The 573,495-nt window shown below is 48.4% G+C and overlaps 6 protein-coding genes and 2 pseudogenes across 18 annotated transcripts; 4 read left to right on the top strand and 4 right to left on the bottom strand.

Moving 5' to 3' along the window:
* Positions 1-3,858: 3,858 nt before the first annotated feature.
* On the bottom strand, positions 3,859-109,452 carry LOC133762149 (protein FAM186A-like; annotated as a pseudogene).
* A 26,056-nt stretch (positions 109,453-135,508) lies between these two features.
* Positions 135,509-136,248, top strand: LOC133762148 (uridine diphosphate glucose pyrophosphatase NUDT14). Its single transcript, XM_062195195.1, has one exon. The coding sequence runs from the start codon at positions 135,550-135,552 to the stop codon at positions 136,246-136,248; it is 699 nt and encodes a 232-aa protein (XP_062051179.1). The 5' UTR covers positions 135,509-135,549.
* A 75,474-nt stretch (positions 136,249-211,722) lies between these two features.
* Positions 211,723-321,206, top strand: IQSEC3 (IQ motif and Sec7 domain ArfGEF 3). Of its 3 annotated transcripts, XM_062195422.1 has the most exons (14): positions 211,723-212,264; positions 240,681-240,764; positions 260,312-260,591; positions 273,382-274,487; positions 276,246-276,407; positions 297,777-297,899; positions 298,163-298,329; positions 304,787-304,926; positions 306,877-307,002; positions 308,934-309,033; positions 309,216-309,377; positions 314,086-314,178; positions 315,872-315,921; positions 319,020-321,206. In XM_062195422.1, the coding sequence occupies exons 1-14, from the start codon at positions 211,723-211,725 to the stop codon at positions 319,476-319,478; spliced, it is 3,594 nt and encodes a 1,197-aa protein (XP_062051406.1). In that variant the 3' UTR covers positions 319,479-321,206. The 3 variants fall into 3 exon arrangements, with proteins under 3 accessions (XP_062051406.1, XP_062051408.1, XP_062051407.1); XM_062195424.1 differs by lacking the exons at positions 211,723-212,264; positions 240,681-240,764; positions 260,312-260,591 and adding an exon at positions 269,116-269,234; XM_062195423.1 differs by lacking the exons at positions 211,723-212,264; positions 240,681-240,764; positions 260,312-260,591; positions 319,020-321,206 and adding exons at positions 269,167-269,234; positions 316,007-316,131.
* Positions 321,207-330,035: 8,829 nt separating this feature from the next.
* On the bottom strand, positions 330,036-354,692 carry LOC133761798 (sodium- and chloride-dependent betaine transporter). 3 transcript variants are annotated; one of them, XM_062194643.1, is made up of 16 exons: positions 354,505-354,692; positions 352,447-352,523; positions 350,125-350,381; positions 343,096-343,230; positions 341,193-341,333; positions 340,426-340,513; positions 339,220-339,352; positions 337,950-338,084; positions 336,339-336,442; positions 335,586-335,710; positions 335,223-335,335; positions 334,697-334,834; positions 334,038-334,140; positions 333,090-333,190; positions 332,619-332,789; positions 330,036-330,541 (listed from the first exon to the last, which is right to left on the bottom strand). In XM_062194643.1, the coding sequence occupies exons 3-16, from the start codon at positions 350,336-350,338 to the stop codon at positions 330,398-330,400; spliced, it is 1,845 nt and encodes a 614-aa protein (XP_062050627.1). In that variant the 5' UTR covers positions 350,339-350,381; positions 352,447-352,523; positions 354,505-354,692; the 3' UTR covers positions 330,036-330,397. The 3 variants fall into 3 exon arrangements, with proteins under 3 accessions (XP_062050627.1, XP_062050626.1, XP_062050628.1); XM_062194642.1 differs by lacking the exon at positions 354,505-354,692 and adding an exon at positions 354,040-354,254; XM_062194644.1 differs by lacking the exons at positions 352,447-352,523; positions 354,505-354,692 and adding an exon at positions 354,040-354,254.
* Positions 354,693-358,531: 3,839 nt separating this feature from the next.
* SLC6A13 (solute carrier family 6 member 13) lies at positions 358,532-420,993 on the bottom strand. 4 transcript variants are annotated; one of them, XM_062194638.1, is made up of 15 exons: positions 420,932-420,993; positions 391,832-392,038; positions 381,501-381,635; positions 379,203-379,343; positions 375,339-375,423; positions 374,614-374,746; positions 373,419-373,553; positions 367,021-367,124; positions 365,501-365,625; positions 362,584-362,696; positions 362,184-362,321; positions 361,581-361,683; positions 360,900-361,000; positions 359,170-359,340; positions 358,532-358,958 (listed from the first exon to the last, which is right to left on the bottom strand). In XM_062194638.1, exons 2-15 carry the CDS (start codon positions 392,031-392,033, stop codon positions 358,836-358,838), a joined length of 1,809 nt encoding a protein of 602 aa, XP_062050622.1. In that variant the 5' UTR covers positions 392,034-392,038; positions 420,932-420,993; the 3' UTR covers positions 358,532-358,835. The 4 variants fall into 4 exon arrangements, with proteins under 4 accessions (XP_062050622.1, XP_062050623.1, XP_062050624.1 ...); XM_062194639.1 differs by lacking the exon at positions 420,932-420,993 and adding an exon at positions 394,699-394,762; XM_062194640.1 differs by lacking the exon at positions 420,932-420,993 and adding an exon at positions 394,699-394,756 and having other exon boundaries at positions 391,906-392,038.
* Positions 414,323-415,334, top strand: LOC133762147 (twinfilin-1-like; annotated as a pseudogene).
* Positions 420,994-424,843: 3,850 nt separating the features above from the next.
* On the bottom strand, positions 424,844-523,845 carry KDM5A (lysine demethylase 5A). Of its 2 annotated transcripts, none has more exons than XM_062194635.1 (28): positions 523,253-523,845; positions 517,831-517,908; positions 516,293-516,415; positions 509,186-509,356; positions 505,547-505,681; positions 498,806-498,911; positions 497,460-497,551; positions 496,403-496,561; positions 492,839-492,958; positions 491,419-491,577; positions 484,201-484,382; positions 482,142-482,304; positions 478,914-479,033; positions 475,523-475,717; positions 471,828-472,009; positions 471,350-471,474; positions 470,571-470,721; positions 466,470-466,584; positions 457,137-457,492; positions 452,531-452,669; positions 448,341-448,520; positions 447,583-447,756; positions 443,800-444,351; positions 443,291-443,434; positions 436,741-436,900; positions 435,451-435,671; positions 432,596-433,006; positions 424,844-425,669 (listed from the first exon to the last, which is right to left on the bottom strand). In XM_062194635.1, the coding sequence occupies exons 1-28, from the start codon at positions 523,415-523,417 to the stop codon at positions 425,463-425,465; spliced, it is 5,085 nt and encodes a 1,694-aa protein (XP_062050619.1). In that variant the 5' UTR covers positions 523,418-523,845; the 3' UTR covers positions 424,844-425,462. The 2 variants fall into 2 exon arrangements, with proteins under 2 accessions (XP_062050619.1, XP_062050620.1); XM_062194636.1 differs by having other exon boundaries at positions 447,595-447,756; positions 523,253-523,844.
* A 7,405-nt stretch (positions 523,846-531,250) lies between these two features.
* CCDC77 (coiled-coil domain containing 77) lies at positions 531,251-572,158 on the top strand. Of its 5 annotated transcripts, none has more exons than XM_062194632.1 (13): positions 531,320-531,354; positions 534,814-534,867; positions 537,916-537,968; positions 540,656-540,842; positions 546,422-546,564; positions 557,205-557,301; positions 559,859-559,931; positions 561,177-561,268; positions 562,824-562,972; positions 567,266-567,485; positions 570,233-570,358; positions 570,449-570,601; positions 571,306-572,158. In XM_062194632.1, the coding sequence occupies exons 3-13, from the start codon at positions 537,931-537,933 to the stop codon at positions 571,450-571,452; spliced, it is 1,425 nt and encodes a 474-aa protein (XP_062050616.1). In that variant the 5' UTR covers positions 531,320-531,354; positions 534,814-534,867; positions 537,916-537,930; the 3' UTR covers positions 571,453-572,158. The 5 variants fall into 5 exon arrangements, with proteins under 5 accessions (XP_062050618.1, XP_062050617.1, XP_062050616.1 ...); XM_062194630.1 differs by having other exon boundaries at positions 540,641-540,842; XM_062194631.1 differs by having other exon boundaries at positions 531,340-531,358; positions 540,641-540,842.
* The last annotated feature ends 1,337 nt before the right edge of the window (positions 572,159-573,495 follow it).

Raw genomic sequence — 573,495 nt, 5'->3', positions numbered from 1 at the left:
ATATGGAAGATAACAGGCATCATTTGAGAGAGCTCGAGGTGAGGCAGTGTTAGAAAGTGAGGGCCAGAGGTCAGTTACTGCTCTATATGTTGTGAGGTCATATTGTTATAAATGTCTGTATTAATGATCAGTACACATTTTTTATCTACAGTCCCCAATTGTCCCTCATGATATTTTGCCTTCAAATCTATTTTTGTCTGATGACAGTTGTCCTCCTGGCTTTTTTTAGTTCATATTTGCCTTGTTCCATTCCTTTGTTTTTATTTGTCCCACCCTTTTTTGAAACTTGTCTATTCCAGACTGTGTATTGCTAGATCATACGTTTTAATTCAGTATGAGAATTGTCTTTCTATGAATGAATCACTTTCATGTTAGAGCTTTGTATTACACTTTAGTTGGTGTTTTTTCTTTCTTTATTTCCTCAAACAGGTCATTTTTTTTTCTATGGTTTTGAAAGACATGCACCTTCTTCTGGGTCTCCCATGTGGGTGCAGGGGCTCAAGGACTTGGGCCATCTTCTACTCCTTTCCCAGGACATAGCAGAGAGCTGGATCGGAAGAGGAGCAGCTGGGTATAGAACTGGCTTCCATATGGGATGCCGGCACTTCAGGCCGGGCCTTTAACCAACTGTGCCATAGCGCCAGCCCCATCATTCTTATTCTCATATTTCATAGCATTTCTTAAGTGTTTCTGTTTAATAAATTAGTACTCCGAGAGTATTTTCTAAGAAGGTCTTTATGATCATCTACTCAGACTTGGAGGTCTGGGAATATAGTTATTGTGTCCTAACAGTTAAATGCTAGCTTCATTGCACATAGAATTTTAGAGTTAAAATTTCTTTTTTCGGTGTTTTGAAAATGCTGCAGAATTGTTTTCCTGCTTCTGATGGTTCTTTTGAAAACCCTGATAACATTCTGAATCTCATTCTTTATGGGTGAGCTGCTCTTTGAAAGCTTGTCAGTTTTTTATTCTTTGCTTAGTCAACATGATTAAGAATTCATCTTCAATTCCATTGAAGTATTTATGAGTATTCATATTTCCCTCTCAACCCTATTTATCAATCCATAGTCTTTTCAAGATTTACCTTTCTTTGGAAGATCTTACCTGTTTTTTCATATTTCAGTTTCTTTCCCTTCAATACTTTTTTTTTGACAGGCAGAGTTAGACAGTGAGAGAGAGAGAGAGAAAGCTCTTCCTTTTCCATTGGTTCACCCCCCAGATGGCCACTATAGCCAGTACTCTGTGCTGATCTGAAGCCAGTAGTCAGGTGCTTCCTCCTGGCCTCCCATGTGGGTGCAGGGCCCAAACACTTGGGCCATCCTCCACTGCCTTCCTGGGCCACAGCAGAGAGCTGGACTGGAAGAGGAGCAACTGGGACAGAATCCAGCACCCCAACCAGGACTAGAACCTGGGGTGCCGGCGCTGCAGGTAAAGGATTAGCCAAGTGAGCTCCGGTGCCAGCCCAATACTTTTTTTAAAGATTTTATTAATTGATTTGAGAAGTAGAGTTAGATATAGAGAGGGAGAGACAGAGAGAAAGGTCTTCCATCTGCTGGTTCACTCCCCAAATAGCTGCAATGGCCAGAGCTAGGCTCATCCAGAGCAAGGAGCCAGGAATTTCTTCCAGGTCTCATGCCTGGGTTTAGGAGCCCAAGCACTTGGGCCATCTTCTGCTGCTTTCCAAGGCCATACCCAGAGCTGGATTGGAAGAGGAGCAGCCCAGACATGAACCAGCGCTCATATGGCCTAAGCCACAGCAGGAGGCTTAGCCTACTACACCAAAGCACCAGCGCCTCTAATGCATTTTTTTAAAATAATTTTTATAAAGATGTGTTTATGTGAAAATCAGGGGGCAAGGGGAGAGAGAGAGAGAGAAAGAGCTGTTCCACCCATTGATTATTTCCCATAGAGGCCACAAGCTAGTTCTGGACCAGACTGAGGCCAGAAGCCAGGAACTGCATCCTGATCTCCTACAAAGGGTGCCAGGGAACCAAGTACTCAGGCCATCATAACCTGCCTTCCAGGGCACATGAGCAAGAAGCTGGATCCAAAGTAGAGTAACCAGAACTTGAACCGTGCTCTGATATGGGATGCCAGAGTCACAAGCAGTGGCTTAACCCACTGCACCACAATCAGGGCTCCAATTTTAAAAATTGAAAGGGAGGGACAAAGGGAGACAGAATGAATGAATGAATGAATGAATGAATAAAGGAAGGAAGGAAGGAAGGAAGGAAGGAAGGAAGGAAGGAAAGAAAGAAGGAAAGAAAGAAAAACGAATCAATCTCCCATTCACTGGTTCATTTTCCAGGTCAAATCCAGGCAGTGGATGTGCAATCCAGGTCTCCCTTTTGGATGTCGAGCTCCCAAGTGCTTTAATCATTACCTTCTGCCTCCCAAGGTGGGCATTAGCAGGAAGCTGTATTGGAATAAAAGTAGCTGGGACTTGAACAAGGGACCCTGATGTGGGATACAGGCATCCCAAGCAGCAGCTTGACAATGGCTGCTCCTCCTCTATTTTCTCTCTTGTTAGGATTCCTGTTATAAGAAGGTTGTCATTTCTATGTCTCCTGTATTTCTTTTGTATTTTTTATCTATTCTTCCTTCCAAATGCCTTTGAAAAGTACCTTGACCTAATATTGGTCTGTGTCCATTTTCCTGTCCTACACTTTGTTTTTTACAATTGTATGTGATTCATCACTTCATTCTATGGCTTGAGTTTTGCTAGTCTTTTCATCTAGAAAGATATCTTAATTTATTCTCTTCCTGGTTTTCTAGTTATTTTATCCATAAACTCTTTTCTCCCATCTTTACCAAGTCATAACCACTTTCTGATTCTCTAGGGGATTCTTCTGCTTTTTGTCTAAAGAATTATTTACTTATTTGAAAGCAGAGTTAGAAAGAGAGAGTCAGGGGGAGAGAGAGAGAGAGAGAGAGAGAGAGATCTTCCATCTGCTGCTTCACTCCACAGATGGCTCAGATGGATGGAGCTGGGCTGATCCGAAGTCAGGAGCCAGGAGCTTCTTCTTGGTCTCCCACGTGGGTGCAGTGGCCCAAGGATTTGGGCCATCCTCTGCTGCTTTAGCAGGAACATTAGCAGGGACCTGGATCAGAAGTGGAGCAGCTGGGACTAGAATCGGCCCCCATTTGGAATGCTGGCATTGGCGGTGGCACTTTATTGGCTATGTCACAGCAGGGGCACCTTGTTTTCCTTCTTACACCCACTCATCACTTCTGTTGTATGTTTGGGTTTGGATTTTTGGAAGTAAGACTTTGCCACTTTACTTTCATGTCAGGGGCCTGATGTGTCCCCCCACCTTTTTTTTTTTTAGATTTATTCATTCCTTTGAAAGAGTTACACACAGAGAGAAGGTGAGGCAGAGAGAGAGAGAGAGAGAGAGAGGGAGAGACTTCTATCTGCTGGTTCACTCCCCAATTGGCTGTAATGGCCTGAGTTGGGCTGATCCGAAGCCAGGAGCCAGGCGCTTCTTCCCAGTATCCCACGTGGGTGCAGGGACCCAAGGACTTGGGCCACCTTCTGCTGCTTTCCCAGGCCATAGCAGAGAGCAGGACTGGAAGTAGAGCAGCCGAGAATCACACCTGTGGCCATATGGAATGTTGGCACTGCAGGCAATGGATTTACCCACTACACCAAAGCTCCAGCCCCCGATATGTCCCTTTTATGACTCAGCCCTCACCAGGGTTTGCTTAAACTTTGTTTCCAGTGAACTACAGCAGGGGATATTCTCTTTAAGTAATCATAGTAGTTGTCTGGAAATTAAGATGTTCAATCTAAGTAAATGTAGCAGGACATCAGTGCAAAAGACAGATCAAGCCATGTACATTCATGAAAAACAAACTGGGCATTTTATTGAAACATAGTGAAATTTGTTTTGAACACGCTTGTATTGAGTTTTTATAGCCACTTAGGAGTCTTCTTAATCCTGCAGTGAAACAAGAAAATATTATTACAAATTGCTCAGAAACACATTTGTGGGATATAGGAGAGAAGGGGGAAGAGGAGGGGAGGGAGAGAGAGAGGGGAGGGAGAGGGTTCACTCCCCAAATTCCAGCAATAACTGGGGTTATGGGAGGTTGAGAGAGGAGAGAGGGAGAGGAGAGAGGAGAAGAGAGAGGAAGAGAGGGTTCACTCCCCAAATGCCAGCAATAACTGGGGTTATGCCAGAAGACTGGATCAATCTTCCAGCTGGGTGACAAGGATTCAAATGCTTGAGCCATCCACTGCTGTCTCCTAAGGTGTTTATTAGCAGGAAGCTGGATCAGAACTGGAGGTGGGACTCAAACCCAAACACATTAATATGAGATTTGGGTGTCTCAAGTGGCATCTTAATCACTGTTCATGCCTGACCCATTCCACAGTATTCTTATCTCTAAAGTTAAAATATGGCTTCAGAATTAACAATGGTTGTTATTTCTGGGGTTAGAATTCATTTCCAGTGTTCTACAGCAAGGATGCATTGCTTTTGTAATTAAAATATTTAATGGCATTTTCATAGGACAATAATCATATCAATATGGCAATCACTGCAAGGAAAAATGGAGCAACATTCTTAGGATGTTGACAGTTTCCCCAATTTCTATCAGAAACAGCAGAACAGTACTATAAGTTATCATGCGTTTGTATGATTGACTATCATGTAACCAATAGAATGACAATGTAGATCTACAGTAATATAGAAAAACTTCAAAGATGCAAAATCAACTAACAAAAATTAGTAACAGTTAATTTGCAAGTAACAAATTGTTTAAAATAGAAATTGAGAAAGAAATTTTATTTCTAATTCTAATAACAATGTCTAATAGGTTTGTTTCTAATAAAAATTTCTACCAGTATCTTTATAAACTTATGATAAATATAAGAAGGTGTAAGATCTGTACAGTAAAATTATGAAGTGTTGATTAAAGAAATATACAGATACCCTGTATTCATGGAATGAATTGATATTAAATGGTTCATACAACCCAGAGATCCACAGATTAAATGCAATCCCTATCAAAATTCTGAGGTCAAATACAAAAAAATTAATCTTAAAACTTCTGTGAAAACATAAAAAAACTTCAATAATCTATAGCAATTTGAGCAAGCACAACAAATCTGGAGGTATCACAACATGTCATTTCAAAATATCACAAAGCTGTAGAAATCAAAACTTGGCAGCCTCATAGAAATAGACACTTGATACAGATAAAGGGTTGATAACCAGAATCTACAAAGAAATCAAGAAAATCCACAACAACAGAACAAACAACCCACTTAAGAGATGGGCCAAGGACCTCAATAGACATTTTTCGAAAGAGGAAATCCAAATGGCCAACAGACACATCAAAAAATGTTCAAGATCACTAGCAATCAGAGAAATGCAAATCAAAACCACAATGAGGTTTCACCTCACCCCGGTGAAAATGGCTCACATTCAGAAATCTACCAACAACAGATGCTGGAGAGGATGTGGGGAAAAGGGGACACTAACCCACTGTTGGTGGGAATGCAAACTGGTTAAGCCACTATGGAAGTCAGTCTGGAGATTCCTCAGAAACCTGAACATAACCCTACCATACAACCCAGCCATCCCACTCCTTGGAATTTACCCAAAGGAAATTAATTTGGCAAATAAAAAAGCCATCTGCACATTAATGTTTATTGCAGCTCAATTCACAATAGCTAAGACCTGGAACCAACCCAAATGCCCATCAACAGTAGACTGGATAAAGAAATATGGGACACGTACTCCATAGAATACTATACAGCAGTAAAAAACAATGAAACCCAGTCATTTGCAACAAGATGGAGGAATCTGGAAAACATCATGCTGAGTGAATTAAGCCAGTCCCAAAGAGACAAATTTCATTTGTTTTCCCTGATCGGCGACAACTGAGCACCAAAGGGGAAACCTGTTGAAGTGAAATGGACACTATAAGAAACAATGACCTGATCAGCTCTTGTCCTGGCTCTAGATGTACAATGTAATACTTTATCCTTTTTAGTATTTGTTGTTGTTGTTGTTGTTTTTCTAGTACTAGTGGTTGAACTCTGTAATTAACACACAATTATTCTTAGGTGTTTAAATTTTAACTGAAAGGTGATCCCTGTTAAATTTAAGAGTGGAAAAAGAGAGGGAGGAGATGTACAATTTGGGACATGCTCAATCGGACTTGAACCAAATGGTGGAGTTAGAAATGTACCAGGGGATTCCAACACAATCCCATCAAGGTGGCATGTACCAATGCCATCGCACTAGTCCAAGTGATTAATTTCAGTTCACAACCGATGGCTCTGATAGGTCTAAAAGTCAAAGGGATCACACAAATAAGACAAGTGTCTGCTAATACTAACTGATAGAATCAAAAAGGGAGAGAAAGATCCAACATGGGAAATGGGATACACAGCAGACTCGTAGAATGGCAGATGTCCTAAACAACACTCTGGCCTCAGAATCAGCCCTTAAGGCATTCGGATCTGGCGGAAGAGCCCATGAGAGTATTGTAGGCATGGAAAGCCAAGACACCATGGAAAAGAAAAAAAAAAAGAAGACGACCTAAATGAAAGATCTCTGTGAGTGAGATCCCAGTGGAAAGAACGGGGCCATCAAAGAAGGAAGTACCTTTCTCTGAAGGGAGGAGAGAACTTCCACTTTGACTATGACCCTACCGGAATAAGTTCAAAGTCAGCGAACTCTAAAGGCTTCCATAGCCCTGGCAACTCATGACTAGAGCCTAGGGAGATTACTGATGCCATGAACAGGAGTGTCAAATTGTTAAGTCAGCAACAGAAGTCACTGTGTACTTACATCCCATGTGGGATCTGTCCTTAATGTGTTATCTAATGTGCAGTGATGCTATAAATAGTACTGAAACAGTAATTTTTACACTTTGTGTTTCTGCGTGTGTACAAACTGATGTGATCTTTACTAATTATATACTGAATCGATCTTCTGTATATAAAGATAATTGGAAATGAAAAAAAAAAAAAAACCCTGGTGTTAAATTGGAAATGGCATAGAAAATTAATTAATTTTTTTAAAAAATATATATTATGTAAGATCTCTGTCTTTAATGTACTGTACACTCTTATTTAATGCTATAACTAGTACTCCAACAGTATTTTTTTTCACTATGTGTTGCTGTATGGTGGCAAACTGTTGAAATCGTTACCTAATATATACTAAACTGATCTTCTGTATATAAAGAGAATTGAAAATGAATCATGATGTGATTGGAAGGGGAGAGGGAGCGGGAAAGGGGAGGGTTGTGGGTGGGAGGGAAGTTTTGGGAGGGGGAAGCCATTGTAACCCATAAGCTGTACTTTGGAAATTTATATTCATTAAATAAAAGTTTAATTAAAAAAAAGAAATAGACACTTGATCAATGGAATAGGAGTAAGAGCCAAGAAATAAAGACACCCGTCTATGGTCAATTGGTTTTCTTCAAGATACAGGTATACATCATGACTGTATATGGGTAAATGGTCATTTTTCTCATTTAATTTTTGCTTATAGCAGTTGTGTATATTCCCACTAAAGTAGGGTCTCTGCTTTTTTACTTGCTAAACTTATTTGGTGTAGTATTAAGCCCTTTTACTGTAATGCAAATTTAAAATGTTATCTCAGAAACAAGGGAAGAAGAAGGAGGGGGGATAGGGAGGAAGAGAATAATATTGTGTTCTTAGAATCGTGTCTGCATATCACATTGAATCTCTTAAAAACTAATTACAAATAAAAATTTTAAACAATTTTTAATAAAATACATGATTGGGAAAAGACAGTCCATTCAACAAATTGTGCTGAGAAAAATGCTATCAGTAAGCAGAAGAATGAAATTTGATCCATGTGGAACTTTATCTCTCCCTTATCTGAGAATTCACTAAAAATGGATGAAAGAATTACAAGACCTGATATTCTGATACCACTACAAGAACACATAGAAACTTCCATGGCATTGGATGAGGTGGTGATCTCTGAGATATGACTCCAGAAGTCTGGTCATTGAAAGTAAAAATATGTAAATGGATTTGCATCAAATTAAAATATTTCAGCATGCCAGGGCCAGCACTGTGGTACAACGGGTGAGAGCCATGGCCTGCAGCACCTTCAAGCCAGATGGTGCCTTAAAAACAGAATGGGTGAAGCAGAAGAGAGAATATCAGACTTAGAAGACAGAGAACAGGAAAGGAAACAGGCAAACCAAAGAAAAGAAGAGGAAATTAGAAATCTAAAAAATACTATCAGGAATCTACAGGATACTATTAAAAAACCTAACATTCGCGTTCTGGGAGTTCCTGAAGGCATGGAGAGGGAGAAAGGATTAGAAGGCATTTTCAGTGAGATGCTAGCAGAAAATTTCCCAGGTTTGGAGAAGGACAGAGACATCCTAGTACAGGAAGCTCATAGAACCCCTAATAAACATGACCAAAAGAGATCCTCACCACGACACATTGTAATTAAACTCACCACAGTGAAACATAAAGAAAAGATCCTAAAATGTGCAACAGAGAAACGTCAGAGCACTCTCAGAGGATCCCCAATTAGACTCACAGCTGACTTCTCATCAGAAACCCTACAAGCGAGGAGGGAATGGCGAGATATAGCCCAGGTACTAAGAGAGAAAAACTGCCAGCCCAGAATATTATATCCTGCAAAGCTCTCATTTGTGAATGAAGGTGAAATAAAGACCTTTCATAGCAAACAGAAATTGAAAGAATTTGTCGCCACTTGTCCAGCCCTGTAAAAGATGCTTAAAGATGTGTTACATACAGAAACACAGAAACATGGTCACCAATATGAAAGAAGGTAAAGGAAGGAAACCTCACAGCAAAAGATCACAGGAAATTCAAAGCATATATTAGAAAATATCTTTGGCAAATGGTAGGGCAAAGTTACTACTTATCGATAGTCGCATTAAACTTTAAAGGCCTGAACATTCCAGTTAAAAGACACCGATTGGCTGATTGGGTTAAGGAACAAAACCCATCTATTTGCTGCTTACAAGAAACACATTTTTCTAACAATGATGCACACAGACTGAGAGTGAAAGGCTGGAAAAAAATATACCATTCCAACAGAAATGAAAAAAGAACGGGCGTAGGCATCTTAATATCGGACAACAAATTTTACTACAAAAACTATTAGGAGACACAAAGAAGGGCACTATGTAATGATTAAGGGATCCATTCAAGAGGAAGATATAACGATTATCAATGTATATGCATCTAATTACAGAGCACCGATTTATTTAAAAGACTTGTTAAGGGAATTAAAGGGAGACTTAGACCCTAATACAATAGTACTGGGGGACTTCAATACTCCACTCTCAGAGATAGATCAACAGGACAGAAGATCAAGAAGGAGACAGTAGATTTAAACGACACTATAGCCCAAATGTACCTAACAGATATCTACAGAACATTTCATCCTACATCTAAGGACTTTACATTCTTCTCAGCAGTACATGGAACCTTCTCTAGGATTGACCACATACTAGGCCATAAAGCAAATCTCAGCAAATTCAAAAGAATTAGAATCATACCATGCAGCTTCTCAGACCATAAAGGAATGAAATTGGAAATTAGCAACTCAGGAATCCCTAGAGCACGTGCAAACACATGGAGACTGAACAACATGCTCCTGAATGAACAATGGGTCATAGAAGAAATTAAAAGAGAAATCAAAAATTTTCTGGAGGTAATGAGGATAACAGCACATCATACTGATACCTATGGGATGCAGCAAAAGCAGTATTAAGAGGAAAGTTTATATCAATAGGTGCCTACATCAAGAAATTCGAGGGGGCGGAGCCAAGATGGTGGATAGTGAGGACGTGCACCGATAGTCTGGCAAAATATAGTTTAATAAAAGTGGAATTACTGTAGCCTCAGGAAAAGTCTCAAGAAAAAAATTGCAGAGGAATCACTTCTGGATCTAGTGGATGTGACACAGAGAACCTACAGGGAGCCCACTGCATGGAAGCCCAGTCGCGGGAGTCAAGCCACAGAATCTTGCCAGCGTGGGAAAGGGAGGTAAGAAAAAAACCTCAGAAACCCGAGACATTGGCGGGGGAAAGGCAGAGGCCTGAGGCCCCACTGGGCAAACATCACCAGGCTGACTGGAGGAGAGAAAACAAAACAAAAAAAAAAAAACACGAATGAATCAGGGGAACCAGCATGGACACTAGCCTCTCTCTCCACTCACCTTACAAAGCTGAGCAAAACAAAGAGCAGGAGCCATTTTACATATGTAAAGCAGCAACCTCGAGTAGCCAGGCAGAAAAACTTGACTCTGGTCGGGAGAAGTAACAGGTTAGAATCTAGTGAAAACAGGTGAAGCTAACGATCTGAGACTGTGAAAATCCGAGGGAGGGCGAGCGAACTCACCGCTTACACAAACTCAGTAATCTTGGGACTGTGGCGAAACTTGAGAACACATTGAGGGCTGCATAAACTCTTTGTGTCGTCCCAGGGGTAGATCAAACGAATACTCACAGAGGCCAGATTTCAAATACCCTCAATTCCACTCATCTGTGCGGAATTACTTCCCAACTGAGTCAAAAAAAAAAAAAAAAAAAGAGAGAGAGAGAGAGAGAGATCGAGCAAGGAGCAGGGGAGAGAACAATCTGGGTGAGTCACTTTTTCCACAGCCTTAAACGTGAAGAATCAAGCAGAGCTCTCTGGCCACACCCATCACAGCCTCTAAGGATCCATCAAAGCAGACAGCCCACTTAGAGGCATAGTATAACGAGAAAAAAACACCACAGAAAAAAAATCCATAAATTATCTCCAACATGTCAAACAACAAACGTATATGCACCTAATTACAGAGCACCGATTTATTTAAAAGACTTGTTAAGGGACTTAAAGGGAGACTTAGACACCAATACAGTAGTTCTGGGGGACTTCAATACTCCACTCTCAGAGATAGACAGATCAACAGGACAGAAGATCAACAAGGAGACAGTAGATTTAAATGACACTATAGCCTAAATGGATCTAACAGATATCTACAGAACTTTTCATCCTACACAGAAAGAATTTACATTCTTCTCAGCAGTACATGGAACCTTCTCTAGGATTGACCACATACTAGGCCATAAAGCAATCTCAGCAAATTCAAAAGAATTAGAATCATACCATGCAGCTTCTCAGACCACAAAGGAATGAAATTGGAAATTAGCAACTCAGGAATCCCTAGAGCTCGTGCAAACACATGGAGACTGAATAACATGCTCCTAAATGAACAATGGGTCATAGAAGAAATTAAAAGAGAAATCAAAAATTTTCTGGAAGTAAATGAGGATAAAAGCACAACATACCAAAACCTATGGGATACAACAAAAGCAGTGTTAAGAGAAAAGTTTATATCTATAGGTGCCTACATCAAGAAATTGGAAAGGCACCAAATAGATGAGCTTTCAAGTCATCTCAAGGATCTAGAAAATTTGGAACAAACCATACCCAAACCCAGTAGAAGAAGAGAAATAATTAAAATCAAAGAAGAAATCAACAGGATTGAATCCAAAAAAACATTACAAAAAATCAGCCAAACAAGGAGCTGGTTTTTTGAAAAAATAAACAAAATTGACACCCCATTGGCCCAACTAACCAAAAAAAGAAAAGACCCAAATCAATAGGATCAGAGATGAAAATTGAAAAGTAACAACAGACACCACAGAAATAAAAAGAATCATCAGAAATTACTACAAGGACTTGTATGCCAGCAAACAGGGAAATCTATCAGAAATGGATAGATTGCTGGACACATACAACCTACCTAAATTGAACCAGGAAGACATAGAAAATCTAAACAGACCCATAACTGAGACAGAAATTGAAACAGTAATAAAGGCCTCCCAACAAAGAAAAGCCCAGGACCAGATGGATTCACAGCTGAATTCTACCAGACATTTAAAGAAGAATTAACTCCAATTCTCCTCAAACTATTCAGAGCAATCGAAAAAGAGGGATTCCTCCCAAATTCTTGCTATGAAGCCAGCATCACCTTAATTCCAAAACCAGAAAAAGATGCAGCATGGAAAGAGAATTACAGACCAATATCCCTGATGAACATAGATGCAAAAATACTCAATAAAATTCTGGCCAATAGAATGCAACAACACATCAGAAAGATCATCCACCCAGACCAAGTGGGATTTATCCCTGGTATGCAGGGATGGTTCAACGTTCACAAAACAATCAATGTGATACACCACATTAACAGACGGCAGAAGAAAAGCCATATGATTCTCTCAATAGACGCAGAGAAAGCATTTGATAAAATACAACACCCTTTTATGATGAAAAACCTAAGCAAACTGGGTATGGAAGGAACATTCCTCAATACAATCAAAGCAATATATGAAAAACCCACGGCCAGCATCCTATTGAATGGGGAAAAGTTGGAAGCATTTCCACTGAGATTTGGTACCAGACAGGGATACCCACTCTCACCACTGCTATTCAATATAGTTCTGGAAGTTTTAGCCAAGGCTATTAGGAAAGAAAAAGAAATTAAAGGGATACAAATTGGGAAGGAAGAACTCAAACTATCCCTCTTTGCAGACGATATGATTCTTTATTTAGGGGACCCAAAGAACTCTACTAAGAGACTATTGGAACTCATAGAAGAGTTTGGCAAAGTAGCAGGATATAAAATCAATGCACAAAAATCAACAGCCTTTCTATACACAAGCAATGCCACAGCTGAAGAAAAACTTCTAAGTTCAATCCCATTCACAATAGCTACGAAAACAATCAAATACCTTGGAATAAACTTAACCAAGGACATTAAAGATCTCTGCGATGAGAATTACAAAACTTAAAGAAAGAAATAGAAGAGGATACCAACAAATGGAAAAATCTTCCATGTTCATGGATTGGAAGAATCAATATCATCAAAATGTCCATTCTCCCAAAAGCAATTTACAGATTCAATGCAATACCAATCAAAATATCAAAGGCATTCTTCTCAGATCTGGAAAAAATGATGCTGAAATTCATATGGCGACACAGGAGACCTCGAATAGCTAAAGCAATCTTGTACATCAAAAACAAAGCCGGAGGCATCACAATACCAGATTTCAGGTCATACTACAGGGCAGTAGTTATCAAAACAGCATGATACTGGTACAGAAACAGATGGATAGACCAATGGAACAGAATAGAAACACCAGAAATCAATCCAAAAATCTACAGCCAACTCATATTTCATCAAGGATCCAAAACCAATCCCTGGAGTAAGGACAGTCTATTCAATAAATGGTGCTGGGAATTTACCCAAAGGAAATTAAATTAGCAAACAAAAAAGCCGTCTGCACATTAATGTTTATTGCAGCTCAATTCACAATAGCTAAGACATGGAACCAACCCAATTGCCCATCAACAGTAGACTGGATAAAGAAATTATGGGACATGTACTCCATAGAATACTATACAGCAGTCAAAAACAATGCAATCCGGTCATTTACAACACAATGGAGGAATCTGAAAAACATCATGCTGAGTGAATTAAGCCAGTCCCAAAGAGACAAATATCATGTGTTCTCCCTGATCGGTGACAACTAACTGAGCACCAAAGGGGATACCTGTTAAAGTGAAATAGACACTATGAGAAACAGTAACTTGATCAGCTCTTGTGCTGACTGTTGTTGTACAATGTAATATTTTTCCATTTTAGTATTTTTTTTTGTTCTAGTACTAGTGGTTGAACTCTGTAATTAACACACAGTTATTCTTAGGTGTTTAAATTTTAACTGAAAAGTGATCCCGGTTAAATAAAAGATTGAGAAAAAGAGAGAGAGATGTACAATTGGGGACATGCTCAATCGGACTTGCCCCAAATGATGGAGTTAGAAACGTGCCAGGGGATTCCAATACAACCAACAAGGTGGCATGTACCAATGCCATCTCACTAGTCCAAGTGATCAATTTCAGTTCACAATTGATGGCTCTGATAGGTCTAAGAGTCAAAGGGATCACACAAACAAGACTAGTGTCTGCTAATACTAACTGATAAATCTAAAAGGGAGAAAATGATCCAACATGGGAAGCAGGATACACAGCAGACTCATAGAATGGCAGATGTCCCAAATAGCACTCTGGCCTCAGAATCAGCCCTTAAGGCATTCGGATCTGACTGAAGAGCCTATGAGAGTAGTTTAGGCATGGAAAGCCAAGACACCATGGAAAAGAAAAAAAAAAGAAGACCTAAATGAAAGATCTCTGTGAGTGAGATCCCAGTGGAAAGAACGGGGCCGTCAAAGAAAGAGGTACCTTTCTCTGAAGGGAGGAGAGAACTTCCACTTTGACTATGACCCTGTCAGAATAAGATCGAAGTCGGTGAACCCTAAAGGCTTCCATAGCCACAGTAACTCATGACTAGAGCCTAGGGAGATTACTGATGCCATAAACAAGAGTGTTAAATTGTTAAACCAACATCAAGAGTCACTGTGTACTTATGTCCCATGTGGGATCTGTCCTTAATGTGTTTTCCAATGTGAAGTAATACTATAACTAATACTGAAACAGTATTTTTACACTTTGTGTTTCTCTGTGTGTGCAAACTGACGAAATCTTTACTTTGTATATACTGAATCGATCTTCTGTATAAAGATAATTGAAAATGAAAAAAAAAACTTGGTGTTAAATTGGAAATTACATAGAAAATTAATCAATTTTTTAAAAAAATATCATGTAGGATCTCTGTCCTTAATGTGCTGTACATTGTGATTTAAGGCTATAACTAGTACTCCAACAGTATTTTCACTGTGTGTTGCTATGTGAGGGCAAACTGTTGAAATCTTTACTTTATATATACTAAACTGATTTTCTGTATATAAAGAGAATTGAAAATGAATCTTGATGTGAATGGAAGGGAAGAGAGATAGGGAAAGGGGAGGGTTGTGGGAGGGAGGGAAGTTATGGGGGGGGGGGAAGCCATTGTAATCCATAAGCTGTACTTTGGAAATTTATATTCATTAAATAAAAGCTTAAAAAAAGGAAAGAAACTTAAACTACTCAATAACAAAAAAATAAATAATCCAAATAGACAAAAGTACCCAACTTGACATTTGTCAAGAGAAGACATGCAAATGGCCAACAGAGACATGAAATTAAAAACTCAACAGTTTTAATCAGAGAATGCAAATTGAAACCATAATGAGATTATTACCTCTCACCTGTTAGAATAACTCCTATGAAAAAGATGATAACAAGCACCAGTCATGGTTTGGACAAAAGGAAACCCTTGCACACTGTTGGCTGGAATGTAAGTTAGTCTAGTCATTTTGAAAACTAGTATGGTGGTTCCTCAAAAAATGAAAAGTAGAATTACCCTAGGATTCAGAAATCCCACTTCTGGGAGGATATCAACCAGCACTGAAATCAGTGCATTGAAGAGATGTCTGTACTTTCCAGCAACATTTTCACAGTATCCAAGATCTGAAAACAAGCTAATGGATACCAGCAGATGAATGGGTAAAGAATAGGTGGTATACATGCATAATGGCATTCTATTTAGCTTTTAAAAATAAAGAAGTTCTATCATTGGCAACAACATGAATGTATCTAGAAGACACTCTGCCAAGTCAAACTAGCCAAGAGCATAGAGACAGATAGTACATGATCTCACTTAAACATGGAACCCAGAGAGTTGAATTCATAACAGCAGAGCAGATTGATGATTACAAGAGACTGAAGCAAGGGAGTTCTCAGGAAGAGGGGACATGTTTGTCAAAGGATGCAAAGTTTTCTTTAGTCAGGAGGAGTAATTCCTAGGATTCTCTTATACAACATAGTTGTCAGAGTTACTGTAGAATATGTCACAAGATTGCCTGAGTTTTTTTGTCAGAGATTTATTCAATCATTTGAAAGGCAGAGTGATCTGGAGAGATAGATCTTCTACCCAATGATTCACTTCCCAAATGCTTGCAATAGCTGAAGCTGGGCCAGGACAAAGCCAGAAGCCCAGAACTCCATCTGGGCCTCCGAAGGGAGTGAACTGGGACTCATGCATGTGGTCCATCATGCACTACCTTCCCTGGCACATCATTGGGAAATTGGATCTGAAGTTGTATAGCCAGGACCCAAACCAGCCTTCTGATAGGATGTGGGCAATCCCAAGCTTAAGGTCCTGTGCCACATTGCCTACCCCAAAAGAGTAGATTTTCAGTTTCTATGCCACAAAAAAATGATGTGTCTGTGGACTCATGTGATACTTAGCCTGACTTGATCATTCCCCAATATATGCATATATTGAACAATCATATGTACTACATAAGTATATACAGCTACTGTTTTCAAGAAAAATGTGAAATAATTAAACGCATTATTAATGTTTTTCATTGTCAGCTAGATACTGTCAACTACATGGTAGACATAGTACTGGCTATAAAAATAAAGCTTTAAGAAGGAGAAGGAGAGAAAACAACAATATCACTATATTGTGATGTTTTAGAAACAAATCTGCTTTTAACATTTATTTATTTTCATATATTGGAAAGGTGGAGAGAGAGGCAGAGGGACAGAGAGAGAGACAGAGAATCAGAGAGACAGAGAGACAGATTGATTTAGTACTCCAGTGCCCCCAACAGCCTGAGACTGGGCTAGGCTTAAGTCAGGAGCTGGGAACTCAATGTTGTTCTCCCACATGGGTAGCAGGGACTCAGCTACTTGAGCCATCACCACCTGCTGGTTCCCAGGTTGTGCATTAGCAGGAGTCTGAATTGGAACTCCAGATGCAGCTCAAACCCAGTGACCACCATTTGGGATGGGGGAGTTTCAAACAGCTTCTTAATTACTGTGCCAAAGGCCTGTAATTTTTCTTCTTTTTCCGTGCTTATATTTTATGTATTTCCTGAAAATCTTTTGTTAAAACATACCTAGTGTATATTCTGAAAAAAGAAATTTCATTTTAGCAAAACAAAATAATTTCAGTTATTTAAGAGAAAAAAAAGGACATGGAGTGGCAGACAGGTCAGCATGAGAACAAGACATGGTCACGTAGTTGTCTCGGGTTGTCCACAACCTGCATGCAGGGCCAGGTTGCATGTCAGGTACGTCCTTGCAGCAGAGACAAATCGAAATCGTGATCTTAAGTCCTAGTCATATTGATATCCCATGATTAGTATCTGCCCTGATTCTGTATTCACCAGCCAATTTGTATCTAAAGTAGCTTTATAAAGTAGAAGCCAATGCAAACATCTGAAAATTAAGATTGTCATATACTTAGTTTCAATAATGCAAAGCCCCAGTTGAGACCAACATAGGGAAGTAAAGGATTTTGATGTAGCATACTATGTGTCAGCTGTGAGTTTTCAACAAAGGTTTTAATGATAAAATTCCAAAAGCCAAAGAGTCACAGAGACAAGGCTGAGTGAAAAGAGAAGTGGCAGACAGTCATTCTCAGTGGCCCTGATCTCACCCTATTTGGTAAGACTTTCCTAATTTGATTCAGTATTGAAACTGCAGTTGACAGTCTGCTTCATGTGTCTGTGATGTGGCACAGGAACATATCTGAAATTCTGCTTCCCCTTAACATATGCATCTAAAATGCCTGAACCTGGGAGTTGGCATTGCAGTACGGTGGGTTAAGCTGACTCTTGAGATGCCTGGTTGGTTGGTTGGTTGGTTGGTTTTATATTTTTCAAAAATGAAATCCTCATGTCTGTGACACACCAATCTCTTACTTTTGGCAACTGCCTTGTGCCACAGGAGAAAGGTTAGGGAAAGGAAAGCCAGATGAAGAAAGACCTCCTTACCAGGGTGCTCCCAGTCCTTACCTTGTTTTGATGGATGCAAGAGATTTCCTGAAGGTAGACTGGATATCTAACTCGAGCAGCCTAGGAATGTCTGGATATCCACCCAACTGATCCCAGGGTATATTTGTTGGTGTCTTCTCTGTTATTGGGTAGCTTGAATCGCATATATCAGTTTTCCAGATGGCATCCATCTGGTCATCTTGGTGTCTGCAGAGTCAGAGAAGCATTAAGTGAAAGTCATGGCTGGGCTGTGCCAATAGCCAATCAAAATGTCTGAGTCTTACTCTCCCCTCAGTGCTTTACCACTACCTTGTACCTATTATGCCCTCCCCTTGCACTGAGAAGCATCAGCTATGCCCACTAGGACAGACAGGTGGATGAAAACTTGAACTTTCTGATATAGTTAACAAGGCTGAATTTCCATGACTTCACCCAGAAATTCATGTTAAAATATCTTCTTAGCATTATAAAGTACAGTGGACATGGGTGTTTTCTGCTCCCTTCCCAGAGCTCCTCCAGGAGTTAATGCTTCTAAGCTTCTTTATTATACATTCTTAATGTAATTTATTTCTTAATGAGGAAGAATGCATTCCCCCTTTTTGTTTTTAGAAAGGAACTCAAAACTAATAAATCAGCCTCTTGGTAAATTGGTTCAGAGGATTAATACTCCCTTAGACTCTCCCCTGCACCGTATCATAGTGGTGGGGAAGAGGAGGATCTTGGATGGAAAAATTACTTTAGTCTTTACGCATCATCTGAACGTGTCAGTCTTTCCACCACATACCTAATATTCTTGACAGGTTGCATATCCTCTTCTGCTGGTGGCTGTTGGAATGTCTGTTGTTGGAATGTCTGTTGAACAACTTCTCTAGAGGAAGGTATCTCCTTTTTATGGATGATCAAAGGAATTGGTACACTAAGATTCAATTTATATGTCTCTTGGAGCTATGAAAAGTTAAATCAGAAAAAGGATGTCATAAGAAGAAAGGGGCAGGCTCTTTAGGGAGGTCTTCTGAACTGGCCCTAGACTGAACTCCAGCCCCTTCTTTACCCTGCATTTGCAAGTCTTCCTCCTCCTCCAACTTGCCTCCTACATGGGTAATTTCAGAGACGGAATCTATGGCAAATCAAAACCTGGGTCCTAGTTCCTATATTAGCGCATTTGGAATTGATAACCACCTTAGGGGTGGAGTTTTTATTTATGTCTTACATATTGAGGAGCTAAGGAAAACTTTAGTGTTGGGGCATGTCTTGTGGTGCAGCTTATAATTTTTAAAGATTTATTTATTTATTTATTTGAAAGTTGGAGTTACACAGAGAGAGAAGGCGAGGCAGAGTTAGAGAGTGAGAGGTCTTCCATCCGCTGGCTCACTCCCCAGTTGGCTGCAACAGCCAGAGCTGTGCTGTTCTGAAGCCAGGAACCAGGAGATTTTTCCAGGTTTCCCAAGTGGATACAAGGGACCAAGGACTTGGGCCATCTTCTGCTGCATTCCCAGGCTAATACAGAGAGCAGGATCAGAAGTGGAGCACCAGGACTTGAACCTGAACCCATATGGAATGTCAGCACTGCAGGTGGAAACTTTACTCGCTACACCACAGCACCCACCCCTGTGATGCAGCTTATTAACCTGCTCAGGAAACCTGCATCACATATCAGAGTGCTTGAGGTTGAGTCCATCTTTGCCTTCCAATCCAACTTCCTGAAAATGCTCCTGGAAGACAGCAGAAAATGGCTCATATTCTTAAGACCTTGCCACCCATATGGGAGACCACAGTCAATTTCTTGGCTCCTGGTTTTGGCCATGTTGAGTCCATGAAAACTTAAGATGTCCAGGTCTCTTAGCTGGCATGTGGTGAAAGTGATTTGAATCCAGATAATCTGGTCACAGAGCCAGTCCTCTTAATGATCACCCCAATTCAGTGTAAGGTATTCATTCCTATCTGCCCTCTTATCCATTTTGCTTTTTACTGTCTCTTCTTAATGCCTTCATACCAGTGTGTTCAGATTCTGACATTACTGGACTCAGACCCTTACTCCTCATCTGAAATGTACTAGACCTGTGATTCCTATTAGATGGCTTATGTCACATCTTGCTTTGCTCCATGCACAATTGGCTATATTTGCCAAATCTAAAAGCGAGGCATGGTCTTTTTTAACAGACATATAATATTGCATATAAAATGTTCCTAGAACTCCAGCTTGTGTTGTTTATTCTTAGAACTTCAATTAGTGCTAGGATAGTTCAAAATCATAATCAAAGAGGGGGGAAAATCCCATCTCAGCTTTTGGAATGCTACTGTCACTCCCAAAACAAAATGACAGTTGTCTTAGAAGGGGCTCTAGGCCATAGTGAGTGTATGCCTGCTTGAAGAGGGTTATTGGGCCTAGTACTATGAAGCAGGTTGTCTCCATTCTTGTAAACTCATGAGAGTAAACCCAGCCACCTGAGAGTATTGAGGAGAAAGGTAACCATCCAGGATTAGGGAGCATTGACTTCAAGAGGTTTCACCTCTGGAGTCAGGGAGAAGTGGGATGACCAGGAAGGAGCTGAACATTTCTGAAACTTTCACCTATTCTCCTCTAGAGATCTACCAAGTATTCCTGTGGTCCATCTAGCAGTGTCACTGGTCATGGTGTAATGGTGGGTTGGATCATCTCAAAAGCTGTATGCACTCAGAACCTCTGAAAATGTCCTTACTTGGAAGAAGGCTCTTTACATATGTAATTTAGTTGGAGATCTCAAGGTAAGATCATCATGGATTAACCAAGATGTCACTGGGTCCTAAGTCTGATGGCATGTGGCCTCCAAAGAGACCTAAGTGAATCCAGAACACACATGCTGATGTGGTCATTTGGAAGATGGAGGCAAAGATGGAGTTTAGTGGCTGCAAGCTTAGGAATACCAAGGATTTCCAGTAGCACTGCAATCTAGGACAGAAGCATGGGATGGAGTTCTCCCTCAGAGGACCCAGAAGAAGCCAGCCCTGCAGCACCCTGATTTCACACATTTCTGACCTCTGGAACCATGGCAGGTTTCCTTGGGGGACCTTGTATTCTTCCAGGGGACATTTGGATATTTATGCCATCATTCATGGCCATAGAAAATTGTGAACTTAAAAATTAGCCTGCTTCAAATTCCTTAAACTGCATGTCTTGCCTTGGCAGGACCAAACAAATGATTTCATGGACATTGTCTGGCCCATGGGTAGAACATTCCCCACCATGTAGCGTCAAGTTTCTGGTAATTTTTTAGGATCCCCCTGGAAAAGAGGCATTTGTGGTCTCTGCAGGTTGGTGTTAAACTTTCAAAACATAGTGCTGGGGCCGGCGCTGTGGCTGAGCAAGTTAAAGCCCTGGTCTGAAGTGCCAGCATCTCATATGGGCACCGGTGCTAATCTCAGCTGCTCCTCTATTGATCCAGCTCTCTACTAAGGCCTGGGATAGCAGTAGATGATAGCCCAGGTCCTTGGGCTCTGCACCCGCATAGAAGACCTGGAAGAAGCTCTTGGCTCCTGGCTTCAGATCAATGCATCTTTGGCCGTTGTGGCCATCTGGGGAGTGAAACAGTGGATGGAAGGCCTCTCTCTCTGTCTCTACCTCTCTCTGTAACTCTCTTTCAAATAAATAAAATAAATCTTTAAAAAAGTAGTGATTTCATATTTCTGTCATAACACACTGCAGACAGGGAACAGAAAACAGATTACCTGGCGAAATAAGGCTGTCATTTTCCCCAGGCACTGATTCCGTTTCTCTTCCAGAAGCTTCTGCTTCTCAGTCCAGACATGCAGCACCCTTTTCTGATAGTCATCAATTTTGTTCAGCATGACATAGAGTTTCTGCATCTCATAACCTTTCCCAGTGTTTCGGGTGGCTTTCACTCGATGAATTATATAGTTTCTTGAAAAAAATATGACAAGGATTAAATTGATTAGTTAGGGAGCTTAAGTTTTCTCATTCCTCAAATCATTCCTTGTTTCCCTCATTTCCCTTATTTCTCACATCATCTCTTGCATGCAGAGAGGGATGGGATGGGACGGGAACAAGGGTTTTTGTTTCTACTTTTTAACAAGACATTAATCTACGTCTCTATGTGAATAAACTTTCAATAATCTATATGGCCACTAAATTTTCAATAACTTCACCGTTTTTTAGCATTCAAAAGCATGGCTTGTCATTTCAATGTTAAAATGTTTGAATACATGTATTTTTTAAAAATTGCCTCAATGGGCACAATTCTCCATTTTAAAAAAACGGATATGTAAGATATGTAGCAAGTACTTAATACAATTATTAAAAGACAGTATCCATTCCTTATATTATATTTTAATAATATATTATATTTTAATAGAAAACTTTTATTTAATAAATATAAATAAAAGTCAAAAAATAAAAAAGTGAAAAAAATATTAAAGAACTTTCTAGTAAGATGAATTTATCTGGATGGAATTAAAGTTATTTGATATTCTGGAATGTTGATCTATATATTTCAATTTTTAAATTATTTTATTGAAGTAAGTGTTCCTATTGCTGAGGTATTCAACAACATCAATAAATCTTTCAAACAAGTTGTTATGTAAACACTGGAAAGATGTCAAGGAACTCCAAAATAGTACCAAGTCCCTATAATATCATAGGTTAAATCCACCAAATATTCAAAGATCAGCTAACTTTCATATTAAATTTTTCCAGAGCATAAAAATATGAACCTCCATACTTCTTTTAATCGTGCAAAATTAGAATCGTAACAAAATTTGATAAAGGTAAACCATAAAAGTAAAGTACCTGCTAAACTTACTCATGAATACCAGTAAAAAAGCCCCTAAATAGATATTTTAGATTCCACAACACATTCCAGGAAGTTTATACTGGGAGTGAATGTTCAACATAGAAGTTAAGACACCCAGGGCCTCATATCCCTGTGCCTGGGTTTAATTCCTTGATCTGACTTTTGTCTTCAGTTTCTCAGCAGTACAGACCCTAGGAGGCAGAAGTTTGATGGCTCAAGTAATTAGGTAATGCCGCCCACATGGGAGCCCTGGATTATGTTCCAGGCTCCTAACCCTCACTTCAGTTCAGGCAGGCCATTGTGGGCATTTGGGGAGTGAACCAGTGAATGGGAGCTTTTTGTCTATCTTTCTCTCTCTGTCTTCTGCCTTCTAAAGTAACTTGAAGATAGCAACAAAGTAAGAGTGCACTAAGGACAAATAGGATTCATGCCAGGAATGTGCTGATGTTTTTACTCATAGTAATGGAAACTACTAATTAATTACCAATGGTTATTAATAATAGTATTGCATCTAAGAAAAAATAATATTTCCTTAATTCATGTGAGAATCAAGTGCTGAAATCACATTCAACAAAATGTTATTTCACCAACTCAATAAAATTTGACATCATTCTGCACCTTAAAGTTAGTGGAACAGGAACAAATGGATACTCTTTGTTTTTGAATTTTTGTTTATTTGAAAGGCATAGAGATGCAGAGAGATGCAGAGAAAGGGAGGGAGGGAGGGAGGGAGGGAGAGAGAGAGAGAGAGAGAGAGAGAGAGAGAATATGAATATATTACAACCATTGCTTCAGTCCCTAAATTGCCAAAACATCTGGGGCTGGGCTAGGCTGAAGCCAGGAGACTGGAGTGCAATCTGGATCTCGCACATGGGTAGAAGGAACTCAAGTAATTGTGGCCATCAGCTGCTGCCTCCTAGGGTACACATTAGTGCTGAAAGCAGAAGCAGAGTGGGAACTCAAACCCCGGCATGTGATTATGGGATTCAGGAATACCTAAGCAGCATCTTAGCTGCTACACCAACACTCTGCCCTGTGACATTTTTCTATTATGATAAAAAGTACTTCAAATTGAAATTATCATTTTTCTTTTTTTTTCTTATTTGAAAGAGTTATACAGAGAGAGAAGGGGAGAAACAGAGAGAGAGAGAGAGAGAGAGAGAGAGAGAGAGAGAGGTCTTCCATCCACTGGTTTACTCCTCAATTGGCCTCATGGCCGGAGCTGTACCGATCCGAAGCCAGGAGCCAGGAGCTTCTTCCAGGTCTCCCACGTGGGTACAGGGGCCCAAGGACTTGGGTCATCTTCTACTGCTTTTCCAGGCCTTAGCAGAGAGCTGGATGGGAAGTGGAGCAGCCAGGACTCAAACCAGCACCCATATGGTTGTTGGCACTGCAGGCGGCGGCTTTACCCCCTATGCTACAGCACCAGCCTCAAAGTTATCATTTTTCTCAATGACAAATACTGGATAGAAATCCACTGTCACCACAGTTTCTAAAACCAACTTAAAATTATGTCATAATTATAATGAACTAACAGTTCATGTTTTGGCAATCTGAATTACATAGGAATCAAGCAAATAACAACAAAAAAAGAAACTGACCAAGTTTAAGGATGTTTTGTATTTTCTCTGCCATTGTGGTGAGTGTGCCTGACTCTCTGCCTTGCCAGGTCTTCTCATAAGACTTTCACGGAAAGAGATTCATGGACAGAAGGCAAAAATTTACCCCATTCTTCAGTGGATTCAGTTGAAACTAGTAATGAAATCAGGTGGTACTCCCAGAGGTGACAATGGAAAAGAACCAGGCTAGGTCTATAAGGAGCTGCAGCAGGGAAGGCGCACCTAGTAATACTGCATCAGGGGCACTGCCATGTTAATCATATCAAGGTGAAGAGGTCACCATTGTCTGGAAAGCAGGACATGCTTAGTTAGTGGTGTGACTTTCTCTTTTTTCCCAAGTCCTGTGTTACTGGGTTGGTTCAGTTATACATCTGTGCTACTTAAGAAAACAAAAAGTACTTTACAAGTTTTCAAAAAGGAGAATGTAAATGTAAAGGGTATTTTTAAACCCCTTGAATGTGCAATTTTCCTAGAAAAAAAAAAAACATGGGGAGCAAGTTTTGTGGCAGAGTGGGTTGAGTGGCCATGTGATGCTCACACCCCACATCAGAATGCAGGCTTAAATTTCAGCTACTGGCCTTCTGATTCAGGTCCCTGCTAATGAACCAGGTATAGCAGTAGAAAATGACTCAAGTACTTTGGCCCTTATCACCCATGTGGGAGACCTGGGTGGAGTTCCTGGCTCCTGGCTAGAGGCTGGCCCAGACCTGTCAGATATGGCCATATGGTAAGTGAATCATCAGACAGAAGATCTCTTTCTCCATCGCTGTGGCTTTCAAATGAATAAATAATTTTAAAATGCTAAGGGGCAATTGAGTAGCCATGTGAAAAACACCCCAGCAAAGTCCATCTACTACTGTAGAAAATTAAGGGTCAGACTTAACTATAAGACAAGCAGTCAAGCTAATAACCAATCTTAAAGGCACCCAAAGAAATCCAGGAAAACATGTAGTAATCTCAGAGTGCATAAAGCCTAACTTAATAAATCAAACCAGCAAATAAAAATAAGAATTTTCTACAAACCCAAAATTACCAAAAGTGGAGTTAAACACAAGTGGGTGGAATTAAGCTAGGGGCTACTTTTCCAAATATTTGAATAGGGCACATGAATCCATTTCATAAAAACTTGGTAACTATTAAAAAATGGGCAAAGTATTTGAATAGGATATTCACAGGAAATGAAATGCAGATGGCTCTGATGTCTATGAAAGATACTTAGCCACAGCCACAGCAAAGCAATACAAACTAAAACAATGAGATTCCACATTTCATCTGTTGTATTGGCAATGAACAAAAAGTGTAATACCCCATGCTAGTCTTTTTAAACATCTGTTTGTTCATTGGGGTGGACATTTGACACAGTGGTTCAGGTGACACTTGGGAAGCTCGCCATCATGTGCTGGAGTTCTTGGGTTCCATGCCTGCTTCCTCCATGCAGTGCATCTTCCTGCTGATGCACACCCTAGGAGGCAGAGGTGATGGCTCAAGTAGTTGGGTTCCTACCACCCACATGGGAAATGTGCATTAAGTTCCTGGCTCCTGGCTCCAGCTTGGCCCAGCCCAACTTTTGAAGGTATTTGGGGGAGTAAATCATTGGGTGGGTGGGAGATTCTCTCTGTCTCCCTGCTTTCAAGTAGGTAAAATGAACAATTTGTTAAAAAAAAATTAACTTCTCCTTTTAAAAATACTTATTTCGAAGCAGAAAAAGGAAGACAGAGCAGGAACTCCCATTTGCTGGTTACTTCCTCAGATATCTGCCACACTGAGGGGGTGGTGGTTGTGCTAAACTGGGAGCTGAGAACTCAACCAGGGCTCCCATGTGGTTGACAGGAACCCAGTCACTTGGCCATCACCTCTGCCTCCCAGGATCTGCATTAGTAGGAATCTGGAATCAGGATTTGGAGCCGGATCCAGAGATTAGACACAATTACTCTAATGTGGAACTTGAGTATGCTACCAGGTATCTTACCTGATAGGCCATACATCAGTGTCCATCTCCATTTTTAAAGATCATACATCAACTGGGGTAGTTGATTTGGTCTAGCCAGTAAGTCACCCATTAAGCTAGTGGCTAGGATGACCATTTCCATACCAAAGTGTCAGGGTTTGATACCTACTCTGCTTCCTGATTTCAGGTTCCTGTTAATGCAGATTGTAGGAGGCAGCAGCGATGATGCAAGTTGGGTCTCTGCCAATTTGAGGAGACTAGGATTTTATTCTTGGCTCTGAGCTTTGGTCCTGATCCACTTCTGCCCCATGAGGGCATGTGGGGAGTGAACCAGGAGATGGAAGTATTCTCTCTCTCCCTTCCCCCCCCTCTGTCTCACAAATGAATTTTAAAAGTGAATGTAATTAAACATTATTTTTAGAAGAGAAATAAAAATTCTACATCTTCTGGTGACTGAAGATGAAACTCAGAGTGACCAGCAGGCATCTCTGACCTTTAGAAGTTGATCTTTTGGAGATCAACATGATTCACAAAACATGCCTTAGCATCTCTGCTTGAGATATGAAAGAATGAAATGGATCTTGTTATTTGCCATTTCTTATTCACTTAAAAATGTCTCCTTTTGCTGTCTTAAACAGGCTTCCATCCTACATATCTTCAATAAAAGGTTCTTTCACAATATGTAATATGACAAACATGAATATACTTCTAGGGCAAGGAGGGAGGATATTTGATATCAGGACTGTTCAGGAAAAAGCTGGGCATAGATCAGCTAGATCATTGGAGAATTATCTACCTGGAGCACTGGATCAGCCTGTAGGCAATGTACTTGTGGAACAGGTATCCTAGCCGAACCTGGTCTGTGTGAAGGGTCTCGATGATGAGATTCCTAGCTGTTGTGTGGAGCTGGGAAGGGACTCCATTAATTTTTGAGGCCCGATTTAATAGCATCAGGTTCTTCCTCTGAGCTTCAACATCAACAAAATACATCCTCCCTTCAAGCTCTTCGGGAGACGAAGGGAGCACCAACATTTTGTCTTTGTTGATGTCTGAAACTGACATCAAGCTCCATGATTTATCTAGAGAGGCATACTGTGTTATCAAGTCCCATTGAGACAGAGGTTTCTGAGATGTTCTGTGCTTCTGCAGTGTGTGCAGATTCCCCTCAACAATGTAACTGATCTGTGATGCTGGTGTCAGTTGAGGAGCATGAGAAGGCAGTGATGCCTTAGGCTTCTGCAGAGGGTGCAGGGTCCCCTCATCGGTGTAAGTGATGCCTGATGTTGGTATGCTGTCGCTGGCGAGATGGGATTGAAGCTCCATGGGTGAAGAATCCTGAGGTGTTTGGGTTTCTGCAGAAGGCTTGCTGGCAATGAATGGAGTGAGATCTCTCTTCCTACCTGGAGGACTGGGTTGGACCAATTTCTGAGAAGCAATTCTTACCAGTCCTTTCTGCCTCCCAGAAGAGGGTATACTATTCTGGGGCTTTCCAGCAGCTGAGGGGGTCCGTGATGTGGAGGGATGCACAGAGCTGGGAGTGATCCGTGATTGAGAAGTTTCTCCAGGAAGGGTCGGTGGTACCAGATGTTGCGCAAGGGCAGAAGGGGCCTGGAGGGCGGGGGGCTGCCCAGTGGAGACAGGAGGCTGGTGTGCCGGAGGCTGTGCAGAGGAGGGTCCAGACTCCAAGAACTCTCCAGGGAAGGAAGATGGCCCAGGAGCCAAGGACTGGCCAGGAGAGAAAGGACCGTGGAGACCTGGGCTCTTTGTAGAGGTGGATGTTGTTCTAGATTTAATAGGCCACCTGGGAGTGAGCGGGGCCTTCATTGCTGGAGGTGGCCAGGCAATTTGAGGAAAGTCCTGCTTAGACCTCACAGCCTCCAGCTCTAGGGGCTGCCCTGGAATAGGAAGGGTCCCAGATACTGAGAACTGCCCAGGGGTGGGACAGACCTCTAACACCTGGGCCTGGATAAAAGCAAGTGGGAACTCCATTGCCTGAACCGACTCAGGAGTGGGGGTAGCCCCAATTGCCCAGGTGAGTTCAGCTGGTTCTTGAGTGCTGCGCCTCCCAAACATCTGATCCTGCTCCAGGCTTAGTGGGATTTGCATTGCCTGGATCTGTTCAGAGGTGCCAGCTGCCTTTACTGTCTGGGTGCTCTGAGGGGCAGCAGGGACTTTTGGGGTCACATCAGGTTCCAGAGTGAGAGGAAGCTGCTGGGGAGTCACAGTGGTCCCCAGATCCTGTTCCTGCTGGGGGCTCAGAGTGGTCCCCATGGCCTGGGCCTTATGATGGGTAAGAGTGGTCCCCAGGGCCAGGGCTTTCTGAGGGGTAAGAGTGGCCCCCAGGGCCTGGTCCTGCTGGGGGGTCAGAGTTTGTCCAATGGCCTGGGCCTGTTGGGTGATCAGAGTTTTCCCCAGGGCCTGTGCCTGCTGGGGGATCAGAGTAGTACCCAGTGCCTCTGTCTGCTGGGGGTTCAAAATGGTCCCCTGGGCCTGGGCCTGCTGAGGAGTCATAGTCCCCACAGCCTGGGCCAACTGAGGGGTTAGAATCCTTATAGCCTTGGCTTTTTGGGTGGTCAGAGTGGTCCCCAGGGCCTGGGCCTGCTGGGGGGTCAGAGTTTGTCCAAAGGCCTGGGCCTGTTGGGTGGTCAAAGTGGTCCCAAGGGCCAGTGCCTGCTTGGGGGTCAGAGTTTTCCCCAGCACCTCTGCCTGCTGGGTGGTCAGTGTGGTCCCCAGGGCTTGGGCCTGCTGGGGGGTTAGTGTTTTCCCCAGGGCCTGTGCCTGCTGTGGGGTCAGAGTGGTACCCAGGGCCTGTGCCTGCTGTGGGGTCAGAGTGGTACCCAGGGCCTGTGCCTGCTGAGGGGTCAGAGTGGTACCCAGGGCCTGTGCCTGCTGTGGGGTCAGAGTGGTACCCAGGGCCTGTGCCTGCTGTGGGGTCAGAGTGGTACCCAGGGCTTGTGCCTGCTGGGGGGTCAGAGTGGTCATCAAGGCCTGGGCCTGCTGAGGTGTCAGAGTGGTCATCAGGGCCTGGGTTTTCAGAGGAGTAAGACTTTTGTACTTAGGGTGGGGCTGTGGGTAAACGGGAGGGGCTCCAGGTTGTGAGGACTTGGTGAAGGGGGGAGCAGTGTTTGTGTTCAGCTCCAGCTGTCTCTCTGTCTTCAGGCCCTGGCTCAGCTTCTCCTCTTTCTTCTCCAGGACCACCTCTTGCTGTTTCATTGACCCCTGTATTTTCAACTCAGCAGTATCTTCCAAAGGCCCAGGACCCATTTGCTGATGGTCTTCAGGTAGACGGTATTGTTGTCTGGGTAAGTCTGGGGTCAGTACAGCTGGGACTTTAAGTAAAAGATCAGAGTCCCACTTTATCTCAGAAGATTTGGTCTTTTTTGTTTGAGACTTATATAAAGTATTTTCCAATTCCTTGGCTAAAATATTGTCCATACTGTCTGTTATGTCCCCAGCCTTGATATTGGTCCTGGATGTGGGCACTGATGTATATTCTTGCTGGCCTGCAAAACCTGTGGTTTGAATTAGCTGTTCATACTTTTCTTCTTTCTCTTGCAGTTTTCGTTGAAGCAACTCGTTTTGCTCACTGAGGTCACAGATCATCCTTCTGGAGAGCTCTTTTTCTGTTTCATGCTTTTCGAAAAACATGCTGTCACTTACAATGTTAGAAACATTGACTTGTTCACTTACAGCACTCAAAGCTTTGGAAAGATTTGATATAGTTGCTGAGATATATTTGATTGCAGTGTTTTCCATTTTGTTGAACATTGAAGAACCTATAAGTTCTTGTAACATACGTTGTATTTCCAAAACCTTGGTGTTGGTTGTAAATTGATCAGCAATCATTTGATCTGGTCTTAGTGCATGGGCTGTTGCAGGTCGCTTTATCAGTCTTTCTTTCCATGTTTTCCACAGAGCACCTCTAGATACTGGAAGGAAAAAAATGTAAAACAAAACAATGAGATCGCATTGCTTCTTTTGTGCTGTGCTCTATGTTTAAGCCTAATGAATTTAGACCAAATGGATAGGTAACTGTCCATTGAAGATTAGTCAGAAAACTTTAGCTACGACGCTGGCCTTGTGCCACACCAGATTAATCCACAACTTATGACCCTGTCATCCCATGTTGGAGCCCTCATTGGAGTCCCAGATGCCCTGCATCTCATCCATCTCCCTGCTAACATGCCTGGGAGGGTAGTGGGAGATGGCCTGAGTTCCTAGCCTCTGTCACCTACATGGGGGTAAACTACATGGAGTTCCATGCTTCTGACTTCACCCTGGCCCAGCCAGCTGGGAAGTGAACCAGTAGATGGAAGATCTCTTTTTCTCTGTGTCTCCTGTCTCTGTCACTCTGCCTTTAAATAAGTCAGCTTTGAAAAAAGAATAAGAGAAAACTGTATCTCCAGAAATTTTGGTTTTCGCATCATGTTTTCTAACAATCACCCAGAATTGCTTCCAGAGTTAAGGAGATTATCTCAGTTGTGACATCATTAACTCACTTTCACTTGCAACTTTGGAAATAGCTAGAATGAAAATCCAACTTTTCCCTGAGTTTGGGTATGCTTGATGCATTCAGTTTTCTCATTTGGGCTCCTGTCTGCCTTTTCAACCTTTTCTTACTGTGAGAAACTTTGCTTCTCTCAAAAGGGCCATAAATCAATAGACAAAAAATATACTGAATGGCTGAAGGAGAAACTCAGCAACTTTCCCCCCACAACCAATGACTGAAGTTTCTGGGTCCCTACTGCCCATGTGGAACACCTGGATTGTCAGTCATGTATGAAATACAAAAGTCCCACAAGATCCAACTACAGGTGACACACCTTGGATTCAAAGATGCAAAGAGATCAGAAGTAAAGTGATAGAAAAAAAGATACACTTTGAATATGTGGGAGCTGAAGATTATACACTACCTAACAAAACAGATATAAGCACAACAACACTGGTTCTAGAGACAGTGAGAGTCAATACATCAGCAAGCTGTAATGATTATAAACATACAGCACACAGCCAAGCCCCCAAATACACAAAGACTGATGGAATTAAAGGGAGAAGTAGATAACAGTCATAGTGTGGGGGAATTCAATTTCTCACTGTCAATAGTGGGTGGAACATGGGCCTGTGTTGGAGCCCTCTGATTGGATCTCAGAGCTCTTGAAAGGTACTGAGAATCATTTAACATGTTGAGTTTTATGGTCTATAAATGATACTTCCACCAAGCTGCATTTTGAGAAAAAAAAAAAAAAGAAAACTCCATTAGCAAAGTCACAAAACACAATTACCTGTTTTTTTCTTCTGTGTCTTCTTATCGTTAAGGAAAGTGGTGCTGATGCTACATAGTATATTGACATTATTCTCAATGGCTCTCAGTGTTTCTGGAAACATCTCCATTTGTACTATCCAATGGTAGTGTTCTTCAACATCAAATGCAGTTATGTCAGACAAAATAACATCTTGAAGAGAGGAAAAACATTATTTTGTGCTTACAAATAGATAGGCATAACCATATAGCTTTATAACATCAGGTAACTACTAAATAAATTGTATTCAGGAGTACAGTCATGAATATCATGCATTTACTGCTATTCTGAGGCTTTTCTCAATTAAACAGGTAAAGACTTGGAGGAAGAAGCTGAGTAGTAAGTCTTATGAATCAAGTTTTTGAAAGGTATCTGTTTGGTTTTGTTCTTCAACTTCAAGGAAATAGGTGTCTAAAATAGGAATAGATGATTTCATATTGGGTGTCTAAATGTAAATCGACCTGTTTGGGCAGTTTTCTACTGTTTTCTAATCCCCATTACATGTAATTTCATGTAAGAAGATAAAATTGTTTAAATAAATGGTGAAGAGCCTAGCATTGTGGCGTGATTGCAGGATTCTATTGTAATGCTATACTCCCATATCAGAGTGCCTGTTTGGGCCTCAGCTGATCTGCTTCCAGTCTCTCTTCTTGTGAATGTGCCTTGAAATGCAGCACGATATGGACAAAGCACTTGGGCCCATACCACCAGAAACTCACATACCACCGGTATGTGAGATGGGATGGGATTTCAGGCTCTTAGCCACGGCCTGGAATATCCTGGGCCATTGTGGCCATTTGGAGAATGAACTAGTGAATGAAACATCTATCTAGCCGTCTATCTGTCTATCTACCTATATATCTATATCTATCTATCTGTCTGTCCCTCCCCTCCTCTTTCAGTGAACAAGTCTATATTTTCTTCTTACTAGAAAATAGGACAGTCACTTTGAAAAACCTCCTTAGTGTTTTCTTCTTTAATCTGACTAATTCTTCACAGTTGATTTATAGGGTTGCTGACTTTGTGATTTTTCTCTGAAACACTTCTAGAAACTTACTCCATTCCTCTAACCAGGCCAGAATGTAGGCAAGTGTCTTTTCTATGTTATCAACGTTCTTAGCATAAGTATCCATTCTCTCAAGAAAGAGGGATCTCTGTTTTTTCATGTGTTTTGTAAGGGAGATGCGATGTCCAGAGGACAAGTCAAAGTCGAGATTGTAGCGAGCCATTATTCGGTGCACGTTGCTCATTATTTCACTCATCTGTGTTTTAATGTTCTGAAGAAAACAAAGAGATTAAAACATAAGTGAAATCATTCAAGGAGGAACTTATAGAACTGCATTGTAAGAAATTTAAGGGGATTGAGAATGGGATAATGGCTGGCACTGCAGCTCAACAGGCTAATCCTCCACCTGTGGCGCTGGCACACCGGGTTCTAGTCCTGGTCGGGGCCCGGATTCTGTCCCGGTTGCCCCTCTTCCAGGCCAGCTCTCTGCTGTGGCCCAGGAGTGCAGTGGAGGATGGCCCAAGTGCTTGGGCCCTGCACCCCAAGGGAGACCAGGAGAAGCACCCGGCTCCTGCCTTCGGATCAGTGCAGTGCGCCGGCCACAGTGCGCCGGCCGCGGCAACCATTGGAGGGTGAACCAACGGAAAAAGGAAGACCTTTCTCTCTCTCTCTCTCACTGTCCACTCTGCCTGTCAAAAAAATAAAATAAAATAAAAGAATGGGATAACAAAGATGAGGAAGTAGCAGCATTTTTCTTATTTGTGTTTTGCATAGTGCTGGCTTTTATCACCATATTCATGTTTCACTACTTTCCACATAGGCAATAAATTTTTCAAAGCCAGAATTTGGCATGACCCAAAATATTATGCAAATACTAACAACTGAACCTAACTGCATAGAGATGAATACCACAAGTGCACTGAGAAGAAGAAATTTTGGAAAACAGTATTTTGACTGGAGAATATAAGGTTGAATACAAAACAATTGGCATACAACACCTGTACTAATCAGTAAACGTGCTTCTCATAGGGCTATGGAATAGTAATTCTGAAGCTACTTTATGTGTATACTAGAATGAAAACTATATTGTGTAACACAAGATTTGTGTTTCCCATTGAGGTTTTGATTTGCATTTCCCTATGACTAGTGACATTGAGCATTTTTCACAAATTTGTTTGCCATTTGTATTTTTTCTTTTTGAGAACTGTATTGAACTCCTTTGCCCATTTTTTAACTGGACCTGTTGGTTTTTTGTTGTTGTTGTTTTTGAATTGCTGATATATTCCGGATACTAATCCTTTTTCTGATAAGTAGCTTATAAATATTTTTCCCACTCTGTTGGCTGTCTCTTCACTCTACTGTTTGATTCCTTTGCTGGGCAAAATCTCCTGAGTTTGATAAGATCCCCTTTGTCTAGATTTGTTTTTGTTGCCTGTGCTTTGGATGTCTTACCCGAGAAGTCATCACCTACACCAGTGTCTTGAAGTGTTTCCCCTGCATTTTCTTCCAAGTCTTAGGTCTTAAATTTAGGTCATTGATCTATCTTGAGTTGTTTAGGGTTTTTTGATATTTGATGAGAGGTAGGGATCTAATTTCATTCATCTCTATCTCTCTATCTCTATCTCTGTCTCTATCAGTGGAAGTATAAACAGCTTTATGAGCACCATTTTTTTATTGTAGCGGCTTCCCCCAAAAAAAAACTTCCCTTCCATCCCCAGCCCTCCCATCTCCCACTCCCTCTCCCATTCCATTCACATCAAGATTCATTTTCAATTAACTTTATATATAGAAGATCAATTTAGTATATGTTAAGTAAAGATTTCAACAGTTTGCACCCACACAGAAACACAAAGTATAAAGTACTGTTTGAGTATTAGTTATAGCATTAATTCACATTGTACAACACATTAAGGACAGAGATCCTACATGGAGAGTAAGTACACAGTGACTCCTGTTATTGACTTAACAATTGACACTCTTGTTTATGGCGTCAGTAATCCCCCTAGGCTCTTGTCATGAGTTGCCAAGGCTATGGAAGCCTTTTGAGTTCGCTGACTCTGATCTTATTTAGACAAGGTCACAGTCAAAGTGGAAGTTCTCTCCCTTCAGAGGAAGGTACCTCCTTCTTTGATGGCCCATTCTTTCCACTGGGAGCACCACTTATTTATTGAGGAGGTCATCATTTTTCCATTACATGGTCTGGACACCTTTGTCAAAAATCAGTTGACTATTTCTATGTGGATTAATTACTGGGCCCTTTACTCTATTCCATTGATCTATTTACCAGGTTACATCAGTGCTGTGCTGTTTAATTACTATAGTTTTGTAGGATGCTTTGAATTCAGGCCTTGTAAAGCCTCCAGGTTAATTTTTTTTTTTTTTGCTCAGAATTTCTTTGGCTATTCTGAGTCCTTTGTGATTCTATATGAATTTTATGATTTTTTCTTACTCTGTAAAGAATGCCAGTGGTATTTTGATCAGAATTGCATTGCTTTAGCTAGTGTAGACATTTTATTGATATTACTTCTTCGAAAACATGAGCACAGAATATCTTCATTTTTTGTGTCCTTGATAATTTATTTCATCAGTGTTTTATAATTTTCACTATAGAGATCTTTCATCTCTGGTTAAATTTATTTCTAGGCCAGCACCGCAGCTCACTTGGCTAATCCTCCACCTATGGTACTGGTGCCCCTGGTTCTAGTTCCGCTTGGGGCGCCAGATTCTGTCCCAGTTGCTCCTCTTCCAGTCCAGCTCTCTGCTGTGGCCCGGGAGGGCAGTGGAGGATGGACCAAGTCCTTGGGCCCTGCACCTGCATGGGAGACCAGGAGGAGGCACCTGGCTCCTGGCTTTGGATCGGCATAGCTCTGGCCGTAGCGGACATTTGGAGGGTGAACCAACGGAAGGAAGACCTTTCTCTCTCTCTCTCTCTCTCTCTCTCTCTCTCTCTCTGTCTCTGTCTAACTCTGCCTGTCAAAAAAAATTATTTCTACATATTTGTTTTTTCTGTTTCTGCTGTGAATAGATTTCTTTGTTAATTTCTCTTTTGGTGAATTCCTCATCAGTGTATAGACAAGCTACTACTTTTTGTATGTTTAATTTTGTACCCTGCAACCTAAATTGGTTTTTTGCATTCTAACAGATTTTTGCTGGAGTGTTTAGGTTTTGTTGTTGTTGTTGTTGTTGTTGTTGTACCACATCATGTATCTGCAAACATGGATGTTTTGACTTCCTCCTTTCCAATTGTGATGCCATTTATTTCTTTCTCTTCCCCAAATACTCTAATACTTCTGATCCTATGTTGAATAACAGTAGTGAAATTGGACCTCTTTGCTTTGTCCCAGATCTGAGGAGAAATAATTCGAGCATTTCCCCATTCATTATTATGTTGGCTTTGAATTTATCATATGTAGTTCACCTTTGTAATTTTATGGTTTGGCCCCCAATGAGATAATCCCCCCAACCCTGTGAAAATGGCTATTTTCCAAAATGCACAGAGTAACAAATGCTGGCCTGGATGTGGAGAAAGAGGAACACTTATACATTGTTCATGGGAATGTTAATTAATGCAGCCACTGTGGAAGATAGTATGGAGATTTCTTTAAAACTAGACTTAGACTTTTCATATGATCCTGCAATCCTGCTACTTGGTATATATCCAAAAGATGTGAACACATTGCAGCAAAGTGAAACCTATACCTCCATATTTATAGCAGCATTGTTCACAATAGCCAAAATACAGAATCAACCAAGATGTCCATCAGCATGTGGATACATGGATAAGAGAATGTGGTATCTATGTATATCTGTGTATGTGTGTGTGCATATACATATATAGACACATGTACATATCTGCACATACACAATAGGATAGTGTTAAGCTGTTAAAAGATTGAAATTCTGTCATTTGCGTGAAAATGGTTGCAACTGGAGTTTGATATGGGAACTAAACTTAAAAAAATGAAAAACAAGAGAAATAAATGCCTGGGTATAATAGTTTTGCTTTAAATAGTGTTACCAAATTTTGTTTTATATCTTTGTCAAATTGTTAAGAATGATATTCTACAATAGTTTTCATCATCTGTGATTATTTCAAATTTTACTGTGTCTGAATAAAATTGAGAGCTTTTAATTTGATTCCTAGTTTAGGTTTTGCTTATACTTGTGCTGAATTATAGTCCTTTTATTTTTCACTTGTAAAACTCTTTATTTTGTGTAGTATTATGCATAGTTATAATGGAAATTAAAAGTTCGTTAACACAAAAAATTAGAAGGAAAGAAGGAAAGCAGAAGGGAGGAAGGAAGGGAGGTATTATATTCTTTTTTTTTTTTTTGACAGGCAGAGTGTACAGTGAGAGAGAGAGACAGAGAGAAAGGTCTTCCTTTTCCATTGGTTCACCCCCCAATGGCTGCTGTGGCCTTCACGCTGCGACAGGCACACCGCGCTGATCCGAAGCCAGGAGCCAGGTACTTCTCCTGGTCTCCCATGTAGGTGCAGGGCCCAAGGACTTGTGCCATCCTCCAATGCACTCCCGGGCCACAGCAGAGAGCTGGCCTGGAAGAGGAGCGACCGGGACAGAATCCAGCACCCCAGCCGGGACTAGAACCCGGTGTGCTGGCGCCGCAGGTGGAGGATTAGCCTATTGAGCCACAGCGCCGGCCAGGAGGTATTATATTCTTAGAATTGTATCTATGAACTACGTTGAATGTGTTCTTTTTGTACGATTATCACATTATCAAGAGGATTGATTGTTGGAGAAATGTTTGAAATGAGGAAAATACCACTGAAAGAATACCACTGTAGATACAGGATTGGAATTTGAAGTATCGTATATAAATATAAAGTTACATTTTAAATATATATATATATATAACATATATATATACACACAGATAGGTAGACTATATATGTGTGTGTGTGTATGTGTGTATATGTATATATACAGATAGGTAGACATAAAAAAGATGTGTTATATTCCTAGGTAAATGCATATACATATTTTTGCTATCTCAGCTGAGATGACATGCAATGACCTGGCAGGAGTAATGAACACACCCAGCCCCAAGTCTTGGTATCTAAACCTCCTCCAACAAAAACAAGAAGGGTTCTTGGGGCTGGCACTGTTGTATAAGTGGTAAATCCGCCACCACCTGCAGTGCTGGCATCCCATATAGGCACTGGTTCAAGTCCTGCCTGATCTGCTTCCAATCCAGCACTCTGCTATGGCCTGGGAAAGCAGTAGATGACAACCCAAGTCCTTGGGCCCCTACACTCATGTGGGAGACCCAGAAGAAGCTCCTGGCTCCTGGCTTTGGATTGGCACAGCTCTGGCCATTGTGGCCAATTGTGAAGTGAACCAGTGGATGGAAGACCTCTGTCTCTCTGCCTCTCCTTCTCTCTGCAACTCTGACTTTCAAATAAATAAATAATCTTAAAAAAGGGATTCTTTAATCAAGGAGTTGTTGATATGGGGAAACAGAACATACACGATGAACCTGGAGAATCTTATGATTCAAAAAGTAAAGAGAGAGAGAGAGAGAGAGAGAGAGAGAGAGAGAGAAATGATTGGTTGACAGATATTTGTTGAATTCACAGAGGCATCAATTACAGGATTTCCTAATGGACAAATACGGAGCAATGAGACCACAAAATCAATCATCTCAGCATGGAGTTGTAACCTGCAAGATAATAGACATGAGTCCCTATTAGTGTGAGAAATAAGTATCCAGTACATAAATGAAGTGCTATTTTCTCCTCCCAACAAAATCCCAACTAATAAATATAGAATGAAAGAAGAAATAGAAAATGACCGTTAGGCAAGTGACACATTAGGACTGCAAACAATATCTCCAGTGGATGCTGAAATGAGTGGACAAAGGTTTGATGAGACACAAAATGAGCCTAGTCTCAAAGTAGCATCCCCAGGACAGTTATTACCTACAAAGGTAAAAATAGTAACGTTACAGTGAACAAACAGCTTTAAGCTATGTGACCAAGGCCAATATTAGTAATAATCTAAGGTCACTGATGAGGAAAGACTCAAGTAAACAAAATCAAGGGACATTCAACAACATTACTAATATTCGTTGAAGACTTAAGTCATGAAAAGCAAGGAATGATGAAAGAAATAGCATGGACTATAGAAACCAATGAAAATAAAGTAAATGCAATCTGAGATCCTGGACAGAGAAAGGACTTAAGTGAGAAAACTGGGGGCTAGTGTTGTGATACATCAGGTTAAAGAATACTTGTAACACAAGCAAACCATATTAGAGTCCCAACCACTCTACTTCTGATCAAGGTTCCTGCTAATGCTCCTGAGAAGGCAGAGGATGATAGCCCAAGTGCTCGCATTCCTGGCACAGACCCAGAGGAAGTTCCTGGTTCCTGGTTTTGTCCTGGCCCAGTCCCGGCTTTTGGAGCCATTTGGGGAGTAAACCAGTGAATGGAAGATTCTTTCTCTCTCATTCTCTCTCTCTCTCTCTCAATCTCTCAATCTCTGTAAACTCTGCCTTTCAAATATGTAAATGAATTCTTTAAAGGTCAAAAACATTTAAAAAATCTGTAGCAACATAATGAAGAAGAAAACTTAGGATATGCACATGTAGGATTGCTGGTGAGACTGGCATACCTGAGACCCCAGGAGTCAGCTAGAAACAGTAAGGTAGACGTTACCATTGTAAGTCACACTGTAGGAAACTCTGTGTTCCCTGTTGGCCTGCTCCAAAAGGACACTGTCATCTTTGGGCACTGAGGTAACCAATAGCCATTCCCACTAGAGAACCACAGAGAGTTGGAGATGACTCTTCCTCAAGAAACAGGTCTGTTTGATGCTCTGGGACCAGAGTTATCACCTCTCACCAACCCACTGGTGCCCTGTCCCTGGCCATGGCTGCTCCATGAGTGCCTACACACTTTGTGTCTCTGTGGCTTCAATACACTTGCTTGCACTTCAGACACTGGAGCCATCACCATAGTGAGCTAGGTCACAAGCCAGGCCCTAGAAGGAAGGTCTCTCTGTGCAAGCCCACGATCTGTTCACAGGGTCAACTACCACTGAGAGCCAGGCCCCACCCAGACCCCCAGAGACACTGAGGCTCTGTTCATGCCCATGGTCCCATCCCTGGTTCCTGAAGTACTTCGCAAGCACCTGTGCTTTCTATACAGTTGCCAGCATTGCAGAGGAAGTGCCTATACCCTGGGATCTGGTCTCATTATCACCCCAGGCTCCAGAACCATAGTCCCTCCTGTAGGCAGCCTATGGGCAAATCAAGGCCAGTCTTGGCTTGTGGAGTTCTTGGGATAAGAAAGTCACATACTCCCATCCTGAAGGAGGATGATAATCAAGAATGCTTTGTTAAAATTATCTGTGCCACCGGAGGAGGCTCCGATAAGTTGGTTAGGTATGTTGTTATCTTTTGTGCTTCTTTGTGCTTCTTTGTTCTGCAGCTGGTTATGTATAAATACCACTGGGACTTTAGAATAAATGAGCCTTGATCAGCCTTGTAGTCTTGGCTGAATTCTCTGCAATCTCTTGTCCCTCATTTCAGTCCCTCTCCCTCCCTTAGGTTCTGTTTGACTGATGCGGCTGGCCTGCACACCCTCCCCATGTGTATGTGCTTCAGGCCTCTGTTACAGAGCTGTGCATGTGTATCACACAGCAAACACCAGGCACTGACACAAATCATTCCACAAGCCAGGCCAATGCCAAGAAGGATTCTTTCAGTCATGACTACGCAGTAGGTGAAGAAGATATTGGGAAAACTGTAGCCTTCCAACAGCTCTTGCCTAGACTGTGGAAATCCACAATGTTGGAGCTGAGTGTCCCTGAAATCTCTAACACCTTCTTAGCACAGATGCACACAGACTACACATCTGCACCCTCACTGGTTCCAGACCACTGCAACCCATGCAGCCAGTGCCCTTTTACTCTTCTGTCCATAGGAGATATGTATCCAACAGAATTACAACAGATGTGAAGCCTCAAAGAAGTGACTGCTCCACCAATTGTATAGACATAATAAGGCAACAAGGATTTTTCAGAGAAAGAGAAATGACTTTCAAAATGACACAATAATTTCCTAGCAATTGACAGCAAATAATGGGAGATATATGAACTGCCTCTCAGAGAATTAAAATAATTGCTTTAAATAAACATAACCAAGGCCTTGTATTATGCCACAGTAGGTTAAGCCACTACTTGTGATGTTGACATCCTATATTTTGTTGGGAGGTTGGCTTGAGTCCCAGATGCTCTGCTGCTGATACAGTTTTCTCATAATGTGCCTGTGAAGGCAACAGAGGATGGCCCAAGTATGTGAACTCCTGGCACCCCTGTTGGAGACCCAGGTGGAATTCCTGGCTCCTGGCTTTGGCCTCACCCATCCCTGGCTGTTGCAGCCATTTGGGGAGTGAACCAGAAAATGGAAAATATATTTTCTCTCTCTGTCTCTCACACACACATGCACACACCCCTTCTTTCTCTACCACTCTTTCAAGTAAATAAATGAATTTTTAAGAAAAGAAGCATAGCCAACTTCAGTGTTTGGAGAAATCATTCTTTGAAATCAGGAAAACAATAAATGAAAAATTAGAACTTTAATAAATATACTTAAATGATCAAAAAATTGAGAAACCAAAGGATATATTAATGGAGTGGTAAATGTAAAAAAGAGCATCAACAGAATTGTTCAAGCACATGGGAAGAATCTGTGATCTTGAATATAGGTTATTTGAAAATACAGAGTAATAGAAAGAATAAAGAGACATGAGGAAGACATTTGGAATATATGGAACAGCATGAAAAGAGCCAACAAAAATGACCAAAATCTTATTTAAATAAATTATAAAAGCTAATCAGTTGTTTCAGAGCAGGGTAAGCTACAGTCTACAATAATATCCTATATCAAAGTGCCAGTTTGAGTCCGGGTATCTCTGCTTCCATTCCAGCTCTCTGCTAATTCACCTGGGCGAACAACCAGTGGAGAATGGCCCAAGTTCTTAGGCCCTTGCTATCCACGTGGGAGATCAGAATGATATTCCTAGCTCCTGGCCAAGCCCTGGCTGTTGAGACAATTTGTAGAATGAACTAGAAGAAGGAAGATCCTTTTCTCTCTGTATGTCTATATTCACCTTTGTCACTCTGCTTTTCAAATAAAGTACATCTTTTAAAAAAAGAAATGATAGGCCTCCACATGGTGACAGGGAACCAATGACTTGAGCTATCACTGCTACCTCTCAGGGTCTCCATTAGCAGGAAGCGAGGGTCAATAGTGGAGCTAGTTATCAAACATAGGTATCAATATGCAATGCAAATGTCTCAATTAATCTAAAGGTTGAGGTCAAATGCCTGCAGCCCAATAATTTTAAGGAGTTTTCTTAATTGAGTCTCCACTGGGTATGTGGGCTTGGGAATTTGGTCTCTAATCTGATTGGATTTTAAAATTCAGAAACAGACACACACACACACACACACACAAAGAGAGAGAGAGAGAGAGAGTACTATCAACAGCTGGTTCATTTCCCAAATGCCTGCAATGACTGCAGCTGTTCTGGGCTAGGGCCAGAAGTTGGGAATGAAGGCAACTCGCCCATGTGGGAAGTAGGAATCCAAATACTTGAGTTATCACTTCTGCCTCCCAGGTCTGCATTAGCAGGGAGCAGAAGTCAGGGGCTGAAACAATGAATTAATTCCAGGTACTCCAATTTGGAACATGGGCATCTTAACACATTGGCTAATTATCTGCTACTCTACTGTATTTTTGACAATTTGGTTATAATGTATCTTTGTATAGATTTGCTTGGAAAGAACTGACTGGAGACATTTGACTTCCCTGTACCTCAATATTTACACATTGTTTTTCTAAATGAGATGTTTATCATTTCTTTTTTTCTTTTTATTTTTTGACAGGCAGAGTTAGAGAGTGAGAGAGACAGAGAGAAAGTCTTCCTTCCGTTGGTTCATCCCCCAAATGGCCGCTATGGCCGGCGTGCTGCACCAATCCGAAGCCAAGAGCCAGGTGCTTCCTCCTGGTCTCCCATGCGGGTGCAGAGCCCAAGCACTTGGGCCATCCTCCACTGCCTTCGCAGGCCACAGCAGAGAGCTGGACTGGAAGAGGAGCAACCGGGACAGAATCCGGCACCCCAACCGGGACTAGAACCCGGAGTACCAGCACCGCAGGTGGAGGATTAGCCTAGTGGAAAGCATCTCAGCCTCATTTGTGACTGTGAAAGTGCAGATGGTTACAGTGATGTGACTTTTGAGTGGCTGATAGTTAAGATCAACCACAGGAAGTGTTGATGAAGATGCAGAGCAACTGAAACTCTCCTATATTGATCATGGGAATGTAAACCAAACTCAAAAAGAATTTGATAGGTTTTTACCAATGTGTTTGAAAGGCAGAATTTCAGAGGAGAGAGGGAGAGAGAAATATCTTTCATCCACTGATTCACTTCCTAAAGGGCGGTAACCATCAGGTCTGGGCCAGGCAGAAACCACGAGCCAGGTAATCCTTCCTGGTCTCCTGCATAGGTGGCAGGGCCCAAGCACTTGGACCATCTTCTGCTACTTCCCCAGGCACATGAGTAGGAAGTTGGATCAGAAGAAGTGAAGCCACCATATAGAATGTTGGCTGTGCAAGCAGCAGCTTAACCCACTGTGCCACAACATCAATACCACATGGTGTATTTATTAAGTGCCTGATTAATTCTGACAAGAAGAGAATGGTCTCAAATTGGAGCTTTATTAACCAAAGAATCAGAATCAAGTGACATCATTTGAAGCCTGTTAACCTCAAAGTTGAATATCATGAAAATACAGCAAGCTATAAAAATAATTTACCTGGTGCTGGAAAGATTTTTAAAAGTGCAAGGATGGGCATCTGGCCTAAACACTTAGGTGTTGGGATGCCTGCATCCCGTAGTAGTGGAGTGCCTGAGTTTGAGTCCTGGCTCCACCCCCATTACAGCTTCCTGCTCAAGTGTATCCTGGGAGGCAGCCAGTGATGGCTCAAGTAGTTGCGTCCCTGTCACCCACCTGGAATACCTGGACTGGTTTCCTGGCTCCTGGCTTCAGCCTGGCCAAGCTCCAGCTATTGTAGGCATTTGGGGAGTGGACCAGTGATCTCTCTCTCGCTCTCACTCTCTCTCACTCTCTCTGACTCTCAAAGAAATAGAAATAAATAAAAAATTTAAATGGTGCAGTCTATAAACTTCTGGTTCATTTCCTACCTCTTTGGCTCGAACAGCCTGTGCTTGCTCAACCCGAGAGATGATGTCCTGTACAGAGGCTGGGATTTCAAGCGTTGAGACCACTGGAACATGTGCAGCATTCTGGGGGTTTCTTCTCTTAGTGGGGGATTGCTTGGCATTTTTTACTAATTCAGATTCACCATCTTTCTCACTTGACATTTTGATAAAAATGTGGAGAAATTCGGTGATTTTGTTTTATTCTTTTTCACATGATGCAGGCAAATACTGACAATGCTATCTACTAGGAAGCTCAGAAAATGGGTTTCCTGCTCCCACAGGCAGTGGCTAACCATTCTAGCAACTGGTTGCTAACCTCGCCTGCCAGTCCTGGTGATGTCATAGAAGACCCACTGTGACATTCCCCACTGACTCCCAGATTCTCTAAAGGGCCCTTCCCATATAGGCCAGCTATTGTATATGCTGTGTGAGTAGCAAAGAATCGATACCAGGAACACTAAAGGAAGTAGGAGATGAGCCTTGCAGAAATGAGATTAAAATGCATGGCTAGAGTTCAGGATACAGTGTATTAAATGTAACTCTGTTCTCTCTTCCTGGATTTTTTTTTAAATGCAGAGTTACAGATGGAGGGAGTAGGGGAGGGAGAGAGAAAGACAGAATCTACATCTGTAGGTTTACTCCCCAAATGGCTGCAACACATAAGTTTGGGCTAAGCTGAAACCAGTATATTGGAGCATTCACAAGGTCCCCCACGTGGATGCAGAGGCTTAAGCACTTGGGCCATCTCCCACTGCTTTCCCAGGCACATTATCAGTGAACTGGATTGGAAACTGAGCCATTGGATCTAAGATTGGTGCCCATTGGGATGCTGGTTTCCTGGCAGCAGCTCAACACCCTACATCACATTGTCAGCCCCTCTTCTTGGGGTTTTTCTTAAATATTTTAGGTCTGTTGTGAAAAATGACCATGCTGTGTTTTCATAAAAGACTTAGTTTAGCCTTAGTGCAGCCATGATACTAGGCCTCAGTAGCATGTAGGATAGAGGGATGCAAAAGTCGGCCAACTTCTGAGTTTGCTTTGCAAACCATGAACCACTTTTTTTGTTGTTTTTTTTTTGTTTGTTTGTTTGTTTTGTTTTTGACAGGCAGAGTGGACAGTGAGAGAGAGAGAGACAGAGAGAAAGGTCTTCCTTTTGCCATTGGTTCACCCTCCAATGGCCGCTGCGGCTGGCGTGCTGCGGCCAGCGCACCGTGCTGATCCAAGGGCAGGAGCCAGGTGCTTCTCCTGGTCTCCCATGGGGTTCAGGGCCCAAGGACTTGGTCCATCCTCCACTGCCCTCCCGGGCCACAGCAGAGAGCTTGCCTGGAAGAGGGGCAACCGGGACAGAATCTGGCACCCCGACCGGGACTAGAACCCAGTGTGCCGGCATCCACTAGGCAGAGGATTAGCCTGTTGAGCCGCGGCGCCAGCCTGAACCACTTGTTATGTTTGTAACCTTCAGCAATTCTGTAATCTGTAACCACTGAATGCCTATTACATGGTGCTGTCCTGTCTGATGTCCTGGATGCTTTGCTGTTATCAGGATATAACTCTACCCTTTCCCTGTGCTAGATCAGCCAAGCAACACTCATGCCATTACCCTACCCCTTCCTTTAGGCTCCATGGGGAGTTTAGATTGTACTCCCAGCTGTTCAACCAGAGAGAAACTGGGGAGAAGAAAAGTAGATCTGTGTGACAGGGATAAAAGAAGCTGTGTCTCAAAGGCAGATGCCTTCTTCCACCTACCAGTCACAGCACTTGAGACCTGTTAGCAATAAATGCCTCACTGTCTGCTTCCTTCATGTTTCTCTGTCCGTCCTTTGGTGGGTAGGTGTTCTCAAGGGAGCTTATTTCCCATATCTGTAATGAATTAAGTGTGTCAACTTCCTCAGCTATCCCTGAAATTTTCTTAGATATAGTAACTTGGAAGAAATTATCTGGATGAAGATGAATATTACACTCTCTGCCCTTTTATCCACTGTTTCACTCTCTAGATGTCTGCAAGAGCTGGCACTGGACGTCTGAGCCAATAGCTGGAAATTCAATATGGGTCTGTCATGCAGCTGGTAGCAACCCAAGTACTTGGGCCAATCCATCACTTGCCTCCCGGAATGTACACTATCAGAAAGCTGGAATCAGAAGTAGAGCCAGGGGGCTGGTGCTGTGGCACAGTATGTTAATCCTCTGCCTGTGGCGCCAACATCCCATATGGACACTGGTTCTATTCCTGGCTGCTCCTCAGGCAATCCAGCTCTCTGCTGTGGCCTGGGAGGGCAGTACAAGATGACTCAAGTCCTTGGGCCCCTTACACCCACATGGGAGAACGAGAAGAAGCACCTGGCTCCTGGCTTCAGATCAACGCAGCTCTGGACATTGCAGCCAGTTGGGGAGTGAACTAGCAGACGGAAGACCTTTCTGTCTCTCTCTCACTGTAACACTACCTCTCAAATAAATAAATAAAATCTTTAAAAAAAAAAGAAGTAGAGCCAGTACTGCAACCCAGACACTCCCATGTGGGTTGGTGTCTTAACCATTGCACCAAATGCCAAGCTCAAGGGACTGTCATTTTTTTTTTTTTTTTTGAGAAGAGAAGCAAAGATTTTTTAGTAGTGGCTTAAAAAGTTCCCAGCAGCAAGAGGCACTGATGGGAAGAGACCAATCCCAGGGAGACCAGAAGTCTAGAGGTATGAATGAGGCTTTTATGGGTTGGTTTCCACAGGCCCAGGGGCTGAGGCTGATTGGTCCCTGCTGTGATGGCTGTTGTTGCTCAGCAGGGCATGTGTGATCTGGATTGAAAAAGGACATTGTTAGGAGAATGTTTTGTGATTAGGCTACCTGGAACTGGGCGCATCAGGGCCCTCATTGTTAAGTACCACATCCTGATTCAACAATCTGAATGTGCAGGAAAGATGGTGGAGTGGGATTCTGATCTGCTCTGTTGTTCCTGAGGGTGTTGGGTCCCTCTCAATACTGGGAGGGAAGTAGCAGGAATGGAAGGGAACAAGGGCAGGGGCTAGCAAAGGGGCAGGACCTGTCCTGCAGGACAGAATTCCTGCACCTAGGGATCTGCCAGCAGCACTTAGCAAGATGGCAGGGTCATCCAACCACCTGGACCTTCTGGGACGCTGCAATGCCTGGGCAATAGCACCGTGCTTGGGCCAGCTCCCAGGCCACCTGAAACAAATCTCAGAGCCTAGAGTGTTTGCTGACTTTGGCGACCTCAGATCCGGCCTGCAGGGTGCTTGGCAGACAGGGTGACTGTCAGCCCAGGGCACTTCCTGGCCCCAAGGCCTACCCACGCCACAAAGCCAGTGCTTGGCCCAGGCTTAACTGTGCCATGTACTTCAGTGTGGTTGGGGCTGAGGGGAGAAGGGTGTCCATGCACCCGGCTTTGCCCAGAAGCTGAAAGTCTCAGAGACCAACCTTAAGGCTCTGCCTCCAAGGCTGACAGGAAATGGCTAGAGACCATAGACCAGGCCAGAAACACAGACCTACTCAGGCCAAAGCTCCTGGACTGGGTTGATTGCAAAGAGAGCAATGTCTGAACACTGCTGGCCACACTGCCCATGGCACTGTGGAACAGGGAAGCTGCTGGACACAGGGATGCCAGAGCTAGTGAGGAAGCAGTACTGCTGCACCTTGCTGGTGCTGCACCCAGACTTGGCCATGGGGCAGCCACACACACTGCTCCCCAAGATGGCTCTCCCAGAGCTGAGCGATGCCTGCCATGGTGGGAATGGTCTTGTCTGGGGCCTGTCACCACTTACGCTCTAACCTGTCACTGCCGTCTGTGGCCCCTGAGGAGGTGTCATGCTGCAAGCTTTTTCTTACAGCTTCAAGAGGAGGTGGGCTGTGACTGCCTGATTGGCCAAGGGTGAGCAGACATGGCAGTGTGAGCACACCTGCCAGTCCCCCCAGAGGGGCACTTAAATGCAGGGCAGGTGTCCCCTGTCATCCCCAGGTCCTGTCAGGCAGTAGCTTCTCCTTGCTCCATGCAGTGTCCTGGTCTACAACTACAATGTTCTGGTCTACAACTACAGTGTCCTGGTCTACAACTTATACCTGGTGATGATATCTGCTCATTCTTGGTCTAAGTTTCCAGGGCCCACACCTCCTTGAAGAGTTTCCTGGCTTACCCTGTGGGTGTTGATCAGCAAGGAAAGATCCAAGAACAACAATACTGAGTTACGTTCAGAGTCTCACTGTAGCCACACCACCTCCTAGCACTTGTCTCTATGTGGAACTGGAAGAACACTCATTCTTATCTTTATGACTGATTTGCTCTTTGTGAGGTGCCACTGGAGAATGGCCTTTTAGGGTCAGCTGCCCAGCCAGGCCAGGCATAGATAATGATCACTCAGTACCTTTCTCTGTGATGTATTTTAAATAATGTATGTTAAATAATTGTGATGATCCAAGTCTGAAGTCAGAGTGAGGTCAGTTAGTTGCATTCTGTGATCATATCTGTCCTGGCATCAGCATTTCATCATAACAAAAGGTCACCTTGGAAGTAAGTGTGGACCCTCGTAGCACTCTAAATTTTCCATCTAGAACGCGTTCAGTGTGTCCTGATGGGACCATGTTCCATGCAGTGCTGTTCTCTGCAGAGTCACCTTGGGTAGCTCAATCTTGCATGCTTGAAATGAGGAGCCTTGGGGCCCCTGGGATTGACCAGTCCATGAGCCACACTTGAGGTTTCTCACCTTGTGAATTTATGAAGAAACACCCTCCTCTCACTTCTGCTGATCAGAACCCTAACTTATTTCAAAGTTCATATCAAGGACCCCACAGCTCCCTTTCCTGATCCTACAGAAATCTTTAAATCTCTGGAACCCTGTCATTTGTACAAGCAATGTCTTGCCTTTTCTTACAATCACAGGCACCTTCAGTTCTGTTTATCCTAACTCAATCAGTTTCAAACTCTCTGCACATATTCTTATCATGTTCTCTTTTTACAGTAAATTCATGACTATCACAAGATACCAACATGACATACATGGCGTCAGTGCCTTCACAGCCACCATGGGTTTTCTCCTCTCCATCCATTATGTTCTTACGAAATTCTACTTTGCTTCCTCAGGAACCTTAGTAGTCCCCCCAACCCGGGTTCCAAGGCAATCAAAGAAATTACTTCTATCAGGTCACAGCCACATTCTGCGATGCTTGGGAGATTAGTTGATGATTCTGTTTCTCTCCAGGCAAAGCACCCAAAAGTGTGTTTTGTTAAAGTCTCTCTTCCTTAGAGGGAAGATCACTTGCTGATACCTTGGCTGACTTCACAGCCTTCTGGTCATTTTGGATCAATGAAAGTTTATCATTTTAAATTCCGTGTATGTAACTGAAAGCTTTAACTGCTTCTCTTACTGGCCAGATAGATGTGTGTCTCTGGGGATGTGAAATGGAAAATGGTAGATTTGTTTATTTTTTCTACTTGTTGTTCCTATTCCTTGCCTTGGGGCATGCATGGCAGAAGGAGGTACACTCTCTTGGATATGTCTTGCCTGTTCTCTTTCAGGCTTCAGTGACTCTGCTGTATAGGGATGAGTAGGAGGACAAGGAACAGGTATGTCTCTTCATTGGTAGGTATTGCATCATTCTTTTTAATTTTATTTTAGGCACAGTTCCAGAGATAAAGAGGGAGATATAGAGAAAGACATCATCCATCTGCTGGTTCACACCCAAATGGCTGCAATGATAGCTGGAGCTGGGCCAAGCTGAATCCAGAAACCTGGAACTCCATCCAGGTAGGTATCCGACATGTGTGCAGGAACCATTGGTTCTTGGGCCATCTTCCACTGCTTTCCCAGGCACATTAGCAGGAAGCTAGATCATAAGTTAAAGCAGATAGGGCTCCCATATGGGATGCTGGCATTGCAGGTGGCAGTTTACCCGACTGTGCCACAATGCTGACTCTATGTTATATAATTATTGATGGCATTTACTGCTTGCCTGGTCAGCACTACCTGTGTGTGCATCTCACACTTGTGAGATCATTGGATGTTGGACTACCTCAGTGCATTGACTCTACTGGGAAAAATTTTTTAAATATTCTTTCAGTTTCTTTCAAGCCACCCCTCTCTGGTATCCCAGCTGTTCCTCTGTGCTCAGTGGGCAACCATCTTGGATAGAGAACTGGCAAGAAGTCTAAGGCCAAAGATCCCCACAGCAATATGTGACCCAGGGGACATACCTCCATACCAAACAGTGGAGTGACCACACTTGTCCTCTCCTTGTGTGGCCCAGGGGACGTACCTCCACACCACACAGTGGAGTGACCACACTTGCCTTCTCCTTGGCCCATTTCCCTTTTTTGTCAAGATTGCTGCTGCAGGCCGGCATCGTGGCTCACTTGGCTAATCCTCCACCTGCAGTGCCAGTATCCCATATGTGTGCTGGGTTCTAGTCCCGGGTGCTCCTCTTCCATTCCAGCTCTCTGTTGTGGCCCAGAAGGGCAGAGGAGGATGACCCAAGTGCTTGGGTCCCTGCACCCACATGGGAAGACTGGGAGAAAGTACCCAGCTCCTGGCTTCGGATTGGCACAGCGCCGGCCATGGTGGCCATTAGGGGAGTGGACCAACGGAAGGAAGACCTTTCTCTGTCTCTTTTTCTCTCTCACTGTCTTAACTCTGCCTGGCAAAAAATCTTTCCTGTTTTCTCCTGGTTTGAAAAGTGCTGTGATAATCATTAGAGCTAAGACTTTCCTCTTTTGGATGAATTTCTATAAATGACTTTTCCAACACGAATGGTATAGTTATTTGTAAGGCTTTTGATACTTGAAACAAAATTGACTGTCACAAAGGATAGAACTTTTCCTTCCTGGTCCTTTTCATGCTAAGTGTTAGAAAATTTTCATAAAAATGTGACATTTTGGTTGGTGAGAATAGGGCCTAAAGTCATCTAAAAGTGTCCTCCTGTGTCTGTGGCCAGGCTGCAGTGCACTTCCACGTCTTGTCTCTGTAGCTGGAAACTTAGTATTTCTGAAGCTCCACTGGAGTTGAGCCTGACTGGGTGAGAAGGAGGAGTGTGCAGGAGGGATGTGTGTGGGGATGAGGACCATGTCCTGTTTCCTTGCTCACCCTGTCTTTCCCCATAGGGCTGGAAGGGGCCAGGTTCTCTTTACATCCACTTCCTGTGTGGCCAGGGCTTCTATATCAGATCCTCCTTTGCAGCTCATGCTCATTGCAAGCAAGGAGATGGTGCTTGTGTGTATTGTATAAGGAGACATTGTCCCGTCAGAGAGGAGAGAAAGACTAGGAAGCATTTTGCACGTGACTCAGTGGTGGCAGGTGTAACTGTAAACTAGCTTCCTTTCACCACACCACATTTTCACAACTCCAGCAGCATCAGGCAGTTTGGCAAGGCTGTGCCAGGATGATGCCGGGCACTGTCAGGACTCTCAGTGCTGCTTCATCCTTGCTGCTGACTAAAGGAATAGATCCTGGGGCCTCATCTTTCTGTGAGTCTCCTGATCACAAGTCTTCTGATTGGTGGTTATTAACATGCATTGATTTTAATTTGTAAGCAATCCCTGCACCCCGTTGATGAATCCCACCAGATTATAGGAATCAGCTCTTAACTGGTCACTCTATGTCCTCCTTTGCCCATCCACGTATTTATTCTCTGGCCAGCAGGCAGAATGAACCTGTGGAAATTGAAGTTTAATGCTGGGCCTCTGCTCAGAACCTATCCCCATATGACTACTCACTTCATGCAGAATGAGGACTTGTGACCTCCAAGGCCCTATCCCTACTTTTTCTGTCTGTCTGCATCTGCTCCAGTCTCTTTACTATGTACTTAACACACTGATTAGTCTCTTGTGAAAGCCTTGACTGTTCTCTATGCTGCTCCTCTCATCCCCTTCTATGTCAACATAGTCATTTACTTCACTCAGAATCATTCCTGAGGCTGGCATTGTTACACAGTGGGTTAAGGCTCTACCTGTGATGCCAGCATTCTGTATGTGTGCCTGTTCAGGTCCCTCCTGCTCTACTTCTTTTTTTTTTTTTTGCTGTTTGTAAAATTTTATTAAAAACAAGGAGAACGACTTCATAAAATGCTGTTACAATGTTAAAATATGTTACAATTGTGAACTTGGTTATTAGCATCCTTTCTAAAATTAAAGACTTTCTAAAATTATAAGACTCCAGGAGTTCATTTTAATATATCAAAAAAGAAAATTAGTATAACAAACATATGAGATACTATATAGCATAATACAAAGTAAGAACATGAATAGTAATACATGAAGTAACAATTTATAATAGTTAACTTTCACAAATGTATATACAGTAAGATAAAAATAATACAATTAGTATACAAATTTTCAGGGTTTGTGTGTGTGTGTGTATCTGCACTGCAAGGGTTGCTAGGTAACAACTGCTCAGGGATATGATCATCTTGAATATTTTTCTCACCAGCAAACATAGTTGTTAGGGACAAATATGAAGCCCATCCATGTTGGCTCCCTACACTTTCCTGGTTAAAGTATGATTTCCTTGTGGAGCTCTCTCATCCTTCCCTCCTAAAAGTGATTCTCTTTCGTTACACTCACTCACAGCTATATACTTGGGAGAAAGATCATACCTATACAAGCGGAAGAAAACCTTGACCTGGTTGGAATTGCTAAGGTTAAAAAACCTGCCAGAGAAAATAGACTTTCCTCTTGTCAATATTCAAGTAACTCCCTCCCAAGTGTTCATTAAGTAGTATGTGTGAAGTTTATGGGTGTTTCTAAATTACGGACTTCTTTTTAAAAAGTCTGTATTTCCAGAGGATTTGGTACGAGGCATAAAGGCCGTATTAGAGTGCCTTCTTCACAGTCCCCAGACGTATTTTTAAAGATGCTTTATTACTATAACCTGAGAGTGACCACATGTTGTACACACCTCCTCCCACTCCAAGTCCTCTAACGTCCAAACCTGAAAGCATGCGACAGATAGTTAAGACACACAGCACACTCTTGGATATTAATACTTGGGAGAGGTAGTCTGCAGCTGAGTCACCCAGCTTCTCTCATTAGGAGGTTCCCTAATCACAGCCTGATGGAAGAGTTTGTGTCACTTGAAAGTGAACCTCGGAGGAAGGGTAGAAAATACCACTAACAGCTCCCGTGAATCATACAGCAAAGGATCTTGATATAAACACATGTGGTCCTCTCACCACACTTGTTAGGATCTACTTTCTGCTTTCATCTCACCTAAAAGTCAAAGGACATTGACCCCTTAGGATGCTCCCAGCTTCTGTTATTCTGTTGTTCCCAGTAAGGGAAGATGTTGCATTCCAAACAGCAACAGGTGCAACATTACCCTAGCAGGTTTGTGTTCCTTCTCTATTTTCAAGAACAGGTATGTTTAGAGTCATATAGAAATGTCTTTTTCCTAAGCTCTAAGAAGGTGAGAGCTGAAGTAGAAAAACAGAGAAGACTTGAAAGATTTTTCTTTTAACTGTCATCTTCAGTAGAGAGGTTTCATTGTGTGTGGCATTCCTGGAGGTTGCGATCAAAGTCCCAAAGTATGAAACGCATCTCGTAGGTCATCAACCTCATAAAGGGGTAGAAGGATGCGCCAGAGCTGTCTGGACAGGCGGACAGAATTTTCATGCAGGCCTTCCCAGGCCTTGAACGTTCTCTCACGGTTCTCCACGAAAGTATTCCAGCAGTAAAAATAATCTTTGAAGGTCATGATGCCGAGCTGGACGCCCGCGCGGAGCAGCCACCGCAGCCCCTCGGGCTCGGCCTTGCGGTCCTCGCAGAAGTAGAGGCGCGCGGTGAAGATCCTCAGAGTGAGGTTGGGGTTGCCTCTCAGGAAGTCAGCCACGTGCCAGGCACAGTCGTAGCACGGGCTCCAGGAGGTGAACCAGGTGACGCGGTAGCAGCGCCAGGGTCCAGGTCCCAGTTGGAGATGTAGCGGAGGAAGAGCAATTCCACGTGGCAGCCATTCTGGGGAGAGAGCAGAGGCCTGAGCTGCCTTGCGGGTAGCTTGATGGGCATTCTCTCCCGCAGTGGTCTTTCGGGATGCTTGCCGTTGACCTCTCCTGCTCCACTTCTGATCCACCTCCCTGCTAATGCACCTAGGAAGGCAACAGAGGGTAGTTCAAATGCTTGGGTGCCTATCACCCATATGGGAGACCCAGATAGAGTTCCAGGAGATGGAAGAGTCTCTCTTTCTCTTTTTCTCTCTCCTCCCTACTCTGTGTGTGTGTGTGGTGTCTGCTTCTCTCTCTCTCTCAAATTAATTCACTGGCCTTTAGAAAAATCCATTCTTCAGTAAATGTTCCCCAACATCCCATCTACAGCTGTACACTCTCTGAAGTTTCTCTTTCCTGACTGAATTTTTTTCTGTAGCATCTGTCATTGCTTAAGTAATTATTAATCAGCTTTACATTACTATAGTGAGATACTTGTTAAAATATAAGGAGAAAAGTTTTATTTATTCAGCATACAGTTTGGATGTTCAAGTCCAAGATGAAGTGGCCATCCTTATTTGGCTACTGTTAAAGGTGATGAGTGGCAATGGTAGAGCATAAAACATGGGTAGAGGAATCACATGGCAAAACATGATACAGAGAGAGCATCTGGGCCCAACTCATGCTTAACCAACCCTCTGTTGGTTTAGAACTATCCATCTTCATTGCCCCTTTTCAGCACTCTATAGAGGTGCTTAATTGTACATTGTCCTAAGAAATAGAAATGAACCATCATTATTTGTAGATAATATGATAGTCTATGTAGAAAACCCCAAACTATAAATAAATTATGATAATTAATAACTTTAGAAAATAGGCTGGATGTAAAAAGCAAGCATTAGAGTATTTATTACAGTTTATTGTGACAAAATATTAAACAATGTTTGATAACTGAATTTATTAAATCTAAATGTTTGTCCACAAGAAATTTCACAAGGAGGGAGAAAATCAAACCTCAAATAGGGAGAAATTACCTATACAGCATATGTTTAATAGATGAATACTACAGAGGATATACTAATATTTTTAACATATATACAAACTGTGACTGTATATTACTGAGAAAACTTTCCAGAACTCTACCCAAACTATAGGGAAATGGGTGGAAAGTGTTAGATGTGTATTTTAACATATGATTAAATAGGAATATCCAAAAATACCTAAAAAGATACTCATCTTCATTAAAGATAAGGAAACTGAAACTCAAATCACAGTGAAAAATTTCTCAAAATTAGCTCAAAATTGGGAAGATGAGCAATAGCAAGGATTGGGAACGTTTCAGAGAAATGAGAACTCTTGCACACTCCTGGTGGGAGCATATATTGGTGCTTTCGTATTACTTAGTAATTTTGTCCTTGCCCTGTGCCTTGGAGAATCTTGGCACAAATGGTTGAGCATATATGATTGTAAGAATGCTTATACTAGTGAAGTTTGCACTAGAAAATAATTATTGCTTCTCAAATATCCCTCAACACTAGAACGGGTAAATATATTTGAGATATTATACTCAGTTTGAAACATGTACAAAAAAATGAACTGTTACATGTATTCATGATGTATTAATCTCAAAAGCATAATGTTGAACAAAAGAAGGAAGTCATTTAGTACTTTATATAAATTTAGTACTATGACTAAATTTATATAAAATTTGAAAATATCCAAATAAGGCCGGTGCCGGCACACCGGGTTCTAGTCCCGGTCGGGGCACCGATCCTGTCCCGGTTGCCCCTCTTCCAGGCAAGCTCTCTGCTGTGGCCAGGGAGTGCAGTGGAGGATGGCCCAAGTCCTTGGGCCCTGCACCCCATGGGTGACCAGGAGAAGCACCTGGCTCCTGCCATCGGAACAGCGCAGTGCGCCGGCCGCAGCGCGCTACCGCGGCGGCCATTAGAGGGTGAACCAACGGCAAAAGGAAGACCTTTCTCTCTGTCTCTGTCTCTCTCTCACTGTCCACTCTGCCTGTCAAAAAAAAATTTAAAAAAAAAAGAAAATATCCAAATAATAGAATCTTGCATAAGATTATACATATTTTCCATACATGACAGCTGTGCCAGCTCTTGTGCATGCACCCAGGAGCCCAGGAATTGGCCTAGACAAGATGCCATATTATCACCACTGTGGCAGTTGCTCAGGTCCACACACCTGGCAACTGGCAGTGAGAAAGCACCACTGTGAAACAAGAAGGCGCTGTGACCATGGCTCTTATGTACCTGATCCAGAGATTTAAACAGAGGGAAAAATCCACATTCTCTATTGACATCAAGTCTGGTGAGAAGATTGACAGGAGATTGAGTACCCATATAGGCCTAGGAGGTGCTCCAAGCCTCTCAACATATCACATACTCTGGGGCTCAAACCACCTAGGTGGAGTACCCATAGGCAGCTGCCTCTGGGAACATTGTTGCTGCTCTCTGGATGGGACAGTCTAACAGGTTGGAGTGGAACCTATGTACCCTGTGACAGTGGAAGCCTTGTATACTGAGAGTGTGGGAATTCTGACTATATGAGAGGGTGCAGGATGTAGCTGGGTCTCTGAGCCATCACTGTGAGCAGCTCCACGTGCTCAGAGCTCTCTGATTATCTGGGTCATTGCAACAGAATCCATGCTGACACTAAGATTGCACTGATTCTTTGTGTGGTTCTTACAGCAGCTCAGACGAGTATTACACCACTGTGGGTTAATACTCAGTCATTGATCACATTGAATGAGAGGATGAGGGTGTGATTATGGCAACAGAAGTGATCAAACACTCCCTGCTAATAAAAAAGGATATATACCATGCCCAACTTGGGTGTCACCCTGGATACTTGCCCAACCCTATAGCACTGAACAAAGCTCTCTGGCCACACCCAGCACACACTTCTGGGTTTTCACTGAAAGAGCAGACACTCTACTAAGCCACAAAGGAATAGGCCAAAGATAAAAGCCATCAGAGAAACACACCAACACATGTCTCCACAGATGTTCTAAAAATAAATGCAGAAATTCAAGAAACAATAAGGAAGACAACGTGACCTGCCCCCTACAGGAACAGAACAACACTTCAGTATTAGAATTTGAAGATGAAGAGATTGATGAAATTCCTGAAATGGAATTTGAAAGATGAATCATAGAATTACTTTGAAGCAATGAGAAGCAACTTCTCGAATTAAAGCATATATGACATGAATGAAAAATTCTCACAGGAAATTGAGATTTTGAAGAGATATTAGAAATTAAGAATGCAGTATATCAAAGAACAATGACTAGATGAGGCAGAAGCAAGAATATTCGAGCTAGAAGGCAAATCTTTGGAAATATCCCAGTCACATACACACAAAACAAAACCAAAAAAAGAAAAGAAAGTTTAAAAAAAGTTTGAGATTTGTGGGACACTATCAAACAACTCAACATATGGATCTTGGGAGTTCCTGAAGGTGTGGAAAGAGAGAATGGATTAGAAGGCCTATTCAATGAAATCATTACAGAAAACATCCCTAATTTAGAAATAGGTATATCTGAATATATGAGGCTCATAGAAATCCTTATAGATATGACCAGAAACGATATTCACCGTGACACATTGTAGTCAAAGTTTCAAAAGTAAAACATAAAAGATTCTAAAATGTGTGCAAGAGAAACTCCAAATTAATTTCAGAGGATCTCCGATGAGACTCACAGCTGACTTCTCATCAGAAACCCTACAAGATAGGAGAGAATGGAGAGACATAGCCCAAGTGTGAAGAGAAAAAAAAAAACTCTTAATCCAGAATACTGTACCTTCCAAAGCTCTCATTTATGAATGAGCGTGAAACAAAGATCTTCCTTGATAAGTAGAAATTCAAAGAATTTGTTACCACTCATGCAGCCTTACAAAATATGCTTAAGGATGTGCTAAACACAGAAATACAGATAGTCATAACTATGAAAGAAAATGAAGGCAGAAAATCTCCCAGGAAAAGTACAAAGAAAATCCAAAGCAAACATTGGAATATTCACAGAAAAAATGGCCTGGCCAATTTGTTACTTAGCAAAAGTAATCTTGAATGTAAATGTTCTAAACTCTCCAAGTAAAAGATACAGGCTGGCTGAATGGATTAAAAAACAAAACCCATCTATTTGCTGTCTACAAGAAACACACCTCACCAACAAAGATAAATGGAGACTAAAAGTGAACGGATGGAAAAAGATATTCCATGCTAATGGAAAGCAAAAAAGAGCAGGTGTAGCAATCCTAATGTCAGACAAAAGAGACTTTAACACAAAAACTATTAAAAGAGGCAAAGAAGGGCACTCTGTAATGATTTAAGGGATCAAATCAACAGGAAGATGTACATGTGTATGTACCAAATGCCAGAGTGCCTGGCTGTTAAAAAAAAATGTTAATAGATCTAAAGGGAGACATAGGTTCCAATAAATTGTAATGGGAGACCTCAACACCCCACATTCATCAATGGATAGATCAACCAGAGAGTAAATCAAAAATAAACAAAAGAACTAATCTACATTTTGGACCAAATGGACCTGATATCTACAGAATCATTCATCCTACAGTTGCAGAATTCACATTCTTTTCATCAGTGCCTAGAATTTTCTCTTTGATTTGCCATATGCTAGGTAATAAAGAGAGTCCTAGCAAATTAAAAAAAAAATCAAAACAACATTTGCCTTTTCAGGCCACAATGGAATGAAGTTGGAAACTAACACTAAAGAGGATGTAGAACACATACAAACCCATAGAGACTGAACAACATTCTCTTGAATGAACAGTATGTCATGGGAGAAATAAAAAGATCAAAGGAGAAGTCAAAAAGTTTCTGGAAACTAATAAAGATAATACAATATATCAAAACTTATGGGAAATGACAAAAGCAGAGTTAAGAAGGAAGTTTATAACAATTGGTTCTTACATCAAGGAATTGGAAAGGCACCAAATAAACGAGCTATGAATGCATCTAAAGGATCTAGAAGAGCAACAACAAACAAAAACCCAAATTAGTAGGAGGAAAGAAATAATTAAAATCAGAGAAGAAATAAACAAAATTGAAACCAAAAATAAATACAAAAGATCATGAAATGAAGAATTGGATTTTTGAAAAAATAAACAAAATTGATACATAATTGGCCAAACTAACAACAACAACAACAACAACAAAAAACGGGGAGGGGAGGTTAAAATCAACAGAAACAGAGATAAAAAGGAAAATTTAGCAACAGACAACACAGAAATAAAAAATAATTAGCAATTACTACCAATTATCTACCAAACTTGAGTCATGAAGGCATAGGAAACGTCAAAAGACCAATAACCAAGAGAGAGACTGAATCAGTAACAAAGACCCTCCCAATAAAGCAAAGCCCAGGACCAGATGGTTTCACTTCTGAATTCTACCAAACATTTAAAGAACTAATTCCAATTATTATCAAGCTATTCAAAACAATTGAAAGGGAGCGAATCCTCCCAAACTCCCTTCTTTGAAACCAGCACCTCTTTAATTCCTAAACCAGAAAAAGATACAACATAGAATGAGAACTATAGGCCAATATTCCTGATTAGCATAGACCCAAAACTCCTCAGCAAAATACGAGTAAATTGAATCCAATAACATATCAGAAAGATGATTCAAGCAGACCTAGTGGGATTTATCTCTGGTATTCAGGGATGTTTGAACATTTGCAAATCAATAAGTGTGATACATCACATTAACAAGCTGGAGAATAAAAACCATATGATTATTTCCGTAGATGGAGAGAAAACATTTCATAGAGTGCGACATCCTTTCATGATGAAAATCTTAAGCAAATTGGGTATAGAAGGAACATTCCTCAACACGATCAAGGCTATCTATGACAAAGCCACAAATAGCATCCTAAAGAATGGGGAAAATTTGGAAACATTCCCACTAATATCCAGAACCAGACAAGGATTCCCACTCTTACCATTACTATTTAGTATTCTAATAACAATTATAGTAGAAAGTCTTAAAAATAGACTCAGTGAGGCAGAAGAAAGAATACCCAAGCCAGAAGACAGATTTTTTGAAATAACTCAAACAAAAAAAATAAGAAAAAGAAAAATTAAAAATAATGTTTGAGATTTGTGGAATACCAGAAAATGACCAAACATACGTGCTTATGAGTTTCTGAAGGAAGAAAAGAATGGATCAGAAGACATATTCAGTGAAATAGAAAATTTCCCTAATTTGGAGAAAGATAGGGACATCCATGTACATGAAGCACATAGAACTCCTAATATATATGATCAGAAAAAGTCTTCAAAGCGAAAATTTTAGTCAAAGATTCAAAAATAAAGATAAGATAGTAAAATGTGCCAAGAGAAATGCAAGATTGCCTTCAAAGCATCTTTAATCAGATTGGTAGCTGATTTCTTATCAGAAACCCTACAGGCTACAAGAGAATGGTGAAACAGTCCAAGTCCCAAAGGAAAATATAAAAGTATCCCAGAATACTGTACCCAATGATACTCTCGTTCATAAAAGAAATGAAATAAAGATCTTCCTAGACATCAATTGAGCAAATTTGTCACCACTTATCTAACTTTACAAATGACACTTAGAGATGTGCTACACCCAGGAAAAGAGAAAGATAGTTAACATCAAGAAAGAATGTGAAGCCAAAAAAATCTCCTAGTTAAATTAAAAAGGAAATCCAAACCAAACAATAGGAATACTAGTGGGAAAATGTGAGGACCAAGTCATTACTTACCATAATATTGAATTCAAATGGCCTAGTCTGTATGAATGGGTTAGAAAACAAGACCCATCTATTTGCTGCCTACAAGAAACACACATCACCAACAAAGATACACACAGACTGAAAGTGAAAGGGGGCCTGCCCTGTGGAGTAGCAGGTAAAGCCACCACCTGGGTGCTGGCATCCCATATGGGTGTCGGTTCGGATCCTGGATGCCTCACTCCTGATCAAGCTCTCTGCTATGGTCTGGGAAAGCAGTAGAAGATGGCCCAAGTCCTGAGTCCCTGCACCCATGTGGGAGAAGTGGAAGAGGCTCCTGGCTCCTGGCTTCAGATCAGAACAGCTCCAGCCATTGTGGCCAACTGGGGTGTGAACCAGCTAATGGAAGACCTCTCTCTCTCTTTTCTGCCTCTCCTTTCCTCTCTGTGTGACTCTGACTTTCAAATAAAATAATAAATATTTTAAAAAATAAAGTGGGAAAAAAATAAATAAAGTGGGGACAGTATGGTGGCTCACTTGGTTAATCCTCTGCCTGCGGTGCTGGCATTCCATATGGGTACAGGGTTCTAGTCCTGATTGCTCCTCTTCCAGTCCAGCTCTCTGCTGTGGCCTGGGAAGGCAGTAGAGGATGGCCCAAGTGAATGGGCCCCTGTACCTGCATGAGAGACCAGGAGGAGGCACCTGGCTCCTGGCTTCGGATCCGCATACCTCTGGCCATAGCAGCCATTTAGTGGGTGAACCAATGGAAGGAAGATCTTCCTCTCTCTATCTCTCTCTCACTGTCTAACTCTGTCAAATTTAAAAAAAAAAAGAATGGATTTTTCTAAAGGCCAGTGAATTAATTTGAAAAAAAATAATGAAAGTGAAAGGGTGGAAAAAGATATTTCAAGCTGATGGGAACAAAAATGTGAGTAGGAGTAGCCATCCTAATATCAGACAAAATATACTTTAACACAAAAACTGATTGAAGAGACAATGAAAGACATTATGTAATGATTAAGAGATCAATTCAAGAGAAAGCTATGACTATATTTATATGTGCCCATTTGTAGGGCAAGTGGTATATAAAACAAATGTGAATGGATATAAAAATACATATTCCAATACTATAAGAAAAGGGTGCTGGCGCCGTGGCTTAACAGGCTAATCCTCCGCCTTGTGGCACCAGCACACCGGATTCTAGTCCCGGTCGGGGTGCCGGATTCTATCCCAGTTGCCCCTCTTCCAGGCCAGCTCTCTGCTATGGCCCAGGAAAGCAGTGGATGATGGCCCAAGCCCTTGGGCCCTGCACCCGCATGGGAGACCAGGAGAAGCACCTGGCTCCTGGCTTCGGATCAGCGAGATGCGCCGGCCGCAGCAGCCATTGGAGGGTGAACCAACGGCAAAAAGGAAGACCTTTCTCTCTGTCTCTCTCTCTCACTATCCACTTGCCTGTAAAAAAAAAAAAAGGAAGAAAAACAGAAGGGAACTTCAAACCCCACTTTCTTTTTTTTTTTTTAACATTCTTTTTTTTTATTGTAGGTTTTTTTTTTTTTTACTTTTATTTAATGAATATAAATTTCCAGTATACAGCTTATGGATTACAATGGCTTCCCCGTCCCATAACTTCCCTCCCACCCGCAACCCTCCCCTCTCCCACTCCCTCTCCCCTTCCATTCACATCAAGATTCATTTTCAATTCTATTTATATACAGAAGGTCAATCTAGTATAAATACTTCAACAGTTTGCACCCACATAGAAACACAAAGTGAAACATACTGTTTGAGTACTAGTTATAGCATTAAATCAAAATGTACAGTACATCAAGGACAGAGATCCCACACAAACCCCACTTTCATCACCAGTCAGATCAACTAGAAAAAATATCAATAAAGAAACAAAAGATCTAATCTACACTATTGGAAAATGTACTTCATTTATATCTACTGAATATTTTTTCACACAGCTGCAGAATGCATTCTTTTTATCAGTGCATGGAACTTCCTTTAGGATAGGCCACGAGATATGCCATAAAACAAATCTCAAGAAATTTTTAAAAAGATTGAAAGCATATCATGCATATGTTTTGAACAAAATGGAATGAGGATGGAAATTAGCAACTCTAGAAAATATGCAAACACATGGAGACTGAAAAACATGCAACTGAATGAAAAGATAGTCATAAATAAAAAACAAGTTTAAAAATCCCTAGAAATGAGTAAAGATGAAAACACAACATACCAAAACTTATGGGACACAGTAAAAGCAGTGTTGGCCAGTGCCGCAGCTCAATAGGCTAATCCTCCACCTGTGACACCAGCACAGAGGTCCTAGTCCCGGTCAAGGCGCCAGATTCTGTCCCAGTCACTCCTCTTCCTGTCCAGCTCTGCGCTGTGGCCCAGGAAGGCAGTGGAGGATGGCCCAAGTCCTTGGGCCCTGCACCCACATGGGAGACCAGGAGAAGCACCTGGCTTCGGATCAGCTCGGTGTGCTGGCCGCAGCGGCCATTGGGGGGTGAACCAACGGAAAAAACCTTTCTCTCTGTCTCTCTTTCTCTCTCACTGTCCACTTTGCCTGTCAAAAAAAAAAAATAGTAAAACCAGTGTTAAGAGGAAAATTTATAGCTTTAGTGCATACATCAAAAACTGAAAAGTCATCAAATAAATGATCCTACAGAACATCTCAAGGATCTAGAAAAACAACAAACCACACCCTAAGTGAGAAGAGGAAACAAATATTAAAATAGGAAAAGAAATGAACAAAATTGAGACTCTCCCAAAAAGAAACTAGATATCAGTGAAATGAAGAGCTACATTTTTTACAAATAAGCAAAATCAATACACTGTGGCCACACAAACCAAGAAAGGGAAAAGACTCAAATAGTAAAATCAGAGATGAAAATGCAGGTGTTAAAGTAGATACCACAGAAATAAAAAGAATCATCAGGGATTACTACACACAACTGTATGTCTACAAACTGGGAAAATCTAGAACTGAATTTCTGGACATATGCTACCTACCAAAATTGAGTCATGAAGACAGAAAACCTAAACGGAACATTAACCAAGACCCAGGTGGAATCAATACCCACCCAACAATGAAAAGCCCAGGACTGGATGGCTTCACTGCTGAATTCTAAAAAACTTTTCATGAAGAACTAATCACAATTCTTCTCAAATTATTTTTAAAAATTGAAAGGAAGGGAATCCTCCCAAACTCCTTCTATGAAGCCAGCATCACCTCAATTCAAAATGAGAAAAAGGTACAACAGAGAAAGAATTATGGACCAATATCCTTGATGAACATGGATGCAAAAGTTCTCAACAAATTATTAGTTAATCTATTTCAACAACACTTGAAGAAATTCATTCACCTGGACGAAGTGGGATTTAAGCCTAGCATTCAGAGAAGCATCAATATATGCAAATAAATAAACATGATACATCACATTAGCAACTTAAGGATTAAAAACTACATGATTGGCCGGCGCCGCAGCTCAATAGGCTAATCCTCCACCTGCGGCACACCGGGTTCTAGTCCCGGTCGGGGCACCGGATTCTGTCCTGGTTGCCCCTCTTCCAGGCCAGCTCTCTGATGTGGCCTGGGAGTGCAGTGGAGGATGGCTCAAGTGCTTGGGCCCTGCACCCCATGGGAGACCAGGAGAAGCCCCTGGCTCCTGCCATCAGATCAGCGCAGTGCACTGGCTGCAGCGCGACGGCTGTGGCAGCCATTGGAGGGTGAACCAACAGCAAAGAAAGACCTTTCGCTCTGTCTCTCTCTCTCTCACTGTCCACTCTGCCTGTCAAAAAATTTAAAAAAAAAAACATGATTATCTCAATAGCTGCAGAAAAAAATTATTGATAAAATACAACATGAAATACATACACATTGGGGTCAGCACCGTGGCTTAACAGGCTAATCCTCCGCCTTTCAGCACCGCCACACCGGGTTCTAGTCCCGGTTGGGGCGCCGGATTCTATCCCGGTTGCCCCTCTTCCAGGCCAGCTCTCTGCTGTGGCCCAGGAAGGCAGTGGAGGATGGCCAAGTCCTTGGGCCCTGCACCCGAATGGGAGACCAGGAGAAGTACCTGGCTCCTGGCTTCGGATCAGCGAGATGTGCCGGCTGCAGCGGCCATTGGAGGGTGAACCAACAGCAAAAAGGAAGACCTTTCTCCCTGTCTCTCTCTCTCTCTCACTATCCACTCTGCCTGTCCAAAAAAAAAAAAAAAAAGAAGAAATACATACACTTTGATGGGAATGTAAACTAGTACAACCATTATGGAATACAGTATGGAGATTACTCAGAATTCTGAAATGCATCTACCATATGACCCAACCACCCCATTCCTCAGAATTTACTTAAGCAAAATGAAATCAGCATATGAAGAGTTATCTGTACCCCCATGTTTATAGCAACTCAACTCACAGTTGTTAAGACACTGAATCAACCCAGATGTCTATCAACTGATGAATAAATAAGTTCTCATGCTCCACTTCTAATCCAGCTCTCTGCTATAGCCTGGGAAAGCAGTAGAAGATGGCCCAAGTCTTTGGGCCCCTGCACCCACATGGGAGACCTGAAAGACGCTCCATACTCCTGACTTCGGATTGGCCCAGCTCCGGCCATTGCAGCCATTTGGGTTGTGAACCAGCAGATGGAAAACCTTTCTCTCTATCTCTCCTGCTGCCTCTCTATTTCTCTGCCTTTCAAATAAATAAATGAATCTTAAAAAATAGGCCTGTACCTAAAAGACAAATATGTTATCCCTAATTTTTGGTAACCAGTATACAGACTATAAAAATCTATACTGTATATGAGCAATATTAACATTTTGAGATTTGACGATTGTTTATAGCCCTTCTCTATACTCCTGAGGAATAGTGATTTCTTTGTAGATTCTGGTTATCAACCCTTTATCTGTAGTATAGTTTGCAAATATTTTTTCCCATTCTGTCGGTTGCCTCTTCACTTTCCTTACTGTTTCTTTTGAAGTACAGAAACTTCTCAATTTGATGCAATCCCAAATGTTAATTTTGGTTTTGACTGCCTGTGCTCCTGGAGTCTTTTCCAAGAAGTCTTTGGCAGTGCCTATATCTTGCAGGGTTTCTCCAATGCTCTCTAATAATTTGATGGTTTTGGGTCATAGATTTAAGTCTTTAATCCATGTTGAGTGAATTTTTGTATAAGGTGAAAGGCAGGGGTCTTGCTTCAAGCTTCTGCACGTGGAAATCCAATTTTCCCAGCACCATTTATTGAATAGACTCTCCTTACTCCAGGGATTGGTTTTGGATCTTTGATCAAATATAAGTTGGCTGTAGATGTTTGGGTTGATTTCTGGTGTTTCTATTCTGTTCCATTGGTCTATCCATCTGTTTCTGTACCAGTACCATGCTGTTTTGATAACAACTGCCCTGTAGTATGTCCTGGAATCTGGTATTGTGATGCCTCCAGCTTTGTTTTTGTTGTACAAGATTGCTTTGGCTATTCGAGGTCTCCTGTGTCTCCATATGAATTTCAGCATCATTTTTTCCAGATCTGAGAAGAATGTCTTTGGTATCTTGATTGGTATTGCATTGAATGTATAAATTGCTTTTGGGAGAGTGGACATTTTGATGATATTGATTCTTCCAATCCATGAGCATGGAAGATTTCTCCATTTTTTGGGATACCAAAAAATGGAATAGTGATTTTTCTACTTACTATTTGTTGAATTCTTTATTTAGGGTTGAGCTTGTGATTATAAAGTAGATTGAAAGTATGTCATTACAAAAATTAAAAATAAAAGAAGGAAGAGGGGGTGTGGGAGTGAGGATTGGATGGAAAGTATCACTATGTTCTTAAAACTGTATGAAATGTATTCCCTTAATATAAATTTTAAAAAACAAACAAAAAATACAGAGAATAACAAATGCTGATAAGGATGAAGGGCTAGAGAACTCTTATATACTGTTGTTTGGAATGTAAATTTGTTCAGCCACTCCGGGAAATAGTTTGGAGATTCCTTTAAAACTAGAAATGGAACTGCCATATGATCCAGCAGACTCACTATTGAATATATGCTCAATATACATGAGCTAATTAAAGAGATACCTGCTCAACCATGTTTATAGCAGAAATGGAACAGTGGCCAAAACATAGAACCTACAAATGTGTCCATCATCAGATGAATGGATAAAGAAGATGTGCATACACACAATAGAATAGTGTTCACCTGTAAAATGATGAAATCCTCAGCTAAATGGATGGAACTGGAGGACCTGAGCCAGATAATGAAAGAGAAATAACACATGTTTTCCCTTTTATGTGGGCGATTAAATTAAGAAAAAACCTCCTTCTGAGCACAATTTGATTACCGTAGGCTGGGATAATCAAAGGAATCAAAAGATGTTAGATCTGGACTGGTTTAAGATTTTGCAATTCTCATCATAGAGATCTTTAACGTCCTTGGTTAAGTTTATTCCAAGGTATTTTATTGTTTTTGTAGCTATCGTGAATGGGATTGATCTTAGCAGTTCTTCCTCAGCCGTGGCATTGCCTGTGTATACAAAGGCTGTTGATTTTTGTGGATTGATTTTATATCCTGCTACTTTGCCAAACTCGTCGATGAGTTCCAGTAGTCTCTTAGTAGAGTTCTTTGGGTCCCCTAAATAAAGAATCATATCATCTGCAAAGAGGGATAGTTTGAGTTCTTCCTTCCCGATTTGTATCCCTTTCATTTCTTTTTCTTGCCTAATAGCTCTGGCTAAGACTTCCAGAACTATATTGAAGAGCAGTGGTGAGAGTGGGCATCCCTGTCTGGTACCAGATCTCAGTGGAAATGCTTCCAACTTTTCCCCCATTCAATAGGATGCTGGCCGTGGGTTTTTCATAAATTGCTTTGATTATATTGAGGAATGTTCTTTCTGTACCTAATTTGCTTAGAGTTTTCATCATGAAAGGGTGTTGAATTTTATCAAATGCTTTCTCTGCATCTTTTGAGATAATCATATGGTTTTTCTTCTGCAGTCTGGTAATGTGGTGTATTTCGTTGATTGTTTTGCGAACATTGAACCATCCCTGCATACCAGGGATAAATCCTACCTGGTCTGGGTGGATAATCTTTCTGATGTGTTGTTGTATTCTATTGGCAAGAATTTTATTGAGGATTTTTGCCTCTATGATCATCAGGGATATTGGTCTGTAATTTTCTTTCAGTGCTGCATCTTTCTCTGGCTTAGGGATTAAAGTGATGCTGGCTTCATAGAAAAAAAATTGGGAGGATTCTGTCTTTTTCAATTGTTCTGAATAGTTTGAGAAGAAATGGAGTTAGTTCTTCCTTAAATGTCTGGTAGAATTCAGCAGTGAATCCATCTGGTCCTGGGCTTTTCTTTGTTGGGAGGGCCTTTATTACTGTTTCAATTTCTGTCTCAGTTATGGGTCTATTTAGATTTTCTATGTCTTCCTGGTTCAATTTAGGTAGGTTGCATGTATCCAGGAATCTATCCATTTCTGATAGATTTCCCTGTTTGCTGGCATACAACTCTTTGTAGTAATTTCTGATAAGAATGAGACGTTTTATGGTTAGAAATACTGTTAACTGATTTTAGTAATAAATTTTTTGTGTGAGAACTTAAGGAATTCCATTTTGAGGTGGCTTTCATAAATTATAGTTTACAATAGACAGTAACAAGCACATACTGAGCAATTAATATATGAAGCCATGTTCCTTTAGACCTTGTTGGAATTTCTGTCTCCTGATTTCAGCCTGGCCCAGACTTGGCTCTTTTGAACATTTGCAGAGTGAAATAGATGGAAGATTGATATCTCTATCTGGCCCTCTCTTCCTCTCTCTATGTGTCACTCTGCTTTTCAAACAAATAAATGTATCCTTAAGTTGAGAAACCTTGTGATTTATTTAATCTCAATACTCAGAATCAGATAAGTATATATTACATTGCAAATCCAAATTCATATATGTCATATGTAATATATTTTAGATAAAGATATCATTTCTCATCTCCTCTAAAAGTAATTTATAATTTAATCATTTGCCTTTTCTCCCAAAAATGTCAAAAAAGGAAATATTTCATAATGTTACAAATATTAGGGCTTTCACAAATTTTCTCATAATTGAAGAGGACCTTTTTTAAAATTTTTAAAAATTGCTTTACATGAAGATTCATCAATTTTTGTATACTTTCAGTGTATGCTTGTATATGTTTGAGAGATGTGTGTATAACTGTAACCACCATAATCATATACAACATTTTTCTATCCTTAAACTTTGCCTTGGGTCTTTTTGCAGAAAATCTCACCCAGTCCCATCCCTCACCTCTACCACAGGCACCCACTGATCTGCCTTCTTTTTGTTTTTTATTTAATTTATTTGAAAAGCAGAACAGAGATAAAGATGGGGACAAGAGATATACTCCATCCCTTGGTTCATTCCCCATATGACTTCAACATGTGATACTTGGCCATGTCAATGCCAGGGGCTGGAAAGTCAATCTGGGCCTCCCATACTTGAGCCATCACCTGCTGCTTCCCAGAATGCACATTCGCAGTAAGCCAGTGTGGAAGGATGAGCGGAGACTCAAATGGGGAAAGCTTCTTCAAGTCTTTCTCTGTCCCTCTTTGTCTATATCTCTTTGTAGTTTAATCAAGTCCTCTTTTTACTGAAGCTTTTGAATCAGATACACTTAGTGTCTGTCACCTTATATTACCAAACCCTGGTTTTCTTCACCTCTTCCCGCCTTCATCCTATAAAAGGGGCAGTGGTTCTGCCTAATTGAAGTTGCTTCTTGTTCCTCCTTTCATCTCCCCAACACAGTTCCCTTTCCGCAATCCAAACACCTGGCTATTTATTGCAAAGTTCTCAATATCCCTATTAGCAAACAAAAAATTATCATTTATATACACAGGTATCTTAATGCACTTTGAGGAACCTGCACAAAATTGTTAGAATGTCAGCCAAAACAAAATATTCTCAATTAGACTGGTCATACTAATGTACAGTTACATTTCCTAGTCCCTTTCTACTGTAAGAGAAAATCAATTGGACTTTTTCTATATTGTTTATATATTGCAACTACATATATATAAAGAGTACAAGATTTGGATCGTATACCTAAGTTGCAAGGAAGGCCAAGCTAGGGTAGCTAGGGTTAGAACTCAGAGTTCCTAATTCTGTTTTCTTGCATGGACAAAAATTCTGTCAGTTGATCTATCTTAAACATAAAAATACACTGATATATATATATATATATATATATATCAGATATGTATATCTGATTCTCCATATAAGATATATTAAATATGTGTATATTCAAAGTGGACTGTAACACCTATCAACAATATTCCTATCTGCTCCGATTTTTCATATGTGCACTTAAGACTGCTCAGATGTATAGCAGAAACTTTATTGTACTTCCTGTTACAGCATCACACAGGTACCTTCAAGATCAACAACACTGAGCAGTGAACACTCTGCAGAGACTTTGTGTGAGAAAGAATTCAGTGTCTTTATTGAATAAGCCAGTGTTGAATATTTTCTGCTTGTAGCTGGAAGTACCATTAAAGGAATGTAGTCTATCATTAAAGATTGTGGTGTAGATTGATGTTAGTTAGGTGTTCTTCCACATTTTTAGTGATCAGACCATTTAAATCTCATATAAACTTCTTGGAATGGAAAAAAGTAGAACGATTCTGTTTCCATAAGGATGCGATGATCTTGAAGACTAAAACCAGATGGATGAGGAAGAAAATGAAAGGCTGCTGTCATTATCATACACATAAAAGATCTCAATAGTAAGCTGAATTCTGCAATATATTGAAATGGTAATATCTGTGATCCTGTTTAAATATTTTCAGGCATGAAAGGGTAGTTTATAAATTAAAAAAGTTCACTGTAGGCTCCCTACTAACAGATTCAAGGCAGATGAAGATACCATCTCAGTAGATGCAGATAGATGTATAACAAACATTTGTGTTCACCACCCATTCATAAAGTAGCTCCTAGCAAGTGAAAAAGGAAGCTTTCCTAATTTGCTACAGAGAAGTTGCAAAGCACTTTAAGAGAACATCATTGTCAACATTACCACTTTTAGAAAATGATAAAACCATGTAGAAGATAAGGATGTCTATTACCACTATTCCCACCCCTCTTCGGCATTTTATAGGGAGTCCTAGAGAAGGTAATAAAGAAACAATGAGAGATTTATGGACTAGAAAGGAGGAAACATTAACAGTGTAACACACTGTCTTCATAGGAAACCCTACAATATATAATCATAAATTATCCATATTAGAAGTAATACTATCAGAGTGACTGTGTATAAGATCACTGTAAAAGATCAAACACATTTTTATATTCCAACCACAAATGCTGAGGAAACTTCACGTTATTTATTTTCTGCATACTTATTTATATGAGTGACAGCTCCCTTATGTTGGTTTTCTTCCCAAATGCCTGTAACAGCAGTCGGAGCTGAAGTCAGGAGCTGGGAATTCAGTTCAGGTCTCCCACGTGGCTGGCAGAAACTCTCTCAATTGAGCCTATACCACTGCCTCCCAGGGTCTGCATAAGCAGGAAGCTGGAGTGGGGAGCCAGAGGCAGAAATCAAATGCAGGCTTTCCATTGTAGGATGCAGGTGTCATAACCTCCAGGCTAAACACCTATCCCCAAAAAACTTACATTTTTAAATGATTTATTCATTTTTATTTATTTGAATGGCAGGCTGTCAGAGAAACATATAGTAGAGATAGATTGATTGATAGATAGATAGATAGATAGATAGATGATAGATATCTTACACAAGTCAGAACAGCATTTATTAGAAGTGAGAGAGTGAATATACATTAACACATGAGTATGGGCTACTCTACATGGAGAGATACCCAACATGAGTGTACCAGAGGGTTGCCCATAAAAGAGAGAAAGAGCAGTACCTCCAAGCATGGAACATGGCAGAAAGAGGCCTCTCCCTCATTCTCAGCCTCTTTTATGAGGTAGCAGATAAACTGGGTAGAGTCTTAGTATGTCTAAAGCCCTTGGGAATTTTACAACACCCATATGTGAAATTGAAATTCCATGTCATTGTGGTTGACTCCTTCTTGGTACTGGATGTGACACAGATAATCAAGCCAACAGTTAAAGAAACGAGTCTTATATTGCAGTGCTGTAAGGATTCCAGTTCACCTAGACTTTGTAAGCGCAAGCGGGACCAGGTCTAAATCCTTGAATCTTAACTGTTCTCTAGAGGTCTTTGCCTCCCAAACAAGTCAGATAATTCCAGAGTATTTGCATTAGTGAGCCATGCTGACCAAATGTGGATTTTATGTGCTTTTTGCCATAACTTCTTAAAGTCTTTTCTGTCTTCCTTTCTTACTTGTCTTGAGGATCTGCTGTGAAAGTAGGAATCATAAAGCTAAAAGCTCCCGTATGAGACTATTTTTGTGCCTTGGGAAACCTCTGTTGGGACATTTAAAGCAGCCTATACACTCAGTTTTTGTCGATACCAAAATATAAAGTTTTACTTTGGGTATACCATCTATATTCCAGATTCTTTGATAGTCCTCTCTAGAAAAGTGGGGTTGCCTCCTCCTGAGCATGGATGTTACAGTCTTGCTTCTAATGAATAGACTGTGGTGGAAATAACAGGGTGTCATTTCTGAGACTAATTCCTAAAAAGGCATGTGGTTTCATCCTTTTCCTCTCATTTGGGTCATTTATTCTAGGGAAGCCATCCACCAAGTCATAAGGAAATCCAGCAAGCTCTTTGCAGAGGTCCCCATGGGCTCCAGCCAACAGCTGTAGGAGTGAGCCCTTTTGGAAGCAGATCATCCACCTTCTTCCCCACCTTCAGATGACTGCAGTCCTGGCCAGGGTCTTGGCAGCATCCTTATGAGAAGCCTTCATCCAGAATCAGCCAGCTAAGCCACCACTGAACTCCTGACACAGCAATTGGGAGGTATTTGAATTGTTTTAAGCCACTGCATTTTGGGAATAATTTGTTATTTGGTAAAAGATAACTGATAGACTATTGCAAAACATTTCATACTTAAGAATATATAGGCCTTTTGTCCATCTTATAAATAAGCCCATTAGCATTATTTAGTTCTTTGAGATTCTTATATTTCTGTTGTTATTTCTTTGGATTTTCTTGGAAGCAGAGATATGTGTTAAAGATATTATTAGCGTGTTTTTGTTTCTTCACTCTTCTGGAGTTTCTGCCTTTGGGAAGTTGTTGCACAGATATCAGTGACCATCATATCTTCTTAGTAAATTTTTGTCTTTAGCAGTAGAAAAGTTTTGCTTGACTATTACCCTGAGATTAACATTATAACCCTCAATTTTTGAAATTTTTAATTACCCTTTATATCCTTCATTCTTTTATTTAAGGCTCTCATGTACAACATGAAGTGGAATTTTACTGTGTGAGCCAATCTGAAAATATTTTTCTTTCAATAGATGATTTACACACACTTTTAAAGATTGATACAACTATTGTATTTGCTCTCCATTATGTCATATTGAAAGAAATTTTTTTTAAAAAATAATTACTTAATTGAGAAGCAGCAGGAGGAAGACAGATAGGGAGAGAGTGAGCACACATGTGGGAGAGCACAGATGGTAGTGCTCCCATTGGCTAGTTTACTCACAAGACTTGCAATGGCCAGGGAAGCTCAATCAAGGTCTCACCGGTGAGGGGCTGGAAGCCAGTCACTTACTCCATCACTGCTGCCTCCCAGGGTCTGCATAGCAAGAAGCTGGAGTCATGAGCAGAGCTGAGTCCAGGTGCTGCACTGTGGGGAGTAGGTGTGTTAAACGGTGTCTTAACTGCTAAGCCAATATACACTGCTCATTTATGTCATATTTATACATTCTAAAATGCATGGTGTTTTATTACTTTACATGTGTTTATATATTTTTGTAATTGTCTCATAGTAGTCACCTCTTTAACAATATTCATATGTCCTTCAAGCCTCCCTTCTTCAAACATTGACTTTACCTGGAACAACAGTGAGAGGACCTGAAACCGCCTCCTTCTCCCTGTGGGGCCTTCCACCATCCAGTTTTAGTCAATAGTATTATGTTTCCTAATGTTTATTGTCCTGTCAAACATATTTTGGTCATAATACTCTGTTTGTTGTGTTCATTATTTTTAAATTCCTTAAAGAGGGAGTGAAATGCAGAGAGAGAGCTCTCATCTTCTGGCTCACTCCCAAAATGTCCACAATGGCTGAGGCCAGAGGCAGGAGTGGGTACTCCCTCTAAACCTCCCACATGGGAGGCATGACCCTTACCATTTGAGCCATCACCTGTTGCCTCCCAAATTCTGCATTGGTTCAGAAGGTGGAATCAGATGCTGGAGCTAGGAATAGAAATCAGGTACCTTCCTATGTGATGCAGGTGTCTTAGCAGAGGTCGTAACTAGCATCTCGACTACTATGCCATATGCCCACCTCCATCCTTTATCCCCACTTTTTGCCTATGAGACAGTTGGTGAGCTAATTCTGCTTCTGTATCTTTCCTTTCTATATTTTTTTGGTTTTGTTAGTGCTAATTTTTTAAAAATCAATTTACTATTCTAGGGAAGAAAAGGTGTATTTTCTCACCATAGCTAGGTTCTTGACTGAGACCCTTGAACCAAAAGGTCAATAAGAGAATAGAAGACACTTTGATTTCATGTAAGTGCTACATGATCTGGTAGCACTTCATAAATGAAGAGCAAAAGAAATGGGGAAATCTGTATATTTCTATGCTTAGTTTGATGAAGGTGTGGACAGTCATGGGGAAGTGTGATTGGAAAACAGAGGGGTTTGAACGAACAGGAATAAACTACAGGGAACTTAGCAAGTCCACTTGTCCATATTCTCCTGTCCTAAAGTCTTCAGAGATGATGACGTTTCTTTCCTCTGGGTATAGTGAAGGTGTCTTCAAAATGAAGATTTAATGACCAGTTTCAGGGAGTCGGGGAGGGGATAGTGAGAGTGACCTTGTTTATGCTTTGTTCTCATATCTGAAGGTGCTGTGTTTTGGGAAGAATTTTTTGAACCCCTCGTTATCTAACCTCCACTTTTGTTTTAGTCTTAGGCATACAGATAAATATAGTCAACACTCCTGACTTGTGTCTTAGAATTTGTCTCTTTCTTTTGTCCTTTAAAAATTATTTTATGTTTTTTAAACATGTCGCCACCTTCACTTCTAATTTAGATATTATAAACACATACATGTATGCTGTTTTATTTTTGGAAACAGGGGTATTAATATCACAGAGTAAGAAATTCATGACAGTAGTCATAACCTGGAGACCAAAGAGTATATTGTCATTTGCAAAGTATGATTTGGTGAAGAAATATTTGAAACCGTATGTCAAATTATATGTAATCCATACAAATTTTTATTTTCTCTCTATATTGATGTCTACAAATAAGAGAAAATATATTTGTCTTTCTGGGTCTGGCTTATTTCACTTAGTATAATCATCCCAGTTCTATCCATTTTACTGCAAATGGCAGGATTTCATGCTTTCTTATGGCAGAGTAATATTCCATAGTGTGGATATACCACGCTCTGTTTATCCAGCCCTCAGCTGGTAGACAACTACATTGATTCCATGTCTTTGCTAATGTAAATTGAGATGTGATAAACATGGGAGTGCAGTTGTCTCTTTCATATGCTGATTTGATATCCTTTAGACATATTCCTAGTAGTGGGATTGCTGGGTAGATATGTTTGTATTTATCTGAAGAATTTCCATTTGCATTCTCACCAACACAGTATTAGGGTAGCTTTTTCTCCATAACCTTAGCAGAATTTGTAAGTTGTCCATTTGTATTCATTCTTTGAAAAATTCCTGCTCATATCCTTTGCCTATTAATGAAATACATTGTTTGCTTTGTTGTTTTTTATTTTCTTGAGCTTGTTTTATATTCTGGATATTAATCTTTAATCGGTTGCATGGTTTGCAAATATTTTCTCTCATTCTGTCAGCTGCCTCATCAATTTGTCAGTTGTTGCCTTTACTATGAAGCTTCTTAGCTTGACATAATCCCACGTGTCTATTTTTGCTTCACTTGCCTGTGCTTCAGGGATCTTATTCAAAAAGTCTTCCTATAGGCCTATGTGTTACACTATGTTCTCCTGCAGTAATTTGATTGTTTTAGTTTTTAAGCTTAGGTCCTTGCTCCGTTGTGAGATGATTTTTTCCTGATAGTTCTCTTTCATAAATTTTCTATTTTACTTTTTAATTAGTTTTTAACAGATTCAGTGTGCTTTGTAAATACAATTTGAAGAATATAATGATACTCCCTTCCTCCCTCCATCTACCTCTCACCCTCCCACCCTCCTCTCTTCTTCCTTTTTTTTTGTTTTGCGATAACAAATTTTAAATTTACATTACAATAAAAAGGTTTCATACTTCACCAAACAAGAAGTTTAACAAGTAAAACGCAAAAAGTTCCTAGTTTAGTGGGGATATAGACAGTGTTTGTAAACAATTATTGAATGGAAAAAAATGACCATTTTACTCATTAACAGTAAATTTTAAAATAATCACAAATCATTAAACTATAGTAGTGTCACATTCTTAACTATTGGTTTCACAAAGGTATAACACAAAATTTTACAAAACTATATTTGCAGAGCTGCACAGCAGTGGATCAATAGAAAGAGGGCTCTTCAATTCAGTGTTTCACTCCCCAAATGGCCACAACAGCCAGTTTTCTGACAGGCTTATGCCAGGAGCCAAGAACTCCATCCTTGTCTCCCGTGTGGGTTACATGGTTCCAGAAACTGGATAAATAAGAGAGTAGCCAGGACTTGAACCAGTGCTCTGATATGGGATGCCAGAGTCACAAGCAATGGCTTAACCCACTGCACCACAATCATGGCTCTGATTTTAAAAATTGAAAGAAAGAGAGTGAGAGAGAAGGACAAAGATCTCCCATCCACTGGTTCACTTTTCAGGTGAAAGCTAGGAACTAGGTTCTTTATCCAGTTCTCCTATATGGATGGAAAGGACCCAACTACTTGAACTAATGCCTGCTACCTCCCAAAGTGTGTATTAGCAAGAAGCTGGATTAAAAGCACTCTGATTTGGGTGCTGGATTCACAAGCAGTGTTCTAACCCACTGCACAATAATCACGGCCCCAGTTAAAACATATTGACAGGAAAAAGAGAGAGATTTACTATCCACTGGTTCATTTTCCAACTTGAAGCCAGAAACTGGGTATTCAATCCAGGTCTCCCATGTGGATGTCAAGGACCCAAATACTTGAGTCTTTACCTGCTGCCTCCCAAGGTGCACATTAGTCAGATGCTATTTTGGAAGTAGAGTGGCCAGGACTTGAACCAGGCACTCTGGTGTGGATGCAGCGTCCCCTGGAGTAAATTAACTGCATAATTAATTAATGATTTGTGTAAATGGATGCACTCCTTCCTCCATTTACTTTTTTCTCTCTGGTTAGAATTCCTATTATCAAAATGTTGTCATTTCCATGTCTCCTAGAGTTTTTAACTTTTATATTTTTCGTATGTTCTTCCTTCCAAATGTCTTTTTAAACTAGTCAACAGTGGAAAAATAAATAACCATATTCAAAAAGAGCCCAGGACTCCAATAGACATTTGTCAAAGAAGGCACACAAATGGCCAACAGATATATTAAAAATGCTCAGTGGCATCAATTATCAGGGAAATAAATGAAAGCACAATGAGATTATTAGCTCTCACCTGTTTGAAGGTTCTTATCAATCAATAAGGTGAAAAGTGTTTAGGATCTGGAGAAAAGGACCCACTTGCACACTGCTGATAGGAATGTAAATTAGTATAGACATTTTGAAAACTAATATGGTAGTTCCTCAAAAAATGAATAGTATAATTACCAAAGAACTGAACAATCCCCACTGCTGGGTACATACCAATAGGAAATGAAATCAGTACATTAGAGAAATGTCAGCACGTTCGTGTTCACTGCAACAGTAATGAAGACATGGAAAAAAACCTAATGTCCATCAGCAGATGAGTGGGCAATGAAAATATACTGTCTGTATTCCACATACATAATGGAATACTGTTTGGCCTTTAAAAATAGAGAAGGTCCAGGTCCAGTGCTGTGGCCTAGCAGGTAAAGCTGCCTCCTGCAATGCCAGCATCACCTATGGGCACTGATTTGAGGCCCAGCTGTTCCACTTCCAATCCACCTCCCTGCTAATGGCCTAGGAAAGCAGGGAAGGATGGCCCAAGTGTTTGGGTCCCTGCACCCACAGGGGAGACCTGGGAGAAGCTTCTGGTCTTGGATTGGTCCAATTCTGGCTGTTGTGGCCATTTGGAGAGTGAACCAGTATATGGAAGATTTCACTCTCTCTGTCTGTCTCTCTCTCTAACTCTGCTTTCAAATAAGTAAATCATTTTAAAAAATTCTGTCATATGCAACAACATGAATGTATCTAGAAGACATTCTGTAAACACCCATAAACAGTTTATCACTACTTATTTTCAATTTTGCAAAGCCCAGCTACCCCCCTTAGAGAAGTAAAGAATTTTGATTTGGCATACTGTGTGCCACCTATATCTTTTTCAGCAAAGACTTTAATGGCAAAATTCAAAAAGCCAAAAGTCATAGAGAAATAGGATGAATGAAAGAGAGATGGTAGATTCAATCATTCTTTTTTGGACTTTTGTTTTGTTTTAAATCGAATTTTCAACTTTTATTTATATAAGGTAATCAAATTTCATGTATTTCCTATCTACAGATTTAGGGAAGAGTGATACTACTCATCCCTATCCTCCGTCCTGCCCATGCTCCAATCTTTCCTCCTCCCTTTCTTATTCTTTCTTTTAATTCTGACAATGACATGATTTCACTTTACTTTACAATCATAATATGAACCCTCTACTAAATAAAGAATTCAACAAAAAGTAAGAAAACAAAATACTTGAACTGGCACCCATATGAGAAGCCAGCACTATAGGTGGTGGCTTTACCTGCTACATCACAGTGCTGTCCACCTATAGCTCCCTCTTTTCCATAGATTTGCAAGTCTTCCTCCTCCTCCAGCTCACCTCCAACATACAAGTTTCAGAGATGGAAACTGGGACAAATCAAACCTTGGTCCTACTGAAGCTCTAGTCCTAGTCATAATTGTGAACCTGGGTTGCTCGTTTACACCTGTTTATCTTCATTTCTAAAATAGGAATAGCAGAATTGTGAATACTGTATAAGGTAGCCTGTGTGTAATATAGATTGTGACTCACTGAGCAAACATAATGATAGCTCACTTTTACTGAATACACACTGAGTGGCAGACATTGAGTCAGGCACTTTCCACATCAGCTCATCTTGAATTTTTAATAGCCTTATCGGGTCAGTGCTTTTATCTTTGTCTTACATATGGTGGAACTGAGGCTCATCAAACACAAGTGCATGGGCATGTGCTGTGGTCTACAGGCTACACTGCTACACAGGATACCCACATCCTATATCAGAGTGCCTAGGGTTGAGGCCCATCTCTTCCTTCCAATCCAGCTTCCTGCTAATGTACCTGGAAGACAGCAGAAAATGGCTCAAATGCTTGAGATGTTAGCCCCGATGTGGGAGACCATGATCAGCCTCCTGGCTCCTGGTTCTGGCTATGTATGAAAGCTTAAGGTGTCTAGTATGTTAGGTAGCATGTGGTGAAAGTGATGTGAAGCCAGACAATCCGGTAGCAGAGCCAGTCCTTTTAACCATCATCCTGATCCAGTGTAAGGGACTTACTCTTATCTTCCTATTATTAGTTTTGCTTTTTATTCTCCCATCTTAATGCCTCACACTTCCTTCTTTTTTTCTTTAATTTTTGCAAAAACATAACTTCAATCTACTCTGTTACCAAGAACTTCTAAGATTTTTTAACTTTAATTTTATTTTAAAGGCAGAGAACTTCCATCCAGTGGTTCGCTCCCCAGATGCCAGAAGCAATCAGAGCTGTCTCGGGCCTAAGTCATGATCCAGGAACACAGTCCAGCTCTCCTGCCTGTGTAGCATGGACCAAGCACTTGAACATATTAACCAGTGTTCAAAATGCTTGCCTGATGAAGAATTTTAGGAATGTACCAAATAAGAAATTTTCTTTTTTTTAAAAAAAAATTATTTATTTATTTGAAATTCAGAGTTACACAGAGAGAGAAGGAGAGGCAAAGAGAGAGATCTTTCATCTGCTGGTTCACTGCCCATGTGGTTGCAATGGCCAGAGCTGCACCAATCCAAATCCAGGAGCCAAGAGCTTCCTCCAGGTCTCCCTCATTGGTGCAGGGGCCCAAGGATTTGGGCCAACTTCTACTGCTTTCCCAGACCATAGCAGAGAGCTGGATCGAAATTGGAACAGCTGGGACTTGAACCAGTGCCCATATGGGATGTCAGCACTGCAGGCAGTGGCTTTACCCACTTCACCACATTGCCGGCCCACCAAATAAGATCTTGAAGAAATGTCATACACACCTCTTTCTCAAGTTTTGCCATCCCCATTTCTACAGGAGAGAAAAGAGGCATTTCAGCAAAATTAAATAATTTTTCTAAACAGCATAATTAATGAAGAGCAAATCTGGGACCCTGATCTCTCTTACCACAAACCAACATAAGTAGTTCCCCAAAGTGTGAACCCAGATCACCTGGCCTCCATCATGAGGCTACTTTTGGAAGTGCAGATTGCAGTGTGCTTCCCCAGACATTTGGAAACAATGTCTTAGTGATATTCTTCTGGAATCTGCCTTAAAAAAAAAAATCAGGTAACTCTTCTTTTACTGACGTTTGAAAACCATTATGCTAACTATCAGAAAGGGGATGAAGAGTTTCATGTTGAAAGAATACTAGCAAAAGGCAGAAAATTAATAGTTTTATTTTGAGTGTGGTGAGTAATCTGGGGGAACACAGAAGTATGAAAGAATGTGACGAGATGCAGTGAAAGATTGAGAAAAGAAGGGCTGTGTTATGGAAGATCTTCAAATGTATGTTAAAGAGTTCAGGATGTTTTTGTAGGTGATAGACAGCCATCAAACATATTTTCCTTCATATAAATGAATTTCAAATTCCATAATAAATAAATCATAATGCATTTTTCATTAATTTTGAGCACTCATAATATACATGATCTTCAAAAAATTTTTGGCATGCAAATAAGTTAACAATTCTATTTACTGTGAACTTTTTGAAGTAGCTCTGTGGCTGTGTTATGTGTGTGTGTGGTATTTATTTACTCAGGTGAATCCATAGCATTTACCTGTAATTTTGTTTGAAAAATTGTTGGTCTTTCTGTCTGTCTACCTGAAGAGAATAACTTTGCTATTAGGTCTTTTTTATGAGTGGTTATAGTTAATACTTTGGAAGTTACTGTATAGATTGATCACTTAATACTTAAATGTATTAATATTTAAAATTTTCCAAGAAGGCTCTTTTGCCCACCACCTGTTTCAATTTACAGTACTTATAGTACATATAGTACATAGACATTTGAGATCCACTCCCCGAATTTTTTCCATGGTGAAATAATATCTCACTACTTGTAAATATTTAATTTCACTTCAAAGTTAGGTATTTGATTATTAATAAATGTTTAGAGATAATTCATTTTAATAATATCAATTCTCAGTCCTGGGAGAACCAAAAGGTTTATCTCATTCTTTCAAAGTCCTGGAAGTTTTAGCCAGAGCCATTAATCAAGGAAAAGAAATCAAAGGGACACAAATTGGAAAGGGAGAAGTCAAAGTAACCCCCTGTTGGCAGATGACATGATTCTATATATAAAGGAACCAAATATCTCCATGAAGAACATATGGAAGCTCATAAGAGAGTCTGATAAAGTTGCAGGATATAAAATTAACATACAAAAGTCAATAGCTTTTTCATACACAGACATGTATGCTGTTTGGAATTCCGTGGCTAAGAAAGAACTTGGGAAATGAGCCCCATTTACAATACCTACAAAATAATTTAAATGCTATGGAACAAATTTAACCAAAGAGGTGAAAGATTTCTACAATGACAATTACAAACCATTAAAGAAAGAAATAGAAGAAGACACCAAAAAAAAAAAAGGAAAAAATCTTCCATGTTCAAGGAGTACAAGATTCAGTATCATCAAAATGTCCATACTACAGAAAGCAATTGATAGATTCAGTGTGACCCGAATCAAAGTACCAGTGTCATCAATGATGCTACAATTCATATTGAAACCATTAATAGCTAAAGCAATTACAAAGAACAAAAACAAAGCCAGAAGCATTTCAATACCTGATTACAGGACATTCTATAGGGTGGATATAATCAAAACAGCCTGGTAATGACACAAAAACATGTGTAGACCAATGGAAGAAAATAGAGACCCCAGGAATCAATCCACACATCTACAACCAAGTAAACTTTCACAAGGAAGCTAAATCAATCCCTGGTGAAAGGATAGCCTCTTCAAAAAAAGGTGTTGGGAAAATTAGTTCTCCACATGTTGAAGCATGTGGAATGAGGACTCTACCTTACACCTTAGACAAAAATCAACTCAAAATGGGCCAAAAACCTAAATCTACAACTGATACCTTCAAATTACTAGAGGAGAACACTGAGGAAACTCTATAGGACATTGACATACACAAAGACTTCTTGGAAAAGACCCCAAAAGCACAGGCAATCAAAGCAAAAATACTCAAATGGCATTATGTCAAGCCTAGAAGATTCTGTACTGCAAAGGAAACACTTAACAAAGTGAAGAGGCCACCAACAGAATGGGAGAAAATATTTACAAGCTATGCATCTGATAAATAATTACTATCCAGAATCTATAAATAACTCTAGAAGCTCAACAATAACAAATAAGCAAACACTCCAGTTAAGAACTATGGGCAAAAGACTTGAACAGGCATTTTTCAAAAGAGGAAAATCAGGGGCTAGTGCTGTGGTGCAGTGGGTTAACACCCAGCCTGAAGCGCTGGCATCCCATATGGGCGCCAGTTCTAGTCCGGGCTGCTCCTCTTCCAATCCAGCTCTCTGCTATGGCCTGGGAAAGCAGTAGAAGATGGCCCAAGTCCTTGGGCCCCCTGCACCCATGTGGGAGACCAGGAGGAAGCTCCTGGTTCCTGGCTTCAGATCAGCTCAGCTCCAGCCCTTGTGGCCATCTGGGGAGTGAACCAACGGATGGAAGACCTCTCTCTCTGTCTCTACCTCTCTCTGTAATTCTGTCTTTCAAATAAATAGAAAAAATCTTTAAAAAAAGAGGAAATCAAATGGCCAACAGACACATGGAAAAAAAATGCTCAGAATCACTAGACATAAGGAAATGAAAATCAAAACCACAATGAGGTTTCACCTTCACCCAAGTTGGAATGGCTCTCATAGAGAAATCAGCAAACAATAAATGCTAGTGAGAATGTTGGGGAAAAGGTGCCCTAATCTGCAGCTGGTGGTAATTCAAGCTAGTACAACTGTTGTGAAAGACAGTATGGAGATTCCTCAAAAAGCTGAAAATAGGTCTGCTATATGGGTATTTACCCAAGGGAAATCAGCATATGAAAGAGTTACCTGTACCATGATGTTTATAGCAGCTAAGAAATGAGATTAATCCAGTTAAAGATCTCTACGATGAAAACTACAAAACCTTAAAGAAAGAAATAGAAGAGGATACCAAAAAATGGAGAAATCTTCCATGCTCATGGATTTGAAGAATCAGTATCATCAAAATGTCCACTCTTCCAAAAGCAATTTATACATTCAATGCAATACCAATCAAGATACCGAAGACCTTCTTCTCAGATCTGGAAAAAATGATGCTGAAATTCATATGGAGACACAGAAGACCTCAAATAGCCAAAGCAATCTTGTACAACAAAAACAAAGTTGGAGGCATCACAATACCAGATTTCAGGACATACTACAGGGCAGTTGTTATCAAAACAGCATGGTACTGGTACAGAAACAGATGGATAGACCAGTGGAACAGAATAGAAACACCAGAAATCAACCCAAACATCTACAGCCAACTTATATTTGTTCAAAGATCCAAAACCAATCCCTGGAATAAGGACAGTCTATTCAATAAATGGTGCTGGGAAAATTGGATTTCCACGTGCAGAAGCCTGAAGCAAGACCCCTACCTTTCACCTTACACAAAAATTCACTCAACATGGATTAAAGACTTAAATCTATGACCTGAAACCATCAAATTATTAGAGAGCATTGGAGAAACCCTGCAAGATATAGGTACTGCCAAAGACTTCTTGGAAAAGACCCCAGGAGCACAGGCAGTCAAAACCAAAATTAACATTTGGGATTGCATCAAATTGAGAAGTTTCTGTACTTCAAAAGAAACAGTCAGGAAAGTGAAGAGGCAACCGACAGAATGGGAAAAAATATTTGCAAACTATACTACAGATAAAGGGTTGATAACCAGAATCTACAAAGAAATCAAGAAAATCCACAACAACAGAACAAACAACCCACTTAAGAGATGGGCCAAGGACCTCAATAGACATTTTTCGAAAGAGGAAATCCAAATGGCCAACAGACACATCAAAAAATGTTCAAGATCACTAGCAATCAGAGAAATGCAAATCAAAACCACAATGAGGTTTCACCTCACCCCGATTAGAATGGATCACATTCAGAAATCTACCAACAATAGATGCTGCAGAGGATTGGGGGAAAAGGGACACTAACCCACTGTTGGTGGGAATGCAAACTGGTTAAGCCACTATGGAAGTCAGTCTGGAGATTCCTCAGAAACCTGAACATAACCCTACCATGTAACCCAGCCATCCCACTCCTTGGAATTTACCTAAAGGAAATTAATTTGGCAAATAAAAAAGCCATCTGCACATTAATGTTTATTGCAGCTCAATTCACAATAGCTAAGACCTGGAACCAACCCAAATGCCCATCAACAGTAGACTGGATAAAGAAATATGGGACATGTACTCCATAGAATACTATAGAGCAGTAAGAAACAACGAAACCCGGTCATTCGCAACAAGATGGAGCAATCTGGAAAACATCATGCTGAGTGAATTAAGCCAGTCCCAAAGAGACAAATATCATTTGTTTTCCCTGATTGGCAACAACTGAGCACCAAAGGGGAAACCTGTTGAAGTGAAATGGACACTATAAGAAACAATGACCTGATCAGCTCTTGTCCTGACTCTAGATGTACAATGTAATACTTTATCCTTTTTAGTATTTGTTGTTGTTGTTGTTGTTGTTGTTGTTCTAGTACTAGTGGTTGAACTCTGTAATTAACACACAATTATTCTTAGGTGTTTAAATTTTAACTGAAAGGTGATCCCTGTTAAATTTAAGAGTGGAAAAAGAGAGGGAGGAGATGTACAATTTGGGACATGCACAATCAGACTTGCCCAAATGATGGAGTTAGAAATGTGACAGGGGATTCCAATACAATCCCATCAAGGTGGCATGTACCAATGTCATCTCACTAGTCCAAGTGATCAATTTCAGTTCACAATTGATGGCTCTGATAGGTCTAAGAATCAAAGGGATCACACAAACAAAACTAGTGTCTGCTAATACTAACTGATAGAATCAAAAAGGGAGAGAACGATCCAACATGGGAAGTGGGATACGCAGCAGACTCATAGAATGGCAGACGTCCTAAACAACACTCTGGCCTCAGAATCAGCCCTTAAGGCATTCGGATCTGGCTGAAGAGCCCATGAGAGTATTGTAGGCATGGAAAGCCAAGATACCATGGAAAAAAAAAGACCTAAATGAAAGATCTCTGTTAGTGAGATCCCAGTGGAAAGAACAGGGCCATCAAAGAAGGAGGTACCTTTCTCTGAAGGGAGGAGAGAACTTCCACTTTGACTATGACCCTATCGGAATAAGATCAAAGTCAGCGAACTCTAAAGGCTTCCATAGCCCTGGCAACTCATGACTAGAGCCTAGGGAGATTACTGACGCCATGAACAGGAGTGTCATATTGTTAAGTCAGCAACAGGAGTCACTGTGTACTTACATCCCATGTGAGATCTGTCCTTAATGTGTTGTATAAAGTGCAGTGATGCTATAACTAGTACTGAAACAGTATTTTTACACTTTGTGTTTCTGTGTGGGTATAAACAGATGAGATCTTTACTAATTATATACTGAATCGATCTTCTGTATATAAAGATAATTGGAAATGAAAAAAAAAAACCTGGTGTTAAATTGGAAATGGCATAGAAAATTAATTTTTTAAAAAAAATATTATGTAGGATCTCTGTCTTTAATGTGCTGTACACTGTTATTTAATGCTATAACTAGTACTCCAACAGTATTTTTTTTCACTTTGTGTTGCTATATGGGGGCAAACTGTTGAAATCTTTACCTAATATATACTAAACTGATCTTCTGTATATAAAGAGAATTGAAAATGAATCATGATGTGATTGGAAGGGGAGAGGGAGCGGGAAAGGGGAGGGTTGTGGGTGGGAGGGAAGTTTTGGGAGGGGAAAGCCATTGTAACCCAACCCATAAGCTGTACTTTGGAAATTTATATTCATTAAATAAAAGTTTAATTAAAAAAAAAGAGGAAATCCCAATGGCCAACAGACACATGAAAAAATGTTCAGGACTACTAGGCATCAGGGAAACAGAAATCAAAGCCACAATGTGGTTTCACCTCACCCCAGTTAGAATGGCTTACATACAGAAATCAACTGACAATAGATGCTGGCGAGGATGAGGGGGGAAAAGGGACACTAACCCACTGCTGATGGGAATGTATACTGGTAAAGCCACTATGGAATTCAGTTTGGAGATTCCTCAGAAACCTAAACATAACCCTACCATTCAACCCAGCCATCCCACTCCTTGGAATTTACCCAAAGGAAATTAAATTGGCAAATAAAAGAGCTGTCTGCATTTCAATGTTTATTGCAGCTCACTTCACAATAGCTAAGACCTGGAATCAACCTAAATGCCCATCAACAGAAGACTGGATAAAGAAATTATGAGATGTGTACTCTGTAGGATATTATACAGCAGTTTAAAAAAAAAACAATGAAATCTGGTCATTTGCAACTAAATGGAGGAATCTGGAAAACATTATGCTGAGTGAAATAAGCCAGTCCCAAAGGGACAAATATCTTGTGTTCTCCCTGATCAGTGACAACTAACTGTGCAACTAAAAGGAAACCTGTTAAAGTGAAGTAGACACTATGAGAAACAATGACTTGATCAGCCCTTGTCCTGACTGTCGAGGAACAACTTGCTACTTTATTCCTTTTAGTATTTTTTGTACTACTTAATACCATTGGTTGAACTCTTTAATTTACGCACAATTTTTCTTAGGTGTTTAAATTTAACTGAAAAGTGATCCCAGTTAAATATTAGAGTGGGAATAAGAGAGAGAGGAGATGTACAGTTCAGCACATACTCAATCGGACTTACTCCTAGTGGTAGTTAGAAACATGCCAGGGGATTTCAATTAAATCCGATCAAGATGGCATGTACCAATACCGTCTCACTAGTCCAAGTGATCAGTTTCAGTTTGTAATTGGTCATAATGATAGGATTAAGTGTCAAAGGGATCACATAAACAAGACTAGTGTCTGCTAATACTAACTGATAGAATTAAAATGAGAGAATGATCCAACATAGGGAAGCGGGATACACAGCAGACTCATAGAATGGCAGATGTCCTAAAGAGCACTCTGGCCTCATAATCAGCCCTTAAGTTATTCGAATCTGGCTAAAAAGCCTGTGAGAGTATTTCAGTCATGGAAAGCCAAGACATAGTGGCAAAAAAATGACCTAAGTGAAAGATCTCTGCAAGTAAGATCCCAGTAGAAAGAACAGGCCACCAAAGAAGGTCATTCTCACCTTTCTCTGAAGGGAGGAGAGAATCTCCACTATGACTAAGTGGAAGTTAGTCAAACTTAGCACCTGCCCTATCATCCTACCCTGAAAAACTGCCCATAGCCACATTCACTACTGTTTTATACCCCACTAGCTCCAGTCAGCCACTCAAATGGCCCACAGCCTGTATGCGGTCATGCCATTCCTGATTACAATTGTTCCTCATTCCTACCCACATCTGAGCAGGCACTCCTGTGGTCTCCCATTTTGAGCACTGGTTAGTCAATGACGAGTAAGGTTCCCTGGGGGACAACCTAAGACAGGCACAGCCGCATACAGAGACCACATGGAAACAGGCTGGGAAACCACCTGGCAACAGGGCCTGCCTGGCAACAGGCTGTGATGGATGGCTTTGGAAACCACATGGCAACAGAGTATGCATGGCAACAGGCTGTGATTGGTTAGGGCATAAACTGCCCCTTGACCGGATTGGCTGCCTTGGCTATTTAAGCTGCTGTACCAACTAAAATAAATGCGTCTGTGGGCTGCTCACCTCTGGCCTGCTTTCACCTAACTCCTGGGGTCAGTGTGGTGACTCTGTGCCTCTTGCCATCACCATGCTCCTCCTCTCAGAATGAATCTGCCACAACAATTGAAAAATGGGCAAAGTATTTGAATAGGATATTCACAGGAAATGAAATGCAGATGGCTCTGATGTCTATGAAGGATACTTAGCCTCACCCACAACAAGGCAATACAAACTAAAACAATGAGATTCCACATTTGATCTGTTGTATTGGCAATGAACAAAAAGTGTTATGCTCCATGCTAGTCTTTTTAAACATCTGTTCATTGGGATGGACATTTGACACAGTGGTTCAGGTGACACTTAGGAAGCTCGCTATCATGTGTTGGAGTTCTTGGGTTCCATGCCTGCTTCCTGCGCCCAGTGCAGCTTCCTGCTGATGCACACCCTAGGAGGCAGAGGTGATGGCTCAAGTGGTTGGGTTCCTACCACCCACATGGGAAATGTGAATTGAGTTCCTGGCTCCTGGCTCCAGCTTGGCCCAGCCCAACTGTTGAAGGTATTTGGGGGAGTAAATCACTGGGTGGGTGGGAGATTCTCTCTCTCTCTCTCTCTCTCTCTCTCTCACTCTGTCTCTCTGCCTTTCAAGTAGGTAAAATGAACAATTTGTTAAAAAGTTAACTTCTCTTTTTAAAAATACTTATTTCAAAGCAGAAAAAGGGAGACAGACAGGAACTCCCATTTGCTGGTTACTCCCTCAAATATCCACCACACTAAGGGGGTGGTCGGTGTGCTGAACTGTGAGCCAGGAACTCAACCAGGGCTCCCATGTGGTTGACAGGAACCCAGTCACTTGGCCGTCCCTCTGCCTCCCTGGATCTGCATTAGGAGGAATCTGGAATCAGGATGGGGAGCTGGATCCAGGGATTCAACACAATTACTCTGATATAGGACATAAGTATGCTAACAGGTTGTCTTACCTGATAGGCCATACATCAGTGTCCATCTCCGTTATTAAAGATCGTGCATCAACTGGGGTAGTTGATTTAGTGTAGCCAGTTAAAGTCACCCATTAAGCTAGTGGCTAGGATGCCCACTTCCATATCAAAGTGTCAGGGTTTGATACCTACTCTGCTTCCTGATTTCAGGTTCCTGTTAATGCAGACCCTGGAAGGCAGCAGTGATGATGCAAGTTGGGTCTCTGCCAATTTGAGGAGACTATTCTTAGCTCTGAGCTTTGGCCCTGATCTATTTCTGCCCCATGCGGGCATTTGGGGAGTAAACCAGGAGATGGAAGTATTCTCTCTCTCTCTCTCCCTCTCTCTCTCTCTCTCTCCCTCTCCCTCTCCCTCTCCCTCTCCTCTCTCCTCTCTCCTCTCTCTCTTTCTCACTGTCTCTCTTCCCCTCTCTGTCTCACAAATGAATTTTAAAAATGAATGTAATTAGACATTATTTTTAAAAGAGAAATAAAAATCCTACATCTTCTGGTGAATTGAAGATGAAAGAAACTCAGAGTGACCAGCAGGCATCCCTGACCTTTAGAAGTTGATCTTTTGGAACTCAACCATGATTCACAAAACATGCCTTAGCATCTTTGCTTGAGATATGAAAGAATGAAGTGGATCTTGTTATTTGCAATTTCTTATTCTCTTAAAAATGTCTCCTTTTGCTGTCTTAAACAGGCTTCCATCCTACATATCTTCAATAAAAGGTTCTTTCACAATATACAATCTGACAAACATGAATATACTTCTAGGGCAAGGAGGGAGGATATTTGATATCAGGACTGTTCAGGAAAAAGCTGGGCATAGATTAGCTAGATCATTGGAGAATTATCTACCTGGAGCGCTGGATCAGCCTGTAGGTAGTGTACTTGTGGAACAGATATCCTAGCCGAACCTGGTCTGTGTGAAGGGTCTCGATGATGAGATTCCTAGCTGTTGTGTGGAGCTGGGAAGGGAGTCCATTAGTTTTTGAGACCTGATTTAATAACATCAGGTTCTTCCTCTGAGCCTCCATGTCAACAAAATACATCCTCCCTTCAAGCTCTTCAGGAGAGGAAGGGGGCACCATCAATTTGTCTTTGTTGATGTCTGAAACTGGCTTCATGAAGCATGGTTTATCTAGAGAGGGGTATTGGGATTTCAAGGCCCACTGAGAAAGAGGTTTCGGTGATGTCCTAGAAGGCTGAGGAGTGGCAGAAGGCAGTGATGTTCTAGGCTTCTGCCAAGTGTGCAGCATTTCCTCATTAGTGAAAGGGACCTGTGTCGGTGGGGACAGTTGAGGAGTGGTGGGAGGCAGGGCCATTCTCGACCTCTGTCGAGAGTGCAGGACCCCCTCATTAGTGAAAGGGACCCTGATGCTGGTGACAGTTGAGGAGCATGAGAAGGCAGTGATATTTTAGGCTTCTGCAAAGGGTGCAGGGTCCCCTCATCGGTGTAAGTGATGCCTGATATTGGTATGCTGTCGCTGACGAGATGGGATTGAAGCTCCATGGGTGAAGAATCCTGAGGTGTTTGGGTTTCTGCAGAAGGCTTGCTGGCAATGAATGGAGTGAGATCTCTCTTCCTACCTGGAGGACTGGGTTGGACAAATTTCTGAGAAGCAATTCTTACCAGTCCTTTCTTCCTCCCAGAAGAGGGTATACTATTCTGGGGCATTCCAGCAGCTGAGGGGGTCCGTGATGTGGAGGGATGCACAGAGCTGGGAGCGATTCGTGATCGAGAAGTTTCTCCAGGAAGGGTCAGTGGTGCCAGATGTTGTGCAAGGGCAGAAGGTGCCTGGAGGGTGGGGGGCTGCCCAGTGGAGACAGGAGGCTGGTGTGCCGGAGGCTGTGCAGAGGAGGGTCCAGACTCCAAGAGCTCTCCAGGGAAGGAAGATGGCCCAGGAGCCAAGGACTGGCCAGGAGAGAGGACCATGGAGCACTGTGTAGCAGTAGATGTTCCAGATTTAATAGGCCACCTGGGAGTGAGCGGGGCCTTCATTGCTGGAGGTGGCTGGACAGTTTGAGGAAAGTCCTGCTTAGGCCTCAAAACCTCCAGCTCAAGGGGCTGCCCTGGAGTAGGAAGGGCCTTGTCAGGGGTAAGGGGGGCCCCCTGAGTCTGGGTGTTGTGAGGGGCCAGAGTGGTTCCCAGGGCCTGGGCCTGCTGGAGGGCCAGAGTGGTTCCCAGAGCCTGTGCCCGCTGGAGAGCCAAAGTGGTCTCCAGGGCCTGGACCTCCTGGGAGGTTAGTGTTTTCTCCAAGGCCTGGGCCTGCTGGGTGGTCAGAGTGGTACCCAGGGTCTGGGGCTCCTGGGAGGTTAGTGTTTTCTCCAGGGCCTGGGCCTGCTGGGTGGTCAGAGTGGTTCCCAGGGCCTGGGTCTCCTGGGAGGTTAGTGTTTTCCCCAGGGCCTCAGCCTGCTGGGTGGTCAGAGTGGTACCCAGGGCCTGGGTCTCCTGGGAGGTTAGTGTTTTCCCCAGGGCCTCAGCCTGCTGGGTGGTCAGAGTGGTACTCAGGGCCTGGGCCTCCTGGGAGGTTAGTGTTTTCCCCAGGGCCTCTGCCTGCTGGGTGGTCAGAATGGTACCCAGGGCCTGGGCCTGCTGGGGGATCAGAGTGGTCATCAGGGCCTCTGCCTGCTGGGTGGTCAGAGTGGTAACCAGGGCCTGGGCCTGCTGGGGGGTCAGAGTGGTCATCAGGGCCTGGGTTTTCAGGGGAGTGAGACTTTTGTATTTTGGGTGGGGCTGTGGGTAAACGGGAGGAGCTCCAGGTTGTGAGTACTCGGTGAAGGGAGGAGTGGCGTTTGTGTTCAGCTCCAGCTGTCTCTCTATCTTCAGGTCCTGGCTCAGCTTCTCCTCTTTCTTCTCCTCTTGCTGTTTCACTGGCCCCAGTATTTTCAATTCAGCAGTACCATCCAAAGTCCCAGGACCCATTTGCTGATGGTCTTCAGGTGGATGATATTGTTGTCCCGGCAAGTCTGGGGTCAGTACAGCTGGGGCTTTAAGTAAAAGTGAAGAGCCCCACTTTATGTCAGAGGATTTGATCTTTTTTGTTTTAGTATTTTCCAATTTCTTGGCTAAAATATTGTCCATACTGTCTGCTATGTCCCCAGCCTTGATATTGGTCCTGAATGTGGATATTGACGTATATTCTTCTTTCTCCTGCAATTTTTGTTGCAGCAGCTCGTTTTGCTCGCTAAGGTCACAAATCATCCTTCTGGAGAGCTCTTTTTCTGTTTCATACTTTTCAAAAAACATGCTGTCACTTACAATGTTAGAAACATTGATTTGTTCACACACGGCACTCAAGGCTTTAGAAAGATTTAATATAGTTGCTGAGATATATTTGATTGCAGTGTTTTCCATTTTGTTGAACATTTAAGAACCTATAAGTTCTTGTAACATACATTGAATTTCCAAAACCTTGGTGTTGGTTGTAAATTGATCAGAGATCATTTGATCTGGTCTTAGTGCAAGGGCTGTTGCAGGTCGCTTTATAAATCTGTCTTTCCATGTTTTCCATAGAGTACCTCTAGATATTAGAAGGAAAAAAATGTAAAACAAAACAATGAGATCACATTGCTTCTTTTGTGCTGTGCTCTATGTTTAAGCCTAATTAATTTAGACCAAATGGACAGGTAACTGTCCGTTGAAGATTAGTCAGAAAACTTTAGCTATGACCCTGGCCTTATGCCACACCAGATTAATCCACAACTTATGACCCTGTCATCCCATGTTGGAGTGCTCACTGGAGTCCCAGATGCCCTGCTTCTGATTCATCTCCCTGCTAATGTGCCTACGAGGATAGTGGGGGAGGGCCTGAGTTCCCAGCCTCTGTCACCCACATGGGGATAAACTAGATGGAGTTCCAAGCTTCAGACTTCACCCTGGCCCAGCCAACTGGGAAGTGAACCAGTAGATGGAAGATCTTTTTCTCTGTGTCTCCTTTTTTCTCTGTCACTCTACCTTTCAAATAAGTAAATCTTTGAAAAAAGAAAAACAGAGAGAAAACTGTAGCTCTACAAGTTTTGGTTTTAGAATCATCTTTTCTTACAATCACCCAGAATTGCTTCCAGAGGTAAGTAGATGATCTCAGTTGTGACATCATTAACTCACTTTTAATTGAACTTTGGAATTAGATAGAATGCAAATCCAACTTTCCCTGAGTTTGGCTATGCTTGAAGTTTTCAGTTTTCTCTTTTGGGTTCCTGTCTCCCTTTTCAACCTTTTTTTTTTTTTTTTTTTGGATAGGTAGAGTGGACAGTGAGAGAGACAGAGAGAAAGGTCTTCCTTTGCTGTTGGTTCACCCTCCAATGGCCACTGCAGCCAGCGCGCTGTGGCCAGCACACCGTGCTGATCCAAAGGCACGAGCCAGGAGCTTCTCCTGGTCTCCCATGGAGTGCAGGGCCCAAGCACTTTGGGCCATCTTCCACTGCACTCCTGGGCCACAGCAGAGAGCTGGCCTGGAAGAGGGGCAACCAGGACAGAATACAGCACCCCAACTGGGGTTAGAACCCAGTGTGCTGGCACCACAAGATCCAACTACAGGTGATACACCCTGGATTCAAAGACACAAAGAGAGCAGAAGTGATAGAAAAAAGAAACACTTTGAATATGTGGGAGCTGAAGATTATACACTATCCGACAAAACAGATACCAGCACAGCAACACTGGTTCTAGAGACAGCAAGGGTCAATACATCAGCAAGCTGTAATGATTATAAACATACAGCACACAGCCAAGCCCCCAAACACACAAAGACTGATGGAATTAAAGGGAGAAGTAGATAACAGTCATAGTGTGGGGGAATTCAATTTCTCACTGTCAATAGTGGGTGGAACATGGGCCTGTGTTGGAGCCCTCTGATTGGATCTCAGAGCTCTTGAAAGGTACTGAGAATCATTTAACATGTTGAGTTTTATGGTCTATAAATGATACTTCCACCAAGCTGCATTTTGAGAAAAAAAAGAAAAGAAAACTCCATTAGCAAAGTCACAAAACACAATTACCTGTTTTTTTCTTCTGTGTCTTCCTATCGTTAAATAAAGTGGTGCTGATGCTACATAGTATATTGACATTGTTCTCAATGGCTCTCAGTGTTTCTGGAAACATCTCCATTTGTACTATCCAATGGTAGTGTTCTTCAACATCAAATGCAGTTATGTCAGACAAAATAACATCTTGAAGAGAGGAAAAACATTATTTTGTGCTTACAAATAGATAAGCATAACCATATAGCTTTATAACATCTGGTAACTACTAAATAAATTGTATTCAGGAGTACAATCATGGCTATCATGCATTTACTGCTATTCTGGGGCTTTTCTCAATGAAAAGGGGAAAAAATTTGGAGGAAGAAGCTGAGTAGTAAGTCTTATGAATCAAGTTTTTGAAAGGTATATGTTTGGTTTTGTTCTTCAATTCTAAAAAGTCAATGTCTAAAATAAGAATAGATGCTTTCATATTGGGTGTCTAAATGTAAATCGACCTGTTTGGGCAGTTCTCTAGTGTTTCCTAACCCTCATTACATGGAATTTCTTGTAAGGAGATGAAATATTTTACATAAATGGTGAAGGGCCCAGCATTGTGGTGTGGATTGCAGGATTCTCCTTATTCTACATAATAGAGTGCCGGTTTGGGCCTCAGCTGATCTGCTTCCAATCTCTCTTCTTGTGAATGTGCCTCAAAATGCAGCAGAATATGGACAAAGTACTTGGGCCCATGCCACCAGTATGTGAGACAGGATGGGGTTCCAGGCTCTTAGCTATGGCCTGGAACATTCTGGGCCATTGTAACCAATTGGAGAATGAATCAGTGAATGAATCGTCTATCTGTCTGTCTATCCATCTATCTATCTATCTATCCCTGTTTAATTCTCTCCTTCTTTCTCTGATGCTGTGCTTATTATTGTATGCTTGTTCATTCTTTAATTCACCAGTGTCTATTCAGATGTGTACTGTTGCAGATTCTGTTGATACAGCATTGAATACAAGTTCTCTAACTTCCTACTGCTTACATTCTAGTGAAAGGAGACAGAGAGGAAATAAAAATTAAAAGTTGTGTGGTATGGCAGATACAAATTATGTAGACAAAGATAAAGGTGCTTGGTAATGCAGAATGTGAGGTAACAGGGTTATGTCAGAAAACACATTGTTTTTAAAGTTAAATTTAGGCAAGGAATGAGTGAAAAAAATGTTCCAGGCAAGCAAACAGGAAGCATAAAGACATTGGGCTGGGGCATTACTGGCATACTTGAAGAAAAACAAGGACGTTGGCATAATGTTCACTAAGTGAGCAAATCTGTATTTTCTTCTTACTGGAAAGTCAGACAAAATGAGACAGACACTTTCTGAAAAGCCTCCTTAGTGTTTTCTTCTTTAATCTGACTAATTCTCCACAGTAGATTTGCTGACTTTGTGATTTTTCTCTGAAACACTTCTAGAAACTTACTCCATTCCTCTAACCAGGCCACAATGTAGGCAAGTGTCTTTTCTCTGTTTTCAGCATTCTTAGAGTGAGTATCCATTCTCTCCAGAAAAAGGGATCTCTGTTTCCTCACGTGTTCTGTAAGAGAGATGCTGCGTCTGGAGGGCAAGTCAAAGTCGAGATTGTAGCAAGCCATTATTTGGTGCACGTTGCTCATTATTTCGCTCATCTGTGTTTTAATGTTCTGAAGAAAACAAAGAGATAAGATGTAAACAAAAGCTTTGAAGGAGGGGCTTATAGAACTGCATTGAAGGAAATTTAAGTCTCAGAAATGGAGAGCTGCACCATCTCACAGATTGAAAGACAGCATTGTAGAGATCACATGGCTCCCCAGATTAATCAAGACATCAGTAGAGATTCAGGAAAAATTCAAACATGTGTTTTACAATTGATTTTAAACTTCTCAGTCCAGTTCCAGAAATTGTACTTATAGAAGAGCAAATGGCTCTTCTAACATTTCCAAGACTCTCCCAGGTAGAAACATTTGATAGTGATGTTGGAGGTAGGAGGTACATTGGTCAACATTCTGATGATATGGGGGCATCAGAGTTTTATTGAGCCCTTTTTCTACACTTGTGGTAATCGGGCTGTGTAGTACTGCAAATCGACCAGTGAATCAGAGTGGAGACCACCAACAGGCCCACACACATACACAGAAAGCTGATTTATGATAGAACCAGTTTTACACATCAGTGGGAATAAAATGAACTTACCACCAAGTGGTGTTGGCACAAGCACTTATCCATCCAGAAAAAGCATAGTAAATTGAACTTCTGCCCCGTACTTTCACAAAAAGCAGTTTAGGGTAGCCTAAAGACAAATGTGGGAATGAAAATTATAAAATTTTTAAGATTCCAAAAAATGTGTTCATAAGTTTAGGTAGAAAATGGTCACTCCACAAGCCAACTTGTATCTAGCTCTTAAAAAGAACGAAAATAAATGGTTTAATGTGATGTAAAGTGATTGCCAAGCCATAAAGTTAAGTTTTTAAAAAGTAAATGCAAAAGACTATATCATTCATGTTTGAACAATGAAGACATGATTCATTATGTCTGAGTACTGTCTATTAAACTCCTTTGCCTATTTTTTAACTGAACCTGTTGGTTTTTTGTTGTTGTGTTTTTTGAATTGCTGATATATTCTGGATTCTAATCCTTTTTCAGATAAGTAGCTTATAAATATTTTTCCCACTCTGTTGGCTATCTCTTTGCTCTACTGTTTGATTCCTTTGCTGGGAAAAATCTCCTGAGTTTGATAGGATCCCCTTTGTCTAGATTTGCTTTTGTTGCCTGTGCTTTGGGTAAAGTCTTACCCAAGAAGTCATCACCTACACCAGTGTCTTGAAGTGTTTCCACTATGTTTTCTTCCACGTCTCAGGTCTTCAATTTAGGTCTTTGAACTATCATGAGTTGTTTGGGGTTTTTTGATATTTGATGAAAGGTAAGGATCTAATTTCATTGATCTCTATATTTATATCTATAAAGATATAACTATATCAATTTTTCCAGCAGCATTTATTTATAGAGGAGTTACCCTACCTTTCAAATAAATCTTTTTTAAACAGTAAGAAAACTGGTAGAATTCAATTCAAATGATACCTGATACCCTTAGTACAGAAATCTGCGCTTATTCATGGGAGATACATGCCAAGATCCCAGTGGATACCTAAAATGGTGGCTCTACCTAATTCTATGCTTAACTGATGACCAAGATTACTGCTAAGTGACTAATAGGTAGGTAGCATATCCAGCATGAATACACTGGATAAATGGATGATTCACATCTGGGAGAGATGTAACAGTAGTATATGAGTTCATTAACTTACCCAGAACAGCATGTGATTTCAAACATGCCAGCTACTTACTTCTGAAGTTTTCTGTTTAATATTTTCAGACTGCCATTAGTCATGAGTAAGCCAAACCATGGAGTTTGAAACTGCACAAAGCAGGTGGGGAGGGAGTTGTAATAATGCAGTGATTCCAGTCATAAATAAAGTTCGTGCACACATGCATCAAAAGATATGAACAAAATATTTGTAGCAATAATATTTATAGTGACCACAAGTAGTAGAGTGGATGAAATTATAAAATGGGATGATAGTAATGAAACTTAAGGCACTGACAGTGATGTCATCAAGATGAAGAAGTAGAATATAACCAGCTTTGATCCTCTACAAATAACAACTATAGACAACTATGTACATACCAGAATGGGCAAGGACATATCAGAGGTCCATTTAAAAATCTGTAGCAGGGCCTGGCATTGTGGTGTAGCAGGTAAAGCAGCCACCTGCAAGCCCAGCAGCCCTAGTGGGCAACGGTTTGAGTCCCAGTTGCTCCACTTCCAATCTAGTGCCCTGCTAATGTGCCTGGGAAATGGCCCAAGTTCTTGAGACCCTGCCACCCACATGGGAGACCTAGTAGAAGCTCCTGGCTCCTGGCTCCTGGCTTCAGACCAGCCCAGCTCTGGCCATTGGAGCCACTTCAGGAATGAATCACAGATGGAAGATAGTGTCTGTCTCTCTCTGTCTCTATCTCTCTTTATAAACATTGGAAGGAGTCAGCTAGAACAAGTAAAGGTAGATTTTACTGGTTTTTTAAGACAATTATTTATTTGATTGTCAGAGTTACATGCACACAGACACACACACACACACACACAGAGGGAGAGGGAGAGAGAGAGAGGTCTTCCATCCTCTTGTTCACTCCCCAATTGACCACAGCAGCCAGAGCTGCGCTGATCCAAAGCCAGGATCCAGGAGCTTCATCCTGGTCTCCCACACAGGTGCAGGGGCCCAAACACTTGGGCCTTCTGCTGCTTTACCAGGCATTGCAGAGAGCTGGATTGGGAGTGGAGCAGCTGGTACTCAAACTGGTGCCCATAAGGGATGCTGGCACTGCAAGTGGTGACTTTACCCACTATGCCACAATGCCAGCTCTAGGTAGATATAACTGTTATCAGTCACATTGTAGGAACCTCTATGTCCCTACTGGCTTGCTCCACAAAGAACACTGGCATCTTTGGGCACTGAGCTAACCAATAGCCATTCTCACTTTGAACCACAGAGAGCAGGAGATGCCTCTTCCTCAAGAAACAGGTCTGTTTGATGCTCTGGGACCAGAGTTATCACCCTTCATCAACCCACTGGTGCCCTGTCCCTGAGCCATGGCTGCTCCATGAGTACCTACACACTTTGTGTCTCTGTGGCTTCACTGCACTTGCTTGCACTTCAGACACTGGAGCTATCACCATAGTGAGCTAGGTCACAAGCCAGGTCCTAGAAGGAAGTTCTCTCTGTGAAAGCACACAATCTGTTCAGAGGGTCAACCACCATCGAGAGCCAGGCCCCACTCAGACCCCCAGGGACACTGTTCATGCCCACGCTCCCATCCCTGGTTCCTGAACTACTTCACAAGCACCTGTGCTTTCCACAGAGTTGCCAGCATTGCAGAGGAAGTGCCTGTACCCTGGGATCTGGTCCCATTATCACCCCAGGCTCCAGAACCATAGTCCCTCCCCATGTGTATGTGCTTTGGGCCTCTGTTACATAGCTGTGCACGTGTACCACACAGCAAACACCAGTGCACTGACACAAGTCATTCCACAAGCCAGGCCAATGTGTTGACATTTGGGTTCTAGGAGTTCTTGAAGGCATGGAGAGAGAGAAAGGATTAGAAGACCTTTTTAGTGAGATACTAGCAGAAAAATTCCCAGGTTTGGAGAAAGAGACATCCAAGTACAGGAAGCCCACAGAACTCCCAATGGACATGATCAGAAAAGATCCTCACCATGACACATTGTAATCAAACTCACCACAGTGAAACATAAAAGATTCTAAAATGTGCAAAAGAGAACGCCAGATTACTTTCAAAGGATCACAGCAGACATCTCATCAGAAACCCTACAGGCTAGGAGAGAATGGCGTGATACAGCTCAAGTACTAGGAGAAAAAAACACTGCCATTCAACAATATTATATCCTGCAAAGCTCTTATTTGTGATTGAAGGTGAAATAAAGACCTTTCATAACTTTCAGAAATTGAAAGTTTTTTCACCACTCGTCCAGCCTGCAAAAGATGCTTAAAGATGTGTTACACACAGAAACACAGTCATCAATCCAAAAGAAGCTCTCTGCTATGACCTGGGAAAGTAGTAGAAGATAGCACAAGTCCTTGGGCCCAGACACCCACAGGGAAGACCCAGAAGAAACTCCTGGCTCCTGGTGAAGGACCCTTACAGGGGGAGGGACAAGAAACTAGGCCTGGGCAAATATCAGGGGCTTCTTAAGAGGTTAGATGTTCCCCAGAGTCCAGCGGGCAGGACGTTCTCTGGGAAGGAAAAGTCAATCCCCTTCAGAGAACCTCTAGGCACGCCCAGAGCAGAACTGCCCCTCCCCTCTGGGAAACCTCTGGGCGCGCCCAGAGCAGAGCTGCCCCTCCCCTTCGGAGAGTCTCTAGGTGCGCACTTATGATGTCACTGCGACCGGCCAATCCTGTAACACCTCAGCACTCTCCCTCAGCACTCTCCCTCAGCATTCTCCGGTATGCTAATTGTCCCTCCGAACTAGCCAATCCCGTGCCACCTCTGCATTTTACACCAGCACTCTCCACCAGCATTCTTCGCCAGCATTCTCCCATATGCTAATGGTCCCTCTGAACTGACCAATCCTATGCATGCACATTAGGAATATGCTAATTCGTTGCCTATATAACCTGTGTGAAACTGCCGCTCAGGGCTCCTCACCGCCTGAGGTGGGGGCCCGTTTGCGCAAACGTTCAATAAAAACCTCATGCTTTTTGCATCAACTGGTCTGGAGTCTGGATCTTTGGGTGTCCTCCCGAGCAAGTGGGCATCTCTGCAACTGAGAGGTCTAACATTTTGGTGGCCCATACGGGGATTTTAGGTCGCCCTCAGACCCATTCCCTGCGAACCAGTTGGAGGTACGATTAAGTGTTTTCTGTTTGTTGTTCTTCGTCTTGAGTGTTCTGACTGGCCAGTACCTGACTCTGTGAGACCAGTGGGGGAGGCAGGCGTGCCCAGCAACCCCTGGTCCGTTCCCCGGAGGACGCTCCGGTTTGTGAGACCAGTAGGGGAAACCCTCAGTCCGTTCCCCCGGAAGACGCTCCCGGGGTGGTCTGGAGGTGGGTCGGAGACCAAGTCTCCCTCCTTCCCGGGGAGGGCTGGTCAGGCAGCCGCTCCCAAAAATAGCGCAATAGCGTTCGATTTGTCATAGGTCTGTTGCCACGCGGTTTTGTTGGCTGTTCTTTTTGCTTGGTTTGACGTGCCTGGAATGGTCCGGAGGAAGGCCGGGGACCAAGTCTCCCTCCTTCCTGGGAAAAGCCTGGCCATCTGAGGTAGCATTGTCGATTTGTCCTAGATCTGGTGCCGTGCGGTTTGTCTTGTTTACTGTATGTGTCTGTGTATTGGCTGTTCTTTTTGTTTGGGCTGAAATCTTTGCACCCATGGGTCAACAAATAACCACCCCTTTAAGTCTCACTCTAGATCACTGGAAGGATGTTCAAGAACGCGCGCACCACCTCTCGGTAGAGGTTAAAAGGAAACGATGGGCAAAATTCTGTTCCTCAGAGTGGCCGGCCTTCGAGGTCGGCTGGCCAAGGAACGGCACTTTTAACCTTGATATTATTTTACAGATTAAGGCGCGAATCTTCCAGCCAGGATCCAATGGACACCCTGATCAGGTGCCCTACATTACCACGTGGGAGGATCTTTCACGTAACCCCCCTCCCTGGATAAAACCCTTCTCCTTCCCGACGGAGCCCATACGGACCCCGTTACCCCTTCCTCAGCCATCCCTAACTCCTTTAATACCTTCCCCCTTGGGACCTTCCTCCCCGATACCCCCTCTTCCCGTCCCAGTTGTGCCAACCTCCTCGCTATACCCTCTGAAGGAGATTCGAGATCCAAAACCTGACAAGCCACCGGTTCTTCCGGCTGATCAGGACCTTCTGCTCTTTGACTCTCCCCCACCCTATCTTCCCGGCCAGCCTGCTCCCCCGCAGGAACCCCCACAACAACCAGAGCGGGATGTGCAACCTTCTGCACCATCCCCTGATTCCACGAGGGCAGGGGAAGAAGTCTCAGCGCCTTCCCCACCCTCCAGCCGCCTGCGCCTCCGTCGGGGGCAGGCAGGGGGCTCGGGAAGCGTCTGGACTTCATAGACCTTTCCTCTTCGTTTGGTGGCTGGCCAGATGCAGTACTGGCCATTTTCCGCTTCCAATCTTTACAATTGGAAAACCCATAACCCCTCTTTCTCTCAGGACCCCCAGGCTCTGACTGGGCTGATTGAGTCAATTTTATTGACTCATCAGCCCACCTGGGATGACTGTCAGCAGCTTCTGCAGACCCTCTTCACTACTGAGGAAAAGCAGCGTGTCTACCTTGAGGCACGGAAAAACGTCCCTGGAGCAGATGGCCGACCGACCCTACTGCCAAACGAAATCGAGGAGGCGTTTCCCTTAACCCGTCCTGATTGGGACTACACCACCGTTGCTGGTAGGGAGCGACTTCGTCTTTACCGCCAGATTCTCCTTGCGGGTCTCAGAGGGGCTGGAAAGCGCCCCACCAATTTGGCCAAGGTACGTGCAGTAGTGCAGGGGGCTGAGGAAACGCCGGCAGGCTTCCTAGAAAGATTAATGGAAGCCTACCGTATGTACACCCCGTTTGACCCCGTGGCAGAGGACCGGCAGGGAGATGTAATCATGTCCTTTATAGGACAGTCAGCGTCGGACATCCACAATAAATTGCAGCGGCTAGAGGGGCTTCAGGGGTATACTATACAAGATTTAATGAAGGAGGCAGAAAAGATTTACAACAAAAGGGAGACCCGAGAGGAGAAGGAGGAAAGGATCCGCAAGGAGCAGGAGGAAAGGGAAGACAAAAGAGACAAAAGACGTAATCGAGAGCTTAGTAGAATTTTGGCCACCGTAGTGCAGGATACAGAAAGGAGTAGACCAGGACAGAATAGGGACTTGGGAGACAAACGAAAGCCTCGGGTGGAAAGAGATCAATGTGCCTATTGTAAAGAAAAAGGACACTGGGTCAAAGACTGCCCGAAGAAACCACAGGGACCAAAGAAGAGACCAGTTCCAATCCTGTCCCTGGAAGAAGACGATTAGGTGAGTCAGGGCCAGGAGCCCCCCCCACCCCCCACCCCCGAGCCCAGGATAACCCTTGAAGTGGGCGGGGGCAGACCGGTAACCTTCCTGATTGACACGGGAGCCCAGCACTCGGTACTGACTTCAGAAAAAGGGCCTTTAAGCTCCAAGACTTCCTGGGTTCAGGGGGCAACTGGAGGGAAGTTATATCGCTGGACAACCAATCGAGAGGTCCAGTTGAGTACAGGACTTGTGACACGCTTGTTCTTACTAGTGCCAGACTGCCCCTACCCCTCCTGGGCAGGGACCTACTCTCGAAGGTAGGAGCCCAAATTCACTTCCATGAGAAAGGAGCTACCATCACAGACTCAGGGGGGCGGCCCCTCCAGGTATTAACACTACGCTTGGAGGACGAACACTGATTATTCGAGAGGCCCTCGTCCACCATGGCTCCCCTGGACCCCAAGTGGCTCGCAGATTTTCCTCAGGCCTGGGCAGAGACTGCGGGAATAGGGCTGGCCGTCAACCGGCCTCCCTTGATCATAGATCTGAAGCCCACGGCCATTCCCGTGTCCGTTCGTCAATATCCGATGGGCAAGGAAGCTAAGGAAGGTATCCAGCTACATATCCAGAGACTGTTACACCTAGGCATTTTAAAACCTTGTCGTTCACCTTGGAACGCCCCCCTACTACCAGTAAAGAAGCCCGGTACGGGTGATTACCGCCCGGTACAGGACTTGCGGGAGGTTAACAGGAGAACGGAGGATATGCATCCCACAGTGCCCAACCCCTACAATCTGCTAAGTACCTTGCCTCCGACCCACATATGGTACACTGTGTTAGATCTAAAAGATGCATTCTTTTGTTTAAGACTGAGCCCTCAGAGCCAATCCATCTTTGCTTTTGAGTGGAAAGACCCAGAGACTGGGTTTTCAGGACAACTCACCTGGACAAGGTTGCCCCAAGGATTTAAAAACTCGCCTACCTTGTTTGACGAAGCTCTGCACCTAGATTTGGCCGACTTCCGAGTCAACCATCCGGACCTGGTCCTCCTGCAGTATGTGGACGACCTCCTCCTTGCTGCCGAAACAGAGCAGGACTGCCTAAAAGTTTTTGTAGACACCTTCTCCGGATGGACTGAGGCATTCCCCACGAAACGGGAAACCGCCCGGGTGGTCGTCAAGAAGATCATAGAGGAGATCTTCCCCCGGTTCGGCTTGCCTAAGGTAATCGGGTCCGACAACGGCCCAGCGTTTGTCTCCCAGGTAAGTCAGTTGGTGGCCAAAGCATTAGGCATAAATTGGAAATTGCACTGTGCCTATAGACCCCAAAGTTCAGGACAGGTTGAAAGAATGAACAGAACAATTAAAGAGACCTTGACCAAATTAGCGTTGGAGACTGGCGTTAAAGACTGGGTCCAACTCCTCCCTATGGTGTTGTTCCGGGTCCGAAACACGCCCTCTCATTGCAGGCTGACGCCATACGAAATCCTTTATGGAGGGCCCCCACCAGTAGCAGGCTTGCTTGACCTTGCCAGTGACTCCGTTGCCGATGCCCCTAAATTACAGGCCCGGTTGAGAGCGCTCCAGATCATCCAGAACCAGGTCTGGAAACCTCTTGCAGCAGCCTACCAACCCAAGATGACAACCATCCCACATCCTTTCCAAATCGGTGACACTGTGTATGTCCGAAGGCACCAATCTAAGACTCTAGAGCCCCGGTGGAAAGGCCCCTTCACTGTGCTGTTGACAACTTCCACCGCTCTCAAGGTCGACGGAATCGCTGCTTGGGTCCACGCCTCACACGTGAAGCGAGCACCACCCCCCCAGGGCCCCGAGGATCCGGATAGACCAGCCAAATGGAAGCTCCAGCGCACTCAGAACCCACTCAAGCTAAGACTTTCAAAAACTGTTTAATATTTGTGATGTTCCTGGCCTTTCCCCATTGTTTTTCCAATCCCCATGCTCCACAATTGTTAACGTGGAAAGTAATTTCCTCCACAGGACGGGTGGCCTGGTCTGTTAGTGGGTTACATACCCCCGGGGCGTGGTGGCCCACCTCGATAACCCTGGCTGTCCTACTGGGATTGGGGGTAGTGGCTGGGGTAGGCACTGGTGCGACAGCTTTAGCACGGGGCTCCCAACTTTATTCTGAGCTCCGGGCTGTGGTAGATGAGGATATAAGAGCACTCCAGCAATCCATTACAAGGTTAGAGCAATCCCTAGATTCCCTTGCCGAAGTCGCACTACAAAACCGACGAGGTTTAGATCTACTTTTTCTTAAGGAGGGAGGATTGTGTGCTGCCCTGGGAGAGGAATGCTGCTTCTATGTAAATCAATCTGGGGTAATAAGGGACTCTATGTCAAAGCTCAGGGAGAGGCTTGACAAGAGACAAAGGGATAGAGAGGCCCATTGCAGCTGGTATAAAGGATGGTTTACTAAATCCCCATGGTTAACTACCCTAGTATCGACCATAATGGGCCCCCTACTCATCCTATTCCTTCTTTTAACTTTTGGCCCATGTATTCTTAACAGGTTGCTCCAGTTTATCCGCGAGAGGCTTTCCCTTGTCCAAACCCTGGTGCTGACCCAACAGTACCAGTGTCAAGCTTCAAAGACCTCCGAGGTCCAATAGATTTTAGGATTAAAATCTGTGCAAAAAGAAAAGGAGGGAATGAAGGACACTTACGGGGGGAGGGACAAGAAACTAGGCCTAGGCAAATATCAGGGGCTTCTTAAGAGGTTAGATGTTCCCCAGAGTCCAGCGGGCAGGACATTCTCTGGGAAGGAAAAGTCAATCCCCTTCAGAGAGTCTCTGGACACGCCCAGAGCAGAACTGCCCCTCCCCTCCAGGAGACCTCTGGGCGCACCCAGAGCAGAGCTGCCTCTCCCCTTCGGAGAGTCTCTAGGCGCGCACTTATGATGTCACTGCGACCGGCCAATCCTGTAACTCCTCAGCACTCTCCCTCAGCATTCTCCGGTATGCTAATTGTCCCTCCGAACCAGCCAATCCCATGCCACCTCTGCATTTTACACCAGCATTCTCCCATATGCTAATGGTCCCTCTGAACTGACCAATCCTATGCATGCGCATTAGGAATATGCTAATTCGTTGCCTATATAACCTGTGTGAAACTGCCGCTCAGGGCTCCTCACCGCCTGAGGTGGGGGCCCGTTTGCGCAAACATTCAATAAAAACCTCATGCTTTTTGCATCAGCTGGTCTGGAGTCTGGATCTTTGGGCGTCCTCCCGAGCAAGTGGGCATCTCTGCAACTGAGAGGTCTAACATTCTGGCTTCGGATCAACACAGCTCCAGCTGTTGCGGCCAAATGGGGAGTGAACTAGTGGATGGAAGTCTCTCTCTCTCTCTCTCTCTCTCTCTCTCTCTCTCTCCCCCTGCCTCTGTGTGTGTGTGTGTGTAACTCTGACTTTCAAATAAATAAATCTTTAAAAAATTGAAATAAAGTGGGAAAAATATTTAACCACCCAGAAAGACTTACCCAGTGCAGATAACCCCAAGGAAAGCATCTCAGCACCATTTGTTACATAAGTGCAAATGGATACAATTATGTCACATTTGAGTGGCTGATAGTTAAAAGATTGACCACAGCAAGTGTTGATGAAGGTGTAGAGCAACTGAAACTCTTATATATTGCTCATGGGAATGTAAAGCAGGATGACCACATTTCAGAGAGGTTGATAGGTGTTTTAAAGACATCAATTTGTTTGAAAGGCAGAATTTCAGATGGAGGGGGAGAGAGAAAGAAAGAAAGAGAGAGAGAGAGAGAGAGAGAGAGAGAGAGAGAGAGATTGACTCTGTAAATTCTGGGCCAGGCTGAAGCCAGGAGCCAGGAACTCCATGCTGGCTCCCTTCATGGGTGGCAGGGCCCAAGCACTTGGGCCATTCTCTGTTGCTTTCCCAGGCACATTAGTAGGAAGTTGGAACAGAAGAAGAGAAGCCACCATATAAGATGCTGGCCTCCCAAGCGCAGCTTCACCCCCTGTGCCTTATCTCGACCACACGTGCTGTATTTCTTAAGTGCTTGATTAATTGTGACAAGAAGAGATTGATATCAGCTTGGAGCTTTATTAATCAAAGAATCAGAGTCAAGTGACATCATTTGAAGTCTGTTACCTCAAAGTCAAATATTGTGAAATCCAGTGAGCTTTAAAAAGAACTTACCTGGTCCTGGAAAGATTTTTAAAAGTGCAAAGGTGGGCATCTGGCCTAAGCACTTAAGAGACGTGTTGAGATGCCTGCACCCCATGGAGTGTCTGAGTTTGAGTCCTGGTTCCACTCCCCATTACAGCTTCCTGCACAAGTGCACCCTGGGAGGCAGCAAGGGGTGGCTCATGTAGTTGGGTCCCTGTCACCCACCTGGAATACTTGGACTGGGTTCCCGGCTCCTGGCTTTAGCCTGGCCAAACTCCAGCTATTACAGGAACCTGAAGAATGAACCACTGATTCTCTCTCTGTCTCTCTCTCTCTCTCTCTCTACCTCCCTCCCTCCCTCCCCATCTCTGAAATAGAAATAAATAATTTTTTTAGTGATGTAGTCTGTATAATTCTGGTTCATTTCCTACCTCTGTGGCTCAAACAGCCTGTGCTCGCTCAATCTGAGAGATGATGTCCTATACGGAGGCTGGGATTTCAAGCGTGGAGACCGCTGGAACATCCTCAGCGCTCCTGGGGTTTCCTCTCATGGTGGGGGAATGATTGGCATTTTTTTCTAATTCAGATTCACCGTATTTCTCACTTGACATTTTGATAAAAATGTGGAGAAATTCAGTAATTTTAATCTTTTTCACAGAATGTAGGCAAATACTAACAACGGTATCCACTAGGAAGCTAAGAAAATGGGTTTCCTGCTCCCACAGGCAGTGGCTAATTGTTCTAGGAACTGGTTGCTAACCATCAACTCCCAGTCCTGGTGATATCATAATAGACCCACTGTGACATTCCCCACTGACTCACAGATTCTCTAAAGGGCCCTTCCCATATAGGCCAGCTATTGTATATGCTGTGTGGGTAGCAAAGAATCGACACTAGGAACACTAAAAGAAGTAGGAGACTTAGCCCTGCAGAAATGAGCTTAAAATGCATGATTAGAGTTCAGGATACAGTGTATTAAATGTAACTCTGTTCTCTCTTCCTGGGGTTTTGCTTAAATATCTTTTTAAAGATTTATTTCAATCCAAAGGAAGAATTACATGGGGAGGGTGGAAGACATAGATAGATCTCTTCCATCTGCTGGTTCACTCCCCAATGACTGCAACAGCTGGAACTAGGCAGATCAGAAGTCAGGAGCCAGGAGCTTCTTCTAGGACTGCCACATGGGTATAGGGACCCAAGCACTTGCGCCATCTTCCACTGCTTTCCTAGGCATACTAGCAGGGAGCTGGATTGGAAGTGGAGCATCTGGGACTTGAACCAGTGCCTATATGGGATGCCAACATTGCAGGCAATGGCTTTACTCGCTATGCCACAGCACCGGCCCCCTTGCTTAAATATTTTTAAACTGACAATTTGAGATCCAATGATTTTGAACAGCCAACTCCTTGACTGTAGGGGAACAATATTTTCCTTGTTTGTTTGCTTGCTTGCTTTTGTTCTTTACTTCTTTTTTTTTCCCTTCACATTAATCAGTGAACCCCCTACTTGGTGTAGGGCTAATTTTATGAGTATAAAAACTAACTGAAAATTGATCTCTGTTAAAAAAAAAAAAAAAGAATGGGAAGAGGGAGTATGAGTGATAGGGAGGTAGGGGGGAAGAAACATCATGTTCCCAAATCTGTATATATTAAATGCATGAAGTTGTACTCCTCAAACAAAATAAATTATTAAAAAAAAAAAAAAAAAAGGTGAAGGGGGGTTGGGGCTATTGAAGGGGAAACCTTAGCTTCAGTGACCTCTAGTGGACTAATCCATAATGGCATTGTTTAGAGTTGAATCAAGGGCAGATATGTGGCTGTCTGAACTGCAGCTCTATAGCGGATCTTATGTTACATTTATGCGAGAATAATTAGCATCTAAACCAAAAAATCTTTATGTAAGAAGTAAAATTATTTGTTTTAAATCACAATGGAAATTACAGAGAGTATAGAAATATATTTCAATGGAAAAGTACTGTGGTAAAAATTTTACAAAGTCGCTTATATAATAATGCTTTAGGGGCTGATGTTGTGGTTGTAGTGGGTTAATCTGCTTCCTGCAACACTGGTATCCCACCCATATGGGCAATGGTTTGAATCCAGCTTCCTGCTAATGTGCCTTATAAAGCAGAGAAGATGGCTAAGTACTTGGGCCCTTGTACCTAAGCGGAAGACTCCGATGAAACTTCTGGCTCCTGGCTTTGGCCTGGCCCAGTCCTGGGACTAAGGCCATCTTAAGAGTGAAAACAGTGGGTGGAAGGTATCTCTCTCCCTCTCTCTCCACAGCGCTGCCTTTTAAGTTAATAAATAAAAATAAATATTGAAAGATAATAATATTTTATTATTGAAATACCTTACAGTGCCTGTGCTGTGGTGCAGCGGGTTAAAGCCCCAGCCTGCAGAGCCAGCAACCCATATGGGTACCGGTTTGAGTCCCAGCTGCTCCTCTTCTGATTCAGCTCTCTGCTATGGCCTGGGAAAGCAGTAGAAGATGGCCCAAGTCCTTGGGCCCCTAAATGCACATTGGAGACCCAGAAGAAGTTCCTGGCTCCTGGCTTCGGATCAGCTCAGCTCTGGCTATTGAAGTCATTTGGGGAGTAAACCAGCGGAATGGAAGACCTCACTCTGGCTCTACCTCGCTCTGTAACTGTCTTTTAAGTAAATTAAAAAAAAAAAAAAACTTTAAAAAAAAAACCACAAAGCTTTTAAGTTATTCTTTTGTAAACAGATCACGGCTACCCTTCCTGTGCCCTCACCTTCTATTCCTCCAATGGTGCTTCTTAAACCCGGGGATCCTACCCTAGGAGTGTGTGGAGAAGGGAGAGGGAAGGAGTTTGAAGCAATAGGGTCAAACCTAGTTTATCCTCTGGCGGTGTCGATTTACCTGACCACAGCCACTTCAAGCCATTAGTGTGATGCTAAAACAAACTCAGATATCCAGGGAGGAACACACCAGTCACTCGAACTGTTAAGGTAAAACTGACCTTATAGGTCCTTTCAGGATTTCGGTGGGCCACAGTACAAGGCCCTGGAAAGTTGAGGGAGTCTTCAAAAAGTTCACAGAAAAGGTGTACCATGAACAAACATGTCTGCACCAAAACGAACATCTTTTATTTCCTCTTCCCCTGAACTTTTTCGAGTTTCTTGAGTCTCCCTTGCCCTCTCCACCCCACCCGGTGGCAGTTGAAAGCAGACACCTAACACTGACCTAGTCACCTTCTGTAATCTCCGCTGCCAGCTGTCACAGGGCTGGGGAACCGGCTCCTCTCCGCGAAGTCTCCTCGGGGTCCCGCGGCTCTCCCCGCGTCCCGGCCCTGGCAGGGCAGTCACGCTGGCCGCTCAGGCTGCTCCACGGGCGCCGCACGAACCGCTCTCCGCCGGCGCTTCCAGAAGCAGGCGCTCGGAAAGGCTGAGGGCGGCCGAGCTCGCGCCCCGCGGGTCTCGGGAGAACCCGCGCCCGCCGGGGTGCAGATGCTGGGTGGCGCTCTGGGGGTCTGCGAGCGCGCTCGCCCCGGGGCAGGGCTGCAGCTCCGCGGGTCCTGACGCCGCCGCAGACTCGGCCCCTCGGCAGCGCCTCCCCTCGCGACTGGGGGCTCCCGCACCACCCGGCCGCGGCGAGCAGCGCGGGCCCGAGGGCCTCACGCCCTGCCGCTCTAGAGGCCGGGGCCGAACTCAGGGTCCCCGAGGCTCGGCCTCCGCGCTGGGCGCTCCGGGGCGGATCCAGTCAGGGGACTGTCGCGCTCAGGGGCGGACGGTCGGTCGCGCATCTCTGCCCTGGCCGGAGGGGTGAAGGACGGCGCCAGGACCAGGGGCTCCAGTCACGGCGCAGCCCACAGCCTCCGAGCGTCAGACCTGGGGAGTCGGGGCTTCCCAAGCTCCACAGAGCCGGCCCCCGGCGCGCCGAAACCCGCGCCCCTGAGCATCCAGGCGCGCGCACGGGCGGCGGCGAGGGGCGTGGCCAGGCGCGCGCTCCGCGTTGGCGGCTCCTCGCGGCCGGACGGTTGGAAGCGGTGCTGCCTTGAAGAGGGTGAGCGCGGAGCTGCGTGAGGACGGGGGAGAAACTGAGGTGAGAACGGACGGTCTCCGGCAGGAGCGCTCGTGAGGACTCGGCGCCCGCGGCTCCCTGTGTGTGAAGGACGGGGCGCGCCATCGGCGGGAAGCGGTTTCGTCGTGATGGACAGGTAAGGACCCCACGCGAGGGGCGGGGCAGCCGCGAGGCCCACGGGGCGGGGCCTCCTGTTCTGTCGCTCGCGTTCCGGCGCGAGGGAAGAGTGTGGACGATGTCCGTTTGTTTAGCGCTGTGGAAGCGCGCGACCGTTGAAAAGTAAAGGAAGGCAGTCGGGGTGGGGCTGCAGGGAGGGCTTGGCCAGCGCACGCAGGGCGGCCGGCACTGCAGGTGGCGCGGGGCCAGACCGGCCGAGGTGAGCCGAGTCCTGGGCGCTGAGGCGTGCGTGGGATCGGCGGGGGCCGTGCCGGTGTGCGCGCTCACCGGTTTCCAGTCGGGAGAGCAGCGGCTGGCCACTCGCTCTCTTGGTATTCCCAGCTCAGAGACCTGAGGAGACTCTTGGCTTGGGACAGGAGCTGGAGCGGGAAGGCGGGGAGGACGGGGAAGCAGGCGCTGGGCGGGACGCGGCGCGGGAGTCCGCGGTGCTCTGCTTGCTGGGGACGTTCCTGGAGCTGTCTGCACAGCTCTGGGCTGCAGAAGGGGCCGCCTGCCAGGGGCGCCTGTGGGGCTTCCCCAGGTGGTCTGGAGTCTTCACCTCTCCGGGGGTGTCCTTTCAGGAAGCTTCCCCACGTGAACCAGGGGTTTGAGTGCCCTGGAGCAATTGATTACTTTGCATAAGCACGAGTTCCCGCCCACCAGCCACCACCACCCCCCACCTCTGGTCATTGGGAGTCCCCTAAAGGATGCCGGGAAAGCAGCGTGGCAGTGACCTTCCCTTATAACCAGACTGACGGACGCCCCACTCGTCTTTGAGGCCAGGGTAGTTACCATGGGTCTTGGGTTTATCACTGTTATTAAGTGGGTTTATATTTGTTGGTATGTGTGCCTAGGAGATAGGGACCTGCCAGACAGCTAGAAGTGACTTCTAAAGGAAGTGATCTTAGGGCGGGAAGGAGGGCCCGCGGCTGTCTGATGCCTATGAAATCCTGTGGCCTGGTGCTGCCCAGGCAGCCGCAGCTGGGGCCCAGAATTCCGTAAAGTTGACAATCTGTGTGGCTGCGGAGGATGCTATAAATGTCCGAATGGCCCTTTTCAGAAAGGGGGCTCCCGGCCCTGGGAGGGGAAGCAGGTGTGTGCTAGGAGCATGGTGATAAAGCCCAGTGTGGAGACCTTGACCCCGCGGAGAGGCAGGAGGCCCGAGGACTGGTGCAGGTTCCCGGGACCTGGTGCAGGTGTGTGTGCCTTCTCCACGGACTGTTTCAGAGCAGCGAGGAGCTGGCTCCTCTGGCTCAGAGTCCCGGGTCCCTCCAGGCTGGGACGTCCGTTCTTCCATTTTAGTAAAGGGTCGGCAGTCTCGAAGGACCTGGTGAAACACGGATTGCTGGACTCAGGTCAGCACGTCTGGTGGTGGCCAAGAAGAGGAAATCTAGCAAGTTCCTAAGTGATGCCTCTGCTGCTGCTGCTAGCGCTGGGCTAAAATTAAGAGAACTAGCCTTTCCCTTTGGGGGAGGAGAGGGAAGCGAAGAGGAGGGCCAGGACTTTATGCTCAGCGTTTTGCTCTGACCAGAGTTGTAGAGAGGGAAACATATCAGATTTCACTAGTGATTCTTTCAGTATTTAAAGAATTATTTGATATTAATTTGGTGTTTTGGTTAATAGTTTTAATTCTATGTCAATATGGAAGGTGTTGGAAGAATTAATCTTTTAAAGTATCAGAAAATATTTTACACATACTATGTTTCATGTATTTATGATTTTTGTATGTTTCAAGTTAATATTAAATGGAGAGACATTTCTAGAATTTTTTTAAAGTTTAATTAAGACCAAAGCTACTGCTACTATATTATTTAATTTTTTTTTTTTTTTTTTTTTGGACAGGCAGAGTGGATAGTGAAAGAGAGACAGAGAGAAAGGTCTTCCTTTTTGCCATGGGTTCACCCTCCAAGGGCCGCTGCAGCCGGTGCATCTCGCTGATCCGAAGCCAGGAGCCAGGTGCTTCTCCTGGTCTCCCATGCGGGTGCAGGGCCCAAGGACTTGGGCCATCCTCCACTGCCTTCCCGGGCCATAGCAGAGAGCTGGCCTGGAAGAGGGGCAACCGGGACAGAATCCAGCGCCCCAACTGGGACAAGAACCCGGTGTGCCGGCACCGCAAGGTGGAGGATTAGCCTGTTAAGCCATGGCACCGGCCTATTATTTAATATTTTATATGACTTTGGGGCTATCTGCTATATGATGTTTTAGAAATCATATAAAAACACATTTCAATGACAATTTGAAAGACACAGTAAATAACTTAGCAAGGACTTTGGTGGCTGACATTAGGAACACATGAACTCATAATATTTGGCAGAAGCCAGATCTGTCGTGTTCTATGAACATCGGACATAGAAAGAGTAACCCAAAAAGAAAGATAGTGTTAGTAAAAACATAGACTGGTAGAATCAGTGCCTTTTTAACTGAAGGAAGAAAGGCATTTTTATGAATGAGAGAATTTATCTTTGAGAAACATGCATGTTTTTTCCATATATAAATTCATTATAATGAAGGATTACTAATAGGAATATTTCTAGGATTGCTAAAAAAAAAAAAAAAAAAGATGGAATGGGTTTCCAAAATCCTTTATGCCAATACACTTGCCTTTTCATGCCACTTTCCACATGCTTGCAGAGTCCCCTCGTGCATGTTGGGGTGCTGGCCCCACACTGAGCTGGACCCCTACTCTCACTCTGGGTCTCCTGACATCCCGCAGAGGCCCCTGCTGTGGATGTGTTGAGGAATGAGTGAATGAACGCAATGTCTGTCTTCCCTCTAGCTCGCTGGAGAAGCCCATGGACTCTCCCGGGACAGCGATGGTGCAGCCGGGGTGCTCTGTCGTTGAGCTGAGTTGTTTCTTGTGCACAGAGGACGGGTCGCAGATACAGAGCAATGTGTGCTCTAAGATCCTACTTGGTTGGAGGTCCTGCCTCCCTTTAAACCTGTGCTGTGGCTCCTTCGCTAGCAGCCCACTAAGTGCTGTTTACAATGAGCAATGACCCCTGGTTAATTAACTGGGACAGCTCAAGTCCTTCCTTGACCACTGGCAACACTGGAAAGTGCTAGACAGCTGTGTCCCACGGCAATGACACAAGGGACAATGATGACGGCTTCCACAACAGCCACAGTGTCTGGGGCCCTTACTGTGGGCGGGGCACAGGTTCTGTGGCTGTGCCAGGGCAGAAGGCCCCTTGGGGGCAGGGGGCACAGTCATCTAGCCTACCCCACTGTTCTCTGCCTGGGGGCTGGGGATGGAATTGGGTACCCCCCTTCATGCCTGTTTCAGAGAGAAGAAATGTCAGAGGAGGGAGGGGGTTCAGACTTGTGTCATCCAGCACATTGGCTGCCAGCTCTCTGGGACAGTGCCCTGAGGAGGCAAGGGGATGGCAGGAGCAAGGGGCCTGCTCCCCTGCACCCCATCCTTAGGACGCACTCTTTATCTGGGCTAGGCTCTGGGGTGGCTGCCAAGCTCCCCCAGCCGGTAGTAAGACATGGAACTTGGGGGAGAAGAACTGAGCTGTTGGGGTCAGCAGCTCCTGTCTGTCTTCCTGGACACCACTGAGCAGGGGTCACTGGGCCTTATGGCTGCTTCTTAAGGGTGGGAGTCTTGGAGCATGCTCAGCCTTTACAGCTGTGGCTGTGTATGAGATTTTTTAATAGATAATACCCAAGGTTTTCATTGCACTTAGTGGTAAGAATAGGGAACAGTATATCTAGTCCATTTACCCTCTCCTTTTGGGTTGAGAATTGTGTATACAAAGGTGCTTGATAGGAGTAATATTAAGTATAGTACTTGCAGTTATCAAATGTCTTAATCTCTTTTCTGCAGAAAAAGAGCTTTCTGTTAGTGGGAAACCATCGGAAGATGGCCCAAGTGTTTGGACCCCTGCCACCCATGCAGGGGGCCTGGAACAAACTCCTGGCTCCTGGTTACATTTCTTTGGAGAAGAGCTTGAGCTGGAATTAAATTCATGATTTTTTTAAAAAAAAAATTACTTGTTTTGAGAAGGTCATAGGATTTAAGCATTTGCTTAAATTTTTCTCCTATAATAAGTTATTGTAAGCACAGTTGATCACGAGATAATAAAGTCATGTTCGTAGAGTACACCTGAATACTGCTACAAAAGTAGAAGTGTGAATAGTTTCATACCTTCTGTCTCTGTGTTTGAATGTGCTGTGTATATTTTATGAAGTAGGAGTGTGACTGTACCACCTTGTTCGCCTCAAATTTTGTCACCCACATGGTGACAGGGGCCCAAGTACTTGGCCATATTACAATTCTTTCTCAGGCATGTTATAAGGGAACTGCATCAGAAATATAGCAGCCTGGACTCAAGCCAGTGCCTATATGGAATGCTGGTGCTGTACACTATCGCTTAATGGGCTATACCACAATGCCAATCCTTGAGTGAGTCTTTCTTTTAAACATGGATATAAGTTGTAGACTGTGATGTACATATGTGATGTGTTGATACGTTTATATATTGTGGAATGTTCAAATCAGGGTGAGCATATCTGTATCCTTAAAAACTTATCAGTTATTTGGGCTGGAAAATATTTAGGGTTCAGAAATACATAGTGTGCTATCACTATCTACAGGCACACTACTGTGCAATAGAGTGTCAGAGCTTATCTCTCCTCTCCTCTTACTGCCTGTTGAACAATCTTTCCCCATCACTGCTTACCCTATACTATCTTCAGCCTCTGAGAGTAGCCAGCCTTCTTTCCTCAGATTATGAGCTGAAATGTTGTAGAGTCCACATTTGATTTACATCATGTATCAGGTATACTGATTTTCATCATGTTACATCATGTGTATAGGTATACTGACTGCATTTCCCTTGGGTGTGTACTGCATAGTAGGATTTCTACCTCACTATACAGTGGTTCTGTTTATACTCACTTAAGGAACTTCCATAATGTTTTACATCATGACTATACTAACTTGACTCCTCAGCAACAGTTTGTAAGTGTTCCTTTTTTGCCATATCCTCACCACAACTAGTTGCTGCTGTCTTATTGATAGTACCCATTACAAATGAACTGAAGTGGCAGGTACATGTCATTTGATCTGCTTTTCCTTCATGACTAATGGTACTGAATTCTTTTCATATGCCTGTTGATCTTTTGTAAGTCTTCTTTTGAGAAGTCTCTATTTCCTTTATGTTCTTGGTGTTGAGTTGTTTGCATCTTATATATGTTAGATATTAACCCTTTATCAGATGTGTAGTTTGAAAATACTTTCTTCCCTTGTGCAGTTTTTCTCTTCAGGCTGTTGATTGTTGCCTTTACTTTTTTGTTTGATGTGATCCCATTTTTCTGTTTTGTTTTTGTTTCATTTGATTTTGGGGTCTTATCCAACAAATCCTTGTGCATTGCAGTATCCCATGGCATGTCACTTTGGTGTTCTTCTAATAGTTTCTTATTTTCAGGACTTACACTTCAGTCTCCAGTACATTTTTAATCGATGTCTAACATGATGGGAGATAAGGGAGTCCAGGTTCCTTCTGCTTGTCGATATCCTGTTCTCCTAGTAGCTTTTTATTTGATAGATAGAGTTAGACAGTGAGAGAGAAAGAGAGAAAGGTCACAACCTCACCTTCTCTCTTCTACAGTGGTCAGTGCCCAAGTTCAGCCCACCTTGGGTACAACCCTCATCCATGCTGGTGCATGAACTACAGACAGGATCTGTGCAGTCTTCAGTGAAAGCATGATCCCTCTGCATTGACCTTCCATGGGCAGTTAGGGAGCTCTGAGCTTCTGGTGCCAGACTCAGTGATTTCCCAGAGACCCAGCGACCCTGCCCCACACCCTACTGTGAAGTCACAGATCTCCTACAGTCACAGTGAGCAATGCTCTCACAGTCATGGGCTTCAGAGAATCCCTTCTCAGTCCCATGATCCTGCCCAGTCCAAGGAGAGAGCACAGGCATTCCCAGAATCAGCTACCTGCCGGTGCTCTGCCTTAGCAGTTTGAACCCCAGAGCCTATGATAGGTAAGAGGATGTGAGCACCTCAAGGTTCTCTTTGGCTGCCCAGCCTCAACCCTCCTGGCCACACTCAAATTCACTGGGAAATGCAGATTTTCCCCTCTGGTAAATCACCTGGTCATGACCTCGCAAGCCTCCACAGGCTCTACTGGTGTCAGTATGGTGTCATCTTTCCTCTGGGTACGTGGCACCCTTGTGGGGTTGGGCAGAAGGAAATGTGCTTTTCCATGTGGATTAGGTGTGTACACTGCCCCCTGCGAGGGCTGCAGTCTGGACTCAAAGTCGGTGTAGTCTGCAGTATCACCAGTGGCACAGGCTGCTGCAGTCTGCAACTCACCTTGCTCTCAGCAGCTGGCATCTCCTCCAGGCCCCACTGCAGGAGTCAAGTGTAGCGTCCCTGCTTCCTGCTGCACGTCAGCTCTTTCCATGCTGCTCCACGATGTCCCTCTTTATGTGGAATTTCTTCTGCACACTTCTCTCCGACTCTCCCCTGGGAACACACTTCCTCTGCTTTTCTCCTCTATCTTCCCTTGGTCAAAATCAACATGTCTTCTCCCTATTCAGCCATTTTGGAATCTACCTGATTCCATATCTTTGCTATTGTGGATTGAGTTGCTATAAACAATGAGAGTGCAGGTATCTCTTTTGAATCTGATTTAATCTCCTCTGGATAGAGTCCCAGGAGTATAATAGCTGGGTCCTATACTAGATTTTTTTATTTAGTTGTCTGAGGAATTTTCATACTGTTTTCATCAATTTATATTCTAAGCAAGAGTGTTTTATGGTAAGTGTTTTTCTACAACCTTGCCAACATTTGTCATTTACTTCATTTTTGGATAATGGTGCTTCTACCTGGAATGAGGTAATACCTCAATGTGACTTTTATTTGCATTTTCCTGTTGGATAGTGATGGGGCATTTTTTTAATTAAACTTTTATTTAATGAATATAAATTTCCAAAGTACAGCTTATGGGTTACAATGGCTTTCCCCTCCCAAAACTTCCCTCCCACCCACAACCCTCCCCTTTCCCGCTCCCTCTCCCCTTCCAATCACATCATGATTCATTTTCAATTCTCTTTATATACAGAAGATCAGTTTAGTATAAATTAAGTAACGATTTCAACAGTTTGCCCCCATATAGCAAAACAAAGTGAAAAAAAATACTGTTGGAGTACTAGTTATAGCATTAAATAACAGTGTACAGCACATTAAAGACAGAGATCCTACATAATTTTTTAATTAATTAATTTTCTATGCCATTTCCAATTTAACACCAGGTTTTTTTTTTATTTCCAATTATCTTTATATACAGAAGATCGATTCAGTATATAATTAGTAAAGATCTCATCAGTTTGTACCCACGCAGAAACACAAAGTGTAAAAATACTGTTTCAGTACTAGTTATAGCGTCACTGCACTTTATACAACACATTGAGGACAGATCTCACATGAGATGTAAGTACACAGTGACTCCTGTTGCTGACTTAACAATTTGACACTCCTGTTCATGGCGTCAGTAATCTCCCTAGGCTCTGGTCATGAGTTGCCAGGGCTATGGAAGCCTTTAGAGTTCGCTGACTTTGATCTTATTCCGATAGGGTCATAGTCAAAGTGGAAGTTCTCTCCTCCCTTCAGAGAAAGGTACCTCCTTCTTTGATGGCCCTGTTCTTTCCACTGGGATCTCACTCACAGAGATCTTTCATTTAGATCTTCTTCTTTTTTTTTTTCCATGGTATCTTGGCTTTCCATGCCTACAATACTCTCATGGGCTATTCAGCCAGATCCGAATGCCTTAAGGGCTGATTCTGAGGCCAGAGTGTTGTTTAGGACGTCTGCCATTCTATGAGTCTGCTGTGTATCCCACTTCCCATGTTGGATCTTTCTCTCCCTTTTGTATTAGCAGACACTTGTCTTGTTTGTGTGATCCCTTTGATTCTTAGACCTATCGGAGCCATCGAATGTGAACTGAAATAGATCACTTGGACTAGTGAGATGGCATTGGTACATGCCACCTTGATGGGATTGTATTGGAATCCCCTGTCACATTTCTAACTCCATCATTTGGGCAAGTCTGATTGTGCATGTCCCAAATTGTACATCTCCTCCCTCTCTTTTTCCACTCTTAAATTTAACAGGGATCACCTTTCAGTTAAAATTTAAACACCTAAGAATAATTGTGTGTTAATTACAGAGTTCAACCACTAGTACTAGAACAACAACAACAACAACAAATACTAAAAAGGGTAAAGTATTACATTGTACATCTAGAGTCAGGACAAGAGCTGATCAGGTCATTGTTTCTTATAGTGTCCATTTCACTTCAACAGGTTTCCCCTTTGGTGCTCAGTTGTCGCTGATCAGGGAAAACATATGATATTTGTCTCTTTGGGACTGGCTAAATTCACTCAGCATGATGTTTTCCAGTTTCCTCCATCTTGTTGCAAATGACTGGGTTTCATTGCTCCTTACTGCTGTATAGTATTCTATGGAGTACATGTCCCATAATTTCTTTATCGAGTCTACTGTTGATGGGCATTTGGGTTGGTTCCAGGTCTTAGCTATTGTGAATTGAGCTGCAATAAACACTAATGTGCAGATGGCTTTTTTTATTTGCCAAATTAATTTCCTTTAGGTAAATTCCAAGGAGTGGGATGGCTGGGTTGTATGGTAGGGTTATGTTCAGGTTTCTGAGGAATCTCCAGACTGACTTCCATAGTGGCTTAACCAGTTTGCATTCCCACCAACAGTGGGTTAGTGTCCCTTTTCCCCCAATCCTCTGCAGCATCTATTGTTGGTAGATTTCTGAATGTGAGCCATTCTCACCGGGGTGAGATGGAACCTCATTGTGGTTTTGATTTGCATTTCTCTGATTGCTAGTGATCTTGAACATTTTTTGATGTGTCTGTTGGCCATTTGGATTTCTTCTTTTGAAAAATGTCTATTGAGGTCCTTGGCCCATCTCTTAAGTGGGTTGTTTGTTCTGTTGTTGTGGATTTTCTTGATTTCTTTGTAGATTCTGGTTATCAACCCTTTATCTGTAGTATAGTTTGCAAATATTTTTTCCCATTCTGTCGGTTGCCTCTTCACTTTCCTGACTGTTTCTTTTGAAGTACAGAAACTTCTCAATTTGATGCAATCCCAAATGTTAATTTTGGTTTTGACTGCCTGTGCTGTTGGAGTATTTTCCAAGAAGTCTTTGCCTGTGCCTATATCTTGCAGGGTTTCTCCAATGCTCTCTAATAATTTGATGGTTTTGGGTCGTAGATTTAAGTCTTTAATCCATGTTGAGTGAATTTTTGTGTAAGGTGAAAGGTAGGGGTCTTGCTTCAGGCTTCTGCACGTGGAAATCCAATTTTCCCAGCACCATTTATTGAATAGGCTGTCCTTATTCCAGGGATTAGTTTTGGATTTTTGATCAAATATAAGTTGGCTGTAGATGTTTGGATTGATTTCTGGTGTTTCTATTCTGTTCCATTGGTCTATCCATCTGTTTCTGTACCATTACCATGCTGTTTTGATAACAACTGGATGGGGCATTTTTTCATGTGTCCGTTGGCCATTTGTATTTCTTTTTGTTCTTTAAATTTTTATTTATCTACTTGAAAGGCAGAGTTACACTCTCCAAATGGGTGTAGAAGCCAAGGACTTAGACCATCTTCTATTGCTTTCCGAGGCCAAGGCAGAGAACTGAATCAGAAGTGGAGCAGCCTGTCTTGAACTGGCACCTATGTGGGTGCCAGCAGTGCAGGTGGCATTTTTACCTACTATGCCACAGCAGTGGCCCCATTTGTAATTCATCCTCTGAAAAATACCTGTTCTTATCCATTGCCCACTAGTGAGCTGGATTTTTTGTTTTGTTGTTACTGAGTTGCTGGAGCTTGGCTATATATCCTGAATATTAATCCTTTCTTGTATGCATGATTTGGGAATCTTTTCTCCCATTCTGTTGGTTTCCTCTTCACTTTGTCATTTGTTGCCTTTGCTGTGCAAAAGCTTCTTGGCTTGATATAATTCTATTCATCTATCTGCTTTTATTTGCTGTGCTTCTGTAGATTATCCAAGAAGTCTTTCTTTAGGCCAGTGTCTTACAGCATTTCTTCTATGTTTTCCTGTAGAAATTTGGTGGTTTCATGGGGCCAGCACTGTGGCGCAGTGCATAAAGCTGCCACCTGCAGTGCTGGCATCCCATATGGGCACCGGTTTGAGTCCTGGCTGCTGCACTTCCAGTCCAGCTCTCTGCTATGGCCTGGGATAGAAGTAGAAGATGGCCCAAGTCCTTGGGCCCCTGCACCCATGAGGAAGACCCAGAAGAAGCTCCTATCTCCTGGCTTCAGATCAGCACAGCTCCGGCTGTTGTGACCAATTGGGGAGTGAACTAGTGGATGGAAGACCTTTCTTTCTCTATGCCTCTCCTTCTTTCTCTTTGTAACTCCGAATTTCAAGTAAACAAATAAATAATTTTAAAAAAAAGAAAAGAAATTTTGTGGTTTCAGGTGTTAAGTTTAGATCCTTGATCCATGAGTTTATTTTTGTATAGGATATAAGGTAGGAGTCTTTTTTCATACCTTTGCATTGAGAAATCCATTTTCCCATCACCATTTTTTTAAAGATTTTATTTATTTGTTTGAAAGTCAGAGTTACACAGAGAGAGAAGGAGAGGTAGAGAGAGAGAGAGGTCTTCCATCCACTGGTTCACTCCCCAATTGACTGTAAATGCACTGATCCAAAGCCAGGAGCCAGGGTCTTCTTTTGGATATATTTGTGTCTTACATATGGAGGAGCTAAGGAAAACTTTAGTGTTGGGGCACTCAGATCCTGCTCAGATCCTGCATCAGATATCAGAGTGCTTGAGGTTGAGTCCATCTCTGCCTTCCAATCCAGCTTCTGAATACTTATGCTTCTGGAAGACAGCAGAAAATGACTGAAATTCTGAAGGCCCTGCCACCCATGTGGGAGACCAGAGTCAATTTCTTGGCTCCTGGTTTTGGCCATGTTGATTCTATGAAAACTTAAGGTGTCAAAGCATCTTAGCTAGCATATGGTAAAAGTTATTTGAATCCAGATAATCTGGTTACAGATCCAGTCCTCTTAATGATCACCCCGATTCAGTGTAAGGCATTCATTCCTATCTGCTCTCTTATCCATTTTGATTTTCACTGTCTCTTCTTAATGCCTTCATACCAGTATGTTCAGATTCCAACATTCCTGGACTCAGACCCTTATTCATCATCTGAAATGCCCTAGACCTGTGATTCCTGTTAGATGGCTGACACATCTAACACATCTTGCTGGGCTCCATGCACAATTTGCCATATTTGCCAAATCTAAAAGTGAGGCATGGTCTTTTTTAATAGAGGTATAATATTGCATATAAAATGTTCCTAGAACTCCAGCTTGTGTTGTTTATTATTTGAACTTCGGTTAGTGCTAGGAGCTCTCAAACATATAATCCCAGGGGGAAAACTCGCATCTCAGCTTTCAAAGTCTACTGTCACTCTCAAAACATATTGGTGGTTTTCTGAGAAGGGGCACTAGTGGATGCCAGCTTGAACAGGGTTGTCTGGCCTGGTGGTATGGAAGCAAGTTGTCTCCCTTCTTGTAAACTCATGAGAGTAAACCCAGCCACCTGAGAGTATTGAGGAGAAAGGTAACCACCCAGGATTAGGGAGCAGTGACTTCAAGACGTTTCACCTCTGGAGCCAGGGAGAAGTGGGATGACCAGGAAGGAGCTGAATATTTCTGAAACGCATACCTATTCTCCTCTAGAGATCTACCAAGTATTCCTGTGGTCCATCTAGCAGTGTCACTGGTCATGGTATAATGGTGGATTGGATCATCTCAAAAGCTGTATGCACTCAGAACCTCTGAAAATGTCTTTACTTGGAAGAGGGCTCTTTACATATGTAATTTAGTTGGGGATCTCAAGGTAAGATCATCATGGATTAACCAAGATGTCATTGGGTCCTAAATCTGATGGCATGTGACCTCCAAAGAGACCAAAGTGAAACCAGAACACACATGCTGAGGTGGTCATTTGGAAGATGGAGGCAAATATGGAGTTCAGTGGCTGCAAGCTTAGGAATACCAAGAATTTCCGGTGGCAATACAGTCTAGGACAGAAGCATGGGATGGAGTTCTCCCTCAGAGGACCCAGAAGAAACCAGCCCTGCAGCACTTTGATTTCACACATTTCTGACCTCTGGAACCATAGCAGGTTTCCTTGGGGAACCTTCTATTCTGCCAGTGGGCATTTGGATATTTATGCCATCATTCATGGCCACAGAAAATTGTGAACTTAAAAATTAGCCTGCTATAAAGTCCTTAAATTGCACATCTGGCCTGTTGTTGCCTTCCCAGGACCAAACCAAATGATTTCAAGGACCTTGCTGGTCCATGAGCAGAACATTCCCCACTCTGTAGCATCAAGTTTGTGGTAATTTGTTAGGACATTCCTGGAAAAGTGGCTTTTGTGGTCTCTCCTGGTTTGTGTTAAACTTTCAAAACGTAGTGCTTTCATTTTTCTGTCATAACTCACTGCAGACAGGGAACAGAAAACAGATTACCTGGCTAAAGAAGGCTATCATTTTCCTCAGGTACTGATTCCATTTCTCTTCTAGAAGCTTCTGCTTCTCAATCCAGACATACATCACCCTTTTCTGATAGTCATCAGTTTTGCTCAGCATGACATAGAGTTTCTGCATCTCATAACATTTCCCGGTGTTTTGGATAGCTTTCAGTCGACGGATTATGTAGTTTCTTGGAAAAAAAAATTGACAAAGATTAGTTAAGGAGCTTAAGTTTTCTCATTCATCACATCATCCCTTGTTTCCCTCATTTCCCTCATTCCTCACATCATCTCTTGCATGTGGGATAGGAACAAGGGTTTTTGTTTCTGTTATTAACAAGACATTAATCTATTTCCCTATGGGAATAAACTTTCAATAATCTAAATGGCCACTGAATTTTTATTAACTATTCACAGTTTCCTAACATTCAAAAGCATTGCTTGTCATTTCAATATGTAAAAAAATGTTTAAATACATGTATTTTTAAAAAATTGTCTCAATGGGCACAATACTCCATTTTAAAAAAACTGATATGTAACACATGTAGCAAGTATTTAATAAAATTATTAAAAGACAGTGTCCAATCCTACAAAGCACTCACATCTTTAATAGAAAACTTTTATTTAATAAATATAAATTTCAAAAGTACAACTTTTGGATTATAGCAGTTCTTCCCCGTAACCACCCTCCCACCTGCAAACCATCCCATCTGCTACTGCCTCTCCCATCCCATTCTTTATTAAGATTCATTTTTAATTTTCTTTATATACAGAAGATCAACTCTATACTCAGTAAAAATTTCAACAGTTTGCACCCACACAGATACACAAAGTATAAAGTACTGTGTGAAGACTAGTTTTACCCTTACTTCTCATAGTACAACACATCAGGACAGGGTTCCTACATGCGGAGCAAGTGCACAGTGACTCCTGTTGTTTTAACAATTGGCACCCTTATTTATGATACCAGTAATCACTCGGGGCACTTGTCATGAGCTGCCAAGGCTGTGGAAGCCTCTTCAGTTCACAAACTCTGACCTTATTTAGACAAGGCCATAATCAAAGTGGGAGTTCACTCCTCCCTTCAGAGAAAGGTACCCCCTAATTTGAGGGCCCCTTCGTTCCACAGGTATCTCACTCACAGAGATCTTTCATGTAGGTCACTTTTTGCTACAGTGTCTTGGCTTTCCATGCCTGAGATACTCTGATGGGCTTTTTAGCCAGATCTGAATTCCTTAAAGGCTGATTCTGAGGCCAGAGTGCCAAAGCACTTATAAATGAGAATAGTGATTGATCAATTAGCTGTGTCAAAGATACAATGAATAAATGCTAAACAAAAAGAAAACAATGCTCTGTGAGCAAAAAGAAAGCATAATTAATACAAGAGTAATAAAGAAAGCTTTAAAGTCTTTTAAATTTTATTTTACTTGAAAGGCAGAAAGCACTTCCATCCAGTGGTTGACTCCCCAAATGCCAGTAGCTACCAGAGCTGTTGCATGTCAAAACCATTGTCAGGAACTCTAAGTAGGTCTCCCATGTGTGTAGAATGGACCCAAGCCATTGAGCATCTTAACCAATGTGCCAAATGCTCATGTGATGAAGATTTTTAGGAATGTACTAAGTAAATCTTAAGTTAAAATCTCTCAAGTTCTGCCATTCTCATTTCTACAGGAGAGAAAAAGGAATCTGAGCCAAATTCAGTACTTTTTCTAAAGTTCTACTCTCTCTCTCTCTCCATAAAACAACATGGGTATTTCCCAAAGTATAGACACTGGGCACCTAGACTCCATCATTAAGGGTGCTTTTTGGAAGTGCGGATACCAGGGTGCTTCCCCAGACCTTTTGAGTCACTATCTTGCTGATAGTCTTTTGGAATCTGCAGTTTCAACAAAGCCTCAGGTAAATGTTCTTTTACTAAAATTTGAAAACCATTATGCTAACCACCAGCATGGGAAGAAGAGGATGAAGAGTTTCAGGTTGCCTGGGCAAGCAGTAGAAGATGGCCTAAGTGCTTGGGCCCCTGCACCCACATGGGAGACCAGGAAGAAGCACCGGGTTCCTGGCTTCGGATTGGGCAGCTCTGGCCATTGCGGCCATTTGGGGAGTGAATCTACAGAAGGAAGACCTTTCTCTCAGCTCTTCCTCTCACTATCTGTTACTCTACCTCTAAAATAAATAAATAAAATCTTTAAAAATAGAGAATACTACCAACAAGCAGAAAATGACAATTACATTGGGGGCGGTATGTAGTCTGGGAGAACAGAGAGATATGAGAAAATGTGTCAAGATGTAGTGAGAGAATGGAACAAGGATGGTTGGGTTATGGAAGATCTTCATAGATTTTTTTTAAAAGATTTATTTATTTATTTGAAAGTCAGAGTTACACAGGGAGAGGAGAAGCAGAGAGAGAGAGAGAGAGAGAGAGAGGTCTTCCATCCACTGGTTCACTCTCTAGTTGGCCGTAATGACCAGAGCTACACTGATCCAAAGCCAGGAGTCAGAAGCCTCCTCTGGGTCTCCCATGCGGGTCCAGGAGCCCAAGGACTTGGGCCATCTTCTACTGCTATCCCAGACCATAGCAGAGAGCTGGATCGGAAGAGGAACAGTCGGGACTAGAACCAGAGCCCATATGGGATGCAGGTGCTTCAGGCTAGGGCGTTAACCCACTGCACCACAGCACCAGTCCCATCTTCATAGGTATTTTAAAGAGTTTGTAATGTTTTTGTGGGTAATAGAGATTATTTTCCTCAGAATATATAAATTTAGAAATCCATGACTACTTTTTTTCATACTATGCATCGTTTTCTATGAACTTTTTAGGAGTCATATGAATGAACTTCAGAAATTTTTTCACACCGGAATAAGTTTATAACTATTTGCTGTGACTTTATGAAGTACCTACCTATCTGTGTGTGTGTGTGTGTGTTCATATATTCTCTCAGGTGAATCCATACAATTTACCCAAAATTCTGTTTGAAAACTTGCCTTTCTATGGAATGCTATTCAGCCATAAAAAAAGAATGAATCCTTTCTTTTGCAATAAAATGGATGCAACTGGAAACCATTATACTTAGTAAAATAAGCCAGTTCCAAAATGACAAATACCATATGCTTTCCCTGAACCATAGTAACTAATAGAGTACTAAAAATATAATGTATATGAGTGAAATTGACATTTTGAGATGCAGTGATTATTTATGACCCTTGTCTCTACTGTTGAGGTACAATGTTTGTTTCTTCCATTTGTTGAGTGTTGTACTTAGTGTAGGGTTAATCTTATAAGTATGAAATAGAGTGAGAGTAGATCATTATGAAAATTAAAGGAAGGAACGATAAAGAAGGAGGAGGCAGGGTAGAGTGGGAAGTATTGCTATGATCCAAAATCTGTGTATGTGAAATATTTTTAAAAGATTTTTTAAATACAAATTTTTTAATAAAAAATAATTTTTTTCTTCTTTCTTCCTCCCTTCCTTCCTTTGTTTCTTCCTTTTCTTCCTAGAGAGACTAACTTTGTTTTTAGGTCTCTTTTATGAGTGGATATAATTAATACTTTGAAACCTGCCATATATATTGATCATTTAATACTAATATGTATTAACTTTTATTTTTCCCATAAGCCTCTTTTTCACACCACATGTTTTCTATCATTTTCTATTTACTACATATGTGGTCTTTTGAGATCTCTCCCCCCATAATTTTTCCCTTTTGATGTAATATTTCACTACTTGGTTACATTTTTGTTCCATTTCATTTTAGGTATATTATGTTTCATGTATCTTTAGAGATAATTCATTCTGAAATACTCATACTCAGCCTAGGGAGAACCATGGGAATTATCTCCTTATTTAAGAGTCCCAGCAGAGAGAAGGAAGGCTATTCATCCTCCTAGCCTTTTTTTTCCACTCTCTTAGCCAATGCCATTTGTATTGATAACATATTGCCCCCATTTTAAGGAATGGTTTTTTATCTGCTTTACATTTACAATTATTTGCATTTACTGAATATCTACTAAGAGTCAGACCAAGTGCTAGAAATTCTACATCAATCCTCTCTTTGTTGAAGCAAATATCATTGCATTCATAGTAGAGACATCCCATTTGCATCTCAGAGAGGTTCAAAATTAGACATTTAAATCAAAATCTTCCAGATTTCCATAACCAAATCTGAGTAATATATTTTCATGTGGTTTAACCTTGTTCATGTAATGTTCTTCAGACAATTCTAGATTAGACAAGTTTGCGTCTCCCACAAAAGTTTCTTTTTGTAATTTTACTTATTTGGGAGACAGAGACAAGCAGAGAGAGCTCCCTTCTATAGTTGGGACTGGGCCAGGCCAAAACTGGGAGCCAAGAAGTCAAACCAGGTCTCCCACATGGTGAGCAGGAACCAAATTACTTGAGCCATCACCAGGGCCTCCCAGGGTTCACATTAGCAGGGAGATGGAGTCAAGATCCAGACTCAGAGCCAGCTATTGAACCCAGGGACACAGTGTGGTGGGATGTGAACATTTAAATGCTAGGCTGAATGCCCACCCAACCCCTGCAAAATTCATATTTCCTTTGGCCTATCGGTTTTTACTGTTTCTGAATATCAGTGAACCCACTTTCAATTACAAACCCCACAGCTTTGTCTTAGTTAACTGGAGTTATAGTGTGGAAATTCCATCAAGGCAGAGTGTCCTTTAGGACAACAGGAAACCCTGCATTAGTAATTTCACTGCCACCTTTATATTCCTTCAGGAGTTAGGTGGATGCCCTCTGTTCCTAGCTTATGGCTGTGCATGAAGATTTACTCCTCCTTAGATCCATCCTCCACATGAATGGCTTTCACTGCTCTAGAAAGGTTCTTCAGTTATCTTCTGTCATGTGCAGACTGAGTTACAAGATCTTTAGAGTACTATTTAGGATTATGTGTTACCTGGCCATTCTTTGGGGTTCTTCTGGCCCATAGCAGAGTATGTGGTTCACGTACTGGCTCCTCTGCTTCTAATTCAGCTTCCTGATAAGATATAGGCACAGGCAAAGACTTCTTGGAAAATACCCCAGAGGCACAGGCAGTCAAAGCCAAAATTAACAATTGGAATTACATCAAATTGAGAAGTTTCTGTACTGCAAAAGAAACAGAAAAGTGAAGAGGCAACCAACAGAATGGGAAAAAATATTTGCAAACTATGCAACTGATAAAGGATTAATAACCACAATCTACAAAGAGAAGAAACTCCACAACAACAAAACAAACAACCCACTTAAGAGATGGGCCAAGGACCTCAATAGACATTTTTCAAAAGAGGAAATCCAAATGGCTAACAGACACATGAAAAAATGTTCAGGACTACTAGCCATCAGGGAAATGCAAATCAAAGCCACAATGAGGTTTCACCTCACCCCAGTTAGAATGGCTCACATACAGAAATCTAGCACCAACAGATGCTGGTGAGGATGTGTGGAAAAATAGACACTAATCCACTGTTGGTGGGAATGTAAACTTGTAAAGCAACTATGGAAGTCAGTTTGGAGATTTCTCAGAAACCTGAATATAACCCTACCATACAACCCAGCCATCCCACTCCTTGGAATTTACCTAAAGGAAATTAAATTGGCAAATAAAAGAGCTGTCTGCACATCAACGTTATTTGCAGCTCAATTCACAATAGCTAAGACCTGGAATCAACCTAAATGTCCATCAACAGAAGACTGGATACAGAAATTATGGGATGTGTACTCTGTAGAATACTATACAAGAGTAAAAAAAATGAAATCTGGTCATTTGCAACAAAATGGAGGAATCTGGAGTGAAATAAGCCAGTCCCAAAGGGACAAATATCATATGTTCTCCCTGATCAGTGACAACTAACTGTGCAACTAAAATGAAAACCTGTTGAAGTGAAAAGGACACTATGAGAAACAATGACTTGATCAGCCCTTGTCCTGACTGTCGAGGAACAACTTGCTACTTTATTCCTTTTAGTATTTTTTTTTTGGACTACTTAATATCATTTGTTGAACTCTTTAATTAACACACAATTTTTCTTAGGTGATATATTTAACTGGGATCACTTTTCAGTTAAATATAAGAATGGGAATAAGAGAGAGAGATGTACAGTTCGGCACATACTCACTCGGACTCACCCCTAATGGTAGAGTTAGAAACGTGCCAGGGGATTCCAGTTCAATCCCATCAAGGTGGCATGTACCAATGCCATCTCACTAGTCAAAGTGATCAGTTTCAGTTCGCAATTGGTCATAATGATAGGATTAAGTGTGAAAGGGATCACATAAACAAGACTAGTGTCTGCTAATACTAACTGATAGAATTAAAATGAGAGAACGATCCAACATAAGAAGCGGGATATACAGCAGACTCATAGAATGGCAGATGTCCTAAAGAGCACTTTGGCCTCAGAATCAGCCCTTAAGGTATTCGGATCTGGCTAAAAAGCCTGTGAGAGTATTTCAGTCATGGAAAGCCAAGACACTGTGGCATAAAAATGACCTAAATGAAAGATCTCTGTGAGTGAGATCCCAGTGGAAAGGACAGGCCACCAAAGAAGGTGGTACCTTTCTCTGAAGGGAGGAGAGAACTTCTACTTTGACTAAGTAGAAGTTAGTCAAACTTGGCTCCTGCCCTATCATCCTACCCTGAGAAACTGCCCATAGCCACATTCACTACTGTTTTATACCCCACTAGCTCCAGTCAGCCACTCAAATGGCCCACAGCCTGTGTGCGATCATGCCATTCCTGATTACCATTGTTCCTCATTCCTACACACATCTGAGCAAGCACTCATGTGGTCTCCAGTTTTTAGTGCTGGTTAGTCAATGACAGGTAAGATCCCTTGGGGGAAAACTTAAGACAGGCACAGCCGCGTATGGAGACCATAATGGAAATGGGGTCAACAGTGGTATGGCTAAGAATCTTGCCTCCCATTGCTCAAAAATGAAAAGGGGGAAATGTGGTGGAATGAGAAGGCCATGCCAAGATGGCCACTGACAAGGGAGCGTCAGTTACTCAGGATTGGCTTTGGAAACCTTCTGGGAAACCAGCTGGCAACAGAGCCTGCCTGGCAACAAGCTGTGATGGATGGCTTTGGAAACCACATGGCAACAGAGTATGCATGGCAACAGGCTGTGATTGGTTAGGGCATAGACCACCCCTTCACCGGATTGGCTGCCTTGGCTCTTTAAGCTGCTGTACCAACTGAAATAAGTCCGCGGGCTGCTCGCCTCTGGCCTGCTTTCACCCGACTCCCAGGGTCAGTGTTTTGACTCCGAGCCTCTTGCCCTCACCACGCTCCTCCTCTCAGAACGAATCCACCGCAACAATTGAAAAATGGGCAAAGTATTTGAATAGGATATTCACAGGAAATGAAATGCAGATGGCTCTGATGTCTATGAAGGATACTTAGCCTCACCCACAACAAGGCAATACAAACTAAAACAATGAGATTCCACATTTGATCTGTTGTATTGGCAATGAACAAAAAGTGTTATGCTCCATGCTAGTCTTTTTAAACGTCTGTTTGTTCATTGGGATGGACATTTGACACAGTAGTTCAGGTGACACTTGGGAAGCTCGCCATCATGTGTTGGAGTTCTTGGGTTCCATGCCTGCTTCCTGCGCCCAGTGCAGCTTCCTGCTGATGCACACCCTAGGAGGCAGAGGTGATGGCTCAAGTGGTTGGGTTCCTACCACCCACATGGGAAATGTGAATTGAGTTCCTGGCTCCTGGCTCCAGCTTGGCCCAGCCCAACTGTTGAAGGTATTTGGGGGAGTAAATCACTGGGTGGGTGGGAGATTCTCTCTCTCTCTCTCTCTCTCTCTCTCTCTCTCTCTCTCTGTCTCTCTGCCTTTCAAGTAGGTAAAATGAACAATTTGTTAAAAAATTAACTTCTCTTTTTAAAAATGCTTATTTCAAAGCAGAAAAAGGGAGACAGAGCAGGAATTCCCATTTGCTGGTTACTCCCTCAAATACCTGCCACACTGAGGGAGTGGTCAGTGTGCTGAACTGTGAGCCAGGAACTCAACCAGGGCTCCCATGTGGTTGACAGGAACCCAGTCACTTGGCCGTCCCTCTGCCTCCCTGGATCTGCATTAGGAGGAATCTGGAATCAGGATGGGGAGCCGGATCCAGGGATTCAACACAATTACTCTGATATAGGACATAAGTATGCTAACAGGTTGTCTTACCTGATAGGCCATACATCAGTGTCCACCTCCATTTTTAAAGATCATACATCAACTGGAGTAGTTGATTTGATCTAGCCAGTAAGTCACCCATTAAGCTAGGGGCTAGGATGCCCACTTCCATATCAAAGTGTCAGGGTTTGATACCTACTCTGCTTCCTGATTTCAGGTTCCTGTTAATGCAGACCCTGGGAGGCAGCAGTGATGATGCAAGTTGGGTCTCTGCCAATTTGAAGAGACTAGGATTTTATTCTTAGCTCTAAGCTTTGGCCCCGACCCACTTCTGCCCCATGTGCGTATTTGGGGGAGTGAACCAGGAGATGGAAGTATTCTCTCTCTCTCTCTCTCTCTCTCTCTCTCTCTGTGTGTGTGTGTGTGTGTGTCTCTCATTCTCACTATCTCTATCGCCCTCTCTGTCTCACAAATGAATTTTAAAAGTGAATGTAATTAAACATTATTTTTAAAAGAGAAATAAAAATCCTACATCTTCTGGTGAATTGAAGATGAAAGAAACTCAGAGTAACCAGCAGGCATCTCTGACCTTTAGAAGTTGATCTTTTGGAACTCAACCATGATTCACAAAACATGCCTTAGCATCTCTGCTTGAGATATGAAAGAATGAAATGGATCCTGTTATTTGCCATTTCTTATTCACTTAAAAATGTCTCCTTTTGCTGTCTTAAACATACATACATACCTTCAATAAAAGGTTCTTTCACAATATACAATCTGACAAACATGAATATACTTCTAGGGTAAGGAGGGAGGATATTTGATATCAGGACTGTTCAGGAAAAAGCTGGGCATAGATTAGCTAGATCATTGGAGAATTATCTACCTGGAGCGCTGGATCAGCCTGTAGGTAGTGTACTTGTGGAACAGATATCCTAGCCGAACCTGGTCTGTGTGAAGGGTCAAGGGGTGGTCTATGCCCTAACCAATCACAGCCTGTTGCCAGGCAGGCTCCAAAGCCATCCAATCACAGCCTGTTGCCAGGCAGGCTCCGATTGCTATGTGGTTTCCAAAAACATCCAATCACAGCCTGTTGCCAAGCAGGCTCCATTGCCAGGTGGGATGCAAAGCCTTTACTGAGTAACATGCTCGCTTGCCAGTGGCCATCTTGGCATGGCCTTCTCATTCCACCACAGAAGGCAGGGCCATTCTCGGCCTCTGTCGAGTGTGCAGGACCCCCTCATTAGTGAAAGGGACCCATGATGCTGGGGTCAGTTGAGGAGCGAGAGAAGGCAGTGATGTTTTAGGCTTCTGCAGAGGGTGCAGGGTCCCCTCATCGGTGTAAGTGATGCATGAAGTTAGTATGCTGTCACTGGTGTGATGGGACTGAAGCTCCATGGGTGAAGAATCCTGGGGTGTTTGGGTTTCTGCAGAAGGCTTGCTGGCAATGAATGGAGTGAGATCTCTCTTCCAACCCAGAGGACTGGGTTGGACCAATGGTTGATATTTCTGAGAAGCAATCCTTACCAGTCCTTTCAACCTAAATGTTGGACCTCTCAGTTGCAGAGATGCCCACTTGCTCGGGTGGACGCCCAAAGATCCAGACTCCAGACCAGTTGATGCAAAAAGCACGAGGTTTTTATTGAACATTTGCGCAAACGGGCCCCCACCTCAGGCAGTGAGGAGCCCTGAGCAGCAGTTTCACACAGGTTATATAGGCAACGAATTAGCATATTCCTAATGCGCATGCATAGGATTGGTCAGTTCAGAGGGACCATTAGCATATGGGAGAATGCTGGCGAAGAATGCTGGTGGAGAGTGCTGGTGTAAAATGCAGAGGTGGCACGGGATTGGCTAGTTCGGAGGGACAATTAGCATACCGGAGAATGCTGAGGGAGAGTGCTGAGGTGTTACAGGATTGGCCGGTCGCAGTGACATCATAAGTGCGCACCTAGAGACTCTCCGAAGGGGAGGGGCAGCTCTGCTCTGGGCGCGCCCAGAGGTTTCCCAGAGGGGAGGGGCAGTTCTGCTCTGGGCGTGCCTAGAGGTTCTCTGAAGGGGATTGACTTTTCCTTCCCAGAGAATGTCCTGCCCGCTAGACTCTGGGGAACATCTGACCTCTTAAGAAGCCCCTGATATTTGCCCAGGCCTAGTTTCTTGTCCCTCCCCCCCATAATGGTCCTTCATTCCCCCCTTTTCTTTTTTCACAGATTTTAATCCTAAAATCTATTTGATCTCAGAGGTCCGTGAAGCTTGACACTGGTACTGTTGGGTCAGCACCAGGGTTTGGACAAGGGAAAGCCTCTCGCGGATAAACTGGAGCAACCTGTTAAGAATACGTGGGCCAAAAGTTAAAAGAAGGAATAGGATGAGTAGGGGGCCCATTATGGTCGATACTAGGGTAGTTAACCATGGGGATTTAGTAAACCATCCTTTATACCAGCTGTAATGGACCTCTCTATCCCTTTGTCTCTTGTCAAGCCTCTCCCTGAGCTTTGACATAGAGTCCCTGATTACCCCAGATTGGTTTACATAGAAGCAGCATTCCTCTCCCAAGGCAGCACACAATCCTCCCTCCTTAAGAAAAAGTAGATCTAAACCTCGTCGGTTTTGTAGTGCGACTTCGGCAAGGGAATCTAGGGATTGCTCTAACCTTGTAATGGATTGCTGGAGTGCTCTTATATCCTCATCTACCGCAGCCCGGAGCTCAGAATAAAGTTGGGAGCCCCGTGCTAAAGCTGTCGCACCAGTGCCTACCCCAGCTGCTACCCCCAATCCCAGTAGGACAGCCAGGGTTATCGAGGTGGGCTCTTGCCGGAAGCGAGTGAGCCGTCCATCATACCAATCAAGCAGAGTGTCAGCTGGATGGTAATACACTCTGGGCATTACTCTTACCAAAACGCAGAAGTCATTGGTATTATTTAGGACTTCTGCAGACACGCAGGAGGTGAGGCCTTTATTGCACGCCCACCAAGTGCCTGCCTCTGGAACCAGGTATGGGCCGCCTCGTATAGTAACATTGTGGGTGACATTGCACAAGTGTCGGTGGGACAAGGGAGGATTTCCTACACAAGTACCTTGTCCCGACACCTCTGTAAGAGTGAGACACGGCTGAAGGGGCAAGAGGCAATTATTTGCCTCTGTAGTGCCATTCCAGGTCCTGGGGACCGCGAGGCCCTCGTAATAGGGTGGACCTGGGGCTAGGCATAGCCAGCAGGACTCAGTCAGCTCTGGATTGGTCTGGTTGAGGGCCAGAAAGGCCCCTGTCAAAAGGTTAAACAGCCGCTGTCCGGTTGTACGGGGGCTTGAAGCATTTGGAGATAAACTTGCCAAGCTAGGCGAAAGGGTGGCTGGCGGGAGGGGTGGCCTGGGGAGAGCCTGCCTCACTGGAGGGAGGGAACTCTGTTCTTGCTGAACTGGGTTGGGTCCCACTGACTGGGGACTGGGAGCCATACACGCCCCAATAGTTAAGACTATTTCCAGGGATTTTTGTCAAATTATCCTGGTCAGGTACATCCCAGGTATCTAACCCAGTAACTAGTTGACTTCTTGTACAATTCCTGAATCCCTATACCTTTCACTCAGTCCTTGACTGAGCCTAGCTTTAGTCAAGGGGTCTGGGTGTCTGCCAGATTGTCAGGAGACTCATCCTATGTAGGCCAAGATCGCTGGGTTGTGCTGAAAGAGTTCTTCAAAGGACCCTCAATTGCCCACGCTCCAACCTGGCATAACCCTGCCTCAGATTTCTTACCAATTCATGGAACATTGCAAGGCACTGGTATCCCCAGAAATGTGGGAAGATTGTCAGCTGAGTGAGAGGAGGGACTCCTATGTGTCTCTGCTGCTGTATCTGTAGTTACCCTGCTATGCCATTGGCTGCAGAACAATACTACAGTATTGGCTGAGGAAAAACTGTTGGATGTGCTATTTACTTGGCAAATGTGGTCATCTAGCTTTGGACTGATGAGCTGTAAATATCCCACTGATAGATCTTCAGGGAGGCTGGATCATGTAAACACATGGGCAATCCTGAGTTAATTTCATGAAGGATTCAAACTTGCACGTGACTTTGCACACAGTTGCATGCATAGCCAGCAGCAAATCCTTGGGTGGCATCTTCGTTCTGAATTTGTCCACCACGCATCTTGCTTAAGCTACAAAATAAATGTATTTGATTGCAAAAAAAAAAAAAAAAAAAAAAAAAAGGCCCCGGGCGCACTGGGCATGCGCGGGGCGCGAGGACGCGCCGGCCCTTCCCAGCGGGCGAAGCCCCTTCCTGCGCCGGCCCCGGCCCGGGCCTGTCCCGCGCGCCGCCATGGAGCACATCGAGGGGGCAGCCGTGGGCCCCTGCACCGCGTCGCCCTACCTGCAGCCGCTCACGCTGCACTACCGCCAGAATGGTACCCAGACGTCCTGGGACTTCATGAAGACCCACGACAGTGTGACCCTGCTCCTGTTCAACTCTTCCCGAAGGAGCCTGGTGTTGGTCAGGCAGTTCCGGCCAGCTGTGTACGCAGGTGAGGTGGAGCGCCACTTCCCAGGGTCGCTGGCGGCTGTGGGCCGGGAAGGGCCCCGGGAGCTGCAGCCAGCGCTGCCCGGCGTGGCAGGGGTGATGGTGGAGCTGTGCGCCGGCCTCGTGGACCAGCCGGGGCTTTCGCTGGAGGAGGTGGCCTGCAAGGAGGCGTGGGAGGAGTGTGGCTACCGCCTGGCTCCCTCCAGCCTGCGCCGGGTGGCCACATACAGGTCTGGGGTGGGGCTGACTGGCTCCTGCCAGACCATGTTCTACGCGGAGGTGACCGACGCCCAGCGCAGCGGCCCAGGCGGGGGCCTGGCGGACGAGGGCGAGCTCATCGAAGTGGTGCACCTGCCCCTGGAAGGGGCCCAGGCCTTCGTGGACGACCCGGACATCCCCAAGACGCTGGGCGTCATCTTTGGCATCTCTTGGTTCCTCGGCCACGTGGCCCCGACCTGGGTGTCCAGTGAGGCCCACTGCCCCACCCCCCAGCCCCAATAAAAGCTTGATGGCTCTGGAAAAAAAAAAAAAAAAGGTTTGGGACAGATCAGAACCGCCTCCTGTGTGACCTCCACATGACCGTCGGGCAGCATGGCTTCTATGAACACCGTCAGGTGGGAACGCCCCTCCTTCTCCAGCACGTGGCAGCCTTTGTAATCAGCCGAGAAGACCGCGGGCGCCTGGGGCTCGGCGCTGACCCAGTGGGCCACCACGCCCCGGGGGTATGTAACCCACTAACAGACCAGACCACCCGTCCTGTGGAGGAAATTACTTCCCACGTTAACAATTGTGGAGCATGGGGATTGGAAAAACAATGGGGAAAGGCCAGGAACATCACAAATATTAAACAGTTTTTGAAAGTCTTAGCTTGAGTGGGTTCTGAGTGCGCTGGAGCTTCCATTTGGCTGGTCTATCCGGATCCTCGGGGCCCTGGGGGGGTGGTGCTCGCTTCACGTGTGAGGCGTGGACCCAAGCAGCGATTCCGTCGACCTTGAGAGCGGTGGAAGTTGTCAACAGCACAGTGAAGGGGCCTTTCCACCGGGGCTCTAGAGTCTTAGATTGGTGCCTTCGGACATACACAGCATCACCGATTTGGAAAGGATGTGGGATGGTTGTTGTCTCGGGTTGGTAGGCTGCTGCAAGAGGTTTCCAGACCTGGTTCTGGATGATCTGGAGCGCTCTCAACCGGGCCTGTAATTTAGGGGCATCGGCAACGGAGTCACTGGCAAGGTCAAGCAAGCCTGCTACTGGTGGGGGCCCTCCATAAAGGATTTCGTATGGCATCAGCCTGCAATGAGAGGGCGTGTTTCGGACCCGGAACAACACCATAGGGAGGAGTTGGACCCAGTCTTTAACGCCAGTCTCCAACGCTAATTTGGTCAAGGTCTCTTTAATTGTTCTGTTCATTCTTTCAACCTGTCCTGAACTTTGGGGTCTATAGGCACAGTGCAATTTCCAATTTATGCCTAATGCTTTGGCCACCAACTGACTTACCTGGGAGACAAACGCTGGGCCGTTGTCGGACCCGATTACCTTAGGCAAGCCGAACCGGGGGAAGATCTCCTCTATGATCTTCTTGACGACCACCCGGGCGGTTTCCCGTTTCGTGGGGAATGCCTCAGTCCATCCGGAGAAGGTGTCTACAAAAACTTTTAGGCAGTCCTGCTCTGTTTCGGCAGCAAGGAGGAGGTCGTCCACATACTGCAGGAGGACCAGGTCCGGATGGTTGACTCGGAAGTCGGCCAAATCTAGGTGCAGAGCTTCGTCAAACAAGGTAGGCGAGTTTTTAAATCCTTGGGGCAACCTTGTCCAGGTGAGTTGTCCTGAAAACCCAGTCTCTGGGTCTTTCCACTCAAAAGCAAAGATGGATTGGCTCTGAGGGCTCAGTCTTAAACAAAAGAATGCATCTTTTAGATCTAACACAGTGTACCATATGTGGGTCGGAGGCAAGGTACTTAGCAGATTGTAGGGGTTGGGCACTGTGGGATGCATATCCTCCGTTCTCCTGTTAACCTCCCGCAAGTCCTGTACCGGGCGGTAATCACCCGTACCGGGCTTCTTTACTGGTAGTAGGGGGGCGTTCCAAGGTGAACGACAAGGTTTTAAAATGCCTAGGTGTAACAGTCTCTGGATATGTAGCTGGATACCTTCCTTAGCTTCCTTGCCCATCGGATATTGACGAACGGACACGGGAATGGCCGTGGGCTTCAGATCTATGATCAAGGGAGGCCGGTTGACGGCCAGCCCTATTCCCGCAGTCTCTGCCCAGGCCTGAGGAAAATCTGCGAGCCACTTGGGGTCCAGGGGAGCCATGGTGGACGAGGGCCTCTCGAATAATCAGTGTTCGTCCTCCAAGCGTAGTGTTAATACCTGGAGGGGCCGCCCCCCTGAGTCTGTGATGGTAGCTCCTTTCTCATGGAAGTGAATTTGGGCTCCTACCTTCGAGAGTAGGTCCCTGCCCAGGAGGGGTAGGGGCAGTCTGGCACTAGTAAGAACAAGCGTGTCACAAGTCCTGTACTCAACTGGACCTCTCGATTGGTTGTCCAGCGATATAACTTCCCTCCAGTTGCCCCCTGAACCCAGGAAGTCTTGGAGCTTAAAGGCCCTTTTTCTGAAGTCAGTACCGAGTGCTGGGCTCCCGTGTCAATCAGGAAGGTTACCGGTCTGCCCCCGCCCACTTCAAGGGTTATCCTGGGCTCGGGGGTGGGGGGTGGGGGGGGCTCCTGGCCCTGACTCACCTAATCGTCTTCTTCCAGGGACAGGATTGGAACTGGTCTCTTCTTTGGTCCCTGTGGTTTCTTCGGGCAGTCTTTGACCCAGTGTCCTTTTTCTTTACAATAGGCACATTGATCTCTTTCCACCCGAGGCTTTCGTTTGTCTCCCAAGTCCCTATTCTGTCCTGGTCTACTCCTTTCTGTATCCTGCACTACGGTGGCCAAAATTCTACTAAGCTCTCGATTACGTCTTTTGTCTCTTTTGTCTTCCCTTTCCTCCTGCTCCTTGCGGATCCTTTCCTCCTTCTCCTCTCGGGTCTCCCTTTTGTTGTAAATCTTTTCTGCCTCCTTCATTAAATCTTGTATAGTATACCCCTGAAGCCCCTCTAGCCGCTGCAATTTATTGTGGATGTCCGACGCTGACTGTCCTATAAAGGACATGATTACATCTCCCTGCCGGTCCTCTGCCACGGGGTCAAACGGGGTGTACATACGGTAGGCTTCCATTAATCTTTCTAGGAAGCCTGCCGGCGTTTCCTCAGCCCCCTGCACTACTGCACGTACCTTGGCCAAATTGGTGGGGCGCTTTCCAGCCCCTCTGAGACCCGCAAGGAGAATCTGGCGGTAAAGACGAAGTCGCTCCCTACCAGCAACGGTGGTGTAGTCCCAATCAGGACGGGTTAAGGGAAACGCCTCCTCGATTTCGTTTGGCAGTAGGGTCGGTCGGCCATCTGCTCCAGGGACGTTTTTCCGTGCCTCAAGGTAGACACGCTGCTTTTCCTCAGTAGTGAAGAGGGTCTGCAGAAGCTGCTGACAGTCATCCCAGGTGGGCTGATGAGTCAATAAAATTGACTCAATCAGCCCAGTCAGAGCCTGGGGGTCCTGAGAGAAAGAGGGGTTATGGGTTTTCCAATTGTAAAGATTGGAAGCGGAAAATGGCCAGTACTGCATCTGGCCAGCCACCAAACGAAGAGGAAAGGTCTATGAAGTCCAGACGCTTCCCGAGCCCCCTGCCTGCCCCCGACGGAGGCGCAGGCGGCTGGAGGGTGGGGAAGGCGCTGAGACTTCTTCCCCTGCCCTCGTGGAATCAGGGGATGGTGCAGAAGGTTGCACATCCCGCTCTGGTTGTTGTGGGGGTTCCTGCGGGGGAGCAGGCTGGCCGGGAAGATAGGGTGGGGGAGAGTCAAAGAGCAGAAGGTCCTGATCAGCCGGAAGAACCGGTGGCTTGTCAGGTTTTGGATCTCGAATCTCCTTCAGAGGGTATAGCGAGGAGGTTGGCACAACTGGGACGGGAAGAGGGGGTATCGGGGAGGAAGGTCCCAAGGGGGAAGGTATTAAAGGAGTTAGGGATGGCTGAGGAAGGGGTAACGGGGTCCGTATGGGCTCCGTCGGGAAGGAGAAGGGTTTTATCCAGGGAGGGGGGTTACGTGAAAGATCCTCCCACGTGGTAATGTAGGGCACCTGATCAGGGTGTCCATTGGATCCTGGCTGGAAGATTCGCGCCTTAATCTGTAAAATAATATCAAGGTTAAAAGTGCCGTTCCTTGGCCAGCCGACCTCGAAGGCCGGCCACTCTGAGGAACAGAATTTTGCCCATCGTTTCCTTTTAACCTCTACCGAGAGGTGGTGCGCGCGTTCTCGAACATCCTTCCAGTGATCTAGAGTGAGACTTAAAGGGGTGGTTATTTGTTGACCCATGGGTGCAAAGATTTCAGCCCAAACAAAAAGAACAGCCAATACACAGACACATACAGTAAACAAGACAAACCGCACGGCACCAGATCTAGGACAAATCGACAATGCTACCTCAGATGGGAGCGGCCGCTTGGCCAGGCTTTTCCCGGGAAGGAGGGAGACTTGGTCCCTGGCCTTCCTCCAGACCATTCCAGGCACATCAAACCAAGCAAAAAGAATAGCCAACAAAACCGCACGGCAACAGACCTACAACAAATCGAACGCTATTGCGCTATTTTTGGGAGCGGCTGCCTGACCAGCCCTCCCCGGGAAGGAGGGAGACTTGGTCTCCGACCCACCTCCAGACCACCCCGGGAGCGTCTTCCGGGGGAACGGACCAAGGGTTTCCCCTACTGGTCTCACAAACCGGAACGTCCTCTGGGGAACGGACCAGGGGTTGCTGGGCACGCCTGCCTCCCCCACTGGTCTCACAGAGTCAGGTACTGGCCAGTCAGAACACTCAAGACGAAGAACAACAAACAGAAAACACTTAATCGTACCTCCAACTGGTTCGCAGGGAATGGGTCTGAGGGCGACCTAAAATCCCCGTACGGGCCACCAAAATGTTGGACCTCTCAGTTGCAGAGATGCCCACTTGCTCGGGTGGACGCCCAAAGATCCAGACTCCAGACCAGTTGATACAAAAAGCACAAGGTTTTTATTGAACGTTTGCGCAAACGGGCCCCCACCTCAGGCAGTGAGGAGCCCTGAGCAGCAGTTTCACACAGGTTATATAGGCAACGAATTAGCATATTCCTAATGCGCATGCATAGGATTGGTCAGTTCAGAGGGACCATTAGCATATGGGAGAATGCTGGCGAAGAATGCTGGTGGAGAGTGCTGGTGTAAAATGCAGAGGTGGCACGGGATTGGCTAGTTCGGAGGGACAATTAGCATACCGGAGAATGCTGAGGGAGAGTGCTGAGGTGTTACAGGATTGGCCGGTCGCAGTGACATCATAAGTGCGCACCTAGAGACTCTCCGAAGGGGAGGGGCAGCTCTGCTCTGGGCGCGCCCAGAGGTTTCCCAGAGGGGAGGGGCAGTTCTGCTCTGGGCGTGCCTAGAGGTTCTCTGAAGGGGATTGACTTTTCCTTCCCAGAGAATGTCCTGCCCGCTAGACTCTGGGGAACATCTGACCTCTTAAGAAGCCCCTGATATTTGCCCAGGCCTAGTTTCTTGTCCCTCCCCCCCATAAGGGTCCTTCAAGAAGACAGCCCGGGAGCCAAGGACTGGCCAGGAGAGAGAGGAGCATGGAGACCTGGGCTCTTTGTAGAGGTGGATGTTGTTCTAGATTTAATAGGCCACCTGGGAGTGAGTGGGGCCTTCATTGCTGGAGGTGGCTGGGCAGTTTGAGGAAAGTTCTGCTTAGACCTCACAGCCTCTAGCTCAAGGGGCTGCCCTGGAGTAGGAAGGGCCTGTCAGGAGTAAGGTGGGCCCCCTGAATCTGGGTATAGTGAGGGGCCAGAGTGGTCCCCAGGGCCTGGGCCTGCTGGGGAGTTAGTGTTTTCCCCAGGGCCTGTGCCTGCTGAGGGGTCAGAGTGGTCCCCAGGGCCTCTGCCTGCTGGGTGGTCAGAGTAGTCGCCAGGGTTTCTGCCTGCTGGGGGGGTCAGAGTGGTACCCAGGGCCTGGGCCTGCTGGGAGTCAGAGTGGTCATCAAGGTCTGGGCCTGCAGAGGAGTAAGAGTTTTGTACATTGGGTGGGGCTGTGGGTAAACGGGAGGCGCTCCAGGTTGTGAGGACTCGGTGAAGTGGGGAGCGGTGTCTGTGCTCAGCTCCAGCTGTCTGTCTTCAGGCCCTGGCTTAGCTTCTCCAGGACCACCTCTTGCTGTTTCATTGACCCCAGTATCTTCATGTCAGCAGTACCTTCCAAAGGCCCAGGACCCATTTGCTGATGGTCTTCAGGTGGACGGTATTGTTGTCCCAGCAAGTCTGGGGGCAGTACAGCTGGGGCTTTAAGTAAAAGTCAAGAGCTCCACTTTATCTCAGAGGATTTGATCTTTTTTTGTTTGAGACTTATATAAAGTATTTTCCAATTCCTTGGCTAAAATATTGTCCATACTGTCTGCTATGTCCCCAGCCTTGATATTGGTCCTAGATGTGGGCACTGATGTATATTCTTGCTGGCCTGCAAGACCTGTGGTTTGAATTAGCTGTTCATAGTTTTCTTCTTTCTCTTGCAGTTTTTGTTGAAGCAGCTCATTTTGCTCACTGAGGTCAGGGATCATCTTTCTGGAGAGCTCTTTTTCTGTTTGATACTTTTCAAAAAACATGCTGTCACTTACAATGTTAGAAACATTGACTTGTTCACATACGGCACCCAAGGCTTTGGAAAGATTTAATATAGTTGCTGAGATATATTTGATTGCAGTGTTTTCCATTTTGTTGAACATTGAAGAATCTATGAGTTCTTGTAACATACATTGTATTTCTAAAACGTTTGTGTTGGTTGTAAATTGATCAGCAATCATTTGATCTGGTCTTAGTGTAAGGCCTGTTGCAGGTCACTTTATAAATCTGTCTTTCCATGTTTTCAACAGAGTACCTCTAGATACTGGAAGGAAAAAAAATGTAAAACAAAACAATGAGATCACATTGCTTCTTTTGTGCTGTGCTCTATGTTTAAGCCTAATTAACTTAGACCAAATGGACAGGTAACTGTCCGTTGAAGATTAGTCAGAAAACTTTAGCTATGACGCTGGTCTTGTGCCACACCAGATTAATCCACAACTTATGACCCTGTCATCCCATGTTGGAGTGCTCACTGGAGTCCCAGATGCCCTGCTTCTGCTCCATCTCCCAGCTAATGTGCCTGGGAAGATAGTGGCAGGTGGCCTGAGTTCCTAGCCTCTGTCACCCACATGGGGATAAACTAGATGGAGTTCCAAGCTTCAGACTTCACCCTGGCCCAGCCAACTGGGAAGTGAACCAGTAGATGGAAGATCTCATTCTCTCTGTGTCTCCTTCTTTCTCTGTCACTCTGCCTTTCAAATAAGTAAATATTTGAAAAAAGAAAAACAGAGAGAAAACTGTAGCTCTACAAGTTTTGGTTTTAGAATCATGTTTTCTTATATCACCCAGAATTGCCTCCAGAGTTAAGGAGATGATCTCAGTTGTGACGTCATTAACTCACTTTTACTTGAACTTTGGGATTAGATAGAATGCAAATCCAACTTTCCCTGAGTTTGGCTATGCTTGAAGAGTTTGGTTTTTTCTTTTGGGTTCCTGTCTCCCTTTTTTAACCTTTTCTTATTGTTAGAAACTTGGATTCTTTCAAAAGGGCCATAAATCAATAGACAGAAGATATACTGAATGGCTGAAGGAGAAACTCAGCAACTTTCCTCCCACAACCAATGACTGATGTGTCTGGGTCCCTACTGCCCATGTGGAACACCTGGATTGTCAGACATGTAAAAAATTCAAAAGTCCCACAAGATCCAACTACAGGTGACACACCTTGGATTCAAAGATGCAAAGAGATCAGAAGTAAAGTGATAGAAAAAAGATACACTTTGAATATGTGGGAGCTGAAGATTATACACTATCTGACAAAACAGATATAAGCACAACAACACTGGTTCTAGAGACAGTGAGGGTCAATACATCAGCAAGCTGTAATGATTATAAACATACAGCACACAGCCAAGCCCCCAAACACACAAAGACTGATGGAATTAAAGGGAGAAGTAGATAACGTCATAGTGTGGAGGAATTCAATTTCTCACTGTCAATAGTGGGTGGAACATGGGCCTGTGTTGGAGCCCTCTGATTGGATCTCAGAGCTCTTGAAAGGTACTGAGAATCATTTAACATGTTGAGTTTTATGGTCTATAAATGACACTTCCACCAACCTGCATTTTGAGAAAAAAAAAAAGAAAACTCCATTAGCAAAGTCACAAAACACAATTACCTGTTTTTTTCTTCTGTGTCTTCCTATCGTTAAATAAAGTGGTGCTGATGCTACATAGTATATTGACATTGTTCTCAATGGCTCTCAGTGTTTCTGGAAACATCTCCATTTGTACTATCCAGTGGTAGTGTTCTTCAACATCAAATGCAGTTATGTCAGACAAAATAACATCTTGAAGAGAGGAAAAACATTATTTTGTGCTTACAAATAGATAAGCATAACTATATAGCTTTATAACATCTGGTAACTACTAAATAAATTGTATTCAGGAGTACAGTCATGAATATCATGCATTTACTGCTATTCTGAGGCTTTTCTCAATGAAAAGGGGAAAAAATTTGGAGGAAGAAGCTGAGTAGTAAGTCTTATGAATCAAGTTTTTGAAAGGTATATGTTTGGTTTTGTTCTTCAATTCTAAAAAGTCAATGTCTAAAATAAGAATAGATGCTTTCATATTGGGTGTCTAAATGTAAATCGACCTGTTTGGGCAGTTCTCTAGTGTTTCCTAACCCTCATTACATGGAATTTCTTGTAAGGAGATGAAATATTTTACATAAATGGTGAAGGGCCCAGCATTGTGGTGTGGATTGCAGGATTCTCCTTATTCTACATAATAGAGTGCCGGTTTGGGCCTCAGCTGATCTGCTTCCAATCTCTCTTCTTGTGAATGTGCCTCAAAATGCAGCAGAATATGGACAAAGTACTTGGGCCCATGCCACCAGTATGTGAGACAGGATGGGGTTCCAGGCTCTTAGCTATGGCCTGGAACATCCCGGGCCATTGTAACCATTTGGAGAATGAATCAGTGAATGAATTGTCTGTCTGTCTATCTATCTATCTATCCCTGTTTATCTCTCTCCTTCTTTCTCTGATGCTGTGCTTATTATTGTATGCTTGTTCATTCTTTACTTCAACCAGTGTCTATTTAGATGTGTACTGTTGCAGATTCTGTTGATACAGCATTGAATACAAGTTCTCTAACTTCCTACTGCTTACATTCTATTGAAAGGAGACAGAGAGGAAATAAAAATTAAAAGTTGTGTGGTATGGCAGATACAAATTATGTAGACAAAGGTAAAGGTGCTTGGTAATGCAGAATGTGAGGTAACGGGGAATGGGGATGTCAGAAAACACATTGTTTTTAAAGTTAAATTTAGGCAAGGAATGAGTGAAAAAATGTTCCAGGCAAGCAAATAGGAAGCATAAAGACATTGGGCTGGGGCATTACTGGCATACTTGAAGAAAAACAAGGACGTTGGCATAATGTTCACTAAGTGAGCAAATCTGTATTTTCTTCTTACTGGAAAGTCAGACAAAATGAGACAGACACTTTCTGAAAAGCCTCCTTAGTGTTTTCTTTAAGCTGACTAATCCTCCACAGTATATTTATAGAGTTGCTGACTTTGTGATTTTTCTCTGAAACACTTCTAGAAACTTACTCCATTCCTCTAACCAGGCCACAATGTAGGCAAGTGTCTTTTCTCTGTTTTCAGCATTCTTAGCGTAAGTATCCATTCTTTCCAGAAACAGGGATCTCTGTTTCCTCACATGTTCTGTAAGGGAGATGCTGTGTCCAGAGGGCAAGTAAAAGTCGAGATTGTAGCAAGCCATTATTCAGTGCACGTTGCTCATTATTTCACTCATCTGTGTTTTAATGTCCTGAAGAGAACAAAGAGATTAAAGCATAAACAAAATCATTCAAGGAGGGGCTTATAGAACTGCATTGAAGGAAATTTAAGTCTCAGGAATATTGAGCTTCACCATCTCACAGATTGAAAGACAGCATTGTAGAGATCATATGGCTCCCCAGATTAATCAAGACACTCAGTAGAGATTCAGGAAAAATTCAAACATGTGTTTTACAATTGATTTTAAACTTCTCAGTCCAGTTCCAGAAATTGTACAGATAGAAGAGCAAATGGCTATAAATTTCCAAGACTCTCCCAGGTAAAAACATTTAATAGTGATGTTGGAGGTCGAAGTAAGATTTGATTGGTCAACATTCTGATGATATGGGGGCATCAGAGTTTTATTGAGCCCTTTTTCTACACTTGTGGTAATCGGGCTGTGTAGTACTGCAAATCGACCAGTGAATCAGAGTGGAGACCACCAACAGGCCCACACACATACACAGAAAGCTGATTTATGATAGAACCAGTTTTACACATCAGTGGGAATAAAATGAACTTACCACCAAGTGGTGTTGGCACAAGCACTTATCCATCCAGAAAAAGCATAGTAAATTGAACTTCTGCCCCATACTTTCACAAAAAGCAGTTTAGGGTAGCCTAAAGACACATGTGGGAATGAAAATTATAAAATTTTTAACATTCCAAAAAGTATGTTCATAAGTTTAGGTAGAAAATGATCGCCCCACAAGCCAACTTGTATCTAGCTCTTAAAAAGAATGAAAATAAATGGTTTAATGTGATGTAAAGTGATTGCCAAGCCATAAAGTTAAGTTTAAAAAAAGTAAATGCAAAAGACTATATCCTTTATGTATGAACAATGAAGATATGATTCATTATGCCTGAGTACTGTCTGTTGAGCTCCTTTGCCTATTTTTTAACTGGACATGTTGGTTTTTGTTGTTGTGTTTTTTGGATTGCTGATATATTCTGGATTCTAATCCTTTTTCAGATAAGTAGCTTATAAATATTTTTCCTGCTCTGTTGGCTGTCTCTTTGCTCTACTGTTTGATTCCTTTGCTGGGAAAAATCTCCTGAGTTATGGCCGGCGCTGCGGCTCACTAGGCTAATCCTCCGCCTTGCGGCGCCGGCACACCGGGTTCTAGTCCCGGTCGGGGCACCGATCCTGTCCCGGTTGCCCCTCTTCCAGGCCAGCTCTCTGCTGTGGCCCGGGAGTGCAGTGGAGGATGGCCCAAGTGCTTGGGTCCTGCACCCCATGGGAGACCAGGAGAAGCACCTGGCTCCTGCCATCGGATCAGCGTGGTGCACTGGCCGCAGCGTGCCAACCGCGGCGGCCATTGGAGGGTGAACCAACGGCAAAAGGAAGACCTTTCTCTCTGTCTCTCTCTCTCACTGTCCACTCTGCCTGTCAAAATAAATAAATAAATAAATAAATACAATTTTAAAAAAAAATCTCCTGAGTTTGATAGGATCCCCTTTGTCTAGATTTGCTTTTGTTGCCTGTGCTTTGGGTAAAGTCTTACCCAAGAAGTCATCACCGGGCCGGCGCCACAGCTCAATAGGCTAATCCTCCGCCTTATGGCGCCGGCACACAGGGTTCTAGTCCCGGTCAGGGCACCAGATTCTGTCCCAGTTGCCCCTCTTCCAGGCCAGCTCTCTGCTGTGGCCCGGGAGTGCAGTGGAGGATGGCCCAAGTGCTTGGGCCCTGCACCCCATAGAAGACCAGGAGAAGTACCTGGCTCCTGCCTTCAGATCAGCGCGGTGCGCCGGCTGCAGTGCGCCGGCCGTGGCGGCCATTAGAGGGTGAACAAACGGCAAAAGAAGACCTTTCTCTCTGTCTCTCTCTCTCTCACTGTCCACTCTGCCTGTCAAAAAAAAAAAAAAAGAAGAAGAAGAAGTCATCACCTACACCAGTGTCTTGAAGTGTTTCCCCTATGTTTTCTTCCAACTCTCAGATCTTAAATTTAAGTCTTTGAACTATCATGAGTTGTTTGGGGCTTTTTGATATTTGATGAGAGGTAGGGATCTAATATCATTGATCTCTTTCTCTATTTATATCTATAAAGATATAGATATATCAGTTTTGCCAGCACCATTTATTTATAGAGGAGATACCCTGTCTTTCAAATTTTTTTAAACAGTAAGAAAACTGGTAGAATTCAAATGCTACCTGATCCCTTTAGTACAGAAATCTGCCCTCATTCATGGGAATTACATGCCAAGACCCCCAGTAGATTCCTGAAATGATGGCTCTACCTAACTCTATGCTTAGCTGATAACCAAGATTACTACTAAGTGACTAATAGGTAGGTAGCATATCCAGCATGAATACACTGGATAAATGGATGATTCACATCTGGGAGAGATGTAACAGTAGTATATGAGTTCATCAACTTACCCAGAACAGCATGTGATTTAAAACATACGAGCTACTTACTTCTGAAGTTTTCAATTTAATATTTTCAGACTGCCATTGGCCATGAGTAACCCAAACCATGGACTGTGAAACTGGACAAGGTAGGTAGATGGGGGCAGCTGCAATGATGCAGTATTACAGTCCTAAATAAAGTTCATGCATACCTGCATCTAAAGATATGAACAAAACATTTGTAGCAATAACATTTGTAGTGACCACAAATAGCAGAGTGGATGAAATTATAAAATGGAATGATAGTAATGAAACTTAAGGCACTGAGAGTGATGTCATCAAGTTAATGAAGTAGGATATAACCAGCCTTGATCCTCTACAAAAAACAACTATAGACAACTTTGTACATACCAGAATGGGCAAGGACGTATCAGAGGTGCATTTAAAAATCTGTAGCAGGGGCTGGCATTGTGGTGTAGCAGGTAAAGCAGCCACCTGCAAGGCCAGCTTCCCTAATGGGCAATGATTTGAGTCCCAGTTGCTCCACATCCAATCTCGCACCCTGCTAATGTGCCTGGGAAATGGCCCAAGTTCTTGGGACCCTACCACCCACATGGGAGACCTAGAAGAAGTTCCTGGCTCCTGGCTTCAGACCAGCCCAGCTCTGGCCATTGCAGCCACTTTGGGAATGAATCGCAGATGGAAGATAGTGTCTGTCTCTCTCTGTCTCTGTCTCTCACTTTGTAAACATTGGCAGGAGTCAGCTAGAAACAGTAAGGTAGATGTTACTGTTTTTTTAAAGACTTAATTATTCATTTGATTGTCGGAGTGACACACAAATACATACATGTTGGAGCTGAGTGTTCCTGAAATCTCTAACGCCTTCTTAGCAGATATGCACAGACTACACATCTGCACCCTCACTGGTTCCAGACCACTGCAACCCATGCAGGCAGTGCCCTTTTACTCTTCTGTCCATAGGAGATATGTATCAAACAGAATTACAACAGAAGTCTCAAAGAAGTGACTGCTCCACCAATTGTATAGACATAATTGCTTTACAGAAACATAACCAAGGCCTGGCATTATGCTACAGTAGCTTAAGCTACTACTTAAAGAGCAGATGTCACATATTGGGGTGGCAGGTTGGTTTGAGTCCCAGCTGGTCTGCTTCTGATCCAGTTTTCTCCTAATGTGCCTGAGGAGGCAATGGAGGATCTCCTGCAACCCCTGTTGGCAATCCAGATGGAATTCCAGGCCCCTGGCCTGCCCCATCCCTGGTTGTTGTGGCCATTTGGAGAGTGAAGCAGCAGATGGGAGATCTCTCTGTCTGTCTCTCTCTCTCTCTCCTCTCTCCTCTTATATCTATAAATCTTTCAAATAAATAAATAAATCTTTTTAAAAACAGAATATGAAAAATAAGATGATAAAGACAATTCTGAAAACAGCAAAAGACAAGGAGCATCTAACATGTAAGGACATTTGATAAGACTACCAATGGATTTCTGAACAGAAATAATACAGATCGAGGTACAATGGCATGATATGTTCCAAGTATTGAAGGACAGTCACTGCCAACAAAATATTTACTCGCAAAGCTGTCCTTGAAAATTAGAGTTAAAGACTCTCCTAGGAAAACAAAAGCTGTGACATGAACCATAACCCTTAGCCCCTAACCTCAACCACTTTCTTTACAAATTGTCAAAAATCCACAGTGTCAGGTTTAGCCTGGCAGTTAGTTCATGCTATAGCATGAACCTGCCTTACAATAAATGCTAAAAGTAGTTCTTCAGCAGAGAGTAAAGGATACTGATTAGTTACATGAAAGTATAAAACTCACTTATGAAACTACATACACAGTAAGATCAGAATGCTTTAATGCTGTAATGGTGGAGTGAAAATCATTTATGTCTTTAAAGATGAAAAGCAAAGTGGCCAGCACCGCGGCTCACTAGGCTAATCCTCCACCTTGCGGCGCCAGCACACCAGGTTCTAGTCCCGGTCGGGGCACCGGATTCTGTCCCAGTTGCCCCTCTTCCAGGCCGGCTCTCTGCTGTGGCCAGGGAGTGCAGTGGAGGATGGCCCAAGTACTTGGCCCTGCACCCCATGGGAGACCAGGAGAAGCACCTGGCTCCTGCCATCGGATCAGTGTGGTGCGCCGGCCACAGCATGCCAGCCACGGCGGCCATTGGAGGGTGAACCAATGGCAAAAGGAAGACCTTTCTCTCTCTCTCTCTCTCTCTCTCACTGTCCATTCTGCCTGTCAAAAAAAAAAAAAGATGAAAAGCAAAGCTATTCAAAATAATAATGTCTGTGACAATTTGTTAAGGGAAACACAATATCAAAAGATGTAAATTGACGTCAAAAAACAATGTAGAAGGGAAAGTAAAATGTAGAATTTTTTTCTAATGTGGTTAAAGTTCAGTTGTTATCACCTTAGTATAGCCAGTTTTACTGTAAGGTGTTCTATGTAAGTCTCACAATTGCAAAAACTATAGTAGGTAAGGTGTTTTAATTTGCCCAAGTAGTGAAACCAATGAGATACAGCTGCTTGCCACAGGGGATAGCTTACAAGTATCCATTATCATCCTCCTAAATCCATATATGTCTCCTCAAGTCAAATAGGCAAGTTGAATGAGGATATGATGAAAATCACCACTGATGTACCTTTGTGTTAGACTTACTTGTTTGTTTGAAAGGCAGGGCCATGGAGAGAGAGAGGAAGAGAGAGAGATCAATCCACTGATAGAGCTTCTGTCCACTGATTTCCAAAAGGCACAACAGCTAGGGAAAGACCAGGATGAAGCGAGGAAAAGGAACTTCATCAGGGTTTCCCACAAGGTTGACAGGATTGGCCCAAGTACTGGGGTCATCATCCACTGACTTGCCAGAAAGCTGGATCAGAAGTGGAGCAACTGGAAATCAAACCAGCCACACCATGCAGTTGAACCTAGTGCATCACAACACCAACCCTTAGAGTGAATAGCATTTTAAAATTCCATCAGCTTGGCCGGCGCCGTAGCTCAACAGGCTAATCCTCCACCTTGCGGCGCCGGCACACCAGGTTCTAGTCCCGGTCGGGGCACCGATCCTGTCCCGGTTGCCCCTCTTCCAGGCCAGCTCTCTGCTGTGGCCCGGGAGTGCAGTGGAGGATGGCCCAAGTCCTTGGGTCCTGCACCCCATGGGAGACCAGGAGAAGCACCTGGCTCCTGCCATCGGAATAGCGCGGTGCGCCGGCCGCAGCGCGCTACCGCAGCGGCCATTGGAGGGTGAACCAACGGCAAAAGGAAGACCTTTCTCTCTGTCTCTCTCTCTCACTGTCCACTCTGCCTGTCAAAAAAAAAAAAATTCCATCAGCTTAGAGAACAAATTCCAGAACCCTCATACCTAGTGAAGATATAATTAAGAAAACTCCTCAAAATTACTGGGGCTACAGGCAGGCACTGGCCTATATCTTGAGACTCTGATTGAGACACCTCATCCCATATTTGTGCGTGGGTTAGCTGACCCTCGCTTCCTGCTAATGCAGAACTCTGAGAAGCAGCAGTGATAGTTCAAGTCCTTGGTTCTCTGCCACCATGTTGGGGCCAGGGTTGATTTCCTGTCTCCTGACCATCCCAGCACAAGTCATTGTGTGCATTTGGAGAGTTACCTGGCAGACAGTGGTTCTCTATAAAATAATAAGTAAACTAAAAAAAAAAAAAATGTTTCCCTAGAACCACTCCTGGTACCTCATATCTGTATTACGGTTCTCTAAAGAAACAACAGCCTAAACATAAATCTGTATACAGTAAGTAAGTTTAAAAGCTCACTAAAAAGGAAATCAAAATAGATTTATTTTGGTGCAGAATACTTTGGAACCTGTGCATGTGATGCAGTTTCTTCAATAATTCATAGAAAATATATGAAAAAAACTATGCATGATGTTTAAAAAATACTCTTGCTTCAAAATGAACAACTTGGTAAAACTTTCTCTCTTAAAAATTATTTTATTTGAAAGACGTAGTAAGAGAGAGAGAGAAAGAGAGAGTCTTCCACACACTGATTCACTTCTCAGATGCCTGCAAAGCCCAGAGTTTTACCAGGATGAACCCAGTATCAAGGAACTCTATCTAGGTCTCCCATAAGGTTGACAGGAACCCATGTATTGGGCCAGCCTCCACTACCTCCCAGGTGCATTAAAAGGAAGCTGGATTGGAAGCATGGAGCATTCAGTACTTGAACCAGCGCACTGATATGGAGTATGGACATTCCAAGTGGCAGCTTAACTCATTCTGAAGTACTCTTGAATATAAGGAGACTTCAGATATTCATGGAAGAAAAGTTTAAACAATTTCCAACATAAGTTCCATCAAACTCAACATACTTTAAAGCAAAGATACCGGTAATTTAGGCCGTTCCTATGGAACCCTAAGGTTCTGGGAATTTAACCATGCCTGTGTGACTGTTTTTCCTTATTAATAAAACAGAAATAGGTTCCCTTTAAAGATTTTCTAAGTGAGGAAACAAGAAGAAGCCAGAAAAAGCCCAATGCCTAATGATTTCTCATTGAAGGTCTTTCCAAAGTGCCCTTATTTAACAAAAGGAATGAACGGGAGCATTATGGTGGTGAAGAATGAATACTGCTGAAGCTGTCCCAGGTGTTTTTCTACTGGAGTTGTGGTTGTGTTTAGCAAATCCCTCTGTAATAAGCAGGTGTTATTCTTTTGCTGTCCAGGAAGTAAACCAGCAATAAACTTTGAACATCCTAAAAAACAAACAAAGAAACCTGTTGCTCTGGCCCTTGCTCTTGACCAGACTGCTTTTGTTCTCAGTGGATCATTCCACCTCTTGAGAGTCATTGCCTTAAGGGTGATTGTCTTCAGGAGTGTGCAGGTAAAGCCATTTTTTTATCTCCTATTATAATCCTTCAACGATATGCCTTAGTAGAGATCTAGATCCACTTGTTTGAAATTTCCACTGAAAGCTCTGCTCCTGGGGCTGGCGTTGTGGCATTGTGGTACAGCAGGTGAAGCCACCACCTGTGACACAAGGATCCTTTATGGGAAAGCCAGTTCCAGAACAGTCCGGTCCTTTTCGGATGCAGCTCCTTGTTGTTGCATTTGGGTAAGCAGCTGAAGATGGCCTAGGTGCTTCATCTTCTACCTCCCACATGGGAGATCCAGATGGAGTTCTAGACTCCTGGCTGCAGCCTGGTCCAGCCCTGATCATTGTGGCCATTTGGGGAGTGAATCAGCAGATATTCAGTCTTTTTGATTAAACTTTTCAAATAAATCTTAAAGCTCTGCTCTTGTCTGTTGCTTATCTGGATGCAACACTGTTGAAACTCATTGAGCAGAAATTTTGCTAACCTATAATTTTCTTCTCAGAATTGTGCAAGCCACACCAGTTAAGATGTCTGTGGTATTGGTCATTGTTTCTGCTGTTAATCATCAGTTCTCTTCAATCAAGCGTGAAGAAGAGGAATGTTTTGTTTTGTTTTTAAAGATTTATTATTTATTTGAAAGGCAGAGAGGCAGAGATAGGGAGGGTGAGAAGCAGGGATGGAGCAAGTGAGAGAGAGAGAGAGGTCTTCCATCCGCTGGTTCAATCCCCAGTTGGCCACAACAGCTGGAGCTGGGCTGATCTGAAGCCAGGAGCCAGGAGCTTCTTCCGGGTCTCCCACACGGGTCCAGAGGCCCAAGGATTTGGGCCATCTTTTACTGCTTTCCCAGGCCATAGCAGAGAGCTGGATCAGAAGTGGATCAGGCAGGACTTGAACCAGCATCCACCCAAATGGGATGCCTCACTGCAGGTGGAGGCTTTCTCACTGTGCTCCAGAATCGGCCCCAGAATGTTTTCCTTACAAATCTATGTGGATGGTCTGCCACTGTGGGTTTCATCTGCAACACCACCTCATTCTTTAAAGCAGGTTATCCATTTATAAACTTCTGATATCTGTAGGAAATCGTCTCTGTACATTTTTTGTAAACTATCAGTGACTACCATATTTCAGCTCAAATTTCATCACAAATTTACCATTTGCTCTTGCTTCAGTGTTAGCAAGATTCCGGTTGCTCTGATGGGGCCTTTTCTAAACCATTGTCTTCTTATTTAATGCCTCAAAGTGATCTTGTTCAGCTATGCTACACAGAGTTAGTGTGAGTTGGTTTTGGTGCAAGAAACATTGATATTCATGCACAGTATTTTCATTACACACATTTTCCCCCAAGTTTGAAGCTTCTTATATGCAAAGGAAGTATAATAAAAGAAATGGTAGACCAATATACCTCACAGATAAAGACATAAAAACTGGTTCGAGACCCAGCTGCTCCACATCCCATCCAGCTCTCTGCAATGGCCTGGAAAAGCAGTAGAAGATGGCCCAAGTCTTTGGGCCCCTGAGCCCACATGGGAGACCCAGAAGAAGTTCCTGGCTCCAAGCTTTGGATTGGCTCAGCTCCAGCCATTGTGGCCAATTTGGAAGTGAGCCATCAGATGGAAGACCTGTCTCTCCCTCTCTCTGCCTCTCCTCTTTCTGTGTAACTCTGACTTTCAAATAAATAAATATTTAAAAAAAAAAAAAGATCTGAAAGGAAAAGCTTCTGAGGCTGTGGAATTGGGAAACGGTGTTCAGCCCCTGAGACTTGCGTCCTCCAGTGTTCTCCGAGCAGCAGCACCTTCTCCGCTTTCTCCCGGGAGCTGGACCTGCCTCCGACCACTGCCTTTCATTCACTTCCCCGAGGGGCTGTACATACACTCTTTGAGGCCACCTTGGACTTTGTTTTGGTCCCTCAGGGGCACAGCTGTGGTGACCGGCATGTAGTGGGCCTCTTCACAAACTGATGCTCTTGGGAGAAATGAAAGAATGTTTTAAAATGTAATTTAAAAGCAGAGCCCACAACTCTCCATCGTGAACTTTTGTACTCAAGAAAGTTTTGTCTGGGGCTGGTGCTGGGCACGGTGGGTTCAGCTACCGCCTGCAAAACCAATGTCCCACATGGGCACCAGTTCAAGTCTCAGCTTCTCCGCTTCCAATCCAGCTCCCTACTAATGCGCCTGGGAAAACAGCAGAAGATGGCCCAAATATGGGCCACTGCCACCCACATGCCAGACCTGGATGGAGTTCTAGGCTCCTGGCTTCAGCCAGGTCCAACCCCAGCTGTTGCAGACATTTGAGGATGAACGAATGAGTGGAAGATTCTCTCCCTCTCTCTCTCCACCTCACCTTCCCTCCCCACAACTGGCCCGCCATAACTGCATTTCTAATAAATTAATACATCTTTTTTTAAAAAATTGCGCTGCTGGCCGCTGGAACTGTGTGTTGGGAAGTTAGCCCTTGACTGTGAGTGACACAAACCATCCTTTACTTCTTCCCTCCAAAATGCTGAGCCAGCACATCCTTCACGGAAGCCAGGGTCAGTCCCACTGAATTCTCCTTCCCCTTCTCATCAACCAGCGGAGAAACGGACGGTCGAGCCCATTGGAAAGGAAGAGGAGTGAAAGCAGCAGAAGGAGCTGGCTTGAGAAGCAACAAACTGTGAAGAAGAAACTGGACATTAGCCTCCATTGCCTTTGAGGCTTAAGCTGGCTGAGGCCAGAGGCAGGGAATGGAGGCAGACTGCAGAGTCGCTTCCATTTGTTTGATGTACACACCTAACACTTGCACACAGTGAATTTCTCTGTCAGTTCCAGCACTAACGTCTTTTGCTTCTTTTTCTTACTGCACTGAGTTAGTGACTTTAAATGGAATACTTTTAATGTTTCGTTGTTAAGTTTGATTCTTTTTGTTAGATGCTCTTTATCAGGTTAAGGAAAGTGTTTTTTAATTAAAAATTTATTTATTTGAAGCAGAGAGAGAATTTCCCATCCACTGGTTCACTCCCCTGAATGTCTGCTTGCAAAATCTAGGACTGAGTCAGGCTGAAGCTGGGAGCCAGGAACCCAGTCCTGGACTCCCATGTTGGGGCAGGGACCCAGCTACCTGCACCATCACTTGCTGCCTCCCTGAGTGCACATTAGCAGAAAACTGGAATCAGAACTAAAGCCAGGACTCAAACCTAAGCATCAGATATTGGATATGGGTGTCCACAGTGGCATCTTTTAAAATATATGTATTTTTTTAATTTATTTGAAAGGCAAAGTTACAGAGCAAGACAGAGAGAGAGAGAGATCTTCTGTCCCCTGGTACACTCTCCACACGGCCACAACGTTCAGGTCAGGGCTGTGCCAGGCTGAAGCCGGCGGCTGGGAACTCAATCCACATCAACCATATGAGTACAGAGGCCCAAGTTCTTGGGCCATCTTCTACTGCTTTTACCAGAAACATTAGCAGGGAGCTGAGTCAGCTTTTGCCTGCTACACCACAGTGCCAGCCCATTATTTGCTTTTTCTTACTAATTTGATGAACTTGCACCATTTTCTTTTGGAAAAAAAGTGCCAGGAAACAAATGGACCCCTCTGCCTTGTTGTTAGCAGTGGCTTAGTCTGGGGAGGCCTGGCGCTTGGCCATGAGCAGAGAGCAGTCACTGGCATCTTTAGGACAGAGTTGCACAGCCCCAGGCAGGCATCAGAGGCACATGGCAACCTTGGTCCTTCCCAAAGTCATGTGGCCAGGTGTCCCAGCCAGGTGTGTCTTATCGAGACATGTAAGAAGGGGGATTGGTTTGGACAGCCAAGCAGGCATCTGGCATCTCTGCTCCCCAACCCCTCTCCAGGGCCTGCATCTGAAGGCTCCTGTATCTCAGGACCCCAAATGTGTCCCCAGTGCAGGAACCTCAGGCCCAAGCACACGTCCAGGAGCCACCCCTATCCGGAGTGTGACCTGCACTTGAGGATGTGGTCCTGACCGGCTGGGCTGGCCCTTCTCCCTGAAAGGGCCGGGAGCTCCTTAAGGCCTGAGGCTGAGCCTGGGGCCTTGGGCCTGGTTGAGTCCATGGCTTCGTGGCCTTGTGGAGGGAGGCGGGGGAGGGGTCAGAAGGATGTGGAGCTGAGATGGGTTTCTGGCCTGATCTCGGGCAGCTCCGTCAGCTGCTTTAAGCCCCAGTTCTGTCCACTGTAGATGGAGATGATGACAACTGAAGGGGTTAAACGAGGTGCCACGTTCCCTGCGTTTACAGCTGTGGATCCCAGGGTCTTGCCCCTGGTGTAGGAGGGGTGGGCTGGCTACTTCCCACAGTGGATGGAATGGCCAAGAGTGCTGTCTTCTCCCCTGGAGTTTCCCTGTCCCCTGTGAGCAAGCAGGACAATGCGGCAGTACCCCTGTTGTCCGGGTCACTGGGCAGTCACCCCTGAGGCTCTGGGCCTGGTGTTGTCTTCTGGAACTGGGGTCATGACATCTGGTGAGTCCCCGTGCTGAGCACCAAGTGAGGTGACAGATCTGAGTGGATGACGTGACTTTCCACCTGCTGCCCTGCCTGCCCTGCCTCACCTTGTGGCAGCTGCCAGTGCTCCTGGTGCTGCAGTGTGATTGCTCCAAGGTTCCTGCTGCTGCCCCGTGTCAGGGCAGAGGCTTTGGCCGCTGTCTCAGAGTCTCAGCCCCTGTCCAGAGCTTGCAGCCCTGTTGCATGGAGTCCTCGCAGAGGGAATCAGGAATGCATCGATGCTCTGGGATGGCACCCTTCTTGGCTCAGGCAGAATCCTAAAGGGTAGGTTCTGGGGGTGGGGCTGACCTAGAGCCCTGGAGCTGCTGGCTGGTGGCCCTGTGGAAGGCCAGAGCATCATTCCTGTGCCTGCTCAGCTGCGCCACCACCTACAGGCTCTCATGCTCAAGCTTGTCATAGAGCATGCGGAAACAAGTCCTCCAGGGTCTGGGCCAGGGCTGCTGCCCCCTGCAGATTGAGGCCTTGGAGTGAGACTTTGGGATGAGCAGCAGCCTGGAGTGGGGCCCCAGTACAAGTGGTTCAGCCCCTTCTTCCCTACCCAGAGGTTGGGGCTTTGCAGGAGGACTAGCAGGCAGGGAGAGGGAGGGAGGCCTGCCTGCAGGAAGAGGAGGAGCCCACTGGAGAGGGAAATTGGGATAGGCCAGATGAAGGCAAGAAGTGGCAGTGGCCCCAGGAGGAGCCTCCTCTGAGTAGGTGTGATTGACAGGGCCTTCCTGGCTCCAGAGCAAGGCATGGTGGTACCTCCCTTGCAGGTGGGTCTCCCTGTCCTCAACCATCTTCCTGAGGAGGCTGTTGGCTGGATCTGCCTGGGCCCTCCCTGAGGCTTTGCCTCTACCCTGCCTCCAGCTGTGTCCATCTCTCTGTCTCCAGCTCCCACAACCGCCTGCACTCCCCTGCTCTTGCCCTGTCTCTCCCTACTGTGCTGTGAGCCCATTTCCAGCTGGGCTCTTCCAGCACCCCAAGCCTACATGTACATTGTGCCAAGGGCCGTGTTTGGCAGGCACTCGCTTGGCTGAGGGGCTCCTAGCTTCAGGGGAGCAGGGATCAGGGGCCTCCATCCAGGCAGCCAGTGACCCTGCCTCTGCCCAAGTGCTCTCATGTTCTGCAGGCCCATCCCGTGATGTCCTCCTCCTGAGGAAGGACAGCTGTGTGTGTGTGGGGGGGGGGGGGGTTCTTTCCACTGCTCTACTCAAGGGATTGAGAAAAATGCAGTCTCCCAAGAATTCTGTATCCAGCAAAACTGCCCTTCAGCAGTGAGGGAGACATTAGGAAATTCCCAGCTGAGCGAAACCTGAGCGTTCATTACCACCTTCCCTGCAGGAAATGCTCACGGGAACCGTGAAAAGAAAGGACACCAGATAAGAACCCAAAATGCTAGGAAGAGTAAAGATCTAAGTGAAGGTGAATATGAGAGCAGCGATAAAAGCCAGCATTGTAGCAAAGGTTTGTAACTCCATATTCAATATTCTACACAATTTAGAAGACAAATACACTCTTAAAAATTATCCATCTGAAAGCTAAAAGTATTATGACTTTGGTCTGTTAATTCCACATTTTGTTTTCTATATAACTTGAGGTATTTAGAAGAATATTAGAGCACATAGTGTACAGAGATGGAATTCTGTGACATTACAATGACAAAGGTGTGGATGTGGCTGTGCGGGAGCAGGGTCCTGTGTGTTATTGAAGCTGAGCTGTTACAGAAACAGACCAGGGTGTGACAGCTTTCAGACGTTAAAGCTGATCCCCAGGGTAATCACAAAGAAAATAGCCATAAATATACACAAGTGAGAATGAGAAATTTAAACATTCACTAAGAAAAAAATAAATGGAAAAAAAGACAATAGTGCAGGAAAAAAAGAGCTATAAGGCAGTCTTATCCATATTGCTTTTTTATATTTATTTATTTGAAAGACAGAATGTGTGTGTGTATGAGAGAGAGAGAGAGAGAGAGAGAGAGAGAATCATTCATTTCACTGATTCACTCCCCAAATGGCCACAGTACTAAGGTCTGGGCAAAGCCAGGACCCAGGAACTCCATCTGCATCTCCCACATGGGTGGCAGGGAACTTTACACTCAGGCCATCTTCCACTGCCTTTCTAGGTGCATTAGCAGGAAGCTGGATCAGAAGCAGAAGGGCAGGATTCAAACCAGATATTCAGATATCAGTATTCCAACATCACAAACACTGGCTTAACCCTCTATGCAACAACACTGATTCCCAGTAATTACCAGGAGCCAGGAGTTTCTTCCAGGTCTCCCACATGGGTGCAGGGGCCCAAGCACTTGGGCCATTTTCTACTGCTTTCCCAGGCCACAGCAGAGAGCTGAATTGGAAGAGGAGCAGCCGGGACTAGACCGTCACCCATATAGGATGCTAGCACTGCAGGTGGAGGATTAACCTACTGCACCATGGCACCTGCCCTAGTCTGTATCTTTTAACTGGAGAGTTGAGGCCATTTACATTCAAGGTGACTTTTGATAAGTAATGACTTGGCCCTGCCATTTCCCCATAAATATTCCTATAATTTACTTTGGATTTCCTTTGTAACTGTTTAAAAAATATTTTATTTATTTATCTGAAAGGTAGAGTTACAGACAGTGAGAGGGAGAGACAGAGAGAAAAGTCTTCCTTCCGTTGGTTCACTCCCCAATTGACCGCAACAGTCCAATCCAAATTTATTTTTTTTATTTATTTGAAAGGCAGGGTTACAGAGAGAGGCAGAGACAGAGAGAGGGGTCTTCCATCTGCTGGTTCACTCCCCAGATGGCCACAATGGCCAGAGCTGTGCCAATCCAAAGCCAAGAGCCAGGAGCTTCTTCAGGGTTTCCCACATGAGTGCAGGGGCCCAAGGACTTGGGCCATATTCTACTGCTATCCCAGGCCATAGTAGAGAGCTGGATCGGAAGAGGATCAGCCAGGACTAGAACCAGCGGCCATATGGGATCACCACAGCTCTGGCTGTTGCAGCCATTTGGGGAATGAACCAGCGGATGGAAGACCTCTCTCTCTCTTCCTCTCACTGTCTGTAACTCTGCCTCTCAAATAAATAAATATTTTTTTAAAAAAATATACAGACTGGCTGAATGGATTAAAAAACAAGATCCATATATTTGTTGCCTATAAGGAACACATCTCACCAACAAAGATGCATGCAGACTGAAAGTGAAAGATTGGAAAAAGATATTACATGCTAATGGAAAGCAAAAAAGGGCTGGTGTAGCCATCCTACTATCAGACAAAATACACTTTAACACAAAAACTGTTAAAAGATATAGAGAAGAGCACTATGTATTGAATAAGGGGTCAATTCAACAGGAAGATTTGACCATAATAAATGTATATGCACCAAATTACAGGGCACCTGGCTATTTAAAAAAAGTCAAGGAATCTAAAGGGAGATATAGACTGCAATACAATAGTAATGGGGGACTTCAGCACCCCACTTTCAGCAATAGATAAATCAACCAGACAGAAAATCAACCAAGAAACAACCGGGCTAATCAACATTACAGACCAAATAGACCTAACAGATATCTACAGAACTTTTCTTTTTTTTTTTTTTAACTTTTATTTAATGAATATAAATTTCCAAAGTATAGCCCATGGGTTACAATGGCTTCCCCCCTCCCATAACTTCCCTCCCGCCCGCAATCCTCCCCCTTCCCGCTCCCTTTCCCCTTCCATTCATGTAAAGATTCATTTTCAATTCTCTTTGTATACAGAAGATCAGTTTAGTATATATTAGGTAAAGATTTCAACATTTTGCCCATATAGCAACACAAAGTGAAAAAACTACCATTGGATTACTAATTATAGCATTAAATAGCAATGTACAGCACATTAAAGACAGAGATCCTACATAATTTTTTTTTCAAATTAATTAATTTTCTATGCCATTTCCATTTTAACACCAGGTTGTTTTTTTTTTCATTTCCAATTCTCTTTATATACAGAAGATCAATTCAGTATATAATTAGTAAAGACCTCATCAGTTTGTGCCCACACAGAAACGCAAAGTATAAAAATACTGTTTCAGTACTAGTTATAGCATCACTTCGCTTTAGACGACACATTAGGGACAGATCGCACATGGGGTGTAAGTACACAGTGACTCCTGTTGCTGATTTAACAATTTGACACTCCTGTTCATGGCGTCAGTAATCTCCCTAGGCTCTAGTCATGAGTTGCCAGGGCTATGGAAGCCTTTAGAGTTCGCTGACTTCGATCTTATTCCGATAGGGTCATAGTCAAGGTGGAAGTTCTCTCCTCCCTTCGGAGAAGGGTACCTCCTTCTTTGATGGCCCCGTTCTTTCCACTGGGATCTCACTCACAGAGATCATTCATTTAGGTCTTTTTTTTTTTTCCATGATATCTTGGCTTTCCATGCCTGCTATACTCTCATGGGCTCTTCAGCCAGATCTGAATGCCTTGAGGGCTGATTCTGAGGCTGGAGTGTTGTTTAGGACATCTGCCATCCTATGAGTCTGCTGTGTATCCCACTTCCCATGTTGGATCTTTCTCTCCCTTTTTGATTCTATCAGTTAGTATTAGCAGATACTTGTCTTGTTTGTGTGATCTCTTTGACTCTTAGACCTATCAGAACTATCAATTGTGAGCTGAAATTGATCACTTGGACTAGTGCGATGGCATTGGTACATGCCATCTTGATGGGATTGTGTTGGAATCCCCTGGCACATTTCTAACTCCACCATTTGCGGCCAGTCCGATTGAGCATGTTGCAAATTGTTCGTCTCCTCCCTCTCTTTTTCCACTCTTAGATTTAACAGGGATCACTTTTCAGTTAAAATTTAAACACCTAAGAATAATTGTGTGTTAATTACTGAGTTCAATAGTACTAGAACAACAACAACAACAACAAATACTAAAAAGGATAAAGTATTACATTGTACATCTAAAGTCAGGACAGGAGCTGATCAGTTCATTGTTGCTTATAGTGTCCATTTCACTTAACAGGTTTCCCCTTTGGCGCTCAGTTGTCACCGATCAGGGAAAACAAATGATATTTTTCTCTTTGGGACTGGCTTAATTCACTCAGCATAATGTTTTCCAGATTGCTCCATCTTGTTGCAAATGACTGGGTTTCGTTGTTTCTTACTGCTGTATAGTATTCTATGGAGTACATGTCCCATAATTTCTTTATCCAGTCTACTGTTGATGGGCATTTGGGTTGGTTCCAGGTCTTAGCTATTGTGAATTGAGCTGCAATAAACATTAATGTGCAGATGGCTTTTTTATTTGCCAAATTAATTTCCTTTGGGTAAATTCCAAGGAGTGGAATGGCTGGGTTGTATGGTAGGGTTATGTTCAGGTTTCTGAGGAATCTCCAGACTGACTTCCATAGTGGCTTAACCAGTTTGCATTCCCACCAACAGTGGGTTAGTGTCCCTTTTTCCCCACATCCTCTCCAGCATCTGTTGTTGGTAGATTTCTGAATGTGAGCCATTCTCACCGGGGTGAGATGGAACCTCATTGTGGTTTTGATTTGCATTTCTCTGATTGCTAGTGATTTTGAACATTTTTTCATGTGTCTGTTGGCCATTTGGATTTCCTCTTTCGAAAAATGTCTGTTGAGGTCCTTGGCCCATCTCTTAAGTGGGTTGTTTGTTTTGTTGTTGTGGATTTTCTTGATTTCTTTGTAGATTCTGGTTATCAATCCTTTATCTGTAGTATAGTTTGCGAATATTTTTTCCCATTCTGTTGGTTGCCTCTTCACTTTCCTGACTGTTTCTTTTGAAGTACAGAAACTTCTCAATTTGATGCAATCCCAAATGTTAATTTTGGTTTTGACTGCCTGTGCTGTTGGAGTATTTTCCAGGAAGTCTTTGCCTGTGCCTATATCTTGCAGGGTTTCTCCAATGCTCTCTAATAATTTGAGGGTTTCGGGTCGTAGATTTAAGTCTTTAATCCATTTTGAGTGAATTTTTGTGTAAGGTGATAGGTATGGGTCTTGCTTCAAGCTTCTGCACGTGGAAATCCAATTTTCCCAGCACCATTTATTGAATAGACTGTCCTTATTCCAGGGATTAGATTTGGATCTTTGGTCAAATATAAGTTGGCTGTAGATGTTTGGATTGATTTCTGGTGTTTCTATTCTGTTCCATTGGTCTATCCATTTGTTTCTGTACCAGTACCATGCTGTTTTGATAACAACTGCCCTGTAGTATGTCCTAAAATCAGGTATTGTGATGCCTCCGGCTTTGTTTTTGTTGTACAGGATTGCTTTGGCTATTCGAGGTCTTCTGTGTCTCCATATGAATTTCAGCATCATTTTTTCCAGATCTGAGAAGAAGGTCTTCGGGATCTTGATGGGTATTGCATTGAATGTATAAATTGCTTTTGGGATAATAGACATTTTGATGATATTGATTCTTCCAATCCATGAGCATGGAAGATTTCTCCATTTTTTGGTATCCTCTTCTATTTCTTTCTTTAAGGTTTTGTAGTTTTCATCGTAGAGATCTTTAACGTCTTTGGTTAAGTTTATTCCAAGGTATTTGATTGTTTTTGTAGCTATTGTGAATGGGATTGATTTTAGAAGTTCTTCCTCAGCCGTGGCATTGCCTGTGTATACAAAGGCTGTTGATTTTTGTGCATTGATTTTATATCCTGCTACTTTGCCAAACTCTTCGATGAGTTCCAGCAGTCTCTTAGTAGAGTTCTTTGGGTCCCCTAAATAAAGAATCATATCATCTGCAAAGAGGGATAGTTTGAGTTCGTCCTTCCCGATTTGTATCCCTTTAATTTCTTTTTCTTGCCTAATAGCTCTAGCCAAAACTTCCAGAACTATATCGAATAGCAGTGGTGAGAGAGGGCATCCCTGTCTGGTACCAGATCTCAGTGGAAATGCTTCCAACTTTTCCCCATTCAATAGGATGTTGGCCGTGGGTTTTTCATATATTGCTTTGATTGTATTAAGGAATGTTCCTTCCATACCCAGTTTGCTTAGAGTTTTCATCATGAAAGGGTGTTGTATTTTATCAAATGCTTTCTCTGCGTCTATTGAGAGAATCATATGGTTTTTCTTCTGCAGTCTGTTAATGTAGTGTATTACGTTGATTGTTTTGCGAATGTTGAACCATCCCTGCATACCGGGGATGAATCCCACTTGGTCTGGGTGGATGATCTTTCTGATGTGTTGTTGCAATCTATTGGCCAGAATTTTATTGAGGATTTTTGCATCTATGTTCATCAGGGATATTGGTCTGTAATTCTCTTTCAATGTTGCATCTCTTTCTGGCTTAGGAATTAAGGTGATGCTGGCTTCATAGAAAGAATTTGGGAGGATTCCCTCTTTTTCGATTGCTCTGAATAGTTTGAGAAGAATTGGAGTTAGTTCTTCTCTAAATGTCTGGTAGAACTCAGCAGTGAATCCATCTGGCCCTGGGCTTTGATATCTACAGAACTTTTCACCTCATAGTTGCAGAATACACATTCTTCTCATCAGTGCATGGAACTTTGTCTAGGATAGACCATATGCTAGGCCATAAAGCAAGTCTCAGCAAATTCAAAAAATTGAAATCATACCATGCATCTTCTCTGACCACAATGGAATGAAGCTGGAAATCAGCACTCAAGAATCCCCAGTTACACACATGAACAAACACTGACAAGACACTTCCAGATGCCTTACAACAGCCATGGGTGACATCGTCACAGACACCACTCATTGATGGATGATCCACTGAGTAAGCTTCAGCTCCACATTCCACTCTATCTGGAAATAAGCAGTGCTTATAATTCAGGACTTGGGAGAAAAATGGACTCCTGCAGAAGAAGTTCGTTTGTAAGTTGAACTTGCATGAAGGCTGATGAAGGGAAGGGAGGCATTGGCTGCACAGGGAATTCTGGCTCCTTTTCAGATTAATTCTTTTCCTCATCCGAAGTATTCCTTATGGGAAAACAATGATTTGGGATCTAGAAATCAAGGGAGAAATAAAGCACATGATATTGACTACAACATATCTGTATATGTGTTTCCTTAAGACTTACGTAATAGTTGAGGCATGTCACTTTGTGTTTTAGATTTCTCACTAAAGTTCACAATGATTTTATTATTGACCCAAGTTTATGTAATTAGGCTTACAGATGCACAAAAATATAGAAACAGGGGCAGGCATTTGGTGCCACACCTAAGATGCTGCTTGGAATGCCCAGCCCACATCTCACCACTGGGTTTAAGTCCTGGGTTTTTTGTTTTTGTTTTTGTTTTTGTTTTTGTTTTTGTTTTTGTTTTTTTTGGACAGGCAGAAAGGATAGTGAGAGAGGGACAGACAGAGAGAAAGGCCTTCCTTTTGCCGTTGGTTCACCCTCCAATGGCTGCAGCGGCTGGCGCGCTGCGACCGGCGCACCGCGCTGATCCGATGGCAGGAGCCAGGTGCTTCTCCTGGTCTCCCATGGGGTGCAGGGCCAAAGCACTTGGGCCATCCTCCACTGCACTCCCTGGCCACAGCAGAGAGCTGGCCTGGAAGAGGGGCAACCGGGACAGAATCCGGCGCCCCAACCGGGACTAGAACCCGGTGTTCCGGCGCCGCAAGGCAGAGGATTAGCCTAGTGAGCCGCGGCGCCGGCCTAAGTCCTGGGTTTTAAGTCCTGGTCCCACTGCTAATTCTAGCTTCCTGTTAATGCACGCTCTGAAAGGCAGCAGGTGATGGATCAAGTACTTAGATGCTTGCTGCCCACAAGGGAGTCCCAGCTTGAGTTCCCGGCTCCTGGCTTTGGCCCGGCCCAGTGTGTGGTCTGTTGCAAGCATTTGAGGAGTGATACTGCAACTGGGAGATGTCTTGTTGTCTCTCTCTCTCTCTCTCTCTCTCTCTCTCTCTCTCTACTGTTAAGTAAATAAAAGCATATAGATGCAGAGTAAATATATCAACAGTGGGGGCACTAAAGGAGAAAAGGCACATTTTTTTACACAGAATTTCTCCAGCCTTTTTTTTCTTTTTGAGGGAGAGGGAGACAGGCCTCCCATCTGCTGGTTCACTCTATATATGGCTACTGGGCTGATCGAAAGCCAGGAGCTTCTTCCAGGTCTCCCACGTGGGTACAGGGACCCAAGCACTTGGGCCACCCTCCGCTGCTTTTCCAGGGGCATTAACAGGGAGGTGGATCGGAAGTGGAGCAGCTGGGACTCGAACCAGTACCCACATGAGATGCTGGCACTGCAGGTGGTGGTTTAACCTGTTATTCCACAGCACAAGCCCTCTCAGACTTTTTGAAGACCAATACCCAACATATTAAATTTTTTAGAAAACCTTACTATATGTATTGAGTAAGAACAATCTATTGAAAACCTTTCATTTTGCTGCATATTCTAAATTCTACTTTCAGTATTTTAATATTTCACCGATATACATCTGTGTCTTACATTTTTGGTAACAGGTTTGTGCAGAAGTTTCAGTGATGTGTTGGAATATGTTAAATGGGTCTCAGGGAGCAGAGTTTCCCCTGCACCCAGCGTGTACTGTTCTCTAGTTAAAGGCCTTGCCAAGTTCATGTCAGTGACTCACTTGTCCAGCAGGAATGATCTGACCTTACAGAAAACCTCACCTGCCTGGCAAAGATGCATGGCCTTCACTGTAGCGTGGGGATGGCTCACTCTTCATGTTACTGAGCACAGCAAGGCTGGAGCCCAGGCTTATTCCATGGGGGTTGCAGGGCTTGGTCTTCTGTCCAGGGTGAGTTGTCTGGTGGTTTAGAAGATAGTGAGAGGGACTGGTGCTGTGGCATAGCTGGTGAAGCCATTGGTTGCCATGCCAGCATCCCACATGGGCACCAGTTTGAAACCAGGCTGCTCCACTTCTGATCCAGCTCTCTGCTATGGCCTGGGAAAGCAGCAGAGGATGGTCCAAGTGCACCTGTGTTGGAGACCCAGAAGAAGCTCCTGGCTTCAGATCGGCCCAGTTGCAGCCATTTGGGGAATGAACCAGCAAATGGAAAATTCTCTCTCTCTCTCTCTCTCTCTCTCTCTCCCTCCCTCCCTCTCCACACCCCCCCCCCTGCCTCTCTAACTCTGCCTTTCAAATAAATAAATCTTAAATAAATAAATGAAAGCAGTGACAGCAGGGGCTAGTGTTGTGATGCACTGGGTTAAGCTGCAACCTCTGGGGGCCCTGTTTCAAGTCCCAGCTGTTCCATTTCCAATCCAGCTCCCTGCTATGGCCTGAGAAAGCAGCAGAAGATGGTCCCAGTGCTCGGGGCCCTGCACCCACATAGGAGATTCAGATGGAGTTCCTTGCCTACCCCTAGCCAGTGAGGTCATTTGAGGAGTGAACCAGTGATAGGAAGATATCTCTGCCTCTCCACTCTCCGTCTAGAATTCTGTGTTTTAAATAAATAAATAAATAAATAAATAAATATCTTCTAAAAAGCAGGGATGCACCAGGTCTAACCACATTGACTGCAGCCTGGATATCATGTGGAATGGCACTCTGGAAAGTTCATGGAAACAGAATTGGAAGATAAGTTTATTTTAGTACCAAAAAAAAATGCATGGTCTTTTCATAACATGCTTTTTCCATGAATTGTTTGAAGACCTGCAACTGTCCCCATCTTGTTTGCTGGCTCCAAGTTTTTATTTTTCTTTCTTTTTTTTTAAAGATTTATTTATTTATTTGAAAGGTAGAGTTACAGAGAGGCAGAGAGAGAGGGAGGTCTTCCATCCGCTGGTTCATTCTCCAGATGGCTGCAACGGCCAGAGCTATGCAGATCTGAAGCCAGAAGCCGGGAGCTTCCTCCAGGTCTCCCACGCGGGTGCAAGGGCCCAAGCACTTGGGCCATCTTCTACTGCTTACCCAGGCCACAGCAGAGAGCTGGATCAGAAGTGGGGTAGCCGGATGTACCAATGCCATCTCACTAGTCCAAGTGATCTATTTCAGTTCACAATTGATGGCTCTGATAGGTCTAAGAGTCAAAGGGATCACACAAACAAGACAAGTGTCTGCTAATACTAACTGATAGAATCAAAAAGGGAGAGAAGGATCCAACATGGGAAGCGGGATACACAGCAGACTCATAGAATGGCAGATGTCCTAAACAACACTCTGGCCTCAGAATCATCCCTTAAGGCATTCGGATCTGGCTGAAGAGCCCATGAGAGTATTGTAGGCATGGAAAGCCAAGATACCATGGGGGGGAAAAAAAAAAGAAGAAGAAGATCTAAATGAAAGATCTCTGTGAGTGAGATCCCAGTGGAAAGAATGGGGCCATCAAAGAAGGAGGTACCTTTCTCTGAAGGGAGGAGAGAACTTCCACTTTGACTATGACCCTATCAGAATAAGATCAAAGTCAGCGAACTCTAAAGGCTTCCATAGCCCTGGCAACTCATGACTAGAGCCTAGGGAGATTACTGACGCCATGAACAGGAGTCACTGTGTACTTACATCCCATGTGGGATCTGTCCTTAATGTGTTGTCTAATGTGCAGTGATGCTATAACTAGTACTGAAACAGTATTTTTATACTTTGTGTTTCTGCGTGGGTACAAACTGATGAGATCTTTACTAATTATATACTGAATCGATCTTCTGTATATAAAGATAATTGGAAATGAAAAAAAAAAAAACCCCTGGTGTTAAATTGGAAATGGCATAGAAAATTAATTTTTTTAAAAAAATATTATGTAGGATCTCTGTCTTTAATGTGCTGTACACTGTTATTTAATGCTATAACTAGTACTCCAACAGTATTTTTTTTTTCACTTTGTGTTGCTATATGGGGGCAAACTGTTGAAATCTTTACCTAATATATACTAAACTGATCTTCTGTATATAAAGAGAATTGAAAATGAAGGGTTGCGGGTGGGAGGGAAGTTATGGGAGGGGGGAAGCCATTGTAACCCATAAGCTGTACTTTGGAAATTTATATTCATTAAATAAAAGTTTAATAAAAAAAAAAAAGAAGAAGAAGTGGGGTAGCCAGGACTCAAACTGGCTCCAATATGGGATGCCAGCAACTGCAGGCAGCAGCCCTACCCACTACGCCACAGTGCTGGCCCTGTGGCTCCAAATTTTTAAAAAGGAAAAGGGAGTGAGCATTGGGCACAGTGTTTAAGATGCTCCCATCTCTTATCAGAGCATCTGGTTCCAGATCTGGCCCTGCTTCCAGTCCCAGCCTCCTGTTAATGTGGACCCCAGGAGGCAGCACACTATGGCTCAAGTACTTGAGTTCCTGCCACCCAGTGGGAGTCTGGGATTGAGTTCCTGGTTCCTGGCTTCAGCACAGCCCCAGCTGTTGCAGCCATTTGGAAAGTGAACCAGCAGACGAGATAACTCTGTCTCTTCTTTGCCTTTTGAATAAAATAAATATTTTGATTAAAAATAAATAAAACATTAAAGGGGGAGAAAGGAAGAATGAAAAAGGGAGAGGGTGAGGAGGGAGGGAGGAAGGAAAACACCAGCTGAGGTCACATACAGGTGCGGGAGGCTGCAAGCTGTGCACCAGCAGGGGGCGACATTCCCCTGGCTTGCAAAGTTGTTGTCACTTCCTGGAACTGTGCACTGTAGAGGCCTGACCTCAGGTACCTCCAAATGGTCACCATCCTGGTCCAGAACCCAGGTGGGCAGAGATGGTCTACTTGGTTCCACACCGCTCCCTGCCACCCACGCGAGACACCCAGATTCTGGGGCTCTTGACTTCAGCCTGGCCCAGCCCCAGCTGTTGCAGGTATTTGGGAAGTTATGGAAGATTGGTTCCATGGCAGATGGAATGTTGATTCTCTCTCTCTCTCTCTCTCCCTCCCTCCCTCCCCTCCCTTCCCCTCCCATCCCCTCCCCTCTCCTCTCCTTTCTCTCTCTCTCTCTCTCTCTCTGCCTTTCAAGTGAAGTGAAAATAAATAATAATTAAATACATTTAAAAATTGGGGTCTCCATTTGCTGCGTTCTCACGCGTGCCTGCAGGCGGCGCCGTGCAGAGAGTGGTCAGCAGAAAGGAACCTGCCCAGTGTGCGGGCCTGGGTCCGGCCCAGCTGCCCCTGCCCTCGGAAGCTCCAGATGGGTCTCGGCGCGGTGGGCTGCGGGCCATCCCGTGCCCTACGAGGCCGCGCGGTCTACGCTCCCCGCTTCCCACCCTCGCCTCTTCCCAACGCAGCTCTCTGGCTTCACTGCGCGCTGCGGGGCCCGTCCTTGAGCCAACCTGTGGAGGAGCCCTTGCGACCACCCCCGCACCGCCCTGGCGACTAGGAACCGAGGCCTGGGGCAAGCAATGGAGACGGGGTGCACAGGGTCTGCGTCCTCTCGGTCAGAGCTCCTGAAGGAGCCCAGCAGCCGCCGGGGCCGAGGGTGGGCGGCTGTGGGCCTCAGCTCCCCCGCCTAAGAACGGAGGGGCCAGGGCTGGAGCAGCCCTGGAGGATAGTGGGAGGGAGGTGAAGGAGCAGGAGCCTCCCCTCCTGCCTCCTCCACCGACTGTGCCTCGCAGACGGATTCGGCACCCCGCCCGTTGGTGAGGGAGTGCCGGGCAGTGGTCATCGCGGGGGACACCTTGCAGCCGGTGAGAGCACCTGTAACGGCCTCTGCGCGGGGACCCGGGCGGGAATGGATGTACCATCGGCTCCTGCTCCTTCGTAGGCCCCAATCCCGACGGAGGGCAGCTCGAGCAGGCCCAGCAGCGGCCACGAGGTGGCAATGCTGCACCGTCTCGCTGTCTGGCCTGGGCGCGGGAGCAGGCGGTCCCATGGGGAGAGCTGTCTGCACCCTCCTGAAGGTGCTTCTGACTGCTCCCTGCCTGCACCAGCCTCGGAAGCCTTTTCTAAAAAGCAAAGACGAGCAAAAACGGGGAAATAGAAGAGCATAATCTCACCAACCTGTTAGGATAGCCTATGCATCATTTTTACATATATGCATGCATATTTTAAAATAAAGACAGTAACATCTCTACATGCTGTTACGCTTTTTTTTAAAACTCAGTAACAAAATGTGTTTTTGTTTAAATCTGGTATTTTAATTTATATGAGAGGCAGAGAGAATGAGAGAGCACTCCAATGCACTGGTTCACTCCCCACCATGGCCAAAAGCCAGGAGCAGGAACTCTCCCGTGTGGGTGGCAGGGGCTTAATTACTTGAGCCGTCACCAGTGCCTCCCAGGTGTGCATATTAGGAGCTGGAGCAGGAGCTGGGCCAGGGCATCAGACCCGGGCCTCGGGCATCTTAGTCACTGGGCAAAACGCCCAGCCATTGCAAACATGTTTCTTTGTCGGCAAATATGTGATTATTCCACCATATCCTGGCCATGCTGTATCCCCACAGATATGCTATATAGCCACTCCTCAGGTGTTAGGTTTTTAGGCTATTTCCAGCTTCTCCATTTTGAGCAATACGGTGACAGAGCCAGGTCTGCGCAGTGTTGATTTCCTTAGGTTGCATCCTAGCAGGTCATTCACCGGCTGGACAGCTGTTCGAGCCCCCAGATCCTGCTCCAGATACCTGTTGGACTCACCCCTGAGGCGGCTCTGTTTAGATTGGAAGGTTCTCCATTTACCCAGAGGGTTAATGTTTTTCAAGGTCATTACTGTTTTCAAACCTGGCTGGTGGGGCACCTTCCCTGCTGCCGTTGGCCCTTGTCACAGGGCCCCATCAGTCCTTGCTCTCTGCACAAAATATCCAAGGCTCTGCTGATATGAGGATTTTTGAGATCTGGAAGTGGAATTAAAAATGTGTTCATTTTGTTGCAAATGTTTGAACTCCAGGCCTGGGGCTTTCATGGTTCTCAGTTTCCGTGATCTCTCTGAAAATGACTGCTACCTTCCTTGCTTCAGAGCTGGAGCTGCTCAGTTCCCCAAGGTGCCTTGTTGTCTCTGAGTGGGAATGAGCTTTAGAAACCATGATTTGAGTGCTGTGTGGTCACAGGTGCCCTGGGTTATCACTGCTTCTGGAGTATTTTGAAGACCCATAAAATATGCAATGCATGCATAGCTTGTTCATAATACGCAATTTCCATGAGACAGGTTCTCAAAAATCTTGAGCACATACTGATATTTCCAAGTCCAAATCAAAGGATTTATTTGACCTGGTTCAAGTCCCAGCTGCTCCACTTCTGATCCAGATCCCTACTGATGAGCTTGGGAAGGCAGCAGAAGACATCCCATATGCTAGGGCCCCTGCACCCATGTGGGTGACCTGGATGAAGCTTTAGGCTCCTGGCTTCAGCCTGGCCCAGACCTGGCTCTTGTAACAGTTTGGGGAGTGAACCAGCAGATTGAAACTAACTCTCTCTGCCTCTCTTCCTCTCTCTGTAACTCTGCCTTTCAAATACATAAATGAATTAATCTTTAAAAAAAAAAAAAAAAGATAGGTTTGGGAGAGTTCACTTCTGACCCCTACTATTTTATGAACCACTATCCTGTATTTGCAGTCATTTTGTTTATTTATTTTTTGTGTTGCAAAAATAAGCAAACATCTGAGCACACTCCAAAAAGGTCATGGAAAATGGAATCAAATGAAAAGTTTATTTTGGTGCAAAAAAAAAAAAAAAAGGAAACCCATGCACAGTTTGTCCATAGTATGCAATTTCCATGGACTCTTGGAAGTCCCCTCTGCAATGCATTAAATAATATCAAATCCTACCACCCCCCCAAGAGTTGTACTCCCTGTGTCCCAACAGTGACATCACACGGTGTCTGCTGCTCCACCAAATGGACAAAACGAATCTGCCAATCTGACAGGTGAAACCCTGGAGACCTTTATTCAGTGGCTTGGGCTGGGCCCGGCCACATGCATTTGTTAAAACCCCTGCAGCTGCTTCTCACGCACGGCCAGGGCGGAGAGTCCTGTGCCACATTAGCCCATTTCCTTGGCTGCTCCCATGAGCAGTTTCAGTGAGATGGCCCACACGCATGTTATTAACAGTTCCCTTCTTTTTGCTGAATTGTTGGCAGTTTTTGTTTTTTACCTCCCTTTCCTGTTCCTGTGGACTTCCTGCCACCCAGCCCACATCCTCCCCTCCCTGCCAAGGCTTCTCCACACCTGCCTTCACACCCCAGCCCCCGCAAACCTCTGGGAGGTCACTGGACACAGGTGCCAGTGCGAGCAAGCCTGTGGAATGGGTGGGGAGATCGGTGCAGAGCTTGGGTGTTTGCCTGGGGCTACCTGCCAGTCAGAAGCAGAGGCCTTGCTGTGCCAGGGACCCCACCACCTGCCGCCCCAGCCACTCTCTCTTGCTGAAGAACAGTGGGGCATGGAACAAACAACTCCTCTCCCCGTCTCTGCGCCAGGTGTCATGGGGTCTGCAGGTGTTCCGTGGTACCGGGTACCCAGCTCCCAGAGGTCTTGGCTGCAGCACCAGCCAGGGTCAAGGAAGACATTTCTTGTAGCTACAGGAGGCTAGGGGACCAGGTCAGAGAAACTTTCTCTTCTAGGCCTGGGTTCCTGAACACTTGCGGCTTCCCAGGCCTTACAAGCCAGAGCAAAGCGCTCAGCTCCTGCTGCCCCGCTAGACCCGGCCAGGCCTCCCAGCCTCCCAGCAAGGGCCCCCGCCCAGCTGCACAGGTTCACGGTGGTGTTGGAAGAGCAGCAAGGATCTGACGGAGCTGATAGTATGGGAGGACCCCAAGCCCCTCCTCGGTTTCACCCTCAGCGCATGCTTGGTGCTCACACATGGGGAAGTATTTCAGCTTCCCCTGGGGGGCAAAGCAGAGAGGACAGAGGTGGGGGATTTCAGTGCTGGGCCCTATAGACCCTCACCTATGTTGGGGATACAACATATCCTCTTGGGGGACAGAAGCCTCCGGTGAGCCCTCGGTGCCTCCCAGCCCCAAGCCTCCAGGTGTGCAACAAGTAAGGCCATGACACCTGTGGAGTCATCCAGGGGTTGGCACCTGCATGCCAGGGTCCTGGGCACCCGAGAAGATGGAGCCATGTTGCTGCAGCCGCTGGGAGCTGCGTACCTGGCATGGGAGATCAGCTGCACACAGAGGGATGCATCTGGGACCTGAAGCTCCAGAGAGTGAGGGAGGTTGGCAGGCTTTGGGTAGGGGCTGTGGGGAGATCAGGGACATGGTGAGAGGGAAGGACTGGCCGCCCGCCCCATGGGCCTCCTCGCTGGCCTCCTTGCTGGCACGGGCCCACTCTCCAGTAAGTGAACGACTGGGTCCCTCTGCCTTTCCCTTCATTCTGGAAGCCTCACTTAGGCCTTTCCGCATTCCCACAGTGAGGTTTCTCCCATTGCAAAGTCAACTCTGACTCACACCTGCCACAGACTCCTCCTCCCGGTCACCCCTCCAGCTCCCCTGCCCACACTGGCCATGACCCCCATCCAGAGCAGGCGTCACTCAGCACTCACCTGGCCAGAGCACATGCGTGTCCACGAGGCAGGAGAGACAAGAGGCAGAGAACAAGCATCACTCACGGGGAAGGGTAGGAGGGCCTGGGGGGAGGGCAGAGGGGCCCCTCTGTCCCTGGGGTCAGAGACTCCAGGCCCAGGGAATGCCAGGATTTCTCCACAGGTTGACAGCCACAGGCAGGAATCTGGCCCAAAGTTCCAGAACCACCTCCAGCACCTCATGGAGTCAGCCCTGATGCCTGCAGGACAGGGGCTGTGTAGGGAGGTGGGGGCAGGGGCACAGGCAGGTGCCAGAGCAGCCCAGTTCTCCCTGACACGTGGTGGGAGGCTGGCAGCACCCCAAGGAGGGAAGAGGACAGCCCATCTCCTCTGGTCAGGGAAGTGGAACCGCCCAACCCCCAGGCTCCATATGTTGGGGCAAGGAGAGGAGTCTTGGTCCACAGGAAACCTTGAGCACAGGCACTGTTTTAACTCACATCAGCCCCAAACGCAGCCATCCTGCACCTCTTCCAGCCATCCATGGTTACAGAGGCACAGCAGGTACACAAGGAGACCCAGAACTGGAGAGGGCAGAGGCCACTCTGTCCTGGCCCTGCCGTGGAGGACAGAGCACGAGGCGTGATTTCTCACAGTGGCACACATCAAGCATAGCGTTCAGCCCCAGCCAGCGTCTGGAGCGGGAGATTCCATGCAGGGCACCAGGGCCTGGAGGAGAGCACAGGAAAGAAAAGGCAGAGCCAGAAAGACAATAGGGTGCAAGTTTGGTCTCCCCGCTGACATAGGGGAAAAAAATTTCTTCCAGGCTTCATCGCATTCATTCAACACTCAGTTAGAAAATTGGGGAGTGGCATACCTGCATTTCAAACCTTGCTCCGACTCCTGACCCCAGCTTCCTGCTAATGCAGACCCTGGGAACCAGCAGTGCTGGCTGAAGTGACTGGGCCCCTGCCACTAACGTGGGAGACCCGAATTGAATTCCTGGCTCTTGGCTGTGGCCGTTGCAGACATCTGGGCAGTGAACCAGCAGATGGGAGTTCCCTCTGTCTGTGTCTGTCTCACTACCTTGCAAATGAATAAACACAATTAAAAAAAAGAAAAGAAAAGAAAAGAAAAGAAAAGAAAATTGGAGACAGACCATGGGGAGGGTCCAGTTGAACTGCATGCTGAATCAAAACCCGAGTCACCTGAGACCAGAGAACGGTGCAGTCAACAAGGCAAGTGTACAAGAAGTGGTGGGAATCCCAGCACTTAGGTTCAAAGCACACAGATAGTGAAAGTAAAGGCAACTGGTATACCAGCAATGCCGAGAAAGACCTGGAGGCTTAAGCTAGCTCTAAGCTCAGCTGGAGCTAAAATCATATTAATCAGCTTAGAAAAGAAATCAGATCTTAGGGTACACAGTTCCGTGTCCATCTCCTACCCCCCTTCCTTCTCAGCAGGAAACGCTCATGCTCTCGGAGGCACCAGAGGGAAAATAGAGCCCTCACATTGTGAGAACGGACTCGTGTCAGCACCAGGCTCATGCACTGCTCAAGGGACCCTTTGGGGGCACCAGTTCCAGGCCCACCTGCTCCACTTCCCAGCCAGTTCCCTGTTAATGCACGTGGGAAGAAAGCTGAAGATGGCCTGAGTGCTTGTGCACCTGCCACCCACATGGGAGACCCAGATAGAATTCCTAGCTCCTGGCTTTGGCCTGGCCCAGCTCTGGCCATTGCAGCTGTTTGGGGAGTTGACCAGCAGATGGAAGATCTCTCCCTATTTCTCCCTTTCTTTCTATGACTGTATCTTTCACATAAGAAATAAATCTTAAAGAAGACACTGAGCTCCCTTCTAGACAGAAGAATCTGCCTTACTCACTACTGTATCCTCAGAAGCCAGGACCATGCCCAACACCCAATAAATGCTGGCTGAACAGAAAGTGACAGACACACCTGCACCCTAAGAATGATAGGGCGTTGGTGATGGTGGGGGGAACTCATGTCACGTGAAGACAGCTGAAGGGTGTCCTGCTAATGATGAGATGGCTCCATGACAGTGGCCATTCCTTCCCGATTGCAGAGCTGTCAAAAGGGCTGCAGGGGACCGGCACCGTAGCGCACTAGGTTGGTCCTTCGCCTGAGGCACCGGCATCCCATATGGGCACTGGTTCTGGTCCTGGTTGCTCCTCTTCCAGTCCAGCTCTCTGCTATGGCCTGGGATAGCAGTAGAGGATGGTCCAAGTGCTTGGGTCCCTGCACCCACATGGGAGAACAGGAAGAATCACCTGGCTCCTGGCTTTGGATTGGCACAGTTCTGGCTGTTTCGGCCATTTGGAAAGTGAACTCTGTCTCTCTCACTGTCTGTAAGTCTACCTGTCAAATAAATAAATAAAAATCTTTTTTTAAAAAAAAAGAGCTGCCAAGCGGGAGCCATCATTCTCTGTCACTGCCTGGGGCCGTATCAAGACCACTGCCATGGTGCCAAAGGAGAGAGCAGACCCCCCATTGGTTTGCTGTCTCAGTGGGCCAGCAGTAGCGGTCTGGTGGGCTGTGGTAGGAAGGCTGTTGGGCCACACTAGTTCTGGGATGTTGATGACTTGAAGGTGATTGCCATGCCTGGTCTGCTCAAATGGGGGCCTCGCTGTGAGTCCATCTTCTCAAACATCGTTCTCCTTGTCCTCCTAGCCTCACTGACCAGCTAGTAACTAGTAACATGGGCGCATTCAGTGTGTAAGACACAACACAGGGGACTGTGGGGGGCAGAGCTGAGCCACACAAAAGACATCTGTCTTCACTTGGGGCGGTTCAGGTCTCTGTAGTAGCCGTGTGACTTGGGCAGGTCACTTACTGGCCAGTGCCTCGGCTCCTGCAGCTGGAAAACAGGAACTCTACCTTCTGCCTGGAGGCCTGACTGTGAGGGCCACCGGGAGCTAAGGCATAGGGCACATTGCCAGTACACTGGTGCTCAGGTGACACCACACTGGGAGGGAGGAGGAGCTGCAGCACTCACAGGAAATGGAGAACGTGTTCAGGCTTGGGGAAGTGCATGGAAGAGGCAGCCACAGCAAGTGGAGAAGAAGGCTACCGGCAGGGCAAACAGGTGCCTCGCGAGAGAGCAGCCCAGGCAGAGGAGCCGCTGAGCCAGGCCAGGCAACTCCTCTGCCTTTCAGGGTGGGGCTCTGGACAGGGTGGAGTTTGGCTCCCATCCCACCCCCTCCAGTGACAGCGCGTTGGCTCCCCAGGAAGGCAGGCAGACTGGGGCCCCTGCAGGGCTCCCGTGGTGGGCACTCTCAGCTGGTCACCCCCCACCCAGCCTGCCTGCGGAGGAGGCACCTCCACTCCTGGCCTGATTTGCTTGCCTGTCAGAACCCAGGGGAGGCAGTCCCTGAACCCAGAACCTGGGCTCTATCTTCTTCACTCTCTGGGATCATTAAGAATGATCTGCTAATTATGCAGGCGGCCTATTAAGAACTTGGTAATGCTTGGGCTGCCAGGTGCCATCGGTAGGTGGGGAATGAGAACAGGGGGGAGAGAGGGGAAGCAGAAAGAGGGAGGAAGGAGGGGAAAGAGGGGGGCAGAGAGGGGCACCAGACAGCGCCCCCCACTTGTGGGCTGATGGTGGGGAACAGGAGAGCAGCAGAACCTCCACACCCACCAAGGCCCTGCTCCTCCCCAGGTGCCTTTCCAGCCCCTCCGGGAGGTCATGTGGACCATGTGATGAAGCAGGAGACAGGGCCAGACAGATATTTCGGGTGCTGGCGTCTCCCAGGAGAAAACGGGTCAGCTGGAAGGGCTGGCAGGAGCGGGCTGCAGTGGGCCTGAGGGGTCCTTGTCCCTCTCAGCCTCTGTAGGGCCCCTCCTGCGGCAGCACAGGATGAAGGAGGCCAGCTCCCAGTGCCTGTGGGCCATGAGCTCCTGCACCACGCAAAGGGCCAACTCCAGTGCTGCGCAGCTGTGGGGAGGAGACGCAGTGTCTCTTCTCTACCCTCCTCTCTCTGCAAACAGGAGGAGCACGTTTCAGGGGAGATTTGGCCCACCTGTGTGTCCATTGCTGCAGGATGGGAGGAGGCCTGGGGACAAGGACAGGGGTCACCGCACCCCAGCCCATCCCCATTCATCACTGCCTCCTCCCTGCCCCTCCTCCTCCTTCCTGTTCTGCCATCACGTGCTTCACTGTTCCCTCTGCTCCAGCCGGCCCTGCTACAACTCCCCTGGACTGCAGTCTCAGCCCCTTCCTGCCCTGACTACAGCCCTGGAAGCCATCGCTCCCGTCTGCCCTGGACGATCTCCTGAAGAGCCAAAGCCTGCTGGTCCCATCACCCCCCCCCCCCCCCCCCGCTCTAGAAGCCATGACCTCCTCTGACACACTCATGCGCTGCTGCGCCTGGCCTGGCTTTCCCCCACCCAACCCCACTACCCCCGTCATGGGGCGCTGAAGCAGATATACTTAGCGGCACTCTGGGGACACAGGATCCCGGGGGAAGCAAGGCCCAGACACACAGAAGTCTGCTGCACACCTGGCCTGCAGCGAAGGAGCTCAAGGCAGGGGACAGGTGGCGACATCTGGAGGCAAATCACCCCCATCGGGCCGGCCTCCCCTCACCCTGCGATGCACCTCGTTCCAGACCACAGTCAGGTTCTCTCTATGCCTGTGGCCCCCAGTTCGAGACTTCCCCAGGTGACCTGCACCTTCCTATCCCTGCCTGCTGTGTCCTGTCCCTCTTACGGCCTCATCCCTGCCCTCACCTCCAGCAGCCACCCATGAGCTCATGCAGCAGGCAGTGGGTTCCCTCTCTGGCATTCACTGCCTCCTTCTGATCACTGCCCTGTGGCCTCTGGGGAAGCCCTGTCTCCCAGGGCTGTCTCTGCTGGGGCGACGCCCAGGCAGTAGAGCTCCTCAGACCCAGGCCTGAGCTCCTCAGTGTGTCATAGCCCCCCACCCAGCAACTGCATCCAGGAGAGAAGTGAGGACACAGCCGGGCCACAGGGACGAGTGTGACTTCTGGGGGAAAGGCTGCCATGGTGCAGAGCTCCTCCTGGCTCTGAACCTGACTGCACAGAGCTCTGGCTCCCATGATGTCACCTTGCCACCGCCACAGCAAGTAGCCCGAGTCATCCCCCACCCCACCCCAGTGCCTGTCTGGGACTAGAGCCAACCAGAACCTGCAGGTGAGATGGAGCAAGAGCAAAACCAGGTCCCCAGGGCACCACCTGAGCCCTATGACCCCGCAGCCTGCTCTCTGGTGCTCTGTGCTTAGGTTGGCTTGGGGTGGTGGAGGTGAGGTGCCAGGTTCTGATGGACAGATGCACCACCAAGTCTCACTCCTCTCTCCTCTAGCTCCCTAGCGGCCAGCACAGCTCATGCCACACAACCAAGAATCAACCCCGCCTGGCCTTTCCTGACTCTAAGCTCCTTGGGGAGCACAGAGTGGGAGATGGATGAGGAGCCCAGTGGACCCCGATTCAGCCACCTGGAGGGCCGGAGACGGTGCTCAACAAACTCACCCCTGCCAGGAGAAGGCCCTCCCACCCTCTCCTCATCCCATCCACTGGCCAGGCCGCCATCTGCAAGGTGCCAAACACCAAAACCCCATGCTTGCCCCAGAGAAAGGGGAGCCTGCAGCTGCAATCGTGGTGACACGGTGCAGCCCTACAGGAACTCACATCACCGTTCATGCCTGGCACAGGGCACGAGGTGGCCATCACCTGGGGCCAATAGCTCTTACGGACCTGTGTCCTCTTGTGGTTGTGAGCCATGGGGCATTTAGCTCAGAAGCACCAGGGGGGCATGTCACACTTTGTGTAGCCGCCGATAGGACGCTGATGGACAGCTACAGGCAGCAGTCATGTACACAGGACTGCAACAGATGAGAGCGAACACCTGCTGAGCAGTGACTGCACACCAGCCCTGCTTCACTCTCTGGCACGTTCTCATTCAGTTTATTATTACCCTGTGAGGAAGACACCTCCATCATCTCCATTTACAGAACTGAACATGGAGACTTGGGAGGGGTCACGGGATGGGCCCACGGTTACAGAGCACACAAAGAGGAGCATAGCACCTGCTCCACAGGTGACCCTGTCATGGGTCATGGGTCATGGCCACACTCTGGGCAGGCCCGGGGCAGCCAGGTGAGGCAGTGTGCATGGAAGAGCCAGAAGAGTCCAGGGGACCCAGCTGGGAACAACGGCTGCACTCTCTTTGCCGGGGGTGGGGGACTTCCGGGAAGAGGTGGACTCCCAGGTGGTCCAGGAAGAGGACACTGCGTGGAGAAGGAGGAGAGGATTCCAGGCCTGGGGAGCCACAGGGTGGGGTGGGGGCGACTTGGACCCCAGGAAGCAGCTGAGTCAGGTAGGCAAATACTGCACACTGGTGGGAGAGGAGGGCAGTGAGGAGAGCACACCGTTGGTTTGCTGTCTCAGTGGGCCAGCAGTAGCGGTCTGGTGGGCTGTGGTAGGAAGGCTGTTGGGCCACACTAGGGCTGGGATGCTGATGACTTGAAGGTGATTGCCATGCCTGGTCTGCTCAAATGGACTCTGAGTCCAACGAGGCGGCTCACTGCCAGGCAGACAGGGCCTGGGCACCAAAGCCTGAGGGCTTTGCAAGAACACAGCCAACACCACTCATTCACTCCCATCCCATAAACACCGAATGAGAAATCACCGTAGCCCAAGGAATGTTCCAGAAAGGGCGGGAGTGACAAACACCTGCAGCTCTCCAGCTCAAAGCAGCAGTGACCCCTACAGCCCTGCCCACTTCACCAGCCTCTCCTTGCTTCCTCCCAGGCCATTCCCTCCTCAACAACTCAGCTCATGTCTTTCTTTCTGGAACATTCTTCTTTCCCACCTATCCACCCCCCCCCCCAGATTTTACTACAAAAATTATTTCCTTACATCCGCCTTCCTGATCTGCCAGACCAAGCATTACGAATCCTGTGGCACTTCCTCTCGGTGACCACTCCACAGCAGCTGGAGCCACAAGCTGTGGGCTTGAAGCCTGGCTCTGCCACCCAGCCATTGTGTGCCTCAGTTTCTTCCACTGTAAAATGGGGTGTGTAGCAGCATGAAATGAGTTAATGCTCTCAGGTGAATGGAGGCGCACAGGTAATGCAAACACTATTATAAATAGGTCTCACCGCCGTGGTAATGAAGTAGCTAACCATGCACTTGGATACTGAAGCCACTCTCCTGCGGGCATACCCTACCCTCTTGTTGCCGTGGGCCCCGCCTCATTCACTGCTGTATCTGAAGACATCAGTGCAGTGCCTCACGCACCAGAAGGGCTGAGCAAATTATTTCCTGGCTGCAGGAAGAAGTGAAGGAACGCAGCCCCCAATGGGAGAAACAGCACCAGACAAGAGAGGAGATCCACTGCTGGGGCCCATGGGACACACGTGGGACAGCTGGCAGGGAGCTCTCGGGCTCCCGAGACCAAGCATCACCAGAGGAGCTGCTCCCAGGAGCTGCACACCTGGGACTGGCGTGAGGACCCGCCACTACCATGGGCAGCCCCTGATTGGGTGAGGTGGGCGGCAGCACCCAGCTGCTGCTGATGTCTCCAGACACCTTCGGCAGGTACTGCAGGGCACCTGCCAGCTGCTGGGTGGCCTCCTCCCACTGCAGGTCCGGCTGCTCTGCTGGGCCACCGCATAGAGCTGGCCTGCCACAGTGTGCCTGGGCCCTGATGGGAACCAGGGCTTGAGAAGTGCTCCACATCACATCCACAGCCACACCCCACAGGGCCGGGCAGTGTTGCGAATCCAGCCCTCACCCTATGTGCCGTCCAGGTTCAGCCTGTGCAGAGGGCGGGTCAGGGGCTCACAAGAGACAGGATTCTGCTGCTGGCTGCTGAGTGAATGAGGTAGGGAAGTGCCAGATGAGGGGCTGGGAAACTGGCAGGCACAATGGGGAGCTCAGACGAGGCGCGGCCCTGCTGACCCTGCCATGGTGCTTGGTACGCTGCTAGGCACCCTTTCCATTCAGTGTCTCAGCTCCAACTCCCACACTTGGACAAACACGGAAGAAACCCTGGCTGCCAAGGCAAAGGGGGGCTGGAAGCAGAGGGAAGGGGGTGGGGTTGGAGTCACCCGGATCACTGCTGGATGGTCCCAGACCTGAAAAGCATAGGAAATGCGGACATGGGTCTCCCTCTTTGGCCCCTAAGGAACTCGGGGCCTGGTCCTGCCATGGACTAGGTGGCAGCTAGCAGTGGTGGTGTCCAGACTCCGCCCCTCCCAGCTAGAGCCAAGGGGCAGGGGGAGGTGGTGCATGTGGGGGTGGAAGACAGGAAGAAAGCATCCTTGGAATCGCACCGTGAGGGCAGAGTCTATTTATATTGGGCTTAATTAACTCTGCTCCCTGCTGCCACTAAAGCAGCAATCACACTGCAGACGGCAGGCACTGATTTGATTGGCAAGAGACACACCACGCTGAATATTAAGGATCCAGGCCCCTATAAATAGGCCTAATCCAGCCCCTCACCGGCAGACAGTGAAGAGGACATTAATCAGACCTAGCACTATGTCACAACCCGGCTCTGCTGGGCAACACAGTGGGGTCCTTGGTTGCAGTAGAGGTGTGAGTGGGGTGGGCATGAAGTGCTGTGTGACCTTAAGCAAGTGGCTTGCCTTCTCTGAATCTCCGATTCTCTTTCCATTCTGCAGAGGGAACCAGCACTGCTAAGGAGAGGTTGTTCTCTGGAGCTGGCACTGTGGCATAGTAGGTTAAGCCTCCACCTGCGGCACAGGCACCCCATATGGATGCCTGTTCATGTCCCGGCTGCTCCTTTTCTGATCCAACTTTCTGCTTATAGCCTGGGAAAGCAGAGGAAGATGACCCAAGTACTTGGGCCCCTGCACCCCATGCAAGACCTAGAAGAAGCTCCTGGCTCCTGGCTTCGAATCGGCTGAGCTGTGGTCATTGCAGCCATTTGGGGAGTGAATAAGCAGATGGAAGACCTTTTTCTCTGTCTCCCTATCTCTGTAACTCTGCCTCTCAAATAAATAATTTTTTTTTTTAATTTGGCAGATAGAGTTAGACAGTGAGAGAGGCAGAGAGAAAGGTCTTCCTTCCATTGGTTCACTCCCCAAATGGCTGCTACGGCCGGCACTGTGCCGATCCGAAGCCAGGAGCCAGGTGTTTCTTCCTGGTCTCCCATGTGGGTGCAGGGCCCAAGCACTTGGGCCATCCTCCACTGCATTTGCGGGCCACAGCAGAGAGCTGGACTGAAAGAGGAGCAACCGGGACTAGAACCCGGCACTGATATGGGATGCTGGTGCCGCAGGCGGAGATTAACCAAGTGAACCACGGCACCGGCAATAAATAAAATCTTTTAAAAATAAAAGAAGTGGTTGTCTATTATTATTATTATTATCATTATTATCACTATTGAAAAGCTGATAGAATGTCCATCCAGCGGTTCAGTTCCCCAAATGCTGCAACACCACCTGCTGGAGCCAAAGCCAGTGCCTCTCACAAGAGTGGCAGGACCCAATCACTCGAGCCAACACTTCTGCCTTCTAGGGTCTGCTCCAGCAGGAAGCTGGAGGCAGGAGTGAAGTTGGGACCCAAACCCAGTTCTCTGACATGGGATGAAGGCACTTTAAGTGGCATCTTCACCATTAGATCAAATGCCTGCCCCTGGTAAGTTTTGTGTGTGTGTGTGTGCAAAAAAAAAAAAAAAAAAAAAAAAAAAAAAAAAAAAAAAAACTTTGAAACTCCTGTATTTTGTTGGCATAATGGGCATTTTCCTGGAACATTTTGCAGGCCCCCTTATATACGCCACACAGTGTGTCATGCCCACATCGCCGCCCCACTGCACCTGCCACTTTGCTCCTCTGATTTCTGCCCTCCTCGGGCTGGCCTGCACAGGATCTCAGAGGACAGCCCCGGTTTTCACCTCTTCCTCCAGCAGTGCGCTCCTCCTTTGCACTCAGACACCAAGGACAGACATCCCGGGTTTCCCAGACGGAATCGGCCTTGGATTCTCCTCCAAGCCAGGAGTCACTCCTCACCTCCTCACTTTTCTTCTTAGCAAATAACCAACATGGGACCAGCCAAACCCCAGCCATTTGAAGACCCTAACCCAAGGCACCATCACATCCATATCAAGAAATTTCCCCCTCTCCTTTGTCTTTAAGATTTTGTTTTTGTTTATTTGAAAGAGAGAGCCAGAAAGACAGAGAGAGGGAGAGGGAGAGGGAGAGGAAGAGGGTGTGTGGGGGGGAGATCTTCCATCTTCTGGTTCAATCCCCAAATGGCTGCAACATCCAGAGCTGGGCTGGAATGAAGCCAGGAGTCAGGAGCTTCATCCAAGTCTCCCACATGGGCAGCAAAGCCCAAGCACTTGGGCCATCCTCTGTTGCTTTCCCAGGCACATTAGTGGGAAGCTGGATTGGAAGTGGAGCAACTGGGACTTGAACTGGCACCCATATGGGATGCCTGCATGGCAGGCAGTAGCTTAAGAGACCACAATGCCAGCTCCGTTTTTGTCTTTCCACGGATGTAAATTTGGCCACCTTAGCTTTGTTCTATGCTTCAGTTCTTGTACGTGTCAGACAAGGAAAACACCATCTGTGCACATTTGGAGAGGAATCCCTCCTTTGTCCCCACATCCAGCCCGCGTGTACACAGTGAGAGAGCTCCATGCCTCAACAGTTAAGGAGCAAATCCACTCAGACCCCAGGAGTCAAAGCACAGCTTAGTGGGCTCCCCAGTCTGTCTGCAAACACAGACTGACCATCTCCCTGGACTCAGGCATGACCACAGTAAGGTATGGCACTGGCAAGGGAGAGCCCCACAAACACTGCAACTGTATGTGAGAAGCACTCTAACTCAGCTATGAGCACAGTGCTGAGTTGTGATCATCAGTACTGACCCGTGTCGGGGGCAGAGGGTCAGGAAAAGCCTCTTAACAGGACGCACGGCTCCCCATACCAGACCCAGGCAGAAGGAGCAGCTGGCACAGGGCACATGGGCAATGGCGAGTGCCCTGGAGTTGTGGGGGCAAAAGTATCCTTGGGGCAGCAGCAAGAAAGAGAAAGGTCAAAGAGAGGCCAGATGGTGGAAAACACTGTTTACCATGGCTAGGAGTTTGGCCTTGAACCAGGAATGAAATCCTTAAACTCTCTAATATGGTAGCCACCAGCCACATGGGGGCTACTGCGTACTTGGATTTGGGCCTAATTGAACTGAGATGTGCTGTGAGCATAAGATACACACCAAACATCAACAACTTATTAGGGAAAAGAATGTAAAATGTCTTAATTTAACGTTCTTATATTGATTATATTCTTAAATGTTGTATTTTGAATCCACTGGGCTAAATAAAAATGCTATCACCGATTTCATCTGTTCTCTTTTACTTTTAAGAAGACACATTTATTTATTTATTTATTTATTTATTTATTTATTTATATGTTTGTTTATTTATTTATTTGAGAGGCAGACAAAGAGAGACACAGAGAGAGTGAGAGTGCTCTCATCCACTGGGCACTCCCCCCGCCACAAATGCTCACAGGATTTCTGAAGCCAAGAGCTGGGAAGTCAACCCTTGCCTCCCATGTGGGCGGCGGGAGCCTGGCCACCTGAGCCATCCCTGCTGCCTCCCCAGGCTCCGTAGGATCGGGATGTTGGAGTCAGGAACCAGAGCTCAGAATGGAACCCAGGGCCAGCGCCGCGGCTCACTAGGCTAATCCTCCGCCTGTGGCGCCGGCACACGGGGTTCTAGTCCCAGTCGGGCGCCGGATTCTGTCCTGGTTGCCCCTCTTCCAGGCCAGCTCTCTGCTATGGCCCGGGAAGTCAGTGGAGGATGGCCCAAGTTCTTGGGCCCTGCACCCGCATGGGAGACCAGGAGAAGCACCTGGCTCCTGCCTTCGGATCAGTGCAATGCGCTGGCTGCAGCGCACCAGCCACAGTGGCCATTGAGGGGTGAACCAACGGAAAAGGAAGACCTTTCTCTCTGTCTCTGTCTTTCACTGTCCACTCTGCCTGTCAAAAAAAAAAAAAAAAAAAGAATGGAACCCAGGCACTCTGGTAAGGGACTCGGGCATATTAACTACCAGGCCAAAGCCTACTTCTCTTTTTACTTTTAAAATCAATGACTCACATTTTATTTGTGTGTGTGTGTGTGTGTCCTGTTCTAAAGAAATGAGTTTCTGTTCCTCTTTTGGGGCAAAAGATATCCTGACACAGGAGCCTAAGCATCAGAATGAATCAAAACATTGTCACTTTATTGCTCCTCCCCCCGGTATGTAGTAACTGGTAGATGACTATCTATATGATTTATTGTTACAGTTTTGTTAGTGAAAGACAACCTATGCTATTCCCCTTTCAGTAGATAATATTATCTTATAACATTATTACTCATAACACTAATATTACTCATAACACTAATTCCTACCTATAATCATTGCTAGGAATATTAGCTAATAATATAAACGTTAAAGTACACTAACTCGAGTGTTAAAAGCCCCTGCACTAGGATTGCCAAACCCAGAGAAACCCTAATATCCAGAGGGGGAAAAAAAAGTACACTAACTCCTAGTCACAAATTCTCATTTAATCCTTAATATAAGTGAATTTATCATCATCCCCAATTTTAGGTAAAGAAATAGGATTTTTAACAAATAACATTTTTCCAACATCAACTGCTAACTGTGATCAAGCCCAGACCTGAGCCTCATCTGTCAGGATCCTGAGCTGGTGTTATTTATCTGTACGTTTTAATACAAATAAAATAAAATAAAAATGGAAACCTTGCTGTTCAAAAATCTTGCTAGCACCAACTGGGAGACCATTTACCTTGACGCTCTGTCCTTCCATGAATCTACAGATTTTTTTTTTTCTTTTTGACAGGCAGAGTGGACAGTGAGAGAGAGAGAGACAGAGAGAAAGGTCTTCCTTTGCCATTGATTCACCCTCCAATGGCCGCCGAGGCCAGCGCACTGCGGCCGGTGCATCGTGCTGATCCAAAGGCAGGAGCCAGGTGCTTCTCCTGGTCTCCCATGCGGGTGCAGGGCCCAAGGACTTGGGCCATCCTCCACTGCCTTCCCGGGCCACAGCAGAGAGCTGGCCTGGAAGAGGAGCAACCAGGATAGAATCCGGCACCCCGACTGGGACTAGAACCTGGTGTGCCAGCGCCGCAGGCGGAAGATTAGCCTATTGAGCCGCGGCGCCGGCTACAGATTTGTTTTTGAGACTAAAGGAAGAACAGAGAATCGAACAGGAGCTGTGCCCCTCCTGAGTGGCAGACACCCTCGAGTTCTGTTAGCATGCACCATCTGGGCTCTCCACCACCACAACAGGCTTGGGACTTATGCATCACTCTCAGTTCTTTGTATGAGAATACCTAGGCGCTATGGGTCCTTGCCACCCATGTAGGAGACCCAGATGGAGTTCCTGGCTCCAGCCTGGTTTAGCCCCAGCTGTTGTAAGCTTTGGGGAGCAAACTAGTGGGTGAAAGCTCTCTCTCTCTCAATCTCTCTACTTTTCTCTATAATATAATGTAAAAATAGTATGTAGTGTGTGTGTGTGTGTGTGTATGTATGTATATATATGTAGTCTTCTAGTATCGCCAGCGCATCGCGCTGATCCGAAGCCAGGAGCCAGGTGCTTCTGGTCTCCCATGCGGGTGCAGGGCCCAAAGACTTGGGCCATCCTCCACTGCCTTCCCGGGCCACAGCAGAGAGCTGGCCTGGAAGAGGCAACCGGGATAGAATCCCGGCGCCCCAACCGGGACTAGAACCCGGTGTGCCGGCGCCGCAAGGCGGAGGATTAGCCTGTTAAGCCACGGCGCTGGCCGATACATGACTATTTCTAATAACGGCATTTTTCTTGTGTCTAGGCCGTGCTCATCAAGACTTTTTTTCAGAGTTTCAAAAACTCGACAGGAATGACCTGTGTTTACCGGGAGCTGCGCAGTACGCAGAGTGGCCTCGGAGAAGCGGCTGAACCCAGGGCCTGGCCATGAACGACGGCGCGGGCCACAGCCCTCTCTGATCCGCGGCTTCTCATGTCCCAAGCTCTGGGCCGTCTCCTGCAAGCCCACCTAGGTCACCGCGGCCCGCAGGCTCTGCACTCCGCGTTACACACCTCCGTGGCTGGCCGGCACCGGTGCACACAGGGCGCCATCCCAGCTGCGTGAGCGCGGCCACCAGGAGAGGCTGTTGCCCGCCTCTGCGCGGGAGGGACACAGCGAGGGGCTGCGGGAAGACGGCCCCAGCGCCAGAGCGGGCTCCTCGCGTCCCCCCTACCCCGCCCCGCCGCCTCTGGGCACCGGCCGCGCTCACCCTCCCGCACCCCTCCACCGAGTCCCAGCGCCGTCATCGGGGTTCCGCGGCCCCGACTCTGCCATCCCTGGAGCGCTGCTGGCTGCTGCTCGTCCGTGCTACACAGAGCACACAGGGACACATACCACACCTGGCTGTGCTAGTTGGCACCCCGGGGTCTAGAGCCAGAGCAGCCAGATGGGCTTCCCAACGGGTCTCTACCCAAGCCACTGACAGGCGCATCCCAGACCTAACTAAACTGAAGATGTCCTGGAAGCTGAGTCACGGAGATACCTAACCCCAGCCCCTTGAGCTGCCATGGGAGTAAGAAAAGCTGGCTGCGTGTGTGCATGCGTGCGGCGCGTGGCTGCTGCCTTTGCGGTCGGCTGCGCTCCGAGCGCCCGGCTGTCCTGGCGCCCTCTCAGACTCCCTGGGATCCACCAGCATAGACCTCAGAAATTCCTCGGAGAAGTGTAAAGAGACAGGGTAGGGCGTTCAGGCACCATTACAGGCAGAAAACCGGGGACAAGACCGGGAACTTAATGTAAGTTGTTCCTACTGCTGCAGCCCGTGGGGCAGCGCCCCCTCTCCCGGAAGCCACTCTCCTAGCCAGCGGGAAATTTCACCAGAGGCTGTGCTTCTGGGGAAGGAAGAGAGGGATGTTCCACTCCCCAGAAACGATGCATTTGGCTTCTCCTTCCTGGGGTTTCTAACATATTTGGATGCCTGGGTTCATACTCCAGCCAGAGAGCACTGTGAACACAAAATGCCCCCTTTGGGAGCCTCGTACTGCAGGGCTTGAGTGCTGGGGGTTTCGATTTTCCACATCACAGGACGGGGGGCAGGCGGGACAGAGCGGATAGGACAGCTCCGTGGGGCCTTCGGGAGCCTTAGCACTCGGTACTAATTTTGAGAGCTGTAATGGGAGGGCTCTTCAAGAAGTTCACGGAAAACGCATACAATGAAAAAGCTTTGCATGGTTTTCAAATATGTTTGCATCAAAGCAAGCTAATCTTTTAAAATACTTATTTAATTATTGATTTGAGAGATAGGCAGCGCTTCCATCTGCTGGTTCACTCCCCAGATGCCCAACCCAGGAGCCAGGAACTCAACCCCATGTCTCCCACCTGGATGACAGGGACCCAACAACTTGAGGCACCATCCTGCGCCTCCTGGCGGGCATTAGCGAGAAGCCGAAGTCAGGATGGAGCTCAGCCCCAAACCAAGGCGCTCCAGTACGGGCTGTGTGTGTCCCAAGCACTCTCTTAACTGCCAGGCCAAACACTCAACCCTAATTGTCCATTTCTTTAAAACAGTTTATTTAGTTGAAAGGCAAAGTTAAAGAGAGAAACACTACAGAGAGATAAAGAGGGGAGAAAGAGAGAGAATCTTCTATCCATTGGGTCACTCCCCAAATGGGCTGCAACATCTGGGATTAGGCTAAGCCAAAGCCAGGAGCCTGGAACTCCATCTGGGTCTCCCCTATGGGTGGCAGGAACTCGAACACTTAGATCAGCCTCTACTGCCTTACCAAGCACCTTAGCAGTAAGTAAGATACATCAAAAGTGGAGCAGGGCTGGCACCACAGCTCACTAGGCTAATCCTCCACCTGTGGCGCCGGCACACTGGGTTCTAGTCCCGGTCGGGGCACCGGATTCTATCCCAGTTGCTCCTCTTCCAGTCTAGCTCTCTGCTATGGCCCGGGAAGTCAGTGGAGGATGGCCCAAGTGCTTGGGCCCTGCACCTGCATGGGAGACCAGGAGAAGCACCTAGCTCCTGGCTTTGGATCGGCACAGTATGCCGGCCATAGCAGCCATTAAAGGGTGAACCAATGGAAAGAAGACCTTTCTCTCTGTCTCTCTCTGTCAGGACTGGAACCCATGTTCATATGAGATTCCAGTATCGCAGATGGTGGTTCAACCCACTGCACCACAAAGTAGGTCCCAAAACTTCCCTTTTAATTCCATTTTCACACAGACATCTTGAAGGAGTCTCCATTCCCAGGCATTGCCTGAGCTGCAGGTGGGAAGAGGGGAGAGCACAAAGAGAAAAGGTAAAGGGGAGACACGTGCTTTCCCAAGACTCTCCACCCAGCTCCTTTCTCTAGTTGCTTCAGGCCTGGATCACGTGACAGCTTCTAGCTGCAAGAGAGCCTTGGGAAGTGAATATTCATAGCAAAATACGTTAGTACCCTGAACAACGTTGGGTTGTACTAGAGGAAATGGGAGAATGGAGAAGGGGGAGGGGTTACTGTGCAGCACCTGTGAGAGGCACCTAACTAACCCTTTATGAAGACTGGGAGAATTGTTCAGAGAAGGATTCCCATTGGATGTGATGGCAGAGGGGAAGCTTGAAGGATCAAGAGGAATTATCTCTGTAAAGCAGAATGGGGTCACAAGCATTCCAGGGACACATGACAGTGTGTGTGCATTAATTAAGGAAAGTCACACAGCTGTGGCAGACTAAAAATAAATAAATGAGCACAGAATGACTGACACACAATGGAGGCTTCTTTCTCACTCACAGAACGCCCCAACAGTGGCCAGCTCTCGGTGACACTTCAAGACAGGGTTCTTTCCATCAAGGGCTCTGTCATCTGTAGCATGGGGCTCAATGATTGGGAGCAGAAAAGGTTGGAGAAGAGTGTGTGCGAGGTTTGCTGGGACAGGCCTGGAAGCAGTGCGTGTAGCTCTTGGTCGTGTTACATCGGCTAGAGCGTGTAGCTGTGAACCCAGGAAGAAAACCAGTCGCTGCTCCAACGAGCATGAGGTGAGGGTGGGGTGAGACTGTGGGCTCTGGTGCTGCTGAAGGGCACGGAAGTGTGGGGTTGAGGTTGGTGAGGTAGCAGGACCCACACCACACAAGAGAAGGTACCATTTTTTGGAGCTTCTGGCGTGTGCCAGCCAATGTGCTTTGTTCCTGACACACAGGCTCTAAGTTTGTTTGGGGTATCTGCCCTGTGAGAGAAGAGTCAGGGTAGCCTGCACATTGATTTGTTGTGAATAACAATCCTGTTTCCTAACAGATAAACACCGTTTCATTGTGTGCAAAACATAAGAGCACTTGGAAAAGTTTGTGGAAAATGGAATTAAAATATAAGCTTATTTTGATGCAAAAAGATTTGAAAGCTATGCACATAAGAGGTCTTCAAAAATTTGTGGAGGGGTGGGCACCGTGTGGAGTGTCTCATGGCGGAGTGTCTGGGTTCAAGTTCCTGATCCAGTCCCCATTCTGCCCTTCTTGCTAATACACACTCTGGGAGGCATCAAGTGATGGCTCAGGTGGCTGGGTCACTGCTGCCCATGTGGGAAACCTGGGCGTTTGGAGAGCGAACCTGCAGATGGGGAAAATCTCTGTCCATTTTTCCCCTCCTCTGTCTCTTGCTCTTTCTCTGCCTTTCCAAATAAATAATACATAAATACATTTTAAAAGTTCAAGGAAAATGCATATTATGATAGAACTAAGCATGGATTTCAAAAGTTTTGCACTGGGGCCAGTGCTGTGGCATAGCAGGTTAACACCCTGGCCTGAAGCGCCAGCATCCCATATGGGCATCGGTTCGAGACTCGACTGCTCCACTTCCAATCCAGCTCTCTGCTATGGCCTGGGAAAGCAGTAGAAGATGGCCCAAGTCCTTGGGTCCCTGCGCCAGCATGGGAGATCAGAAGAAGCTCCCGGCTCCTGGCTTGGGATTGGTGCAGCTCTGGCCATTGCGACCAATTGGGGAGTGAACCATTGGATGGAAGACCTCTCTCTCTCTCTGCCTCTCCTCTTTCTGTGTAACTCTGACTTTCAAATAAATAAATAAATAATGTTTTGCACCAAAACAAACTTCTCTTTGATTTCATTTTCCATGGGCTTTTTGAAGGCCCTAATACCATTATGTACACAATGTTAACACTTAGGAGAATTTGGTAAGGAAAACCTTGCCATCAGCACCTTCTACAGTTGGAGAGAAATGCGTTCAGAGATTTTGGAACTGGGCCAAGGTCAGGCAGGCTGGCCCACCTCTTAATTAGTACTCTTCTCCCCTGCGTCACAGCACCTCTGACAGAGCGGCTGGCGTGTCCTAGAAAGGAGTCTGGATGCCAGCCAGGGGATGCTGAGCCCTGGGAGCATGGCCAGTGGGTTTAGGAGAAACCATTCCCTCCTGATACCAAAAGTGGCTCCTTCAGACTTGCATGCACTTACCTGTAAGCAGCGACACGGGGTCAGGAAGAACCTCAAGAAGCTGCAAATGCATCCTTCCTGGGGCAACACCTAGCTCTCCCAAGGTGGTGGGGGAGGACTCCAACTTCAGAGGGAGGAGGCTGGAGCTTTGGGAGCCCCTCTGGCCCAGAATGACCCTCAGGGGGACGCCCATGGCTCCCCTTCCCCCACCCCTTCCTGCCTGCTCTGTACTCGTGGAGGAGACTGGGAGCTGAGGGAACTGCCCTGGCAGGGTGAGAAAGCCCAGGGCAAGAGGCCACAGCCAGGCCTGGGAGGCAAGAAGTGTGAGGAGCACATGGCAGGGCTGTGGCCAAGCTGACGGATCTGCCAGGCACAGGGTGCACAGTGCCCAGGCCCCCAGAATGTTCTGAACTGAAATCGGAAGGAAACAGGAACTTAAGATGGAAAAACACATTTAAATACATAACATTAATATATTCATCTTGGATATATTAATATTATTGTAAAATATAACATTTCTTTTGAAGTATACATATTTATGGGGTGTAAGAAAGAGGGGCGCAAATTGGTGCCTCCTCACATGTGGCACCAAATGTAAGAAAAGGGGCACAGAACAGAGAGAAGACAGAATATGAACTCACAGCCAGACCAAATTTATTCAAAGAGAATAAATCCGCAGAGATGGGTGACCAACTGCCAGCATGCACACGGACCGAACACGTGGCCGAGGGCCCAGACCCCAGGGGCTGGGCTGTTTTCTATCTGAGGTGGGCTAGCGGTGGGGGTAGGCTAGCGGTAGGGGTGTCCGGAAGAGAGCTCCTCCATACAGGTTTTACCAGTTTAGCTCACTGCCTTCCAAACCTGGGGAAGAATGCGGGGGTGGGTAGAGAATAGGATGTGAGACTGAACTGGTCTCTTGAAAGAAGGCAGGGTAACAAGAATGTAAAACGGCTGAGGCTCATGTCCTTGTTCCCTAACAGGGTACCGTGTGTTTCCTTTGTTTAAGTAATGAATGAATTTTATTTCTTTATTTATTTGAAAAGTAGAGAGAGATACCCAAAGATCTCCCACCTGTGTACTGGTTCACTCCCCCAAATGCTCAGAGCAACCAGGACTGGAACAGGCCAAAGCCAGGAGTTGGGAACCCAATCCAAGTCTCCCACATGGGTGGCAGGGACCCAAGTATTTGAGTCATCACCTGCCACTTCCCAGGGAGTGGATTAGCAGGGGCTGGATGGGAAGCAGAGCAAGGCACCCAATGCTGGATGTGAGCACCGAATGCCTGCTCACATGTGATGTTTTGATCCATGTGCACGTTCTGAGGTGTTCAAATCAAGATAAGCTTATCTAGCTCCTCAGTTATTTAAATATAATTTTTAAAGATTTATTTATTATTTATTTGAAAGGCCAAGTTACAGAGAGAGAGAGAGAGATCTTCCACCTGCTGGTTCACTCCCCAAATGGCCACAACTGCCAGAGCTAGGCTGATCTGAAGCCAGGAGCCAGGAGCTTCTTCCAAGTCTCCCATGTGGGTGCAGGGGCCCAAGGACTTAGGCCTCTACTGCTTTCCCAGCCCATATCAGTGAGCTGGATTGGAAGTAGAGCAACTAGGACTCGAACCAGCACCCATATGGGATGCCAGTACAGTAGGTAGCAGCTTTACCTGCTATGCCACAGCACCAGTCCCTCTAAATATAATTTTCAACACCTTTTTAAATGCAGAAAAGGGCCCCGCAGAACAAAAGTGTGTGGATGTTGTAATTAAGACATGAATGTGAGTGAGAGGAGAATGAGATGGGTGCGCATGTGTGTTGTGTGTGTGTGTGTGTTTGTGCTTGAGTGTGTGTGGGCACCTGCATGTGTGAGGCTGAGGTCCTGGGACTGCAGACTCAGCTCTGTAGCTCCTCATAGCTCTATTTAGGGCCGCAGAGAGTGTCCATGTCACTGTTCTCCAATGCCCAGGACACACTACCAGGACCCCAGAGCCCAGAGCCAGTGTCCACTTCCCTTCTTGGATCTGCAATCCGGAAGCTGCCCCTCCCTCCCTGGCAGTGTCCACAGCCCTGCACCTTGCTTGTGTGGGAGCTGGGCACAGAACAACAGGACTAATCCTTGAAATAGCTCCGGGAGGATTATCCCAGCCTCCCTCAGCAGTAGGCCACTGGGCTCACTCCCGGGGTGGGCAGGCCAGAGCCGCTGCCTGCCCCCATTGCAGGCTGGGACGGCAGATGCTCAACAGTGGCTTCCTGGCTGGGGTGGCCATGAAGGAGTCCTTGGGGGTGGGACAGAATCTCAGAGTGGAATTGTATAAATGAAGCCCACTCTATGCACAGATCTGAAGCTTGAAAAAACTTGGCCTGGGGCAAAGAATTTAAATTATAAAAAATTTAAAGGTATGAAATGTGAAAAAAAAATTTCCTTAAGGTGCTCATTTAACAACCAAATCATTTGACACAATGAGCCATGTGTGAAAAGCGTCCCCGCTGCACGCCCACCCATGCTCTGCATCTCCCCTGTCTTCCTTCCCTGTGGCCAAAAGCCCCCTGCCTCCTACACCAAGGACCCGCTGAAGGCCCACCCCCTCCAGACCCCGGCAGGAAGGCAAGCCCCCATCTCCGTGTCCCCATCTGGTGAGGGAGAATGCCTCCTAATCCTGAAAGCGTGGATTTGATTAACACAGGAATCATCAGTATGCAAATTGGCTTGTGTGTATGCTAATGTTGATGCGCAGAGATGATCATGTTGATAGAAGGAGCAGGGGAGCCCGGGAGGGGTCTGAGAGCTATGGGTGGCTTGGCTATGGACCAGAGAGAAACTGATTCTAAGGAGAACTGGAGGTGGGGGTGCAGGGATGGAGGGGCAGTAGTCACTCTTGCTTCTGGGTGGAGAAGCTGAGGATCTGGCTGACTTTCAGAGACCAAGTGGTGGAGCTGGGACCTAGACAGAGGAGGCTGCCTGTGGCTGCAGTCACTCGTGAGTGATGGGACCCATGTGCGTGACTGACAGCTTGCATTGTTCATGTGCTTAATTTTAACTAATTGAAAAACAAATTGAAGATGCGCCATTAGACTATTGGAAAGCTTAAGTATGTGTATCAGTCAGCTTTTGGTTGCTTGAACTGAAATACCTGAAAGCAGAGTTACCTTCTAAAGGGAGAGGGTTTCTCCTGGCTCACCATTTCGCAGGTCTGGGTGGCCACATTTGTCTGGAGTTTGATGATGGTGGTAGACAGTGAAGGGACTGGAGTGGGAGGATGACATGGTAACCCAGGGTGCAGGTGGGCAGCAGCTGGGCTGGACCAGCCTTCTACAGGCAATCCTCTCCTGAGAACTGCCTTCCTAGAGCGCCCTCAGGGACCCAAATACCTCCCTTGGCACCCACCTGCTAATCTCCACCCTTCATCTGCTGGCCATTAGCCAGTAGCATAAGACTTGGTGGACCAAAGCACCAGCCAGAGGGGAATGAGATGGGTGCACGTGTGCATGTGCGTGTGCGGGGCGGGGGGACATCCAAGTTGTAACAGTATATGTGAGGCAGCTTGGGTACCTGAATCTACTTTCACAATGTGAGTTTTCTGAAACCTAAATGCAGCCCACACAGCTTCTCTGAGCATAGCCTGAGAGTAGTAGGAACGCTGGCAATGCTTGTGCTGCTGAGGGCCAGACCCACTCTGGCAGCTCATAAAGATGTGGAGAAGAGGGGCACAGGGGGCATTCAGAAGGGCAGATCTAGGGGTATCTAAGGGGCACCTGAGCCTCATGCTATAAGGCAGTAGGTAGAACAGCTGCAGGAGAACTTAGTACCCAAACTGAGATGCGCCATGTCAAATACACAAAAAACTTCTAGGACTTTCTACCAACAAAGGGTTTTTCTCTACTACCATATAGTTTTTTTATATGATTACATGCTAAAATGATCCCTTTTTGGATGCAATGGGTTAAATTAGTGTGTTGTTAAAGTTAATTCCACTTAAAATTTTTCATGTAGCTACTGGAAAATTTTGAATTCCATATGTTGCTCACGTCGTATTTACAAGGGACAGTTCCTTTGTAGACATAACGACTATTAAACAAGACCTAACTCTGGCTCCGGGTAGAAGAGGGAAATTGCCAAAAGCAGAATGAAAGTCTCTCTAGGAAGGGCCAAAGATAGGTTGGTGGGGGTGAAAGGAGAGGCTGGACAAAGACCACTCCCACCCAGCAATGCTAAGACTGCATTTCATGGGGTAGGTCACTACCTACTACCTTATACCATGAGGCTCAGGTGCCCCTTAGATACCCCTAGATCTGCCTTTCTGAATGCCCCCTGTGCCCCTCTTCTCCACATCTTTATGAGCTGCCAGAGTGGGTCTGGCCCTCAGCAGCACAAGCATTGCCAGCGTTCCTACTACTCTCAGGCTATTCTCAGAGAAGACTTCATGCCGATGTCAGTGACAGACTGAATGGCAGGTGCAGTGCCGCCTGCTTCAGTCAGTGAAGTCTAGATTGGGCTGAAGACACCTTCAGGAAAGGTGAGGCTGGGGCCTGAGAGAAGTTGAAAGGGCGCAGCGAAAGCCTGTGGAGGACCAAGTCTCCATATCCCTCGGGAGCACTCCTGGGACCCTAAGAAGTGGGGGGGGGGGGGTGCCTGTGTCAGTCCGACAGCACAGCCCCAGAGGTCATTGTCTGTCTCTCCCTCACGGAAGCCTCTCGGCTGGGCTCCTGCTCCCATTCTCCCCCTTCAGTCTATTCCAAATGACAGCCAGAGGAGTCTTTTCAAAACATGTCCCATCATGTGAATTCTCAGCCCCAAGCCCTGTCACATCAGGGTGCCCTGGGTGGTGACAGACAGACACCAGGTTGCTCCCCACGACTCCCTTGCAGCATCTCCAGCCTCTCGAGTCTTGGCAGAACCTGGGTCTTGCTTCTAACGCAGAGAAAGCAGCAGGGAGGGCAAGACATGCAGGACTGGAGCGAGCTCTTGCTGTCTTGCAGGAGAGGGTTGATGTACTGCAGGCTGCCGTGTGGCAAAGGCCGTGCAGTCAGAGCCACATTCAGCTGCCTGGCGGGGAACCCAGAACTCATCCTGCACATAGGATGCCCGTTTCAGAGAAGTCACCTTGACCAAGGTCACTGTTATTTATTTCCAGAACCAGAAGCCAGAAAGGAGATCTTGTGACTGAGCCCACAGCCGGAGAGAGTGGCTTGCTGGGAAAGCTTTCCTGGGAAAGACTGACCCCCTGGAATAGCAATGGGGTGCTGAGAATTCAAATCCAGCCCCACCTCAGATGCCAGAAGTCCTGGGGGCCAGCTTTCTGCAAGCCAGCGTTGGGCACTGGGCTGAATGTGGGCCACCTGCTGAGCACTTAGGGATGAAGAGGAAGAGGACAGGAGAGCCTTTGGCTGATGTGCAGAAGGAGGTTGAGAGCCTGGCCGGGCAGGGAGACTGGGGGAAGATCAGCCTGGCCTTGCACACTCTGCTCATCCAGGACACGCCTTTCTCCCCCAACCCCTCCTTCAGCTGCCCAACTCCCTGCTCTGTCCTCTGCCTTCTTCCTTGTTTCCAGTCGCTCTCCCTGCTTCTTCGTCTTCAGCTCTCTGGGTTTCGCAGTACCTTTGGTGTTTATCTCTGCCCTGGGGTCTTTCGCTTCCCTCCCATCCCCTCCGCTGCTCCTTCTCCTTGCCTTTCTCAGCGTCTCCTCCAAGCCCAGGTTGTCGGGGTCAGCCACCTCTACCTCATACCCCTGAGCCGCTCAGGGACTGTGGGAGCTTTGACCAGCCCCGCGGAGGACCTGGGTGGGGACTGGGGTGATTCCTGGACCTGGAGAGCACTCTGCTAAGACAGCTCTCTGGCCAGGCTGTGACTGGGGCGGGGGGTGGAGGGGAGCTCTGCTCTGGGGTCCACACTCCACACACCAGATACATCCACTGTTCTACTCCCGAATCAGCTATGTAGCCTTGGAAAAGTCCCCCGACCTCTCTGAGCCTCTCTTTTCTGTATGCAAAGTTGAAGTCCCACCTCATGGAGCTTCGTGAGCATTCAGTTGGCTGAACGAAGCACCCCCTACTGATCCAATGTGCCAGGCACCGTGTTAGTCGCAGAGGAAAATAATGATGAAGTAGATACAGACCCAACACTGGAGGCAGCTGGGAGAAACTGACATTTGAATTAACCTTTATTCAAGCAGAATGAAATATGCTAACGAGAGGTATATGCAAATGTGCTTCAGATCAAAGAGGAATACGTGATGAGCTGTGATTGGGGAGAAGGCTGGGATTTTTCACAGGTGTCTTGTCAAATAGAATTGCAATAGGCAGAGAAGGGGCTGGAATGACAAAGACTGAAGAAGTGACACGAGCCAAGTCAGGGAGGCAAGAGGGGACTTTGGAGGGGTGTCCTGGTGTGGCCCCAGTGTAGGATGTGAGTGCCCATGTGAGTGACAAGAAGCGGGGAAAGCAAGTGGTGCACCAATGCAGCAATATTCTTTCTGCTTTCAAACATTTGCCCATGATCCACAACAAGGAGGAGGGTAGTTGGCACAGTGGTTAACCAGCACCCTGGGATGTCTGAGCTTCACATAGGAGGGCCTGGGTTCAAGTCCTGACTCCTCTCCTGATTCCAGCTTCTCACCAGTTCTCATCCTGGGAGGTAGCAGGTGATGGTTCAAGTAGTTGGGTCCCTGCCACCCATGTGGGAGACTTGGTTTGGGTTCCTGGTTCCCAGATTCAGCTTAGCCCTGCCCAGACCATTGTGGGCATTTGGGGAATGAGCCAATAGGTTGGAGATCTCTCTGTCTCTGTCTCTTTGCTTCTTAAGTAAACATGAAAGTAATTTTAAAATGTTAAATCTCTAGTCAGGACATAAAAATACACATATGTTTAGAAATATGCAGACCTAACTGAAACAAACTTTGAAGAGACGATATTTAGCACTCTGCGATGTCTTCAGACATTTTCCTCTTCTATTTTTTTCTCTATTTTTAAAATGACCCATGTCACTTATTCAGGACCCACTGCTACCTGCTACTGCAAAGCCCTGCTTAGGGACAGGGGAACCACTGCAGATTTTTGAAGAAGGTAGTGACACAAGCTTCCTTTGTCCAGGAAGACCCTCTAGTGGAGGTGGTCCGTAGCAGAGGGGAGGGACTGAATGCAGGCTGGGCCGTCCTAAGGCTGTTGTGACAGTCCTGGGGAGAGATCACATCCAGATGGCTGGGCTGGGCATCTCACTAGCCCAGGGCCAGGAAAGGGTTTTGAATGTGGTCATCCTCAGTTAACACTTACACGAAGTGGGGAGGACGAAGAGCTGTGGCAATGTTCAGATACCTGGCGCATCAGGGCAGGCTGCAGATCTTGCTGTGGCTCTCTAGGTGTTTGGTAGGTGCAGGAAAATCTCTCATCCTTGCCAGTCATCTTGCTGGTGTTTCCAGTGGAGGCAGTGAGAACTGGCCTGGGGAATATGGGGGCTTAGGGCAAGGCCATCATCACACGGGCCCCCACCTTGTAAGCTCAGTGCCTGTGCAGTCGGTGATGGGGCAGGAACATCGTCTTCACACGTGAAGATCAGCACAGTTTTTTTTTTCGGATGAAGTCCCAACCCTCAAAGCCATTGCCTTTGTTTCTCCACGAGGACTTGGGGCCCCTTCCTGCTTGCTCCTTCTGCTCAGTCGTGGGCCATTCTTGGTTCCAGAAAGAACCTGATGACCAGCACCTGCTCGTGTGTCCCCTCTGAGCACTCTTCCCCTTCTCCTTACCTCCCTAACTCCTGCTTAATCTTCACATCTCATTCAAATATCACCTCTTCAGGGAAGTCTTCCTGATTCTAAGACTCAATGAGGCCGCCTAATACTATACCCCTTCAAAGAGCCCTGTAATTTTCTCCCATAGCACTTATCAGCTTATAAGGACATATTTCTGAAGTAAGCAATTAAAGTATGTTTCTGTCAGTAGATTAGTAAATTGTGTGAGGGCAAGGACTGTGTTATTCATCCAGGGCTAGCTGGATGTTACACACCAGCTACGTAACATGGGGACCCAGAGATAAATGAAAATTACCCTGTACACAGCAGGAAAGGCACAGGTGTAGTGGCACAGTGGGTTAAGCCACTCCTCGGGACACACACATCCCATATCAGAGTGCAAATCTGAGTCCTGGGTACTCCACTTCCAATTCAGTTTCCCATAGCAGATCATGATACAGTAATTGGGTTCCTGCTACCCACACAGAAGATCTAGATGGAGTTCCAGGGTCCTAGCTTTCTGCCTGGCCCAGCCCTGGCTGTTGTAGGCATTTGGGGAGTGAATCAGTGGGTAGAAGATCTGTGTGTGTGTGTGTGTCTGCTTTTCAAATGCATTTCAGAAAATAAATTTGAAAATTCAAATCCATACAAGTATCTTTAACAAAAGTATACAGGAAAATGTGATTAGATTATATGCAAATTATGTCATTATATATAAGAGACTGGAGCATTCACAGTTCACAGAGACACTGAAACACACCTGTATTTTCTCCCTAAGACTGCTGTACTCCCCTGGAGTGTGGGCTAACCAGAATTCCGTGCCCATAGGCCACAGGTGAATGGGGTGCAATGAATGTGGACACTCATGTCACAGGTGTCTCCTCCATCATGGACGTCCATCATTGTTTTACTGTACCAATGCGTAGAAAATATCATGAAAAAAATGCAGGTCAGTGACAGCAGAGTGTTAAGCTAAGTGCAGGAAACCTCTGAGTCAAGGATCCTGAGTGGCAGCACATGTAACACACATATGATGGTGGCCCTGCTAACACCCACCACGTAGTAGATGCTCAGTGAGCATGTGTTAATTTAATGTACGAATGACTGTCACTTGATACAAGATAAACAATTTTTTGGTTTGGGTAAAAGCTAAAGGTATCCATGTTAGTCAGGTTTTGCTACTATAATGAACTACTGGCAGCAGACTAACTTTAAAAAGAAAAGTAGCTCATCTTCACTGACGGTTCTGGAGGTTCACCGTCCAAGATCTGGCAAGTCCCTTTGGTTTGTCCTATGGTGACAGTGTTCTTGCTGGCAGGGTCCTAAGTGACCCAGGGCACCATGGGGAAAGAGACAGGGAGTACACTTCTCCATGTGGGGTCTTTCTCCTGTGAAGCTGCCAGGATCTGATCACAGGGCTACAGCCTAATCCAATGTAATCACTTCCCAAAGGCCCCTTCTCTAAACACCACAATAGGATTAGCACTCTGTCTTCTTAGTATCATTCACTTATGACTCTGGAATTTAAACTCCTGCAAGAATCTGGGGCACAGGGCCGGCGCTGTGACATAGCGGGTAAAGCTGCTGCCTGCAGTGCTGGTATCCCATATAGGCACTGGTTCAAGTCCCGGCTGCTCCACTTCCAATCCAGCTCCCTGCTATGGCCTGGGAAAACAGCAGAAGATGGCCCCAGTCCTTGGGCCCCTGTGCCCATGTGGGAGACTGGGAAGAGGCTCCTGGCTTCAGATCGGCACAGCTCTGGCTGTTGCAGCCATCTGGGGAGTGAACAAGCAGATGGAAGACCTCTCTCTCTCTGCCTCTGCCTCTCTCTGCCTCTGCCTTTCAAATAAATAAATAAATCTTTAAGTAAAAAAAAAAAAAAAGAATCTGGGGGCCAAATCACACCATCCCTCTTCCATCACCTTGGAGGTCCAACATAAACCTCAGAGGAGTGCCACTGCCTGGGATGGCCTGTCTCAGGGACAGATAGTCCTCAAATATTTCAGAGACAGAGAGAGAGACTGAGGGGGTACAGAGAGGCTGATGAGTCTCACCTGTCCAATCCCCCCTGCACTTTGCATAGACAACAAGGAATACCTTGTAGCCTGTGCCCTTAAGACACAGCAATAAGTGTGAATTAAGTTTCATAGCTCCCTGTCCTCATCCATCTCCACCCCTGCTTCTGAAAGAGAGTTGGAGTTGCTACTTCATTAGCACATGACCTCGAGGCCTCATCCTAGAGGGATGTGGAGTACAGCAGCCCAGCCAAGGTCAGCCCAACAGGCTAAGGAATGTGCTCAATTCCTGGTCCTTGGCCCCAGCTCAGCACATGCAGAAAGATCTCAGCGAATTGCCAAGGCCAAGAGTCCGGAGACCTCAGCTGAAGGTCTGGCTTCAACACGCCTACTCCACTGTGTGCCCTCAGCCCCTCCCATTACTTACTGTGCCACGTAGAAATGCTCCAGATGAACAGATTAAAAGCTCTGCTCCCCGGAAGCTCCAATGTTTCAGGAATTTTGCTGGCCAGGGGATGGGACAGTCTCTCCACCTTGTCAGCAGGGAAAATAACGCTGCACCAGAGGACATCACTGCTCCAGTGCTCTCTTGAATACTTCGTCTACATCAGCTCCTTCAGTAGTCACAAGATTCCTGTGAGATGGGATTTAACAATCGTGCCCATTTTCAGATGAGAAACTGAGGTGCTGAATGGTTAACAGACTTAGGAGATTACACAGTCAGTAAACAACATAGCAACAGAGCAGGGGTTCCAACTCTTGGCTCTGGACTATGTCTATCCTCGCTACTAATCTCCTTTTATTTACCTACCTACCTACCCACCCACCCACCCTCTATCCGTCATCCACTCAGCCGAGCTCCACGTTAAGAGTTTCTTTGATAAAGGAGTCTTCTGAAACAATTCTAAAAATACTTTGAAAGCTGAGAACTACTAAGTATTGCCGTTCAAACTGGAGCAGCCCCTGGAGGTGGGTGCTATGACTGCTTCCCACTTCCTGGGTCATTCTCAGAGCAGTTTCTGTAGGTGGGGGGAGGAAGAGTTGGCAGCAAGCAGGAAAAGAGAATATTTTGAAACAATGTGTCCAATATGACAGCCCACAGCTTGTGTGTGTAGACAGATGCTGTATGAGAAGCTCAGGCGGTCTGAAGTCTTCCCTCCTTCCTACCTCCTCTTCTTTTCCTGGGAAGGCAGAGCATAGAAGGGGCTTTTATGGGTTGACTTGAAGAAGAATGGGGCTCCAGAGGGCTGGACTCAGAACAGTGAGTGAAAGATAAAGGAAAAAAAAAAGAGGGAGGTGCCTTTCTCTGAAGGGAGGAGAGAACTTCCACTTTGACTATGACCTTGTCTACATATGATCAGAGTCGACGAACTCGGAAGGCTTCCATAACCTTGGCAACTCATGACGAGAGCCTAGAGTGGTTACTGGCACCATAAACTAGAGTGTCAATTTGTTGGGTCAACAACAGGAGTCACTGTGCACTTGCTCCTCATGTGGGATCTCTGTCCTTAATGTGCTGTACATTGTGATTTAATGCTATAACTAGTACTCAAACAGTATGTTTCACTTTGTGTTTCTGTGTGGGTGCAAACTGTTGAAATCTTTACTTAATATATACTAAATTAATCTTCTGTATATAAAGAGAATTGAAAATGAATCTTGATGTGAATGGAAGGGGAGAGGGAGCAGGAAAGGGGAGGGTTGCAGGTGGGAGGGAAGTTACGGGGGGGAGCCATTGTAATCCATAAGCTGTACTTTGGAAATTTATATTCATTAAATAAAAGTTAAAAAAAAAGAAAGATAAAGGAAGGCAGTCACAGCTCAATGTAAGAAAAATCTTTCCAGCCATTCTTGTAATAGTGGGTACTCATCTTGTGATGTGGGGACCTGAATGTCCTGGGAGATTTGAGACAGAGCCTACTGATCAGGGCTGATATATTTGGTGCCTGCATTGGGTGGAAGCAATCCTAGGGTAGGCAAGCTCCCCACTTCTTCTCCCTTCTAGATTCTGTGATTCCACCACACTCTACTCCACCATGGGGTTCCTGAGGTCCAGAGAAAGACAGATCTTGGCCCAGTTTATGCCACTGTCGGGGACAGTGAGAGCAAAACCAAGAGTCTCCCGCCTGTGGCGGCAGCTGAATAATCTCTCAAGTGTACCCAACTTCATCTCTGCAATGCTCCCCTCAAAGTCAGCGTTGAAAAAGGAGGAGAAGCCGCCCCACACTCTTCTGCAGGGTGAGCGGGTTTGTCCAGTGTGCCCATCACAGAGGCTGCCAGCCTTCTTCAGGACTGAGGCAGGCCACTGACTGGACGGAAGGTGTGGACACAATGGGGAAGAGAAGGCTCTTTTCAGGTGAGTTCACCCCCTAACACTTTGCTCACTTTCTTGTTCATGGAGAACTTTCCCAGATGTGAGCTCAGGGAGCACTGGTACTGACCCATTTCACAGGTGACGCAAGGGAAGCTCAGCGAGAGTAACCCCCGTTACCACATTGAGAGAAGTGACCTGACTTCAGGGAGATCTTCACCACTCCTACCAAAAACCAAAAACTATTAATTATGTACTACAGGAGTGGTCTTCAAAGGGACCATGGAGAATGCATGTTATGAAATAAACTATGCATGGATTTCAAACGTTTTTGTTCCAAAATATATTTGTCCTTTAATTCCATCTGCCAAGACCTTTTTGCAGTACCCCCGCGTGCCAGCGTATTATTCAGTTTGCTGTTCATACAACTAAAGCATCTGAGAGAGGCTACTTACAAAGGAAGAAGCCTTATTTTGGCTCGGTTTTAACGGTTCATAGCCCAGGCCAGCGCCGCGGCTCACTAGGCTAATCCTCTGCCTACAGCGCCGGCACACCGGGTTCTAGTCCCGGTTGGGGTGCCGGATTCTGTCCCAGTTGCCCCTCTTCCAGGCCAGCTCTCTGCTGTGGCCAGGGAGTGCAGTGAAGGATGGCCCAAGTGCTTGGGCCCTGCACCCACATGGGAGACCAGGAGAGGCACCTGGCTCCGGCTTCTGATCAGCACGGTGAGCCATTGGAGGGTGAACCAATGGTAAAGGAAGACCTTTCTGTCTCTATCTCTATCCACTCTGCCTGTCAAAAATTAAAAAAAAAGGAAAAAAAAGGTTCATAGCCCAAGTTCACGCAGGCCCCCTGGCCTGGTGCCTGTGGAGGGCGCTGGGTGGCACAAGATGTGTCAAGGACGTTGCAGCTGTGGAGACCAGGAGCACACAGGGAGCACATTCGGCCACATGGGCTCTGTTCGGTGAGCCACTATGAGTCCATCATGCGGCTGCACTCTAGCAACCTAATCCAACCCAGCCACTTCCCCAAGGCGCTCTCTTCAGACACCATAACTAGATCAAGCCTCTGTCCTGCTAGTTCCATCAGTCGGTGGCTTTGGGACTGAAATATCTTCACAGGTCGGGGAGCCAAATCCTGCTCAGACTGCTGTCCAAGGCACTGTGCTTCCACGACGCCCCCAACCCTTTGTCCAGTTGAGGAATCAGTAGCTCAGAGAAGTGACTTCCCCAAGGTCGCGTTGTTGGGAGGGGCAGAAGGAGGGCTCGAATCCGTGTCTGCCTGTTTCAGAACCCATACTCTTCTTTACGCTCTGCTCCATTCCCAAGTGCAGAGAAATCCCAAGGAAATGCCATTCTGGGAGAAGGGCTCCACCCAAGCTGGGAAGCATGGGTGCGTCAGAATGGCTGGGAGCTGGCAGGCCTGCTCCACGACATCAAGCCGGAAATTAGGGGTGACGAGGGCTGAAGGCAGGACTGCAGCCTGGCCGCAAAGCCCCCTCCAAGGCCCAACCCATAAACTACGTGCCCTCAACTGACACTTGCTGTGTGACATGCGGCTGCACTTAAGGGAAGCCCCGGCTGAGAGAACCGAGGACAGCCTGGTTCGAGTGGGGTTCCTGATCCTGGTATCTACTGGCCTAGGGCAAGTCACTTGATTTCTGACACTTCTGTTCCTTTTCTGCAAAGTGGGGCTAATAAAAAAGCCCACAGGCTTCTTGTGAGGACCAAAGGCACTCGTGTGTCAGAGCACCGTGGGCACGGTGCAGCGCTGACTCCTCCACGATGAAGCAGCCCGCCCTGGGCACAGCCTCTGTACTGGGCACCATGCTAAGTGCTTCCCGGCTCTACATCGCTGAACCACGCTTCCACTGTTAGGGTTGGGGCCAAACCCCTCCCCCAAGGATCCTCTCCATATCAGATTCCTAATGTGTGGTGCAGAACAAACAAGGTAGGCTGAGAATAGATCTGATCCAGTTCTACCTTTACTGGCTCTGCAACTTCAAAACAGTTGACCACCCTCCCTGAGCCTCATTTGCTACATCTGAGAAACAGGACTAACAGCAGTGCACATGTCGTGTTTGTCACTCATTAAGTATCAAATAAAACAAGTATGTGTGATCACACGTGACATACATTAGATTTTTATTCTTGAAATAAATTATGGTTGGATCCCATCATTATCCTCATTTTACAGTTGTGAAAACTGAGACCCAGAGGTACTGAAAGCCATTTAGTGTGGCCAGTGCTGTGGCACAGTGGGTTAAAGCCCCAGCCTGTAGTGCCAGCATCCCATGTGGGCGCCAGTTCTAGTCCCCAGCTGCTCCTGTTCTGATCCAGCTTTCTGCTATGGCCCGGGAAAGCAGTAGAAGATGGCCCAAGTCCTTGGACCCTTGCACCCATATGGGAGACCCAGAGGAGGCTCCTGGTTCCTGGGTTCGGATCAGCTCAGCTCTGGCCATTGCAGTTATTTGGGGAGTGAACCAGTGGGTGGAAGACCTCTCTCTCTCTCTCTCTCTCTCTCTCTGGCTCTACCTCTCTCTGCAACTCTGTCTTTCAAATAAGAACAAATACAAAAACAACAACAACAAAAAAGAAAGCCATTAAGTGGGATGCAAATGCTGTCTAAGATTATCATCACCATTTTTATATACCCATAAAGCCAACACCCACGGAAACAGATCCAAAAGGGCATAGGAGAGGCTGTATTTGTTTTACTTCCCTGCAGGCTGATAACCTGATTTATAAAATACATAAGATGCATGTGCAAGCCAGAAGTTCCATGTTCTGGCTGTATGTATGGCAGGAGGCACAGAGCAGACTGGAGGTCAGCTGCTCTTCTACCCAGAGGCAGAGGACTGGAGGAAATGACCCCCTGTACAACTTCTTTAGTCGATTTCATGCATAAAATATTTGTGTGTAAAAATAAACTTATTTTCAAATTACATTTCCCACAAACATTTTGAAGCACTCCTGCATGTGTAGAAAAATTGTGTATGTTGGCCGGCGCCACAGTTCAATAGGCTAATCCTCCGCCTGCGGCACCGGCACACCAGATTCTAGTCCTGGTTGGGGCGCTGGATTCTGTCCCGGTCGCTCCTCTTCCTGTCCAGCTCTCTGTTGTGGCCTGGGAGTGCAGTGGAGGATGGCCCAAGTCCTTGGGCCCTGCACCCGCATGGGAGACCAGGAGAAGCACCTGGCTCCTGGCTCCAGCCGCAGTGCGCCAGCCGCAGCAGCCATTGGGGGCGGTGAACCAGCGGTAAAAGGAAGACCTTCTCTCTGTCTCTCTCTCTCTCACTGTCCACACTACCTGTCAAAAAAAATTGTGTATGTCTACATGTATGTATTATAGATAAGTATATATAAATACACATATGTAATTTAATCATATATCTTGCCACCTCATTTATTTTATTGTTTTATTTGAAAGCAAGACAGCTGGCGCTGTGGCTCAATAGGCTAATCCTCTGCCTGCGGTGCCGGCACCCCGGGTTCTAGTCCCGGTCAGGGCGCCAGATTCTGTCCCAGTTGCTCCTCTTCCAGTCCTGCTCTCTGCTATGGCCCAGGAAGGCAGTCCTTGGGCCCTGCACTCTCATGGGAGACCAGGAGAAGCACCTGGCTCCTGGCTTCGGATCAGCGTAGTGCGCCGGCCGCAGCGCACTGGCCGCAGCGGCCATTGGGGGGTGAACCAACAGACAAGGAAGACCTTCCTCTCTGTCTCTCTCTCTCTCGCTGTCCACTCTGCCTGTCACAAAAAAAAAATAAATAAATAAATGAAAGCAAGAGAGAGAGAGAGCTCTTCCATCTAATGGTTCATTCTTCAACTGTCTGCAACAGCTGGGGCTGGGCCAGCTTGAAGCCTAGAGTTTGAAACTTAATCTGGGTCTCCTATGAGTGTAGCAGGAGCCCACGTACTGAGCCATCTTCTGCCGCCTCCCAGGGAGCACATTACTGGGAAACCATAAAAGGTTAGATCCAACCTCTAAGCCAGGAACTGGATACACATGTCCCAGGCAGCATCTGAACCGCTGTGTTGAACACCTGTCCAACAGCATTAGCTGTGAAGAAAACACTTATTAGAGCCATAATGATATACTAGTACATATCCATGTTGGTAAAACATAAAAGGGATGAAAATGCCAAATATTCTCAAGGACGTGAAATGCCTGAGTCTCATTTTTGCTGGTGAGAATAAAAGATAGCCTAACCACTTGGGAAAGCAGTTTGGCCTTTTCTTATTAAGTTAAATATTCACCGTTATTTGATCCAGCAATTCCAGTCCTAGATTTTGACTTTTCATAAGACATGAAATATGAGGCACATGAAGCTGTGTGAATGTGTCCACATGAAGACTTCTCCATTAATAATCAAAACAGTTTTAGGCAAAATAATGAGGAGTTGGAAGCAACTGAAATATCTCTCAAGTGAAGAGAAAAACACATTAAGGTGCATCTATTGTGATACTATTGTGAGTGGCAAAAAAATGGACAAACTCATCATGTTTATGATACAGTAGATGAGCCTCTAAAACATTAATCTGAGGAAAAATATAGACACAGGGGCCAGCGCTGTGGTGCAGAGAGTTAAGGCCCCTGCCTGTAGTGTCAGCATCCCATGTGGGCACCAGTTTGAGCCCCAGCTGCTCCACTTCCAATCCAGCTCTCTGCTGATCTTCCTGGGAAAACAGCCGAGGATGGCCCAAGTTCTTGGGTCCCTGTGCCTGCATGGGGGCCCAGAGGAAGCTCCTGGCTCCTGGCTTCGGATCAGCACAGCTCCAGCCATTGCAAACATTTGGGGAGTAAGCCAGTGGATGGAAGACATCTCTCTCTGTCTCTGCCTTTCTCTTTCTCTGTAACTCTGCCTTTCAAATAAATAAAATAAATCTTTTTTTTAAAATAGACACAAAAGAGTACATATTATGTGATTTCCATTGACACGTAAATCTATAACAGGCAAAACTAAGTATATTTACAGAAAGAACAGCAGTTAACAGGCTGGAGCATGAGAGGAATCAACTGCAGAGGGATATGAGGGTCCTTTTTGCAATTTTGCTTGTGGTGCTGGTTACATGGGTTCCTCTGTCAAAATGTATTGACCTGTGCACTCAAAATAGGTGCATACAATTGTTATCACATGCAAATTACAACTCATGGAAGTTTTTTTGTTTTTTTTTTTTTTTAAGTGAAAGAAGAAGACAAAACTGAAAGCACTTGGGCCCCATCTCGAGTGATTCCATACACCAGGATTGATACTGGGTCCAGAAATCTGCATTTGAAGAAAGCCCTATGGGTAATGGCGCTGTACATTGTTCCATGTACAGAAGCAGTATGGTTCTCTGCCAGCACCCAGCTCTCGGACAGTGAACCAGTCAGGCTAGAGAAGGGAGCACAGAAGAATGCTCCTTGTCCCATCCCCAGCCTCCACTCTTTGGTAGGAAACCCGATCCTTCCTGAAGTATTTTCCTGTTCTCCCAATGTTGCCCCAGCTGAGGATAAGTTTCCTTCTTCCTTCTTCATTCCAGGTTTGCCTGGAAGATAAATGGGAGAAAAACAAAGAAAAATATTTGAGTGCAGAGAAGCCAATTTATTTGCAAAGCACAAATTCCTTCCCAGAAGGTCACTCAACTCTGGTATTAGATCGGTGTGGCTGTTCCAGCTGTGGACACCTGATAGCCACAAACATGCCTACACTGGGAGAATGGCAGAAGTCTGATGTTCTAATGCCCAACGACACGTATGCCAGGAACACCCACCGCCCTACCTCCTTCCCCGCCCTGGCCTGAGGTCTCACTCCCAGAGGAAACCCCCACACAAACAGCCGCCCCACCCTCAGCTTCCTCATGGCTGGGAGAAAGCGCAGGTGGAGATGGTATCTAGGGTCCCTTATAGTCCTGTGACCGCTGTGCACCAGGGAACTCCCCAGCATTAGAGACTGTTAGGCGTGGCCTCTCCTCAGAAGGTCCCCCAACCCCTGGGAGGTCGGGCATAGGAAACAGCTCACGACCCGAATGCCTGCCTCTTCTCCCTGTTCGTCCCCACCTTCCTTCCTTCTCCTTCCTCCTTCTGCCAGCCTCTCCCTGTTCTCCCCTCTCCTGAGCTGCTTCTCTTCTCCCATTTCCCAGCGCCGCTGCTCCCTTCTCCCTCCCCTCTGGTAGGGCGCATCTCAGTGCTGTCGGGGCCCCGGCGCGCCCAGCTCTGCCACGGCCTCGGCCGCACGCGCTCACGCGGGGCCCTGGCTGCCGCCCCTCCTCTCTGCCTGCAGGAAGCAGAGCCTCCTCCCGCAGCCAGGAGGGGAGGCCCTGGCGCCGCAGTCCCGCCCTCGGGGCGGGTGTGAGTCTCCGCGGCGCTGACGCGGCGCCGGCGGCGGTGAGGAGGCTGCCACTGCCACTGCCAGAGAGCGAAGCGAACCAGCCGCGGCGCTGCTCCGCTTCAGCGCGCTCCGGCGCTGCCCGCCGCCCGCCCAGGCAGGCGCAGGGAGGCGCAGGCGGCGGCGGGCGGCATGGAGAGCCTGCTGGAGAACCCGGTGCGGGCCGTGCTATACCTCAAGGAGCTCACGGCCATCGTGCAGAACCAGCAGAGCCTCATCCACACGCAGCGCCAGCGCATCGACGAGCTGGAGCGGAGGCTGGACGAGCTGAGCGCCGAGAACCGTAGCCTGGGTGAGCAGCAGCAGCGGCTGCAAGCTCAGCCTCCGCCCGGGCCCTTGGCCCCGTCGCCAGCCCCGCCACCGGCTCCCCCTGCCGCCGTTCCCGCCTCCGCCGCCGCCGGGGCCCAGGAGCCTCTCCAGGACCACGGACAGCGCGCGCCCTCTGCGCCTGAGCCTCCGGCGCTTCAGCACCACGGGCAGCTCCTGGCGCAGCCCCAGCCAGGCCCCAGCAGCAGGGCTCAGGCACCGCAGTCGCCCCAGCAGCCTGCGGGGACGCTCGCGGCCGGCGCCCACAAGGACAAGGAGCGTCCCTCGAGTTGCTGCGCCGCCGGAGCTCTCCTTCAACACAAATCCCCCGCCGCCCTAGGCAAGGGCGTCCTGGGCAGGAGACCCGAGTGAGTGGGGCAGAGGGAAGGAATGGAAGGGAGTGGGTGTGAGGAGGGGAAGTGGTGTTGTACAAGGGAGTTTGAAGGATAGGGTGATGCGAAGGGTAAACAGACGCTTGGGGTAGAAGAGATCTGGGGGTAAGCAGGGGGCGACATGGGGGAGGGGGTGAGATTTGGGCGATGTCGGATCAAAAGGAAATATCCAGCCCTTCTGGAGGGAAGGGGTGAAACGGATTTAAGTGATTGGGGATACTGGAAACTGGCAGGCTTTCAAAGGTACAAAATTAGGGGAAAGTTGGTTGAAAATTAAACTGAAGAAATGAGATCCATTGAAGGATTTTAAGTTTGGAAAAATTTGGGAATTTGGATGGTAAAATGATTGAGAGGGAGGGTGAAATACGAAAGCGACAGAGGCTTGGCAGAGGCATGTTAAGCGCTTTAAAAGGACTGCACTCACGAAGAGCGGGTTTGGGACCAGGGGAATCCAGGAGGAAGAGGATGAAGCTGGAAGGCAGGGAGCTGGACTCAGGAAGATCAAGGGTGGGAGAGAACATTTCCCAGAGGAATGAGCTGGCTCTTTAACTGATGCAGTGGGAGTCAAAGCCAAGAGTGGCTCATCTAGGGAAGCTGACTCGGCTCCGACCTGAGTGGCCACCTTTCTTCTGAATCCCTGCAGAGCGGGGGGGGGGGGGGGGGAAGGAAACAATCCACCCGACAGACCAATGGAGAGCTCGCTTGCAGCTTGAGTATTCAGTCTGGTGACAGCTTTTTCCTCTGACTCAAGGAGGATGTCAGTGCAGGGTCGCTGGCAATTGTGGAAAGGGAACAGTGATAGAGAGACAGCTGGCAAACAGAGTTGCTATTTGGAGGAAAGGGCAGTTTTAATCTCCATATGGCTACTACATGTGAACCTTATTTCACATGTAGTATTTGGTGATAAGCAGAATCTCATGTTAGGTCTTGAAGGAAATGTTTACTCTTCCAATGAGACCCTCTAAGGACCCAGCTTTTTCATGTTACACAGTCCATACCCTGGTAATATGAAAAGAACAGATGAAAAAGGATGCCGGAATCTTCTTTCTTCTGTATTGAGAAGGCTGTGACCATGTCAGCCTCCCTTCTCTGATGAGACTGGTGATAGAATAACTGCCTAGAAGGGCAGCTCAGGGGAAATCAGCACCTGATTGGCACCTGGCCCTGATGATGGTGATGCTAAAGGAGTGCAGTGGGTGAGGGGAGAGGGAGACAAGCATGCCATCTTTATTCAGTTTCAACTGTACTTTCATAAGGGGACACTTGTGAAGAATTATCCCCAAAAACTCATTTTCTTCTTCCATCTGCTGCAGAGCTAAAGAAGTTGGGCCATAGCCTGTTAGCTCACCGGGTAGCTTTGTTCAGAACCATAGGAAATTAAGGATGAAGCTACAGGGGGATCTGCCTTGCCAGACCTAAAGCATCTGATCCAAGCTCCAAGAGATACAGTTTTCTTCCTCAACCTCCTCAGCGGTCCATTTGCCTATGCCCTCAGTTTTATGGTTTTCTTGTCTGGCATAAAAAATGAAAGTGGGCTTTCCCTCCGTGCCCACTGTTTAGCAGGAGGTAACACTCTTCTGAGACACTGTGTGTAGCCTTTTCACCACCAGGGGAGAAGTCCTATTCCATTCCATATCCCTGGGGACAGCCTCAGCTTCCTGAGAATCCCAATTCTTCACCTGCTTCCTCTCCTCCTGATATTTGATATCTTCCTTCTCCAGCACTGCATCACTTCCTTAGCATCTCTTCAAGGGACTGTATGGGCAAGACATGTGCAGGAAATATCATTTTTCTTGGATTAGGCCTGGACCATTGCTCTCAGTGTGGTCTAAGGAGCCCAAACCTTTGGCCCAGATGGTCCTGCTGGGAATACAGGGGTTTAGGAGTCACCTGATTCCTATCCAGCCTCACCTGTCAACGCCAGCAAGAAACTGCAATGTCCTCTACCCTTCACCCCATCCTGCTTTTGCTTCCCAAGGGAAACCACAAAACTAAGACACAATTAGCAGGGTGGAGCAGAGGGTACATTGTGGGAAATCTTCCCCTGGAAAGTTGCACCAGGCACTAAGAGGTTAATAATACCAGTGACTCCTTGCTTTTCCCATGCTCCCCAAGACTGTCTACTCAGAGACTTAGAGAGCAAGGACATGCCTCCTCCTGCAGTCCCTTCCCTGGGATGTGGTGGCAGAGACGTCTTGATTGGTTGAATGCCTTTTGGACCACCACTTCTTTCCCCATTGTTTTGCCCAACTTCAACCCAAGTTTCCCCAAGAACCTTGGGAAAAAGTCTCCCTCATTGACTCCATATTTGGCTCCCCTTGCTCTGTACCCATGACCCCCAGTTTATATGTTTGTCCTCCTCTGCCCGTTTGTCTCTACGGAGCAGGACTAGATGGATTTGGAGGCAGGGAATGGCCCCCATGACTAGGGGCAGAGAAGAGCAGCACCAGCAGACCTCTCCCTGGTATTTCTCCCAGGGAATTCCCTGCTCAATCATTTCCTTACTGAGCATGCTAACGTTGGTGCAAGGGACAGCAGAGAGCATATGCAGAGCACACTTTTGCTGTAAACCTTTCACATTCCCTCTCTGGCCTCAGCAGAGTGAGACTGTGGCATCAGTGAGGAAGCTAAGGACCCCCATGGCCCAGTTTCTCTTACCCCCAGAACTCCTGCTCCTCCCCAATTCCAGGAGAGGCTGGTGCCCTGAGAACCTGGGGCTTGGAAATCATGGATCCTTTAACTGCCATCTGATCTGCACTAATAAACAGCTCAGTCTCTCTTCCTCCTTGAGCTGAGGGAGGCACAAAGGTGGTGGCCTTAGACATAAGGCCAAGGAAGCCATGATGTGGGGGTGGGTGAGGGCAGAGATATGATGGAAGAAAACCCCTGCAGGGGTTAAAATTCTCTCTGCCTGCTTCTTGGCTCTTGCTAAGCTCTGGCCCCCACTGCTTATACCCTTTAATGAAAGCAGCAAACATAGCTTCCTCCTGTTTATTTTTTCAATCAAGGCTCACAGCATCTCCAGAATTTATTATTATCCCGTTCCTGGCTGAAGTCAGTGCCTCAGCCTGGCATGGCAAAGTCCCCTTGCATTGGAAACACATGACGCTATCTGAAGCTGCTGGCTTTAGCGTGACCACAGCATCACCGCATGAGCACATGACTCCCCTTCCCATTCCTCTCTCCCATCATGCATTTGGAGTTTGTGATTCCAGGGTCTATGTCCCCAAGGTCTCAGATGGATGGTTATTGGAGCTTATCAAAGAGTCTTGCATTATAATCCACATTCAGCTCCTACCCCAAGATCCCCACCTCAACATCACAATAAAGCCTGAATGGCTCAGCAGTTCCTGTCCTCTTCTTTCTCTCTTCCTCCCTAGTCTTCCTTTTACATTCTCCCTCTTTTTTAAGACATTTTTATTTGTATTTTTAAAAATTTCTTTGAAAGGTGGGGAATGGGGAGAACTTTCATCAGTGGGCTCACTACCCTAATGGTTGAAACAGACAAGGCTGTGCCAAGCCAAAGCCAGGGGCCTGGAATTCCACCCAGGTCTCCTGTGTGGGTGGCAGGGACTTAAGTACTTGAGCCATCACCTGCTGCCTCCCAGTGTGTGCAATAGCAGGATGAAGGAATTGAAAGTGGAGCTGGAACCTAAACCTAGGCAACATCCTTCTTCCTCATCTCTTTCCTCCCATCTCTTTTTCCTTCCTTCTCTTTTCCCCTGTGTTCCCCCTCCATCAAACATTTTCTTTCTCATATCTTTCCATCCTTCTACCCTTTGCTTCCACTTAAGTTTCATAGTATGGCAATATATTTCCTCTCTATGCTCATCCTTTCAGCATAAAATAAATCATGAGTCATCTTTTCAGCTCCTTGAACTCATAGCGACTGGAGGCTAGGAGGCTAGTTCATCCTTGGATGTGCTTTTTAGCCTGACTTGTCTCAGATGCCAATTGGAGTAGGTGTCTCTGCTCCTCTTGAATGAGAGCTGTCTGATTGAAGGTGGCAGCTCATGACTGGTCCATCCTGGAAGCTATTAAGAGAATATTAAGGTCTATCAGTCAATCAACTATATGTATGAAGTGTCTTGTTCATTCACAATCCTGCATTCTGTGATGTGGAGAGATAGGAAAGAAGCAAGTGGCCCCTGCTCCACACACAGGGAAACACAGATGTGGGAACATCTAAAAAAGTGAAAGCATACTGTAGCTGCTGGGGCTACCCTCTGTCAGAACAACACAGAATAAAAAGCGTGAACATACAAATCATGTCTACAGCCAGAGGGAAGGTTTTCTTGATTGGATTCTAGGGTTTATGTCAAGGAACAGTAACAGACAAGGAGAGCAGGAAAAAGCAGAGCCCTGAAGATTCCATCCATGCAGATGTGTGTATTGCACATGCACATCACCCCACCCTGTGATGGTACAGTGCACAGTGCCTGCTGTTGTATCTCCTTCCCTACCAGGCTTAACCTATCTCCAAGGCAAGGAGAATCTCAGCACACAGGGGACATATCGACCTTGTGTCCGAAAGGCCTATTCATTGAGGAAGCTTCTTCCAGCCAAGGTTCACCAGTCAGCCTCTCTTCTTCCTCAGCCCCCACCAAGGGGAAGACTACTGGCCTATGGCAAAGACTGAGAATGGGCCCAGGATGGAGTCAGTCCTCTGAGCATAGGGAGTGTGTGTCTTTTGGCTCATACCTGGAAGCTGGCATGGGGGAGAGATTTGCTGTCTTCCACTTTTCCAAGAGCCTAGACTCTACCCTCTTTTTTATACACAAAACACATGATTCTAAAAGAAACAAATCATTCTCTGCCTCTGGGTAACCCAAGTGTCTCCCTACTCCTCCCCAGCCCCTGTGGCTTGCTTTAGCCCAACTTTCTCCTTCCTCTCAACCCCTCCCCAGACACATACCATCAACACACAGGGCCTGACAAAGGCCTCCAGGCACATTGCCCGGCTGCCCCCAACCAAGCAAGAGGAATGGCGGCCCATCTTGCTGACTCGGCAAATATCCCTGCAACCTGAGTTCCAAAGGCTTCTTGGGGCAAAGTCAGTTGAGGTCAAGGCTAGGTGAGAGGAAAGGTAAGGGATGGGGAAATAGCTGGGCCCATGGCTGGGAAAGAGACAACTCCTGAGTTTAAGTCCCATGGAAAGGGTTTTAGGCAAACTGCCTTTGCTGGAGGGGAAGGGCTGAACACCTCCCCACACTGGGGCCCAAACACACTGCCAGTGCCCCTGGACACAGGGCAGCAGCACTGCAGTAAGGAGTTTCTTAGTGAGAGATCCTGGGGACACTCACACTGCCTTGGCAGGCTCCCAGATGTGAGGCTATCTGGCAGAGTCTCCCAGGCCAGCCCCCTGCAGCAGCTTCCTCCTCTGTCCCTGGAAAAGCACAAAGTGCAAGCCCCCACAGGCTGCAGGGAGCTCTGTTTCCACGGAGGAAAGGGGTGGCTGTTGGCATCTCCAGTAACAAGGACATTAACAAGGAACAAGGAACCAGGGTAAGCAAGGGAGGAGGTTGACCTTCAGGCTGAAAGGAACTTCGGGAAACCACGGGATCATAGAACATCCAGGGGCTAGGCTTCAGGCAGGCACACCCTGGCAGAGGTCCTGCTTCCCACCTTCCAGCTGTGAGACCCTACATTCATTATTGACTTCAGCCTCTGTTTTTCCACATACAAATTGAGGAACATCTACTTTAAAGGGTTGTTGCAAAGTTTAAATTAGTATTGTTCCAGGCACACAGTCAGTGCTCAATCATGGCAGTCCTGCTGCAGATACAGAACCCAGGACCAGAAAAGAGGCCTCTCTGATGCCAGACGGCAATGATAGAGCAGCCAGAACCCAGGCTCAGGATTCCTCCGCTCTGCCAGTCCACCTCCCCCCCCGCCCCAGGCTCTTTCCCCATGGACTCCTCTGCCTTCAGTTGAGCCATTCCAGATCCATGAATCTGAGCTCACCTTGGAAAGTGCCAGGCAGGACCAGTCCACCATCCCTGAGTGATCTACAATGAGGCCCCCACACCCTCAGAGCTGGACTTGGTCTCTAAGCCCAACTCAGTTCTATGCCATTGCTCCTTAATCAAGAGATTAAGAGATCAATCAAGAGATCCCAGTTGTCCCCCAATGCCCTGTGGCCGTGAGAATGGCCTCCCCTGTCCCTAAGCAGGGAAACCACAGTCAACCAGGAAAAGGCACAGTGACTTTGCAAGGACAGCAGTGCAAGTGGGGACAGTTTCCCCCAGTTCCTGCTTCCTGGGGATGGAAGTCAGACCTCTCTCTTGCAGGACGTGCAGATGGGAAAGGAGGGCGAGTCCCAGAGGAGAGGAGGTCTGGTGTGCTGTTGTAGGTTCCGGGGTGGCCTTGGGGGACAGGACTCTGGTTTCATTGCTCAAGCCTACAAGGGTAAAAGAGGTTCCTTCTCTTCAAGGCTTTTCTTAGGTGGGAGACCTGCTAGGAAAGAGGAAGCATAAGGAAAAGATAGTGGCTTCCACACTTCTCTTACTTCTCTTCCAGCGTAGTGGTGGCTCTGAGGCCACCATGGGCAGTGGCCAGGTATGGCACTGGGGCTGGAGAGATGGGGACAGGTTGTGTGCTCTTCTTCTATAATATCAAATCTGGGCAGGTTTGGTTGTTCTGAGCCCAGCGGCTGTACTAAGTGCTACCTTTCCTCCCCAGTGCGTGGCACCTGTGGACAGAGGGCATGCAGGCAGCCTGTCGGTGTCCCTGTCCAGAGAAGGGCCCATGTTGTGTGCTGGCATCAGGCCATTCTCAGTGCCACAGCTCTGGGGACTCAGGGGCTTTAGGTGCTGGATCAGGGCCCCCAGCCCCTCTGGGAAGTCAAGCATGTGTCAGATCTGGAAGGATCCTGTAAGATCACCTGACCCAAACTTCTCTTTTGGTCCATGAGAATACTAAGGCTTGAGAGAGAAATGGCTGCTGTTTCCAAACTAGTTAATGGCAGAACCAGGTTTAGACTCTGAACTTCTTCATGCAATGCTCTTGGCACTTCATGGTGATGAACCAAAAGAGTGGGTCAGGGCAGCTCCGTGGTTGTGTGGGGCCAAACCGAGAGCTGGTTACTGGGACACGGAAAGAGATCTCTCTGCCTTCCTCAATCTTGCCTATGCCAACAACTCCACAACCAGAGGGTGCTTCAGCGCTTCAAGGCCATCCTCTCTATGCAAGGTCTCCTAGGACAGGCACGTTTACTTCTCCCAGTCTTTTACTTCAGTATAAAACAGCTTATCTGAGCAGCTTCTGCGAGCAGGATGGGAAGAGAGGAGGATACCATGGTAGCACTGCTTGAGCAACGGCCAGGGCAGGAGGCTCAGGAGGGAGGCAATGGAGTCTCAGCGTATCTTTTTTATTATTATTATTATTATTATTATTATTATTATTTGAAAGGCAGAGTTACAGAGAGGCAGAGAGAGAAAGAGGGAGGGAGGGAGGGAGGGAGGGAGAATCCGCTGGTTCACTCCCCAAATGGTTGCAACGGCCGAAGCTGTACTGATCTGAAGCCAGGAGCCGGGACCTTCTTCCGGGTCTCCCACATGGGTACAGGCCTGCTTTCCCAGGCCATAGCAGAGAGTGGGATCAGAACAGGAGCAGCCGGGACTCAAACCGGTGCCCATATGAGATGCTGGCACTGTAGGTGCTACAGCACAGCACCAGCCCCCCTCACTGTATCTTTATTTCCTGTTCATTTTGCAGGGACTTGGAATTACTTTGCGTGGCCCTGGTAAGGAAAAGGCAGTGATAAAGAGCATGCCCACACTGAGTTGTCATGGAAAATTCATGGGCTATAGAAGGGAGACTTTCCCAATGGGTTTCATGTGCAAAGGTCATAAGAAAAGGAGTTAAGCAGCATCGTGGTGCTCGGTCAGCTCCTTTGCTCCATTTCAGGATCTGAAAGTCATCTGGGGGATGGCAAAATAGTCACATGGTTCTACTAGGGTTTACTGTGGGGTGGGAAGATGTGGGCAGGAAGGACCAGAAGGCCAGAGGGTGGTGACCCTTGGGGCCACAGAGGATGGGAAATGAGACCCAGCTTTGATATGGAAATTCCCAGTGTGAAGTTACTGACTGGAGGGAGAGCAGACGATGTCAGCACCAAGGAAGAGCTGGGCTGGGGGAGGCCCCAGGGGAGCAAGCCCATGGCTGAGCATGGGTGAAATACCAGATTCAGAGCCTGGGCTCTTAGGGCTGGTTGGGGACTGAAGGGGACCAGGGCTGGAGGGAGACTGCCATCCCAGGGAAGCCACCCGAGCCTTCCTGTCCAGGAGCAAGGAGAGGCCTCCTCTCTGTCCGTCTGCAGCCTCTCCTTCTGCTGCCAGCCTGGGAAGCTGCAAAGACTGAGCCAGCGCCAGCAGGAAGTGCTGTGTCTCCGTCACTCACGTGCAGCCCAGGCCCCAGGTCCAACAAGTAGTGAGCGATGGTCTGTGAGGATGCGAAGGAAAGGAGGCCTGAGCTGTGGCCCTTCCTCAGCAGGAAAGAGAGGAAAGACAGCTGGGTCCCGGGCCCACAACTTGGCCCGGGATGTTCACCAGGAACCGGCACCCAGGCTCAAAGCCTTCTCTTCTTACTTAATTAGGTGTGACAGCTCTGGTGAACTGTCAGGAGGGGAGTGTGTGTTGTGCCATCGGTGGGGACAGCTGGGCACAGGCGAGTGTGCTATGGACGTAGGCTGGGAGCGCAGGTTGAGGACCTAACCCATACCCAACAACCCGCAGGTCTCACAGCAAGGCTGGGCATAGCTTTATCTTCTGTCCCCCAAGGACACCGCAGCCTGGTCACACTGTCAGGCTCCACGCCCCCCTCCTTTCTCTGCCTGACAAGCTACACCCCTTTGGGCCAGCAGGTTCCTCCTGGATCTTCCTTCTGTGAGACAGGGCTGGGTCAACAGTGCCCCCACCTACCCTTCCTTCTGATTCCTCACTGCCTGGGACAGCGCTGGGCCGGAGTGCGCAGGTGCAGGGGCTGTGCACGGAGGGAAGTGACTGGAGGCCCAGGTACAGAGCAGTGCAGTGGCTGACTTTCCCTGCAGCTGACAGTGGCCTCGCCATGGCCAAGGACCACACCTTCTCAGGGTTTGAGAGGTGCCCTGTGCTTGCTGCAAGCCAGGAGTGCAGAGACAAGGGAACTCCACCATTTCTTCTTTGATAAATGATTCCGACCTACCACAGTTTTCATTCAACGCTTCTGATTCAACATGGTTATTTATTTAAAAGAACAGAAACAAAGCTCTGCAAAGCAGGTGGGAATTTCGTGCTTGGGTCTTCGCCTCAGGGTTTCCTGCTACAGCCCTGCAAGCCCCCAAACAGGCTCACCTGGCATCCTCAGGCACCCGTGATGCCACTTAACGCACAGCGGCCAGAGGGCTCGCAGGGACAGGGAGAGGCATTCGTGGGGCAGCACGGGCGAGAGCTGCTCTTTTCCATCCATGACACCAGCGCTCCGCTGCAGCGCCCTCCCTCGTGGACCCACAATGCAAGCTTGGAACAAGCCCCTCCCATCTCCTGGGGCCTCGGGTTCCCCTCTCGTTCAATGGGGATAACCACTCTTAGCCCCGGGCTCACCAGGTCTGCGGGGAAGCAGAGCTGGAAGGGAGCCGCTGCCGCCCAAAGGACCCAGCTTAGCTCGTGCAAAACGTGCTCAAGGCCAAGCCCGAGGAGGAAAGCTGGCGGGGTGGGGGTGGGGGGCGCAGCGGGAGACTCATCCTCCCCTTCGAGAACAACAGGAAGCAGACCCCTGTGGGCTCTGGCGCAGGAGGAGGTGAAATCTGCACAGGCTTCCAGCTTCCAGGGACACTGGAAATTTCCACTGCGCTCTCTCCGGCTGTGACTGCCTAAAAGCAGGAGGGGGGCGCGGGCTCCAGAGCGCCCCTCCGCCCCCGCGCCCGCCTCCCTGGCCCCCTGCGCTCAGGAGCTCGGCGAGCCTGGGGAAAGCCCCGGCTCCCCCGCCGGCCCCACTCCCGCTGCGCGCTTCCTCGCGGGGGCGGACACCTCCGGCGCGGGGAAGCCGCACGCCCCCCGCCCCCCGCCGCCCCTGTGCGTCCCGCCCCCGCTCGTCGGCGGCCTCCCCGCCTCGCTCCGCAGACCTGGGCCGGCTCCGCGGCTGCCGGCTGCCCGCGGCCCCTCCCACTCGGTCAGGCGCTCGCCTCCGCCTGCCTACGAGTCTGGAAGCGCAGCTCTCCTCCCGCCCCCGCCGCTTCGGCCGCTCCTCCCGGGGATCCACGGGGAGCGGAGGGGGCTGCGTCACCACTGGCCGCTGCGGCTAGTGGGGCCCCGCGTCCTGGGATTGCACTCGGGTTGCGCACTCCTTTTCCGGACCCCATAGGCGCCCGTACAGGCTGAGGCACACGGATCGCCTGTGGAGCGGGAAATTAAGGCGTGAGCGACCAAGAGGACCGGGAGCAGGATGATGTCTCCGAGGTCCCCCTTCTGCTCAGCGGTCACCGCTCAGTCTTCACGAAGTGGCCCTTGCAGGAGGGTCCCAGCTGTGCCTTGGCCTTCTCTAAGTATATCTGTATTTCCCAGAATCATATTCTGAGGATTGCAAAGGTGGTATCTCTGTGATAAGAGCCTAATAGTTGCAAGGGTAGCATTAGGGTTGAATCTTGACTCAGCCCTTTCTCCTGCTGTGATGGCCTCAGTTTTCCGGTCTGTAAAATGGGGAATATGAGTAGTACCAACCTCATTGGGAAAGCTATGAAATGTCAGAGGTCATGCAGATAAAGCACCCAGGAAGCCGAGTTTCCCCGGGGCAGGGCCCAAAGTGTAATCATTGCTGTTATTTGAGGACCCTTCGGGGACAAGAACTGAGACAGAAAGTGGTTTTTGAAAGGTGGAGGGGGCAGTTCGGGGCGGGGGGGGGGGGGGTTCTGGCCTGTAGCTCCCAGAGGGCTCCGCGATTTGCCAGCCTCACAAATCTGCAGAGCCATGTCTGTGCCAAGTGGCCTTGTGGGCGGCTGTGCCAGAACACAGGAGGCTGGAGGGAGCCCTCAGCCAGGCAGGTCCAGGGCCCAGCCTCCCTTCAGATGTCACCTGGAACCTGCCAGCCTGGAGGAGGCACCCAGCCCCAGGTCAGCCAGCAGGCCTGCCTCGGTTGAATACCTGAGGCTCTGGCATCTGGACTTGTGCAGACTGCTTTTTTTTTTTTTTAACACCAAAAAGTCTTACTCTTTACACAACCCTGTTTGTCCATTCTGTTAATTGAGTTGTATTCTTTCATAAATTTCATTTACTGCTTTTCCAATAGATAATAGATTGATGTAGTACCAGATTTAAAGATACAAGAGTTCCCAGGAAAAACTTCACCCCTGACCACGTATCCCTTCCCCCGGCCCCTCCTGGCAGCAACCACTACAGGCAGTTTCTCTTGTAGCTTTGCCCTAGAAGTCTGTGTACATTCAAGCTCTGTGTGTGTGTGTGTGTGTTCACACAAATGGTAGTGGACAGCAGTCTGTTCTGCACCTTGATTTCCCTGTAATAATGTATCTTAGTGATCCTTCCAGATTCAGTATAAAAAGAGCTGCCCTACTCTTTAATAACTGCTCGATGTTCTGTGTCTGCTGAGAGTTTTGGAAGGCAAGCTCTGGGTAGCTGTGATCACTGCCCTGGGGGCTGGGGCAGGCGAGGGGGCTTTGCGGAGGGCCAAGGTTGGGGAGGCGGGCACACATTAACGGGGGACTCCACTTGAAATGGCCCCTCTGGCTGTTGACCTCGGCCAACTGCAGAGGAAAGATTGAGCAAGTGCGCTTCCCAGCTGAAAACGCTCTGGTTTGGCTCTCTTTTGTTCCCTGGGCTGCTTTGTTGCCAGCAGTCAGCCCGGTTGGGGGAAACTATGAGGGCTTCCAATCTTGTTCAAAACAAGGTGAGTCCTAAAGCACCACGGGAAGCCTTGGCGAATAGCTCAGAGAAGTAAACCAAGTGCTCACAGCCTGTGCGCTTTCCTTCCTCGCCCTCTCCCCCCTCCCCCAGGCTGAGCACACTCGGGTCTTTGCTAAGAGCAAAATTGATTCTTCATTCCTGTGGCTTGGGAAACCTCATTTTCTTCTGTGCATAGGTGTATCGTTTCATGCATTCTTTCAATCACTTAACAGATACTGGCTGCATATCCACCGTGTGCCAGTGCAGTGCTGAACACAAAACTCCCAGGTCCCTTCAAGAAGCAGACAGAAGCCAAAGAATAATAACAAAAAGACACCAGGCTTCTGATGGGGAAAGTGCTCTAGAGAAAAGGAAAGCTGAGCTACCTGGGGCCCTGGGAGGGCCTCCCCTAGAAGCTGACCCCTGAGTAGAGGTGGAGGAGGGGAGGAAGGCGTTCTGGGCTTATCTGGGGAACAGTCAGCACCGAGGCCCAGAGCAGGGCGCCTGCCTGGTTGCTCAAGGGGCTCAGGAAGAGCAGCCTAAGGTGAAATGGGAGAGTGCTGGGGTGGAGGGAGGGTGGGAGAGTCTCAGCTGGGATTCCAAACCCACCTGGCAGGGTGGAAGTACGTAGGACATTGTAGCTCTCACGATGGCTGCTGGGGTTGGGGGTCAGCGGAGGATGTTGCTCTACTGGCACGGAGTGGGCAAGAGCCATGGCAAACATCAACCAGCAAGGCAAGATTCAAGATTAGGCTCCCTTCTGCATCCCAGGCAGCATGAGATTGCTTGTCCAGGGATGCAGATCCAAGCAATACAGTTCTGGCAGGTGCAGCTCTAGGCCTCTGCTTTCCATTGCCTTCCTGCCGACAAGTGCAGTAACATGCACGCAAATTCCCAAGAGAGGTTTGTTCAGAATGCACTTGTCTGACACTCAGCCCTGGAGACTGTCATTCAGTGAGGGAGTTCGGGAAGGAGGGTGACGTGTGTGTTAAATGTGTTCTCCGAGGCTTCTGACGCCACTCGCTGCTTAAAAGTCCATTAGAAGGCCAGCGCCGTGGCTCAATAGGCTAATCCTCCACCTGCAGCGCCGGCACACCGGGTTCTAGTCCCGGTCAGGGCGCCAGATTCTGTCCCAGTTGCCCCTCTTCCAGGCCAGCTCTCTGCTGTGGCCAGGGAGTGCAGTGGAGGATGGCCCAAGTGCTTGGGCCCTGCACCCCATGGGAGACCAGGATAAGCACCTGGCTCCTGCCATCGGAACAGCGCGATGCACTGGCCGCGGCGGCCATTGGAGGGTGAACCAATGGCAAAAGGAAGACCTTTCTCTCTGTCTCTCTCTCTCACTGTCCACTCTGCCTGTCAAAAAAAAAAAAAAGTCCATTAGAACAGATCAGGCTGAACCCACTCATTCATCAGCAGGCACACAGACCACACCAGTGCTGTGTGCAGTGAGGATAGTTGGGGCAGGGTGGGATTAAAATAAGGTGAGCCGTGCTGCCCAGGAGATCCTGAGCATGCTGTTGTTACTTAAAGATGGTTCTTCCAGGGCAGGGGTCATCTGTCTGTATTTGTTAAAGAATTCATGGAGCACCTAGTACATGTTAGGCTCGGCAACAGGCTCTGGGGACTCCCGGTGACCAGGTCAAAGACTCTGCCGTGACAGAGCTCAGGTGCAAGAGAAGACAGCGAACGAGGAAATCCAGACGTGTGTGGTATAAACTCCTAAGGTCAGAAAGTTAGTGGCAGGAGAGCAGCTTTGACAGACGAGACCCCACTTAGGAGGTCCCCTCCGGGAGAAAGAGTAGATGGAGCAGAGTCATGTGGAGACGTGGGGGAAAGCGTTCCATGCAGAGACCCTGGGGCTGGCGGAACAGAGGGAGGGGAAGGAGGCCAGAGAGGAGCGGGCTTGGACTTGGGCCGAGCAGGTAATGGGGACTTGGGGCTGGAGAGTGACGTGGTCCCTGCGGGTAGAAGCAGCCAGGCGTTGGGACAGAGAGAGCCCTGGAGTGCGATTCACACTCTCTCAGCATTCACTCGCTGGTTTCCTTCAACATCCGGGCACTTGTACCCACTCATTACCCTGAGGGGAAGGTGCTTCCATCTCTGCTTCTTGGAAGTGGCATCTGAGGTCACACAGCCACTGCGGTATCTGCAGGACTCCTGGGCGAGCTGTCGCCTATGGCACCAGAGCAGAACTGTCTCCACCTTAAGGGGACTGCCCTGTGGTATGGGGAGCACATCCCATGAACAAAGCCCAATCCAGGACAGTCGGGAAGCAAAAAGCCCCGTGGCTCCATGCCCACTTGAGAGTTGTTCCTGGTGTTGCAGCTCTGAACTTGGCCCTTGGCCCACGCCTCTCTCGTGTCAGGCAGGACACTTGGCCACAAGATAGAGGGTCTGTAGCCCTGGGCCACAGTGTGTACTACCATGGCCAACATGGCCAGGAGGGTTCACACAGGGGACAAAACACCATTGGTCTGTGTGTGTGTGCTTATGTGTGCATATGCACATGTGTGCACCCCAGGGTTGTATGTGAAAGTGTGTATGAGGGGACTTCAAAAAGTCCATGGAAGTGGAATTAAAAGACAAGTTTATTTTGGTGCAAAAGTTTCTGCAATTCCTGCATGCTCATGCATGTATACATATGTAAATGTGGCCATGACTGTGTTTTCATGCACGTATGTGGGCATGTATGCCCACCTGTGTGTGCACAGGTCTGGCATGTTTCACAGAGGACAAGACTGCGTGTTCACTCAAACTTCTATGCATTAGGCGTGAGCTCCAAATGTGTGCAGGAATGGAGATGTGTGTGTCGAGCACTGCATGTGTATGTGCATCCAGGGCGTGTGTATGAATATTCTTGTCCCGTGACAAGTCTTTGCACAGCCAAGCCACCAGATATAATTTAGTTGAGTACTAGGATTTAGCCAATTGCCCAGGAGAAAACGGGTGTCTCTGGGTAGGCAGGTAGCAGAGTGAGTGCGGGGATGCCGTGAGGAGAGCTGGTGCTTGGAAGTCGGTTAGAGCTGTGAGATTAGGGGTTGGCAGGGTGAGGTTTTATGTTTCTGTCTGGCTTCAAGAGTCTGGCTGTGCTGTGAAGGGCAAGATCAAGGTCAAGGGGAGGCCAACTCCCCTGTGGCTGTCTGGAGTTGAGTGGTGTGGTGAGAGCACTAGGAGCAGTGTGCAACAGGGGATGGGGCCAGAGTCTTTCCTGGGGGTTCCTGAGAAGGCGTCATCAAACGGCGTTGGTAATAATAATAATAATAATAATAATAATAACAATAATATAGCATTTGCTACAGGTCTGTTCTTAGGGCCTTTGAAAGTGTTCCGTAAGTCAGAAACACTGCCGTTGTCATAGATTGGACCATGCCATCCCCAAGCCTACAGCAGTGCGTGAGCAGAGCTGACTATAGGTGGGCTCATGGCGCAGACCAGATGGGCGGCTGTGGGGATGAGAAGGCAGGCTTGGCGGGCCCCTGAGGCTGGCACAGGTCTGATGGCCTTGATCTGTCAGCACCAGCCAGCTTTGCCCAGGCACATGTCTGCCAGGTAGAAAGGAGAGCTCGTGTGAGGAAGCTGGCAAGATGCAGCCGGGGGCCCGGCTCCATCACTTGGTCTCCGCTGCCCAGCCTGGCACTGGACGCCATCCTGGCTCCCTGCGGGAAGTCAAAGAGGCTTTGAGCCAGGCACCTGGATGGCTCTGGGGTTGCTGCCAGAGCCACTCGGCTGGCCTGGAAGGAGAGAGGGCAGCATGAGGAAGCCCTGACTCTCTCTGGGACTGGCCTGGGGCAACGTGGACAAAGGAGAAGGCTGGGGCGCCTGTTCCACTCTAGCTGCACACTGAGATGCCTGCTAGAGAGTCAGGCTGATACCAAGACTGTGTGATGCTGAGCAAGTATCTCAGTGTCTCGGACCCTCCTCTTCTGTAAAGCAAGGATCAGAGTGAGGTGATGTGTGCAAAGTGCCGGAGCTCTGCCTTGAACGTGTGACAGGCAGGACGAACAGGTCACCATCTTTGTGCTTTTGTCCCCATGCCCGTGCATGCTCTGTGCCTGCTTCATGACTGTGCAGGCTCCATTCATGCAGACGTTTCATGTGTGTGCGTGCTTCATCCCCCACTTCTGTCCAGCATCCCGAGGAGCAGGGACTTAGCATTCAGGTGACAAATGATATATGGGAGATGCCATGGACCAGGCCACGTTCTGTACTGGATGTAGAGGTGAAGCAGCAGGTCAGATATGGCTCTGGGAAACCCACTCTGTGTGCGGAGACACAGCGCGCATATTAGCATCAGTGACACCTGGTAGAAAAATGAATGCTGCAGCCCCCTAATACCTTAGGGAAGCTTCTGAGGTGAGCACCTCTGGCCTCCACAGGGCAGAGGGCTGGGGGTCAGGCACAAGAGTGAAATCAGGGAAGACCGTGGGATCAGTGTTGTGGGCACTGGGTCCTGCAGGGCGGGCAGCATCTGGAAAGCAGGATTTGGAGAGCATCTGGGGTCTCTGGCAGAGGCTCCCACCCCACGTAGTCCGTTTCCTGGTTGAAAAATGGGGGTATGGTTACAGCCTCTGCTGTGTCCACAGTCTTTTTGAGTGGCTTCTCGGTCTACGGCCCCAAGGCTGCTGGAGAAGCCATTGGGCCTTGGGCCCCCAAGGGCATCCTGAGTCAGGCCTGGCTCGGAGCATGATAGACAGCTTAGCTCACTCATTCATCACATAGCTGTCAGCGCCTTCTACTGCAGGTGAGGAAGTTGAGGCTGGGTCGGCCAGAGGGAGCCCAGCCCCAGGACTGGTCCTGTCTCCAGATCAGCATCTCGCCCTGTGCATGGCATTGGCCAGCCAGGACATGGGTTATCTCCTTTGACCTTCACAGCAGCCTACTGAGGGCCTTTCTTTTATGACCTCCCCTTTACAGCTGAGTAGACTGAGGCTGAAGACGGTCAAATCATCTGCCTGCGGTTTCACTGCCATCCTGGTGGGAAGGCAAGGACTGAATGCAGGTCTTCCCAAGTGGAAAGCTGCTGATGTGCCTTGAACCTGGCTGTCTCCCATGGTTTGAGAGGGAGGCTCAATGCCTTTGCTTTTTCAGAGTGTCTGTGGCTCCCGCGCGGCTCCGGCTCCATGCAGACCTGCTCCCAGCACATGAGGCAAACACCACAACATGCTCACAGGTGCTCATAACCAACAAACTGCAAATTTGGGGTCCAAAACTGTAAGACCCCTTAAGCAGGTGTCCCACAAATTGACCGGACCCCAGAAACACAGACTCCACTCCAATCGATGCAAAAGGCAAGAGGAAGTTTATTTCATTTGCAAATGGGCCGTCTCAGCAGCACCCTCTAGTGTAGTGCAGAGAGAGCAGCCTCGAACATCAGTTTTACAGGGTATTTAAAGCTTAAAACCACAACATTAGCATATTTAGTCGTGTTACAATTTCATTGGATATGTTAATGGTTACTGGGTAAGGGGCTAGGGAAGGGGGTAGTGTGGGCGGTTTCTTAAGCAAGCAGGGCGGGGGATACAGAAGCAGAAAAAAACGTGGTTACAGGGTTTCAATAAGACAATGGGGTGGGGGCATGCAGAAAATACCTTGCATACTTTTGCCGTCTGCCGGGACCCACAGATAAGGGGCGGTTGGGTGCTTCCCATGCCTTTATCTGGCGCCGTTATCTCAAACTGCAGCTGCCTGCCCTTGACTCATGGTTTCGGCCCAATTTCCAGGAACTGTTTTACTAGAGTTCCCTAAGATCCTAGTTTTTTAGCAGGTAAATTTTCAGAAGTCCTTCAAAACCATCCTGGACCCCAAATAGCAAATATATGCAGTGTGGGCAGGACTCGCGGGGCGGCTCCTTCCCACTCCAGATGCCATCAGCTGGGAGGGCCTGACAGCGGCTGGGAGGTTCTCTCGCAGCTGGCAAGGTGGCATTTGGTTCCTTTCCACACAGGCCTCTCCTTTGGAGTTGCCTGGGCCCTGGTCACCATCATGGAAAAAAGGAGGAGGAGGAGAAACGGGAAGAGGAGGAGGGGGGAGGAAGGGGAAGGAGAAGGGGAGGGGGAGCCAGTGGGGGAGGGTGTTTCAAGAAAGAGGCTGTGGCCCAGGGATGCTGCACTCCGGTTGAGGCAGTCAGGATCTGGGGCTTCCTCTTGGATTTAGCAACCTGGAGATCACTGGGGATCCCTCTGCCCTGGGGAAATCTCTGCCAGGGCTGAGGGGGAGGAACCAGAAAGAGGAGATGGCAGGAGATCACAGGGAAGGAGCTCCACGCACACGGACACCTCCTTCTGGGAGAAGGTACAGTTGTAACGAGGGGAGATGAGTTGGAGCAAATAGTTTTCTAGGGTGAGCTTGAGCCTGCTTTCTGTGTGCTGAAGAGAAGGGGCCTATGCGACTAAGACCCCTGAAGACCAGCAGGGGAGGAGAGGGCTTGGAGAGGTGGTGAGACCAAAGGGAGAGAGCCCAGCGCAGTGGGATGTGCTAGCTACTGCCGCTGCTCATTAAGCTAAGCTGGGCTGGAAGTTCTTGTTTAGCTCATTTCCCCTTCATACAACCCTTAACTGTTGTTCTACTACTGCTCTGGTTTGGGTGTGCTGTGCTCCTGCCAAACTCATATTGAAACCTGGTCGGCCGGCGCCGTGGCTCAACAGGCTAATCCTCCACCTTGCGTAGCTGGCACACCGGGTTCTAGTCCCGGTTGGGGCACCGGATTCTGTACCGGTTGCCCCTCTTCCAGGCCAGCTCTCTGCTATGGCCCGGGAGTGCGGTGGAGGATGGCCCAAGTGCTTGGGCCCTGCACCTCATGGGAGACCAGGATAAACACCTGGCTCCTGGCTTCGGATCAGCGCGGTGTGCCGGCTGCAGCGCACCGGCCGTGACGGCCATTGGAGGGTGAACCAACGGCAAAAGGAAGACCTTTCTCTCTGTCTCTCTCTCACTGTCCACTCTGCCTGTCAAAAAAAAAAAAAAAAAAGAAACCTGGTCCCCAGGTAATGGTATTGGAAGATGGTGAGACCTGTGAGAGGTGGAGGTGATGGGAGGTGGAGGTGATGGGGAGGCGGAGGTGATGAGGCCGTGGCCACCCTCCTGCAGGGATCGGCCTCAGAGTGCATTGGGTCTGGCAGGACAGGTCAGTTCTCCCGAGAGCACATTAGAGCTCGGCATCCTCCCTGCACTCTTATTTCCTGTCTTGCCATGTGAGCTGTCTTGCACACAGTCCCATCATGCCATCTGTCTGTGTGACACAGCCAGGAGGTCCTTGTACCACGCCACCAGAAGCATGAGCCAAATAGACCTCTGATCTTCATCTACTACCCAGCACCAGCTACTTTGGTATAGCAACAAAAAACAGACTAAGAGAATTATTAGCCCCATTTTACAGATGGGGAGACAGAGGCAGTGTCTGCACAGACAGCTTCCTACAGGCATTAGGGAAAGAAGGACTGAGAAGGGCCATTGCAGGGAGGAGGGTGGCCAGCAGCTCCTCTCCAAGACCAGGATGGCTCAGCAAGGCAGAGCAAGCTTTGGTAGTTGGAGTAGGAGGGTTTTGTTAGGTGAACCTGATGGGCATCTGTAATACATAAAAGGGACCAAGTCAGAGCTTTGCTAACCGAAGTGCACGTGTCCATGCTCTGCCTCCTCCACTTTCCTTGTGACCTGAATGGGGGCCCTGGAGCAGCTGGTAGAGCCCTGGGAGTTTTTGCAGAGTAAGAGAAAAAAAAAAAAAAACGGCCTCTCCAAGAGCAGACCTGAATTCTCCATGTGAGCACCTGAAGAAGTGCCGCGTGTCTGCAGGACAAACCTGCCTGGAAAGGAGAGGCAGGGTGCCCTGGCCAGGGACTTGTCCATCCTTCTTAAGACCCCCGAAGCATCCCCGAGGGAAAGAGAGCAGCCAACCGAATCGGAGCCAGCCGTCAAGTGGAAGCCTCGGTGGAGATTTCAGCCGTGGGCAGGCATGGGGCAGGACGTCGAAGCTGGCTGGCCGTCCCGGGTCTGGACGCCAACAGGGCAATGATTCCTGCAGCCTTCTGCCCGGCTGCTGGAACAGCTACCACCACTTGCCTTATCGTGATCTTTCTAATGCTTTCGGTGGAAGGCTGGGCAGTGGCAGATGGTACCAGTGAGGGAGGGAAAGCTCTCCCTCCTTCCACAGCCCTTAGGTCTGGCCCCCGGGAGGGGCAGGACCAGGAAGGGAGTCCAGATGCAGCCTGCAGAGTTCCTAGGGGGCAGAGGCTCATCCCATCAGTGGCAGTCATCCTGAGATTTTGCATTTGTGCAGGGTTTATTATGTTGCTCCCTGGGTAGTTTCATATTCAGAGTCTCAGCAAATCCCCACAACTCACTAAGACAAGCAGGGCAAAGAGAGGAGCCTCATTTACCCTGAGCCATCCTCCCAAGGGCCAGCGGGGGGGGAGGGGGGGGACGGAGAGTGTCTACCCCACTTTCCCAAGCCGTTAGTCCCGGGTCTCAGGGTTCCCTGATTGTCCCACTTTCTGTCCCCTGGCGTGTCTTTGACTCAGTGACGAGCCATCTGGTCTCTGAAAATGTGATCTAGCCGTGGAAGAAAGGAAAATACACAATCACTTCTACTATGGAAGGGACTTCATGACCAGGCACTCTGGGGGTTTCCGGTGGCCATCAGAAAAGAAATCTCCATAAGGCCTTTGATGAAGTAGCAGGAAATGAGAAGATGGAGACAACAATTTGTGTCTTTTTCCTGCTAAAATCAATTGTTATTTTGTAATTTTTTTTAAAGATTTTTATTTATTTATTTGACAGGTAGAGTTACAGACAGTGAGAGAGACAGAGAGAAAGGTCTTCCTTCCATTGGTTCACTCCCCAAATGGCCACTATGGCCGGAGCTGCACCGATCCAAAGCCAGGAGCCAGGTGTTTCTTCCTGGTCTCCCATGCGGGTACAGGGACCCAAGCACTTGGGCCATCCTCCACTGCCTTCTCAGGCCACAGCAGAGAGCTGGACGGAAGAGGAGCAACAGGGACTAGAACCGGAACCCATAAGGGATGCCGGCGCCGCAGGTGGAGGATTAACCTAGTGTACCACAGCGCTGGCCCCGTTATTTTGTAATATTTTTTAAAAATTTATTTGAAAGGTAGAATAAAAGAAAGAGAGAGAGCGAGAGAGAAAAAGAGAGATCTTCCATCTGCTGCTTTACTTCCCAAATGGTCACAACAGCCAAATCTAGGCCAGATCAAAGCTAGGATCCAGGAACTCCACCCTGGTGTCCCACATGGGTGGTAGGGACCCAAATACTCGGGCCATCTTCTGCTGCTCTCCCAGGCACATTAGCAAGAAGCTGGATCCAAAGTGAAGTAGCCAGGACTTGCACTGACACTTCGATATGAGATGCCAGTGTTGCAAGGGGGCAGCTTGAGCCAGACAATCAGTTGTTTAAAGACATAATTGCATACAGTAAAATTCAGCTCTTTAAGGTGCATAGTTCAATGAGTTTTGACTGCTGAATAACTACCTCATTGAGAGGCAGAACATTTCGACCAGCCCAAATGACTCCTTAGTCTCTCTTACCGTTAATCCCTTCTCTCCCACATTGCCAAGCCTTAATCCTCTTTCTGTCACTGTAGTTTTTGTCTTTCGTATGATGCTATCTACATAGAATCATACAGGGCCAGGGGTCTTGTCTGTCTAGCTTTCTCGTTTAGTATAATGCTTCTGAAATTCATCCAAGCTTCTCCTCTTGTAAGCTGGTCCGTGCTGAATAGTATCCCATTCTACAGCTATGTTACAGTTCATCTGTTTAACAGTTAATTAACATTTAATTGTTGGGTTTTGTTTGTTTTTGCTGCTATGAATGTGTAAATGGCCCTGTGAATAGTTTTGGGTCTATACATGTTTTTATTTTTCTTAGGTAAATACATAGGGATGTAGTTGTAGTGCGTGTGATAAATTCATGTCTAACTGTATAAGAACCTGCCAGGCTGTTCCAAGTGTTGTACCACCAAAAGTGCAAGGGAGTTCCAAGTGCTCCATACCCATGTCAACACTTGCTGTTTTCAGACTTAGATTACAGTCTGTAGCAATGGTGTAATGCTATCTCATTATGATTTTAAATTGCATTTTCCCTAATAACTAATGTTGTTGGACCTCTTCTCATGGGACTACTGGTCATCAGTATATTTTCTTTGACAAAGTGTCTGTTCAAATCTTTTGTACAACTTTCCTAGTAAGTTGTTAGTCTTTGTATTATTGATTTGCAAGAGTTCTTCATTTTCTTAACAGTGTCACAAAGAAAAGTTGGTGGGTTTTTTTTTTTTTTAATGAAATCTAACTTGCCAGTGTTTTTCTTTTTGTGTTTTTGAACACATTCAGGAAATCTGTGTTTACTTTGAAGTCACCAATTATCTGTGTGCTGTTTGAGAAGCTGTACAGTTTTGTTTGTGATTTGTGAGCTCCATTTAATTTTGCGTTTTGTTCACAGTGCAAGACATAGATTGAACTTCATTTTTTCCCACTTGCTAATCAATCGTCTCAGCACCATCTGCTAAAAAGATGATCGTTTCTTCAGAGTTGTCTTGGTACTTTTACCAAGGAGCAATTGATGATTTTTCCCCGGGGCTGTTTCTAGTCTCTCTTTGGCTCAGTCAGTCTGTTTGCCAATTCTTAAGGCAACAGCACACTGTGTCACTTCAGGTGGCTTTATCTGGTCTTGAAATCACACAGCATAGAGCTTGTTCTTGTCTTGCAAGCTTCTTTTGGCTATGCAATCTTCTCCACACCCCAGGAATGGGAGAGAGTTTTGAGAAAGAAGGAATGTCTCCTCTTCCTATCATCATGCTTAGATAAAGACGGCTTCCTGGAGCAGAAGAGATAACAAAGAGCTAGTGGAAGAAAAGAAATCAAGTCTTCAGTTCTACCAGCACCAGTGACGGTGCTCTAGGATGGTTGGCACTGTGTGATGGTGGTGGTGGGCAGAGGCAGGGGAGGTGCAAAAGACTTGAGGATTTCTCCCTTTTCCTGGAACTCGAGGCACCCCTTTCAAAGGCCCCTCCAGTTGGTTCCTCCCAAAGCCTGAGGCGTAAATATGCTGTCTTCAGCTTGGTGAGGGGAGGGGTGCGAGAGCTCCTCCTGCAAAACTGCCCCTCTGTGCCCCCTGGCATTCCCTCCCTTTTCCTCCCACTGGGAGTCCCTGTCCCCATCCCTCTGCCCACCTCGCCCACTGCAGCACTGCACACATCGTCAGTTCTTCTATTTTTATGGCCAGGCAGTGGGATTCCGACTCAAGCTAAATATAGACATGTGAAGTTACAGGTGCACAGCCTCTCGTGATGCCGAGAGCCTGGCCTTGATGTCCCTTCTCCTTCCAGCCAGCCTGCGCCTCCACTCTGCTTCTCCCCTGGTACCGCTATGCTCTTATCATCCCAGCTCTTTAAGAAATGGGACCCTTTCCTGTTTAGCCTCAGCATCCCTTGATCCTCCCGGTGCACACTGCCTTCTCTGCAGACCCTTCCCTCCTGGCTTGCTTGAGCGAAGCCTTGGAATTCCCTGGTGTGAGCTGTTTGTCTCTAGCTGAAGAACCCAGACTCCCACTTCACTCCTCTCTCATTCCACAAGTTCCCTAAGCTCCTTTCCACGCCGTCGTCCTGGCAGGAGCAGGGAAATGCAGCCCGGCGGAAGCGTGGTTCTCGGGCCACAGAATGCCTCACATTTTAGGTTTCACCGCACCACCCACAATCCTGCTACCCCAATACCCACCCGTCCTAGTCAGCTCTTCAATTCTATAACGAAATACATGAGGCCGCCTAGCTTTATAAAGGAAAGAGGCCGTGTAGTCACAGTTGGGGAGGTTCAGAGCCCACACAGTGCAGTGCAGGCTTCGGCTGCAGCAAGGGGCCCAGGGCAGATGGCAGAGGATAAAGCCGGAAAGCAGAGGGAGAGGGGCTTGACTCCCCCTCCCCCTCCTCAGGCTTTTCTAACAAGCCTGTCACGAGGAGACCTCCAAGGGCACACCCCCATTGAGCTAAGGGCCACCCACTGACCAGCCCACCTCCTAAACTCCACAACTGGGTCAGGTTTTCACCCTCTTCACCCCATTCATTTACAGTTTGGGAGCCTAGAGATCCTACATGAGTCTGGGGCCACACCATATTCAAACCACAGCCCTGTCAATATGGGGACTTGGGATTGCTACAGCTGGACAAGGATGTAAAGTCATGGATCCTGGAATTCAGTGTTCACAATACCAGCTTTTGGCCTGGATGCCATAGGCATCCCTCTCACTGAGAATTCCAAGAGCCAATGGCTGAGAATGGGCCATGTCTCTTCCATTGCCAATTTCCTTAGGTCCTCCTCCCCTGACCTCCCCCCTCCCCCAGCTCCAGAATTCCTAGGGCCTCAGCTAGAGCAGAAAACCCCACAGGCTGCATGGCTACAAGGTGAAGTGATGCCCCCCACCCCACCCCGTAGCACTGAGAATGTCCCTCCCAGGCTCATGCTGTAGGGCAGGCTGGGGATGTGAAGGGCCCTCCACACCCAGCCTCACCCAGAAGGTGGAGACTGCCCTCATACCTGTGGGGACCTTGCTCCTGCCCTTGCTTCTTGAGTAGCAATGGGAAGCAGCTAAAGTCCGGGTCCCAGACACTCGGCTGGAAGGCCCAGCATCTTTGGGGAGAGAGAGGTCATCCATCCACTGGTTGACTCCCCAGTTGGCCACAACTGCCGAAGCTGTGCTGATCCAAAGCCAGGAGCCAGGAGCTTCCTCTGGGTTTCCAATGGGGGGGCAGGAGCCCAAGGATTTGGGCCATCCTCTACTGCTTTCCTAGGCCATAGCAGAGAGCTGGATCGGAAGTGGAGCAGCTGGGACTAGAACCGGCGCCCATATGGGATGCTGGCACTGCAGGTGGTGGCCTTACCCACTATGCCACAGTGCTAGCCTCTGCATTAGTTATTTTTTTAAAGCTTGTCTTCTTTTTTTTTTTTTTTTTTTTTTTGACAGGCAGAGTGGACAGTGAGAGAGACAGAGAGAAAGGTCTTCCTTTGCCCTTGGTTCACCCCCAAGTGGCCACTGTGGCCAGCACGCTGCAGCCCGTGCACCGCGCTGATCCGAAGCCAGGAGCCAGGTGCTTCTCCTTATCTCCCATGCAGGTGTAGGTCCCAAGCACTTGGGCCATCCTCCATTGCACTCCCAGGCCATAGCAGAGAGCTGGACTGGAAGAGGAGCAACTGGGACAGAATCCGGTGCCCCGACTTAGACAGGTGGAGGATTATCCTGTTGAGCCGCAGCACCGGCCTTCTTTTTTTTTTTTTTTTTAAAGATTTATTTATTTATTTGAAAGTCAGAGTTACACAGAGAGAGGAGAGGCTGAGAGAGAGAGAGAAAGGTCTTCCTTCTGTTGGTCCACTCCCCATTTGGCCGCAATGGCCAGAGCCGTGCCGATCCGAAGCCAGGAGCCAGGAGCTTCTTCTGGGTCTCCCATGCGGGTGCAGAGACCCAAGGACTTGGGCCATCTTCTACTGCTTTCCCAGGCCATAACAGAGAGTTGGATCGGAAGTGGAGCAGCCCATATGGGATGCCAGCACTTCAGGCCAGGGTGTTAACCCACTGCGCCACAACACTGGCCCCTGCATTAATTATTAACCTATGGATTATAAAGTATATGTAATCAATAATCTAGTCACAAAAGTCCCATTTAAAAATTGCCCATGTCTTATCTTAAAATGACATCAATATCCCTGCTGATTTCTGCTACTTTCTAGTCCAAACCCATGTTGAATTTGTTTGTAGACTTAGTTCTTCAAATGACAGAGTGATAGAGAAGGGGAAAAGAGAAAGAGAAAGAGAGAGAGGGAGAAGAAGAATCTTTCATCCACTGGTTCGCCCCCCAAATGGTCGCCAACAGCCAAGGGCTGGGCCAGGCCAAAGCGGGGAGCTAGAACTCCACCCTGGTCTTCCTCATGGGTGCAGGGGCTCAAGTACTTGGGCCATCTTTGCTGCTTTCCCAGATGTATTAGCAGGGAGCTGGATACGAAGTAGAGCAGCTGGGACTCAAACCTGTGTTCTGATATAGGATACCAGCGTTACAGATGACGGCTTAATCCGCTGTTCCTTTTGATTACCCAAAAGACCTATGAAAATGCACAGCTACACTCACCTTCCTACCTCCTCTCCAGCACTTGTCATTAGCAATCTTGAAGATTTACCCATCTGATGGATGAAGAAATGGAGTTTCGGTGCTAATTTAATTGGCATTTTCCTGTTGACTTAGGACGGTGGGGGCATCTTTCCATGTATTTATTGGCTCTTTGCTCTTCCTCTTTTGTCTATTGCTCTTCACTTCCATAACCCAATTTTTTCTACCAGGTTGTTAGGCATTTGTTAGAGTCAGTTTAGGATATTTCCCGGTCTTTGCTTTATCTTATAATACATTAGGGCATCTCTTTCCAACAAGATGCTGTCATTTAATGTCAGCTAACATGTCTATGCGCTCCTTAATGGCTTTTCAGTTTCCTGTTTGGTTTTTAAAATCTCCCCACATATAAGTTATATGCCTAAGTTTCCTTCTGAGCCTTTTCCAGTGTGTGTGTGTTTAATTTAATCACATCATCTCTCTGGAATTAATTGTTGTAACATTAAGACAGACTCCAATGCTATTTTCTCCCACAAAGACAATCAGCCTCAGCTTTTCCGGCCTGCGCCCCAAGCCTAAGGGCTCCCAGAGGTGCCTGGGAGGTGCTGGGGAGTTTGGGAAGTGGCCTCGCAGCCCAGTCCTGACCATGGAGCTGTTTGGCTTCTGTTGTTTACAGAACAGGCTTCCAGGGGCCTGCGTCGTGGCTCACTTGGTTAATCCTCTGCCTGCGGCGCCAGCATCTCATATGGGTGCTGGGTTCTAGTCCCGGTTGCTCCTCTTCCAGTTCAGCTCTCTGCTGTGGCCTGGGAGTGCAGTGGAGGATGGCCCAAGAGCTTGGGCCCTGCACCTGCATGGGAGATCAGGAGAAGCATCTGGCTCCTGGCTTCAGATTGGCGCAGCGCCGGCAGTGGTGGCCATTTGGGGGGTGAACCAATGGAAGGAAGACCTTTCTCTCTCTCTCACACACACTGTCTATAACTCTACTTGGCAAAAAAAAAAAAAAAAAAAAAAAAAAATTTTAAAAACGGGCTTCCAGTCACACTTTTGTGTGGACAAAGGGTCCTACCACTGAACGAAGCATGGAAATCCCTTTCAGATGACCCCTGGGTGCCCCTCCAGGTAGGACCAGACAATGGGTCAGCATCACTGCATCCCAAAGGGATCTCAATGTTAACTCCAGGTTGGCTCACAGTGGACACCAGAATCCTAGCATGGTCAAGGTGTCAGGAACTTGAAATCATCATCTAGGCCAGCACCCCTCAGTCCCTCTGCCTTGAACCTCTTAGCTCTGGGCCTTGGAGCCCTGCCAGACCATGTGACTCAAAGCCCCTGCGGCATAGGGCCCGGGCACCAGTATTTCTGAAAATCTCCTGTGACAAATACGCAGTGAGGGTTGAGGGTTGAGAAGCACTTCTCTAGGCCCGCTGCCCGATTTCCACAGTAAATGAATGGAGACCCAGAAAAGGTGCCCTGTGTTCCATGCCTCTGGCCAGCTGGAGAGCTGAACCTCAGCCCAGACCCCTGCCCCCTGGGCAGGCTTCTTCACCTCCCTCAGTAAATCCCTCACCAAGGCCCCAGTGGTGGATCTCCAGCTGACAAAAGTCTCCTTGTGGGTGCTTCGTATCCTTGCCAATGATCAGCTCAAGCATGCTCAGCACATCATGCAAGAACAGACCTGGTTCTCCCTCACAAGACCTTAATGGGGAACCAGATAGCAAAGAATTGTACCACTGGGATAGACCCTGGCCTGGCACTTAAGACACCTACATCCCATATTGGAGTGCCTCAGTTCCAGTCCTGGCTCTGGCTCCCAATACCAACTTCCTGTTAATACAGACCCTAAGAGGGATCACACCTGAGCGATCACCATAGCTCAACAACATGGGTCCCTTCCACCCACGTGGGACACCTTGATTAACTTCAGGCGTCTGTGTTGTGAACCAGCAGATGTCTACCTGTCTGTTTATCTCTCTGCCTCTCAAACAAATACATATTTTGATAGATAGATGGTTAGATATAGAAGGCAGATAGATGATAGAGATAAATAGATGACAGAGAGAGAAAGAGACAAAAGAGCTAACTAACCATGAGTAAAGAAAGGGAAAACAATGGTCAGTTGCTGCAGGAGAGCCCACTGCAGGACAGGAGGTTTAAGGGGGGGAGTGAGTGGAGCAGGGAGGTGGGGGACGCTCCATGCAGGAGGCTGTGTTTCAGTTAGGCCATAAATGATGGACATAACATCAATGGACAGCCCTCTTCCTTGGAACAGTTTTTAACTATTCAGTGGCATACAGGGGCTCCAAAGACAGGGCTGGGGGCATCCAATCTTTAGGGCAAAGGTGCTGTAGCATCTGGGGTCCAGCCTGCCTCAGCCCTCCTCCATCTGACTGCATCTGCCTGACCTTCTCCTTCTGCTCTGCCCACAGGAATGAGACTGTGCTGCACCAGTTCTGCTGCCCAGCTGCTGATGCCGAGCAGAAGCCTGCCTGCTCTGACCTGGCCTCCCAAAGGTGGGATTGGTGAACCCTCCTCCCTCCCCAACCCTTCCTTCCTTCCTCGGGAGCAAGGCACACACCATCAGGTCTCCTGAGTCTTGTGTGGTCTTGTTGGTTTCTAGCTCATTCCTTTCACTTTCATTTCTCTTCCTTCCCTCTGGACTCCAGATAAGTAATTCCCACCTTTAAAGGCCATTATCCCCCATCATTCAAATCCCAAGGATACACTTCTTTCATCTCAGCAGCCTATGTATAATATGATTTTTGCCAACATCCAGGGAAATTCCTTAGTTTATACATACGTGTTATGTACTCATACCAATCGCATGGTAGGGGTTCTGGACTCAGTGGGTCCCAACTACTTGACAGAGCCTAATCATCCTTCTAGATCAAAGATTCATATCCTCTCTCCTCCCACAAAGGAGCCAGGGCCACTGACCTTAATGTTAAGGATGTCTCAGCCCTCACCAAGTTAGTTTAGAAGGCAAGAAAAGCATTGAGGAGTCGGAGTTTGGTGTCACTGCCCTGAGCTTTTGCCTTTGTTTTTGCTCGATATTCCAATGGCCCCTGTCCTCCTGGCTCTGCCAGTGGGGTGCTCCCACACCCAGTGGGGTGCTCCCACACCCATGTCCCTCCCTCTCAACAGGATCTGCGTGCACCTCAGCCTCTGACACTTGGTTCTTCTCTTTTCCACCAAGCATTTGACCTCAGCTCTGCACATTCCTCTTTTCTTGGCTTATTCTTGACTTCTGTTGAATTTCGGCCTGAGATTTGCACCACCTCCAGTCTCCTGGGTAGGGATGAATTGGGGCAAGTGTCAGAACTCCCCGGGGCCTTCATTTCCTTCTGTGTGCGATGAAGGAATTGGCCTCTCTAGAAAGCAGCACTGACGCAGATGCTCACTGAGCCTCAGACCAGCAGGCTGTTCCCTCTGCCTCATGGGGAGGGCTGTGGGGGGAGGCAGAAGACTCGAGAGACTGGCCCACAGTCACACAGTACCAGTGCCTGCACTTGAGCATCAGACAGTCAACTCGTACTGTTCACCATCATCAGGTTTAAGGTCCAGTGATTCTATGTTCATTCTCCCTTTGTTCCTCAGACACTAACCAGAGACAGGGCCTGCGACCTTGGGGTGTACAAAACCATCCCCTGAAAGGCACTAGTTCTCACTCCCCCTTGAAGGGAAGGCAGTCAGGGTCAGAGACAGAGGCAGGGCTCTGAGTCAGGGACAATAGGAAGTGAGCCCCAAAGAGGGGGCACACCTTGGGGGTCCTTAAACCCAGGCCTGAGGAAGGCATGGAAGTTCCTAAGGCCCATCAGGATGGACAACAGGAGGTGGAAGGGAAGGACCAAGAGCAGTGCTGACGCCCTGGGTGGCTGCTGCCAGATTTCAGCCAGGCTGAGTGATGCAAAGACCAATAAGGCCCACCTGGGCCCCTGAGATGCTCTCCACCCAGTGGGCATTGGGAAGACCCCCAAAGGGTAAGTGGTTCACCTGGAAATGAGAACCAGAGAAGGAATCAGTGGGAAAGAAGAGGAGAGAGGCAAGGGGCAGCTCTGAGGGGCACCAGGGTGGCAGGGAGATGCTGAAACACACTGGCCTCCTCCTGGGATGCCCCTGGCTCCAACTCGCACCCTGAGTCCCTGTCCTGAAGAATGCTCCTTTTCTGGCTATTTAGTCTTCCTCCCCACCATCAGATCAGCTCAATTCAATGAGCACAGTAAGTGCCAGGCTCTGGGCAGGTGGGATAGCTTATACCCTCTGGAAACCCAGGCCTGGGCAGGTGCAGGCCATGGGGCTTCTCCATGAGTTGGTCCCCACCATCAGATCAGCTCAATTCAATGAGCACAGTAAGTGCCAGGCTCTGGGCAGGTGGGATAGCTTATACCCTCTGGAAACCCAGGCCTGGGCAGGTGCAGGCCATGGGGCTTCTCCATGAGTTGGCCACGGTATTTCCCTTCATTTCTTCTCCCCTCTCCCCTCCTGTGGACTGAAGCACCTCTGCCCCTGCACATGCCTGCCCTGCAGCCCCGGCCCCAGGTGGGAAGGGTGGGAGGTGCCGGCAAGGGGCAGAGCAGGCAGGAGCACAGGCCTGGAGCTCCAAGGGAAGCCGAGTATCTCTAATGTGTGCTGTGGGTGCTAGGAAAATCCATTGTCTTAGTTCCTAAAAGCTTTGCTTTCTGCCGTTCCTTTGGAGGGGCAGGGGGCAAGGTTGGGGGTAGAAGGTGTTCTGGGGAGGTTGGAAGTGTGTTTCTTGAACATGGGTTCATGGAGGAGCCAGTAAGCCCCACCTACTGCAGCCCTCCGTGTGGGGCAGGGATATTTGTCCCTGAGATGACACAGGGCTCCAGCCACTGCCTCTAGTGCCCAGTTACCCAAGGCTGTCCTGTGTGTCTGTCTGGTTTGTAGTTTCCCCAGAGTCGTTTTGTCTGCCTGTCTGTCTGATGTCAGTTCCGTGGCTTCTTCTGGGAGGAAGGCCTGTGGATGTGTCGGTCCATCTGTGTGCTCTTGGCTTCTCAGGGAATTCCATTCTAAGCTCACTCCTCTGCCATCAGTCTCTCAACATCCTGTTCCTGACCCCGTCAACAATGCCTTTGCCGCCGCTCCCCTTCCCCACCCTTCCCTGCCTTCCCCCAGCCCAGAGTTCCCAGCTGCAGAGAGTGCAGCCCACCCTTGGTGGGGAGGGTCCCTCAGGAGGGCCATGTCCAGGCGTCAAGGTTGGAGACAGGCCAAGGGGCTAGCAGAGGGTCTGGGTCACAAGACCCTCTGGGCAGCCCATGGATTGCAGAGACCACTGTGCGTCCCGTCCTGGCACTCAGCCCCTGTAGACTGACCTTCCCTGGGGGTTCCTAGAGGTCAGCCCAGGTGAGTCAGAGCTCAGGCCTTTGTGTTTGATTTGCCCCAGGAGTCCCCTCTTCCTCTGCACCCTGCTGAGGCCAAGGACAGCGTGAGCATGTGGGGTCCCTCCCCTCCCTGCCCCACTGCAAGCTGCGGGCGGAGCAGGAGACCCCTTCCTGGAGCCGGTGGGCCCTTCCCTGGGAGGGGAGACCCGGACAGCTTATCTATCTGGGCAGAAGAAATGCTCCTTCCTGGAAAGCTACAGCCTCCCACAGAAGCCCTACGAAGGCCAACACAGCCTTTCCCAGCCTCCCACAGGGGAGCAGCAGGGCCTGGGGTCTGGAGTAGCTCTGTTTGGGGCCTGGAACCCGCCAGGGAGTGAAGCTTCCTGGAGTGGGAAGCCTTGAATCCGAGTAAGTCGAGAAGCAGTGGGGCCGGTGAGGGGAGGCCCGCTGGGCAGCAGTGTTGGACAGCAGGGAGCTGGGGTACAGGGGAGCGGTTATACGGCCAGATTGTTTATGATGGACTCCACTGTCTGCTGTTCCCCAACAGCGCCGGGCACACAACCTATACCTGGGGGGCAAGGGGGCTGGGGTGGAACTGTGGCTACCTTCTCCCGAGAGGCCGAGGAGCTGGTCCTCCTTCCCGCTGAGAGCTCGTGCCAGGGCTTGCTTCTTGGGAGCAGAATGGGCTGAGAACTGCACTGCTTCCCATCCCACAGGCCACCGCCAGGCTCTCAGTGACACCGCAACCTGAGCTGGCCACAGCCTCCCAGCACCCAGTAGAACTGCAGGGTTGCTGTCCCCATGGGTGATCACTGGACCGCCAAGAGGAAGATCGGTTTCTGTTAAGGGATGGGAAGAGGGGCATTGCTAGGGAGGAGGAGGAGCAACCCAGGCCTGGGAGGGAGAGGGGGTCAGGTGCCCTGGGGCTTGCTCCGGCCGACTGAGCTGACTCAGTACGGACACTTGCTCTTTCCTTCTCACCTCCCCCCCCCCCCACACACACACACAGTGGAAGAGACATCAGGATTGATTAAATGATTAAATGTGGTGGTCAAGATGCTACTTGGCCTGTCCCTTATCAGAGTACCTGGGTTTGAGTCCCAGCTCTGCACGATTCCCTCTTCCCGCTGACATGCACCCTGGGAGGCAGCACGGATAGTGCAGGGAATTGGGTTCCTGCCATCCACGTGGGAGACCTGGATCGGTTCCCAGCTTCTGCCTTCATCCAGCCACAGCCCAGCCATTGCAGGCATTTAAAGAGTGAACCAGTGAGTGGGATAGCTCTTTCTCTCTCTCTCCTCTTCCCTCTCAAATAAATACATAAATAAAATGTGAAAATGTATTTGTGAAACCTGCCAGGGGTCCTGCACTAAGCACACTCACTATTTTATCTCCCTTAATTCTGTGAGTTGGATGCGGTTCCCACTTAGAGACAAGGTCCTAGAGCTGAAGTGACGTCAGTGGGACCTCACTGCCCATCAGAGCTGGAGCCGGAGGGAGGGTCCAGGTGCAACCCTGCGCACAGCCTCTTCCCAGGGAATTGCTGCTGCACACGTTGATTCCAGAGCGTGGGCGCGAGAGAAATCCTCCCAGCCATTTCACACGATCTGAAAGGACATCTTTTCTCTGGTTCTAAAGTGCGTGCGCCAAGTCCCCTGAAATAGGAAGAAAATAAAAACTGCACCCAATCATGAAGAATTAACTGCAGCTCGCATGTAGCGGGCAACCTTGCAATGTTTTGTTTTTCTCCGCTGTCCCCCACCTCTCCCTTCCCATTATTTGTAGCCTGCATCTCCCAGGCGGAATCCCCTGCTCCAGGCACGCCCTCCCCAGCCCACCCTGGGGGCTACGTGTGGCTCCCAAGTGCCCCAAGAAGCAGCTGGGGCCGCTGGGCTGGCTCTGGGCTCCACTGGCGATGCCTGGTGCCTTTTGCGAGGATGGCTGTCAGGGAGAGCCCCGCACAGCCGAGTGCCCCCTGCCCCGCCGCCCTCCTCTCCCTCCTCGCCCTCCTCGCCCTCCTCGCCTTGCCTCACCACTGCCGGCCGCCAGGGGCGCTGGGCGGGGCGGCGTGAGCCAAGCAGCAGACGCTGACAGAGCGGGCGGGGCGGGGGCGTGTCGCCGCAGAGGCTGCCGGGAACCCGCCGCTCTGGCTTAGGGTAGCCGAGAACCCCGGTAGGGGCCGGGGGGCGCTGCCCTGGTCCCGCGTGGCCCCAGTCGCTGGGCTCTGTGCCCGCTCACCCCGGGGAGGCCTGGCGTGGGAGGGGCGGCCAGGAGCAGTTCTCTGCGTTGCCCTGAGGGCTCAAGAGTAGCTGAGCGTGGCCTGCAGGAGAGGTTGGGGTGCTGAGGTGGTCCCTATGACTGCTCTTCCGGGCCCCAGGCAGGACTCAGGTGTGAAGAGCCGTGGGAGGGAGGCCCTGCCCATACCGGAGAGGCTCAGGGCAGCTCGGCGCCCCGGGATGCGGCCGGGCTGGGCTCCATGCCTGGCCTGGGGGAACTGTGTCCCCATGAACCATGTGACCTGTCGCCTCACCTTTCTGTGCCGTGCCCCCTCTGCATCTTCCTTGCGAAATGCAAAAGGCCCAAGCAACAAAATCCGTGTCCATGGACCTTAGTGCCAGGAGGGGGCTATTACATGTTTCTAGGGAGCGTCAGAAAGGTGCTACCTTGTGGCACTTGACCTCTGCCTTAGGAAGCTGTCCCCTCGGACTTCAAACTCACTGCCGTGGCCGATTCCCTGGTGTGACTTCCGCACCCAGGTCTTTTGTTGTTGTTGTTTGGAAAGGTGAAGTGACAGAGAGAGGGAGGTCTTCCATCTGCTGATTCGCTCCCCAAATGGCGAAGCAGCCAGGGCTGGGCCAGCCCAAAGCCAGGAGCCCAGGACTCTCACCTGGGTCTGTTTGCCCTCTTCTTCTGCCTTCCCAGGCACATTGGTAGGTGACTGAACACGGCTGTATGCCCCAGCCATTGTGGTGTTCTAAAGCTGGATTGGAAGCGGAGCAGCCGGGACTTGAACCAGTGCTTCAGTGACAGATGCTGGTGACATAGGCAGTGGCTTAACCCACTGCACCACAGTGCTGTTCCTCCACTCCACCCAGGCTGTCTGGGTTGTGCAGAGGGCACTTAGGAGACTCCTGTCCACCCCGGGGGCTGTGCAGTGTTCTGACAGACCCCTCTCTGTGAGCGGCTGGTTTAGAAGATTCCTCCTAAATGTTTCTATGCTGTGTCTCCCACCCGTGAGAGAGGGAAAGAGAGAGCCAGCTGTTGGTAGGAACCCTTGCCCTGTGCTCCACAAGTGTGATCTTATTTAACCCTCAGGAGAAGTTTGTGAAATATGACTCCCATTTTTTTAAGATTTTTTTTTTTTTTTTACTTATTTGAAAGGCACAGTTACAGAGGGAGAGGGAAAGGGAGATCTTCCATCTGCTGGTTCACTCCCCAAATGGCCGCAATGGCTAGGACTGGGCCAGGCAGAAGCCAGGAGCCAGGAGCTTCTTCCTGGTCTCCCACATGGGTGCAGGGGCCCAAGGACTTGGGCTATCTTCTACTGCTTTCCCAGGAGCACTAGCAGGGAGCTGGATTGGAAATGGAGCAGCCGGGATGCCCTTGTAGATGCCAATGTTGCAGGCATTGGCTTTGCCCACTCATCACAGTGCTGGCCCCTTATTACTCCCATTTTACAGTCAAGGAAACTGAGGCTCAGAGAGACAGTGAACACCAAGGACCAGAGAGCAGGTAAAGACGAGACCTGGCATTGGAAGCAAGCATCCGATGCACCCTCTAACCGCTGTCAGATGACAGCAGCAGAGGGCAGGGTCAAGTGCAGGAAATGGGGGCAGGGGACGGCGCCCTGCTCAGGGCCAGTCCCCCAGAGGGCCTGGTGTATGATCCGGGGACTGGGAAGCTGGGCCCGTCCTGGCCTGCACCCTTACTCGTGAGGATGTTTTTGGACCCCAAGCAGGTGGGGAACCGTGACCGAGAGGATACTGTTAGGGAAAGGAAAAAAAAAGCAAAAGCAGCTCTAGGCTTCAGTGGCCAAAGCAAGGTAGTTCTTCCAGCCCCAGAAAGCGAAAGCTGTGATCTGGCACTGTGTGTGCTCAGAATCCACTCACACAGCTCCGCCCAGTTTCCAGGGGGGCGTGTCCTGGTTTCATGGACTGCAGCCTTCTTGTCCTAAGCTGGAGGATATGATTTTCTCGTTCTCTGGAACATCGCCATCTCCTGGGCCTCGAGACTTTTGTTTTGACAGGTGTTCTTTTCTGAAAAATAGCCATTCGTGTGTCTTTTAACCAAAACACAACCACGGGACAACACGTAACTTCAGTAAGTCTGTCAGATGCATGACGGGAAGGTTTCGCACGTGTTCCAGGAAGCCAGAAGAGGAAATCCTCTATGGTGAGATCACTGTAATGAGATCAGGCAATTCTCCAGAGGCCTTGGAAGAGGGCTTAAGAAAGGAGGGTGTCAGAGACTCCCTCGGCGCGAGGCAGGGCAGCTGGCCGGGGAGCGAGGCTGGAGTGCGCTGTTGCCCACGCAGAAGAAGGGCGGTGGAGAGAAGGGCCAAGCACCTGCAGGCCTGGACGAGCAGGAGGCAGAGGGATGAGGGCTCCCAGCAGGGGGAGGGTAGGCCCTGGCAGAGCTCGGCTCCTGGCTCCTGATGCGCACAACCTTCCCTGGGATTCAGTTACCTCAGCAATAGCATGAGGGGTGCAGTGTCTAATCCCCACGCTCTCTGCCTCTCCTAGGGATGGGGGAGGGTGTGGTGTGGTGTGGTATGGAGACACCAGGCAAGCTGCCAAGCACGCAAGGCAACTCTGGACCCGAGAGGCTGATGGGAAATTCTGCCTTGGACCATGAATGCCCACAGGCCAAAGCACTGGGCTTTTCCTTAAAAAAAAAAAAAAAAAAGTATTTATTTATTTGAAAGGCAGAGTTATAGAGAGAAAGAGAGAGAGATCTTCCATCTGCTGGTTTACTCCCCAAATGCCCATATTAGCCAGGGTTGGGCCAAGCTGCAGCCAGGAACCCACAGGGCAGGGGCTCAAGTATTTGAGTCGTCACCTGCTGCCTCCATGGGTACGCATTAGCAGAGCTGGGACTCCTAGCGGATGATGAGATGGGGGCGGGGGAGTGGAGTGGCATCCCATGCAGCATCCTAACCGTTGTGCTCTGTGCCAAACGCCTGCCTCTGCTGTGGGGTTTTCATGGGTCCCCTTCAAGATTGCAAAGGTGTCACGGGGTGAGGAGGTGGGCCAAGGCCTGCTCAGCGTGGAAGATGGACCCTGGAAGACTTGTGAGACGCAGTCATGGTGCAGGGCAGGGCGTGGACTGCAGCACTCAAATCCAATTTCAAAGCCTGGCGTGGCCACTTAGAAACTGTGACCTTGGACAAATTCCTTGAGCTTTCTACTCCTCAGTTTCCTCGTCTGTAAATTGGGGACAACATCTGGACACACAGTGAGGACTCGGTGGGCACTACTGATTTTAGAGCTGGATTTTTGAGGGCACAGAGGGAGCCATCAGGCACGATCGACTCTAGGGGCTCTGTTCCGGCGTAGGAAGGTATGGGAAGAGTGGCCTGACTGCTTTAGGGGAGGCCTTGCCATGGCAAGCGGGAGGGGACTGGAAACCTTGCGTGTGGTTCAGGGGCACCCAGCTGTGCCCCCCAGAGAAAGGGGCTGGGCCTCCTTTGGGATCATGGCTAACGGGTACAGAGGAGGAGGTGGTCTTGCAGCACTGTGTTTGTGCCTGACCTGTCACAAATGCAGTGCTGGCTAGAAACAGTGCAGGATGAGAGAGAGAGAGAGAGAACAAGAGAGAGAGTGAGAGAGAGAACAAGAGAGAGTGAGAGAGAGAGAACAAGAGAGAGAGCGAGAGAGAGAGAGAGCGTGAGAGAGAGAGCGAGAGAGAGAGAGAGAACAAGAGGGAGAGAGAGAGTGAGAGCGAGAGAGAGAGAGAGAGCGCTCTGAAAACTGAGGGACCCATTTGGGGAAGAGATCACAGAAGCTTGCAGGTCCGGTCGGCAGGCTCGGAGGGGAGGTTTGCCAAACATCTGGGTAGGAGTGAAGATGACAGAAGCCAGCGGCCGTGGTCACCACGAAGGCTGGGAGGGGACCGCGGGCGGAGACATTATACCAAGCACATCCTGCCACCTCCTTTCCCAAGGGGAACTGTTCAATCCTGGTAGGCAAAGGTTTAGGGCCTGGCCCTCCCCTCTGCTCTGCCCGCCACATGGGCTGCTACCCAAGCTGGGGTCTCTGAGGCTTCCTCCAAAGCTGCAGAGAGAGCGAGCGGATGTTCCACCCTCACGCTCACCGCAGCAGCCAGCAGCGTCCCTTTCTCCCGAACGCTCTCAGAGCTGACCCACAAAACTCCCAAGGAAACAATGTGGCCACTCAGACTGTTTGTGTGTGATTTCTGCAGCAGCAAGAAAGACTGAAGCTAGACGTCAGGAAGGACTTCCAGCAGGAACAGAATGATAAGGAAGGATAGGGAAGTGGATTTAGGGAATCCTGCCCAATGGTAAAGAGGTGAATGGCCAGACCCACGTCTTATCCCTCTGCCACCTCTGCCTCTCCCAGCTCTTGGGCCTGTACAAAGCTCTTGTGTTCAGCAGGCACACCCCAGCTTCCATAGGTACCTGGAGGCCATCAAAGACCTTCCCCTTGGTGCGTGGTGAGACTGAGACTGTGAGGAGAGCTCCAGACCAAAGAAACACGTACACTGGAAAATGCTTGAGAAGTGTGAGTTTATTTTGACACAAATATTTTGGGGAAAGTAATTTTTTTGTGCTCTGTGGAAGAAGCTTATTAAGAAAAAGCTCTGCGTGTATTTCAAAATTGTTCCTGATCCAGAATAAACTCATATTGGAAAAAAATTTCTTTGAGAGGAAATGAGAGGGAGAGAGAGCGCATACTCCCATCTGCTGGTTCACTCCTCAGAGGCCAGGGCTGTGCTGAACTGAAGTCCGGAGCCTGGCACACATGTGTGGGGGGCATCACTACCTCCCCGGTCTGCACACACAGGAGGGCCGAGTCCCCCTGCTCCCGGGGACAGCACTGCATATCCAGGCCAAAAAGAGCCGGAGGGGACCTTCAGGGACAGCTCCCCTTTCTTTCCTGAACGTCTGCGGGCGAGAGCCCAGCCACAGTCAGACCCTGAGTCCACTCCAGTCCCACCAGAGGTGCAGGGGGCCCTTGAAGGTGGTCCCTGACTCCCTTGGGATCCGGGTGCCTCCCTGGGCACCGTGCAAACGTGTCCTTGTGCCACACAGCCATCGCCGGTCGCGGTGGGGCAGCAAGGAAATGTCGGGATAAACGCAGGGTGGTCAGCTCAGGCCAGCCGCACAGGGCTCCTCCGTGGATGGAGGCCAGCAGAGTCCACGGAGCACTGGGGTCCCTCCCCTGGCTGTGGCTGGCGCTGGGGACAGGCAAATGGTTTTCTTTCTTCCTCACATCTCGGAGGGGACTTCAGAAAGTCAGCTGGAAATGACATCAACAGATACATTCAGTGGGGCAGGCACTGGGGCCGCCACTTGGGACACCCATACCCCATGTTGGAGTGCCCGGTTGAGTCCTAGCTGCTTGGCTTCAAGCCCCACTTCCTGCCAGTGTGCGTCCTGGGAGGCAGCAGATAATGGCTCAGGAGCTTGGGCCCCTGCCACCCACGCGAAGACCCAGAGTTCTTGGCTCCTGGTTTCAGCCTGGCCCAGCCCTGGTTGTTGAGAAGTGGACCCAGTGGGCAGGGATCTTTTTTCTCTCTTTGCCTCTCAATTAGAATGAAAATAATTAAATATATATGCATATATATATATGTAAAAGCGACAGTGTAAAAAAATTCTGAAACCCATTCATCTGAGAGATCTTAACTGTGATCTTAACCAACCTGGCCAGCACCTTCTGAAAATGCATTTATTTATTTTGAAGGTCAGAGTTATAGAGAGCAAGGGAGAGCGAGAGCGAGAGAGAGAACTTCCATCGGCTGGTTCACTCCCCAGATAGCTGCAAAGGTCGGTGCTGAGTCAGACTGAAGCCAGGAGCCTGGAACTCCATGTGCATCTCCCATGTGGGTGACAAGGGCCCAAGCAGTTGGGCCATCCTCTGCTGCTTTCCCAGGAGCATTAGCAAGGCGCTGGAATGGAAGTGGAGCAGCCTGGACTAGAGCCTGCGCCCACATGGGATGCCGGTGCTGCAAGTGGAGGCTTAATCTGCTACACCACAGCACCAGCACCGTCTCTAGCACCTTTGGGAACAGCAATGGGACCAAAGCCAGGAGTCTCCAAGGAGCCAAGGAGAGAACCTGATGCAGGGCCCTGGGGAGCTGGGCCAAAAAGCACCCGCCACAGGAGTGGTGCCAGGGCAGCCTCCGGAAGCCATGTCGGCCCTTCTGCAGGGGTTTCTCTCTGAGTCCTGGCTCCCTGCAGGGGCAGTGGCCAGCAAGGAGGCATGGGCCAGGGACAGCTGCTAGTTTGGGCTGGCAGGGGTGGTTCCCACTTTGTTGCTGGGTGTTGGGGGCAGTGGGTGGCAGTGAGGATGAGCAGGGATGGAGCCCTGTGGATGTGGGGCCAAAGGAAGTGGAAGGTGGAGGGGGCTAGGCCACCTCTTCCCAGGGCCAATGCCTCTTGTCCCAACTGCCCAGTTTTACAGGGAGGCCGCAGAAGTCCAGAGAGGGGTCGTGACTAGCCCAAGGCTCCTCCGAATGCGCAGGCAGAAGCGGAGTTGTGCCTGCCTCCCCGCCCAGCGCACCTCCTGCTACCTCGGGCAGAGTTTCCAGCCTGTCCATGGACTTACCACGCAGTGAATTTATTTCCTGTCCTGTCGCTGACACTGGCCCTCTACTCACCCACGCACTCCCCAGAACCGTCTGAGACTCCAAAAGATGCATGGCTTCGCACACCCAGCACCTTCATTCTGACTGTATAAAAATCACTGCTGAGCCAGCGGAGGGAGAAAAACAAGTTTTAGCAAAGGTTGGAAAAGCGTGCGGCGCCGTGAGGCCTGGGGCAGCGTTGGTCTCGGGAATGCTTCGTCTCCGTGCCCGCAGGGTCTGGGAGGATCCAGTGCTGTCGGCCTGGTGGGCTGGAGGCATCTTGCAGGCTGAGGGCTCCTTCAACCTGCAAAACACTTCCAGCAAGGTCTCCAGAAGTTCCTGCTGCAGCCACTGCAGAGATGAGAAAGCAGACCCCAGGCTCGCCCTCTCGCCCGCACACCACAGGGCTGTGCCTCCTGGAGCCTCTGCGTTCCTTTCTCCCAGATCCCGCCAGGGACTCCACCCGAGCTGGCCTCTGCCAGGAGAGGGCTGGGCTGACATCCACCTCCCCCACCTTCTCCAGGCCCTCCCCGGCCCTTCAGTGGCCACTGCCCCCTCCAGCTCCTGGCTGTGGGCACCATCTCAGAGCCAGAGGGAGAGCACTCGTTGCCCCGAGTCAGGTGCCTGTGGGGCTGCACAGCCCCAAGCTACCCCATGTCCTCTCTTCCCGCCCGCTCCTTCAGTACAAGGCTAGATTCTCACGGAGCCAGGCACATGGATCTGCAAGGTCAGTCCACCATCATCGCTGTCCAGGAAAGGAGGCGTCTGCCCCCCGCTATGCAGCTGCAGCCAAGTTAAGCGTCTCACTCACCACCGCCCAGCTCCTGAGCGGCAGAGCCCGGCTACAGGCCTGCCACGTGCTCTTCCCCAAGGATGAGGATCCCGCCGGAGCCCCAGCCTCTGAAGAGCTCTGTGGTGGTAGGTTGCCACCGTGCCCGGGGCTGCCCACAGGCGCAGTTCTCAGCGCATGGCAGGTGCTCCATGATTCTCTCCTCCTAATGCTACTCCTCAGCTGGTCTCTCTCGGAGTCCGCTGGGACGGGATGTCCCTGACGCAAGGATAAAATTGGGTATGTGAAATAATGGGCATCTCTCTGGAGCGAGTTCCCAGAACCCTTAGCAGCGGTATCTAGAACCCAGAAAAATTCTACAAGTCTGGGGCAGGGAGGCGAGGAGAATCCTGGCTGGGGGGTGGGGGGGAGTCAAGTGTGGCAGTGCCCGCATCCGTCTCAGAGAGCCTGGCTCTACTCTCCATTCCAGCTTCCCGCCATGCACACCCTAGGAGGCAGCTGTGACAGTCAAGTAGCGGGGTTCCTGCCACCTTGATGGGAGACCTGGATTGAGTTCTTGGCTCCCTGCTTCAGCCTGGCCCAGTGCTGGCCACTGGTGCATTTGGGGAGTGAACCAGCAGATGGGAGATGGAGTGCGTGCTCTCTCGCGCGCTCTCTCTCTCTCTCTCTCAAATTAAAAAAAAAAAAAAAAAAAAGGAAAGAGAAAGAAAGGCTAGAAAGGCTGGGTAGCCATTGTGACCCAGGTTCTCTAGAAAGCAGAGTCGGGGCTGACAATTTACTGGGGACACCCTTGGGAAGGATACCCATCAAAGGGAGCAGGGAGACAGAGCATGGGGCGAAGTCGCACAGCAGCAGCCTTGGTCCATCCCAGAGGAGCTCCAGAGCGAGAACGACCGCACGCTGGTGCCTTCACCTCCCCGTCTGCGCTGATCGTGGGCTGCGGGCAACCCTGGGAGGACAGGCTGAGCAGCTCTGTAGCTGAACAGGGTCCACACGGGTGATGGGGCCACCAGTGGGAAACAGCCTCCTGCAGTACTCCCAGCCGCTGGGCGGGAAGTCAGTCTTGGAGGGAGAGTCTGCGTGGGACGTCACCAAGCCCAGCTGACTCTCTCTGATCCTTGGGAAAAGAGCAGCGACTGAGTGATAGCCATCGATATACCCAGGATACCACACTCATTCAGCCTTTATTTAACACACCTTAGGAGCCAACAGGCTCGTAACAAAAAGGTACCACACATGGGGTGGGTGGTGTGGTGCAGCAGGTTAAGCCACGGCTGGGATGTCTGTATCCCATACCAGAGCACCTGGTTCTGGTCCTCGCTCCTCTGTGCTTCTGATCCAGCTTCATACTAATGCGCCTGGGAAGGTAGCAGATGATGGTCCAGGTACCTGGGTTCCTGCCACCTACATGGAAGATCCAGATGGAGTTCCAGGCTCCTGGCTTCCACATGGCATAGCCCTAGTTGTTATGGGCATTTGAGGAGTGAACCAGCAGATAGAAGATCTCTCCCTCCCTCTCCCTCCCTTAACTTCTCCCTCCCTCCCCCCCAACTCTGCTTTCAAATGAATCAAGAAATCTATTTTGAAAAGGTCTTGTGTGGGGGCAGAGATATCAATGAATTACCAGAGCAGAGACAAGTACCAAGGATTATCACAGCACACAGGACAGCGGGACCTACCTTTCCTGGAGACAGGGAATATGTCTTTAAAAATTTTTAACTATTTATTTGAGATGAGATAGAAAGAGAGAGGTGGTCCAAATGCCTGCAACAGCAGGATCTGGGAACTCAATCCAGTTCTCCTACACCACTGGAAGGGACCCCACGACTTCAGCCTCCCAGTGTGGGGCAGGCGAGTGGAGTCAGATCCAGAGCTGGGAAGCAAAGCCCAAGTAGCCAGATACTGGATGTGGCATCCTCCTAGGTGGTTTAACCACTAGGCCAAATGCCTGCCCAGCATGTATCTTGAAAGAATTGACAAGGCAGACAAAGGAGTGGGCAGAAGGGGCAGAGGCATGGAGAGAAGGCGTTTGAGGTGGGAGGAAGTCACGGGAGAAGTGTGCCAGACTGAGAGGGTGCGGGAGACCTGGGGAGAGCTTCCGTGTGGACAGAGTGCGTGAGTCATCCAGCCGGCACAAGGCCAGAAGGGGACGGAGAGGTCAGACTGTGGCTGGGGCGTCACTGTGGGCTTTGAGTCCACACTCTAGGAGGTCAGCTTTGATGCGGAGCCCACAGACAGTCTAGGTGGTCCCCAGGATCCCGCGGTAGTCACAGGTGTGTGAGGAGCAGGCATGCACAGCCGGAGATTGGCGTCCTCTGAGCCCTGCCTGCACAGGCCGCCTCTGCTGCTCTCCCTCTTCTCGCTCCCTCTCTTCCTTCTCCCCTTTCCCCTCTCTCCCTCTCCTCTCTCCCCCCTCCTTCTCTTTCCACCTCCTCTCTCCCCTCATATCTGCCCCCTCCCCCTCCTCTCTCCCCCTCTTCTCTTCCCCTCCCCCTCCTCTCTCCCCACTCCTCTCTCCCCATCCCCCCTCCTCTCTCCCCTCCTTCTCTCTCCGCCCTCCTCTCACTCCTCTCTCTCCCATCTCCCCTCTCCCCCTCCCCACTCCTCCCCCAACCCTCTCTCCCCTCTCCCCCCCCTTCCCCCTCCTCCCTTCCCGATCTCCCCTCTCTCCCCCATCTCCCTGTCTCCCCTGTCCAACACCTCTTCCTGGGCACATGCTCTGTTCCCCAAGGCAACTGCTTGTCCCCCGAATTTCTCAAGGATTTGCACGTCCTGTACTCAAACCCCATGACATGGAAGGACCTCTGTGGGAGCTCACACACTTCCGCAGGAATCAGCCGAGGGTCAGGTGGACGCAGCAAAAGCTGCTTCAGAACTGTCTTGTTCTGGTGCCACACGTGTTCAGCTTTTGCCTGGGAATAACTTGTGAGCGGCGCCATTCAACCAGGGGGATAAGCGGTGCCCCCGGCCGCACTGGTCTCCAGGCCAGGGGGTGCCCCTCAAGGCATTTGTCTTTGCAGCTGAATGTGGCAACAGGGAGAGCTGAGGTCACCAGGCTCCGCCCCCAGCAGGCCGCGGAGGGCTTGTTAGCAGCTGTTGAGGTCACAGCGTAAAGCTCGGGTCCGGGTCCGGATCCGGGTCCAGGCTGCCTGAGGTCTCCTCTGCCCAGCAGACTCGGGATGGAGGGAGAGTCACGGCCTGCATCTGGGAAGAGTGAGCTTCCAGGGCGCGAGCAGTGAGCTTCCTGCTCAGGAAGGGACTGTGGCCTGCAGGGGGCGTGTCGCTGAGTGGGAACAGCATGGAGAGTCCAGCCTCGTTCCTCAGACCACGCTTGGAGATGGAGGTCAGAGAGGGAGCCAGGCCGAGAACGCTCTGGGAGGCTCAGCCACCAAGTGGGGGTTCTGGAGACTCAGGCCTCTGCCCCCGACAGAGCGCCACGTAGCGGACACCGGGGGCTGCCTGCCAGTGCTGAGCGCGCAGATTCCTCCGAGACCCGGAAGCCCGTGAGTGGGTGACCCCCAGGCCCAAGGCCCCTGCATGGAGCAGGAGTCAGAGGAGACCTCAAGGAAGCTGGCCAATCTGGAGGGCTGGGGAAGGCCGTGAGGGGTGATGGGGGCAACCTGCGGCTCCAGGCTGGGGAAGGTGGACCAGGACAGCCAGTGAGCGCCTCCTGCATTTTGGAACTCTCCATGTTGTCTTCCTGGGGTTCCTTTGCGGCTCAGTGCTGTGGGGTTCTGCCTCAGAAAGCCACCGCCACCACCACTCTCACGGTTTATTAAGGACCCCTGTGTGCCGAGAACCACACTTGTTTGTTTGTTTTTTAAAGATTTTTTTTATATGAAAGTCAGAGTTATACACAGAGAGAAGGAGAGGCAGAGAGAAAGAGAGGTCTTCCATCCACTGGTTCACTCCCCAGTTGGCCGCAACGGCCAGAGCTGCGCCAATCTGAAACCAGGAGCCAGGAGCTTCTTCCAGGTCTCCCACATGGGTGCAGGGGCCCAAGCACTTGGGCCATCTTCTACTGCTTTCCCAGGCCATAGCAGAGAGCTGGATGGGAAGTGGATCAGCCGGGACTCGAACTGGCACCCATATGGGATGCTGGTACTGCAGGTGGTGGCCTTACCCGCTATGCCACAGCGATGGCCCCCCACAATTGTTTTTTTATTCCTGAGGCAACCTTGTACAGCGGTTACTTGGATGTCCGTGTTGTACGTGAAGAGGTTGGGTGACTTGCCCAAGGTCACATAGCGATTAGCAGAATCAGGATTCAAACCCAGATCGTCCCAATCCCAAGGCCATGTTCTTTGTTCCCCACTATGTAACCTTAAACTTTGCTCTGTTGCCAAGAGCAGTGCTGGGTTCCATGGCCGCCTCCTCCACCCACACCTGCAGGGAGGTCGGAGGAAGGAAGGAAGGACATTGTCCTTTTTCCAGCACTTTTTCACCATGGAGCTGGGGTGGGGGTTGCTGTCTCTCAGGTCCCTGTGCACGTGGATGGATGACAACGGAGTGGGTTCCATCGGCCAGGGGACCTCAACCTGGCTGGTCCAGAGGAGCCTGGGCTGGTTTCTGCACTGGGATCCAAGCCCCAGGATATCCAAAACGGTAGGCTCCTCAGAGACGAGCAAGCTCCTCCTCATGTGACAGCTCAGGGAGCAGGTTCAGGAAGACATGAGTTTCCCAGAGGCACTGCGTGTACATGCATGTGCACGCGTGGGTGAGCATGTCACGCAGGTGTGTGCATGTGTGTGCATGTGTCTCACGTGCTGGAGGCAGCAGTGCAGAAATGCACCCCCAGCCTATGAGAGGTGCCCACAAAAACAGCCCATTTGAGAACTGTGTTTTGTTTTTGTGCAGGTAGTTTATTTGGGACAAGGTGTCCCCAGGAAGTGGCTGTAGGCGGGTGGGGGAATGAGACACAGCAGAGAAGGAAGCCAGTGCGGGTCTGTCAGTGGTCAACTCACTGCTCCAAGCTCTGGGGTCCCAATCCCACCGAGTGCTTCGGAGTTGGCCCTCTCAGGGCCCGGGGGCTGGGGTCATCACCCACCGGGTGATCGCTGGCTGAGCGCTGTGGCCCAGAGCCGTCGACTTGCCAGGCCCCCTTGCCAGGCACACTCCAGCAGTCAAAGGAAGCCAAGGGCTGTTGTTCAAATGATCTGTGGTGCTGAGGGGTCCCCAGTACTGAAAGAGTGAGGAGGTGAGGAGGTCCTGGGCATCAGCTGCGTGCTGCCCTCCCAGCCCTGGACCCGAGTGCTGCTGGAGGCGGGAAGGGCTGTTCCCGTGCACACAGGACGAGAGGAGTCAAAGAAGCTCTTAAAAAGAGCTTCCGTGCAATGCCAGCAGGATAATGCATCAAAGATCTCTAGAGACACGTCCATCCCTGTGGCGTGGTGGCACAGTAGAGTGGTCACCTGGAACTGGCAGGCAAAGAACCACATAGGGGCCGTGAGGACTCCCTGTCACCAGGGCCTGCAGTGCACTCACCTGCGCCAGTGGGGGCGAGGGCAGTGCCAGCAGGACAGGTAGGGAGAAGCTGCTCTCCCCCACCCTGGTGAGCACGCTGTGGGGTGGGACAGGGAGAAGGGAGGCAGGGCCACATCTCTGGCAGGGAGAGGCCTTGCTGCTGGCCCGGCTCTGGGCACTGAACTCAGAGGCCGGGTCTTGGAGGTAGGAAGTGCTGAAGTCTCCCATTGTCCTGTGCCTGGGCCAGCCCGCCTCCCTGGGCCCCCGGGCCTCGCCCGAGAAAGGAGCGGCTGCAAGGCTGCACCGGATGACCTCACGCTCCCTCCGAGCCTGACCTGGCCCCATCCATTGCTGAGGCCACCCCACAACCCTCAGGGCTCCTTCAGATCACCCATCAGCAAGCAGTGCCTGAACTCAGCATGGGCCCAGCACCGACTGGGGGGACAGGGGCGAGATGTAAAGGAAATAAGGGCCCTGGTCTCTGGGAAGAGGACACAGGAAGGAAGCCCGCAGTTTCTGCGCATGAGCCCTGTGCTGAACGCTTTCTGTCTCAGGCGCTTTGATTCCTCACCCACACCCCACGAGCTGGGGGCCCAGATGAGGAAACCAAGGCTCAGAGGGAAGCAGCTTGGCCAAAGCCGTGCAGGGATGCAGCTCAGCTTGAGCCCATCCTGTGCCACGGAGCTTCCCCTCCTCTGTGAAACAAGAGTGACCCTCTGGGGACAGGTCCTTGTGCTTGAGGAGGTAGAACTGAGAGCAGTCCCCCAGGAAGGCCTCCTGGAGGAGGTGGGCCATGAGGGAGGGTCAGAACTCAGAGGCTGGTGGGGATGGAAGCAGCTTGAGTGGGCTAATTCCCCAGTGCAGACTGGACTGTGGCTGCTGCAGCCAGTGAGGTGTCTCCTTAGGGCAGCAGGAGGGTACAGTGCTGCCTCAGCCGGCTGGTGACCCCACAGGAGCAGGAGGGAGGCCAGGGAGGGACGGGTGCCTTCCTTAAGCCAGCAGGGCAAGGATTCTCCTCTTCGCGGTCCCAGCCTCCCAGCCCCTGGCATCTGCCCATCCTAGGCGGCTTATCCCAAGCCAGACTCAGTGGGACAGGGTAAAGATGGAGCTGGTTTCAGTGGTGGTCAGCTCCCTCCCAGTTGAGCCAATGGCCCCGGAGCCAAACCACTGCTAATTGCAGCAGAGAGCACCCAGAGAGCCGTGCCTGGAGCCAGGCCCAGTTGTAAGAATCTAAGCCTCCTGACAGTCCTTGAGGCAGGTGCTGCTACTGTGCCCATTTTACAGAGAGGGCAACAGGTGCAATGAGGTTACAGAAGAAGAAGAAGAAGGGCCCAGATGTGAACCCAGACAATCACTCTCCATTGCTCTGTGGTTCAGCTGATAAGCAGGGGTTCATGAGCTCCGGCCAGAGCTGCTCCTACCCTCTACCTGGGATGCTCTGCCCAGTTCAGCTTCTCCTCCATGCTCTTCCCACTTCCTATTTGCGGGTGGCTCTTCCCTGCCATGACAGCCCCTCCCTTGAAGGGACAGGAGGAGGCAGCCCCACCAGTCCCCACCAACAGAAAGGGGCCTCAGTGCCCCAGTTGCTCCCCTCAACCCTGCACCTGCACGCACCCCTCCCCGTCTTCCCCAACCGAGCACCGTTGCCTTTTGTTCACAGTGATGGCTCCTGCGCCCAGGCCGGTGGGGGCATGGAGGACTCCGTGGTGGCAGCGGCAGCGGTGGCAGCCGGCAGACCCAGTGCCCATGCCCCGAAGGCTCAAGCCCAGGAGCTGCAGGAGGAGGAGGAGCGGCCAGGGGCAGGGGGTGGCTCCCCCAGGGCCGGCCCCCAGCACATGGCCTCCCCTGGTCGGCAGCAGCCTGCCCTGGCGACGGCGCCCTGCTCCCACGCCCCTGCAGCCTCTGATTACGAACTCTCCCTTGACCTAAAGAATAAACAGGTACCCAGGGCCTCCTGGGGGGTGGGGTGGGTGGTGCAGGGGCCCTGCCTTTGGGGACTGGCCAGGGCTCTAGGGATCTCCCCATCTGGGCCCACCTCTGCTGTAGGCTTGGTCCCCCCCAACCCTGTGGAGCTCCCTCCTCTGCCCTCCCCTGGAGTCCAGGTCCTCAGGGCACCAGCCCCAAGCCACTGCCCAGCTCACCACCAGAGGCTTGATATGACAGGTTCTGCTTGCTGCAATGCGAGGCCCTTCAGCAGCAAACCAAGTGCTGTGCTCCCCTCACAGCACAGGGAGCCTAAACTGCCCCCGCCACAAAGCACAGCAGATCTCCTGGCGTTCTGTGGAGCGGCCCCACCTCCACCCGCTGCTTAGAAGAGAGAGCTTGGCTTCATGCCCACACACAAGCTCAGGGCCTGGACACACAGCCCACACAGGGTGCAGAGACAGGGATCTCCTCCAAAGAGATTGAGGATTCCCAAGGTTAATCCAGCTGGGGACAGGGGGCGCTAACTGTCCCCTGCAGGAGAACAAATCCCACGGAGTATTCATCTCCGTTGCCAGTTCCATAAAGCAGGAGGAGAAAGGGGTCAATCGTGGGGCCCCCACGGAACCCCCTCAAAAAATAAATCCACGATGTGTCTTAGTGAGCAGTTACGAGACCCAAAGGAAGATCCGTCTGTTGGTATGTGTGTGCATGTGTGTGTGCACGCGTTTAGAGAAAGATATGAACATGTGGTACTGGAAAGAAAGAGCTTTGAATTTGAAGAGCTGGACGTGAAATCCAATCCTCGTTCTTCTCTTCAACCCTGTGGCTTTGGGAATGCCAGTTAAGCACTCTGGGCATTGGTTTCCTCATTAGCAAAATAGGGAATCAGACCTTCAATTGCCACCAAGTTCCCATCCGGCTCTAAAACGTGCAAGTGCTAAAGGGCCATCCCCGAGCCCAGGGGCCAAGCTGAATTACAGGAAAGAAGGGTGGTGGGAAGGTTGCTGGGGTTGAGTCAAGCCAAACGGATCTGATTTCTTTGAGCACTGAGGCCAAGCTCTTGTTCTGGCCGAGAGGGTGGCTGTAGGCAGTGCTCCTGGCTTCCTGGGAAGTATTTGGCAGAATCTCCCCAGGAAGTCTAGGTGGACAAGACAGGACTACGTGGATTAGATGTTAGTATAGTTAGGTAGATTGTTGTCAAGCAGAATTTCTGGAAAATGTTGATTTCCACCCCCTCAGTGCCAGTTCCAGGGAGCCAAGTAGGGTACTGTCCTTGGTCCTGTCTGGCTCAATCCTTTAGACAAGGCATGGAAGAAAGGGGCATAGGGGTTACATGTGCCAGACGTTCCAATGACAAGAAGCTGAAGGAGGACAGCTGATACCTCGATGACAGAATCCAAGGTTTTTAATTTTTAAAACCCATTGAACAGAAACATGCTTTCGATGAGAAAAGTCCGTTGAAATGAGGAATTCTAAAGTTTTGCTCTTTACTTTGAAAAGCCCACAGGACTAGCGTTACATGGGCAGGCTCGGTCCTGGGAGGAAAGTCTGAGAGTTTCAGTTGACTGAAGCTCAGAAGCAGTGAGCAGCAGGGGAAGGAGCAGCTAGCTCGTTGGCATCCCACACTGAGCACATCTGGTCTGGCATCGCCTGGATCCTGTGCTCGGTTCAGAGGATGCACTGCACAGGACAAGCGAGACTCCTGAGGCTCTTGAAAGAGAACAGGGTGGGCTGAGGTCACGTGGCAAACCTGCAGACAGGAAAGAACGTTTAAGAATGGGAGGGCTGGGGAGGCGCTGTGGTATAATGGGTTAACCCACTGCTGGCGACACCAGCATTCCACATGGGTGCCGGTTCTGTCTGGGCTGCTCCACTTCCAATCTAGCTCCCTGCTAATGTGCCTAGAAAAGCAGCAGAAGGTGGCCCAAGTGTTTGGGTTCCTGCAACCACATGAGAGACTCGGAAGAAGCTCCTGGTTCCTGGCTTCAGCCCGACCTAGCCCAGCCTGGCTGTTGTGGCCATCTGGGGAGTGAACCAGCAGATGAAATATATTTCTTTGTCTCTCTGCCCCCAAATAAACAAATAAATCTTAAAGGAGAAAAAAGAATAGAAGGGCTGGCACAGGAAAAGGGGGTAGATGTATTCTTAATTGATTTATTTTATTTGAAAGGGAGAGACAGGCTGATAGACAAAGATCTTCCATGCAGCTGGTTCACTCTCCAAATGTCTGCAACAACTGGGATTGGGTCAGGCCAAACCCAGGAGCTCAGTCCTCAATCTGGACCTCCCACAAGGATGGCAGGGACTCAAATACCTGCTGCCTGCCAGTGTGCGTTTTAGCAGGAAGCAGGAACGGGAAGTGGAGCCGGCACTGGAACCCAGGCACTCTGATATGGGATACAAGTATCCCAAATGACATCTCCACCTCTGTGCTGAATGCCCACCCCTAGATGTAGTTTCTGTCATTCCAAGCGAAAGCAGTGGTACCAACGCCTGAAAGCTATAGACGGCGAGATTTTAGCGTGATTGATTATTGGAGCTGTTAGATATCTAGAAAGCCCTGCTTGTGAGGCAGTGAGCGGCTGATGCTGGGAGTGCCCAGTAGGAGCTGGCTGATGACCCCCGGTGAAAGGTACTGAGTGATGTGGCCGGTCTGTTGGCACAGATGATGGATTTCTCTCAAATTCCTCATCACTCTCTGCCGCTTTAAGACGCAAACCAGCTCACGTTCATTTTTGTACCCTGCCTGCAGCACCTGGCAGAACGTCTTGGAGAAAGTAAAACCTCACTGAGTCATTTTTAACCTGTGATGTGCACAGCAATGAGGGTGCAGTGCACCAGGAAGTGAAAATCGTGCTCCTGCCCTGCCCCCAGGCATTACAGCTCCCTCTCCAGAGGAGACGTGTGTGGCTTCCCTCGTGCCTGGATGGAGGACGGAGAACAGGGTCAGGAAAGATGAGAGTGGACTGCGTTACCAGAGGTCCCCCTGGCCAAGTGGGTCCAGCAGCAGGGCATGTGCCTCCCTTGCCTGGGGCTGCGAGGGAGAGAGCAGAGAGGCACTGATGGGCCATAGCGAGGCTCCAGGGCACTGAACCTACCCCCTCCTCTTCTAACCTGGGGCAATTTGCCTGACTTTTCCAGGACGGGGCTCTGCCTGCTGGTCCCTTTGCCTCTTCCTCTGAAGTTGCTCCTCACCCAAGGCTCCTGCTCTTGGCCTTCTCTTGCTTTCGGTGCCTCTGGGCACCCTGCTGAGGCAGCCCCGATGCCCCTTCCCAGGTGTATCACGGCATCCAGGTGCCAGCCCTGTGCCAGTGCTCCCCGTAAGTCCCCAGAATGCAGGGTGTTGTCATCAAGCCATCCTCATTTCCCCAGTGCCTACCTCACTGCCTGGCACAAAACTGCCCAGAGGATGAAAAAGATCCTGACAACTGAGTAACGCAAAGGGGAACTCCCATGCAGCCTGGGACCAGGATGGGAGTCTGTCTTTCAGTCATCCTGATATCTTAGTTTTAGAATCTGACCCCCGGACACCTTCCCCGCATCCCCTGTCCGCCCCCCCCCCCCCAAAACACACACTAGGAATCCCATAGTCATTGGACTGGAAAGAGTCTGGGGCAATATCCCCATCCACCACCCCCCAGGCCTCCTGCCAGACAGTCCAGAACCCATGAGTGTTTTCCTTGGTTCCACCCCACCCCCTCACAGGCAGCTACCTCTTATCCACTTCCCCAGCCCCACTCTCTCTTGCTGTCCTCACTGCCCAACACCGTCATCACCTCCTGGGGCACCCCCTACTGTGTCACTGCCTCTTCCAGCCGCATCTGCATGGGGGCTGAGTCATCTTTGCAAAGTGCACAGCTGATGATGTGGCTCCCCTGCTGAGAGCCTGTGCCAGCCTCATTGTGCGCAGACAAAGCCTCCTCCTGCCTCCCCTGCCCGCTGACTCTCAGGATTCCACAGGCCTCTGGCCTTCCACAGGTTTTATTTCCTCTGCTGGGGACACTTCCCACCCATCCCCTAGTCCCACTTGGCTTGGGTGGTCTCCACTCCTACTCAGGTGTCCGCATAGGAGTCCCAAGGAATCCCTATGGCCTGTGGCTTACTCTGTGCTGTCCAGTAGCTGTCCCACTCCTAAGAGCAAGGACCCTGTTGTTCCTGGGGCTGGTGACGAGCTGAGCAGATGCAGGTTGCACACCTGCAGGGGCGCCATTTGGAGTCCACTTGAAGAACAAAGACTCCCAGCCCTAGGTGCTGCCCTGCTGGGGCCCACGCTTGTTCTCCTGCCTCCAGCATGGTCCAGGTGCCCAGGATATGCTCAACGTGAAAGGCGCACATGAATGAGTGAACAGTGAATGACAGTGAACGAGGCCCTCCCTGACTTTCTTTGACCTCTGAGCTGGCCCCCTCCCCAGTCTCCTCTTGCAGTCGCACATCCAAGAGGGTCCTCCCACATAGCACTGTCCTCTCCTGTAACAGGGCATCCCCCAAACGGGGTCCACTCACCCAACACACAGCAAGCCAATCACCAGGGTGGTGGAAGAAATAGGTGTTTATTGCAAACACAGAGTAAGGAGCTAGGCGAGTACTGATGGCAGCAATTAATCTTTCTCCAGGCTCTTGTCTCGCACAAAGATCACTAAGTGCAGATACCTGTAAGGTGCACAAAGTGACAACAAAATTTACTCCCAAGTGTGGATCGCCCCACATGGAGAAATACCCATCAAGAGAGGGCCAGAGGTTTTTCCAAAGAGAGAAAGGGTGGGGGAGGGAGAGAGCACCTGCATTGCACCTCCAGCCCTGGGAGAGAAAGAGAGCACTCCCCCAGCTATTGGCCTCTTCTGTAAGGTACCAAGTGCTGCTTCCACAGGCATGATGCCACCTGAGAATTTCATGACACCCCACAATTTCCATGTGGAGTTTCATATCCACATTTTCATAGCCTCCTTCCTTAGGCCTGGATGGAGCAGGTGCATGCCAGGAAAAGGGGCGTTTTGATTGACAAGTAGGAGGGTAGTGTTACACTTGGGGCCTGCAGAGGCTTCCAGCTCCTGCAGGCCTGTCCAGCAAGCTCATTATCGTTACCACAGAATTCTCGGGTCCCTGCGGGCGGAGGGGTGAAGGGTCTTCTAGATCGAGGCTGGGAATCAAAGGGGCTCTGGGTTGGTCCTTCGAGTGTTTGGCAATACGGTGTTCTTTACAGATCCTTGCTGATGGCTAAGCGAGTTCCAGCCTGGGGGCTGTGTGCAGGTGGCAGCTACCTTTTGCTTAAAGCCTGGGGTTCCTGGAAAAGAAATCCCTCAAGACAAGCGCAACCATCAGGGTGTTACCTCTGGGGAGATGAGTGACCTCAGGAGCCTGTGTCCAAGGCCCCTGGAGGGCTGGGCGGGCTGCACCACTCCCTCGAGTCAGTGAGCTGATTTTCGTAAAAGCAGGACAAGGAAACGTTAAGCTGTGGGAAGGAGGCTGGGAGACTGGGAGACCAGTACTTGAGAGCATCTAGCGTCAACTTCAGAGGCGGTGCGCAGGGGCTCGGTTTTACCCAGATCCCTCTGCTCTTGACTCTCTTGCCTCCTCGCACTCTGATCCTGGGGGCCACCACCTAGGGAGACAGGGACGGAGCAGCTGGTCACTTTTGGGGCACTTTGGAAAGTGGCCATAGAGGGCCCAGGTTTTCTTTCCAAATTATTCAAGGTCTCTCAGGAGTCCATGTCTTCTTCTCCGGCACTAGGAGACTCTTGGCGCCCACATGGGCTGTCCAAACTACAGAACCGTCTGTGCTGTCCAAGCCCGAGGGCATGGTGCTGTGGTCTAACATCAGGGCCCTGTCCCCCAAGCCAGGGCAGGCCCTAGACAGATGTCGCAATCTCCTAGACAGCAGGCCCCTTCCCCTTGGGGCCCAGCTTCCCCATGGGACGCCTCCCCAAGGCAAAGTGGCAGCTAGGTTTGCAAGGCCCTTGCCTCCCAGGGCCTCAGACTGCTGCTTTGGGAAGCAAGGGCTTCTACGCTGTGAAGACGAGATTTCCACCAGGGGCATGGAGGGCACTGGGAGCCGTCTGCACTGTGCCAAATCCCCAGTCCCAGGCCTAATGGCTCCCCCTACCCAGACCCACACCCGGCAGAGGTGGACGCTGACGTGTGTCTGGCATGGTGCCTAGCCTTTGCCCTGGTCTAGCTCCTGGATCTGCACAGAGTTCCTGGGAGGCAGGCACTGCTGCCAGCCCCGTCTCCAGAAGAAAACAGACGCAGCCCCAGGACTGCACAGGCCAGGCCAGGAGGTTAACCAGCTGCCTCTGACCATCTCTTGTCATGACAGCCCAGGGCACGGGCTCCGGGGAGCCATCGAAGCAGCCTGAGCTGGGGTTCCTGAACGGCTCTTCCTGAAGGAGTTTCTGTGTCCCAGGTGCCTGCTGAACCATAGGGCTCCTCCCACCCCTGCCCCCACCTGAAGAAGCTCCCAAGGCAACCTGTCCCAGAGTGCACTTGCTGTATGCATTTCAGACAGCGGGGCTGGGCCGTGGGTGCACAGAGAGACGCAGCCCAGCACCCTCTCTCGGCCCCCGAGGGCCCCTTTTCTGAGGAAACCCCTAGGCATCCCCAGGACCCCCTCCCTCTCTGGACTGCCTGCTCCTCAGCCTTGCCCCATTCTGGGGGCTCCTACCAAGCAGTGTTCCACTGTTCTCAAGGGAGAAACCCTGGCTCTGAGGAAACCCTCGCTCCTGTTTGTAAGCCTCCCACACACATACCCAGGCCCCTGTTCCCACTGTGGTCTGTGACCTCTGCCCCAGCCCACTGCTGCCATCTCTCTGCAGCCCTCTTCAGGGTCAGCTGCTGTGGCGACCTGAAAGAAAGGCTACTGCTGTTCCAGTTACCACCGAGGCTCATCCCGGCCCCTCCACCGCCGCTTCTGCCAGAAGCTGGGAGGTGGTTCTCCTGGGAGAAGGCAAGGCCACAGCTACCCATGATTCCTTTATCGAGAAGTGAGCAGACCTGCTCCTTGGCTTAGAGACCCCACACTGCCCAGGGTCACACCCCCTCTACCCCCAGGTGCCTCTGGCCCTGCTTACCCACAGGACTGGGATGGATGAGAAGGCTTGGCTGGGGCAGGGGGAGGGGCCTGGGTCCATGTATTGGGGGAAGAAGGGCGGAGCACCCAAGGCCCAATCTGGGAGTCTGTCCAGCTCAGTTCATGTCCACCTGTGACACCCCAGGCATGGGTCTGGAACTTGCTGGATGTGAGGGATACAGGCTCAGGTGCTAGTACGGTGTCTGTGGGGAAAGTCTGCTCACGGGTGGCTCCCAGCAGGGACGCAGCAGTGACAGCTGAGGGTGCAGGCAGCCAAGGCTGGGAAGGAAGCGGCGAGGGCAGGGCAGGCTGGGGTGCAGCAGGCTGGGCCTGGGGGAGATGGTGGGGCCCAACTGATAGAAAGGAAGGCAAGGAGCCAATGCCTAGATTAAAAATCTCTCTGTAAGCTCTGTGCCAGGCGCCGTGCTGGGTGCTGCACATGGATCTGATGGTTGGAGGCCCAGTGTCCATGCGTGGTTTTTTCATGACATGCATTTTTCATGAACTTTTGGATGGATTCCAGTTGTTTTAGCACCAGAGTACACTTACATTTAAATTCCATTTGCCACAAGCTCTTTGAAGTACCCTCTCATTTTGGGCAATGCCTCTCAACAACAACAAAAAAGGCCTGCGTATACATCTACCCTTTGAGAGGCAGGAGCGGGTTCAGACAGTGTCAGGGGCCAGTTAGAAGACCGACAGAGCTGCACAAGCAAACAAGTAGACTTGCTGGTACAAAGATCAAGGATAATTGCAACAGGCATTGGGAGTGGGGGACCATGGGACTCTGAGGCTGACAAACACAAGTTTCCCAAACTGAATGTTGTAAGAACCAAGGGCTGATTTAGGCAGGGTGGGGAAAGACAATGCTTTGTATAGGCAGAGAGATGGGCCCAGAAGGCTGTCGGGAATGTAGTTCTAGGATCGAGGCTAGAAATGGAGATTCCAGAGGCATTCACATCACCACTGTCAGCATCAAATAGCCGCCACTTACTGAGCACCTGCTGTGTGCCCAGTGCTGCACGAAGTAATTTCATCCTCAGCACAAGCTACGGAGTCAGCAGGATTCACGTCACATGACAGACAAGAACACTGAGAGTCGGAGACGTCAAGACGCTTGGCCAAGTTTAGCCAGCGAGGAAGAGACAAATCTGGGGTTGGATATTCCCCGTTTTAATGCTTACTTGTCAGTCTATTCAAGTTGGGTGAAATTACTATCGCAGAGGAGGTTCTCGAAGTGGGAAGACGTTGACCTGTGAAACACACTCAGAACCATCACGGAGGCTCTGCCTGCCATGGTCCCCTCTTAATGAGCTGTCGGCCATCAGCTTCAGGGGCTCCCTTAATGACTCCGACAGGGAAGTCATGGACATTGCCCAGAAGTGCATGAGGAAATAATTAAACTGTGTGTGGAGAGTGGGAGCCAGCACCGGTGTGACCTGTAACCAGCACACTTCGGGATTCTATGGCTGGAATGGAGATTAAGGAGCTGCATGGAGACAGGAAAACCAAGACGGAGTCATGGAAACTGGTGGCAGAAGGATCAACAGCTGCAGAAGAGAGAGAGGATGAGGGTGGGCTATTGGCTTTGGTGGTAAGAAGGTCACTGCTGACCTTTCCAAAAGCCATTTCAGGAGCCTTGCAGGAGAGGAGCCAGAGTGCAAGGTATTAGGCCATCTGGGGCTGGATCAGGGTCTTGCCATTTGCTCATGGGGCAAGGCAGAGGGTAGGCGAGCCTTCTAAGCGGACCAATGGAAATAGAAAGAGATTGAGTTAGCATAGCAGAGGCTGAGAAGTCAAACGGAGCTATGGCTTGGTCGGGGGAGGTCTGGGAGGGTCTGCAGGCAGGTGGCAAGCGGCACATTGAAATGCGGAGATTGGAAATGCAAGTCAGATGGTGGGGGTCAGCTCACCCACCCTGGGAGAGAAGAGCTATGGTTCAGGTGAGGGAGGATTCTGAGAGTCGCAAGGACAACTTTGGAATTAATTCTCTAATGTATGTGATATATATTCATTCTCTAAAGACCTCTTTTGTACACTGTCTACATATTTGGAGTGAGGCAGTGACCATGGCTGGCAAAGTCTCTTGCCTCCCTGGGCCTTAAAGTCTAAAGACAGAGCTGATGGGACAGATCTAAGAATTTAAACTCTGGTTTTCTTTTCCACGTGGGTGAAACATAGACACTGAGTGTATCAGGAAGCTACGGGGTTAACCTCACCCAGGCCTCCAAGTGGGATGAGCAGAACATGAGGATGGCCCCTTACCATGGGGGTCACTCCTTGGGCAGTGGATTGCCTATCTTCCCTGTGTTTCCAGGAATGCTCTTGGTCCTGAATTTCCCTAAAATGACCAACAGGCCAGGTGCAAAAGAGATGTGAAGTGCATGCTTTGTGTCGGTTTCTCATAGTGCCTGCAGAGCTCCAGCCAACGGGAGACAGGAATTGGGTAGAAGGAGGCATCTAAGTGCCCAGCAGTCCCCCACTCTCTGCGCTTGTGCTTGGAGGACTCTCCTGCCTAAGCTAAGGACAGATCTCCCTTCCAGAGTTCAGCAGAGAGAATGAGCCAAGTGCAGTGTTCTCTTCCTTTTGCTATGATTTCTGCCTGGGCAGGAGCAGAATGCCTCTGAGGCAGCTATCCATGAAGGTACTTCAGAAAGTTTGTGGAAAAAAGGGAATCGGCTCGGTGCAAAAAAAAGTAGAACCCACTCCCTTTGAGAGTGGAGGGGACTAGTGAATATCACAGGCTATCCCTCCTAGAACGAGGAGACCAATCAGATGACTTTGAGTTATCCGAAAAGGAGAGCATCAGATGAACCTGTTAGGAGCAGTCTTTGGACACAGTGGTTAGGATGATGCTCGGGATGCATACAATCCATACGGGAGTGCCTGGTTCAAGTCCCGGCTCCTCCACTTCCAATCCAGATTCCTGCTTATGTGTAGCCTGGGAGGCAGTAGAGGATGCCTCACGCACTAGGTTTGCTGCCAGCCCCGTAGGATATCTGGGCTGAGTTCTGGGCTCCCAGCTTTGGCCTGAATCAGCCCTGGCTGTTGAAGGCATTTGAGAAATGAATAGCAGATGGGAGCTCCCTCTCTGACTCTTTCTGCCTTTCTAATAAAATGAAAATAAATATATTTTAAATGTTTTAAGTGAGCCCTTTAAAGGGAAAGGGGGCAGGTGTTGGGCCTCGCAGTTAAGACATTCCTGTCTCATGGCAGAATGCCTGGGTGCAGTTCCAGGCTCAGGCTCCTGAATCCAGCTTCCTGCTGATGCAGACCCCTGGGTTCCTGCCTTCCATGTGGGAGATCCGGATTGAGTTTCCAGTTCCAGCCCCTGAGCCTCCTTCCCCCAGCTGCAGGATTTGAGGAGAGAACCAGTAAGTAGGATCTCTCTCTCTCTTCCCCTCAGACAATTAAATAATAGTTTTAGAAGCCGTGGCTCAGAGAGTCACTCTCATATAGGCTTTGAAGGAGCAGGCCACCACGTAGTAGAGAGGAGCATGTAGCGGGAGCAGCAAGGCAGCCTTCGGGAACTGAGGGCCTCAGGCCTGCAGTCTGGCAATTCTGCTGGCCACAGAATTCTGCTGGCCACAGTGAGCTTGAGAGGCCCACATACGGAGGCACCTTAATGCCAGCCTGCCGACTGAGCAAAGAGCCGAGCTGAGCTGTGCCCAGGCTGCCAAGACGCACAACTCTGAGGACAGAGGCATGGGTGTGACGTGGAGCTGCTAAGCATTGGCATTTGCAGCAATGGATATGAACACTGGTGGGCTTTTCAAAAGCACCCTGAAGGCCGTGAACACATAAGCGTCTTGACACCATGGGCAGAGCTGCCAGCTTCTGCTTAGGGCCTTGTACCCGTGAAACATAAAGACTTCTTGGGAAAGTCAGACAGGGGGCCTCGTGGGCCATGTACACCTATTCTGAAGAGCTGCTTAGAGCCCCGTGGAGTAGAGAGCAGGGGTGGATGTAGAGACAGACACCTGATGTCCCTAGGTGTAGGGATGGCAAAGGGCACCGAAATGGCAAGGTTGGAAGAGCCGCAGACAAGCACTGAGGTGGCCCAGTTTACCCAGGATTGTCCCTGAGGGTTGGAGTTGTATCTACAAGAGGGTGCCTGTGCTATGGGGTGCCATCCCACATCCCGGTGTGAACATGAAGATGTCATTCTCGCCTTTAGTGGCTAAGCTCAGGCCTCTCCCACCCCATCACAACTCACAGCTCAGGAGCCACAAGCGTGCAGGGGAGAGTGTGGCTGTGAACAGGGGGACCTGATTTCAAGGCCAGGGACACTTTCTCAAGTCCCAGTCTTCTCTGATCACAGTCTGACTGTGGGCCACCAATGAAGCCCACCCCCTTCACATGGGCCTTGTCCTTTATTTAAATGCAAGACCATCCTGCAGGCAGCCTTAAATGCTATTGGCTCATCCATCCCGGAGAGGGGGACTCTTTTCAGCCCTTCCCTGAGAGGGCTTGATAAAGGAGAGAAGTGGGGACAGAGCCAACTCAGAGGGAAAAAGGCCACAGACATGGGGCACAGACCCGAGAGGAGACGAGGAGGGGCCCAAAGGACAAACCAGCCCGTGAGATGCTCTCCTAGGCTCAGACCTGCCCAGGAGAGGTAGCAGCATCTGGCTGGCCCACGCCCTGCCCTGGGAGGACAGCTCCCATTGTGGAGAACAGAGACGAAGAGAAGTGTGTAACTGTGGGTAGCCTGGAGACATCCACCCATCTTTTCATTAAATTCACATTTATTAAACATCTGCAGAGGCCAGACCTGGGCTGGGTGCTGGGATGGCAGAGATGATCAAATCCCAGTTCCAACCCTTATCCTGCTCCCCAGGAGATGGGAGGGTGCCAGTGTGTGGCACCAATGCTGACAGAGGCAGCAGGTGCACAGTAGTAGCAGCAGATTTTTTTTCACATTTCTGTTTAATTTTTCATTATTATTTTTAAAGGTACACAAAAATAGAATCAACGGTCATAAACGCCCATACAACCATCACCCAGCTTCAACCATTTTTATTAATATTAATATGGTACTGTCTAAGCTAGCCACTTTTTTGGACCAAGTATCTTAATGCAAATTCAAGACATGCATTTCATCCATTAATACTGCTGTGTGCATTGCTGACACAAGCAGTTTAAAATTTTACTTATTTTCATTTTATTTGAAAGGCAGAAAGAGAGAGACAGCTCTCCCATCTGCTGGTTCACTCTCCCAAATGCCCATAACAGCTGGGACTGGGCCAAGCTGAAGCTGGGAGCCTGGAACTCACTCCAGGTCTCCCACGTAGGTGGCAAGGACCCAGGTGCTTGAGCCATCTCCAGCTGCCTCCAGGGTGCACCTTGGCAGGAAGCTGGAATCAGGAGCAGAGCCAGGGTGCTGGGATGCGGGATGTAGGCGCCCCAAGCAGCAACTTAAGTGCTGAGCCAAAAGTCTACCCGCCCGTTTTACCACCCCAGCAGCCGTATCTGAGACTGTCAGTAGCTCCTCTATGCCTTACCCCCTTGGAACATCAAGAAGCCCCACAATGGAACCCTAAATCCTGCATTTCTGGGAGCCTGGCCAAGGACCCAGGAACACAGGAGTCTTCACATCTGAGCACTAGGAGTCCCTCGCGTTGCGTTCCTGGGCCCTGTCCAAGTGTGCCCAGGGGTCTCGCCCTGGGGGTGGAGCATTCGGGAGCACGGTGCCACCCCTTCCCCTGCTGAGCCCTTCCCCATCTCTGTCCCCGCTGCAGATTGAAATGCTAGAACACAAGTACGGGGGCCACCTGGTATCCCGGCGCGCCGCCTGCACCATCCAAACCGCCTTCCGCCAATACCAGCTCAGCAAGAACTTCGAGAAGATCCGCAACTCGCTCCTGGAGAGCCGCCTGCCCCGGCGCATCTCCCTGCGCAAGGTGCGGGCGCCCATGGCCGAGAGCCTGGCGGCCGAGAAGGCGTTCATGGAGGGCTGCGGCCTCGTGGGGCTGCCACTGGGACGCTCGCCCTCCCTGCCGCCCAGCCTGGCGGGCGCGCTCACCGAGCTGGAGGACTCCTTCAGTGAGCAGGTGCAGTCCCTGGCCAAGTCCATCGACGACGCCCTCAGCACCTGGAGCCTCAAGACCATGTGCTCCCTGCAGGAGAGCGGTGCATACCAGATCCACCAGGCCCTGCGCGCCGGCGCGGGGCCGCAGGGCCTGGAGGCCGAGAGCCGGGAGCTTTCCGGCGCGGGCCCAGGGCCCGGGGAAGAGGCCGCCGAAGTCGGGGGCCTGACCCAGGGTCACAGCGGCACCCTCATGATGGCGTTTCGGGACGTCACGGTGCAGATCGCCAGCCAGAACATCTCGGTCTCCTCGTCCACGGCCCTGTCGGTGGCCAACTGCCTGGGCGCGCAGGCTGCCGCGGCCGCCCCAGAGCCCTCAGAGAGCGTCAACGAGCAGGGCGAGCCCCCCGGGCAGGAGGCCCCAGAGACGCCCCCTGCGGGTCAGGGGGACGCGCCCGCCGCCGAGGACCCGCGAGCAGAGGCGGGGGCCGCAGAGGCCGTGGCGGAGGAAGCTGCAGCAGTCGAAGCCCAGGAGGAAGAGGAGGAGGAGGAAGAGTCAGGGGAAGCGTGCAGAGCGGCTGAGGCCGAGGGGGACGTAGGCGACCACTCGGAGCAGCTGAGCAGCAGTAGCACATCCACCAAATCGGCCAAGTCGGGCTCCGAGGCCTCGGCGACCGCTTCCAAAGAGGCGCTGCAGGCCATGATCCTGAGCCTGCCCCGGTACCACTGCGAGAATCCGGCCAGCTGCAAGTCGCCCACGCTCTCCACTGACACGCTGCGCAAGCGGCTCTACCGCATTGGCCTCAACCTCTTCAACATGTGCGTGAGCCCTAGGACGGTCTGGGACACTCCCCTAGCCCCCCCCCCCCACACACACACACATACATATACACACGCGCGTGTGCGCACCTCACCACGCAGGGTGCTGGGTGGTTCACCAAGTTATCCCACCGCTCTCCCATGACCTTTTAGAATTCCCCTCATATGCATCAATTTCGAATACTTTGCACCAAAATAAGCCTCTCTTTAATTCCATTTCTGCATGAACTTATGGAGGTACCCTGGTACTACTGTTTTGTTTGAAAATCAAAATAATTGAAAAGAAAATCTAATATTAAGTAAATAAGAGTACAGTCAGTGCAAGGACCACAGAAATCATTGAGGTGGAACAGAAAGACAGGGAAGCATCGTGGCCTCCAGAGGTGGGTGGGGTGAGGGGCAGGGTGTGCAGGGACGGCAGACCCCAGGAGAAAAGAGATAGGTTGAGAGCTGGAGAGCAGAGTGGGTGACGGAGGAAGGAGGGAGACGGGGAAGAGAGTCTGGAGCAAGCAGAGGGCGAGGAGAGAAAGGCCTGGGGGAGAGCCGTGAACAACTGTCATGGCTCAGGTCCCCAACCAGATAGGAATGTATACACCCGGTGCCAAGCAGAGGAAGCACACACGCCCTCCCATGGAAAAGTACAAGAAGACACTCAGAACCCTCCACTCAGCCTTGCTCCTGAGCCAAGAACATGACATCATTGCTGCCCGCCTGTGTGTTCGTCTATCCCTTCAACTGGGATTTCCTGAGTGCCAGGCGTTGTGACCACAAGGTTGCGCGAGGCACATCCTCTGCTCTCTGGAAGCTCCTGTCCTAGGGGCAGTCGCTGCCGTTCAGAGCTCCCCGGACACCCAGCATCTGCAAACTTCCCAACAGGCTCTAGAGCAGGCGTTTCCATGCCACTTTCCAGACAAGGAAACAGGCTCACACAGGTGAGGCGAGCTCGTGAGACCAGACACGCGGGGCTCTAAATCCCTGCTCTGTTCTTCCACACCTGGCGGGCATCCTGGGAGAAAGCTCCCCACCCACCCCCACCCACAGCATCACTGCCACATGCTCAAGAAAACCCCCAGACCCCTGTACCCCTCACAGCAGTGATTCTCAAACTATGGGTAGCAAAGGACCAGTTTGGTATCCCCACCCCAATATGTTATGGCTGATCCTTTTGTAAAATATGGTAAAAGTGAACTGTCCCGCAAATGGCACAGTGCCATAAAGGGTTCCAAATGCTCACCCTCTATTTCCATTCTTACCTTCTCCCAGCCCGGTAAGAAACAGCTCAGGCAGCGGCAGAGATCTGCTTAAGACACAGCCCTCCACCCACACACGGAGAGTCCAGAGGGGGAAAAGCAGCCTGGAAGAACAGGAGGCCCCGTGGGAGATGTCACCTGTCTCCCTACCCTCATTCCTGCCTCCAGGTGGGGACTGGGGATTTGGCCCAGACTGCAGGCAGGGAGAAAGGGCCACTGGCAGATGGAGCTCCACGGAGAAGAGCCCTTCTCCTCCACCTCCACACTGGGCCCCTGCACCATCCCCAGAGAGGAAGCCTTAGAGGTTGGCCTCAGCTTCAAGAGATGCTTCTCCTGGGGGGCACCTGTGCGGCAGACGGGATCCTGGCGTTTCCCGAGAGCTCGGTTTCCAAGGACCTGCAGGCACTTTTTATGGCTGCACAGGCGTGGAGGTAGCTAGCGAAGACTCTGAGGCCAGCTCGGCTCACTCTGCTGCTTCTTTCCCCCCTCCACCTCCACCCCACTCCAGAAACCCGGACAAGGGCATCCAGTTCCTGATCTCGCGCGGCTTTATCCCCGACACCCCCATCGGCGTGGCCCACTTCCTCCTGCAGCGTAAGGGCCTCAGCCGCCAGATGATCGGAGAGTTCCTGGGCAACAGCAAGAAGCAGTTCAACCGGGACGTCCTTGAGTGAGTGCCCCGCGCTCCGCGGCAGCCCCACCCTGCCCCAGGGCGCCAGGGCGCCAGGGACTTTCAGGCCAAAGCAGCTTCCTGATTGGCCACAGGGGCCAGAGTCACGTGGTCTTTAACCAATCACGCCAGCTGAGTGAGCCCGCTCCGCATGAGTGCTCTAGGGCCAGGCACGGTGGAGGCACCAGCGATTTTCTATCAGAGGAGGAGACAAGTCCCTCAAGACTCCCTCCCTCCCAGGACCATGTTCTTATCAGTGGAGGCAAAACAGGAAGCAGGGAAAAAGAAGGGGGGGGAGGGTTTGGACAGGAGCAGCAGGCGCCTAGGTCCTCGGGGCTGAGGAGCAGGGCCTTGGAGCCAGTCCCTGGAACAGGGGGCTTGGGACCCCTGAAGGCTACTCCAGACCCCTCCGTGGGCCACGTTTTTCCTTGCTAGCACTGGGCATGCTGTGCCCACTTCCACCTTCAAGGTCACCATTTTGTAGGATCCACCCCCCCCCCCTTGGGCACAGTCAGCAGGAGTCCTGGGAAAACCCCTCACTGAGGCACTTGCCACTGGGCATCTATAGGGCCTGCTGGAGAGGGTTTGGGAGGCTGGGCAGTCACCTGCCCAATGGCCAGGCCCTGGGCGGGGGTTGCGCCAAGATGTGGCTTCAGTTCATGGAGCTGTCTCACAGCTGTGTCTGCAGGTGGACAAGCCGGGGCCTTTGCTCCATGCCTGCAGAGTTGGGGCAGGTGTGCACCTGAGCTTTGGACCAACTGCCCTTTGCAGCCCCTGTCACACCCCTGAATTCACTGTTGGGGGCCGTGTGACTGAGCACGCTTAGAAACCGAGGGCTCTGGGCGGCCTGAGGGTCCCTGAAGCCCTGGGTGGCCTCAGCTGGGCAGAAGGAGGTCCTGCCACCAACTTGGTGCTTTCCACCAATGTGTCATCCCCGGAAGTGGTGGCCCAGGTGCTCTGATTGCCTCCAAAAGGAAAGTAACTGATAAACAGCAGCGTCCCCCTTCACCCTCGGCCCCTTTCCCCTGGCTACCACCCCTGCCAAAGGGGGCTCCCAGGAATGCCCCGGGGAAATGATGCCAGGGTCCAGGCCGCATTCAGGCTTCCAGAAAGAGAGACAGCAGACTGCTCCATTTCCTTCCTTTCCCCTCTTCCCGCACGGGGATCCTCTCACCGGCCCCTGCCCCCGCATTTGGCCCCTTTCCATTCCTTTCCCAGGGTGAGTGGCGCAGGGGGCCCTCTCCCTTCCTTCTCTCCAGCTGCCACACACCCCAGGTGTTTCCCTGCTTTGACCCTGCTCTGGGGCAAGAGTGAGTCTGCTGTCCTCCCAGACCCTGGCTGTCTGTTTTCTGCTTCCCCCCCGCCGGCTCTGGAACTCTCACCTGCCAGCCCACATTGATCTGGGTGCTGGGAACACGTAATCTTTCTGTGGCGCAGGTTGTGCTGAGCAGCACAATGAAAACTAATTGCTGGTCCTCCCTGGGAGCCTGCGCGTGGGCGTGAGCTGGCTGCACACGCAGGGGAGCCCTGCTGGAGACTGGGCTAGCAGCTGACACAGAGTCAGCTGGGACTGAGCTCTTCCAGGCAGAGGGGGCAGTGGAGGGTGGGTAAGAGAACGGTTGCACCTGAGCAAGAAGACCCGGATCTGAATCCTATGTCTGCTCCTATGTGCTTTACAGCTTTGCTGAGTTACTTCTGTCTAGGCCTCAGTCTTCCCATCTGTAAAATGAGAGAGCTGGGCAGTGGGATCACAAAGATATCTCCAAGTCCTGTGAATCTTTCATCTTTTCCATTCCTTACTGAATTTTTAAAAAATGTATTTGAGAGGCAAAAAGATAGAGTGTGGGAAGGCTCTCATCTGCTCATTCACTCCCCCAAGTGCCTACAATAGCCAGGGCTGGCCCAGGCCGAAACTGAGAACTGGGAACTCAACCCAGATCTCCCATGTGAGTAGCAGGGACCCAAGTACTTGAGCCATCACCTGCTACCTCCCGGGGTGTGCACTAACAGGAGGCTAGAACCAGGAATCAAACCCAGGTCGCCCGATGTGAGATGCAGGCATCTTAACCGCTAGGCCAAATGCCTGCCCCTCCTTGGTGCATTTGTAGCCCACTGGTTGGTGTCATAGAGAGAATCCTCCACCTTATACGCTGGGGCAGCATCGTAGCATCCTGCCAGAGCATCCCAGAACAGGGCAGTGCTGGGCACCAGGTTCGTGGGAGAATGAGATGACCTTTTATGATTCATTCAGCAAATATGGAGTGCTTGCCATGTGTGGAGAATGAGGCTGAGCTGGGTGCCCTGTGTGTGTTCATGGGGCTGGGCATGGCTCAAGATCTCATGGAAATTACAGACATGTGCGTCAGTGGGGCCTCCAGCCGGCATCCTGTGTTTGGGAAGGGTCACGTGCAGAGCTGAGCCCCAGTGCTACCCCTGTGAGATCCTCCATTCTTCGCACTTTATTCTGCAGCCATGAAGGCTGGGCTCCAAGGCCCTGGCAGGCTCAGCGTCTGCACACTGACTCAGCTCCACAGGAAGCTGCCCCCTCCCCTCCCATGGAGAAGAGCACGGGGAAGATGGAGAAGCAGGAAGAGGCAGGTTGTAGCAGGGCAGCCAGGACACTGGGGCACCAGCCTTGCCCAGCCCCTCCAGCCAGCCAGCCTGGAGCCTTTCGGGAGCCGCCCCTACTCCTTCCTCCCACCAGAGCAAACAGATGCAGTCCCAGAGCTGCCCACTACTGCTTTTTCTGCCCAGGACTGGAGGGCCTGCAGGGCTCCCCTGCCGCTGCTGCCCCTCCTCTCCCCCGCCCTCCACCTTCTGCGCTGCTGTTCTGTGCAGGGCTGCTTGCTACATAGAAGGGCATCAATCGCCCATCCCTCAGCACGGACAGGGCCCAGCACTTTCCAAAAAGGGGAGGGATGCAGGTGGGAGGCCCCTTGAAGGGGAAGGGAGGGAGGAACAGGAGCAGGATCTGCCTCAGCTGCCTGGCTGTGTGTGGTGACATTTGCACCCTGAGTTGGGTGCTCAAGGCCCTGGGAGCTGGCGTCTCCATCCTTCTGGGTCTCATTTCCACACGAGACAGTTGCAAGCATCTGTGCAGATTGTCTGCCCATTACCAGATAATCACCAATGGCTCTGAGCTCACCACTCCCTGGGCCACGCAGTGCTTCCCTGCAGAGGGCCGTTTGGTTTTCGTGGGTTTTTTGTTTTGTTTTGTTTTTTCTCATGGCGATTGGCAGACTTTAATATTCAGCAAAAATTAAGTCCATTGTACACATTAAAAATATAGGACGTTTCTGACAAAGAAGAAACCAACCTCAGTTTCCTCATTTGCAAAACCTGATGGCAGTATCTGCTTCATGTGAATGAAATGTTGAAAATGCAGGTGAGAGGCTTAGCTTTGCTTAGGAAGTCCCCATCAGCGTCAGTTGTTTCTGGAACCTTCTTTGTTGTTGAAAGCACAAGGCATTAGAGGCCCCCTGCACTCGCCCCCCCCACCCACCCACCCACACACACACAAACACACGCACGGCAAGACCCAGGAGATCCTAGCTGCTCCCAAGGTGACGAGGACTGCCTGGGGAGCGCGAGGGCAGGGGGCATCCCTGCAGGTCTCACACTCCGGCTGAGGGGAGATGAACCCTGCAACCCCTGCAGTAGGATCCAGGCAGTGGCCAGCCTCTCTGGGCTGAAAGCATTTTTTCTCTCAGTTCTCACGTGGCTGAGAAATTTGGCTCTGCTCTATTTGCTTTCTGGAATGTTCACTTTAGCAGGTGCGTGCGCCGGCGGAGGGGCGGATGTTCTCTGCTGGCGTGAGTGATTCTTTCCGATGTGAATCACACCCACGGGGAGGGCGTAGGCGTCTACCAAGTCTGTGACAGTGCACGAAGGGCAGTCCTGGGCTGAAGTTGCCCGGAGGACGCTTCCCACAGGTTCCCGCCCTCCACTGCACCTACTCCCTCCTTTGTTCAATTCCAAGCCGTATTAGAGTGTGACATCTGGGGCAGAGCTCAGGATTTCATTCCATGGAAGTATGTTCTTCTTAGGGGACACTGAGAAATGAAGACAGAGTGTCTGTTAACACCCAACATTCTGGAAGGCTCTGGCCTTTTTTTTTTTTTTTTTTTTTTTTTAGGATTTATTTATTTATTTGAAAGTCAGAGTTACACAGAGAGAGAAGGAGAGGCAGAGAAAGAGAGATAGAGGTCTTTCATCTGCTGGTTCACTCCCCAGTGGCCAGAGCTCAGCTGATTCGAGGCCAGGAGCCAGGAGCTTATTCCGTGTCTTCCTGGAAGGGGCCCAAGGACTTGGTCCATCTTTCACTGCTTTCGCAGGCCATAGCAGAGAGCTGGATCAGAAGTGAAGCAGCCAGGACTTGAACAGGTGCCCATATGGGATGCCAGCACTGGAGGTGGTGGCTTTATCCACTATGCCACAACGCCAGCCCCGGTTGTGGCCTTTCTTTGCTAGGAAGGGATTACTGGAGACTGTCCTGTCCCTCATAGGGACACTTAACCATAATCCCACAGAACTGCTGCAACAAGGGGCACAGCAGATGGGAAAGAGGCAGGCGGGGTCAGCGACTTGGGGTTATTTCCATTGCTCCCAAAGCTTTACACTGCCACGGCTCAGAGGAGTGGAAGGAGGGGGTCTTCCAGTTTATGACCTTGACCCTTCATTCCTCTGGTGCCCCACGCCCCACCCCACCACACTCAGATGAAGGATTCTACCAATAGTGAGATGTCCTGGGAGCTGAGCACCTGCTCATTCTTATACGTGTGTGAACAACTTGGAACCCCACATAGGGGCTGAACGCATCCAGGGTTGAGACTGCCTTTGCCTAGATCACTTTAGTACAGAAACCAGGCTTCTGCACAAGAAATGAACAGGCCTACCACCCAGCCCCTTCCTGAGTACCCAAGCCCAGATCTGGAGGGGGAAGGGGATCCCTTTCCATCCCCGTGAAGTTGGGCTTCTAGGAGGGACTTCCAGGAGTCATCCTCTCATGGGGTTTTGGGGCAGCACTGTTGGTAAGCGTGCAGACCACAACATAATTCATGGCAGCTCGCACACACTGAACGCCGGTCGTGAGCCAGCAGGTGCCGCTGCAAGAACCTCGCACCCAGAAGCTCATTCCAGCTTTGCAGCCACTCTGAGAGGGCTGTGCTGCTGATATGTACCAAATGAAGGAACAGAGAGGTTAGGCACAGAGAGCATCCGGGGCTAAGATCAGGAGTCCCCCGGGTTCTGTGCTTCAGCCGAGAGGAGAGAGGATTTCATCGTTTACAGTCCTTGTCCACCCCCCCATGCACATGACAGCACCGGGAGGCTCTGGCGTGATCAGCTAAGCCAGCCCTCTCCTCTGACCCAGGCAGAGGCAAAGGCCCAGAGGGAGGACACGGCCAGTCTCCCGCCAGCACACAGAAGCTGGGCAGAATCAGGTGCTCTCCCACCCTGTGGCCACGCTTCGTTTGCTGAGCTCCCATCCTCCCAGCTAGGAAGAAAGCCGAACCGAGAGGCTGATTCATATGTCTCCAGAGGGCTGCGCTAGATTCTCTTTTCTCTCTCCAGTGTGTGTACACTTTCAAAGGCCAGTGGGTGACTGTCTAAAGATGCCATTTCAGGCAGAGCTAAGTGGTGGTGGAGAAAAGAGTCCTCTTCACTCAGAAGCTGGGGCAGGGGAGTACTAAGAAGCCCCTCACAGACCGGGTGTTGCCAGCCTGGGCTTAGTCTGCAGGCACATAACAAGAGCCACCATTTATTAAGCCCTGATAGGTCTCAGGAACTCTATATGTATTACGTCTTTTACAGCAGTTTGGGGTTTTGTTTGTTTGTTTATTTTTGGTTTTGTTTCTTGGAAATGCAGAGTTACAGAGACAAGGGGAGAGATGGACAGAGAGGAGTTCTCCCATCCACTGGTTCACTTCTCAAATGCTGCAACAGCTAGGGCTGAACTGGGCTGAAGCCAGGAGCCAGGAACTCCACCCAGGTCTCCCACATGGGTGGCAGCAACCCAAGTACTTGAGCCGTTATCTGCTGTCTTCCAGGTGCATTAGCAGGAAGTTGGATCAGAAGTGGAGACAGGACTGAAGCCCAGACACTCCAATGTGGGATTGTAAGCAGCAGCTTAACCCACTGCACCATAACACCCATCCCACACATTATTACCTTTTTTTTTTTTTTTTTTTTTTTTTTTGACAGGCAGAGTGGACAGTGAGAGAGAGAGAGACAGAGAGGAAGGTCTTCCTTTTTCCGTTGGTTCACCCTCCAATGGCCGCTGCGGCCGGCGCACTGCGCTGATCCGAAGCCAGAAGTCAGGAGCCAGGTGCTTCTCCTGGTCTCCCATGCAGGTGCAGAGCCCAAACACTTGGGCCATCCTCCACTGCACTCCCGGGCCATAGCAGAGAGCTGGCCTGGAAGAGGAGCAACTGGAACAGAATCCGGTGCCCCGATCGGAACTAGAACCCAGTGTGCAGGCGCCGCAGGCATAGGATTAGCCTATTGAGCTGCGGCGCCGGCCACATTATTACCTTTTAAAACTGGCAGCAGCCCTGCCTAGATGTTACAGGCACTATCTGCATGCTGCAGGTGGGGAAAGTGCAGCATAGAGAGGCTAAGCGACTTGAACCGAACAGCCTAGATTCGAACCCAAAAGTGTCTGACCCCAAGGGTCTGGTTTCTCCGTGCCACCCCCGGTACTGGCAAAGAGCCTGCTCCAGCAGCCTCAGCATCACCTGGAACCTTGGCGGCCATGCAGATTCTCAGGCCCCACTCTAGGCCCACACAGCCAGCACTGGGGTGAGGCCCAGCACTCTGTGTTAATAAGCCCGGCAGGTGTTTCCGCTGCACGCTGAAGTGTGAGAAGCTCCAGCACACAGGGCTGCCACCGAGGCCAGCAGAAGGGGGTCATCCGAGGCATCCAGTGGTCTCTGGCTTGTCTGGGTGGTCTGCACTTCATTCTGTGGTTTCCTGTGTCTTCAGGCTGTGACTGACAGCTGTCCCTTCGGAGGCCTCCTCAGAGGACACTGTCCTTGTCCCTGCCGTCCCCGGGAGAACCAGCAGGTCCTCCTGAGACAGCCTCCTCCTGCTCTATCTTTTTAGCCTCGTCACATTTTCCCAAAAGGCCTTGACCTTTGTGGAGCTTCTTTATGAGTGCTGACCAACAAAAATAACTCTGTTGGACAGAGATATTTTTAATTAAATTGTGTAAGCCAAGAACTACAGAATAAAATTAGGGTCCCTACGGCCCATGGCACTGGGCAGTTTAGTTTTCCATCCTAATCCTGAAACCTGGGCTCGGCTTCCACCTGGAAGCTCTCACACATCTTCCCAGGCTGCAACAGAGACCTCACCTTTCCATCTCAGCTGTACCATGCAGCCCAGTAAAAATCCTTTTAGGTGGGGTCAGTGCTGTGGCACAGCGGGTTAAGCCACTGCTTGCCACACTGGCATCAACATCAGCTACTCTGCTGCTGATCCGGCTCCCTGCTAATGTGCCTGGGAAAGCACCAGAAAATGGCCCCAGATGGGAGAGCCCAGTGGAGTTTCAGGCTCCTGGCTTCAGCCTGGCCCAGCCCCAGTTGTTGCAGCCATCTGGGGAATGAACTAGTGGATAGAGGATACCTCTCTCTCTCTCTGTCTCTCTCCCCCTTCAACCTCTGTCACTCTGCTTTCCAAATAAATAAAAAAATAAATCTTAAAAAAAAATAGTTCTGGTGTTATGGTGCACATTTGGCACAGCAGTTAAGATGCTGGTCAGGATGCCTGCATCACGTGTCAGAGGGCCTGCTTAAGTCCCAGCTGCACTCCCAGTTCTGGCTTCAAGTGGTTTGGTTCCTGACACCTACATGGGAGCCCCAGGTTGAGTCTCCAGGCTTCTGGCTGTTGTGAGAATTTGAGAGGCTGTTGTGTCTGCCTCTCAAATAAATTTTAAAAAAAATTTTTTAATCCCTGCTGTTGCCATTATCTATTTTCAGCCCCCATTTTTTAAAAGTTGAGATGACGAAATTCATTTTGATCACGGTCGTGTAGGGCTCTTCATTTCCCTGCAACATAAACTGATGCCACGCACCCATCAGCGTGAACAAGCAATTTCATGCAAGGCTGTACCTGTTTATGCACGGAACATCTGTGCTGCTGGCTCCCTGCCTTCCTGAGGTATTCACCGCAGCCCCTGCAGACAGTCACAGGAAAGAGAGGGAGGCCCGGGCAAGGCTGGCAGCCCTCACCCTTCGCTCGTGTGTCCAGGCGGCTCCGAGCCAGGTCCAGACACGCTCAGCTGGAAGCAATATAATCAGTGCCATTTTGCCCGCTTGTCATCACTCACCTGCTCATAGGCAGCCGAGAAAGGGGAAAGCGTGTGCACCCTGTCTGATCCTCAGGCCTTTTCCCTGGCAGCCATGTCCAGATCTCAGGGTGAGCTCCAGGCAATCTTGGGCAGATCTTGAGAGAGGAGCAACCCTGGACCCCTGGGGAGAGCTTGCAGGGGTCGGGTGCTGTCTGGCAGGGCCGCTTCTCCAGCTGACAGGGTGCCCAGGTCCTGCTCGCTGACTCGGTGGCTCAGGCGCTCCCTGACTCAGTCCGGTGTACACCAGGATGCAGAGAGGGAAGAACCAGCCTCTCTGGAAGGAGCTCGTGGCCTGGCGGGGAGACCAGCAAGGAGTGCAGACACAGGGCGTAAAATGCAGCGGTAGACACAAGGCTGTCTGGGTGCAGGGCAGGTGGAGGACGACTCCGAGAGCTCCTCAGCCAGAGACCTGCGAAGCTGGGGTGCGGCGGCAGGGGCCAGGTATGGAGGCCTGGGGGCAGGGTGCAGGGGGCAGCCTAGATGGGCTGGAGCACGAGAAGCTGGGGTGCTCCCGGGGCCTGGCTTGCTCCACTGAGGAACTTGACCTGCACACCAGGGATGTGGGAAGCCCTTGCGGACATGTAGGCCAGTGAGTGTCCTTAGATGGAGCCCTCTGGAAGGGTGGGGTTGCGGGGTGCTGGTTGCAGTTTTGGTGAGAGCAGGTGAGATCCTGAACCGCAGCTGTGGTCCCGGAGAGGGGAGGAGCAGGCAGAGCCCAGAGCTGTGACAGACGTGGGAGAAAGCCAGGTCCTGAGCCGATGAGAACTGGGGACATTTGGTCTCTGTTTGCTGAGCCTGTGTGTGGATCAGCCCTGCTATGTTGGCACCAACTCTGCCAATAATGCTGCGTGTATTTCCAATTTAAGGGGAAGAGCAATGCTGGCTCTGGGGACTTTTCATCCGAAGAACGTATCAAACCTATCATTGTCGAATATTTACTCAAAGCGAGTTAAATAGGTGAAGCCTGACTTTGCCTACAAGAGATGCTGGCACAACCCACTGCCTTGTGAACCTTGCCCAGCGACTGGCAGCCACCTCACAGCACCCTGGATGCCTTCCGCCAGCCGGAATGCCCGAAGCGTGCTGGCCAAGTTCTGATCAGGTGCACGATGCCCCTGGTTCACACGAGCCCGCCACGCGCGCTGGCACCACAGCTTTGCACGGTCTTTTACACACCACGGAGGGCAACCAAACAGAAAATCATTTAGTGAGTGAACCAGAAATGAGTGAATGTGCACCCGCTGCACTTGGAGGTTTTTAGGGCCTTGGGAATGGGTGAGGTTGCGCAGAGAGATGTTGGTGAGAGAGAGAAAAAGGCGGGGGCCTGCCCTAAGTCAGAGCTCGGGGCAAAGGGCCCAGGGTGGGGGTAGGGGTGCAATGGAGGAGGGCCCCCCTCCCAAGAAAGGCAGGGGTGTGTGACAGAAGCCGAAGAGAAGGGAGTGATCGATATCGTTGACAGTGCCGAGGAGCTGTGGAGCTGAGGACAGAGGGGAGGCCATTAGAGCTGGCAGTGTGGCGCAGACATCTCTGTGTCGTGAGCAGGTTGCAGAGCGAATGGAAGTGGCAAAGCGGAGACAGCCCAAGAGAGACAGACTTCTACAAGTTTGGGTCCAAGAAAGAGTAGAGAAGACAGTGGGGGCTAGAGAGCCATGAGGGGTCAAGGCAGGGTGCACCTCTGGGTGCTTAACAGAGAGGCAGAAACTGCAGCTGCGAGAGAGACCTCTCAATCCCTGCCCCTGCCTGCGTCCCCGGCTTACGCCCTTCTTGCAAAAAACAGCGCCTCCATCCACAGTCCCTCTACCGCCTGTCCCATCCCAGATGGCGTCCTCAGTTGGTGCCCACTGCTCCTCCCTTAGCCCACACCTCCTCAGCTCTTGTCTAGACCCCGCAGCAGCATCCCAACCACCCCGCCTTTGTCCCTGCCCCCTCCCTTCCGTCCACGCTCCCCTAATAGCCAGAGAAATCAGAGGGAAGCAAACAGGGTCCCATCACTCCCCTAATCACGCCCTGCTAGTATCTCCTGCTGCATCTAGGAGAAACTTATGACCTGCGAAGCTCTGCCCACCCCTAGCCCCAGCCACTGCCTTTCCATCAGCCTCCCCCCGCCCCACCCCCAGGGCCTTTCTTGAAAGCTCTTTCCCACTGCACAGCCCCGACCTGGGCTCCACCCCACCCCACCTCAGAGCACCCCCCAGTCCCGCCCTGACCTCTATTGACTCCCGCTCCTAGTTCAGATCCCAGCTCCTGTGCCGTGTTCCCCCAGGAGGCCTTTCCAGACCCAGCAGGATGGACTCCATGTGTGTCTCCTTTGTCTCCTCATGGAACCTTGGCTTCTCCCTACATTTGCTTTGTCACTGTTTGTGGTTCAGGGATCGCTTTTGACTGCGTTCACCACCTGCCTCTCAGAACAGAGACTTGTCTTGCCCAGCCTGGCCTCGACAGCTGGCCACTATCAGGGTGGGGAAAGACAGGAAGGCAGGGGTACCGGCGCCTACAGAGAGCTCTGTGCACTCAAGCCAGCTCTGGCCCTGTGCGTAATCTCGTGGCCACCGCCAACAAAGCAGCTCCTCACTCACCAACAGCCAGGCCTCAAGGGCTGGGTCCACATGGCCCCTCCCGGGCACCCACCAAGTACAACAGCAGCCCTCTGGGACAAAGCAGAAGGAGTCCCACAGGGAATGAGACTTGTGCAGTCCTCCTGCAGGGCTGGCTCTCCTGTGAGCTTCAGCACGGAACAGAAATCAATGGGTGATGATGGCACAGCACTGGTTTGCATAGCCTGAGCCCTTGTGCCCTTGGGGAAGCCCTAAGCACAGCACCCAGTAAAGAGCTTGGAGGGGGCTTTGCACCGCAGGGGGAGCCACCCCGCCCACACAGACTTGAGGGGAAGAGGCCTCCCCAGACCGGGAAGCCAGGAGCCTGCTCTTCCTCGTTGTGGGAGCAAGGGGCAAACTTCCATGAGGTCTTACTTTTGCCTCCTGTGAAATGGGGAGGTTATGTATGAGCAAAGAGCAGCTGGAAGCGTGCGATGGTTTCCATCTTAAAGAAACCACCGTCCTGGGTCCTGCGTCCAAGGCCACAGACCCGACTGTAAGTGCTGGCAGACGGTGCAGAGTGAGAAGCCCGCGGGTCAGGAGGTGCAGACTGCAGCTTCCACTGAGGCGTGAAAGACAGCTGTGCTGTGAGGGCACGAGGGCTGTGTGCACTGGGTGAGCACGCGCCCCCACCGCAGGCTCCTTCCCCAGGACGACATAGGCTGGCTGGGGCGGGGCGGGGTGGGGCTCCCAGTGCCTGGGCAGAGAAGGCCCAGGAGGGAAGAGGGCTCCTGAGGGCTCACCTCGGAGGACACGGAGGTGACCTGCCCCGTGGACGAGAGCAGCGCCTTACCACCACCCAACACGGCCTCCTCCCTCGTGGTGGCCAGTGGCCATTGCAGACACCCCCAGGGAAAAGCGTCCCCAGCAACCTGGTGGCCCACTAGTTGCTGATGACCATGTCAGCAGCCCCCAGGCCCCTCCGACCCTCCCACTCAGCTCAGCCCCTGGTTTTCACAGCTTAAGAATCCCCTGGAGTGCAAGGAAAGAATGCCATTGCCCAGGCCTCCCCACTCCAACCCCACTCCCACCCTGTGTTCTCATTCTAGGGTCTGGAGTGGACTCCGGGGATCCGTATTTCAATAAACTGCCTTGGAACCTGAGCTGGGGTCCTCAGAACACACTGGGAGGGTTCCCCGGCTCCTGGGCCCAGGGACTCCCCAGGCTCCCCATGTTGGGGACCTATGGGGGCTGTCCTCAGTGCACCTGATTTCATGGGCTGGCACTCCCACCAAGGCTGCTCCTCAGCCTGCCCAAAGCGCGCGCGCGCACGAGAGAGAGAGAGAGAGAGAGAGAGAGAGAGAGAGAGAGAGCTGCACATCACCTAAGTGGACGGCTGGAAACTAGGCCACCACGCTTGGCTGCGCAGGGCGGCCCTTGCCAGCTGCTGCCTCCCCCACTGTGCCTCAACCTGCAGCAGTCACCCCACCACTGTGGCCCAAGGCCTGTGCAGAGCTCTGGGGCCTGGGGCCTGGACAGAGGCTCCGGGTGGGCCATGGGGGGAAGAAGCCGGGTGCCAGGACCTGGAGTGAGGAACCCACAGGGAGAAGGCAGGAGCTGGGCTGACGTGGGCCAGTCCCGGGACTCAGCTGGACACCAGACCAGAGGGACCAAGCACCTGTCAGGGCCCTCCGAGGAGCCAGGCCTCTCGGTCAAGGTGGGCTGTGTCAGGGGCCTGCAGTGAGGGGGTGCAAGGTGGGTACCCTCTGCCCCATGCCCGTAGCCCACCCCATCTGCCGTGTCTTCCTCGATTCTCATTTGTCTCCTGCATCCTCTCCCTTTCTCCCTCCCCTTTCCCCCCCCACATCTCTGTTTCCCGCCTCCCTCCCATCTCTCCCTTTTGATCATTTCTCTCTCTCCCCCTTTCCCCCATGCCCGTGTGTTTCACTTGCTCTTTGCCTCTCTCTCTGTCTCCCCCTTTGTCTGGTTCTCTCCATGTTCTCCTTGCTGCATCTCCCCTCCCAGCGGCTCTCCGGCCCTCTCCTTCCCTGGCCCTCTCACTCTGGCCTGATCTCCCCGGCTGCATGGCCGCACTGGGGCCTTCTCCAGGCATGCCTCCCCAGTCGCCACTGCACCATGGGTGTCTCAGGCCGCAGCCCCAGTCGGCATCAATGTGGCTGCCGCTGACCTGGGCCAGGGGGACAGGCAGATGGGGACCCCATAAGGCAGCCCTCGGAGCAGCTAGGGAGGACTCAAGGTACAGGTGATAAGGCCTACTGGCAAATCAGAGTGGCCTCTCACCTGGCTGGACCTGGAGGCCTCGGCTCCCCATTGCCCATTCTCACATTTGGGCAGCATTCTCGTCCCCCAGCCCCCCAGCCCCCATTCACCGACCAGCCCACAAACCTGAGAGACACAGAGCCTGACCCAGCCAAGGCTGGGCCCTGTCCTCGGGAGAGGGAAGGAAAGAGTCTCAGCCCCCAGAGCCCTTCCTTCCCTGTCTAGGAGCCCTCGGTGATGCGCTCTCCTCCTTCCCCCCGAAATGAGGTGGGCAGGCAGAGTCCCCAGACCACCAGGCCCCAGCCACTGCCACACAGCGTCCCCTTTGCTATCCCTGAAGACCTGATGATGGAGTCAAGGTCTCTGGGTCTTGGAGCAGGGGTCAGGAAGGAAGTGGGTGCAGCCCAGAGCCTGTCCACCCCTTACTGGCCACCTGCAGATACATTGTGAGCCCTTGGGGTACAGGGCACTGAGCCACATGCTAGGCTTGCAACCATGGGCATGCTGTGCCCCCATGGGGTGGGCAGACCTTTAGCAGGTGACTGATGACCAGGGTTGGGACATGGACAGGGCCCACCAGGACCACGGGAGCAGAGGGGCTGTGGGCACTGCGGTCAGCTTCTACAGTAGGGAAGAGCCATGCTCAGGGGCCGCCAGGCTCTCTGCTGTGTGCAGCCTCAGTTCCTGCCTCCCTGAGCAAGGCCCTGGGCATGAAACACCCCAGAGGAGGGGTGAGCAGGACAAGGGAGGGGCCTCGGAGCAGAGCAGGCTGGAGGGAAGAGACTGCTTATCTGGGGGACTGGCACCACCACCCCTCCCCCACTGGCTGCCCACCCTCCAGGCCCAGGGACGGCATTTCAGAGATGCCGGCCTTTGGGAAGTGGGCACTCCTACCTCCTCCCTGTCAGAACAAACCAGGACTCCCAAAGTGAGTCATGAGCCAAAGTCAGTGGGAAGGCCAGGCCCCAATCTGGGCCTCTTGTCTCCCTGTCCCATCCCACAGGAAGCTGAATTTGTCATTGGCTCTGCTGAGGCCCCCCTGGCCCCAGCACAGCCCCTTGAGAGCTGGGGGCTGGCTAGAGAGGGAAGCAGCCTGGCTGTGAGGATGGCCCCAGAGCTTGGCGGGGGTGTGGCCCCCTCCCTGTGACCCATGGCAGAGGGGGATTTCTGTCACCTGGAGACCCAGATGGGAGACAAACGTTAAACTGGGGAGAAACAGCAGCTGCCCAGGTCTCAAAGAATGGGAGAGCACCTTGTATTCTGCACTGAAAGCTTTGTGGACCCAGAGGAGTTCTGAGGCTGAGAGTGCAGAACTGGGGGGTTTAGAGCCAGAGGAGCTGAGTCCTGCCTCCCCCTAGCTCCGTGGCCTTGGCTGTGAACTGCTGTCGGGGTGCGGTGTTAGATGGCCAAAGACATCCCCTTAGGTTACTGAGACTTCCCCAGACCTGTAGTGAAGGACCCCAAATCTGGGACTCCAACGCGCTTGGGTGGTCGCCCAAAGACCCAGACTCCAGACCGGTAGATGCAAGAGCAAGAGGATTTTTATTAGGCGTTTTCGCAAATGGGCTCCCCAGCACCACAGGCAGTCGAGAGAGTGAGAGAGCCCTGAATAGGGGTTACAGGCAGTTTTTAAAGACAATAGCCACCTGATTAACATATGTATGTGGGGCGGTTGGTGATTAGCTATTTTGAAGGGCAACAGGCATGCAAACTTTTGACACAATTTTTTAGCCAGGGAAGGGGTAAGTTTATACAATGGTCACTAAGTTACAGAACCTTATTGCAACTCTTTTCGGACTCCTGCAAGCATTATCGCGTGAGACAGTTACACAGAGCAGTTTCCCAAGGTTATTCTGCAGGCGGGTGGAGACACAGTTATCTTAGGGAATGTCTACCGCCAGCAGCTAAACTTTTTAACCCTTTGCTATAATATTATTTTAATATTTACTTTTAGCAGGGGTCTTACAGTAGCCATTGGGGTGGGGGGTGGGGGTGCTGTGTCTTGCTCCTTGGCTCCAGCAGGTGTAGCTGCTCTTCTTTTTGAACTGATTTTAATCCTAAAATCTAGGGTATTTCAGTAGTCTTGAGAGCGGTGGGGGTTGTCAGCAGCACGGTGAATGGGCCCTTTGAGCGAGGTTCAAGAGTCTTGGACTGATGTCTCCTGATGTACACAGCGTCACCGATCTGGAAGGGGTGTGGGACAGTTGTTTCTCCGGCACAATAGGCTGCAGCAAGAGGCTTCCAGACCTGGTTCTGGATGATCTAGAGCACTGTTAATCGGGCCTGCAAGTTAGGGGCATTGGCAACAGAGTCAGTGGCAGGATCAAGCAGACCTGTCATCGGTGGAGGCCCCCCCATAAAGGATCTCGTACGGTGTCAGCCCATGGTAAGAGGGGGTGTTCCGAACCCGGAACAGGACCATGGGGAGGAGTTGGACCCAATCTCTAGTGCCAGTTTTCAAAGCTAATTTAGTTAAGGTCTCCTTAATTGTTTTGTTTATTCTTTCTATTTGTCCTGAGCTCTGGGGTCTATAGGCACAATGTAATTTCCAATCTATCCCCAGTACTCCAGCCACCAACTGACTTACCTGGGAGACAAACGCAGGGCCATTGTCAGACCCTATTACCTTAGACAAGCCAAACCGGGGGAAGATTTCTTCCAGGATCTTCTTGACAACCACCTGGGTGGGTTCCCGCTTCGTGGGGAATTCTTTTGTCCATCCAGAGAAAGTGTCTACAAAAACTAGGAGATACTTATTTCCATATTTACCTGGCCTTATCTCTGTGAAATCAACCTCCCAGTTGGTTCCAGGCTGTTCCCCTCTTATTCTGGCTCCCTCCAGAAATTTGAGGTGTCCAGCGTTTACCTTGGCGCAAGGGACGCAGGACTCAGTGACCTGCTGAACTGAAGAGTTAAGCCCGGGGATATGGTAAGACTGTTCCTTTTCTTGTAAGAGTGCCTTTAGTTTCTTGTGTCCTAGGTGAGTCCATCGATGAAGGTGAGTTACTAATTCTTTGGCCAGTTTTTGGGGTAGAACAACCTTTTATTGATGTTTCCAGACCCCCGTCTGCTCATCATACTGTGCTCCAAGCCGTTGGAATATGTCCAAGTCTTGGTCCAAGTAAGAGAAAGGGGATTTCTTTGGCAACCGGGTGGGTTCGATTGTCTCCAATTGGAGCACCCGCTGCCCTAGGGCCGCTGCTCTAGCAGCTTCATCCGCCATCCTGTTTCCTTGTGCCACAGGGTCATTACCTTGTTGGTGTCCAGGACAGTAAATTATACTTAGCTTTTTAGGCAGAAAAAGAGCCTGTAGGAGGTCTAGGATCTCTTGTTTATTTTTAATGTCTTTGCCTGTTGAGGTCAGGAGGCCTCTCATCCGGTATATTTCCCTATGTATGTGGGCAGTGGCAAAGGCATACCGGCTATCAGTATAAATGTTGACCTTTTTACCCTTAGCCACTCGGAGCGCTTGGGTTAGGGCCACGAGCTCGGCCTTCTGTGCTGAAGTCCCTGGCTCCAGGCCCAAGGCCCAGATGACAGTTTTTTCATCTACCATGGCCGCCCCCGCCCTTCGCTCACTTTGGTGCAGGAAGCTGCTCCCGTCTGTGTACCAGGTGCATTCAGCGTCTGGCATGGGCAGGTCAGTCAGGTCTTTTCAGGTTCCATGCGCTTCAGCCAGCACTTGATGGCAGTCATGGCTGACCTGCGACTCAGATCCCGGTTCCGGGAGCAGGGTAGCTGGGTTGAGAGAGACCGTAGCGCCAAACCGAATCCGCTCGGGGTTAAGCAACACAGTCTGGTAGTGGGTGATTCCAGCGTTCGATAGCCATCTGTCTGGAGGCTGGCAGATGACAGTCTCTATGGCATGAGGGGCCACTACAGTGAGGGGCTGCCCGAAGGTCAACTTGTCAGAGTCCTTTACCAGGACCGCTACTGCCACAATCATGCGAAGGCAGGGTGGCCAGCCAGCGGCTACATTGTCCAGCTTCTTGGAGAAATATGCCACTGGCTTTCTCCAGGGCCCGAGCTTCTGGGTCAATACTCCTTTTGCCACCCCCTTATTTTCATCAACGTACAGTTGAAAGGTTTGGTCATATCAGGGAGGCTTAGGGCCGGTGCTGACAACAGGGCCCTTTTTATTTTGTCAAATGCCCGTTGCTGTTCTTCTCCCCAGTGGAAGGGAATGTTGGACTTCGTGAGGGGGTACAATGGGGCCACTAGCTCCGCAAACCCTGGGATCCAAAGACGGCAGAATCCCGCACTACCAAGGAACGCCCGCATCTTTTTGGCATCAGTGGGTGGCGGGATCAAGGCAACTGCTCTCTTTCGGCCTTCAGTCAGCCATCGCTGCCCTTCTTCAAGAAGGTAGCCTAGGTAGGCCACTTGTCTCTTACATATTTGGGCCTTTTTGGTGGAAGCTGTATACCCCAGTTCCCCCAGTCTCTTTAGTAGGGCCCCAGTACCTCTCAAACAGTCCTGTTCAGTTTCAGCTGCCAGGAGGAGGTCGTCCACATATTGTAGAAGGACCAGGTCCAGGTGGTTGACTCGGAAGTCAGCCAGGTCTTGGTGTAGAGCTGCATCAAACAGGGTGGGCGAATTCTTGAATCCTTGCGGCAGTCTTATCCAGGTAAGCTGTCCCGAGAATCCTATTTCCGGATCTTTCCACTCAAAAGCAAATATAGGCTGGCTCTGAGGACTCAGTCTTAAACGGAAGAATGCATCTTTAGGATCTAACACAGTATACCAGACATGGCTCGGGGGCAGGGTGCTCAGTAAGTTGTAGGGATTGGGCACCGTGGGGGTGTATGTCCCCCGTTCTCCGGTTGACCTCTCGCAGGTCCTGTACTGGCCGGTAGTCCCCTGTGTTGGGTTTCTTTACTGGTAGTAGGGGGGTGTTCCATGGTGAATGGCAAGGCTTTAAAATGCCTAGTTGTAACAGTCTCTGGATGTGTGGCCGGATACCTTCCTTGGCTTCCTCGCTCATCAGGTACTGACAGATTGATACGGGAGTAGCTGAGGCCTTTAGGTCTATAATTAGGGGAGGCTGGTTGGCAGCCAGCCCTATTCCTGCAGTCTCTGCCCAGGCCTGGGGAAAGTCAGCGAGCCATTTGGGATCCAGGGAGGGATCAGAAGATGGGGGTTTCTCAAGCAACCGATGTTTATCCTCCAAGCGCACAGTTAACACCTGGAGAGGTTGCCCCTTTGAGCCCATTACGGTGGCCCCTTCCTCATGGAAGTGTATCTGGGCTCCGATCTTTGAAAGGAGGTCTCAGCCTAGGAGGGGGTAAGGGCAGTCCGGCACCAACAGAAATGAGTGCATTACCTGCCCCGTGCTCAAATGGACCTTTTGATCAGTTGTCCATCGATACAGTTTTCCCCCGGTTGCTCCCTGGACCCAGGATGTCCTGGAGTTCAAAGGCCCCATCGCCTTGGTCAAGACTGAGTGCTGAGCTTCCATGTTAACAAGGAAGGTCACCGGCTGGCCCCCCACATTAAGGGTTATCCTGGGCTCAGAGGGGGGCTCCTGGCCCTGACCTACCTATTCGTCTTCTTCCAAGGAGAGGACTGGAACAGGCTTCTTCTTGGGTCCCTGAGGATTCTTTGGGCAGTCTTTGACCCAGTGTCCTTTTTCCTTGCAGTAGGCACACTGGTCCCTTTCCACCCGTGGCTTCCTTTTGTCTCTCAGGTCCCTGTTCTGTCCTGCCTTACTCTGTCCTGCATTCTGTATTACGGTGGCCAGAATCTTACTCAGTTCCCTGTTACGCTTTTGGTCTCTCCTGTCCTCCCTCTCCTCCTGCTCTTTACGTATTCTCTCCTCCTTCTCTTCTGGAGTTTCTCTTTTATTAAAGATCTTTTCTGCCTCCTTCATTAAGTCCTGTATAGTATACCGCTGCAACCCTTCTAGCCGCTGCAGTTTGTTTCGGATGTCTGGTGCTGACTGTCCAATAAAGGACATGATCACATCCCCCTGGCACTCCTCCGCAAGGGGGTCGAATGGGGTATACATGCGGTAGGCTTCCATCAGTCTTTCTAAGAAACCCACCGGCGTCTCCTCAGCTCCCTGGACTATTGCACGTACCTTAGCCAAATTAGTGGGGCGCTTCCCTACCCCCTTGAGACCCGCTAGGAGAACCTGGCGATAGAGACGGAGTCGTTCCCTACCAGCAACCGTGGTGTAGTCCCAGTCGGGGCGGGTCAAAGGAAAGGCCTCTTCAATTTCGTTAGGCAGCTGAGTTGGTCTTCCATCAGCCCCAGGGACGTTTTTGCGTGCCTCAAGGTAGACACGCTGCTTCTCCTCAGTGGTGAGAAGGGTCTGCATAAGCTGCTGGCAGTCATCCCATGTGGGCTGATGGGTTAACAGGATGGACTCGATCAATCCTGTTAACGCTTGGGGATCTTGGGAGAAAGAGGGGTTATGGGTTTTCCAGTTATAGAGATCAGAAGCAGAAAACAGCCAGTACTGCATCTGGCCAGCCACCGAATGGAGGGGAAAAACCTGTGATGTCCAGACGCCCTCAGAGCCTCCCGCACGATCCCGGCAGAGGCGCAGATGGCTGAAAGGCGGGGAAGGCGCCGGGACATCTTCCTCCATCCCCATGGAGTCAGGGGACGGGGCCGGCAGGGCAGAGGGCATCGTGTCCTGCCCCAGACGTTGTGGAGAGTTCTGAGGGGGAGGAGGTTGAATGTAGGGTGGAGGAGAATCAAAAAGTAAGAGGTCCTGGTCTGCCGGGAGTACTGGCGGTTTTTCAGGTTTTAGTTTCGAGATTTCCTCCAAGGGGTAAAGAGAAGAGGTAGGTGGTGCAAGGGGGGAGGGGATGAGAGGGGTCAAGGAGGTAGGAGGCAGCGCAGGAGGGGATATCGGGGTAGGGGGTAACGGGGTGGAGACAAAAGGCTTCACCCAGGATGGGGGGTCCCGGGAGAGATCTTCCCACACGGTGATATAGGGAACCTGGTCAAGGTGTCCATGGGGTCCTGGTTGAAAGACTCGTGCCTTGACCTGTGAGATAATATCAGCATTAAAGGTCCCATCCCTCAGCCAGCCGACCTCAAAGGTCGGCCATTCCGAGGAACAGAAAGTCACCCACTTCTTCTTTTTGACGTCGATCAACTGATTGTGCGCGCGGTTTTGAACTTCTTTCCAGTGGCCTAAAGTAAGGCTTAAAGGGGTGGTTAGTGGTTGCCCCATGTGTACGGAGAGAGTAAAACGAACGAGGAGGAGAACAAAAAAAACCAGACAGACGCACACAACACACAAGACAAGCCGCGCGGCACCAAATCAGTAGCAAACCGAAAATACAAATTCAAACGGGAGTGGCCAGATGGCCAGGCTCTCCCTGGGAAGGAGAGAGAGACTTCCTCTCTCGTTTCCCCCAAACCACCACTGGAGTGTCCCCCAGGGTAGGACCAGGGGTCTCAGGGCACGTCTGCCTCCCCCACTGGTCCGATACAAATTCAAGTCCCGTACAGGCACAAAGTGCAGACTTAAACTCTAACCAGACGACAAGAAGGACGCAACCAATAAAACAAGTAGCTTACCTCCAACTGGTCACGGAATTGGGTCTGGGGGCGTCCAAATCCCGGGACGAGCACCCAATGAAGGACCCCAAATCTGGGACTCCAACGCGCTTGGGTGGTCGCCCAAAGACCCAGACTCCAGACCGGTAGATGCAAGAGCAAGAGGATTTTTATTAGGCGTTTTCGCAAATGGGCTCCCCAGCACCACAGGCAGTCCAGAGAGCGAGAGAGCCCTGAGCAGGGGTTACAGGCAGTTTTTAAAGACAATAGCCACCTGATTAACATATGTATGTGGGGCGGTTGGTGATTAGCTATTTTGAAGGGCAACAGGCATGCAAACTTTTGACACAATTTTTTAGCCAGGGAAGGGGTAAGTTTATACAATGGTCACTAAGTTACAGAACCTTATTGCAACTCTTTTCGGACTCCTGCAAGCATTATCGCGTGAGACAGTTACACAGAGCAGTTTCCCAAGGTTATTCTGCAGGCGGGTGGAGACACAGTTATCTTAAGGAATGTCTACCGCCAGCAGCTAAACTTTTTAACCCTTTGCTATAATATTATTTTAATATTTACTTTTAGTAGGGGTCTTACAGTAGCCATTGGGGTGGGGGGTGGGGGTGCTGTGTCTTGCTCCTTGGCTCCAGCAGGTGTAGCTGCTCCCTCATGGCCCCTCCTCCTTCCCGCCCCCAGCTGCGTGGTGGACGAGATGGACTTCTCCAGCATGGAGCTGGACGAGGCCCTGCGCAAGTTCCAGGCTCACATCCGCGTGCAAGGAGAGGCCCAGAAGGTGGAGCGGCTCATCGAGGCCTTCAGGTAGGACCATCCGCTGGCCCTGCTGCGAGCCGCAGGCCAGGAGGGGTGCTGGGGAGAAGCCCCCGTGGGACAGGGCACCCCTCCCTTATCCCTCTCGCTAAGCACATCTGTATTTAGCAGCTGTGCAAGACAGGGTCCTGGTGGACAGAGGACTGGTGTAGGGAGCAGGGAGCTAGGCTGCCCCCTCCACCATCCCCTGTCGCTGCACTGTGGGGCCAGGCTGGGGCGAGGGCTCCCTGTCCACTCCACACGTGTCCCTGCAGCCAGCGCTACTGCATGTGCAACCCCGAGGTGGTGCAGCAGTTCCACAACCCCGACACCATCTTCATCCTGGCCTTTGCCATCATCCTCCTCAACACCGACATGTACAGCCCCAACATCAAGCCCGACCGCAAGATGATGCTGGAGGACTTCATCCGCAACCTGCGAGGTGAGGCGGCACCCGCCGAGGCCCGGGGCTGTGAGTCGGGGCCCCCAGGTCTGCTCGTCACCTGCTCCAGGGGCCTGGTTCCCTGCTGGCAGGCTGGGAAAGCTGCGTGTGTGCCAGGCATCTGGCCCCACTGCCACTGCCCTGCTCGAAGCATCAGGTGCTCTTGGACACTGCTGGGTGGGACATCTTCCCTGAACTGCTCTCCAGGCCCTTGGGGCCAGAGTGGTGGCTGGGTAACTCCAGGCCTTCCCACCACACAACCTGTGAGGGAGGAGCCAGGAGCAGGTGCTTCGGGGCTGCATCAGTCAGCCTCTGCCTGCCCAGTCGTTTGTGATGTATACCTTGCAACCCTGGTAGGGATCCAGTCAAAACCCACAGAGTGAGATATGTGCGCCACTAAGATTTGGCATTTAAAAAATTAAAAACATACATGTACATCATTTAATAAAGTGAAATCAGTCCACAGACTTACTACAGAAAAGTCAGGGCCTGGCCCTCTGTCCACTCCAGAGTGCAATGGGATTCGTGAACAGAGACCAGATACCAAGGCCAAGAAGCAGTCTTGTATCATTATGCCAGCATAAGGCCAGTTGGGTTCACATCCAAAAAGCCGGCACCCCAACAAAGAAGGGTACTCCTTATTTATGGTTTAAGCCTCTTTGTCTCCTTATATGGCTTCCTGCATAGGTGTTGGGTATCCTAATGCTACATGGAGGCCACAGGAATTGATACAGTGCTGGGCAGGTGTCCATAGTTACTGATGGTGTTTCTTCCACACACATACTGAACTGCACGCTGTCTGGCAAGGGTAACAGGGTTAACAGCATTGCCAGTACTAGCACACAGAAGCCGAAATGGTTACATAGAAGCAGATGATAACCACAGTTGAAGCATTCATAGGCAAGCAGATCCTGCCCACACTCCATTCCCAGGGTAAGTTTCTTTTTTTTTTTTTTTTTTCTTTTTCCTGACCTTGGGAAGGCCTCTACCACTAGAGGATCACCAGTTTCAACCTTTTCAGCTGTTTATTTTGTTTATTCTGTATTTATAAATAACGTGCTTCTGTTGCTTTCCATCCTCTCTCGCTTTTGCTTGTTGGAATAGAATACATACGAGGATATTTCAAAAAAGTCTGTGGTGGGACTGGCATTGTGGCGTAGCAGTAAAGCCACCGTCTGCAACCCCAGCATTCCATATGGGCACTGGTTTATGTCCAGCTCCCTGCTAATGGCCTGGGAAAAGCAGTGGAGGATGGCCCAAGTGCTTGGGCCTCAGCTACCTGGGTAGAAGACCTGAAAGAAGCTCCTGGCTCCTGGTTTTGGCCTGGACCAGCCCCAGCCATTGTGACTATCTGGGAGAGTCAACCAACGAATGGAAGATCTCTCTTTCTGTCTCTCCTTCTGTCTCTGAAACTGTTACTTTCAAATAAATAAATAAATGAGGTTTTTTTTAATTCACACATGAAAAAAGTTTGTGCAAAAATTGAATTGAAAGGTAAGTCAGTTTTGGTGCAAAAATATTTTGAAGTCATTATGTATTTGTGTTTCATGAACTTTTTTTTTTAAGCTGATTTTTAAAAGGCAGACAGAAAGAGAGAAATCTTCCATCTGCTGGTTCACTCTCCAGATGACTCCAACAACCAGGACTGGGCTAGGATAAACCCTGAAGCTAGGAATTCCATCTGGGTCTCCCACGTGGGTGGCAGGGACCCAAGTACTCAGGCCATCATGTGCTGTTATCCCAGGTGCATTAGTTAGAGAGCTAATCAGAAACAGAGCAACCAGGACTCGAACCAGCACCCTGATACTGAATACCTGTATCTGGAGTCGTGGCTTACGTGGCATCGTGCCACGATGCCAACCCCCGTCCACAAACTTTTTGAAGACCCCTTGGATAGGCATATCTTTCACAATTCTTTACAGCATAATAAATGTATCTGTTCATTACATCTCTGACAAACTTTATGAAGCCCTATTCTACCATATAAAGTACATAGGAAGCTTAAGAGCTTGATGGACCTATTCACCAGGCATGGATCATTTCCATCACCCAGAACACTCTCTATCCCATCCCATTCAACACCTTGGCCTAGGAGTAGCAACTGTTTTGCCTTCATTACCGCTGATTAGTTCTGCTGGCCCTTGAACTTCACATGCAGTACATACACTCATGAGTCTGGTTTCTCCTATTATATGCTGCTCTCATTAGGTTTTTCAATTTTCACCATTACCTAGAACATAAACCTTTAGCTCCCTCTCATACACTTCCCCCAACCATGTGCTAAGATCAGTGCTTGTGTTATGAGAGCCAGGTAAGCTCATGCAGAGCTGAGCCCTGAGCTTACAGGAGCTTACAGTTCTTTCTGCTCCTGTGACTCTTGGGGCTAATGTTTGTGCTCTTCTTCCACTTGCCTGGCTCTCAATGTGCCAGCCACTAATTTTGCCCCACACTTCCCACCTCAAGTGTCAACGTCCTGTTAATCCATTTGGTCCTCACACATCGTGCAGGGGCTCCCAGAGCTTCTGTCTGCACCGGTTACTGGACCGGCCACACAGCTGCTGCATCAGTCAACATCTTCTGTATCTCTGGAATACCCAAGCAGCCTAACTACATGAAGGAGAGAGGTGGATTTGGGCTCCTGGTTCTGGAACTTCACAGCCCAAGATGGGGCAGCCCCATTGGCTCAGCATCCGTTAATGATGCTGTGGCTGGCTGAGTCCAGAGACGGGGGCTCACCTGCCTATGTCTGCGTGGTCTCTTATAAAATCACCAGCATTCAAGTGCGGGGGCCACCCTGGAACACCATGCTTGGATGACATCTCCACCCTCTTAGATCGTTTACATGAGTGTTTAGGCCCAAAGCCCTGAATTGGCAAAGACCGACTCATAGCATAGCAGCCGTCATGCTGGGGTCTCCTTCACCTTGCTCTTGGAGTGGATTCCTGGTTCCTGGGATTCACAGATTCCCCCATTTTGGGTTTCCTTCCAAGGGAAAAGGCACATCAGAGGTAAATTGAGAACTTGTGTCTTGTGACCTGTCTTCACCCCTGACTGGGAGTTCGCTGGGAGTGGAATTCCGGGTTCGAACCATGGAAACGAGAATCGAAGGCCTTGCTGCGATGGGCTTCCTGCTCTGCCACGGCCAGTTCCTGGCCTTTCGTGGGTTGCGTTTCTTCCTGTCTCTGAAAACACAAAGGGTTCTTCTGTTTGCCTTCGTGTTCTGAGTTCCCACGGCTGTGTGCCTTGGCGCGGCTCTTCTCCCGTTCCCTGTCTCTGTGCTAGGGTGGTGCTTTCAGTACAGAAACAAGTGCTCTCGGATTGTGCGCGCTTTCCCAGAGATTCTATTTCTTTTTTTCTTTTTTTTTTTAAGTCCGAGTTACACATAGAGAGGAGAGGCAGAGAGAGAGAGAGAGAGGTCTTCATCGGCTGATTCACTCCCCAATTGGCCGCAATGGCCGGAGCTGTGCCGATCCTAAGCTATGAGCCAAGAGCTTCTTCTGGGTCTCCCACGTGGGTGCTGGGACCCAGGGATTTGGGCCATCTTCTACTGCTTTCCCAGGCCACAGCAGAGAGCTGGATCTGAAGTGGGGCAGCCAGGTCTCGAACCGGTGCCCATATGGGATGCCAGTGCTTCGAGCCAGGGCATTAACCTGCTGCGCCACAGCACTGGCCCCTTAGAGATTCTATTTCAAATCGCTCCCTCCCCCCGCCATTTTCTCTGTATTCTCTTTTTTGAGTTCCTAATATTCTAATGTTGGAGTGCCTAGTTGTTTTTGTTTGTTTGTTTAAAGATTTATTTATTTGAAATTCAGAGCTACAGAGAGAGAGAGGCAGACAGAAGAGAGATCTTCAAGCTACTAGTTCATTCCCTAGGGCTGGGCCAGGTTGAAGCCAGGAGCTTCATCTGGGTCTCCCATGTGGGTAGCAGGGGTCCAAGGATGTGGGCCATCTGCTCCTGCTTTTCCCAGGCCATTAGCAGGGAGAGGGCCAGATTGGAAGTGGAGCAGCGGAGACTCAAACCTGTGCCCATATGGGGTGCCGGCATTGCAGGTGGTGGCTTTCCCCGCATTGCAGCAGAGCTCCTGGCTTTGAGTTCCAGTTTTTTGAGTTTTCTCTGGGCCATCTTCGCTCCCTTGCTTGCCTTTCTGGAAGGTGACCCTCGGGCTTGTCTTTCAAGGTCTGTCCTCCCACGGTTTTCATTCCCGCCTTCGAATTCTCGTCTTCAGGGGCTCGTTCTTTTTCTCTTAGTGTCTCCTTTGTAGTATTTGAGTCTTGTCGTGTAGATGCAATATCTTCTCCTGTCTGTTTGAAGAGATGATGATGCTTTTTTCTGTTGCAGTTTCTTCCCCCCTGCCTCCTGTCTCCTATTTTTCTCCGTATCTCTTCCTCTCCATGTTACTGAACTTCTGAAAACAGTTGATGAAATGTGCTTGCCCATGAGTATTTAAGAGTGCGTGGCTAGAGATGCTGTGAGCTGGGATGACAGCTGCTGATTGCCAAGCTTTGCATGAGAGGCTTATGGTTTTGCTCAGAGCTCTGGCTACAATGTCTTTAGGTTTTCCTTCTTGTGCTTATCTTTTAAAAAAAGTATTATTTATTTGTTTATTTGAAAGAATTACAGAGAGCGACAGGGAAAGATCTTCCATCTACTGGTGTATTCCCCAAATGGCTGCAATAGTCAGATCTGAGCCAGGCCAAAGCCAGGAGCCAAGAGCTTCTTCCTAGTCTCCTACAGGGGTGGCAAGGACCCAAGCACTTGGGCCGTCCTCCACTGCTTTGCCAGGTACATTAGCAGGCAGCTGGATTGGGAGTGAAGCAGCCAGGACTTAACTTGGTGCCCATATGGGATGCCGGTGTTACGGGTAGAGGCTTTATCGGCTATGCCACGGCACCAGCTCCTTCTTGTGCTTAATGATGCCTGGGGAGAATCACATGCAGTCTGTCGCCCAGACAGTCTAATTGCAGCCACCAGCTTTCTGCAGATCTTTGTGGGAGATGGACTTGGGGAGTCTCTTAATGCATAGATGCTGACTTCACCCCCACTTTGCAGCACAGGTACCCCTCCCCGCCCTTGTCTGGGCTTGGAGTCCCCAGTTCAGAGTCCCTGGTTCATCCACGGAGGAGGGGATAGGGAAGTCTCCATGGTTTTTTTTCCTCTGATTTTCCATCTGCTGTCCTATTTTACCTCCACATTCAGGCATCCGCACTGCCACCCTCTAGCTGTCTCTGTATCATGTTGAGCACTGGCCTGGGTTCCAGTTGCCTCCGATTTGCACTTCCACACACACTCACATGCACTTCCCGATCCCACGGTGCTACTGTCTCTTGTGCTGTTCTCTTTGTCTGTGTGGGTTTCTGCCATTCCAAGAAACACCTCTCACCAGGGCTATGCCTGCTGCTCTGCTGACCTGGGAGCCTCTGAGTGGTCACTCCTTCTCCCTGCTCTTTCTCATTGGAAGCCCCCTGGCCCTTGGCCTGAGCTGAACCTAGATCCAACCAGGAAGCAGTAGGGCCAAGCCAGGGAGTTTTGCATAGAAGGCAGCAGGTCCTCCCCAGAGTTGGGAGAAGGCCTCTGAGGGCATGTACCCAAGCTTATATATTTTTAATTTTCCCATCTTACAAAAGAAGTGTTAATCATTGAGGAAATATTTGGAAAATCAAAAGGAAGAAATATTTTATTGCCTCTGTTTTTTAATCTCCAAAGAATACATATTTCTATATTGCCACAAGAGGGTACATCACAAAATTCACGGACAAAATGGAATTCAAGCATGTTTATTTTGGGTGGGGGAGGATTTGAAAGCGTGCATTGATATTTCATAATGTGTATGTTGGTGCAAAAAATGTTTAAATGTGTGCTTAGATCTCTTCATAATACACACTCTCTATGGGCTTTCTGGAGACATCTGTTGCTAGAGTGTTCGAATTCCTAGGAAGTGGGCGTGGAGCAGAGGGTCTGCCCTGTCACTGCTCCTCAGTGAATCCCTCACCCCACCCCCACCCCGTGCTCCTGCTGCAGGGAAGTGGGGGGAGGGCCTTGGAGGGGGGGAAAGCCAAAGCAAAGCACACAGAACATCATCAGGAGGCTCACGTGGCAATGCAGTGGGAGGTAAAGACCACAGCACAGGAGGCGACAGAACTGCAGAAGCAAAGACGCTGGGCAAGAGCCCGGGCAGGCGCTGTGGCTGACCCGCAAGACAGAGTCCTGGGAGATTCGGGCCAGAGGCCCCAGCTGGGGAACATCAGGAGAGGAGGCAGGAGATACAGGTTGGAGCCGCACTGTGGGAGTTTGGGAGTTGTCCTTATTTGAATGGGTGTGGAGAGCCAACCATGAAAGGCTTTGGAACAGGGACATGGCAGTCAAGGCTGCCCTCTGGGAGATTCCGTCTGATAGGGCCGGCGGGGCTCTGACCCTCGTCCCCTCCCCGTCCTCTGCCTTCCCCCTCCGTGTTGGCAGGTGTGGATGATGGTGCTGACATCCCCAGGGAGCTGGTGGTGGGCATCTACGAAAGGATACAGCAGAAGGAGCTCAAGTCCAACGAGGACCACGTCACGTACGTCACCAAGGTGGAGAAGTCCATCGTGGGCATGAAGACAGTGAGTGCCCGTTGCCCAGCAGTGTCCCCCGGGGGCCAGCTTCCTGCCAAGCCCCTCCCACCTCCTCCCCTTTCTTTCCTCCCGGTGTCTTCTTCCATCTCTTGTTACTCATGCACTTAGCAGTTACCAAGTGTCTACTGTGGCCAGGTTCTGCCACCTTTCTCCCAGGCCTAATTTCCGTGTTGCCTCTTAGCCACCAGATACTGCAGCAGCCGAGACTGAGGTGAGATGTCAAGAGGACCGCCCACAGCCTAGGGCCAAAGCCTCTGGGTGCCCAGATAGGGGGGTTGTGGACCCTGTCCTGGGAGGGGGGGTGGATACCAGGCAATCCCAGGTGGTTCTGATGAGCAGGGCCTGGCAGTGGGCTCCAGACCTGGGTGTCTCTCACCACCACCTGCCCTGTGAGCTGTGACAGGCAACACACAACAGGTGTGCAGGGACTTTGAGAGTGAGCGTCCTCTGCAGGATGCGACACTGCTTAGCCATCAGCACAGGTGCATCGCCCCACACAAGTAAAGGAGGTGGCGCTGGCTCAGGGAGAGTCTGGGAGCCCCTTAAGGTCCTGCCTGTGCCCAGCCTGCGCAGGAGTGGCCGCTTCGCCCTACAGCCCTTGTCCTGAGGTCCTCGCGTCTGTCCGCTTTGCTGGCGACTGGCTTTACTTACACACTGGAGCAGTTCCCCCTCCCCTGCTCCTGCACCCTTGAATTTTGGTATGCAGTGGTGAGAGGGGAGGTGTCAAAGGTGCAGGCCACAGCCCAGGACATGGGGACACCCTCAAGGTCATGGACAGGGAAAGGTTAATAAGTTTATTATTTGACAGAGAGAGAAAGAGAGAGGAGGACTGATAAACAGAGACAGAGAAAGAGAGCTCCCATCCACTGTTCACTCCCCAAATGCCCATAATGACCGTGGTTGGGCCGGGATGAAACCAGGAGCAGAGACTCCATCCGGCATTCCCATGGCAAGGACCCCAGCTACTTGCACCGTCACTACTGCCTCCCAGGGCCCACATTACCAGGAAATTGGAGTGAGGAGAGCTGGCGCAGGGTATTGAACCCAGGTACTCTGAGTTCTAGGCACCTTTTTTTTTTAAGAAAGGTAGAGACAGAAAGAGAGGTCTTCCATCTGCTGGTTCACTCCCCAGATGGCTGCAACGGCCGGAGCTGCACCAATCTGAAGCCAGGAGCTTCCTCCGGGTCTCCCACATGGGTGCAGGGGCCCAAGGACTTGGACCATCCTCTACTGCTTTCCCAGGCCATAGCAGAGAGCTGGATCGGAAGAGGAGCAGCCAGGACTAGAACCAGCGCCCATAGGGGATGCTGGCGCCTCAGGTCAGGGCTTTAACCCGCTGAGCCACAGCGCCGGCCCCTCTAGGCATCTTAATCAGTAACATAACCTGTAGGCCAAATACCCACCCCAGTGGCTGGATTTAATAGTCCTGAAACTAATTTTTTAATGTATTCATTTTTTTATTTGAAAGAGAGATAGACAGTCAGAGAGCTACCATACTCTGGTTCACCCCACAAGCGGCCAAGCTGAACCTAATCCAGGTCTCTCATGCAGACCGTGGGGACCCAAGCACTTGAGTTACCATCGGCTTCCGCCCAGGGTGCACATTAGCAGGGAGCTGGATCCCAAGTGCAGGGATGGGACTCAAACAAGGCACTCAGATACAGAATGCAAGCATCGCCCAGCCCCTGAAATTACTTTTGATTTCCATTTCAAAGCCTTTGTCTCTCCATGGCCTCCAGCATATGAACTGCTCTTGTTCTGGTCTTGTTCCCCTTGCTCCCAATGAAGGGGACCGAGCCCTGGATAGGGGGTGCGGGGTTGGGGGCGGGGAGGAGGAGGTCCGGGTCAGGCCCTGCAGCTGACCCGTTGCCCCAGCCCCTCTCCTGGCTGCGCGGCTGCACGGGCAGGGCCGCAGGCTGAGCACCACCTCCATCCCAGGTGCTGTCTGTGCCGCACCGCCGCCTGGTCTGCTGCAGCCGGCTCTTCGAGGTGACCGACGTGAACAAGCTGCAGAAGCAGGCTGCGCATCAGAGGGAGGTGTTCCTCTTCAACGACCTGCTGGTGGTGAGCACCCTGGCAGGCTGCCCGGGACCCCATGGTGAACAGTGGATGGGGAGGGGCGCCGGAGACCTCAACCAGGAGCACTCCCCACGCAGTGACGGGGAGGCCACTGTCGCGCGCACCTGCACACTACAGGGGTAACAAGGCTCAGGCTTTCCACATCATGAAACCAAAGTGCAGGCACCATCAATCGCCTGCTCGTGGCTGCAGTCAAGGTGGACATGAGCTAAGCCCAGGCCATCTGCACCTCCAGGGGCAGGCAGGGCACAGTGGTGAGCTTCACGTCCCACGGTCTGGCAGGGACAGAGGGCACCAGTGAGCAGGCACTGTCCCTGGGCCTGGGGAGATGCCGGGGGTGTTAGCACACACATGTGTGCACGTGTGTGTGCTCATGGGTGTGCATGTGTGCACACGTGTGTGTGCGTGCATGCGTATGTACACGTGCTCCTGAGAACAGGCATCCACCCTACACACAGCTTCCCAGGGTCACCGGGGCCCCCCCCTTGTTCTGAATGCTGGGAAACAGGGCCGTGCAGGGTTCCTCTGTCGGGGAGCCCTGGAGTCCCCCAGCCCCACTGCCTCTCCCTGCCTTGCCTGCTGCACTCCAGTCTTCCCACAGAAGCCTCCACTTGACCTCCCCGCCACTGTGGGCTGCCTTACGCAGAGCTCTGCGCCTGATGCTGCCTGCCTGCCTGCCTACTGCCTGCTGCAGAGGGAGCCCAGTCTCTCCCTGCACTGCCCCGCTCCAGGAACTGCCTCCCAGGGACCAGGCCTCCCGCGGGCCAGGTCCTTGTTCCTGTAGCTCTTTGTTCCTGAGCAGCTTCTGTGGGCCTTGGCCTGGCCTGACCTCTGCATGGTCTCCTCCCTGCTTCATTCAGATCTCCATCACATGTCACCTACCTCCCACAGGAGCCCTCCCTGCCCGCTGAGCAAGGGCACCTGGGTGGTGGCTTTCTCCTCCTGACCCTGTGTCACTTCCTTCGAGTCCCTGTGCGGTTTCAGGGCAGCCCATGTTATCCCTTTCTTGGCTCTGTTTCTTTGCTAAGCAGCTTCATGGTCAGTGGGTTGATTTCCACCTTGGCTGTCCCTGTCCATCATCGCAGAAGCACTTTGAGGGTAGAGCCCCTCTGTCCGGTGTTCTCCGGTACCCCCAAAGCCTAGCTCACAAAGAAGCAATATTTCTGTATTGAGCTTTCACTGCAGTGGGAGAGGGACATAGAATCAAACAAAGAATACAAATAAGCAAGATACTCTCCAGTGGGGACAAGGTCCCAGGACGATAGGCCAGGGATGAGGTTAAGGTGGAGGGTCCAGGAGGGCATCCCTAAGGATGGAGCATTTTGAGTTAAGACCTAAGTAATGACGGCAATACAGCTGCGCAGAAGTTACAGGGAGAATTGCGGGAAGGGAAGAGCATGTGCAAAGGGCCTGTAGTGGGGGCTGAGTGTGGCCAGATGGGGGACAGTGTGGCTCAAGTAGAAAGCCCAGGGTAAGATAGGTAGTGGATCAAGAAGTGTGGATTCACTCGCCAGAGAGTCACAACAGTGAGACAAGGATTTTGATCCAGGGTGTGTGTGTCTCTGCATAGGTACAAAAACACTTTAAAACATTCCTGGTAAATGGAATTTAAATGTAAGCTTATGTTTGTACCAAAAAAATTAAATCATGAGTATGAGGCATCTTCAGAAAGTTTATGGGAATGTGACAAAGCTATGCATGGTTTCAACATGTCATCTTTTAATTCCATTTTCCCATAAACTGTTTGAAGTACCTTCCTGTGTGTGTGTGTGCAAAACGATGTATCTGAGATCTCAGGGATGTGTGTGTGTGCACCATGTGTGTTCCTGAATGTCCTCGAGGTCCAGGCATGCATGTGTGCACACGCGTGTTGACACGAGCGTGCACCTGTTAGCCTGTGGCCGTCTCTTGGACAGATTCTCAAACTCTGCCCGAAGAAGAAGAGCTCCTCCACCTACACCTTCTGCAAGTCGGTCGGCCTGCTGGGCATGCAGTTCCATCTCTTCGAGAACGAGTGTGAGTCCTTGAGAATGAACGAGTGACACCGAGACTCAGCACAGTGTGGCTTGGGGAGGGCTGGGAGGTATGGGGGAGGAGGGGCAAATGCCCCGAACCCGCCCCCTCTCCTCTTCTGCCTGGCCCCAGGCCCAAGCTGCTGCCGCTCACAGGCCATTGGGCACCGGGGGTCTGACTTCCAGATTACTCTCACGGCATCACACTGGTGACCCCGCTATCGGGCTCTGAGAAGAAGCAGATGCTGCATTTCTGTGCCCTGGGCTCCGACGAGATGCAGAAGTTCGTGGAGGACCTGAAGGAGTCCATTGCCGAGGTGACGGAGCTGGAGCAGGTCCGGATAGAGTGTAAGGACACGGTGCCCGGGGCTCCCTCGGCGGTCGGCATGGGGGAGAGGGGCGGCTCTGCGGGCAGACGCAGCTCTGATGCTGGGGGGCAGCCTGTGGATGCTTCCACACTCTCTAAGCCTCCACTCTCCCAGGCCTAGCAGGTGGGCGGGACAGAGTCTGCTCAGTGCTAGCGAGGCACACCTTGTGCAGCTCCCTGGCCCTTGGAACAGGGATCTAAGAAGCTGACCAGGGAGACCCAAGGGGCCCCGGGGGCTCGGCCTTGCCCCTGGGTCGATGCCAGGGCCACCCTGCATGGGGCCGGGTTCCTGTCTTAATCCTTGTTCCTCGAGACCCCTCCTCATTATTTTCTTACAACACTCTCTATTCCCAGAGGCCAGGCTGCTTTTCTTACTATTCCTTCTTCTTGGCACCATGTCCCAGTTCCTCTAAGGGATGCCTAGTTTCTCCAGTAGTCCAGCACGGGCACTTTAGTAAATCCACAGGTCTCTTCATCTCACCAGGCCTTGGCTTGAGACGTGAGCAGCGTTGGCCCACAGCCTGTGGCTGTCTGCACATGCTCAGAGTGCATAGTAGGTGTCCAGGTGGCCAGAGGGTGCATGCACGCAGTCTTCCAAAAGGTCATGGGAAAAATAAACTTTCTTTGAAACCCAGTTTTCCACTATTTTATCTTTTTTTGTTTGCTTGTTAAAGATTTATTTGAAAGGCAAAGTTACAGAGAGAGAGAGAGAGAGAAGGAAAAGGAGGCAGAGACAGCTTTCATCTGCTGGTTCACTTCCCCAGATGGCCACAACAAGCCAGGGCCGGGCCAGGCCGAAGCCAGGAGCCAGGACCTCCTTCTGGGTCTCTCACATGGGTGCAGGGGCCACTACACCACAATCCACGAACTTCTTATCAGAAGTGGAGGGACAGGACCAGCGTTGTGGTGTAGTAGGTTTAGCTTCCGCCTGTGGCACTGGCATCCCATATGGGCAATGGTTTGCGTCCCGGCTGCTTCTCTCTGACCCAGCTCCCTGCTACGGCTGGGAAAGCAGTAGAAGATGACCCAAGTGCTTGGGCCCCTGCAGCCGCATGGGAGACCTGGAAGAAGCTCCTGGCTCCTGGCTTCAGATTGGCCCAGCTCTAGCCATTGTGGCCATCTGGGGAGTTGAACCAGCAGACGGAAGACCTTTCTCTCTGTCTCTCCCTCTCTAACTCTGCCTCTCAAACAAATAAATAAAATCTAAAAAAGGAAAAAAAAAAAAAAAAGGAAGTGGATGAATGCCCTGAGAACACGATCCAATTCAGCTAGACAAAAACCAGCGAGCCAGCGATCGAGACCGCAGGGCTCCGGGAAGGGAAGGCCGCATTTCCCACCCGATCCTGCAGCCTGTCGGCTTCCCTGCTTCCTGGGGTGGAACAGATGGCTCTCAAGGGCTGGTCTGAATACCCACGGGGGCCTGCTTCTCAAAGACCCACCTTGAAATTGACTTCACTTCTCTCGTCGTCAAATGTCACTGATGGCTCCCCTACTGCCCTGGGAGCCCCAGTACCTGGCCTGGTCCCAGCATTGCAGCAAGAGGCAGCCTCCCCACCCCTCTCAGCCCCCAAAACAGCACACATGCCCTCTCCCAAGTGTGTGCCAGGGGAGCAGCTGCCAACAGAACCTATTAGGTCCCGAGGTGGACCCCTTTCCTGCCGCGTGGAGGGAGGGGAGCAGGGAGGTGGACTTGCACTTGACTCTCTGCCTTCAGATGGAGAGAAAGGGAGGGCATGGCTGACCAGCCATGAGGGCTGGCCCAGGAGGTCAGAGAATGAAAACCTATGGCAGCTGCCTGTTCGCTGAGCACCTACTGCATGCCAGAGCCTGGGCTGGTTGCTGAGTCTGTTGTTTCATTGGTGTAACTTTCCCTGAGTGGGAGGTAGGACTCCCCAGATTAGATATAAGGAAATGGAGGCTAACAGGGCTGAAGGAGATTGTCCCAGTTCACACGTCCATAACAAAGCAAGATCTGCATCCAGGTTCCCGGGGCTCCTTGCTTGTAATTATGATGCTGAAGGCCAGAGAGCGCCTCCGGGGAGAGGATCAACCCGCAGTTCTGTACAGGTGTCTTGAGTCGTGGATGGTATGATTTGGATGATCAGGACAAACTGCTGGTTTGGGGGTTTGAAGTTCAGTGTCCCTGGATTCGAGACAGCAAACGGAGCCCAGGCAGGAGAGTAGCTTTAATAAAAGGAGAATGAAGTACGTCTTCTGGAAAAGAGAAGCCAAAGCAGGGGGTTAGTGTCTGTGGTCCGGGGGTTAGTGTCCGTGGTCAGGGGGTTAGTGTCCGTGGTCCGGGGGTTAGTGTCTGTGGTCCGGGGGTTAGTGTCCGTGGTCCGGGGGCTGGTGTCTGTGGTCAGGGGGTTAGTGTCTGTGGTCCGGGGGTTAGTGTCTGTGGTCAGGGGGTTAGTGTCCGTGGTCAGGGGGCTGGTGTCTGTGGTCCAGGGGTTAGTGTCTGTGGTCCAGGGGTTAGTGTCTGTGGTCAGGGGGTTAGTGTCTGTGATCCGGGGGTTAGTGTCTGTGGTCCGGGGGTTAGTGTCCGTGGTCAGGGGGTTAGTGTCCGTGGTCAGGGGGTTAGTGTCTGTGGTCCGGGGGTTAGTGTCTGTGGTCAGGGGGTTAGTGTCCATGGTCAAGGGGTTAGTGTCCGTGGTCCGGGGCCTAGTGTCTGTCGTTAGGGGGTTAGTGTCCGTGGTCAGGGGGTTAGTGTCCGTGGTCCGGGGGCTGGTGTCTGTGGTCAGGGGGTTAGTGTCTGTGGTCCGGGGGTTAGTGTCTGTGGTCCGGAGGTTAGTGTCCGTGGTCAGGGGTTAGTGTCCGTGGTCAGGGGGCTGGTGTCTGTGGTCAGGGGGTTAGTGTCCGTGGTCAGGGGGTTAGTGTCCGTGGTCCGGGGGCTAGTGTCTGTCATCAGGGGGTTAGTGTCCGTGGTCAGGGGGTTAGTGTCCGTGGTCAAGGGGTTAGTGTCCGTGGTCAGGGGGTTAGTGTCCGTGGTCCAGGGGTTAGTGCCCGTGGTCAGGGGGCTGGTGTCTGTGGTCAGGGGGCTGGTGTCTGTGGTCAGGGGGTTAGTGTCCATGGTCTGGGGGTTAGTGTCTGTGGTCAGGGGGTTAGTGTCCGTGGTCCGAGGGCTAGTGTCCGTGGTCAGGGGGTTAGTGTCCATGGTCCGGGGTCTAGTGTCCGTGGTCCGGGGGTTAGTGTCCGTGGTCAGGGGGTTAGTGTCCGTGGTCTGGGGGTTAGTGTCCGTGGTCCGGGGGTTAGTGTCTGTGGTCAGGGGGTTAGTGTCCGGGGTCCGGGGGCTGGTGTCTGTGGTCAAGGGGTTAGTGTCCGTGGTCCGGGGGCTAGTGTCTGTCGTCAGGGGGTTAGTGTCTGTGGTCAGGGGGTTAGTGTCCGTGGTCCGGGGGCTGGTGTCTGTGGTCTGGGGGTTAGTGTCCGTGGTCAGGGGGTTAGTGTCCGTGGTCAGGGGGTTAGTGTCCGTGGTCAAGGGGTTAGTGTCCGTGGTCCGGGGGCTAGTGTCTGTCGTCAGGGGGTTAGTGTCTGTGGTCCGGGGGTTAGTGTCTGTGGTCAGGGGGTTAGTGTCCATGGTCAAGGGGTTAGTGTCCGTGGTCCGGGGCCTAGTGTCTGTCGTTAGGGGGTTAGTGTCCGTGGTCAGGGGGTTAGTGTCCGTGGTCCGGGGGCTGGTGTCTGTGGTCAGGGGGTTAGTGTCTGTGGTCAGGGGGTTAGTGTCCGTGGTCAAGGGGTTAGTGTCTGTGGTCCTGGGGTTAGTGTCTGTGGTCAGGGGGTTAGTGTCCGTGGTCCGGGGGTTAGTGTCCATGGTCAGGGGGTTAGTGTCTGTCGTCAGGGGGTTAGTGTCTGTGGTCAGGGGGTTAGTGTCCGTGGTCAAGGGGTTAGTGTCTGTGGTCCGGGGGTTAGTGTCTGTGGTCAGGGGGTTAGTGTCCGTGGTCAGGGGTTAGTGTCCGTGGTCCGGGGGTTAGTGTCTGTGTTTAGGGGGTTAGTGTCCATGGTCAGGGGGCTAGTGTCCATGGTCAGGGGGTTAGTGTCCATGGTCAAGGGGTTAGTGTCTGTGGTCAGGTGTTAGTGTCCATGGTCAGGTCCCCACAGGCGGTGACAGGGCAGCTCTCGCCACTGCAAGAACACACAGGACCCAGTTTACAGTCCAGTAAGAGGAGCAGGGCTGCGTACTAAGACAGATGCCCTCAGGCCTCTGGATCTCCTTGGGAGAGCTTGGAAGAGAGGCTGCGCTGCTCAGCTGGCTGGGGCGGGCTCAGGCCAGCCGCCACACTGCAGACTGATACCTGCCACCCACTGTGACGAAGGCTGCTGTGCCAAGTGCTTCTTGTGCATTGTCATGAAAGCTGGCAGATGTGGCGCGCTAGCCACGAGCAAGCCTTCCCTAAGCCTGGATGTCCCAAAACCATGCAGGCAGGACGTGTCAGAACCAGGACGTACACCCCAGGGGTCCCACCTGCTACGGCCCCGGGCGCAGGGGCATCGTCCCTGCGGACAGGCTCCGAGAAGGGCACCATTGAGTGCTGCTGTCAGATGCTGGTTTGTGTTGTATGGCCCATAGTTGGGGGTGGGGGGACTGCAGTGGGAGGTCCCGGCCTCCTCTGCTGCTCTCCCCTCGCTTCCTCGCTCTCCTCGAGGTGGTTGAGCTCAAGCTTTCTCTCTCTGGTCACTTGTCTCTCCCTTCCTTAGGGGAGCTGGAGAAGCAGCGAGGAACAAAGACGCTCTCCTTCAGGTCCGGGGGAGCCCAGGCAGACCCACAGTCGAAGCAAGGATCACCTACAGGTAAGCCTGCACTTGGGACCTGGGGCTTGGCCACCTGCCTCCCAGGGCCAGCATTAGCAGGAAGCTGGAGTCAGGAGCCAGGGGCCAGGAACTGCACCCAGGTCCTCCGATTTGGTGTCATAACTGGCCTCTTAGCCACTAGGACCAAATGCCCACCCCTTGGTTTCCTTTGTTTAATCTCATGGGCTGCAGTAGTAGCAGAGAGGGGGAAGGTGAGTGAGAAATGCTTGCCTTTTGCCAGCTACACCAGCATTGCAGAGCCCGTGTGAAATGTCAGCATCTGTGCTGGAGGAGTCAGGCCACGAGTCCCAGGCAGGAGCAGGGTGGCCAGAAGGGCCTGGAAAGTTTGCCCTGCCCTGGGAGTCCCTTCCCAGATGAGCCATCAGCACTCTCTAATCCCGGGCCCAGGGCAGCCTGCTCCCAAATGCAGATGAGCCCCAAACTCAGTTTCTCCAGTGGCACTGCTCAGTTGGTGCAATGAAGCATTCCAGACCAGGGAGGTCAGCTTGGCACTTGGTGTCTCCTGGGCCACACTCTGCAGACCAGCCAGCTCCCTCCTTTCTACCTGCTGCTCCTAACCTTACCCACCTCCTCGTCTCACCAGCCCCAGATAAAAAGGAATCAGAAGCAGGAGATGGTATAAGAGTTAAATCCCATCCCCAGAAAACTATCTAGAACCATCAACCAATTCAGCCAGCCCCATCTGAGTGCCTGCTGCGAGACCCCAGCTCCAGCTGAGTAACACCAGGAGCTCCTACGGGGTCTGGACTCTCAACAGATGGCCCTGACACCAGGCTTAGGATGGACAGCAGCTCAGAGACTGGTCACGCCAGCTGGGACACAGGATCCGTTTTCTAAGGAAGACCGTGGCCCTCTGTGCTGGGTGGGGATTCTTGGTGTGGGGGCATCTTATCTGCCAGCGGTGTTCGTCATCCCCACCGTGCCTGGTGCCAGTGGGCCCCTTGATTTCTATGAGGCCACAGGACCTGGGGCACCTCTGCTATTCACAGCCGTCCGAACCCCAGAGCCAATCCTCAGCCGTGACTCATTCCTAGCGTCCCCAGCCTGTCTCGGTGGAAAGCCACAACCAGGCTCGCCTGTCCTCAGGGCCTGCATGTGCCTCAGTCACTGCCACAGTGGGATGCTCTCAGTCCCCAACAATGGCCAGGCTGCCTCTCGTGTGGCTGAGCACAGTGAGAGGAAGTCAGGCATGGAGAAACCCCAGGGGCTCCTGCTGGGGGAGGGGTGGAAGGCAGGACTGACTTAGCCAGAAAGAGTGCTCAGTCCCTGGGGGTTGCGGGCTCCCTGCTGCTTCTCCAGGCCAGTCGGAAGGCAGAGCCATTATCAGCTCTTACCGTGCAGGCCCCCGCTTGGTCACAGGAAGTCACAAGGACAAAAATAAAGAAGGGTCCCCATGCACGCCCCCCCCCCCGAGCCTTGCACAGCCTATATTGGTGGGGGCTTTATTGGACTCGACCATGCCAACACCAGAAAGAACATCCGCGATCTTCTGGTCTATGGAGGCCCAGAGAGGTTCAGTATCGTACCGAGGGCTGCACAGCTACAGAGGGGCCTCTATGCTAGAGGTCTCGCTGCCCGCATTTGCGGCCAGTGGCCATGGCAAGGTGGGGGCAGGCGGCAGGGCTCCTTGGGACTGGTGGAGAATGAGCCCCTGTGCTGTTTGCATTCAAAGCCAAAAGGGAAGCGGCCATCGGGGAGAAGCCGGCGGAGAGCCCGGTGGAGGTAAGTGGAGGCCTGGTCGCCCAGGTGAGTGATCCCGTACCCCGCTGCTCCCTCTTCTCACCATCTGTGTTGTTTCTCTTCTCAGGTATTAATCAATGCCTCCCCAGCCCGACTCACCATTTTACCAATTTCAAGAGATACAATTAAAAGTTACTGCTAGCATGGGTCTCGCCACTGTTCCAGTGCCCAGTTAAGCTGCAAGCACTCTGTCCCCACTCCCCAGCCCCTTGCCCTCCGGGACCCAGCCCCCGGTCTGACATCATGGCGGTGAAGCCCCCAAGGCCACACCCCCCCCCCACATGCCTGCTTCCCCAGCAAAGCACCCAGTGCTCCCCAGTGCTTGCTATCTCGGAGAACCCCCATCCCCTCCCCGAGTCGCTCTGTCCTCATCTGGGCTCCCTCTGAGAGTTACCACTCAAATCAAGTCCCCAGGCAGCCAGTTCTGGGGCAGACCTGCCCATGTGGACGTGTCTTGGGGAAGCCGGAGACGTGCGAGTGGGGGCAGCTGGGAAGGACCGGGCTTCTGGAAAGCTAGCTGGGGCCGGAGGTGTGCAGGAGAAGAGTCGAAGTGCATCTGGGACTGGCTTAGGGCTTCCAGGCAACACTGATCCATCTGGAGCATGTCCATGTTGGAAGGGACAGGGTGCCCATCCCCAGACCACATGGAAGGGATTTGGGGAGAGGGAATGGTGGCAGCCAGCCCTCACGGGACACCCCCACCCCAGCGGATCCCCTTCACCCCCAAGACTGCCACCCATACTCCTTTCAGGCCAGGCCTGGGACGGGGGTGCACCAGCTGCTCACATAGCTGCTCTTTTCCCAACCCCACTACAAGCTGGAGGGACCCCTAAGATTAAGGACGGCCGAGGGAGGAGCCTGGCCCTCCCAGCCTAAGCCCTAGGAAGCAGCAGGACTGTCCCCCACCACTCCTCCCACCCCGGGGAGCTCAGCTTCTCTGTCCCCACGGCCCCCACGCCCCACACAGCCGTGTCTGGAGGAGGCACCTTGACACGGAGGAGCTTCCTGCCCCAGCAGCTGACCAGCCCCCAGGGTGGGTATTCCAGCCCCGTCCCCTCCCCCATCCTCCCACCGCCACCGCCCATGCTCTGGCCTTGCAAATAAACACGCCAAGTTGCCAGCCCTCCAGCTTGCCCACCCGCCCTGCCCATGCCTCAGCCTGGGCTGCCCGTCTTCCTGCCCCTGCCCCAAAGGCCCCCGTGGCTATCTGCAAGGCTGCTGGCCCTCAGCCAGCTCCAGGGCCCGCAGCCTCTGCTCTCCCACACAGAGGGCAGCCCCGCGCCCCTCGCCTCTCAGCTGGACCTGAGCTGCCGCGGCCTCTGCCCTGTCTCCCTCATTGCCTGGCCGTGCCCCTCTGGCAGGCGCTTCTCCATCTTCTCTGAGCTGTTCTGACCCGCTGCCCATGCCCCATCTCCTCTCCTCCCTCTTCTCTCTCTCTCTCTCTCTCTCTCTCTCTCTCTCTCTCTCTCTCTCTCTCTCCCCCCTTCATGAGCAGGGAGGTGAGAAGGGGGTTAGAAGGAGAGGGTGTTTGCTGTCACTTCCTGCTGTTCACTTCCTGACCTTGAAAGACAAATGGTCCCTGCCAGGGTGGAGACAGAGATGCCGAGGGGAGAAAGGGGGTCAGGACACGAGCTGAGCAGGTGCAAGATGAGGCCGAAGGGAGCCTGGGCCACAGAGGAGCCGCAGGGGAGGAGGAGAAAGACCCTCAGAGGGCGGCAGTGGGGGTGGGCTGGGCGTCCAGGCTCTGCAAATGAGGCACAAGCCTGACCAGCAAGTGGGGAAGGGAGCCCTGCCCCCCAGCAGCAGCGGCCACAGCGGTGTTCTGCCCCAGCCACGGACGGGGGCCACAGGGGGCACCCCTGGGCAGACGTGGCCCCCAGCCCAGCCCCTGCCTGCCATGTGTCTGGGCAGGGCAGATGGGGGCTCAGGAGGATTCAGGCCTGGGAAGTGCTGCTGAGGTTGGAGGCTGAGAAGGAGGAAGAAAGCGCCCAAGTGCTGAATGTGCTGCAGGGGCTTGTGCCGGTCAAGGGGGCGGACAAGGACCCAGGGAGCCTTGAGAGCAGCGCAGAATCCCGGCAGGGGCCCTGCGGTCACACTGTTAGCCAGTCCACAGGACTCAGTCCGCCTGCCTGGTGGCCTCAGTTTCTCCATGTGCTCTGAGCAGCCCGCACCTGTGCCACGGGAAGCATCCTCAGAAAGGCCCGGGGGTTCCGAGGGGATTGCGATGCTTCCTGGCTATAGGCTGAGGACTGGTGGGGGGAGGGGGGACAATTAAATCATCTGCCTTCCAGAATAGACCCCCTCCCTCTGCCTACTCATTCCACCTCCTGCTACTGGCCACAGGAGGCCGAGCTTTCCACACTGACCCGTCTCAGGGTGGGGCACAGCTCCATCTGGGCCACCCCCTCGTGCTCCAGCCAGGGAGAAGATTAGGGTCCTCTCTGCTGATTTAACCAGGACCCAGCTTGGCGAGAGAAGCAGCTGGGGCCCTGACTGCCCTCAGCTCTCTGAGCTACTATGGAATGTACAGGCCTGGCCCTGGGGAGCCCAGGGGGGGTGGGGTAGGTCCGGATCACCCCTTCTGGGGTCCCTGGCCTTCTGGGGTTTGGGTGCCTTTATGAGGGCAGCTGTGCCAACAAGACTTCCTCGTTAACCAAGCTGACTTGAAAGGCTCCAAACTGCTTGACTGCCCCTGTGTCAACATTATCCTGGGCAGGCAGGAAGCAAGGGGCAGGTCCAGTAACAGAGGGAGGGAAGTAGGACAAGCTTGATGGCCCAGGGCCACCGCACAGGCCCATGAGGCCAGACAGCTGAGCTGTGCAGAGGCCCATCTCTCAGATGAGGAGGCTGAGGCCAGGACAACCGTGGCTGCTCACAGCCCCTGGAGACCAGCTCGGGTCAGAACCCAGCTTCCCTCTGTGTGGCGGTGGGGAGAGGATTCCAGTGAGGGCTCAGAACACCTGTGGGCGGCAGGAAATGGGAGAAGGAGGGAGGCCCGAGGGAGGCTCAGGGTAGCCGGCCCCAGCAGCTGGGAAGTAGTCTTGTAACATTTCATGCTTCTCTGGCTGTTTCTAAACTAGGTGTCAATTCACAACAGGCTTCAATCGTCCCAGCACAGCTCCGGGCTGGGGGCCGAGAGGGGCGCGCCGGTACCGCCGCAGCCAGACCTGCAGCCTAGCCCGGCCAGAGAGCAGCCCCCGCCACCCACACCGCTGCCGCAGCCGCCGCCACCGCCGCCACCCACTCCCCCAGGCACACTGGTGCAGTGCCAGCAAATCGTCAAGGTCATTGTCCTGGACAAGCCCTGCTTGGCCCGCATGGAGCCCCTGCTGAGCCAGGCCCTCTCCTGCTACGCCTCATCCTCCTCCGACTCCTGCGGCTCCACACCCCTGGGCGGCCCAGGCTCCCCGGTCAAGGTCATCCACCAGCCTCCACTGCCCCCACCCCCACCCCCTTACAACCACCCCCACCAGTTCTGCCCACCCGGCTCCCTGCTGCACCGGCGCCGCTACTCCAGCGGCTCCAGGAGCCTGGTGTAGACTCTGCCCTAGACACCCTGCTGTCCCAGGAGGGCCGCCTTTGCTGCTCCCCACACCCTGGCACCACACGTTCCAGGTCATTGGTCACTGTTGTTTTGGAAAGAGAACCCCAACCCCCAGCACTGGGTTTGCCTGGTCCCACTATCCTTCCCTTACACAGGTGAGCCACACACACGTGCACACACGCAACCAGCTCATTCTCCTGGGCCCCACACAGCCAGATGAGACAGGGCCATCACTCTCCCTCGTTGGAACCGTGGTTGGAAGATAACCTGAGGCTTTGTGTCTAATGCCCAGGGGCCTCGGGCTGGTGGGCAGGAGCAAGGGGCTAGGGGGCACAGCAGTGGCGCCCTAGATGGAAGGCAGGCTCAGCTCAGCCTCAGGACAGCTGTATTTGTGGCCTCACAGGATGGCCCCAGCTCCCTGGAGGGGCCGGTGTGAAGAAGGGGGCTTTCTCAGCTGCCCCTATTCCCTGGAGCCTGGCCGTCTCAGAAGGCTGCTCCTCCACCTCCAGGGACACTGGCCCTGCCCACCAGACTCCAGGAAAGGCTTTGAGAAGCAGAAGAGGGGGTGGGAGTGCTCTCAGCTCTGGCAAAGCCAGCTGAACAGGGCCCTGGAATCCCCAGATCAGATACCTGCCAAAGGCACCTTTTTCCAAGTTTCTTGGTTCCCTACCCCAACAACACCAAGTGCACACAGGAGAGCCAGGTTAACTTTGCCCACTGTGGAAGCAGAACCCGGGGTGAGGGAGGTCAATTTGCCCTGAGGAGGTGGGACTTCACCTGGCTTGGACCTCCCTTTTGTGTACCTTCTGTGGCCTCCACAAAGGCTGGGTGCAGATGTGGGTGAGAGAAGCAGGAGCTCCCAAGGCACCTGTATCTCCCCTGCTGCCCCTCAAATCTTCCTCCTTCTGGAAGGTACCAGACCCACCTCCAGCAGAGGTCTGGGCACCCTGAAAACTGCAGAGCCAAGGAGGACTTGCGGGCCTGCCAGGGCTGGGTAGGATGGGGTGCAATCCCCTCCCCGGCCAGATGAGAGGCGGCCGCTTTCAAAGACCCCACGGGCAGCACCGCAACCTGTGCCTAGCACAGGCTGTTCAGCAGTGTCCAGCCCCACTGGGCCAGACTCCCCCGGGCCCGCGCCAGCAGCTCCTAGCTTCCCCTGCTAAGGCTCCCTCGTACTCGGAGCCCATTGGTAATGCCTCTTGGGGGACAGCAGCAAATATCAACCAAGTCCAAGGTGGATTTGCTTCTTCCCAACCCCTACCCAGGCTCCCCAGGCTGCAGTGCCCTGGGCCCGGTAGGAGGCATGGATAGTTCCTGGCTCACCGAGGTTCTACATGACTTAGTTTCGTGTGTATCTGTGTGGTCACCCAGACGTCAGTACGATGTCACCCAGTGAGCTTATTTCTGGCCCTGTCTTTGTCAGCCCAGGTTCCTTCATGTTCAGCCAATCTCCTGTCTTCTCCCCTCTAGCCCTTCCCCCGCCCACGCCTCCACTCCCCAGCCATTGTCCCTCCTCCTGGGTCTCCTCTGTCACTGGGTGCTCCAATCAGAGCCCCTGATGGAGCAGCTGGCAGAAGGGGCACCGGGATTCAGAGGCCTCTGCTGCCCTTGGCTGGGCAGCAGGTGTTGGGGCCGCGGGAGAAAGTGCAGCAGTGGCCTGGGAGCAGATGAGTCTCGAATGAGTGGCCTGGAAGTAGAGGGGAAATATGAATAGGGAGGAAGTGGTGAGCAGGAAGAGCGGGCCAAGGCAGGGGAGGGGTGGGGAGGGGGCGTGGCTGCGGGGGAAAGAGCCAGCCTCAGCCTCAGCCAGCCCAGAACCCACAGCCAGGCCCTCGTCGCTGGCTCACATTCTGCTTCAAGCTCACCAAGTGCCCGGCTCCCCTGCTGACAGTCCCTCCTTGCCCCCCTGGTGGGGACCCGCAGAGGCCCGAGGGCTGGCACGCCTGTGGGCCCCTCTCTGAGCTCCCAACCCCCAGGACCTCGTGCCCGCCCCCTCCACCCCCCGCCCGCGGTGAGTTGCAGGTGGCGGCGCATTGAGCTGGGATTCGCAGGGTCCACAGCTGCTTCCACACGCGCCACGCTGGGGGTGGTGTTTACCTCCCGGTGGCCAAAGGGGGCTGGGAGGGGCTGTATCTGACCTTCCCCACTGTCAGGGGAAACCAGAGCCCCAGGCAGCTGTAGCCCTTTTGCCCTGAGTGGCCGGCAGGCTAAGTGGGCACCTGCCTGGACCCCTCTTCCCAGAGGCCTGGCAGAAGCCTCTTGCCCCTTCGGTGGCCATGGCCATGTCAGGGCCATGTCAGGGCCTCCAGCCTCCTAGAGGGCCCGTGGAGGGTGCTGGCTCCGGGGCCGCGGGGTGCTGGCTGAGCCCCAACCCTCGGCCCACTCTCCAGGCCTTACTCCACAGCACCTGGATCCCTCTCTCTCCCAGTTTATCCACTTGGCCAAGTCCACAACCCAGAACAGGAGAAAATGTTAGCTTTCCTGCCCGTTTGTGGGGGCAGGTCCCACTTCCAGACCCAAGGGCCTTGTCCTGGCAGCCTGTCCTGGGAGTCTGCCTTCCCATCTGTCTGTCTGTCTGTCCATATGTCTGTCTCCAAAGGCGTTTTGCTCCCCCACCCATTTATTGGCCCTGGGCCTTTGACTCCCCAGGCGCCTGTCCCCTCAGAGCCTGCCAGGCGTTCTGTCGTGCCCAGCAGGCTTCCAGGACTCCCATCTGTCCATCCGTCTGCCCCCGTGTCCGCTGTACAGACCTGCACTCCTCCCGCGCACACCCTCCCCCCAACCCCCATTGGAGAGAAACCTCTTTGGGGAAAGGTGGGGTGGCTGCACCCAGCAACTAATCCAAATGGCAAATATTTTGTAACAAAATAGCCCAGAGGTATTTTATCTGTCCAATTCATAGAGTTTTAGAGATTATATTGAAATATGTCACTTGAGCGCACTGTGTCGGTGTCTTCTATGCCCCCGGGGGGAGGGGCCTATCGGAACCTCTCGCTGAGCTGGAGAAACTGCTGCCGACTGCTCCGGAGCTGCTGGTTGGAGGCTGGGGCGGCTGTGCATATGTGGTGCTTTGGTCCCAGGACAGCGCAATGGCAGGCTTTGCTGTGACCCGTTGCTATCTTAACTGAAGGAAGCCTGGCTGAGGGATGGGCACAAGGGCAGAGCTGAGGGGCAGCACCAGAAAAACTGATGGCTTGTGAGGCCTGCCTGGCCCCCACCAGCACGCCCGTGGCACCCACAGAGCCAGCAGAGGGGGCAGGTGCCAGCCAAAATGTATGTAAGCTGCAGGCGGTGTGCGTGTGGACCCCCTGCGGCCTGCCTCACTGGCTGCAGTGGAGAGCAATGGTGTGTTGGGGGCGAGGAAAGCTGTCCCCGGGTCAGGGCTGACCAGCAGCCTCTGGTGATTTGCCCCAGAGGGGAGCTCCCAAGGTCTGAGACCAAATCTGCCAAGGCCCTGGGCATGAGCTGCCTGCAGTGGAGAGGTGAGGATTAGGGGAACGTGGCTGGGGAAAGGCATGGAGCCACAGAGAGCAATTTAGCAAACCCTGCTGTGTGCCAGGTCTCCTGCTGGAAGGGAGGCAGATTGGGAAGGAGGCTACGGCACAGGAGGAAGGGCTTGAACTAGTGTGCCCGGCTCAGCTCTATGGACAGGGACTGGCCACAGAGTGATTCTCCTAGTCAGGAGGTGAGAGCAGAGCCTTCTAGCAACCCTAGGTCATCGAGGGCACCGCAGCCGGCCAGGATGCTGGGCCTGGGACAGCTGGACAGAGGGCCCTCCTGTGGAGCAGAACTTAGACCATCCAGGAGCCCGGGCTGCACCCCTCCGCTGGGTCCCCTTGTTCCCTGGCCAAGGAACGGGGAAGGGAGCATGACCTCCTCCTCTTCCCAGGAAATGGGAAATTGCAGAGGAAACCGGAGGCCAGCAAGGGCCTATCCCATCTTGGGAATTCTCTGACCCAGGAAGCTGAGGACTGGCCCTTTAAGAGCACTCCGAAGAGAACCCAGCTCTGCCCAGGCCTGGGACAGGGGCCTAGGGCCAAAAGGATGCCCTGCTGCCTTGGCCAGGGATGTGAGACAGACACTGGCTCTCCAAATCTTCTGGTCAGAGAGGGAGACCTCTACGGTGATGCACCACTTTGGCGGTCCAGGCCTCTGCCTTGGGGACACAGCACTGTGCTCAGGGCAACCCCCTTTGTAAGACCCTTTGCAGAGTGGGGAGCAGAAACTCATCCCTGACCCGTTGACCAAGGGCGTTTCCTGGGATTCATGGGCTTCAGGCTGGGAGCAACGAGCCGGAAGGAGAGGCCAGTGCTAAGAACCAGAGTGGCTTCTGCACCAGCTGCTGAGCACCTACCAAGCCGCCGGCCTCCGGGCAAGTGTGGGGGCTGGGAATGGGGCGAGAGAAGAGCCGGCAGGCAAGTCCACACTGGGGGTTGTGAGGCATCAAAGCTAAACAAGAAATGGACCGACTGAGGGAGGATTTAGGTGAGCACTCAGGAGGCCTCTGCAAGGCCAAGGCCGGGTGACCAAGTCAGAGGCCACCCCTGCAGCAATGGATGAGCACGACGTTTTAAGATGGAAACCAAGACAATCTGCCAATAGTGTGTGAATTTACTCACATAAAAAGCTCTTACGGGACTGGCACTGTGGCATAGCGGTTAAAGCTGCTGCCTGCAGTGCTGGCATCCTTCATGGGTACCAGTTCAAGTCCCAGCTGCTCCACTTCTGATCCAGCTCTCTGCTATGGCCTGGGAAAGCAGCCCAAGATGGCCCATGTCCCTGGGCACCCACACCCACGTGGGAGACCCAGAAGAAACTCCTGGCTCCTGGCTTCTGGCTTCAGATAGGCAAAGCTCCAGCCATTGTGGCCATTTGGGGAGTGAACCAGCAGTTGAAAGACCTTCTCTTTCTCTATGCCTTGCCTCTCTGTAACTCGGCCTTTCAAATAAATGAATAAATCTAAAAAAACAAAACAAACAAACAAAAAAACCACCTCTTACCAAAGTGTAAATATGGAGTTAAAACCACTTTTATCTAGAAATCCTAAAATTGGTCTCCCAGAAAACAAAAAACAGATGGTCACAGACCAAGCAAGAGGAAGCTGCAGGGACACATCCAGGTAAGGGGTCAGGGGCAGCCACTACAGGAGGCCCCAGGCCACCAAGGTAGGCCCTGGAAAAGACACCAGCGACAGGGGCCACTGAGGAGGCTGTGAGTGCGGGGCCTGAGTAAGCCTGCAGGTGGCACTCTGGCTCCCGATGCCAGGGGCCCTGTGGCCTCTGGCCCCTGGGCTCTGGCGGGACAGTCCTGCCCACCGACGCAGGAACTCCAGCAAACCACAGCAAGACGAGATTGCTGTGTCCCCGGTGCAGCCAGCGCCGCCTGACCATGCTGGCTGTGATCCTGGCTTTCCAGGAGTCACATCCATCAGTGCCTGTTGACCCCAGGGTGACAGGAAGTGGCCGGCCAGCCCTGTGGTGTCCTGCAGGAAGGCACTGCAAGCAGAGACAGCTGCAGCGCAGGGGGCAGCAGGCCAAGGGTGGGACCTTCCCAGGCCCGGAGTGGAAGCAGCGTTGAGAGGGGCACCCATGTGTGTCCCTCTGCCCGGCCCTGGGACCCTTGGGGCTGCCAACCCCCCACCCCCACCCCGTTCCCTCTCCCTGTCCCTCGGACCCCTCACACAACTCCTCCTACCCCACAAACTCCTTCCCTCCCACGTACGGGGCGGGCGGTGGCAGCTGGGGTCCCAGATGCAGCTCCAGGGTGGGGTGAGGAGGGGAGAGGCCACGTCAGGGGGCAAGGGTCCTTGTGCCCTTGCTGCAGGCAGGGGGCTGTCCCTTCTGGAGGACGCAAGACCCAGCTGACATCTGCGAGTCCAGAACTGGTCCCACCAGGAAAATTCCACTCTGAATGTGGCTGGAGGATGGGAGAGCCGTAGCGTGGGTGCTGGGAGGGAGGATGGGAACGCGGCTCACCCCACCCTCCTGCACACCCCCGCAGGGGACCAGGCAGCCCAACTCCCCAGCTGGGTCCCTGGCACCTGGGAAGTTCCTGCTCCCGTGACCTTGGCCCTGACTCTGGGAAAAACTGTGAGGACAACCTCAGGGGAGGCAGGAACACCACCCCCCCAACAGTTTCCCACTTGCTAGACAGACGTGCCTCACCTCTCCCCTCCCCGAAGCCCCCAACCCCCTCTCCTTCCAGCCCTGGGGCACAGAAGTTCCCCTGAGGGTGGCCTCCTGGGTCTGTTAGTTCAAGGCTGAAGAAGTCACAAAAAGGACAACAGGACAAACCCAGAGCAGTAGGAGGAAGACAAAAGCCATAAGAATAAAGACAAAGCAGGAAGTGTACAGCAGAAAATTTGCAGGCAGTCTGAAGGATTATCAAGTCATTCTCCGAAAGGGGGAAGCTCTGATGGGCTGACCTCGAGAGGGGCGGAGAGCTGGGGACTGCCAGCGGTGCGCAGACGGAATATTACAAGTTAACTGCAAACCTCGTGGCTCGACGTGCGAACACCTTCACGGGATGAGCACAACAGAAGGGTTGGAACTGAAAGTAGATGTTTATTTTTTGATGCACAAGAACTGAGATACATGCATAATTTTTTCATAAGGTGCATTTTCATGTACTATGGAAAAAATCTGCACCAAAATAGACTCATACTTTTAGTTCCATTTTTCCATGAACATTTTGAAATTCCCTCATGTCTCCCCAAGCATTGCATAAGAATAAGTGGAAAATTTGAGACATACAGTTAACAAAGAAATTTGAATATGTAGTTCAAAGTTCATAAACCCCACCACCACCCAAAAAAAGGAACCTACACATGGAACCAGGCATTTGGCCATGCAGTTAAGATGTTGGTCAAGACACCCGCATCCCAGTCCTGGCTGTTGGGAGCGCCTGCCTGGGTTCCATTCCATCTCCTGAGCCCAGTATCCTGCTGATGCAGAACCAGGGAGGCCGCAGTGATGGCTCCACTGTTGGGTTCCTGCCGCTCGGAAGAAGACCTGAGCTGAGTTCCAGCCTGCAGGCCCAGCCCTGGCCTGCCACACTTGGAGGATGAACCAGTGGATAGGAGCTCATTCATCCATTCTCATTCTCCCTCCTCTCCCCCCTCCTCCTCCTTCTCCCGCTTCCATTATTAACATAGAAACAGTTAAAGGCAAAGAGCCCACATGCAACCAGGACAGACAGTTGTACAAAAGCCCACCATTCATCCAGAAACACAGTCCAATCTCATCTGAACTCTTTCAGAAATGAGGGATAGAAAGAATGTTGCCAACCTCCTTTTTATGGACCTAGTATAACCTTAAAAAGCCAAAGCAGGCAAGGACACTATGGGAAAAGACAATTATGGCCAATTTTGCTTAGGAGCATGAAAAGAAAAATTCTAACCAAAATATTAACAAACTGATACTAGCATTGAATAACCCAAAAATGTTACACCATGACCGAGGTAAGTTGTCCCAGAGACCAAAAGTTGGTCAAATATTAGGAAAATTGATGAATATAATTCATCCTGCTAACAAAGTAAAGGGAAAAAAAAAACAATAAGATCATCTCAATAGAGACACAGAGCAATCAATAAAATTCAACAATTATTCTTGATTTGAAACAAAAACCTCAGCAAACTTGCAACAGAAGAAAACTTCATAGCCTAATAAATGCTGTCCAAAAAACTCCATGTCCACCCTCATATTTAATGTGAAATATTAGGATTCTCGTCAAGATGAGGAAGGAGGCGGAGGGACTGGCTGCCACCCAGCACTGCTCGCCGCCTCCGCCTCGAGCAGAAAGACTAGAGGAGAGAATAAAAGGATTCGACGATCAGAGAAATACAACCGACTGCTTGTGTAAAAGGTCCAGGAGAATCAGGAGAAAACCAGAGCGCAGAGGAAGGGGCTGTGGGCCCCAGGGGCCCAGCGTCCTGACAGCTGGCTGGCCTAGGGCTGCCCCGGCGGCTGCTCTCTCCTGGGCCCCGAGGAGCAAGGACTGTGGCCGCGGAGGGTCTGCTCCCTACTAGGAGCGGCCCTGGCATTGCTGGAATGAGCCAGTGGGGGTTCCGGCCTCGGGCCCAGGGTTCTGTGCTGGCTTGCACCGACCTCGGCAGGTTGGGGAGTCCACTGTGGGTGGAGATGCTGTGGCCAGAGCCCTGGGAGGGCAGTGGGGCTAGGCACTGACCCTGCAGGGGGCCCGAGGATTCAGTGTGGAGAGGGAGCGAGCTCTCCCCTCTGCCTAGGGCTCCACGACTCCGGAGCTGCCTCCCCGGCCCAGGGACCTGCTGGCATCAGACTAGACGCAGAGGGGGCCAGAATGCAGGATGCCATGCCAGGGCCCAGGCCTGCCAGGCCTGCCTCTCGTCCGTCCCTTGCCCTCCCATCCTCCCCCTGCACGCATGGCCTCCCCTGGCCTCGCTGCGTCCATGGATGGTTAACAACAAGCTTTTCATCCCTGTCAGACCCAATCAGCCCATGTGACTTCACTGAGAGCAGCCGAACCCGCAGGGAGGCCACGTGGGCTCGATCAGCAGAGAGCTGGGCACGTGAGGACGCAGCAGGGCGGGGGCGGCCCCACCTGCCCAGAGCGGGGAGGTGGGGGCAAGTCAGGGGCAGCAGAAGGCCTCCAGGGGACAGAAGAAGCAAGGAAGTGGACGGCAAGGAAAGGACTCAGACAGGAAGGGCGCCACGGGGCTCCCCTCGTTCCCAGGTGCTGCGGTCACCTCTGCAGGGGGCCACACCTGACACCTCCCCACCCCCAAGGAGGGCCATTCCCATCCTCTGGGCGGCCAAGGGCTGGTGTTAGGCATGTACTACTGCCGCACACCCCTCTCCAGACCTCAGTGGCTGAGAGCCACCGCGCACGTTTCCTGTCTGCGGCCACAGGGCAGGAACGGAGGGCGCACTTGGACGGACCTTGGTTGCTCAAGGCCTCCCGAGGTTGCATCAATCAGCCAGGGCTTCCTCCACCTGGCCCCCAGGTTGGTGATGGCTGTGGGCAGGAGGCCAAATAAAGCTGCCAGAATAGGTTTCTGGCCACCAGTCTGAAACCCCAACAGCCTGGGAGTGAGATAAACACACACACACACACACACACCCCACTGCTCCTCACGCACACGCGTGTGTACACACACATTGCACACTCTCAAGAGCTCCTTGTCCACACTGTGGCTCCCCATGAGCTGGGACGCCGACCTGATGTCCCCTTCCCTCCTCCACTCCCTCTTCCATCGAGCCCCACCCCGTCCCACCCCATCCAGCAGAGAAGGGAAGAGAGGAGGGAGGAAGTGGCCCGATCGGCCTCCCTCCAGCTTTGTGGGTTGAGAGCCAGGTCCTGGAACAACTGAGAGAACGTGCATGGGGCAAAGGGAAGCAAGCAGCGGTGTCCACAGTCTCTGAGAGTGTCCACAGGGCTCGGGGGCTGCGTCCAGCTCGTGCCACAGAAACGGGGCTGTGTGGTTGCAAAGGCCAGGGGTGCGCTCTGGGGGAGGAGCGGCTGCCGGGACATCTGGCTGGCCTCTGCTTCCTTGACCTCAGCAGCTGAGGCTGCCCCACAGCCAGAGACTCGCTCCTGGGGGACGCCATGGCCACCACTCTGCACTAGAACCCAGCGCGAAGGTCGCAGGAGGTTTCAGCCGTCCACAGGAGGCGCACTTCCACAGCGCAGGAGAGCGGTGCTCCCCCTCCCAGCTCAGCGCCCCCCCCCCCCAACACCACCACCACTTGAGTGCGTCAGGGTATCTGAGATGCACGGGGCACGTGTGCTGCTCCCCTCCGCCACCGGGAGGCAGCAGTGAGCACTCTGCCAGCCACACCCTCCTGTCCCCCTAGGCGCAGTGTCAGGAATACAGCGCAAGGTTGAAGAACTTTTCCTCCAGGCCTTGCTCCTGGGTCTCCCTCCTGCCCCCCGCAGCTCCAAGAAGGCTGAGCGCAGGTGCACAGAGCGGTGCAGAGGGACCGTGAAGCCGGGGCGAGGACATCTGCCTGTGCCCAGTGTGTCAGAGGGTGTGCCCTCACAATCTAAGACCCTACACTAAGTCCCCGGCCTCTGGGGCACACGGCTCCATGCACTCTCCCCTCCCAGGACACTGTCCGGAAGTACTCCACCCTCTCACCTCTCCCACTTCCCTCTGAACACAAGAGCCTGGAACTTATCCAGACCCTGCCTTCCTCCCCCAGGAAGCCCTCCGGAGCCAGACAAGGACTGCAGTGGTCTGCAGGGGCGTGGGCAGAGGAGGGCTGTGTGGAAGGGGAGCAGGGGGGTGAGGAAGACAGGGAGCAGGCATGGTAGCAACAGCCGCCTGTTTCTCTCACGGCTCCATGACGGCCCCTGGGGGAGAGGAGGGGCAGATGGCAAGAACTAGAGGGTCCAAAGGGGAAGTCTGGTCGGAGGAGGCTGAGCCGGAAGAGAAGATACTCAGGCAGGGGCGCCAATCTGGGGAGGGGGTGCCAATCTGGGGAGGGGGCGCCAATCTGGGGAGGGCCCCTCCCCCAAGAGAGACAGGATTCTGTCCTCCCACCCCAGGACAGTGAGACGGAGCAGCAGCAGGCAGTGGCAGGAGATCCACACATTTGTTAGCTAAGGCAGGAGGGTGTAATAGCAGTGCCACCCGCTTCAGCACAGGGGGCCGGGGCGGGTCCTGTCCCTGACTGAAAACGTCACTGTGTCTCTTGGGTCCTTGGTTTCTCATCCATGCAGTCGGGGCAGTGGGTTACAAGCAGGATGGCCGGTGGTGGGGCTGCCTGGACCGTCAGGAAGGACCTCAAGGTCTACAAGCGGCCGTCTGCAGGGGGCGCCCCAGAGCTTGTCTGAGAGGCTGTGCTGGGGAAACGGAGGCAGCAGCTGTCCCCAGGGGCGCAGGGTGGCCCTGACCTAAGTTCCTGGCTCAGGGACCACCCGGCCTCTGGCCAGGTCCTACAAGTGAGTCTCCTTCTCCACGGCGATGAGGCCCTCCTTTGCTGGGGACGGCCTGCAGTCCTGGCTGGGGCCGCTGTCCAGACTCAGCTGCTGCGTGGGCTGTGGCAGGCTGGGGTCGGGGGTGATGAGCTGTCGGAGGCGCTGTGGAGAGAAGACACCAAGATGGAGCCTCAAATATGCAACCCCAGGACCCAGCCAGAGCCAGGCACACAGGGGCAGCTCGAGACAATGCAAGTGGATAAGCGAACAAGGATTTGAAGAGAGGCCATGACATGGTGATTAAGAACGTGAACTGTCTGGGTGCCTGTGCAACCTGAGGCAACCCACTGAACCCTCTGTTCATGTATTCCTCTCCATTTCCTCATCTTAAAAAGAGCATATTAGGGGCCAGCATGGTGCTGCAGCAGGTTGAGCTGACGCCTACAATGCCGGCATCCCAAGAACACCAGTTCAAACCCCGGCTGCTCCGCTTCCGATCCGGCTCCCTGCTGATGCACCTGGAAAAGCAGTGGAAGCTCCTACACCCACGTGGGACACCCGGATGGAGCTTCAGCCTGGTCCAGCCCTGACTGTTGCGGCCATCCGGGAAATGAGCCAGTGGATGCATGATCTCTCTGTCTCTGTCTCTCCCTCTCTGTAACTCTGCCTTTCAAATAAATAAATAAATCTTTACTTTAAAAAGTATAATAGAACACACTGCATGAAACAGTGTCTGGCCCAGAGTAAGTGACAAATAGATAACCTGTTTTTGATAACATCAGGACCAACCATCCTGTGCTACATTAGTGTCTACTGGTTTTTCTCATTATTAGCAGTACCATCTCCATTGCTATTGTTGTCATTGGTACCATCTCCTCCTCCCTTCTTTTTTTATTAGATTTTATTTATTTGCTTGAAAGGCAGAGTTACAGAAGGCAGAGGCAGAGAGAGAGCACAAGAGAGAGGTCTTCCATCCACTGGTTCACTCCCCAGATGGCTGCAACAGCCAGAGCTGCTCCAATATGAAGCCAGGAGCCAGGAGCTTCTTCTGGGTCTCCCACGTGGGTGCAGGGGTCCAAGGACTTGGGCCATCTTCTACTGCTTTCCCAGGCCACAACAGAGAGCTGGATGGGGAGTGGAGCAGCCAGGGCTCCAACTGGCGCCCATATGGGATGCTGGCACCACAGGCAGCGGCTTTACCCACTATGCCGCAGCACTGGCCCCAATTTCACAGCACCGGCCCCTCCTCCTCCCTTCTTGAGTGCAGATGTGTTGACTGGGATCACGGCAGCCTTGCTGCAACCATGAGGGAGATAAGCACAATGCTGAAAAGACGGCAGGTGGAGGCACAGAAATATAGGAAGAGTTTGGGCCCTAACGGCCTCGTTAAGCAGCCACATCCGATGCCTGCAGCCTCTCTGATCTTGATAGCAGCAAACAAATAGGTCTCTGCTTGTACTGCTGTGGCCTGCACTTCCTCTTACTCGTAGGCCAGAGAGAACTCTGCAGAGGCGCTGTCTGTGGGTCACAGGCTCTGCTCCCTCCAGGGACTCTCAGCAGGAGGAATCTGTGTGTGGCGTGCGCTGTGCTAACTGGTGGTCCCCTCTCCGAGAGCGACAACTCTGTGCTTACAGGCTTCCGCGTCCAGACACCCTCGCGTGCCTGCTGGTGACTTCATTTCCGTTCAGCCCTTTGGCAGTCTGCCCTGGGTCTTCCCACCAGGCGACCCGCCGGACGCCAGCGCACGGCCAGAGCCCCAGGACTCGTGAGAGCCGTGATGGGTGGGCACTAGGTACGGCAGTGAGGCTGCCGCTCGGGACACCAGCACCGGGTTTGCATCCTTGCTGCACTCCCAGTTCCAGCTTCCCTCTAACGCACTGCCTGGGGCAGCAGACCCTGCCACCCACACGGGAGACCTGGGTTTGAATCCTCATCTCCAGGTTCAGCCTGCCTCAGCCCTGGCTTTTACAGACATACGGAGAGTGAACTGGCGGATGGTAGGGGGAGTTCACTCTCTCTCTTTCTCCTGCCCCTTTTCAAATAAATGCCTGCATTTTTTTTTCCCAAAGAGACAAGCTTGAAACAAGGAGAAATTTTATTAAAAAAAATCTGAAAATGAAGCCATCGGACCAGTCTTCAAAAATCTTTGAGTCCAAGTGGCAAAAGAGCTGCCCCACACTGTGAGTGTGTGTGGGCTCCCCGGGCCCTCCTCTCATGGGTCACTCCCCCGGCCACCTACCTTCGTGAAGGAACCCTGGGTCTTCAGGAGGGAGACGACGATGCAGAGCGGGACGCAGGCCATGGAGGAGAACGCCAAGAACCAGCCGACGCAGTAGCCCCAGGCGGGGTACACGTAGATGTTGTTGTATCGGAGAGGGCTGTACTTGCTCAAGGAGAAGAGGAAAGTGGCCTGGGGAGAGGGGTGCCCAGCGGGTCAGAGGCCACGGGTGCCGCAGGAGCCCCGCACAGAGGACACCAGGGGCCCCCACCCACTCCCACCGGCACTGGGGCACACAGAGACGGAGAGCTGGGACACAGGGCAGCGAAAGGCAGGGAGCAGGAACTGGAACAGACGGTGGCAGTGACGAAACACCGGCTGTAGGGGAGTGGACCAGCCACGGAAGTCAGCGGCGCCGCCCCCACCCCCCACCCCGCGCACCCCCGCAAGTCCAGGGCAGCGGCAGCAGGTGGCAGCTGGGTGGGCACATACCAGGCAAAGTCCAGGGGTCAGAAACAGCCAGGAGATCTTCACCAGGGGCCAGGGCCGGTAGCCAATCATGTCCTGGATGTTGTCATAGAAACGATCCGCCCCTGACAGGTGGGAGGGGAGACTGTGAGATCCCAGAGCTCTGCGTCCCCAACCACAAAGGTGTGGTTCAGGTTGAAGCAGTAAACTGGCCAGGGGAAACCCACCAGGCCCTGGGGACCCGTGAGGCAGCAGCCCAGATTCAGAGAGCCAGGGAGCTCCACCTGGGTCCCCCAGGGAGGCCCGGCTCACCTTGGCTTTGCTTGCCCTCTCCACGTGTGCCCAGGCTCTAGGCAGAGCCAGGCTGGTCAGAAGGGAGGAGCCACTGCCAGGAGGCTCAGCGCCCCAACCCCACGCTCACAGGGGACCCCACCCTCAGGAACCCAAGGTTAGAAAGCAGCCGCTGCTGGGCAGGGGGAACACACAGAGGTTTATCAGCCACGTGGGGCGTCGGTAGTGGGAGAAGGTAAAAGACAGCTCCAAGGAGAGAGAAGGGCACTGGGGAGGAAGGCTTGGGCTAGCAAAAGAACAGGACCTGGAGCAGTGGAGCCCGGGGGGTACGGTCGATGACAGCTCCCGCCCCTACTGGCTGCGGCAGGAGACCCAACCTGCCCAAGCCTCCCCTGCCCTGCCCTGTGAAGGGAGGCTGTGCAGATGGCATGTGTGTGTGCGTGTGTGTGTGTGTGTGAGGCCACAGCACCAGCCCAACACATCCAAGTTTCTCCGCCTCGCGGTTCTCGGGCACGGCAGTCAAGGACGTCAGCTGTCACCCTCCCACGCGCTGCCTGCCCTGGCCTGCCATGTGTCCCAGGTGTGAGGCAGCTACCGTCACACTAGGACACACGGAGAGCAGCCCCACCCTCCGTCAGGCCCCGGGGGCTCTCAACCCGCCCCCAGATGCCCCCCACTCACCGTACACCCAGCTGATGGAGACCACCTCGAACACGGAGAGGAAGAGCAAGCATATCCCACTGCAAGCGTAGTAATCGAACAGCTGGAAGATGTACATCCCACCCTGCGGACAGGGCGCGGAGCTGACACCTCGGGCCCTCCGCCAGGCCACAGACACCTGCTTGGGGCGCCACCCTGCCCGGCTGTGCTGGACAGACGTTGCCTTATGTGCCCAGCACCCCACCTTCTGGAAGTTGGCAGCACCTTCCTCTGCCTCTTTTAGTTCGGGGTGTCCCACTCCCTGCTCCAAGCTGCACTTGGGAGAAGGCCCTCTCTTCCGTCTGCGGTTAGAAAGATGAGCCCGACGCTGCAGGAGCCACCTCATCTCACAGGAAGGAACCCTGCCTGGCCACAAACTTACAGGAAGACAGGGGCCTTCCTGCCAATGGCATCTGAGCTGCTGGATCCAGCCATGCCTGAAACCTATATCTCTAGACTTATCTGTTACTCGACCCAATCAATTCCCCTCCTGCTTAAGCCACGCTTGGTTTCTGTCACTTCAACCAAAGGAGATCCAAGTGAAGAGATTCTGAGTAGTCACAGGGAGGGAGGAAGGGCCGAGGTCACCACCCCCACTCAGCAGAGAGTGTGCCTCCGTGTGCAGCCACCAGCCCACTCACCTCGGTGACCAGCAGGAGCCCTAGCAGGTAGCACACAACCGCGATGGCCAGGATGAGGAGCTCACGCCGCCCTCTCTTGCGCAGCTGCCTGGGGAACATGTCCACGGAGGCTGTCACCAGGCACTCCATGCAGACAAACTGTGGGCCAGGAAGGGACGGGCCAGGTGAGAGGGGCACGCGCCCGCCCCTCCTCCCTTCACCCACCCTGGTGCCCTGGGGTGCAGGACGGGAGGGCCGTGGGCCACAAAGTGTCCCATCAGAGAGGGCTGCAGGGGAACAATCTGTCCCCAAGGCCAGCGGGCTGTGGGGCTGGGCAGCTGGAGCAGTGTGGGGACAACAGCACCCAGCCTCTTCTCAGAGGGGCCCGGGGCCCGTGCCACCCACCCCACCCCAAGCAAAAGCCCTGGGCACCAGAGGGCACGATTCGTGGTCAGGGGAAGGGGCGTGCGGGAGGCGGTCCCAGCTGCCAGGCCAGGCAGAGGCCGGGAAGGGGTCACGGAGGCAGGGCGGAGCGGGGGGGCTGCACCTGACTGTCGAGCCCGAGGAATATGAGCATGATGAAGAACAGGCAGGACCACAGCTGGGACAAGGGCATCATGGTCACGGCCTTGGGGAACGCGATGAAGGCCAGGCCAGGACCTGCCGGGCACACACAGCACAGTCGGGTGGGCTCGGGGCCTCTCCCAGGCGCCGTGTGCATGCGGGTCCACACACACGCACGTGTGGGCAGAGGGCTTCCACCCACTGCTCTGCTCCTTCCGTGCACCCGCCCACGGGGCAACCATGGGCCACCCCCGTCCACGCGCCCTGCCCTGGTTCTTGGAACTGCCCAGGACTCCGGGCGCTCCACCTCCCGCTCCCGGCAGGCCCCACACAGCACAGCACCCACCTGACTCGGCCACCTCGGAAATGGGCACCCCCTGCTCCTGGGACATGAAGCCCAGGACGGAGAACACGACGAATCCGGCCATGAAGCTGGTGGCGCTGTTCAGGAAGCAGAGGGCGATGGAGTCCCTGGGGGGTGCAGACAAGGAGGAGGAAGGAGGGGGGTGAGGAGGACAGGGAGTGAAGGGGGGAGGGGAGTGGGGGGAGACCGAGCCCAGGGCCCGGGCACCAGGAGGGGAAGGGGGGCAGGCGAGCGAGAAAAGGGAGCAAGAAAGAACTTCAGTCTGGGGAGTGAACCTAGTGTCAGTCCGACAGGCCTCTTGCCTCCCTGCCTGGGCAGAGCTGTGGCACACCAGGTGCAGCTGCCCCGGTGACTCCAGCATCCCCAATGAGCACCTGTTCCCATCCCAGCCAGCTCCCTGCTAATGCATCTGGGAAAGCAGCGGAAGATGGCCCAAGTGCTTGGGCACCTGCCACCCATGTGAGGATTCTAGAGGGAGTTCCAGGCTCCTGGTTTTGGCCCGGCCCAGCCCCAGCCATGGTGGCCTTATGGGGAGTGAACCAGCAGACCTCTCTCTCTCTCTCTCTTTCTGTTACCCTGCCTTTCAAATAGATAAATCTTAAAAAAAAAAAAAAAAAAAAAAGCCTCCCTGATAATACACCAGTGACTGTCAGCCTAGGTCCCAGGCCCAGCCCGGGGCCCTGCCCTCCTCAGCTCCCAGGGAGGCCCGGGGCCCCCAGCACAGCCGGCGCTCACCGGTAGCAGTTGTTGTGGTACTTGTTGTAGCTGCCCAGGGCCGTCAGGCAGCCCTGGCAGATGGCGAAGGAGAAGAAGATCTGGGTGCCCGCGTCCATCCACACCTACGGGAGACCCCAAGAATGTTGTCGACGGAGGGCGGGAGGGAGCCCCAGGACCTGACCAGGGAGACCAGGGATGCCCAGCCGTCACCCCACCGTGAGCGTCACACTCGGCTTCCCTCTCATGAGTGGGGCCGTCCCTGTTCCCATAGCGACCCTCCCCCAGGCAGGGCACGTTTGCAACTGGTAACCCCCCCAACACTGGTGCCCCTCGAATGCCTCCAGCGAGTCTGCACACCATGGCTGTGCCCCGGGGAGCAGGGCACAGCCGAGAGCCGCTTGCTCGCACTCAGCTAGTGCCTGGAGGCTGCTGTCGCCTGGGGCACAGAGGACACTTCATGAAAACACAAAGAAAAATACCAAGATGTGAGCAGGGGGACAAAAAAAAAATGTGTGTTCCAAGGAGTCCTGGAGGAGATGCAAACAGCCCCATAAACATGGGAGGCAGTCAACCCGACTCTCAGTAAAAGATAATTAGAGGCCAGCACAGTGGCGCAGCGGGTTAAGCCACAGTCCGCGACACCAGCATCCTCCATTTGGGCACCAGTTCGAGTCCCAGCTGCTCCACTTTCAATCCAGCTCTCTGTTAATGCACCTGGGGAAGCAGTGGAGGATGGCCCAAGTGTTTGGACCTCTGCCACCCACACGGGAGACCTGGAAGAAGCTGCTGTCTCCCTGCTTTGGCCCAGCCCAGCCCTGGCCATTGCAGCCATTTGGGGAGTAAATCAGTGGGTGGACAATCTCTCTCTGCCTCTGCCTCTGTCTCTCTGTAACTCTCTCAAATCACTAAGTCAATCTTTAAAAAAATAGATGCCCATCCCTTATCAGAGCACATGAGCTCAACACCACCTCCAGCTCCTGACTCCCACCTCCTGCTAATGCAGACCCTGGCGGGCAGCAGCGATGGCTCAAGTGAGTGAGTGGGAGACTTGGATTCAGTTCCTGGCTCCCAGATTCAGCCCCAGCCCGGTCCAGTCCCAGCCATTGCAGGCAACAAGCAGAAAGGATATCTAACAGGGGCTGGTGCTGTGGTATAGTGGGCTAAGCCTCTCTGCCTGTGGCGGCGCCGGCATCCCATATGGGCTCCGGTTCACAGCCCGGCTGCTCCTCTTCCTATCCGGCTCCCTGCTAATGGCCTGGGAAAGCAGTGAAAGATGGTCCAAGTGCTCAGGCCCCAGCACCCACGAGAGAGACCTGGAGGAAACTCCTGGCTCCTGGTTTCAGATTGGTCCAGTTCTGGCTGTTGCAGCCATTTGGGGAGTGAAACAGCGGACAGAAGACCTCTCTGTCTCTGTCACTCCCTGTCTCTGTCTTTTGGACGGAAATATACTAAATGCCAACAGAGACTATGTCCCAGAGGTGGGATTACATGAGATTTTTAGTTCCTTAGCGTTCTCTCACACGTTCCCTGGTTTTCTGCAGTGGGCATCGGGTGCTTTAGAACCCCTGGAAGCACAGTGGCAGCCCTGGGAAGGTGAGGCCTGGGGGGGGGGGGGGGGGTGGCACCCACCTGGGGGTCCTTGAGGCGCAGCAAATCCGGCTTCAGGTAATAGACGATGCCCTGGTAGGCTCCGGGAAGCGTCACGCCTCGGATCAGCAGGATGACCAGCATCAGGTAGGGAAACGTGGCCGTGAAATAAACAACCTGGGCGGGGGGGGGGGGCAAGGTCACTGCTGGTGGGGACCCCGACCCAGGCAGCCCCAGCTGCACTGAGCTCCCTCGGGGCCGCCGGAGGATAGGCACCGGGGACCTTCCACCTCTGCCTCTGCACATTCCAGCTGTCTTGCTCCCCCGCAGAGTGTGAGATGGACATCAGCGGGGGACGGGGGCGGGGACAGGCACAGGAGGGGTGCCCGTCTCCAGCCGATAGCCTTTCACAGACTGTTTAAAACCCAGAATCCGGTCTCCCTCAATCCCCTATCCTGGCAGCTCCCCCCAGGTCCCCCCGGCCCACTGTACCCTGGCAAGGGTGGGCCTGCCCCTCACCAGGGGAGGGGTCAGACTTGTTCAAGAATTTGCTGGGAAATTTAGACTGTACTTTTCCAGGCTTACAGCTGGGACAGCAACGGCTGCCTGACAGCCCAGGTCCTGCACACACACACAAAGGGTGTTTTCACTCTGCCCCAGGCAAGCCGGCTCCTGGCCCCAGGTGGCCACCCTTCTCTGCTATTATTACCACAATGGCCACTTTTATCATGACTGTGATTGCTACGATTGCAACAATCCACAGGCCCGGGAGGCTGCTTGGAGAGCAGCCTAAATGGTCAGTTCATCAGAGAAGCCAGGGCTCTGTTCAGTCCTGGCTTTTAATAAAGCACAAGGCAAGGGCGGGAAACAACTGTGCCACCTGAGGCTTCCCTAACAAGCCCACCAGTGTTCCCTCCTGGCTCGAACGTGCGCTCTGATGGGAAATTCGCCACGTCAAAGACAGTTCTGTTTGCTGCTTCGTCCTGCAAACGGCCTTCGTGCGCTGTTGGATGCTTTAAGCTAGTCCACAGACACACAGGCAAGGTCCTGTGTATGACGGAAACCAGAAGCAGCACGGCAGAAGTCCACAGCATTAGCAGGTCACCCTGATGGTGCACGTGGGGATCAGCTCCAGCACTGGGACTTCTGTATCTCCTGTTTTGCTGAGTATCACTCATGCAAACAGGTCTCTCAAAGCCATGTGGACAGTCTTCCATTGTGTGGAGCCAAGCCCCACCATGCCTTTCCCCACCTCTGCACCCCAGGCGTTCCCAGAGAGCTCCGGGGTGGAGGGGGGGGCAGCGCTCCTCACCTTGCCCGTGTACTTGACGCCCTTCCAGATGCAGAAGTAGCAGATGATCCAGGCGAGCAGGAGGCACAGGGCCAGCTCCCAGCGCAGGGCCCCCAGGTCATGGATGCCTGCCGTGATGCCCAGCACCCGTCTCCTGACGGATGGGGCAGAGTTGAGCACCGGGGGCAAGGCAAAGGGCACAACCCACCTTGTCTTCCAGTCTCCCGACCCTTAGCTGCCCCCACCGAGCTCCAGTCGCAGCTCTTCCCCACCCCACCCCACTCCTTCCTCACAGCCCCATTCCCACCACATCTGTATGCTCTTGGCTGTCCCAAAGGGATCCTGTTTTCCAACTCACCAGATCTCTCTGCTGTCCAGAGACAAAGACAGAGGTGAGGGTGGAGAGGGAGGTATGAAGGGGCGTACTGGGGACCTCAAAGGACGTATGGGAAACGCCATTTAGGGAAAGTGTAGAAGTGGGCAGCAGGTAAGACGCCACTTGGGACTCCTGCACCCCATTTTGGAGGGCCTGGGTTCAACCCAGCTCTGCTCCTGATGCCAGCTTCCTTCTAAATAAAGACCCTGGGAGGCAACAGTGATGGCTCAAGTGCTGGGTAAGTGCACCCAAAGGAGAGACCCCAGTGGAGTTCCGGGCTCCTGGGCATTTGCAGACTGAACCAGCAGATGAGAGAGACCTCTGTCCGCCTTTCAGATAACTTAAATAAATACAAAATTTTTAGTTATAAAAGTTTTGGTGAAAAAAATTTTGAAATGCGTGCAGACAAGGTTTCTTCAAAAGAGTTCATAGAAAATGCTTGTTATGAAAAAAGACTATACACATCAGTTTTTTCAAAATTTCAAAATTTTCTGCACCAAAATAAACTTATCTGTTAATTCCATTTTCCATGAAGTTTTGGGGTACCCTTGTGTGGTGTGAGTGTGGGGGTGAGGGTGGATGTGAGGGCATGGACGGACATGAGAACATGATTAGGAGGCACAAGCACGAGTCTAGTGGGCACGCGTGGGTTTGGGGTGGGTGGACAAGTGTGGAGGGTGCCAGAGTGCCCCTCACCGCTCTGTGGTGGGTGGGATCGGAGGGAGGCGTGGGAAGGGAGCAACTGCTACAAAGTGTTGCATAGCCAGCCTTAACCTTGCACCCTAGACATTTAGATTGCACGGCTCAGCCACCCAAAGTCCCCCTGCTTGGGGCCCCAGGCGCACACGTACTCCCAGAACTCCATGACGGGTGAGGTGAAGTTCTCAGTGGAGCTCCCTGTGCCGGCTCCCGAGTGGTTCAGAGAGTGCTGGCAGTACTCTGTAGAGGACAAGGCAGGGGACAGACCAGTGGGGGACAAGACGGGGAGAGCTGCCCTCTGGCCCTGCAGCCTGGTGGTCCCCACCCTCCCCGTCCCAGGGTGCCCTGGACCAGATCTCCTCTCCCCACCCCCACACTCCCTCACACAGCTACTCTAGTTCCCAGAGAGCCCGGCTGCTCCTGTGACCACCCTGCCAACTCCAGGCCCAACCCAGACTTCACAGCCCCACGCGCCTCCCTTGGCCCTGTGCTTGGCATGAAGCGGACATGGGAGACTCCTCTGCAGGCTGCACAGGGAGCCTGCCCCTCCCTTGGCTACAACTGCCACACTGTGAATTTCGCCCAGGGTAAGTTGTGGCTGGTTCACACATGTGTTTCTACCACTGCACTACGAGCTCCCCAACGCTGGGACCACGTGACTCTTGTTCAGCAGCAGACCTGGCACACAGCAGGTGCCCAGTGAACATTTGTTAAATGCATGAGTGGTGATAACCCCTTGCCATTGGGCGCTACAGGCCCACTACGTTCCCGCAACCCTACTGGGCTCGCCTAGCGGCCAACCCACACAAGGAACAGCCAACAGAACTGGCACGGAGCCCACCTGGCTTGGCTTTCAGGCCAGTTCTGCCACGTGCTCTGTCACCGGCCAGCATGGCCCAGCCTGGAGGGGGCGGCTTACCTGTGTTCCAGGAGTTGGTGCAGGTGGTCCAGGGCAGCTCAGAGGTGAAGGAGCTGAACAGGTAGAAGAGGGCCCAGGCGAGGATGATGATGTAGTAGACGTTCAGATAGGACTCAATGACCACGGATGCTAGCCCGATGCCTTCCAGGGTTGGGTGGTAGCAAGAAGACAAACCAGAGGAGTCACATTAGCCAAAAATAACAGGCACAGAGAAACCACAGGCTACGAGGGTTCTGGGGGCTCCACAGAGCAAACTAGTAGGATTACTGTATAGATGTGAAAAGCCATTTTCAGCACACTTATTCTAAGCGAGAGAGGCAGGTGACAGAACAGCTCCCTACACGTTCTTCTTTGGTGACATATCCTTGAATGCACATGCGCAAGCTCCCGCAAGGGTCTTCCCCCAAAACTCCACAAGCGGTTTGCTAGGTCATGGGATTTCAGCACACTTTTTCAAGTATTTTTTTCTGTTACCTTTAACCTATTACTATCATGTCAAATAAAGGAGACAGGCAGAATACAGGGCTAAGCAGGAGGGATGCAGGGCACCCGGTCTCAGCGTAAGAGCCAGAACACAAGGCAGACAGGATGAGGCAGAAGCCCCCAGGCCCGGGGCTCCGGGGTCTAAGCAGAGCCCCACACCACCTCTGACACCAACGCGGACTCTCTGGGTTGGCGGGGACACGCAGTCTCCTGGGGCACACGTGTTCTGCAAAGTGGAATCGTGTCACAGTCAAAAAGTGGCAAGTTGCCGCTCAGCTGTCAGTCCCGTGGGACAGGATCCTAGTGAGAGCCCGTCCCGTCCCCACCATCCTGGGAAGCTTCCCAACTGTTTAATGGAGGCCTATGGACATTGGAGGACAAGGCCTCGCTGGAGAACGCCTCAGACTTGGGGACTGGGCGCAGGGCACAGGGCGCTGACACTCTCACAGGTCCCCAGCAGACCCCCAGCCGACACACGCAGCACCCAGGGTGAGCCAAGCTTCAAGCTGTCCCAGCACCAAACTGGTCCTGCCTCGAAAGAACCCACATGGGAGCCACCTACTCACCACCATCCAGCCTGCTGGTTAGGCCCCTTGCCCAAGGGATGGGAGTCCCTGGATAGCGTAGTCCCTAAGCCCCTAAGGGACTGGCGTGAAGGCAGGGGTCTGCTCACCATCTCAAATGCACAAGGAAATGCTTCCCACTGGGCCCCAGGGGATCAGTCCAGTCAACTAGAGAGGTGGGGGAAGGGCACCCCAGCCTGCTCACACATCCCAAGCGATCCAAGGAGGCAGAAGCCGGGACTGTCTCTGGCACAGTCCAGCAGGAGGGCGGAGGACCAGCCTCCCGCTCAGGGGCAGGCTGAGTGACCTCGCTTGCCTTATCTTGAGATCAGGGGTCGCTGGGGTTTTCGGAGGATTGACAGGAGACGCGTGCCCAGTGCTCACCTGGGCCCTGACACGCAGCAGGGCTCAAGAGATGCTGGAGCGCCCCCCATCGTGATCGTCACCAGTGCACAGGGACGTTCTCAGCACTCAGGGAGGACAGAGTTCAAAGGCAAACGTGTCTGAAATCCGCGCACGTTCTCTCGGCATGCGCGTTCTGCATGGCCTTCTCGAAGACCCCGCAAACTCTGGAGGCCTGCCGGGACCAGGCCACATACCCAGAAACGCATTCCCCGTGAGGTTACTGAACATGAAGTCACGGGCCTCCCTTGCAGGGCCCTCTCCAAAACCCTGCACCTGATTTGCTACTTGCAATTCTCTATGATTTTTTTTCTTGCTTCCTCCAAGACTTGAAAGAGCTGGCGCCACCAGGCCTGATTATGCATTTTGCCCAGGATGAGAGTGGGTGCGCAAGTAGGAGGGTGAACAGTTCAGCAAGGGGGGTCGACGGCCCCATGGAGAGGAAGGCCACTCACCCTGGAAGAGAGGGCAGATCTTTTTCCAGGCTGTGACACTCCCCTGGCTCGTGTACTGACCCAGCGCCACCTCCAGGAAGAACACCGGGATGCCACAGCTGAAGAAGAAGATAAAGTAGGGGACGAAGAAGGCTCCTGCAAAAGAGAGGGCAGAGGCTGAGCCAACCCTTGCTCCTTCCCCCTTCAGCCCACCCAGAGAGCCACCCTCCAGCACCCCAACCCCTCAACTTCCTGTGCCTCCCACAGGCCCACATCAGCTAGGGGTGTCAGGCAGATAGGGGTGGCAGCTTTGTGGCCTGAGCCCTTCATGGGACGGGACAGAGCATTGAAGGTAAGAGTGGAAATTAAGGAGTCGGTCCCCAGCACATGCACCGTTTCTTTTTCATGGTGAGCTTTGTGGGTATAATCCATGTATTATTTCCGGAACCCATACATGTGTTCTGTAGAACTCGAGATGTTTGTGAAATTATCAAATTTACGACACGTTAGAGGACCACAAACCAACACACAGACCTTGGAAGCATGGTTTTCTCTCTAATAATTTCGAAAGGCCAGGCCGAGAGCCACCAGGCAGATTATCCGAGGGCAGAGCAGGAACATCCCATGGCTCTGAGCACACCATCCAGGCACGCGCTTCGCCCAGAAATCCAGCCGCAGGTGAGCGCCTCACTGTTCACCACAGAGCAGCCTTGGCGCTGAGTGGGTACTGACAGAGTCACCAGCTTCAGCACCCCCCCCCCCAAAGCAGCCTCCCACGGGGTAGGGACCACGGGATCCCCATCTTACAGATGAGAAAACTGAGACCAATTTAAATATGCAAAAACAGAAGCACACATGAGGGAACTGGCACAACCCCCTCGGTCTGGTCCCGAGCCTCTGCTCTTAAACCCAACCTTACACCCCTGAAGGTGATCCTCTTACTTTGTAGAACAGGTAGGAAGTCCAGAGGGAAAGAAAGAAGCCTGCTATGTCCTTCCAGATCCCTTCTAAGCACATATGTCTCCCGCTCCTGTGTTATTTGATAACCATTTACAATTTATACTGTGGGGCCAGGGCTAGGGCACAGTGGGCTAAGCCGCCACCTGTGCAGCCAGCATCCCATAGCGGAGTACGAGTTTGAGCCTTGGCTAATGTGCCTAAGAAAGCAGCAGAGGATGGCCCAAGCCCTGCCATTCACGTGGGAGACTCAGATGGAGTTCAGGGCTCCTTGCCACGGCCTGATCCATTCTCGGCCATTTGCAACCATGAGTGAACCAGCAAATGGAAGATCTCGCTCTTGCTCTCGCTCTCATTCTGTCTCCTTCTTTCTCTGTAGCTCTGCCTTTCAAATAAATAAATAATCTTTTTAACGATTTATATTGTGAACTTCTTTATAGCAATACATATATACCTATATCATTTTCCATTCCACCTTATGCATCTATCCTGGTGTATTTCTTTTTTTTTTTTTTTTTTTTTTTTTTTTTTTTTTTTTTTGACAGGCAGAGTGGACAGTGAGAGAGAGACAGAGAGAAAGGTCTTCCTTTTGCCGTTGGTTCACCCTCCTTCCTGGTGTATTTCTAAAGTCCCTTGTCGCTGGGCATTCTGGCAGCTTCATGAGAAACCCTGCCACGTGAGACCAGTGCCCACATCTTGGTGGTCTGGCTAGCTTACTCCTTAGCACAAATTTCCAGTAGAGGACTTGCTGAAGCAGGGGGTGTGTACATTTGGGGGCAGGGGCCAGCAGGCCACTACAACCATCTGGAAGTGTAGAGTTCGCTGGCATTACATGGGTTCTAGATTTTGCTCAGCCGGCACTGTCACCCACCCCGAGAACACTGCCACCATGCGAACTGCGACTCTGCACACGTTACATGTGAGCAGCCCCGGCTCTCCTCTCTGCCGGCGTGACTGTCCTATTCCGGGGACCTCACGTCGGGGGAAGCCTGCAGCATTCGTGCCCCGCGAGGTCACCCGCGCCACTGCCAGCATCGCGCTGTGCTCCGGCCCCACAGCAGCTCCGGCCGCGCATGCGCTGGTGGAGCGCGGGTTGCCGCCTTCGGGGAATGCAGTTTTAAGGTCACTGACGCATATTTCCAAATCGCCCTTCAAAACGCTTGTCCCCCTCTGTACTCTGCGCTGGCCTCTGTGCAAGAAAAGGACAAGGGCCTGTGTCTTCTGGAGCCCCGGGAGGCACCACAGCCAGGAGCCCTCCGCAGAGTCCTGGGGCTCCTTCGAACCCCACCTCTGCCTTTCCCACCTGGGCAAGACTGCAGCATCGGCAAACACTGCCTGGAAGGCCTTGCCTCGCGTGGACAGTGCCCAGGAGAAGGGCCTCCCCCACAGGGCCCGTCACAGGAAGTCTGGGGGGCAGGGGCACGAGGCCCACGGGACCCTTCCCCACCAGCTTCTGTCCTACCCCCTGGCATGTGAACTTGTGTCCCACACAAGACGGGCTGACCTCAGTCCGGGGCCACCCTGACCCAGCAGCAGCAGTCCCGGGCCCCCGAGGGGTTCCAGATCAGGGGCAGGGGTGCCCACCCCTGAGGCCCCCTCTCCTTTGAACCTACCAGAACCCTTGCTTTGGGCTCCAGCCTCATCCGCAGTGGCCTCGGTGCGTGGCCAGGCTGTGGACACGGGGGTCTATGCAGGCACTGTGATTGGCGCTTGTGCCAAGTGTAAAGCCTCCCCCACCCCCTCGGCTCTAAGTCACACCAGTGTCTCCGTGCCAACAAAGGATCTCAGGATGGGCTCTTGTCTAGCCCTGAAGCTGACCTGCCTCAGCGGCTCCTCTCTGTCAAAGACCTACTGAGACCAACGACCGTACAACTGCTTTTTTCTTTTGTCTCTTGTGAACGATTTTTCTCTATAGAACTGTGTTTATTAACTAACAGTTTCCCTGCATGTTTTACTAAAGACCGTATTTAGCTGCTCATCAGGGTGTATGATTAGCTTAAGAGGAGCCCTATCACCACAAAACAGGGACCCTTGGGTTCGTCTGTGATGTCCTGGTCCCTCTTCAATCTCTTCCCAGGCTGTTGGGAAACTCATCTCCTCGCTTTTCTGCCTTCCTAGATCACCAAAGACCAACGACCCCAGACCGGAATCCCAGACTGCTTCAGCCCTCTTGCGTTAAAGACAAATGAAAGACCCCGGATGGCAGCAGAGTCAGCCCTCCGTGTCCACGGCTCTGCCCCTGCCGGTTCAGCCCATCACAGGTAGAGAACAGTCCGCCAGCCACTGCCTCTGTGCTGCTCACATCCTCGCCCCCTCAGCAGTACAGGAGCAGGGCCATTTGCACGGCATTTGCACGTGCTCCATACTGTCAGTCATACAGAGAGGATTTTTTTTTAAAGGTTTGGTTCCTGACTCCGGATCCTGCTTCCAGTTTGCTGCTAATATGATCTCTGGGCATCATCTGGTTCCTGCCACCCATGTCAGAGACCTGGATTGAGTTCCTGGCTCCTGGCTTCCGCCCAGCTGGGGACCACTGCAGGCACTTGGAGAGGGAACCAAGTCGGAACTCCCCCTCTGTATCTCCCCCTCTGTATCCATTATACATTTTTTTTTTTTCTTTACAAGAAGAAGAAACCACTGGCAGGGCAGAGGCAGGGTGGACACTGCTGGAGCCCGAGGCCCCATTCAGGTGGAGCAGTGGGGTGCATGCAGGGTGGTGGGGCCTAGGCAGCCTGGGTGCCAGGAGCCCCTGCCATCCTCCGCCACCGTGGTTCTGGGCAGGTCCTGCTCTGCAACATGAGGGCTAACACTTGCCCTGGCTCCAGTAGCCTGTGTGGCTTGCGATGGACCCACATTCCCAGCCTGGCCCCCTCTGATTGCCTCCCTAATGTCCATGTTGTACTGGTCTCCTGCGTAGCCACGGCACCACAGCCCTGACCCACAGAGCAACCTCATTTCCATGTCTTTGTACTCACTGAGTCTGGCAGCTTGTGGATGAACCACAACATAAAGATACTTATTTGAAAGGCACAGTAACAGAGAGGCAAAGGCCAAGAGAGAGGTCTTCTATCCTCTGGTTCAGTCCCCAGATAGATACAATGGCCAGAGCTGGGTTGATCCGAAGCCAGGAGTCAGGAGCTTCTTCTGGGTCTCCCATGGCAGGTGCAGGGGCCCAACCACTTGGGCCATCTTCTACTGCTTTCCCAGGCACATTAGCAGGGAACTGGATTGGAAGTGAAGCAGTCGGGTCTCGAACAGGCGCCCATATGGGATGCCGGCACTGCAGTCGGTGGCTTTACCCGCTACTCCACAAAGCTGGCACCTGGAGAAGGATTTTCTAAACAGTGTTTATTTCCAAATGGGAGTGTTTCTAATAGTTATTATTTTCTTTTCCACCAGAAGAATAAAAATCATTTCCCCGAAGGCAAATACAAATTTGCTCCATCGCAAAGAACGACATACTGAGCAATTCTGCCTATATGAGATATTCCAAATGGGTTGATCCAGAGACAGGCGGCAGCTTGGTGGATGCCAAGGCCTGGGGCTGAGGTGGGAGATTAGGGAGTGATGGCTGATGGATACTGAATTTTCCTCTTTGGATAATGAAAATGTACTAAAATTGATTGTGGTGATAGTTGCCCAATTTTGTGAATATACTAAAATCCATTGAATTTCACACATAAAAAATAATAACAGGCTGGCACTGTGGCATAGTGAGTAAAGTCGCCACCTGCAGCTCCAGCATCCCACTTGGATGCTGGTTCAAGTCCCAGCTGTTCCATTTCCAATCTAGATCCCTACTAACGCACCTGGGAAAGCAGCAGAGGATGGCTCAGGTGCTCGGGCCCCTGCACCCATGTGGAAGACCCAGAAGAGGGGCCGGCACCATGGCTCACTTGGTTAATCCTCTGCCTGTGGCGCCGGCATCCCATATGGGCACCGGTTCTAGTCCTGGCTGCTCCTCTTCCGGTCGAGCTCTCTGCTATGGCCCAGGAAGGCAGTGGAGTATGGCCCAAGTGCTTGGGCCCTGCACCCGCATGGGAGACCAGGAAGAAGTACCTGGCTCCTGGCTTTGGATTGGCACAGTTCCGGCTGTAGTGGCCATTTGGGGGGGTGAACCAATGGAAGGAAGACCTTTCTCTCTGTCTCTCTCTCTCTCTCACTATAACTCTAACTGTCAAATAGATTAAAAAATAAATAATGATAATAATTATTATCTGACACCTCCACACCCTGACTCTGCTAATTTTTGCTACCACTGCCAAACAATAATAATAAAAATATGTTTCTTGAGGCCAGCATTGTGGCATAATGGGTTAAGCTGCCACCTTCAATACTAGCATCCCATACGGGCATCAGTTCAAGTCACAGCTGCTCCACTTCTGATCCAGCTCCCTGCCAATGAGCCTGGGAATGCAGCAGAGGATGGCCCAAGTCCTTGAGCCCTTGCACCAACATCAGAGACTTGGCAGAAGCTCCTGGCTCCTGGCTTTGGCCTAGCCTAGCCTTGGCTGTTTCAGCCATTTGGGGAGTGAACAGAGGATGGAAGATCTATCTCTCTCCTTCCTCTCTCTCTCTCTCTCCCTCCCCCCCCACCCCTGTAACTCTGCCTTACAAATAAATAAAATGAATCTTTAAAAACAAGAAAGTATGTTTCTTCAGTCTGCAGACATCATTTCTCAGACAACAAGTCTTCACGGCTGCCATCCCACTCAGGGCCAAGGCACAAGCTGTGCTGCCTGCCTGCCCCTGACAGCACTCCTGCCTTTCCACTCTAGCCACTCGGCCCCTGCAAGCAGGCCAGCTGCACCCTCACCCCAGGACCTTTGCACTCGCTGTTCTGGCTGTTGGGAGACTCGCTCCTTCACCTCCCCCAGATCCCTGCTCACGTATCACCTTCCTGTTCACCTATCTCCCCTGCTTTCCTCTGCTCCACTCGCCACATCTGACCTGCCACATGTGTCCCTCATTTGAAATCTGCCCCTCCGTCAGAACACAGCATCTGGAGTGCATTCTGTGCGTCTCTGCAATAGTGTCTGGCACACAGTAGGCCTGAAGTGATATTAGTTGAATGAATCAATTCTATGACCTAACATTTGTGTACAACTGGGGAGTGAACTAGAGGATGGAAGACCTATCTATCTCTCTCTCCTCATCTCTGTCTCTGTCTTAAAGAACCAGCTTATCAAAAACTCAGATTCTGGGCTGGGTGTTTTAGCATAGCAGTGATCAAGATGCCACCTAGGGGCCGGCGCTGTGGCTCACTAGGCTAATCTTCGCCTGCGGCGCTGGCACACCAGGTTCTAGTCCCAGTCGGGGTGCCGGATTCTGTCCTGGTTGCCCCTCTTCCAAGCCAGCTCTCTGCTGTGGCCTGGGAGTGCAGTGGAGGATGGCCCAAGTCCTTGGGCCCTGCACCCACATGGGAGACCAGGAGAAGTACTTGGCTCTCAGCTTCGGATCAGCGCGATGCACTGGCCGCAGCGCGCCAGCTGCGACAGTCATTGGAGGGTGAACCAACGGCAAAAGGAAGACCATTCTCTCTGTCTCTCTCTCTCTCACTGTCCACTCTGCCTGTCAAAAAAAAAAGATGCCACCTGGGAAGCCTACAGCTAATATCAGAGCGCTGGCTTCAGGCCCCGCTCTGCTCCTGATTCCAGGTTCTTGCTAACGCAACCGCTGGGAGGCAACAGACGGACAATGGCTCTGGTAGCTGAGGCCCTGCCACTCACGTGGGAGACCCAGACTGAGTTCCAGGCGCCTGGCTAGCAGCCTGGCCCAGCCCTTGTGGTCGTGGGTATTTGGGGAGCGAACCAGTGGACGGTGGCGCTTGCTATCTTGCACTCTATCTCTGGTTTTCTTGCTGTCCCTCAAATTAAGTAAATGCATGCTTTGCAAATAAAACTGGCCCTGCCCGCTGCCTCCTTCAAGCTCAGCACAGCCCTGTTTGCCAACATCCCCACTTCACAGAGTGGCCCCGAGGCTGGGGGTGGAGCCGGGCCTGCCTCCAACTCCAGCGCCTGCCCCCCTTCCGCTCCACCACACTGCCCGGGCAGGAGGGGCCCAGCCACCACGCCTACCTCCGAGTGAACTCACCACCTCCATTTTTGTAGCAGAGATAAGGAAACCTCCAGACATTGCCCAGCCCAATGATCTCCCCGGCCACTGACAGCACAAACTCCATCTTGTTGGTCCATTGGCCCCGATCCTTCACCTGGTCCTCGCCTTCCTGGTCCAGTTTCTCGCCCTCCTCGGGGACCCAGGAGACCAGGGGAGGCGCATCCTCGTGGACTGCCAGCTTTGTGTCCATGGCCCCAGGATGGACTGGGAAGCCCCGCAGGGAGGGGCAGAGCCTGGGGGAAGGAGAGGGATGAGCTGTGACCGCGACACGCGCCCGGCCCTCCTGTTCCCGCTGTAACCTCTGCGGCTGCGACCCGGCGTGTCTCCCCAGAGTCTCCACAGCACTCACACCTCAAGTTGCACTCAGCTCCCCTGACTCCCACAGCAAACGGGGAGCCGGTCTTAGCCGATATTTTTGGAAGGTAGATTTATGTATTTATTTATTTGAAAGGCACAGCCATAGAGAGAGAGGGAGAGACAGAGACAGAGAGAGAATCTTCCATTGGCTGGTTCACTCCCCAGATGGCTGCTAGGGTTGGACCAAGCTGAAGCCAAGGAGCCTGGAAGTGGCCACGTGGGTGCAGGGGCCCCAGCACTTGGGCCATCTTCCGCTACCTCCCCGGGCCCATTAGCAGGGAGCCGGATGAGATGCGGAGCACCCAGGTCTCAAACTGGCGCTCTGATGTGGCACGGCAACGTCACAAGCCGCTGCATCACAACCCCCTGCTGACTTTTCAGATGGAAAAATCCAGGCCGACAGTTGATGAAGAGCACAACTGGGATGAAACAGCCAGGGTGGGGCCCTTACTTCAAGTCCCCTTTGACCTTCACAGCCAAACACCACTCCAGGGGACCTGTGGCCTCCAGGTCAAGGGGATTGAAGGCTGTCGGGGTGGCCGAGGTGACTGCACAGCACAGCACGCTGCTGGCCAGCTGTGTGCTCACCCCTGTGCCGGGCAATCGACAGACTCAGGGTAAACAGGGCAGCCTGGGAGCTCTCGCATCTGATTGGGCGGGGAGGAGAAGGTGGGGCCTCTGCACAAGGCCACAGGAGCACCGGGCTTGGCCCCAGGGCCAGGCACAGATCTTCGAGGGAACCCTGGCTCCTCTGCTCTCAGCCACCTCTGTCCTGAGAAAACATGACACTACCACTCCCACCTGCGATGACCAAATGACAGGGCCCCACAAAAGTAGGGCATGCACACCAGGACAGGTCACTGCCCTTGCCCTTGCCTTTGCCCTCCTAAAGGGCTCAAAGCTCCCTGGACCTCCAGAAAAATGACACAGGTCACGGAGTTTCACTCTGTCCCCCCCCCCCACCAGTTTGTCAGTTGCCAGGCGACAGTGCAGCCCTGTCACGTTGGATGGTATTTGCCTTCTCCCCTCCCCCTTGGACAAACAGCTTGAGGCCACCTCGGCCTTAGTGTCCAGGGCTTGCAGGAGGGGTGCCCTGGCTGTGGAGGAAGTCTCCCCAAGGCACCACCCTTACTTCCGGGGGCCGCTGGGGGGGATCAAAGTGACCAGGCCTACCAGGGGCTCTGAGAAACACAGGATTCCCTGTATGAAGGAAGAGTCTGTGTTTATTTGTTGGTCCTTTCAACCCAGGCAACAGCCCAAGCCCCAGTCAATTAGAGAGGCGTGGGCGGGAGCCCTTGAGGGTGATGGAAATTTTTGAAGGTGACTTGGAGTGCTCAGGTTACCCCAGGAAGGGGGAAAGTGTGTCCGGGTGGAATTCCTGTATGGGGACCTACTTGGGACTTCTTATGCCAGCTCAGGCTAGGAGGGAAGACCAGGAGAAAGTCACCCAGTGGAGAGCAAAGGCCTTGAACCTCTGATCTAAGGGAGGAGGGAGATGGAGAGGAGGAAAGACAGCTCCAGGGTTGGAGACCCAGCAAGAGGTTTGGGCTCCGGGGAAAAGCTGGAGACACCTGAACCCCAACATGGATATTACTACGGAATCGGGACTGGGGCACCCGGAGCAGTGACCCCAGAATCATTGGCAAGCAAATGAATGAACATGGGTGATAGAGCACCAGACAGGAAACTCAAGTTCTAGACCAGACCTAACTCAAAGTTCACAGTAATAATAAATAATTGTAGGTTAGCAGTTGAGTAAGCACCATGCTAAGAACACATATTTCTTCATATGCTGTGCTAGATGGCACAGTCTTTGCAGTAGGTACTACCTTTAGCTCCACTTTATGCTTGAGCACATGAAGCTCAGAGAGACTAAGGGAACAACACCTGGCACCTAGCAGGTGCTCAATAAAACTGCTTGTGAATGGTGAATAAACTTACCAAGACAAAAAGGGGCGGAGCTGGATCTTGCTGTGTGACCTCAGGCAAAGCACACCTGCTCTGAGCTTCACTTGTTCCTGGAAGAAAGAATGACTCCCACTCAACAGGGGTATCCGGGGGAGAGAGGGAGGGAAGAATGGGGTCAAAAAGAAATTCTAGCCTTGTCAAGCCACAGGGGAGCTCGACCCAGGGCAAGAACGGAGCACAGGGTTCCCCATGATGATGATGATGATGATGATGACCGGCAGAGCAGAGGCATGGGGGCAGGGGGACCCCATTGCAGGGGAGAGGAAGTGGAGAGAAAGCCGAGGAGAGCCGGAGCGGGGACATGGGGCTCAGGCTGTATCAGAGAGGGAGAAGCAGAGCACAAAAACACACAGTGACAAACTGACACTGACATTTTTTGTAAAGTAAACTAAAAAAGTTAAATGGGAGGAGCATAACTCCTTGGTAACGATGAAAACCCGGAAGGGCAGAAGGAAGCAAGAGCAGACGACTGGGAAAGCTGGCCCCGAGCCATGGGGGCTCAAGGGAAACCGACTTCCCTCACAGCAAGAGGGACTGGAGCCAGACTCAAGGAAGAAATATGCTAGGGACGCTGGACACCGAAACGAGCCGTGTGGAGGTAAGGATGGCGCGCACCACCGCCACGGTGGCCGGCTGCTAGGAATCCCATGACAACGGAGTCATCCGCTGTCAAGACGACTTCTGGGGCTCCCTTCCCCCAGGGTCCACCCCCATTCTGCCCCCCCACCCCAGCACCTTGTCCCCAGGCTTCCCGCCTGCTTTGCTAACCCAAGGCGGGGGGAGTGGGGGACAGAGGATGACCCTCACCATACGTCAGTGCCTTCCAGAAGCAAAGACCCACTGATCTAGTCTTCCCAAGTGAGCAAGTACAAAGTCAGCTCAGTTTTCAGGAGCCGGGGGTGTGTGGACAGAAGCCTGGCCAGGGGCTAGCAGAGGGGCATGCAGGTCCCTGGGGGCTGCTCCCCACGTGCGGGCGGTCCAGCGCAGTCTCCTTCCCTCCCCAGAGCGGCCCACACCCACATACCAACACCCAGTCCCCTCCACACGCAGTGCCATTCCCGTCACGTTCCTTTGCACACACATACCTGTGTGCATGGCACCAAAGCCTGCCTGCCTCTGCGCTCCCTCACGCCCCGTGGGCGGCCCACGCCTCCCCCCAGCAGCCTCATGGCCCTCCTGGGACACCTGCTCACCCGTGCCTCCCCCACCCAAGGCCCAGGCTGCTTCCTTCTTCTGGGAGACACTGGTTCCAGCCAGGCCCCGAAGGGAGGGCAGGAGGTGCACCTGCGATAGCCGACTGCAGACCTGTGCCTTTAGCACCACTCCAGCTTCTCAGCCCCCTCTCACTTCCCACCTTGCTGGACACCGGCTGTCACCCGCCTCTGCCACTCACTGCGACAGTGGCCTTTCTCGCCACACGGCCTCAGCCCCGAACTGCTCTGATGTCCCGACCAGGGAGGGGAGCTGTGGGGCCCCCCACTTCCACCAGGGCTTCTCTCCCAGCCCTCACCCCCATTGGCCCCCCAGGATGGCCCAGCCTGAGCTGGCCCCTGGTTCCCTGCTCACCTCCGTCCCGAGTCAGGCTCCTGCAGTCAGCGGAGCCCCGTGCATCAGGTCTCCGGTGAATCCCAGGAAAGTGGCTTCCGGGAGTTGAAAGGGAAGCCGTCCTCCACCTTCACCCCTCCTGCTCCTCCCCATGTGGAATCTCATCCCAGCTGATCTGGGACTCCAGAGTGTGTGTGTGTGTGTGTGTGTGAATGCACTGGGAAGTGAAGACACAGAAACACCACAAGCAACAGAACGGACTGAGGCCAAAAGTTTGTGAACCAAGATTACAACACCGACCTCAGGAAGCCAAGTCCCCGGGCTGTCCCCGGGCCCCTCCCACCCATCCAGACCCGTGCTCCCTTGGGCAAGGGAAGGGGCTCAGGGACCCACATCCCAGCCCCACCTGCCCTCTTTCTCATCCCTTGTCCCTGGCCGGCGAGCCCCCTCCCAGGGAGGACCCTGGCAAGGTGCAGCCCCTCTTACCCGATTGGGAGGATGCAGCCACCAAGTCCCAGCTGGACACTGAGCCGCGGGAGGGCTGGCCGCCAGGCCAGGGCAGGGAGGAGGGTGAATCAGACTCTGGAGTTTTCCACCAAGTACCTGCTCTGGGTGCTACCCGTGCGGCTCCAGAATTTCCCAACCACCGCCCTTATCCTTGGCATCGTTAGGGCAAGTTCCTAGCCCAGGGTGGCAGCCACGCCTCCCGGGGTTCCCGGGGAAGCCTCAGTTTCCCCATCTGTCCGAGGTGGATCACAGGACCTGGTTGGCCGGGATGCTGTGGGGGTTTTAAAGCGGGAGCGAGAGGCTGCTCGGGAGGTCAGGGGCTGGGGGCGGGGAGGGGACTCGGTGGCCGGCCCGGGGATTCCTCCGGAAGCGCGCGGGGGGGGGGGGGGGGGGGCTGGCTGAGATCATGGGGTGGCGGGCCGGGCCACACTGAAGCAGGCTCGCCGCACGGGGGCCCTGGTCAGGACAAGGACGATGCCTTTGCGGCCAGGTGTTGCGGCGGGAAAGGACGCCGCGGAGAGGAGGGGAAATTTCCCTTCGCGCGAGCTTCCTCTCTGGGTGCCGGCACTCCCCGGCGGGGGCGGGCTGGGGAGCGAGCGCCTCCGGCTGTAGTTTTCCATCGGGCACCCCGACTCGGCGCCTTGCCTTGGGGCCCCCGGGCAAGAGAGACTCGGAGCGTGGCTCAGCCAGAAGTCACGCCGGGGTGCGGTGCCGCCCCGGCTCCACGCGGCCGAGGGAGTGAGCGAGCGCACCCCTGCCGGTGCAGACGGCGGGCACACCGCAGGGGTCCACCCAACTCCTGGGGGCCGCCGTGGTGCAGCTGCTCCGGAACCCAACAACAGGCTCTCTCCAAAGGCTCCCTCTTTTCCCAGCTGATGTGCGCGTCTCTGTCTTCCCAGAGAGCAGAGTTGGCTCTTCCGCCCAGACAAGGCTGCCCACCCCTCCACGGCTTTTATCTGAGCGCCTCTGGCCTTGGTCTCCTCATCTTAAGCCCCAGCTCTCCCTTGTTCAAGGCCACCCCCTGTTGGAAAACTGAAGACCTCAGATGCCAGAGACCCCCCTCTTTGCAAAAGGTAGGAGTCCTGGGATGTCTCTGTCACCCTGGACTGTCCAGAGTGGAAATGAAACACGGTGACAGGAATCCACCATCTTGCTGCAGTAAGAATTGCTGGACCCCTTGAGCGTTCTCACCACGCTCAGCTGCCAGTCCCTGTGTCCTGGGCGTCTGACTCGGGCCAGGCGCCTCGCGGTCAACCTCGCTTGTCCCCGTAGAGCCTTGAGACGCAGCAGGTGGCAGCCCTATTTGACAGACAAAATGATGGATCGAGGAGCTAGGTGGCCCATGCCAAGGCCGTGCACCAGTCAGTGACGGAGCTGGGGTGTGATGCACACATCCACCCGTGCTCCACGCCGCCATATTGCCCCGTCTCATAGCACAATTCATTATTTCAGCCTCTAGCATTTAATGTATGTGGCTTTGGAGTAATCACTGTTTATTAGCTGGATGGATGGACAGATGGATGCGTGGATGGAGGGATGGAGGGGTGGACGGGTGTGTGGATGGAGGGATGGACCCAACTTAAGAGAGGAAAATTGTCCCAATCTTCCCTCATCTGGGCTGTTCTCCCAGAACAGGAAATCAACAAGGGTGTAGAGGGCGCAGCTCCTGCTCTCCTGGACAACACTGCTGTGCTGAGCGGCACGCTCAGGCCACAGGGTGCAGGGGCACTTCAGGGCCACCTGGTGCTGCTGCCTCCTTTAACAACGGTTATGTCACTGACAGTGTGGCCTCGCCCCGGGAGCCCAGCGCAGCCCCACGTCTGGGGCAGGGGGAACGGGGGCCCGCAAGGCTGTGTCTGAGCTCTTCCTGGGCTTTGCCGTTGTGTGCACAGCTGACGTGGTGCGGCTGCAGTCGTGGGAACTAGGGCGCGTTTGCTGGAGTGTCCCAGTGACACTGTGATGAGGGTCGTGTGTGCCACTCCTGTTTCACAGAAGAGACAGGGTAGCTTGCTCCAGGCCACACAGCTGGGAGGTACAGGGGCCGGATCCCAGCCAGGACTGTGAGTCTCTGTGCAGCAGCGGGCTCGGTGGACAATGGGGTCTCACGTGCACATGTGAGGACAGCGAGGCCCTGTGTGCTCTCCCATATGGAAATGCAAGAGTTGGTGACACCTGCGCGAGGGCTGAAGTCTGAGGCCCGGGGCTGCTGTCTGTAACTCACCAGCCCCTCTGTCTCCTCTCAGCGTCACCTGCCCCAAGACTGTCCCTGCCTCCCTGTCTTCTCTCACAGAGTTCGCCTCTGGACAAGAGAGAGCTCCTCTTCCCTTTGGATCTGCAGGCCCCAGGTTCTGTCCCTCCAGGCAGATGGAATTGACACAGCAGCCCCTCCATGCCCACTGCCATCCCCATTTTTCAACTCGTTGGCCAGAGCCAAGTCCAGGCATTGCTGCTCCCAGCCCTGACCTTGGCCTGCAGAGTTTCTGCAGTGCCGCCTGTCGGCCTACCCAGTTGGAAGAGCATCTCTCCCCCAGCCGCGCCCTCACTGGGTTCGGCACCAGGTGATGGGAACGGCCCTCATCTGAGCCTCTTGCACACTGGCGTGTAGGGGGCATGCCCAGTATCAGCTTTCTCTGAAAAGCAACAACCAGGCGTTCCAAGGAGCTTCCACACAGGCACACAGCTAGTTAGAGGCAAGTCTGGGCCAGCACGCATCTCCTGAACCTCATGCCTAGGGGTGGTTCCCACCCTGAGCAGACCCCCTCAGTCAGGATCCAGTCACCATCACAGAGCTGCCTGCCTGCACGGCTTCCTGGACCCAGCAGGTTCTGGCATCTTGATCAGATATGTAGACAGAGAGACAGTTACAAGGCGACTGCAAGAAGTCCACGGAAAACGGAAGCTTGTCTTGGTGCAAAAAACACAGGGGTCTTCAAAAAGTTCATTAAAATGTGCATCATGAAAACTAGGATTTCCTTTTCCCTGCTTGTCTTTTTTTTTTTTTTTTTTTTTTTTTTTTTGCTCCAAAATAAACTCGCCTTTCAACCCACTTTTCCATATGCCTGCGGTACAGCTCCGCGCTCCTGCCCAGAGAGCAGCTACTCCCAGCCCGTCACCCTCTTCCTTCACGGCATTTGTCACCACTTGTGGTTTAGGAAATCATGTCTGAGTGCAGCCCAGTCCCACACAGCTGGCGTTCCAGAAGCACGGCCAGGTGGCGGGAGATGCCACGTGCGTGGCAACTCGCCTCCAGTACCTGCCTCCAGAAAGTCCGATTCTCCCACCCGAGCCCTGTGGGTGAGCCTGGCAGCTTTGGGGAAGACCCGCCCCGCCCCTCTCCGGGAAGCAGTAGTGAAGCCAACGCACGGCACAGCCACCAGCACTTATTTTTTTTTCCCCCCAACTTCCAGCAACAAGAAATCAAATGCTGAAGACTGGCAAAGATGTCAGTGCGGATTAGGCCTTGACAGGGGAGCTGTGCTTGTGGCAATGCCCCCTCGCGGCCAGGTCTGGTAGTGACACCACCCTTCGTCCAGTCCTCCAGCAAGCCTAAGAGCCAGGCGGTCCTAAGGCAGCGGGCTCCCTCTGCTGGCAGAGCCGGAGCAGTGCCCTCTGCCCAGGCTAAGATGTGCACCAGGCCTTGGAGGTGGTGGTGGGGCGTACCCACAGGGACGCGGTTTGGGCAACCAGGGGCAGGTGAAGACCAGCAGGGAAAATGTGGACAGGAAGACTGCGAGCAGTGGTTCCTTTAGCCGGAGCCTGGCTCTCCTTTCTTACTCCAGCAGAGGGCCTCTGGGGGGCAGGGGAGGCAGCCTCCCCCCTCAGCCCCCCCCACCAGCCCCAAGTGTGGCAATGGCAGATCTGCACCACTCCATCACGGCTGTTGCCTGGGGAACTCAGCAAAGGGAGGCAGCATGCGGAGCGGGCAGGGCCCGGGGCTGCGACCTCAAAGCAGGCCGGCGGTCCAGGCAGCAAGGCAGAGGGGCACAAACCAGACACAATAGCTGGCCGCGGGAAGGACTTGGATTTAATGGAACGACAGGCAGGAGGGCCCAGAGGCCAGCCACACACACACACTGCCTCCCCTGCAGCCCTCGCCCAGCCTCCTGGCCCGGCCAAAGGGATGCTCCTGACACCGGCATTTCCTGTCTGTCCCCGCCACTCCCGGGCCAGGGAGCTTCCAACCAACAGGGCCAGCTCCAGAACAGCCCCTTGTGTCTTATCCGCCCCACGTCGGGGGGCTGCCTCTGCTCACGCAAACACACCCCCGCAGCTGTTCCCGCAGCCGGCAGGCACCCTCAGAGGGCCTGGCCCTAGCAGTGAGACTCCAGTTCTGTGACTCTGAGAAGGGACGTCCTGGGTGTGGCAGGAGCAGGGGGTACTGCTGGGCTCCTCTGGGGCAGGTCCTCAGCTGGGCACACAAGCTGGCGGAGTCTCTGCGAGGGAAGAACAGGTGGCTGTCACGGTGCAGGGGTCAGTCTGTGTTCCTCCCCAGACCTAGACCCTCACTGAGGCTTTCGGACGCCCACCCTGTCTCTCCCTGGGCCCTCCACCAGGCTCGCTGGCCCCTCCTGGGCACCAGCCCCGCCCCAGCAGAAAGCTCACCATCTCACAGGGCCCCCTCTCGGCCTGCTCCTAGCCCCCTACCTCTCGGAAGGGGCCCTTGAGGGTGCTGAGTTTGTAGAGGCCCCAGGCGGGGATGCAGACCATGGAGGACAGAGCCAGGAGCCAGCCCAGGGCGTCGCCCCACCAGGGGTACGTGTACTTCTTGTTGTAGGTCAAGGGCGTGTACTTGATCAAGGAGAAGAGGAAGGTGCCCTGAGGATGACAGCAAAGGACGCAGGGGCTGAGGGGCGGGACCCCACGCCTGCAGAGCCCCCCACCCCACCCCACAAACTGGCCTGGGAGCCCTCACACTCCAAGCTGGATTTGCATCCGTTCTTGTCTGGGCCTCCAATTTGTACCCACCTGCGCCCCAACCTGCATACTACCCCCTGTAGGTATTTCTTTTAAAAAAAAAAAAAAAAAGATTGGTTTACTTGAAAGGCAGAGAAACAGAGACAGAAAGAGAGGTCTTCCACCTACTGGTTCACTCCCCAAAGGGCTACAACGGCCAGAGTTGCACCGTTCAAAGCCAGGAGGTAGGAGCTTTCTCCAGGTCTCCCACGTGGATGAAGGGACCCAAGGACTTGGGCCATCTTCCACTGCTTTCCCAGGCCATGGCAGAGAGCTGGATCAGAAGTGGAGCAGCTGAGACTCGAACTGGCGCCCTAGAGGATGCTGGCACTGCAGGCAGGCTTAACCAGCTATGCCACAAGGTCACCCCTCCAACACACACACACGGGACCCTGTGCCCCCAAGCACCCCATCACCAGCCTGGCTCCCTATGAGGACGTGGTTACGTGTTGCTGGGGGCTTTGAGGTGTTTACGTTCTGGAGCACCATTTGGGGCTGGCAGTACCTCAAGGGCAGGATCCACACCCCCCGCCCCCGCCCTTCCTCCTCTGTATCCTGCACACAGTGGGGCTGGGCAGCTGCTGACCCTGGGAGGCAGCCCGTGATGGCTCAAGTGTCTGGGTCCCTGCCACCCACATGGGAGACTTCAGTTCCTGGCTCCTGGCCTGGCCCAGCCTAGCCTTGGCCACTGCAGGCATTTAGGGAGTGAACCAGCAGATGAGAATAATCTCTCTCTCTCTCTCTCTCTCTCTCTCTCCTTTCCCTGTCTCTGAAGAAAAAGAAAAATAACCTTTAAATTCATAGTAAAAAAGAAAATACTTTTTCAAATGTTTCTGTACTGAACTCGTGCAGTCTCTTTCTTGCCATGTCCCTAAGCAACAGCGTAGAGTGATTTCCGCAGCATTTACAGCGTTCTGGCTGAGATAATTTAAAGTCTGCAACACTACACCACGTCACAGAGGGACCTGAGAGACAGCTGCTGGTATCCTCGGGCGAGCTGGAACCAAGCTCCTGGGGACACTGAGGGGTCATCCCCACTGACCCTATGAGGATGCAAGGAGTGGCTGCAGGCACGGCGCTGTGTGCCCAGCACGGAGCGAGTGCTGGGCTACCCTGGACCTCAGTACTGCTGGGAGCAAGCCCCACCCTCGGGTTTGCGTCCCGCCCACCACGTGCCGTGTACACTGCTGGTGGTGCAGGTGGAAGTGCCTGCTCTGGCCCTCAATTTACCATATGTGAAATAGAAAGGAAGACCCTATCTTGCTGTGCTTCCTAGACTCCCACAGAAGGCAGGACAGTCCCAGAGCACTTTGCTCTGCTGGGGAGAAGTCCCCTGGAGGGATGACGGCCTCCCCACGCCACCGCCGCCACCACCACCATCTCCCCCACCACCCCTCGGCTCTGCCTGAGGGCTGTCTCACCGTGCACACAGCCGGGGTGAAGAAGAGCCAGCAGTACTTGATGAGGGGCCATGGCCGGTATCCAATCATGTGCTCGATGTTGTCGTAGAAGCGCCTGGCTCCTACCGCGGAGGACAGGAGGCGGGGGGGGGGGGGGGCGGGGGTGCGGAGAAGGGACATCTTTAGCACTCGAAGCCCGAGCATGGAGGCCACACAGACGAGGGCGGCAAGGGCACAGAAGGCACCGTGGTTGTCCGTCCTGCTTGCTGTGGGGACAGGAACCCTGCCTGCCGTCCTCAGGCACAAACGGAGGGCAGAACTGGGTTGAGTAGCACAGTGGCTTCCTGACCATCAAGGGGGTGAGAAGGTGAAAAGGCCTGGCTAGGACAGGGCCCCCCTGAAACGCACGGGCGCGGCTCTCACCACGAGGTGGGCACGGCGACCCCTGCAAGGCCCTTCTCCTGGGAGGCATTGAGAGCCAAGGCTGAGCTGGGGCCAGAATCAGGAGCCAGGAACCCAGTTCCTGTCTGAATGGCAGGGACCTGACATCTGGAGCCCCCACTGCTGCCTCCCAGGGTCTGCCTTAGCAGGGTGCTAGGGCTGAAGGACCACCCAAGGAGTCTTGGGGTTTGGGGGGTGAGATGTTCATCCACAGGCCCAGGCGAGTTGTGGGGTTGGGACCCTGGGGGACGAGTCACTCACCGTAAACCCAAGCCACACAGAAGGACTCAAAGATGGCCACGAAGAGCAGGCACATGCCGCTGGCTGCGTAGTAGTCAAACAGCTGGAAGACATACATGCCGCCCTGCACGGGGCGGGGGGCAGCGACTTTCAGTGACTGTGTCCAGGGAGGCCCACCTCGCCCTGCCCCTCCCCACCCCCAGCCTCACACTGCGGGGACACGGGGCGTGGTTGGTGCCGCAAGCCAGGAGACACGCAGGAAAGGAGAATTTAGCGTGTGAGCTCTAGAGCAGCAGGCAGCGGCACCACGGGTGGTTGCTTTTGCGCAATGCAGATGGCTGTGCCACCGTCCCTGAGCCCAGAGCCGCTCCAGGGCTGTCTTGGGGTTCAGCCAGTGACGAACTCCGCCCCCCTTCCTCCTCCTCGGAGACGCCACCCAGGCACCAAGAAGCTGCCCGAGGCGCGCCTTCCCAATCACCCCTTAGCGCAAAGTACCCAGAGGAAGGCGGCCGGCGCCCCGAGGCCGGAGGAGGCGCTTGCCTACTTTCCCCTTGCTGCCGTGGGAGAAGACGCACCGCAGGGGCCCTGCGCTCCCACCGCCACCCCCGCCACCCCGCCCCTCACCTCTGTGAGCATAACCAGGCCCACGAGGAAGGAGGCGACAGACACGGCCAGGATGAGGAACTCCCTGCGGTTTTTCTTGCGGAACAGGCCAGGGTACATGTCCACCAGCGCCGTCACCAGGCTCTCTACACACACAAACTGGATGAGAGGGGAGAGAATTGGAGGGAAAGAGAGCTCCCAAAACAAGCCCTGGCCACCAGCCCTGGCTTCCTGCTCTGGTGCCCAGGGGCTCCCCCGTCCCCAGCGCTGCCACCCGTGCAGCTTCAGGATCTCCCCCCCCCCCCCGGGGCCCTGCAGGGGCTCCTGCCTCTGACATTGGCCTGGGGCCCTGGGAAATCAAGGCCAACCTCAGGTGCTCTGCCCTGCCTCCCCCAGCCCACACCCAGCCACTTCTCGGTACCTGGCTGTCCAGTCCCAGGAGAACGACCATGAAGAAGAAGCAGCAGGCCCAGAGAGGGGAGAAGGGCAGCATCACCACCGCCCGCGGGTAGGCGATGAAAGCCAGGCCAGGTCCTGCGGCAGGGAGCAGAGGAACACAGCCCAGTGCCTGGCCAGCTCCCGGCCGGCGGTGACCCCAGCGCTTCCCAGAGTGAGGCGGTGGAATAGCAGACCCTGGGGGAAACTTCACCCCAAAGCTCCCATCCTCATCCTGAAGGAGCCCCCCCAAACCTCTACCTGCTCCCCAGATTCCCAAGCCACCACCTGCTGTGTCCTTAGTGGCAAGAGCAGAAGCTAGAGATGTCGTGGACAGAAGACTCCGCACGGCGAGGGGCTGTGGATCCCCAAGCCGGAGGTCTCAAACTCAGGGTGAACCCGGGGGCGGCCAGCACCAAGTGCAAAACAAGAGGAAGTGGCCAGGCCTGGTGGAGCTGCAGCTCTTGTGCCCCAGCCAAGGGCGGTGGCTTGGTTGTGTTTATGAAGCAGAGAAAAGACATCCCTGGGCACATCTGGCTGGGGCCTGCGGCCAACTGCTCTGCACCTGTCCCCCTCCAAGGAGTGAACTGGCGTGCGTCTAGGAACACAGCAGACACACCCTGCCAAGCGCATGGTTGTTCCTCTCAGCCAACTCAAATGGCAGCAACAACTTCCTGAGCCAGAGCCTGGCTGGGCCCCCAGGAAACTTCCTCCGAAAAGTAAAGAGCATCCCTGTGGCCCTGGAGACTCCTAGACTTCTTCAGGCCCAGGGTGGGGTGAGGGTGGGGAGGCTGGGACTAGAATTAGTACACCTGTCTGCACCATGGGACAAGCAGAAACCATTCATGCTGCATTTGGCAGTTGCCAGGTGCTTAATAAAACAGAAATGAGGCAAATGTTGGGCACAAGCAGTCGAGACGCCACCTGGGATGCCCACGTCCCGTATCAGAGTGCCTGGCTAGAGTGCTGGCTCTGCTTTCTGATTCCAGGTTCCTGCTAATGTGCACCCTGAGAGGAAGCAGGTGGTGACTTGGGTCCTCACCACCTGTACGGAAGATCCAGATTCAGTTCCCAGCTCCCGGCTTCAGCCTGGCCCAGCCCTAGCTGTTGGGAGTGAACCAGTTGAAGGAAGATCCTTGCTGTTTGTCTGTCTCTGTCTCCCCACCCTCCTCCCCCTGTCTCTCTCTCTCTCTCTGCTTCCAAATAAATTAAACAAATAAATTTTTAAATGAAGATATTATCCTCTCTAATTTAAAAAAAAAAGTTGCCCAGTCCTTGACATTGTGGGTAACAGGTGTGTGCTGTGGATGCATAGATAAAAAATGATCTTGCTACAGTAAAAGTGTGTGGTCCACAAGAATGGGGGACAGTAGGGGACATCTGACAGCTCAGCCCATATGGGGAACCAGTCTCTGAACTGATTCAAAAGCAACAACATCGAGGCTGGCGCTGTGCAATGCCAGCTTCCTATAGGGGCACCAGTTCGAGTCCCAGCTGTTCCACTTCCCATCCAGCTCCCTGCTAATGCATCTGGGAAAGCAGCAGAAGATGTCCCAATTCTTTGGGCCCCTGCACCCACGTGGGAGACCGGGATGAAGCTCCTGGCATCAGCCTGACCCAGGTCCAGCCACTGGGGTCATTTGGGGAATGAATCATCTAATGGAAGATATCTCTCTTTCCCCCTCTGCCTCTAGCTGTCTCTCAGTAACTCTGCCTTTCAAATAGATAAGATAAATTTTTTAAATAAATAAATAAAAATAAAAGCAACAATGCTGCCTGGTAGGAAGGCAATCACTCAGGGAGGGGGATCTCTACTTGACCCTGACACTGATCTCCGAGATACACTTTAAAGAGAACAAAATAAGGCAGGGGCAGATTACATAAAGTAACAACAAAGTAGCTAGTGTGGGGGCCAGCACTGTGGCACCACGGGTTAAGTCACTGTCTGCAGCAGTGGCATCCCATATAGGAGCCAGTTCGAGTCTCGGCTACTCCACTTCTAATCCAGCTCCCTGCTAGTGCACCTGGGAAAGCAGCAGAAGATGACCCAAGTGCTTGGGCCCCTGCCACCCATGTGGGAGACCCTGATGAAGCTCCTGGCTCCTGGTTTTTGCCTGGCCCAGCCCTGGCTGTTGCAGCCATCTGGAAAGTTGAACCAGAAGATGGAAGATCTCTCTGTCTCTCCCTCTCTCACTCTCTCTGTAATTCTGACCCATAAATAAATAAAATAAATATTTTTTAAAAGTAGCTAGTATGTTATCATTGGGTTTTAAGAAGGAGGTAAGAGTGATATGTGTGAATGTATGAATGTGTATGGGTGTGTGTAAGCCTACACTATTTCCAGAAGAGTTAACATGAAGTTGACAACACTGGTTGCCTCCAGAGTAAGGAACTAGAGGCCAGCGATGGGAGAAAGCTGTTCACTGATACCCAGGTCCTCCTTGAAGCTGTTTAAATCCTCCAGCAGCAGGCACCTGGTACACACTTAAAACACCTCTTGGGATACCCACCTCCCATACCCAAGTGTCTGTCTGGGTTTGAGTCCCAGCTCCGCTCCCACTTCCAGCTTCCTGCTAATGCACACTCTGGGAGATAGCAGGTGATGACCTACGGGCTCAGGCTCGGATCACTGCCGCTCACATGGGAAACCTGGATTGAGTTCCCAGCTCCCTTCCCAGGGGGGCATTTGGGAAGTGAACCAGCAGATGGGAGTCTCTCTCTCTCTCTCTCAATAATAAATCCTCCCCCAATTCTAACCAGTAGGCATCCACTGCAAAGTGACCACAGCTCACCTAGAGTGCAGGTGCCAATGGCAACGCCCCCAGATCCTGACTGCCAAACGCTCAGAGCAGGCTCAGAGCAGGCTCAGGCCCCGCTGCCCTCAGCCCTGCCTTGCCACTCACCTGACTCGGCCACCTCGGAAATGGGCACCCCCTGCTCCTGAGACATGAAGCCCAGGATGGAGAAGATGGCAAAGCCGGCCACGAAGCTGGTGCCGCTGTTGAGGAGGCAGAGGGCCAGGCAGTCCCTGTGGGGCGGGGCAGGGGAAGGTGGAGTCAGGAGGCTGCATACCCATCAGGGCCCCAAGAACCCTGGGGACGACAGAGGGGCAGTCCCTGGCAGAATCCAGAGGCCTGTTCCAGGTGCAGGCTCTGCTCCACCAGCTCGGACCCCTGCGGGCTCAGCTGTGACATGCAGCGAGGTGGTCCTATAAGACGCGAAGGGAGTGAAGCGCTCATCTCAATATCCGCTCGCGATCACGCAGCCTCCCCTCCCTGCCACGTTTCAGCCACACCGCTGCCCTGTGTGACATGTTTGCAGGCTGGAGGAGGGGATACAGACATAGATCCCTGCAAACAAGAAGGAATTCCAAGTCCCCTAAATTCCAGTGTGAAACGTATGATCGGGTTTGTTTTTTTTTTTTTTTTTTCAGCCATAATGCTGAAATTGACTTAAATTCCCTGAGCATGAACCAGGTAGGCAGGAGGGGACAACGGGAGAGGACGTGCAGTCAGGGAGTAGCAGATAGGAGGCTTCTGAGGGGGCTCCCACAATAGGTTAAAACCCCGACTGCAGCGCCCCCTGCAGGGCTTCAGGTCCCAGCTCCACTCCTGACTCCAGCTTCCCGCGAATGAAGACCCGGGGAGGAAGTGCCTGCCCATGGCTCAAGTAGTTGGGTTTCTGCCACCCACGTGGGAGATCTGGATGGAGTGCCCAGATCCTGGCTTCAGCCCAGCTCAGTCCAGGCAGCTGCTGGCATGGAGTGAACCAGCAGATGGGAGTGCTCTGTGTGTGTGTGTGTGTGTATCTTCCTACCTCTCAAATAAATAAATACAAATTTTAAAACGTGCTTGCGGGGCATGGAATTAAAAGATACACTCACTGTGGTAGAAGAGGTTTTTCATAGGATACGTGTTCCACGATCTTTATTGGAAGCCGCCTGGTAGGCAGGGGCTTCAACATTTTTTGCACCAGAGTAAACATCTTTTCACCTGACTTTCCGCCCTCTGCGCGGGAGGTGAGGCGGGACTGGGAGAGTCTGCATGCTCGTGGAGACACCACGATCAAGCGGGACAGACCTCGGCTGCCTTGGGTGACGTTTCTGCTGATTGCTCAGGCCTGCCTGCCTAGTGCCCCTGAGCGCACTGACCTCCCGTTAGCCAGACTAATCAAGAAGTCCACGCCTCCCTGGCCAAGCCTCGCTGTGGCCTCCGGGCTGACCAGGACCCTTGTACCCTTCCGGAAGCAGGGCCCCTGCCTGTGCCTGTGCTGCAGGCGGTTCCTGATAGCCCTGGGATGTTGGAGACCGGGAGGAGGCGCAGATCCCGCGGCTGCTGCCCCCTGCACCACAGCCCTGGTCTGGCATGGCTGGAGAGTCAGGAGAGAGACAGGTGTGTGACTTGGACCCACGGCCGGCGCTCACCGGTAGCAGTTGTTGTGGTACTTGTTGTAGCTGCCCAAGGCCGTCAGGCAGCCCAGACAGATGGCGAAGGAGAAGAAGATCTGGGTGCCCGCGTCCATCCACACCTAGGAAGGGGAGAAGCAGAAAGGCTGAAGTCCCAGGGTGCCAGGCCCTCTGGGCCTCCGGGGGAGGGCATGGGTGGGGATAAACCTGTTCCAAGCCAATGCAGCCACCCCCGGGGGAGCCCAGTGTGCTCTGCTCCCTGGGCTCCTGCCTGCAGTTTCTTGGTCACCACCAGGATAGCAACAGGCATTCAGCAGCCAGAGAAGATGAAAAGACCCGTGCTGCAGGTGTGCACGGGGCTGGGTCAGGGCCCCAGGACAAAGCCAGGTCTGGTGTCCAGCTGTGGACGGAGGGAATGCGGCCCTGGGCTCTGTCCCATCTCTCCTCTCTCGGACCTCCACGGCAGTGTGGCCAGTGGTGAGGGAATCCAGACTCAGCATCCGCACACAGCTGAGCCCTTAACTCCAAGGCCCTCATATCTCAGAACCTTCTGGAAAACAGGGAGTCATGCATAACTCACAGGAAGCCAAGGGGGTGAACAGAAATGCAGCTGGAAAGGCTTTGTACTCCTTGGGGGGAAAAGAACTTCTGGCTAAACACAGGGCATGGCTATTCCTGTTATTATCTCAGCTGGCTGACCCAGCCTGCGCGTGCTGTGATTTCGATCGAACAGCTAGAATAACACCCCAAAGAGGACGGCCATAGAGCATCCAGACCTGCAGGCGGCGGGCCCTGGGGCTGCAGGCCCTCCCCAGCCACCCCCACCTCCGGGGATGTAAGCACCACAAGGGAGCAGCCAGCGACGGACACAGACACTGCCCAGCAGGCGTTCCCGCTCCTCACAGAAAGGGCGCTGGACCACCCCAACCTCCACGCCCCCATCCTCCCCTCACTTCCTGTGGCTAACATCAGGCCTGCGACTCCCACACACACCAAAGCCTTGGCTTCTTTCTGGGCAAAGCTCCTCGGTCACCATGGCCATCACCCTGGGCCCCAACCCCTGTCACACTCACCCCATCACAGTGCCCACTGTGCACGGCCTCACAGGGTCCCAGGGACCCCCTGGCAGGCTGACCACCTCGGAATCACACTGATTCCCCCAGCCCCAGTCGAGACACCGAAGGAGGGCCAGGGACTGCCCCTTTCCCGGACTCCCAGGTGAGGCCACTGCTCGGAGCCACCTGCGAGACTACTCCCTCCAGCGCCTGGGAAGGGGCATCAGGGATTCCACGGGGGGTCTCCTCCTCTTCTTACACTTCCACTTCTGCGGGAACGCGGACCGGGCAGGGGGCACCTTGGGAGAGAGGAGCCGGCCCCTTGCCCTGGCCCTCTGCTGTTCATGTGCCAGGCAGGAGCGGAGAGGCACAGAGGAGAGTGGGGAGGGGCCAAGCGAAGCGGGGAGGAGGGAAACTACGAAAGAGAGGAGAAGGCAGGCAGGAGAGGCGAGGCAGGTGCTTGCAGACCCCCAGGCTGCAGGGACGCCTTGGCCAGCCCCTGCCCCCCTCCCAGGTGTCTCAAGCCCTTTCCCATACTGCCCCACAGCCCGGGGCAACAGTCCTTTGCCGTGAAGGTCTCCATGTTCCCTGCCCTTCCTGCCTCTCTTTACTAAAAGCTTTGCCCAGGGTGGGAGCTGGCTGGACGGGGAGGGGGCGGAGAGGGCCTCAGCATGTGCTCAGGCGTCCTCTCCCCAGCAGCTCGCTCAGGATGTGACCCCAGAGCCTTGAGATCTGCAGCCTGGGACGCACTCCCCATACAGGGTGTGCACGGGCGCCACTAGTCGCCAAGGCCACTCCCGAGCGCCCTCACGGGGGCAGGCGCTCCGGCCTTTGCCGGTGATGCGTTCTGTTCCGTGAACTTGTGTGTGCGGAGTCAGAGGCAGCGTGACTTGGCTGCCCACTGGGCCGGTGGGGGGCAGCCCCAGAGGGAGCTGGGAGGAGGGGGTGATGGGAACAGAGAGGAGCTCCGCGGGAGGGCTGAGTTCAGAGCCTCCGCCCAGAGCCCCCATGCCGGGAGCCCAGAGCCCCCATGCCGGGAGCTTGGCAAGCCCAGCTCTCCGCACAGCTGCAGCCTGGCAGGCCTGCCGGGCCGGCGGGAGGGGACGGAATGGGGTCAGAAGGCTGCCCTGTTCTCCGCCTCAGGCGAGCACCCCCTGCCCATTCCTGGAGCCCTGGCTTCTCAACAAACCTCTGATGTGTCTTTGGCTGGGGCAGAGGACTGACCGGGAGGAAAAGCAAGTGCAAAAGGCACTGATGGAGTGCAGGTAAACAGAGGCATCGGTGGGGCCAGAGGAAGCCCCCCCGGGAGGTCCAGGAAAGCCAGCCCCAGCACCGGGAAGACCGATCTCGCTATTTTAGGGAAAAATACCCCGAAGCTGATCTGGGCGCAAATCCTCACTCCAGTCACGCATGATGTCCAGCGAGTCCTTTCACCTCTGGCCCCTGCCCCCTGTGCCACCGCCCTGTTCTCAGCAGGAAATGGGTATCATGACAAATAATACAAGGTATGTGAAATGCCTACCACATGAGGAAATACTAGTTCCCTCTCTTCTTCCTGGAATAATAAAAAGCAGCCCTCCAAACACTCAAGCGGGGGTGAGAATTGTAGCACAGCGGTTATGCCTCTGCTTGGGAACCCTACGCCCCATATCAGAGTGCCTGGTTTGAATCTTGGCTACTCCGCTTCCAACCCAGCCTCCTGCTAACGCACATCCCGGGAGGTAGCAGAGGACAGCTCCAGTGCCTGAGTCTTTCCCACCCAGGTGGGAGAGCCTGATTCAGTCCCGCAATCCCGGCTTTGGCCTGGCCTGGCCTAACTCTGGTTGTCACAAACATACATACCAACAGGTAGAAGATTCTCTCTCTATGTCACTGTTCTTCAAATAAAATGACCATAAATAAACGATTTTTTTAACTCTCAATTAATTCATGAACTTTGGAAAATACCTATCATGGCAACTAAGACAGCAGACTTAAAGATGACTTGGGATGAAACCTGAGCTCCACCACGTGCTGGGTCTGTGGTTCTAGGCCTGCATGCCTGCCTTCCTCCCTTTCTCCCTCCCCTTCTTCCTCCCTTCTTCCCTTTCTATGTGGAAGGCAGAGCAGCAGAGAGAAAAATGAGAGAGAGAGAGAGAGCGAGCTCCCATCTGCTGGCCCACACCCCAGATACCCCCAACAGCCAGGACTGGGCCAGGCCTAAGCCAGGAGACTGGAACTCATTCTGGGTCTCCCATGCAGGTGGCAGGGACCCAACCACTAGAGCCATCACTTGCTGCCTCCCTGCACATCCATTAGCAGGAAGCTGGATGGGAAACAGAGGAGCAGGGACTCAAGCCAGGCACTCGGATACGGGATATGGGCATCCCAAACAGCAGCTTCACCACTGCCCCACAACGCCAGCCCTGTGAGCAAATTCCTTAAGTCTTATCTGCTTCCATTCCTCTCTAGCCACCCACTAGCTCACTGGGTCAGGCCTTCAGTGCCGTGCCTGGCAAGCGACAAGCACATGAACACATGAACAGGGGCCAGCTTTTGCAGCTGTTTGTGGCTGCTGGTTTTTTTTTATATTATTATTCAGCTTTCTGTGCTACTGGGGCATCGCAGACGTAAGGTATTACACCAAACTGTACGCACGCATTAGCCTCCTGAGCCTTGCTTAACCCTGGGACTGCAAAGGCTCAGCTCAGGCTCTCTGGACAGTCTCCTCCCAATCCCGCTACCCTTATCTATCTACCAAAGTTCAGTACAAACAGAGGGAGGTCGAGGGGAAGAGGCGAGTGGCCTGCTCCAAGCACACACTGTTCAGTGGCACTCTGTGGCCCCAGAGGTCATGCCCAGCAAGAGAGAGGCAAACCTGGGAGCACAGGACAGGCAAAGACCGGACCAGCACCTGGCCAGCCAGGCGGAAGAAGAGGAAGGAACAAGACACAGGCACTTCATTCCCACGGCCTGGCTCCCAGCTCCTGGGACTTGGCAGAGGGAAAGTCTCGGGTTTTCGCAGTGGTTAGCAGGCGTTTTGCAGCTCTCTCAAGCACCTGGCAAATGCCAGTTGGAATCATCGCGCTTCCCAGGGAGAGCCAGCTAGATCCAATTAGGGCTGTGGCAGGGTGTTCCACCGCACAGGTGCCACTCTGTTCCCCGGCAACAAAGGCCACGCTTCAGTGGGGGCCTGCAGTTCAGGACCGAGTCCGGCTGTCGCAACACCTCCCTCCCTGCGGCCTTGAAGCACTTGGAAGCCAGGAGCAGCCTGCACAGTCTGCAGCTGGCCAGGGTTGGAAGGGTGGCACCCTGGGGTGCAGATGAAAAGAGCCCCCATCTCCTGCAGTCACCCACACACCGCCTGATCGGTCGTCAGAGCTGAGAGAACCTGGCTGCTCTTCATACGGCTGCACCTGGCACCGGCCCAGCATGGAGCAGATGCTCAACAAGTTTTGCAGAAGGAACAAACTGTGAGACTAACAGGAGCCAACAGGGGCCTTGCCTTTCAGAGGGATCGTAAAACATTTGTAGGACTTTTCACAACTCCAGCCTGGCTCCACAGGAAATTCTTCCCTGAAAATAGAAGCTAGCACGTCATTAAGCTCTCTGGCCTCAATTTCCCTGTCTGTGAACAGGGCCGTCACCTGCCTGCTGCCTAGGATCTGTGGGAATGATGCATGCACACCTCCTACCAAGGCCGAGAGGAGCTTCAGAAAGTTCTCGGAAAATGTCTAGCAGGAAAAATACTCCATGGGTTGTGTGTGTGTGTGTGCGTGCGTGCATGCATGCCAAAATAAACTTATCTTCTAATTCCATTTCCCACAAGCTGTTTGGAGTGATCTCATAAGCAGCCACCAGTTGTTAACCATACAAAGCCACAGTGGGTTCTGGAAACCCCGGGCCCTCCCTCCTTTTTCTCTTTCCCGGCCCGTGTTGTCTCCCTACCCAAGTGCACCCCTGGCCTTGGGCCCTGTCTAACCTCTGCCATGGATGGCAAGGGCTCCCTTTGGCACAGGGGACCCCAGCTACAACGCTTCACCCGGCCCTCAACGCCTCCCCTCCAATCTGTTGCCTTCTCCTCCTGCTTTGTGCCCACATCTCTGCTTCCCAGTACATTGAAGGGCTTAGGATTCACAAAACTACCTTGGCCTGGCACCCACATGCTGCGTGAGCTGGGGCCACAGTTCGCTCCTCTGTGCAACAAGGAGACTGCGGGAGACAACCCTGGGGTTCATCCAGCGCCCACGGCTCTGGCTCTATGGCTGGATTCCAAACCCTGAGCACAGCCCTAGTGCCCAGTGTGGAAATGAGGCCAGAGCCACTGGGGTCTCCAGGACATCCAAGAAAGGTGGGGGGGGACCCCCAGAAGATGGCTAAGAAACACCTGGGACCGGATTCTAGGCAGAGGTCTCTGACTGGAGCCCTGGCAGTCCCAGTGGAAGAAAGCTCATGGTTGGAGGACTTGGGATCAGCTCAGCTCGTGGATCACCCCAAACCCTGTTTCAGAAGAGCAGTGCCTCAGGGTTAACCCGATTCCTGGGCCCCCAAGGGAACCCCGGCACTGGGTGCCCAGCCCTTCCCCTGGCATCCCATCATGCTTGCAGAGACTGTGCGCTCCGTGTAAGTTTGGGAAGCCACTGAGGGCCTCTGCCTTGGGAACCGCCCATCCTTCAGTCTCCCAGGGGCCCTTTCGTCCACCCAGGGCATGGCCAGCACTAAACGTCCCACCCAGGCCAAGGACTCAGAGGCAGGGGCCAACTGGATGGCGCTTCAGGGGCCGTAGGGGGGAGCTGCCCAAGAGAAGAAAATAGGAGACCTGTCAGCGCCAGGCCTGGCTCCGCAAACCCCTCCGAGCCAAGCAGCTCCGCCCTCCTGCCGGCCACAAGGAAGCTGGCAGCAGAGGACTGGGGGTGTGGGGGGTGGGTCTGGACAGCTGACAGGAAACCCAACACCAGCCTAGTTGGCACAGGGGCTGGGGAAGCGGGCACAGAGGGTTGCAGAGGGTGTCAGGTGGAGGGGCAAAAAGAGAAGAAGGCTGGTAGGAGACGAGAAGACGCCAAGATGAGCAAATTAGGTGGCTGGAGAGGAAAGGGGCTTAGTGACAGGTGTGCAGTCCCCAGGGAACATTCCACGGCCCCCCCCCCCACAGGGCTCCCTGGCAGCCACGAATCGAGGAGTGACAGTCAGGACCCCAGGACATCTTATGAACCACAGGCAGCGGCTGACAGGTGTCTGGCAAAGGCAGGGGCGCTCCGCCACCCTAGGGGATGCTCCAGGGTCAGGCCAAGAGCAGGGATCCCCAGCAGAGCAGAGGGGAGGTCTGCGGGCTCATGCACCTCCATAGCCACCCAGGGACCCCCGTCCATGATTAAGTCTTACCTGGGGATCCCACAGGCGAGTGAGGTTTGGGTACAGGTAAAACTGAATTCCTTGGGCCGCTCCAGGCAGCGTCACCCCACGAATTAGCAGGACCACCAACATGAGGTAAGGGAACGTGGCTGTGAAGTACACCACCTGGCCAAGAGCAGGTGGGAGACGAGGAGCCCGTGCGTTAGGAAGCAGCAGCCTAGGGAGCCCACCGTGGGGGCGAGGGGATGAGGCGGGAGCTGCCACCCCCTGGGAAAGGCAAGGGCGTCCCTCTCCTGGCTCTGTTGAGGCCACAGCTGCTCCGCTCCATCTCCTCTGTGCCTTGAGCCCCAGCCTCCTCTCTTCCTCCCCTGGTCCACATGCAGTAACTTTGTGTTGAGTGACCGCATGAACTTGGGTGTCCTCCCAGCAAGAGTGCCTGGAGTGATGGCATGGGCCATCAGGTAGGAAGAGATCTCAGCACAGGGTCCCTTCCCCACTCAGCTGATGAGCCTGGCTCTGCCTACCAGCCTGACGGGGACAGGAAGTGTCCCCTGAACCCTCGCATTGGCCGAGTGCCCCTTTGAGAGGAACAGTTTTCACGGAATTCTTTTTCCAAAGAATCATTGCATGAAATAGGAAGCCATGAACTGTGCTCAGGGCAGCGTGTCCACAGGTGTGGCTGACTGTGAGAGCAGGTTCCTTGCAAGGGTGCTTCCTGTTACTCTCTCTCCCTCCCCCCTTTCACGTCCCTAAACACCAGCGGGACATGGGAGCCTCGTTAAGTCTCTCCTGGTCATTCCTTCCCATCCTTGTTGAGGCCACCCAGGATATGGCCCCTCGACTCCTGCATAACTTAGTGGTCCTGAGTAGTTAGAGACTTGATCAATTCTAGTATTGGGAAGGCCGGCCTGGTGGCAGGTCCTTAGGTCATTGGGGGAGTACCCTTGGAAGGCAGTTGGTTATAAAAGCCTGAGAACCAGGCCCAGCCACTTCTTGGCTCAACGTGTGATGCCCCCTCTCTGCCCACCCTCCACTTTCCCATCCACCCCCTCACCGGAAGTCCCCCCAGTCAGCTACCAATCTTGGACTGTTTGAGCCACAGTCAACCTCCTTCCTTCATAAGTAGCTTCTCCCAGGCATTGCCTACAGCAATGAAAGGCTGACTAACCCATTCGGGGAGTCCCGAATGACAGCCCCCAGTGAGGGCAATGCTCTCCACACACACCTTGCCCGTGGACTTGACGCCCTTCCAGATGCAGAAGTAGCAGATGACCCAGGCGAGCAGGAGGCACAGGACCAGCTCCCAGCGCAGGGCCCCCAGGTGCTGGATGCCATCTGAGATCTTCAGGACCCTCCTCCTGGGGAGAGAAGGGCCGAGCGTGGCTCCACTCTGTCTTTCAGCCTCTGTGTGAGAACCCACGAAGCCTCAGGCCGCAGGGCCAGGCCTCCAGGCTCTTGTCCAAAGGCTGGTCCACCCTTTTCACTAGAGCCCATGAGGCTCTCCTTTGCCCAAAGATGCAGGTAGATGTAAAAGATGGCAAATATAAACTGCTCCCTGGCAAGTTTGCTGCGAGCACGCACTTCACCCAGGGAAGGTGGTACAAATGTGTGTTTTCGCAGCCAAGGTTTCAGGATGCTTTGCTATCAGGAACCCTGAGCGAGTCGGTACTAGGGGAAGAGGAAGGTGGGTGGGAGAGTGGCTGCCCCTGCACCTGCACTGCCTGCCATGGGGACAGGGACGTGGATGAGGAAAGGGGAGACTCAGCAAGAGAAGAATTGCAAAATTCCCCTCTCTGAAACCAGGCCTGCATTCAATGCAGGCGCAAGAGGAAGGAGCCACGCCGATGAAGCAGGAGATGGCCACTCCGCCCTCGCCGCATAGCAGGAGGGGCCACCACTCGCAGCCCGCCCCCTGCCCTCTGAGGTCAAAGGGGGAGGGGCCTCACTTACTCCCAGAACTCGATGACAGGGGAGGTGGCGTTCTCAGACGTGACATTCAGGGAGCCGTTTGTCTTCTGGAACTCCACGCAGTGCTCTACCCGGGGACCCAGGGCAGGGAGAAAGAGAAAGGTCATCAGGCCACATGGCAAGGCTAGAGAGCGTGGGTGGGGTTTTAGGAGAATGGGAGGAGGGGGGTCTGGAAGGAGCCAAGGCTGAAGCTGTCTGCACAAAGCACCCTGGCAGACAGACAGAGGGACTCAGCACTCCCCCACCTCCCTCCCTCACACACACACCCCCACCCCCACACGGGGGTCTGTATCTGGGTATGTTTTCTCACCGCTGCGCTATTGCATGGTGCTAGGAAAGAGACTCGGGGTGTCAGCTGCTTCAGAGCCCACAGATGTCTCCGGGCAGCTGTCCTGCTAAAGTCACAACCTTGGAGGAATAATGACGCCTTCCAGGTGCCAGGTCAGAAAGCTACGGCTCAGGGCCGGCGCTGTGGCACAGTGAGCAGAGCTGCCTCGGGTGGTGCCAGCATCCCACGTGGGCGCCGGCTCAAGTCTCGGCTGCTCTGACTCCGATCCAGCTCCCTGCTAAGGCGCTTCGGGAAAGCAGCGGAAGATGGTCCAAATATTTGAGCATATGGCCCCTGTTCCCCACACTGCAGCTCCAGGCTCCAGGCTTCAGCCTGGCTCAAGTGCTGGCCATTGTAGCCATTTGGGGAGTTAACCAGTGGGTGGAAGAACTCTCTCTGTTTCTCCCTCTCTCTGTCATTCTTTCAAAATAAATAAATCAACATTTAAAAAAACAAGCGGCCTGTCACAGCTCGTCAATGACCGCATGTCAGCTAGACTCCAGGCCATCAAATTAGCAAGGTTCTACCTTCCAAATACCTAGAATCGGCCTTTTCGCATTATTGCCACTACACTACACTGCACCAGTAACCTGGTGCAGGCTACTGCTATCTCAAGGCTCCAGGATGCCCCCAGCCCCCCAGTTAGAGCTCCATACTGGGCCACCTTGTTGAACCTTGAGTCACTTTTTGTGTGCCCCCCCCCCCCCCCCCCCGCGCCAGCTTAAAACCCTGCACTGGACTTCCCAGCTCACTCAAAGAAAAAAGCCAAAACTGTTCCAGGCATCTTCCAGCCCTGTTCTATCAATCCTGCAGCACCCAACCTCACCATGTGTGCCCTTTGCTACTCCCTGCACTCTTCAGCCACAGTGCACCCAGGGCCTTTGCACATAGGGTGCTGGTCCCCGTCTCAGCCGCACGGTCCGCCGCCTCCCCCAGATCGTCATAGCTGAAGTCATCCGAGTTAGGCTTTTTCTGACCACATGACTGAAGATTACAACCCCGGGGCTCCCCAGCGCTGCGGCATAGCAGATACAGCTGCCACCTGCAGTGAAATCAAATCCTGTCGTTTGCAACAAAATGGATGAAACTGGAAAACATCACACTTAGTGAAGTAAGCCAGTCCCAAAAGGACAAATGTCCTATGTCCTCCCTGACCTGTGATAACTGATAGAGCACCTAAAAAGGTAACCTATAGAAGTGAAACTGACACTTCAAGATGCAATGACTTTGAACAGCCCTTGTTTCAACTTCTGAGGAACAGGTTTTTGTTTTTTTTTCATACAACTTGTTGAACTCCTTACTTAGTATAGAGTTAATCAAAAATAGATCTTAGTGAAAAAATAAGAATGGGAGGGACCGGCACTGTGGTGTAGAAGGTAAAGCTGCCTCCTGCAGTGGCATATGGGCACCTGTTCAAGACCCGGCTGCTCCACTTCCAATCCAGCTCTCTGCTATGGTCTGAGAAAGCAGTAGAAGATGGCCCAAGTCCTTGGGCCCCTGCACCCACATGGGAGACTCGGAGGAAGTTCCTGGCTCCTGGCTTTGGATCAGCACAACCACTGCCATTGTGGCCAATTGGGGAGTGAACCAGCGGATGAAGACCTCTCTCTCTCCTCTCTCTCTGCCTCTCCTCTCTCTGTGTAACGCTGACTTTAAAATAAATAATAAATCTTAAAAAAAAAAAAAAAGAATGGGAATAAGAGAGGGAGAAAGAGGGGCGGGAAGGCGGGTACGGTGGGAAGAATCACCATGTTCCTAAAATTGTACTTATGAAATGCATGAAGTTTGTATTCCTTAAATAAAAGCTTTTTTGGGGGGTACAAAAATGTTAGAATAAAGTAGATTTCTCAGACCTTGATTCATTCAACAAATGTTTCCGAGTGCTTATTAGACAGCCAGCACTGCACTCAGCAGGAAGGCTGCAGAGACAAACGTCCTCAAAAAAATGGGCTGCCCTTGAGATCTTACTATCAAGGGCAAAATCTGAGGCAATAAGCAGACAGGAAGTGGGGGAATGGCCGCGGTGGGGCTGGGGTTCTCACAGGTGCTGATCCACTGGAGAAAAAATGAACACAGGCTTGGGGCGACCGGGGAATGCAGCTCTGGTGCAGGGCTGGGGATCTATCTGAACAAGAATGGAGTAATTGAGGCTAACACCACTTCAATTCTCATGGATGTTCTCGTGGACGGGCCCCAAACAGTATTGGAGCAACCAGCACGGAGAAGCTGAACAACTCTGTCCGACATGCTCTCCATCTGTGCTGGCCAAGAGGACAGCCGCTAGCCGTACATGGCTACTTAAATGAAAACGTTGACCTCCTGCTCTTCACACATTTCAGGGGCTCAATAGCCAAGTGTCCTTAGTGGCTACCATGTGGCTAGTGCAGAGAGCATTTTCATCTTCACAAGCACATGACAGTCCTGCCCTAGACATTACTGTTGATTTCCGTACATTCGATTTGGTGATTCTATCACCATAGAAGGTTTGTGCAGTCTTATAAGCACAGGTCAAGTTCACTGATGTTCTAAATTATAGTGGTGACATACAAAAGAGCTCATTCCCCTAATTAAGTCCAGATGAAGATAAGCTTGAAAGATCTAAAATAGTCTTAGAAAGAAGATACAAGGAAAAAAAAAAAAAACAAGAAAAAACAAATAATATATAGATTTATCAAACTAACCACATTTCAAATAGAAATACAAAGCTATACCACATTTTTAAAAATCAGTTCTATTTACAAAATACATGAATTGGATGCTTCAAGTCTTTTTTTAAGTCTATGATGCAGAGAGAGACTATCAGACAGAGAGCTGCCATCCACTGGTTCCTTCTGCAAATGCCCCCAGTGGCCAGGGCTGGGTCAAGCTAAAGCCAGGAGCCTGGAACGCGATTCAGGTCTCCCATGTGGGTAGGAGGAACCCAACTATTTGCATCATCACTGCTGTCTCCCAGGGAGTGCCTTGGCAGGAAGCTAGCACTGGGAGTGGAGCTGGGATTCCAATCCAGGGCCTCCAGTATGAGATGGCCAAACATTTGCCACAGTCTTATTTTTTTTTTAAGTTGTGTTTGTTTATTTATTTATTTATTTGAGAGGCAGAGTTACAGACAGAGAGGTCTTCCATCTGCTGGTTCACTCCCCAAATGGCCACATCGGCCAGGGCTGGACCAGGAACTTAGAAACCATCCAGGTCTCCCATCTGGGTGCAGGAACCCAAGTGCTTGGGCCATCTTCCACTGCTTTCCTAGGCCATAGCAGAGGGCTGGATCAGAAGTGGAGCAGCCGGGACTCGAACTGGCGCCCATATGGGATGCCAGCATCACAGGCGATGGCTTCACCTACTGCGCCACAGCGCCAGACCGCAGGTCTTATTTTTGACGTAAGCTCTCCATGATCTACTTGGCCAATTCCTAACGTGTCCTGAGATGGGCACTGGGTTGCCTGGGATGCAGAGATGTCGCATTCCTGGTTAATGTGGCAGAGTGGGAGGCGGAGAAGGGCCTCCGGTGGCAGCCTTACCTGTATTCCACTCGTGGTGGCAGCTTCCCCAGGGCAGGTCAAGAGTGAAGCTGCTGAAGAGGTAGAAGAGGGCCCAGGCCAGTACAATGATGTAGTAGACGTTGAGGAGGACGACGATCATCTGGGAGGCATAGCCGATGCCTGCGAGGGGAGCTGCAGGGTTGGGCTGGGGACATGGCCACAGTGCCCAGCCCCAGGGAGGAGAGTGCGTGCTCCATCACAGCGCTCCAAAGCAGGCCTGGGGCCTCGGTTCCTGGCTCCCGGCTCACTCCTCTGCACCCCAGCCCCCGCCCTCTGCAGGTCAGAGGGGACTTCCATCCCTTTTGTGGCTGCATGTTCCCTGTTTCCTGCACACATTCTAGATCCTGTCCTGAGAGTTCACCAGCTCAAAGTTCCTTTCAAAAATGTGACACTAACTCCAAGTGCATGTTGCCCAGGTGATACCTTCTGAAACAGGGAAGCACAAGCTAAGAGCAGGGACCAACAATTCTCACAGAACAAAGTACGGTGAGTCTGCAATACGCTCACCCAGCCATTGTAGGTGTGCAAAATGAAACTACACATGGCTTTAGTGAGCGTTTTTAGAAACTCCATCATTCAGAGGTTTCCAGGCTTGTCTGCTGATCAGAGTTACTTAGGGATGCTTTACAACATCCCGTAGTCCGGGATGGAGCTCCAGCTACAGTGTACTTTGAAGGTCTCTGGGCGATACCAATGTTCTGGAACCACTGAAAGAACCCAGCAGTAGGCATGCCAATCATGCCTGGTGACACTGGAAGTCAGTAAAATACTTCCACAGGACAACTTGGTCCACAAAATCAAGAGATAGCAACCTGATTACACACTGGATCCAGTCATTCTAATCCAAGGACTTTTTTTCCCAAAGAAATCATTTCCAAAGGTGCGGGTGCTATCTACATGCATAGACACAATAGCAGAATATAAAAATCTTACAAGTAGGCCGGCGCCGTGGCTTAACAGGCTAATCCTCCGCCTTGCAGCGCCAGCACACCAGGTTCTAGTCCCGGTTGGGGCACCGATTCTATCCCGATTACCCCTCTTCCAGGCCAGCTCTCTGCTATGGCCCGGGAAGGCAGTGGAGGATGGCCCAAGTGCTTGGGCCCTGCACCCGCATGGGAGACCAGGAGAAGCACCTGGCTCCTGGCTTCAAATCAGCGAGATGCGCAGGCCGCAGTGGCCATTGGAGGGTGAACCAACGGCAAAAAGGAAGACCTTTCTCTCTGTCTCTCTCTCTCACTATCCACTCTGCCTGTCAAAAAAAAAAAAAAAAATCTTACAAGTAAGCAAATGATGCTGTATTTATCACCTTGATGAAAGTTTGTGCAATTAAATGATCAGCCTGCAGAAAATAAAAAAACTCAGCTAACTGAAAAAAAGGAGAACATAACTGGTCCCACTCTGTTAATAGATACAGAAATTCTGTAGAAAAAATAATGAAATAAAACCCACAAACAGGAAACAACTCAGTTGTTCGGAGTGTGAAGGGTTAAACTGTGGAACTGATGCACTGGGGAACACTGCTCTCAACAAGGAAAAGGAACAAGCCGTGGACACACGATCTAGGTGGATCACTGGGCCTTAAGGGCATCACGCGGAGTGGGAAAGTCAGTCTTGAAAGGTTACATTCTGCATGATTCCATTTCTAGAACCTTCTCAACATGACAAATGTATAGAGATGGACAACGAAGGCACTGGTCATTTCCAGAGGGCAGACGTTGGGGACAGGGAAGTTTGGCCATGAACGGGGAGTGTGACAGAGAGCCTGGTGTGGAGGTGGTGGCACGAATCTGCCGTCGCGACAGAACTGCACAGAGTCGCGCTCACACACTCACAGATGGCTGCGAGGAAAACTGGTGGGACCTCATAAGGCCTGGGGACGGTATTAACGTCGCCTTCCCCGTTCTGACACTGTGCTGTAATTTGGTAAGATGCCGTCACTGGGGAAAATGGAGGAAGGGTACACAAGACCTCTGAGTTTTTGAGTCTCTATTGCAAAATAAAACTTAAAAGAAAACTACAAACATACATATACAAATTACAAAGTTACATGCACACACATACATATGCAATTTTCTTGGTTTTTATTTTGGAGTAAAATGCTCCCTTGGCCTCTGATGGGCCAGGTGACCAGTTCAGAGTTCAGCCCAGACACTGAGGTTTAACACAGAGACACTGAGTCTGACCTGGACCTCACCTGCTGCTCAGCACTCGGCCCTTCCAAGTGAGGTTTGGAGCAACAAGTGGGGAGACCCCGGAGCCAGGCATAAAGTTACTCACCCTCAAAGAGGGGACAGATCTTCCTCCAGGCTGTGACGCCGCCCTGGCTAGTGTACTGGCCCAGTGCTGTCTCCAAGAGGAAGACAGGAATGCCGCAGGTGAAGAGGAAGATGAGGTAGGGGATGAAGAAGGCACCTGTGGGTAGAAAGCAGGCTGCGTGTCACCTGGCCATATCCTCTTGGCGGTCCACATTCGCCTCCTCCCGCTATCACCCCATCCTGCCAGCTGGAAACCTGGGGCGGGCAATGTGCAGAACTACAGGAGACACCTGTCCAGATGCCTGGAGCCGCAGCAGGGAGGAGCCAGAGGTTCCAAGTGACCTAGGAGCGACACAGCCTCATGCCTCGTTTCCAACCACATCTACCCAGGTCTGCTCCTCGCTGAACATCAGCCACTGCCTAGAAGGCGTGAGGGATGGCGGACACCCAGGAGCAGCAGCAAAGTCCCCAGGCCATCATTCTCCTCCATGGAATGACTGCACTTCCCTGTAGGCAGCGACATTCAGCGGGCTGAAATCAGATTTCCCTGGAGGAACCTCTCTGCTTCTGTTTCCACGACTACTGGCTGACATGAGCCTGCCGATGCCAGAGATGCTGGTACTGTCTCTGCCCTGCACCTCCATCTCCTGGAGAGGAAGACCACGGGAAAGACCCAAGAGCAGGGCAGGGAGAACCACACAGAGAGGGACACCGGAGCCCCTGGGAGAGTCCCCTCCGGCTCCCTGCGGGTGCAGGTCAGGACACTGTGTGCAGGAATGACCCGAAGCAGGCAACAGACCGTGCTCACACAGCCTCCTCCCACTGGTCAGACACAACCTCCAGAGTCACTGGGCATCAGGTAGAGCGCGCAGCAGCCCATCTCCTCGGCAGAATGGAATAATTCACCCTGGACCAAGCACAATTTCAGTCCCGCCTACGAAATCTTCGAAGCAGCATACAAAAGGATCAGCTGGCTTCACGGGTCCCAGAACAGAAACACAAAACTATCCAGCATCCAATAAGGCAGGAATTTCACCAGCTCTGGCATCCATTCAAAAATCCCAAGGAAAGCAAGGGAGGAGGAAAACGTGACCCACGGGTGTCCATCGACACATGGGTGCTTAAAGAAAACGTGATACCCATGCACAGTGGAATGTTACTCAGCCACTAAACCAATGTCATTTATGGCAACATGGCTGGAACTGGAGGACGTTATGTTGAAGTGAAAGAAGCCAGGCACAGAACGACAAATCCCACATGCTCTCATTCCTAGGCAGAAGCTTCAACAGTTGATTTCGTGCAAGCAGAGAGTAGAAAGGTGGTCGCGAAAGGGAAGGAAGGCTAGGCGGAGGGAGGCCGGAGAGGCGGACATGGACACCAAAATACAGTTAGATGAGGGGTACTGGAGTGCAGCATATTAAGCTGCCACTTACGGTGCCCACATGCTAGATCAGAGGGCCAGTTCGAGTCCCAGCTGCTCTACTTTGGATCCAGCTTCCTGCTAATACATCCTGGGAACCAACAGATGATGGCTCAAGTTCTTGGACCCCTGCCACTCATGTGGGAGACCTGGATGGAGTTCCGGGCTCCCAGCTTCAGTCTGGTCCAGCCCTGTCTGTTGCAGCCACTTAGGGAAAGAACCAGAAGACGGAAGATTGATCTCTCCCCTCACTCCCCGCTCTCTGCTCTTCAAGTAGATGAAATAAACTTTTTTTAAAAAAATACAGTTAGGTAGAACAAACAAGTTCTTTTGTTCTATAACACTGCATAGTGATTATAGCTTATAACAATTTATTATTTATTTTATGAAGAACTAAAGGAAAGGAGTTCAAAAATTCTCAACACAAATAAATGATAATTGCTTAAGCAGATGGAGATGCTAATCACCCTCCTTTGATCATTATGCATTGCATACAAGAATCAAATTATCACAGTGTACCCCATAAATACATACAATTAGTATGTGTTAATTAAAATTTCAAAAAGATCTGTTAAGTTTTTCAGCCATAAAATTGAAAAGATGGGGACTGGCATTTTGGAACAGTGGGTTAGACCACCACCTGCATTCCATATGAACACTAATTCACATCCCTGCTGCTCCACTTCCAATCTGACTCCCTGCTAATGCACCTGGGAAAGCTGTGGAGGATGGCCCAAGTGCTTGGGCCCCTGCACCCACATTAGAGACACAGATGGAGTTTCAGGCTCCTAGCCTCAGGCTGGCCCAGCCCTGGCTGTTGTAGCCATTTGGGGAGTGAACCAACAGGTAGAAGATATCTTTCTCTCTCTGTCATTCTCTCTCTGTAACTCTGCCTTTCAAATAAATCTTTTTTAAAAAAAAATTGAAAAGAAGCCGGCGCTGCGGCTCAATAGGCTAATCCTCCACCTTGCGGCGCCGGCACACAGGGTTCTAGTCCCGGTCAGGGCTCCGGATTCTCTCCCGGTTGCCCCTCTTCCAGGCCAGCTCTCTGCTGTGGCCCAGGAGTGCAGTGGAGGATGGGCCAAGTGCTTGGGCCCTGCACCCCATGGGAGACCAGGAGAAGCACCTGGCTCCTGCCTTTGGATCAGCGCAGTGCGCTGGCCGCGGCGGCCATTGGAGGGTGAACCAACAGCAAAGGAAGACCTTTCTCTCTGTCTCTCTCTCACACTGTCCACTCTGCCTGTCCAAAAAAAAAAAAAAGTGAATGAAGAGTTGCTTCTTTTATATTTGCCTTTTTTTTTTTTTTTTTTTTTTTTTTTTTTTTTTTGGCGCACCACGCTGATCCAAAGGCAGGAGCCAGGTGCTTCTCCTGGTCTCCCATGGGGTGCAGGGCCCAAGCACTTGGCCCATCCTCCTCCACTTCACTCCCTGGCCACAGCAGAGAGCTGGCCTGAAAGAGGGGCAACCAGGACAGAATCCGGAGCCCTGACCGGGACTAGAACCCTGTGTGCCGGCGCCGCAAGGTGGAGGATTAGCCTATTGAGCTGCGGCGCTGGCCCTCTTCATTCACTTTTAATAAATAAATGATGTAACATTAAAGCAAGCTATTTTAATATTAAAAAGTTACTCACACTAAACAAACAAACCAATGAATTGAATCTCATTTATAACCTACACAGACATTGGAATTAGCATATGAGGAAATTTAAAAAACTATTACAGAGGCTGGCGCTGTGGTGTAGCGGGTAAAGCTGTCACCTGCAGTGCTGGTATCCCGTATAGGCACCCATTCAAGTCCCGGCTGCTCCACTTCCAATCCCACTCCCTGCTAATGTGCCTAGGAAAGCAGTGGAAGATGGCCCAAGTCCTTGGGTGCCTGAACCCGCATGGGAGACCCGGAAGAACCTACTGGCTCCTGGCTTCAGATCACCACAACTCTGGCTGTTGCGGCCAACTGGGGAGTAAACCAGTGGATAGAAGACCTCTCTCCTCTCTCTGTGTAATTCTAAGTTTCAAATAAATAAATAAATATTTAAAAACATAAACAAACAAGTAAATAAAGCCATTACAGGGGCCAGCACTGTGGCGTAGCAGGTAAAGCCTCCACCTGCAGTGCCGACATCCCATATGAGTGCTGGTTCATATCCCAGCTGCTCCACCTTGGATCTAACTCCCTGCTAATGTGCCTGGGAAATCAGCAGAGGATGGTGCAAGTTCTTGGGCCCCTGTACCCATAGAGGAGACCCAGATGAAGCTCCTGGTTCCTGGCCCAGGCCTGGCTCAGCCCTGGCCATTGCAGCTATCTGGAAAGTGAAACAGGCAATGGAAGATCTCTCTCTCTCCCTGCCTCCAACTCTGCTTTTCAAATGCTATTACAACTGTATTGCACATGTTCAAAATGTTAGAGGCTTGAAAATTATTGGAAAAGACCTAAATCAGACTTCTAAAAATGCAAATAACAATGTATGAAATGAAAAGTGCACTGGATGGTATTGATGGCAGCAGGAACAGGAGAAGAAAAGAACGGTGAACATGAAAACTGGCAGAAACTACTCAAATAAAACACAGTGAAAAAACAAAAACAAAAAAAAGATAGATTTTATTTATTTGAAAGGCACAGTGATGGCAGAGAGAGGGAGAGAGAGCAAGATATTCCATCCACTAGTTCACTCTCCACATGGCCACAACATCCAGGGCTGGGTCAAGACAAAGCCGGGAGCCAAGAACTCCATCCTGGTCTCCCATGTGAGTGGCAGTGGCCCAAGCACTTGATCCACCTTCCACTGCTTTCCTGGGCACATTAGCAGGGAGCTGGATTGGAAGTGGAGCAGCCAGGTCTAGAACCAGTGCTCCTATACAAGATACCAGCATTGCAGACAGTGGCTTAACCCAACGATGCCAGCCCCCAGAAAAGAAATCTTTTAAAAAGAACCGGTATCAGTGAGCTGTGGGACAACTTCAAACAAACTAATATACTGATAATTAGATCACCTGAAGAAAATAAAAAGAGAGAAGGCTCAGAAAAAAAATTTAAAGAAATAATGACTGAAATTTTTACAAATTCAATGTAAACTATAAATCTTTAGATCCAAGAAGCTCAACAAACACCAAATCAAGAAACATGAGGAAAACTAAACCAAGACACATCATCGTCACATTATTTAAACCAGTGATAACAAGGTTTTTAGAGGACGCGTTGAAGGTAACCACACACACACCAAGAAACCCATACATACAGAAGAAGGCACACCAAAAAAAAATATTTCATCAAATTTCTTGTTGGAAACAATGCAAATGAGGACACAGATAGAGGAGCAATTTGTTAAAGGAACAAATGCTGTCAACATGAAACTCTGCTCCACAAAAGGTTGTGTGGGACCACTGTTGTGGTACAGTGGGCTGAGTTGCTGTGGGCGTCCCACGTGGGTGCTGATTCTAGTCTCAGCTACTCCACTCTGATCCAGGTCTCTGCTAATGTGCCCGGGAAAGCATCAGATGACCCAAGTGCTTGTGCCCCTGCATCTACATGGGAGACCCAGATGGAGTTCCAGGCTCCTGGCTTCAGCCTGGCCCAGCCCTGGCCTTTGCAGCCATTTGGAGAGTGAACCAGCAGATGGAAAATCTCTCTCTCTCTCTGTTTTCTCTTTCTCTTTCTCTCTCTCTCTCTCCCTCCCTCCCTCCCTCCCCCACTCCCACCCCACAAATAACATAAATCTTAAAAAAAAGAAGTCTGGATAACAAGGGTTCAACTGCTGACATGAGGAAATGATACATGGACGAATCTCATGATAATTATGTGTGTGAAAGGAAACAGATAAAGGGTCCGGCGTATGGTATAGCGGGTTAAGCCGTTGTCTGCAGTGCCAGCATCCCATATGGGCGCCTGTTCGAGTCCTGGCTGCTCTATATCTTAGGAGGCTCCCTGCTAATGCTCCTGGGAAAGCAGCAGAGGATGGCCCAAGTGTTTGAGCCCCTGAACCCCCATGGGAGACCCAGATGAAGTTCTTGGCTCCTGGCTTCAGCCTGGCCCAGCCCTGGCTGTTGCAGCCATTTGGGGGGTGAATCAACAGATGGAAGATCTCTCTCTCTCTCTCTCTCTCTCTTTCTCTCTCTGTAATTCTGACTTTCAAATAAATAAATAAATATTTTAAAAAGAAGAAGCCAGATAAAGAAAGTGCATGGTGTATGAGTCTGTGCATATGAAAACTTAAGAAAGCCAAACGCATGTATGGTGACAGAACAGACGTGGTTGTGTTGGGGTGCGGTGGGGAGGGGGGCAGAGGTGGGGGGAGGATGAGAATGGGACAGGAGACAACTCTTGGAGATGATGGATGAGTTCGTTTTCTTGACAAGGCAGTAGTTTCAGGGGTGTACACACCCTGGACTGAGGGGGCCTTCAAAAATTCACAGAAATGTTTACTATAAAAATTATGCATGGATTTCATTTTTTTTTGCACCAAAAAGAAATTATCTTCTAATTGAATTTTCTATGAACTTTTTGATGTACCCTCAACTGATCAAGCTGTGCACTTCAAATACGTGTGAAGCAGAGTCCTGGGCTCTTCCAACTGTCCAGCCTCTCGCCTACACGTCATGATGCAGCGAGCACCTGCACAGTTCAGGCACTCAGAGGGCTCTGGATGATCAGACAATTCAGCCTCATCGGGCCATAAATTAATCCAAGACTTGGTGAGCACGAGGGGAAAATTAGGCTGGAAAGGATCCAGTAGCCGATAGGAACAGCTCCTGCTGAGAGCACCAAGCGTTCCAGAACAGGAAGCGACCAGGCTGGGGCTCAAGCCCTCCCCCTATTTACGCGGCCTGCTCTTGCCCAATCAACCGAGCCAATCTTTAACCGCAGTGGGTTCCCGCCTCCTCTGACTGCGAGCACCTAGGCCACCTGGCACAGGAGTAAAGTCCACACCTGCCAGGAGGACCTGCTGACCCTGGAAGTGCGGGAGGCACCCAGGAGGAACCCAGGTGCCGACCAGGGCATCCTGAGCGGCTACTTGGTCTCCCCCAATCACCGCCCTCAAAAGACAAGAGTCAGCCCCAGAGGACAGCAGATGGCACGCCCCGGTGCCTGTGCCCCTGTGTCACCCCCACTGGCCTTGTGAAAATGCTAACAGGTGCTGGCATCTCCCCTGTGACACAGGCGAAACCGACTCGCATCTGGAGAGTTGCTAGGTGCTCTGGACTCGGCAGTGCCCCAGCGGCTGTCACAGAGGGAAACCGGCCATGGGCTGCAGCAGCCGGGCCACAGGGAGCGCCGTGAGGCGGCACCAGCAGTGGGCATGGAGGAAAGGCAGGGAAATGTGACAAACTGTCCCATGCCATAAAACGTGACTGTTCTTACACAAATGGAAGAGAAGCGCTCCCCCTTCCTTTGGTTGTGGTCCTTACAAGCAGATCAGCTTTCAAGGTGTCCCCGTGCACCCTCTCCTCACCTCCTCGCCTCCTCACCTCCTCACCCTCCAGAGCTGAGGTGGGCTCTGCTGCCGCCCACCCCACAGTCCTTCCCCACAAGACACCCACGGCTCAGGGCCCCAGCTGCGGGGGCTCCAGTCGCAGGGATCCTGGGTGCTGGGGAGCTCAGGGAGCTGGAGGAGCTCCTGCCAAAGACCCAGCTTCTGGAGGAAGCATCCGGGGCCAGGTGTTGGGGTGACCACCCACAAGGAGAGAAAGAAGGAGTGCAGGGGGATTCCCAGAGCTTCTGCTCTCGCTCCTCCCTCCTCCACCCTTCACACAGCCCCAGCTCAAAACCTCCGCTCACTCCGCGGGGCACTTCAATAAATGCTGAGACCTTGCAATGGCCCGTAAGGCCCTCCCTGATCTGCCCCCAGCCCAGCCAGCCCATTTTCTCCTGGACCTCACCTTCTGCTCACTGCACCTGCTCCAGGCTCCTCCAACCAGCTTCTGCTGCTCTGCCCTCTGCACCTGCCTCCTGGCAAGCCTGTTCTCAGACGCTCTCCACGAGGCTTCCAGGCCACCGTATCCACACTCCTGATCTCCGGTCCCCACTGCACTCAGGAACTCCTGACAACTGTCTAATTTGCATGCCAACTGTGTTTATTATCTGTCCCCACCCCACCCCCCCGCCGCCACAACGAGGACAGGATATGGTCTGGTTTAGCTGCCAAGTGCTAGGAGGCACCTGTGGTCTACCTCAGCCAGCCAGGGCGTGGCCGGCTGTGTGCCATGCATCTGAGACTGGAGACTCAAGAAAGCCACTAGCATGAGAAGAGGCTTGGAGGTGGATGCATGACGGGTCCTGCACAAGCAGGAAGACTGCCCAGGGATGACAGAGACGGGCAGCCCCCCAACCGCGTCCCTAAAAGCCCACCTGTTGCTTCTGACGTGTGCATGGGCTTCTTTATCCAGGTTAAGTATCGTATTCAAAATGTCTGCGGCCTTGGGGTGGGCATTGTGGTTTACCAGGGCAGGCCACCACCTGCAGCCCCACCATCCCACATGCCACTCCCAATCCAGCTCCCTTCGAATGCACCTGGGAAAGCAGCAGAAGATGGCCCTAGTACTTGGACCCTTGCCATTCACATGAGAGACCCAGATGGACTTCCTAGCTCCTAGCTTTGCCTTGACCCAGCCCCAGCCATTGTAACCACTTGGGGAATAAATCAGCTGATGAAAGATCTCTCCCTCTCTCTCTCTCTCTCTCTCCCTTCCAAAGAAAATTTTAAAATATATTGAAAGAATTAAAAAAACAAGACATGAAGATGACAGGAGGAAGTGCCAGGGCTAGTTCTCCTTGGGGATGAGTTAGTTGGAGCGTTCCCCTGTTCCCCTGTCCTGCTGTTGACTCCGCCCCTTCCCTGCTCTGGAACTCACTTCAAATGAGAGCTACTGTATCTTCACATCTTTGGAGTATTTGCATATGAGTGTGTGTGTGTGTATACATATATATACATGTCCATACACACACACACACACACACGTATGGCAAATATGTAAAGTTCTCCTAGTAGGAGTCAGTTGATGACAGAGTGACCTTGGAACACCAGAAAATGAGGCAGGTGTGAGTTCCTCTAATGACCATACTCGTCCTTGATCAAAGAGGCCTGTCTGTCAATTCCCCCAGTGGCCCTGGGTGACTCGCGCCCTTGACAGCAAACCTGGGATTAGCATCTGGCTCCAAAGTCCCTCCGTACGCTCCCCTCCGGCTGCTGTCAGCTCTGTGCTTCCTCAGGGGGAGAAAGTGTCGGGGTGGTAGAAGGGTTAAACAGAATGTGCCTGGATCCCAGGACCCCTAAGAATGTCTGACTACCCATTGGGATCACGTGCGGGAAGGCAGGTCCTATCCACGCAGCAAGAACCCACCACAGCCACCCCACCACCTCCGCCACGGGCCACGGGCACGCTTTGCTTCCTGCTTCTGCACTTCCACACACCACGCAGTCAGCACATTCCCGCTCACACTCACCCCACCGCCCTGTGGCAGAGCCTGAACCCACGCACTGCCAGACAAATCAAACAGGGCGAGCCCCTCTCCCCACACTCCCCTCCGCTGTCCCGGCTTCAGGCCTGGACGCCACTCACTCCCAGCTCCGGGAGCCATTCCTGCTAATTCCCAGGCCAACCTTTACCCAATTCCAGAGAGGCTTGGGAAAAGCTGCTCACCTCCTAATCCTCCTGCCACGTGAGGCGCTAAGCCGGTTACTGGGTTCCAGAGACCGAGTCCCAGATGCCCGCTTACATCCCAGGCCTCCTGTCTGTGCCCTGGCCAGCCCCACCCCTCACCTACTTCTCTAACGCGGGGCCGATCAGGCCTGAATTCCTAAACAAGCATGTGGCGGGTCCAGGGCTAGGGAAGAAGTGGGAAGGCCTCCCTCCTTCCCTCACGATGTGTCCTGAACAAAGTCCTGTGATTTCAGGCCACTGGCCAGAAATTCCTGGGGAGCAAGGACACATTAGCCCATTCCCTTCCCTCTGAAAAACACAACCCAGAGCCAGTCTGCAGCTGACCCCACCTCCAGTCTGGGCTCCGTGTGTTCCCCCCGAAGCCAGCACGAGACGGCCACATGAGGGTGGGTGTCGCGATAGAGGCCTCTCCAAGCCTCAGGATGGCTGCCGCTGCCACCGCCACGGCTGTTGGCATTTTCCCTGGTGACCTGCCTCTGCCTCCTGCTGCCGGCTCCGCACAGAACCTGACCTACTCGCCAACAAGATTTCGCTAAGCCACAGATCAGCCAGAACACCCCTCAGTACCCAGGAAACCCCTCAGGGGCTCCCCAACAGAGACTTGCCATCCTCTGGCAGTAGGTAATAAGGCGCCGCGGCTGCTGCGGGCGTAACAGCGAGCCAAGCCCGGAGAAGGAGAAGCCAGTAGTAACAATGAAGAACTGCACAAGTGCACAGGTGCGCACGCGCACACTTGTCCCGGAAAGTTTTCAAAGGCAGAGCCACTCGTGTCAAAGGTCACAGCGCAGTCCTGGCAGGGGTTTGTGATGAGTGGCTCAGGGGACATCATGGTGGCAGATGCCAGGTCAAGGCTCAGGAACCTCAAGACCACACAGCAATCTGGTGTCAGCAGCAGCAGCAGCGTTGCTGCTGTTTATTAGCCACTGCACGTGCGTCAGCTCTACTCTGTCTAGCAACCTGGAAAAGCAAGGCTTAGCATCTCAATTCACAGGATGGCAGTTGAGACTCTGAGAGCTTAAAAACTTGGCCACAACCACAGACAGCCTAAGGAGCAGATGCTGAACCCAGACCCTGGTCCATCCAGTTCCAAGTCTGCACTCCTATTTCTATGACGTCACACTCAGAGAACGAGCCCTGCGAACGCCACGTGATTTTTTTCTAGGTCCTTCCTGACCGCCAGCATCCTACACATCTAAGAACTCTCAGAGGGCCAGCAGGTGCAGGAAGCGAAGGCGTCCTCCTTCCAGGGGTGGGTGGCGTGGCACAGTGGCTCTCACCTCCCCCATTTTTGTAGCACAGATAAGGAAACCTCCAAACGTTGCCTAAGCCAATGATCTCCCCAACCACTGACAGCACAAACTCCATCTTGTTGTTCCAGTGTCCCCGCTCCAGCGTGCCATCTTCCTCCGCCTTTTCCACGACTGGATACACTGGTTTCGTCTCTCCATTACTGGTTGTGCCTGAGACCCTGCTATCCATCCCACCTGAAAAACAAGTGGGGTGCTGTGTTACTTACTGCTGGAAACCTCAAAAGCAAAGCCCTCCTCCTCCTCCTCCTCCTCCTCTACCTCCTCCTCCTCCTCCTCACTCCCTTTACGCGTCAGGTCCCAAGGGAATGAATATCCTGGGAGAGGGTGCATGCCTTCCTCCCCACCCCATCCCCCCCTGCAGGCTCTGGCCCTCCTCTGACATCTGAGAATGGGCGAGCTGGGTCATGACCCCGGAGAATACATTTTCCTGCCCTGTATCAGGAAGGGCAGGCTTGGCTTCCACTGCACAGGTCCCTGGGGTTCCAAGTGCTCCCTGCCACCCTCCAGCCAGCCTCGTCTGTATTGGCTGGTGCTTCCGTTCTTTTACTCTGTGTGCTGGGGACTGTTGGGAGGACCTCAAAGCCAACCGGTGAATGTAACCTAAGGAAATCATTGTACTGAGGGTCAGGATTTGGTTTAGGTACTAAATGCTAATACAAACAAAGGACATAAATGTAGAGAGGATGGCGGGCGTCTGGTACAGTAGTTAACGCCGCCACTTGGGGTGCCCGCATCCCATGTTTGAGTGCCTTCGGTTCAAGTCCTGGTTCCACTCTCCATCCCAGCTTCCTGCTAATGCTCCCCTAGAGAGGCAACAGGTGATGGCTCAGGTAATTGGGTTCCTGTCACCCACATGGGAGATCTGGATTGAGTTCCTGGCTTCAGCCTGGTCCAGCTCTGGCAGTTGTGGGGTGCTTGGCAAGTGAACCAGCAGATGAGAGATCTCTATGTGTCTGTCAATCTCACTCTCTCAAATAGAGAAAATATTAAAAATTTTAAGTGGTAGACAGGTCAGTAAACCGTGGCACCCATATGCACACAACAGACTACCATAGACTCATTTAAAATTGTGTTGCAAGAACAAGTGTAGTGAAATGAGAGGTTGTTTACAACATATGGAGTGAAGACATCACATGCAATACAACTGTGCTTGCCAAGTATTTTATGAAGCATTTACCAGCACTGAAAGATAGGCTGTCCACCGAAATGTTCCTCTCTTAGTGGTCAGACCACCGGAATATCTGCCTTATCTGTATACTCTACAGCCTCACTAAAGAATGTGTTTTTATTTGAGTACTCTGAAAAAGTAAAACGATTTTTTCCTAGAAATCCTCCTAAAGGGATGCAAGAGGCTGAGTGGGCCTGTCTGGACGCTCCCTCTCCTCTCTCTGAAATCAGCCAGGGGCTCCTCCTTCCCTGTCGGTGGGAACGAAGGGAGAGTGGACAACAGAGCCGCCGTTCGAAACCTCTCACGGTCAACGTGCTCCCTTCCCGACTGCTGTTGGGGCTGAGGGTGAGACTGCACGTGGGTGCATGTAGCACTGGGTATTTTCACATACATCTGTGCACTTCATTCACACAAGTGCCCTGAGAGGCGGGCGGCATTCCTGCTGCTTCCCAGGGGAAGAGAGGAAGCCGCAGCTTGGGGAGGAGCCTGTTGCCAAAGAGCTGGGGAGTTGCACAGCCAGGACTCGAACCCAGTCCAGCTCGCCTGCACTTCCAGCTCCTGGAGCTGTCTAATAGAAGCATCCTCCAGTGAGCCCTCCCTGCCCCCTATTGCATGTGGGTGGATGGGCTTAGTCTTAGGCCCCAAAAACACTCTCAGCAGGGCGCCCCTCCTGGCCACAGACTGCCCCCAAACAGGCTCTGCCTCCCCAGCAAGAAGTCAGCATCCACTGAGCACCTTTGCTTATTTGACAGGTTAGGAGCAGGCTACAAAGATCGTGCATGGGCTAAGGTGGGGAAATTTTAGCCACGGGACCCACGAGGGCTCCTCCATCCTTTGGAGGAGGTGGTTTAAGGTCTTGTGTTGGCTCGGGGCCGCCGTTCCCACCTAAGGGACATCGCCCAGCGCTGGAGACTCATCGCCCTCCGCTTCCTGACCCTCCCCTAGGGTGCCCTCGTTAGGGTGGCCGCTCAAGGGAGCAGGTTGAAGCTGAAAGGACGCCGGCTGCAGAGGGACCCCAGCCTGGGTTCCGACCCGAGTTTTTTCTCATGCCGCTGCCTGACTTCGGGGAAGTTAATGAGTAACTTTGAGCCTTGCTTTGCTCATCTGCAAAAGTGGGCATGAGAGGATTCACGTTGCCACAGGATTAAGTGAGGAGATAGCCGGGGAAACGCCAACAAGCTCGTGAAAAACGGAATCAGCACGGAAGTCCGGGCTACTGCAAAAATTGTGAAATGCAGGCAGTTTGCTCTTCCTACCCATTGCCGTGAACTTCTGGAAGACCCCGTGCACGGTGCCCTAACAGACGCTCAGCTATTCATTTTCTGTCAGTCCTGTCAAAGACTTGATCATGGTCTCATTTCACGAAGGAGAACACCTTGGTTTTCTTAAAGTTAAACTCAGACATGCTCCCTCTCCATCCAGGGTCCTCGTTCTCGAAATCACACTGTCCCTTAAGTCATCAGCCACCCATGCTTCCAAAAGTCAGGAGAACAGCCCAGCGTCTGCACATGCACACTGAAGTATCAGCCGATCAGGGCTTTCTTGGGTTGTCAGTCCCACAGATCCACCAACCCACAGTCTGAGACCCAGAGACAGAAGAGGGAGGGGGAGAGAGAGAGAGAGAGAGAGAGAGAGAGAGAGAGAGAGAGGAGAAAACATTCCAAACCTTAAGAGAAGTGGCTGCCGGAGGTCCAGTCCCCAGGAGAATTGTCCCAGGGAGCAGGGGCGGGTCCTGGCTATTTAAAGTGTGGTTCCAGCAGGCCTCTGTGCCACTTGTAATTCGAAACCTGGCCCAGCCCACATTCCGCCCTCATGCCTCCCCCTTCCCCTCCGCCCCCCTCCCCTCGGCCACCAGACAACCCACAGGAGAGCAACTTTGCAGCCTGGGGCCTGTGTGCACACCCTGGCAGCCAGGCCAGTTGCCTGGGGACTTAGTGGTAGCACGTGCGCTGTTCCTGCAGCTCCCAGATCTCCCATCCTGGTGACCCCAAGGTCTCCCCAAAGGGATCCTGCCTTGCATTGCTTTCCCCAGCTCACCCATCCATCAAGAATAGGTGTTTCTGCGCTGGTGCTGTGGTGCAGCAGGTTAAAGCCCTGGCCTGCAGTGCTGGCATCCCATATGGGCGCTAGTTGAAGTCCCAGCTGCTGTACTTCTGATCCAGCTCCCTGCTATGGCCCGTGAAAGCACTGGAAGATGGCCCAAGCACTTGGGCCCCTGCACCCATGTGGGAGACCAGGAAGAAGCTCCTGGCTCCTGGCTTCAGATCAGCTCAGCTCTAGCCATTGCAGCCATCTGGGGAGTGAACCAGCAGATGGAATACCACCCCTCCATCTCTACCTCTCTCTGTAACTCTGCCTTTCAAATAAATAAATTAAATATTTTTTAACTGTCATTTAAAAAGAAAGAAAAGGTGTTTTTTCGGGCAGGGGCTGTGGAGACTAACATAAAAGGATGCTTGTCTTACCCACTTGCAGCTTTCCACCTGCGATGTACAAGGAAGGAAGATATGTCAATACAGCACTCTGAGAAATCTGAAACACTTCCTAAACATGACACATTCATTCAAAAAAAAGTCTGAGAAACCTAACGCAACAGCTGAGAGTAATTCCATTTGGTGAGTGGTAGGATTGAGGTCGGGAGATGGCTGTAGAGATTCTTTCACTTCTACTCAATAAGTTTCATTACTGAGTCCTTAAAACACATGCTTGAAAAAAATTTTAAAGATTTTAGTTATTTATTTGACAGGCAGAGAGAGATCTTCCACCCGCTAGTTCACCACCCAAATGGCTGTAACAGCGAGAGCTGCTCCAGGCCAAAGCCAGGAGCCAGGAATTCCATCCGACTCTCCCACAAGGGTGGCAGAGGCCTGAATACCTAGGCCATTCTCCACTGCCTTCCCAGGTGTAGTAGCAGGGAAATGGAGCAGCTGGGACTTGAACCGGTGCCCACAGGGGATGCTAGCACAGCAGGCGGCGGCTTAATCTTCTGCACCACAGTGCCTGCCTGGAAATGTGTTTTTATAATTTTTAAAATCAATACAGAAAAGGAGGTGCCATGGTTTAGAAGAGAGCACAGTCCTACACTGGGTCAGTGAGGAAGGCGGCAATGAGGCCGAGGCGGGCCCAGCCCGAGCAGGCGGCCGTGCAGAGCAGAGTCTCCTTCTGGCCCCCGGGTCCCAAACACCAGGGACACAGGCCCAGTCAGTCACTCGCTGAGGTGCAGCGCAGGGTAGCAGACAATCGACAGCAGCAAGGCAGGGCCTGCGCTCTGCTTCTGTCACCTCCTGGCTTGGGGTCTCGAGCAAGAAATCCAACTTCTGCGTGTCCTCTTCTCATCTGTAAATGGGGAGACTGCTCCTGCCCTCGTGGCTGGTGTGAGCCTGTCCCTCGGTACCCACAGGGGACCTCTCTGGATCACTCACAATCCAATAAAGGTGGACATGAACACAGGGCATTTACAGTGTAAACACCAAACACATAATAATGGCTGCACTCTGTTGTATACAATATGTTGTATACCGCACAGCAAGAATGACGAGGGAAAGGCGTCCGTTCAGTACAAGGTTGGGTGAATCCAGACGCAAAACCTGGGACCTGCGGGGCCAAATACACCTGCAAAAGGCCTGGCACGAAGCAACTCTCAGACGGGAGCTGCTGCCTGCTCGTCCTAAGGCACACTCCAGAGTAGGGACATCATTGTCGTCTCTTTTTTAAGTTGTTTTTTAAGATTTATTGATTTGTTTATTGGAAAGGCAGAGCAACAGAGAGAGACAGAGAGAGGGCAGGGAGAGGGGGAGAGACAGATCTTCTACCTGTTGGCTTACTCCCCAGATGTCCACAGCAGCCAGGGATGGGCCAGGCCAAAGCCAGGAGGAACCAGAACTCCATCCAGATCTCCCTTGTGGCAAGCAGGGGCCCTTGTACCTGGGACATTCTCCATTGCTTTGCCAGGCACAACAGCAGGAAGCTGGACCACAAGCAGAGCACCTGGGACTCAAACCCGCGCTCAGATATGGGATACCAGCTGTGCCACAATGCCAGCTCCTTTTTATAGTTTTCAGTGATTTATTTTCATCTTATTTGAAATGCAGAGAGACAGACAAGCAATCTCCCATACGCTATTTCACACCCAAATGCCCACAACAGCCAGGGCTGGGCCTGGCCAAAGCTAGAAGCCCAGAATTCAATCCAGGTCTCCTACATGTGTGGTGCTCGAGCCATCATCTGCTGCCTTTCAGGCTGCAGTTTGCAGGAAGCTGTGATTGGAGGCGGAGCCAGGATTTGAACCAGGCCCTCTGAGGATGTCTTAAACAGCATCATAACCTCTGCACCAAACGCACGCCTGGAGACGATGATTCTTACGTTTTAGCTCTTCTTTTTCCTCTCCCCTTCTAACTCTCAGTCTGTTTAACTGTGCAAAGCTCAGGCTGCAAACTCACGAAAAAAAAAGTCCATCTTCAAAGCAATCTCACGGAGTCTTATTTTTACTTACCATTGGGTGGTGCTTCCCAGTGGCCTACTAATGGAGCACCCAAGCATTATAAACTTCGGCCTCCGTAGTCTAAAATTACTGGATGACTTGTGTTTACTGAGGACTCAAATTCACTGTTGACGTTGACACTGACGTCGGTACGCTCAACGGCCTAGGCAGCACTGCACAGCCCCTCTTGTGTCCTTGTGTCCCTGTGTCCCTGCACATGCAAACAGCCAGCACTTTCAGTTCTCAGGGAAGACTGTCAGTGACCAGGGCATCACCTGGGTTATTCTGAGTTGGTCTTGCTTTGCAGCTCTTGAATTAAGGAATGTCGATCTTTTTTACCCAACTTTTGCCATATTAATGTTTTTTTTTTTTGTTATTGACAGGCAGAGTGGACAGTGAGAGAGAGAGAGAGAGAAAGGTCTTCCTTTTGCCGTTGGTTCACCCTCCAATGGCCGCCGCGGCTGGCGCGCTGCGGCCGGCACACCGCGCTGATCCGATGGCAGGAGCCAGGTGCTTATCCTGGTCTCCCATGGGGTGCAGGACCCAAGGACTTGGGCCATCCTCCACTGCACTCCCTGGCCACAGCAGAGAGCTGGCCTGGAAGAGGGGCAACCGGGACAGAATCCGGTGCCCCGACCGGGACTAGAACCTGGTGTGCCGGCGCCGCTAGGCGGAGGATTAGCCTATTGAGCCGCGGCGCCGGCTGCCATATTAATGTTTTGATTCCTCTCCAAGTCTTTGTCACTACTAATTCCTTTTTCCTCTGTGATGTGGGAATACATATGATAGGTCTTTTGCCCTGCTCAAGTTGACTAAAATACTTTTAAAAAGTTTGAGGAGCTGGTGTCATGGCATCATGGGGTAAGCCACTGCTTATGCCAACAGCATGATCAGAGTGCCAGCTGGGTCCCAGCTGCTCTGTTTCTGATCCAGCTCCTTGTTAATGAGCTTGGAAAAGCAGCAGATGATGGTTCAAGGGTGGAGTTCCTGGCTCCTGGCTTTAATCTGGCTCAGACCTGATTGTTGGGGACACTGGGGAGTGAACCAGCGGATGGAGGATCTCTCTGTTTTTCTCTCTCTCTCTCTCTGCCTTTTGAATAAATATATTTTTCTAAAGTTTGACAAGTGGTAAACAGGTATTGGTGACAGTCCCTCACAAATCAAGTAAAACTAGTTTTGCACCTATCGCTTTTTTAAAAAGATTTATTCAGTTAGTTGTAAGGCAGAGTTGGAGGGGGGACAGAGAGAGAGAGAGAGAGAGAGAAAGAGAGATCTTCCATTTGCTGGTTCACTCTCCAAATGGCCACAATGGCCGAAGTTGGGCAGGTATGAAGCCGGGAGCCAGGAGCTTCTTCCAAGTCTCCTATGTGGGTACAGGAGCCCATGGATTTGAACCATCTTCTGCTGCTTTCCCAGACCACAGCAGGGAGCTGGACTAGAAGTAGAGCAGCCAGGACATGAACTGGGGCCCATATGGGATGCCAGCACAGCACTTAACCTGCTACGCCACAGTGCCTACCCCTGCATCTGTCTCATGTTGCCATCATCCTTCGGTCTCTTGGGTGCAATGCTGAGAAACCCAGAAAAAGATATCAGAGTTTGCCTTCAAGAAGATTTTTTGAAAGATTTATTTATTTATTTAAAAGGCAGAGAGCAAGACATCTGTCTGCTGGTTCATTCCCTGAAATGGCCAGGAGCCAAAAACTTGATCCAGGCCTCCCACTTGGGTGGCAAGGACCCAAGTACTTACACCATCATCCACTGATTTCTAGGCGCATTGGCAGGAAGCTGGATGAGAAGCAGAGTAGCCACAAGGCCCACCCTAGCACTCTAGAGTTTCTAAGGGAGAAGCTGCTAAAGCTCCAAGACTCTCCAGGGATTGAAGGTAAATGGAGACTCCCAAAGCAGAAGTGTATGAAACAAAGCGAACCATAGAAAAAGCAGGCCTAGGAGGGCTTGGTTTATCAAATTGATGCTGGGTATATTTCAATGCCAACAGGCTAAGCTGTACCCTTGCAACAATTGTTTGTCTCTACTAAGAGTAGAATAAGAACAAAAAGACTAAAAGAAGCATGATTTCTTTCAATAGGAACATATCTGGGGTCGATGCTGTGGCACAGCAGGTTAAGCTGCCAGCATCCCGTTTGAGCCCCAGAGCTGCTCTACTTCTGATCCAGCTCCCTACTAATTCACCTGGGATAGCAGTGGAAGATGGCCCAAGTGCTTGGGCCCACGTGGGAAACTTGAATGAAGCTCCTGGCTCCTAGTTTCAGCCTGGCCCAGCTGTGGTCCTTGTGGCCATCTAGGGAGTGAATCAGTGGATGGAAAAATCTCTTTCTGTAACTGTCTTTCAAATAAGTAACTAAATAAATCTACCTTTAAATTAAAAAAAAAAAAAGAACAGTTCTGAGCAACGTGAATTCCACCCTTGGGTTGGTGGTAGAGGGAGCAGTGGGGTCTCCTCTTCTGAACCTTTAAATTAGAGGCGCAGTGGGGAGGGGATGCTTCCTCAACCCCTTTTCAAACATCGCAAAGAATGGAAAGAAAAAGGAGCTCGCAGAGTGATGAAGACAACAAAGTGTGGCCGCCTAGGATCGGGCCGATCTGAACAGCAAAATGAATAAGGAAAATATTGGATTACAGTGCACAGAACAGAATTCGTTCACAAGTTCATGTTCATCTAATTGAATAAATCAGTGGGGCAGAAAGGACAGCTCTTCCTTACAACAGCACCCAATTAACAGTGGAACAGGAAAGAGAAACAGAAAGTCACTATTGGACAAACATCACTGTCAAACTGTTACATTTGAGATCCATGGACGAGTGTTCAAATCCGTGGGTGAAAAGTTTGAGGAGAAACAGAATTTATGACATCTCAGAGTGTCTCCCCCCGAGGTACTTACTAACGTCAGAGGGAAAGGTGGTGACTAACGGAGAAGCCAAACAGGAGCCACCTCACGACCAATGTCAACATCACCACGAGAAGACATGTCCAGCCCATGTTGTGAGCCACATGCTTCTCACGTGCTGAGAAGGACACAACATTTCTGGGGCATTCTTGCCCAAAATAGGTTCAATCATGAGAAAGTATAAACCCAAAATGAGCAGCATTCAAAGGAGTCCAAGTCTCAGGAGACAGGGAAGGAATAAGGAATTGTTTTAGGCTGCAGGAGAGTAAGGAAAAGTAACAGCCAAAGGCAAGGATCCTGGAGAGGATCCTGGGACTAGAAAAGGACATTAACATGCAAACTGGTGAAATCTGAATAAAGTCTTTAATGTTATTCCTTTTTAAAAAAAAAAAAAAAGATTGTGTTTATTTATTTGAGAGGTAGAGTTACAGACAGTGAGAGACAGAGAGAAAGGTCTTCCATCCACTGGTTCACTCCCCAGATGGCTGCAACGGCCGGAGCTGGGCTGATCTGAAGCCAGGAGCCAGGAGCTTCTTCCAGGTCTCCCATGCGGGTGCAGGGGCTCAAGCACTTGGGCCATCTTCTACTGCTTTCCCAGGCCATAGCAGAGAGCTGGATTGGAAGAGGAGCAGCCAGGACTAGAACTGGCGCCCATATGGAATGCCGGTGCCACAGGCAGAGGATTAACCTACTGCACCACAGTGCCGGCCCCCAATACTATTCTACCAGTGTTCATTTCCTGACTCTGACGATCAACTATGGTTATGTAAGATGTTAAGATTCGGGGAAGCTGGTTGAAAGATATATGGAAACTCTGCACTGCTTTTGCAACTTTTCTGTAAGTCTACAGTTAGTTTAAGATGCAAAGTTTTGCACTTTGGAAAGATTATGGTTTACTCCCTGACCACTGTGGCCCAAGAACCTGACCCTGCTGGGAGAAGTTCCGGGATATTAGACATAAAACCCAGAGGTGGGGCTGCACACTCTGACAGGTTTTCCTCTGGGTTTGATTCCAGATAAGATAATTAACTTGAATTTCATAATCCCAAAGCCTTAAAGAAAAAAGACTTATGACAGAGATTGTTAATGTCAGCGTGCTAGGTGTTGTGTCGGCACCATCTCATTTCATTCTCAGAACAAATCCTTAACACAGGGGTCACCACTGTGCCCACCTGAGAGAGAGAGAGAGCGAGAGCGAGAGCGACCGAAGTGACTCGTTCAAGGTCACGTACGGGTGAGCAGTAAAGGGCTGGAGTCTGAACTCAGGTTTGTAGGATTCCAAAGCCCATTTTGCGGAACTGCCAGAGGATCCTTTAGTCCTAGGGGGAGGAAAAAACCAGGACAAGGCTAAAAAGCGCAGGTCTGGTGCTGTGCTTAGTGTGGCTGCTGCAGGGCCGTGAGACGAAACACAACTTGCTCAGGAAGGAGGCGAGTGACCAACGAAAAGGACAAGAAAAACGTTGCTTTCGCTGAAAAGTCCATCTGACTTGGAAGGATTTTTTAAAAATCTAGTGAGCAGGCTCTCTCCTGCCCCAGCAGGCGTCTCCTACAATCCTCTCCCGCTGCCCTCCCCTCCCTGCACAGCGGGGAACCACCTTTCCTCTCTAACTCCGGGGTAGTGATTTTCCAGTTGCATCCTGTTTCTTCTGATCACTGCCTCCCTGATTTCTCGTCTGATTCCCAGGGCACGGTAAGAGTTTGCACCATTTATGTAACTGGTTCCCAGCAGGAAGCTCGTGGCTGATTAGCAGTTGGCGAGCAGGGATCCTGAGCAAGGGACAAATTCCTCCCACAGCTCCTACCCTGATGCTCCTGAGCTATGGCGAGGGATTAAGGGCAGAGAAGCAACATTTTAAAGGAGCAGTTTCAACCACTGGGCCCCTTTTACCCAGACATTTTTAAAGGAGCATGTTTGTGAAGAGCAAGAAGTTATGTTGATGCCCTGATGACGTGGGTGAGTGACAGAGAACACCAACGTGGCCACAGTCTCGGCCCTCTCTGCTCCTGACTACACAGCGCTCCTCTGACCTGGTGTCCCCAACAAGAAAAAGCAGGCAGGCACTCGAAGTATGTGCCCACCTGCTAATACACTTGAAAGGGCAGCAGAGGATGGCCCAAGTGCTTGGGCTCCTGCACCCATGTGGGAGACCCGGAAGAAGCTCCCAGCTTGGCCAGCCCTGGCTGTTGTAGCCATTTGGGGAGTGAACCAGCACATGGAAGACCTCCCTCTCTCTGTCACTCTTCATCTCTCTGTAACTCTGCCTCTCAAATAAATGAAATATATCTTTAAGGCCGGCGCTGCGGCTCACTAGGCTAATCCTCCACCTTGCGGCACCAGCACACCGGGTTCTAGTCCCGGTCGCAGCTCCGGATTCTGTCCCAGTTGCCCCTCTTCCAGGCCAGCTCTCTGCTGTGGCCAGGGAGTGCAGTGGAGGATGGCCCAAGTCCTTGAGCCCTGCACCCCATGGGAGACCAGGAGAAGCACCTGGCTCCTGCCATCGGATCAGTGCGGTGCGCCGGCCGCAGCGCGCCTACCGCGGCGGCCATTGGAGGGTGAACCATCGGCAAAAAGGAAGACCTTTCTCTCTCTCTCTCTCTCTCTCTCTCACTGTCCACTCTCCCTGTCCAAAAAAAAAAAAAAAAAAAAAAAAAGTTCTTAGGCAGAAAGCAAACGTTATGGGATTGGATTTCAAGTCTATAAAAAGAAAACTGTTAAGAGAAACAAAAGAAAACAATGTCAAGGAAGAAAATAATTTATAAAGTACAAAGAATGTATATCTAAAATATACAAATACCTGTTTAGACTAAATAGTAAGAAAATAGCACAATGAAAAAAGTGATCAAAAATACACTACAACAAAAATAAATTAAAAAAATTAAAAAAAAGAAATATATCTTTTAAAAAAAAACTGTGGTTAACCAAGTTGAGTTTATTACTCTTTTTTTAAAATTTCATATATACAGGTTTTTTAAAAGATTTTATTTATTTATTCGAAAGGCAGAGTTACAGAGAGGCAGAGAGAGAGAAAGAGAGGTCTTCCATCCACTGGTTCATTCCCTAGATGGCTGCAACAGCCGGAGCTGCGCCAATCTGAAGCCAGGAGCCAGGGGCTTCTTCTGGGTCTCCCATGTGGGTATAAGGACCAAAGGATTTGAGCCATCTTCTGCCACTTTCCCAGACCTTAGCAGAGAGCTGGATTGGAAGTGGAGCAACCAGGACTCAAACTGGTGCCCTCATGGGATGCCGGCATTGCAGGCGGTGGCTTTACCTGCTATGCCACAGCGCCGGCCTGTGGGTTTATTACTTTTGAGACAGGCAGCTGGAGGAAGGGGTATTGGTAAGGATTTATGACAGGGAGAGTGCAGGAAGCAGGGCTCTGCTTGGGATTGGATGTTGCTAGCCCGCAGGGTTAACTTTGTGATTGATGTCCCTGCAGATCTCACCCAGAAGGCAGGGAGACTGAAAGAAGATCTGTCTGCTCAAATCTGATCACAGAGTGGTCCCGTGTGTGCATGGATCCATTGTGACCCCGCAAGGCCCGGTCTGATGGCGGTGGACGGAACTGGGTAGGTGGGACAGAATGCCAGGCCCAGCTGAGACAGCCCCACAGGGTCAGTCCAGTCTCTGGCTGACGCGTCTTTCCTCCTACTCAGAACTGTGGGGGAGCAAGATGGTGACTCCAGGGTGACTTGGAACCGACCCTTTCTCCCAAGGCCTGAGCTGTGGGTTGTCACTCCCTCTTCCCCACTTCCTCCTCCTCTGTCTTTCAGACGAAGCCCAATCCCAGGTTCCCTTGCTCTTGTGTTTTATCCCTATCCTTCCATTAAAAATATATTTTTCTAGCATCGATTGCACCGTTGAACCACTTTCCTCTCAATTCAAAACTTGACATTGTCTGAACCAGAAACCAGAAGGCAGGGGCAGGCATTTGGTACAGTGGATAAAGGACCAAAGATGCCAAAGATGCCCACGTCCCATAGCAGAGTCCCTGGGTTTGAGTCCCAGCTCTGCTTCCAATTCCAGCTTCCAACTTTCAGCAAATGCACACCAGGGAGGCAGCAAGTGATGGCTCAAGATGGACTTCCTGGCTCCTGGCTTGGAAAGCCTGGCCCAGTTCTACTGTTACAGACATATAGGGAGGAAGATGGGTGAACCAGCTTTCTCTCTCTCTCTCTCTCTCTCTCTCTCTCTGATTCTCTTTCAAATTTCTTTTCTTAAAGAACTCTATACTAGGGCTAATGGCCACACCCACACCTCCGGACTGACTTCCTTCCTAGTTCCAACCTCTTCTTCCTCCAAACTCCTTCTCTCCAGGCCCCCCAAGGATGTCCTCCTGGTTCCCATCTCGCTGGCATGCCCTTCTTCATTCATTCTTTCCAAGCCTTGTCTGTTCTCTGCTAAAATCCCATGCGTTCCTGGAAGTTATCACTTGCTGAGCCACCTGAGTGGGCAGTTAGTCTTTCTTGTGTTGTTCTCTAACTTCTTTCTTGCTTTTCTTTTCTTCTTCTTCTTCTTCTTTTTTTTTTTTTTGTAAGATTTATTTATTTAGCAACCAGTGCTGTGGCCTAGAGATAAAACCACCACATGTGGCACTGGTATCCCATCTGGGTGCCAGTTTAAGACCAGGCTGCTCCACTTCTGATCCAGCTCTCTGCTATGGCCTGGGAAACTGTAGAAGACAGCCCAAGTGCTTGGGTCCCTGCAGCCACATGGGAGACCTGGAAGAAGATCCTGACTCCTGGTTTCGGGTTGGCCCAACTCTGGCCATTGCAGCCATCTGGAGAGTGAACACACACATGGAAGACCTGTGTGTGTATGTGTGTGTGTGTCTCCCTCTCTCTGTAACTCTGGACTCTGGACTGGAAGTGGAGCAGCTGGGACTCAAACCAGCGCCTATATGTGATACTGGTGTTGCTGGCAGCAGCTTTACCCACTACACCACAATACCAGCCCCTAACTGATTTCAGTGCAGGAGCTTGTGAATTCCTTCAAAGGGAAAAATATCCATTTCCTCTATTCCCAAGGGATCCAGTGGTGCCAAAAACATAGTAGGTGCTTATCCTCTTTTGCTGACTGGTGGGGCGAGGCTCCCAACCTCAGGTTAGCATACACATGGGATTCACTAGGGAAGGGGGTGTGGAATACAGGACATGCTCAGTGGTGTTGTTCAAGATGAATTAATGCTGTTGAAATCTGCAATGCCTTCATCCCAGAGGGGGCTGCTATGAGAGGCATGGCTTGCCTGGGAAACCCAATGAATACAATCCTCACTAGACAGTGAATCCCATGCCGACACTGGGTCAGAATCACCCAGAGCGGTGTATGAATGTATATAGAGCTCGCTAGCTATCCACATTGCACAGGAATTTAAGCGCAATCAAGGCCCCCACCTAACAGATTTTTATCCCATATTTCTGGGGTGAGGTCCAAATACCCATTTTTTAAAATTTTTTAAAATGTACTTGAAAGAGAGACAGAGACCAACAGAGATCTCTCATCATCTACTCCCCAAATGGCCACAACAGCCTAGGCTGGGCCAGGCCAAGGCTAGGAGCCAGAAACTCCATCAGGTCTCCCATGTGGATGGCAGGGAGCAACTCTGAGCCTTCACCTGCTGCCTCTGTGTATGAGCAGGAAGCTGGAAGCGGAAGTGGAGCAGGGATTCAAACCTGGGCACTGGGACATGGAATGCAGGGGTCTCTAGGGGAATCTTAAAACCACTGCACCAAATGCCGGCCCCTGCACACACTCAGTCCCGATGAACAGCCAGGGCTGAGGCCATCTGAGGAAGGCCTGCCTCTGAACTCCGCCCCAGAAGCTCTGAGTCTTAGACCATTTCCAAGCAGGAAGACGGCACACCCCGCTCCCAAACCACATAATCCCCAGCAGCTGAAGAACTTTGATCCTGCCCAGAGCCCAGGGCTTCTGCATCTTAGCCGCCCACTGAGGTCACCCGGGAAACAAGGAAGCCATGAGACGCCTGGCCCCTGGTCCTGAGTGTGGCAGGGTGGTCACAGGAATTTAAACACGCTCCTCAGGTGTCTCCAAGAGGGCAGCTCCATTTGCAAACTCCAGTGGCCTCTCTCCTCTAATTCCTCCTTCTAGCGTCAGGAGAGAGGTATTACACTGTATCTGAAACTGTCCAAAGCCACCCTCAGCTGTCTCTCCTCCAAGATAAATAACCCAAATCCTTTCATCCTGCCTGAGAGTTCTGACTCTGCTCCCCACCGCTGTTTACACTGCTTTCCTCTGGAAGCTCTCCAGGCTCACAACTTCCAGAACATCCTCACAGCTCCCTGGCGCTGCGTTCCTGCCCACGGTCCACAGGGTGCTTGCTTGGACGGAGGTTCCGCATTGCCATCCGAGTTCTTGGCACCCACCCATGCAGACACTCAGCGATGGAGAGAGCTCTGCCTCCCCACTGGTGGCCTGCAAGGGCGAAGCCTGAAAGGGCCCAGAAAACAGACAGGAACAGGGTACTCTCCAGATAGTTCTGCAGCATGGCCCACAGAGAGCGGAAACGTTACTCGAAAGAAAGGGCATAAAGGCAGAATGAGATGAGAGCAAATTCCAGCGTGATTGAAATGACAGATGGCACGACAGGGAAGCACCACGCAGGACGCCAGCATCCCACATCAGTGTCCTGATCCAAGCCTGGCTCTACTTCGGATCCAGTTTTCTGCAAATGCACACCCCAGGAGGCAACAGCGATGGCTTCGGGGCTCCTCCCTCCCCTGCCCCTGGTTTTGAAGTCTTGATTTTGCAGTATTTTTCATGAAGAGGACTCCCTGCAATTACCTAAGCTTCAGGGCGTACAAAACCTCGATCTGCTTCTGTACTCAGCTTCCTGAGTTAACATAAACACTACCATCTTCTTTGGTAATTTCAGAGTGAGGGTATTCAGCAAACATAAATTTAAAAGGAATCTGGCTGGCTGTCAGCTCTAGGAAACCTATGGTGGTACTTTTTTTTAAAAAAGATTTATTTATTTAAAAGAGTTAGAGAGAGAGAGCCAGAGAGAGAGAGAGAGAGGTCTTCCATTCACTGGTTCACTCCCCAAATGACCACAATGGCCAGAGCTGAGCTGATCTGAAGCCAGGAGCTTCTTCTGGTTCTCCCATGTGGGTGCAGGGGCCCAAGCACTTAGGCCACCTTCCACTGCTTTCCCAAGCCATAACAGAAAGCTGGATCAGAAGTGGAGCAGCCGGGACACGAACCAGCACCCATATGGGATGTTAGTGCTGCAGGCCGGGGCTTTAACCTGCTGTGGCACGGTACCAGCCCCAGGTACTTTAAAAAAAAAAATAACAATACAGGAGCCAGTGTTGTGGCTCAGTTAAGCCACTGCCTGTGATGCTGTCATCTCATATGAGCAGGGTGGAGTCCCAACTGCTTCACTTCTTATCCAGCTCCCTGCTAATGCACCTGGGAAAGCAGTGAAAGATGTCCCAGGTGCCTGGGCCCCTGCCAGCTATGTGGACCATCTTCCCCGGCTTTCTTAGGTGCATTAGCAGGGATCTGGATCAGAAGCGAAGCAGCCAGGACTTGAACTGGTGCTCATATGGGATTCCAGCACCCCAGGCGGAGGCTTTACCTGCTATGCCACAGCACTAGTTCCCAAATAAAGCAGTTTTTGCTAACAACTCCAAAATCATTTTTCCTTTTTTTTTTTTTTTGCAGAAAAAAAAATGTATAGAGGAACAAATTTGCAAACATAACCATGCATAAAAATATAAAAACCCGGCCGGCGCCGTGGCTTAACAGGCTAATCCTCCGCCTTGCGGCGCCGGCACACCAGGTTCTAGTCCCGGTCGGGGCACCGATCCTGTCCCGGTTGCCTCTCTTCCAGGCCAGCTCTCTGCTGTGGCCAGGGAGTGCAGTGGAGGATGGCCCAAGTTCTTGGGCCCTGCACCCCATGGGAGACCAGGAGAAGCACCTGGCTCCTGCCATCGGATCAGTGCGGTGCACCGGCCGTAGCGCGCCTACCACGGCGGCCATTGGAGGGTGAACCAACGGCAAAAAGGAAGACCTTTCTCTCTGTCTCCCTCTACTGTCCACTCTGCCTGTCAAAAAAATAAATAAATAAAAATTTTAAAAACATATATAAAAACCCAAGGAGACCTCATTCCTTCATTCAGAATCGTAGTTTGAAAATTAAAATGAGGCTTTGCATTGATATGAAAAGGACCTGAACAATCTGAAGTTGTTGAACCAGTAGGATCAAAGAACTCAGAACATATGAAAATAGACTTGATGAGAGTCAGAGTTCTCTATTTTTCTGAAAAATAGAAAAGACCAGTTCTCTCTCTCTCTCTCTCTCTCTCTCTCTCTCTCTCTCTCTCTTTATTTAACAGTCAGAGTTACACAGAGAGAGGAAAGGCAGAGAGAAAGAGGTCTTCCATCCAATGGTTCATTCCCCAGTTGGCTGCAACGGCCGGAGCTGCGCCGATCCAAAGCCAGGAGCCAGGAGCTTCTTCCGGGTCTCCCACGTGGGTGCAGGGGTCCAAGGACTTGGGCCATCTTCTGCTGCTTTCCCAGGCCATAGCAGAGAGCTGAATCAGAAGTAGAGTAGCCAGGTCTCGAACCGTCGTCCCTATGGGATGCCGGTGCTTCAGGCCAGGGCATTAACCCGCTGCGCCAAAGCATCAGCCCCTCTCTTTTTAAAGAATTTATTTATTTATTTATTTGAAAGAGATACACAGAAAGAGGGAGAGAGAGAGAGAATCTTTCATCCACTGGTTCACTCTCCAAATTGCCCCAATGGCTGGGTCTGGGCCAGCCCAAAGCCAGGAGCCAGGAGCTTCTTCGGGTCTTCCATGTGTATGCAGGAAGCCAAGCATTTGGGCCACCTTCCCCAGTTTTCCCAGGTACATTAGCAAGGAGCTGGACCAGAAGTGGAGCAGCCAGGTCTCAAACTGGCACCCATATGGGATGCTGGCATTTCAAGTGGCAGCTTAACCTACTATGCCATAGCACCAGCCCCAAGACCTGTTCTCTTGAATACAGGAGATTGGCAAAAGAGCAGTTATAAATATTTCAATCTGTAGTCATCTTACAAAATTTTATCCCAGGTGAAAAAAAAAAAAAAAAGCTCCTGTTTTTCTTTTCATGAATATTAGAAAAACAAAGACATCACACTTTCCCTTTGCAACTGAACTTGAATAGAAAGGATAGAGAGAACGAAGTTTATGAATTCCCAGGAAGTTGACATCTTTTCCCAGGTACCGCAGCCTCTGCGGGATGTAGCGTATTCCTCCACCGCCACCCCCACCCCCACCCCCAGCTACGTGAGTGTGGCCTCACTCGATCCCTGTCTCCTGGAATTCACGTGCTTCTGGGATCTCCTCCTGCTGTGAGCAGCTCCTGTGACTTGCTTCCACCTCACAGAATACGGCCAAGATGCTTCCAAGATGCTTATGTTTGCCTCACCTTGCCAGGACACTCTCCTCCTTGCCGGCTTTGAGGAAGCAAGTGTCCATGCTGGGAAAGCTCAGGAAGCAAGGAAAGGGAAGCTGGCCTCAGACTGGGGGTCAACCGGAAGCAGAGGTGCTCAATCCCACCACCCACAAGGGTCGAGATGCTGCCCACAACTGCCTGTGCTTGGAAGTAGATGCTTGCCTAGCTCGCTTCATCTGGGTCTCCCATGGGGGTTCAGGGGCTCAAACACTTGGGCCATCCTCTGCTGCTTTCCCAGGAGCATTAGCAGGGAGCTTCCTAAGATATAGAGCAGCCAGGACTCGAACAGGCGCCCATATGGGATGCTGGCACTGCAGGCACGTGGCTTAACCCGCTATACCACAGCGCCAGACCCTTTATCTGTCTCCTTTCACACACATAATTATCTTGAGATTCATCCATGTATGATTTCCTCATGTCAGCAGTTGAACCCTTGTTATCCAGACTTCTTTTTTTTAAGATTTATGTTATTTATTTGAGAAGCAGAGCTACCGGGGGGAGGGGGGGGTGACCCCAGCCTCAAACACCACCCTGATGGCAGCCTTGTAAGACTCTGAAGTGGAGTAACCAGGGAAGGGGTACTGACTCCAGGGCCAAGAAATTAAGAGGGAATAAGTATGTGTTGTTTAAGCTACTAAATTTGTAGCAATGTTATACAGCAAATAGAAACCTACTGCCATGAGTATACAGAACGTACACACATATGTAAAGTTGTGCTTGGTGTTAGAGGCCTGGGGGTGACAAGATATACACATGTGCGGAAATGCAAGACGTGTACCCAAAGACTCTGAAGAGTCAGTGAGTATATTTAAAAACCCGAGAAATATAGGGGCCGGTGTTGTGGTGCAGCAGGTTAAGCTGCCACCTGCAACGATGGTGTATCATACAGGTGCTGGTTCGCGTCCCAGCTGCTCCACTTCCAGTCCAGCTCCCTGTTAATGCACCTGGGAAAGCAGTGGAAGATGGTTCAAGTGCTTGGGCCCCTGCATCCACATAAGAGATCTGGATGAAGCTCCTGGCTTCAGCCTGACCCAGCCTTAGCTGTTGCAACCTGGATGTTGGGCCATCTTCTACTGTTTTCCCAGGCCATAGCAGAGAGCTGGATCAAAGAGGAGCAGTCGGCCGGCGCCGCGGCTCACTAGGCTAATCCTCCGCCTTGCGGCGCCGGCACACCGGGTTCTATCCCGGTTGCCCCTCTTCCAAGCCAGCTCTCTGCTATGGCCTGGGAAGGCAGTGGAGGGTGGCCCAAGTGCTTGGGCCCTGCACCCGCATGGGAGACCAGGAAAAGTACCTGGCTCCTGGCTGCGAATCAGTGAGATGCGCCGGCCGCAGCGGCCATTGGAGGGTGAACCAATGGCAAAAAGGAAGACCTTTCTCTCTGTCTCTCTCTCTCTCACTATCCACTCTGCCTGTCAAAAAAAAAAAAAAAAATCTATTATTTGGCAGGGAAGGTAATCAGACAGAAGCACCATGTGAAAGATAATTAAAGGAGAATTGGGCGACCACCACTGAGGGCAATGTCTGGTGTCCACATTATCTCAGGCAGGCTACTCCTCACACACCTCCCAGTGTCATTTACCTACAGGGAAAGGCAGCCGACAGGTGTTTCTGAATAACTCGCAGAAAGCATGGGAGGCCATTTTGAATATGATTCGAATATGTGTAAAGGAAAAATAACAAAATGGTCTACTATGTTCCATTACCAAATTAATGATCTTTGTCATACTGGTGATGAAAGCACGCATGGGCATAGGTGGGAGCCTAAGTGTGAAAGTATGTGAAACATCCTTCTTACACGCAGTTCTTAAATATTACTGAGGTTTCTCACAACGCACTGTAGAACTGCAGTTCTCAGCCTACTCACATGTAAAAATCATATGAGAGCTTGAAAGACATCCTGGTGTGGGGGTCTCCAAAGGGCAAAGCTATGGAGACAAAGAACAGGGAGATGTGAGCAGACATCACGGGTTTCTGGGGTTTTGTTTGGTTTTGTTTTTTAAGATTTACTTACGTATTATATGAAAGGCAGAAAACAACAGAGACAGAGACAGAGAGAATGAGAGAACTTTTCTTCTACTGGTTCCCTCCACAAACGGCCACAACAGCCCAGGCTGGGCCAGGCTGAAGCCAGAAGGCAGGAGCTCCATCAGGTCTCCCGCGTGAGTGGCAGGATCTCGAGCACTTGAGTCATCATTTGCTGCTTCCCAGGTGCATTAGCAGGGAGTTGGATTGGAAGTGGAGCAGCCAGGCTTCACACAGGCGCTGCAATGTGGGACATGTGCACCCCAAGCAGCAGCTCAATCTGCAACGCCTACCCGTAGTGTTTCTTTTAGGGGTCATGGAAACATTTCCAAGTTTGTATGATGTGGTGATGGCTGCACAAGTCTGTAAATGTACTAAGAAGCATTCAACATACATTAAAGTGAGTTAATTTAGTGGCATGTAAATTTTACCTCCTTAAAGCTGTTCCAAAAAAGACTGATGGGGCAGGTGTCTGGCGTGGTGGTAGTGATGCTGCTTGAGATCCCTGATCCTGTATCAGAGGGCCTCGGTTCAAGTCCTGGCCATTCCTGATTCTAGAGTGCTGCTAATGTGCACCCTTGGGAAGCAGCAGGTGATGGTTGAAATACAGGGGCCCCTGCCACCTACGTGGGAGACCTGGACCCGGTTCCTGACTCCTGGCTTCAGCCTGGCCCAGCTGCTGCTCCTGCAAGCATTTAAGGAGTGAACCAGCAAATGGGAGATCTCTCTGTCTCTGTGTCTCTGCCTTTCAAATATGATGAACAAAACAGTTTTTAAAAAATATTCATGGGGCCGGCGCTGTGGCACAGTGGGTTAACGCCCTGGCCTGAAGTGCCAGCATCCCATGTGGGTGCCGGTTCTAGTCCTAGCTGCTCCTCTTCTGATAAGCTCTCTGCTGTGGCCTGGGAGAGCAATGGAAGATGGACCAAGTCCTTGGGCCCCTGCACCCATGTGGGAGACCAGGAGGAAGCTCCTGGCTCCTGGCTTTGGATCAGTGCAGCTCCAGCCATTGCGGTCATTGGGGAGTGAACCACCAGATGGAAGATCGATCTCTCTCTCTCTCTGGCTCCATCTCTCTCTGTAATTCTTTCAAATAAATAAAATAGATCTTTAAAAAAAATGCTGACGCTTGGGCTCCACCCTGGGACACTTGCAGTACGAATGGTCTGGAGCAGCAGTGGCCACCAGGGCTACTACTGTGCCACCAGGGCTCAGAACCACCGACACCATTACCAGAAACCATTCTGCAGGATGACTTCCATGTCACCAAGGCCAGGAGAACATAGGGAGCTCAGCAACATTGCTGGTTTCCACTGCACACCAACTGCACAGACACAGCGCTGATCATGCTCACTGCAAACTGTCTCCCGCTGGGGTGATCTTACAGAGTTCCAACATGCAGAACTGTAGCTTTAAAACTAAAACGAACTCTGGATATATTTAAGACGGGCATGCAGTAAGGTGGAATTTGCTCAAATAAATCCAATGAGGAAGGCAAAGGGATCCAAAGTCATAACACATTAGAATTAATGACATTAAACCAGACAGGCAGAGGATGAGGAATGGGCAGGTAGAGATGCTATGATCAAACTATTGAAAGGCTGCCAGAGAGGCACTTGAATGAGTTTCTCATCCCTTTACCGTACTCCTGTCCTAGGTGCCATGTTAGATCCTGGGGATAGAAATGTAAGGACTACATCCACTGAGTGAGTCTCAAACGTCTGTGTGCATCACAGCTCCCGAGGGACGCTGGCCTCAGCCACAGACTTTCTGATTCCAGATGCCTGGGGTGGGGCCTGGGAATGTGCATTTCTAACAAGTTTCCAGGTGGCACTGATGCTACCGATCCAGAAGCCATGCTTGAGGGTATGCCGTCCACACATGGAGAACAACAAACAGGCAAGAACATGAGCATGGAGAAACAAAGGCATGAAACGGCACTCATCCAACAGTTATCTATTGAATATTCTAGTTGCTGGGTATAGAGAGATGGGTATAGCCTCTGCTCTAGGGGAGCTGATATACAAATGTGTCACCCTCGCAAAGGCCCATCAGGAGGAAAGGAGGCTGCTGTGAGAGCCAACAAGGGGCTCTGAAGAAGCAGCACTGAGGCTGACATCGCCAGAATGAAAACATGGGCATTGCAGGGAGGAAGCCTAGTGTATGGAGAGAGAAAGAAAAGGAAGAAAGAAAGGAGGGAGGGAGGGAGGGGGAAAGAACAGAACTCAGTATGGCTGAAGCACAGTGCCTGGGGCATGTGTGGCAGCCGATGTGCTTAGAGAGGTACAGGACCAGGGCAGGTACAGACTGGCTCCTTAGACCATTCGTTCTGGCAGTAATCTGGAAGATAAGCTGAGTGACCACCCTAAAGGCTAGCAAAGAAATCAGGGTGGTAGTGATAAGAGCATCACAAGGGAAACAGATGGGAGTGGCCACCACCGTGTCCCACCAGCCCAGCATGCAAGCAAGCCAGAGCCAGAAATGGAAGTACAGATTTCTGAAGGTGCCCATGGAAAATGAGCAACTTGTGACTGGCTCATGCCATCAGCCCACAGACTCCTGGGATAAGGGTTGTGACCCCCTTGCTCTGCCCCTGTTGCAGCACAAAGAGCCGTGCTACATATCGTTCAGATTAGATTCTCACAATGGCCAGGGATGTCAATGGACATTCACTGCATGGTCTCCAGATCAGTCTCATGTTCATCAAGAAATGCAGGATGCAGCAACAAGAGCTACTGAAAGGGGAGTCTGGAGGTGGCCCATTAAAGGTAAAGTGTTTGAAACGGAGAAGGAAGATGTATCCTTACACGGATATAAAAAACAGCTGCTGGGGAAAAGTGACAGCAGATGAAAATCAATGAGGTAGACTGACCTGGGTGTGGACACTTGGCATCAAACACTACAAGGAGAAACATTTCCTAATTCTCGAGATGCTTGTCAGGCTTTGGAAAAGTTGAGTAACAGCTCAACTGCATGAAGTTGGAAATAGATAGAGAAAATGAAACCATAATTTGGCCAACACAACAAAGAACTGAAAGATTTGTCAAAGAGGATTCCCAAGGATTCAGCACGCTACCATTTCTTTGTGTATAAGCATTCCCACGAGGGAGACTATTTCAAGTCCACAGTTTTTATTTCGATGCCGGAGTACACATACACTGTAACAGAACGGTTCTGCGTTCCAGCTGCGAGCCCTCTGCTAGCAATTGTAGGAAGACAACGAACTACAAATGGATGCAGTGAGATGGAGACAGACCACAGGGATGGGCTGACGGCAACTTCCTCTGAGAAGATGTGCACCCCAAGCAGCACATGCACAGCAGAGTTCTGCAAAACTCAACGGCCCTGCAGGACAAAGAGGAATCCGAAGACTAATTAGGGGTCCAGCTGAAATGGAAGCCACTGCTGCATTTCACATTGCAATACTATTTTAGAAAAAGAAAAGAGGCAGGCGCCGTGGCTTAACAGGCTAATCCTCCGCCTTGTGGCGCCGGCACACCGGGTTCTAGTCCTGGTCAGGGTGCCGGATTCTATCCCGGTTGCCCCTCTTCCTGGACAGCTCTCTGCTATGGCCCGGGAAGGCAGTGGAGGATGGCCCAAGTCCTTGGGCCCTGCACCCGCATGGGAGACCAGGAGAAGCACCTGGCTCCTGGCTTCGGATCAGCGAGATGCGCTGGCCGCAGCGGCCATTGGAGGGTGAACCAATGGCAAAAAGGAAGACCTTTCTCTCTGTCTCTCTCTCTCACTATCCACTCTGCCTGTCAAAAAAAAAAAAAGAAAAAAGAAAAAGAAAAGAAAAGAAACAGAGATGGAGATAAAAGACAAGTCAACCTAAAGGATTTGGTAACCTTCTAATTGCATGCAAAGAGTGAATGGGCAGAAGGAATACCGTGATGGCTCACAGGGTTTTGGCTTGGGCAACTGGTCATTAGTTTGAACAGGGAATAAAGGAAGTAGAACTGGTTTGGAGTAGAAAGGTTTAGTTTTTGAAACAATGAGTTTGGAGTGATTAAAACAGACACTAGTGGAAATGGTTACCAGACAGTGGATTCAAGAACTCAGAGAGCAAGCATGAGCAGGGGATGCTGATTTGGGCTTCATCTGAATAGAAGGGGTAACTGGGAATGGGTTGGGCATGTAGATATATAAAGCAGAACCCCATGACATTCTTTTAAGGGAATTCGCAGAAAAGGGAGCTGATTAAAGAGCAGCTAGAGAAGAAGTTAGCAGAGTAGTAGCATTGGAGAAGTTTGAAGAACAGACAACCGTATTAAACGTTGGAGAGAGGTCAATCAAGAACAGGAGCGTTCACTGGGCACCAGTGATTTCAGTGAGACAGCGAAAGCAGGATCCACATTACAGCAGGCACAGGAGTGATGGGCGAGACAAGAGCGGGCGCTTTCAGGGTGGTGCGGCCGCACACCACTGGAGTGAGTCAGCAGCACGAGATGCCAGCATCCCACATCAGAATGCCAGTTCAAGCCCCAGTCACTCCATTTCAAATCCAGCCCCCTTCTAATGTCTCTGGGAAGGCAGCAGAAGATGGCTCAGCCGGCGCCGTGGCTCAACAGGCTAATCCTCCGCCTAGCGGCGCCGGCACACCGGGTTCTAGTCCCGGTCGGGGTGCCGGATTCTGTACCAGTTGCCCCTCTTCCAGGCCAGCTCTCTGCTGTGGCCCAGGAGTGCAGCAGAGGATGGCCCAAGTGCTTAGGCCCTGCACCCCATGGGAGACCAGGAGAAGCACCTGGCTCCTGCCTTCGGATCAGCGCGGTGCGCCGGCCACGGCGGCCATTGGAGGGTGAACCAATGGCAAAGGAAGACCTTTCTCTCTCTCTCTCACTGTCCACTCTGCCTATCCAAAAAAAAAAAAAAAAAAAAAGATGGCTCATGTGCTTGGGCCCCTGCACCCGTGTGGGAGGCCCAGAAGAAGCTCCTGGCTCCTGGCCTCAGCCAGGCCCAGCCCTGGCCTTTGTGGCCATTTGGGGAGTGAGCTAGCAGATGGAAGATCTTCAATTCTCTCTCTGTAGCTTCCTCTCTCTGTCATGCTGCCTTTCAAATAAATAAATGTTTCTTTAAAAAACAATAAATGAATGGAGCGAAGCCAGAGTGATCTGACAAACTAGAAGGAAAAGGCCATTTAAGGAACTGAGGTGAGTCACGTACACTAAGAAACGCATCAAAGGTCAAGACATTAAAATCAAAGTAGATGAACAGGATCCTAGCATTCAGTGTTTTAGGAACAGTGCTGAGGAGACATAACGTGGAAACCACTATGGGAAGTAGATGTCCAGAAACTGCAGCTCCTCATGATCAGCGACACTGCCCTGGATGATGGCAGCGCTGGGGACAGAAATGCCCGCAAAGCCATCCAAGTCCCTCAGAGACGACACTCCAGAGGACAGATGGTACAGCTGAATAACAGAGGTCTCTAAAAGGAAGTGCAATGGAGTGGTTATGGCAACCAGCCTGTAATCCACCCATTCATACCCACTTACCAGCAGTAAAGTGACAACACACAAAGTGCCCTGAAACAGCCCTGAGGCAAAAGGTGGCTCAGCCAGGCTCAGGTTCCAGCTAACCAGTAGCAGGGCTCCTTACAAAGGAACAGGAAAGAATGACCTCAGCAATCACAAACCAGCAGTACTGAAGGTCATAACCAAAAGCAGACGTGCTTGAATTGTTCCGGGTTCCAAAGAGAGCATTACTACTAAGCTGGGCTTCCACCAAGCTTAGCCCCAGTGAAAGACAGCAGAGCTAGGCCAGAAAGACTAAAGCTACCAGTGCCTGGGGCATACCAAGCCACAAAGTATGGAAGCAGGGCCTCATCTTTTGATTGGGGAAAAAAATTACTAATTGAGCCAGCTTCCCCAGAGCATTAGCAGGGAGTTGGATCAGAACTGGAGCAGCTGGGACTTGAACTGGTGCCCACATGGAATGCTGGTACTGCAGGTGGGAGCTTAAACCACTACACCACAGCGCCAGCCCCACAAGAAACATTCTTAAAAATCCCATCTTACCCTGTTAAGGAATGGGGCTGTGACTTATGTATCTTCGTATCTGTGTGAGCTAACTCACATATGAGAGGAAGCCAGTTCCAGAGGAGCTGGGTAACCAACTGAATGGCGCACAGTTACAAACCACAAACCCAGCTTCTTATCCAGTGGTGTGGTTTTTTTTTTTTTTTTTCAAGACGTATCTTATTTATTTTAAAGGCAGAGTTACACAGAGACACAAGGAGAGACAAAGAGGTCTTCCATCTGCTGGTTCATTCCCTAAGCGGCCACAATGGCTAAGACTGGGCCAGGCCCAAAGCCAGGAGCCAGGAGCTTCTTTCCGATTTCCCACATTGGTGTAGGGTCCCAAGCACTTGGGCCACTTTCTGCTGCTTTCCCAGGCACATGGTGCTGGATCAGAAGTGGAGCAGCCAGGGCTTGAACCAGTGCCCATGTGGGATGCCAGCGTCACAGGCGGCAGCTCTGGCTGCTACACCACAATGCTGGCCCCTATTCAGTGTTCTTTACATTATACAGCACTCAGCTTAGTAGTCTCAGATAAGACTTCATCACTGTGTCCCTGAGAACGCAAAGATTCCTTAGCAAAATTTCACCATCTGACCATTCTTGGGGTGCTTTTTTTCTCCACTGACAAGACATAGAAGGTAGCTCCAAAGACAAGATTAAAGAAGTCGGCGCAGGCTGTCGGGCCCCGGGCCACCACCGCCACCTACGCCTCTGCTGCTGCCCCCGCCGCTGCCTTGTTTCCCCATCTCCCATCATGGCCGGATTTCTATGCTAGCCTTCGGGGTGGTCACTCAGCTTATCTTCCAGATTACCGCCAGAAAGAACGGTCTAAGGAGCCAGTCTGCGCCGGCCTTGGTCCTGTACCTCTCCAAGCACATCAGCCACCACACATGCCCCAGGTACCGTGCTTCAGCCATACTGAGTTCCGTCCCTCCCTCCCTCCCTTCATTTCTTGCTTCCTTCTTTCCTTCCTTAAGTTTGTCTTCATTTGACTTTAGAAATTCAAAGTTAGGCCGGTGCCGCGGCTCACTAGGCTAATCCTCCGCCTTGCGGCACCGGCACACCGGGTTCTAGTCCCGGTCGGGGCACCGATCCTGTCCCGGTTGCCCCTCTTCCAGGCCAGCTCTCTGCTGTGGCCAGGGAGTGCAGTGGAGGATGGCCCAAGTGCTTGGGCCCTGCACCCCATGGGAGACCAGGAGAAGCACCTGGCTCCTGCCATCGGATCAGCGCGGTGCGCCGGCCGCAGCGCGCCAGCTGCGGCGGCCATTGGAGGGCGAACCAACAGCAAAAGGAAGACCTTTCTCTCTGTCTCTCTCTCTCACTGTCCACTCTGCCTGTCAAAAATAAAAAAAAAAAAAAATTCAAAGTTAAAAATATATGTGTATATACATATACTGTATATGTATATGCACACACATATATATACTTGTAGTTTGTCAAGTTTTATAGAATTTTTGTTAAAGATTTTAACAATGAGCAGGCAATATGGGATTGTTTATCAGATTCGATACAAATTTTGTATATCACCAAATGTTTAAAATTAGTCAAATGCTACATGGTCTGGTTGGCTGGTATTACACCTTAAAATCAGTTTACACACACAAATTATCTGTTTCAATGGTGCCCATTTGTTATTCTCAAAGGTAACATGACTATGATAATAATGAGACAGATTCTGCCAGTCACTGCTTCACTACTTTTAAATCAGAACTGGGTTGGCTCTTCGTATTCATTAATGAGACTCATAAAGTATTTTATGGAAGGCAAATCACATACTAAATGATGAAGAGGGGATTAGCTGACATTCCATACTAATATGTGTTTATGCTTTCGTTTACTAGATACAAAAGAAAATCTCAGTAGTTTGCTGCTTATATATATATTGTATAAAAAGGTATATTTTGGTTTTCGTAAAACCCTTGTTGACTTTTCTACAGTGAGCTTTTTTTAACTTGATTTAATAAAAATGTTAATTTTGGGGAAAAAAAGATTAGAGAAGTCTCATCTAATGAAGACATTTCATGGGACTTTACAGAAATATGAAGTCCTTCCACTAGAGTAGAAATACATTTAAAAGAGCTAACGGGGGGAGGGAGGATAAGAAACTCCAAAGCTACTCGGTGTTTATCTGACTGTATTCCTTCGTACCGTTCTCTACTTTTTATCACACGTGATCTTCCAATCATTGGCCAAGTGCTCCAAGAAGAAATTCTGGATCTTCCATTCATGGGCATCAACCACAGTGTCAAAGACCCAAGAAAAAGTGTGATCTAGACAATTTCTAGAAAGGATTTGCCACTTTATGAAATTTCATGGATCTTTGTGGGCAAGCAAACTTCTTCCAAGTAATGGGATAACCAGAATTCTCTCCCCTCTTAACAACCAACTCTTCACCACCACCCCCAACACAGACGCACACAGTCACACACCTCGTGAAACTGTCAATTCCACTGAAAGCAGAACCTTAACATTTGCCCTTCACATGTGCACCACCTGGTAACCTCGCGATGGAGCAAGAAGTGTCATTTACTTCTCTGAAGTAACTTGCAATCTGAACTGGTTGTGAGCAGCAGGATCCAAAACGATAAGAACACTCTGGAACCTCGTCTCCCCTGCAAAGGAGCACATTTCTGGCCGGCGCCGCGGCTCACTAGGCTAATCCTCCACCTTGCGGCGCCGGCACACCGGGTTCTAGTCCCGGTCGGGGCACCGATCCTGTCCCGGTTGCCCCTCTTCCAGGCCAGCTCTCTGCTGTGGCCCGGGAGTGCAGTGGAGGATGGCCCAAGTCCTTGGGCCCTGCACCCCATGGGAGACCAGGAGAAGCACCTGGCTCCTGCCATTGGATCAGTGCGGTTTGCTGCAGCGCGCTACCGTGGCGGCCATTGGAGGGTGAACCAACGGCAAAAGGAAGACCTTTCTCTCTGTCTCTCTCTCACTGTCCACTCTGCCTGTCAAAAAAAAAAAAAAAAAAAAAAAGGAGCACATTTCTCAAGAACCAAGGATGGACTCACATCTGCTGGTCACCAAGGAGCTTCCATGGAAAATCAAGGACCCGTGATATCTCCTGGAGTTACTTCCTGTAATTCAATTTCAAAAACACTATTCTCAGTAATAATAATGGGCTAATCACACCACTGACCAGATTATTTCGGCTCAGTTCTTTATTGTATAGTTAGCAAGTAATACTAAAAACTGCTTTGGCACAGGTTAAAATTTTCCTTAGGATTATCAATAATCATTACCAAAATCTACCTTTACTTGGTTCCCATTTAAAGTTGCCACAATGTAAATGAAGGGGGTGAGAGTAAGGGGGCAGGGATGGGAACCATTAGGATAGGAATCTGAGCACAAAGAGTTTTTTAGATGTAATGCAATTAATCATATCTAGTACTCATTCGGAAAACAAAAGAAATACAAGACATACTCAAATGTCAAGAAATCAAGTTATATTTTTCATAAGGCATCACCAATAACTCTGGTAAACTGTAATAAATATGCAAGGGAATAACCATTAGGGGTCCTGAGGCTCACAAGAGACATTCCCAGGAGACAGCTCTGTCAGCTGCAGAAGAACAAGCAGGACTCATCTCCTAAACCCTGCCACGTGCCTTCCCCAGAGCCCGTCGTTTGTTGCACAGTGGTGACTGGGAATGACCCAGGCCGAGAGAAGACACAGAGACAGGGATTCCAGAATCTATCAGCGTCCATTCTTTCCCTCTCCTGCTGTAAACACGTCTTTGGCACATCTGTGAACACAGACATGGGGTATGCTTTATGTAAGGAGGTGGGCGGAGGTACTCAACAGGAATTCTACTTAAGGACTGACTGACTGCAAAAGCAACTTTCTACACATGAAGATAATGCACATGTGAAACTTTATTGAACCTAGTTATATGTGGGGCCAACAACTCAATTTTCCAAATTTACAGTTTTCAAATCCCACTCCAAATGGTCACTTTTTCTTCTATAAAAGTGGATAATCCCAACCCTTTGGCTTTCTTAATTTTTCCTTTCATCCTACTTTACAGTTCTGGTTGATATTCACACAAATGTATTACAGAATCAGAATACTGACAAGGCAGGGAGTTTCTTTACATGCAATGAATTGCATCCAGAATCTAAAAATTAGGAAAAACAAATTAACTGACAGCTCTTGTGCACCTGTTATGAATAAAAGCAGAGAAGAACATGAGCAAAGCACACATCAAATCATGCTACTCTCAGAGGTCTGTCAGTGTGTGCCAGTTTTTTGATTATTAAAGTAGATTGTGGGCAATCACAGACTTAATGTCTGCCTTCTAACTATTCAAAAAAATATGACATGCAGTAATTTGTACTTTTACTGAGGCACAAATGTGAATCACACAGGCCAAGCTGATCTGCAGCAGCCCTGCGAGGGAGCCAGCATAACACGGCTGTGCTGCAGTACCGTCGAATGCTGCGCTTGTGCTTCTAACCTGGGGATCTATACAGTTCCAATGACTTACCCCTTGTAAGAATATCGAAGACCTATCATTTTTTAAAAAATTTCCTTTATTTAACCTTTGCCAAAATGTGTGTAAGGAAGGCAGTGAAAAATCCCTTTGAAAGAATTAAAACACGCAAGATAAAAATACCAATGAAAAACTGCAACTTTGTGAGTTAGGGAAGGTAGAGAAAACATTTAAAATCAAGATTTAACATAAAATGTTACAATACAGAAGACTAGAGTTAAGTTGTAAATAAGTAATTTCTTCTAAGTGATAACAACACTTTATAGAACACCAATATTTCTCTAAATGGATGTACTTTATTTCATTAACTCAAAAACTGCAAATTTGTATTTTGAGTTTGTTTTGTTTCCTTTTGGTGGCGGAGGAGGGAGGCACTAATTTCTCTGGTGTTCTCAGGCTGTCTTAATCTGTGGTCAGGTCAGACCAAAACCTCCATGACTTCCAAATATATACAGAAAATCTCACAGTACCAGTTAAATGACACACTTCAATTTCAAAATATTAGGAAGCTATTCATGGTTGGAGACTGTCTTGTATTTTTCTCAGGTCTCCTACAGGCAAATACCATATCAAGCACATAAGTGACTCCCCAAACAGCCATCCACTCCATCTCCTTTTCAAGTACTTCAACATGCCAAGCAGCTTAACAACCACCTTTCTTAGCATCCTCAACACTCTCCATGGATAGTAGAATGGATAATTGGAAAGGAAAGGTAAAATTTTAAATGTGTTCTAGGGATCCATCACTGAAAATTACATTCAATTTTTAATCCACATGTATTTGAAGACTTTACAAAGACCCAATGGCAAAAAAAAAAAAAAAAAAAAAAAAATCATGCTTTCTTCTATAACATCAATCAGATGAAAGTCTTAATTGAGATAATCTTTATATAGTTGGCAAAATGAAAACTTGGTACACTGGTTAATTACCTTAAGATGTCCCTTGAAATCTTCAATCATACACACACATACTTGAGATGAGCTCAAGACACATGCTACAGCAACTCTTACAAACCTTTTAATAGGCCAAAGCACTCAAAATGTTATCTAGTATTAAGGGAAGAGTAACCAAAAGGTAGGTAGTATAAACCACACAGAAAGCATTTATAGAAATTGGATTTTATAAGAAACCTTTTGCTTTTTTTTTTTTAAAGATGCCTTTTGAGTTAAATCTCATACCCACTCAAACTGTAACTGGACAGTACATTTCACTTCTAGGTACTAGAAGACATTTCTTTAAAAGAGACTGGGGCAAAAACGGAAGAGGAAGCTACAAAGCAGTTTCTAGGTCCAGCCCACTACCCCCTTTTAAGGGAAAGCTGATGAGTTTAAGTCGAACCACAGATTTTTAAACCAAAATAAAGGACACAGGCTACTGAAGACAAAAGCTTTTTAGTAACTTTTTTTGTCCTTTAAAAAATTAGCCCATTCTAATAAAAGTTTACATACAGCTTACCTAACATCTTAATCAGAACAGAGAACAGAACAGAGGGAAGAGGACACAGCACCATAGTTTCAAACATTCACATATAAAAGAAAAAACAGCCAGCAAAGACTAGAGTAAGACCAAATTTTCCAAAAGACAGGGTTAAGTCCCAACACACAAAGGAAGTTTAACCATCTATTTGAACAAAAGCAACATGGTCAAGATAGGATGGAGAAGAGAGTGCTACTCCTTGTACTACAAGGAATGGGATTTCTTTATTACAAAGCAAAAAAAAAAAAAAAAGAAAAAGAAAGAAAAAAAAAGCCCCCAAATGGATTTTGATGCTGAAACTCTGTCATATGTTGCTGGTAACAGTAAATATATATATATATATATTTATATTTATATATTCAGATATGTATATTAAAAAAAGAAAAATAATCTATTTATAGAACAGTCAGTAGTCAGAGACATTTAGAAAAAAGTAAAAACAAGTCCTTTTTTGTTTTCTTTTTAAAAATGGATTTACTAAAACAACTTCATCCACCAGAGGTGCTACAACCCCACATCCTCTGATGAAGCCAAGCTGTTACTCAATAGCATCTGCTGTGGGCTGCATGTTGGGAACAGTAGACATCAGGGTCAAGGCTGCAGGGCAAAAAGCTGTTATTTGCTGGTCTTGCTCATGGCCATGCCTGAAGCCTGGTGGTGTCTGGAATACTTTGAATGAAGGTTTCCCCCAAATACATGCATCATTGTGATTCTGTAAGACATTTTTACTGGTCTTCTTCTTCCTCTTTTTGCAGGAACCTGGATCCACATACCTGCTCTCCTCTAAAGTGCAGACCCAAGACAGCCGGACTTCTCAAAACCAGAAAAAGGAGGAAGGGGGTTCTTGCCTTGAAATAAGAAAAGCTCTTCTTCCATTATCCAACTGGACTTCTGAATTAGATTACATCTTCCTCCTTAGGAAGATGAGATGATCTGCCCCAGATGGTGAGAGGTTCTTTTTTTTTTTTTTTTTTTGAGAGGTTCTCTTATTTGGGGCTTTCTTCTTGGTAGAAACAAGCACAGATAACCAAGAGACTGTGCCACTATATACCATGACTGCTAACAGAAGTAATTTCAGTCCTGCTTCTCCTGGTTCTATCTGTAGGGCACAAAATGCCAGGTAACAGTGAAAGGAAAGTGTGCTGATTCCTTTCCAAATATTCCAACTAAAGAGACCCAAACAATCAGTATTCAGTTGGTGCTGCCCTACGTCATAAGCCTCTAACTAGTATCAACTGGCTTTAAGCCACATCCTACACACCTTGCCAGCACATCACTGTATTTAATGCCCACCGCCACCCTAGAGCTCAATCAAGCGTTTGACCTTAATGCAGTAAACCATACCCAAGGGAGACAGGCAGCTGTACCAAAGACACCCTTCGCATAGATGTGCTGCTAGAGAATGTAGCCCACACAGTCCATGCAAAGAGGAAGCCAGCACTAACGGGACTTTCTCTGAAGGTCATTCATCTTTGGAAGAAACATTCTGAGTGGAAATACACCACTCTAATTGATGACTAAGGTCTCAATGTGGTCCATTGTCCCCCATGTCCCAGACTAAACAAGCATCTGCTAACTGGTCTCTTTAAGATCCTCCATGGGTAGTTTGTAGCTCATTATGAAGGAAGGAGGTGGTGCTTGACCTGGGCTATCTGGGCCCTGCTTCTTTGCACAGTTTATACAGATGTAATCTTCATTTTCAGCCATTTCTGGAGATACACCCACACAAACTTGATGAAACCACTCATCACAGCCACCATCACATTGTACCCAGTCTACCTGTAGGAGACAAGATTGGGGAATGTTTAGGTTACATAAACATTTAGCCTAGAGTAAAAGCAAACCAAAGAGCTCTCTTGGCTTAAATGATAGCAAACAATTGAAATGTCCTCAGACAGACAATGACTTCTTATGGGGTTATTTTTTTTTTTAATGAAAGAAGCTGAGAAGTTAAAACCCCCAAATTATATTTTACCATAGTGTGTCCACAAAATTAGGCCTCTTAGGTACTCCATTACCTCATGAATACCTGGGGCTCCTTGTGAGGCAGAAACATGTTTGAGAAAAACTTGACAAAAAAAAAAAAGGAACTTCTAATAAGAGCAGTCAAGTAGTTTTAGCTAATATTAACAATTTCTAGGCTCTAAGACAATGCAATTATCAGTCAAGAAAGGAAGAATACAACAATGTGAAGGCAATCCTGTGTATTAGCTTTATTTCAAAGAGATAAGCCAAAGTACTAAGAACATTAAATACCTTTTTAGAAAAGCAGTCACATAGGCCACTTTTAAAACTAATATTTTTTATTCTTCTCTTCTTCCGTTACAAATACAACTCCCTATAAAAAGTTAGCAAATATCAGAGGTCAAATCTTACAAATTAACCAATTATAACAGTAAAAGACACAGGTCAATAGATCACTCTGGGCTTCAAAATTCAAGTCTGGGAAACTGATAGGTCAGTAGCAGGTGCCAGGCAAACTTTGCCCTGCAGAGAATACTGATTATAGGAGGCCAGAAAGGGAATGCAGTTTAGTGACTTTAAGCCTTGTACTTAACCTTTGTCACTGAACAATAAAGTGACTTTTGGCTTTTATATTTGGAGCGTGATTTTTATAGCTAATGTCATGGCAGATGAGAACCTTTAAGATGAAAAGTGCTACTCTCCCTCTCCAAAGCTCAAAGGTGACCATTTCATTGACAAAATAGAAGCCACTTAAAACCATGAGCAGATCATCAGAGCAAAGAGAGGTGTATAAAGGAATCAAAGAGGTATGTCAGGACAGTTTATGAGAAAGAACAGAGCAAAGAGGTTTTGGCTAGGTAAAAGAATTTCATTCAAGGAAACTGAGAGGGTTTCAAAATTGGTTTCCATATCCCATAAAGATAATCAAAACCATGTTATAGTTTTAGGCTTGTAATAAAGGATGGAAAAATAATTTTTCAAAATAATCTTCCTACTTTTATGTTTGCTAGAGTTCTAGATTTTAAGAGGTAGTGTTGTATAAAGACTTTGCTAGACTCCATCACATAATTTCATTTAATCTCATTGAGGCCCAAATGCCACAACTGTAAAATGGAAATAACATCTGATTACAAGATTATTGAGAAGGCCCAATAGATGGCAAGGGGCTGGCATTGTGGCACAGTGGGTTAAGTTGCCACCTGCAATGCCAGCATCCTATCAGGATGCCAGTTCAAGTCCTAAGTTGATCCACTTCTGATCCAGCTCCCTACTAATGCATGTGGGAAGGCACCAGAAGATGGCTCAAATGCTTGGGCTCCTACACTTATGTGGGAGATCCAAAAGAAGCTCTTGACTCCCAGCTTCAGCCCAGCCCCAGCCATTTTGGCCAAATAAATAAATCTTTAAAAAATAATAATAATATATGACAAAACACCTAGTTCACTGCCTGAGATACTGAAGTTATTTCTTAAAATTAGTCTCATGGCTCTACTCATTATCTTAGTTTATATAAAATATTGTAGATTTTGATATAACTGCAGCATTGCTACTCAAAATGTGTGGACCTCCTGCAACAGAATCACCGATTTTGTTTGTTAAAAATGGAACTGGGACCCATCCCAAATCTACAGACTTAGACTATCGAGGGAGTCTACAAGTCATTCTCACATATTCTAAGTTTGATCCTCACTGGCACTTCATGAGACTGTTCCCTGTAAACTCATAACAATTTAACGATTCCTTCCTAAACTGAATTGTTTTTGTCCTGTAATTGTATGTGTAGTTTCTCAAGTTTATGGGGGAAAAAAAAAAAAAAACTGATCAAAATGTTCCTGTTGTGGGAAACTTATCAAGAAAAGGGGTGAGGGGATAAAGGCTTCTGTGCAACAAAGATAAAGGTACTACAAGCAGGTGAAGATTTACAAAGTGCCCAATGGTCAGGTGGTGAATCCGGGATAAGTGTTTTGGCTGTCTGGAGGTAGTAAAGGGAATTGGAAAGATGAACTGTATTTCTTTGGGCTGTCCAGGTTTAAGAAATTATGCTGTTAATAGTGCTACCCCTGAACCAACAGATATCTCTACTCCTAATTCTAAAAATCTCTTAAATCCAGTCCAGTCCATGGGATAACAGAGTTATCAATTTTTCAGCATCTGCTATCAAATAAAGTGTACCAAGCTTTTTTAAATCTAATTTTTCACTGGACCTACTCATTGGCTTCTGGTTTCCAAAATTATATCACTCTCTTTCAAATTCAACAGTATTTTCCTTTTTCTGATTCTGACTAGAGGTCAAAGCCTGAAGTCCTAAGGCCATGGGTCCCAAGCCTAGCTCTCCCACGATTTCCAAAGAATATCTAACTTTCCTTGAGATAGTCATTGGTATACAGATTCTATCGCAACCTGCAGGTTATGTAACAATTTAACCCAAAAATATGGCAAAGAAAAATAGTCCTTCTCTTATCACCATCTTCTTACCATGTTCATCTATTAACAATCCTTTGTTTAAAAAGGCCCATTGGATCGTTAGCAAACCAAAGTTTGGAATTTCCACTGAATCTACAAAAATCTAACACAGGGGCAACAGACTGTGTAATAGCCTGGCAAATCAAGAGTTTAGAGTCTGGCTGATGGCACATTAAATTCTAGTAGCAATCTACCCTTTTATACCTAGTGAATTACAGAAAAAACTGTTAAAAGCTTCACAACCATGAGCCATTTAATTATTAACAGATCACAGATTTAAATTATAGCATAAATAGGTTACCATATCCAGATCTGAGAGAAATGTCTGTTTAAAAGACAAATATATAACATAGAAGAAATAATTTTTTTTGACATTTATGTTTTGCTATATGGTTTTACATTTATACTTAAGAAAAAGAACTTGGCATATTACATTTTGTTAATTTCTTACAGCCTATTACTGCAGTAGGGAAAAAGAAAATCTGTAATATTCTTAGCTTACTCAATTGAGTTTTTGTTATTTTGGTATTCAATCTCTTTTGTACCAAGGTTCCTTGCAAAGGCCAGATTTGAAAAACAAAAACAATTCACTTAGAGAAGTACATCTGTTCAGTATCTCTGTGTATAATTTTTTGGTGCTCTAAACATTAAGTGGTGAGCTTACCTAGCTTGCCCAGAAATGACAAATTTTCCCACAGTGAGAATTTCCATGTTAAAACTGGTGAAGTCTCAGGTAAGCTGGGGTAGTTGGTTACCCCATCTCTACACCACCACTTTGTGTAAGACACACATTTACGTAATCCAACCTGTGACTATCTGTGCTAAAAGGAGCTATGAACTGGTAAAGATGGCAATAATGCAAATATTTTGGTAGAGACAACACCTCCACACAAATCCTTGAAAATCAGAGTGCCATAAATTTATGAACTTCAATCCTTTAATTCACGATGCCAGACTTTTTATGGGAATAATAATGGGTAAATAAAAGGTCCCTAGAGGGTGAAAAAACTCTTTTCAAATGGAAAAAGTGATTAAGTATTTATCCTAACGTTAAAAAAAAAATGCTATGTAAATATATCAGCCCAAAAGAAACTTGTTCTGTTAAGTAAACTTTTTTTTTATTCTTAGTACCAATAAAACTGAATAAAGGGACAGAATTCATGAAGAAAAAGATTCTGAACTTTAATTTTTTTATATTTTATTGATTGATTTATTTGAGACACAGAGAGAGAAACAACTCCTATCTGCTAGTTTACTTCCCAAATTTACACAACAGCCTGGGCCTTGCCAGGCTAAAGCCAGAAACTAGGAATTTAATCCCAGTCTCCCAAGTGGGTGGCAGAGAGCTAAGTACTTGAGTCACCACCTGCTGCCTCCAAGGTGTGTGTTAGCCAAGAAGCTGGAATTGGGAGAAGAGCCAGGATTCAAACCCACTTGCATTCAGAACTGCTAGGTCAAAAGCCCACCCCTAAAACTCATTTTTGGAAAATAGTTGTTATTTTTAAAATTAAGTTTAACTTGAAATTAATCTGATAATTGATAGAGGAGGTGGTATTGAAAAACACCTATTACACATTCTGTTATTTTCTTACTTTACTGTTTCTAAAACATCTTGAAATTGAGGCAGGGTACATTTAAGTAACCAATCTTCTAATTTTAAAAAGATATTTCTCAATCTGCATTTTTCTAGGGAAAGTAATAATAATTACCAGTTACAGAAACAATACAGGTACACTTATCAGAAAACAAGTGAACCCTAGAAGTAATTTTTTGCTGCATATTTTAAAGAATGGCCTTCCCCAAAAAGCATTTTCTTATTTTGTTTGAAAACATGTGCCATGCATTAATTAGATCTCCTTAGAGAAACACTATAAACTGAGAAATATACCTTTTATTTATTAAGACTAGTGTTAAGAACATACAGGGAAAATCATGAAAGACTGCAAAGTGTAATGATAGGCAAAATATTTATAATCTGAAATAATCTGTTTAAAATTAAATACACAGAAATCTAACACTAAGGTTATTTTATGTAAGCTAACGACAGGGTAAGCACACTCTGCTCACCTTTACATACTTTAACAGTTTAAAATAGATAATTTCTCTGAATAGTCAGCTAAATCCCCACTGTTTCATAAAAATGTAAATAACTTTCTAGATTTAAAGAAAGTATATAGAAACAAATCTCAGAGTTCATTAATCATCACACTTTAACAGTTGTATTGCATTTTTGGTTAACAAGTGCTTTCATACAGATAGGCATGTGTTAACAATTTTGTAACAAATGTAAAAATGTCAGGCCTACGGTGCTTACAGGCCATAGCAAAGATAACAAGGATAAAAAGACTGAATCATACTCATATACTGAGCAGAGAACAGGGGAAAGATTAAGTGACAAAGAAAAAAAGCGAAAAAAGAGAAGATAAAACATGAAAGTTTAAAAAAAAAAAAAGAAAGAAACCCACTGGGAAAGGGGGGGGGGGGGCACTGTGGCACAGAGGTTTGAGCTGCTTCTTGGGAAACCTGCAACACGTGGTGGAGTTCCTGGGAGCAAGTCCTGACTCCATTTCTGGCTAACGCACACCCTGGGGGCAGCAGATGATGGCTCAAGTTCTAGAATTTCTACCACCCATGTGGGAGACCCAGGTGGAGCTCCTGGCTTTGGCCTGGCCTGGAGTGCTGCAGGCATCTGGGAAGTGAACCAGAGGATAGAAGATGCCCTTATCTCCACCTCTTCCTCTCTCTCTCACTCTGGCTTTCAAATAAATTAAATAAACTTTTTAAAAAGAAAAAAAACAGAAAGAAACATATCTTCCTGCTGGTCTTTAAATTTCTTGTTGCTAGTCTTGAAACTGCCATAAAATTGATTAAAGGAGAAAGAAACAGAAGGTTTTCCCAACAGTGAACTTTCCAATTAACCTCCTTACTAAACTCATTCAGAGAGAAGTAGAATTCAAAGTGAAAGGAAAAAATTATGTATATACATGAGATGTATCTACTAAAATTCTTTAAAATGTTTACAATACAGGAAAACGCTTATGAAGTGATTAAAGTAAGACACAAAGTGAACAGACAATGTGACAATGATACAAAAAAGAACTATAGAAAAAGAATTGGAAAGAAACACACCAAAATATTAATAGCTGTTATCTGAGTTATCTTATATATCTAATTTACATATAAGTATCACTTAGTTTTAGAATGTGCTTTTGTACTTACATCTCATTTACCAGTGGGGCTGAGAAGAGAGATCCTAGTCTGACAGCCAGGGAACCAGGGGTCTACTTTTGGTTTTACCAATAATTAGTTTGACTTTGATGACATCATTTATCATCACCAAGTCCTGGTGTCACCATGTGTGAAATGAGGAGCCTGACCAAGGCCACCTGCTGGCCTCTTCTAGCTCTAAAAAATGTAGCAGGTATTTGAGGAGGGAAGTGAGGGCACAACCCGCTGTGACCGTGACACAGCTTTATTGATTCTGCTCATCTTTTTAAACTGAGGAGCTAGTAATATTCTAAATATCAAGTGGTATAAAGATCATAATAAATAAATAAAACTATGAATTTATATTCTTAATGAGAACTTTAACAGATACTTCCAATCACTTAAAGAACTGGATTTTTTTCATAAAGTCTGTCCATTTTTCTCGGCAATTCTTATCCTCAGTATAACAGCCATCACAGAACACTCTGCTTAAAACTTAGTGTTACAAAATTTTAAATAGTATCTCTAAGGATCTGAATTATTTGTTAAAAAGGATTTGGAAGAGTTAATATCCCATTCTGGAGAGTAACCGCAGGCCTGAGTGTGGGTAAAATACAGAGTTAGTTTTAGGTCTTTAGAACACAACCTTAAAATTAATGCAATTTACCAAAATCTTAAAATACAGGCCCAGGATTTTTTCAGCCATTGTAGTTAATTGACAAGGGAATTAGTTCTCTGGCTCATCCTATAGGGAAGGTGCAATACTATTCTGTAACTTGTTTTGTCCGCTGCATATGAAATACACCACCTGCCAGAGAGGTCACATAGCTTCTCTCTGCTCTTGTCTCATGCTCACGAGGTACATGACTTTTAAAATACAACACTTTATCTATTCAGCACACTGACCTAGGAACTTCTTTATTCAAAAGAGTTTATAGAAACTGTAGAAAATAATTATGTTAGGAGTCCAAATCCTGGAATCAAAACACACTATCACCTTATCAAACAGATCTCCACAGCTGCTGGGCCTTGACGTCTCGCACACTTGACTGTGAACAGCGAGAACTCACCTTGTCTTTGCAGGGTCTCTGGCAGTTCTGCGCTGCACACACGGCGTTCTCATCATCAGACTCCTCTGCTCCCGACCAGTCATACTTGGAGGGAATGTCTAGCACTTTTTTCTCTCTTTTCTTCTCTGTATTCTCTTTCACAAGTTCAACTTTGGCTGCAGTAGCCTTCTCCTTCTTTTTCTTTCTTTCTTCTTCTTTTGCTAGCTTCTTGGCCAGTTTGTTCAGCTCCTTTGATTTGTCTGCATTTAATTTTAATTTCTTCTTTTTAGGTTTGTCCATTTTCTTTAACTCCTTAGACTTCTGTTTTCCTTCCCCAAAAAGCTGTTCTACCTTTTCCAGCTTCCGTTTCCGTTTCTTCTCTGAAGAATCCTTTCCCTTCATTTTTAGTGGTTTCTCTTCCATGCTGTCATCCTTGAAAAATACAAAATTTGAAACAATTTTAAGGCAAGACATTTAGAAACAGTGCTGTCCTCCTGAGGTATCCACAGGAGGCAAATTCAAAGGCAACGCAGAACACAAGTTGCTGAGGCTGGGAGGGAGGAAGCAGAGACTGCTGCTTCCTGGGCTCCGAGTTCCTTTTAGGAAAGGGGCTCTGAAGACAGCTGCCCGACACGTGAACGTACTACCACAACTGATGGTCCACCAAAAAAGGGCCAAAATGGTGAGTTCTCTGTCACACATATCATGCCACAACACAAAAAGATAAAAATACTGTTGGTCTAAAGTAAAGACATTTAAAAGATATTTTTAAAAGGCAGTTACAACAGTCAATGAATACAACTCAAGAGTAGAAAGTAATGAAAGCCCTAAATATAATTCTAGATTTAGTTGTGGGTAGTTGCTAAGGGGAAAGGGCACAAAAAATGTTTTCAATGTTAACACATATTAATATAATTTGCAGCATTTCTGAGATGAAAACAAACAAAGGAAAACAGCTGCACTTAATCATGTACTTATTACTAAAATTCTTTAAACAATAAATTCTTCGTGGTTATCAAAAATGTTGGGAATACATATAAAAATTGTATCCATGATTCATTACAACAGGTGTGCAGTGACTTTCACAAGGGTTAGAGCATAGTTCCTGTGACAAAGTAAAAAAATCAAGTAATTTATCTTCTCAACTTTCTAATATTGTTCCCATTATGTATCTACATAATAAACACTGAAAATTTAATAGAAAAAGTGTGCCTAGTAACTGAAAGAATGGGAAGGGATTAGAAAAATACTGAAAAACATAATAAAATTTGAGAATGTCTTTAAAAATATGGGAATTCATCCTTCTGCAGATTTGAGACTTGAGAATCTCTGCAGCAATCTAAGCAAAAGAATTCAAAAGAACGCTGGGTTATAAATGTCTGAAGTTTGTAACACCTTGAACAAAATACTTAACCTCTAATTTTTTGTTTTCCTTATATGGAATAAAAAGATTCAGTAAGATAATGGATGTGCAGAAAATGTTTTGTGGACCAGAAAACAATCTCTAAACGAGGCTACCAACAAGGAGGAGTCAGATGTCAGAGTTAGAATTGAGGTGTTTTATTTTTACTGGCTGTATAAGCTTCATTTCACACTTCTCTGCTCCTTCATTTCTCTACATGCAGAATGGAAACAATCATCCTGTATTTCCTTTGGCCTCCACACCTTCTACCCTCTCAGAATTATGATCAAATGAGATTCCAGATACAAAAAAAATTATATGTGCGACAAACTGCTAGGCAAGTGCACTATATGAATGCAGATTCTCCCTCCCACCCAAACCATTTCTATGTAACCAACGCCCTTGATTCTTTTTAAAAAATTTTAAGATTGACTTATTTGAGAGGCAGAGAGACAGTGAGAGACCAACAGACAGATTCCACAGTTCCTCATCTGCTGATTCAAACCCTCAAATCTCCACGACATTCAGAAGTAGGCCAAGCCAAATTTATGAACTCAAAAATCTCAGTTCAGGTCTCCCATGTCGGGGCAGAGATTTGAGCCATCCCCTGATGACTCCCAGGAGGAGTATTGCCAGGAAGCTAGAACTAGGAGCAAGCCTTAAACCCAGGCACTCCAATATGGGATGCAGGTATCCTAATCAGTCACCTTAACTGCCAGCCCAAAGGCTCACCTCACCTAAATGGTTTAAGCATTAAATTCATACCTCTGGGGCTGGCGCTATGGCGTAGAAGGTTAAGCCTCTGCCTGCAGTGCAAGCATCCCATATGGGCACCTGTTTGAGTCCTGGCTGCTCCACTTCTGATCCAGCTCCCTGTTAATGCACCTGAGAAAAGCCCTGGAAGATGGCCCAAATACTTGGGCCCCTGCACCCATGTGGGAGACCTGGAGGAAACTCCTGGCTCCTGGCTTTGGCCTAGCCCAGGCTCAGCCATTGTGGCCATTTGGGGAGTGAAGCAGCAGATGGAGGATCTGTCCCTCTCTCTCTCTCTCTCCCCTTCTCACCCTGTATCTCTGCCTTTCAAATAAATAAATAAATCTTTAAAAAAATAAAGAGAAAATAGGGGCCGGCACTGTGACGTAGTGGTTAAAAGTCACTGACTGCAGTGTCGGCATCCCATATGGGCACCAGTTCAAGTCCTAACTGCTCTACCTCCAGTCCAGCTCTCTGCTATGGCCTGGGAAGGCAATGGAAGATGGCCCAAGTCCTTGGGCCCCTGCACCCATGTGGGAGACCCGGAAGAAACTCCTGGCTTCGGATCAGCGTAGCTCTGGCTGTTGTGGCCATTTGGCCATGAACCAGCAGACAGAAAACCTCTCTCTCTCTCTCTCTGAGCCTCAGCCTCCCTGTAACTCTGCCTTTCAAACAAAATAAATAAATCTTAAAAAAAAAAAAGAAAAGAAAAAATCCATACCTCCATGATATGCAGGAATCTGTCTTCAGAGGGTGGGTGTGTCGCCTGCAAAATGCGCCATATGTGTTGAGTCTCATCCAGAGATACTTCTAGGAGATCTCCCACCATCATCAGCTCTTCCAGCTGGGCTTTGGCTCCAGGTGACAGCTCCAACACTGGAGGTTCCAAACTTCGGGGTACCAAAGGGCTCTTCCGAGGTTGTTTCCTCGGTGTGCTAGAACCTTTCCCAAAATATAACACAAAACAAAAGAGGAAAACTATGGAAAAAATGTATTGTTTTTGAAGTAAATACTTAGGGATAAATACTGACTTTAGGTTATTTGGATTCATTGCATCAGTAAGAAGTGAAAATGAAATTAAAAAACACAGAAAACAAAACATCTAGAATACTAAAGCTCACTCTAAATAACTGACTTAAGAGTTTAAAATTGGTTTTTTATCCATATTATTTGCCCTTATGAATTTTTTAATCCTGTGGCAACAGGAGTGGAGGCAGATTCTCTTGAGTCATTTTCTCTAAACCATAATAAAAAACTAAGCAGTTAGCTGCCTTGTGTAAATAGTTATCTTCCTAATGAACCAACGATAATATGCTGTTCCATAAAGGCCTGATTAATATGTGAACAACATGGAGAAATCATCTACCAAGAAAAGAATTTCCTGGCTGGCGCCGTGGCTCAACAGGCTAATCCTCCACCTAGCGGCGCCAGCACACCGGGTTCTAGTCCCGGTCGCAGCTCCGGATTCTGTCCCGGTTGCCCCTCTTCCAAGCCAGCTCTCTGCTATGGCCCAGGAGTGCAGTGGAGGATGGCCCAAGTGCTTGGGCCCTGCACCCACATGGGAGACCCGGGAGAGGCTTCTGGCTCCTGGCTTCGGATAGGCACAGCACCAGCCGTTGGGGCCAATTGAGGAGTGAACCAGCAGATGGACGACCTCTCTCTTTCTCTGCCTCTCCTTCTCTCTGTGTAACTCTTTCAATTAAAATAAATCAATCTTAAAAAAAAAAAAAAGGTAAATAATTACTGATGAGGGATTTTACACAAATGAGAGATGGGACTTGATGGCTTCTAAAGTTCTTCTAATGAAGTTTTCAGGTTGTAATCTAATGATAATAAATGCAACCAGGAACTGCCTTTTTTTGTCAAAACAGCATTTTCAGGGTCTATTAGCATATCATGGCCTGGCAGCACATTCAATGCAAGAAGAACTCACAGTCTTAATTCATACAGTATTTTTTTTCCTCATTGGTGTTAAGTTTACCTTCTCCCCATTTTTATAAAGCAGTATTACCTTGAGAACAACTCTTGGAAGCAGAAGAATAGGCATGTTCTGCACAGAACGAAGGTGCTGTCCACATGTGAGTTACCACCTCCTCTGACTTGATGGGAATCTCTTCATCACAAAACAGATTGGGTTCCAGACTACTAGAGGACTTCACACTAGCTGTGTCCTAGAGAAGAAACAAAGAAGAACACTAAGAACCACTTTATCCATCCTATGACAAGGCTCTAAAGTTGTCTTCAGGGTTAGCTTTCAAGTTAAAGCTATTATAATATACTAAAAACACATTAAAACTTAACATATTCAATAAGATAGAAAGTCTCCACAGGGGAGATCTGTAATGATTACAGTTTCAAGCCAAAATGAAGAACAAAACTCAAAAATAATTCAGAGAGCTGGTGCCGCGGCTCACTTGGCTAATCCTCCGCCTGCAGCGCCGGCACCCCGGGTTCTAGTCCCAGTTGGGGCGCTGGGTTCTGTCCCCAGTTGCTCCTCTTCCAGTCCAGCTCTCTGCTGTGGCCCGGGAGGGCAGTGGAGGATGGCCCAAGTACTTGGGCCCTGCACCCACATGGGAGGCCAGGAAGAAGCACCTGGCTCCTGGCTTCGGATCGGCGCAGTGCGCCAGCCGTAGCGGCCATTTGGGGGGGTGAACCAATGGAAGGAAGACCTCTCTCTCTCTCACTATCTTTGCCTGTCAAAAAATAAAAAATCCAGAAACAATAAATTTATGAAGAAATTACTATTAAGTAATCTACAATCTATAATTCACATACATAAAACACTGACATCACAAGTTGAATGCATTATGTCCCATCATCCTACAAACACTTAAGCAATAAATACACTACAATGGTAACTGTACACCTGTACTTGCAGAATTGAAACTGAAACTTAGTGGGTGAAGGAACCTTGATCCTTTAAAAGAAAATAAAATGAACTTAAGAGGGGAAAAAAGTTTTAAATGTGACATCTTAAAGACACACAAACTATTTAATTATCTCTAAAGGTTTCTAAGATAAGAATCTCACCAATTGCTCTTATCAGTCCAATGAAGAGCCTGACTGACAGTATAGAAATTTTACACCTGACAGCTGTAGTTAGTATCAGTTGATTCTCCCATGGAATGATTTTCACAAGCCCATCTGTACAACTTTAAAAGTCAGAGTGTGGGGCGAGCGCTCTCCGCCTCCGCCTGCGGCACCAGCGTCCCATATAGGCATCAGTTTAATGTCCTGGTTGCTCCTCTTATGATCCAGCTCTCTGCTATGGCCTGGGAAAGCAGCAGAAGATGGCCCAAGTGCTTGGGTCCCTGCACCCAACTGAGAGACCCAGAAGAAGCTCCTGGCTCCTGGCCCAGCTCCAGCTGTTGCAGCCATTTGGATAGAAGACATTTCTGTCTCTCCCTGTCTCTGTAAGGCTACCTCTCAAATAAACAAATAAAAAATAGAAGAAAAAAAAAAGTACAATCAGGAAGACAGAAATCGTACCAGGTATTTCAATAGGGAGAATTTAATATAGGAAACTAGTTAAATGTGTATTAAAAGACTGAAAAGGCAAAAGGGAAACAATGAGTTAACAAATCAAGATAACTGCAGAAATGAGTTACCATCTGTCACAGTTTAAATAGGATTTGTCTCCCAAACTCTCCCTCCCTCCCTCCCTCCCTGCCTTCCTTCCTTCTCTCTCCTTTCTTGCTTTAATTTGAAAGGCAGGGTCACAAAGGAAGAAAAAGTAGTGCTTCCCTTCCCAATGACCCAACGGCCAGGGCTGCGATTAAAGCCAGGAGCTTCATCTTGGTCTCCCACATGGGTGGCAGGGGCCCAAGTATTTGGGCCATCCTCTGATGCTCTCCCAGGAAAATTAGCAGGAAGCTGCATCAGAAGCAGAGTAGGTAGGACTCAAACTGGCACTCTTCTAAGATGCTGGCATCAACAGAGCAGCTTAATGTGCTGCAGCATGCCAGCCCCATGCAGACTTTCAAATCTTTGAAGCTTAGGGGCTGCAGTTGCGGCACAGTAGGTTAAGCACCATCTGCAACATCCTCATCCCATATGAGCATCAATAGTGTCCCAGCTGCTCTACTTCCAATCCAGCTCTCTTAATGGCCTTGGAAAATGGAAACAGTGCTTGGGCCCCTGCAACTCACATGGGAGACCTGGATGGAGTTTCAGGTTCCTAGCTTCAGCTTAGCCCAGCCCTGGCCATTGCAGCCATCTGGGGAGTGAACAACTGGATGCAAGATCTCTCTCTCTCTCTCTCTTTCTCCATATCTCTGTCTTTCAAATAAATACACTTTAAAAACAAAACAAAACAAACCACCTTCACAGTTTTATATTAACAGTTAATGGACTGAGGGTGGGGACTTGATACAATCACAGTGTCTAGAAGGTGGGTCCAGTGAAAGATCATTAGGTCACTGGGGAATGACCTCAGAAGACAATTCTGCTGAGAAGGTTGCTATTTAAACTGAGATCGGCCTTTCTTGGGGGCTGGGATGGGGGGGGGTGTCTCCTGCTTTCTGGTTCATCATGTGGTCCTCTCTCTACACTTGTTCTACTGCCTTCAGACCAGAATGGGGGCCAGAATTATGGGACCACCCATCTTGCACTGCAGGCCCTCAAAACTGAGCCAAAATAAACTTTTTTTCCTTCACAAGTAACTTCTCTCAGGTATTTTAGTTACAGTAATGAAAAACTAGCATACTATCCCTAGAGCTGGCGGTGACAAAGAGTGGGAGATTCAGGCTTCGAGAAAGAGTCCTGCATAGCTGCCATCTAGACCTCTGAGTAGGAAGTGCTGACATGGTTGCTTTAGCAGTATGGGGGAAAACTGCAAACTGGAACCAGTTAGCTGACTCTGTCAGGGTGGAAAAAAAGGTAATAAGCACACAATTCAGAAGATGATGTCAGGAATAGGTTAATAAATAGGAGACAGATCACATTCCTTCTTATTGTTCAGATCTTTTAATTTTCTCTAATAGCTCCCATGGGCAGAAGAGAAATACCTGGCAAAGGACAAATGTATACAGCAGTGGCTGGCAAACTATAACTTGTGGGCCAAGCCCAGTTGGCAACCTGTTTTTATATAGATTGTCAGCCAAAGATAGTTTTTATATTTTTTTAACAGTTGCAAATAAATAAATACTGTGCAATACAGACAAAGATATTTACTATCTGGCCCTTTAGAGATACCCAGCCTCAGCATCACAACGCAGAGTGGGTTAGAAGAGACGAGACAACAGCTTAGTAACTAACCCAACACTTAATTCTTTTTGAGTCTGTTCTTAATTAAACAGGATACTTTCCAAAAATCAAGAGATTCAAAGTAATGATTAGCTTTGGAAAATATAACTCAGAAGAAAAAGGGTTTTTTTCAAGAGGAATCTAGAAGACAATGCCATTCACTCATATTTAGGAATAACAGTTCATAGTCTTCTACTCAAGTCACCAAAGGCAAAAGAACAACAAGTACAAACCCCTACACCTTCAGTTCCCAGGTGCTTTTTCTCCCTAATGAGAGTGGTCTGTTTTTGTCCTTGACTTCTCTCATTTCATTCTAACTCATGCAGGGGTCTTTCACTTAAACTTTCAAAATGGAAAAGAAGTAACCAGAAAATAACATAATGCAAAGTTAAAAAAATTTTTAAATTATTTTCCTGGTGTGAAGTATGTAATATGAAAAGATACAATGCTGGATTTGTTGAGTAAAATATGCATTGTTGGGGCCAGCGCAGGCATCCCATGTGGGCACCAGCTCTAAGTCCTGGCTACTCCACTTACAATCCAGCTCCCTGCTGATGGCCAGGGAAGGCAGTGGAGGATGGCCCAAGTACTTGGGCCCCTGCACCCAAGTGGGAGATGCAGAGGAGGCTGCTGGCTTCAGATCTGCCCAGCTATAGCGGTTGCAGCCTTAGGGAAGTGAACCAGCAGATGGAGGATCTCAGTCTGTGTCTCTCCCTCTGTCTCTAACTCTGCCTTTCAAATAAAATAAATGAATATTTTTTAAAAAAAGAAAAAAAAAAAGATGCATTGTTATGGGCCAGTATTGTGGCATAGCAGGTGATGTTGCTATGACGCCAGCATCCCAAATGGCACCATTTTGTGTCTCAGCTGCACCAATTCCAATACAGTTCCCTGCTAATGGCCTGGAAAAAGCAGCTGAAGATGGCTCAAGTATTTGTCCTTGATGAAGCTCCTAGCTCCTGGTTTTGGTCTGGTGCAGCCATGGGGGAGTGAACCAACAGATGGAAGACTCCCTCTCTCTCTGTAACTCAGCCTTTCAAATAAATAAATAAATCTTTGAGAGGAGGTTATCCATTCATTTCAGATCTTGCTTCACTAAATATGTATCTTCCTAAATTTTAACACTGCTCAGATTATTTTAGTGGTGATTGCAGGCTATTACACGCAGAATGAAATAATCAAACTATACAAAGTACAAAATATTTTAATATTCAAATGGTATTGCAACTAAGATCAAAAGACTAATATTATTTTACATTCTAAGTTCCAGCTTTTCTTTCTAAACCAGCAAGGGGCTCTTCCTCAAGCAAAAATATTAAAGTATTTTAAGCAGAATTCATGGTCACAACAGCAGATACCACATAAGAGGAAAAAAATCACCAAGAGAAATACAATAAGTTAGCAAATTTGCAAATAAGTGCTTTATAGAAAAATGCTGAAGAAGGGTTTAATTCTTTTCATCCAAAATTACCAACATCAAAATAAATGTGACCCTGAATTACAAGTCTTTGCCATCATTCTTCCATTCTATTAAGCCATCAAATACACTGCTAAAACTATAAAATTTGCAATTTCATTTTTCTAGTCTGCCAGTATCCCCTACCAAAGAGACTATAAGCTAACAGTCCCACAAAAACTTTACAAAATATCAAACCAGAGTTTTAATTCCTACCCCTGAAAATCATGCAATATTTGTGATGTTTTATTTTCACCAGTTACCAACCTGCTTCCAAGCAAAGCCCATCATGTTTAGCCCAGTCACAGTATCAATACTAATGTGCTAGAAAGCAAACACCACAAGTACTGGAGGCCTCAAAGCTATGGCAAATAGGTGATCTACTACAAGTAGAAAGCCAGCTAATTAATAGTTAGCATGTATAATATTCCCTTTCAGCTGCTCCTGGTCATTCTATACAATTTTATAAACAAAGACAATCATTAAACTCAGGCTAACAAGAAGTTTAGAAGCTTACTTGAAAAAGCTAATGCCAGCTTCAACTTTTCTCAAATCTAATTCACTTAACTGAAAAGTTCCTCACTGAAACATCCCATTCAGGGATACATTTTTATATTCAGAACAGTATTTTCCAGAAGACAAACTGGCAAGCATCTATGAGAGAAGATTTTAATTAACATCCTAGAAGTTTTAATCCTGATGAGATTCATGCTCTAAAAATGAGCAGTACCTACCCCTGATCTGCAAGCTGAAAAGACAAAGTCAAGGCAACAGAATCTCCCTCATTCTTTGGAGGCAGTGTCATTTTAAAGTACAAACTCTAAGGTTATAGGCACAAATTCTAAACAGAGTAATTGAATATCACCTAAATCAATAGGTGAACTGTATTCTGGAAGGATGTCTGCCTAGATTATGATGTTTTACTAGGTCAAAAGCAAAAGATCTGTATGTGACACGGACAGGCCAATTGTATCCAACTCTGACTTGTCAGGGCAGGTGCTGTGGTGTAGTGGGTAAAGCTGTTGTCTGCAGTGCCAGCACCCCATATGGCCGTCAGTTGGAGTCCCTGCTTCTCCATTTCCAATTCAACTCTGTGCTATAGCCTGGGAAAACAGCAGAAGATGGCCCAAGTCCTTGAGCCCCTATACCGACATGGGAGACTCGGAGGAAGCTCCTGGCTCCTGGCTCCGGATTAGTACAGTTCCGGCCATTGCAGCCATCTGGGGAGTGAACCAGCAGACTTCTCTCTCTGCCTCTGCCTCTCTGTAACTCTGCCTTTCAAATAATAAATAAATCTTTAAAAAGAAAAAAAACTTGCTAACACCCCTTCACCACCAGTGTGGTGTTTTTATCCAAACAATCATATTTATAGGAGATAATATGTTCTAACTCTAACTACACAAATCCCAATCACGGGCCCAAGCATTACCCATCTCCAAATAGACATTCTATTTAATCCCATGTAAACAAGAGAACAGAGCAGAAGACTCCTAACACAGGCAGAACAGGATTCTCAAAATGTACTATATAGATTTTAACAACTCAAAGAAAAAAAAATCTGAAACACTGATATTGGCCATGAAAGCTTTCAATAACATTAACACACAATTTTTCTAGTCCTACTGTCATAAGGAGTTGGAAGACGAGGAAAATAAATGTAGGATTATAATCCCCTTTTTAAAAAAAACGGTATTTCAGCAATCTATACTCCTGTAGAGTTTTGAAAAAATTGTATCACCATAAACTCAGGACAGATAACTAGCTTTCCTGTCCCCTTTTAGACCTCAAACATCAGCATTCAATAGCTTTTCCATAAATCAAACAATCAGGTATGTACCCACACAGCCTGCCATGGAATTACCTTCATGTCATAGCCATATGTCTCCCGAATGTCTTCATCAGAATCCGTTTCTTCATCATCATAGTCCATCGTTTGTCGAGGGGAAGATGATACACTGCTCACTGCTCGGTTAAAAGCAGACTGCTGGAAACTAGATAAGTGCCCCTAAACAGCAAGTGATCCCAAGGTGAACAGAGAGCAACACTATACAAACATGGACAATTAATACAGGCTTAAGGAATGTAATGAACTCATACAGTGCACAATAGAGTTATTCAGCAGTTAGTAGAAATTAAATGACTTGATTATGACACCAAGATCCACCTGGATTATATTTCCAGTTAATATTTTACTAAAACAACCAATCTATCTACCCAAAGAAAAGGCTCTGGGTTTATGCAGAAGGAAGATGCCATGGTTATAAACTTCAGGCAAGTTACTGCTGTTTTCTTAGCCAATTAGACAGATTTACTATGTATACACTGACACTATTAAATGAAACAGAAAAAGAATATAAATCCTACACTTGCCTGTAAGTCTGGATTGGCAGCTGCTTTTTGGAGTTCTGCACTAATGATCTTTTCAGTTTTTTCTCGAGCTGCCTGCTCCACCATACGCTGGCTCAACACAGACAGCTTGGCCAGTGCAGAGGACAATTCATCTGTGGCTAGGGCCTGCCGGGCTCTATCTTGCCAACTCATAGCACGTTCTGTCAAACATTGTAGGGCCTCTCCTTCTGGCAACCGTACAGGCAACTTCTGAAGAGACACCAAGAGTGATAGAATAGTCTCTAGCCTCGGCCTCCGAGAACGCATACAAAGAGGGCAAAGGAATTTTACTTCTTTGGCCTGCCAACTGGATGCTTTCTTCTGGGAACTTGATTTAGGAAGGGGAACACAGCTGTTATGGAACCAGTCTTTACACAGCTCACACTGTAGCATAAACCCACTTGCTGTCTTGCGGCAAATGCAAAATTTTACTTCTTCTATGCGGTCCACCATCGTCATCTTGGCTAGGTTGGCTGCTCTGAGGGAATGCATGGCTTCAATCTCCTTTTGCTCCCGTTCTTTGAAAACTGCCACCTATAAAAAATAAACATTTAATTGAAAACAGTCACTGCAGGACACTCCCCCACCATACACCAAATCTTCAAGGCTCAGTGCTTTTTCTCCCCAAGCTATGGCATCAAAGTAAGAACAAATCCGTTTCCACATACTCTTCATCTATGTTATGGACAAAGTGCTACCACATTTGCCAATCCACATTAGTAAAGCGCTCTGAACACCTTATAGAGTACAACATAAAATGGTATACATTGATATCACGCAACCTGGGAACGAGCCTGACTTCTGTACTTGCTGATGGTTGATCTGGAGCACAAGTTTTCTGAATCTCAGCTTTCTGAAAAATGAGGCTAACACCAAGCTCATTTAGTTGTTTTAAGGTTAAATAAGATCACACACAGGGCTGGCGCCGCGGCTCACTAGGCTAATCCTCCACCTTGCGGCGCCGGCACACCGGGTTCTAGTCCCGGTTGGGGCACCGATCCTGTCCCGGTTGCCCCTCTTCCAGGCCAGCTCTCTGCTGTGGCCAGGGAGTGCAGTGGAGGATGGCCCAAGTGTTTGGGCTCTGCACCCCATGGGAGACCAGGATAAGCACCTGGCTCCTGCCATCGGAACAGCGCGGTGCGCTGGCTGCAGCGCGCTACCGCGGCGGCCATTGGAGGGTGAACCAACGGCAAAAGGAAGACCTTTCTCTCTGTCTCTCTCTCACTGTCCACTCTGCCTGTCAAAAATTAAAAAAAAAAAAAATAAGATCACACATAAAAATACCTGCATCAGTGCCCGGCACAAAGTAAACAGAATTAGCTACCCTTGTCCTTTACTCTCTGAAGACAAGTTCTATGCAATAATTTTTTTTTTTTTTTTTTTTACAGGCAGAGTGGACAGTGAGAGAGAGAGAGAGAAAGGTCTTCCTTTTCTGTTGGTTCATCCCTCAGTGGCCGCTGCGGCCGGCGCGTTACAGCCAGCACACCACACTGATCTGAAGCCAGGAGCCAGGTGCTTTTCCTGGTCTCCCATGCGAGTGCAGGGCACAAGGACTTGGGCCATCCTCCACTGCACTCCCAGGCCACAGCAGAGAGCTGGACTGGAAGAGGAGCAACCGGGATAGAATCCGGCTCCCCGACCGGGACTAGAACACGGTGTGCTGGTGCCACAGATGGAGGATTAGCCTATTGAGCTGCGGCACTGGCCTAACAAATTTTTATTTCTCACCACAAGAACTCTCCAATTCAGCTGGAAGTAGAATATGAAAGTCTGAGGCCGGCGCCGCGGCTCAATAGGCTAATCCTCTGCCTGCGGCACTGGCACACCGGGTTCTAGTCCTGGTCAGGGCACCGGATTCTCTCCCAGTTGCCCCTCTTCCAGGCCAGCTCTCTTCTATGGCCCGAGAGTGCAGTGGAGGATGGCCCAAGTCCTTGGGCCCTGCACCCTCATGGGAGACCAGGAGAAGCCCCTGGCTCCTGCCTTCGGATCAGCGCTCTGCGCTGGCCACAGTGCGCCAACCGCAGCGGCCATCTGAGGGTGAACCAAGGGTAAAGGAAGACCTTTCTCTCTGTCTCTCTCTCTCTCACTGTCCACTCTGCATGTCAAAAAAACAAAACAAAAAAAAGTCTTAAAAAAAAATATGAAAGTCTGGTGACCAATTATAACATTAATATTTTATGAAGTTCATTTCAATAAAGTAAATAAGCTAACAAAATTATCATAAATATCCTCGGTGTATTTTTTTTAAACTTCCGGCAGTGCCCTTCTCTCTCTCTCTCAATCTCCTTCCCTCTCTGCCTCCCTGCTTTCAAATGAATGAAAAAAATAAAACTGGGAGAAATAAAAAAAGCGTGGGCAGCATTCAGCCTAGTAATTAAGCAGCTTTTTTTTTTCTTTTTTCTTTTGACAGCCAGAGTGGACAGTGAGAGAGAGAGAAGACAGGGAGAAAGGTCTTCCTTTTACCGTTGGTTCAGCCTCCAATGGCCGCTACGGCCAGCACGCTGCAGCTGGCGCACCGCGCTGATCCGATGGCAGGAGCCAGGTGCTTCTCCTGGTCTCCCATGCGGGTGCAGGGCCCAAGCACCTGGGCCATCCTCCTCTGAACTCCCTGGCCACAGCAGAGAGCTGGACTGGAAGAGGAGCAACCGGGACAGACTCCGGCACCCCGACCAGAACTAGAACCCGGAGTGCCGGCACCGCAGGTAGAGGATTAGCCTGTTGAGCCGCAGCGCCGGCCTAAGCAGCTTCTTAAGATACCCACATCCCACCTGGCACCATGGCTCACTTGGCTAATCCTCTGCCTGTGGCGCCGGCATCCCATATGGGCGCCAGATCTAGTCCCGGCTGCTCCTCTTCCAGTCCAGCTCTGCTGTGGCCTGGGAAGGCAGTGGAGAATGGCCCAAGTGCTTGGGCCTCTGCACCCGCATGGGAGACTAGGAAGAAGCTCCTGGCTTTGGATCGGCACAGTTCCGGCCGCAGCGGTCATTTGTGGGGTGAACCAATGGAAGGAAGACCTTTCTCTCTATGTCTCTCTCTGTCTATAACTCTACCTGTCAAAAAAAAAAAAAAAAGATACCCACATCCCATCAGAATGCTTGGGTTCAATATCCTGTTGCAACTCCTGACTCCAGCTTCTTACTAAAGCTGCAGGGATGATCTAATTGATTGGGCTCCTTCCACCCCTGCAGTAGACTTGGATTGTTCCCAGCTCCCAGCTTACTTGCAGCATCTGGGGAGTGAACCAGAGTGAACCAGTGCATAGAAGATTTCAACCTCTCTCAATCTCTCTCTCTTGCCCTCTCTCTCTGCCTCTCAAATAAATTTTTAAAAATATATATTTTTTTTGAAGTAAACCACTAGTAGCTTTAAAACAATTTCAAAATAATTTCCAGTCCCACTTGTGTGGAAATATTGACTTACTATCAGGCTACGCTGTAACAAGAGATGATTTTCATTGGCATCAAAACGGGATGATTTGTAGGCAGAAAGAGTCTTATCAAGTTGGCTGGTATACACAATTCTCTATTATTATTATGCATTGCCCCAAATTCTATTTTCACTGTAGACTTCCTCAGGTTCCTAATAAACTTAACACATTCTTCTTAGCCATCAAAAAAGCATAATTATCATCAGCTACTAACATTTTATTGCATACTCACTATACTGTTGAAAGCTAAAAGAAAGGAGACATCTTTAAAAGCACCTGAGATTTGACAGTATTTTCACAGATTTCTATAGTCACAAGGTAAACTCAGGATACATTACATCATTTCTTACCACCACAGCTGTGTCTCTGGTTTCCTCCAATCCTTCCTCCAGATCACTCAAAGGCTCAAGGTCCAGATCCTTTTCTTTTTCTTTTTCTATTAGTTCTTTCACTTTTTTCCTTCTATTTTTACCACTTCCATATATACCAATGTCAGTCCGGGGACTTAGCACCTACAAAAATATATGAGCTTGAGCTCTGGTTTTCAAAGGAATCTTGAAAATGTAAATAGTAAAAAGAACCATTTACTGTCCACTCATCAAGTCATAGGCACTTTTCTTAAGGATTTTATACACATTACCTGATTCAATCTTCACCATAACCTGTTCAATAGGTATTATGACTCACATTTTACAAACATGAGAATTGGAGACTCATAAAGGAAACAACTTGTCTAAGGACACAGGGTTACAATTAAAAAACCAGGCCTTCAAACCTAAAACAATTTTATTCCAAAGCCTATGCTGCTAACTACTATGTCCAACTGCTCAAGACAAAAAGGCTACTGAATATTTAAAATTGTATTTCTGAGAAGGAAGATCTTTCAGTGACAGAGAACAATAACAGAGATAAAATCCAGGCCGACTGCTTCTACTGTACATAGCACAAGATTAATCAGAAATGAGTCTTCCCAAGGCTCCAGATTTCAGGTTAGTGTGTGATATCGCATAAGAGAAATCACTTGTGAAAGAAAGAAACTGAAAATAACCTTCACTGTCTACATAGTGGTATCAACTGCTGAGGAGTGTTGAAGTACCTGTAACAATGTATGGCTCGAATTCTTCTTCAGAAAGGTCCGCCCAGTTCGCTCTCTCCAAGCCCGTGCTGCTGCAACCTGTGATTCCACCTGGGGCAGCGCATCAAGACGCACAGGGATAGGGCGTCCTTTAGCAGACAAACTCTCAAGTTGTTCCAAGTAAGCATAGTTGCTGCCACTCTGAAAAACAAAAGCAGATTCTCACACAAATGAGTCCTCTTATGGAGTCTTTGTAAGACAAAAATTTTAAAATTAGCTGTTTTATTAAATATTATTCTTTAAAACTAATTGCATCTCTTTTTATTTTTTATTTATTTATTTATTTTTTTTTTAATTTTTGACAGGCAGAGTGGATAGTGAGAGAGAGACAGAGAGAAAGGTCTTCCTTTTTGCCGTTGGTTCACCCTCCAATGGCCGCTGCGGCTGGCGCATCGTGCTGATCCGAAGCCAGGAGCCAGGTGCTTTTTCCTGGTCTCCCATATGGGTGCAGGGCCCAAAGACTTGGGCCATCCTCCACTGCCTTCCCAGGCCATAGCTGAGAGCTGGCCTGGAAGAGGAGCAACCAGGATAGAATCCGGTGCCCCAACCGGGACTAGAACCCGGTGTGCCGGCGCCGCAAGGCGGAGGATCAGCCTGTTAAGCCACGGCGCCGGCCAAAACTAATTGCATCTCTTGAATTAATACAACCTCTCATTGCTCTGCCTTAAAAAGTTTGTAATAATTCATTTCTTTAATGAGCAAGTTATCAAAGATTTATTAGTTTATAAGAAAATCAGTAAGATATAAAAAGCAGTACAAAGGACAATCTGAAGGACAAACTTAAATGCAATTAGGAATGAGGCAATAAAAATAAGTGTTTAGAGGGCCGGTGCTGTGGCGCAGTGGGTAAAGCCGCTGCCTGCAGTGCCGGCATTCCACATGGGCACCAGTACAAGTCCCAGCTGCTCCACTTCTGATCCAGCTCTCTGCTATGGCCTAGGAAAGCAGCAGAAGATGGCCCAAGTCCTTGGGCCCCTGCACCTTAGTGGGAGACCTAGAAGAAGCTCCTGGCTTCAGATCAGCACAGTTCCAGCCATTGCAGCCAATTGGGGAGTGAACCAGCAGATGGAAGACCTCTCTCTCTGCCTCTCCTCTCTCTGTGTAACTGATTTTCAAATAAATAAATAAATCTTTTTAAAAAGTATTTAATATCATTTATGGGGGCTGCTATGGTGTAGCAGGCTAAGCTTCCACCTGCAGCGCTGGCATCCTATATGGGTGCCGGTTCATGACCTGGTTGCTCCTCTTCCAATCCAGCTCTCTGCTTATGACGAGGAAAGCAGTGGAAGACAGCCCTGGTGCTTTGGCCCCTGTACCTGCATAGGAGACCTAGAAGCAGCTCCTGACTCTAGGTTTTAGGTCAGCACAGCTCCAGCTGTTGTGGCCATCTGGGAAGTGAACCAGCAGATGGAAGACCTCTCTCTGCCTCTGCCTCTCTGTAACTCTGCCTCTCAAATAAATAAATAAATCTTTAAATATATATATATATATATATATATATATATATCATATATGACAATGGAATCATCTTTCCTATAGTGGGGAAATTCACGGTAACATTACTGACAAATTGAATTGCTTTTCTATGGCACAGAACTAAAAGCAGTATTTTAGTTCTGTAACCACCTTCACTATATGTTATATAAAGAGATAAGAGTTAATATTTTCTGAGTTCATAATGTTTCAGTATTTCCATGTAATGAACTTATTATTGTTTTTAGAACTTTTAAATTGCTTTCCAGCAAAAGATTATTTCCCATGTACATTTGCCTATAACTGATTTTGAAAGAGATACTGCTGGCTGGCGCCGCGGCTCACTTGGCTAATCCTCCACCTGCGGCGCCGGCACCCCGGGTTCTAGTCCAGGTTGGGGTGCCGGATTCTGTCCCGGTTGCTCCTCTTCCAGTCCAGCTCTCTGCTGTGGCCTGAGAGTGCAGAGGAGGATGGCCCGAATGCTTGGGCCCTGCACTCGCACGGGAGACCAGGAGGAAGCACCTGGCTCCTGGCTTCAGATTGGCGCAACGCACCGGCCGTGGCAGCCATTTGTGGGGTGAACCAATGGAAAAAGACCTTTCTCTCTCTCTCTCCCTCACTGTCTAGCTCTGCCTGTCAAAAAATAAAAATAAAAGAGATATGGAAGCATGTGGGAAAGTAAACAGGCAAGAAATTTATGAATTTTTTTTTTTTGACAGGCAGAGTGGACAGTGAGAGAGAGAGACAGAGAGAAAGGTCTTCCTTTGCCCTTGGTTCACCCTCCAATGGCCGCTGCGGCCGGTGCGCTGTGGCCAGCGCACCGCGCTGATCCAAAGGCAGGAACCAGGTGTTTCTCCTGAACTCCCATGTGGGTGCAGGGCCCAAGGACTTGGGCCATCCTCCACTGCACTCCCGGGCCACAGTAGAGAGCTGGCCTAGAAGAGGGGCAACCGGAAAAGAATCTGGTGCCCCGACCGGGACTAGAACCCGGTGTGCCGACACCGCAGGCAGAGGATTAGCCTATTGAGCTGCGGCGCAGGCCTGAATTTTTTAAAAAATGAAGAGGTTCTAGTCCTTTGAAATATTATAAAATGACATAATTAAATCACCACAGTACCAAGATAAGGATAGGTAAATGTAACAGAAAAAAGGTTCCATATATATACAGTCAAGAACTATCCTATTTAGTACTATTCTCCCTAGTGCCCAACTATATCCATTTGATACAAAACACCTTGTGGCTAAGCATACCCACAGCCTGCTTCCATGCCATGTATCTTAAAGACTGCCTATCAACTGAACCTGTCCACTTGCTTAGAGCCCACAGTTAGTGCTCCCACTGGCAGGACAGGCCTGAAAGAAAAACAGTCCTTCAAAATTACAAAGGAAACACAAAACAATTTTCTAAACCTACTAAGACCAGTAGACAAGTCCTTCGATCATAATTAAACAGCCTGGGGCCAGCGCTGTGGTGCTGTGGGCTAAAGCCCTGGCCTGAAGCGCTGGCATCCCATATAGGCACCAGTTCTAGTCCTGGCTGCTCCTCTTCCAATCCAGCTCTCTGCTGTGGCCTGGTAAAGCAGCAGAAGATGGCCCAAGTCCTTGGGCCCATGCACCCATGTGGGACACCCGGGGGAAGCACCTGGCTCCTGGCTTCAGATCGGTGCAGCTCCGGCCGTTGCGGCCATCTGGGGAGTGAACCAGCAGATAGACGACTTCTCTCTCTGTCTCTACCTCTCTCTGTAACTGTCTTTCAAATAAATAAAATAAATCTTAGCAAAAAAAAAAATTAATTAAACAGCCTATTAAGTATTATCAGACAGGAGGAAAAAGTTATTGTCTTTGCGAATAGTTCCACAATTAAGAGGATTCTGGGGGAATTGAGAGGAGTTGAGAGAGGGAGGGAAGAATGGTTATCTTCTTAGAACTGTACCTATGAAATACATGAAATCTGTTTTCTTCATATTAATAAAAGTTAAAAATAAAAAACAGTATTCATAAACCCAATACTGCAAATACTGCTGTACGGTTTTTATAATTCAAGCAAACTTCACCTCTATCTAGCACTTGTTTCATTGTCTGGAATCTCCACCTAGCAAATGCGCTATTTTGAAGGCCAGAGTCCTTTGTACTCATTCCCTCACAACATTCCTGCTCCTAAAAACATAGAACAGTACCAAGCGTACTGTAGTGCTCAGTAAATGTTAATTTCATTTTATTTTTCTGCCTCTTAATTGTAAAGGTAATTTGTGCACAAGGAAAGAGATTCAAAGAATACAGATAATAAACCCCCTATGGCCAAGATTAAAAAACTAATTCCATCACTTTCTTATGAGGAAGCCAATAAAAATGAGCAGTTAAGTAGGTAATATTTGTTTTGAATTATAAAATTAGAATGGAATAAGTGAATTATAAGTATTATAATTATTTTATTACAATTATTCTAAAGAATTGAAGGTTTAAAGGATTCGTGTATGGGGCCAGCACTGTGGCATCGCCCCAGCCACTGCAGCCAATTGGGGAGTGAACCAGCATATGAAAGACCTCTCTCTCTCTGCCTCTTCTCTCTGTGTGTAACTCAGACTTTCAAATAAATAAATAAATCTTTAAAGAAAAAAAAGGATTCATGTGTAAAACAGGTATCGCCTGTGGGTACAGTGATCTAAAGGTCTCCTCACCTGAAGAGCTTCCACTTTAGCTGTCCAATCTCGAGCCTTCTGTAAGGCTTCTTTCAGGGACAATACATTGGGTAGAAAGGCTGGAATGTTCTTGGCTTCATTCACAATGCTCTCTAAGCTTGCCACACTGTGCCGCGGTCTAAAGAAAAATAAAAACAGGGTAGAATTTATGAAAAGTCCGACTGCTACCAACACTTAAACAGCATTTTACGGGGTGGGCATTTGGCACAGTGGTTGAGTATCCTGTGTCAAAGTACCTCGGTTTGAGTCTTGGTGCCACTGTCTGTTCCAGCTTCCTGCTAATGTACACCCTGCCTGGGAAACAGCAGGTGATGGCTCTCAAGTAACTGGGTCCCTGTCACCCCCATTAGAAGACCTGAATTCAGATCCAGCTCCCATCTTACTCCAGCCCCGTCCTGGCCATTATCACCTCATGGAAAGGGAACTAGCAGGTAGAAGCACACATGTGCTCTTTCTCTTTCCCTCTCAAATAAATATAAACCAAAAAAGAATATTCCTTTCACCATACAGTAGACTGTCTCTACTCTAGCTCTCTATAATATCTGAAGTTGTCAGAGACAGTATGTTTGATAACAAGAAATAAAGCAATAGACTAGAAATCCAACAATGTTGACCATGTAAATTTAATTCTACTACATTTAATAATACACAAAGATAAATAAAAACATCAGTCCTGTCCTCAATTAATCAGAATACAGATAAGAATTTTACTTGTACTGGGAACAAGACCAAATTACAATGGGAGGGAGTAATTAATAATGTTTAGAAGAGTTCAGAAGAGCTTTAAGCTAAGCCTTAAGAAAGTATGTTTCTGTGGCAGGAGTTTGGCACAGCACTTAGGACAGTGCTTGGGACACATGCATCCTCTATCAGAGTGCCTGGATTTGAATCCCAACTTCACTTCTAATTCCAGCTTTCTGCTACTGTGTACCCTGGAAGGATGTAGGTAACAGCCAAAGTGACTGGGTCCCTGCCACCAATGTGGGAGAATGGAATTGAGTTCCTGGCTCCTGGCTTCAGATTGGCTCAGCCCTCACTGTTGCAGGCATTTGGGAAATGAACCAGCAAATGAAAGCTCTCTCTAATCTCTCTGCCTTTCAAAGAAAAGAGAAAAAAAATTTATTTAAGAAGTAGGACTTGGCCGGCACCGTGGCTCAACAGGCTAATCCTCCGCCTTGCAGCGCCGGCACACCGGGCTTCTAGTCCCGGTTGGGGCACCGGATTCTATCCCGGTTGCCCCTCTTCCAGGCCAGCTCTCTGCTATGGCCCAGGAAGGCAGTGGAGGATGGCCCAAGTCTTTGGGCCCTGCACCCGCATGGGAAACCAGGAGAAGCACCTGGCTCCTGGCTTCAGATCAGCTCAATGCGCCGGCTGCAGCAGCCATTGGAGGGTGAGCCAACGGCAAAAAGGAAGACCTTTCTTTCTGTCTCTCTCTCACTATCCACTCTGCCTGTTTAAAAAAAAAAAAAAGAAGAAGAAGAAGAAGTAGGACTTGGGAGGCTGGCGTTGTGCCACAGCAGATAATGCCTCCACCCGCAACCCTGGCATCCTATATGGGCATCACTTCAAGTCCTGGCTGCTCTACTTCCAATCCAGCTCTCTGCTATTGGTCTAGGAAAAGTAGCAGAAGATGGTCCAACTGCTTGGGCCCCTGCCACCCATGTGGGAGATCTGAAAGAAGTTCCTGGCTCCTGGATACGGCCTGCCCCAGTATTGGCTATTTATTTATTTGAAAGTCAGAGTTACACAGAGAGAGAGAGAGGTCTTCCATCTGCTGGTTCACTCCTCAGTTGGCCACAACAGCCAGAGCTGTGCCGATCCAAAACCAGGAGCCAGAAGCCAGGAGCTTCTTCTGGTTCTCCTGTGCAGGTTTAGGGACCCAACTGCTTGGGCCATCCTCTACTGCTTTCCCAGGCCATAGCAGAGAGCTGGATCAGAAATGGAGCAGCTGGGTCTCAAACCCACGTCCATACGGGATGCTGGCACTGCAGGCAGCAGCTTTACCCGCTACACCACAGTACCGCCCCCTCAAATAAATCTTTAAAAAAAATTTTTTTTAAATAAAAGACCTCTGGACTGAAAAGAAAAAAACATGGGACAGAATAATACATTCAAAGTACTGAGACAAAGTAATTATTAACCTAGAATTCTATACCCAGTGAAAACCTAGCGCAGAAAGAAGATGAGGGACTGGCATTGTGGTGCAGTAGTAGGTTAAATCACTGCCTGCAAGGCCAGCATCCCATACTGGAGTATCAATTTGGTTCCCAGCCACTCTCCTTCTGATTCATAATGCTCCCGGGAAAGCTGTGAAAGATGGCCCAACTACTTGGGACCCTGTCACCCATGTGGGACACTGGATGGAATTCCAGACTCCTGGCTTCAGCCTAGCCCAACCCCAGGTGTTGCAGCCAGCAGATGGAAGATCTCTCTCTCTCTGCCTTTCAAATAAGTAAGTACAACTTAAAAAAAAAAAAAAAAAGAGGAAATAAATCCATTTGCAAACAAGTGCATAAAAAAAAAGAATCAAAGTAAGAAAGACTGAGGAAATACAATCTACATGAGTAAATCTGTGATGAAATAGAAGAAAGCGATTGAAGTTAACCACTAACAAGTTAACTACTTGTTCAAATCAGTGAAAGACAGCATAATTCACAGGAAAAACAAAGGAAAAGGGTAGGGGGAAGGAGTTAACAAGCCCAATCTGGACACGAGGAATCTGAGGTATCTCTGGGACACCCACTGGAATTATCCAACAGGCAAGTGTAATTATGAAAGAAATGCATATTATAGATGAAGCCAAGAAATCAGACGAAATTTCCAGGGAGACTATACAGAGAGAGAAGAGAAAGAGGTTTAGGTCAGAATCTTAAGGAAAGTCATTGTTTTTTTTTTTTTCTTTTTTTCTTTTTTTTTTTTTAACGTAAGGTAAAGAAAGAAAGAAAAGTCACTGTTTAAGAGACAGAGAAAGATAACCAAAGGAACAGGATGAAGATACCAAGAAAAGAATGGTAACTGGTTGGCAATCAATATTAAGAAATGAAGAATATTGAGGATGTGTCTCAAACAGTTCCAACAGAGGTCAGAGAAGGGAAGATTCTACTTCCCAGTAATCATATCACCCTGTATTTCTTTACCAATTTTATTTTCTTCATCACGCTAGTTATCTGAAATTCACTCATATATTCATCTCTCTCCCACTAGAATGTAAACTCTCATCTCTCCAGAACTTAGAAGCAGTGTCTGGCACACAGTAGCTACTCCATTAGTACTTAACAAACTGCAAAGGATAAAGAGCAAACTAAGAGGCCTACAACTAGAGGTCAGCAACAATGGGACTGAAAGACAAGACAGACATTTTGGAGGCAAATTCATCAGACTTTGGTAACTGATTAACTGTAGAAGACAGGGAAAAGGTTTTCACATAGTACTACCAACAAAGTTTTCTCTAGGAAGCTATTATCAATTGTATTAGGTATGCCAAATCATAGTTTCACAATCCAAAAGTTCTTCAGCTTTACTCCTACCTCCTTTAACATATCAAGACTCTGAAGACAGAGTGAATTTGAATAGTTCAGACAAGAAAAGCTATGAATAAATTTTAGTATGTATTCTACACAGAATTTGGAGATCAAAATACTCAGTTTTTACAAGAGGCTTCTCTCAACCAAGCAGGGCTTTGTTAATTGAAACATCTTAAGCTTTTCTAATCAAATGCATCCAAAGTAACTGGCTGGCATAGTAAAGTACATAGAGATTTTGGATTGAAGTGGAAGAGGCTTTAAATGTCAGCTGTGCCACCGAATAATTATGTGATCTCGCACCCAAGTTTCCTCATCCTCACAACCGAAATTATACAAATACTAATCTGAGCTGCTAGAGAAAGGCTTTCAGAAGGAACACCAGTTACCAGTTAAACTAGCTGGCAGGCTGTCAAACACAATGAACACTTGACTTAAATAGTAGCAAGTTCACTGGGGCTGCTAACGCTGAGGCAAGGGCAAGGGCAACTGCTTAGCGTCCTCATGCCTGATAGTTATTCCCCGCCATGGCCTGTATGACACTCTACTCTAGTAAAGCACGTCTCTCAGCTGAACACATCCAACACATTCCTTAAACCTAGCTTACGATGTTTCTCTTACCTCTTCCTCCCATTTCAATCCTACTACGCAATTCTTCAGGCTTTGCCTTAGTTTTTACTTTTCTCTCAACTTTCTCAACTGAACATACAACCTCAACATTCTCTCTCCTCCTCTGAATTCCTATTAACATTTTTCTATACTCCTTAGTCACCATTAATTAAATGCTTCAATAAGCTTTACAATTCTTAGGTTTTAACTAAACCTGTAGGCTCTAAACAATATACAACGTGGTATCACTGGAAGTATTTAGCAAAGTACTCTAAACAGTTTACACACGTTTGAAATAGCCTACGTGAAGTACCATTTGATAGCCTAGTAACTGATCAGGAAAATATAAAACATTTAATTACACATTTAATGAAATAGGTCCTTATGTTCTTCCTTCTAATCCTACCTTCTGACTTAGTTATTAAAGAGCAACAGTCACCAAAATATGTGTTCACCTTGCCTGTAGGCAGACCTTAGCCTTTTCCTCCCATCGTTCAGAGACTGTAAGGAGCTCCTGTAGTTCAGCCATTGCTTTCTCCACAGCATGGTGGGGTGCCAACCCCACCCCAGAGTCAATCAGTTTCTTCATTACATCCAAAGTGACTTGTTGTGGATCTGACAGGGTCAGTCTTACTTCATCCAACCACCGAGCCTGTTGTAGTTCTTGCTTCAGTCGGGGTAATTCAGGTAGCTCCACGTAGAGGCTGGAGCCCATGTCTATCAACATCTGGAGTTTAGAAGAATCTGGGGTTTCATCCATCATGGCCTCCTGAGCACGTTCATGAAACTCTTCCACATCATCCAGCAAATTCTTAAAAGGTTAAAGAAAATTTTAAATAAAAAACAACTTTAACAGATAGAAAACGTGTACGGAACAAACACAGTTCATAGAAATTATTAATTCTAGATTCTCTTATCTCATCATCATAGAACTGAATATTCAGAGGAGTTAAATTCATAAATATGCCGGCGCTGCGGCTCACTAGGCTAATCCTCCGCCTTGCGGCGCCGGCACACCGGGTTCTAGTCCCGGTAGGGGCACCGGATTCTGTCCCGGTTGCCCCTCTTCCAGGCCAGCTCTCTGCTGTGGCCAGGGAATGCAGTGGAGGATGGCCCAGGTGCTTGGGCCCTGCACCCCATGGGAGACCAGGAGAAGCACCTGGCTCCTGCCATCGGATCAGTGTGGTGCGCCGGCTGCAGCGCGCCGGCCGCGGCGGCCATTGGAGGGTGAACCAACGGCAAAGGAAGACCTTTCTCTCTGTCTCTCTCTCTCACTGTCCACTCTGCCTGTCAAAAAAAAAAAAAATTCATAAATATGCTTCTCTGTAATTAACTTCTATCCAGACATACTTTTAAAATATGAATAATTCATCCAAAAAATATTTAATGGCTGGCTTACACGGAGAACCTACTTTAGGCACACAGTATAGAACAAAACATATGAAGTTCTTGTTTTTTAAGATTTATTTGAAAGGCAGTCAGAGACACAGGGAGAAACAGCGCTATCTTCCATCTCTGGTTCACTCTCCAAATGACTGCAATGGCCTGGGCTCATCTGGGTCTCCTACGTGGATGCAGGGGCCCAAGCACTTGAGTTTCCTCTGCTGTTTTCCCAGGTGCGTTAGCAGGGAGCTGGACTAGAAGTGAAACATCCAGGACTTGAACCAGTACCTTATATGGGATACCAGGATCACAACACTGGCCCCAAAGTCCTCATCTTTAAGAACATACATTTCAGAGTGGGTAGCCAGAGGGTGAATATATGAATAAAACATTCCAGTTAGTGTTGAGTATGCTGAAAATAAAATAGGGCAGAGAGGGTAGGGGACACATTACTTAGCAATGGTGATCACAGAAGACAGATGACCAAAAACTTGTAAGAATAGGTAGAGATGGGAGCCATACAAAGATCTCAAAAAAGATAGTTCAAGAAGGGCAAGTAATAATTACAAAAGCTGAATTTTAAAGAGGAATGAGATTAATGTATTGTTATAAGTGGATGAAGGAGAAATGTAGTTAAAAAACAGGCAGAGGTCAGAGTACACAATGTCTTGCAGATTATAACAAGTTTGGGTTTCATTTTAATGGTTTTCATTAAAATGACTCTGGAGAATCAACAGAGGATTTTAATCATAGAGGCGTGATATGATTTGATTTATGCTTTAGATGATCATTTTGGCCATCAAACAAAAATTAAGCTACTGGGACAAAAGTAGAAAGGAAAGCAGTTAAGGGGCTGCTATGTTATCCAAGGGGCAGACAGCACATTTAAACCTTGGAGATGATGGTAAATGGTTCAATTTGGGATATATTTTTGAGGTAATAGCAGCTCTTCTTTAGGGATTAGACATCGGGTATAGGAGGTACATAGGAATCAAGGAGTTTGATTCATCTGACTCAGAAAAAGGTTTTTACAAATGCATTTTAGTAGGCCAGACAGAAATGTGAAGCATAAATCTGGATGTACAAGTCTGTGGGAGAGAGGGGTAGTGAGAGCTGCAGAATTGGGAATCGAGAGGATATAAGTGATACTTAATATCAATGCACAAATAAGAAAATATCAGGAGAGGGTGCATCTAGAATAAAGAAGGACTGAGATTCCTAATATATTCTGACACTTAGAAAACAAGTCGGGGCGTGTTGCTGTGAATTCGTTTCTGAGAGGAGGAGCATGGTGGGGGCAAGAGGCACGCAGTTACCACACAGACCCCAGGAGCAGGGTGAATGCGGGCCAGAGGTGAGCAGCCCACAGACTCGTTTATTCCAGTTGGTACAGCAGCTTAAATAGCCAAAGCAGCCTATCCAGTCAAGGGGTGGTTTATGCCCTAACCAATCACAGCCTGTTGCCAGGCAGTATCCGAAGCCATCCAATCACAGCCTGTTGCCAAGCAGGCTCTGTTGCCATGTGGTTTCCAAAGCCATCCAATCACAGCCTGTTACCAGGCAGGCTCTGTTGCCAGGTGGTTTCTCAGGGGGTTTCCAAAGCCACTCCTGAGTAACTGACACTCCCTTGCCAGCAGCCATCTTGGCATGGCCTTCTCATTCTACCACATTTCCCCCTTTTCGTTTATTTTTGAGCAACGGGAGGCATGATTCTTGGCCATACCATTGTTGACCCCGTTTCCATGTGGTCTCCGTACACAGCTGTGCCTGTCTTAGGTTGTCCCCCAGGGGATCTTACACGTCGTTGGCTAACCAGTGCTCAAAACAGGAGACCACAGGAGTGCTTGCTCAGATAGGGGTAGGAATGAGGAACAATGGTAATCAGGAATAGCATGACCACACACAGCCTGTGGGCCGTATGAGTGGCTGACCGGAGCTAGTAGAGTATAAAACAGTAACGAATGTGGCTATGGGCAGTTTCTCAGGGTAGGATGATAGGGCAGGTGCGTCTGCTAACAAGGCAGACTCTCAGTCTTGTTCAGCTGGTTCTGGTTGACTGTCAGTTGCAGGCTTGATATTTCTGGCTGGTACCCAAATGGGCTGTCCTGCATTCTCTGGAAAGACACAAGCATATCCTTGGCCCTTGGTTAGCAGAAGCCTTTCTATGGGTGCTGGAATCCAGGGCCTGAATATTGCATCTACTCCAACATTAACGGCAAATATGCGGGTGGGATGGGGTCTAGCGGCTGCCCTGAGAGCCTGGGGCACCCGTGTACTGCCAAAAATGTAGGGATTCTCACTGGTTACAGATGGGATAACCTCACATGGGCTATTTCCCTGAGGTCATCTAAGTTCATCCCACAGATATTTGGGGGGTGGCTGACTAGGCATTGCTACGTTGTCTGTCATGTCATTTTCTCTGTCAGAGTTCTCTCTCCCTAAGTCATCAACTGTTGCCTATGAGCCAGAGGCCTGGAGTCACAGGCTCTGATCATTCACAGATTCTGAAGGACCCTTATGGGGGAGAGGGACAAGAAACTAGGCCTGGGCAGATATCAGGGGCTTCTTAAGAGGTTAGATGTTCCCCAGAGTCCAGCGGGCAGGACGTTCTCTGGGAAGGAAAAGTCAATCCCCTTCAGAGAACCTCTAGGCATGCCCAGAGCAGAGCTGCCACTCCCCTTCAGAGAGTCTCTAGGCACTCTCCCTCAGCACGTTCCCTCAGCACGTTCCCTCAGCACGTTCCCTCAGCACGTTCCCTCAGCACTCTCCCTCAGCACTCTCCCTCAGCACTCTCCTCAGCACGTTCCCTCAGCACTCTCCCTCAGCACTCTCCCTCAGCACTCTCCGGTATGCTAATTGTCCCTCCGAACCAGCCAATCCCGTGCCACCTCTGCATTCCATATGCTAATGGTCCCTCTGAACTGACCAATCCTATGCATGTGCATTAGGAATATGCTAATTCGTTGCCTATATAACCTGTGTGAAACTGCCGCTCAGGGCTCCTCACCGCCTGAGGTGGGGGCCCGTTTGCGCAAACGTTCAATAAAAACCTCGTGCTTTTTGCATCAACTGGTCTGGAGTCTGGATCTTTGGGCGTCCTCTCGAGCAAGTGGGCATCTCTGCAACTGAGAGGTCCAACATTTTGGTGGCCCGTACGGGGATTTTAGGTCACCCTCAGACCCATTCTCTGCGGACCAGTTGGAGGTATAATTAAGTGTTTTCTGTTTGTTGTTCTTCGTCTTGAGTGTTCTGACTGGCCAGTACCTGACTCTGTGAGACCAGTGGGGGAGGCAGGCGTGCCCAGCAACCCCTGGTCCGTTCCCCGGAGGACGCTCCGGTCTGTGAGACCAGTAGGGGAAACCCTCGGTCCGTTCCCCCGGAAGACGCTCCCGGGGTGGTCTGGAGGTGGGTCGGAGACCAAGTCTCCCTCCTTCCCGGGGAGGGCTGGTCAGGCAGCCGCTCCCAAAAATAGCGCAATAGCGTTCGATTTGTCGTAGGTCTGTTGCTGCGCGGTTTTTGTTGGCTGTTCTTTTTGCTTGGTTTGACGTGCCTGGAATGGTCTGGAGTAAGGTCAGGGACCAAGTCTCCCTCCTTCCCGGGAAAAGCCTGGCCAAGCGGCTCTTCCCATCTGAGGTAGCATTGTCGATTTGTCCTAGAGCTGGTGCCGCGCGGTTTGTCTTGTTTACTGTATGTGTCTGTGTATTGGCTGTGCTTTTTGTTTGGGCTGAAATCTTTGCACCCATGGGTCAACAAATAACCACCCCTTTAAGTCTCACTCTAGATCACTGGAAGGACGTTCGAGAACGCGCGCGCCACCTCTCAGTGGAGGTTAAAAGGAAACAATGGGCAAAATTCTGTTCCTCAGAGTGGCCGGCCTTCGAGGTCGGCTGGCCAAGGAACGGCACTTTTAACCTCGATATTATTTTACAGATTAAGGCGCGAGTCTTTCAGCCAGGATCCAATGGACACCCTGATCAGGTGCCCTACATTACCACGTGGGAGGATCTTTCACGTAACCCCCCTCCCTGGATAAAACCCTTCTCCTTCCCGACGGAGCCCATACGGACCCCGTTACCCCTTCCTCGGCCATCCCCAACTCCTTTAATACCTTCCTCCCCGATACCCCCTCCTCCTATCCCGGTTGTGCCAACCTCCTCCCTATACCCTCTGAAGGAGATTCGAGATCCAAAACCTGACAAGCCACCGGTTCTTCCGGCTGATCAGGACTTTCTGCTCTTTGACTCTCCCCCACCCTATCTTCCCGGCCAGCCTGCTCCCCCGCAGGAACCCCCACAACAACCAGAGCGGGATGTGCAACCTTCTGCACCATCCCCTGATTCCACGAGGGCAGGGGAAGAAGTCTCAGCGCCTTCCCCGCCCTCCAGCCGCCTGCGCCTCCGTCGGGGGCAGGCAGGGGGCTCGGGAAGCGTCTGGACTTCGCAGGCCTTTCCTCTTCGCTCGGTGGCTGGCCAGATGCAGTACTGGCCATTTTCTGCTTCCGATCTTTACAATTGGAAAACCCATAACCCCTCTTTCTCTAAGGACCCCCAGGCTCTGACTGGGCTGATCGAGTCAATTTTATTGACTCATCAGCCCACCTGGGATGATTGTCAGCAGCTTCTGCAGACCCTCCTCACTACTGAGGAAAAGCAGCGTGTCTACCTTGAGGCACGGAAAAACGTCCCTGGAGCAGATGGCCGACCGACCCTACTGCCAAACGAAATCGAGGAGGCGTTTCCCTTAACCCTTAACCCGTCCTGATTGGGACTACACCACCGTTGCTGGTAGGGAGCGACTTCGTCTTTACCGCCAGATTCTCCTTGCGGGTCTCAGAGGGGCTGGAAAGCGCCCCACCAATTTGGCCAAGGTACGTGCAGTAGTACAGGGGGCTGAGGAAACGCCGGCAGGCTTCCTAGAAAGATTAATGGAAGCCTACCGTATGTACACCCCGTTTGACCCCCTGGCAGAGGACCGGCAGGGAGATGTAATCATGTCCTTTATAGGACAGTCAGCGCCGGACATCCGCAATAAATTGCAGCGGCTAGAGGGGCTTCAGGGGTATACTATACAAGATTTAATGAAGGAGGCAGAAAAGATTTACAACAAAAGGGAGACCCGAGAGGAGAAGGAGGAAAGGATCCGCAAGGAGCAGGAGGAAAGGGAAGACAAAAGAGACAAAAGACATAATCGAGAGCTTAGTAGAATTTTGGCCACCATAGTGCAGGATACAGAAAGGAGTAGACCAGGACAGAATAGGGACTTGGGAGACAAGCGAAAGCCTCGGGTGGAAAGAGATCAATGTGCCTATTGTAAAGAAAAAGGACACTGGGTCAAAGACGACTTGACTCTTTAGTCCAGCAGGTGACTGAATCCTGTGTTCCGTGTGCCAAGGTAAATGCCAGACACCTCAAGCTCCCGGAGGGAGCTAGGTTAAGAGGAGACCGACCAGGGATCAACTGGGAGGTCGATTTCACTGAGATAAGGCCGGGCAGTTATGGGAATAAGTATCTTCTAGTTTTTGTAGACACCTTCTCCGGATGGACTGAGGCATTCCCCACAAAACGGGAAACCGCCCGGGTGGTCGTCAAGAAGATCATAGAGGAGATCTTCCCCCAGTTCGGCTTGCCTAAGGTAATCGGGTCCGACAACGGCCCAGCGTTTGTCTCCCAGGTAAGTCAGTTGGTGGCCAAAGCATTAGGCATAAATTGGAAATTGCACTGTGCCTATAGACCCCAAAGTTCAGGACAGGTAGAAAGAATGAACAGAACAATTAAAGAGACCTTGACCAAATTAGCGTTGGAGACTGGTGTTAAAGACTGGGTCCAACTCCTCCCTATGGTGTTGTTCCGGGTCCGAAACACGCCCTCTCATTGCGGGCTGACACCATACGAAATCCTTTATGGAGGGCCCCCACCAGTAGCAGGCTTGCTTGACCTTGCCAGTGACTCCGTTGCCGATGCCCCTAAATTACAGGCCCGGTTGAGAGCACTCCAGATCATCCAGAACCAGGTCTGGAAACCTCTTGCAGCAGCCTACCAACCCAAGACGACAACCATCCCACATCCTTTCCAAATCGGAGACGCTGTGTATGTCCGAAGGCACCAATCTAAGACTCTAGAGCCCCGGTGGAAAGGCCCCTTCACTGTGCTGTTGACAACTCCCACCGCTCTCAAGGTCGACGGAATCGCTGCTTGGGTCCACGCCTCACACGTGAAGCGAGCACCACCTCCCCAGGGCCGCGAGGATCCGGATAGACCAGCCAAATGGAAGCTCCAGCGCACTCAGAACCCACTCAAGCTAAGACTTTCAAAAACTGTTTAATATTTGTGATGTTCCTGGCCTTTCCCCATTGTTTTTCCAATCCCCATGCTCCACAATTGTTAACGTGGAACCCAACCCAGCCCAGCAAGAACAGAGTTCCCTCCCTCCAGTGAGGCAGGCTCTCCCCAGGCCGGTCCAATAGATTTTAGGATTAAAATCTTTGCAAAAAGAAAAGGAGGGAATGAAGGACCCTTATGGGGGAGAGGGACAAGAAACTAGGCCTGGGCAGATATCAGGGGCTTCTTAAGAGGTTAGATGTTCCCCAGAGTCCAGCGGGCAGGACGTTCTCTGGGAAGGAAAAGTCAATCCCCTTCAGAGAACCTCTAGGCATGCCCAGAGCAGAGCTGCCACTCCCCTTCAGAGAGTCTCTAGGCACTCTCCCTCAGCAGAGTTCCCTCAGCACTCTCCTCAGCACGTTCCCTCAGCACGTTCCCTCAGCACGTTCCCTCAGCACACTCCCTCAGCACGTTCCCTCAGCACTCTCCTCAGCACGTTCCCTCAGCACTCTCCCTCAGCACTCTCCCTCAGCACTCTCCGGTATGCTAATTGTCCCTCCGAACCAGCCAATCCCGTGCCACCTCTGCATTCCATATGCTAATGGTCCCTCTGAACTGACCAATCCTATGCATGCGCATTAGGAATATGCTAATTCGTTGCCTATATAACCTGTGTGAAACTGCCGCTCAGGGCTCCTCACCGCCTGAGGTGGGGGCCCGTTTGCGCAAACGTTCAATAAAAACCTCGTGCTTTTTGCATCAACTGGTCTGGAGTCTGGATCTTTGGGCGTCCTCTCGAGCAAGTGGGCATCTCTGCAACTGAGAGGTCCAACAATTCGAAAGCAGGCCAGAGGCGAGCAGCCCACAGACTCGTTTACTCCAGTTGGTACAGCAGCTTAAATAGCCAAGGCAGCCAATCCGGTCAAGGGGCAGTTTATGCCCTAACCAATCACAGCCTGTTGCCAGGCAGTATCCGAAGCCATCCAATCACGGCCTGTTGCCAGGCAGGCTTTGTTGCCATGTGGTTTCCAAAGCCATCTAATCACAGCCAGTTGCCATTACTGAGTAACTGACACTTGCCAGCAGCCATTTTGGCATGGCCTTCTCATTCCAACACAAGGGCCGAATCTGTAGCGCAGTGGGCTAAAGCACTGGTCTGAAGCGCTGGCATCCCATATGGGGGCCGGTTCTAATCCCGGCTGCTCCTCTTCCGATCCAGCTCTCTGCTATGGCCTGGGAAAGCAGTAGAGGATGGCCCAAGTCCTTGGGCCCCTGCACCCACGTGGGAGACCTGGAAGAAGCTCCTGGCTCCTGGCTTCGGATCGGTGCAGCTCCGGCCGCTGCAGCCATCTGGGGAGTGAACCAGCGGATGGAAGACCTCACTCTCTGTCTCTACCTCTCTCTATAACTCTTTCAAATAAATAAAATAATTCTTAAAAAAAAAGTTAACAAAAAAACAAACAGCAAGGAAGACTTAAGGAATTGCCAATGAGCTAAGAAGAAAATCAGAAAGTGTTGTGTCACAGATATTTAGAAAAGTCATTCAACAAAAATTGTCAACTATCAAAACATTCTTACTAAATGAAGACAACAACACAACTGATATTAGGTTTTGCAAGCTGATAAACTTGATAAAAACTATTTTAGACAACCTCGACCCCTGAAACACAAAAACAAACTTCAAACTATCAAAAGATTACTACTAACTATGCAAATTAATATAATTTGAAATTTTACATATTCATTAAACTTACATAGGGCCTTGGTAATTTCAGAGCTAACTCACTTACACATTCATTGTCTTTTAACTAATTATTACATTTCAGTAATGTCTATGTTCAATAAGGATCCTGCCCTAAAATTAATACAGAAAAAAAAAATAATTCTAAATTGCATTGTATCCAGAATATTAAAAGGGGAATAAAGGCTAAGAAAACCATGAAAGTGCCTACTAAGGAACCATCAATAGCAGCATACATATGAGAAAAGAAACAAAATAAAAACTCACCCAAATATACCATTCTGTTAACCCAAACAACAATCTATACCATCAAGGATATTACCCAAGAAAATAATGGAATACTCTACCTTGACTTGTCGAGCTTGGCTGATGATGCATGGAAGACTAAAAAGCTGCTGGACAAAGGCCTTCAACTCTTCCACTGTCAATTTGGTCCGGGTCCTCCCACTATCTGGGCTCTGCCTGATGTAAAATAACATTGAGATATACGTAAGAAAAATTCAGTCATTCTGACATCAAATAGGCTCCTACTATGCTCAGAATTTGAACCTAATAATCCCAGAATCTCAGCATTTGAGATTCCACGTTAAAGTAAGTTTTTAAGCTCTTCAGTTAGTACCTCTCCAAATTATAGTTCCCCTAATCTACAAATATTAAACACCAAAAATACTAAAGAAATTCCTCAGAGGCCGGGGCTGTGGCGCAGTGGGTTAAATAAAGCCCTGGCCTGAAGCACCAGCATCCCATATGGGCGCCGGTTCTAGTCTTGGCTGCTCCTCTTCCGACAGAGCTCTCTGCTGTGGCCTGGGATAGCAAAGATGCCCCAAGTCCTTGGGCCCCTGCACCCACACGGGAGACCCGGAAGAACCTCCTGGCTCCAGATCGGCACAGCTCTGGCCATTGCGGCCAACTGGGGAGTGAACCATCAGATGGAAATCCTCTCTCGGCCCGCGCCACGGCTCACTAGACTAATCCTCCGCCTGCGGTGCCGGCACCCTGGGTTCTAGTCCCATTCGGGGCACCGGATTCTGTCCCAGTTGCCCCTCCTCCAGGCCAGCTCTCTGCTGTGGCCAGGGAGTGCAGTGGAGGATGGCCCAAGTGCTTGGGCCCTGCACCCCATGGGAGACCAGGATAAGCACCTGGCTCCTGCCATCGGATCAGCGCAGTGCGCCGGCTGCAGCGCGCCGGCTGCAGCAGCCATTGGAGGGTGAACCAACGGCAAAGGAAGACCTTTCTCTCTGTCTCTCTCTCTCACTGTCCACTCTGCCTGTCAAAAAAAATAAATAAATAAAAATAAATTTAAAAAAAAAAGAGAGAGAGGAGAGGCAAGGAGAGAGAGAGAGAGATGTCTTCCATCCACTGCTTGACTCCCCAGATGGCCACAATGGCCGGAGATGCACTGATCCGAAGCCAGGAGCCAGGAGCTTCTTCCAGTCTCCCACGTGGGTACAGGGGCCCAAGGACTTGGGCCATCCTCTACTGCTTTCCCAGGCCATAGCAGAGAGCTGGATTGGAAGAGGAGCAGCCGGGACTAGAACCAGTGCCTATATGAGATGCCAACGCTTCAGGCCAGGACTTTAACCCACTGCACCACAGCACCAGCCCCCATAAATCTTTTTTTTTAAATTCCCTGACATTCTAGTCTAGTGTATATCCTAGTGAGAGTCAAGGAGACCGAAAATAAGTAAGTAAATTAGCACATCAGAAGGTGGTAAGTAGCAGAAAAACAAAGCAGGAAAGATAGATACGAAGGTTACAAGTGTTGTCAGAAGACCTAACTAGGGCAGGTATTTGGCACAGCAGTTAGGATGCCACGGGGACACCTACATCCCATATCAGAGTGCCTCGGTTGTGTCCCAGCTTCTCTGCTTTCAATCTAGCTCCTGTCAATAAGCATCCTTGGAGGCAATACATGGACAATTCAAGTACTTAGGTCCCTGTTACTCAGGTGGGAGACCTGGAATGAGTTCCAAGTACCTGCCTCTGGCCTGGCCCAGCTCTGGCTGTTGCAAGCATTCAAGGAATGAACCAGCAGATGGAAGATCTGTCTACTTTTCAAACAATAATTAAAATAATAATAATAACAATAGGGCTCACCAAGAAAGTGACATCTGAAAAAAGACTTGAAACAAGTAAAGGAACAAGCCACCTGGATACGGTGGGAAGAATTCTACAAGCAGAGCGGAGAGCAAGTATGAAGGCCATAAGCAAGAAAACGCCTTGGAATGGATGGAGAACGCAAGCAGAAGAGCACAGCAGAGTGCACTGAGGAAAGGAAAGCTCTTTGAGAAAGGAAAAATAAGAGAATCCGTTTTCATAAAAGGTAGACTATGAAGTTAATCCCTTCACCCAAAACTACTTTGGATCCTATGTTGTTAAGTATCTTGATATTTGCTGTTGAGGAAGCTTAATTTGGGGCCTAATGAATGAAAAACTAGTTTTAGTCAGCTACTAATCAACTAAGGCAGACAGTGTGAACACAGGTAAAAATTAACTGTGCTCTTTTCTCTCCTACTAATAATAGATTTCTTTCTGGGAGTTCTTCCTATTATTCAACTTAAGGAAAGGAAACTTGCTTTCCAGTTGTCTAAAGGAACCTGTTTTACCCATCAGAAAAGTGAACTTTTGAATTTATACAAAGGGACCAGAGCTGTGGCACATCAGGTAAAGCTGCCACCTGCAGTGCCAGCATCCCATATGGGTGCTGGTTCGAGTCCTGACTGTTCCACTTCTAATCCATGGCCTGGAAAAGCAGTGGAAGATGGCCCAACTCCTTGGGTCCCTGCACCCAAATGGGAGAACCAGAAGAAGCTCTTGGGTCCTAGTTTCGGTTTGGCCCAGCCCCAGCTGTTGCAGCCATTTAGGGAGTGAACCAGCAGATGGAAGACCTCTCTCTCTCTGCTTCTCCGTAACTCTGCCTTTCAAATAAATAAAACTTAAAAAAAAAAAAGTTTATGGGGCCAGCGCTGTAGCGTAACGGGTAAAGCCACTGCTTGCAGTGCCAGCATCCCATATGGGCGCAGGTTTGAGACCCAGCTGCTCCACTTCCAATTCAGCTCTCTGCTGTGGCCTGGGAAAGCAATAGAAGATGGCCCAAGTCCTTGGGCCCCTGCACCCAAGTAGGAGACCAGGAAGAAGCTCCTGGCTTCAGATCGGTGAAGCTCTGGCTGTTGGCGGCCAACTGGGAAGAGAACCAGCAGATAGAAGACCTCTCTCACTCTGTCTCTCCTCTCTCTGTGTAACTCTTTCAAATAAATAAATAAAATCTTTAAAAAAAAAGTTTCAAAGAAAATTTATATAAACCTCAAGATTCAGGAATCATGTTTCAAAAATCTAATTTTAGAAGTCATTAAATGCATCCAGTTTAGAGATGATGCCAGGCCATAAAATGTATAGCTATTAATTAATTTGGCTATACTGAAAATAAACTAAACTTAGTAGGCCTTACAAAATTATTTTTCTGCCTACAGCCAAGTGTTTGACCCACAGCCACTGTACAAACTTCAGTGTGATCAGCAGCACTGGGTCCAGCAGGCCTGTCTACTGTCGTCCTGCTGCAGCAACTTACACTAACTTGATAAAGAGCTTCTTGGGGCAGTGTTGTGACACAGTGGGTAAAGCCTCCAACAGCGACACTGGCATCCCATATGGGCGCTGGCTGGAGCCCCATCTGCTTCACTCCAAATCCAGCTCCCAGCTAATGACCCAGCAAAAGCAGCAGAAGACAGCCCAAGTGCTGGAAGAAGCTCCCGGCTTTGGCCTGCCCCAGCTTGCACCACTGAGGCCATCCAGGGAGTAAATCAGCAGATGGAAGATGTCTCTCTCTGTCTCACTCTGACTTTCAAATAAATAAATAAATCTTTAGAAAAAAAATTTAAAAATATTTCACAGTTTCTGAGCACCTCTGCCACCCAAAAATAAAATAGCAGGTTTATTTTTGGGAAAGAGAAAGTCAAGGCCACAAGAAGTTAAAGATAATGTCAGATCTCACAGGTGAGTTAAAATTCTGGCTTTTGAGGCCTGTGCTATAGCATAGCGGGTAAAGTTGCTGCCTGCAGTGCTGACATCCCATATGGGCGCCAATTTGAGACTCGGCTGCTCCACTTCCAATCCAGCTCTCTGCTGTGGCCTAAGAAAGCAGTAGAAGATGGCCCAAGTCCTTGGGCCCCTGCACCCACATGAGCGATTCAGACGAAGCTCCTGGCTCCTGGATTCGGATTGGCTCAGCTCCGGCCACTGCGCCCAACTGGGTAATGAACCAGTGGATGGAAGATCTCTCTCTGCCTCTCCTTCTCTCTCTGCTAACTCTTTCAAATAAATAAATAAACTTTTAAAAAATAAAAAATAAAGTCATTCTGCATACTTCTGACAGCTTTAAAGAAAAATTCTGACTTTCACGCCAAAAGCAACAGAGAACCAGTGGAAAATCAAGCTTTTGTTAGGCTTACCTGTGTTTCTGCTTTTTACTCAGGAGCAGCTGAGCCACAGAAGCACAGGTCTCAGCTTCTTTTACAGCATCCCTGAGTTTTCGAAAGAGCTCATTCTCTGGGTATTTCCTATCCTCAGCATCTTCCAGCATTACTCGCAATTCAATCAAATCTGTAAAAATAAATAAAATACCTATACTGTGATCACAGAACAAAAGCCATTCTAAAATGTTCCCTAACCTCACTCAAGTGTATTATCAACCTAATATAAACCTACCACAGCTGTGCAATGAAAGCTGCTGACCAGGTGGGTGCTCATTCCCTAATGCCTATTCACAAACATAATAATCAAGCCTAGGGGTTGGCACTGTAGCATAACAGATTAACCTGCCACCTACAACACAAGCATCCCACTGGTTCAATTCCTGGCTGCTCCACTTCTGATCCAGCTCCCTGCTAATGGCCTGGGAAAAAGCAGCAGAATATGGCCCAAGTGCTTGGCCCCCTCTATCCATGTGGAAGAACTGGAAGAAGCTCCTGGCTCTTGGCTTTGGTCTGGCCCAGGTCTGGCCACTGTGGCCATTTGCAGAGTGAACCAGTGCATGGAAGATTGACCTCTGTCTCTCCCTCTCTATATTTCAAATAAAAATGAGTAAACCTTTCAACAACAACAACAAATCAAGTCTATATTCAATCAACCCCTTAGTCTCAATGCAGAGGAAAAAATAACCCAAACTAAAAAAGACCTCTTTAAAATGACATTCATTTCAACAAATTCATCCAAAAGGAGGAAAAGTAACCTTTTTTGTGGTTGAAGTTAGCAGCTAATGCTTCTGTAACACGACTAACCCAGGTGTCATAGGACTGTGCCCTGACTTTCACGCCATATAACAGAGAAGGGAGGTCTTCTAAAGGGTAACGATACCTATAAAAAACAGAGATTAAAATCCAATAACAATTTCAAAATAAGTTTCAAGTACAATCAGCTTAAGAAAAGTACAATGGCCAGAGGAACAGGATCTTGATTTATATAAAATCAAAAAAGCCCACAATTTTAAACCAAGGGGAGATAAAGAACATATGAAATAAATAACACGGAAACTACATTTTAGCTGCCAAGTATGGTCCAACTTTAAAGGACTACTTCTCAAGCAGGGGAATTAGATGAACAAACAGAAGGTATCAATCTAGAGACAGACAAGGGAATAACCAAAAACATCATTAACCAACAACATCATTAAAAAGATAATGGAGGCTTTACAAGACACTTTTAGATACCTAAGACATTTCTTCTGCATGGGGCAGGGGCACAGATCAGTTGGATGGTAGAGACATACAAGCCGCTCAGGATTACAGGAACATGTGAGAGCAGAGAGAAAACAGGTGGTTCTGCATGCTGAACACTGTCGTTCATCATCAGGAACAAGTTCAAACACCTCTTCTTCTGACATCAGGACACCCTGAAATATAATTTATACCAGTAATTTAAATCTAATTTTTAAGGCATCAAAAATCTTGTTATTTTATCTCTGTGGGTAAATTTCTGATTTAAGGCATAAACATGAAAAGTGCAATGGCACAACATGAAAAAAATTTCTAAAAATAATCATTACTAGGGTGGGTGTAAGGGGCAGCAGGTTAGGCCACTGTTTACACAGCCCACATCCCAATCTAGAGTGCCAGTTCGAGTCCCAGCTACTCTGCTCCCAATCCAGCTCCCTGCTAATACATCCTGAGAAGAAGCAGATGATGGTTCAAGTGCTTGGGACCTTGTCACCCACATAGAAGACCTGAATGGAATTCCAGGCTGCTGGCTTCGGCATGGCCCAGCCCTGGCAGTTGAAGGCATCTGGGGAATGTACCAGGGGGTGGAATTTCTCTGTGTCTTGTCACTCTCCTTTTTGACTAAATGAAAATAATTTTTTAAAAGATTTATTTATTTATTTGCAAGTAAGAGATACACAGAAAGAGGAGAGGCAGAGAGAGAGAGAGGTCTTCCATCTGATGGTTCACTTCCCAATTGGCTGCAACGGCCGGAGCTGCACCGATCCGAAGCCGGGAGCCAGGAGCTTCTTCTGGGTCTCCCACATGGGTGCAGGGGCCCAAGGACTTGGGCCATCCTCTACTGCTATCTCAGGCCATAGCAGAGAGCTGGATTGTAAGTGGAGCAGCCAGGACTCAAACCAGTGCCCATATGGTATGCCGTCACTGCAGGCCAAGGCATTAACCCGCTGTACCACAGCACTGATCCCAATAAATTTTAAAAGAAGCATAAAAAAAATTACTCAATTTTTTAAGTAGACAACACTAAACTTTGATATCCAAGGATGAACATTTGTGTGATAAAACTATAAATGATATACAAATAAGTGACAACTACAAAGTCAAGATAGCTTTTAGAAGGGGAAGGTGGAACCTGTAATTGTGAGATGATTTTGGGGTGGCTGACAAAGTTCTATTTAATGAACTGAATGGTGATGACAAGCTTTAACATATAGTTCATTAAGCTATAAATTGTTTCACATGGTTTTCCTCAAAATAAAACAAATTTAATTTTTAAAAAATTACTGCCTTCTGGAAGGGGTGCCCAAATGCCTTTGTTTCTCTTCATGTCAGGCACTCCTGGGTCAGCAGCCTCCCTTCCTCTCCTTGTATGTAACATCTTCTTGCCTGGCCCCCCCACCTCTAGGTTTAAAAAAAAAAATGTACTGCCATTAGGGATAATACATTCTTGAATTAGTTAAATTAACAGTTTATGATTTGAAAATAATATCTAACAACAAGCACATACAAAGATGAAGTATAAAATAAATTATGCAATCAAAATATAAAATATGCAAGTAAGCAAGCTATCAAAAAGTTAGGGGCTGGTGCCAAGGCGCAGTAGGTTAATTCTCCGTCTGTGGCGCTGGCATCCCATATGGGCACCAGTTCTATCCCGGCTGCCCCTCTTTCAGTCCAGCTCTCTGCTATGGCCTGGGAAAGTAGTAGAAGATGGCCCAAGTCCTTGAGTCCCTGCACCCACGTGTGAAACCAGGAAGAAGCACCTGGCTCCCGGCTTTGGATCGGCATAGCTCCAGCCGTTGTGGCCATTTGGGGAGTGAATCAACGGAGGGAAGACCTTTCTCGCTGTCTCTCCCTGTCACTGACTATAACTCTCTCAAAAAATAAGATCTTTTAAAAAAAGAGAGAAAAAAGTTAAATCAAATTCAGATGCCAATTTAAGAAAGTAAGACTCATGAATCATGAAGTACATTTCCCAAGACTTCCACTGACTATATAAGGGTGCCTTTGCCTGTTTCTGCTCACTTGAGGAGCAAGGCACTTATAAACACAACTGCTGCAAGAGCAAATTTCACTTAAACAAGGCAGGAACCTGATAATTTACACACTGGCAGACACAATCCAGTTCTTTCATCAAATACTTTTTCATATTATTTTAACCTAGAAGCATCCTGGCTATATCCTGGCATACTAACATTTAATATTTTCTTTAAAAATTATTCTTATGTAAAAACAGTCCTAAAATGAGCTGAAGGTATACCCAAGGTTACAAAAATTTATACAGCTTCGGGGCCAGCGTTGTGGCGTAGAGGGTCAAAGTCCCAGTCTGCGGTACCGGCATCCCATATGGGTGCTAGTTAAGAGTCCTGGCTGCTCCACTTCTGATCCAGCTGCCTGCTGTGGCCTGGGAAAGCAGTAACAGGTGGCCCAAGTCTCTGGGCTCCTGCACCCACGTGGGAAGACCCAGAGGAAACTCCTGGCTTCTGGTTTCAGATCGGCACAGCGCCGGCCATTGCAGCCAATTGGGGAGCGAACGAGCAGATGGAAAATCTTTTTCTCTTTGCCTCTCCTTGTCTCTCTGTGTAACTCTGACTTGCAAATAAATAAATAAATCTTTAAAAAATTTTTATACAGCTTCAAAACAGCTGGCAAAAGGGACAGTAATAGGATAACTAACAAAGTTGGGGTTGCTTCAAGAAATCGGACACCATTTCCCCAAGTATACTCCAAGGACCACTAATGCCAAAAGACACTTTCAAAACAACATTTCTTTTCTGGAAAGTGTAGATTGGGGTTGGTGTTGTGGTGCAGCAGGCAAAGTTGCTTCTTGTGATGACAGTATCCCATAGAGGCACTGGTTCTAAGTCCCAGCTGCTCCAATTCGGATCCAGCTCCATGCTAATGCACCTGAGAAAGCAGCAGAAGATGGTCCAAGTCTTTGGGCCCCTGTCACCCATGTAGGAGACCTGGAAAAAGCTCCTGGCTTCAGACTGGCCCAGCTCCAGCAGCTGTGATCATCTGGGGTATAAACCAGTAAATGGAAGATCTCTCCCTCTCTGTCTCTCCCTGTCTCTTTGTAACTCTCCCTTTCAAATAAATGAAAGAAAAAAAGATGAATGCTGTATATCATATCCCTCCCACTTTGACAAATTAATAATAGACACCAGCATATTAAAGTAAAGCAGTAAGGATAAAAGAAGGAAAGAGAGAGTGATGAGAGACAATGCCAAAACAAAAACCTTGGGGCTGGCGTTATGGTACAGCAGGTAAAGCGGCTGCTTCCAATGCCGGCCTCCCATACTGGAGTGCTGGCTGAGTCCCAGCTGCTCTGTTTTCAATTCAGCTCCCTGCTGGTGCACCTAGAAAAGCAGCATAAGTTGGGCCGCTGCAATTCCATGTGAGAGACCAGGCTCCTGGCTTCAGTCTGGCCCAGATCTGGCTGTGGAAAACACTTGGGGAATGAACTAACATTTGAAAGGATGTCTTTCCCTCTCGGGCTCGTCCTGTCATTCTGCCTTTCAAATAAGGAAAGTAAAACTTTAAAAAAAAAAAAAAAAACCATCTCCAAACTAATATTTTTGTGTTCAACTTCTACAGGGATCAAGATGAAAATGGATTCTTCCTAAAGGTTTATTTTTTTAGTACATTCCGTAAGTACTATCAGTTACAGAGAACATTAGCAAACTTACCATTTGTACTACAGACTCCCTTAATCGTGTTTCTTCTTCAGTCATGAGTGTCAATTCTTTGCAGACCATAGCAGCCAAGCCTACATCTAGGCATTCAGGATCTGCTGCCATCTTGAAAATGAGTTCCTCATGGGAAAAGACACAATGACGCCTTAGCCGGCGGTAATGATTCACACACTGACGTCCAATGGGCAACTAAAAACAAGAAATTTCTGTGTTAAATTATTGTTAATAACATATTCTGGAACGGAGCCACTATTTATCCTTCAGATCCTCCCTTTTATTATAAAGATGACAGAATAATAAATTCTATTTGAATGTAAGAGCCAACTATATATATTTATATGTGTGTGTGTGTGTGTGTGTGAACCCTTTATGACCCAGTAGGAATTTCAAAGGCTTTCTCAGAGAAAATTCCTATAATCTCACATGTTAAAAGCTTCTAGCCTAAGCTGTTGATTTTCTATTCATGTACATCAAAAATTTCCTTGGCATATAAACGAGGCAGACCAGTCTTTCAGACCAGTCTAATATGAGCCTTTCCTAATAGAAAAAAAAAAAAAATACTGTAAAAATCAATCAATATATAATTTTAAGGTTCAGACCACTAAGGATTAAGTAATAAACATTCATTTCCACAAAACAAGAATAGATATTAGAAGGGAGAAATTGGAAAGAAGGGGGAGAAGTCCTACTTAATCCACGCTAGCTCCTGGATTCAGATAGGCCCAGCTCTGACTGTTGTAGCCATTTGAGGAGTGAACCAGCAGCTGGAAGATCTCTCTCTCTCTCTGCCTCTGCCTCCCTGTAACTCCACCTTTCAAATAAATAAATAAATCTTTAAAAAAAAAAAAAGGCAGAAACTTATCATAGCGCATATATGAATCACCCTGTTTCCTACCCAACACTTTACCAAGTATCATACAAATCACAAATATTCAATGAATGTTTGTACGATTTTGGTAACGTGTTGTGGCGCAGTGTTAAGATTAAGCTGCATGTGGGATCTGCACATCCCATAAGGGAGTGCCACCACTGGCACCAACACTTTGATCCAGCTTCCTGCTAATGCGCCCTTAGAGGCAGCAAACTTGGGCCCCTGCTACCACATGGAAAACTGAGATGCAGTTCCAGGCGCCTGGCTTCAGACTTGCTCAGCTGCCTGTTGTGGACATTTGGAGAGTGAACCAGCAGAGAAGAGCTCTTTCTCCCTCTCTGACACTCTGCCTTTCCAAGCAGATGAAAATAAATAAAATTAATTTTTAAAAGTTGGTTCAATTTTGGGGCCGGCACTGGTCTCAGCTGCTTTACTTCCATTCCAGCTCTCTGCTATGGCCTGGGAAAGCAGTGAAGGATGGCCCAAGTCCTTGAGCCCCTGCACCGATATGGGAGACCCAGAAGAAGCTCCTGGCTCTTGGCTTTGGATCAGCTCAGCTCTGGCTGTTGCAGTCATCTGAGGAGTAAATCAGCAGATGGAAGACCTCTCTCCCTCTCTGGTTCTACCTCTCTCTGTAACTTTATCTTTCAGATAAATAAAATAAATCTTTAAAAAAAAAAAAGTTGGTTCAATTTTTAAAAATACAGTACAATCCAAGGCAAAATCCTAAACTTAGTCTTATTCTTGCTAAATTATGCTACTACCAAAGAGTAACAAGGAAGAAGTTTAAAATTACTAGATCATTGGGATGGTGGTGTGGTACAGTGGGTTAAGCCACTGCCTGTGACACCGGCATCCCTTATGGGTGCCAATTCTTGTCCTGGCTGCTCCACTTCTGATCCAGCTCCCTGCTAATAGCCTGGGAAAGCAGCAAAAGACAGTCCAAATAGTTGGGCCCCTGCCACCCATATGGGAGACCTGGAAGAAGCTCCTGGCTCCAGTCCGGCCCAGCCCTGGCTATTGTGGCCATGTAGAGAGTGAACCAGTGGATGGAAAATCTCTCTCTCTGTTTTTCCCTCTCTCTCAGTAACTCTACCTTTCAAGTAAATACATCTCCTTAAAAAACTATTAGATTATTCACTAATCAAGGAAACAAATATTACTTCTGTATGGTTAATCATGGGACTTAATAAATTGTCTATAAAGGGGCCTGTGCTGTGGCGTAGTAGGCTAAGCCTCTGCCTGCAGCACCAGCATCCCATTTGAGCGCCCTTTCTAGTCCTAGCTGCTCGTCTTCCAATCCAGCTCTCTGTTAATGGCCCGGGAAAGCAGTGGAAGATGGCCAAGCACTTGGGCCCCTGTACCCACATGGGAGATCCCGAAGAAGCTCTGGCTCCTTGCTTCAGGTTGGCCCAGCTTCAGCCATTGCAGCCAAATGGGGAGTGAAACAGGATGGAAGACCTCTCTCTCTCTGACTCTCCCTCTCTCTCTCTGTAGCTCTGCCTCTCAGATAAATAAATCAACCTTTATAAAAAAAAGTGCATAGAAAACATAAGCTCCAATATAACTAATATATTTGCCCCAAAAGGTTAAGTAAGGCAACAAAAATATATTACTAAAAGAAAAAGACAATGTGTATTATAAATATACAGTCATTTCCCCATCAGTATCACATAACCATAATTACTTTTTGATATCTACCTCATACAAAAGCAAAACACTAATATTATCATTTACATAAAAGTACACTACATAGTCTTAAAATTTTTTAAAGAGAATATAGCAAATATAAAATAGCAGAAGAAATGTCTATAAGAAGGAAAATAATGGCAGAATATATAATTTTTTTTTAAGATTTTTACTTATTTGACAGGTAGAGTTACAGACAGAGAGAAAGACAGAGAGAAAGGTCTTTTTTCCGTTGGTTTACTCCCTAAATGGCCTGGAATATTATAAAATAAAAAACAGAGCTAGATATTTGAAAATGTGGTAGAAATAATACTTGAACTTATCTCTAAAAGCCTGATGATCAACTTTGCACCATATAAATCACAAACATTCAATGAATGCTTGTACGATTTTGGTAAAGTGTTGTGGCACAGTGTTAAGATTAAGCTGCATGTGGGATCTGCACATTCCATAAGGGAGTGCCAATTCAAATCCTGGCACCAACACTTTGACCCAGCTTCCTGCTAATGCGCCCTTAGAGGCATTAAGCTTGTAAGCTCCAAAAGTGCTCTGAGAAAGCAGGAATCATATATTTCTAGAAAAGTATTAATTGCCCATTTAAAGTTTAAACAGAATGACAAAAATTATAAATGGATGAGGCATAAAGAACTAAAAAAATCTTCCAAACAAATAATATGGAAACTCAAAAAAACTTTCCACTGCAACATTTATTCCAGTCTTCATGGAAATATTCATAACTGAACCCAGCTAAGCAACTCTGACAACTCAGCAACATTTTATGGGGGTGTTAGTCGACGTACAACAGCCACTTGTTATAGAACAGACCCAGTCAGCAGTACAGAAGTTCACAGCTTCAGCAAAGTTGTAGCCCTGATTAAATCCAGAGTGATAGGCACGAGGAAATGTCACAACAAACTCGCCAGCACACTGATTGGTCCTGTATACCTAAATGCAAATTGGGATACAAAAAAAGAAACAAAACAAAAACAACAAAAAAAGAGAAAGATTTTATCAGATAATTTCAGAAGCCTTTTCTAAAACTGAAAACACTAGTGTTAACACGTATCAGAAAATATCAGGATTTTTACTTAGTACATACTGAATCGATCTTCCATATATAAAGATATTTGAAAATGAAAAAAAAAAAACTTGGTTTTAAATTGGAAATTGCATAGAAAATTAATTAATTTTTTTTTTTTTTTTTAATTTTTGACAGGCAGAGTGGACAGTGAGAGAGAGACAGAGAGAAGGGTCTTCCTTTTGCCGTTGGTTCACCCTCCAATGGCCGCCGCGGTAGCGCGCTGCAGCCGGCGCACCGCGCTGATCCGATGGCAGGAGCCAGGTGCCTATCCTGGTCTCCCATGGGGTGCAGGGCCCAAGCACTTGGGCCATCCTCCACTGCACTCCCTGGCCACAGCAGAGAGCTGGCCTGGAAGAGGGGCAACCGGGACAGGATCGGTGCCCCGACCGGGACTAGAACCCGGTGTGCCGGCGCTGCAAGGCGGAGGATTAGCCTACTGAGCCGCGGCGCTGGCTAGAAAATTAATTAATTTTTAAAAAATATCATGTAGGATCTCTGTCCTTAATGTGCTGTACATTGTGATTTAATGCTATAACTAGTACTCCAACAGTATTTTTCACTTTGTGTTACTATGTGGGGGCAAACTGTTGAAATCTTTACTTAATATATACTAAACTGATCTTCTGTATATAAAGAGAATTGAAAATGAATCTTGATGTGAATGGAAGGGGAGAGGGAGCAGGAAAGGGAAGGGTTGTGGGTGGGAGGGAAGTTATGGGGGGGGGGGTCATTGTAATCCATAAGCTGTACTTTGGATTTATATTCATTGAATAAAAGTTTTTTTAAAAATTACCACAAAAAAATAAAAAGAAAATATCAGGATTTAGGAAGTAGCTAAAAAAATTGCCATGGGACTCCAAATCCCATTAAGTTGGCAGGTACCAATGCCATCTTACTAGTTAAAGTGATCAATTTAAGTTCATAACTGATCATAAAGATAGGATTAAGTGTCAAAGGGATCACATAAATAAGACCAAGTGTCTGCTAATAATAATTGATAGAATTAAAAAGGAGAGAACGACCCAACATGGGAAGCAGGACACACAGCAGACACAGAATGGCAGATGTCCTAAACAGCACTCTGACCTCAGAATCAGCCCTTACGGCATTCAGATCTGGCTATAAACCCATGAGAGCATTTTAGGCATGGAAAGCCAAGACACTGAGCAAAAACTGACCTACATGAAAGATCGCTGAATGAAATGCCAGTGGAAAGAAGGGGCCATCAAAGAAGGACCTACCTTTCTCTGAAGGGAGGAAAGAACTTCCACTTTGACTATGACCTTGTCTAAATAAAATCAGAGTTTGTGAACTCAAGAGGCTTCCATAGCCTTGGCAGCTCATGGTAAGAGCCTCGGGTGATCACTGACATTATAAATAAGAGTGTCAATTGTTAAATCAACAACAGGAGTCACTGTGCACTTGCTCCCCGTGTAGGACCTCTGTCCTTACTGTGTTGTACTACAAAAAGTAATGATTAAACTAGTTTTCAAACAGTACTTTATACCTTGTGTGTCTGTGTGGGTGCAATCTGTTGAAATCTTAACTTAGTTTAGAGTTGAACTTCTGTATATAAAGATAATTAAAAATGAATCTTAATGAAGAATGGGATGGGAGAGGGAGTAGGAGGTGGGACGGTTTGGGGGTGGGAGAGCAGTTATAGGGGAAAGAACTGCTATAATCCAAAAGTTGTACTTATGAAATTTATATTTATTAAATAAAAGCTTTCTAAAAAAGTAGCTAGAATTCTACTTTCTTAAAATAGTCACTGATATTTAAGTTATAATTCATGACACAAATTAGCAGCCAAGAGATTCTCAAGAAAATGTTACTCTTACTAAGCTACTAGTTCCCTAATTTGATAAAATTTTAAGAGAAGCTTTGTATTGCTGTATTGTAAATAGTGGTAAAGGATGGAGTTGCCTGCTACCTTTGGATAATTTTCCAGAAACTAGATTGATTAGTTCATATGTCATACGGGATATCCCCAAAATCCACACATCTGAATCTCACTTCATTTTATAACAGTACATGTGTCTTCTGAAAAGTACCAGATTCTAGTATAATTCATTCTTTAAAGATGAAGCAGCACTACAGATGTTACTTAACTGGCTTCCTCAATAAGGTTATAATAAATATTTGAGTATATATACAAACTTACTAGGCTTATACTTTATCATGCTTTAGTTTCTATTTAAAAATCACTACAAATTCTGAAAACTAGGAAAGTTATATCATAGTATATATTTACTTCACTATCTCATATATTAAAACCTCTGAAATCTTTATACAAAAAATACAAATAAAGATTATTATTATTAAAGATATCACATGGGGCTGGCACTGTGGAGCAATGGGTTTAAGCAGCAGCCGTGATACCAGCATCCCACATGAACACCAATGTGAGGGGCTGGCAGCTCTGCTTCCATTCTGCTCCCTAGGAATGCGCCTGGGAAGCCAGTGGAAGTGGAATATGGCCCAAGTACTTGGGCCCCAGCCACCCATGTGGGAGACCTGCACAGAGTTCTAGGCTCCTGGCATCCGCCTGGCCCAGCCATGGCCATCGCAGCCACAGAGTGTGAACCAACAGACAGAGATCCCTCTCTGTCTCTCCCTCTGCCTATCAAATAAATAAATAAATCTTTTTAAATATATATATATATATATATCCTAAAATATACCTATATTTTGGCAAAAGGAGGATAAAGAACAGGAGTTTATTCTTCAAATCAGAAAGTAATTTACTGAAAACAGAAGATAGCTATACATAAAGCATGATTCAGATTATAATCAGGATTTATTTATTCTTAATCAGATAAAAGATGTTCCCTTCTGAGTATAAATTTAGCTATTAGATGACATGACCTTTCATCCTGAGTTACAAAATAAGGCATATGTTTTGACTCCATTCTAATCAAAAGCAATAATAACTTTAAATTTAAAATACTGAAGGGAGACACAAAATGACTCACAGGCACACCATGCTCCATTAGCACATTGGGGTTCATTATGGTTACTAACTGATGTAGGAGATCAGGCTGGGATTCAAATAACTCAGGAGCCAGCTCCCTCATCACCTCCTCCAGTTGTTCTGCAGCATGAGATGGCACACCATACCATGTCTTTGGCTCCCCCCTAGCAAAAAAATAAATAATTGTTTAGCTTTTAGCTAGGTAGAACATAATACCCATGAGACCAAGGTCTCTGATTCAAACCAACTAAATTAACTTTTTCTTATTCCATGGCCAGAGATTATATACACCAAATTCTAGACAACCGTCACACAAACCTGTGCTACCATTCCTAACAAAAGATAAGACTACAGAGATCAGACACATACTTATCACCTCTATCAGAAAAGCAACTCAAAGCACACGGACTTGTTAAAGTGGATGAGTATCTTCAAACAGGAAAGACACTAAATGGAAAGCAAACACTGTTCCGAATGAAACTAATATACTGCCTGGATTCACAGGTCCACTGGACAGTCTAATTATACCCAAAATAATCAAAGCAAAAGCAATAATTAATGCTCTCTAGAATACCTGTAACTTCATTCAAATTGAATTCAATTTTACTACCCAAGAAAATAAGCCAAGGCTAAAATTTATTGAAACTTTGAATATAGTTCTGTCTATAAACCTTAAGGACCAAAAACTTGACATCATTAGTCCACTAGACTTCAGAAGACTACAATTCATGTAGAACACTAAGCTGTACTCCAAGAAAACGATTTAATATTAGTCAAGCTATTTATAGGAAAACTATATTCTTAACCCTCTAGAATTCTTAAGACTATAGAACAGTTTTTAATAGAGTGATATTAAATGTTCTGTTTGTGCTGGTCAAAACAGTGAGCAGTTCCTACTCACATGTCTATGAAGTGCTTGAATGTGGCAAGCACAAGTAAATTTTTAATTTTACTTATTCTTAACTACTTTAAATTTAAATAGCCACATATGGCTAGCAGCTATAATATCACACTATACAGCAATAAAACATGACAAGAAAATCACGAGTTTTCTACTCAATATTATGTAGTTTCTTCGACAAAGAGAAAAAAATATCATCCAGCAAAGATTTAATAGTGGGCAGAGAACTGCCTAAGAAAGTAAAAGCTGTGGGTTAGATATAAAACAAGTCAGCAAAGTATTTAATCACTTTTGTGATTATGTGTAACTTGGGAATTTTTAAAGAAAATTTATTTTAAAAATATTCTTGAAAACTTCAAATACTGAAGGTTGTATCTTAATTACACAAACTTTAAACATCTGTCCAGCATAACAAAAGATACACCATAGGACGGGTGGCACAGTAGTTAAGACACCACTTGAGGTGCCCACAGGTCATATCAGAGTATTTAGGTTTGAGTGCTGGCTCCACTCCTGATTCTAGCCTCCTGCTAATGTACATCCTGGGAAGTAGAAGATGACGGCTCAAGCATTTGGGTCACTGCCATCCACATGGAAGACCTGGGCTGAGCTCCTGGCTTCTGGCTTTCGCCTGGCACAGCTCTGTTACAGGCACCGCAGGAGTGAATCAATGGATGGGAGTGTCTCTCTCTTTCTCTCTCTCTCTCTCTTTAAAATAAAAAATTTAAAAAAAAAAAAGACAAACCAAAAGAGTTTTCAGCAAATATACATCATTTGCTCTAAAACTCTGGGCACTGCTACCTACATATACTTTTTTTTAAAAAAAGACTGATTTATTTATTTGAAAGGCAGAGTTACAGAGAGGCAGAGGCAGAGAGAGAGAGATCGTCTTCCATCCGAAGTAGAGCAGCCGGGACTCAAATTGGCGTCCATGAGATGCCAGCACTGCAGGTAGCAGCTTTTACCAGCTATACCACAGTGCCAGCCCCTACATATACTTTAAAATGCAAAATCTCTTCTCTCTCCAATATATTATTATTCAACATTTGGGTAGGAAATACTTGCAAAGTTTGTTCTCCTTAAACTATCACCCAGTATTATTACATCTGAGAAAAGATCACTAAGTATGTATGCATGCTATACTGAATATAGCACATACCAGTGTAAGTAATTGATGGAATAACTCCAGTGATCTTCAATGTGCCAGCAGAAAGAAGAAAAGCACATTCCCACATACAGCCATGGCACCTTCATTCCAGAGATGTCCACATTAATATGTGCAAGAACAGACTGTTCTAGGACAGGCATGTTATTCAAATTCCAACCAGAAAGTGCATATTCCTATAAAAGACAAAAAAAAAAAAGTTAAATGAAAGAGCAGAAATGACAAGTATACAACAGAAATCTAAAAGGAATCTACCACCAAAGTAAATTTTGTATATTTACAACAATCTAGGCTATAGAAGATGTGCTCTTTTTCTCAACTACATGTAACTCATGTAACCAAATATGTAATCTTACCTCCTAACTAGGTTCTATTTACATTTCCTTCTATTTCAGATGCCTCTAGGTTTACTCTGAGGCCCAAGAGCAAAGCTTATTATTACTCCCCAGACTATCAGTAAAAAAAATGTGATGCCTGTTTATTTTTACTTTCATTTATTGGGGAGGTAATAAGAGAGAGAGAAAGAGAGAGAGAGTGAACTCACATCTGCTAGTTCACTCCCCAAATGCCTGCAATGGCCAATGTTAGCCCAGGCCAAAGCCTTAAGTCAGGAACTCATTGCAAGCCTCCCATGTGGGTGGCAAGAACCCAATCACTTGGTAGCCCAATTACCAGGATGGGGAATGTCAAGCCTGCAGATCACTTAAGTCCCACAAACTCATTTGGTTGCCTACAAAGACAACCACAAATGGGACTCAAAATTCAATAAATCTGTAGCAGGCTAAACAGTAACTGGGTAATTCTGTATGGCCTGTGAATGTTACATCCCAATGGCCTTTGGTATAAAAAGGTCCCCCACCACTGAGTCCTAAACCATCCCCACTGGGTCCCAGGGTCTACACTGGCAAAAAGCTAGAATCAGGAGCCAGAGCTGGAAATGGAACTGGACCTAAATGCCTGCTGTGAGGCCTATATTGAGAGGCTGCTATTATATTTCTCTTTATCGGCCGGCGCCGCGGCTCACTAGGCTAATCCTCCACCTGCAGCGCAGGCACACCGAGTTCTAGTCCCGATTGAGGCGCCAGTTCTGTCACAGTTGCTCCTCTTCCAGGCCAGCTCTCTGCTGTGGCCCAGGAAGGCAGTGGAGAATGGCCCAGGTGCTTGGGCCCTGCACCCGCATGGGAGACCAGGAGGGAACACCTGGCTCCTGGCTTCGGATCAGCGCAGCGCGCCAGCCGTGGCAGCCATTTGGGGGGTGAACCAATGGAAGGAAGACCTTTCTCTCTGTCTCTCCCTAACTCTGCCTGTCAAATAAATAAATAAACATATAAATATATAAATAAAATTTCTATTTATCCCCAGTAGCATAACTTCCCAAGACATTGTTACTGTATTTACAGAATGGTACTAGATAATGTGAAGACACAACATAATAAAATAGATGACCATGAATCTGTGGCAACATTGAAGGCTGACATGATACACAAAGTCACCACCAGAGCCAGCTCTGTGGCATAGTGCGTAAAGCCGTCACCTGCGACACCAACATCCCGTATGGGTGCCTTTCATGTCCCAGCTGTACCACTTCCGATCCAGCTCCCTGTTAATGGCCTGGAAAAGCAATGGATGATGGCCCAAGTGCTCGGACCCCTGCCACCCACGTGGGAGACCTGGAGGAAGCTCCTGACTTTGGTCTGGCCCAGCCCCAACCGTTGCAGCCATCTGGGGAGTAAATCAGCACATGGAAGCTGTGTAGCTCTTTCAAATAAATCAATCTTAAAAAAAAAAAAAAAAGAAAGAAAGAAAGAAAAGTTGTCACCACCACCACCCACTACAAACACAGAGAAATATTGGATAAGTTGTAATAATAATAACAAAAAACTTCTGTAACAGCTGAACTCAAAAGACAGGAATTTCCAGTTTCTAGGAGAGATGGAACAAAACCAGAAAGAAAAAGGACGCTGTTTGCAGTTTTCATAGTTGTTTCTAACTGGATGTAAGCCCTGGCCTGAAGTGATAGCATCCCATGTGGGTGCCGGTTCTAGTCCCAGTTGTTCCTCTTCCGATCCAGCTCTCTACTATGGCCTGGGATAGCAGAAGAGGGACAAGTCCTTGGGCCCCTGCACCTACACGGGAGATCCGGGGGAAGCTTCTGGCTCCTGGCTTCGGATCGGCGCAGCTCCAGCGATTGCAGCCAACTGGGGAGTGAACCACTAGATGGAAGACCTCTCTCTCTGCCTCTCCTCTGTGTGTAATTCTGACTTTCAAATAAATAAATAAACCTTTTTTTTTTTTTTTTGACAGGCAAAGTGGACAGTGAGAGAGAGACAGAGAGAAAGGTCTTCCTTTTTGCCGTTAGTTCACCCTCCAATGGCCGCCACAGCCGGCGCGCTGCAGCCGGCGCACCGCACTGATCCAATGGCAGGAGCCAGGTGCTTATCCTGGTCTCCCATGGGGTGCAGGGCCCAAGGACTTGGGCCATCCTCCACTACACTCCCGGGCCACAGCAGAGAGCTGGCCTGGAAGAGGGGCAACCAGGACAGGATCGGTGCCCCGACCGGGACTAGAACCCGGTGTGCCGACGCCGCAAGGCGGAGGATTAGCCTATTGAGCCGCGGCGCCGGCCTAAAATAAATAAATAAATCTTTAAAAAAGAAATATCTGAGGAAATTATCCATAAGGCAGCAAAAAGATATGGGAACTATAAAAATGTAGGTAAGGGGCCAGCGCCATGATGCAGTTGGTTAAGCCAGCACCTGCAATGCCAAGCTTCCCATATCAGTGCACCAGTTAAGAGTAACCTGGATGGAGTTCCTGGTTCTTGGCTTCAGCCTGGCCATGCCCTGGCAGTTGCAGACATTTGGGAAGTGAAACCGCAGATGGAAAATCTCTTTCCCACTCTGTTTCTTCCCTTCTCTGTCACTCTACCTTTAAAATAAATCGTGTTTTTTTTTTTTTTTTTTTTTTTTTGACAGGCAGAGTGGACAGTGAGAGAGAGACAGAGAGAAAAGTCTTCCTTTGCTGTTGGTTCACCCTCCAATGGCGGCCGCGGCCGGCGCACTGCAGCCAGCACACTGCGCTGATCCAAAGCCAGGAGCCAGGAGCTTCCTCCTGGCCTCCCATGGCGTGCAGAGCCCAAGGACTTGGGCCATCCTCCACTGCACTTCCGGGCCATAGCAGAGAGCTGGCCTGGAAGAGGGGCAACCGGGACAGAATCCGGCGCCCCGACCAGAACTAGAACCCAGTGTGCCGGCGCCACAAGGCAGAGGATTAGCCTGTTGAGCCACGGCGCTGGCCAAATAAATCCTTTTTTAAAAAATGTAGTCAAGAGTCCTGGAGAAGGAGCCAGTGCTGGGCATAGCGGGAAAAACCTCTGCCTGCAGTGCCAACATCCCATACGGGCACCGATTCAAGACCCTGCTTCTCTGCTTCCAATTCAGCTCTCACGTTGGGAGACCCAGAGGAAGCTTCTGGATTCTGGCTTCAGATCAGCCCAGAACCAGCCATTGCAGCCATCTAGAGAGTGAACCAGCAAATGGAAGATCTCTCTCTCTCTCTTGCTCTCTCTCTGCCTCTGCCTCTCTGTAACTCTGCCTTTCAAATAAATAAATCTTTTAAAAAAAAAAAAAAAAAGTCATGGAGGAGAAAATAAGAAAATCTATCGGTTTAAAGAGGGAAGTTCAATATGAAATAAGAGATGTAACTTCTACAATCTAAAATGTTAAAAAATAGATTTCAACAGCTACTACTCCCCCTTGTTTTTCAGTTTGTTTAGTTGGTTGAAAATATAAGCAATCTAACTGAGGAAATAAGGTCTACACACAGAAAAGTTACCACACAAGGTAATATATATCAAATTCCAACTACAGATATATACAAATAAATTACACAGTTCTTCAGGGGACAAGGAAATAGTTATCATCATGAGTTTGATATGTTAGGAAAACTTCATAGAAAAGGAAGAAACTTTGAAGGGTAGATAAGATTTGGTTAAACATTTTGTGAAGGACAGCTACAGCAAAGAAAAAGATGAAACAGAGATGGAATACACTAATCAGGCTGCTGAAGTGCCACAGTGCAAGAGTCATACAAATAAGAAATAAGAATGGAAAGAACTAAGCTTGGATTTTAACCTACATTCAACAGGGAAATAAACATTTTGAAAAATCAAACACAATAAAATAACTAAATATTTTTTTAAATACCAAAGAGTTTTTTACTCATCCTGTATCTTTTCTTTTCTTTTCTCTTTTTTTCAACTTGAAAGGCAGAGTTACAGGGAGAGAAAGAGAGAGAGATCATTCACTGATTCACTCCCCAAATGGCTGCAACCACCAAGGACAGGCTGGGCCAAAGCCAGGAGCCTAGAGCTTTTTCTGAGTCTCCGCATGCATGCAGGTGTCAAAGCACGTGGGCCATCTTTCGCTTTCCCAGGCACATTAGCAGGGAGCAGGATCAGAATTGGAGCAGCCAGGACTAGAACTGTGCCCAAATGAAACAGAATACCAGAATTACGAGCAGCAGCTTTTCCAGCTACGCCACAGTGCTGGCCCTACACATTTATAAATTTTTAATTATGGGAAATCTTCAAACAAAAGTAAGCAGAACTGCATTATAAATACCCACTGACCCACAAATTCTAAAATTTTAAGGGAAAGGGGCAGGTGTAAACCTCAACAGTGGCTAAGAGGCTACCTGGGACACCTGTAGCCCTATCTGAGTGCCAAGGTTTGAGTATCAGTTCCACTCCCAATTCCTGTTTCCTGCTAATGCAGACCCAGGGAGGCAGCATGTAACTGGGTCCCTGCCAACCACAGGGGAAACCTGGATTAAGTTCTCAGTTCCTGAGCATTTGTGGGATGAGCCAGAGGTTGGGACTTCTGTCTGTCTACTACCATAAATATCTAAATTAAAAAACCAACCCCTTTGGGTTTTCCTCTCTTGGAAGCCCCCCTCCACACTGCTCTGGATGGAAGCCTTTGATTCTAATAAATACTTTTAAATCTAAGAAAACAAAACAAAGGCCAGCACTGTGGCAAAGTAGATTAATCCTCCGCCTGCAGCACCAGCATCCCATACGGGGCCCAGTTCTAGTCCTGGCTGCTACTTTTCCAATCCAGCTCTCTTGTATGGCCTGGGAAAGCAGTATAAGATGGTCCAAGTGTTTGGGCCCCTGCACCCGCATGGGAGACCCGGAAGAAGATCCTGGCTTCTGGCTACAAATCGGCTCAGCTCCGGCTGTTGCAGCCATTTGCAAAATGAACCATCAGATGCAAGACCTTTCTCTCTGTCTCTCCCTCTCACTGTCTGTAACTCTACCTCTCAACAAAATAAATAAAATCTTAAAAATATATATATATAGCAGGGCGGAGATTGCCATACTTAGGAGGGCCTGCTTAAAGTTCAGCCCTTGAAGTATCTGGAAAGCTGGCATGGGAGAGGGAGTAGGAGGTGGGATGGTTTGGGGGTGAAAGGGCAGTTTTTGGGGAAAAGATTGCTATAATCCAAAAGTTGTACTTATGAAATTTATATTTATTAAATAAAAGTTTTCTTTAAAAAAAAAAAGAGCAAGTACAAGAAAAAAAATAGTTTCCTACACTAACATTAAACTTCCTAAATATAAGAATGGATCACAGTGCCCAAGACATTTGTGTAATGTACTTTTAGGCTACATACTTGCTTTCCTTCCAAGAGTCCAACAATTTTTGTGCACATTTAGCAAAGGCTACTCATGTCACCAGTCCCTACCATAAACCTTGTGCAGAGTCACAAATGAGCTTCTCTGGGAGGCAACATTTCACACATGTTGCCAGAATTTGATAATGGAGTAAATTCAGCACTTCTTCCAACAGGAGACAAAATCCTTAAATTACAGTCAATTATGGAGGGGGGAAAGTGGCAAGGACCAAAGGAAAAAGAAAAGAAATGAACATCTTAATTCAGCTTTATACAAAAAAGTTTTATACATCTCCTAAATGACAGGACTTTATTTGTACATTGTTTTAAAAGTACGCTTTGGGGGAGAGTGCTGTGGCATGGTGGGTTATGCCACAGCCCATCCATATGGGATGCCAGGTCAAATCCAGGCTGCTCACTTCCAATTTACCTTCCTGCTAATGCGTGTGGGAAAGCAGCAGAGGATGGGCCAAGTCTTTAGTCCTCTGTACCCACATGGGAGACCCGAAAAAGCTCCTGGCTCCTAGCTTCGGCCTGGCCAAGCCCTGGCCATTGAGGCTATTTGGAGAGTGAACCAGCAGATGCCTTTCAAATAAATATCTAAAATCTTAAAAAAAAATGCATATTTGGGAGGAAGCATTTGGCTGAGCAGCTAGGATGCTGGCTAAGGTATCCATGTCCCATACTGGAGTACCTGGGTTCAATACCCAGTTCTGGCTCCTGATTCCGGCTTCCTGATAACGTAGACCCTAGGAAGTAAGTGATGGTTAATAGGATTGGGTTCCTACAACCCACATGGAAGACCTATACTGAATTCTTGGCTCCTGGCCTAGTTCCAGCCCAGCCCCAGCTGTTGCAGGAATTTAGGAAGTGAATTAGCAAATGGAAGCTCATATTCTCTCTGCCTCTCAAAAAATTTTAAATGTATAACTGAAAGTCTATCTGCTCAAGTACTAAAGAAAAATTATTTCTGAAACTATCAATAAAATGTAATTTTTAAAAAATAATTAAAATGAAGTTAAATAATTATAAAGGCATTTTGAATTTGTTGTTTTTTTAAACTGAAGACTAATTTATATTGTCCAAATCCTGTTTTTTTAAAGGTTTATTTATTTATTTGAAAAGTCGAATTACAAAAAGAGCGGGATAGATACAGAGATCTTCCATTACTGGTTCACTCCCTAAATGGCCTCAATGGACAGGCTAGACCAGGCCAAAGCCAGGATCCTGGAACTTCATCCCCATCTCCTACCTGGGTGGCAGGAGCCCAAGCAATTGGGTCATTCTCCACTGCCTTCCCAGACACATTAGAAGAGAGCTGGATCGGACATGAACCAGCACATATACGGGATGCTGGTATCACAGGCAGTGGCTTAATCCACTATGCCACAACACCAGCCCACAAATCCTAAATACTTCATACTTTTAAGATAACATGATAACATGGTCCCTTATGAGTAGAGAAAGGTAGTTTTCTATGCAAAGGCCAACTCAGCTTGAGGGAAAAAGCAGACATTTGGGTAACACTATATGTACCTCTTCTTCAGGTAGCATCTTCCTCCGACCATCCTTGACAGGAAATCCACTTCCAAAGTCTTTTGAGGAGATATCAGCTCCATACTCTACAATGACATCTTCTTCGATGCTGCTCACCAGCCGCCAGAATTCCTTTTCTACGAGTTCTGTGGGAACCATCTACAGAGACAAAAAATGATTATTAACGCCTTATAACTAAAACCCACTAAAACATAACACTCAGGTCAAGCGACACAAACTCACACTGGAATTTAAAAAAACCTCAGTTCCCAGGGCAAAAATTCCTCAAGTCTTAGCTTTCTCCACTGAAAATGGGGAAAACCTGAAGACATTAAAGAACTTCAATGTTCAGAAAAACATAGTAACCTTAAACAGTCTTTTTCTGAAAAAAGCTGCTTCTCAAATAAGAGGGACCCCAAGGAGAACAAGGAAATATAAACAACAAGGCTGAATGTTAACAGTTTTAGCAAAAATTTTTGACAGGTACTAAGATAAGCCCAAGATCACCAAAGAAAATGAACAAACTCCATATTATTTAGAGGCTGGTGCTGTGGCGCAGTGGGTTAACACCCTGGCCTGAAGCGCCGGCATCCCATATGGGCGCCAGTTCGAGACCCGGCTTCTCCATTTCTGATCTAGCTCTCTGCTATGGCCTGGGAAAGCAGTGGAGGATGGCCCAAGTCCTTGGGCCCCTGCACCCACGTGGGAGGCCTAGAGGAAGCTCCTGGCTCTTGGCTTTGGACTGGCACAGTTCTGGCCATTACAACCAACTGGGAAGTGAACCATCGGATGGAAGACCTCTCTCTCTGCCTCTCCTCTGTGTAACTCTGACTTTCAAAAGAAAAAAAAAAAAAAATAACTAAACAAGGGGTCAGCATGTGGTCACGTTGAAGCTTACAATGCCAACACCCCATTTTAGAGTAGTAGTTCAAGTCCTGGGTACCTCACTTCCAATCCAGCCCCGTGATTATGCACCTGGGAAAGCTGTGGAAGATGGCCAAGTACTTGGGCCCCTACCACCCAGGTAGGAGACTAGGATGGAGTTCTAGGCTCCTGGCTTTGGCCTGGCCCAGATTTGGCAGTTGCAGCCATCTGGGGAAGTGAACGAATGGACAGAAGATCTCTCTCTCTAGTTAATTAATTAATTAAAAATAACCTATTAAATAAAAGCAGCAACAACCAAATACCTCATGCTTTTCTGTAAGTAAAGAGGGCTAATAAAAGCAATTCAAACATGAACCTAAGATTTCTTAACAGGCAAGTATAAACTACCACACTAGCTTTAGATTTAATGTTCTCACACCATTTTCATGCTGTCCCTGTTTTCCACAAAATAATGAAAGTAATAAATAAGCTGAAAGATTTTAAGTCAAATAAATCTTTGTATGTTCACAAAGTAACCTAAAAGATAGCTACTCACATGGACTGGCATATTGAAATAATCAGACTTAAAATTATCTGCCATCTCTCCAAAGCTCTGAAGTGTATACTCTCGTACAGCTTGTTCAAATCCAAAGGCTTCTCGAGGTTTGTTACACTCCTGGAAAGAAAAAATCATCTAACATTAACTCACTGCAACTGAACTAAAGAAAACATAAGGCCGGCGCCACGGCTCACTTGGCTAATCCTCTGCCTACGGCACCGGCACACCGAGTTCTAGTCCCAGTTTGGGTGCCAGATTCTGTCCCGGTTGCTCCTCTTCCAGTCCAGCTCTCTGCTGTGGCCCGGGAAAGCAGTGGAGCATGGCCCAAGTGCTTGGGCACCTGCACCTGCATGGGAGACCAGGAGAAAGCACCTGGCTCCTGGCTTCAGATCGGCGCAGCACGCCAGCCATAGCGGCCATTTGGGGGGTGAACCAACGGAAGGAAGACCTTTCTTTCTGTCTCTCTGTCTAACTCTGCCTGTCAAAAAAAAAAAAAAGAAAAGCATTAAAGCTCTTAGGTACTACCTCCTTTGATCATTTTTCTAGGTAAAGCAAATCAAATAAACAAGGAAGCAAAACAAATATTACCTACAAAATAGTAACAGAAAATGATGTTTAAGAACCTCAACTTCTTTTTCACAACAGGAAGGTAGAAATGAAACAGGTGTAGACTCTGCAGTTTACACTGCATTCTGGTGCCAAGACAAGCACTGGAAGGATTACTGAGCTGGAATCAAGCCCAGGGAGGCCTGTTATGCTTAGCGCATCAGTAGATTGGCCATGAAGAAAGAAATATTCAAGAGAGAACGAAAGGTAATGGATAATGGGATAGCCACTGGATTGCTAGGCTATCTGGACAGAAAAATTTGTTCACACTATCAATCACCATGACCAACGTCTAAACAAAAATTTAGAGTAAAACTGCCTCTGAATCGACAACCTTCAAAATAGTAAATAAATAATTCAAAGGCCATAAACAGCCTCTGAACACACCTACATAAACCCAGCTAACTCCTTTTCTTCAATGTCCTATCATGTTTTGTAAAAGTAGTAAGCAGACTAGACATTTCATGAAAATGATATTATCAATCTTATCATTAAGAAAAATTAACAACAGTAAAATGAAAATTTGAACAAGCTAAAAGACATCACCACGTTAACAGAATGAAAACTGAAAGCATAAATATCAAGTTCTAGAGCTTCAGGTCTTATTACACATTTTTTAGTTAAAAATTTTAATTTTTTATTTTTATTTTTTTTTAATTTTTTGACAGGCAGAGTGGACAGTGAGACAGAGAAACAGAAAGAAAGGTCTTCCTTTACCGTTGGTTCACCCTCCAATGGCCGCCGCGGTAGGCACGCTGCGGCCGGCGCACCACGCCGATCCGATGGCAGGAGCCAGGTGCTTCTCCTGGTCTCCCATGGGGTGCAGGGCCCAAGCACCTGGCCATCCTCCACTGCACTCCCTGGCCACAGCAGAGAGCTGGCCTGGAAGAGGGGCAACCGGGACAGAATCCGGCGCCATGACCAGGACTAGAACCCGGTGTGCCGGCGCCGCAAGGCAGAGGATTAGCTATTGAGCCGCGGCGCCGGCCCTAGTTAAAAATTTCAGAAACACTGCGGCTGCCGCATGCAGTGCCAGCATCATGTGGGTGGCAGTTCAAGTCCCAGCTGCTCCTCTTCCGATCCAGCTCTCTGCTATGGCCTGGGAAAGCAGTACAAGATGGCCCAAGTCCTTGGGCCCCTGCACTTGCGCGGGAAACCCAGAAGAAGCTCCTGGCTCCTGGCTTCAGATTGGCGCAGCTCCAGCTGTTGTGGCCAATTGAGAACCAGCAGATGGAAGACTTTCTCTCTCTCTCTCTCTCTCTCTGCCTCTCCTTCTCTCTGTGTGTAATTCTTTCAAATAAATAAATAAATATTTTCTTAAAAAATTTTAGAAACAGGAGCCAATGTTGTGGCTCAGGGAATCAACTGCATACCATATCAGAGTGTTGGTTTGAGTCCTAGCGACTCCAGTTCCAATCCAATTCCCTGCTAATATATATGCCTGGGAAGCAAAGCAGGTGATGGCTTAAGCAGTTCAGTCCCTGTCAACTGTGTGGGAGATACAGATGGAGTACCTGGCTCCTAACTTCAACCTGATCCAGCCCTGGCTGTTGCTAACATCTAGGGAGTAAACCAGCAGATGGAAGACTGATCAATCTCTCTACCCCTACCCTTCCTCTCCCACCCTACTCCTACTCCTCCATCATTCTGCCTTTCAAATAAATATGTACATAAATTTTTAAAAATCTTAAAAAGAAGACCTATAGCTTTCCTTCATTTTTATTCCACAAACAGAGTTTGAGGAAAAAGTAGCAGAAAATGGCCCAAGTTTATGAGCCCCTGCCACCAACATGGAAAGCTCCTGGCTTCAGCCTAGCCTAACTCTGGCCTACGCAGCCATCCGGGGAATGAACCAGCTGATAGAAGACCTGGCTCTCTGTCTCTCTCTCTTTCTCTAACTCTTTCAAATAAATAAATAAATAAACCTTAAAAAAAAAAATATCATCTAGGCCGGCGCCGTGGCTTAACAGGCTAATCCTCCACCTTGCGGCGCCGGCACACCGGGTTCTAGTCCCGGCTGGGGTGCCGGATTCTATCCCGGTTGCCCCTCTTCCAGGCCAGCTCTCTGCTATGGCCCGGGAAGGCAGTGGAGGATGGCCAAAGTGCTTGGGTCCTGTACCCTCATGGGAGACCAGGAGAAGCACCTGGCTCCTGGCTTCAAATCAGCGAGATGCGCTGGCCGCAGCGGCTATTGGAGAGTGAACCAACGGCAAAAGGAAGACCTTTCTCTCTGTCTCTCTCTCTCACTATCCACTCTGCCTGTCAAAAAAAAAAATAATAATTATATATATATATATATATATATCATCTGAAACCAGGTCTATCCAATTTCTTTTTTTTTTTTTTTGACAGGCAGAGTGGACAGTGAGAGACAGAGAGAAAGGTCTTCCTTTACCGTTGGTTCACCCTCCAATGGCTGCCGCGGCTGGCGCGCTGCGGCCGGCGCACCGCGCTGATCCGATGGCAGGAGCCAGGTGCTTCCTCCTGGTCTCCCATGGGGTGCAGGGTCCAAGCACCTGGGCCATCCTCCACTGCACTCCCAGAGAGCTGGCCTGGAAGAGGGGCAACCGGGACAGAATCAGGACCCAACCGGGACTAGAACCCGGTGTGCCGGCGCCGCAAGGCGGAGGATTAGCCTAGTGAGCCGCGGCGCCGGCCTATCCAATTTCAATTAGAAAAAAAAGAAATATAGTTTGAGCAGAAGTCCCACTCATCTGCAGCAATAAACAGATCTATCTAACCAACAGTCAGAAAAAGAATATTCAAAAGGTAAGCTGCCACAACACAACTGTTACATTTCTATTCAAAATAGCTCTTTTTTTAAACCCTGGAAATTTTAAATGCCATTGAACAAAGAGAGTGAGAGAAGCTTTTAGGAATCTGTTTACATGTATGTAGGTATGCTTCAATTACTGTTTTTAGTTTAAAAAGGATCTATACAGGTAAGACTTGTACCTCAGCAACACATTTAGGACACCTCCAGTCTCCTTTGGGCACATCAGGTAGTGGAGGAATTAGACAAAACGTATGGTAGCTGTCATCACATCCATCACACAAAAGCAATTTATCTTCATTGTTCCCCCGACCACAAAACATACAAACATAAAGATCAACCTGTTAAAAAGAAAAATAAAAGTCTATTTTCTATAACACAGAATATTAAATTTTTACCAGGGGCTCCTTAACTGAAACAAACAAAATAATATATACTAAAATGTAAATATAATTTAAATCCTGAATATTTATTTCAAATAACTGTACTTAAACAGCCTAAATATCCTTCCAGAGCATTTAAGGCAAATTAATAAAAGAATATTAAGTTGCTATACTAAGTACAAATCTAGAATATTTGAAAATCAGATTAATTTAAAACAAAAATACCACATCATTCTTCCCACATACAAGTACTCTTTGGCAGAGCCTGAATACTAAGAACCTTGTGTAACACAACTAAACACTCGACAGTTTCCCTTGGTATCCACTGGGGATTGGTTCCAGGATCCCACCCCTTATCCCCACCTCCTTAGGTACCAAAAGCCATGGTTTCTCAAGTTCCTTATATAAAATGATATGGTTTGTGTAACTATGCACAACCTCCTATATACTTAAAATTATTTGTAACACCTAATGCAATGTAAATATTGTGCAGTTTTTAGACTGCTTTGTTTAGGGAATAAGAACAAGAAGAAAAGTCTGTACACGTTCAGTACAGACACAATTCACAATTTTTAAATATTTTCAATTTGCAGTTGGTTGAACTCACGGATCCAGAACCCACGGATACAAAGGACCTGCACTGTATACAAATTCATGTTCATTCTCTAAGCTACCCACAAGGCAATGACTTACGGGAAAGAGTCTGAACGGACATGACAGAGCAAGGTTAACATTACATAAATCAAACTATCTCCTAACCAAATGAACTAAACAGCATAAAAGTACACCAGGATAAAAATGTGAAACTAAAATAAAAATTAATCCTTTCCCTCCTAACACATCCCAAAGCACTTACAAAGTTAACAGAGAGAGTTCCTTTCCGTTGTCTCATTTGCATGTTAAATGCGTCTGACCTGTTGGTAACTTTTCGTCTTCGGGTGACCTCATCTTAAAATAAAAAGTTATATAATAATAGTAAAAACTAATGTTGAGAGCTTACTATGGACCAGATACTATTTAAAGTTATTTAATTAGCTAAAATCTCACAACACTATGAGGTAGATATACTTTTATCTCCCAATGAAGATAAACCACCTGCAGAATACAGAAACTAAATAACCTGCTCAAAATCACACAGCCAGTTATATGGCAGATTTGGGATTCTAATCCAAGCAATGAAGCTCTTGAGAGCTTCATTAATGCCGTACTGTCTGTATACAGTACTTAATACACACTGCCTATATGTAGTACTTACAGGGATTCTCAAGTTGGCCAAGAATAATTTTCAAAATCATTGCCAGCGATATAATTACAATTTTAAAGTTTTAAAATCATTGCTAGGCAATACAATAATTATAAGAATAACAAAGGTGGAACACTTAATTCTTAAAAGGGCAGTAAGAAACATTAAAATGTATTCAGTAAATCTTACTACATTGAACATTTTGAGAGTGATGGAACAACATTATCTGATGTACTAGAGTCTAGTCCAAAATCTGAATTAAATGACTAAACTATCCACATCATACAACGTACAATAATATGATTTCTGACTGTAGCATTATTATGTTCTACAATACAGTCAAAACACATCTAGCCTTATCTTTCTCGAACTGAGTTTTAAATTTGACATGTTACATAGGGAGAATAGAGGAACTTGATCTTTGCATAGTAATTCTACTCACAAAAATGTTTCAAACATGCAAAGCTGAAGAATACAGGCTTTCTGAAGAAAACACATAATTTCAGTGAAGTGGCATAATATAGGGAGGGCAAATATTTTTAAAAATCAAAGTTATGGGTAGAATTTGAAAGTTCTAAGCTTCCCCCAACCCCAGTCTATCTCAATACTAATGGTCAGAAAATCCTGTTTGCCTTTTAATTTAAAAGATTTACATTTTAGGTTACCAAGAAAAAAACCAATAATTCCATCATTCTCTTGTAACCAAACATTTAGAAACTGCAATAAACTTGCTTCACCTAACAGACATGGAAAAGGAATGGTCTCTCTTCCAAGATCATAAAAATTCAACATATTGTTCCTCACATCTTAAATTTATCTTCTATAAAAAGGTGATTTCCCTAGAAACTTTGTTGCAAATTTATAATTCTTAAGAAATTCCCAACACAAACAGCAATTCAAGTATCACTTCAATCTTTATAACCACATTCTTTCTTCTTATGATCAATAACAAATTTTACCTTCTTTATCCTTTGCTCCCATTGCCAGGCCCACAACCTTGGGCCCAGCCCCAAAAATCTGAAGTTTCTTCAGTTCTGTGTTTCTATTCATGTCTCCAGGTTCTGACTACAGAAATAATAAACAAAATTCATATTAGCATAATTATTTTGGTTCATGCATTTATTTTTAAACCCAAGAAAGGCTTTAGTATGCTCTCCAAAATGAAGGAAAAAATTATCTGATTTCCTCTCAATCCACTTGCTATCATTACATGGAAACTAGTCTCCAAAGCATCACGCGAAACTAGATTCCTTCCCACAAAATAAAATCTCTTTTTCATAAAAGCATAGCTGTCCTTTTGGTTCTGTCTAAAGACAGACACCACTGGTTATTATGCAATAGAAATTCACACTTCTTTATTTTTTTTTTAAATAAGGGCATTTTGAGGGCATATTTTTAGAAGCAGCTTTCACGGTCTGTTTTGCTTTTTTTTTTTAAGATTTATTTTTATTTATTTGAAAGGCAGAGTTAACAGAGAGAGAGGTCTTCCATCACCTGGTTCACTCCCTATATAGTCGCAAAAATAGTCGCTAGGCCAGGCCAAATCCAGAAGCCAGAAGCTTCTTCCAGGTTTCCCACATGGGTGCAAGGGCCCAAGGACTTGGGCCGTTCTCCACTGTCTTCCCAGGAGCACCAGCAGGGAGCTGGATCAGAAGTGGAGCATTCGGACTTAAACCAGCACTGCAGCTACACCATAGTGCCTGCACAGAATTTGACACTTCTAACTCGCTAAGAGACACCTGTCTTTGATGAGAGGACATTATGTCTAATTCAGGGGATGAATCACGACTGTTCTAAGCAAACTATGCTAATTTCATTGTTGGTGACAGCATAGCTACTAGGGGTGGGAATGTGATCCAGTTCCAGTAAATGAGACATAAAATACCTGACTACAAGCCTCTGGGAAAAAATTTTATCTTTTAATAAAAGGGAAAGCTTCACCAAGATTAAGTATTTTTGCTCAATCTCCCTTCCTTCCAAGAGTACTCCATCTGGTAAAAATACAGTGCTGGATTATGCAACAGTCATGTAGGAAAGAGTCTATCACCAATACACTAAAGAAAGCAATGTATAAGAGTGTGCCTGGGTCCTTGATGAGAATGTAAAAATGCTACACCAACCATAGGAATGTAGAAAATGTGTTCCTGGGGCCAGCACTTTGGCAGAATTAGGCAGCTGCAGGAACCAGTATCCCAACTGGGCACCAATTCAAGTCCCAGCTGCTCTACTTCCAATCCAGCTCCCTGCTAATGCAACCAGGAATACAGCAGAGGATGTCCCAAGTGCTTGGACCCCTGCACCCACGTGAGAAACCAGGAAGAGGCTCCTGTCTTCAGATTAGCCCAGCTCCAGCCATTGTGGCTATTTGGGGAGTGAACCAGAGTATGGAAGCTTGCTTGTGTTCTCTCTCTTTCTCTCTCTCTCTCTCTCTCTCTCTCTCAGTAACTCAGCCTTTCAAATAAGTAACAACAAAATCTTTTTAAAAAAAGAACTACAACATAAAAATAATTTTGTGCTGCTGGGTTAAGTGGAATTATCAGTATGAAGGATGTATGAACCAGCTAGAATGACTAGTTAGCCAAATTGGAGCAAACTGGTTCCAACTTTTATCTAATTTTTCCATTAGTCTAATTTAGAACAACTAGATCACCAAAAACTAATTTTAAAACAACAGCAAAAGATGGTAATAACAAAAAAGTATGAGAAGAAAAAAGCTATATTTTTTAAAAGATTTATTTATTTTGAAAGAGATACACAGAGAGATCTTCCATCCACTGGTTTACTCCCCAGGTAGCACAATGGCCAGCCTGGGCCAGGCCAAAGTCAGGAGTCAAGAGCTTTATCCAGGTCTCCCATGTCAGTAGCAGGGGGGCAAACACTTGGGTAATCTGTTGCTGCTTTCCCAGGCCGTTAGCAGGGAGCTGGATCAGAAGTGGAGCAGCCTTGATACAAACCAGTACCCATATGGAATGCTGGCATTGCAGGCAGTAGCTTGAACCCACTATGCCACAATGCCGGCCCCGAAAAGCTATTCTTTAGGAAAATGCCAATAAATGTGGAAGGAATGACAGAAGGAGACAATTAACCTGTTTGCAATCACCAATATAATAAATAAAAGAGGTAACAATTGCCAATGAATGTAAAATCATTGGGTAAACAAAACTGGAAAACAGGTTACTCACATTGTCTCAGTGTTTATTCTGACTACCTTCATCACAAAGAAAATAAGTACTTACAACGCAGAAAGCTGGCTGAAACTTACAGGTTGGAGGAGTCAGCACAGGAAAGGGAAGATACAAAAGGACTGAGATACTAAGGACTGGCCAAAGGGTGAAACAGACGAGAGGGACCAGAGAAGTCAAAGAAAAATAAGTTAATCAAAGTTCAAGGAAAGGAGTCAACAACCATAAATACATGACCAGTGATATACACATGAATATAATATATACATGACCAGACACGACTTAAGAGATAAAACAGGGGCCGGCAGGCCAGCGCCGTGGCTCACTAGGCTAATCCTCCGCCTTGCAGCGCCGGCACACCAGGTTCTAGTCCCGGTCGGGGCACCGATCCTGTCCCGGTTGCCCCGCTTCCAGGACAGCTCTCTGCTGTGGCCCGGGAGTGCAGTGGAGGATGGCCCAGGTCCTTGGGCCCTGCACCCCATGGGAGACCAGGAGAAGCACCTGGCTCCTGCCATCAGATCAGCGCGGTGCGCCGGCCACAGCGCGCCTACGGCGGTGGCCATTGGAGGGTGAACCAACGGCAAAAAGAAGACCTTTCTCTCTGTCTCTCTCTCACTGTCCACTCTGCCTGTCAAAAAAAAAAAAAGAAAAGAAAACAGGGGCCGGCACCATGGCTCACTTGGTTAATCCTCCACCTGTGGCGCCGGCATCCCATTTGGGCGCCAGGTTCTAGTCCCGGTTGCTCCTCTTCCAGTCCACCTCTCTGCTGTGGCCTGGGAGGGCAGTGGAGGATGGCCCAAGTGCTAGGGCCCTGCACCCACATGGGAGACCAGGAAGAAGCACCTGGCTCCTGACTTCGGATTGGCACAGCGCCACCATAGTGGCCATTTGGGGAGTGAACCAATGGGAGGAAGACCTTTCTCTCTGTCTCTCTATAACTCTACCTGTCAAATAAAAAAAAAAGAGAGAGAGATGAAACAATGGTGGGGCGTGGCACTCTGTGGCGTAACAGGTAAAGCCACCCCCTGCAAAGCCAGAATTCCATATAGGTGCCAGTTCATGTCCTGGCTGCTCTACTTCAGATCCAGCTCCCTGCTAATATGCCTGAAAAAGCAACAGAAGATGGCCCAAGTGCTCAGGCCTCTGTCACCTATGCAGGAGACCCAAATGAAGCTTCTGGTTTCAGCCTGGTCCAGCACTGGTCATTGTGGCCACCGTGGGAGTGAACTAGTGGATGGAAGCTTGCTCTCCCTCTCACTTTCAAATAAATATTAAAAAAAGAAAAGAAAAGAGAGATGAAATAACGGAGTGGGCGTTGTGCAGTATGTTAAGCCGTCAACTGTGACAGGTGCATCCAATATCAGAGCAACCAGTTCAAGTTTCAACTGCCCATGTTCAATTCAGCTCCCTAGTAAGGAGCCTGGGAAAGCAGCTAAAGATAGCCCAAACTGCATCCCCCTGGAGAAGCCACCTACTGCTGAGAAGCCACCTCCTACTGCAACACTGCCTTGACTCCTGTTCCCAAAGACACCCCTTTTCAGCATGAAGCAGCCAGAGTGATCATTGCCCAGTTCCCCCTAACAGATGTTAGGGCTTCCATTTCTGGGAAGAGGAAATGTGAGGAGTCAGATGAGTTAACAGATAGGGGATCACGATGCAATATTTGCTTCCTTCCCCTAAACTTTATCTGTAACAAGAACGAACAGGTTGCCCTCCTTCCTTCGGAATCTCCAAATTTACCTGAGAATAGCAAGGGAGCTCCTCCTGAGATTCCACCATAGCAGGCCAGACAAGATAGAGAATTGTAAATGAGGTCTTTGGATGGTTTCTGTCCCTGCTTGGCAACTGGATGCCAATCTAATTATTGAAATTGTACTTAAAGCTGACTGCCACCAGTCCCTTTGGGTTTTCCTCTCTTGGAAGCCCCCGTCCACAGGGCTCTGGAGGTCCTTGATTCTAATAAATACTTTTAAATCTCAAAAAATAAATAAATAAGGCCGGCGCGCCGTGGCTTAACAGGCTAATCCTCCACCTTGTGGCGCCAGCACACCGGGTTCTAGTCCCGGTTGGGGCGCCGGATTCTATCCCGGTTGCCCCTCTTCCAGGCCAGCTCTCTGCTGTGGCCAGGGAGTGCAGTGGAGGATGGCCCAGGTGCTTGGACCCTGCACCCGCATGGGAGACCAGGAGAAGCACCTGGCTCCTGGCTTCAAATCAGCAAGATGCGCTGGCCGCAGCGGCCATTGGAGGGTGAACCAACGGCAAAAAGGAAGACCTTTCTCTCTGTCTCTCTCTCACTGTCCACTCTGTCAAAAAAAAAAACAAAAAAAAAGAAGAATTTAAAGACTAAAGCACAGTTTACTAATTGATAATGGAAGTACCATTTTCAAATGAATTTCCATAAAATTCACATCTTATCCAGGACCCCTACATTCCTGCTACCAAAGGACCTAAGGGCTGAATTCTATTCAATGAGTTTAAACTCAGAACAAAAGTCAAAATGGCATGATGGGGGCCAGTGCTGTGGCATAGCAGGTAAAGCTGTCATTTGCAGTGCCAGCATCCCATATGGGCACCAGTTCGAGTCCCAGCTGCTCCACTTCCAATCCAGCTCTCTGCTATGGCCTGGGAAAACAGCAGAGGATGGCCCAAGTCCTTAGGCCCTTCCGCCCGCGTGGAAGACCCAGAAGATGCTCCTGGTTCCTGGCTTCAGATCGGCCCAGCTCCAGCCATTGTGGCCGCTCTGTCTCTCTCTCTCTCTCTCTCTCTCTCTGCCTCTCTGTAATTCTGCCTTTCAAATAAATAAATAAATCTTTAAAAAAAAAAAAAAATAGTATGGGGGCCAGCACCATGGTGCAGTAGGTTAATCCTCCACCTGCAGTGCCAGCATCCCATATGGGCACCAGTTCTGGTCCCAGCTGCTCCTCTTCCAATCCAGCTCTTGGGCCCTGCACCCACATGGGAAACCAGGAGGAAGCACCTGACTCCTGGCTTTGGATCGGCGCAGCGCGCCAGCTGCAACATACCAACCGTAGCGGCCACTTAGGGGGTGAACCAACGGAAAAGGAAGACCTTTCTATCTGTCTCTCTCTCTAACTCTACCTGTCAAAAAAAAAAAAAAGACCTCAAAGAAAAAGTAATGGGAAAAGGGAAAAGGGAAAAGGGAAAAGGCAGACAAAAAAAGAATTAGGGCATTTTTTTTCTTAATTTTTATTTGACAGGTACAGAGAAAGCTCTCATCTGCTGGTTCACCCTCCAAATGCTCACAATAGCCAGCAGGTGGAAGCCAGAACCCAAGAATTCAATCTAGATTTCCCACATGAGTGGCAAGAGGAGCCATCACCACTGCTTCCTAGAGTGCACATTATCAAGAAGCTAGAATCAGAAGCCAGAGCACAGCACCAAACGTGGGTACTCCAGAGCCACTGCTGCAGCATGGCAGGTTAAGTCCCAGCTGTTCCACTTCCAATCCAGCTTCCCGATAATGCACCTGAGAAAGCAGTGGAGGATGGCTCACATACTTGGGTCCCTGCCACCTACATGGGAGACAAGGATGGAGTTCCTGGCTCCAGGCTTGAGCCTGGCCCAGACTTGGCTTTTGTAGCCATTCTGAAAGTAAATCAGTAAATAGACGATCTCTCTCCCTCTTTGTCACTCTGCCTTTCAAATAAACAAATAAATCTTAAAAAAAAAAAAAAAAAGCGGGGGGGAAGGGTAAAGCTGTCACATAGGATGCCAGCATCCCATATGGGATCCAGTTCATGTTCTGGCTGCTCCAATTCCAATCCAGCTCCCTGCTGGTGGTCGGGGCAAAGCAGTGGAGGATGGTCCAGTGCTTGGGCCCCTGATACCCTTGTGGGAGTCCTTAAAAAATCTGCTGGCTCCTGGCTTTAACCTGGCCCCAGCGCTGGCTGTTGCAGCCATCTGGGGAGTGAACCAGTGGATGGAGGATCTCTGTCTCTCCCCCTCTCTCTGTAACTCTTTCAAATAAATAAATAAATAAATCTTTAAAAAAAAAAAAAAAAAGGTACCATGATGATACAGCATGCAAGAACCCTAACCAGCATCTTAACTGTTAGGCCAATCATCCACCCCAGGGCATTATTTTCTTCTGATGCATCAGGGGTTGAAATTATTTTAGATTACATAAACATGATAGAAGTTACATTGGAAATCTATATTCCAGTTCTTAAATGAATGGTGGCTGAAAAATAAAATGACTGCTAATTCTCTTATTTCTGCTAACCATGAAAATAGAATGTACCAGAAATCATCAGCATGTCTATGAAGTTAGCAGTACATTATCCACGTCACCCTAATCTGTCATCTTCAAAAATTTTTCAAAATTAATAGCCTTCTAAATCAAATTAGACTGATTTTTACAATTCCTTCTCTATTCATCTCAAAGGTGAAAGATGATGTCACTTCAAGTTTTAAAGAACAACAGTACACAAATGGCCTCCCATAACCAGACAATTGCTCTTCATTTAATGATGAAAAATGGCTTATGGACACTGATACCTGAGACTTTACACGTCTTGTTCTCTTCGGCAGAATATTCATTCTGGTGCCTGCATCAGGGGAAGTTTGGGTATCAGTGCCAAGAACTTCAGGCTCCACTTTTTCCTTAAGATCTAAATTAGGCATTTGTACTCCCTAAAAGATGAGAGCACAGAAAGAAGTTTACTGATAGTAAATCAGGTTTGAGAATCAGTGGAGAAATAATACATTTCCAATAAATCCCTACAACTACAGGAAACCAGATGGTGATTCCCCTACAAATTCATCTACAGACTCAAGGCAATTCCTATCAAAATCCCAACAAAGCATTTTTTTGGGGGGATAGAAATTTAAAGCTGATTCTAAAATATAATATAAATATATAAAACATAAGTTGTTGATAAATTTTGAAAAATAACAAAGTTAGAAAACTTACACTACTGAATATCAAAAGTTACTTTAAAGCTACAGCACTCAAGACAGTGTGGTACTGGTATTTGAGAAGACATGTAACAGCAGTACCCCCTTATCCAAAGGTTATGTGCTCCAAGACTTTCAGTGGATATCTCAAACAGCAGATGGTACTCAGGAACCCTATGTGCAGGAAGTTTTTTTCTACAATAAAGTTTAATTTATAAATTGGGTACAGTAAGAAATTAACAATAGAAAAATTACAATAATATATTATGATAAATTTATGTAAATATGGTCACTCTTTCTCAAAATCTTAATGTACTTTCACCTTTTCATTGAACGTAAGTACATTATGGCTTCTTTCTAGCATATCCAAATTTCTAGCATAACTACTCGTGTTTTTGGGTCATTTGTGTAAAATATGAGTACTCATGGCGCCGGCACTCTAGTGCAGCGAGTTAAAGCACCAGTCTGCAGCGCCAGCATCCCGTATCAGTGCCAGTTCGAGTCCTGACTGCTCCTCTTCTGATGCAGCTCTCTGCGATGGCCTGGGAAAGCAGTAGAAGATGGCCCAAGTCCTAGGGCCTCTGCACCCACGTGGAAGACCCAAAAGAAGCTCCTGGCTCCTGATCAGCTCAGCTCTGGCTACTGCAGTCATTTGGGGAGTGAACCAGCAGAATGGAAGACCTCTCTCTCTCTCTCTCTCTCTCTCTGGCTCTGTCTGTAACTCTGACTTTCAAATAAATAAAATAATTCTTTAAAAAAAAAAAATAAAAAAAAAAAAAGAGTACTCGTGCACTATCACTGTGATACCATAATAGCCAACCTGCTAACTAACCTGGCTACCAAATGACTAACAAGCAGAGACAGAGGAATGATTCACGTCCCAGGCAAGATGGAGGGTAACAAGATTTCATCACACTACTCAGAAGAGCATGTAACTAATGCTAATGGAATTCTCTACTTAATATTTTGGAACTTCAACTGACTGTAAATAACTAAAACCACAGAAAATGAAACCATGGATTGGCCAAGGGTTGAGGGTGGGGGAGGACTACTGCAATCCAATGGAACAGAGTTCAGAAATAAACCTAAACATTTATGATAAACTGATTTTCAACAAAGGTGCCAAGTTAAATCAATAGAAAACATATATTGTTTAAAACAAGCAGTGTTCATCACAACTGAATATTCACATACCCTCCTTCCAAAAATTAACATGTATCTTTAACTCACATAGTATACACACATAGAAAAAAGAAGATTCAAAATGCATCATGAACCTAAATCTAAAAGCTAAAACTTGGGACAGGCATTTGACAAAGCAGTTAAGACATCGCTTGAAAAACCTTAAGTCCCAGCTCCATTTCTAATTCAGCTTCCTGCTAAGGCACACCCTGAGAAGGCAGCAGATGAAGACCTAAGTACTTGAGTCCCTGCAACCTGGATTGAGTTCCTGGTTCCTGGCTTTGGCCTGGCTGTGAGTGAATCAGCAGATGGAAGACCTCTGTCTCTCTGCCTTTCAAATAAAATGAAAATAAATGAATGATGGCCGGCGCTGTGGCTTAACAGGCTAATCCTCCGCCTTGCGGCACCGGCACACCGGGTTCTAGTCCCGGTTGGGGCGCCGGATTCTGTCCCGGTTGCCCCTCTTCCAGGCCAGCTCTCCGCTATGGCCCGGGAAGGCAGTGGAGGATGGCCCAAGTGCTTGGGCGCTGCACCCGCATGGGAGAACGGGAGAAGTGCCTGGCTCCTGGCTTCAGATCAGCACAATGCGCCGGCCGCAGCAGCCATTGGAGGGTGAACCAACGGCAAAAAGGAAGACCTTTTTCTCTGTCTCTCACTATCCACTCTGCCTGTCAAAAAAAAAAAAAAAAATGAACAAATAAATTCAAAGGAAACTGCTTTTTTAAAAAAAACTATAAAGCTTCCAAATGGAGAAAAAAAAAATTGTAACCTTGGATAAGGAAAAGATTTTTTAAATATTATACTAAAACCACAAACCATCAACGAAAAAAGAAATCAAATTGTTCTTCAAATAGATACCATTATGAAAATGAAAACATAAATCATAGACTAGGAGCAAATATTTACAAATCATGTATTTGATTAAGAACTTACATTCAGAATATTTAACAAACAAGTATGCAAAGACAACCCAACAGACACTTTATTGAGGAAGATATACAAATGGCTAATATGAACATGAAAAGATGCACATCATCATTAGCCTTCAGAAAAATGCAAATTAAAACTACAATGAAATACCATTACACACCTACAAAAATGGCTATAATCAAAACAAGTGACAATACCATATGTTGGCAAGGACATGGGAGAAACTGGAAGCTTCTACATTACTGGTGGGAATGTAAAATGATTCAGCCACTCTGGCGAACAATTTGGCAGTTTCTTAAAAAGTTAAACATAAACTTACCATATAACCCAGCAATTCCACTCCCAGGTATCTACCCAAGAGAAATGAGAACATATGTCCACACAAAGACTTGAACATGAATAGTCACAGCATTATTCATACTGGAACAATCCAACCATCCATCAGTTGGTAAACAAATAAATAAAATGTGGTATATCCGTACAACGGAATATTATTCAGCCATAAAACAAATAAAGTACCAATATAAGCTATACTATTGATGAATATTGAAAACATTAGGCTAAAAAGCCAGATGCAAAACCATATTGTATGATTCTATCTATGCAAAGTTTCTAGAAAAGGCAAAAATTGTATGGCCAGAAAGTAAATCAGAGGTTGCCTGGGTATGGGGTTAAGAACAGGAACCAACTTCAAAGAAGTATAAGAGAACTTTGAGCTGGTGGAAGTGTTCTAACACTGGACTGTGATGACTGCAGCATAAATATATAAATTTCTTAAAGCTTTCTAACTGCACCTATAATGAGTGAATTCTATAGTACATAAACTACACTTCACTAAAGCCGTTTTAAAAATATGTAAGCAGGAAGAATTTTTCAAAAAGTGTTACGTCACGAATATTTATTTTAAATAAATAAGAAAACACCCTTCATTCCCATTATTTTTTAATCTGAAAACCATAAAAATACATATGACTTTTCTACTATGACATACATGCTGATCTCCCAAACTGCGGTGCCTGGAGATACCTATTCTACTTCACTATGCATCAGCAACTGTTGTGAACAGTCTAAAGCTTACACTTGGCAAACAGGACTTATTCACTCGTAAGAACAATAACGCCACCTTACCATAAGGCTGACACCAGACTGGAAAAGCTCATATGGGTAGAGAATTCTTTCATAGTGTGACTTCAAAAGAGACCCAGTTCCTTTTCCCGGCAGATATCCCAATCGGCTACCCACTTTAGACCACTTCTTTTCTTTGGTGACCATTTCAAAACCACCTTTGCTGGCAACAATCTGAAAAAAAAAAAAAAAAGGAATTATTTAAGTAGATTCAAGTACTCTCTGCTAAATATAAAAATCATTCTGGGCTTAGATTTTAAATTTCAATAAATATCTAACCAAACTGACATCTCTCAGTATTTACAGGAAGGAACAGAGACAACAATTTTTGGAGGTTTTAAACTCTAAAATTCAATTCATATGACTGTACTTATATTCAAACCAGGCATTTAAAGTTTAGTGAATTTATACTTTGTACATTATGCACCACAGGACAATTAAGCAATGTATATACTCTATCAAGGAACTCAACAATATAAAATATCATAAAAAAAACAGAGACATAAGAATGTTACAGTGGCTGGCACTGTGGCATAGCGGGTCAACACCCTGGCCTGAAGCGCTGGCATCCCATATGGGCGCCAGTTCCACATCCAGCTGCTCCACTTCTGATCCAGCTCTCTGTTATGACCTGGGAAAGCGGTAAAAGACGGCCCAAGTCCTTGGGCACCTGTACCCACGTGGGAGACCCAGAAGAAGCTCCTGGCTTCGGATCGGCACAGCTCCAGCCGTTGCGGCCAATTGGGGAAGTGAACCATCGGATGGAAGACCTCTCTCTCTCTGTCTCTCCCTCTCTCTCTGTAACTCTTTCAAACAAATAAATAAATATTTTAAAAAAAAAAAAGAGAGAGAATGTTATAGAGCACAAAATGAATACAATGTCGGTAAACAGGAAATATCCTAAAAAATTTATAGAACTTAACAAAATGTTGGGGCCAGAATTGTGGTCACTGGAGGGTGAACCAACGGCAAAGGAAGACCTTTCTCTCTGTCTCTCTCTCTCTCACTGTCCACTCTGCCTGTCAAAAAAAAAAAAAAAAAAGGAATCCCCAGAGTGACAGTGGTAAAAGGAGGTTCCAGGCTTAGAGCTGACCTTGAAAAACAGCTAGTCTGGAGCCAGAACTGTGGCAGAGTGGGTTAAACCATGGCCTACAGCGCCAGCATTCTATATAGGTGCTGGTTCAAGTCCTGGCTGCTCCAAATTCTGATCCAGCTCCTTGCTAATGTGCCTGGCGAAGAAGCAGAGGATGGCCCAAGTCCTTGGGACCCTGAACCAACATGGGAGACCCAGAAGAAGCTCCTGGCTTCGGCCTGGCCCAGCCCCAGTCATTGTGGACACTTGGGAAGTGAATCAGCAGATGGAAGATCACTCTGTCTCTCCCTCCCTCTTTCTCTGTAACTCTGCCTTTCAAATAAATCCATAAATCTTTTTAAAAAAAATTTTTAAAAAATACAGTTAGTTTGAAGTGAACAGTAAAGAAGACTCCAGGAGGAATGAATCCAAGAAGAAAATAAAATTGATGGATTCTCCTGATGGGTAGAAGCACCCTGAGAGATTTATACTTTTCCTAGAAAATTTGAAAGTAAATTTTCGATGGTTACAAAGAAGCTCACAAAATGAAAATAGGAAGGGGAATCAACAATTCTTAAGAAAATAAAAATTGGTACAAGGAAACATAATCATAGCATACTATAAGGCTCAGAAATAAGTAATATTTATATTCACTCACAGTAAAATTTTTTTATTAATAAAGTTAACAGGGCCGGCGCTGTGGTGTAGTGGGTAAAGCCACCACCTGCAGTGCTGGCATACCATATGGGCACCAGGTCGAGTGCCGGCGGCTCCACTTCCAATCCAGCTCTCTGCTATGGCCTGGGAAAGCAGTGGAAGATGGCCCAAGTCCTTGGGCCCCAGCTCCCACATGAGAGACCCAGAAGAAGCTCCTGGCGCCTAACTTCAGATCGGCTCAGCTCTGGCCATTGCGGCCATCTGGGAAGTGAACCAGCAGATGGAAGACCTCTCTCTCTCTGTGTCTCTGTAACTCTGCCTTTCAAATAAATAAATCAATCTTTAAAACAAAAGAAAAGGTCTATATCTTCATCTCGGTGGTGCTTATATAGGCAACACATGGATTTAATGAGCTGCACATTTAAAATGTGTGCACTGCATTATAAGTTATACCTCAAAGCAAAAGAAAACAAATTTATGTGGTGAGAAGCAGCAATCTCACAATGACATTTAAGGAACAAAGTACTATAAAATGCAAACTGCACAAATACAATGTCTGCCTTTTACCTATTAATCTGTTTTTTAAGTATTCTCACAAGTTAGGGAAAAACATGTCCACAGGTACTTTCAAAAAAATACACTGAAGACTCCACTAAGGGCCAACATCGTGGCACAGGGGGTTAAGCTGCCACCTGTGAGGTTGGCATTACAAATGAGTACCAGCTCAAGTCCTGGCTGCTCCACTTCTGACCCAACTCCCTGATAATGCACCTGGGAAAGCAGCAGAGGATAGCCGAGTACTTGGGCCCCCGCCTCCCACATGGGAGACACAGATGGAGTTCCTGGCTCCTGGCTTCAGTCTGACCCAGCACCAAGCCATTTCGGTCACTTTGGAAGTAAATGAGCAGACGGAAAATCACTCTCCTCTCCCCCTTTCTCTGACACTCTGCCTTTCAAATAAATAAATAAATCTTATGGTGGGGGGAGGACTCCAATAAACCCTGAAAGAGATTTAACCTTCAATCACAGTGTATTTTCAATAAGTTCTCTAAGTATCTAAACAAGGGATACTTCATCAGTAGTGTTCCCTTTTTAACAAAAAGGAACTAGGTTTCTGAAGATGGACTGCAACATTATGAATGACAAATGCTGTAAAAGTTGTACAGCACGCTGCATGATTAGGTTATCTCAAAAATCCCTTCCTAATTTTCCAATTCTGCTTCTCTAGAACATCAAGAATGAAATCTAACTTATCATCAAATTAAACCTAATACTTACCTTTCAACTAGGAAAGCTCTGAAAGTTTAGATTTTGTAGATCTTTACTTATATTACTTAGCCTAGCAAATTCCACAGGGTATACCAGAGGTATGAGATGAAGAATACTTTGGCTGAAGAATACCACATTGTTATTATTAATGATGAAGTAATTCTTAAAAATATTTTGCATAGGGGCCAGCACTGTAGCATAGCAGGTAAAGCCCACCACCTACAAAGCTGGCATCCCATATGGGTGCCTGTTCAAGTCTCAGCTGCTCCACTTCCCATCTAGCTCCTCCACTTCCCATCCAGTTCCCTACTAATGTACTTAGGAAAGCAGTGGAAGACGGCCCAAATGCTTAGACCCCTGAACCCACATGGGAGACCAGAAAGAAGTTCTTGGTTCCAGGCTTTGGATTGGCCCAGTTCTGGCCATTGTGGCCATTTGGGGAGTAAACCCTCTCTAACTCTGCCTCTCAAATAATAAATAGAATCTTTAAAATATACATATTTTATTCATGCTATGTAAGTCAAATCAAACATATTCAGAACCTTGACATCATACAGCAAAACATACTAGGATTAACATTTGATTAAATAGGGGATGGCTCTGTCATCAGCATCCCATATAGGCACTGGTTATAGTCCCAGCTGCTCCTGTTATGATGCAGCTCTCTGCTATGTCCTGAGAAAGAAGTAGAAGATGGCCCAAGTGCTTGGGCCCCTGCACCTGGATGGGAGACCCAGAAGAAGCTCCTGGTTCCTGGCTTCAGATTGGCTCAGCTCCAGCCATGTGGTCATTTGGGGAGTAAACCAGAGGATGCAAGACTGCGCTCTTTAACGCTACCTCTCAAATAAATAAATAAGATCATTAAAAAAAAAAAAAAACTTGATTAAATGTCAACAAGATAATTCTTAAAATAAATATTTACCTTTTTTTATTTTTATTTATTTATTTTTTTTTTTTTTTATTTTTGACAGGCAGAGTGGACAGTGAGAGAGAGACAGAGAGAAAGCTCTTCCTTTTGCCGTTGGTTCACCCTCCAATGGCCGCCGCGGCCAGCGCGCTATGGCCAGCGCACTGCGCCGATCCGATGGCAAGAGCCAGGTGCTTATCTTGGTCTCCCATGGGGTGCAGGGCCCAAGCACTTGGGCCATCCTCCACTGCACTCCTGGGCCACAGCAGAGAGCTGGCCTGGAAGAGGGGCATCCGGGACAGAATCCGGTGCCCCGACCGGGACTAGAACCCGGTGTGCCGGCACCGCAAGGTGGAGGATTAGCCTAGTGAGCCGCGGCGCCGGCATAAATATTTATCTTAATGACTTCCTGCAAAAAGACACAAATTTACCCTTCAAGTTTACTATAATTTGCTCCTTAGTATCATAGATTGTCATACAACTGCACAGATAACCGTTGACACATGCTTAATTATTCGATTGACAGAAAAACCTAGAACTGTGTTTTAGCCTAAGACCATATTTCTCAGAATTTTTAGAGGATTTTGACCTGACACTAATTTAAAAATGCATCATGGGATGGGCATTTGTCTAGTGGTTAAGACAGAGAGGACACCAAATTCCCACACCAAAGTATGTGGGTGCAAGCCCTGGTTCCAGCTCCAAATTCCAGCTTCCTGCTAATGTGGACACTGGGAAGAAGCAATGATGGCTCAAGTAAATGGGTTCCTGCCACCCACATGGGAGACCTGGATTGAATTCTGGGTGCCTAGCTTGCAGGCATTTGATGAGTGAACCAGTGGATGAGAGCTCGCACTCGCTCTCTCTGAACCTCTCAAATAATTTTTTAAACTTTTAGAAAATGTATCGTTAAGGACCAGGGTTTGGCATAGCAGATTAAGCTGCCACCCACAATGCCGGCATCCCCTATGGGCACCAGTTCAAATCATGGCTGCTCTACTTTTAATCTAGCTTCCTGCCAATGTGTCTGGGAAAGCAGTGGAGGATGGCTGGGTACCCTAGGTCCCTGCCACACACACCAGAAAACCTAGCTTCAGCCTGGCCCAGCCACAGCTGATGCAGCCATTTAAGAAATGAATCCGCAAATGGAAGATCTGTTTCTCCCTAACTCTGCCTTTCAAATAAAATAAATAATTTTTTTTTTTAAAGTAGCATTAAGGGGCCAGCACTGTGGCATAGCAGGTAAAGCCTCCGCCTGCAGCGCCTGCATCCCATACGGACTCCGGTTCAAGTCCTGGCTACTGCAGTTCTGATCCAGTTTTCTGCTATGGTCTGGGAAAGCAGTAGAAGATGGTCCAAATCCTTGGCCCCTGTATCCACATGGGAGACCCGGAAGAAGCTCCTGGTTCTTGACTTTGGATCAGCCCAGTTCTGGCCGTTGCGGCCATGTGGGGAGTAAACCAACAGATAGAAGACTCTCTCTCCCCAACTCTGCCTTTCAAATAAACAAACCTTAAAAAAAAAGTAGCATTAAGAATAATTTGAATACATCATCACTTTTTTCCTTCAAAGTGATAGCTTCCAAAATTAACTCTGCAATTTAGATAATACTATACGTTTTTATTTCAAAATAATGTGTCAATCATAGGATATGAAAGGCCACAAAAATAAGTTCGTAAAATTTCTCAGATAATTAAGCTGTCTTCACCCACAAGACAAAGAGACCACAAATTTTATTACTATATGAACAAAACATGCTCTCACGGTAATTATTATAATCTCTGTTTCAGGTCAACTGGCTTTTACATTAGGGAATGTAATGTTAACACAAGTTTTGTCAAAAATGAGTCTACATTTTTCTGCCTTACGTTACTGAGCTACTGCTCATTCTACTGAGAAATGCTCACCTCAGCCATTAACATGACTTACAGGTATAAATAAAAGTGACATATACCACACATGAGACTGCTGAGTAACAGCAATCCTTAAATATGTCCAATCTTCAATTAAGAAGTAGAAAAATAATGACAAGCTCAACAGAGAACATTACTCAAGAGTACTTCAAAAAGGTCATGAAAAATTGAATCAAAAGAAGTTTATTTTGGGGAACAAGCACTAAAACATACCCAGTTAAGTGGTTGTAACACTGGCAATCCATGTGGGAGTGCCATGGCAGCTATGTTTCCAATCTAGCTCCCCGCTAATATCCCTGGGAAGGAAACAGATAATGACAAGAACTTGGGCCCCTTGCTCCCCAATGTGGGATATCCTGGAACCTAGAGTTCCAGGTTCCTGGCTTTAGCCTGGTCCAGCCCTGTCTATTGTGGCCATATATGGAATGAACCAGCAGACAGATCTCTCTGTCACTCTGCTTTTCAAATAAATAAATAATAAAAAAAAAAAAATTTCCTTTGATGCAAAAAAAACTTGGACCCCACGTAGTTTTATCATTTGCATTTTCTACAAACTTTTTAAGACCCTGCCATGCATGAATGTCAAAATTTTCTGCACCAAAATAAGTATCTTTTAATTCTATTTTTCATGAATTTTTGAGGTACTCTCACACACTCATCAAATTATGGAATTTGTAGGTTGGTGTTTCTTTTGCATATTGTGCATCACATGGCCTAATCATCTGATTAACTCATTAAACATTAATCTCATATCAAATTATAAAATAGGCCGGCGCCGCGGCTCACTAGGCTAATCCTCCGCCTTGTGGCGCCAGCACACCGGGTTCTAGTCCCGGTCGGGGCACCGATCCTGTCCCGGTTGCCCCTCTTCCAGGCCAGCTCTCTGCTGTGGCCAGGGAGTGCAGTGGAGGATGGCCCAAGTCCTTGGGCCCTGCACCCCATGGGAGACCAGGATAAGCACCTGGCTCCTGCCATCGGATCAGCGCGGTGCGCCGGCCGCAGCGCGCCTACCGTGGCGGCCATTGGAGGGTGAACCAACGGCAAAGGAAGACCTTTCTCTCTGTCTCTCTCTCTCTCTCTCACTGTCCACTCTGCCTGTCAAAAAAAAAAAAAATTATAAAATAGCTTAAGATAGCTTTGAGATCCATCATTTCTATTTATTCATGCACACATGTCACTGTCAAATAAATCCTGTTTCAGAAGTCATGCTTCTCACTAAGTTTAGATGAAATTCATAGTTTGATAAATTCGTAAGCCTCTACTCCAACTTCTAAACCAAGTACAAGCTTCACCTTGCTCAAAGCATAGAGATCCAGAATTTTTCTCTCCACCACAGGGATCTTCAAAGTAGATCCTTGAAGTTCCCAAAATTTTGCTAGTTGATCCAAGAAGTCCAGTCTTACTCTAGTCATTGCCTAAGATTATTAAAATACAGAAATCAGAAATAAGAATTGAGTTATGAGTGAAAATGAATGAATCTTACTTAATACTATTTCTCCAAAAGAACGCAAAGGCTTTTCATTTTCACTTAGTCTATTTCATAAAATAAGCCAATAGCCAAAGAGGCAAAATACTTCTAATAAGTTTTATTTTAAAAGTTACTCTAATATACGTACAAAGCTTTCATATTAGCAACCAGAAAAATTTTTCAATTTGGTTTAACTTTATGATTAACTAGGAAATTAAGTTCATCAGATAATCCTCAGCTGCTAAGCATTCCATCATTTCACCTGTAAGTAACGTGCACACTCTAGGTACATCAACTCTCTACCTCACTAGTATTAAGATGTTTCTCATCAACTATCTGATTACAAAACACTAAGGGAAGACATAGTTATTAAAATATCAGAATATCAGAAAATGTTTTAGGAAAATATGGGAGAAAAAATCCTCAGCATATAATAAGCCTTACATATCAAAGATTTCCCTTTTGTATTATTTATAACAGTTTTTATACCACACTGAAGAATCTTCTGAAAACGTGGCAGGCAGGAGAAAATAGCAGTATTTAAACACACTTCAATTTAGAAACTTTTTTTAAAAATTAAAAATAATGAAAAGGAGATCTTAATCAGATTAAGAGGCTAAGAAAAGTTCTGTTAAAACCAAAAAAACTTAGGGCCAGAGCTGTGGCATGGCGCGTTAAGTCGCCATCTGCAATGCCTGCAGACTATATGGGTGCTGGTTCAAGACCCCGCCGCTCCACTTCCAATGCAGCTCCCTGCTAACAGGCCTGGGAAAGCAGCAGAGGAAGGCCAAATACTTGGGCCCATACACCTATGTGGGAGACCTGGAACAAGCTTCCGGCTCCTGGTTTTGGCCTGGCCCAGACTCAGCTGTTGCAGCCACTTGGGGAGTGGACGAGCAGATGGAAGATCTCTTTCTGCCTCTCCCTCTGTCTGTAACTCTTTCAAATAAATAAATCTTTTTTAAAAAATCGGGAAACTAAGCTTTTAATCTTAATAGAATTTAAAAATCTATTTTTGCCAAGGTCAAAGAAGTCCAAAATTACCAAAAAAAAAAAAAAAATCACTTTTATAAGCACTGAGAAAATGGAATTTGTGAATTCTCTAAGCCTCCAATTGAATATTTCTACTATGAAAAGCACAGCTACAGATAGTTTCCTATAATCTGTTAAATGGAAAAATCATAGTAACTGCTTTAAATAATATACAGAAAATAAAATACTTCCTTTGAACATTAAGTAATTATTCCCTACAATTTCAATTAACAAACTCTGGGCCCTGGTACATGAGCTTCTCAAAGATTTCTACCTACAGCCTTAAAACACAGAATGAATCTGGAAGCAGAAATGGTGATTAACACTCACCTCAAGTTCATTTAGGCGCTGGACTCTTGGAGTGAAGCGAAAGCTTTTTACTTCACACGCAAATGGAGGTTGCCAATCCTAAATAAAAAGAATTTTTTTCAAATACAGTGGCATTATTTATTCCCTTAACTTAAGGAATGAGATGCTACAAGTCATAGTGACAACAGATTAACTTGGAAGTCTTTATTGTAGCAAGAGAAAGAGTAGTATTCTTAGGAAAAAAAAAAATTTTTTTTTGACAGGCAGAGTGGACAGTAGAGGGAGATAGAGAGAAAGGTCTTCCTTTTTGCCATTGGTTCACCCTCCAATGGCCGCCACGGTAGGCGTGCAGCGGCCGGCGCACTGCGCTGTTCCGATGGCAGGAGCCAGGTGCTTCTCCTGGTCTCCCATGGGGTACAGGGCCCAAGGACTTGGGCCATCCTCCACTGCACTCCCTGGCCACAGCAGAGAGCTGGCCTGGAAGCGGGGCAACCAGGACAGGATCGGTGCCCCGACCGGGACTAGAACCTGGTGTGCCGGCGCCGCAAGGCGGAGGATTAGCCTAGTGAGCCGTGGCACCGGCTTAGGAAAAATAATTTTGAAAGTAGAGAAATGATTCTTCACAAACCTTTCTGGTCCCACTATTCACAAATCACAATTACGCCTGTTCAAGTTACTGAAGTGGAATGCAATGAGTCCATGTACCACAAATCAATCTCTAGTAAACATATAAGTTTATCAAATTTAAGAGAAAATTTGGGGGCTGGTGCTGTGGTATAGCAGGTAAAGCCGCCACCTGCAGTGCAGGCATTCCATGTGGGCACAGGAGTCCTAGCTGCTCCACTTTCGATCCAGCTCTCTGCTATGGCCTGGGAAAGCAGCAGATGGCCCAAGTGCTTGGGCCCCTGCACCCACGGGAAGGACCCAGAAGCTCCTGGCTCCTGGCTTTGGATCAGCCCAGCTCCAGCCTTTGTGGTCATTTGGGGAGTGAACCAGCGGATGGAAGACCTCTCTTTCTGCCTCCGTCTCTCTGTAACTTGTCTTTAAAATAAATATATAGGCCGGCGCCATGACTTAACAGGCTAATCCTCCGCCTTGCAGCGCCGGCACACCGGGTTCTAGTCCTGGTTGGGACTAGATTCTATCCCGGTTGCCCCTCTTCCAGGCCAGCTCTCTGTTATGGCCCAGGAAGGCAGTGGAGGATGGCCAAAGTGCTTGGGCCCTGCACCCGCATGGGAGAGACCAGGAGAAGCACCTGGCTCTTGGCTTCAGATCAGCGAGATGCGCCGGCCGCGGCGGCCATTGGAGGGTGAACCAACGGCAAAAAGGAAGACCTGGCCGGCGCCGCGGCTCACTAGGCTAATCCTCGGCCTAGCGGCGCCGGCACACCAGGTTCTAGTCCCGATCGGGGCACCGGATTCTGTCCCGGTTGCCCCTCTTCCAGGCCAGCTCTCTGCTGTGGCCCGGGAGTGCAGTGGAGGATGGCCCAAGTACTTGGGTCCTGCACCCCATGGGAGACCAGGATAAGCACCTGGCTCCTGCCATCGGATCAGTGCAGTGCGCCGGCCGCAGCGCGCCAGCCGCGGCGGCCATTGGAGGGTGAACCAATGGCAAAAGGAAGACCTTTGTCTCTCTCTCTCACTGTCCACTCTGCCTGTAAAGAAAAAAAAAAAAAAATATATATATATATATATATATATCTTTAAAAAAACAAACAAAAAAAGAATAAAATTTGGGGGGAGGAAAAGATGGAGCAAAAGGATAAAGATTAAAAAAAATTGTGGCTGGGCCGGCGCCGTGGCTCAACAGGCTAATCCTCCGCCTTGCGGCGCCGGCACACCGGGTTCTAGTCCCGGTCGGGGCACCGATCCTGTCCCGGTTGCCCCTCTTCCAGGCCAGCTCTCTGCTGTGGCCAGGGAGTGCAGTGGAGGATGGCCCAAGTGTTTGGGCTCTGCACCCCATGAGAGACCAGGATAAGCACCTGGCTCCTGCCATCGGAACAGCGTGGTGCGCCGGCCGCAGCGCGCTACCGTGGCGGCCATTGGAGGGTGAACCAACGGCAAAAGGAAGACCTTTCTCTCTGTCTCTCTCTCACTGTCCACTCTGCCTGTCAAAAATAAAAAAAAAAAAAAAAAAAAAATTGTGGCTGATGCTGTGGTGCAATGGGTTAAAACCCTGGCCTGAAGCGCCGGCATCCCATATGGGCGCTGGTTCTAGTCCTTCTAGTTCTAGTTCTTCTCAGGGTGTTCTGCTCCTCTTCTGATCAAGCTCTCTGCTATGGCCTGGGAAAGCATAGTTGATGGCCCAAGTCCTTGGGCCCCTGCACCCACGTGGGAGACCTGGAAGAAGCTCCTGGCTCCTGGCTTCGGATCGGCCCAGCTCCGGCCATTGCGGCCATCTGGGGAGTGAACCAGCGGATGGAAGACCTCTCTCTCTGTCTCTACCTCTCTGTCTTTCAAATAAATAAAATAAATCTTTTTTTAAAAAAAGATCAAATAATTTTTGGGTACTTATTTAAATAACATGTTCATTTCTGTGTAATAGCAGAGCACTTCACAATCCATATTAATCAATGTTTTGTTCAAAATGCAGCCTGTAGGCATCCAAACATTAAAAAAAAAAAAAAAGGCAAGCAAATCCACAAACAAGGATGATTCCCAGATTGTACTATAAATAAAATGAAATAATTTCAAATAGAATTCTATAGAACATAGTTTGATATAGCCTATATCACGTTAAATCCACTTTAAGACACAAATAGTGCTCAAAAAAAAAATGCATCTTACCTTGGATACTAAAGAAACCTGCCAGTATTTAAATTCAATTTTGTGGGACCAGCATTGTGGTTTAGTGGGTAAACCCGCTCCCTGCAACGCCAGCATCCCATATGGGTGCTGGTTCAAGTCTCGGCTGCTCCACTTTTTTTTTTTTTTTTTTTAAAGATTTATTTACTTATTTGAAAGGCAAAGCTACAGAGAGGCAAAGGCAAAGAGAGAAGAGAAAGAGTTCTTCCATCTGCTGGTTCACTCCCAATAGCTACAACGGATGGCTGGCTGCTCCACTTTCGAACTTTCGATCCAGCTGCCTGCTAATGTGTCTGAGAAAGCGGCACAAGGTGGCCCAAGTGTTTGCCAATCATGTGGGAGACCCGGAAGAAGCTCTTGGCTCCTGGTTTCAGTCTGGCAGAGCATTGGCTGTTGCAGCCATTTGGGGAATGAACCAGTGGACAGAAGATCTCTGTCTTCCCCTTTCTCTCTCTGTAACCTTGCCTTTCAAATAAAATAAATTTTTAAAAAATAATTATCTTCCATTTTTCTTAAAAACAACTTATTTTCAATAATGTGACAAAGAAAAGTATATTATCCCAGTCTTTTTAAAATAATAAAAATTTTTAACCAAAGAACGTTGAGAGAATTTCTAACTGGACAAATGCAATACAGCAGATGAAAATATGGTTTAGGAAAAACTTCAATGCTTAAGATTTGTTGATATTAGATAATTATGGTAGAGTCATGGGAAAGCTTTTAGAGAATGGTAATCCATGTCACCATAGTAATTACTTGCTAATCCTTTGCATGCACCTGATAGTCTGTAATTTTAAACAAATGGCGCATGTTTTAGAAAACCTGATCTTTGGAACTGGTACTATGGCACAACAGGTTAAGCCGCCATCTGCAATGCCCACATCCCATATGGGCATCAGTTTGAGTCCCAGCTGTTCCATTTCTGATTCAGCTCCCTAATGTACCTCGGAAAGCAGTGGAGGATGGCCCAAGTCCTTGGGCCCCTGCACCCATGTAAAAACCTCAAAGAAGCTCCTGGCTCCTGGCCCTGGCATTGCCCAGCTCTGGCACCCTAGCCACTGCAGCCATTTGGGGAGTGAACGAGCTGATAAAGATCTCTGTCCCTCTCTCTCTCTGTAACTCTGCCTTTCAAATACAAAAATAAATTTTATTAAAAAAGCCTGATCTCTCAAAACCTACTTTGCCACTTGAAAACTTATGCAGACTTTCCTCATCTGAAAAATGAAAATTTTACCTACTAGGTCTTCAAAGAGTAAACAAAATCCTACAGAGATGCTAAATTAGCTCCTTCTCACTCTGAGCTGAGCTTTTAATCCACTGTGATGCCTACCACTGTGGTAGTCTGTGATGAGGGCAGATGTTTTTTAAAATTCAACACCGTAACAGCACTTAATGGTCTATCTTTACGAGTACTAGACAGAACATCAAGTGTCTTTAAGAAGCACTGTGTGGGAGACCTTTCTCTCTGTCTCTCTCTCACTATCCACTCTGCCTGTCAAAAAAAAAAAAAAAAAAAAGCACTGTGTAACCAATGGCTCCCAAACTTGAATCTGCATTAAGATCTAAGGGTACTTGCTAGAAAAGCAGATTCCAGAATTCTCACATCCAGAAGTTGACTCCACTCTCAAAAAGGTGTAGGGAATCTGTACTTGAACAAGCATCCAGGTGACCCTGGTGCAAGCTGTCCAGCAACATAATTTGAAAGCACTGGTCCAGTGGGTAAGAAAAACACTTTTGACCTTGAGCATCTCACTCAACCTTGTAGGGCATTAAACCCCATCTCTGCTCCCCATACAAGAGATACTTTCCTTACCTTAAAGATTGAGGATTATAATTAACCTTAGAAAAACCTAGTTACTTGCAATAATTCCAATTCTGAAATCTTTCATTGTGAAGTGTCTCATATTCAAGATTTTCTTTATTGACCAATTCTTCCTAAGCCTCTAAATTGTGAATAATACTAATTGGTGCTTCTTTTCTTCCCCCAGAGAATGTTTCATGGCAGCAGTAATTAGTCTGGTGTTCTTGTCTTGTGATACCCTCCTGGGGGAGAGCTGCAGCTCAGATTACCTTCCACCAAATCCTAGCCTGCGATGAGGCCTAGAAACACCCGACAAGCTAAGCGTTAGCAGGGCATGCCTAGGGAACAAGCCGACGCAGTAGCCGGAGTTGATCGGCTCAAGCTACACAAGCGTTGAAATACTACCCTGCACCCCATAAAAATGAACGAGCATTACAAGTTAATCAAAATTTTAACCGAAGAAAAGAAATGGCCAGTGGAGGGATATTTTTCACTATCGAATCATAACAAGGATTGGACACGAGGGTAGGGCCTGCCATAAAACTAATCCTTCAAATACCTGGCTGGCCAACGGAAGGCCTACAGTTTTTGGTTTTGTTTCGCGTTTTAATCCTTGCCCCCAGTCCAGAATCCCAAATTCGAGGCGGAAAAGGCCCAGGGACACTACTCTCTCGCGTTCAGACGGACCCACACAGGCGTGCAAAATAAACCACGTCCGGAGACCCGGCCCGGGTTACTGAGAAATGAGGGAGAGGGGGTACAGAGACAGGGTGCGAGGACCAGCAGGGTGCAGCGAGACCGAGCGCGCCGACACCGCCTTTCTCCCAGACCCCCGTACCTTGGGCGGTCGGATCTTGCAGATGCCCGTCTTCTCGGCCAGAGGCCGGATGCGGCCGATAAAGCTGAGCGGGTCTGTGAACTCCTCCCAGCTGGGCTCAAAGACCGGGCACTCTGGCGGTGGCACGAACTCCGCCGCGTAGCCCCCCGGCCCCACGCCCGCCATGGCACTAACCACGGGGCCCCCACGGGGGAACAGGTGGGAAAAGGCTGGCCGAAGCCCACGGAGCCCTCTCACGTCCCTGCACAGGGACAGCAGCACATCTTCTCGGACGAGAATAGCTCAACGCACAAACCCCAGAACCGCTTCCTCCTCTCGTTTGTTATTGTTTCCTTCAGGGCTTTTCTCGGGGGGGCAGGGAGGGGGTAGGCAGGACTTTCCGGAAGTTCCCGCACTGTCAAATCCTTCCGCCACCGCGAGAGGCAGATCCCTCCGCCGCGACACCACGCGCCGCGCCGCCGCGCGGCCCTTCCTGCTGCCTCCCCTGGCCCGCGGCGCTGTCGCTGTTGGTCGGCCGGGGTTCTGCGCAGCCGGCCGGTTTCGGGCGGCTCACCCCTGAATCCCACTGTGGACGCGGGACGGATGAGCCGAACGCGCTCTTCCGGCGCGGAGGAATGTGTAATGCCCTGGCCGGCGAGGTTGTGCTTCCGGTGAGGAGGGCCCACTTCCCCTTTGTGTGATGATGGACGTGGAAACCGGCCGGCGCTAACCTCTGATGCCCCGCCTCGTCGCCGCCTCTTCGTCGTTTGCCTAAATCTACCTGTCCGCGTTCTAGCGATTAACTGATCTCTGCGGCTTTGCTTAGCCGCGCAGCTCCCCCTCTTCATCCTAACAAGTCGAGCCTGCAGCTTTGCCTGAGCCATCATCCAGTTGCTCCTCGTCCCACCTAGGAACTAACCGCTCTGGACCATGCTTTTGTAGTAATTGGCACTCAACCCCAAGTCGTCGCCTTAAAAAAAAAATTTATCAATCCACTTGAAAGAGAGAGGAAAGGCAGAGAGAGAGAGGTCCCCCATGCACCGGTCCACTCCCCAGCCCGCCGCATCCGCCGGAGCTGCGCGGATCCGAAGCCAGGAGCCAGGAGCCTCCTCCTGGTCTCCCACAGGGGCGCAGGGGCCCCAAGGACTTGGGCCATCTTCTGCTTTCCCAGGCCACAGCAGAGAGCGGGTTCGGAAGTGGAGCAACCGGGACCAGAACCGGCGCCCACCTGGGATGCCGGCACCGCAGGCGGCGGGCTCACCCGCTACATCACAGCGCTGGCCCCCAAGTCGTCGCCTTTTAATAGAGGCCGGCTCCTGGCACCACACCTGCATTCATCCTTTATTAATGTGCTATGGAAGCTCTGGGAACTGTTCTGAACCCTGCTGGTCAGGAAAATCTGTACCAAGCAAGTGTCCATCTGTCACTTCCTCCAAACTGTGGGGAGTAAGGAAGACGAACAAACTGTGAGAGGGTCGTTTTTAGTATCAAATATTAGTACGTGTCAGGCCAGTGTGTGGATGGACATCACAGAGTATTCCGTGGCAAGGAAGGAGGTGGGGGGTGAGTGGCAGAAATCCAGGACCCCAAGGCAGCCCAGGAAACCCAAAGGGAGACTGGATCCAGTCACGGCACCAATGCCACTACAAACATTCACCAAACACAGAGCTAAAGGAAGGGTTTTATCCTCTGGTGGGGGAAGCCTGCCTGGCCAGGGGGAAAGGGCAAGAGAGTAAGGGAGCTACCTACTGGGCAACCCTAGCTGGTAATTCAGAGTACCTTAATCTCATCACTTGCCATTATTCAGTTTTTAAGGTTTCCATAAGTGACTTTATCTACTCAGTAGCCTGAGCAAAAAAAAAAAAATCGTGATTTTTCCTACTCTCTTCCCACGTGCAGTCAGGAAATTGCATTACTTAAAAATCTTAAATATGCCCATGTGTCTTTGCCCTTATTACCATTATCCAATTTTTTTTTTTTTTTTTTTTTTTTTTTTGGACAGGCAGAGTGGACAGAGAGAGAGACAGAGAGAAAGGTCTTCCTTTGCCATTGGTTCACCCTCCTATGGCCGCTGCGGCCGGCACCATTATCCAAATTTAAATTCTCTCTCATCTGAACTGTGATAATAGCTCAGTTCTTTTCTCCCCTCAAATCCTTGTCCATTCAGTACCTAGTTGGACTGCTTTGTCTAAAACCTGGGTTTCACCTTCTTCACTTTTTATCTCCAAAATCAACATACAAATTAATTTGTTGCATTCCTCTCCTGCTCCGTGTAACCCACAGAAGTTTTTGTGGTAGCTTTAATGCACCATGTTTTTCTCATCTCAGCCTTTCACATTTATCTCCTCTGTATTTTTATATTTAACCGGCACAAACCCATCCCTACAGATTTGTATATCTCCATCCTGGCTAAATTCCTACTAATAGCTAATCAGATTAGAGATCACCTCCTCTGGTAAACTTTCCCTCATCTTCAGAACTGGTGTCAGCAGCAACACATACTTCCTTGACAAACTTTTAAAAGTCAGTTTAAATTGCCTTTTTTAAAATTTTTAAAAATTTTTTGAATTATATGAGGTCTTTTGTTTTTAAAATTTATTTATTTGGAAGGCAGAGTTACAGAGAGGCAGAGGTAAAGAGAGAGAGTTCTTCCATCTGCTGGCTCACTCCCCAAATGGCTACAATGGCCAGGACTGGACTAATCCGAAGCCAGGAGCTTCTTCCGGGTCTCACATGTGGATGCAAGAGCCCAAGCACAGGGGCCATCTTCCACTGCTTTCCCAGGCACATTAGCAGGGAGCTGGATCTCAAGTGGAGCAGCCGGAACACGAACTGGTGCCCATATGGGATGCCGGCACTGCAGGCAGCAGCTTTTTTACCAGCCACAGCGCCAGCCCCTAAATTGCCTTTCATTGTTTCCCTGGCTCCTAGAAGATCCAGTCTTGGTGTAGGAGATGTGCAATAAATATCTGTTAAGTGAATAAATAAGTGGATTCACCCAATTAATAAATAAACTGGCTTCACAGCCAGTTCACTTTGTGTTTCACTGCCTTATCCTATACTTAAATACATCAAATATTATTTGGGACTGTACCAGGATGTAACATACATAATATCATCTGTTTGACTATAGACTCCACAAAAGCTAATGCCCATTTACTCATACCAACCGGGCTAAACCCTATTCACAAACACTGTCAGGAGATGGTTCTCTTTCAGATATGTTTTGTTGTAAAACTACCACAAAAGTTAATGACTGAGGGGGCTGCATTGTGGCAATATGAGCGTCAATTTGAGAGACTCCCAGTTCCTACACCTCCTATCCAGATCAATGACCCAACTTGGGCCCCTGCCACCCAAGCAGAAGAACAGGATGAAGCTCCTGACTCCTGGCTTTGGCCCAGCCCAGCCCCCGCTGTCGTGGCCATTTGGGGAAAAAAACAGTAGAGGGAGATCTCCCTCTGTCTCTCCCACCCTTTCTAACTCTGCCTTTCAATAAATAAATAAATACATCTTAAAGAAAAAAAAGCAATGGAAAATCAAAACATCACAGTCCTGTGGGTTGGCAAAGGGATAGTCTCATGGCTTTACCTGGGGTCACTCATGCTATTACAGTCAATTGACAATTTGATCCGTGTGAAGCTTAATTTTTTTATGTCAGTTTGCTGGGCCACAGTGCCCTGAAACACAGCCCAACATTATTCTGCAAGTTTCTGTTGAGAGTGCTTTGGGGTGAGATTAACATTTAAACCAACAGGATTTGCCCTCACAGAGCAAGAGGAAAACACTGACCTTTTCCAGGCAGGAAGGACAGCCCTGGACTTGAACCACAGCGTTGGCGCTCTCCTGATCACCAGCCTGCTAACCCAGTCTACAGATTGTGAACTTACCAACCTCTACAATCACGTGAGCCAATAACAAACCACATATCTATATTAACTTGCACATCCTAATTCTTCTGATTCTCTGCAGAATCGTGCATTTTATTGGCCCTCTGTCCCTCAGATGTCTATAGCAGTTGTTTACACTCACAGTGAGTCTGCTGCAAGGGAAGGCAGTGGATATCCCTGGTGGGGGTAAGAAAACTCTAGTTTCACTCACTCATATTCTTTTTTTTTTTTTTTTTTTTTTTTTTTTTTGACAGGCAGAGTGGACAGTGAGAGAGAGAGACAGAGAGAAAGGTCTTCCTTTGCCGTTGGTTCACCCTCCAATGGCCGCCGCGGCAGCGCGCTGCGGCCGGCGCACCGCGCTGCTCCGATGGCAGGAGCCAGGTGCTTCTCCTGGTCTCCCATGGGGTGCAGGACCCAAGGACTTGGGCCATCCTCCACTGCACTCCCTAGCCACAGCAGAGAGCTGGCCTGGAAGAGGGGCAACCGGGACAGGATCGGTGCCCCGACCGGGACCAGAACCCGGTGTGCCGGCGCCGCAAGGCGGAGGATTAGCCTAGTGAGCCGCGGCGCCGGCCTCATATTCTTTTTTGTTTGTTGGTTTGCTTCTTTTTTATTTGACAGGTAGAGATATCAACAGTGAGAAAGAGACAGAGAGAAAGTCTTCCTTCCGTTGGTTCACTCCCCAAATGGCCGCCATGACCAGCGCTGCGCTGATCCAAAGCCAGGAGCCAGGTGTCTCCTCCTGGTCTCCCATGGGGTACAGGGGCCCAAGCACTTGGGCCATCCTCCATTGTCCTCCCAGGCCACAGCAGAGAAGAGGAGCAACCGGGACTGAACCGGCACCCATATGGGAATTTTAAAGATTTATTTATTTATTTGAAAGAGTTACACAGAGAGAGAAGGAAAGTCAGAGAGAGAGAAAGAGAGAGAGAGAGAGAGGTCTTCCATCTGCTGGTTCACTCCCCACATGACCTCAACGGCTGGAGCTGAGCCGATCCGAAGCCAGGAGTCAGGAGCTTCTTCGGGGTCTACCACGCAGGTGCAAGGGATCGGAAGTGGAGCAGCCGGGACTTGAACCGGCACTCATATGGGATGCCGGGACTGCAGGCGGTGGCTTTACCCACTATGCCACAGTACCGACCCCACTCACTCATATTCTGATGGTCTCCTTGGGGAGAGTAGATGAGTCCCATCCCCACCCCCCAAACACTCATCGCTTTGAGAATCACTATTGAAAAGATCAATATGTGTGTTTCATTAGTTCCTTTGAGGGCATTCTGCAACAGGATGTTACAGACAGGCAATGCTATTTGACTCTCTGGGAGAATAATTGAGTGTAGCTATGGTTTAATGGTGTTGCTTGTATTATTTACAGTCTTGAAAATAACTTCTCAGAGGAAAACACATAAGTAATGTTAGAGTATTATAGCTTATCCAAAATTTACTAACCTGAGTGAGTACCTAAGTCTGATAATCATGTGGCTAGCCTGCAGTCTCTAAATTATTTTTCAAATGCAATAAAAACCTCACAAAGTCAGCTTAATTAAGGGAAGGCCAGTTTAGAGAATAAAAAGTTAAAAATCACCTCATTTTAAAAGAAGCATCTTTATTGTTATTTCAAGAATAGTTTTTAGCAGTGGCTCTCAAAATTTTTAGTCTCAGGACCTCTTCACACTCTTAAAAATTATTGGAAGGCCATGTTGTGGTGCAGCAGGTTAAGCTGCCATCTGTGATGCCAATCCCATATGAGTGCTGGTTGGAGTCCCAGCAGCTCCCTGCTAATGAACCTGGGAAGACAGCAGAGGATGACCCAATTAGTCCCTTACCTATGTGGGAGACCCAGACAGGAGTCTAGGCTCCTGGCTTTGACTTGGCCCAGTCCTAGCCATTGCAGCCATTTGAGGAGTGAGCCAGCAGATGGAAGATCAATCTCTTTTCTCTCTCTCTCTCTCTCTCTCTTTCTCTCTCTCTCTCTCTCTCTCCCTTTCTCTCTGTAACTCTGCCACTCAAGTTAATAAATAAATCTTTTTTTAAAGATTTTATTTATTTATTTGAGAGGTAGAGTTACAGACAGTGAGAGGGAGAAAGAGAGAAAGGACTTCCATCTGCTGCTTCACTCGCCAGTTGACCGCAATGGCCAAAGCTGTGCCGATCTGAAGCCAGGAGCCAGGTGCCTCTTCCCAGTCTCCCACAAGGGTGCAGGGGCCCAAGGACTTGGGCCATCTTCTACTACTTTCCCAGGCCACAGCAGAGTGCCAGATTGGAAGACGAGCAGCCGGGTCTCGAACTGGTGCCCATGTGGGACGCCGGCACCACAGGCGGAGGATTAACGTACTGCGCCACAGTGCCAGCCCCAATAAATAATTTTTTTTAATGTGAACCATGGCCCCCCGAAATGTCTTGTGTATAAGAACTATAGCCAGCGCCGCGGCTCAATAGGCTAATCCTCCACCTACAGCGCCGGCACACCGGGTTCTAGTCCCGGTCAGGGAGGCAGATTCTGTCCCGGTCGCTCCTCTTCCTCTCCAGCTCTCTGTTGTGGCCCGGGAGTGCGGTGGAGGATGGCCCAAGTGTTTGGGGACTGCACCCCATGGAAGACCAGGAGAAGCACCTGGCTCCTGGCTTCAGATCAGTGCGGTGCGCCGGCCGCAGCGCACCAGCCGCGGCGGCCATTGGAGGGTGAACCAACAGCAAAAGGAAGACCTTTCTCTCTGTCTCTCTCACTGTCCACTCTGCCTGTAAAAAAAAAAAAATTATAATGGGGGCTGGCATGGCTCACTTGGTTAATCCTCCGCCTGCGATGCCGGCATCCCATATGGGCACCAGGTTCTAGTCCCGGTTGCTCCTCTTCCAATCCAGCTCTCTGCTGTGGCCCAGGAGGGCAGTGGAGGATGGCCCAAGTGCTTGGGCCCCTGCACCCTCATGGGAGACCAGGAGGAGGCACCTGGCTCCTGGCTTCGGATCGGCGCAGTGCTGGTCATGGAGGCCATTTGGGGAGTGAACCACCGGAAGGAAGACCTTTCCCTCTGTCTCTCTCTCTCACTGTCTATAACTCTACCTGTCAAATAAAAAAAAAATTATAATGATATCAGAAATTAAAACTAAGGAGCCTTAGTGGTGTAGCAGGTAAAACTGCCGCCTGCAGTACTGGCATCCCATGTGGGTGCTGGTTCGAGTCCCGGCTGCTCCTCTTCCAATCCAGCTCTCTGCTATGGCCTGGGAAAGCAGTAGAAGATGGCCCAAGTCCTTGGGCCCCTGTACCCACGTGGGAGACCAGGAAGAACCTCCTGGCTCCTGGCTTCAGATAGGCGCAGTTCCGGCCGTTGCGGCTAATTGGGGAGTGGACCAATAGAAGGAAGACCTTTCTCTCTGTCTCTCCCTCTGTCTGTAACTCTACCTCTCAAATAAATAAATAAAATCTTTTAAAAAACAAATTTATTTATTTATTTGAAAAACATAGTTACAGAGAGAGGGAGAGATGTGGGAATAGAGGCCCAAGGACTAGGGCTATCTTACACTGTTTTCTCAGGCCTATTAGCAGGGAGCTGGATCAGAGGTGGAGCAGCTGGAGTCTCGAACCAGCACCCATATGTGAGGCCAGCACTGTAGGCAGCAGCTTTACCCACTTCTCCACAGCGCCGGCCCCGTAGGATCCCAGAATTGGGTTTTGAACTTGCTTATTTGGTTAAAGCCCATTCTTCAAACCTTTCAGGAAAGGGAAGCAGTGTCTACTATCAAACAGTGTTTAAATATATACTTCCCTGACCACGGAAATTAAACTCCATTTCCTATCTTGGCTCTAGGCCAGAAGAAATTGCTTTCTTACAATCTTCCCCCGTGATCCATTCCATGACAATGCATCGCGTTTTTCATCATTTTTCGTGATAAAAAAGTAGTTGAGCAGGTGCCCACAACAAATGTGTTCGGACCCCAAACATCACACCATCAGTGTTGGAATGTGGGTTGCAATCCCGCTACATCCACCACGCAGAAGGTCGCGTGCAGAACAAAACTACACTTCCCGGCGTCCTCTGCGCGGCGAGGCGCTGGCGAGGAAAGGCACGATGGGACCTGCTTCCGTGTAAACAAACTTCCTATTGGTGCGCAATACGAAGAGCCGTGTAACGTGGTGGGCGATTGGACGGACCCGTGGGCACTCGGTGGCGCCGCGCCGCTCGCTGATTTGACTTTTGTTTTTCGGTTGGTTTCTGTGACTCGGAGGCTTAGTGTTTTGTAAGTACGTAGTTTTGGGGTTAGGGTGAAAGGGTTAGGGTTGGGGCTTTGGAAAGCCGGTCTGTACAGGAGATATAGCTGTGGAGGCTGTGCGGAAGAGAGGTACAGGAGCCTGCAATCGGGGTCCTTAGCGGGGCTAGGGCCCGGAATGGGAAGTTGGAGTCTGCGAAGGGAGAGACGTGGGGTGCGGGACCGCGGGGGAGCTATGGGCGCGAGAGAAAGGAACAAGACGAAGTGGGAGGAAGTACAGGATGTGGCCGTCTTGGAGTTGAGTACGGGTGTGCCCCCTACCCCACCTCCCCCAGTCTAAGCCTCAATGTCCTCATTTGTGAACTGTAATAGGGATTTTAAAAAATACGTTAGAGTTGTTGGGGTAAATAAAACTGAATTTCAAGGTGCTCAACAGATGTTAGTAAACAGCTGTAAGAGATGTCCCTGAGCAGGAATATCAGAGATGGAGGAATGGGAGCTGGCTGGAACTCACTAACTGATCCATACACGAAGGCATTGGCCCTTTCAGACCATGCATTGATGAGTAAGGCCCTCTCAGTGAGAGCAACAACTGATATATTTTTCAGAGAACTGGCGAATTGGTTCGGTCATTCTGCTAGTGCATTTTGGATGGAGAGACTCAAGAAAGATGAAGACGATACTATCCGGGTTTTCACTCAAAGGCTAGATTTCACTGAGTGGAATCGCGAGGGTTGTGAAGGGAGCTGTTTCAGCTGGAGACAGTCTTGTGAAGGTTAAAAAGAGTTCTCTGGGAACGCTACATTTAAGGAAGAAGAGGGAACTAAGCAGGAAAATTAGGTTTGCCTCTTGTATGCAAAGCCATGAATGCTAATCTATGGAGTTTGACTACATGCTGTAGACTATGCGAAGCCACTGGTGAATTTGAGCTTTTTAAGAAAATGATCCAGGGGACACAAGGAATTGGTGGAACAGTTAAGGTGCTGTTGTAGCGTAAGAGGATATTGGAATTCTGAATTAACATGGTCGTTGTGGAAGTAAAATATACAAGATTTTCATGGTGGTGGATGGGAGATTGAATAGAATAGAAGGAGTAATTAGAAGGTGAATTTCAATTGCCTAGTCCAGGTTGCTTGGAAGTGCTGAATTGCAGCTGAAACAGCAAAGTCAGAAGGAGCATTACTAGGAGTGTGGAACGGCTGGCCTGTGGGCTGTAAAGACCTGTGATTTCATTTGGTCTGGCCCTGCCAAGGCAACCGCAGGCGGGACTCGAAATTCAGTACACCCATAGCAGGCTCAACGTCTTTTAAACTGGTAAATTGGTATGGCCCTCAAATTGAGTTATAAATATTCAGAGGGCTCTTGGTGGAAAAAAGGTTCCCCACCCCTGAAGATGAAAAAAATAATGTATTAGACTTGGGAATTGTTAGTTGAGGTAATAAAAGTATGTAGCTTGGTTGATTTTTGTAAGTTACACCTTTAAAGCACCAGTGAGACACATAGGTAAAAAAAGTTCAGCACATACTTGGGAATTCAAATCAAGAAGTTAGAAGAGATGTCTTTTGTTCATTCATCACATAGTTGTTAGTCATTCTATGCCAAATAAGGCTTTAGATAAGATAATCATAAAAGCAGTAGGAATAATGATGTTACCAAAGAAATGGGCAGAAGAAGCAGTAGAAGCTGAAGACCCTTTTGAACCAAGGAAGTAAATTTCTCAGTAATAATAATAGCCTGTATTTATTGAGTACTTGAACATGTCAAACATTGCCCTCATTATACAAGTTCATGAAAAATTGAATAAAAGATGAGTTTATTTTGGTACAAAGTAGTATTTGAAATCTGTGCGTGGAAAAAAACATGCTATGAGAAAACTGTTTAATTTCATTTTCCACAAACATTTTAAAGCACTCATGTAAGTCACTGAAGTTTGGGAAAGATAACTTGCCTGAGGTACACAGGTAACAGGGGCCAGAGCTTTAATTCAAACCCAGGTCTGTTGGATTTCAGGGCCCATGCCATTGGCTACAAAGCTGTGTTTTTAAAAAGGAGTGATTGGCATTGTCAAGCATAAGTCAAGGAGTAACTTTTGGATGAAGGATGGGAACTGAAGAGAGCAACTGAAATGAGTAGCTTGGTGTCCGCGGACCAAGAAGCGCAATTTCAGTTGTAGTTGTCGATGTGGATTATTGGGGACTCTAAAAGTCAATGGTGCCTGAGAGTAAACAACTCTTTGTAGCTGCGCAGTGGTGGGAAAGGGTGAGGACAGGAAGCATGAGGGAAAAGAAAGTTGCAGCTTGTTTGAAGGCTCCTTTTTTTTTTTTTTTAAGATTTATTTATTGGAAAGAGTTACCAAGAAGCAGAGGTGAACAGAGAGAGAGAGGTCTTCCATCTGCTGGTTCACTCCCTACATGGCTGCAAGGCCGGAGCTAGGCCAGTCTGAAGCCAAGAGCTGGGAGCCAGGAGCTTCTGGGTCTCCCACATGGGTTCAGGGGCCTAAGCACTTGGGCCATCTTCTACTGCCTTACCAGGCCATAGCAGAGAGCTGGATGAGAAGTGGAACAGTAGGGATTCGAACCAGAGCCCATGTGGGATGCCGGTGCTGCAAGTGGTGCGGTGCCTTTACCTGCTGCCCTATGGCACTGGCCCCTTGAAGGCTCTTTTAAAGCTCTGAGTTACTCTTGGGGCTGGCGCTGTGGCACAGTGGGTTAACGCCCTGGCCTGAAGCCCCGGCATCCCATATGGGTGCTGGTTCTAGTCCTGGCTGCTCCACTTTTGATCCAGCTCTCTGCTATGGCCTGGGAAAGCATTAGAAGGTGGCCCAAGTCCTTGGGCCCCTGCACCTGCATGGGAGACCTGGAAGAAGCTCCTGGCTCCTGGCTTCGGATCAGCGCAGCTCTGGCTGTTGCGGCCAATTGGGGAATGAACCAGCGGATGGAAGACCTCTCTCTCTGCCTCTCTTCTCTCTGTGTAACTCTGACTTTCAAATAAATAAACTTTTTTTTTTTTTTAAATAAAGTTCTGAGTTACTCTTAGATGGTTTCAGAGCAGTGAAATGCAGCTTTAAGGTTCCACCCATATCCGTACAATGGAATATTAGCCACAAAAAGGAATGCAGTACTGATACATAGTACAACATCAACATTGCCATCTGAGAGGACCCAGTTACGACAAAGTGCAGAACAGAGAAGACCATAGAGATAGAAAGGCGGTTTGTAGTTGCATAGGGCTCTGGGGATGGGGGTGAGAGGTGAGGTACAGGGTTGATAGCTAAAAGGTACAAGGTCTGTTTTGGAAGTGATGAAAATATTCTGTAATTGACTACTGATAGTTGCACATATCTGTGAATACAATCAGTCATGGAACTGTACGTTTTAAATGGGTGAATTGTATAATATGTTTAAGTTATATCACCATAAAGTTACTTAAAAACAAAAGTGTCACCCGTGATCCTATCATACCAATCCATTAACCATTTTTACTTTCTAGGTTGCTTTTAACAAGAAGAGATTGGCCCAATTTGGAGAAGTTTTGTGGAAGGAGGTAAGTTTGAAGGAAAGTGATCATTTTAAAGGAGAGAATCAGCAGAAGAGATGTCATATTTGAAAAGTTGCTATAGAAGAAAGCAAATGGAATGAGAAAAACATTTATTTTGGTTAGATTGGATGGACTGACCAGCAGTAGAAAAGGATGTGTGTGTGTGTGTCCAGTAAATATGTATTGAGCACCTGCTAGGAGCCAGGCACTATTTTAGTTACTGAGGAGATGGCAGTGGTTGCAACAAAAAAATTACCGTTAGTGAATTTGCACTTTCTAGTGTGGGAAGACAGACAATTAAAAAATTAGTCAGATGACGATCAGTGTTACAGAACAAAGTAAAGCAGAGAAGGTGGATGAGGGGATGTGGCAGTGGTCTGGGAAGACTTCATTAGGAAGGTGACATTTGAGCTCTCAGTTCTTTACTGAGATGCCCACTTGATGTGTCAGGTGTACTGTCTTCATTAGTTCTCTTCATTAAACTTTGCTAGCGTGCTTACCACTTAAAAAAAAAAAAAGAAAGAAAGAAAAGGAAGGTGACATTTGAGTCCTGAAGGAGGAGAGGGTCAGGTCACATAGAGAAACGGAGAAAGTGGCGTAGACCCAGAGAGCTCCTTGTGCAATTACTCTGAAGTAGAAATTTATCTGGTATGTTTGAAGAACAGCAAAGAAAAGAGAAGATGACGTGCAATCATATGAGACCTTACCGAGCATTTGAAAGACTTTGATCTGAGTAGGGTGGAAATCATTTGCAGGCTTTTGAACAGAAATTCTGCATTTTGACTTAGAAAAGAACGACTAACTGCTGTGTTGAGAGTAGAGTGCAAGCAGAAAGACCAGTTAAGAGGCTGTTGTCTTGGCAGAGGTAACGGTGGGCTGGACCAGGGCTGGACCAGGGCAGGAGTGGCGTAGGTGTTGAGTAATTGTTAGATCCTAGGTGTTTTGGTGTTTTGATGTTATGGCCAGTAGGCTTTGCTAATGAATTGAGTGTGGCCTATAAAGCAAGAGCAGGAAAGTTTCTCCAACCAAGTTGTTTTGTTTTTTCTTTGTCATACTAGCAGGATAGAATTAGTATTTAGTGGAATGTGGGTTTCTGAGAGAAGAGCAGGTTTGGATGGTGGGAAGGATTTGTTAAGCTGAGTGACCTGTAAGACATCCAAGTGGTGGTGGAGTGCAGTTAGATGTGTGACTCTGAAGTGGAGGATGGTGTGGACGTGATCATTTAAACCAGAATACTTCATGAGACCAAAGGGGAGAGAAAGATAAGGAAGGACTAACAGTGACTGGGAAGTGGTGACCAGTGAGGAGGGAGGAGGACCAAGAATAGGTGTTCCAGAAGCCGTGAAGAAAGGTTTCATGGAGAACGGGAGGAGGCAGTGTGGGGTTCTGAGCAGGAAAATGGTCTAATGTGGGATTAAGAGTGGCAGTTTTCTCTTTTCACATTTTTCCGCAAAATTCTCCCCACAAAGGGCTGAGGATTGTGAGCAGATATATAGCAGGTAGAAGAACACAAGAACAGAACAGTACATCATTTCTTTAATTGCTCAGAATCAGAATGGATTGGCAGAGCCTGCTTGATAAGATAGTTTTCATCAAAGCTAATAAAAACTCAATCTCTGTCAAGATCATATGACTTAGTATGGTATTCACTTCCCAACTGTGAGGTTTATCTCTCTGAAAATTTCTGTTAATAAGATTGTTCAACATAGAAGAGCTTAAGATCTTATACTATCAGTTGAAATAGAGATTGTGAGTGAACTTTTTATGGTTTGTAAGTAGTTTTTTTTCTGATAAAGATTTATTTATTTTATTTGAAAGGCAGAGTTACAGAGAAACCTGGGGAAAGAGAGAGAGAGATTCCATCCATAAGGTACATGCACCAAGTGGTCACAACAGCCAGAGTTGGGCCAGGCTGAAGCCAGGAGCCAGGAACTCCATCCCGGTCTCCCATGTGGGTGCAAGGGCCTAAGGACTTGGGCCATCTTTCACTGCTTTCCCAGGCCATAGCAGAGAGCTGGATCAGAAGTGTAGCAGCTGGACTCAAACTGGCACCCAGATTGGATGCTGGCATTGCAGGTGGTTTAAGCCATTAGTGCCACAATGCTGGCTCCAGTTTTGTTTTGTTTTGTTTTGTTTTTTTCTTTAACTAAGATAAAAGAATAGGGAAAGCATGCCAGTACAGATAGTATCCGTGGCTCTGTGTTTCTCTTAATTTGGTATGTTAGTTACTCTACCTTAACTTCTATTTGTTTTTTTCTTGCTTATTAAAAGCTTCTCGGGGCTGGCGCTGTGGCATAGCCGGTAAAACCGCTGCCTGCAGTGCCGGCATCCCATATGGGTGCCCATTCAAGTCCCAGCTGCTCCACTTCTGATCCAGCTCTCTGCTGTGGCCTGGGAAAGCAGTAGAGGATGGCCCAAGTGCTTGGGCCCCTGCACATGTGTGGGAGACCTGGAAAAAGCTCCTGGCTCCTGGCTTCAGATCAGCTCTGCTCTGGCCATTGCAGCCATCTGGGGAGTGAACCAGCAGATAGAAGACCTACCTCCCACCCCCTCCCTCCCTCTGCCTCTGCCTCTGCCTCTCCCCCTCCCCCTGCCTCTCCCTCTGCCTCTCCCTCTCCCTCTCCCTTTCCCTCTCCCTTTCCTCTCCCCCTCTCCCTAGCTCTGCCTTTCAAATAAATAAATAAATCTTTAAAAAAAAAATCTTTCCTGCATCTCCCTATCCCACAGTTTTAGCAAAACTGTGGAGGGTTTGTTTTGCATTATTGTAGATAAATGTGTATGCTATAGAACTTCTTCCCTTGTGTCCTTATCCATGCAAATAGTCAATGCCATTCTGATTTTGTTTGGAAGTAATGAGAGAAGAGTATGTTATGAAAATTTAAAAGGCATACATTTCAGGATTTGGAGCTGCTTCTAAAAATGTTACATTTTATAGTCTCACATTTTGTATAGTAAGCAAATATGATTTAGGAGAGGGAACCAGTCTATATATCCTGTACTGTTTTTATTTTTCTATTCTTGGACACCCATTATAAATTTCTGTGTATTTGATAGGTGTGAATTGACAACATGAACTTTACCCCGACACACACTCCTGTCTCCAGAAAGTAAGACTTTTGCTTATTTTAGAGTTGTTGAAATAGCCTTAGTCTTATAGCCTTAGTTAGCATGAGAGCTAGAAGGTTTGTGTTTCCTAAATCTTTATTTGAACTGTATAAAATCTCATTTCTCTATTATGCAGTGTTTGAATTTTAAAATATTTTAAATGGTAATGCCACTTAATTCACTCAGCATGAGTGGGGGCTCAGTGCCAGTGGATCCTGCCTTATGGAGGAAATCACCAATATGCAGATGTGGGACTTTTCTGTTCTGCCACCAGCTTGCTACTTGACATGTCCTGCTCACCCTTCAGTGCCATAGCTGCTAACTGCAGAATCTGAGAAGTACCCCTTGCTACATCTGTTCACCTGCTCTCTTGAGTTATTAGAAGGCAACTACTTTTGAAAATATGTAACACTAAGTAAAATAATATATCCGTTACAGCTTTTAGTGATTAAGGACATGTTAGGTATTTTTCTTCATTTTAGTTGAGAATAAAATTTTTTTAAGATTTATTTATTTATTTATTTATTTATTTGAAAGAGCTACACAGAGAGAGGAGAGACAGAGGAGAGACAGAGAAGAGAGGTCTTCCATCCGTTGATTCACTCCCCAATTGGCCACAATGGCTGGAGCTGCGCCGATCTGAAACCAGGAGCCAGGAGCTTCCTCCGGTTTCCCACATTGGTGCAGGGGCCCAAGGACTTGGGCCATCTTCTGCTTTCCCAGGCCATAGCAGAGAGCTGGATCAAGTGGTGCAACCAGGTCTCGAACTGGCGCCCATATGGGATACTGGCTCTTCAGACCAGGGCGTTAACCTGCTGTGCCACAGTGCCGGCCCTGAAAATAAATTTTAATATTTCTCATTCTTGCTTACTTAGAAGTGAACAGTTACAGGGTGAGTATTTGGCACAGCAGTTGCCACTTGGGAAACCCACATCTCATATCTGAGTACCTGGTTTGAATCCCTACTATTCCACTCCTGATCTAGCTTCCTGCCAGTGTGCACAATGGGAGGCAATAGATGATGGCCCAAGTACATGGGTTCCTGTCACCTATGTAGGAGACCTGGATTGCATTCTGGGCTTCTAGCTTCAGTCTGGCCCAGCAAAGGGCATTTGGGGAGTGAATCAGTGAATGAAAGATCTCTGTCTCTGTCTCCCTGTCTGTGTGTCTTTCTCTGCTTTTCAAATAAAAATGAAAATAAAAACTTTGTTTTCATTAACTATAACTCTGGACTTCCACTGTAGTTTCTCCACTCTACCATTTTGTTCTGTTGTAGATTGGAGACAGCCAGATGGGAATGATTTTCACGTGAAGGTTTCTCTACTTGTGCACCATTAGTTTTCTGACTTCCGTTGTGGTACCTTAAGTCTCTTGTTTGCTAAAAGTAAGCAAACAAACTCCTCGTCTAGCTTTTGATCAGAGTCTTGCCATTTATGTTGTGTAGTTCCAGGCTGCAATTCCAGTGTCTCATATACTAGAGATTAGGATCTAGTATGGTGGTTTCCATTGCTATGTGTCTTAAAGTACTGAGGATCCTAACTAGTTTATGTGCGTGTGCGCTTAAGATTTATTTATTTATTTGAAAGAATTACAGGGAGGGAGAAGGAGAGGTAGAGGCGGAGAGAAAGAGAGAAAGAGATCTGTCATCCACTAGTTTATTCCCCAAAGGGCCACAGTGGCCAGTGCTGGGCCTGGCCCAAGCCAGGAGCCAGGAGCTTTATCTGGGTCTCCCGCATGGAACAGGGGCCCAAGGACTTGGGCCATCTTCCACTGCTTTCCCAGGCCATTAGCAGGGAGCTAGATCAGAAGTGGAGCACTTGAACCAGTGCCCATTTGGGATGCCAGTGCCTGCAGACAGCAATTTTGCCTACTATGTCACAGCATCAGCCCCAGGTTCCTAACTGTTTAGGTCGTCTTACTTAGTTTATGAGGGAACTTCAAAATGTTCATGGAAAATAGAATTAAAAGCTTTTTGGTGCAAAAAATTTTGAGGTCCAAGCATACTTTTTAAACAATATGCATGTCCCGTGAACTTTTTGAAGAAGCCTCATATATTCTGTTTTTAAATGATCTTTTTAGTGTTAACATGTATTGTGAATCCATAAAATATATTTTAAATGATTGATACTTGATGGTTCACACAATTATTCACAAACTTGTAACATCAAACTGTGAAGATTTATGAACACCTTAATTATAATCACTGTAAGAACACAAACCTTTTTATTTACAAAACTATGTTTTTTGGGCCAGCATTGTGACATAGTGGGTAAAGTCACCACCTGCAAAGCCAGCATCTCATGTGGGCACCAGTTCACATCCCAGGTGCTCCACTTCCAATCCAGCTCCTTGCTAATGGCCTGGGAAAAGCAGCGGAAGATGGCTCAAGTACTTGGGCCCCTGCACCCACGTGGGAGACCCATAAGAAGCTCCTGGCTCCTTGGTTTAGATCAGCCCAGCTCTGGCCATTGCAGCCACCTGAGGAATAAACTAGCAGATGGAAGACCTTTCTGTCTCCCTCTCTCTTTCTATACATAGATAGATAAACTCTTTCAAATAAATAAATAAAATCTAAAAAAGCAAAACAAAAAACTATGTATCATAAATGGTTCAGAGTTTATTAAGTATGTCTTTTCTAATTTCACGTACCCTTAACAACTGTCTCTCAACACAGTGTCACCTTTGGTAGCAGGTGGAAGGGGATGGCGGATTCACTGGAGTCAACTCCCTTGCCTTCTGTCCAAGATCGTCTGGCTGTCCTCTGCCCTTCTCGGGAGCTTCTGGAGTACTACCAGAAAAAGATGGCTGAGTGTGAGGCGGAAAACGAAGACCTCCTGAAGAAGCTGGAACTTTACAGAGAAGCTTGTGAAGGACAGGTGAAGATGCTGTATGCTCCTTAGGGACTCTCATTAAGTCTAACTGTTAGATAGTGAAGGCCTGGAAGTGCTAGCTTGTATCACAAACAAGTATTTTATAAAAATATGTTTGATTCTTCCATCCACTGGTTCATTCCCCAAATGGCCACAATGGCTGGTGCTGGGCCAGGCCTAAGCCAGGAGCCAGGAGCTTCATCTAGGTCTTCACATAGGTGCAGGGGCCCAAGTACTTGGGCTATCTTCCACTGCTCTCCCAGGCATGATAGAAGGGAGCTGGATTGGAAGTGGAGCAGCTGGGACTCAAACGGGTCCCCATACAGCTTAATCCACTGTGCAACAATGTCAATCCCTGTTTTCTTTAAAGATTTTATTTATTTATTTGCAAGGCAGAGTTAGAGAAAGAAAGGGAGAGACATGTCTGCTATCTGCTCAAATAGTCACAGTGGCCTAGGCTGGGCTGGGTACTTCATCCTGGTCACCCACATGGGTTCAGAGGCCTAAGGACTTGGACCATCTTCTGCTGCTATTCCAGGCAATTAGCAGAGGACTGGATAGGAGTGGAGTAGCCAGGACTTGAACCAGTGCTCATATGGGATGCCGGTGTCACAGATGGTGGCTTAACCTGCTGTGCCATAATGCCAGCTTCTGACAAGTCCTGTCAATTCTGCTTCCTAAATATTACTTAATCCATTATGTATTGCGATGACATTACTTCAGACCCTCATTGTCTCACCAGAACTATTACAATATCCTTCTTGCCAGTATCCCAGCCTCTAGTCTTTACCTCTCTCGTCTGCAGTACTGAAATATTGCTGATATGTGTCCAAAAATATTGGACTTTTTTTGGACACTTAATTTTTTTTTTTTTGACAGGCAAAGTGGACAGTGAGAGAGAGAGACAGAGAGAAAGGTCTTCCTTTTTGCCATTGGTTCACCCTCCAATGGCCGCCACGGCTGGCGCGCTGCAGCCGGCGCACCGCGCTGATCCGATGGCAGGAGCCAGGTGCTTCTCCTGGTCTCCCATGGGGTGCAGGGCCCAAGCACTTGGGCTATCCTCCACTGCACTCCCTGGCCACAGCAGAGAGCTGGCCTGGAAGAGGGGCAACCGGGACAGAATCTGGCACCCCGACCGGGACTAGAACCCGGTGTGCCGGCGCCGCAAGGCGAAGGACACTTAATTTTTATCACATTAAATATTTATACTTCTTTTAAAAATAATCATAGTATTGGGACGCTGAGTACCAGAGGCAATCCCCAGAATTGAGTGTGCGCTGTTCAAGGAGAAGGGTGAGACACTTGGTGCTGTGTTTCCTGTGTACTCCTTTGCTTAGTTACCGTCAAGGCCTTTGGCCTGACCAAATCCAACCATGCCTTTAATTTTGTAAGAATCATCTGTACAAAGATTTAGAAGAAGCCGGCGCCACAGCTCACTAGGCTAATCATCCGCCTGCGGCACCGACACCCCAGGTTCTAGTCCCGGTTGGGGCGCCGGATTCTGTCCCAGTTGTTCCTCTTCAGGTCCAGCTCTCTGCTGTGGCCCGGGAGTGTAGTGGAGGATGGCCCAAGTGCTTGGGCCCTGCACCCGCATGGGAGACCAGGAGAAGCACCTGGCTCCTGGCTTCGGATCGGCCATTTGGGGGGTGAACCAATGGAAGAAAGACCTTTCTCTCTCTCTCTCTCACTGTCTAACTCTGCCTGTCAAAAAAAAAAAAAAAAGATTTAGAAGAGATGAGAGATGACACTGTTGCGGGAAAAGGCCACTAGAAAGGAGCATGTGATGTCCTTACTCTTGTACTTGATCTTAGCCAAAAGGCGAGAAGCGATGATGCACTTACATCTGAGAAATCCAAGAGTGACCCAGAAATCAAAATGTGATACGACAGAAATCACAGAAGCAAGCAGCATGTCTTAACAATGGAAACCGAGGTGCTATGGTTGTTCCTATTACAATAGGAATATAGTGAAAACCAGTTGTTCTAAATGGGATCAGTCAGATGAGTTTGTGAAAAACTACAGTAGTGCTATGATTTGATTTTCAGTGTCCCTCAAAGGCTGTGTGTTAAAAGACTTGGTTCCTAGGGTAGCATACTGGCAGGTGGTGGAACCTGTAGAAGGTGTTGCTAGGGACAGAACCTTAGGTCATCCATAGTGTGGCCTCAGAAGGTAGTTCTTGTGGGAGGATTGTGATTAAAGTCTGAGCTTAGTAACAGCCTCTTTGGCTTACCTTGTGATCCTTCTCTGCTCTCACTCCACCATCCTCCTTTCGGCCTTCCCCAAAGCCTGCATCTTGCTCTTTAGCCTTTGAACCTCCAGCACAGTGAGTTAAGTAAGTCTTTGACTTTATAAATTAACCACCTCAGGTATTTCATTATAGTAACCAAAATGCTGACCAATAAAATTAACCTTCACAGGAGCCCCTCAAGTCCCCATTAAAAATGCACAGGTGCATTTTGCAGAGTTCACTTGATCTTTGGTAAAAATAAAAAATAAAAAAACTGAATGGGAAGAATTACTCTACAATTGTGAATAATTTCTTGAAACCCATGACTGTGGAAGGCAGTTCACTTGATCTTAGCCAAAAGGCCGAGAAGCGATGGCAGTTCAGGAAAAGGCAAGACTGGGACCAACAGTGGCTCCCACCAAGGTAGTAATAAGTAAGAGTAGAGCCTGAATTTTTACATAAAATGGACATTTGTGCTTGAGCTGGAAGGTGGCTGTAGACTTCATGTCTATTAGCAACTTAAGTATATAACAGCCATTACCCTGCCCTAATAATCCAATATATTTATGATGTAGAATTGAAACTAAATCTAAATTGACAAGAATAGACAAACATCTCTAAAGTGCCACTTTGTCAGTTTTGCGATGGATCATTGTGGCTTACAAAAGCAATAAAAATAATTGATTTGAAAATCCACTTATTCCTATGTTTAATAAAATTAGAGGAGAGGTATTTGGCATGGTGCTTAAGGCAATTCTTGGAACACTTGCATCCCATATGATAGTGCCTGGTTCAAGTCCTGACTCCTCCACTTCCAATCCAGCTTGCTGCTAATACACATCTTGGGAGACAGCATATGACGGCTCAAGGACTTGGATCCTTGCCACCCACATGGGAGACCCAGATGGAGTTCTGGGCTCCTGGTTTCCACTTGGCACACCCCTGGCTGCTGCAGGCACTTGGGGAATGAACCATGGATGAAAGTGGTCAATCTCTTTCTATCTCTCTGCTGTTCAAATAAATCAAAATAAATGAACAAAAAATTTTTTTAAAAGATTTATTTTATTTATTTGAAAGACAGAGTTAGAGACATAGGTGGGGGGAGAGAGAGAGAGATCATTCATCCTCTGGTTTATTCCCCAGATGACCACAACAGCTAGGTCTTTGCCAGGATGAAGCCAGGAGCTTCATCCAAATCTCCCATTTGGGTTGCAGGGCCCTAAGCACTTGAGCCATCCTCCACTGCTTTCCCAGACACACCAGAGGGAGCTGGATCAGAAATGAAGCAAGCAGGAATTAAACCGGTGGATGCTAACATTACAGGTGGCAGCTTAACTTGCTCCACCACAGTGCCCGCCCCCCCCCCCCGATTTTTTAGTAATAGATTTTAAAAAAAACAGAATCAGAATGATTTTAATTTATGTTATCTGTGATAACATTGTTATCTCTGTTTTGAAACAATATAGGCACAAGTTAACCTTCACCCCCTTCCTATACTTTTCTTCTCCTTTATTATTATTTTTTAATCATCTTAACCACTTTTAAATGCACAGCCAGTAGTGGTAAGTATGTTTATATTGTTGTACAACAAAACTCCAGAACTTTCCCATCCTATAAAATGAAAACTACCCCATCAGACAGATCCCCAATATCTGACCCCTTACCTGTAACTACCTTCTATTCCTATGAATTCCTATGAGTACTTTAGCTACTTCATGTAAGTGGAATCATGCAGTGTTTTCCTTTTCTATTCTTTTTTAGGTAACATGTTTTTTACTTTTATTTTTATTTATTTGAAAGGCAGGATTAGAGAGAGAGGAGGAGAGACAGAGAGAGATCTCCTATCCTCTGTTTCACTCTCCAGATGGCCACAATGGCCAGGGCTTGGTCATGCCAAAGCCAGGAGCATCATCTAGGTCTCCCATGTGGGTGCAGGGGCCCAAGCACTTGGGCCATCCTCCACTGCTTTCCCAGGGGCATTAGCAGGGAGCTGGATCAAAAGTGGAGCAGCCGGATCTCGAACAGGCAGAGGCTTTACCTGCTATACCACATTGCCGGCTCAGGTTTTTTCTTTTTGACTGACATATTTCACTTAGCCTAATCCTCAACGTTTGCTCATGCTGCAGCAAATAATAAGATTGCTTTTCTTTTTAACAAACACAATTAAGCTCTCTGTTGGTTCTATATTCACTGCCCTGTCCTCTGAGTGTACCTACCCTCTGCTTGTCTCTGACTTCCCAAACAGACTTCAGAGATTTTTTTTATTTTTTATTTTTTTATTTTATTTTTGACAGGCAGAGTGGACAGTGAGAGAGAGACAGAGAGAAAGGTCTTCCTTTGCCGTTGGTTCACCCTCTAATGGCCGCCGCGGTAGCGCGCTGCGGCCGGCGCACCGCGCTGTTCCGATGGCAGGAGCCAGGTGCTTCTCCTGGTCTCCCATGGGGTGCAGGGCCCAAGCACTTGGGCCATCCTCCACTGCACTCCCTGGCCACAGCAGAGAGCTGGCCTGGAAGAGGGGCAACCGGGACAGGATCGGTGCCCCGACCGGGACTAGAACTCGGTGTGCCGGCGCCGCAAGGCGGAGGATTAGCCTGTTGAGCCACGGCGCCGGCCAGACTTCAGAGATTTTATACCTGCCACACTCTGCTTCATACCAGTTGTCACGTGTGCTCTGCCATCAAATAATTATAGTTTAATTGTTTGCATGTCAGTCTCCCCATGAAATTTCTCAGCTCTGTAGACAGGAATCGTATCTTTTGGTCTTTGTTTTCCTGAGTGTCATGATAATGCGTAAATTATATGGGAAGCATTACTTTACTGAACATGTATAGAGAGAACAGGTGAGTCATATGGCATTCTGGGTGTTACAGTCTATAAAAAAATTAGCATTGCTGTCATTTGAATTTTGTATTGGTGAAACCATTTACTTTGGAATCTAATTTAGTATCTAATACGCAATACCCCTTTGAAACACAGTATCTTGGGGCCGGCACTGTAGCGTAGCGGGTAAAGCCGCTGCCTGCAGTGCGGCATCCCATATGGGCGCCGGTTTGAGACCCGGCTGCTCCACTTCCCATCCAGCTCTCTGCTGTGGCCTGGGAAAGCAGTGGAGGATGGCTCAAGTCCTTGGGCCCCTGCACCCATGTGGGAGACCCAGAGGAGGCTCCTGGCTCCTAGCTTCGGATCAGTGAAGTTCCAGCTGTTGCGGCCAATTGGAGAGTGAATCAGCGGATGGAAGACTTCTCTCTCTCTCTGCCTCTCCTTCTCTCTGTGTAACCCTGACTTTCAAATAAATGAATAAATCTTTAAAAAAAAATAGGAAACCCAGTGTCTTTTCAAATATCTCATTGTTTTGCAGCATAAACTTGAATGGGATTTGCAGCAGAGGGAGGAAGAGATTGCTGAACTGCAGAAAGCCCTAAGTGATATGCAGGTCTGCCTCTTCCAGGAGCGGGAGCATGTTTTACGCCTCTACTCAGAAAATGATCGACTGAGAATCAGGTACCAGGTGGAGGGGAAATGTTGGAGTTACAACCCCAAGGTACAATTAAAAAACATAAGTCCTGGAGTGGACATCGTGGCACAGTGGGTGAAGCTACCACTTGGGATGCCCACATCCCATATTGAGTGCCTGGGATTGAGTCCCACCCCTGCTTCTGATTCAACTTTCCTCATGTGCCTGGGAGGCAGCAGATGATGACCCAGGAGTTGGGTTACTGCCACCTACATGGGAGAACAGGATGGAATCCCTGGCTCCTGGTTTTGACCTGGCCTGGCCCCAGCTGTTGGCAGGCACTTGGGGAGTAAACCAGCAGATGAAAGATCTCTCTCTCTCTCTCACTCTGCTTTTCAAAGAAATTAGAAACAAACAAAAAATTTTAACAAAAGATAATTTCTTTCCAGGATATACAAGGAACTCAAAAACTCTATTGCAAAAAACAAATAAGCAAAAAACACAAATAGTGCCATTTTAAAATGAGTAAATGATCTGAATGCCTATTTATTACTCCAAAATACGTAAATCACAAATATATGCAAAAATGTCCACCATCGCTATCATTAAGGAAATGCAAATCAGAACCACAATGAGGTACCATCTCCCCCCAGTTAGGATAGCTATTATCAAAAAAATGAAAATTGAGAAATGCTGGAGAGGATGCAGAGAAGGGGGATCTCTCATACAAGGTGGGTAAAAATATTCCTTAGTACAGTCATTATAGAAATCAATATGGGGCCCGGAGCTATGTTAAGCCACGGCCTACAGCACCTGCAGCCCATATGAGTTCAAGTCCCGGCTGCTCCACTTCTGATCCAGTTCCTTGCTAATGTGCCTGGGAAAGCAGTGAAGGATGGTTCAAGTCCTTGGGCCTCTGTACCCACGTGGGAGACCTGGAAGAAGCTCCTGGCTCCCGGCTTCTGCCTGGCTCGGCCCTGGTCATTGTAGCCTTCTGGGGATTAAACCAGTGGATGGAAGATCTCAATCTCCTCTCTCTCTAACTCTCTCAAAATAATTTTTTTTAGAAAAAGCTACTTGTATGTAAAAATCATGTAACTTTCTCTACATTTATTTAGGTTGTATTCCTCAGGAAACAGAACCTGTGATAGAGACAGTTGGCTGGGGAGCTCTCAGGAGTAAGACCTCTGAGCAGATTTGGATGGGGGAGACTGAACGGTGAGACAGTGGTAACAGGCCTTAACCGACCCACAGGACCCTCTAAAGCTAGGGTGGTCTCTCAGGTACAAAAAATTTCGGCTTTTGTATTTTTGCATTGTCTAGTCTTTGGGTTCAGGCTGCCCCAGGGAGAAGAAGCCCCCTTCAGCCAAGCACAGTTTTTGGAGAAGGATTGGGCTCTTGGGAGATGCATGCTAAGCACTAAAAGGAGGCATCTTAGCAGTGCAAGACAGAGTCTGCTTCACTGAATTTCTGTGTGTGTGATAAAATACACGTTACATAAAATTTACCATTTTCAAGTGTGCAGTTCAGTTGATGTTAAGTATATTTATATTGTTGTACAACCAACAGAATCATTCAACTTCATAACTTTTTCATATTCCCACAGTGACACTGCTTTTCTTCTCCCCCTAAATATTATATTAATGGAACTTCGAGGCCCAGCCCATACCAAAGGCCAACAACTGTGCTATATGGGTTAGGCCCCATCTACCACGGCCCATCTGATGTTTTTACACCAGAGCTTTCATATTCTTTTTCTCATTCTCATTTTTATCCCAATGTCCGTGCATTATTTCTATTTCACTGATGAGAACAGAGATCCACAGATAAGTTAACTGATTTATCTAATGTCAAAGGGAAGCCAGTGTTAAGGACTAAGCTACAGCCCAGGTCTTTGATTCTTTTTTTTTTCCTTTCAATTAGATTGTATTTATTTGAAAGGCAGAGTTACAGAGATGGAGAGAGATCGTCCATCTGTTGATTCACTCCCCAAATGGCTGTGAGCCAGGACTGGGCCAGACCAAACCAGGAACCTGTAATTCCCACATGGAATATGGCCCAGTGCTTGGGCCATATTTCACTGCTTTCCCAGGCCATTAGCAGGGAGCTGGATCAGAAGTGGAGCAGGCCGGCACCGCGGCTCAATAGGCTAATCCTCCACCTTGCGGCGCCGGCCTACCGGGTTCTAGTCCCGGTCGGGGCACCGGATTCTGTCCCAGTTGCCCCTCTTCCAGGCCAGCTCTCTGCTGTGGCCAGGGAGTGCAGTGGAGGATAGCCCAAGCCCTTGGGCCCTGTACCCCATGGGAGACCAGGATAAGCACCTGGCTCCTGCCTTCGAATCAGTGCGGTGCGCCGGCTGCGGCGGCCATTGGAGGGTGAACCAACAGCAAAAGGAATACCTTTCTGTCTGTCTCTCTCTCTCACTGTCCACTCTGCCTGTCAAAAAAAGAAAAGAAAAAAAAAAAAAAAAAGAAGTGGAGCAGCCAGTACATGATGTACTGGTGCTCATATGGGATGCTGGCATTGCAGGGGGTGATTTAACTCTCTGTGCCACAATGCTGGCCCTAGGCCTTTGATTCTTTGCCCAAGGATCAGTGTATCACAACACAGTGCTCAGCCATGGCTGTTGGTGTTAAGTGAGCTTCACATTTTGGAGGACACTGACTGGGCCTAATGTGGGAAAGGACTGGGACCAGCACTGTGGCATAGCAGGTAAAGCCGCTGCTTGCAGTGCTGGCATCCCATATGGGCACTGGTTTGAGACCCGGCTACCCCACTTCCGATCTAGCTCTCTGCTGTGGCCTGGGAAAGCAGTAGAAGATGGCCAAAGGCCTTAGGCCCCTTTACCCACATAGGAAGACCTGGAGGAAGCTCCTGGCTCCTGGCTTCTGATCAGCGCAGCTCCGGCCGTTGCAGCCAACTGGGAAGTGAACCAGCGGATCGAAGACCTCTCTTTCTCTCTGCCTCTCCTTCTCTCTCTGTGTAACTCTGACTTTCAAATAAATGAATAAATCTTAAAAAAAAAGAAAGAAAACACCGTGCTAGAAGCTAGGTCGTGTTCACGATTACATCCCCACTGTATAAGCAAGTTGAAATTGTCAGTTCTGATACATTCCTGATTCAGAGCAGAGAAATACCTGGCTGTGATTTTGTGTTCCTGTCGTATTAGTCAAGTATTTGAAGCTTGTGGAGTGAATGAATTCATTAAAGACAAGGTTAACATAAGGGGGTTGGCATATTTATTTGATAGGCAGAGCAAGAAGAGAGAGGAGGAGAGAGAGCTCTTCCATCCACTGGTTCATTCCCCAAATGGCCACAATGGCCAGGGCTGGGGCAGGTGAAAACCAGGAGCCTAGAATTCTCCCTGAGTCTCCCACATTGGGGACAGGGACCCAAAGACTTGGGCTATCTTCTACTGCTTTCTGAGGTGAATTAAATAGGGAGCTGGATCAGAAGAGCCACTGAGATGGATGCTGGTGTCACAGGCCAGTTTTTTTTTTTTTTTTTTTTTTTTTTTAAGATTTCTTTTATTTATTTGAAAGGCAGAGTTACAGAGAGAGGTATAGACAGAGAGGTTTTCCATCCACTGGTTCACTTCCCAGATGGCCACAGTGGCCAGAGCTGCACCAATCCGAAGCCAGGATCCAGGAGCTTCCTCTGGGTCTCCCATGTGGATGCAGGGGCCCAAGGCCTTGGGCCATCTTCTACTGCTTTCCTGGGCTATAGCAGAGTGCTGGATTGGAAGAGGAGCAGCCAGGACTAGAACCGGTGCCCATATGGGATGCCGGTGCTTCAGGCCAGGGCTTTAACCTGTTGCGCCACAGCGCCGGCGCCTGTCACAGGCCAGTTTAACCCATTGTGCTAAAATGCCAGCCCTAGGAAGCACCACCTTTTTTTTTTTTTTTTTTTTTTTTTAAGATTTATTTGTTTATTTGAAAGAATTACAGAGAGAGGGAAAGGCAGAGGTGGAGAGAGAGAGAGATCGAGATCTTCCATCTGCTGGCTCACTCTACAAATGACCACAACAACCAGGGCTTGGCTAAACCAAAACCAGGAGTCAGGAGCTTCTTCCAGGTCTCCTGCGTGGGGACAGGGGCCCAAGCACTTGGGCCATCTTCCACTGTTTTCTCAGGCAGGGAGCGGAAGCAGAAGTGAAGCAGCTGGAACATGAACCAATGCCTAAAAGGGATGCTGGCACTGCTGGTGGCTGTTTTACCCACTACGCCACAATGCCCAGAAAGCACTATTTGAGGGTACTCTTTTTTGTGTTTTACATTGTGTGAAAGACAGACGGGTACACAGAAAGAACTCTCATTTGTTGGTTTAGTCCTCAGATGCCCACATTGGCTGGGCTCGGGCCAGACTGAAACTGAGAACCAAGAGCTGAATCAGGTTTTCCACATCTGTGGGAGAGCCGTCACCTTGTACTTCCCTGGGTCTGCATTGACAGGAAGTTTGAATCAGGATGTAGAACTGGAACTTGAACCCAGGTACTATGATTGGGATGTGGATTTTTTTTTTTTTTTTTTTTTGAAAGAGTTAAAGAGGGAGACACAGGCTGGCGCCGCGGCTCAATAGGCTAATCCTCTGCCTTGTGGCGCCGGCACACCGGGTTCTAGTCCTGGTTGGGGCTCCAATCCTGTCCCGGTTGCCCCTCTTCCAGGCCAGCTCTCTGCTGTGGCCAGGGAGTGCAGTGGAGGATGGCCCAAGTGCTTGGGCCCTGCACCCCATGGGAGACCAGGAGAAGCACCTGGCTCCTGGCTTCGGATCAGCGCGGTGTGCCGGCAGCAGTGCACCTACCGCGGCGGCCATTGGAGGGTGAACCAACGGCAAAAAGGAAGACCTTTCTCTCTGTCTCTCTCACTAGCCACTCTGCCTGTCAAAAAATAAATTAAAAAAAAAAAAAAAAAAAAAGAGGGAGACACAGACATGACTTCTATCTGCTGGTTCCCCAAATGGTTGCAATGGCCAGGGAAGCTCCAGACCTGAGCCAGGAGCTTCATCTAGGTCTCTCATGTTGGTTCAGGGTCCCAAGGACTTGGGCCAGCTTCCACTGCTTTCCCAGGCATGTTAGCAGGGAGCTGGATGGGAAATGGAGCAGCCAGGACTCACACTGGTGCTGTTGTGCCGGATGGGGACTTAGCCTGCTGCGTCTCAGTGCTGCTCTTGGTAATGCCATTTTTAATGTTTTGAGGAACTGCTGTACTGACGTTTTCATGACAGCCACATCATTTTATTTTCTCATTGACAGTGTACATGGATTCCAATTTTTCCACATCCTTGCCAGTATTTACTATCTTATTTTTATAGCAACCATCTTCATGGATGTGAGGAGAGATCTCTCTCTCTCTCTCTCTCTCTCTCTTTTTTTTTTTAATAAAGGTCTTCCTTCCATTGGTTCACCTGCCAAATGGCTGCTACGGCCGGCGCGCTGTGCTGATCCAAAGCCAGGAGCTGAGTACTTCCTCCTGGTCTCCCATGTGGGTGCAGGGCCCAAACTCTTGGGCCATCCTCCACTGCCTTCCCGAGCCACAGCAGAGAGCTGGACTGGAAGAGGAGCAACCGGGACAGAATCCTGCGCTCCAACTGGGACTAGAATCCACGGTGCTGGCGCCGCAGGCGGAGGATTAGCCAAGTGAGCCGCGGTGCTGGCCACTGAGAGAGCTCATTTTGATTTTGACTTGCTTTTCTGTAATAACTAATCATGTTAAGCATCTTTTCATGTGTTTACTGGCCATTTGTATTTCTTCTTTAGAGAAATATCCATCCAATTCTTTGCACATATTTTAGTTGATGGTGGTGGTGGTTGTTGTTGAGTTGTAGAAGTTCCCTATATATTCTGGATACTATTTTTTAAAGATTTACTTATTTGAAAGGCAAAGTTACAGAGAGAGGAAGAGAGACAGAAATCTTCCATCTGCTGGATGGGACTCCAACCAGTGCCCATATGGAATGCTGGTGTTACAAGCAGCTGCTTAACCCACTGTACCACAGCATTATTCTGGAGGTTATACTTTTATCAGATATATGATTTGCAAATATTTTCTCCTATTTCCTAGATTGCCTTCATAGTATCCTTTGACACATAGAAGTTTTAAATTTTGAGATAGTCCAATTTCTTTTTTCTTTTGCTAGTGTGTTGGATATTACATTCAATAAATCATTGCCAAATCCAATGCCAAGAAGCTTTTCCTCCATGTTTTCTTTTTTTAAAAAACTTTTATTTATTCGAAAGCCAGAGTTACACAGAGAGAAGAGAGGCAGAGAGAAAGAAGGGTCTTCCATCTGATGGTTCACTCCCCCGTTGGCTGCAATGGCTGGAGCTGCACTGATCCGAAGCCAGGAGCCAGGAGTGTCCTCGAGGTCTCCCACATGGGTGCAGGGGCCCATGGGCTTTGGCCATCTTCTGTTTTTCCAGGCCATAGCAGGGAGCTGGATGGGAAGTGGAGCAGTCGGGTCTCGAACTGGTGCCCATATGGGATGCCGGTACTTCAGGCCAGGGCATTAACCCACTGTGCCACAGCGCCAGCCCCTCCATGTTTTCTTTTAAAAGTTTTGTAGTTTTAGTTCTTACATTTAGGTCTTTGGCTCATTTTGTGTTAACTTTTGTCATTCTTTTTCATGTGTCTGTCCAGTTTTCCCAGTGTCATTTGTTGAAAAAACTTAGCCATGTATTTTTGCTTTTCTTTTTCTTTTCTTTTCTTTTTTTTTAGATTTATTTATTTATTTGATATGCCGAGAGAGAGAGGAAGATCTTCCATCTGCTGGTTCACTCCCCCATTACCCACAACAGCTGGGCCTGGGCCAGGCTGAAGCCAGGAGCCAGGACCTCCATCCAGGTCTTCCATGAGAGTGACAGAAACCTAAGTACTTGAGGTCGTCATCCTCTGCCTCCCAGGCACATTACCAAGAAGCTGAATTGGAAATGCAGAGTAGCCTGGAGTCAAGCCAGGCCCTCCAATATGAGATGCAGGCATTCCATATGGTGGCTTAACCTGCTGTGCCACAACACCCACCCACCATGTGTTTTCTTGATGTCTCATGATCGAGTGTCCAGTCTCTAGCAGGATCCAGTAGCATGTCAGAGCTGTTTTGCAAATGTTTTATCATTATCATGGCCTTACTGCAGTTTCTCAGAGGGCATATGTTATGATTCTTGTAATGTGACTTACTATAGACTCCATGTGATACCTTGTGCCACCATAAAATAAAATCCACCTATAAAATCTACCAGGTCACGTGACTTGAGCAGCAGCGCTGCTTCTACCACAACATGGACCTAGTACTGATTCTCTTTCTCCACTGGGCTGCACTGAAAGCTCACCTTTGTGTCACTTGACGGGCAGGTCTCAGAGCAGTATTCCAGACGATGGAATGTGTGTTACCTCCAGGACCTGGAGTCTTTCCAGGCATTATACTTCCTTCTTGGTGATGGTAATGCTAATCACAAATGCTAATCTGATAAGATGGGACAGCCCAGGAAGGTGCCTGAAGGATACTAATTTGTCCCTTGGTGCAGGTGCTGTGGCAGAGCAGGTGAAGCCACCGCCTGCAGTGCTGCCATCCCATAAGGGTGCCAGTTCAAGTCCCAGCTGCTCGACTTCCGATCCAGCTCTCTGTTATGACCTGGAAAGGCAGCAGAAGATGGCCCAAGTCCTTGGGCCCCTGCACCCATGTGGGAGACCTGGAAGAAGCTCCTGGCTCCTGGCTTTGGATCTACACAGCTCCTGTCATTGGTGGCCAATTGGGGAGTGAACCAGCGGATGGAAGACCTTTCTTACTCTCTCCCTCCCTGTCCTCTCTCTGTGTAACTCTTTCAAATAAATAAATAAATCTTTAAAAAAATATATTAATTTGTTCCTTACTTTGGAGAAAGTGTCCTGGCATGCTTAAATCAGACCCGTGAAAACTTCCCCAATGTCCTTTGTAAGGTTTCCCTCCAGCTTCTTGGAGCATGCATATCTTATCTAGGATCCCAGTGTACCTGCTGTTTCTTATCCCTGTTCTCTGATTAAATATTATGTCAATAATGAACTAAGGTGACCTGATGACCTGAGGAATGGCCAAATCCAGGTCCTTTTGTCTTTTTTTTTTTTTTTTTTTTTTTTTTTCTGACAGGCAGAGTAGAGAGAGACAGAAAGGTCTCCCTTTTTCCGTTGGTTCACTCCCAAGTGGCCGCTATGGCCAGCGCATTGCGGCCGGTGCGCTATGCCGATCCGAAGCCAGGAGCCAGGTGCTTCCTCCTGGTCTCCCATGCGGGTGCAGGGCCCAAGGACCTGGGTCATCCTCCACTGCACTCCCGGGCCACAGCAGAGAGCTGGACTGGAAGAGGAGCAACCGGGACAGAATCCGGCGCCCCAACTGAGACTAGAACCCGGGGTGCCGGCGCCACAGGCGGAGGATTAGCCTAGTGAGCCGTGGCGCCGGCCGGTCCTTTTGTCTTGTTACTGACAGAGAGCAGAAGAGTTAACGTGGTTCTCCAGAAAGACTATAAAACTTCTCTTGGTGCAGGAGTTGTGGCACTGTGGGTTAAGCTGCTTGGGATACCTGCATCCTATATCAGAGTGCCAGTTCAAGCCCTGGCTCCTCTACTTCCTATCCAACTTCTTGCTACTGTGCCTGGGAAGACAGCAAATGGCAATTCAAGTACTTGGGTCCTGCCACCCACACAGGAGAACATAATGGAGTCCCTAGCCCCTGGCTACAGCTTGGATAAGACCTGGCTGTTGTAGGCATTTGGGGAGTGAACCTGTAGGTGGAAGATCTATCTCAGACTCTCCCTTTTTCTCTCTGTCATTCTTGACTTTCAAATAAATACAACTTTCTAAAAAAAATATCCTGTTGTCCAGTCTGCCTGACTGTGGACCTGTGTTACAACTTGCCTTTACTTTTCTTTAGGAATAACTCCTCAGGCATTTTGCCTGGCTGTCCCACCTTATCAGAAAGGCTTGTGATAAACACTTAAACTTTATGGTGGAGAGTGGCGCCAGTGAGGCTGGCAGGTGGTCTGTTTCTTCCTCAGAGAGGGACGTTCATGTGGACTCCCTGTGGTTTGCCGTTGCACACCATCTTGACTGGGTAGGGAGGAACAGTTTCCCATTGGCTTACCCCAGAAGCCAAGACACTAATTTGAAGGTTCTCCCGACTACCAAATCTGTCCATTCTAGTTGCGTACTGAAGGAACATCACCATTTACTAGATCTGTGGACCCAGTAAACTGGGAGCTGGGACTGGGCAAAACTTCCATTTATTACATAGTCCCTGTGTGTCCTGTGCCATGGTGACACTCAGGTCACCAAGTATCAGTGTTGCCTCAGACCCTAGATGCAACTTCCTTAGGATGACTGGGCACTCCCTTTTCCCTAGAGTCCAGTTATTCAAATAAGTGGCCATGGCGAGTCCGGCGCCGTGTCTCACTTGGTTATTCCTCCGCCTGTGGCGCCGGCATCCCATATGGGCACCGGGTTCTAGTCCCGGTTGCTCCTCTTCCAGTCCAGCTCTCTGCTGTGGCCCAGGAAGGCAGTGGAGAATGGCGCAAGTGCTTGGGCTCCTGCACCCACATGGGGAGACCAGGAGGAAGCACCTGGCTCCTGGCTTCAGATCGGCGCAGCACTGGCCATAGCGGCCATTTGGGGAGTGAACCAACGGAAGGAAGACCTTTCTCTCTCTCTCTCTCTCTCTCTCTCTCTCTCTCTCTCACTGTCTATAATTCTACCTGACAAATACAGTTAAAAAAAAAAAAAAAAAAGGCCATGGGCCCTTCAGGGAAGAACTGGAAAATCATTCCCACGTATACATGCTGTGTTGTGGTAGGTCCGCCCTCCTTAGAGATCCAGCTGTTAGTCTGTAAGACCCAAAACTGGTTTGAATCTGGAAAATGGGTCAGGGATTGTGGTTTTGCATGGGGCACAACCCTCAGGCTTTTCTGTCTTTGATTTGTTTTGACTACCCATCCATCTATCTTGCTCCCAGGAACACCGTGTTCTAGAAACTATCTCCATATCACTGGCCCAAATCACTGGCTGCCTTTCTAGAGCTTACTTCCTAATCCCAGTCCTGATATCAGCTGTCCTAGGTTGAGTTCCCTGGGAAACAAGCTGCTCAATGGAAATCTGCTTGCTGGGAATTTATTGGAAAATGCTCTGAGGAGTAGCCAGCTATGAATAAATGAGGAAAGCCTCATGGGGCAGAGGGTGAACTTAAACTGTGACGGTTACAGCAGGCCTCAGCCAATACCACAGGGGCTTCTGAAGCTGGCGTGGCTCTACTGAGTCGTCAGAATTAAGGCAGGGGATTGGGTTCTGACCAGACACTGCATGTAGTCTGTCCCTGAGGAATGGGACGCGCTGACCTTGGGGAAGGCAGATCTGGAGAGAGTCAGCTGTCAGAGGGCGGTGACATTACCAGCAGCTGGGGAATGAGCTGTCAGTGTTGGAGAGGTGGACCTGCACAGCACACCTCAGCAGCCACTCCTGCTTCTGTCTAGAAACTGATAAGAGATAATTTCCTGACTGTTTCTCTCCAAATTCCTGAATGGGAATACTTAATACTTTAAAAATGAACTAAGGTCTACGTGGATCCTATTCAATTTTAACTTGAGGTGACTATTTTAAAATCAAGTCACAAAGGAGATCCTTTAAACAGAACAGGTTACTTACTGTGTGCTTACTTTCTGTGAGAATTGCAGGGAGCTAGAAGACAAGAAAAAGATTCAGAGTCTCTTGGCTCTTGTGGGAACAGACACTGGAGAAGTGACCTATTTTTACAAGGAACCTCCCCACAAAGTAAGTCATCGTTGATATAGTTCGGTAAGTGTGGCCCTGACAAAGTACAAGCTAGCAACCATAATCAGCCCAGTTGTGTGTGTGTGTTTTTTTTTTTTTTTCTTTTTGACGATTTATTTTACTTATTTGAAAGGCAGAGTTAGAGAGAGGGAGAGACAGAGAAAGGTTGTCCATCTGCTGGTTTACTCCCCAAATTGCCATAACAGCCAGAGCTGGGCCAGAACAAAGCCAGGAGCTTCTTCCTGGTCTCCTACATGGGTGCAGGGACCCAAGCACTAGGGCCATCTTCCACTGCTTTCCCAGGCACAATAGCAGGGAACTGGATTGGAAGTGCGTCATCTGAGACTCTAACCAGCACCCATATTGGATGCTGGCACTGTGAGTGGTAGCTTAACCTGATACGCCACAGTGCCAGCTCCCAGTGTTTTTGTTTTGTTTTGTTTTCCTTAAGATTTATGCATTTAAAAGGCAGAGTTACAGAGAGGGAGAGACGTCTTCCATCCACTGGTTCACTCTCCAAATGTCCGCAATGGTCAGGGCTGGGCCAGGCTGAAGCCAGGAGTCAGGAGCTTCATCCTAGTCTCCCACATGGATGCAGGTGCCCAAGTGCCATTTTCTGCTGTTTTCCCAGGCACATTAGCAGGGAGCTGGATTGGAAGCGGAGCAGTTGCAATATGAACCAGCACCCATATGGTAGCTCCAGCCCCCAGGACAGTTTTAATACTTGTTAAAGAAAGTAAATGGAATCTTAGCCATAATGGTCCTGAGTTTTCCTGAGATATCAGTATTGCATATTAGAGTGCCAGTTCAAGTCCTGGCTACTCCATTTCCAAACCAACTCCCTGCTAATGCACCAGGGGAAGCAATGGAAGATAGTTAGCTACTTGGCCCCCTAACACCCACATGGGAGACCTGGGTGAAGTTCCAGGCTCCTGGATGACCCAGCCCTGGCGATTGCTTCTGATCCAGCTTCCTGCTAATGTGCACCTGGGAGGCAGTAGGTGATGACTGAAGAACTTGGTGCTTGCTGCCCATGTGACAGACTCAGATTGAATTCCTGGCTCATGATTTTGACTGTTAGACACTCAGGGAGTAAGCCAGCAGATTAAAGATGTCTTTCTGTTTCTGTTTCTGTCTCTCTACCTTTCAAATAAAACAAAAATATAAATAAATAAATAAAGTATTAGGGGCTGGTGTTGTGACGCAGCAGGCTAGGCCATTACATGCAATGCTGGTATCCCATATGAGTGCTGGTGGAGGTCCTGGCTGCTCCACTTCTGATCCACCTCCCTGCTGATGCACCTAGGGAGGCAGCAGAAGATGGCCTGAGTTCTTGGGCTCCTGCACCCATGTGGGAGATCTGGATGGGGCTCCTGGCTCCTGGCTTCAGCCTGGCCTAGCCCTGGCTATTGTGGCCTTTTGTGGAGTGAACCAGCAAACGGAAGTGCTCTCTCTCTGTAACTTTGCCTTTCAAATAAATAATAAATAAATGTTAAAAATAAAAGTTTGGTGTGTATATACTTCTAGCTCTTTTTTCACATAAAAATATTTATGTGTATGAGTAGGTATGTATGCTTTCCATTTTTTTCTAGTGACTCAATTTGGGGCCATATTGTTTTATTATTTTTTAAAATTATTTGAGAGGCAGACAGAGACACAGAGAGAATGAGCTCCTATTTGCTGGTTTCACTGCCCAAATGCCTGCAATGACATTGAGAGTTAATCCAGACTGAAACCCAGACCTGAGAACTCAGTCCAGGATCCATATGGGTGGCAGGAACCCAAATACTTGAGCCATCACTGTTGCCATTAAGAGTGTACATTAGGGGCTGGTGCCGGTTCAAGTCCTGGCTGCTCTACTTCTGATCCAGCTCTCCAGTGTGGCCTTGGAAAGCAGTAGAAAATGGCCCAAGTCCTTGGGCCCCTGCACCCACATGGGAGACCTAGAAGACGCTCCGGGTTTCTGGCTCCAGGTCGACCCTGCTCTGGCCATTGTGGACATTTTGGGAGTGACCCAGTGAATGGTTGACCTCTCTCCCTCTGCCTCTGCCTCTCTGTAACTCTGCCTTTCAAATAAATAAATAAATAAACCTTAAAAAAAAAAAAAAGTACATTAGCAGGAAGCTGGGTCAGAAGCAAAGTAGCTAGGACTCAAACCATGGGATGTGGAAAGCCAGCCAGCATCTTAATCCCAAATACCAGTCCCTGTCTTGTCACTTATTTATTGCAAGTTTGCCTGTGAGCATTTTTTTTTTATCTGTATCTGCATACTTCTGTGTTTCTGTTACATTCCTATAGATCCTTGTCAAGAATGTTGTTTTGTTGTTGTTTGAAGCGTATATTACTAAATAGCACTGAATTTTCTCTTTCTTCTTCTTCTTCTTTTTTTTTTTAGTTTATTCATCAACACTGGGTTTTATCCAGTTTGGCAAGTGGCCCACATGGGCTCTCATATTCTTGACATCCTGACATCCTCATGGTTATTATCAGTCTTGACCACTTACCTTTAGTGTTTGATCTCAAAACTAAGGCTCCTGCACATTTTTTTGTTTCATAGGTGAGCATTCTCCAAAAGACCATCCAGGCTGTAGGTGTGTGTGAACAGAGTGAATCTTCAACTTCCAATGCAGGTAACAGCCATGTTATTAGAAATTCTTATTAATCCAGAATTAAAAATCACAGTGCAAGTAATTAGCAATTTTTTCATCCTGTACTGTGATGATTAATGTTCATAATGATGCCTCTGGTAGTCCCAAGATCTTACTGAGCTTGAGTCACCCAAGGAATTAAACTTTGCTCAGATTGACTTTTTTATTTTATTTTATTTTATTTTTAAAAGATTTATTTATTTATTAGAGAGACAGAGGCAAAGAGAGAGAGAGAGAGGTCTTCCATCCATTCGTTCACTCCCCAGATGGCTGCAATGGCCGGAGCTGTGCCAATTCAAAGCCAGTAGTCAGGGCCTTCTTCCAGGTCTCCCATGTGGGTGCAGGGGCCCAAGGACTTGGGCCATTTTCTACTGCTTTCCTAGGCCATGGTAGAGAGCTGGAGCAGAAGAGGAGCAGCCGGGACTAGAACCCGGCGCCCATGTGGGATACCGGCGCTTCAGGCCAGAGCTTTAACCTGCAGTACCACAGCACCGGTCCCAAGGTTCTTATTTTTAAAATAACCTTGTTTGTTGAAATTTGTGTGGTATATTATAACTAAAATGTTTAACTTTTCTTGTTCTTTACTTATTCTGATTAAATAGAACTTAAGAAAATAGATGCAGCTCCAAGGGAAAATTTAGTATTTGATTCTGCTGAAAGATGAATATGATTGTCCAAGTGAAACCCTGCAGAATTCCCTTATAGAAATTCCTGTTTGAAAGTAATACACTGGCTGGCGCCGTGGCTCACTAGGCTAATCCTCCGCCTGCGGCGCCAGCACCCTGGGTTCTAGTCCCCGTTGGGGCACCGGATTCTGTCCCTTTTTCTCCTCTTCCAGTCCAGCTCTCTGCTGTGGCCCGGGAAGGCAGTGGAGGATGGCCCAAGTACTTGGGCTCTGCACCCGCATGGGAGACCAGGAGAAAGCACCTGGCTCCTGGCTTCAAATCGGTGCAACGCGCTAGCCGTAGCAGTCATTTGCAGGGTGAACCAACGGAAGGAAGACCTTTCCTCTCTGTCTCTCTCTCACTGTCTAACTCTGCCTGTCACCAAAAAAAAAAAAAAAAAAAAAAAAAGTAATACACTGTAGCTAATCAGTATTTTCCTTTTCCTTCCTTTCATTTTGTTATAGATAAATAAAACTGCTCTCCATAGAGTAATACTGACACTTGAATAGAGAAATAAAAGTTGAATGGAGTATTCTTAATGGACTTTGTTTTTTGTTTTGAGATCCTAAAGTAAACAAAAGAAGATCAGCAACGAGAGAGAAGGAGGGAAGTTCTGAGCAGTACCATAGAGACGTGCAAACACTCATCTTACAGGTAACATGGGAGTATTTATTTTGGCAAACCAAAATGGTTTCTATCTATAAGGTTAGCTCTTTATAAGGTACTCTCCGTATCGCATAATAAGTATCTCCTTTCACACAGAACACAAGTAGGCATCATGTGATGAAGAAACTTGAGGTCGTTCCTGATTTCTAGGACCTTACATTTTAAAATGGTTACTCTCTAGTTGAACATTATAGAAGTGCTAGTCTTAACTTTCAGTTCATATGCCTAACCCTATCCAACAAAACCATCGTGAAGTAAGAATTTACATTGTGACTGGCCCAGAGAAATGGAAAAGGGAGGTTGGCTATGCTGACAGAATGACATTTGGGGGTATATCCATGTAATTAGTGCCTCTGGGTGCACTGAAGTTCTTGTCCTTATCTTGGTGAGGGGTACATTGCTTTACTTGACAGTTTTTCTTTTTTTTTTTTTTTTTAAGATTTTTATTTATTTATTTGAGAGGTAGAGTTACAGACAGTGAGAGGGAGAGACAGAGAGAAAGGTCTTCCTTCTGTTGGTTAACTCCCCAAATGGCAGCAATGGCTGGAACTGCACCAATCCAAAGCCAGGAGCCAGGAGCTTCTTCCCGGTCTCCCATGTGGGTGCAGGGGCCCAAGGACTTGGGCCATCTTCTACTGCTTTCCCAGGCCACTGCAGAGAGCTGAATTGGAAGAGGAGCAACCAGGACTAGAAACGGCGCCCATATGGGATGCCAGCGCCGCAGGCAGAGGATTAACGTACTGTGCCACGGCGCTGGCCCCAGTTTTTCTTTTTTTTAAAAAAAGATTTATTTATTTATTTGAAAGAGTTACAAGAGGGAGAAGGAGAGGCAGAGAGAGAGAGGTCTTCCATCCGCTGGTTGACTTCCCAATTGGCCACAAAGGCTGGAGCTGTGCCGATCCGAAGCCAAGAGCCAGGAGCTTCTTCCAGGTCTCCCATATGGGTGCAGGGGCCCAAGGACTTGAGCCATCTTGTACTGCTTTCCCAGGCCATAACAGAGAGCTGGATCAGAAGTGGAGCAGCCGGGACTCCAACTGGCAACCGTATGGGATGCCGGCACTGCAGGTGGTGGCTTTGCCCACTACGCCACAGTGCCGGCCCCTATGTGACAGTTTTTTATCTTTGGTTGGTACCTCCATGTGAAGTTGGGACAGCCACTCTCAGAGAAGGAAATTACATTATATTCATTTTGCTCTAGTTTTTGAAACCAGAAATGATGAAAAGAGACATTCTGTTTCCACACAGCTAGGGCATCTTAAAAGGGAGACTAAAATGGCAAGAATCACAGGGTGGGGCAAACTGGGCCTCATAGCTTTGGTTATGAGACAAAGGTGCAGGACGAAGGGGCTGCTCTTGTATAGCCTAATCACCTTGTTATAACATGAAATAAAGAGAATTGGAGATGTTTCTACTATTTATGGTGCTTCTGTGTTGTTGGTTGGTTGGTTGTGTTTTTTCCCCAGTTTTTTCTGGAGAAGGGTTCACTTTCAGAGGCATGGGTAAGGAGAAGCAGGAGTGAAACCTCCTCTGTTGGCCTGTCTAGGTGGAAGCACTGCAGGCTCAGCTGGGAGAGCAGACGAAGCTTTCTAAAGAACAAGTCGAAGGGCTGATGGAGGACAGACGGATTCGTGCCGAGGAAATCCAAGTGCAGCACCAGAGAAATCAGGACAGAATCAAAGAGCTAACCCAGAAGTGAGTGTTCAAGAAATCTGTACCTAGTGGGTGTTTTGTTTTTCTGAATAGCTTAAAAGTTAATGGTTCTATACATTAGCAACGTAGGATTTTAGAACTCAAGGAGATTGAAAAAACTGTCTTTTTCAGATACCTCTGTCTGTGGGGCAGTGAGTATCGAGGCTTTTCCTGGCATGCTGTTGTATCTTCCTGAATAATTGGGAGTGTTTTGCATGTTTTCTTTTGGTTAAGATTTATGTATTTATTTGAAAGGCAGAGTGGCAGAGAGGGAGAGACAGACATATGCTAGTTCACTCCCCAAATACCCACAGCAGCCCAGGCTGGGCCAGGCTGAAGCTAGGAACCAGGAACTTCATGTGGATCTCCCACATGGGTAGCAGGGACTCAACTACTTGGGCCATCCGCAGGCAGCCGGATCGGGAACACTGGGGCTGTGGCTGGAACTAGCACTCCTGATCCCAGGCGGCAGAACCTGTTGTACTACAGTACCTGGCCCTCTGCATGCTCCTTTTAACCCACTTTAGTGCTCTAGCTTGATTGTAGTGGTTAAGAAATGTTCTTTTGGGGCTGGCATTATGGTAAAGCCACCTCCTGTGACATTCCTTATGGACACTGATTAAAGTTCTGGCCACTACACTTCCCTTCCAGCTCTTTGCTAATGTGCCTTGGAAAGCAGTGAAAGATGGCTCAAGTGCTTCAGCCCCTGCACCCCCATGGGAGACACAGAAGAAGCTCTTGGCTTCTGCCTGGCCCAGCCCTGGCCATTGCAGCCAACTGGGGGTGAACCAGCAGGTGGAAGATCTCTCTCTGTCTCTCCTCCTTACTTTGTAATTCTGCCTTTCAAATAAACAAATAGATCTTTTTAAAAAAATGTTCTTTTCTCCTCTAATCTGAGTGCAGTAGTGCCTTTTCTTTGGCCCTTCATAAATTTGGAATACATGACTTTACGTACCTGTACCAAAAACAAAAGTGGAAAATCTCTATATTCCGTTTGTGTTTCTTACCTGCTTACCTTTCCTTACCTTTCTGCAGTCTGATTTGATCCCCACCGTTTTATTAAATATGTCCTTTCTAAAGTTACCATTGATTTCTTAATGTTTTTAAAGAACTTTCCTTCCTCCCTCCCCCTCTCCCTCCCTCCCTTCTTTCTACTTCCTGCAGCATGAGAAGGAAAGACCTAGAGATTCTCCATCCACTGGTTCACTTCCCAAATGGCCACAACAGCTGGGGATGGGCCAGGCTGAAGCCAGGAAATCCATCTGAGTCCCCCACATGAGTGGCAGGGGCCCAAATACCTGGGCCATCATCCACTGCTTCCCAGGTACATTAGCAGGGAGCTGGATTGGAAGCAGAGTAGCCAGGCCTCAAGCAGGCACTCCATCTGGAATGCAGGTATCCCAGGAGCAGCTTACACACTGTGCCACAATGTTGAACCCCAATTTCTTAATTTCTAGGACAAGTTATCCCTTCTTGTCTTCTTTGTACTTGGTTTCTTTCTATGTATTTGGCATCAGTGATCATCGCCTCCCTGAAGTCCACCTTCTTTGATTTCTGCAGCAGCCTGTCTAACCATCCTCCGCCGTTTGACTAGTTTCAGTGGTCAACTCTGCTCTAAAGATACCCTCAGTTTGAACACCTCAAATTTGCCATTATTAAAACCACACATGAAGACAGCTACGTGGATCTGACAATATTTGTTCAGTAGAAAACTATAGTCATTGCTTCATGATGGTATTTAATACCTTTGCAAGCAGTTAGATTATCCAATACAGAAATTTTCTAGATGTTAATGTTAAACCTTAATTTATTTGTTTATTTGAAAGAGAGTTATAGCAAGAGAGAGAGGGAGGGACAGAGAGAGAGAGAGAGAGAGAGAGAGGTTCTGTCTGCTAGTTCACTCTTCAGAATGGCTGCAAAGGCTGGTGCTGGGCCAGTCTGAAGCCAGGAGCCTGGAATTCCATTCAGGTCTCCCACTTGGGTGGCAGGGCCCAAGCCTTGGACCATCTTTGACTGCTTTCCCAGGCGCATTAGCAGGGAGCTAGATTGGAAGTAGAGCAGCTGGAACCCAAAATGGCACCCATATGGTATGCCAGAGTCACAGGCAATGGCTTAACCCACTGTATCACAACACCAGCCTCAGAGCTATTCTTTTTAAAAGACAGAAATATGATTTACTGGGGTGTACATTTAGTGTTGTGATTAAGACGCCACGTGGGACACCCACATTCCATGTCAGAGTACCTGGGTTCAATTCTTAGCTCCACTTCCAATACAGCTTTTTGCTAATGTGCTTCCTGGGAGGCAGCTTAATCAACAATTAAGCAAATGTGGGTTCCTGCTATCCATGTGGGAGACCTGAGGTCCAGGCTCCTGGCATTAGCCTTGCCCAGCCCAGCTGTTGCAGGCATGTGGGGAGGGAATCAGTGGATGAATGGCCTGTCTCTTTCTGTCTCTTTGTTTTTCAAATAGAAAATGAAAGTAAATAGATTTTTAAAAGCTTAAAAATATACATAATGTATTTATTCATAAATATTAAGAAATAGTCATCAGAAATTTATTTAGTGCCTGTGTAGGTCCAGTAATTGATACTGTTCTTGACTGTCTGGTGGTAGCAGGGCAAAAATATATGACAAATGCAGTGTATGCTTTCACTTGGGCTGGGGACACATGTATTGATGGCTAAAATATGGCTTAGTGTCTAAGCAATTGTTCAGTTGTGAAATAGTACATATATTAGAACTGATAAGGAGTTTCAGAGATAGAGAAATTAAAATTGGCTGGTGTTGAGCTGACTACATAGAAGTTGATCTTAAAAAAAGGACGAGACTTTGATATGGCATAATCAAAGCAAAGCTGTTTTATTATGTTGGAACTTGTGTTGGCTTTTAGTCAGAACATCATGGGTCGGTTCTTTCTTGCATTATTGCATTATCCCTAGGAGTAGTCTGTGTGTATGCAGGTACATATAAAGGTTTCTGTAGTCTTTTTTTTTTTAGATTTATTTTGTTTATTTGAAAGGCAGAGTTACATAGAGAGACAGGGAGAGACAGAGAGATCTTCTATCCGCTGGTTTACTCCCAAAATGGGCACAACAGCCAGGGTTGGGCCAGGTGGAAGCCAAGAGCCAGGAGCTTCATCTGGGTCTTCCACTTGAGTGCAGGGGCCAAAGCTCTTGGGCCATCTTCTGCTGCTTCCCAGGTGCATTATCAGGGAACTGGATTGGAAGTGGAGCAGCCTGGACTTCAACCGGTATCCATATGGATTCCAGTGTCACAGGCATCATAACCCATTACACTACAATACTGGCCTCTTCTGTAGTCTTTAGACATGGGAAGTGGGATACACAGCAGATTCAGAATGGCAGATGCCCTAAACAGCACTCTGGCCTCAGAATCAGCCCTTAAGGCATTTGGATCTGGCTGAAGAGCCCATGAGAGTATTTTAGGCATGGAATGCCAAGACACTCTGGCAAAAGAAAAAAAAAAAAAGACCTAAATAAAAGATCTCTGTGAGTGAGATCCCAGTGGAAAGAATGGGACCATCAAAGAAGGAGGTACCTTTCTCTGAAGGGAGGAGAGAACTTCCACTTTGACTATGACCCTGTCTGAATAAGATCGAAGTCGGCGAACTCAAAAGGCTTCCATAGCCTTGGCAACTCATGACTAGAGCCTAGGGAGATTACTGACACCATAAAGAAGAGTGTCAAATTGTCAACAACAGGAGTCACTGTGTACTTATGTCTCATGTGGGATCTGTCCTTAATGTGTTGTCTAATGTGAAGTAATGCTATAACTAGTACTGAAACAGTATTTTACACTCTGTGTTTCTGTGTGGGTGCAAACTGATTAAATCTTTACTTAATATATGCTGAATCAATCTTCTGTATATAAAGATAATTGAAAATGAATCTTGATGTGAATGGAATGGGAGAGGGAGCGGGAGATGGGAAGGGTGTGAGTGGGAGGGAAGTTATGGGGGGGGGGAAGCCATTGTAATCCATAAACTGTACTTTGGAAATTTATATTTACTAAATAAAAGTTAAAAAAAAAAAAAAGAATCCTGTAACCTCAGATTAGCACTCAGGAAAGTCTATCTGTAAAGACAAGTTTGTCTATCAGTGAGCACGAGTAGTTGCATTGCACTTTGCATGGTAAAACAGGTAGGATTTTTAACACTGCTGATAATATGTTATAAATTTCATATATTATACAATTTTAAAAGGACCTGTACCTCCCCTTCTGGAATAGCTATTTGAGATGTGCTTCATGACCGCATTTGTCCTTTCTTTTATAGTCTCCATCAAACCCAGGAACTGCTCTATGAGAGCACCAAAGACTTTCTCCAGCTCAGATTTGAAAACCAAAATAAAGAGAAGGCGTGGATGCTTGAAAAGGATAATTTGCTATCAAAAATTAAGCAATATAGGGTGCAGTGTAAGAAGAAAGAAGATAAAGTTGGAAAAGTTCTGCCAGTTTTACGTGACAGTCATCATACCCAAAATGAATATATTAAGGTAATATCCTTCTTTATTTTTAAGATTTTATTTATTTACTTGAGAGGCAGAGTTACAGAGAGAGGGAGAGACAAAAGGTCTTCTCTCTGCTGGTTCACTCCCCAAATGGCCACAATGGTTGAAGCTGAGCCAATCAGGAGCCAGGAGCTTCTTTCAGGTCTTCTGCATGGGTGCAGGGGCCCAAGCACTTGGGCCATCTTCCACTACTTTCCTAGGCCATAGCAGAGAGCTGGATTGGAAGAGGAGCAGCGGGGAATAGAACCGGGGCCCACATGGGATGCCGATGCTGCAGGCCCGGCCTGCGCCACAGTGCCAGCCCCAGTGTCCTTCTATCTTACAGAAATTGTTACTCTTTCTGAAGAGTTGAAGGAACTCAAGAATTCCAAAGAACCTATGTCTGCAAGAATACTTGTGTCATATAAGAGCCATTCAATCTACGAAGCTGTTGTAGTGGCAGCCTCAGGAACTAGATTTCAAAAAGGAGCTGATCACACCAGTGTTGGGGATTTAAAAGCCCTGGACCGTGAGTGAGTGAGTCACTCAGGGACTGTGCATTGCACTCCTGCCTCGAGTTGTGTTCTAGAGCTGCAGCAGTAAATAACCTAGAGGAAATCTTCCCTCGTGGTGGTCACATTGTGATGAGTGGGAAGAAAACAGAAATATTAGCAGACTCAAGAAATGATAGATGATAGAAATGTGGTATTAAAAGCATACAAGAATTACATGATTATAGTTGTGGGACCACCTACCTTTGAAGGGGAGCTCAGGACAGTCTTATGTCTGATGTCGTTGCTGAAATCTGAGCAGTAGGAGCCAAGCTTGCCATACAGACCTAGGAGAAGAGCATTCCCAGCTGAGAGAATGGCAAGTTTAAAGTCCCTAACGTGGGCCGGCGCCACAGCTCACTAGGCTAATCCTCCGCCTGCGGCGCCAGCACCCCAGGTTCTAGTCCCAGTTGGGGCGCCAGATTCTGTCCCGGTTGCTCCTCTTCCAGTCTAGCTCTCTGCTGTGGCCCAGGAGGGCAGTCGAGGATGGCCCAAGTACTTGGGCCCTGCACCCGCATCGGCGACCAGGAGGAAGCACCTGGCTCCTGGCTTCGGATCAGAACAGCGCGCCGGCCATAGCGGCCATTTGGGGGGTGAACCAACGGAAGGAAGACTTTTCTCTCTGTCTCTCTCTCTCACTGTCTAACTCTGCCTGTCAAAAAAAAAGTCTCTAACGTGTGTTCAGTGAACAGGAAGATGTCACTGTGATCACAGAGGAGTAAACAAGGAGGAAGGAAGAGGTGTTGTAGAAGGTTTGAAGGTTAGGCAGTGGCTGTTCACGGTAAGGAATGTGAATTTAAATCTGATCATTTGCTATATTTTCTTTCCTTTTTTAAAAAAATTTATTTGACAGAGTTAGACAGTGAGAGAGAGAGACAGAGAGAAAGGTCTTCCTTCCATTGGTTCACCCCCCCAAATGGCTGCCACGGCCAGAGCTATGCCATTCCGAAGCCAGGAGCCAGGTGCTTCTCCTGGGTCTCCCATGCAGGTGCAGGGCCCAAGCACTTGGGCCATCTCCTCCACTGCCCTCACCGGCCACAGCAGAGAGCTGGACTGGAAGATGAGCAACCAGGACTAGAACCTGGAGCCTATATGGGATGCTGGCGCCTCAGGCGGAGGATTAACCAAGTGAGCCACAGCGCCGGCCCCTCATTTGCTATATTTTCAAAGGACTGTGTGAGAAAATAACAAGGTCTGATTTAGGTTTTTTTTTTGTTTTGTTTTGTTTTTTTAAAGACAGAATTGAGTTTCGGGGAAATATCTTCTATGTGCTGATTCACTCCCCAGATGGCCACAAATGAAGCCAGGAGCTTCATCCAGGTCTCCTACCTGGGCTGCAGGGGCCGAAGCCTTTCCCAAGCCATTATCAAGGAGCTGGATTGGAAGTGGAGTGACCTGGACCTGAACCAATGCCCATAAGGGATGCAGGCACTGCCAGCAATGGCTTTACCCATTGCATCACAATGGTGGTCCCTGATTTAAGTATTTAAAAGATCTTTTTGGGGGCTGATACTGTGGTGTAGTGGGTAAAGCTTCTGCCTGTGGTGCTGGCATCCCATATGGGTTCCTGCTGTTCTACTTCCAAATCCAGTTCCCTGCTGGTGCACCTGGGAAAGCAGCAGAGAATGACCCAAGTGCTTGGGCCCCTGAAGCCACATGGGAGACCTGGAAGAAGCTTCTGGCTCCTGGTTTCAGATCGGTCCAGCTCCAGCTGTTGCGGCCGTTTGGGGAGTGAACCAGCAGATGGAAGATTGCTCTCTCTCTAATTCTGCCTTTCAAATAAATAAATCTTTTAAAAAATAATTTAATTTTAAAAAACACTTTTTGCCTGATCAGTGGAACATATATGTGTTATTGCTGATATTTCTTCCTTTTTTAAAGAAGCACTTCAGAAATGTGGCCCCAGACATAGATTATAGCGTCTTTACCTGGAGAAATTCTGAGTCCCACCGTGTAACACTTTCTGAAGACAAAAATATTTGTTTTAAAGAATTTCTTCTATGGGCCCTTCAGAGAAAGGGCTAAGAGAACAGTCTAGAAACAGAGGTTTTCTTATCTTCTCCAAAGTCCCTTGCCATCTTGTTCTGTAATGTATGTTGTACTCCTGGGAATCCTTGCTTTCCTTTGTTTCATTACCTAAGTCTTTGTGAACCACTTAAATTGTAGAACTGAGTATTAATGTTTTGTCCTTTTGACCTGCAGTCCCTAAAGGATAAATTAGCACAAGAGAAAAAGCTGTCCACCATGTACCAAGAGCAGTGCATTTCTCTAGAAGAGGAACTGGCCCGAATTCGTGAGGAGGAGGGAGTGAGGAGAGAGATCTTCAAGGTACAGAATTGCTTACCACTTAGGATGGAGTGGGAGGTACAGGTGGTCCTGGGGCATCTTCCTAAATACCTTCCCCCCACTCATATTTAGGATCGCACTGACAAGATGGGGAAGCGCTTACAGGTGATGACGAGACGTTACGAGGCCTTGGAGCATCGCCGACTCTTGGAAGTAGAAGGTTTCAAGACCGATATTAAGGCTCTCCGACAGAGACTGAAGGACTTGGAGCAGATGCTGTATAAGGTAATTTCTGGTGCTGAGTTACCACAAGTGAGGAAACATGGTCCCGAGAAAGGACATGCCATTGCCCTAACAGATCCCTCCCCCAGAAGCCCCCCCCGGAAATCAGCTCAACAGGGGCACGCTGGAGGGAAAATGAAGGTACACTGAAATAATTGCCACTGCACCTTTACTGCAGCTGTCTAAGCTAAACTGAACAGAAACTGTCATTCTTCCCCTTCAAGAAGATTAAAAGAACTCTGTTTTACGAATTGGGAAAGTGAGTAATTAAGGAAAAAGTAGTTTTCCCCAGTCAGACACAGCTTTTTAGAATTCATGTCGCCTCAAGGGCCTTCTTAAGGAGATTTAACCAGTTATCCGTGGCCCTAAGTGATCCCTGTGTACCGAACGAGGTTAATTAGGAAAAAGAGGAGATGCTGCCCCTCACCTGCAGCAGACTTACCAGTGCTGCCGTTTATATTGGCCTCTTCTTTTTGTGCTTTGTTGCTTGTTTATTGGTCTCTAGCTCAAGGCCTCCCCATGGGAAAGCAAGGAGTCAGGTGCCTTTTCTGTTCTGTTTTCCTTCTTTCCCTTGCTGAACACACTAAGTGTTGAATTTATCCTGTATACTAAAAATCCCATGAAAAAGCCAGCATGGTCTGGTGTTTGTGACTCCTGATCTCATGCCCTGGCATAGCCATAATCAATTTTTTCTTCCGAACCTCTAGGCAACAATGAATGCCCAGGCAAACCAGGATCTCGCCATTCTGTGCGAAGTCCGTAACAGCAATAAACGGGCACATAAGTTACAAGGAGAACTGAAGAGCCTCAAGTCCAAGTTGTTTGGTCTGGAAAATGAACTTAGACTCTGCTGATGCCTACTTTTGGAAATGGCCCCTGTTTGCAAGAGTTTGCTCCCTGAAACCAGAGAAAAAGTGTAGACCTGGAGTCGGTCAGCCTATAAGACTGGGTGAAGAATCAGGGACCACTGAGACAGCTTTCCCCACAGGCTGAGCTGTATTTATGACTTGCACTAGCCTGTTAACCTTTTCTAGGCCTCTGGATTATAACCTGAATCACTTAGAGATTTTCCCACTTTATCTCGCATGTTTATGTTAACAAGTGTTTGTTTTTTCAAGACAATGATGAAAACTCCAGAAGAAAGTTCATTTGCCATGAACTTGATGGAAAGTCATTGGGAAGAACACTCTTTCAAAAGAGATAAAGGCACCCACTGGGGTTGCCTTTATCCTAGGCAGAGGGAAAAGGTAGCAAATCACATATTGTCAAATTTGAATAGACAGTAGTAGTTCTGCCATGTTCAGGCATGAGCGTGTCCTGAATTTCCTTATCAGGCACCCTGTGTCCAAGTCTCACCAGAGGGCGCTAGAGACCCTGCTGTAAAGGACATGTTAATCTGGAAAAACAAAGGAGCCACCTGGGCAAGAGTGAAGCTAAAGTGGTCTTTGTATCAAAAATCTGACATTTTATCAGTAACATGGTTTTTTTTTTTAATGTATTTTAAATAGACTTTTCAATAAAACATATAACAAAATATTAAAGTTTCCAATATTTTCTTAAAACCAGGATTATACTGTCTCAGTTTTCTTTCTTGTCCATGGTCTCTGCAGTTTGGTACAAATGTACAGGTTTTTCTGAATGACTCCCTTGAGTTTATCTGGTGTTGGAGGTAGCAAGGATAGGATAAGAAACCTTTCCCGTTTTTAGTCTGATCTGCTGTGCATCCCCTGAAGCTATAGATAATCCTGGGGAAGTGAGTTGGTCCTAATTTAGCAGAATGTCATTCTCATTTACCCAACTCACAGGAAAGAACTCGGGCTGGGCCAAACTGAAGCCAAGAACTCAATCTGGGTCCACCATGTGGGTCCACCATGTGGGTGTAAGGACCCCAGTTCTTGAGTCATCTCCTGCTGCCTGCCAGGGTACATTAGCAGGAAGCTGGAACCAGGAGTGGAGCTGGGACTCAAACCCAGGCCCTTCGATGTGGGATGCAGCATCCCAAGCAGCCTCTTGACCACCGCAAAGGCCTACCCCTAGGCTTTCATATTTGTATTAAGGGAAGTAGACTGCCAGAAGGTGATGTTACCATTTTTTAAAAGATCTGTGATAGCAGATCATTTTATAGTATTGATAAACAGAACTCACCAGAGAGGCGCATTCCCAGGCCTTAAAGAAGTTTGTATAAGTGGATGGTGTTTCCTTTTGTCTTGGCACTTAGGGAATTGACTTCATGACTGTTGTTGGTTGTTGATGCTGACAAAGCAAAGACTTACTCAGAACATTTCAGAGTAAAAAACTTAGACATCATAGCGATACAGTGCTGAGTCCTACTATGTGACTTCAGCCATCAGTCTAGCATCCTGGTCTCAATTCCAATGACACCTTCGTGGTGGCCACTCACTGGTGTGGCCGCTCTCTAAATCTCATCTTCAGTTACAATTGTTCTCGCCAAGAAGCAGCATAGAACAGAAACAGCACAGGTTTGGAGAATCACAGATCGAGATTCAATCACACATCTTACAGAAGCTCTCCAGGCTGCAGTCTCTTCATCAATAAGAGAGAAATCTGTGTTTCAGAAGGGTGACTGTGAGGATGTAGAGAGAAAAAAATCTTCATAAAATACTCGAATATATAAAAGACTTACAGCTTAGTAATCAATAGACATTTCTCAAGAGGACGCACAAATAGCATATGGAAAGGTGCTTAGCACTGCTAAGAAAATGGAAATCAATGAGATGTCACTTCCTACTCGCTAGGGTGGCTATATGCAAAAAGTAACGCGTGTTGACAAGAGTGTGGAGAAATGAGCTTCGTTTGTCACTGGTGGGAATATGAACAGTGCTGCTGCTTTGGAAAGTCTGGTAGTTTGTCAAAAAGTTAAGCATGGACAAGTGTTG

The sequence above is a fragment of the Lepus europaeus genome, chromosome 6 (assembly GCF_033115175.1).
Source record: "Lepus europaeus isolate LE1 chromosome 6, mLepTim1.pri, whole genome shotgun sequence".
In the NCBI taxonomy this organism is placed as follows: Eukaryota; Metazoa; Chordata; class Mammalia; order Lagomorpha; family Leporidae; genus Lepus; species Lepus europaeus.
Note: the sequence above shows the minus strand (reverse complement) of the source record. Positions and strands in the feature narration are given on the sequence as shown.

What these genes read in the sequence shown, in the direction of transcription:
- IQSEC3 (XM_062195422.1), top strand. Translation starts at nt 211,723, where the DNA reads ATGGAGAGCCTGCTGGAGAACCCGGTGCGGGCCGTGCTATACCTCAAG. An exon ending in CTTCATCCGCAACCTGCGAG is followed by an intron (nt 298,330 to 304,786) that starts GTGAGGCGGCAC and finishes CCGTGTTGGCAG; the next exon opens with GTGTGGATGATGGTGCTGAC. An exon ending in GGAGCAGGTCCGGATAGAGT is followed by an intron (nt 309,378 to 314,085) that starts GTAAGGACACGG and finishes TCCCTTCCTTAG; the next exon opens with GGGAGCTGGAGAAGCAGCGA.
- CCDC77 (XM_062194630.1), top strand. Translation starts at nt 537,931, where the DNA reads ATGAACTTTACCCCGACACACACTCCTGTCTCCAGAAA. An exon ending in GAGAAGCTTGTGAAGGACAG is followed by an intron (nt 540,843 to 546,421) that starts GTGAAGATGCTG and finishes ATTGTTTTGCAG; the next exon opens with CATAAACTTGAATGGGATTT. An exon ending in ATCTTCAACTTCCAATGCAG is followed by an intron (nt 559,932 to 561,176) that starts GTAACAGCCATG and finishes TTTTGTTTTGAG; the next exon opens with ATCCTAAAGTAAACAAAAGA.
- LOC133762148 (XM_062195195.1), top strand. Translation starts at nt 135,550, where the DNA reads ATGGAGCACATCGAGGGGGCAGCCGTGGGCCCCTGCACCGCGTCGCCC.
- KDM5A (XM_062194635.1), bottom strand. Translation starts at nt 523,417, where the DNA reads ATGGCGGGCGTGGGGCCGGGGGGCTACGCGGCGGAGTTCGTGCCACCG. An exon ending in GAACTCTCTCTGTTAACTTT is followed by an intron (nt 496,562 to 497,459) that starts GTAAGTGCTTTG and finishes TCTTTTTAACAG; the next exon opens with GTTGATCTTTATGTTTGTAT. An exon ending in AGATGCTACCTGAAGAAGAG is followed by an intron (nt 484,383 to 491,418) that starts GTACATATAGTG and finishes TGTCTTTTATAG; the next exon opens with GAATATGCACTTTCTGGTTG.
- LOC133761798 (XM_062194643.1), bottom strand. Translation starts at nt 350,338, where the DNA reads ATGGACACAAAGCTGGCAGTCCACGAGGATGCGCCTCCCCTGGTCTCC. An exon ending in TGCGCCTCAAGGACCCCCAG is followed by an intron (nt 336,443 to 337,949) that starts GTGGGTGCCACC and finishes GGTCTCCCGTAG; the next exon opens with GTGTGGATGGACGCGGGCAC. An exon ending in CCCAGGGTTCCTTCACGAAG is followed by an intron (nt 330,542 to 332,618) that starts GTAGGTGGCCGG and finishes TTCTCTCCACAG; the next exon opens with CGCCTCCGACAGCTCATCAC.
- SLC6A13 (XM_062194638.1), bottom strand. Translation starts at nt 392,033, where the DNA reads ATGGATAGCAGGGTCTCAGGCACAACCAGTAATGGAGAGACGAAACCA. An exon ending in TCACCCCGGCTGTGTGCACG is followed by an intron (nt 359,341 to 360,899) that starts GTGAGACAGCCC and finishes TGTCATCCTCAG; the next exon opens with GGCACCTTCCTCTTCTCCTT. An exon ending in TCAAGGGCCCCTTCCGAGAG is followed by an intron (nt 358,959 to 359,169) that starts GTAGGGGGCTAG and finishes CTTCCCTCGCAG; the next exon opens with AGACTCCGCCAGCTTGTGTG.